Below are 540,000 nucleotides of genomic sequence, written 5' to 3' on the forward strand. Positions count from 1 at the left end.
GGCCTTGGTTTTCACAAATGTAGACAGAGTAAACAATCTACTACAAACAGAAAAACCTTCTGCACTGCAAAAGTACTCCCAACCAGGTTCATTACGTACAAGTCCAAAGAAGACACACGCAGTGGGGGTGTACGTGGCACGGTGACAAAGTGTATTTCTGATTAATTCAATAAAATGTTTAGTTTCTAGGTCCCAAGGACTAAGTGTGCTGGAAAAATAAGTTACACTGTAAATTCTTCCCATGTGCTTATGCACTGAAGACCAGAGCAGCAACCTTGCTCCAAACTACAAATTTTACATATGAGGTAGGTCTGCAAAAAGACCAACAGAGAAGACGGTTTAGAAATGACATGTGGCATGTTAGGCCGCTAGTAAAAAGAGAAAGGTTTTATTTGGAGTTTCAGAAACCATACATATACACCATAAGTCACGCACGATGACCTTGACTTTGATGGTATGGACACTGTCAAATGTGTGTATGTGGCTTACATATAATTCAACTCCAAATGCAAGTATTGGGTATCAGTTCACGCCTCAGAAGAGTTAGGAAAGTTGTTCTGAAAATGATGACAATGAGCTAGTAAGTACTATGAGCACTTAATAAACCAACAGGAAGTCATCAGTGTCACCCTGAGCTTCTGTGAGGAATCCATTAAGACCTGACACACATCTTACTGATACATTTGAACTGCGTTCTTTAGGAAGTGTATCCATAAAACTGAGTAGTCAAGTGTAATTTACCTTACTGCTCAAAATTCAAAGTAATTAAGGCAAATGTGATGTCCAGAGAGACGCCTCTTAAAATCTTTGGACCGAAGGTTTTTCAAGCTGGCAGTGAAGTGAGGTAGCCTGGAAGCATGAGGAAGAATCCATAAGGATGAACAGCTGTGTGGGAGCTGGACTAGGCCTGAAGGCCCCGGCTTCAGTGGGGGCCATGAGGGCAGAGTGCTGGAAGGGATACACATGACCGTGTAAAGGAGGAAAATTGCCCCGCTCACTCCACCACAAGAGAGGGTTAGAAGTAGTCATGACTGTGCCGATCTTGGCTGAAGAAAAGAAATCTTGAAAAGTCTCCCCTGAGAATTGCCTCAGGTGCTTTAGCCCCTAAACTTTTATCTTTGTAGCTTGAAAAGTCCCCTTTAGTAGCTTCAGATGGTAGGGCCTACACAATTAGCAGAAGCAAATGCAGACGCTATTTGGACAAACATATTCGGATCTCAGAGATCTCATAGACGTGTATTAATTTCTAAAGGATATTCCTCAGGAAAAAAGGCAAGTCTATATGTAAAGGAAGGACTGTGTCAAGAAAGAACCCAAATAATCAATAAATATATACACAAATTTAAAAAAAGAAAACAACAAATTTAAGTTTGAATAAGTTAAAAAACCAAAACCAAAACAAGATGTGACTAAAATTGTGGGTAAAAACACAAATCACAAATCAGTAGGGTTTGGAGTCAAAGCATCTAATGGGGAAGTCACCGAGAGTGCCAGCACTGGAGTATACCCTAAATATAGAAGATAGAATCTCCTGAGTACACAAGAATAGAAATACAGGAATAGCTAGCTCAAAATAGTAGGCAGTAAAATAATGGAATATATACTTCTCCAAAATAGACCACAAAGGAAAAAAAAAACTTTAGAAAAGGCAAAGAGACAGCAAAGGTGAGTAAAATACAGGGCTGGGCTCAGTAAGGACACAGCTTGCTGTGCAGCATGGGCACCTGGGTTGTGAACCCCAGTCCCCACAAAAAACCTGGTGCAGAAGCACATGATCATAATCCCAGAGGGTGCGGAGAGTCAGGAATTCCTGCAGCTCATTGGCTGGCTAGTCTAGTCAGAACAGCAAGCTCAGTGGGAGACCCTGTCTAATACATACATACATACATGCATGCATGCATGCATACATTCATGGAAGAAAAACAGAAAGAGCAATGGAAACTAGCAAAGGAAGAAACAGACACTGACCCCTGACCTCCACACAGGAGCACTAGACACAGACAGGCAGGCAGGCATGTCTGATTAAGCACTCTGGTTCTAAGAGGGCAACAGTAAGAATATCAGAAGAGTGAGAAGTGCTCTTGCAGAGGGCCTGAGTTCCATCCCCAGCCCCAACACTGCCTGTAACTCCAGCTTCAGAAGACCCCCATGCCCCTATCTGGCTTCCACGGGTACCCGCATTCATAATGCACATATTCACACATAGCCACACATATATAAGGAAAGCAGATGAAGAAATTAAGGCATCTGGATACTGCTGGCATTGGGAAAATACTGAAATCTAAAACTTAGGAAAGTTAGAGAGTGCCAAGCTGAAGTAATGTAGGATTTTAAAATGTCATCAAAAGATGGTAAGGACCAGAAGGGGCAGTTTTCTGAGCAGTGACAGTTGCTGGGGAAATCACACACTTTACAACCTAGGATAGAACAGAGCCCAGCCAGCCGTCTCCGGTCCAGTGCTGTTATTAACTGCTACAAGCTGCCTAACCTCACCCACCTTTGTCTGCCGGCACTAGAACAAATCTAGAATTCCTTACCTTATTAGACAGCATAACTTAGCCTTTTCTTAATGATTATAAATGTCCTTATGGTCAGCATGCTGAGGCAGCTGAACACTTTGCTATGGGGGTTCTTCACCTCACACTGACCCAGCCTCAGCCCAGTGTCCACTGTACACACACACACACACACACACACACACACACTACTATGTATACTTTGCTATAACATGGGAAAAACATTTCTGGGAAAAACTGGACAATAAAACCAGAAACTCTACAATTTTACCATGTAAAAGTGAGTTTAGTTATCTTTAGCAGATTAAAGACTAATATTGTGGCAATATTGTGCCTTATCTGTGACTAATATTGTGCCTTATCTGTGACTAGAGGATATAACCTGATACTACTATTTAATGGATGGTAGAGGTTCTAAATATTATAGTAGTTTTCAAACTTCAAATCCTCATTGAAGTCTACTTCCTAAGCTTAAAGTCTGTCTTTCCCCCAGATATTTATTTTTAATGATTTGTATGTATGTATTCATTAAGTTCAGGTGTTCGCTGAGGCTGAGGTGTCAGGCGTCCTGAAGCTGGGCTACGGGCAGTTAGTTACAGACTAGACCTCAGTGCTGTGAACCAAACTCCAGTCCTCTGAGAGAGTAGTAAGTGTTCTTAACCAACATACCATCTCTCCAACCCTCTGTGAGACAGGGTCTCACTGTGTAGTCCTGGCAGGCCTGGAACTCTCTAAATAGACCAAGCTGGACCCAAATTTCCAGAGATCTACCTGCCTCTGCAGCTCAAGTGCTGGCATTAAAGTGTGCACCACCACACCTGGCTCTAGGCCTGGATAAACCCCTAAGGTAAAGAATTAAGTTGGTCTCCATGAGCTACAATGTAACAAGCACAGAGGCTCTTCAGGATCGTCACCTCTCTTTTGGCTTCTTTCTTTGGGTCGTAGTCACTGTCGTTTCCATCCATGGGGTGAGCTTCTTCTACATCATCATCACTGAAAGAGACAAGAGCAGCATGTCTTCCCGTAACTCTAACACATCTTTCTCAGAGCTGTCACTAGGCAGAACGGTTGTAATAGGGACCTAAGAAACATCCGTCTTTTGGGGCTTACAGAACCATTTAATAAAGATTTCTAGCTAAAAAGTAAGAGATTTTGTGGGAAGAACAAAATAAAAAAACCTCTGAAGTACCTCGTGGGAGAGGGCACTCGCTCTCTGTGGTAATGCCGGTGACTTCAGTTCTGGGCGTGGTGCAAAGACGGACAAAGCACGCTAAGGTAGGGGGGGCTTTGTTACTTCAGGAAATGCAGAAAGGCCATCTTGCACAGAATATATTGTTTAATATGTCTGAGTGTGGAGGACTAGGATGGAACCAGGCCTCATGGGGCTGGTGCTAGAGCGTGGAACCACGTCCCAGTTTGTCTTTCAGTCACACTGAACAAGCAACGCTGAAAGAAGAAAAGTCTCGGCTTAGCATGTCCAGCTCCTACAGTCAGAGCTTCGGACAACTCTGCACGCTCCACAGCAGACACAGTGCTGCAGTTGCTTTCTGTCTTATGAAAACTACACAGTCCCGTGAAAAGTCCCCAACAGTGCAACAGAGGCCAAACGTACGACCTACCTGTCACCCTGATTGTGTCTATTGGCTAGTTTACGAGCCTGGCGATCCATCAAACTTGTCCTTGAGCGAGTTTTTTTCCAAGAATAGTAATACTTTACAAGACTTGCAATTGTCTTATCTGGAAGCTTTTAAAAAAAATTCCTGTTACTGTTGGAAAGTTTAGTTCATCAACTCTGATCACCAAATGATTAACTATATATTCTTTGATAATCAAGGCATAAATGAAAGCCATGTCGTGGTACCTTTACTAACAACTAAAAAGTACTGCAAATAGTCATAGAACTCCATTGTACCAAAGTCACTGACGCTGCTGAACCCATGGTTCTGGGGGAGAGGGAAGATGTCACACACTAACTTAATGAGAATGTCCTCCATGGTCCCAGCATGGCTCTGCTAGCGTTCAGCATGTGTTTCTTAAGAGTAACTCAGTTCTCCTTTCTTTAGTTTAGAGCCTTTGGTGTCTAAATGAAATCAACATCAACTTCACACTAGAGAATCACACTATATAGTCCTTTGAGTCTGGCCTCTTTTAGGCCAAGAGCTGCTCAGTACTTAACAGTGACCATTTAAAATCACTTTAGTTTTACATCTAGTTCTTAGTAAGTAACGCAGACAGATCTTAACCACTAACAGTCTTCAGCTATTACAATGACCGGCAATCGCATGTATTGTTGTGTCACACTGGCAAGTAAGGTTGTGAACTACCAACCAAAGTGTTCCGTCCAATTACTGAAGTCATGTGGATGCAGAAACATTGCTTAAAATATACAAAAGTGCCAGCTGCTTGATGTACATTATTTTAATGCAACACTAAAAATTTAAGAACTTGCAATATAGACAATAGTAATATAGACATTTTTCCTTGAAAAACAAAAGGCAAAGGCAGCATCAACAACTCTCTGCGGCACCTGGACAACACTGGACAACACAGATTTAAGATGGACTTCCACATTGCTAATCGTCATACTAATGTCAACTTCAGAATTTCTGTGTTCCTTCAGTATTGTCTAGGTACTGCTTTTTAGTTACTGTGTCTAATTCCAAGTGACCAGCCCTGGAGAGAATACATATGAGCACCACTGCATGGTCTCAGTAGGTTGTATGTAGATGTGCATGTGTGTGTGCATGTGTGTGCATGTGTAAACACATATATGTAACAACAATAATTAAAGTGGTTATAAATGTGAAAGGGAGGTGGGGAACATGGGAGAAGCTGTGGGGAGAGGAGCAATGACAGACAGAGTTCTCATGTATTCTCTCAAAAACTTTAAAAAAAAAGGACTTTCATATAGAAAATGGAAGAAAGTTCTAAAATAAGAAATCAAAACATTACAAAAATCCAAAAATAAAGTTAAATTATTATTCCCCCTTAAAAAAACAACCACTGAATTAATTTAATAACTATTACGCACACATTTGACACCAGGTAAACAATTCATTAATGAAATAGCACACATATGTTATGTGTGGACAACTGTAGAAAATATTGCATGCAAATATACCTGTTTCAAAAACTTTTAACATTAAAATTAAGTGAAAAGCATTTTATATTTAGTGAGTAGTTAAATTCAGAGGTATCACAATTATAATTTGCATAAGCCCCAAATCACCATACCATTTGCTGAATCCTGTGAAAGCTCTTCCCATGAAAACTAAAGGCTTGTTCAAACAGGACTTTGTCTTCCACTGTCCACTCATCCGGAAAGGGCGTGAAGTTAGGGAGGTCCGCAAGGGACTTCTCAATGTTGTGTTTATGCCAGAACAACATGCCAAGTGCCTTTGAAGAGAAACCACCGCCTTTGGTTTTAATGGACTTACTTCTACCACACTTAGAGTTAAACACAAATCATATTTAAAGTTTTAGCCTATGACTTCAACTTACTATAAACTCAGTGTGGGACCTTTAACAGAGTAACAACCTATTTATTTATTTTAAGTAAGGGCCTCAGAATAAGTACTTGTATATGTCATATTTGTGGCAGAAGTAAGAAAAAGTGACATGAGGTGAGCAGGTTTGTAGGCTCATGACAAGATTCTATTAGAATTTTATCAATGTATCAGTATGTAGGGAAAGAGTCTAAATGCTCTCAGTAACTGCAATAAGTAATGAAATCATCAATTACAACACAAGAACCAGGAATACTCAGTCGGACTTAGCAGAGAAATACCAAGCTTTGACCTTCTAGAGTAATTTAGACTAAATATTTAGCCTATAACATAATTCTAAGACTTAAGGGCACTTTCACTGCAATTGCCTCAATTTAATTACCACAAATTTAATAAAACATTTGTACATATTTTTCTGACCCGCCCCTCACCCACATTTGTATACTTACTTTCCTATTACCATAATGTATACATACATATAATTATTAGAAGTCATCTAAACAACTTCGATGACTTGGCTGGCAAGTCGTTTCTAAATAATAGGTATAACTACTAGTTAATGCATAAACTTTCATTCTGTAAACAAAGATAATCTTTAGTGGTAAGCTTAAAAATAAATTCTGGGGCTGGTGAGATGGCTCAGTGGGTAAGAGCACCCGACTGCTCTTCCGAAGGTCCAGAGTTCAAATCCCAGCAACCACATGGTGGCTCACAACCATCCGTAACGAGGTCTGGCGCCCTCTTCTGGAGTGTCTGAAGACAGCTACAGTGTACTTACACATAATAAATAAATAAATCTTAAAAAAAAAAAAATAAATAAATAAATTCTGTACATAAACATGCAAATAAGCCAATATAAACTCATATTTTAAAAGATTAACTTTCTCAAAGATTAACAAGGAAGGCATGTCAGGTGTCCTGGTGCATCCTTTTATTCCTAGCACTTGGAAGACAAAGGCAGGAGGATCTCTGTAAGTTTGAGGCCAGTCTGGGCTGCATAATGAGCTCTAGGGCAGCCAGGAATGCACTAAAGAGACCATGCTTCAAACCAACCAACCAAACCAATGGAAGACATACACACAGAACGGGATTTAGGCATGGTTGTAATCCCAGCACTTGGGAGACAGAGACAGGAGAATCACCTCAAATTCTAGGCCAGCCAAGGTTACACAGCAAGACAAAAATACTCCCCAACAACCAAACAAAAACTAAAACTGTAAAATAGGCCACCAAAAAGGTTCAAAAATGCCCCAAACAGTTGTTTTGCTCTATAATCATCATGCCAATTTCAAAAAGTTTACTTTCAGTTTACTCTGTGAAGAGCGTTCCCCAGAGACTCATTTACACAAGTTTGATCTTTCTTCTCTACAGACAAACCCACCAGTTCTACTGTAATTCGGAGGGTGAAATACTTAGCTCTAAGAATCTCTGCTTTAAAGCAGGAAGTAGTACTACATAGCCATAGTCCCAGCTACTGGGACGGCTGAGGCAGAGCCATGGTGGCTTGGGCAACATCAGGAGATCTGGTCTCCTTTTTCTTTTTCTTTTTTTTTGGTTGGGGTGTGGGTGTATGAAAGAAGATAGACTGACACCAATCTCTGGCTTTCACATAGGTAGATGCTACAGTACACACAGACACAGACAAGACAGACAGATGTGCGCACACATTTTTCTACATACCTGTTCAACATTGTAGCCATGTTTCTCTTTTGCAATGGCGATATATTCATCCACTGTAATGGAACAATGTTATGTCATTACTTTCAGAAACTTCAGATTTCTCAGGTCTAGGCTTCTTTCTTCTTTTTTTTTTTTTAATATGGTAAAATAGTTTACTATTCTGAGTAAAAAAGTAGCCAATGTGATCCATGAGCTGTTACTAAAGGAGACTTATAACCTGTGGCTCTTCACCCAGCTTAAAGTCTCATCTAGCCTGTTAACCCTACGAACACATATGGAACAATTATTGGCAAACTGAGTAACATTACTACAGTTATTTCTGTATGTTGGCAATCACCCATGTGGACAGAGACACTGAAACCTCATCACACCGTAAAACACTGAGGTCAGCCCTGAGTACTGATCACGGTCTTCACATGAGTCACTTGGCTGTGTAACATGCCCTTCTCATGTTTATAAATTCTGCAGGCTACATGGAAGAGCGGCACGCTGAGCACGCGTCGATGTTCTTCCAGCTCTTCTGCGCCTTTATGAGCTTAGGCATCCTGTTTTCACTTATCTCCCATATGTAACTACACCATCGCAGTAATTCAGATAAGCAGCTTTAATAACCATGTGCCTGCCAGCTACTTCAAGGCCTCATTACCAAGCAGTCTGTTACCTTCAGGATTCACTTTTATCTGCTGTCCATAGTCATGTCTTTATCCTTTAAAAATTATTTAGTACACATGTGTATATGTAGTTATTCCTTTAAGCATATTTCTGAGAAGGAGAAATTTAAGAATTCTGATCCCGGAATCAGTTCTATCTACGTGGACTTGCTTTTCTGTTCATTACTCACACTTTTAACTTTGGTGGAGTAATTTGAGCTTTTGTTCCTTAGTTTCCTGCTCTAAATTCATGATAAAAACAATGCAGTCTCTCATGGTTAAATGAGCTAACACACGGAAAATGCTCAGGAGTACAGAAAATCCAAGTGCTATATTCACTTAGAATCTATTTACATACACTACAGACCTAGAAAGATTCTGGTTAAATATAACAAACATACATTACAGACCTTTAGATAGCAAATTAAGGAATCCCCATTGAACAGAAGTGGTCTCAGCTCTGGCTGGGCACTAGAACCATGACAGAAGCTTTAAGGTGTACAGGCATTGTCTCCAAGATGTGGGTCAGATTAGACACCAATACTTTGAAAAGTTCCCTATGAGTCTCTAACAGAGCATAACCAGGGTTGGTCACTGCCTCAGACCAGCTTTGGACAGCCCAAGTGGACACCACCCTAATGGGGGACAGCCCCATGGACACCATCCTAATGGGCATGTTACCTTTTTGCATTTTGTTTTTCACTTTGTTAAAAATGCATCATTATATCAAACATCAAAATTCCACAATGCTCTGATGCTCAACTTATGATTGAAAACCTCTTTATTTAATATATAATAATGAGCAAACCTGGGAAAGCCACATCTTTCAGGCTCTAGGTACATATTTCTTATTGAATGCCTCCAGGGCACAGGATCCCTAGCTTATCAGCGGGTGAAGCTTCACCTAGTACACTAAAGCCTTTAAGTTAGGAAGATTACTAGGTACCCAGACACTTATCACTTTTCAGTTTTTAGCTCTTAATTGCATCGATTGGCCTGATTAGACTCTATGCACAGGATAGATAGGACATGGCTATTTTTTCTCAAGACTAAATAAATCATAACAAGACATAAGCTCATAAGATCCTAGGAAATACTGTTAAAGAAAACCTTATTTCATGTACGCTAGAATGACTGTTCAGTGTAGCTGCTGTTGTTCTTTAATAAATTTGATAGCTGAATGGAGGGGTGGGGGTCTTAGTGCTGTTACCTGAATGTTTCCTATATCTGATGTGCCGCAAAGGATTCGGGTCCGCTACATCACACTGAAGTCTAAAGCCACACCATGATTCAAGAAGTGCATGGTCAAGGGTCCAGAAGGTCTCTGTGCAGAAATGGAGAGCACCAGATGGCCTGACGGCTGCTGAAGTCAGCTCTCTCACCTCTCCTCTTTAAAATGGGAATGAGAGTGGGCTCTCTGGAGTCTGGCGGCATTTCTCTTACTGCTCCATAGACTGAGGAAAAGCCTGTGCAGATGTCTACATAGTAATCCCCTCCCCTGCTTGAGGATTTAAGCACCAAAGCCATCAGATCCTAGGTTTTTGCATTCTTCATGGGCCTGACACAAACTGAGATGATCAATTTCACTAGCTTTCAAAAGGAAAAACATTCTAATGCAGTGAAGGTTTCCATTAAAAAAAAAAAAAAAAAAAAAAAAGGAAACAAAGGTAATTCAGTTCTTAGCGAACCTAAAAGACTAAAAGACAAATGTAAATTACACTTTGAACAGGCTGAGTTCTTACTGATGTTAACATTAGATCTCAGAAAAAAAAACTTACATTTGGCATCTGGGATACTGTGATAAGGAGACCACACAAGCATGCCTCCATTGTCTTTATCTGTGTACTTGGTAGCACCTGAGGAAAAATTAATTATTTTGAATAGGATAGCCTTTTACTTATATCCCCAACTAAACATAAGCAACATTTTGTTTTAGTGCAATACCTGCAAAGAACACACAGGAAAACAGATTTCACAAAAGACTTATGTAAAATGAGGGAAACATTGTAGCAAACGTTCTGCTACCACTGGAAAAACTTCCTGAAGCACACACTCCTGTCACCTGACAAGTGACAGTCTCATCTGACCTCTGACCTCCTGTGTGCTACTTAGGGATCACCATGCAAAACTGACCCTACAGAACACTTACACGGTGTTGTGTACACGGGTCAAACTGCTATCATCTCCCTTCATGGCTTGTATTTTACCTTATTCCTAAGTCTGCCAGCTTTCCTTTTAAAGGCATAAAAGTTAACACAATTTCTTGTTCATATGATCTGGTTAAATCTGGAAGAACACTGTCCTTTCCTGTGTATTTCTCATGTTATAAGCTATAAAGTCCATAACATTAAGCCTCACTACTATAAGCTGAAATGGCCTGGATGGAGGAAAGCCCATACACTGAGGCCAGGACCACTACAGGCTTCTAGACACCTCACTATGCTGGAGACTTTTCTGGCTTCCACCCAATCCTTAGCTACAAGTTACTTAAAACTAGCAACACATTAAGTATTGCTGCCATGTTTTAAAACAGTTGATTTTCACCAGGTAGATGTTACTTACCACTAGCAGTCAGAATTTCAAATTAGTCACATAAAATATTAGTAGAAATCTGAGGTTAATCTGTGATTATTATAAGGTATTTGGAGTGGAGAACATTCCTTACTACAATTTCCACACAGAGAAGTTACTTATGGGTCAATAATTTAATATTATTCATACTTAACTTTTGGAGAAGCATCAGATATTACTATTAAATGTTTAGTAAGTAATTTTAGTTGGAAGAATCATACTAATTCCACTTCAGTATCAGCAGGGTATGTGACATACTCGGGAGCAGAGGGCGGCAGAAAGAGCTAAAGTTTGAAGCAGGCTTGTGCAGGAAGTGTTTAGTGAAAATCTTTCAACCAAGCAAGCAACAAAATCCCAAACAAACCAAAAAACAAAACATTTTCAATGTTAAGACATTTAACTTTTTGTTAAGGGCCTGTCAGGTAACAAAACAAAACAAAACAAAACAAAACGCCTTATAAACACAAAAGTCAAGTTATTCAACAGAAGTGAAATGAATTCTATCTAAGCTGGTCAGAAGCCTTTACCTTAGAAAAACGTTTCGAGTGAATATCTTAACTTCAATTATTTATCAAGGAACAGATTCTTTTTACTCAATGAATTGTGACAGTAAGATTATTAAAATCTTTCTTAATAAAACATGACACAGCAAGTAAAAGCTTCATTAAGTCTTATACTTTAATAGTACTTCATAACAAGGAAATGTAATTTCTTGCTCCCCATTCTTTAAAAACATTTTTCATGTTAGTATATGTTGTGTACATGTATGAGTCCCAGGGATAGAGCCCACGCTTGTTGGCAATCTCCTGTCTCCACTGAGCCATCCCTTCAGCCCAAGGACCTCATTCTTGAATCACAGGAAGTCTGCTGCCTCATTGCATATCTCCTCTTAAGTAGGCATTGTTTTTTCTCCATTTAAAATACCAGATATGATTCTGCCCCAAATTTTCAATATTGTAATTAAGGATCTAATATGAGACAGAAACCAGTGTCAACGTTTAGGACACTAACTATTCCTCTAATGTGGGATGATAAAGGTATTTTCTAATTGGCCTTAAGACGGAGAATGCTCAATTAGGCATTTCACAGTGTTCTTTTCCTAATTATGAACCCCAACCTTTTCAATCACACATCAACGAGGCCCAAGAAGTAAATGTTTACAGGAAAGAGTTACTTTAGGGTCCTGCGTGAAGAGTCTAGTTTCAGACTCCCAGTCGCAGCAAGTGTGCCACCCTGAAGATTGCCTCTTGTGCCTCAGTTTCCCTCATCTATAGTAATAGAGATGGTATAACTACTTTAGTGCTTTTCAAAAATGAAGTCGCTAAATTGATAATGTACACATCCAGGACAATCAACCCCTAAGATACGAGATGGGAGAAATGAGGTAGGACTCAAGTACAAAACCAGCAACCTAGAGCTTTTAAAGACTCCCTCTGAGACATTAAAACCCAGGACTTTGTGAACAAATACACTGAGAATTTAGATCCTGAGACTAAGATGCTCTAACCACTTAAAAACTGTTTATAAACTAGGTCCTATAGTACTGGTATAGTATCTTCAAATAGGGGGAAAAGGCTTTCCTCGTGACATAGAAGCATGAGTAAATTGTCTGTAGTACATGCATGTGTGTGCACATGTGTGTGGATACACAAATCATGTGTTGGTCCCGGATCATATAGGACATCTTCTCCTACTTGTCCTACCCCTGTAGTTTTATGTTATTTATTTTTTGAGACATGGTTTCTTCATGTACCCCTAGGTGTCCTAGAACTATCACTATGTACACCAAGTTGGCTTCAAACTAATAAGAGATCTGCCTGCCTCTGCGGGTATCAAAGGCAAGCACCACCACAGCTGACTCTTAAGAAAAAAGAAAAAGAAAGAAAGAAAAATCCAAAACAAACAAAACAAAAAACAGGATCTCTCATTGAACCTAGAACTCACTGCTTTAACCAGGCTGGCTGGCCAATGACAAGTTGTTTTCATCTTCCCCAAAATTGGTATGCACTACCACACCTGGCTTTTCTGGGGTTAACACTTTGTCTACTGAGCTCTCTCCAGCCTTATAAGTTTTAAGGGACTCAATTTTCAGACTTCTAAATTTTCTTTCTCAATATAATCTGCCTGAAAACTGATCTGAGATCTAAGCTACACTGTAGTGCCTCCATTATTTAAGGTTTTACCTCCTATGATCAATTGGAAAATACTAAATGATCAAACCCAGAAATAAAGGATGTAAGTTTAAACTGCACACCAATCGGAGCAGCATCATCAACCTTCACACTGATCCACATGGCCCTGCCTAGGAGCCTGTGTCACTGAGGAAGAGGGCTACCCACAGACATTCTAGTTGTTATCCCTAATAGTAAATGTCCTCTCATGTTAAACAAAAGTTTCTTATTTTACAGAGAACAGTTTCTAAAAATGTAAAATTTCCATAGTCTCAAGCTTCTTACAAAAGCTCTCCCCTGTTGAGCAGACTACAGCTACTACAGTTTTAATCAGTGATGCACTAACTCAGTCTGGAGACTTAACTCGGGAGTTTATGGTCACTATGATGTGCGTTAAGCTGGACTTATGAAAAGTACAGAGGAACACTTTGTGTGTGTCTGTCTCAGGGTGTATGCACTCCTGTGAAGGCCAGAGGAAGACATCAAGAGGACATCTATGTTTTCCTCTATCTCTTTCTCCCTCATTGCCTTGAGACAGAGTTTCTCACTGGACGTGCTGACCAGGGATTTCCTGGGATCTGGCTCTCTTTCTCTACCAAGGCTGGGGTTACAGGCATGTGCAGCCACATCTGGGTTTTCTGTAGATGTTGGTGATTCAGACTCAGTTTTCTTGTCATTGTAGCAAGTGTTCTTATCCACTGATCTCTCTCCCCAGGCACTTTTAAGTATACAAATATATTATGGACGATTTTGTGGGGATATGTGTACAAAAAGGAGTTCGAAAATCAAAAACAATAATATCCATGTATTTTATAAAATGGATACTATCACATCAATGTTTATATATAAATAGATAAATTTAAAATAAAGGTAATTTTATTTCAAAGCATTAATATTTTAATACACCAAAGATTACATTCTTTATCACTTATTTAACTAAGCAACACATAAGAAGTGTCAGCTTTAAAATATGTCACTTTTTGTCTCTTCAAGCTTCTTTTATAGGTCTGCAAATCACTGCTTCACACGTATTTACACTTAACCCTGTGATGGTCTAACAATACCTCCTTTTTATGAACGAGAAAACAAGTCTGAAGAAGTCAGATAGTTCATACCAGAGAAACTTGAAGGCTTATGGTCACCAATCATAGCTACTCCTTTGGGGTCAGCACAGTTAGGCAGCAAATACAAGAACGCCTTAACAACCGGTTTACAACTGACAACCACCAGAACTAGTTAACAACTGATTTTCAAGAGAAAGATAGCAATTAGAAATCCAGTCAGTAAATCATAAGGACGTCAGCATGGCCGCATAAGGGGAACAGCCCCTAAACCACAAACCCATTTACACTGAAGATGACAATCAGAAATCCAGGGAGTAAATCCTAAGGATACCAGCATGGCCACGTAAGGTGAATGGCCAAGCTCCCAGAACTCCAACAAAACCCTCCACTTTTCCAGCTTGTTAATGGTTAGCCATTTGTCCTGGGTTTCTGAGACCTAACAGTAAGTCATTCTCTATGTGTGTAAGTTCTACCATCAACATCATCTCTTCTAAAACACTCTTACTTTTTCTACGTTCTCAGAACAGTCTTAGGACCTAAGGAATTTTTCTTCCAAGTGCCTTACATCTAATACTACAGTGAATAATTTCCATACGAACAGGGCTTTATTAGGGATGAGGTGGGTAGGGGGCACACATCTTTAACCCTAGCACTCAGGAGGTAGAGGCAAGTGGATCAGAGTTCAAGGGTCAGGCTTGTCTACCTAGGGCACCCCCAGGACAGGCAAGGTTATGTAGAAGGACCTTGTCTCGAAAACAAAACAGAAAGGGGGGGGGCGGTTATGAAGGAGAAAAGGAGAGCTTATTATTTCTCAATTTTTATTATTATCTAATTTTCCTTTTCTATTATCTTTTCCCAATTAGTGCTTAAATTTTCATCTAATTATACTGCTCAACATGAAATAAAACTTTCGAAAAATAGTACAACACTTAGACTAAACCAGCAGCAACAGGCACACGAAGCACAGTGCTTCCTTTAGTGATTCATGGGAATGGCAAATGCTTTTCACTGTATCCGTGGACGACACTGCTAATCAGAAGTAAGTGCATCTAAGGAACGTGAGGTTTCTCCCTATTCTATTGATTACAGTCAGAGTAAATAAATTGGAAATTCTAATTCAAAACTAATAATACTTATTGGGGTTTTGTTACCTCTCACAAACATTCTAGGTAGCTGGAACAAGCAAAACTGATAAAAAAATAATCAGTTAGGTTAGTTAATCAAACAATGTCACCTAAGACCACCTAAATAGATTAACTATTTTTCTTAGTTTAAAATTGTTGCATGAACTGTATTTTAAAATGACAAATGCTAAAACACATACAAGCCCCTAACCAATTGCACATAGCTAGGAGACAAATACTGACTGAGATCTACCTAATGGGGCAAAAGATAGCTGTGCTTAGGACATAATTCGGCTGCTGGGTTCCATCGGGAAATGACTTCAGCAATATTTAAAAAAAAAAAATTGAGTAGCAACGAGAGCTCCAAATCGTTCTTCATAATTATGAAATCTAATCTTTACTGAGTAACTGCCATATGCCTAGTCATTTAATCCTGGCAAGAATTCCATGCAATGGTGTTTTACAGCTAGGAAAATTGAAGCTCAGAGGAGGCCAGTGACTTGCTCAGAAGACAAGAACAAGAGAGCTGGGAATTAAATTCAGCCTATCCTTCAGTGAACCTGTCTTCTTTCCGATGTCAAACTAAGCCCTGAAGCACAGCCATAAAGTGAAGGAACCCACCTACTAGCTAGCTATGCCAACAAGAAAAATACGACTACTAGAAGCCCACCACGGCACACACCGATAGTCTTCTAACAAAATATCCCTACAGCTGTGTCGCTTTGAAGGTTATCCCCAAATCTGATGAGCACTCTGGTATCACGTACTGAAGGAAACTGTCCTAATTATGCTTGTAACTGTTACCCTTCTCCTTTCAGAGAGGGGATACTACCTATTTGGTAAGTATCATTGTCCTAATGGGGAGAAGGATGGAAACCCCAAGCATACCTAAACTAAACAGACATGACTGTTTTCCTTGCGAGATTACAAGTGAGTCCTCTGCAACACCAACTACAACTCCAGCGTCGGACTCGGGCAGTGCGGTTAAGAATGAGCTCTAGACAAAAACTGACTGCAGGAAAAGTGGGAGGGCAGTTCAGGCAGGGAAGGGCAGAGCCCACCCAGTGGCGAGTCTGGCTGGGTTAGAGCAGCCGAGCACTCCAGGCCCAGAGGCTCCAGCAAGGGCGCCTCCATATGCGGAACTCTCGCCCAATCCCTGAGCAGCCTGACATCCCGTGACAGCCGGGGAGCCTGTTTGGAGAAAAGTAGAGAGGGAGCCCGCAAGCTGCGCTGGCGGAGGGCGCTGGAACCTGGCTGTTCCGGAGAAAATGTCTCCTTGGCAGCTGCTGCCGCTGTCCTGTGGTCTGGCTTCCCCGGGCTGGGTCGGCTCGTGGGGGGGTGGGGGTGGGGGGCGGTGTCGGGCACGGGCGTTTCCCCGCCCAGGTCCACACCGCCTCGGCAGAAAGAAAAACCAGGATCCCGTGTGCGCCAGGGTCGCAGGGCTTGCCCTTGGCTCGGGCTGATGACAGCAGGCGGTTGCCAAGCGTGGCCCTGCGGAGCCTGGCTAAGCCCCGGGTTCCCAGGGCGGGTCGGTGTGGCATCTGACCTGGGGTAGGTTCATGCACACACAGATCGCACGCCCTCTCCTGCAGCCCTCGGTTTTGCAGCCCCCACGCCCCGGGCCTCGGACCCGCGACCTCGGTGCGAAGCCACCAGCGTGCAAGTGCCGCGGGAGGGAACCATGTTCACCTTGCCATGCACACATCTACCCCCACGCCCTGTGTCACTGCCCAGCAGAGCCTGCCAGCCTCCCCGCCCGCGATGCCCTGCCCTGCCCTGGCCTGGCTTGGCCTCTCCCGGTGCGCCCCACACTCAACACCCCGTAACTCCCTCCCATCCCGACGCCGGCCACCCCAGAGCAAGCCTGGGGAAAAAAAGAGAGAGAGAGAGAGATGGGGTTTTCCTGTGAGCAAATATATCTACCTGGATCGAATTCAGGGATCCGAGCTTGGTATTCAGCTCCGACTCTCATCCCAACATCTGCAAAGCAATGCCAAGATATATGGTAAAATGGTAATAAATAAGGAGAGGAGAGGGGAAGGGCAAGGCAGAGGCTCTCCAGCCGCGGGAGCGCGGGCGAGGCCGTGGCCGGGTGGGGGCGGGGAGGCGCGGGTCGCGGGCTGCGGCGGCACCGGGAGTTCCGGCGGCCGCGGCTCGGCTCCGAGGGGAGGAGGGCGCGGGGAGGGGGCCGGGCGGACGGGCGGGGCGGGGAGCGCGGCGAGGTACCCCCGTGCTCGTCGTCGCTGCTGCAGCCGCTCTCGGGCTCCGAGAAGTGCAGCCCGCCGTTGGCCGAGGAGCCGCCGCCTCCCGCCGGGCTCTTGGCGCCGCCGTTGGCCGATCGGCTCTTCCCCAGTAACTCGGGCCCTTTCTCCATCATGCCGGGCATGGTAGAGGAGGGGGAGAGGTGGCGTCAGGGAAGGGGGAGACGGCTGGCGGGCGCGGGCGGGAGCGCGGAGGAGGAGGAGGAGGTGTTAATATGGAGCCGCCATCACCGCCCCGGTCGGGCCGTAGCGCAGTCGCCCCACACCGGCCCGCCCCGGCCCCGCCTTCCTCCCCTCCCCCGTGGCCGCCGCCCCGCGCCGAGCGCCCCTCGTGGCCGCGCGCTCCTCACTGGGCGGTCGCGATCACTCCGCCCTAGGGAGGTTCCGGCCGCGGGGCGGAGAGACCAGAGGGCCGGGACCCCGCGCGTCCACAGCCGGCCGGTTCCCCGGCGCTCGAGGGCCGGGAGACGGCGTGGAGGCCCGGGAGGCCGCATGGAGGGCGGGGAGGCGGCCTCTGCCCTGTCTCAGCTGAAGGAATTTGGCCTGCTGAGGCGGGAGCTACTCCCGTGACCGGGAACCCGGGATGGCGGTCTCAGGAGCTGCTCCGGTGAGGAGCGGCGGGGATGGCGGCCTTTGACAGGCGCTATGAGGGTGGCGGCCTTGGACCGGAGCCGCTCCGGTGACGCGGGCAGTGGAGGGCGGCCTCAGACTGGAGCTGCTCCCGCGAGGTGCGCCCCGGGGTAGGAGCTGGGTCCTCCGGTTGGAGGCAGGACCGGTTCACTCCGGAATGAGACCTCTGGCCCTAAAGACCTGGCAAGGCAGCTCCTCTCTCTGCGGTGAGGTCCGAGAGGGACTGAGAGGGCAGTATTTCCACTTGGCTCTTTCCCTTTTGCAGTCTAAGAAGCGAATGCCACGAGTGGGGAAATAAATAACCGAACTCTGCCTTCCCAGGGCGAGTGCTATCTGGGTCGACACTGCCTGGGGTGGTGGCTCGGAGCAATTCTGGAGAGGGTGGAGAGAGAAGTGCTCTGCAGAGGAAGGTGAGGCCAGCTGCCTTCTGGCAGTTTGCACCCAGTTGAAGATTGGCTGGACTGCACTTCTTCCCCAGATTTACGGATATCTGCTTATGACATACTGTCTGGGCAAGGAGGACTATTTGTGTCTCAGGAGGAAAGGTGGGGGGTGGCTTAGTATACAGATGTGTGTCCTGCAGAATTTGGGGGTAACAGTAAAATTACCTTGAAGGTTAAAAATGTTCTTTGGAATTCTGTTACTGAGAAATAACAAATCTACTCAAGAATTCAGCCAAGAAAACTCTGGATACAAGAATTAGGCCGGTCATCTGTCTAAAGGAGGGAGTATTTTGTCCGGGTGCAGAAACAGTACTGGTACTGGAAATAGTTGATTTTTAGCTCTATATGTGTCCATTAATTTTTGAACCACAACTCAACCTCCCCTCTCCGTTTTATTTTTTGAGATAGGATTTCTACGTGTACTTCTGGCTGTCCTGGAACTCACAGAGATCCACCTGCCTCTGTCTTCTGAGTGCTGGGACTAAAGGGCTGCACCACCACACCTAGCATCGGTTCCTTTTTTAAAAAAACACATTGCTGAAGGATATTTTAAGTCTATGATTTTTATTTTCTGCAAGGAGAAATGTTATGGACAACTGAAATGATATTTTATTTTTTACATTCCAACCTCTAATGAACTCGACTCATCTCAGCCCTGTAACATCAGCTCCTTTGATCCTGGAATACAAAAGCTATGAAAAGAAAATTCAAGAAAAAAAAAAAACACACAAAACAAAACAGAGGCCTCTTAATAGATACACTTTTTAACTCTGAAATAGTGCTGATTCACTTTTCTGTTAGAAAAGAATCTGCATCTAGATTAGGGATCAAAACATTGTGAAGTTTCAAGGGCTTTTGGGACTATTTTGATTAGTAGAATCTTGGCAGTAAAATGGTTCTACTGGAATATTTAGACCAAAGACTGCATTCACGTTTGGGGAAGGAATTTGGGGTGAAGGGATGTGTGTGTGTGTGTGTGTTTAAGGAAAGCACATTTCTGTTTTGCTTTTAAGACAAGGAAAGCACTCTAAGCTTGCCTGGTTGAGAAGGATGATAGTAACGGACCTTAAAATGGTGTCTCCCCAGATAAGACATTGCAGAACAGAAAAGCCCTAGGTAGAAAATCTGGAAGAATGTCTACTTCTGTTTGGAGAGGAGGAGAGCCCCTGGGCGGAGAAGAGAGCTTTAGGGGTTAATAATATCTCTTGAGATGGGTTGAAGTGGGGGCACTACTGGTCTGTTGAGTATTTAAATTAACTCCATTTTAACGTTTTCTCAAGAGTTACAAAGACCAAACATAAGGCAAAGGTGGGGGATTAGCTACGTTGTATGTTGCCTGGGCTTCTCTTTGATATCCTGTCAATTCCAGAAGCAAGGACACAGGAGAAACTTTGTTTCAAATAAGACAACCTTTAGAATGCCCAGGGATCAAGATAAGTTATCTTTTGTGATGACTTGTATCTAGCAAAGAGTCTTGGAAAAGACACCCAAGGACTCTAGGAAAATAACTTTATTGAAAAACAGAAGACTGAATGCCTATACAATGACCAGATTCCCTCCCAGCATAGGGACCCATGGGCTTATTCTAATCTTAAGGAGAGCCAGCAGATTGTGTATAAATTGGATAGCCGAGTCTAGGGAAAATGTAGAGGTTAAGGGCAGCCAAGACAGTCCCCAACCTGAGGATTACAACCCCTGGGGAATCACTGAACAAACTCTTTCACAGGAGTTGCCTAAGACCTTCAAAAAGTACATTTACATTACAACTCATAACAGTAGCAAAATTACAGTTAGAAAGTAGCAAAAAAGCCGGGTGGTGGCTCTCGCCTTTAATCCCAGCAGCACTCAGGAGGCAGAGGCAGGCAGATTTCTGAGTTCAAGGCCAGCCTGGTCTACAAAGTGAGTTCCAGGACAGCCAGGGCTATACAGAGAAACCCTGTCTCAAAAACCAAAAAAAAAACAAAAAAAACAAAAAACCAACAAAGTAGAAAGTAGCAAAGAAATAATTTCATGGTTGGGGGTCACTACAACATGTAACTGTATCAAAAGGTCAAAACATCAGGAAGGTTGAGAACAGCTGAGCTTCCTGAGTCTTCATGTCTTTCCAGTATGGAAGGGTCCATTCAGGAAGGGTCCATTCAGGAAATTGAGTCAGCTCCTCTAGAAGAAACCAAGGAGATGGCACTATATAACACCAAGAAATAGTTATTCTGGAGACCTTGGTATGCATAATGAACTGCTTCCAACTGTGACCTTTGAGCACACATGCAGACACACCGCCATTACCTATGTCCCCACACAGGACTCACTCAGTGGTGTCTTGCTTGTATTCCATTAATTTTGATTTATCAGAAAAACTGTTATTTTATTTCAATACAGGCCAAATTTGTGGCTCTCAGAACTTGGGATGCACACCACAGCCTTTTCTCCTCTCAGCAGTTACAGTTCTTTAAAAAAAAAAAAAAAAAAAAAAAAGTTTATTTGCCTTGCTGAGAGCCAAACCCAAGTCTCGTGCACTTAAAAATTTGATGTTGGCGTTGGGAATTGGTCATAACAAGGCTGCACTGCTTCTCACTGGGTGTAGCAGGCCCAAAGACATGGGCTTTTCACTGCCTGTTCCAAAGGCCTTACTAGATTCTCTACCTGTCAGACATCTGACTCAGCCTTAAACCACTGTCACTGTGGGTGACACAGCTACTGTGATTGTGCACCCAGAGGACGGCTCTCTAGAATGAAGTACTAAAAACCATGGTAGATATGAAGTGAATAATATCTGATTATATTTACTTTGAAGTTAAGCTTTTAACTGTTAAGTCCTCTTTGGTGCAGTCCACATTTTATATCTCAAGATACAGCAGATACAAATGCTTTAAGTCGTGGGCTGGAGATATGGCTCAGCAATTAAGAGCACTGGCTGAACTTTCAGAAGATCCAGGTTCAATTTTTAGTACTCATGTGGCAGCTCACCACCATCTGTAACTTCAGTTGCAGAGGATCTAATGCCCTCCCTCTTCTGGCCTCCAAAGGGATAAGACATATAGGCAGTGCACATACATATATGAGGGCAGAACTCTCATCCACATAAAAAGATTTCTTTTAAAAAGGAGGCATTAAGTTGAACCAAGTCATAGAGGGAAATTATTACTTTTTCTCCCAATATTAAATATACTTGTTAGAATTATTGAGGGAGATGGAATATATAGTTAACAGTGAGAAAAACAGGCCTTAATACTGCTTATAAATCTAAAGAACTTGACACTTAAGTTTCAAGTAAGTAGACACGTTTCTGAAATGGCTTGAAGAAAGATTTATTGGAAGACACCAAGAACACTTGAGAGTTCCAGGAAGTAGTTCCAAGGGCCTCATATTTTAAAGTAAGGGTCCATTGTCATCCTCCCTCTCTCTTACCTCCTCTCTCAACTTTCTGTGTAGCTACATGTACTTGATGGTTTTGTGTGTCAACTTGACACAAGCTAGATCATCAGAGAGGAAAGGTGCCTTTGTTGAGGAAAAGCCTCCGTGTGATCCAGCTGTAGGGCATTTTCTCAATTAGTGATCAAAGGGGGAGGGCCCAGCCTACTGTGTGTGGTGCCATCTCTGGGCTGGTGGTCCTGCGTTCCATAAAAAAGTAGGCTGAGCAAGTTAGAAAGCAGCACTCCTCCATGGCTTCTGCATCAGCTCCTGCCTCCAGAATCCTAACCTGAGTTCCTGTCTTGACTTCCTTCAATAATGAACAGTAATACGGAAATGTAAACTGAATAAACTTTCTTACCCAACTTGCTCTTTAGTCTTGGTGTTTCATTGGAGCCTTAAAAACTTAAGATACTCTACCATTGTGAGCAGCTGTCTCAGTAACTTTCATCTTCACAAAACAAGAGGAAATGAAGAACCATGGAGCTTTGGCCAATAACTTTCAAATCTTTTATAACTCATTACAGTGCATATTGATAACCTAGTGTAGACATTATACATGGGGATTCAGAACAGCTCATGAGCTTTCCAGAATGCATCGTTTCTACCTAACTGTTGGGTTAGGGCCAGTTGACCTGTACTGGACTTAGCTGACTGGCATGTTAGCCTTCACAGGACTGGCCTGTGGTAGTCAGTGATTGGATGACATACCTGGCTGGGTGGGTTAGTCCTTATATCTTTCATCATATTATTGGTATGTCTAGACTAGCCTGAGTCTGTTTTTTATATTGATATATTAATCTTCTGCTCGCTCTAATAACCCATTGAGCTCTCCTAGGGCTTCTGTAGCTCACAGCTCACAGCTCTTTCATGTTCCTCCCAAAGACCCATTCCAAAGGGCCACGAATCATGTGATCGGGTTTCTCATGGGAGTGATCTCACTTCTCAGTACAATTTACTGTATTGGTTACTTTTCTCACTACTGTGACAAAAATCCCAACTTAAGCAACTGGGAAAGGAAGGGTTTGTCTTAGCTCAGAGTTAGAGGATGCAGCCTACCATGGCAGGTATATTAGTCTTTTGCTGTTTTGATAAAATACTATTGCCAAAGGCAAGTTGAGAAAGCTGAGTTTGTGTTGGCTTATAGCGCCACTGGCATTCTCTGCCTGAGGCCTGCAGATTCTGATATAGAACTCTCAGTTCCTTCTCCAGCATCATGTCTGCCTGTATAACACCATGCTTCCTGCTATGATAATGGACTAAACCTCAAACTGTAACCTAGCCCCAATTAAATGTTTTTCTTCATAAGAGTTGCTGTGGTCACGGTGTCTCTTTACAAGAGTAAAACCTAAACCAAGATACTTACACTCCTTTATTCCTTGGGAGCATTTGATACAAACTTTTAAAATTATTATTTTTTTAAATTCTATTTACTCTTATGTGTATGGGTGTACTGTATGTGTGTGCCTAGTACCCAAGAAGGCCAGAAGAGGGTGTCAGATCCTCTGGGGCTGGAGATACAGAAGCTACTATGTGGGTGCTAGGACTTGAACCTGGATCCTCTGGAAGAGCAACTAGTGCTCTTAACAGTTGAGCCATCTTTCTCGCCTTTATTTAAAATTCTCATGTGTTAGGTTTTATTGCTATGACAAAATGCCTGAGCCAATTAAGCCTTAAGAAAGACAGCTTTGTCTTTGCTTACAGTTTCTGAGGTTTCAGTTCCAAGGTAGTTGGCTTGCTGCTTTTGGACCTGTGACAGGGCAGAACATTTTGATGGGAGTGACAGAGGAAGCTGCTCCCTTATCATGGCTATGAAACAAAAGAGAGCAAGAAAGAGACAGGATTACCAGTATCTCCTTCAGGTGTGTGTGTGTCCTCTCAGTGACCTGAATTCTTCCTTCTAGACCCCACCTCTGTTGTATTTATTTATTTATTTATTTATTCATTTTACATTCCAGTCACAGCCTTAGAAATCCCTTCCCTTCTATGAGTACCTGGGGTACCAACCCACCCTGGAACATCCAATCCCAGCAGGACTAAGCACGCCCTCTCCCACTGAAGCTCAACCAGGCAGTCCAGGTAGTGAAACAGGATCCAACAGCAGGCAACAGAGTCAGAGACAGCCAAGGCTTCAAATGTTAACAGACCTACATGAAGACCAAGCTGTACATCTACTATAAATGTGTAGGGAGGCTAGGTCCAGCCTGGGCACACTCTTTGGTGATTCAGTTTCTGTGAGCCCCCAAGGGCCCGTGTTAGTTGACTGTAGGTTTTCTTGTGGTGCCTCTGACTTCCCCCCTTCCACCTCACTCAATCACATCCTTCACTCTTCCACAGGACTCCCCAAACTCTGTCTGATGTTTGGCTGTTGGTCTCTGCATTTGTTTTTATCCACGGCAAGATGAAGCCTCTAGGGAGATTGTAGGCATACTTTTTTTTTTTTTTAATAAGGGTTCAATCTCTCATCTAGCCTATCACCTAGCAGCGGTAGGTAGTAGAAGAGAAAAGTTATTAGGATATGGGGGAAGTGGACCTGTTCAGCAATTGTTCATTGACGGTGAGCTCGATCTTCTTTGGCAGCAGTTCAGTCCTGTGGCAAACACCAAATACGATTCAGCAGCTCCAGACCAGTCCTCTAGGCAGGCAGACACCAGGGACAAACCAGCAGCTGCAGCCCAGTCCTTTCAGCAAGCAGACACCAGGCATGAACCAGCAGATGTAGTTCAATCCTGAAGAAACCACTAGACTCATCAAATGTCCCAAAGCAAGGCCCCAGAAGTCACATGCTGCTGCAGGAACCACACAAGAAGTTTTTGGGTGAGTTTCTCTCAATGGTAGCATTACTCCAAGTTGAACTCAACAACGCTATGTAAGGCGAACCAATACATGTGTGTCTTTAGTGAAGAATAGTGACGTGGAGCAAACCAAAACCAATGCTCAATGCTCATCTCCCACTGACTGTGGGGTCATAGTTATACTCCTTTATCACAGGTCCTTCCATGTGTTTGCTATATCAAAAATATCCTTTCACCTATGTCTGCTTCAGGAAAACAGTCTTTCACGTGTTTGCTTGAGCAAGACATCCTTTCACCTATGTACCCCAGCAAAACATCATTTGACATAACTAATTTTCCAAAGAAGTAGAAGTTTCCACTTCAGGAGATAGCCTTGCTAGGCTGTCTGCAAGCATAGCAGAGTATCATAACTAGTGTCTGGGGTTGGCTATCTCATATGAGATGGGTTTCATGTTGGGGCAGCCATGGGTTGGCTATTTCCTCAATATCTGCTCTAGTGTTATCCCTGCACATCTTGTAAGCAGGACACATTGTAGTGGAAAGTTTTGTGGGTGGTTTGATGGCCCCCTCCCTCCACTTGAAGTCCTGCCTGGCTATAGGAGGTATAGGCTCCACCTCTTACAGGTTCTATCCATTCTGAATAATGCCACCATTAGGCAAACCTTTACCACATGGGCCTTTGAGGTACACTGTTGTATCCAATAAGATTTACTGCTTTAAAAAAAATTACTGCTTTATCCTATTTACTTTTAAATCTTTTCCTTATCTGGTGTAGTGTTTTTCCTTTCCAGTCAATGCATTTAAAAACAATTTATTTTCCCAAATATTTGGTTATAAAAATTACCAAACAGAAAAGTAGTGGAAATTATGCAGAGGGGACTTAGCTACTCATCACTTGGATTCTACAATTTATTTTAAATTCAGGTTAATTTCAATTTAGAGTCCAGTCAGGAAACAGAGTGATTATAATTTTGTTTTTCAAAATTAGCAGATATTTATGAGAACAGAGAGAGAAGACTTATTTCTAGTTATTTTCACCCTCTGTATTGGTCTCGACTCCCCCAAAGTAACAGACCAAATAGGGTGTATATATTGTTAGGAACTGACTTCTTTTGGAGACTGGAAAGTCCCTCTATCTTCAAGCTGAAGGAGTCTCAGGTAAGCTGGTAATGTAGCTCCAGCTGGATTCTGGACGCCTGAGAACCACCAGAGCTAACTGGTGTCATTACCCCCTGAAAACTGGTCAGTTTGAGACAGCGAAGAGCCAGGGTGTTGGTTTGAGAGGCAGCTCTTAGACATGAAGCATTCTCTCTTACTGGGAGGAAGGATGGCTGTTTTGGTCTATGGAGACCTTTAAGTCCTAGATGAGCCTGTCTTCTCATCAAAAGCCAATCAGCTCTACTCAGCTTGCTGCCCTAAATGCTAATGTCATGCAGACCATACTCACACTCTCAGGATGACATGATCCTGTGCACAGCGAACGAGACACATAAGATTGACCACCACAGGGCTAGAGAGATGGCTCAGTGGTTAAAAGCACCAACTGCTCTTCTGAAGGTCCTGAGTTCAAATCCCAGCAACCACATGTTGGCTCACAACCATCCGTAATGAGATCTGACGCCCTCTTCTGGTGCATCTGAAGACAGCTACAGTGTACTTAGATATAATAATAAATAAATCTTAAAAAAAAAAAAGATTGACCACCACAGCCTCCCAGTGCCATGGCATAAACATTGCACTGTTATGTCTCTATGTCTTCCTCCCCTCCTCCAGGAAATGAGAAATTACCATCTTTTAGCTTTGTGAACTCCTAGCTCACTACCAAACATCCTCAGTGGTTGATATTAGGTTTAAACTTATGGAGAGGAGAGATAGCAGGTTCTAGGGCAAGGTGATAAGGTGAATTGTCCTTTGGGGCAGAGATTTTTTTTTTTAAAGATTTATTTATTTATTATATGTAAGTACACTGTAGCTGTCCTCAGACACTCCAGAAGAGGGTGCCAGATCTCGTTACGGATGGTTGTGAGCCACCATGTGGTTGCTGGGATTTGAACTCTAGACCTTCAGAAGAGCAATCGGGTGCTCTTACTCACTGAGCCATCTCACCAGCCCCGGGGCAGAGATTTATTAATACCATATACAATGCACGGAGGTTCAGAAAAGACAGTTTCCAGTACCACCTCTTAAAAGTTTCCAAAGAAAGCTCTATACCATGAGTCAGCAGGTGTTTGATAACTGGCCTATACTATACCACCTAGTCAGGTTGCCTGTTTGATTCCCAGACACCAGGGGGAAGGATTTGGCACTTTGTGATTGCAGAACCAAAACAGTTTGCCTCTCTGTTAGACAAGACTGGAGAAAGCATGTGGCTTGATTTGTAAGGCCTGTGACTTAACAGTTGAATGCATTGCTGCAAAATACAATTATTTTAAACACAATTGTATTCGTTCTTATACAAATACAGAAAGAAATTTCAAATCCTGGATGGAATAGAAGACAATAGAAACATATAAACAATTGTTAATATCAATTAAATGTTTAAAAGTTCCAACCATTGTTTATTTTAAAGATTTATTTATTTTTATTTATATGAGTACACTGTAGCTGTCTTCAGACACACACCAGAAGAGGGCATCAGATTCAGTTACAGATGGTTGTGAGCCACCAGGTGGTTGCTGGGAATTGAACTCAGGACCTCTGGAAGAGCAGTCAGTGCTCTTAACCACTGAGCCATCTCTCCAGCCCCCAACCATTGTTATTTGAACTTGAAAGCTGTCTTTTAGATCTTAAGTTCTGTGGTGGTTTGAATATACTTGGCCCAGGGGAAGTGGTATCATTAGGAGGTCTTGTCTTGTTGAAGTAGGTGTGACCTTGTTGGAGGAAGTGAGTCACTGTGGGGGTGGGCTTTGAGAGTCTATGCTCAAACTTTGGTAAGTGCAGAAGAGACCTCCTCCTGGCTGCCTTTAGATCAAGATGTAGAGCTCTCAGCTCCTTCTCCAGCACCATGTTTGCCTGGATGCTGCTATACTTCCTGCCGAGATGATAATGGAATGAACCTCTGAAACTATAAGCCAGCCCCAATAATTAAATTTGTCTTTTATAAGAGTTGCCTTGGTTGTGGTGTCTCTTCACAGAAATGGAAACCCTGACTAAGACATAGGTTAGTGGGTTTTTTGGCTACCTCATTCTCAATGGCTTATTCCCCTTATTTATTTTAAAAGAATATATATATATATATATATATATTTAAAAGTATATATATATAAAATGTGGCTGAAGAGGCCAGAAGAGAACAGCAGATCCCTTGAAACTAGAGTCACAGGTGTTATGAGCTGCCATGTGGTTGCTGGGAACTGAACTCATGTCCTCTTCAAGAGCAGGAAGTGCTCTTAATCACTAGGCATCTCTCCAGCTCCTGTCTTCATTTATTAACAAGCCAGGAAAGTCTTGGCTGGTTCTTACAGTTCTTACTTGTTTATAATCTCTCAGGCTTGAAAGGCAATAAGCACACACCAAATCCAATAAATCTCAAGGCTTTAAGTTCAGTTTGTCATTTATCTCACAGATTTATTCATCATAACTTTGGGATAGCTGGGGGAGAAAGATGAATAGCAAATAGCTAATGAGTTTAGCAGACTGGCAATCTCACAGAAGAACTGAGCAGTCCTGGGATGTTAGTTTAGAAGACCATTCTTTCTAGTCACTTACCTGCTTGCTTCTTCTCCCTTTACAGGTGGAAATGGAGATTAGCCACTGAAAGGATAAACCCGCAAAAGGACTCTATCTGTCATGTTCGTGTGCACTTGGCTCCAGTGCAGGCCCATTGAAGAATTGGGCTATGCACACAGAGCCCTGCACTGGCCTCTGCATCCCTCCAACCCTCCCAACCGCGATTTTACTTTTCTTTTAAGTGTGTGTGTGTGTGTGTGTGTGTGTGTGTGTGTGAGAGAGAGAGAGAGAGAGAGAGAGAGAGAGAGAGAGAGAGAGAGAGAGCATGTGTGTGTGCCCACAGAGGCCAGAAGAGGAGCATGGGTGCTTTGAACAGTACCCTAGTCCTTCATAAGAACTTAACTGTTAACTTAAATTTTAACTGTTGAGCAGTCTCCCGAGATCTGCTCACAGTATTTTAAGGTGAGCACTTAAAACACTTTCACTTTCTTTCCTTCACCAAGGAATGTTTCAGATCTTTCTCTTGGCTCCAACTTCAGTGCTCACCCGACCTTAATCTTTATGGGTGATTTTCTTACCTCATTCCACTCTTCCCCCTTACCTCCCACTACACACCTAAACACTCTGCCACCAGAACGACTTCTCTTCCCACTCAGAGATCATCTGTGAGGTAAAGTGTCCACTCTCTCTGCCAGGACATACTTTCCCATGGTTCATTTCTGTGACCCTGGCCTCTGTACTGTTGTCACTGGGTACAGTGCCCTTCAGGAAGACATGAAGCTGACTGTCTCTTCAGGATGTGTAGGTAGATTGGAGATATATAAGTCTCTCCCAGCAGGCTGCCGCAGTTTAATGTGTGGTACAGAAAAGGCCAAGCCCTCTGGGCTGAGTGGGGCTTAGAGCTCTCTTGTGGCCTTTTTCTTTGCCAGAGGCATTTTTTGCAGTCCTAAGAGCTCACCTCTCTGCAGGTCAGCATGGTACCAACATTGACTGTGAGATCACCCCCAGAGGGCATGTGTAAGAGGTAAAACTGACTGTTCTCAAAGGTGCTTTGAGCCAACTTAGTTCTAGCTTCAAAAAATAGGAAACACCAAGCCTCTGCCACTGTCTTCTCTAGTTATTCCCCACCCAAACTAGAAGTCGAGAGCAGAAACTTACAGCCAAGATTTCTTGCATGTGATGAGGATGTAAAAATGAAAGCATACCGTTCTTCTTGGGAAAAAGACAAACAGAAGGGTCAGAGGGAGAGGTAAGATCGAGATGGTGTGTAAGATGTCTGTCCTGACTACTAGGAGAGGGAGAAAGGGCCCACATTGGAGTTATAAATTCTGTGCTTGGCACACTTGACATTCCAGGCTGATGCCCAACTTGGCAAAGGCATCCACCGCTCTGTCCCTGGGGCTCTTATTATGAAGTGAGGATCACCATTTCTCACACTTGTATGGTAGGAGTGGATTCAACCCAGCTCTGTTCTGCTGGGCTTCAGAGGATCTTCATCCAGTGACACTGATTCCTGTCACCAAAAAGAGGCAGCCAACTCCGTCTGATGTGCTCAGTGGAGCATTCTGTGGGCTTCCCTCACGTCCCCGTCACACTTTCTCCATTTCTATAACTGTTGAATGTACCTAAATAGTGAACTTTCTAACTCTAATTCTTGACCCAGATCACTTCTCCTTTGTTCCTTTCCCGACTGAGTCTCACTGGGCACATTAACCACAGAGGCTAAGCCTCATGCCCAGTAGCAGATGGTCAAAAAAACCGAACTTGATGATAATATTTTTGGAGATATTTTTATCTCAAATTGCTTTGTTCAGCCACCTTTTGTCTTATTAGTCCTTTGCTTGTGTATATTTTGGCTTCTGTGTGTGTGTGTTTCTGTTTTTTGTTTTGTTGTTTTGTTTTTTTAAGGGGGGGGGTAGGTAAAGAGGTGGGGATGACCTGGGAGGATTTCGGGGAGGGGAGAATATCATCAGACTATATTCTAAGAAACACACAGGTAGATGGAATGAGAGGGTGGATCTGAAAAGAGTTGAGGGAAGTGACTGAGAATGACCAAAACACTATACAAAATTTCCAAGAATTATAAATAAAGAATTTATAAAAAGAAACTCAAATTAAGACAACATTGAAAATTGGGTTCTTTGGGAAGGGTAGTATCTGAATACGGCTCTGTAGTATTCATGAGTTCCAGAGTATCCGGGACCACATAGTAGGACCAAATCTCAAGAGGAGGAGGAGTGAGTTCTCTGGGGTGATGGATGGGTGCTCTTTTATGGGCCCTCAGGATGAGGTATCCTTAGGAGGTGGCAAAAGGTTGGAGGCAAGGTCTGGTGGGAGGACTTATTGGGGCGTATCTTTGCAATTATATTTCATGGTGGCCACTTTTCATTTTCACTTTCTCTGTTTCTTGATGGGCAGGATATGTGAACAGCTGTCTCTACCCATGTTCCTGTTGCCATGGTTTTCTACCCAAGCACACGGGGATAGGACAGTCTGAAACTGTAGGCTAAAGCAGCTTCTGTTTCCTGAGTTCTGTCTCATACTGGTTGTAGAAATGAAAATTAACCGATACAAAATGTTCTGTGTAGCTGGAGTCCCAGAGACCCTGCCCTCATGCCTGTTTCTGTATCAGAAACTCTTAAAACTGGAAGCTGGGGGTGGGGGCGGGGGTAGCTCAGCCGGTGGGCAGAATGCTCGCCTAGAATGGGAGAAGACCTGGGGCCGGAAAGCTAGAACCATAGAAAGCAGGTATGGAGTTGTGCTCCTGTAACCTTGTAACCTGATTACAGGCACAGTTCAAGCTTACCCTCAACTACACAATGAAGTTGAGGCCAGCCTGAGCTAAAAAAAGAATGATATCGCAAACCGTTTCAGACCATCAGGCCCCATCTTTCTCTCCAGCCACTGGCTTAGTCAGCGGTTCTCAATGTATCAGTTCAGCTTCCTGCTGGTGTGACCAGTACTCTGTAACTGAGTCCCACCTGAGTCACCACTCACGGTCCACTTCAGACTGGTCCACTATGTTCTCTCCCAACTGGGATTGGTAGATGATGATGATGATGATGATAATGTAGTAATAGCTGTAGTCATAATAGTTTCACTAATGAATAACTGACACACAATTTTTAAAAAGACTATGTATTTAATCTCTGGTTTTTCATGATTAGTGCATTTTAACATTTTTGCATTTATGTATGTCTTGTGTGTATTATGCATGTGCATGTGTGTGTGTGTGTGTGTGTGTGTGTGTGTGTGTGTATGTATAAGTGGGGAGGTCAGAGGACAGCTTGTGAGCTTCGGTTCCATCCTTCCACAGTAAACCCCAGGGTGTCGCTTCCTGGCTGGCTTCTTTATCTGCTGAACCATGTGGGAGCCTCACATTGTTTTTTTTTTTTTTTTTTTTTTTTTAAAAAGGATTCTTTTGTTGGTCAGCCTTTTGTCTCAGGGACAAACTATCCAAGTCAGCTCATAGAGAGGAGGGATTTACTTTGTACCCTAGCTGGAGGAGAAAGGAAGGGTTTATTTCCTTTTACAGCTTGCAGTAGAAGGAAGCCAGGGCAGGAGGTGAAAGCCAGCACCTGAAGTCAGGAAATGGATGCCAGGGAGGAACTCTGATTACCAGCTCGCCCACTTTGCTTTGGAAAAAAAATCTACAACCCAGGACAACCTGTCTAGTGGTGACACCACTCAGTGGTCAGGACCCTCTTACAGAAATCATTAATCAAAAAAAAAAAAATATCCTACAGACTTTCCTTACAGGGAACTCTGATGAAGGAATTTTCTCAGGTTCCTCTTCCCAGATGACTCTACTCAAGTTGTGTCAAACTGACAGAAAACTGAACATAACTTTGGTCATGGTTTTCATTGCTCTGGGGCTTGTGGCAATCCTGGTGGTAGCACGTGGCAGAGGGAGCTGTTTAAGTTATGGTGTCACAAAACAGAGAGGGGACAGAGACAGAGAGGGACAGTCAGAGACAGACAGACAGACAGTCAGACACACACACACACACACACATGGGTCCCAATGCCCCCAATACCCATTCAAGCCTCCAATGAGGCCCCACTTTCTAGAGCTCCTATAACCCACCAATAGCACCACAGGCTGCTAATCAAACCTTTCTATGTGCACCATAGAGGACCATAAGAGCACCAAACCATAACAGACGCAAGCCTTTCTTAAGTCCATGTGTAGTCCACCCAGGGACACCGTGGTTCATCCCCCTCAGCAGACTGGGCAAACTCAATAGAATATTAGTAAAAACTACAATATTCTATTGAAGTACAGGTGGGAAGACTCTTTTTATCCTCAAGAAAAGTATTTTTGGTAAGATTTTTTTGAGAGATGTGGAAGCCAGACCACATCTGAATGTAGGACAGAACTGAATTTGCACATTCTCAGGACAGACTGCACTGTGCCAAGCCACAGCGGCTAGCACTGACTTATTTTAATATCCACTATGTCAATAACTGGGGATCATCTCTGTATATAGTAAGAAGTTACAGTTCTTATATCATAAAAGTAGTTTTGAAATTTAATGTATCTGAAGTATATGCTGAAAAAGAGAGTAAGTAAAAAGATGCTTACATCTGATTTAAAACTGAAGAACTTATTTCATTTTTAAATTATCTAACCTATTTGGTAAACAGCTTAGTTATGACCAAAATTAGTTAGTACACATGGAAACAATATGCAAACTACAAAATGCTATGTGGAGACTGTAGTGACATTTTTGAGAATTCTGAGAATTTGGTTTCTTTAAAAACATGAAAATACTGTAAGAATGTGCTTTCCTTTTAATCCTAGGTGCAGGGATGTGGGGCTGCTTCAGACTGTCCACAGCAGCTGACTATGATTTGCCTTGTGCTCTAGCAGAAATGTGGCTGTGCCATCTGCAGATAGCTTCTGTGATTGTGTGATGTTTGGAATTCTGGGAACTTTTCAGAGGATACATAAATCATAAATGCTAGGGCCCCAAGAGGCATGGTGAGTGTTTGTTGGCGATTTAGGGAGGTTGGTTCTGCTTTGATAATAGCCTGATCAAAGAAGAAACAGATAGAAATAAATTAGATTCAGGAATCTCATTCTCCTCTACCTCTGTTCTTCTCCTACCTAGTGTTAGGGTGTAAAACTAGGGAGTGGGGATGGGGATAGGGGGCGGGGGGGGGGGGGAGAAGAACCTACAAAGTATCAAAGACTCTTCTATTTAAAAGCTATAGTTTTTTTTCTTCCCTAGATGGAATAATTTTGAATCTACTAAACCTTTTTTTAAATTTTCATCCACACAAATTGAAACTCCATTGGCTAGCAGGCAGATGTAGCCCTGCACTGATTCAATCTGACATGTCTTTCTACCAGGCGGGGCCAGACTTCCTGCTGCAGGCTGTTCAAGGCCTTAATTATTAGAGTTCTAGTTTTTTAGACACAAGAAACACTGTTTATTTTTTGTTACAATGTTAGGCTCAATCATGTTACCATTCTCAGTAGTGCTTCCTTGAAAATCTTAAAAAAGGATAACTTCAAAATCATCCTAACTAAGAAATAACATTAGCTCAACTCTCCCTCTCTCCTCCAGAGGGAACAGTATGACATTTTAGGTCCTGGGAAGAGATTCTTTTTCAGCAACATCAAATATTGGTGACTTCCTAACTACTTACCAGCACCATTTGTTACTAGACTCACTAGCCTACTATCTGTAAACTTTGGGGGTAACTTCAAAAATTAAAATTTATCTACTTTCATGAGAATTTCATACATGAGTACTCTATTTATATCATGTCCACTCCCCCTTTCCCTCCAGTTCCCCCCATGTCCCCTTCTCATCCTAAAAACATTGTGGCTTCTTTATTATTGTTACACACACACATACACACACACACACACACACACACACACACACACACACCCGCACACACAGACCTACCTTTCTGACTCTATTTGGTGTTGCTCCTATGTACATGTTTAGGGTTGACTGCTTGGGACTAGACAACCAATCAGAGGGCTTGCCTCTTAATAAAACTGGTTCTCCCTCTCTCAGCAGATTGATTTTTCTCCCTCTCTTTAGGGTGTGCCCTGTTAAATTTCTCCCCTTTATGTTTGTGTCAACTGGTGGCGTCATTGTGCAGGTCTTGTTTAGGTAGCTGTATTGCTGAGGCTTCTCTGTCATGTCTAGAAGATGCTATCCAGCAGCAGGCATCCTGGTCCTCTGGTTTATTTAGTTCTTCTGAGCTCTCTTCTGTAATGTTCCCTGAGCCTTTAGTGTAGAGGTTGTGTTGTAGATACATCTCTGGGGCTGGATGCCACAGGTCAGTTGTTTTCTGCGTTTTGACAAGTTATTGATCTATGATAATTTCTTTTTTTTTTTTTTAAAGATTTATTTATTATATGTAAGTACACTGTAGCTGTCTTCAGACACTCCAGAAGAGGGCGCCAGATCTCGTTACAGATGGTTGTGAGCCACCATGTGGTTGCTGGGAATTGAACTCTGGACCTTCGGGAGAGCAGTCGGGTGCTCTTACCCACTGAGCCATCTCACCAGCCCGATAATTTCTATCTGTTAAAAGTGAGCAGCTTAGTCCTAGTTGAAACTGGGAGAGGCTGTACTTTGTTGCAAAACTTTTGAATCTGCGTTTTCTGTGTCAGGTGCTATTAAGCTGGTGCTGTTATTGTCTGTCGTCTTTGAGAACCCCACTTAGTGGGTTTGTCTGTGATCTACTTATTCTCACTTTACTGAGAGTAAGAGCAGGCATCTGAACAATAACCACTGAAGAGTCATACTTTTATAGTTATGAACAACTGAACCAAGCATGTTGGTCTTGTTTATTTTGTGATGACAGGAATCAAACTCGGGGCCTGAGTATGCTAGGCAGACCACTAACACTAAGCTATACCTCAGACCCAAGTGTTTACTTGAAGAAAAATGCTTATCTTTGCATTATAATAAATTTTGGAGGAGTTTAAGCTGATCACCTTGACTGGTACTCAGACTTAACAATTGAAATACGTGTTGATTAAGCCCTGTGTTTGCAAGACTCACACATAAATGTGTATTGAACTAGGCCTCATTTAATACCAAATGCGCATTGGCTTCTTACCTTGTGCCAGTTCCTGTTCTTACAGAGATTGTGTTTTAGAAGAAAGAGACAACAAACCACATATCTCTCGTCTTTTCCATAATGTAGATGAGCTTGGGATAAAACAAGCCTGACACAGAAAGACAAATGCTGTCCACTCTAAAAGCCATTGAATTTGTGGAGGTGAAGCATTGGTCTGTGGTCTGCACATCTGGTGGTGGTTCAGATTAAAGGTTATGAAGGAAACAAACTGGCTTTTTCCCCTGCTTGGCCTTCATTCTTGCAATTGAGCTCTGTGGCTATCCTGGTCATTCTGTTAATTCTGGTGAGGGCCCTAGGTGAGTGGGGTACAGAGAAGAGAGGATGAACCAATGGGGAGCAAATTGTGGCACAGATTACATCTCCACCCAGGAAGCAGAATGAGGGTGGGAGGGACCAGGTTTGTACCTTTCTTATAGTATCTCATAATGTCTCTAGGGGTCACACAGGAGCTACCAAAGGTTGGGAGTGGATACTTCACACCACTAATGACCTAAAGATCACCCAGATGCCTCAGCCCCTAAAGGTTTCACCATCTCCCAGTGCTACTAACTGGGAACCAAGCCTTTGATATCAACTATGTAGCCCTCCCTCCACACCTCCCTCCCTCCCTCCCTATCTCTCTCCCTACCCCTTCACCCCTTCCTTTCTTTGACTGTGACTTACTGGATTTAACTAAAGTTGCTTACAAGAACATTATTAATGGAGGAGCATTATTTACAGAAGCCTAGAAACCTTACCTGTGGTTAAATCACAAGAGAAAATATCTCTCCCTCTGTTAGCAATCATTAATTGCACTTATGTCCTCCGGAAGGGTGAGGCCTTGTCCCTCTACCCCTATACTGCAACAGAGTTAATGGGCTCAATGAAATCATTGGCAGGTCTCATGCTGCTATTCAGAGCTGCTGAGAACTGAAGTATACTGAGTGTGTCATGCTTGCAAGAAAGTACCCCACAGAATTCCATGTCTTATGCTCTCTCCACCCCTCTTCTGTGATGTTCCCTGAGCAGTCCTGGGGGAGGAAATACAGGTATCCCATGTAGGTTTCCTCTTTCAACAGTCACTTATTCTCAACGTTTTAACAGGTTTTGAGTCTCTGCAGTAATCACCAACCACTGCAAAGAGAAGCTTCTCTGACCAAAGGTGACAGTAGCTCTGACCTATGGGCATAAGCATAAATGTTTAGAAGGCAATTTGACAGAAAAATCATGTCCAGTTAGTAAAACAGCACCAATAGCTGGGTGTGGTGCAAATGCCTTTAATCTTAGGATTTGAGAGCAGGCCACTGTGAGTACTAGGCCACTCTAGTCTACACAATGAGTTCTAGGCCAGCCTAGGTTACATAGTGAGACCCTCTCTCTAAAGACAACAAAGAAACAAACTACAAGTAAACAACAACAGCAACTTCAGCAATAGCTTCACCACGCCATCCCTAGCCAGGAGGTTTTGACCAGGTTTACTTTGTCAGATATGAATTCCCTCCTGTGGAGCAGGGCCTCAGATCCAATCAGAAAGCCGATGGTTACACCTAGTATGCACTTGCCACTATTGCAACAGAGTAACTTTTACTCTCTCAGGTCCCTGCTTTCACAGCACAGCCCCTTCTGTGCTTATTGTAACAGTTACTTTTTACATTGCCTTTGATACATTTTTGCACTCTCCACTAATATTTATTGGTCATAATTTTAGATACTTTTGTGACTTGGTGTCAACATAGTTATCCTCCATTCATTGATTGAATGTTTTATTTTGAGCCTGTGGTACTGAACACATAAATCCATGCTGGTTCTAGTCTGTGGTAAAGATGATTGGGCTCAGAGAGAGGAGGTAGATAGAATGTATCTCCTCTCTTTACTAAATGCTGCTAGGCTGCGCTGGTGCCTCTGAATCCATGGGTTTGCAGGGCTATAGGCCTCCCCATGGCCTGCTGTTACTCTGCTGTAGATGATGGTAATTTCCTTTCTTAATAGCATATCTTCTCTGTTTCTTTTCTTTTCTTTTCTTTTTTCCTTCCTTCTGTCCTTCCTTCCTTCCTTCCTTCCTTCCTTCCTTCCTTCCTTCCTTCCTTCCTTCCTTCCTTCCTTCCTTCCTTTTTCTCATGGTAACTTTTTGATACTGCCAGAATGAGGAAACTTCTTTTCTCTTGCTCTTTGCTTAGCATCGCCTGTCTAGTTGCCAGGGGGAACTAGATAAGCCCTAAGTGCAATGGTAACTTAATATCCTGGGGCTAGATCAGGTGCGTGATGTTCATGGTACTAATGCAGTCTTCCTGCTTTTAGTGCAGGCTTTTTATCAGGCCCATAGATGTTCCAAGGTAGGGCTTCCTGGGAGCTAAGTTTCAGAGGTGAAAGTTTAGTCATGGTTTCTGAGGAACAGAGAAAGCAGTGAGGCATATTTAAGTTGGTACTAGTTTTGAAAAAGGCTTTACCGCGAGTAAGGCTGCTTATTTGTCATTCATCTGAACAGCTTCTGCTATTCACTTCTGGTACTTTGAAAGAACTGGTGGAGGTACAGACCAAAGGAAGTCCTGCAGTCCTGTCCTGTCCATCCTCCCTCAGTCTCTCTGGTTATCAGTGCCTCTCAGTGCTGGGATTTTGATCTGCCTTTTCATTTTGTGACTGACTCAATCTTAAGGATGGAAGTCATTTTGTTATAAGATCAGAACGAGTTCATTTCTGTTTGCTGCAAAATTCAAGCTGACCATCTATTTCTGGAATTTGACATGCTCCCATCCTATGGAGTTAGACCCACATCTTGAATACAGCCTGATAAGATGTTCTGCCAAATAATTTAAAAATTCCTACCTAACCAAAATTCCTCTGGAAATTCCTCAGCCCTTAAAAACCCTTAGTCTTGCAGGTTTTTGGACTATAAAAATCCTAACATTTCCTGTGTTCTATGCTATATTTTCAAACCCTGCTTTAGAGAGATAGCTCCTGTCTGATAGATTAAGGTTGCTTAATTTGACCAGAGAATTTGGATAATGGTTTTTACTCTTGAGCGGTGGGATTGACTAACTGTTCTGCCCCAATCCCATCATTCTGTCTCGTGTTCTGTGTTGCTGGAAACCACTAAGTGATGCTGCTGTGGGTGCTGGGGGAGGAGCACAAGCCTGGAGGAAGTCCAGCTCCCTCTGGTCATTGTGGAAGAGCACAAGGAGGGGCACCAGGCTGGAGGAAGCCCTGACTCCTTTCAGTGTGGCAGCCTGCACAGTGTCTCCCTCTCCATAGCAATGAGTGGCTACCGAAGCACCATTTGTTCTGTTTGTGAGTTTCCACATTTGCTCCGTTTGTAGGGTTCTGTGCGGCACAGACACTGGCACCAGCTGACCTACTAGTGTCCCTCCTGGAGCCCTGGTTCCAGCCAGTGTATTTTGCAAACCCAGCACCTCTCTCTTGTTCCACACCAGCTGTCAATTTGCTTCCTGGAGTGGTCATCTTACAATACCCCAGCTTCTGTGGATTTTTGCTTTTCAGTTCTCAGTCCTTTATGTTAAATTCTCTCTTTAAAGTAACTTTTGTAATTTCTTTTTGGAGCGGGGCTCTGACTGATGTACATGTGCTACTCTATATGTGAGATACTGTAGGTTTGTGGCACACTACAGCTACCCAGGGGGTGGCCAGCATTTCTATCACTGAACCCAGAGTGCTTGCGGTCCAGGGGGAGGAGAATCCCTGCTGTGTGCGGCTCCCCTGTTCCAACAGGAGCAGAGCAGTTTGTAGACACTGAGTAACAACCTTGATGGCCCGGTTTTGTATGTTTTCCACAAAATTTGGGGAAGTTTGTTGCCATCAGTTCCTCATGTATTTTCCTTGTTTTCCCACCTACCTTTAGTGCCTCCTGTTGCCTGTATGCACGCCTTTTTTTCACAGTATCCATTAGCTCCTAAGTCCTTATTGACTTTTTTTTTTTTTTTTTTTTTTTTTTTTTTTTTTTTTTTTTTTGGTTTTTCGAGACAGGGTTTCTCTGTGTAGCCCTGGCTGTCCTGGCACTCACTTTGTAGACCAGGCTGGCCTCGAACTCAGAAATCCGCCTGCCTCTGCCTCCCGAGTGCTGGGATTAAAGGCGTGCGCCACCACGCCCAGCTCCTTATTGACTTTTAAAACATATTTGTATTTATTCTTCAAGAAGCTCAGAGATGCATGCAACATATTTTTATTATATTCACCCATTTCTCAAATTCTACTTCCTGGATTCACCTTTCCCTAACCCCCCACACCTCTGCCAACTTCACTCCTGTTTTGTTTTGTTTTTTTAATAACCCACGGAGTCCAATTGGTGCTGCCCATATGTGCACCAGTGTGGGACCAACTCCTGAAGCATGGCCAACCTACCAGGACCACACCCCCTAAAGAAAACCAACCCTTCCTCCCCTAGAAGTCATCATCTGTCATTCACTCCTTAGCTAGAGGTGGGGGCTCCCATGCCCTCCCCCATCGAGGGTGCAGTGTTGACTGGCTTGATCTTGTACAGGGCCTGTGCAGGCAACCACAGCTGCCCTGAGTTTGTGAGTGCAGCAGCCATGGTGTGTTCAGAGGACAATGCTTTAGCCCAGTCCTCACCGCCCTCTGGGTTTAGATTCTGTTGATATTTTTTCAAACGTAGTCTTAATTTTTAAAGTTTTAAAAAAATATTTTAATTATGTATATGCTTGTGGGTATGTGCACATACGCTGCAGGTGTCTGAGGAGGTGGACATAGGTTCTCTGTGAGCTGCTAACATGGGTGTAGAACCCAGCTCAGGTCCTTCTTTGCAAGCTCACTACATGTTCCTAACTGCTGAGCCATTAAAGGGGGAGTCTCCAGCTCTCCCTTTTAATAGATTGGATAATTTCTTTTATTCGAACTTCATTGGCTTTTAAAATCTTTGTTCTAGCCGGGCGTGGTGGCGCACGCCTTTAATCCCAGCACTTGGGAGGCAGAGGCAGGCGGATTTCTGAGTTCGAGGCCAGCCTGGTCTACAAAGTGAGTGCCAGGACAGCCAGGGCTACACAGAGAAACCCTGTCTCGAAAAAACCAAAAAAAAAAAAAAAAAAAAAAATCTTTGTTCTGCCATGAAATCTATCTAGTAATTTTAAAATTTCAGATATATTTTTACAGTAATAACACCTTCATTTAAGATATGAAAGAGTTAAACATGAAGTTATAACTGATTTCTTCAGATTCTTAGGCACAGAACCTCAAAGACAGAAGTGGGGCTGTGAGACAGCTAAGCAGTGAAACTGTTTACCCAACAAGCAAGAGGATGGGCATTGGTCCCCAGAACCCAAGCATGTGGACTAGGCATGGCTGCTTCAGAAGTTGGAGAGAAGGTATCTGTGCAGCACTCTGGCCAGCGAGACTAGCTATAGTCTGGCCAGTGAGAGCAGCTCTAGTCTTGCCTAAGAAGAATCAGGTTGAGAACAATAAAAAAAAGATTCCTGACACTACATAGCATGCACGTGTGGACACACATGTACATATGTATGAACGTGCATGTATACATGCACACACACAAATCCATGAAAAGAAAAAAGTGGAAGCAGTTAAGCCTTATAACATTTGAAAGAAATCACTACCTAGAGGCTATTCAACCATGTGCAACTACAGCTTTCTAAGACTCTAACCAGAAGCCCCATTTACAGTAAAAGACTTGTCTTAACCCTGACATGTAAGCTGCATGACCCATGTCTTTTATCTTATAAGATGACAATTCTGTCCAAGGCACCTCTGGAGACAGCCTCTGATATCACCCAGGGAAACGGGAAGCACACTGAGCAAGTCAATTCCACAACCTTTCAGAATGTAATTGCTACTAAGACACTTCGGTGTGTCAGTGCGTCTGTCTTGTGATGCCTGCAACTGGCTTGGCACTGCCTCGACTTTTCCTGAGCAGCAATCTTTGCATCAACCCAATGTTTAAACCTATGTTTAACCTATTTTAAACTTTCTTTTTTATGAACTACAACTCTGAACTCCACAGGTAGAGACCCTGTGGGGAACTTCCCAGACTGCTGTTGGTGGTTGTTCTCAGCTTCATCTTCTGCTCAGTAAACATGGTGGTACAGGTCTTGATTCAGATACTAACTCCCTGATGTTTAAAAAAAAAAATGTTTCTTTTTCTACTTTGATAACTGGGCTTTGAATCTGCTTTGACTTCCACGGAAGAGCAGGGGTTGGCTTTTTGGAAAAACAGGACACAAGCATGTTTTCCACACTCTAACTAAGGAAGCAGTGTGTGTGTGTGTGTGTGTGTGTGTGTGTGTGTGTGTGTAGATACCCAGAATTTGGGGCACTCAGGAGATAAAGAAAATATTTACAGGGTTGGATACACAGGAAGTGAGCTGCAGGGGAGAGGCACCAAGCTTGGCAGGTGAGTTCTGCCTTGGAGGACAGAGTCAAGGCTGCTGACCATTCATCCATGCTGGGTTTCAAATGCCCCTGTCATATAACCGAAGAAGCACAGGTTGTGCAGAGATTGCAAGTAAAACCATGCACCTCCCCTCAGATGTCACATGCATAAAATATGCTGAAGAAAACAAGTCAACCAAAGCAGAAGTACAAGAACACAGGTTTCTAGTGTGCTCCAAGGACTAGAAATCTCTTCTCTAGTCTGCATTTCAAACAGCCCCTTCGCACAGTTTTGGATGGATGCTCACACTCCAGGCTGTTAAACAGAGTTCTGTCAGGTACAAGCCATTCCAACTTTAGTTGCAAATTTGACCAGTTTGTTCCTTGTGTAGATCATTAAGAGTGCCAAGCAGGAAGTGCTTGAAATTCGATGAGAAATGGAAGAAAACCAGAATTGCCATCCTGTTTTCTTTTCTGCTGCCGTGAAAAAGACCGTAACCAAAAGCAATCTGGGGAGAAAAGTGTATTTCACCTTACACTTCCAGGTCTCAGTTCATTATTAAAGGAAGTCCGGGCAGGAACCTGGAGGCAGACGTTGAACCAGAGACCATGGAGGCATGCTGCCTACTGCCTTGTTCCCTCTTTCTGGGGATGGTATCACCCACAGTGGTCTGGGCCCTCCTACATTAATTAGCAATTATTGTAAAGCAAGGATCACAGTGTCTTTCTCCTAGGAACCCACAGGGCAAATGTAAATGAGTTTATTTATGCAAAATGCATAGACCCCTGGCTAGTACAGAGTATGAAGTCCACCAAAGAGTCAGATCAAGTGGTTTCTGTCATTAACTCATTTATCCACAGTACAGTTTGCACTCTCAAAAATGACGATATAACATCATGGGTGGCCCATGTACCAGGAGTATAAAGAAACCTTGTCTGCCACCACCTCCTGGCTGTGTTTCTTTCTGGACTTTGACATGCTCCCTACCCTATGGAATTTAACACCTTGAATGCACTCTGATAAGATGTTCTGCTAAATAATTTTAAAATGTCCAGCCTATTTTCCAAGCAACCAAAATTCTTCTGGAAATCCACCAACCCTTGAAAACCCCCTAGTCTTGCAGTTTCTTGGGCTTATAAGCCCTAGCTTCTCCTGGGTTCTATGCTGCATTTTCAAACCCAGCTTTAGGGAGATAGCCTTGTCTGACAGAAAAAAAAAAAAAGCTTCCTTAATTTGACCAGAGTTTAGGTAATGGTCTTTATTTTCACTCAGTGAAAGTGACATTGGATGCAGAACTCTCAGCTCTTTCTCCAGCACAATGTCTGCCTGGGTGCCACCATGCTTTCAACTATGATGACAGTGGACAAATTCTCTAAGCCAGCCCAGTTAAATGTTTTCCTTCGTAAGAGTTGCCTTGGTCATGGTGTCTGTTCACAGCAATAGACACTCCCGTTGTCTCTCTTTCTACCTGTGTTTACCCCTGAACCTTGTACTACCCCTTAGCTCTATTAAACAAACTCAGCAACTATGCTTTACTCTGGATTGTCCTTAAAGTCTTCCCTAAGTGTGCTCAGGATCCAGCTTTACCTGAGTGGGGGTTCCTTCGGGGAGGACTCCTCAGGCTGATGTGGGCAAGGTCTCCTCACTGTTGTTGATGTGTTTATATGGTTGGGATGGAGAGAGAGACACACACACACAGAGACACAGAGAGACAGAGAAGGACAGATAGTGACAGAGACAGTGGTTTCTGGAACGGCTCAAACTTCACACACCCTTTTGAGTCCCTTACATGTTTCTTCACCTTGCTTCATTCTGAAGTCAACAAAGCATTGTCAATGAATTTGAGACATGTATTTTTGCATTTTCGCCCTGAGTTTTGTGTTTTCAGATAACTATTTGCAGTCCCTGAAGTCTGCAGTTGTAGATCACACTGCACGCTGGCCCAGAAGGAGTTCTTATGAGCATCTGGAAGATTCTGAGCTTTCCTTCTTGCCATCAATCACGACTTAGACTTTATCTCTTGCTTGTTCGCATCTGTTTTTAAAACTCATTTGGGAAACTCATCTGTGGTCCAAGACTTATTTGTGCATTTTACTGCTGTGTCACTGTGAGGAGCAGATGGCAGTACATTTCCACTTGATTTCAGAACTCAAATTTCTGTTGCTTTTGTAGATTGTCATTTTTAATGATGCCATGCCTTTTAAAGTTGTTTGTTTGGGAACCTTTGAGAATATATGATTCAAGTCTGTTTTTCCTGTATCTAATCTAGCACCTAAGCCCAAATGTAGATGCTAGTAGAACAAGTAGAAGCATCTAAGTTAGTTACAGATGGCTTAACATCTGGCTCTTCAAGAAATAGCTGATCATGTTTAGGTACATTTCTCTATCTGTGAAATATTGACTGTCCTCTCACCGAAGACCACCAGAAAGCAAAACAAAACTAAGGACCAAGCAAACAAATCTAAGCATTTTAGACTTACTATAACAAAAGAGCATATTGCCTTGAGAGTGAGTTAGTTATGTTTCAGAAGGAGGATAAATTCAGGGTGTGGGCTGGGCGCGTGAGTTGGTTAGTTTAACTGTCAACTTGACACAATTTAGAGTCACCAGAGAATCTCAGTGAGGAATTATCTAGATCAGGTTGGCCTATGGGCATGTTTGTGGGGTACTGTCTAAATTGTTAACTTATACAGCCCACTGTGGGCAGCAATATCCCCTATGCTGGGCTCTGAACTGTATAAGAAGGTAAAAAGCTGACCAAATATTAAGCAAGCAGATAGAATGGGTACATCATCTTTATCTGCTTTTGACTGTGAATGTGGTGTGACCAGCTATCTCAGGTCTTTAAATATTTTAAAAAAATATTTGTGTGTGTGTGTTTATTTGCATGTATGTCTGTATAACATGTGCATGGAATGCCCTAGGAGGCCAGAAGAGTGTATAGGAGATCCTGAAATTGGAGTTACAGCCCTTCTTTGCTGAGTCATCTCTCCAGCCACTGTCTCAAGCTCCTGCCACTGCTACTTTCCTGTAACAGGGACTGTAACCTGGAATAGGAAATCAGATAAACTCTTTCTTCTCTAAATTATGTCTTATTATGGTGCTATATCGTACAAGTACAAATAAAGTTAGAAAAGGAGAGTAAACTTAAGGCACAGAGCTACTTGAGGCTGGGCAAAAATGATGACATAATAGCTCTATGTTGAGTCCAGTGGCCAGTGTGATCACGTTATAGTAACTCATGATCTTGTAGTTGGGTTTTTGTTGTTTGTTCATAGTGCTGTCTACAAATGGGGTAGCCATTCCCTGGGTTCTTTCACATAGGAATGAGAATTTTAGTTTAAATTTTATTGCATGTACATTGGTGTGACAGTGACAGATACCCAGGAACTGGGGTTATAGACAGTTGTGAGCTGCCATGTGGGTGCTGGGAATTGAACCCAGGTCCTCTGAAAGATCAGCCAGTGCTCTTAACCACTGAGCTATCTCTCCACCCTTTCTTCTCTCTCTCTTCCTTCCTTTCTTTTTTATTTATTTGTTTGTTGCTGTTGTTATTTTGAGACAGGGTTTCACTGTGTAGCCGTGGTGGTCTTGGAACTCACTCTGTAGACCAGGCTTGCCTTCAACTCAGATATCTGCTTGCTTCTGCCTCAAAGTGCTGTGATTAAAGGCATGCACCACCACTGTCTTAGGGTTTCCATTTCTGTGACATGACACCATGACCAAGGCATGACTCTTATAAGGAACAATATTTAATTGGAGCTGGATATTTGATTACAGTTTCAAAGGTTCAGTCCATTATCTTCATGGTGGGAAGCTTGGCAGCATACAGGCAGACATGATGCTGGAGGAGCTGAGAGTTCATGATTGAAAGGCAGCCAGGAGAGGGTCTGGATCATACTGGCCAGACTTGAGCATATATATTAGATCTCAAAGTCCCACCTCCACAGTAACACACTTCCTCTAACAAAGCTACACCTCCTCCAATAAGGACACACCTCCTAATAATTCCACTCTCCACGGGCCAAGCATATTCAAACTACTACAACCATCTGAAGTGGAAACTTACGGGATCTTTGGAAAGTCAGTTGTGTTGGATGGTATTTGGCTGGGGCAAACATGTAAAGAAGTGTTTTCCTGAAGTGGACACAGGTAAAAGGATGTTTTGATAAGGCAGATTCATGAAGGAATGTTTCATCGAAGCAGACACAGGTGAAAGGATATTCTGCTAAAGCAGACATGTAAAAGGACACATTATAAAAGATTCTTTGCTAACAACATGCATGTATTGGTCCATCTTACATGCGTTGCTGAGCTCCATTTGTTGGGATTCCATAGAGAGAAACACTCCAAAAAACTTCTGGTGATGGTATATTGCGGCTTCTTGCCTCTTCCTTGTACTTGGGCAGACTGGCAGAGTGATGTCAGCTGAGACAGACTTGAGTGGTGGAGTTTTGCTAAATCAGACTCATGTGCTGAGGCAAGACCTATGGAGGACACATGTTTCATGACTGTGAGAAGGACTTGCTGGTAGAGCTAGCTCTGCAATGCTTCTTGGTCTCCTGTCTTCGATGATCTTCCCTTTGCTGAGAGAGAGGCACAGCTGAGAACTTCTCCTGGCATCCCTGCTGTTCGGAATCCCTCCTGCTGACTTGTACCAATGGGCTGAGACCTGACTGTTCCTGTTAGGTTGTGTCACCACTGCTGCTATCCTAACACTACTGAACTAAATGGTTGGTTTATCTGTGAAGTGTTTGCAAGTGGGTTGAGCTGCCACTGCTGACCTGTGAACTGCATTGCTAATTTCCAGACAACACAGACTAGAGTGGCTCCTAAGAATCTTTCTAAACAGGTCTATTCCTCCCATATCATTTTTTCCCACTACCTCTGGTGGGTTACAAGGAAGGTTAAAGCATTTAAGAACCATCATTAAAAATAGGCTTTGAAAAAAATTTAAGTTACTAGTATTTAGCTTTGCTAACTCTCATTGGATAGCAAGGCCCCAGACCTTTGCACAACTAACATCATGTTGGAGGCACCATTCTCACCTTAAAACCCAGCTTGTAGGCCTCAATGCCTGCCAAAACAGGAACAAAGACACAGTCCATCAAAGACCTCGTGTATGCTTTCATGATCCAAGAAAGTCCCTGAACGCCCTAACCTTGCTTTTTTAGGTTTTGATTCTTGCTAGCTGCTCTTGCTAGCTGAAGTGTGGGGACCAGATATGGGTTTTGTGTATAAAAGAAAAGAATGGGTGAGGCTTGGGATTGCAAGGCCTCAGCAAGTTCCCTGTGCAGCCTCTGGTGGCCATACAGACTTTCTATTTAGCTTTAAGAATGTCTGTGTGTGTTTTCCAGTGAAGCTACATTGTAACAATGGGGGGAAAGTTAGCTAACTGAAAGGTCATTATTTGAAGAAACTAAAATATAAAGACAGTGCAACATGCTAACAAAGTAGGGGAGCACCTAAGATAGGTTAGGGAGGGGGGGCTTTTTCTCTTTGATCTTTATAGATTGCCACAGACTAACCTCTGTTGGGTGTCCAATCTGTAGCGAATGTGTTTCTGGTTGCAGGTGAACAAGGGTGGGTGAGAATTGACAGAGGCAGACTCAAGGAAGAGCTGAATCTGAATGTATTTTGTCCAAACAAACACCCGACTTTTAATACAAAAACAAGAAAATCAGGCGAACACATCCACCAAGTTACATAGAAACAAAACAAAAAGAATGCATAGATAAAAAGATGGCAGGAGCTAGGCCACGTTTACCACTGAGAATAGGAACAACCCTTAATTAAAAAGAACAGCTAAACACAGGAGCCAGGTGAATGCTCTGATGCAATGCTAGTCTATTGTTATACCAACCACCAGGGGTTTAGTAAATACCTGATTATGTTATTCCTCTGGGCCTAGTGAAAAAACCTGCACCAGGGGAATTGCCTTCCACTAACCCTTTCATGCGATAATCCATCTATTTCCTAGGCCATTGTGTATTCCTGTGTTTGGGTGTGACTCAGCTAGTCCTACTATGCAGACTAGCCCTGAGCTTTTCTAGTTCTGTTCTAGTAAGTGCCTAATTTTCTAGTTCTGTTCTAGTAGTGCCTAATTAGTTTCACTGTCTCTACTAGAAGTGAATTTGAATGTTACTGAATTCCACGCTCAGGGTCGGCTTCAAGGACTGCCTAGGACATTGGAACACTGGCAAAGGCTTAGCTATAAGTCAAAATCAATCCTTAAAGGCACTTATAGTAAAACAATACTGAAAAAGAGCACATGGATCCAAACACCAGACTAATGTGGGGACAGGTTTTGAGTATATGGGCTATGGGAATGCCAAGGTTCCAGGAGGCAAAGTTTCCTTGAAACTCCCTGCCTCAGGACTACTTCTAGGCTTTCAGGCCTGTAATGCGTGTTACTACTGGAGTGGATGTAGCAATAGATTATTCCTTTCTAAAAAAAAAAAAAAACTTTATATTTATTCTTTAAACATTTCACACATGTATACAATGTACTTTGATCTTATCCATCTCCTACTACTTTCCTCCAACTTCTCCTGGAACCAAACAACTCACCGTCCTCCAGCTCATGTCCACATTAAAAATTATTGTTATCATTCATTACACAGAGCTCTGATCAGTGCTGAATATAAATGCTTGGTTATGGGGTCATCCAGTGGGCAGTTATGAATGGACACACCATCAGTGAAAATGACTCTCTCCTCGGCTGTCAATTACCAACCCATCTCAGCTAGGGGTGGGGCTCTGAGGCTCTTACCCTGTGGCTATGCTGGAATTTTGACTGTCTTACTCTTGTGCAGTCAACTAGAGCTGCTGGGAGTTGGATGTGCGCACCAGCCGTGCCATGTTCAGAAGTCAGCATCCCACGGTTCTCCTTCCAGGTGTTATGTTCTTTCTGCCTGCTCCAACATGGCATTCCCTGCGTGTTGATGGAGGAGGCTGAGTAGAGGATTCATCCATAGCTGAGTGCTCACCATTGCTTGCTCTCAGCACTCTTGCCAGTTACCAGTCCCCAGCATTTACCATTTCCTGCTGCAAAAAAGAAACATCTCTGGCCAAGATTGAGAGTAGATCTATGAGTGTAGACAACGATTAAGAAGGTAGTTTGACAACAGGACCATTTAATGGAACACCAGCAGGTTCCCTTTCATTAGAAAATAATTTCAGAAAATGCTGATTTTGTTTGCTTCCGAAGAACCATATAATTAGCCAGTTTTCTGTTGGAGATTGGTTCTAGTGCTTTGATTCAGTTGGGAATCTGCTAAAGGTCTCTGTCCCCAATTGGTTTTTGATGAATCAATAAAGATGCCAATGGCTGGGCACAGAGCAGGACCCTTAGAGTTGCTGATGAGGATGCAGAGAGGAGCAAGGCAGAATCACCATGACTAGGAGTAGAAGAATGGATGCAGGTGTGGCAGGAAATAAAGCTGACCAGCCATGTGAGACTTCTGGTAAGTGGCCACTGGCCACTTCCCCAATTGGCCTGGGGTAACAGGGAAAGGTTTAGGAGTGTCCAGCCTTTGAAGTAGCCAAGGCATTTAAAAATAAGCCAATGTTGTGTGTATTTCATTCTCAGACCCAAAGATAGCTCTTGGGCAGGTGCACGTGTACGGATCCGCTGGGAGCCAAAGCAGTTTAGCCAAAAACTCACCGCTACAGTTTTCTTCATTTATTGATGAATGTTCTTTTTTTTTTTTTTTTTCGAGACAGGGTTTCTCTGTGTAGCCCTGGCTGTCCTGGTACTCACTTTGTAGACCAGGCTGGCCTCGAACTCAGAAATCCGCCTGCCTCTGCCTCCCGAGTGCTGGGATTAAAGGCGTGCGCCACTACGCCCGGCGCTTGATGAATGTTCTTATACCCCCCCCCCCCCCACACACACACAGTGAATAATACTGATTTAAGGGCATTTCATCCCAGAATCCCCATCATTTCAGAACTACCCTTGATCCTTACATCAGGTGCAATTGCTTGGGAGATTTTCTTTCTGTTGCTATGAGAGTTTCCAGAGATGCAAACAGAGCTTGCCTGGTTGCATATGTTCTTCATTAATTGCACGGTTAATAGAATTATGACTGTTTTCCAGGGATAGCAGGAGTGGTGAGATGGACACATTAGAGAAACGAAAGACAAAAAATTATATTCTGAAATTCTATTTCAGATCTAGAGCACCTTAGTCATTCATGTGCACCAGGCTAGGGTTAAGGTCTCAACCGGGATCTGATCATAAAAACCTCACCAAGGATAACTGAGTGCCCACAGAGTTTAAGGCTCAGACTGTCCTAACCCATTCTCATCTCTAGGCAGGAGCTTATGCCTATAGCTACTATGGCCCTTCTTTCCTCTTTCATATGGCATGGGATTTCTGATGATAACTACATTTTCTCTACAGGTGCTATGAGCTGAGAACAAGCCCAGCATTGTCTCTGCTTTGGTTCATTTAGTTCTCTCTACAATACCGAGCCCTGTTGTATTACAAAAGAGATTGAGTGACCGAGCAAAGGTTAGACCATCTACTGTCTTAGTCAGGGTTTCTATTCCTGCACAAACATCATGACCAAGAAGCAAGTTGGGGAGGAAAGGGTTTATTCAGCTTACACTTCCACATTGCTTGTTCATCACCAAAGGAAGTCAGGACTGGAACTCAAGCAGGTCAGGAAGCAGGAGCTGATGCAGAGGTCATGGAGGGATGTTACTTACTGACTTGCTTCTCCTGGCTTGCTCAGCTTGCTTTCTTATAGAACCCAAGACTACCAGCCCAGGGATTACTCTCCCCCATTATCACTAATTGAGAAACTGTCTTTACAGCTGGATCTCATGGAGGCATTTTTTTTTCACCTGAAGCTCCTTTCTCTGTGATAACTCCAGCTTGTGTCAAGTTGACACACAAAGCCAGCCAGTACACCTACTAACCTGCAGAGGCAGTACTGGGATGTAGGCATGCTAGCTGACAAATGTCTCCTGAAGGGAACACAGCACAATGGCAGGAAGGCAGACTCTGGACCTCCTGTCTGGGCTCAGTCTCAGCTGTGTAACTCTTGGGGACATTGTTGAACTCCTCTGTGCCTCAGTCACCTTCTATAAGAATGAGATGGCCATCCCAATTAAACGGGGGCAAAAGATCTGGACCAATGGTGTATAAGCCCATATGCAGACGTTCAATGTCATTTTCTCTTTGAGAGTTCCAAACTTAAACAACGAGAAGGCATGTCCATTCATCTGTTAGAGTATCGGAAAGCCAAGAAGATACGCCGGTCTGTTAGAATAGTGGAAAGCCAGGGCACTGGTGAGGGTGCAGTGTGACATATTTCCTACTCATTGCTGGCGGGAAGGCAAGTCGGTAGTCATTTTTAAAAAGAACGTTTGATAGTTTCTTGTAAAAATAAACACATCTAGCGGTTGTAGCCTGCAGTCTGTGCTCAAATGAGTTGAAAACATCTCCATTAAAAAAGCTTGTTAACTAATGTTTATAACAAGTTAATTCATAATTACCAAGAATTGGAGGCAGCTGATATGTCCTGCAGTAGGCGAATGTGTCAACTAGCTTGTACATCCACAGAAGGGAATATTATCCACCAAAACTCATAAAACTGTAAGGGAGTCTTAGGTGCAGATTGCTCAGTGAAAGAAGCAATGATAAAAGGCTGCCTATTTTTAAATTTCAACCATACAACATTATCTGGTTTCATCACTGGAGAAAGGGCAATGGGTTGCCCCTTGTCTTAGGATTACTATTGTTGTGATGAAACACCACGATCAAAGCAAGCTGGGAAGGACAGGCTTATGTGGCTTACACTTCCATACCACTGTTTCTGAGTGAAGGAAGTCAAGATAAGAACTCATGCATGGCAGGATCCTGGAGGCAGGAGCTGATGCAGAGGCCATGGAGGAGTGCTGCTTTCTAGCTTACTCCTTGTGCTTTGCTCAACCTGCTTTCTTACAGAACCCAGGACTACCAGCTCTTGGATGGTACCACTCACAACCCATCAATTACCAATTAAGAAAATGCCCTACAGACTTGTCTATAACCTAACTCACAGAGGCATTTCCTTAATTGAGGCTCCCTTTCTCTCCCTTTCTCCCTTTAGCCTGGGTCAAGTTGACATAAACCTATCCAGCACATACCTTCTTTATAAACTTTGTCACTGTTCTTGTCATGGTTACTGTTGCTATGGTGAAATATCATGATCAGAAAGCAAGCTGCGGAGAAAAGGGTTACATTGGCTTACACTTCTGAAGTGGAAACTTAAGGGTTCTTTGGAAAGTCAGTTGTGTCAGGTGTTTTGCTGGGAAAATCATGTGAAGGAGTGTTTTCCTGAAGTGGGCACAGGTGAAAGGCTAAAGCAGACTGGTGAAGGGATGTTTAGCTGAGACAGACACAGGTGAAAGGAGATTCTGCAAAGCAAACATGTGAAAGGACGTGCAATGAAGGGTTCTTCCCTAGTGACATGCATGTACTGGTCCGCCTCACATTGTGTAGTTGAGTTCCATTTGTTGGGACTCCATAGAAAGAAACACACCAAAAAACTTCTGGTGGTGTGCCACGGCTTCTGTGCTTGCTGTTTCTGTGAACTTGGGCTGATTGCCAGAGTGATGTCAGCTGAGATAGATAAACTTGCTAAGTCACGCCCCATGGAGGACATGGGATGTTTGAAGGGAATATAAATAGAACTCAACGGACCGTGTTGGAGGTTGAGCTTGGCTTGCCTATAGAGCTAGCTGTGCAATGCTTGTTGGTCTTGCGTCTTTGCTTCCCTGAGAGAGGAGGCATAGCCTCTCCTGGCATCCCTCCTGCTAACTCGTGATGAGGCTGAGGCCTGGCTGTCTCTGCTAGGTCATGTCACTGCTGAATGATTTTGTGTTTGCTATCCTGAATCTACAGAACTGGACTGCTGGTGTATCTGTGAAGTGTTTACGAGTGGCTGGAGCTGCTGCTGCTAACCTGTGAACTGAACTGCTGACTTCCAGACAATAAAGATGAGCGTTGCTCCAAAGAAGCATTTCTGAACACGCCCACCTCCTTTTCCACTACCTCTGGTGGGTGGTGGGCTAAAAGAGAGGTTAAAACTAAGCCATCGGGAGGACTTGGTCCCGGAGGACTCCACTGAACTAAGGAACTTAGTCTGCACAGGTGAGAGTGTGCACCACAGAGGCAGACAGCTTCTGGGACAGGCGGGAGCCACAGAGCTGCTGAGGCAGCACCCTTTTCGGGCCGCAGACATCCAGCCAACCTCCCAGCCGGAGGAGGACAGGAGTCCGCCCTGCACGGGAGCCCTCTGCCTCAGGAGCAGGGAGCGCCATCTTGGTTCCGGGACTCCACCGAACTTAGGAACTTAGTCTGCACAGGTAAGAGTGTGCACCAGAGAAGCTACAGCTTCTGTGACCTGCCAAAGCAACACAGCATCTGGGAAAGGTCCTGTTTTGGGCCTTCTTCTTCGGCCAGGAGGAGGTCCAAACACCAGATATCTGTGCACCTTCCCTGTAAGAGGAGAGCTTGCCAGCAGAGAGTACTCTAACCACTGAAACTCAGAGGAGAGAGCCTGTCTCCCAGGTCTGCTGATAGACAGTAATCAGAATCACCAGAAGAACAATCTCTAAACAGAGACAACTATAACAACTAACTCCAGAGATTACCAGATGGCGAAAGGTAAACGTAAGAATCTTACTAACAGAAACCAAGACCACTCACCATCATCAGAACCCAGCACTCCCACTTCGCCCAGTCCAGGGCACCCCAACACACCCGAAAAGCTAGACCTGGATTTAAAAGCATATCTCATGATGATGGTAGAGGACATCAAGAAGGACTTTAACAACTCACTTAAAGAATTACAGGAGAACATTGCTAAAGAGTTACAAGTCCTTTAAGAAAAACAGGATAACACAATCAAACAGGTAGAAGTCCTTAAAGAAAAACAGGAAAAGACAACCAAACAGGTAGAAGTCCTTAAAGAAAAACAGGAAAACACATGCAAACAGGTGATGGAAATGAACAAAACCATACTAGACCTAAAAAGGGAAGTAGACACAATAAAGAAAACCCAAAATGAGGTAACACTGGAGATAGAAACCCTAGGAAAGAAATCTGGAACCATAGATGCGAGCATCAGCAACAGAATACAAGAGATGGAAGAGAGAATCTCAGGTGCAGAAGATTCCATAGAGAACATCGGCACAACAATCAAAGAAAATGGAAAATGCAAAAAGATCCTAACTCAAAACATCCAGGAAATCCAGGACACAATGAGAAGACCAAACCTACGGATAATAGGAGTGGATGAGAATGAAGATTTTCAACTCAAAGGACCAGCAAACATCTTCAACAAAATTATTGAAGAAAACTTCCCAAATCTAAAGAAAGAGATGCCCATGAACATACAAGAAGCCTACAGAACTCCAAATAAACTGGACCAGAAAAGAAATATCTCCCGACACATAATAATCAGAACAACAAATGCACTAAATAAAGATAGAATACTAAAAGCAGTAAGAGAAAAAGGCCAAGTAACATATAAAGGCAAGCCTATCAGAATTACACCAGATTTTTCACCAAGACTATGAAAGCCAGAATATCCTGGACAGATGTTATACAGACACTAAAAGAACACAAATTCCAGCCCAGGCTACTATACCCAGGCAAACTCTCAATTAACATAGATGGATAAAACAAAGTATTCCACGACAAAACCAAATTCACACATTATCTTTCCACGAATCCAGCCCTTCAAAGGATAATAACAGAAAAAAACCAATACAAGGACGGGAACCACGCCCTAGAAAAAACAAGAAGGTAATCCCTCAACAAACCTAAAAGAAGACAACCACAAGAACAGAATGCCAACTTTAACAACAAAAATAAAAGGAAGCAACAATTACTTTTCCTTAATAACTCTTAATATCAATGGACTCAACTCCCCGATAAAAAGACATAGACTAACAAACTGGCTACACAAAAAAGACCCAACATTTTGCTGCTTACAGGAAACTCATATCAGAGAAAAAGATAGACACTACCTCAGAATGAAAGGCTGGAAAACAATTTTCCAAGCAAATGGTATGAAGAAACAAGATGGAGTAGCCATTCTAATATCTGATAAGATTGACTTCCAACCCAAAGTCATCAAAAAAGACAGGGAGGGGCACTTCATCAAAGGTAAAATCCTCCAAGAGGAACTATCAATTCTGAATATCTATGCTCCAAATACAAAGGCAGCCACATTCATTAAAGAAACTTTAGTAAAGCTCAAAGCACACATTGCACCTCACACAATAATAGTGGGAGACTTCAACACACCACTTTCACCAATGGACAGATCATGGAAACAGAAACTAAACAGGGACACAGTGAAACTAACAGAAGTTATGAATCAAATGGATCTGGCAGATATCTACAGAACATTCTATCCTAAAACAAAAGGATATACCTTCTTCTCAGCACCTCATGGTACCTTCTCCAAAACTGACCACATAATTGGTCATAAATCAGGCCTCAACAGATACAAAAATATTGAAATTGTCCCATGCATCCTATCAGATCACCATGGACTAAGGCTGATCTTCAATAAGATAATAAATAGTAGAAATAAATAAATAAAGTAGAAATAAAATAAATAACAAAATAAATAGTAGAAAGCCAACATTCACGTGGAAACTGAACAACACTCTTCTCAATGATACCTTGGTCAAGGAAGGAATAAAGAAAGAAATTAAGGACTTTTTAGAGTTCAATGAAAATGAAGCCACAACATACCAAAACTTATGGGACGCAATGAAAGCATTTCTAAGAGGAAAACTCATAGCTCTGAGTGCCTCCAAAAAGAAACTAGAGAGAGTACATATTAGCAGCTTGACAACACACCTAAAAGCTCTAGAACAAAAGGAAGCAAATGCACCCAAGAGGAGTAGACGGCAGCAAATAATCAAACTCAGGGGCCAAATCAACCAAGTGGAAACAAGAAGAACTATTCAAAGAATCAACCAATCAAGGAGCTGGTTCTTTGAGAAAATCAACAAGATAGATAAACCCTTAGCCAGACTCACTAGAGGGCACAGGGAAAGTAGTCTAATTAACAAAATCAGAAATGAAAAAGGAGACATAACAACAGATCCTGAAGAAATCCAAAACACCATCAGATCCTTCTACAAAGGCTATACGCAACAAAACTGGAGAACCTGGATGAAATGGAGAAGTTTCTAGACAGATACCACGTACCAAAGTTGAATCAAGATGAGGTTAATGATCTAAACAGCCCTATATCCCCCAAAGAAATAGAAGCAGTCATTAATAGTTTCCCAACCAAAAAAAAGCCCAGGACCAGATGGGTTTAGCGCAGCGTTCTATCAGACCTTCAAAGAAGATCTAATCCCAGTCCTTCACAAACTATTCTACAAAATAGAAACAGAAGGTACTCTACCCAACTCATTCTATGAAGCCACAATTACTCTGATACCTAAACCACAAAAAGACCCAACAAAGATAGAAAACTTCAGACCAATATCCCTTATGAATATTGATGCAAAAATCCTCAATAAAGTTCTTGCTAACTGAATCCAAGAACACATCAAAACAATCATCCATCCTGACCAAGTAGGTTTCATCCCAGGGATGCAGGGATGGTTCAATATACGGAAATCCATCAACGTAATTCAGTATATAAACAAACTCAAAGACAAAAACCACATGATTATCTCATTAGATGCAGAAAAAGCATTTGACAAGATCCAACACCCATTCATAATAAAAGTCTTGGAAAGATCAGGAATTCAAGGCCCATACCTAAACATGATAAAAGCAATCTACAGCAAACCAGTAGCCAACATCAAAGTAAATGGTGAGAAGCTTGAAGCAATCCCACTAAAATCAGGGACTAGACAAGGCTGTCCACTCTCTCCATACCTATTCAACATTGTACTTGAAGTCCTAGCCAGAGCAATTCGACAACAAAAGGAGATCAAAGGGATACAAATTGGAAAAGATGAAGTCAAAATATCACTTTTTGCAGATGATATGATAGTATATATAAGTGACCCTAAAAATTCCACCAGAGAACTCCTAAACCTGATAAACAGCTTCTGTGAAGTAGCTGGATATAAAATTAACTCAAACAAGTCAATGGCCTTTCTCTACACAAAGAATAAACAGGCTGAGAAAGAAATTAGGGAAACAACACCCTTCTCAATAGTCACAAACAATATAAAATATCTTGGCGTGACTCTAACTAAGGAAGTGAAAGATCTGTATAATAAAAACTTCAAGTCTCTGAAGAAAGAAATTATAGAAGATCTCAGAAGATGGAAAGATCTCCCATGCTCATGGATTGGCAGGATCAACATTGTAAAAATGGCTATCTTGCCAAAAGCAATCTACAGATTCAATGCAATCCCCATCAAAATTCCAACTCAATTCTTCAACGAATTAGAAAGTGCAATCTGCAAATTCATCTGGAATAACAAAAAACCTAGGATAGCAAAAACTCTTCTCAAGGATAAAAGAACCTCTGATGGAATCACCATGCCTGACCTAAAGCTTTACTACAGAGCAATTGTGATAAAAACTGCATGGTATTGGTATAGTGACAGACAAGTAGACCAATGGAATAGAATTGAAGACCCAGAAATGAAGCCACACACCTATGGTCACTTGATCTTCGACAAGGGAGCTAAAACCATCCAGTGGAAGAAAGACAGCATTTTCAACAAATGGTGCTGGCACAACTGGTTGTTATCATGTAGAAGAATGCGAATTGATCCATTCCTATCTCCTTGTACTAAGGTCAAATCTAAGTGGATCAAGGAACTTCACATAAAACCAGAGACACTGAAACTTATAGAGGAGAAAGTGGGGAAAAGCCTTGAAGATATGGGCACAGTGGAAAAATTCTTGAATAGAACAGCAATGGCTTGTGCTGTAAGATCGAGAATTGACAAGTGGGACCTCATGAAACTGCAAAGCAAAAGACACCATCAATAAGACAAAAAGACCACCAACAGATTGGGAAAGGATCTTTACCTATCCTAAATCAGATAAGGGACTAATATCTAATATATATAAAGAACTCAAGAAGGTGGACTCCAGAAAATCAAATAATCCCATTAAAAAATGGGGCTCAGAACTGAACAAAGAATTCTCACCTGAGGAGTACCGAATGGTAGAGAAGCACCTGAAAAAATGTTCAACATCCTTAATCATCAGGGAAATGCAAATCAAAACAACCCTGAGATTCCACCTCACACCAGTCAGAATGGCTAAGATCAAAAATTCAGGTGACAGCAGATGCTGGCGAGGATGTGGAGAAAGAGGAACACTCCTCCATTGTTGGTGGGATTGCAAGCTTGTACAACCACTCTGGAAATCAGTCTGGCGGTTCCTCAGAAAATTGGACATAGTACTACCGGAGGATCCAGCAATACCTCTCCTGGGCATATATCCAGAAGATGTCCCAACCGGTAAGAAGGACACATGCTCCACTATGTTCATAGCAGCCTTATTTATAATAGCCAGAAGCTGGAAAGAACCCAGATGCCCCTCAACAGAGGAATGGATACAGAAATCATGGTACATTTACACAATGGAGTACTACTCAGCTACTAAAAATTATGAATTTATGAAATTCCTAGCCAAATGGATGGACCTGGAGGGCATCATCTTGAGTGAGGTAACACAATCAGAAAGGAACTCACACAATATGTATTCACTGATAAGTGGATATTAGCCCAAAACTTAGGATACCCAAGATATAAGATACAATTTGCTAAATGCATGAAACTCAAGAAGAATGAAGACCAAAGTGTGGACACTGTGCCCCTTCTTAGAATTGGGAACAAAACACCCATGGAAGGAGTTACAGAGACAAAGTTTGGAGCTGTGATGAAAGGATGGACCATCTAGAGACTGCCATATCCAGGGATCCATCCCATAATCAGCTTCCAAACGCTGACACCATTGCATACACTCGCAAGATTTTGCTGAAAGGACCCAAATATAGCTGTCTCTTGTGAGACTATGCCGGGGCCTAGCAAACACAGAAGTGGATGCTCACAGTCAGCTATTGGATGGATCACAGGGCTCCCAATGGAGAAGCTAGAGAAAGTACCCAAGGAGTAAAGGGATCTGCAACCCTATAGTTGGAACAACATGATAAACTAACCAGTACCCTGGAGCTCTTGTCTCTAGCTGCATATGTATCAAAAGATGGCCTAGTCGGCCATCACTGGAAAGGGAGGCCCATTGGACTTGCAAACTTTATATGCCCCAGTACAGAGGAATGCCAGGGCCAAAAGAATGGGAATGGGTGGGTAGTTAAGTGGGGGGGGTATGGGGGAGTTTTGGGATAGCACTGGAAATGTAATTGAGGAAAATACATAAAAAAAACCAAAACTAAACCATCATTAAAAATAGGATTTTAAAAATTAAAGTTACATACTTCCACATCAGGATCTATCATAGAAGGAAGCCAGGACAGGAACTCAATCAGTGCAGGAACCTAGAGGCCTTACTAATCTAGAGTCCATGGAGAGGTGCTGCTTACTGGCTTGCTCCCTATGGTTTGCTCAACCTGCTTTCTTATAGAACCCAGGACCATCAGCCGATGGATGGCATCACCCACAATAGGATAGGCCTTCTCCATAATCACTAATTAGGAAAATGCCCTACAGACTAGTGTACAGCCTGGTCTTATGAAGGCATTTTCTCAATTGGGGTTCCCTTCGCTCAGATGACTCTAGCTCATGTCAAGTTGACAAAAAAAAAATTAGCCAGTCCAGTCATCATACCTGTGGGTATGAGCAACTTATGCTTTTAGCAGTTGCTGACAACTAGGATTGTTTCTCAGAGACCACAGCACATAGGATGATCTCATAAGCACCAAATACTTGCCAGCATGTGTTAGACACCTGGAAGATACTCTCTGGTAGCTCAAAGGTATTTTCTTCTAACATATGGTCCTTTTTCTTTTCTCTTGGTTAACCCATCCTGGTTCCCTGTGATTCTCTTTGTTAACCCACCCTGGTTCCCAGTGATTCTCTTGGCTAACCATCCTGGTTCCCAGTGATTCTCTTGGTTAACTCATCCTGGTTCCCAGTGATTCTCTTGGCTAACCATCCTGGTTACCAGTGATTCTCTTGGTTAACCCACTCTGGTTCCCAGTGATTCTCTTGGTTAATCATCCTGGTTCCCAGTGATTCTCTTGGTTAACCCACCCTGGTTCCCAGTGAATCTCTTGGTTGACTCACCCTGGTTCCCAGTGATTCTCTTGGTTAGCCCATCCTGGTTCCCAGTGATTCTTTTGGCTAACCATCCTGGTTCCCAGTGATTCTCTTGGTTAACCCACCCTGGTTCCCAGTGATTCTCTTGGTTAATCATCCTGGTTCCCAGTGAATCTCTTGGTTGACCCACCCTGGTTCCCAGTGATTCTCTTGGTTAACCCATCCTGGTTCCCAGTGATTAACTTTTATTTTTTATCTCTTACTTCGATGGGAAGGTGAGCTCTGTTTACCTGCTCTTAACAGTAGAGAGGAAGGCAGCAGGGGCTGCAGGAACCCACAGCCTTTGCTGCTCAGCACTTCTGTTGTTGTTGTTGTTTTTTTTTTTTTTCCTGAGACAGGGTTTCTCTCTATAGAACCTGGCTGTCCTGGAACTCACATTGTAGACCAGTAGACCAGGATGGCCTCGAACTCAGAAATCTGCCTGCCTCTGCCTCCCAAGTGCTGGGATTAAAGGCATGCGCCACCAGGCCTGGCTGCTGCTCAGCACTTCTTTGTCTACCAATTTCTTCAAGTGGAGTGTCTCCACGTACCCTCCCTTGCTCGGAGAATATGTTTGGTGCTGGTAGCAGCTCTCACAAGTCTCAGAAAGTCTCACGGTGTGACTTATCCTTTATTATCTCTGCACCTGTCCTTTCAAGGACACATGGTTCAGGCAGTCTGCAGGCTCCAGTTGCTCCTTGTGCCTCTCCACTTTCCTCCTGACCAGGCGGGCCTGTGCGCCCTCCAAGGCTTTGTGTGCTTTAAAAGTCCAGCATTTCTTTACACAGGTAAATGAATTAAGGTTCTTGATTATTTATTCTGGGCAGTTCTTACTAAAAGGTACATCTACTGAGTGGGCTGGTAGATGGACATTTTGAAGGGAACAGTACTGGTCAAGAAGTCCGGCTGTAGTGAGCAAAGGAACCAGCATCAAAGGGTGCAGGTCAGCAGACCCCAGGCTGGTTCACAAGCATCTTGTCAGTGAAATCATGTGCAGTGTACACAGGCAAGCAGGTTCCCAGGGTACGGATACAAAGTCCCGAATCTTGCTCAATATTAAGGACACAGAGGGAAGCTCTCTTCTTTCCTGGATTCTCTGGGTTAGATGTACAATCTTCTGAATTGTTTGAGGCTATAAAAACTGCAGTTTATGAGGCCATGGAGGACTTGGGATTCTTGGCCTGGGTGCAGGGGTGGGGTGGTGCTTGCTTGGTGGAAGCTGCACAGGCTAGGGAACAAGGCAGGTGGTCTGTCTGTCTGTCTGTCTGGCTTTATGGGCTGAGGAGGGAGTGTGCTTTAGTGTCAAAGAGAAGCTTGTTCTAGTGCATGGGTTTTTTTTCTCTTCTCATGTTATGTCTTTCCTCTACAAAGCCTTCCCTTCCCCACTGAGTATTTTATGGGTGGGTATGATTTAATTCCCCGGAGACCTCCAGGCCAAGGGCCTAATTCTTGCCCTCTAGGGTAGAACTCAGAGCCTTGTTTGCTCATAACTGAGACACAAGTTGCAGAGAGAGAGAGAGGTGGGGGGCAGGCCTGGCATGGGTCTTTGAAGTCCAAAAGCCCACTCCTAGAGACACATCTCCTCCAACAAGGCCACACCTATTCCAGAAAAACCATACCTCCTAGACTTTTTCAAGTAGTTCCACTAACTTGGGATAATGCATTCAATTGTACAAGCCTGTGAGGATCATTCTTCTTCAAAGTACCATGATATGTAAAGACATATATGTTCCTAAATATAACCTATTTACTCTGTAAAATGCTACCTGTATGTTTGGTTTTATGGTTGACTGACACTGGACAACCAATTGTTGTGCTTGTCCCTGGGGAAGACCGCTCCTCCCTTCCCCAGCTTTCCTCAGCTGCCTTTAGCTCCTAGAGCACAATCCCAATGGCTATGTCTACAAGACACCTCGCACCAAAGGCCCAGGGACCATTATGGAAGAGGGAAGAAAAGATTGAAAGAGCCAGAAGATCAGGGACTCTGCTGTGAGATTGTGTCTCCTAGTCCCATCAGAAACGATACCCATGAAGTCTCACCAGCATGACTGCCAAAGGTGAGCTAAACAAGGGTCATGCCAATGAATACCCCAAATGAATGGAGAAAAGCTCACCAGGCCTCAGCTTGGATAGTCGTCACCCTTAGGTGTGGGTTTAAGGGACTCGGAAGCCCATAGAAACCTGGCTAGGAGAACTTGTTAGTAACAGAGACAGTTCCACCATGCAGAGAAGGGAAGATTCTGAGGTAAAAAAAAAGTAGCTGATACTGACAACACACCCTAGACACAGTCCTCCCACCACACCCCAGGCACAGTCCTCCCACCACACTCCAGGCACAGTCCTCCCACCACACTCCAGGCACAGTCCTCCCACCACACCCCAGGCACAGTCCTCCCACCACACCCCAGGCACAGTCCTCCCACCACACCCCAGGCACGGTCCTCCCACCACACCCCAGGCACGGTCCTCCCACCACACCCCAGGCACGGTCCTCCCACCACACCCCAGGCACGGTCCTCCCACCACACCCCAGGCACGGTCCTCCCACCACACCCCAGGCACGGTCCTCCCACCACACCCCAGGCACAGTCCTCCCACCACACCCCAGGCACAGTCCTCCCACCACACCCCAGGCACAGTCCTCCCACCACACCCCAGGCACAGTCCTCCCACCACACCCCAGGCACAGTCCTCCCACCACACTCCAGGCACAGTCCTCCCACAGCACCCAGGCACGGTTCTCCCACCACAGTGGGAGGAGTTGCAGCAGACTCCAGGTACATAGTCCCCCTGAGACTTGGTAGATTCCACCATTAGCCAACATGGATAATTAAAATAAAATTTCTTTTGCTATTATTTTTAGTATTGTTATTTATTCACTGGAATAGTCTGAGACAGAATCTTGATATGTAGCTGTCATGAACCCACAATGAAGCTCAGGCTGGCCTAGAACTCACAGATCCTCCTGCCTCCTAAGTGCTGGGACTCTAGATGTCCACACTTACATTAATTTTTCTAAAGAATTATGTTTTCATTATTTTTTCCTTCTTTTTCACCTATGGGTGTTGTGTCTGCATGTATGTCTGTGCACAATGGAAGTGCCTGGTGCCCATAGAAGCTGGAGGAAGGTACCAGATCCTCTGGGACTGGAGTTTCATCTGGTTATGAGCTGCTATTTAGGTAGTGGGAATCAAACCCAGGTCCCATGCGAGAGAAGCCAGTACTCCTAACCTGAGCTCTCTCTCCAGGCCCTGCTTCACTTTTCTTTCTTTCTTTTTCTTTTTTTTTTTTTAATATTTTTATTACATATTTTCCTCAATTACATTTCCAATACTATCCCAAAAGTCCCCCATAGCGCCCCCCACTTCCCTACCCACCCATTCCCATTCTTTTGGCCCTGGTATTCCCCTATATTGGGGCATATAAAGTTTACAAGTCCAATGGGCCTCTCTTTCCATTGATGGCCGACTAGGCCATCTTTCGATACATATGCAGCTAGAGACAAGAGCTCCAGGGTTCTGGTTAGTACATCATGTTGTTCCAACATTAGGGTTGCAGATCCCTTTAGCTCCTTGGGTACTTTCTCTAGCTTCTCCATTGGGAGCCCTGTGATACATCCAATAGCTGACTGTGAACATCCACTCCTGTGTTTGCTAGGCCCCGGCATCGTCTCACAAGAGACAGCTATATTTGGGTCCTTTCAGCAAGATCTTGCTAGTGTATGCAATGGTGTCAGCGTTTAGAAGCTGATTATGAGACGGATCCCTGGATACAGCAGTCTCTAAATGGTCCATCCTTTCATCACAGCTACGAACTTTGTCTCTGTAACTCCTTCCCTGGGTGTTTTGTTCCCAATTCTAAGAAGGTGCACAGTGTCCACACTTTGGTCTTCATTCTTCTTGAGTTTCATGCGTTTATCAAATTGTATCTTATATCTTGGGTATCCTAAGTTTTGGGCTAATATCCACTTATCAATGAATACATATTGTGTGAGTTCTTTTGTGATTGTGTTACTTCACTCAAGATGATGCCCTCCAGGTCCATCCATTTGGCTAGGAATTTCATAAATTCATTCTTTTTAATAGCTGAGTAGTACTCCATTGTGTAAATGTACCATAATTTCTGTGTCCATTCCTCTGTTGAGGGACATCTGGGTTCTTTCCAGCTTCTGGCTATTATAAATAGGGCTGCTATGAACATAGTGGAGCATGTGTCCTTCTTACCGGTTGGGACATCTTCTGGATATATGCCCAGGAGAGGTATTGCTGGATCCTCCGGTAGTACTATATCCAATTTTCTGAGGAACCGCCAGACTGATTTCCAGAGTGGTTGTACAAGCTTGCAATCCCACCAACAATGGAGGAGTGTTCCTCTTTCTCCACATCCTCGCCAGCATCTGCTGTCACCTGAATTTTTGATCTTAGCCATTCTGACTGGTGTGAGGTGGAATCTCAGGGTTGTTTTGATTTGCATTTCCCTGATGATTAAGGATGTTGAACATTTTTTCAGGTGTTTCTCTGCCATTCGGTATTCCTCAGGTGAGAATTCTTTGTTCAGTTCTGAGCCCCATTTTTTAATGGGGTTATTTGACTTTCTGGAGTCCACCTTCTTGAGTTCTTTATATATATTGGATATTAGTCCCTTATCTGATTTAGGAAAGGTGAAGATCCTTTCCCAATCTGTTGGTGGTTTTTTTGTCTTATTGATGGTGTCTTTAGCCTTGCAGAAGCTTTGTAGTTTCATGAGGTCCCACTTGTCAATTCTCGATCTTACAGCACAAGCCCTTACTGTTCTATTCAGGAATTTTTCCCCTGTGCCCATATCTTCAAGGCTTTTCCCCACTTTCTCCTCTATAAGTTTCAGTGTCTCTGGTTTTATGTGAAGTTCCTTGATCCACTTAGACTTGACCTTAGTACAAGGAGATAGGAATGGATCGATTCGCATTCTTCTACATGTTAACAACCAGTTGTGCCAGCACCATTTGTTGAAAATGCTGTCTTTCTTCCACTGGATGTTTTTAGCTCCCTTGTCGAAGATCAAGTGACCATAGGTGTGTGGGTTCATTTCTGGGTCTTCAATTCTATTCCATTGGTCTATTTGTCTGTCACTATACCAGTACCATGCAGTTTTTATCACAATTGCTCTGTAGTAGAGCTTTAGGTCCGGCATGGTGATTCCACCAGAGGTTCTTTTATCCTTGAGAAGAGTTTTTGCTATCCTAGGTTTTTTGTTATTCCAGATGAATTTGCAGATTGCACTTTCTAATTCGTTGAAGAATTGATTTGGAATTTTGATGGGGATTGCATTGAATCTGTAGATTGCTTTTGGCAAGATAGCCATTTTTACAATGTTGATCCTGCCAATCCATGAGCATGGGAGATCTTTCCATCTTCTGAGATCTTCTATAATTTCTTTCTTCAGAGACTTGAAGTTTTTATTATACAGATCTTTCACTTCCTTAGTTAGAGACACGCCAAGATATTTTATATTATTTGTGACTATTGAGAAGGGTGTTGTTTCCCTAATTTCTTTCTCAGCCTGTTTATTCTTTGTGTAGAGAAAGGCCATTGATTTGTTTGAGTTAATTTTATATCCAGCTACTTCACCGAAGCTGTTTATCAGGCTTAGGAGTTCTCTGGTGGAATTTTTAGGGTCACTTATATATACTATCATATCATCTGCAAAAAGTGATATTTTGACTTCATCTTTTCCAATTTGTATCCCTTTGATCTCCTTTTGTTGTCGAATTGCTCTGGCTAGGACTTCAAGTACAATGTTGAATAGGTATGGAGAAAGTGGACAGCCTTGTCTAGTCCCTGATTTTAGAGGGATTGCTTCAAGCTTCTCACCATTTACTTTGATGTTGGCTACTGGTTTGCTGTAGATTGCTTTTATCATGTTTAGGTATGGGCCTTGAATTCCTGATCTTTCCAAGACTTTTATCATGAATGGGTGTTGGATCTTGTCAAATGCTTTTTCCACATCTAAGGAGATGACCATGTGGTTTTTGTCTTTGAGTTTGTTTATATACTGGATTACGTTGATGGATTTCCGTATATTGAACCATCCCTGCATCCCTGGGATGAAACCTACTTGGTCAGGATGGATGATTGTTTTGATGTGTTCTTGGATTCGGTTAGCAAGAACTTTATTGAGGATTTTTGCATCAATATTCATAAGGGATATTGGTCTGAAGTTTTCTATCTTTGTTGGGTCTTTTTGTGGTTTAGGTATCAGAGTAATTGTGGCTTCATAGAATGAGTTGGGTAGAGTACCTTCTGTTTCTATTTTGTGGAATAGTTTGTGAAGAACTGGGATTAGATCTTCTTTGAAGGTCTGATAGAACTCTGCACTAAACCCATCTGGTCCTGGGCTTTTTTTAGTTGGGAGACTATTAATGACTGCTTCTATTTCTTTGGGGGATATAGGGCTGTTTAGATCATTAACCTGATCTTGATTCAACTTTGGTACCTGGTATCTGTCTAGGAACTTCTCCATTTCATCCAGGTTCTCCAGTTTTGTTGAGTATAGCCTTTGGTAGAAGGATCTGATGGTGTTTTGGATGTCTTCAGGATCTGTTGTTATGTCTCCTTTTTCATTTCTGATTTTGTTAATTAGGATGCTTTCCCTGTGCCCTCTAGTGAGTCTGGCTAAGGGTTTATCTATCTTGTTGATTTTCTCAAAGAACCAGCTCCTTGATTGGTTGATTCTTTGAATAGTTTTTCTTGTTTCCACTTGGTTGATTTCACCCCTGAGTTTGATTATTTCCTGCCGTCTACTCCTCTTGGGTGAATTTGTTTCCTTTTGTTCTAGTGCTTTTAGGTGTGTTGTCAAGCTGCTAATGTGTGCTCTCTCTAGTTTCCTTTTGGAGGCACTCAGAGCTATGAGTTTTCCTCTTAAAAATGCTTTCATTGCGTCCCATAAGTTTGGGTATGTTGTGGCTTCATTTTCATTGAACTCTAAAAAGTCCTTAATTTCTTTCTTTATTCCTTCCTTGACCAAGGTATCATTGAGAAGAGTGTTGTTCAGTTTCCACGTGAAGGTTGGCTTTCTATTATTTATTTTGTTATTGAAGATCAGCCTTAGTCCATGGTGATCTGATAGGATGCATGGGACAATTTCAATATTTTTATATCTGTTGAGGCCTGTTTTGTGACCAATTATGTGGTCAATTTTGGAGAAGGTACCATGAGGTGCTGAGAAGAAGGTATATCCTTTTGTTTTAGGATAGAATGTTCTGTAGATATCTGCCAGATCCATTTGATTCATAATTTCTCTTAGTTTCACTGTGTCCCTGTTTAGTTTCTGTTTCCATGATCTGTCCATTGGTGAAAGTGGTGTGTTGAAGTCTCCCACTATTATTGTATGAGGTGCAATGTGTGCTTTGAGCTTTACTAAAGTTTCTTTAATGAATGTGGCTGCCTTTGTATTTGGAGCATAGATATTCAGGATTGATAGTTCCTCTTGGAGGATTTTACCTTTGATGAGTATGAAGTGTCCCTCCCTGTCTTTTTTAATGACTTTGGGTTGGAAGTCAATCTTATCAGATATTAGAATGGCTACTCCAGCTTGTTTCTTCATGCCATTTGCTTGGAAAATTGTTTTCCAGCCTTTCATTCTGAGGTAGTGTCTATCCTTTTCTCTGAGATGAGTTTCCTGTAAGCAGCAAAATGTTGGGTCTTGTTTGTGTAGCCAGTTTGTTAGTCTATGTCTTTTTACCGGGGAGTTGAGTCCATTGATATTAAGAGATATTAAGGAAAAGTAATTGTTGTTTCCTGTTATTTTTGATGTTAAAGTTGGCATTTTGTTCTTGTGGCTGTCTTCTTTTAGGTTTGTTGAGGGATTACCTTCTTGTTGTTTCTAGGGCGTGGTTCCTGTCCTTGTATTGGTTTTTTTCTGTTATTATCCTTTGAAGGGCTGGATTCGTGGAGAGATAATGTGTGAATTTGGTTTTGTCGTGGAATACTTTGGTTTCTCCATCTATGTTAATTGAGAGTTTGGCTGGGTATAGTAGCCTGGGCTGGAATTTGTGTTCTTTTAGCGTCTGTATAACATCTGTCCAGGATCTTCTGGCTTTCATAGTCTCTGGTGAAAAGTCTGGTGTAATTCTGATAGGCTTGCCTTTATATGTTACTTGGCCTTTTTCTCTTACTGCTTTTAGTATTCTATCTTTATTTAGAGCATTTGTTGTTCTGATTATTATGTGTCGGGAGGTATTTCTTTTCTGGTCCAGTCTATTTGGAGTTCTGTAGGCTTCTTGTATGTTCATGGGCATCTCTTTCTTTAGATTTGGGAAGTTTTCTTCTATAATTTTGTTGAAGATGTTTGCTGGTCCTTTGAGTTGAAAATCTTCATTCTCATCCACTCCTATTATCCGTAGGTTTGGTCTTCTCATTATGTCCTGTATTTCTTGGATGTTTTGAGTTAGGATCTTTTTGCATTTTACATTTTCCTTGATTGTTGTGCCGATGTTCTCTATGGAATCTTCTGCGCCTGAGATTCTCTCTTCCATCTCTTGTATTCTGTTGCTGATGCTCGTATCTATGGTTCCAGATTTCTTTCCTAGGGTTTCTATCTCCAGTGTTGCCTCATTTTGTGTTTTCTTTATTGTGTCTACTTCCCTTTTTAGGTCTAGTATGGTTTTGTTCATTTCCATCATCTGTTTGGATGTGTTTTCCTGTTTTTCTGTAAGGACTTCTACCTGTTTGATTATGTTATCATGTTTTTCTTTAAGGATTTGTAACTCTTTAGCGGTGTTCTCCTGCAATTCTTTAAGGGATTTTTGTGCTTCCACTTTATTGTCTTCTTCCTTTTTAGCAGTGTTCTCCTGCATTTCTTTAAGTGTGTTATTAAAGTCCTTCTTGAAGTCCTCTATCATCATCAGGAGATATGCTTTTAAATCCGTGTCTAGCTTTTCCGGTGTGTTGGGGTGCCCTGGACTGGGCGAAGTGGGGGTGCTGGGTTCTGATGATGGTGAGTGGTCTTGGTTTCTGTTAGTAAGATTATTACGTTTACCTTTCGCCATCTGGTAATCTCTGGGGTTAGTTGTTATCGTTGTAACTATTTAAAGATTGGAGCAGAAGCTGTGTTCCACTCACCAGCAGTCTCTAAATCCTGCGGCGGGGGTCGTGGGTAGCTGACGGTACCCCGGTGCTGGTCCAGCCGGAAGAGGCCTGTGGTCCTACTCAGGCCGTTTTTCTGCTTCCCTAACTAATGCAGTCTCTGGTCCCGTGTGCAATTTGATTGGAGCAGAAGCTGTGCTCCACTCTCCAGAAGTCTTAAGATCCTGTGGTGGGTGTTGTGGGTAGCTGGTGAGTGTCAGCCGACCCTGCGCCCCAGCTGCCCCGGTGCTTTTCTGACCGGAAGAGGGTTGTGGCCCTATGTAGGCCGGATTTCTCTCTCCCCAACCAGAGCAGTCTCAGGTCCCGCGTGATTGGACTGGAGCAGAAGCTGTGTTCCACTCACCAGCAGTCCCAAAATCCTGCGGCGGGGGTCGTGGGTAGCTGGCGGGTGTCAGGCAACCCTGCGCTCCCGCTACCCTGGCGCTGATCCGGCTGGATGAGGCCTGTGGCCCTACTCAGGCCGGTTTCTGCTTCCCTAACTAATGCAGTCTCAGGTCCCGCGCAATTGGATTGGAGCAGAAGCTGTGTTCCACTCACCAGCAGTCCCAAAATCCTGCGGCGGGGGTCGTGGGTAGCTGGCGGGTGTCAGGCAACCCTGCGCTCCCGCTACCCCGGCGCTGATCCAGCCGGATGAGGCCTGTGGTCCTACTCAGGCCGGTTTCTGCTTCCCTAACTAATGCAGTCTCAGGTCCCGCGCAATTGGATTGGAGCAGAAGCTGTGCTCCACTCACCAGAAGTCTTAAGATCCTGTGGTGGGTGTTGTGGGTAGCTGGCGAGTGTCAGCCGACCCTGCGCCCCAGCTGCCCCGGTGCTTTTCTGACCGGAAGAGGGTTGTGGCCCTATGTAGGCCGGATTTCTCTCTCCCCAACCAGAGCAGTCTCAGGTCCAGTGTGATTGGACTGGAGCAGAAGCTGTGTTCCACTCACCAGCAGTCCCAAAATCCTGCGGCGGGGGTCGTGGGTAGCTGGCGGGTGTCAGGCAACCCTGCGCTCCCGCTACCCTGGCGCTGATCCGGCCGGGTGAGGCCTGTGGCCCTACTCAGGCCGGTTTCTGCTTCCCTAACTAATGCAGTCTCAGGTCCCGCGCAATTGGATTGGAGCAGAAGCTGTGTTCCACTCACCAGCAGTCCCAAAATCCTGCGGCGGGGGTCGTGGGTAGCTGGCGGGTGTCAGGCAACCCTGCGCTCCCGCTACCCTGGCGCTGATCCGGCCGGGTGAGGCCTGTGGCCCTACTCAGGCCGGTTTCTGCTTCCCTAACTAATGCAGTCTCAGGTCCCGCGCAATTGGATTGGAGCAGAAGCTGTGTTCCACTCACCAGCAGTCCCAAAATCCTGCGGCGGGGGTCGTGGGTAGCTGGCGGGTGTCAGGCAACCCTGCGCTCCCGCTACCCTGGCGCTGATCCGGCCGGGTGAGGCCTGTGGCCCTACTCAGGCCGGTTTCTGCTTCCCTAACTAATGCAGTCTCAGGTCCCGCGCAATTGGATTGGAGCAGAAGCTGTGTTCCACTCACCAGCAGTCCCAAAATCCTGCGGCGGGGGTCGTGGGTAGCTGGCGGGTGTCAGGCAACCCTGCGCTCCTGCTACCCTGGCGCTGATCCGGCCGGGTGAGGCCTGTGGCCCTACTCAGGCCGGTTTCTGCTTCCCTAACTAATGCAGTCTCAGGTCCCGTGCAATTGGATTGGAGCAGAAGCTGTGTTCCACTCACCAGCAGTCCCAAAATCCTGCGGCGGGGGTCGTGGGTAGCTGGCGGGTGTCAGGCAACCCTGCGCTCCCGCTACCCTGGCGCTGATCCAGCCGGATGAGGCCTGTGGTCCTACTTTCTTTTTCTTACATTTATTTAATTGAGTTTATGTATTTTCATTTATGTTAAAGTCAGATTTCTAATTTCTTACTGCTTTGTATTCTCTCTCACATTCCCTCTCTCCTTTCTTGTTTTTTATTGGTGTGATGTGTGTATGCACCTCCAGTAGCAGGAGGAGCAGCAAGAGGGCAAAGAGGAACATCAAGAGGAGGAGGAGCAGGAGGAGGGGGAGCAGGAAGAGGGGGAGCAGGAGGAGGGGGAGCAGGAAGAGGGGGAGCAGGAGGAGGGGGAGCAGGAAGAGGGGGAGCAGGAGGAGGAGGAGCAGGAAGAGGGGGAGCAGGAGGAGGGGGAGCAGGAGGAGGGGGAGCAGGAGGAGGGGGAGCAGGAGGAGGGGGAGCAGGAGGAGGGGGAGCAGGAGGAGGGGGAGCAGGAGGAGGGCGAGCAGGAGGAGTAGTGGGAGGAGAAGGAGGAGCAACAGCAGCAGCAGCAGCAGCCCCTCCCAGGGCCCTAGCATTTATATTCCTTTCCCAGAGTCCCCAGAATTCCAAACATCACACAGTCGCAGAAACTGTCTGCAGTTGGCAAAAGTCATATCCCTGCTAGAGCATGAGGCAAATCATAGTCAGCTGAACCCAGGTTCTCATGTTTGTGAGATAAGTGCTTTTACTCATTAGCTATTTTCCCAGATCTTTTTTTTTTCCCCTTTAAGCTTGCTTCTTTCTCTCCCCCATTTCTTCTCGCCCGGGCTGTCCTAGAATTCTTTTTTTTTTTTTTTTTTTTAAATTTTTATTTATTTATTTAATTTTATTTTAATTGGGTGTTTTCTTCATTTACATTTCCAATGCTATCCCAAAAGTCCCCCATACCCTCCGTCCCCCCACTCTCCTACCCACCCACTCCCACTTCTTGGCCCTGGCGATCCCCTGTACTGAGGCATATAAAGTTTGCAAGACCAATGGGCCTCTCTTTCCACTGATGGCCAACTAGGCCATCTTCTGATACATATGCAGCTAGAGATAAGAGCTCCAGGGGGTACTGATTAGTTCATATTGGTGTTCCACCTATAGGGTTGCAGACCCCTTTAGCTCCTTGGGTACTTTCTCTAGAATTCTTTATGTATACCAGGCTGGCCTTGAACTCAGAGACATACCTACATCTGCCTCTTGAGTGCTGAGATTAAAGATATGTGCTACCGTGCCTGGCTTATTTTATTAGTAGTAATTTTTATTAGATATTTTCTTCATTTACATTTCAAATGCTATCCTGAAAGTCCCCTATACCCCCCGCCACTCCCTTTCCCTACCCACCCACTCCCACTTATTGGCCCTGGCATTCCCCGGTACTGGGGCATATAAAGTTTGCAAGACCAAGGGGCATCTGGACAATATCATCCTGAGTGAGGTAACCCAATCACAAAAGAACTCACATGGTATGCACTCACTGATAAGTGGATATTAGCCCAGAAACTTAGAATATCCAAGATACAATTTGCAAAACACATGAAACTCAAGAAGAAGGAAGACCAAAGTGTGGATACTTCGCTCCTTCTTAGAATGGGGAACAAAATACCCATGGAAGGAGTTACAGAGACAACGTTTGGAGCTAAGATGGAAGGAAAGACCATCCAGAGAGTGCCCCACCCAGGGATCCATTCCATATTAGTAGTATTTTTATCCTTATTGATCTTTAGGCTCACAGTTTATTCTACATTATTTTAGTTTTTTCTCTTTTCTGTTTATGGATGATATACTAGTTATCTTTTTTTTAATTTTTAATATTTTTTATTACATATTTTCCTCAATTACATTTCCAATGCTATCCCAAAAGTCCCCCATACCCCCCCCCCCCCCACTTCCCTACCCACCCATTCCCATTCTTTTGGCCCTGGCATTCCCCTGTATTGGGGCATATAAAGTTTGCAAGTCCAATGGGCCTCTCTTTCCAGTGATGGCCGACTAGGCCATCTTTTGATACATATGCAGCTAGAGACAAGAGCTCCAGGGTACTGGTTAGTTCATCATGTTGTTCCCCCTATAGGGTTGCAGATCCCTTTAACTCCTTGGGTACTTTCTCTAGCTTCTCCATTGGGAGCCCTGTGATCCATCCAATAGCTGACTGTGAGCATCCACTTCTGTGTTTGCTAGGCCCCAGCATAGTCTCACAAGAGACAGCTATATTTGGGTCCTTTCAGCAAAATCTTGCGAGTGTATGCAATGGTGTCAGCGTTTGGAAGCTGATTATGGGATGGATCCCTGGATATGGCAGTCTCTAGATGGTCCATCCTTTCATCACAGCTCCAAACTTTGTCTCTGTAACTCCTTCCATGGGTGTTTTGTTCCCAATTCTAAGAAGGGGCACAGTGTCCACACTTTGGTCTTCATTCTTCTTGAGTTTCATGCGTTTAGCAAATTGTATCTTATATCTTGGGTATCCTAAGTTTTGGGCTAATATCCACTTATCAGTGAATACATATTGTGTGAGTTCCTTTGTGATTGTGTTACATCACTCAAGATGATGCCCTCCAGGTCCATCCATTTGGCTAGGAATTTCATAAATTCATAATTTTTAGTAGCTGAGTAGTACTCCATTGTGTAAATGTACCATGATTTCTGTATCCATTCCTCTGTTGAGGGGCATCTGGGTTCTTTCCAGCTTCTGGCTATTATAAATAAGGCTGCTATGAACATAGTGGAGCATGTGTCCTTCTTACCGGTTGGGACATCTTCTGGATATATGCCCAGGAGAGGTATTGCTGGATCCTCCGGTAGTACTATGTCCAATTTTCTGAGGAACCGCCAGACTGATTTCCAGAGTGGTTGTACAAGCTTGCAATCCCACCAACAATGGAGGAGTGTTCCTCTTTCTCCACATCCTCACCAGCATCTGCTGTCACCTGAATTTTTGATCTTAGCCATTCTGACTGGTGTGAGGTGGAATCTCAGGGTTGTTTTGATTTGCATTTCCCTGATGATTAAGGATGTTGAACATTTTTTCAGGTGCTTCTCTGCCATTCGGTACTCCTCAGGTGAGAATTCTTTGTTCAGTTCTGAGCCCCATTTTTTAATGGGGTTATTTGATTTTCTGGAGTCCACCTTCTTGAGTTCTTTATATATATTGGATATTAGTCCCTTATCTGATTTAGGATAGGTAAAGATCCTTTCCCAATCTGTTGGTGGTTTTTTTGTCTTATTGATGGTGTCTTTTGCCTTGCAGAAGCTTTGCAGTTTCATGAGGTCCCACTTGTCAATTCTCGATCTTACAGCACAAGCCATTGCTGTTCTATTCAAGAAATACTAGTTATCTTTAGCTGTTTTTTTATTGTCTATATCTGGTTTGTTTTGATGTTGTTGCTACTATGGAAGTTTTTTTTTTTTTTTTTTCTGAGTGATGCTGGGGGATTGAGGCCTCCAAGGCTTATCATTAAGAATGCCCTCACACGAACATGGAAGAAATATTCACTCAGCAGGTACATACACATTGCAACACAGAGACACAGGAAACATGAGATGGTAACACACAGCAATACAAAATACAGCAATTCAACAACCTAAGACTATGAAAGGATAGACATGCCAGTACTAACTCTTAAGTTTAAAGCCTTGTCTAAAAAAGATGTATGACCCCAGAGAGGATTCAGACAGACAAATGAAGTAAAGCCAAGATATGGACAAGAAGTTTAGCCACTTGGATAAGAAATTCCACACCAGGATAGAATCATGCAATAAAGGGTAATCTTGAAAACAGAGTTCTCAATAAGTAAGGCTAATAAATCTAATGGAAAGATCACCAACAGAGTCGAGAAGGTAGAAGAAAGAGCGTCAGGGGTTGACATGGGTTATTAGAATCAGATAGCAATAATTGAAAAGTCAATCATGATTATAACTTGCAAGACCCAGGGACATGATTAAGAGACAAAGCCTACACCTATGTTGTGTAAAAGAAGGGAGTGAGATCCAGACTAAAGGTACAGGAAGATGCCATTCACGACAATCTCAGCAGAAACATCCCAAAATCTTGGGAAACAGATGGACTTTCAAATGGAACAGTCATTTAAAATCTCTAATACAGAGGGCCAGAGAAAATATCTCTTCATGGTATACTTAAGATAAAAAGAATGTAGAGCAAAGACAGATTTTGGAAAGCTTCAAGACACAAGTGTCATGGGCAACATATTGGAGTAACAGTCGGTTCCTCTAAAGGCAGAGGAGCAGAGAATGATGTAGTCCAAGTCCTGATGGGCAGGACCTGCTAACCAAGGTTACTCTACCGACTGAAGTTACCTATGCTTTAAAACTAGCGGGTCAGACCAGCAGGGCTGCTTAGTGGGTAACGCATTTGTTACATAAGCTTGATAAAATAAATTTAACTCCCCGAATCCATGTAAAGGTGGAAGGAGAGACAGGCCTCTACAGAGCTGTTCTGTGATCTCCACATAGGCACTGTGGCATATGTGTGTTTATACATATATCATATGCACAAGCAATACACATAGGCACTATAGCATATGTGTGCTTATACATACATCATATACACAAGCAATACACATAGGCATATCATACACACAGAGCAAAAAAAAGGCACTGTGTCATATGTGTGCTTATACACACATCATACACACACAGAAATACACATAGGCACTGTGGCATATGTGTGCTTATACATACATCATATACACAAGCAATACACATAGGCACTATAGCATATGTGTGCTTATACATACATCATATACACAAGCAATACATATAGGCATTGTAGCACATGTGTACTTATACACATATCATACACACAGAGCAAAACACATAGGCACTGTGTCATATGTGTGCTTATACACACATCATACACACACAACAATACACATAGACACTGTAGCATATGTGTGCTTATACACACACATCATGCACACAGCAATACAAAATTAAAGTGGAAAGAAGGGCCTTCCAGATAAGCATAAGCTAAGGTGGTTTATGACTTGAGTATGGCTAAAGCAGTGACTATCATGGCAGTGCTAGGAGCATTACACAAAGAAGAGGAGGAAAGGTGGATCAGCGGCTTCGGAAACAATGAATCTCAGCTGGGAAACTGATAAAAAATGAGGACAGAATCAAATATCATTTTGATTCTCGGCAAATCAGCAAATCTCTAATTTGCAGATGGATCAGAGAGAAATTAGCAAATACATTTCAATAAAAGCAGCAATTACCAATGGCTTTAACTTTAAGTCATAGACTGCTAACCCTGGGTCTACCCAGAAGGCACTGGTGACTTGCTACTTTCTGTAACATTCTTCAAGCACCTCAGCCTTTTCAATCCTAAATGTGTTGTCCCCAACTCTTTTAAGACTCAATAAAGAGTAGTGGGATTTCTTGGGGAGAAGCAGGCAGTCTTCAGTGAAGAGAGTAAGCTGAGCTGTAGTTTACTTACAAAGAGAGAAGGAGAGACAGTAAAGAGAGGAAGGAGGCACAGAGAGCACACACAGAAAAGGGTTCCTCAGATGCAAGAGTCCCTACCACATCCTCACCTCCTTAGACTCAATCCACTGCTTGGCACAAACCAGACTTATGTATATAGTTTTGAAAATAAAATGTAATCCTTGTTAATAGCTTTATTATTCTCCAATAGGCAAGCAATGTGGTTGTGGGAGGTGGCCAGAGGACAATCTTAGGTGTCAATCTCAGGCACCAACTACCTTTGTTTTTTCTGAATCAGAGTCTCTGGTCTGAAGCTTGCTGGGCAGGTGAGGCTGGCTGGCTGGCAGGCTGGCGGGCTGGCAAAATCCTGAAGATCTGCCAGTTGCTGTATCTCCAGTACTAGGACGGTGTGTGTGTGTGTGTGTGTGTGTGTGTGTGTGTGTGCATGAGTGAAGGTGCCTTTAAAGGCCAGAGGCATTGGATAGTGTATTCCCTCGAGCTGGAATTCATGATGACCATGAGATACCTCACATAGGTTTTGGGAACTGAGCTCTGGTCCTTCACAAGATTAGCATACGTTCTTAACTGTTAATCTCTCTAGCTCCTCACCCTGTTCTTTTAAACTGGGTTTGGGGGATAGAACCCAGGTCCTTATGCTTGCCAGCATTTTACTGACCGGGCTATGGCCTCAGCCTCACCCTTTGCCTTTTGATCAGAGGAAATGAGAAAGATGAGTAATTGCTTTGGGCACTTGGAAGGATATAACACAATTTTACAAAATTTGTCAATATCAAATGAGTTATTAGTCACAGTGAGGTGTCATGGCCACAGCTGCACATCCTTCCCCTGTCATTAGGTTCAGGCTGGAATCCCAATGAGGCAGCTCTGCCCCAGCACTGACTAAGGGTGAGCCGAGCAAGTATCACAGGGTTTCCTGTGAGTATAACTACTGGATACTCTGCTTATAAGCTCAATAGAGACGTGGTGTGTGTGTGTGTGTGTGTGTGTGTTTGTTTCCCTCTCTGTCTGTCTCTGTCTGTGTGTATTTGTGTCTGTGTTTCAAAACAAGGTTTCTTGTGTGTCCAGGCTGGCTTCAGACATGCCATGTGTTCTATGAATGATGGGTTGTTTGAGGGGCAGGAGCAGCCTCCTCCTGTAAGTCTCAGGAAAGAATTGGACTGTTCCTTCAGTCAGAGGAGCCAAGGACCAGCCAGATACAGGGTACCATTGGGTGTGCTTTCAAAGACCCAAAGAACTCTCTCAATGTGATTAAAGATTGTTGACGTTTTAGTGTAGTTTTTGTGTGCCATGAGAATTACTCTCTGAAAAGGGTGTATACACACATCTGCTTTGAGACCGGCAGAAATGGCATACTTAGTATAGGAAGTTTACTCCTGAGCTCCTTTTGTTTAACAGGTAGTCCACCAAGGCTCTCACCTCAAACAAATGACATCTGTGCCTTTTTATCTAAGCCACAGAGTAGGAGGGAAATTTTATGGTCTCTCTCTGTCAGATGCCTCTCCCCACCCCACAACCCCCATTGTTTTCACTTCCACAAACAGGTGCATGATCTTGATTGAAGGGTCTCTCTCTCTCTCTCTCTCTCTCTCTCTCTCACACACACACACACACACACACACACACACACAAAATCATGTAAAGCTACCCCTTGAGCACTTTCCATCATACATGGCACAGTTGTAAGATCTTGCCTTATTCAAACGAACCTACTCAAATGAAGTGGGTAGCCATCAAGCCAGCCAGAATCAAGTTCTCTTTGAGTACTGTTTACCTCATTTGTAATAGAACAAAGGACCACTAGACGGAGCCAGTGTTTAAGAAATCACAGCTCTAACCTGCAGGGAGCCGTTATCCAGTGGGAGAGATGCAGCTTTACCTTCAAGTCATAGCACACACCAGTCCTGCCAAGCCATCTTCTGCTGGCAGGAGCGTTGCTTGGGTTATATCCACACAGATAGATGAAAGGTGACATTTATAATGGCCCAATTAATTTAGTCACTCTGAAAATGATATTTGATTTGGCACTTAATTTTTTTTTCAGACAGATTTTGTGAGTTTGAGTGTTTTGTCTGCATGTTTGTATGTGTACCATGCACATGCTTGGTGCCTGAAGAAGTCAGACTAGGGCATCAAATGGTCTGGAATTGAAATTTCAGATGGCTTTGACCTGCTGTGAACTAAACGCAGGTCTCCTGCAAGAGTGCTCTCAGGTGCTGAGCCATCTTTGCAGACCTCCCGCACAGAACTTTAAAAGTCAGGGTTATATCCCCCCCCCCCATCTATTCTCCACAGTGCTCGACAACTCAGAGAATGCCTGGAAGGAATTGGCTCTGCTTCTGAGATTAAAAAATTGAGACAGTGTGTCTTTGCGACCTATTAAGGTGTTTCCGGAGGTGAGCCCCAACGTCATAGGCTTCAGGGTCGGGTTTATCTTTGCATTTTATTTTGAATCTTTGTCCAGTTGGAAACTAACCAGTCAAGTAGCAATGCATCCTTCTGTGGGCATTGTCTCAATCCCCCACCACACGCACAGCACAATGACAGGTACATATTATATGCAGTTGAAACACCCCCTCTTCCTTCAGTGAACAAGAGGTCCAAGTCATTTCTACCTGCTGTGAAGCCGCACCTGCTTCATCTGTGCCTTGTGGATGCTCCTCCAAGCCACAGCTATGGCTGTTTAATTAAAATCTGATGTACTTTGGGAAGCTTTCAGAAGTAGCCCACCTCTTTGATGCCGGACAGCCAGTTCCCGTTTTGTTTTTTTTTTTTTTTCCCTTACACACAAATCTTAAGAGATTGTGCTGTAGCTGGAAACCCCGATGTGCCAACTCATGTTTTGTTGTTTTTCTTTTTTGGTAAAATGATTGCTCTGTAAGAGAAGACGCCAAACAGGTGAAAGGGCCATTTATCAACTGAGGAGGCTGCAGGCACATTGATGGTAAAGACAAACCAAAACAGCTCCTGGGAGCTGAATCTGGCAGTCACTCTGTAAGTTGTTGCCCTTAGACACATGGTTGGTTAATTCTGGGGAAGCCGGATAGACGTGCAGCTCATGCTGTTTGCAGAGCCTGAAGGTTCTGACTCCGATCTGAAACCGCGCAAAGAAAGAGTCTTCTTGTGACCTTTTCGGGGGTGTGTGTGTGTGTGTGTGTGTGTGTGTGTGTGTATGTGACTTCACCAATAAAGCTGCTCACCGTGCTCTGCACACCCCAGGCACACTCTGGACACACTTCCCGCTGCACCCAGAGGGTGCCGCTCCGGTTCCAGCCTCACCCCGCGGCTCTCGGTTACGGCTGTGTCCCCGAGGGATGCGCGCACGGTAGGGGGCGCCCTGGACCGGCTGGCTCCCTCCGCCCACGGGAGGCGGCCGCGGCGCACCAAGCCCGGGGCACTCGAGCGCACACCCGGGCGGGCCGCAGCGGGGAGGTGCGGAGCGCAGCACCGGCGGCAGCGGGAGCCAGCCGCCGCCCCTGCGCTTCGGGGCTGCGGAGCGCATGGGGCGCGTGGAGCCAGGAACGCTTGCGGGCTGCGCACCCGGCCGCCTGCTGCGGTGAGACACGGCGCCGGACGCCCCCAGAGTCCGGGCAGTCGGGAGGATGACCATGGCTGGCGGCCGGCGAGGACTGGTGGCCCCGCAGAACACGTTTCTGGAGAACATCGTGCGGCGGTCCAACGGTAAGAACTGCCTTTGGATTTCTGTCGCCCAGGTGGGTTTTGATTTTTTTTTTTTTTTTTTTCTTTTGAGTGCAGTGATTGCAGACGCCTCCCGCCTGGTGGGTGCCAACAGATGCGGGGGCATCCCGGAGCTCCGCTCACCAGCTTTTCTCGCCTGCGGGCCTGGGAGGTGGGCAGGGCTGGAGGGGGTCTAGTGTGCTCCATCTCTGGAGGAGAGATCTCTAGCCTACGCCTTTGGGGCCTTTTCCCGCGCCCTCCCGCTGTCCTCTCCAGGAAAGCCTGGCATTTGGCGAGAAAAGTCATGCGAAAAGTGGCTGCAGGCTGGCCACCTTCAAGCACTGCGCTCCTGATGCGCACTGGCCGCCTCCCCGCGGAGGCTCCCCGGGAGTCCTGAGGTGCAGGGAGGCCAGAGGTAGCAGCAGAGCTGGGCTACTGGTCCTGGCCCTGTTCGGGTGCAGGGATGTTGCCAACTCCACCTTCCATCCCTTAAGCAGGAAAGTCTGACCAGAAGAAACCCTTTGGCAGGACTGTCTTATGCACCCTTGCCAACCAGCTAGAGCAAATGGCTCACGAAGGTCCAATTGTTTTTCTGGACTCAGCCGGGAAACAGAGGGAACTAAGTGGTCCCGGGTACAAATTTGGCATCTATTGTCTCTTTTAAACCCTCCCAATCTTGTCCTCCATCACCGGTCGATTCATTACCCAAGAAACCTGTGCACAAGCACGAGGTTTTTGTAGCTGGGAGGAGAGAGTCATACTATGACTGATGGAAGGGGAATAATTTTCGACACCTTTTTACTCAGAGATTGCAGTTTCCTGTGGTTTATTAGCATGAAGTCCAGAAGGCAAAAAGTCCTCAGAGTAGCGATCCAAAAGGAGCTATCCAAACCTTTCGGACCCACAGCTTGCACACACAGTCCGGGCGATAGGGAGTTGCTGCATACACCTGTTCACCAGGCTACCCAATTCTGAGATCCCCCTAGCAGATTTCTCGGCCCCTCTCCTTCCAGAAGCAGGCGACTTTCTCCGGTGGAGAGGCTGTGGGGACCTAACTCAAGAGCTGGGTTTTGCTAGTGTAAACATGGCGTGCAGCCTTGGAACTTGGGTTGATAATGATGAGCTTCCAGCTGATTTCAGTTAGGGATTCAATGGAAGGGCGTGAAAACTGACCCCTGCCTCTTACACATTGTCTTTAATTAAAAAAGTGACTTAAGTTTACAAGACAAAGCCCGTGGGCTACCATAGCAAATCTTACCTACTATTTAAGAGCTTTCTTAGAAATTATCTCACCTTTGTTGTGTGCCTCTTAAAGATGAGTACTACTCGGTCATTACCTTTCCCTCCGAGGTTTAAAGGAGTCTTTAAAGCAAGGTCACAGTTACTACCAGGGGCCGTGTGTGTGTGTGTGTGTGTGTGTGTGTGTGTGTGTAATGATTGCTAAACAGGCAGCCACAAGGTCATAGTCATTATTTGGGTCTGCCCCTCCCTCTTGTGTGTGTGTGTGTGTGTGTGTGTGTGTGTAATAATTGCTAAATGGGCAGCCATGAAGAATTCCTTTGGCATACAAATCTGAAAGCGATGGTTGAAGTTAGTGTATTATTATGGCTTTTAACTGACCTGATATGGGCACTGTTTTGCAGACTTGGGGATCCCACTGTGAGGGACGTATAACTTTTGCATAATAAATGCCATGAACATTATGAGAAGTCTGTCTATTGGAGAGGAGGCAGTACCCTGAAGTTAGAGGGAAACCATGGTGCACTCTGTCAGCTGGAGCAGGAAGGGGGTGCTGGCTATAGCCAGGATGGCCTGGGCTTCTAGGGGGAGCTAAAACTCCTAAACCAACCTTCTGATCAGTTGATCTCAGCGCAGTTCCCTGGCATGAGTATAGGTAGAACATCGATAAAGCAGGCAGTGTGGAGTATTTTTAGCACTGGCCTTTTATCTCAGCACCTGCTCCGACAGCTTGATTCCCATCAACTAAAAAGGAACAACAACAAAGACAAGCTCAATGATCCTGGGGAGCAGGAAGACCCCTTAAATGCTCTGTTTTAGGGTACAGAGTACTGACTTGAAGTTTTTGTGATTGTTTTCATATTAGTCCCTGTCTATGAGTGACTAAATACTGTGAATGCTGAGAAATACATTTGCATGCATTTTACTTTTACAGAAATAGCCTGTTTAAAATATTGATCATTTCTTGAAACCTGCCAGCCTATTTTTGGTCATCACAGCATTTAAATAGCAATACCTCATAATCACCTTGCTAGGCCTTTTATCCCAGCAGGCCTGTGTGACGGTTGCTGCTCCTTGTCTACAGACAATAGAGTGAGCCCTAGTGTAAGAGGCCGGTTCACCGTGCCTGGGCAGAGGTGCCTGCAGCTGCTCATCACCTGGATTTGTTTCAGTGTCAAAGCTCGAAGTCAGGGCCATGCACAAGCCAGGCTAGTACTGTACCACCGGGCTATCCCAGACCTCATGAGGCTTCTTTGCTCTACTTGATGAGCTTCAGTTGGGGAAATGTTCTTGTCACCTCTAGAAGAATGGCTGAGAGGAGGTGCCTCGGAAGTAGAATCAGCCACGTTTGGACTGCGTTGAGTATCCAGTGTTTGGAGTGTCACAGAGCTGTAGATGAGACAGAGCTTAGATACTGCCTCGTCTGCCCATACTTCCTCACAACTGTGTGGGTAAGGACTGTTCTGGCAGTTCTCCTACATGTGGAGGGGTAGAGCTGAGGAGATCTAGGCTGTGCTCTTTAGAGTGCAAGAAGCAGATTTCCCAGTGGAGATGAAACAAAATGTTATATCAACAGGAACAGCATCCATGTTGGCCAGCAGCCACACAAACAGAGGGACAGGGCAGACGAGCGAGAGCACAAGTACATTCAAGAAGTCCGGAGCTATTTGCCTTTGCAGGACAGGGTGGGGGTGGGGGTTGGGGGTGGGGGGTTGGGGGATGTGTGTATACCTCCTCAGGGATCCCTGGGCCACTTTCACAGGCCTCAAGATTCAACAAAGGAAGGACAATCCCCACTGTAAGGTTAAAGAGCTGAGAGTTCTTTCTGTGAATAGTTCCCAGACTTGTCAAAATGGGTGGGTAGATTGGGGTCCAATCAGCTGGTGGAAATGGTTTATTAATTCTGTGAATATTTACTGGACATAGTTGTTGAACACTGGGGATAGATGGAAACAACACTGAGGATAGTAAGTTTGTTGTGTGACTTTTCTTGGAGACATGATAGGCCTGATAATGTTATCAAATATCTGGTGGCTATTCCAGTCTATGAGTTTATAGGTGCATAGGTTAGGAGTTAATTACAAGAGCATAAGTCACCCCCAAATAGCTGCCTCACCAAAGGCCCACCCAACCATGGGTGAGCGTGTGAACACTGCTTTTCTAAGTCCCACCTCAGTCTTCCATGTGCAGCAGGGGCAGGCTGCTCACACCTGGGCAGGCTGCTCACACCTGGGCAGGCTGCTCACAGCAGGGCAGGCTGCTCACACCTGGGCAGGCTGCTCACAGCAGGGCAGGCTGCTCACAGCAGGGCAGGCTGCTCACACCTGGGCAGGCTGCTCACAGCAGGGCAGGCTGCTCACAGCAGGGCAGGCTGCTCACAGCAGGGCAGGCTGCTCACACCTGGGCAGGCTGCTCACAGCAGGGCAGGCTGCTCACAGCAGGGCAGGCTGCTCACAGCAGGGCAGGCTGCTCACACCTGGGCAGGCTGCTCACACCTGGGCAGGCTGCTCACAGCAGGGCAGGCTGCTCACACCTGGGCAGGCTGCTCACACCTGGGCAGGCTGCTCACAGCAGGGCAGGCTGCTCACACCTGGGCAGGCTGCTCACACCTGGGCAGGCTGCTCACAGCAGGGCAGGCTGCTCACAACAGGGCAGGCTGCTCACAGCAGGGCAGGCTGCTCACACCTGGGCAGGCTGCTCACACCTGGGCAGGCTGCTCACAGCAGGGCAGGCTGCTCACAGCAGGGCAGGCTGCTCACAGCAGGGCAGGCTGCTCACAGCAGGGCAGGCTGCTCACAGCAGGGCAGGCTGCTCACACCTGGGCAGGCTGCTCACACCTGGGCAGGCTGCTCACACCTGGGCAGGGTCCTATGGGTGATCACAGCTGCTCTGACTGTGACGACAATGGCCATGTGACACCTAGAAGATGGAGCTCTTGAAGAAAGGCACCCTGGCAAAACCTGATTATAGTTGTTAGTTGTTGCTCATATCCTACAGCAGTGACTGGCCTCAATGGCTCCCTAGGCCTCTCAGTACATTAGAAAATAAAACACTTTAAAGGTGTTTACTGGAAACTAGTTTAACTTTCTTGGGTTGATTCTGAGTAATGCAAGAAGGAGAGATTTAATAAGTACCTGTGCTTTGGATTGCTAGGAGTCAGCGGGAATGATTAGTACCCACACCTGATGGGTTTTTTTCTCCTGAATATGCCAACCATCATTTAAAATCCTATTGGTGGGCTCGAAAGATGGTTCAGCAGGGAAAAGAGCTTGTCAGGCAAGCCTGACAGCCTGAACCAGACCCACAGTGGAAGAAAAGAACCAGCTTTTAAACGTTGTCTTCTAAGCTCCATATGCACTCTGTGGTTTACATACACATACATAGACACACACACACAAAGAGACATATACACAGACACAAACACAGAGACAGATACACACAGACACACACATACATATACATAGAGACAAACACAGTCATATAGACAGACACACACATACATATACATAAGACAAACACACACACAGACATATGGACACAGACACAGAGAAAGATAACACATAGAGACATATAGATACACACAGACACAGATGCCCTCACAGACACACACACACACACATACACATGGAGAAACAGATACAGACATATAAGCACAGAGATACAAACATAGGGAAAGACAGACAAACAGATAGAGACACACAAACACAGACAAATAGGCATACACACAGAGACACATACAGAAACCCTCACAGACACACTGACACACAGAGTCATACACAGTGACATATACACACATAGACACAGATATTCTCACACATATACATGCACATACATAAATACACACATACACAGACACAGCGATGCATGGACATACAAACATACACAGAGAGACAAACACAGAGATATATGCACACACATGACACAGATACTCTCTCACAGTACACATACACACACATATATAGACACATACAGATATACATATGGAGACATACAGATACACACAGAGACACATGGACATACAGGCACACACAGAGACACATAGACACCCTCATGGATACACAGACACACACACACATGCAAACATATATACACAGAAATACACAGACACATACTCTCACACATACACACACAGACACAGACACACACACATATAGACACAGACATAGACACACAGATATACACATAGACACAGACACATACGTAGACACATGGACATACAGACATACACAGAGACACACACAGAGACATATACACATAGAAATACACAGGTACAGAGTCTCTCTCTCACACACACACACGCTCACACACACATATAAACACAGACAGACACACACACAGAAAAATACACACCCTATTGGCTTTGCTGCTCTTTCTGTTCACGGCAGGAAAGTGCTCTTCCACAACACTTCAACTCTACCGGCGCCTGTTGTCAGAAAGCTGCTGAAGCAAATAGGAGATCTGTCTTAGGAAGGCTGGCAGTCTGAGGTGCCAGGAATCTACAAAATATTACTCTAGATGGGCCCGTTCTCAGCAGAACATATGTTTTACTGTTTGGGAACCTATAGCTAACAATCATAGGTGCCAGTGAGACTGTGCACATCTCCAGGAGCAAGTGCAGTACATTTTGGTACAGATTTGTGAACATGTGTAATGTACAGACTGCTAAGTCAGCTGTGGTTTTGTATAGTGTTAAGATGGCTCAGGTTGTTGATATAATTAGTTAGCAAACAGGATAGGCACCGTGGGTAATGTTGTCTCCTCATAGACATGTTGAGCTGTGGCAGTCTTTGTGAAACAGAAATCAGCTAAAATGTGTGCTTGGGAGTAGAGATTATCTGAGTTCTGACCTGTGTCTGTTTCTCCTTATAGTCAGTGCAAAGGTATCCTTCAGCTGTCTTTCTCTGAAAGTGTTTAAGACGTGGCTGTAGTGACTGATGCAAGCTAGGAACTAAGAGCCTGAAGTCTTACGGTGCAGCCAATGTAATAAAGCTCCCCAACCCCATAGCTTTAATAAGACCCATGAGTCTTAATCACCCATTCCAAAGCAGCACATGCATATGGGAAATGGAGCCACTGACTCTCATTTTAAGATGCCAGGTCTTCACTCTGGTATCTTATATATGATTATATTTAATAAATATATAATAAAAATATATTCATTTGAAAGGTCTTTATTCTTAACTATTTTAAAAGTGATTTAATAGAATAATTGAAAAGCACACAAAGCAACTTTGTGTAGCTTGTTCCCGGATACACACACACACACACAGTTACACACATAAAGACACGTGGACACACAGACATACACAGACACACAGAGACCTCTATGTGCCATCATTGCCTGAGCTGAGAAACAGATCAGCCAGCAGTGGTCCACAGACCCCGAGAGCCTTCCCGGCCCCAGCTCTCCTCCCTCTCCCATAGTGAGCGCCCAGAGCCTTCCTGACCTCAGCTTTGCTGCCCCTCCCTCAGAGAGCCATCTCCTGACTTTATGGTTAGCCTTTCTTACCATCCTTCAGTTTTCACCATTCTGCTTTCTGGCTGGGACCGAGCACCCCACTTGTGCTGGGTGTCCCATGCACGGGCGGCAGAACACATCTTCTTTTGTCAGCTGCTGATCCCTCTGGCCTTGCCTTCCTGTCTATTCTCTTTCCTTGCTGTCTAACACTTCATAGTGTGGCCACATTTTATGTACCTGCTTTGACTCAGAGAGTCAAGTGGGTTTCCAGTTTGGGGCTAACATTCTCGCACCTGCCTTTGGGACATGGGACATATGTTTCTATTGGGGATACACCCAGCATGTGCATGCTTCAGCTACCAGACCGTGGTGTAAAGAGTTTGCGTCAGTTCATACACCTTTCCCCTGTCTTCTGTAGCATTTGGCATTTATTTTCTCCTTTTTTTTTTTCTCAAAAAGTCAGTAACGAATGGGGTCATCTGGGGTTGTTTTCTAGTGAGTACAAGACCAAAATGAAATGAAAACAAAACTCGTTCTTGGCCTGTGGGAAGCTCCAGCGTGGAGTGCTGTTTAAACATTCTCACATGTGCGTCCCCACTTGGCTGCGAGTGACGTGGAGACTTCACCCTAGAGGTTATGGGTGAAGAGCACAGGCAAGGCTGTCGTGTTTGCTTGTTTTTTTTTTTTTTTTTTTTAATGTGTGTGTGTAGGACATTCATTTTCTTATATTGAGAGGGATTAAGCTCAGGGAACAGAGATTACGTAAGAACTGGAGCCGGAAGGGCGAAGGAAGTAAGGAGCATGTCATTTGTCTTTTACTGAAAGAAATGGTGGGAAGTGACTGAGGGAGGGTTCAGACTCAGTGGAGGAAGCAAAAAAGAAAAAAAAAAAAAAAAGAAAAGTAGCCAGAGAGAGAGACCCTTAGTAAAGTGATGGCCACACAAGCAGAGGACCTGACTTTAGTCTCCAACACCAGCATAAAAGCTTGGCACAGTGATGTGTGCTTGTAATCGCACTAACAGCAAATGCTGAGGCTCCTGGATCTTGCCGGCCAATCAGTGTGCGCACTCACATGCACACGCACATGCATGCACACACAAAGCTAGTCAAAGGCTAGCTTTCGACTCAGCTTTCTAACTGTGCTGAACCTCCTATGAGCTGAATTCTGTACCTGGGAATTCCCACCTAAGGGAGACCTTTGCACCTCTGGGTCTCACTGAAGAAGCCACAATGAAGCCTGACATGAAGTGTGAATCCCTCCAGAGGTCTAAGAGATGTTCTACAGAGTCAACATTTACTGCTTATTTCCTCCCTGGCATACACCTCACCCAGTACCATTCTTGGCTTTTATAACTGTGTCTTTTCTTGTGAGGTTGGATGTGAGATGGTCAGATCGTGTTAGGTCACAGGAGAAGATGGCAGAAAGTGGGAAGCTTTGTTTCTATGGTGTCGAGGCTTCCTTCAGGGTGCTCATGTACTGATGTGATCCTTCAGTGAACCTTGGATCTGGAATTGGTTTGGTGCCCTGGTAGTAGAGAGCTGTCTGCAGAGCTTCAACATCTCTCCAGGCTGGGCTCTCAGGGCTGCTGCTGTAACAGTGTAACAATCAAGTGTGTATATTAATGACAAGCCCTTCAAGCCTTTCTGATTGGGTGCCACTGAATCACACCAGTCGTCAGTTGTCTTACACTAGGATGACTCACTACATAAAATTAAACGGTAGCTCTTTTGATTAGCACCGTGCTGCTTAAAACTGATGTTCTGAAATGAGCTGAGTCAATCCACCATTATCAACATAATTAGTAAGAAGGAGTACTGGAGACCAGCAGTTCCCACAGCTTTATGTGGCTGGGCAGTGACATCAGGTGTGTCCTTTGTTTTGTTTTGGGACAGGGTCTTTTTACATGCTACCCTGTCACCGGTCATCCGGTACAAGTGCTCGAGTAGGAAGAGCAGACCTCTGTGTCCTCTGTCTTTCCTTGAAGCTGCTGTGCTTTGTATGCTAGAGTCAGTGTTGGGACGACATAAGATATTAGCAGACTTCATATTCGTGGCTTAACTTTGCCGTGTATTAAGAATTACTTAGGGGTTGGAGAGATGGCTCAGTGGTTAAGAGCACTGACTGCTCTTCCAGAGCTCCTGAGTTCAATTCCCAGCAACCATACGGTAGCTCACAACCATCTGTCATGGGATCCGAAGCTCTCTTCTGATGTGTCTGAAGACAGCTACAATGTACTCATATATATAAAATAAATAAATGCTTAAAAAAAGAGTTACTTAAAAAAATACATTTTAGACCGAACTTTGCTTGTAAGACTGTATTTCAGTTAACTGTGTGTGCACATAAGTTTTTACATTTTATTACATTTATTTGTGTGTGTGTGTGCGTGTGCATGTGCACGTGTGTGCCGTGGTGCACACGTGGAGGTCAGAGGACACCTTTTGAGAGTTGGTTCTCTCCTTCCCATGTGGGTTCCAGGGATCAGAGTCAGGTCATCAGCCTTGGTGGCACGTGTGTTTCCTCACGGAGCCAGCTCACCTGCACAGCCAGTTGTGGTTTAAAGGTTTTATTTGACTTTTCTCTTCCTTGAGCATCGCTGAGACTGAATAGAGTTTCGTGTAGCTATCCTGAAGGTTTGGGCCAGAGACCTGTGTGTGCTCCGTCTGGATGAATAGGAACACTCTCTTTTGTTTTCCTAGCCTACTCTGTGTCTTGGGGGGCTGGCCTGTGTAGATCTCAGCTGCTGGCTCTGACTGGCTGATCACTGGCTGGCTTCATCTTCAGCACTGTTCCTGGTGAGATAGTGGAGACTGACTCTCTAGCTTTTTCCCTGCAAATGTCTGGGAAATGGCTGTTTCCCCCCTGGCTAATGGTTCCATCTCTAGCTCACCATCCTTGCGTTCCTGGGGCCCTGAGAAGACTGTAGAGATAGGCACACAGTGGGGGTGTGAGCTTCTCTTACCCACTCCTGGTTTGTCAACTTCACCTTGGGCATTGGCAAATGCTGTAAACCACTTTCCCCTCCTGAGGGTCATCTTAGGGGCTGTCTGCCTTTTCTGTCTCACCCTTCATCTTCACCAAATGCTTCCTAAGCAGCTATCATGCTCTCTGTTGTGAGGCTCAGTGTTCTTGGTGAGACTGGCCCAAGGATCCAGTGACTTGTTCTGTGGCTAAATCAGTTTCTCCGCCTTTGTACAAACCAATGTGTGCTGTGTGGGTGAGCTTGGTGAGAGATGTGTACCGAGGCCCCCATTTCTACATACAAACATGGCAGTGTTTGGCTGATGAAGGCTTCATGTTCTGGCTTAATGAAGTACTTCCATGTTTTTTCATTCATATATATATATATATATATATACATATACATATATACACATATATATACATATATACACACATATATATATACATATATACATATATATATACACACATACATATATTTACATACATGTGTATATATATGTGTGTGTATATATATACATATATATACACACACATATATATTTAGTTTTATAACCTCACATGTCAAAAGACAGCATAAATGGTGAGTCTATCACAGTCACCAGATGCTAACTGACCTGAGTTATAGTCATCTATGGTGATTATTAGATATTATCTATACTATGCACCAATACTCTTTCTCAGCTGTGTGCCTAAGGTTTTATATGCATCTCCTTTGATCTTCTTTACAATTCTGTTCTGTGGGAGCTGTCATTATTCCCATTTACAAGTGTGGAGAGTGAGGTTTGAAGAGATGACTTGGGTCTTTCCACCTGTCCACTTTGTTCCCAGAAATAATGACTCCGAGACTTAATGTTTCATCAATAAATGCCTAGGCCAAAATCTTGGTTCTTCAACTAGCTCACAACATAATTACCCACATATTCTATTCTGAGTCATGTCATGTGGCTGGTTACCTGGTCCTCAGTTTCACGCAACAGTCTTTATCTGTGTCTGGGGCGCTGAATCTCACCCATGCCTGACTCTGTTCCCAGAATTTCCTCCCTGGACTGGAACTGCCACCTCCCTGTTTCCTGCCTAAGCGAATAGGCCAACAACATTTTACTGGCAGGTGATGCTTCTATACAGTACAACAGATTCCCTCCACAGATGACCTAAAGCAACATGGATTAGTGTCCAGCAGTAGACTTTTTAGAAGCCTAAGAAGCAAATTCTCCTATCTCATACCCTATATAGTGTGATGGTTGGGTCTAATTGTCAACTTGACATACCCTAGATTCGTCTGGGAAGATGGATGAGTGAGGGATTGTCTAGATTAGGTTGGTCTCTGGGCATGTCTGTAGTAGATTGTCTCTGCTGTGGAGGTGAGGCTGGGTCTGTGGTAGATTGTCTCTGTTCTCAAGGTGAGGCTGAGTCTGTGGAGGTGAGGCTGGGTCTGTGGTAGATTGTCTCTGCTGTGGAGGTGAGGCTGGGTCTGTGGTAGATTGCCTCTGCTGTGGAGGTGAGGCTGGGTCTGTGGTAGATTGTCTCTGCTGTGGAGGTGAGGCTGGGTCTGTGGTAGATTGTCTCTGCTGTGGAGGTGAGGCTGGGTCTGTGGTAGATTGCCTCTGCTGTGGAGGTGAGGCTGGGTCTGTGGTAGATTGTCTCTGCTGTGGAGGTGAGGCTGGGTCTGTGGTAGATTGCCTCTGCTGTGGAGGTGAGGCTGGGTCTGTGGTAGATTGTCTCTGCTGTGGAGGTGAGGCTGGGTCTGTGGTAGATTGTCTCTGCTGTGGAGGTGAGGCTGGGTCTGTGGTAGATTGCCTCTGCTGTGGAGGTGAGGCTGGGTCTGTGGTAGATTGCCTCTGCTGTGGAGGTGAGGCTGGGTCTGTGGTATGTTTTTATTGTCAAGGTAAGGCAATCCAGTTTCAAAGTAGGCAGCACTTTCCCCCCGGGTTTGGGCCCTGCACTGTGTCAGAGAAAGCTAGCTGAGGTGTGTGTGCATTCATTTCCCTCCTCTATGGTGGATGTGAGGTGACCATCTGTCTCAACCTTCTGCTCTATGACTCCCCTGCTGTGAGGGGCTGCAACCCTGGGGTGTTTTATTACAGCAACAGAGATAAATCTGAGCACTCAGGAACCAGAAGCTCTGTGGCTGGGGCCAGCTTCCCGTGCTTCAGTGACTCCTCCACACAGGTCTGATGGGGGTGACAGTTGGAGAGCCCTGCTTTAGTGACAGCTCCATCCATTTCTTCAGGCATGAGGTAAATGCTTGACTCCCAGGCATGTGCAGATGGAGGAATGTATGTGCTGGAGTGAGAGTGGATGCTTTCTCTGTTGGCTTTCAGTCAGTGTCTTAAGTCCTGCCCACATTTTATTCCTGTCTCTGAGTAGTGTAAGTTTCTCCTGGGACCTACCCATCAACCCTGACTGTGTGTCTCCCAGCTGGTGTCCACAGGAATTTTATCCCTGGCTTCCTCTATCTAATCCAATGCTCTCTATTTCCTTTCACCTTGATGAAGCTTCAGAGCCCTCATCTGAAGGTGACTTCCTTCTCTCTATTGTTTCTAACTTTTCAGTCATAATTTGAGAATGAAGAGATTGGTGTGTCCGCCATTTTGAAACGGTAACATGCTCTTCCTAGAGAGAGGCGGCCCTAGATTCTAGTCTCCTGTCATGAGAAAACTGCACATTGTCCTTTGCCAGCAGCTTGACCTCACAGAGATTCATCCATACCCCACTACTCCGGAGTTACTTTTCTCCTTGTCTTTGAACTTGCTGTCTCTCGACCGCAACTTTCCACCCCTTTCCTGTCATTTGTCATGGTGATGCCTGATCTGTTTGTGTCTCTCAGAAGAGCAGAAAAGAGCGTTATCACCATCTTGTCCATCACAGAGGGTCATGGCTGATGGCTCTATGACATAAGAAATGGTTACAAGAGAAACTCATGATAGATTCATGTATAGGTATACATGGGGTCCACACAAGATATGAGACTTGAAGAACTGGATGGTAGAAACTAGGTATTCTTTTTGTGGGAGGGCAGTGTGGGAGAGGACTGTTGGTAATTTCAGAGGGATAATCTATTTTTCACACTTATTTTAATGTGTGTGGGTGCATATGCATGCTACAGCATGTCTGTGGAGGTCAGAAAACAACTATGGGAGTCTATACTTTCCTTCTACCATCTGGGTTCTAGGGCTCGAACTCAGGCCATCAGACCTAGTGACAAGCATCATCACACTGATCCATCTTGCTGGCTCTGTAATACATAACTTATGGGGTAACAAATGAGCTTTGGAGGAAAATAAATATATCCAGAGACCAAACAGTGGCCAGAGAAGCAGTTTCCCTCCCTCTAGGTACAGTTTGGTTTTCAATCTCTTTCTCTGTGATGTTTAATCTTCCATGGTTAATGAAATTCCAGTAAGAAGATTTGAAGGCGATTGGGTCCCTTGTTGTGAGATCCAGTCTCCAGGCACATAAGGCATTTATTGCTAGAGAAAGCCTCTTCTTGCTCTGTAGATGAGAAAGGATCACCAAGGATTGACTGGGCTGTGTGTGTGTGTGTGTGTGTAGGGCCAGGCATGCCTTGGCCCTGAGGCCTTCTTAGGTCCACGTTCAGGGACCTCATCCTCAATCTTCCTGTCTGTCCTCAGTTTCCCCAGGACCTTCTTCAAAGGCCTGGACTCATGGCTAGGTCTCACTCTGGGATCCTGCTCTGTTAGTCATGCTCTTGTATCTGTAATTGACCTGTTTCCACACCTCAGGCTCAGGTACCCCATCTGCCCCCTCTGTCCTTTCTTTCCCCCTCTGTCTGCCTACTGACTCTGCCTACCACCCACTGTTGTCTGTCCTATCTCCATTTTGTCTGTCTGTATCACTGCTTTCCTGCCACTGGCTGCTAATCTGTCTTCACGCTCTCTGTTGTGTTATCTGTCTGTCCCTGTTTACTGTCTGTGTTGTGGTCCCTGTGTCTATCTGCTCAGTGCTTCCTCATGTGGCCCTGGTCTCTGCTCCTCTGTATCATGAGTTTTTCAGCAGCATGAATATGATCAATTAAAGTCTGCTCGGGGGGCTGGAAAGATGGCTCAGCACTGACTGCTCTTCTGAAGGTTCTGAGTTCAAATCCCAGCAACCACATGGTGGCTCACAACCATCTGCACAGCAACAGTGTACTCATATACATAAAATAAATAAATAAATAAATAAATCTTTAAAGTCTGCTCTGCTCATAGACCACTCAGACAAACACTTCAGTTTCTGTTCTCAAAGGAACATCTAGTAGGACTGACTAGCCCTAGTAGTGGCTTGTTTGGTTAACCATCCACTCCTGTTTTTTTCTTCTCTACCTGAAGCCCTTATGGGGGAAGCAGGATCGTGGAGTTACATGATATGCAGAAGTGGGGAAATAGAGCTAGATGTAGCTGTCAGATGTACAGTATATGCCCTGTGCTTCCATTAGGCCTGGGACAAAACACACTGTTTTAGTGTGGGGTTTCCATTGCAGTGAAGAGACAGAGACACCATGACCAAGGCAACTCTTATAAAGGACAACATTTAATTGGCGCTGGCTTATAGTTTCAATGCTTTAGTCCATTATCATCATAGTAGGAGTATGGTATCATCCAGGCAGACACAGTGCTGGAGAATGAACTGAGAGTTCTATATCTTGATCCAAGGGAAACCAGGAGGAGAGTCTCTTCCACACTGAGCAGTGCTTCAAAGCCCACCCCGACAATGACTCACTTTCTCCAACAAGGCCACATCTTATGAGAAGTGCCACTTCCCATGGGCCAAGCATATTCAAACCACCATACAAACACACACACACACACACACACACACACACCCCAAAACTTGTCTTATTAAACAGAGTCTCTGAAATCCTTCTACCCATTCTGATGTGATGCTGTGTCCCTACTAAGAACTCTAAGTAACACACATGGTAGGAAAGCAAAAACTAGCTTTAGGACTTTCTTCTAATACTAATTGATATAGTTTGTGTGTGTATGTATGTGTGTGTGCATGTGTGCACATGTGTACCTGAGCTCATGCTTGCACATGTGTGCATGTGTGTATTGTATGTGTGTATTCATGTTTGCATGTATGTGGGCACATGTATGTATGTATGTATGTACATATGGAGGACTGAAGTCAGAAATTATATTTAATTCCTCTTCTGCCACAGGCCAGTCTGGTAGGGATATTTCTCATTTGAGACCCCTCTTTCCAGATGACTCCAGCTTGGGGTAAGTTGACAAAATGCTAGCCAACACAGCCACCTAGCCATCTCCCTAACCTCTATTCATTAATATATACATTTTAAGATTTATTTAAAAAGTGAGTTATGTATCTCTGTGTATGTCTGTGTGTGAGCGTGCACACATGAGTGTGAATGTCTGTGGAGACCAGAAGAAGGTACTAGATGTCCCAGAACTTGAATTGCAGATGGTTGTCAGCTTCCCAGTGAGTATGCTGGGAGCAGAACTTGGGTCCTCTGTAAGAGCAGCCTCCACTTTTAACTTCTAAGTCATCTTTCCAGCCACAATAGTTTTATACATACCTATAGGCATAAAGAAATCACTGGTAGTAATTAGAAGAATAAAGCATTTGCTTCACTAAGCTACTGTGCTGCTTTTCAGCATAAACAGAGGCGTGTTAGTAGCCGGGCAGGGACCCACCTCTAGTTCCTTAGTTTCCAGTGACAGAGCACACCTGACACATTTTCATTCCCCTCTGCCATGCTTGTGAGGTGGAGTCATCTGGCTTTATTGTTTGTTTGACACTGGATGAAGATACCTTTGAAGCTGTGTACTTTGGGGTAACCACTCAGTAAATGAAGTGCTTGAGTTGGCTTTGGAAACCGAAAGCCTTCTCTGTATCGTAATTTACTGACTTAATAAAAAAACCGTGTTTCTGTTGAGTATTAAAATCATAGATGAAGAAAATAGCTGTTGAATCTCCTGGGTGTTTAGTCTGTTTTATGCAAAGATTGGGCCCATGACGATTTAGAAGAACCATATCCATGAGATTTTATTGCTGGAAAACACAAGAGAGCAGCATGTAACTTTTTCTAGTGCTAAGACTTTAGATGTGAGACTTAGGTTCTCCCTCCCCTCCCTCCCTCCCTCCCTCCCTTTCCTCCCCTCCCTCCCCTCTCTCCCCTCCCTCCCCTCCCTCTCCTCCTCCTCTCCTCCTCCTCTGCCCCTCCCCTCCTCCCTCCTTCCCCTCCTCCTCCTCCCTCCCCTCCTCCTCCTCCCTCCCTCCCTCCCTCCCTCCCCCCTCCTCTCTCCCTCCCTCCCTCCCTCCCTCCCTCCCTCCCTCCCTCCCTCCCCTCTAGGGGCAGAAAGATGACTCAGTGGTTAAGAGCACTTGTTGCTCTTGCAAAGGATCAGGTTTCCAGGCCCAGCACTCACATGGTAACCCACAACTATTTGTAACTCCAGTTCTGGTGGATGCAATGCCTTCTTCTGACCTCTGTGGGTACCAGGCACATATGTACTACACATATATACCTGTGAGAAAAGCACTCAGACAAGTAAAAAAAAGATAATCTAAAAAAATCAAGTCAGGTGTGACTTCTCTTATAGTGGTAATAATCTCAAGTGTTTTCTCCCTCTCCCTCTCCCTCTCCCTCCCCCTCTCTACCCCTCCCTCCCTCCCTCCTTCCCTCTCTCAATCTCTCTCTGTGTGTGTGTGTGTGTGTGTGTGTGTGGTGTGTGCTGAGTCAGAAGGATTTCTGTGAATTCAAATCTAGTATGAACTCATAGGGGCATAGTAAGATCCAAGCCAGCCTAAACTATAGAGTAGCATGGAGCTTGAGAGCAGCCTGGGGTACAGAACCAGACTGTCTCAAAACTCAAACTAAACAAACAAAACAAAACAAAACCAAAAACCCAACAAAACAAAACAAAACCAAAAACCCTAATTCCTGGTGGACTTTATATATGTTCAAGAAAACAAAACTTATTTTCTGGTCTTTGCATAGGACTTGTTACATAATTCTTGCTCTTGTCATTTGTTGCAAATGCTATTTTTCTGCTGTTTCATTGTTCTGAGAGAGAGAGAGAGATAGAGAGAGAGAAATGTATTTTTACTCATCGTTCCCCCTCCTCGCTGCACACTGATGCCCTCTGCAGTCTGTACACTGAGGAGCTTCAGGGTCACGTGCTCCTCTCCCACGGAGCGTTGAGTTACTGGACATGCACTGTGCAGTAGTTACTGTCCTTTAATGGCCAGTGTTGGTAGGGAACAATGGACCCGTGCACACCGAGTGCGGCATGCGGCTTTTATCTCTGTAATTACCCACACAGAGTTGCTTCTCTGTACTACTGCTTTAGTGAGTTTCTCCTTTGTTATGTGTGGTAATTATGATGAAAAGCAATTTTCTAATAATTTCTTTTTAGAATGTCTCTGTGTTATGCTTTATGGGCAAATGGTAGGTTTAGGGAGATTGTAACATTGTTACTGCCACAGAAGAGCTGAGCTCAGGCCTCTCCGTTGTAGAAACTGTTCATGATGAGGGTGGGAAGTCTTTCCAACTTTTAGAGACTGTTGATTTTTGTTAGAGAACTGGAGGACATGAAGGGCTGAGGAAGGTTGAAATTAGGAACCCTCACATTTAACTGTGAATAGTCTTGTGACTGTAGACATTCTCTGAGGAGGAGGGCATTGGGAGAAAGCAGTACAATCAGTCTAATTTTCACAAAAGACCTGGAGACCTTGCAGACCCCCAAACGAGAGCCATTGAACCAATCATGCCAAGGCAGCCAGGCTGAACCTGAATATTTGCTGGGCTCAGTCAGTTCAGAGAGTGATCTGGGAGGCGAGTTTGGTCTTTGTGTAGGTGAGTGGCTGACAGGAAGTCCTTCTGTGTGCATGGGTGCACACACAGGAAGATAACTGTTTACACACACACACACCATGTACATTGTTAGACATTAGATGCATCTAGAGATGACTGCAACATCTGGAAGAATGGAGGATGTAGATGTGACACACAAATACTATCCTGTTTTAAGGACCTCACACATCTGCCCATTTTAATACTCTGGGGGAAGAAGCCAGTTACATACAAATTGGTGTGTGTGTGCTTGTGCGTGTGTGTATGTGTGTATGCATTTGCACAAATATATGTAAATACAACTTGATGACTCCAGTTTTGCTGGTGGTGTGAATACAGTTGCAAGATGGATTTCTCTGAACTGGACAACCAATAAGAGGGCTCGTCCCTGAGAGAAGCTAAGTCAGAACTCACCTGTAGTTCTTTGTCTAGGGGTGTGTCTCTGGAAAATTTCCCCTTCCCCATTAGCATGGCTATTGACATTGCTGTTGTTCCAGTCTTGTTTGTGCAGACATTTCTAGCAGAGACTTTCTTTCTTTCTTTTTTTTTTTTATGACCACGGCTACTCTTTTTTTTTTTTTTAGATTTATTTATTTGTTTATTGATTGATTGATTATATGTAAGTACACTGTAGCTGTCTTCAGATACTTCAGAAGAGGGAGTCAGATCTTGTTACAGATGGTTGTGAGCCACCATGTGGTTGCTGGGATTTGAACTCCAGACCTTCGGAAGAGCAGTCGGGTGCTCTTACCCACTGAGCCATCTCACCAGCCCATAGCAGAGACTTTCACAGCAGACTTCCTGGTGTTCTGGCGCTTACAATCTTTCCACCCTACCCCACCCAAGATGTTCTCTGAGCCATAGAAGAGGGAGCTGTGACATAGGTGTGTCTGTCAGCACTGGGCCCCGCACTATCTATTCATCTATGCTTTGTGTCCGGTTGTGGTTTTCTGTGGTGGTCTCCATTTGCTTCAAAGAGAAGGTTCTTTGATGAAGGGTAGGGTGGTAGCTACACATACCTGTGAGTGTAAGGATATGATGTAGGATGTAGTTAGGATTTGTGCTTGCCTAGCAAAGTGACATCAGTAGATTCATGACCTCACTAGCCCCAGGAAGCTGGCTAGGTTTCCAGCACCAGGCATGGTATCCCTCCTGGTGAGTGGACCTAAGAGCTATTGGTTGTCACCTCCATGCGTGTGCCACGTATTGCACCTTTGTGTGTGGTTTTAAAGCTAGCATGAAAAGTAATGAATTCTATTATGACTTTTTTTTCACATTAGTTTATTCTGATTCACCCCTTTGCCCATAATCTTACCCCCTTCTCACTGAAATCCTTCCTCCCTACAAACAGCCCCAATTCTGCTTGCATGCCTTGTGTGCTCCACTACTCTCTTACCCTCCTCCTCGCTTCCTTCCTTTTCATTGTCCTCCTTTCTACCTTCAACACACACATACTCACATATACATAGACATACATATATACATATACACACAGACATACACACATACACACACATAGACACACATACACACTCACATATACTCACATACATACTCACATATGCACACACACATATACACATATACACACAAACATACACACATACACATAGACATACATACACACTCATATATATATGTAAACATACACACACAAACACTCACAAATACTCACATACACACTCACATATGCACACACACATACACACATAAACATAAACACATACATACACATATACACACTTACACACTCACATATACACATACCTATACACCCATATATATATGTAAACATACACACACAAACACTCACAAATACTCACATACACACTCACATATGCACACACACATACACACATAAACATAAACACATACATACACATATACACACTTACACACTCACATATACACATACCTATACACCCACTCATGTATATATGCACATACACACAAACACACACATACACAAATATACACACATATACACATATACACATACACACACATACACACATACACATTCACATATACACAGACATACATACACAGACATACATACACAGACACAGACACGCATCACTGGAGACTCTAAAGCAGAGAGGTCAGCTAGCCAAACAGAGGTCTTGACACTACACAAGGAGTCAGGAAATCTTCTCAATGATAAAGACCACACATATACGTGGCTGAACTTCTCCCGTGACTGCTCTGGGCTCTCCGGGTGGCAGAAGCAGATAATTCTCAAAACTAGACGCTGAGATAGAGGACTGAGGTTGGCCCAGCAGCAGCTTTACTACAGAGGAGGCATGTGCTAGACCCAGTGGAGTCCAGGGAAGAAGGATACACAATGACGGAGACAAGCATGCAGATGTTGGGGACTGCCGGGGTCATCTCAGCTGTCTAGTGGGATGAATGGACCATGTTGGCCCACGAAGCAGCAGCCTTGAAGCATAAAAGGGGCTGCTCTTGTTCTTAAAGAAGCAAGAAAGTCAAAAGGGCTCTTCCATTGCTAGAAGAGGACAGAGGGGCTCACACTGCCCCTTGCTCTGCAGGTGTTTGTGGGGAGTCTCTCCAGTGAGGTCAGGCAGTGCCAGACTGACTAGGGCCCTGGTCCTTGCTAATGTGTCAAAGTCCAGTTTGCTTTCTTGTCTTTTGGGCTTTCATTGAAAGGAGCTGCTTGCCACATGAGGACCAGGTAACAACAGTAGCAGTGAGTCACTGTTAGAGCAGACTGTAGAGCTTGGCAGCTCCATTTGTCTTCCCAAATGACCTTGACTTTGGCTTCTAGACTGTGACTTATTGTCCTTCTTATAGGGACTGACAGACTAGAGTGGCAGGGCCTATCACAAGTAGGCTGTGAGTACTACAGGGGTCACTTTGCCCAAGTTTTTTCCACATAGAGGCAGAGGTAACTGTGGGGTCAAGATGCAGAGCAGAATCTTCACAGAGTGGGGCCTTCACGAGGAATGGAGTCTTCATGGAGCAGGGTCTTCACATTCATGCGCCTGTGTGTGAGTCTATGTGCGCTCGTGTGCGCACACACACACACAAACACACTCTCTCATATGCACACTCACACACACACTCTCACACAAATGCATACACGCTCTCAATACATATACAGACAGACACACACTGTCACACACATGCGTACACATGCATTCTCTCTCACACATACATGCATATGCACCCATAGTCTTGTACACACACAGCAGAACTGCATGGAAGTGCTGTATTGCAGCTATGTTAGGCTGGTTCTACAGAACCTGTGCATGTTTGTGATCCTTAATTTTATGAGCCCACTTGACTGGGACTTGAGTTGCCCAGATATTGGGTATAAGGATATTTTTGGATGAACTTAACAGTTCTGTATGAATTTTAAGATTATATTTTTGTGGAAATGCCATTAGAAGTTTGAATGGGGTTGCATTGAATCTGCAGGTCACCTAAATAATATGAATACTTCCAGCCATGAACCTTAGTTGTCTTCCCATTGATTTGTGTGGGAGGTGATTTCTTTTTGATGCTCTGTTCAAGTGGTGGGCTGCTCTCCTGAAGAGGTTCTGCTTGGCTTCAAGTTTTGTTTCCATTTGCTGAGTTGACAAATAGCAGACCCTAGAGTCACTTGGCTTTGGTTATGATGACAGTGCCTGTGCTGTTGTTACCGCCCAGTCTCTCTGTTATTTGGCAAATATGGCCACTGGGAGAGCTGAAGAGCCCTTATCTGACTGAGCAGGGCTGCTGCCATGGAATCTTGCCCATACTAGCATTTATCTTTGTTTTTCTTTTTTAGATTCTGACTTCCCAAGCCTGTCTGTTCTGTAGCAGACTGTCTAGACTCTCCTATGTAGGAGTTATTTGGGAAAATAGGTCTTTTGGGGTTCGAGTTAGTTAGTCATAGTTAGGTTTCCATTGTGATAAACACTATACTGGCTGGTTTTGTGTGCCTACTTGACACAAGCTGGAGTTATCACAGAGAAAGGAGCCTCCCTTGAAGAAATGCCCCCATGAGATCCTGCTGTAAGACATTTCCCAATTAGTGATAAAGGGAGGGGGAAATGCCTAACCTATTGTGGGTGGTGCCATTCCTGGGCTGATAGTCTTGGGTTCTATAAGAAAGCAAGCTGAGCAAGCCAGGTGTCTTAGTCAGGGTTTCTATTCCTCCACAAACATCATGACCAAGAAGCAAGTTGGGGAGGAAAGGGTTTATTCAGCTTACATTTCCACATTGCTGTTCATCACTGAAAGAAGTCAGGACTGGAACTCAAGCAGGTCAGGGAGCAGGAGCTGATGCAGAGGCCATGGAGAGATGTTCTTTACTGGCTTGCTTCTCCTGGCTTGCTCAGCCTGCTCTCTTATAGAACCAAGACTACCAGCCCAGAGATGGTCCCACCCACAAGGGGCCTTTCCCCCTTGATCACTAATTGAGAAAATGCCTTACAGTTGGATCTCATGGAGGCATTTCCTCAACTGAAGCTCCTTTCTCTGTGATAACTCCAGCTGTGTCAAGTTGACACAAAACCAGCCAGTACACCAGGGGAGGCAAGCTGGTTAGCAGCACCCCTCCATGGCCTCTGCATCAGCTTCTACCTCCAAGTTCATGACCTGCGTGAGTTCCAGTCCTGACATCCTTTGGTGATGAACAGCAATGTGGAAGTGTAATCTGAATATACCCTTTCTCCCCAACTTGCTTCTTGGTCATGATATTTTGTGCAGGAATACAAACCCTGACTAAGACAAACACCATGACCAAAAGTAGCTTGGGGAGGAAAGGGTTAATTTCACTTCACAGATTACAGTCCATAACCAAAGAGAAGCAAGGGCAGGAACCTGGAGGCAGGAACCTGGAGGCAGGAACTGCAGCAGAGGGCATGGAAGGCACTGCTTACTGGCTTTCTCCCACATCTTGTTCTTCTACCCTTTTTATGCAACCTTGGACCTCCTTCCTACCGCCCACAATGAACTGGGCCTAATCATTAATCAAGAAAGTGCCCCACAGATTTGCTTAGAGGCCAATTGGATTGAGGCATTTTCTCAGTTGAGGTTTCCCCTTCCTAGATATGTCTAGGTTTGTGTTGATTTGACCAACATCAACCAGTATACCAGCCACTTCTTCCATTTGTCTCTCCATGATCATATTCACATAGAAGCAGATGACACTTGCAAGTGAGTCACTCACCTAAATGCAGGGCCTGTTTTCTTGTCTGCTAGTCCCCAGGTGCTCAGGAACTGTTGGGACCAAGTTTATTCTTGGATTAAGCAGCCCTCAGTCCCCCTACTCCAACTTAGATACACCTCTCTTTTTTTGTCTTTTTTCCTCTTTCTATAGTCTGTTGGCCCCTCTGTGTTTCTGTCTACCCTTCTAGCCATCTCCCCATTCCCCCCACTATCCTTTCTCTCCATCTTCCCATTTCCCCCACTATCCTTTACACTCACCTACAGTACTTACCTGACTCTTCTTCCCTAGTTGTTCCTCATCTTGGGCAGTCTGACACATAGGCCTTGTCTGAAGGATCTGCTATAATGACCATTCCCTTATAGAAATCCATCAGCCATGGGGAAGATGGCGACTTCTGTGTCTTCCCCAATCCTGGGGGAACTGAGGCAGGCTCAGGAGTGTGTCACCCAGAGTGGAATTAAACAGGAAGCCAGGCACAACTCTTCCCTTCTCGTCTCTTGTTCCATCTTTCCCTTCTGTGAGTGTGTGGAGGCAGGAGGAATATTCTGGAAATTCCTCAGTATTCTAAGAAGAAGTGATAGTTTTCAGGCAAGGGGGGAGACTAAGCATGGAGGAGGCAGATGGAGAAGCTAACCTCTGGGGAAGCAGTGTCTCCTGCCCTCATCCTGAGGGTGCCTCATGCCATAACAGATGTCAGCAGAGGTGGTCTGCTGAGTCACCAGTGGAAAGTCTCATTATAGTTAGAGTTTCAGAGGCAGATCAACCACAGTACTGTTTAATTTCTCCTATAGCGCTATAGGAGACCATGTGATATAATGATGAAAAGTGTGGATTTGAAGTCGCATAGACCCAGTTTTGAGTTCCTACTTCACTTGGATTTAACTGCCTATTGGGCATCTGTTGCCTGAGTCCTCAGCCCTGCCTGGACCTCCCCTTTCAGGCAATGGGTTGAAGACACAGAATCAACAACTCCGCTCACGTGAAAATGTGGCAGCAAGCTCCTCTATTAATTCTCAAGGAGCACCCTTTATACCCTCCACCTGCATCCCATTGGTCCCAAGCAAGCGTGTCCTCCAAATTCCCGAGTGGCTGTCCTTGTCTGTGTCACCCATTTCTAGGCTCTCAGGCAGGCTTTAGTCGTGGAAGTTGCCTCTGCCGCTGCTGCTTACCGACATTTATGCGGAAGCGGCCACCGCCCTGGCACAAGGCCTTTCTCTTCCTCCTAAAGGCATCTAGAGAGACTCGGATTCCCATGAACCAGATGGCAAAGACTATGATGCTTCATTAGTAGCATCACTTCATGGAGGATGTTAAAGTGTTAAAAAATCACGTCTTACAGTAACACGCGTGACTCAGAACAAATCTCAGTCAAGGACTTCTGTCCTCAGTGATGTCAGAACGCCATTGATATGGGCTCCCTTCATTCTTAATGATGTATGGTGTTGTAGAAGGGGGAGAGGAAGTGATGTCATGATTGTTGGGAGCTTTGTGCTGGTATGAGAGCTTTCTTCCCTTTCTCTCCAAGTCTGCTGGGAGAGAAGATTCCTAGACCTTCTGCAGGCTGTGGTAAGGGTGTGTGTGTGTGTGTGTGTCTGTGGTGTGTGTGTGGTTGTGGTGTGTGTGTGTGGGTGGTGTGTGTGTGTGGGTGGTGTGTGTGTGTGTGGCTGTGGTGTGTGTGTGGTGTGTGTGTCTGGTGTGTGTGTGTGTGTGTGGTTGTGGTGTGTGTGTGTGGGTGGTGTGTGTGTGTGTGGCTGTGGTGTGTGTGTGTGGTGTGTGTGTGTGTGTGTGGCTGTGGTGTGTGTGGTGTGTGTGTGTGTGTGTGTGTGTGTGGCTGTGGTGTGTGTGTGTGTGGTGTGTGTGTGTGTGTGGCTGTGGTGTGTGTGTGGCTGTGGTGTGTGTGTGGCTGTGGTGTGTGTGTGGCTGTGGTGTGTGTGTGTGTGTGGCTGTGGGGTGGGGGCACCGGCTTCTTGGCAGTTACAATATCTTGCAGGATTAGTTACTGTCTTGCTGTTATGATGGAACACCATGACCAAGCCACTTATAGAACATTTAATTGGGGGATTATTTACAATTTCAGAAGGTTAGTCCATAAACAACATGGCAGTAGCTGAGAGCTCATATCTGAACAACTTGGACAGTCAGAGAGAGAATAAACTAGCTTAGTGTTGGCATTTGAAACTTCAAACCCCACCCCTTCAACAAGGCCACACCTCCTAATCCTTCCCAAACAGCTTCATCAAACATCATATATATGAGTCTATGGGGACATTGTTATTCAAACTGCCACACAGGATGATAGAAGAGAAGTGCATATGGGGCTTTTAATTCTGTTTGTGTATGTGTGTAGGTGTTCATGTAGAGTGTGGGTACCTTGTTGACTGCCAGGCTGTCTGATCCAGGGATTTTCCTGCCTCTGCCTACCGCTCACCACCTGTGTGCTGGGATTACAGATGAGTAGTTCTGTACACTGCTTTATGTGGGCTTTAGGGGTCTGAGCTCTGGTCATTATGCCTGAACAGCAAGTGATTAATTTTCTGCGCTCCCCCGGCCCTTCTTTTTATTATTATCAAAGGGTTTTCTGTAGCTAAAGCTGGCCTTGAATGTGGTCGTGGGTGTTGAGCTTCCAATCCTCCTGCCTAGGCCTCCTAAGTGTGGGGCTCACAGGTGTACACTGCCACTTCTGCCCTCTGTTTTTGGGCAATCTTTTATAACAGTCTTTTGCTAGGATGCCAGGCACATGTCACCTTCTTGCCTCTTTCTCTAGCTAGCTGTCACATGTCCATATGTCTTAGCAGTTCGTTATGTTCAGGGTCCATGTCTTGCAGTCTGATTGCCTCATGATCTTACCTTGTACTTGGTACTTAAAGGACACCTAGTCAGTCATCAACGGGAGGAGGGGCCCTTGGTCCTGTAAAGGCTCTATGCCCCAGTATAGGGAAATGCTAGGACCAGGAATGTGAGTGGGTGGGTTGAGGGGCAGTGGGAGAGGGAAGGGGATAGGGGATTTTTGGAGGGGAAACTAGGAAAGGGGATAACATTTGAAATGTAAATAAAGAAAACATCTAATAAAAAAAGAAAAATGCAGAACTGTATTAACCATGCATCTTTTAACTTTTTAAAAATAATGTAAATTTGCAAAAAAAAAAAAAGAGGCACTTATGTAAGTGGGTAAGTCGGAAGGAGAATCTAGTTGTAAGTTTTCATCAGACGCTAATCTTTGAAAGTAGTAGGCGTATACCTTTACTTAAAAGTAGATCAAACTAGGATCACCAGTATGGCTTGGTGGCTAAAGGTGCTTGCCACACAAGCCTGGTGACCTGAGTTTGATCCCCCAAAATCCATGTTCCATGTTAAGGTAGAAGGATCAAACAGACCCTATAACATTGTCCTCTGACCTCTTCTGCCCCATGGCAGGAGTGATCACACACATCATGCTCACACATGTCATGTCCACACACATCATCCCTGCACACACCAAGAGTATTACATTTCATAAAAGAAAAAGAAACCACCAAAGACAGAGGGTGCTTTACCATAAAGGCAAGGAAGACAAGAGCCACGCTGAGCCAAGGCCATTCAGAGGAGGGAGAGGGAAAGTCATCTTACACGTGCACATACACACCGTGGACACATACATCATGCCCACACACATCATGCTCACACACACCATGCCCACACACACCATGCCCACATACATCATGCCCACACACACCATGCCCACACACACCATGCCCACACACACCATGCCCACACACACCATGCCCACATACACCATGCCCACATACACCATGCCCACACACACCATGCCCACACACACCATGCCCACACACACCAGGCCCACATACATCATGCCCACATACACCATGCCCACACACACCATGCCCACACACACCATGCCCACACACATCATGCCCACACACACCATGCCCACACACACCATGCCCACACACACCATGCCCACACACACCATGCCCACATACATCATGCCCACACACACCATGCCCACACACACCATGCCCACACACACCATGCCCACACACACCATGCCCACACACACCATGGCCACATACATCATGCCCACACACACCATGCACACATACATCATGCCCACACACAGCATGCCCACACACACCATGCCCACACACACCATGCCCACATACATCATGCCCACACACACCATGCCCACACACACCATGCCCACACTACACCATGCACACACACAGCATGCCCACACACAGCATGCCCACATACATCATGCCCACACACACCATGCCCACACACACCATGAACACACATATCATGTACACACACACACCATGCCCACATACATCATGCCCACACACACCATGAACACACATATCATGTACACACACACATCATGCACACACACACGCCATGCTCACACACATCATGCACACAACAACAAGAACAGTAATAAAAGGATTAGTAGATATAATAATAAATACACCAAGCTGTTCTCAAGGAAGATGACTTCCCCTCTCCCTCCTCTGAATGGCCTTGACTCAGCGTGGCTCCTGGTTTCCTTGCCTTTGTGGTAAAGCACCCTCTGTCTTTGGTGTTTTTTTTTTTTTTCTTTTATGAAATGTAATAATCTTTATAAGCCTGCTAAATCAAGAAATAAACTCATCCGTGCAGGGCAGAGCAATCTGTCTGACTCCATGAAGACAGGAAGAGTGACTATCTACACTGTGAGTGATTTATAAATGCTGTTGTAGGTGCTGGGGGATGGCTCAGTTGGTAAAGTGTCTGCTGCAAACACAAGGACCTTAATTTTGATTTACCCTATCTGTGTGAATAGCTATGTGCAGTTGTGTGTGCCTGTTACTCCAGTCCTGGGATGGGCAGAAACAGGTGGATCTCAGAGTTTATTGGCTAGCCAGCCCAGCAGAGTCAATAAGCGTCATGTTTAGTGAGAGAACATATTTCAAAAGTTAGATGTTAGTCAAGGAAGACACCTACCATCAAGCTCTATATACACACATACACAAATGCACACATACACACATGTATACATACATACATGCACACATACACACACACATGTACACACGCACACATACATACATGCACACATACACACATACATGCATAAATGCACACATGCACATATACACACATGCACAAATGTGCATACAGCCACACAAACAGGTACTTACACACATAATGTACTTGCTTTGTCTTATTGATGTGCTTTCAGTGAGATGGAAAATTAGGGACTCACAATGTTTCATAAAACTCACTGATACACACAAATATAAAAATGCTATTTCAGTACAAATTAACCTCCCAGCTAGAAAGGCCATTATTTCACTATGTATACACACACACACACACACACACACACACACACACACACACACAGAGTACATATAGTCTCTAATTTATAACAGGGAAGAATATGTATGTATTTCTTTAGGGGGTACAGTGAGTGGAAATATGTGCAGGGGATGGAGCTAGGCTAAAATAATGGCCACATTGAACACTCAGATTTTTAATCTGCACTGTTTAAATTATTGAGATTAAAAGAGGGACACTTGCAGGGCGTGGTGGCACTCGCCTTTAATCCCAGCACTTGGGAGGCAGAGCCAGGTGGATTTCTGAGTTTGAGGCCAGCCTGGTCTACAGATTGAGTTCCAGGACAGCCAGGGTTGCACAGTGAAACCCTGTCTTGAAAAACAAAAAACAAAACAAAAAACAAAAAAGGACACTTGATTTCCTGAACACAAGAGGTCTTGACAGATTTTTAATTTTCCAAATGTTAGAAGCATGAGAACAGGACAAACCAGTGTGACCCTGAGTCAGAGGGAGACTGGCCACTGGTGTGCACCTCTGTGGCTACAGAATTTCAAAGTCTGAAAAGGCTCCGTGGTAAGCTCCTAACTGCTCTCTGCAGCAGCCTCAGGAGGAGGGCCTGGTCACTGTCCTTATGAGTTTTTCTCCTATGTGTCCTGTGAGGCAGTGTGCTAGCCCCTCACTTCCTTTGCTTCTATAGAAAGGCCTTATAGAATGACCAGGGCTAGTCAGGGTCAGTAACCCAATTTGTGTCTTTGGGCCAAGAGAATGATAAAGTGAGGTGCAGTTCAGAGCCTAGAAGAAACTGCTCTTGACTTTACTCTGTATTACGGGTGTGCTTCCAGAGGATAAAAAAATCAGGGCTTGACTGTCTCAGAGGAACTCACTGCCCTCTCACCCCCCAGGTTCCTGGGTTGGTGGCTGTCTTAATCAAGGTTTCTATTCCTGCACAAACATCATGACCAAGAAGCAAGTTGGGGAGGAAAGGGTTTATTCAGCTTACATTTCTACACTGCTGTTCATCACTGAAAGAAGTCAGGACTAGAACTCAAGCAGGTCAGGGAGCAGGAGCTGATGCAGAGGCTATGGAGGGATATCCTTTACTGGCTTGCTTTTCCTGGCTTGCTCAGCCTGCTCTCTTATAGAACCCAAGACTACCAGCCCAGAGATGGTCCCACCCACAAGGGGCCTTTCTTTCCCCCTTGATCACTAATTGAGAAAATGCCTTACAGTTGGATCTCATGGAGGCATTTCCTCAACTGAAGCTCCTTTCTCTGTGATAACTCCAGCTGTGTCAAGTTGACACAAAACTAGCCAGTACAGTGGCTAAACATGCTTCCTTACCTAAAACACGGTAAGCTTGGTTAGCATTTACATTCAGATTTTTTTTTAATTTTTAATATTTTTTTATTACGTATTTTCCTCAATTACATTTCCAATGCTATCCCAAAAGTCCCCCATACCCCCCTCCCCCACTTCCCTACACACCCATTCCCAGTCTTTTGGCCCTGGCATTCCCCTGTACTGGGGCATATAAAGTTTGCAAGTCCAATGGGCCTCTCTTTCCAGTGATGGCCGACTAGGCCATCTTTTGATACATATGCAGCTAGAGTCAAGAGCTCCGGGGTACTGGTTAGTTCATAATGTTGTTCTACCTATAGGGTTGCAGATCCCTTTAGCTCCTTGGGTACCTTCTCTAGCTCCTCCATTGGGAGCCCTGTGGTCCATCCAATAGCTGACTGTGAGCATCCACTTCTGTGTTTGCTAGGCCCCGGCATAGTCTCACAAGAGACAGCTATATCTGGGTCCTTTCAGCAAAATCTTGCTAGTCTATGCAATATTAGCCCAAAACTTAGGATACATTCAAAATTTTTAACCCCAAAGCTTGGTTTTCTCTCTCCCTCCTGGGGGACAGGGTTCTGTCTGGGAGACTGTCCTCATAAACATTAGGACTGCTGAAATCATTCATGTCGACTAATGTCTTGCCTCATGTGCTCTTTCTTCCTTTTTTGACATAGACACTAATTTTGTGTTGGGGAATGCCCAGATAGTGGACTGGCCCATCGTGTACAGCAATGATGGATTCTGCAAGCTGTCTGGCTACCACCGGGCGGAAGTGATGCAGAAAAGCAGTGCCTGCAGGTATGCCGAGTGCACCTCTAGGAGGCAGGGGGGAGGATTGCCCTGATCTGACTTTTGGCGTCTTGTGAATTTTTATGGCCACAACTCCTGTAGTGTGTGCATATGCTGGGAAACCCAATGGAGATGTAGGACACGGTCCCCACAACTGACAGAGCAGCAGTCAGTAAGACAGAGAATGGAAAGCAGAAAATCTACATGATGTGAGCTCAAAAGTTTATGAAGTTTAGGTAGAACTTAATGTGAGAGTTAGAAGATTAAACATTTTAAAATTAGGAGTTAAATCAAGACAGTCATGTAGCTCAGGCTGGCTTCAAACTAGCCAGGCAGCCAAAGATGACCCTGAGCTTCTGATGCACTTGCCCCAGACTCCCAAGTGCTGAGATTGCAAGTGTATGCCGGCATGCCCTGTTGATGCAGATCTGGGATCTGAACCCAGGGCCTTGCAAATGTTAGGCAAGCTCTCTACCGATGGAGTTATGTCCCAGTGTAAAATTTTAAAACATTAAGAACATTTTAAAGCGAGTAAGTCCAAGATAGGGCCTCACGTATAGAGCTTTTCCTTAGAGAGAGTTCTTCAGAGGCACAGGGGTGTAGATTACCCCACTACACTGGGGCCTGGGTGCTAGAAAAGCTCTTTTCAAGGTGTTGAGCTGGCATGAAGCTTGGACCCTGCCAGGCATTCCTCTGCAGCCATGGCTGGATCTCGGCTCAGCACAGCCTCTGGCTGTCCAGAGTCCATCTTCTGTGGTGTGTGTGTGTGTGTGTGTGTGTAGTGGAACTATCGTCTAAATCAAGAAGTAAACTGATCGTGCGTGGACTGCGCAGGTGCCTCACCACGCTGCCTTGTCTTTTCACATGTCAGATCAGCCTCATAACCAACTGTTGGCAAACAATGTTAAATGTTTGGACAATATTCGAATTTTGTTAAGCTCTAGATTGTGAACCTGACAAGTGGACAGTTCAAGACTTTTCTTACTGCTTATAGATTTGGAAATTATGTTTCTAATGCACACGAGTCTCTGGTATTCGCCATATGCTATTTTCCACTGAATATCTGTCCCTATCTGTCTGTCTCCATCTGCAGATTCACAGCTGTCAAGTCCCAAGACTTAGCTTCACTTTTTGGCCTGACCAGAGCAAGCATTTCCCCCTTTCTCTTATTGGCTGTACTCACCTCTAGGATAACAGATACATCCCCTTGATGAGTTTGCCAACTTTTCTTTTCTACAACTCTAAGCAATTTATTCAGCTGTAACTCCTGAACACTCCCTCCCCATCTGTGCCAACTGGATTCCTAATAGCCTGGGCCTTCTGTTTTTCTTATTTCATGTATTGCAGACATTTACTTTCTAATGTTCAGGTGAAGGTAATGTTCACCTCCTAGTAAGCTATAGCTTGGAGAAGACCCTGATCCTGATGCTAATGGTGTAACCCTATACTTCACCTGTGGAGACTCAGATGTGGAGCCTTGTTTGCCTGTGAGGAGGCTGCAGCTGTGGGTACCAGCACTTCCCTTAGACAAAGGTCGCTGGTCTAGAAAAATGACTCAGCAAGAGAGGGAGAGGAGACAGTCATCTCGTTCCCAGGCTGGGATGACTTAGTCTTGATCTGGTCTTCTTTGTGGAGATATTTCCAAGCTCCATTTTCTATTTTCCTGGCTCCAGGTTATAGGTACAGCCTCAAAGCCAAGTGCTATGTGGGCCTCTACAAGGACACCCACACAGTCAGTCACACCTCCCAGTGACCAGAGGAACATAAAATGAGAAAATGATTCTAGAAAATTAGCAACTCTTTCCTTACAGAGTTCCAGAATTGGGAAGCTGGGGTGAGCATCCCCGCTTCATTCCTGTAACCAGCCTGTATAGTGCTTGACTGGATGTTTGGTCTAAGTCAGGAATTGTATTTGATAGTGCATTTTTTTCGAGGTTCTTTTCTTCTAAAAGCCTATGATTCTATGAGTCAAGTTTTCAAGTAAAAGCTAGAATACATTCAGTGCATAGCATGAGCTGATGGGAAATCATGGTTTGGAGGCCACACCCCCACATCTGCATGACCTGTTGGCAGGATCAGTCATCTCCTTGTTGCCTGAAGGTCTAGGGTCTGCATGGGTGCTTGCTGGGCCATGTGTAGTATTAGAGGGCATGACTTTTCTGTCCATCTCTTGTTGGATTTTGTTAATGTCCTGTGCCCTGGTTCATCCCACTTAGCTGAGGGTTTATTCTGCTCCTGGAAGGACTAGACTCAATACAGAGTTCTGAGTTGGGGTTCTGGCCTCTGCTGAGATCCAGGGCTCATAGGCAGTGATTTTTCCCAGACTATGCTGAGATTTTTCTCTGATCTTTTTCATCCTGTGTATTTGTTTCCTTAGGCTGCCTTTTTCCAAAATTGAGCAGCAGGAAGATGCATTATTAAAGGCTGTAGGACTTGATTCTCTCAGTGTTTTAGGCTGAGTGCTCTTGTTTTTCAGGAGGCAGGAAAACGCTGTGCAGACAGCAGCTGAATCCTGTCCTTCCTTAGCTGCTTCTGTGTGCTAGAGCATCAAGTTACACCTCTTTCTTGTTTGGGATCTCTCTCTCTCTCTCTCTCTCTCTCTCTCTCTCTCTCTGTCTCTGTCTCTCTCCCTCCCTCTTTCTCTCTCTTCATCTCTCCCCTTTTCTCTCTCTCCCTCCTCAAATCTACCCAGTCATCTTTCCCAGAAGTCTCCTGGAGTTCTGTTTGTTTCTAAGATGTAATCTGACCTCATTTCTCCCTTGCTTCAGACCCTCCCATGCCCTTTAGTTGGTTATAGGCTAAGGTGCAATTTACCTTCTTGGCTGAGATTGCTATGATCTCTTCTGACATCTTTGTGTTGTCTCTTGCAACATCTCCCTTCCCTGTCTGGAGTCCAGTCACATGGAGCAGATGCACACTCAGGTTTTACAATGACCTCTGACCTTTGTCAGTGGTGCATGGACTTGCCTGGCATGCTCCCTCTCTTCCCTGCTTCCTCAGCTCTGAGGTCTCACTTGTCTTTGCTTCCCAGAAGCCAAGCAGCATATGGCTGCCCTGGTGCACCGTGGCACTCCTTCTTCTTCCGGATCTATGGATTTCTCACATGTGTCTGTCATTAGAGGCTTAGTTTTTTAGGGGCAGACATGAAAAATAGAGGACTAAAAAAACCCAGTTAGACCAATGAGTCTTCTTAATTTCAATTAATGTTTTCACCAAGTGTGCTCATGTAGGTTTACATGTGCATGTGTTCATGTGTGTTCACACGTGTTTGTGAATACATGTGTGTTCATGCATGTGTGTGTATTCACATGTGTATGTGTGTTCAGTGCTGGCTGTGGAACTTATTTAACGTCTGCTTGCAGATGAGTGAATACTTGTTGACTTGCTAATGCGGTTTTTTGGTTGACTTTCAGTTTTATGTATGGAGAGCTGACTGACAAGGACACAGTTGAAAAGGTTCGCCAGACCTTTGAGAACTACGAGATGAATTCCTTCGAAATTCTGATGTACAAGAAGAACAGTGAGTATCCGAGGCTCAGAGCCCAGTTTCATGTGTGTAGAGGGTGAGGTATTGCTTCCACTTCTGTGACTGTTTGGTTTTGATTCTTTCCCCTCATCTAGTTACTAGAAGCCATTGTGTGTCACTAACCAATTAAGACTTCATCTATTTTTCTCTCAAGAGTTAGTCTTGTCCCTCTCAGTTCATTTATGAATTGCTCCTGGGAGGCACCAGGGGAGAGGCAGGAGAAGCCCTGTCCTGTCTGTCTTAGGCTCTACCTCCTATAACTTCTAGCTCAGTGAGAGACTCTTCCAGGTGCCCAGCTAAGAGTCTGTGAGTAAAGGTCTCATGATGACCCAAGGAGACAGTATTAACTGCATGGCATCATATATTCGCATTGGTCTTGGTCACAGTTACTTCTACCAAGTATAGAATAAAGTTTGTAGCCATGCCCAAGTATAGACCTTGTCTTCCTCTTAGGTGGCTTCTTGCTGAACAGAGGTGAGCTGTCCTAAGAAGTGAGGAAGTAGAGTGATGTCAACCTCTGGTCTGTCTCCACACCCATGTACACCTGCATTCACACATGCACATGATGCAAACATGTGTACACACATGCATATCACACACACATCCAATGAAGAGTCCTGATTTTTATAAAAGTAGAATTGATCGACAGGTTGTTGTTTCAGCTAACATATCTGGAGTGGCCCAGGTGGGGCATGAGGGTATGTGACTATTGGGTGGTGTTCTGGGCTCAGTGATTGACAGTTTGCTTGGGAAAGCATGTGCTGTGTTCATCTCAAGAAGCTGGAATACTTTTCCTGTCTGAGGGGACTTTGCCTGGTGGTTATACAGGTGTTGACTCAAGAGCTGCACTCTGGCCAGGAGCGAGCTCAACGGCACCATTCCTGTAGCTTGCTGCTGAAACAGGTGCTCAACTCTGGCTTACCATAGGTCTCCTCTCCACCCCACTCATAGCTATAGGAGGAATGAAGTGAAAGGTTGTGAGGAGGTCTATGCTGGTGCCTACACTAGGGTGGAACACAGTTCCAAGCTACAGCTCTTACCAGGAGCATGCCCATAGCAGCCTTCTCTTAGGGAAGGCATGCACTGCACATGTGCTCTGAGCTAATAGAGTAAGGTGGTGGTTTCCCACTCCGGAGCCTTCATGTACTGAACAGTGTGACTTACCCCATGGCAAAGAACACTAATTGGTAGGTGTATCAACTAAAGAATGCCTTGCTTTTGTGTTTCGCTTAAGAGTTTTAAAGCAGCATTAGACTATGCATTCAACTTGCCCAAATTCAACTACATGTTTGGAACAAAAGGGGGAGAGAAGGTAGTTAAATTGCTGAGTGATTTCACTTTTCATTCCTTCCAGTGGGCACAGGCCCCAGAGGAAGTGGAGACGAAGGTGGGACTCCCTGCTCTCTGAGGCTGAGGCCATGTATGGTGAGTCTCTCATGCCAAGCGATTCTTGTATTAGGAGTTTTGAGCTTTAGGAAGGCAGGAATTTTCCATGCAAGCTGACTGGTTTACCTGGTTGGCCACTAAAAGATTCACCTCTCTCCCCACTCCAGAGGTTGTGATAGGGACATAGCCTCAGCCATGGAGGAACAGGTGACATTGAGGGACAGATAACCGGTCTCTGAAGTAGCGTATTGACCTTGGCTCTGCTGTGAGGCTGATGTAACAGCTCTTCACTGTCACATCTGATTTTCTCTTCTAGCCTTTAGCAGATAAACTTGACACAATTCTGCACTGCTTTAAAATGGTTGGTTCTTTCAGCCCTCCCAAGTGGCCATGGATTTAATTCAAATTCCTCACCCCACATCATACTGTGCCCAGACCTTGTGCCTAGTGTTTGTTCCCTGGCCATTCTGCCTGGTTGAAATATGAGCACACAGTGTGGCTATTGCATGGGTTTGTGCAGGCTATACTCTGCATGGGGGGGATCAGCGGTAACCAGTGTGTGCTTTGCTTTCTGAGTTCTCTCTGCATTGACTTTATATCTGTGCTGGAAAGGGACATTTCTTATTTATACCAAGCCATCGGTTGGCCAACAGAACCTTGTACAGGGCCAGAAGAGCCATGAGCAGGGCAAGCACAGCTGTGTACAGGGGCAGCAGACCTGTGGCCAGGCTAATCTCACACAAAACACACAAGGCACAGACTGAGGAGGATTCAATAGCAATAATGCTGATTTCCTCCTAGGAACCTGACTTCTATCTCCCAACTGCTTCCTGCTTCCAAGTTTTATCCTCTCTTTTAGGTTTGGTTTGTTGAGCCTGGGAATTATGTAGTTTTTTGTTTGTTTGTTTTTATTTTTTGCTTGTTGGTATTTGGATTCTACACTTATTTCAGTTGCTTTTTATTGGCCAACTCTATTGGACACTGACTTAATATGAGAACAAAAGGACAGATGCCAAGTCTGTCATTACAGCATCCACAGTATAGCCATAGGTGGGTCTCTTAACCCTGATTTAGGAGGTCCAGGAAAGAACTCTTTTTAACAGCCATGAAGGGTAGATAAGGATTAGGGGAGGAACACAACTGTTACAATGTAGGCAGAATGGGCAGCAGAAGGGAGGCTCCCTGAGGGCTTAGAGCAATGTTTCTCCCACTTTTACCTGTGTGGGAACTCACCTGTGACTAGAAAGGTGGAAGTCTGTGTGCTGGGGAAGGTGTGAAGTTTGCTCTCAGCTGTTGTCTGTAAGACTGGATCATGCAGTACTTTCTCAGCCAGGGTCAGAAGAAGCTCCACACCTGTGGGGTGTGCCTGTTGCAGAACCTCACATACACTCCATCAAAACTCATGGGATGCCTGGGAGTGGCAGCAGATGACTGTTAACCCCAGCACTTAGAAGATGGATGACAGGATTACTTCAAGTCCAAGGCCAACTTGGTTTGCCTAGTGACTTCTAGCTTGGTCAGAGTCTTATGAGACAGCCAGCCGCCCTCCTCCACATTGCTCTTGCTAATTTGGTCTTATGAGGTCCCATCTGAATGGCCCGTTACTCTTTGCTTACAGAATTCTATGGCTTCTGAGGCTAAAGGTCCAAACATTTGCATGTTCTCTCCCCAGACTAGATGCAAAGGTTTGTCAATTCCCGGTGTCAGTGTCCTGTATTCATTTATTTTTCCTCGTTGCTGTGCTCACATGCCTGACCAGAAGATTCTGAAGGGAGGGGTTAATACTGGCTTACAGTTTGTGATGACACAGTCTGAGCAGAAGGGAAGGCATGGCGGTATGTGGTTTCATGGTGTGTAATGTAGGAATGCAAAGCAGCTGGCTGTACTTTGTCCACGGCCAGGAAGCAGCGTGAAAGGGTTTCATAATTCCTCTACTGCTGGGTGCTGTGGTTTGAATGTGGAATGTCCCTCACAGGCTCATGGGTTTGAACACTTGGTTCCCAGCTGGTGGAGCTCTAGGGAAGGTTCTGGAACCTTTAGGAGGTGGGACCTTGCTGTAGGAAGTACATCACTCAGGGTGGGCGGTGAGGTTTCATAGTGCCACTCCACTTCCTCTTTCTTTTCTGCTCGCTGACTGACAGCCCAGTGCTTCTGCTGCTGTGTCTCCTCTGCCACGATACACTGCATCCTTTCAGAAACTGTGAGCCAAAATCAATCATTTCTTCTTTAAGTTGTTATTGTCCAGGTGTTTTGTCTCAGCAACAGGAAGAAAACTAACACTCTGGGTGTTTACACAGCCCTCCGCTTTCCTTACTGACTACAGCGCTGAGCCCGGTGTTTACACAGCCCTCAGCTTTCCTTACTGACTACAGCGCTGAGCCCGGTGTTTACACAGCCCTCAGCTTTCCTTACTGACTACAGTGCTGAGCCCGGTGTGCTAATGCTCTCCTTATCCCCAGCACTCAGGAGTCTGAGGCAGGAGGATTGAATTTGAGACTAGCATGAGCTACATATTGAGTCCCTCCCTCCCTTCCTCCCCCCTTCTCTCTCTTTCTTTCTTCCTTTCTTTCCTTTTTGTGTTTTGAGACATGGTTTCTCTGTGTAGTCCTGGCTGTCCTGGAACTCACTCTGTAGACCAGGCTGGCCTCGAACTCAGAAATCCATCTGCCTCTGCCTCCTCTGCTGGGATTAAAGGTGTGCACCACCACTGCCCAGCTTTGAGACCCTGTGTTAAAAAATCAAAACCAAAGTAAACCAAAGCCCTGGAAAACAAACTAGAACTAAGCTGCAGAGATGGATGTCAGCGGGCAGCTGTTCTGTTAACGCTGTTTCCTAGAAGTTGATGGTCTCTGGGTCAAAGACACGTTCCTGAGGCATTTGCTAGGCAGTGGCTTTCCACTGTGCAGAGTGTGAGTGGCTGACTCACTGTACTTCACGAGACCCAGTACTGACACCCAAATGTCAAACTGTCCACAATAAAGGTGTTTGTCTATAAGTTTATAGCACCAGTGAGATTGAATTTTCTCTTCCTGTCCATTTAAAAATCAGCTTTTAATGTTATGTGCTTAGATTCTAGGACTCTCTATTCTATTCAATGCTAGTAATTTTCCTCCTGGTATTAATAACCCTTTTTATGTTTTGAAACATGTATGTGTGTGCATGCTTGCTTGTATAATGTGTATGGGTGCACATATGTGTGCATGCACATCCATGCAGAGGAAAGAGGTTGATTTTAGATGTCCTTTTTGATCCTTACTTTGTTTGCTGAGGTAGTCGCCCACTGAAATCGGTGCTCATAGATGCTGGGTAGCCGGCTCTGGGGATCCCCTGTCTCATGAGTGAGGTTACAGTGCTTTTGTGGTTCTGGGATCTGAACTGCAACCCAAACTCACCCAGTGAGCTCCTTACCCACTGAGCCTGAACTGCAACCCTATACTCACCCAGTGAGCTCCTTACCCACTGAGCCTGAACTCCAATCCTATACTCACCCAGTGAGCTCCTTACCCACTGAACCATCCATCCTCAGCTGCTTTGACAAGCTCTGCAGACTACTGTGACTTTTCTTTCTAGTCTCACTCCTCAGTGAAATCTTATGGGGATCTTCTAATCATAGACACCATCTATCTGTCCAGCCTCTTGGGGACTTGGGGGTAAGTAGTTAAAGGCTTCAGTGGTGTGATTTGGGGGTTTCATTATTTGGACATTTTATGTCTCTTGGTTGGTCTGAAAACCTGGCATTCCTAGATTCCCATTCATATCTTTTATCATGTTCCTGCATATACTAAAGAAGCTGTGTGGTTCTCTTGCAATAATAATAATAAATAATAATAATAATAATTATCATGAATGAGCCAATTCAGCAAATGTTTATGTGCTTACTCTTATGCTGGCCTAGTAGTTCTCATTTTTCTAAACAAGAAAATCAAGAAACCTTACCTCTGAGTAAAAGCCATGCAACTCTGGCCAGTGTGTCACCCCCTTTTCTGCCCCCCATGCAGTGTGTGACTTCATGGTTTGAGGGTAGCTGGTAGAAGGTCTCTGGGAGCTTGAAGCAGCTGTGCAGTTAGAGATGCCCAGGGAGTTGTGTCCTGCAGCACTGCTGCTGGCCAAGTAGCTATTGACTCTGCAGGCAGCTCAGCCCTTGCTATAGCTGAGCTGAGACTCATGTGAGAAATGGCTCCTGCACTCAGGAGTAGCCCAGTATGGAGAGAAATCTAATAGATAAAGTTGTCATATTTTCCCATTTTCCAAATGGCTCATCTTCTCTTTATTCTATGAAGGAGTTGCTGGTGTGTTATGACCATCAATCTTAAATCAAACACACACTGAGAACTATTGTCATTATTAAAATCCTTTTTTTATGTGTAGGGACTTAAAAAAAAAAAACCAAACCAACAACATATACAACTGAAAAAATTTGGAGATGGGGTTTCACTATGTAACTTCAGAGGGGACTGAATTTGTAGACCAGGCTGACCTCGAATTCACAGAGATCTGCCTATTTCTGTCTCCAGAGTGCTAGGTTTGAAAGCATGCACCACACCATCTGGCAGATGTGATTTTTTTTTTTTAATGTCAGTGTTTTTCTTCATGTTTCTGACTTTTATAGAATGACTAGGGAACTCATTTCCTTACCCAAGTAATAAAAGCACTCGCCATTTTCTATTCTGCCATCCAAATAGCTGTGTTAAAATATCCTTTAGAATATTAAACAATTTGAAATATATGTTCATATATTATGTGAGGTTAGCATTTAAACTTATTTTATCCATTGCTCATTCAATTGCCATAGTATTGTTTATTAAATAGTTCACTTCTCTCCGATTTGAGATTCTCTTTTCTTCTTTTGTTTGTATGTGCAAGTGTGTGTGTGTGTTTGTGAGTGCTCTTGCATGTGTAAGAGTATGAATTCATGTGTGTTCATGTCTGTGCAGGTGTGTGTGCATGTGTGTGGAGGTCAGAGGACAATCTTGGCGTTGTTTCATAGGAGTCATCACCTTGCATTGTGAGACAGGTCTCTCATTGGCCTAGAGCTTTCTGACCAGGCTCCTGTCTCTGCTTCTCAGTGCTCAGATTGCAGGCGTGACCCACTGTGGCCAACTTCTTTATATGGGTTGTGGGGACTTTCACACTTTTGTAGGTTTGTCATCTGAGCTGTCTCTGATGCCCTGCCGTTTTCTTTACACAATAAACCTTTCACTTGAGGTTTGCATACTTACAGCAGGGTTAAAGTTACAGCTGCTATCCCACCTCAGGTGCAAACTGAGGTATAAACTCTAGCTTATCAGAGCCTGGCTCATTGGGAGTACTCAGTAAAGGATGATCTTTCCTCCCCCCCTTCCCCCCTCCCCTCTTCTCTCCTCTCCCCTGTCCTCTGCCTCCCTTCTCCTTTATTTTCTTGCCTGCCTGCCTTCCTTCCTTCCTTCTTTTTCTTTTTGGAAACAAGGTTTTTCTGTATAGCCCTGGCTGTCCTGGAACTCACTATGTAGACTAGGCTGGCCTCAGACTCAGAGATCTGTTTGCTCCTGCCTCCCAAGTCCTGGGATTAAGGGCATGTGTCACCACCACCCTGCAAGGATGATGTTTTCAAAATTGTCTTGCAAACAGTCCTGCAGATGCTTAATTATTACAGTTGGTAGTCATTGTCTCCCTCCCCCAAGGCCATGCTTACACCTTTATTTTTCTGTCTGAGTTGAATTCCGATTTATTAAGTTCTCAGAAAAAGCACGAGAATCCCATAAATTGCATTCTATTTATACATTAACCAGGCCTAACATCTTACCCAGCTGTACTGTCTCATCTACAAACAGCATCACTCTCCAATTGTTTAAGTTTTGTTTTATGCTCTTTAATTATGTGGAGGGCTAAGCACTGATTTTTGTAGCTTTCCCCCTTGCTGTGGTTACGATGGGCCCTGTCCCCTCAGAACAGGGTGAGTTTCCTCAAACACTTTGAGATATATTTTCTTTTAAGTCATTCAAGCAGCCCTGGGGATTTCAACTGTTAGAAGAAAAATTGGAAAGGAAGAAGGAAAGGGAAGTCGTAGCTTTAAACACCAGCGCCTCACGTATGTTTATTTTTACTTAATCTTAGGGCAGCCATTCCTATTTTAAACTGGGTAATTGATGTTGAGAGGAGCTAAGTTGCCATGACCAGGTTCATGGTAAAGGGAGAAAGGATTTAACCCTGGGCCTTGGGCAGCCACTCCCCACCCCATGCTGCCTTCATTTCTGTGTTTAGCACTCATCTTAGTAGAAGTCAGCCCCAGACCAACAGTCTTTTCCTGCAGAGGCTGCTGTTTCTAGGCCCAGCATGATGTAGCTCTTCCCAAGAGTCACTCAAGGCAGGTTGGTCTGTTCTGCTGCTGTTGGATGTAATCAGATGCACTGAGGTCTGGTTATATAGCATACCTAGGAGGTCCCAAAAGATTGATGGAGGTCCAGACCTCTCTCATACATCAAAGCTTGTGTCATGTTATCTGGCTACCAGAGATGAGGACTTGCCAGGGCCAGGTAGGGATGTTACTTCTTTAGACACAAGGATCAGAGATAATAGGTTCTCTGACCTGAAACTCACATCCTTCCCACCCTCACCTCGCTCTGAATGGACCCCTCTTTTAGCAACCCAGCAGCAGCAGCAGCACTCCACTGGCAACACTGTCAGGTTCTGCCTTCCTGGGCTTGCACATCTATCTTCCTTAGCATAGGAAGGGGGCATCAAATGTTTGCTTGTCTCTGCAGTGCTTATCTGGCTCTGATTTGATCTACACTGGCCTGAATCATGATAGAGCAGTCCTACTGCAGTTCTGGGCTCCAAGGCCTCTGGAGTCTATCTGATCTGGCTTCTGCCAGCCGGAAGATCAACCCAAGAGTCAAAGGGTTCCTGACTCTCCTTAGGACCTGCAGAGAGGGAGAAGTGAGACTGGATGGTGGGCTCCAGGCTCTAGAAGGTTCATTTCCATTTGAAGCAACTCTTTAGTCTGTTGAGACCAGGCAGTAGTGCAGGAGAGGAAAATGCTTTGCTGTGAGGAGGGACAGGGTTGGAATCTCTGGTCTGTGTTGGAAGAATCCAGTTCATTCTGGAACATTTATAGACTTGAAAAGTTTATCCATTCCACTTGTTTTCTTAGTGATAGTTTGGGATAGAGGAAGGCCCAAGTGTCTCTTGGAAGACACTGCTCTAGAACTGATGTTTTTGAAACTCAGTCATCTGTCCTAGAGCATCCAGCCTGCCAGCTTGCTGCACAACTCAGTGATCATGACTACCTGGTATACAACATACCACTGGGAAGGGCATACAGTGTAGTAAGATGGAGAAAGTAGGTTGAGACTCCTGTCCACACACTGGGCTGTAATCTTTTTAAGGATGAAGTCCCCAGTTGTTATAGTTTTAGAAGGGAAGGGGAGAGGAAAATTCCCTGTCCATCGTCAGAACCAACTGAGATGTAGGAATCCAGTTGTAGAGATGAAAATGTCATTGCTATGACTGAGAAAGCTGATCCTGGGGGTACAGGTTGTATCTGTGGGAAAGGTTTCAGCCCTACAGGTGGTATACAGGCTTATCCACCAGTCACAAGTAGCACCAGAGAATCATAGGCCTCTCCTTCCAGCAGCCACCCCTAGTCCTTTCTGTTCCTCCCACCATCTATTAAATGGGGGAACAGAATGGAGAACGGTTAGTGTCTCCTAAATTACCAGTCTATGAGGAAAGGCCTTGGGGTTACACAGACAGAAATCCGTCCAAAGGAAACTGCACACTAGGAAAAGGAGGTTCCTGGGGACTACCTCAGGATGAACTCCAAGGCAACGTGAGCCTTTGATGCCAGCTCTCTAGGCAGACAGGGTGATCAGAGTAATGTGTATTTAATCAGGGGCATTTGTTTCTAGAACGACAGCTGGGTGGAGAGGGGCACACAGCTTACACAGGTGGCTCTATTGAAATGTGAGGAACTCATGATGAGCATGAACTGTGAAAATGTGGCAAGGGCTCCCCAACTTGATGGATGTGGGGCTCTCAAGATCTCAGAGTCATGGGTTCTCACAAGCCTTGGCAGATGGTTAAAAAAAGGATAGACGGTGCAGCCCTACTAAATGTTCCAGGGACAGAGGCCCAGCTGGTTCTAGTAGCATAGACAAGAGGACCAGACTGAAGCCTGCAGGAAGCTGGGCTAGGAGGATGAAGAGGTGAGGCTGCTAGTCTCCACGTAGGTGCGGCTCCTCCTATCTGGTTTGACATTAGCTTGATAAAATATCAATGTTCCTGATTTCCATTTGAAAAAAGTGTGGAGTTTTCTTTGGAGGAAAAGAAGATGGTTTCCTGACTTGTTTGCTTTGTGTTGCTAGCTAGAATATGGCCAGGTGTGGCTCGGTGCTGTCTTGTTGGTTCGGGTCCCATGGGCTCTGCAGAGGCTCTTGAAGATACAGTTACAGAAACCTTTAAAAAGCAGAGGATAATTGCAAGGTCATTTGTGTGTGTGTGTGATTCTTTTTGTACTATGGATTTCTTTCAAAAGTGTGCTTTTCTTAGGGTGGTATTATAATCAGCTTTCTCAGATCACCAAGAATCTGGCAGTTAAAATTATGCAGAGGGGAAGATGAACATTCACCATGGATTGTATTTCAGTAACCAAGATGTAAGGAGGACATATTTTCATTTGCTGTTTTCTGAGAGCTTATACATGCTAGGGGTATCCATACTTACATACAAGTGAGTGATAGATTCAAATCAATAAGCTAGCTATTGTCAAGGTGATTGACTAACTCTAATGTCTGTCTGTCCAGAGACATGACCCTGAGGTTGTGTTCATTGTCTGCTCTGTTCTCATAAATTACATGAAATGCTCAGCACAGTGCCAGGAACATGGGGAGCTGTCAGGTTTCCATCCATGTGGCTAAATAATTGTGGACTTCGTTTTGAAAAAGTTACTGTTCTAATTTCATTTCTGTTGCTGTGATGCAATATCCTGTCAGAAAGCAGCTCTGGGAAACGGGGCTCATTTCTGTGTATAACTCCATGGCTGTGGCGAAGTTGAGGCAGAAGTTTCAAAGATCTGAAACATCACACCCACAGTAAAGAGCAGAGAGAAACAAAAGCGGGCATGCCCATTGGCTTGCTCAATTGTGCCGAGCTGGGTTCCCCATTCAAATAGTCCAGGACCCTTTGCTTAGGTGCCACTCATGGTAGACTAGGCCACATCAATTAATGTAATTAAGACAATCCCCATAGATGTGCCCTCAGGCCAACCCAGAGTAGATACTCCCTCACTGAGACTTTCCTCGGAGGGGGTTCTAGGTCGTGTCAGGTCCTCAGATGTAACTGTCACAGTTGTAAAACAGAACATAGAACAACGTGACAGCTGCTTATGGAGTTCTTTCCTGGCAGATGCTACTTCAGGAAATACTTTACTTTAGAAGCACAGATAGCTTGTTACTTCTTGGTGAGATATCCCTATACAAAAAGAAAGGCAGTTTGCTTTTACTAATTATTGTTACTTTTGGAAGCTAAAGAGAGACCGTGCAGATACTTTCAGGGTAGTCCTCACTAAGAAGTCAGTAGAAGGGGCATGACTCACTGCCTTCTGTGGAGGACGGTGATGGTGAGGAGGACAGGTTCACACCCTTCAGCCTAGGATGGACAGTCCTCGAAACCTCGCTGTGCTACCGAAGGTTCTAATATTACCACTATTGAGTATGGAGTGGGGGGGAATCTGCCATGGCAACCTTTCCTGGTTGTTTTCTGTTTACTGTTGTCCAGGATAGCTTTATTTTATTTTATTTCACTTTATTCTATTCTATTTTATTTTATTTTTGGATTTTGGTTTGAGGAAGAGAGACTTAGAAATTCAGTTTTTGGTCCATGCTTGTTCAAGCATTTGCATAAGGCTGATAGTGTCACAAGCTTTTCGTGGACAGTGGAGTTCTTTAGCCACACATAGAGTCTGTTGGTGGTTGGCAGTGTCTACTGGGCCTGCACTTTTTATTGTTGTTAGATCAGTGTATCTGAGCTGCTTCTGTGAGTGCTGATGAGATTTTCAAGCTGCTTCCTGTTGTATGAGGGTTCAGACGCTGTACTTACAGGGTTATGAGACTGTAAGAAAGCCCCCCACTGTGTAGTCACTCCATACATTTTTATCCCAGCAAGAAAAATGTGACGGTGAGATTCTCCCACACCAAGAGTAACAAGAATTAACAGTGAACTAATATTTGCATCTGTTCATTCCTGAGTCCTTGCTTCCCGGACCCCTCAGACAAGGTTGCAAGCAGCTGACCACCCTTTGATGTTCCTTTCAGGGACACCTGTGTGGTTTTTTGTGAAGATCGCTCCGATCAGGAACGAACAGGATAAAGTGGTCCTGTTCCTTTGCACTTTCAGCGACATAACCGCATTCAAGCAGCCCATCGAGGATGACTCCTGCAAAGGTGCGTAACCCTGCTCTGTGCAAGCACACTCTTGCTACAGACAATTCGAGGTTGCCAAGGCAATCTTGTGCAGAGATAAGGATTTAAATCTTAGTTTGCGTCGGGTGCTGTGTCATTCTTCAGTGTGCTTGGGCAAGAGCGGCAGAAAACGTTTGGTAAAGCATTCAAAAATCCACCATTCCATAGTTACACTTGGATAGAGGAGGCAGCCCAGCAATCTGACCTCATGGGGCTTTTCAGGTTTCCTTCCCTTTCCCTCCATCCCTTCCCCTACTGGAGACTGAACCTACAGCCCTGTGCATACCAGGCAATCACCTCCACCTGGCTATGAAGCTCTTGACGGTTTTCACAGTTGCCCACATGGGGCAGGCAGGCTGTGCTTACCCGACAACTTTCTTGTGGACATCTTTGGGTCTGACTTGTGGATGGTTGCAGCCTCTTTAGATTAAAAACTAGAAATGAGGGAGTGATGAACCTGGAAGATGGGGCAGGGAGGTGGCAGGACGTTGGTAAATGACTGTGTGTCTGCTATGCTCTTGAAACCAAAAAGTGGGTTGAATTTACTCATCTGAGCTGTCAGAGGATTAAGGAAAAGTTGGATACAATCATACACCTAGTATGCTCTGAACCGCACATGTGTCTACATTGACTTACGTGTGCTTGGTCTCATGATGTTTGTGGTTTGTTGTCTGTGGCTAGTTAATTGATAGGCAGACATTACTGAGGCCATCGGCCAGAGTAACGTGTCTTAGGGGTCATTTGATCAGCTGAATGGCCTTAGGCTTTATCTAGATTGAGGGTGTGTATTATTCGGAAAGCACTGAAGGCTTCGGAAAGGAGCCCTGCAGGATGGTTGGGTGAGCTGGGCTCCTGCACTGGCTCACTGAGGTAGCAGAGAGCCAGTGTCAACTACTCTTTCACTCCCTGTCCTGCAGCTGGCATTCACTCAGCCAAGAACCCAGCAGTGCTTCATGTTGTCCAGCTACCTGGCTCTGTGCTTGGCTTTCTCCTCCAGCTCTCTGCTCTTGAGGGTTCCTGGGATGAAGCCGAGAAATGCCAGTGGAGTCCAGGGGAGAGACAGGCTGGGACTCGTGACCCTAGATGTGACAAAGACTGTTTGTTAAAGCATCATAGGGGAAATAAGCATGATTTGGTTATGTCAAAGTGTTTTCTGTGGAGATGCAGCAGTGTGTAGCTATTATTGTTATAGTAGGAAAGGCATACTCTTTTAAGAGTGCTTCTTATCCGGCTCCACCAAAGTGATGAGTCGGTGTGACAGTAGGAGGCTGTCTCGGGTTAATTTTCCACAAGTCATGTGCTCCACTTATTTAGCCCAACCTGCCCACATAGTGCATCTCGTTGCTGATGAGAATCTCAGTGCACACAGCAGTGCATTCACTGCGCCCCTCCAACTATTTCATTAGTCAAGGTAACTTCTTGCCGTGTGTCAATTCCTTTTTGTTAATGAAATAATACAAGTAACATGTAGCCTTATTTGTAAGCAATTTAGAACAAGTACATACATAACACATATTCACATATAAACACCTGTACCTGTGTAGAAACTTACTTGCATACATATGCACACATACATGCACACATACATGCATATATGTGCTTATACACATATGTATAGATACACAACCATATACACAGATGCACATACATGCTCACACATGTCAGAACACATGTACGTGCTCATACACATTAGTTTTCAATGTGAGAATCCTGGCAGGGAACCTAGCTTCATGTTACCTGAAAGTCCACTACTGTGTTCTGATTCCCATGCTTCCTCTGTCTCCATACACCTGATCTGCTGTGGTGTTGTGGTCTGCTCAGGACAAAGGTCAGATTTTATGTTAGCTTGTTTATGATGGAAAAGCCTGGGAATTGGTGAGATTACCTAACTGTTAGTCTATAAACTTCAGTTCTGGCTGCAAAGATCTGACCCAGATGGGAAAGATGCTACTGCGTGAGTGGATTGCTCTGCCTTGGGTTTGCTTTCTGGATATGCTCTTGGTTCACTCTCCCTGACCCTGATGCACCCTGCTGTGTACGTCATGGGAGTGGTTCAGGAAGCCTGCTTGTGCCTAACATTTTTCTCTGAACAATTAACTCACAAATGGGAAACAACCAGATAATAGAGTTGACAATTTTGCATGGAGTCCTGGGCACTGCTGTCGGGCTCTGGGATGAGTCACTAGACTGCCTTCACTCATAGCTCTGTGACAGGGCACCTTCTTCCTTCATTCTGCTGTCTCCCTTTGACTAATTTCCTAACTCACACATGTCACAGAGCAGGGACTGAAATTCAAGCAGGGTTTTCTGTTTGGTAAGCAGTGGGTGGGTTACACCTGGGCTCAGAGAGAAATACCTCCTGTTCCAACTGTTGGTCTTTCTCTCTGCTTCTTTCATGGAGAGCAGGTGCAGAGCCTTTACCTTCCTTTCTGCTGAGCTCAAGGCTTGATCAGGTGTGAAGTGTGGGGCTCTGGCTGTCACCTCTACATTGCTCACAAAGACGAGTCACCCTCTTGCTTTCTTGTAACTTGTGACAAAGGTGTACACTCACCTGTGTGTTTGAACTTTACATTTGAACCCCACCGGAGATGGTGTAGCTCAAGTGTGTTGGAAAAGCAAGTTGCTGCCCAAACCTCGATATTTCAAGGTTCATATCTGAGCAACTGGTCTTGCTTGCCTGCAGGGATGAGAGATGGGCTCATTGGAGCTCCAGAAGACCCTGGACATTGTCCTGTGGTGTTGGCAAATGAGAATGCCTGTGTTCTCTTAGTGTGTGGCTAACCTTGTCTTCGTGTTTTTCTGCCTGCTTCAGGTTGGGGGAAGTTTGCCCGACTGACCAGAGCTCTGACAAGCAGCAGGGGAGTCCTGCAGCAGCTGGCCCCCAGTGTACAGAAGGGGGAGAATGTTCACAAGCACTCGCGCCTGGCAGAGGTAAGGCCAGGTGTAGCCCATCAGCCTCACTTCCTGGGATGTGTGGGCTGAGAACATGGCATGTCATGGAGATGCTGTGCCTGTGTGAAAGGGGACCTCTGGGACCTCCAGCCTCTGGGCTGGCACTGTGGTTTGTCTGGGCTTCGTAAACCATGCTGTGTAACAATGGGGGAAGGGACGTACCTGTTTTGATCCTCACACTTTGGCTTGTGTGAAGGCAGACGAGAGACAGCCCTGTGTTCAGACTTGCTTGAGATTACAGGCGTCAGCTCACTTGTCTTAGGACACAGCAAAGAACTGGGAGTGCTTCTCATTTGTAAAGGAAGCCATTAAAAACTTTATAAATCATAGACAGTTACATAGGCTGAGCAATACAGACTATTCAAGGAACACAAAATATAGGATCTGTTCCCCTGTCAGTGGGATGCTCTTACATTTCCTTAAGTCACATCGATTAAGTCACACTTTTGCATTTCATGATCCTTCCTTGTCTGGTGGTTGCTGGAGGACACCACTGTCACACAGAAAGGAAGGCTGCATCTTCAATAATGCTGACTTTTGTCAGCACATGCTATATCACATGACAAGGAGAAAGAAAGGACCAAAACAATCATATCATTAATTGAGGGAAGGACAAAGTGCCCCATCCGCTCTTAACCTGGTTTAGGTATTTTTTCCCCAACACATAAAATAGCTTACAATATAATGTTCAGTCTACTTAAAAATGTATTTGCTCATTTATTTGCATGTGAGAGCATGTATGTGTGTGTGTGTGCAGATGCGTGTGCTTGTGTGTGAGCTCAGGTGACCAAAGAGGGCATAGAGGGTCCTCTGACACTTTCTATTCTTTTGAGGCAGGGCCTCTCCCTACACCTGGGCCTTTCTCCTTCTCCTTCTCCTTCTCCTTCTCCTTCTCCTTCTCCTTCTCCTTCTCCTTCTCCTTCTCCTTCTCCTTCTCCTTCTCCTTCTCCTTCTCCTTCTCCTTCTCCTTCTCCTTCTCCTTCTCCTTCTCCTTCTCCTCCTCCTCCTCCTCCTCCTCCTCCTTCTCCTCCTCCTCCTCCTCCTTCCTCCTCCTCCTCCTCCTCCTCCTCCTCCTCCTCCTCCTCCTCCTCCTCCTCCTCCTCCTCCTCCTCCTCCTCCTTCTTCTTCTTCTTCTTCTTCTTCTTCTTCTTCTTCTTCTTCTTCTTCTTCTTTTTGAGAGTTAGTCTTTGGGGAGGAAGCTTTCAGATCAGACTCATCTAGATTCTTCCAAGTTCACACAGTGTCTTTTTTTTTAATAGATTTTTTAAAAAATATTTTTATTAGGTATTTTCCTCATTTACATTTCCAATGCTATCCCAAAAGTCCCCCATACCCTCCCCCCCACTCCCCTACTCACCCACTCCCACTTTTTGGCCCTGGCATTCCCCTGTACTGGGGCATATAAAGTTTGCAAGTCTAATGGGCCTCTCTCCAGTGATGGCTGACTAGGCCATCTTTTAATACATATGCAGCTAGAGTCAAGAGCTCCGGAGTACTGGTTAGTTCATAATGTTGTTGCACCTATAGGGTTGCAGATCCCTTTAGCTCCTTGGGTACTTTCTCTAGCTCCTCCATCGGGAGCCCTGTGATCCATCCAATAGCTGACTGTGAGCATCCACTTCTGTGTTTGCTAGGCCCCGGCATAGTCTCACAAGAGACAGCTATATCTGGGTCCTTTCAGCAAAATCTTGCTAGTGTATGCAATGGTGTCAGTGTTTGGAAGCTGATTATGGGATGGATCCCCGGATATGGCAGTCTCTAGATGGTCCATCCTTTCATCACAGCTCCAAACTTTGTAACTCCTTCCATGGGTGTTTTGTTCCCAATTCTAAGAAGGGGCAAAGTGTCCACACTTTGGTCTTCGTTCTTCTTGAATTTCATGCGCCTTACATCTTAGCTGAGTTAGAAGCCAGCAAGTCCCAGCATCCTTCTGTGTCTACCTGCCTTAGACTTAGTGCTGGTGTTGTGTGCTTGCTGCTAATGCCTGGCGTGGTACCTAAGTGCTGGGATTGGAACTCTTTCCTCAGCACAACTGCAGCTGAGCCATCTCTTCACCTCCAAGCCCACTTCTTTGTTGTAGCTATCATTTGGGGACAGATCCCAAGCTTGTAGACCCCAGCAGCACTGAGAGCTGCTCAGTGGTGTTACTTAATTTGTAGAAATTGATTTAATGAGCAAAAGAAGGAAATGATCTAGTATCTTGTCTACCTGACTGGTCTTCTTGGTTCCAAAAGGAGGCAAGAATCTGGACTCATCCTAGGGCAAGCTTCAGTTGGTGCCTTAGTGATTTTATTGATATTTTCAATGAAGATTAATTTTAGGTTTTGTTGATTTTCTCTGCTTATTTGTTTTCCCTGTTTTTCACTTTATTGTTTTCTGCCTAGATATAGTGATTTATTTTAGTCTTCTTACTTTTGATTTAATTTTCTCTGTCTAGTTTCTTAAAGCAGATGTTTTGATTTCTGATTTTGATTTTTTCTTTTCTAATATATTAAAATATTAGAAATTTCCCTCTATTAAAATGTAAGTTTTGCCTTTAGTTAAACAAGTTTTCACTTAGTTAAAAATATACCTTAATTTTTTTGTATGTGTGTGTCTGTGTGGGTGCCCACACCCATGCACACTTAGAGGCCAGAGGAGGACATCAGATGTCCTGCTGTGTCACTCCCTACCTTCTTCCTTTGAGACTGGGTCTCTCACTATATCTGGAGCTAGCCTGGTGACCAGCAAGCCACAGCAATCCTCCTGCCTCTGCCCCTGGCACAATGGGGCTACAGGTGGGTGTGTGGCCACACCTGGCTTTTTACATGGGTGCTGTAGATTTGAACTCAGGTCCTTATACTTGCAAATCAGGTGTCCTTACCCACTGGGCCATCTCTCAGGCCTCCTTACAGGCTTGCCTCACAGACTTAGATCCTGTTGTTAGGCACCTGTGCAGCATTGTTATGTGTCCTTGGAGAACTGGCTCCTTGGTCCTTGATGAAGTTTCCTGTGATGTAGCTACCCTACTTTCATTTGATTAGTGCTGGCACACATATCCTTCCCCATCTCGTCTCCATCTCATACTTAATTCGAGGTTGCAGACAGTGTGTGGCTGGATGGCTGGATTTTTTTTTTTTTTTAAAAACAGTCTGACGAGCTAAGCATAACGTGATTACCAAAGCTCAGGCCTCTGGCTGTAGCATCTCTGCTTCTCTGTTCACTGCCCTTGGTCTTTTCTCCTGTGGTGTTGTCCACGCCTTTTCTTCTTGTCTTGGCTTTAACTGATCATTTTTATGACTTCACTTTTTGTTTATATAAAATACACTTCTTGTGCGCATGAGTGGTGTGTGTGTGTGTGTGTGTGTGTGTGTGTACGTACATGTTGGTCTGGGTGTGGATATGTGTATGGGGACATATGCATATGTGTGCATGTGTCAGAAGTCATGGTTGGGTGTTGTCCTCAGTGACTCCATGCATTGTTTTTGAGACAGGGTTTCTCACTGAGCCTGGGGCTCTCGGACTTATATGGGCTGGCTGGCTGTGAGCTGCAGGAATCCAATCTCTGTCTCCCTAGTACTGAGAATACAGGCATGTCTGTTGCACTCAGCTTTTTATGCAGGGGCTGGCGGTCCAAACTCAGGTCCTCTTGCATAGCAAGCACATTGCTGATTGAGCTGTCTTCTGAGCTTCAAAGCATGCGTCTTTTAATGCTTTTTTTAGAGGTTGCCCTAGAGTTTGCACTCTAATTACATGCATTCTAATAACAACATGGCCCAGTGTTCTGTTCCATGGACCATTGCTTTCCTTCATGCTCTTTATAAATGTACTTGTACATGTACTGCCATAGTCAAATACATTGTCATTATTATTTTTACTGTATGTATGCATGCATGTTGTATATATGCATTATACATGTATGTATGTATGATATATGTATATATGTATATGTGTATGTATGTATTATGTATGTATGGCAGTCAGAGGACAAATCATGGGAGTCAATTTTCTCCTTCCACCAGGCAGACCCTAGGGCTCAGTCTCAGGTGATCAGGCTTAGTGGCCGGTGACTTTACCCACTGAACAATCTTGCCTACCCTTGTGGCTCTTGCTTTGATCAAACTTCTATGCTAGATATCTAATAATAACAAAATATAATGTATTTACTTTTTATTGCCTCTCTGAGAGTCTTCCAATCTTTAAGAACATCTGGAATAGGACTGTACCATTTCCCTTCTATGTAGGGAGCTTTACCTCCTCTGGTATGGGTCTCTTCCTATGAGACCCATCCACTATTGTCTAAGGAAATCTCTGTTTCTCCTTCACTTTGGGGGATGACTTCATGAGGTGCAGATAAGGAGGTGGTGTGCATTTTCTGTGTGTACACGTACCTTCTGCTTGCTTGGTTCTGAGATGTTGGTGATCCTTATCTTTATATCGCTGAAGGTTTGTGCTAATTGTCAGCTCAGCAGAATCTAAACTCCCCTGGGAAGTCTCTGAGCATGCCTGTGGGGGGTTATCTAGATTGTCCTCATTGTGTGTTAATTCCCTGGCTGGGATCCTGGACGTGTGAATGGAGAAAGAGAGCCGGGCACCAGCAAGCATTCGAGCCCTCTCTGCATTGTGGTTATAGGAGCCATGCGGCGAGCTACTTTAGGCTCTTGCCGCCTTGAGTTCCCTGGCATGGCGGACCGTACATCTGAGCTGTGAACCAGAATAACCTGCTCTTCCTAAATTGCTTTTGCCAGAGTATTTTCTCACAGCAACCGAAAAGACACTAAGACAGTTGAGTGGTGTTTTTGTCTAAGGCTCCCTTCAGGACTTTTGTTGCTTTCGTCGATATTTATGTAGTCTAATGAGGTATTCCACCGTTCATTTTGTTTATGTGGCCACATCCTGCTTCTGGGATCTGAGATCTGTGCCTGACATCAGCTTGGTGAAGCCTCAGTGCTTATTGGTGAGCATGTCTTCTGTTTCGTCTCCGGGGGCTTCTGCTATGCGCATTGACACCGTCAGTTACTTGTCCTAGATTTTTGATATATTCTGTTTAGATTTTCAGTATTCCTTCATCCTTTGCAGTTTCTAATATTTCTAACAGTGTATACAGGAGCTCAGAGATTTGGGATCACCTCTGCTGAGTCCCACCTCCTAAGGATCTCATCAAATTGGTTTTCATTTTGGTTATTGTAGTTTTTTATAATTAAGTTTTTCTGTTTGGTTCTCTCTAGACTGGCCTTCTCTCTGTGTTCACATTGCCAATCTGTTCTTGTGTGTTGTCTATGTCACCCACCAGCCCTTAGTGCTTTAACCATGGTTGCTTTAAAATTCCAGTCTGGAATCTGGTTCTGACACTCGCTCTGCCTCTTCAAAATGAGCTTTTCTTTTCTTTCTTCATTTGCCTCTGGCTTTGGCTGAAAGAAGCCATGGCTGATAAGGAATAATGAACTCAAGGAAGGGTGGAGGTCTGTTACCTTTAGTGACACAGAACACAGAACACAGGCAGGAATGGGAAAGTGTTCTTTGGCCACTGGCATCCATCATTTGGTGAACCTGGACCTGGGATTGTGCCCTTCACAGCCGTGTTACAGCCTTGCTTCCTCTCTTAGGAGGCATAGGATGAGGAGAGGTTTTCCTTCCCCATGACCAGCAAGGCCAAGCCTAGTAAAGTGGTTTCTCTGGAGGTGAGGCCTTGGTGGGGAACGTTGCTCTTAAGATAGCAGTCCCCCATGGCTGGATGGCTTTCTGAGCTTTGTGAAAAATGGGGACTACTCCCTTTCTCTGTGGGGCTTCCCAGCCTCTGCATAGCTTTGCCTGGAGAGTGTCCCTGAACACAGGTGGCTGGCCTTGTCTGGCCTTGTCTGGCCTTGTCTGAAAAGTGACCTTGTATGGAGCTCTCTGCAAGGCTATGTAACTCAGCATAAACACCTTACTCTGGCTTCCCACCTATCTTATAAGCGGGTACAGTATTATAATCAGTAATGCCCTTGATGCCCTCTTGATGCCATGGCCAATTAGTCTATTCTACCCACACCCCTAAAAAGACCCTTATGTACCCCCTCCATGGAACAATAAAATAGTTTTGTCTTGCTGCAGTTTTCTCTGGAGGTTATTCCACGGTACTCACAGCCATCCAAATCCTGGTCTCCACCTCTGTCCCCTCTGTCCTCTCAGTCTGGTAGCCAACAGCCTCTGGGGAGGAATGGGGAGGGGCACAAGGTCTTGTTGAGAAAGATACTTGGAGCAGATACTTGGTCCCTTTCTGCCTCCTCCTGTCAGAGCTATGGAGGATTTTAGTCTCAGATCTTCCTCATGGAGGAAACACTTAAATGTAAACATGTGATGGTGTCCTGCTGCATGTCACCTAGGTGACAACAGTTTTTCTGTGACAGCATGGCTCTGTCACCTTGACTCCTTCCTGCAGAGAATCTGCTCAGGAACTCTGTCCTGACACCAGATGCCCTGTCCACCTGCATCCTCACTCCTCTGATGAAATAAGAGGAATTCACTGACATGCAGGCACTTCATCCATGCAGGATTGGAAGTCAGAAGGCTGTGATGCTCACAGCAGGGTGGGGTGTGTGTGTTATCTTCACTTTGTACTTGATACTGCTCTGTGGTCTTAGTCAAATATTCTTGGTACTAGAGGAGCCCAGGAAAACCCCTGCCACCTCTGGGGGAAGCAGTCTTGTGGGTCTGCAATAGCAGTCTATGTGTGTTCGTTCTAACACTTGTCTGTTAGCATGCTCTGTTTTCTAGCTCAGCCAGGTTCCATCGTTTGTTCATATTCCCCTTGCACAGAATCTAAGATAGGAGGTGCACCAGGGGGCAGGCTTTGTGCACCTCAGTCTTTTGAACGCCTTAGGCTGGTTTACAGAGGAGGGCCCAGGGGCTAGGGGAAACTTGCTGACTTTTTTGAAGTAAGAGGTAAGAGGTGGACTGTAGTTTAAGCATGAGGTTTATCTGAAAAGCCAGGTGTGGTGGCATGTGCCTGTAATCCCAGCACTGGAGAGCAGATCCCAGGGGCTTGCTGGTGAGTAAGCATAGATATGAAGTGAGGGCCAGGCCAGTGAGAGACTCTGACTTCAAGAAAATCAAGAGTAGGAGCATCTACTGAGGACTGGACTTTGGTTCCTAGCATACACATGGGGAAGCCCACACCTGCCTGTCAGCTCCAGGGGATCTGACCCCATCTCTGGCCCCTGCAGGCCCCTGCATGCCTGCCTGTACACTTGCATGTACGTACACTCATGCACTAAAACAAACCATTCAATGTGTATCTGATTCTTTCCCACTGGGATAATTTCTTCTGGGTGTGACTGCTATGCCATCGGCTATAGTTCTTGCCAGCATGGGTTGGTGACTTTTTCTCCTGTGGCAGAATACATGACAGAAACAACTGAAGGGAAGAGAGGTTTATTCAGACTTAAGGTTCTGGCTGCAGAGTCAGAGGCGGGGGAGGAACAGTGTTGCAGGCAGCCTGTGCCTCTGGCAGTGGGACCACGGGTCAGCTTCCTCTCATCTCTCAGAGCAGGAACCAGACAGAGAGCTCAGAACGGAACTGGAGCCAGGCTATATAGCCCATATGGCCTGCCTTTCAGCAGACACTTCTTCCAGTTAGGCCAACCATCCAACAGATTCCACACCCTCCCCGAACTGCCACCAGCCAAGGACCAAGTGTTTGAACATAAGAGCCTATGGGGGCACATTTCACATTCAAGCATAACCTGGGGTGACTAGGTAAATGCTCTGGCTTTAGCCTGTAGAGGGCCTGCGAGTTCCCTCATCTTGGGACAGGAATGCTACTTTGCCTTCTGCTTTTAAATATGATCTTATGTAGTATATAAACTGTGCTGGAGACATTTATCACAAGCTGGGGCTTCTGGATGCAGAAACAGTAACACTAAGGAGGGAGTGGTGTTGGGCAGGGAAGCTCAACAGAGATGGTCTGTGAAGTGGGAGCCAAGTGCCAACCTGAAGGGGTCCATGGGCACAGGATAGGCAGAAGTCTTACCCCCAAGGGATACCTTCCTGTGCGCTCACTGTCTCCTGTTCACTGTAGGCTTTCTCTCCACTTTGAGATAATAGCTGGAGCCTGTCAGCTAAGCATTCTCCCTGTAGCTGAGCAGAGCATCCTTGGGCAGGGGTGTGAGGGGTACCTCTCTGAGTCCCAGACCTCCTCACTGGCAGTAGCTTCCTAAGAGGGACGTGCACTGTGTAGAGGAGAGACCTAGCCCTGCTCTGCTGGCCTCTCATAGCCGTGACATGACCCCAGTGCCCCTGTCTGGCCCCACTCTGTTCTGGCTTTTCTTTCTGTGGATCCTCTATAGTGAAGATGTGGGTGAGGTTCCACCTTTATCCTCTCTGGTACCTTCCGTCTGCAGATGCCAGTTCAGTATTCAACCTGAGATTAGCAACAGTGAAGGCTGAGGAAAAGACATGTTATCAGGGTGAGGGAAGACTGAATGCACCCTACCACCGTTGCACCCCTGTTGGGAAGTACAGCTGACTGCTGCCATCCAGAGGTGCTGCAGGGTTTCCTGTGAATGAGTCCAAAGAGGGTGTTGGTCCCCTGGAGCTCAAGTTATTGGTAGTTGTGAGTCACCTGATGTGGGTACTGGGAACCAAACTTGGAACTTCTGCAAGAGCAGCAAGTGATCTTAACTGCTGAGCCACCTCTCCAGACCCCTTTGGTTTAAATTTGTTGATCACTTTGAGTACATTTCTATATACTTGTAGCATACATATATTGACTGTTAGGATCTTTTGAGAGGAGTCTGGCCCTTGGCTCATTTTCACCTCAGGCAGTTTCTTGCTGTGGTAGTTTATGTGACATTGTTTTTGGGGTGACATGAATGAATGTCTGTTCACCCCAGATAAGGAACCAACAACAAAGTAATGATATCACCAAAGCTTGAGAATGGAGATCAGTGAATCTCATCAATTTCAGGGATTTCCTGAACTTTCTGAGTTGTTTACTTGCTGAGTCTTGCTGAGCCTTCTCTGAAGAATCAAAGGTTTCACCTCCCTTTAGAATATCTAGGGTCTGTATGAGCTTCATGCTGAGATGGGATGTTTTATCTAGGAGTAAATTACTGTGGTTCTTTATGTACTTTAGATATTTTTGAGCATAAACCCCTTAACAGATGTGCACTTTGCAACTAAGCTCCCCTATCCCACAGCATATCTCTTCACTTTACTGTCTGCAGAAACTTTCTAGTTTAAACTAAGTCTCTCTCTCTCTGTCTGTCTGTCTGTCTCTCTCTCTCAACATCAAGGGTTTTAAACAAAAATATGGTCTATTTAAAAAATTTTTTGAACATTTAGCTTATTTTCTTCACTTAACATCATTTAGTCCGAGGTATACCTCCAGAAAGCATGTGTCTCCTTCATTCTCTTTAGTGGTTGCTTTGAACTTCATAGTACAACCGTGTCTAGACCCTTTTCTTTCCTCTCCATCACTAGACATCTACGTTATTACCCATTTTGATGGTCACCTGTAACACTTGATTGTATGTATATATTTTTATTTCTGGTTAGAAACTTTTCAAACTTACAGAGTGGTCAAGAAAAGCTTAGCAGACATCAATCTTGGACTACTCTCTAGAGATTGTAAATGGTAATTTCTCACATCAATCAAAGCCAGTAAAGCAGAGGTCCCTTGTTCCCAAGGTCACCAGCTTGAAGCTGTGGTCTTCCTATGGACACTTCTCATGCCTATATAACTTATCTATTTATTAATAAAAACCTGTAATAGTTGGTGTGTGATTTTTATATACTTGAACAAATAACATAGAATGTGTTTTCTTTCTTTCTCTTTCTTTCTTGTTCTTTCCTTGTTTCTGCTAAATATGGCTGGGGTTTTCTGTGAACATTTTTATTTCTCTGGGATAAACTCCTGTGAGTGCATGTTCTGCTTTTTGTGTGTCCATGCATACATGTAAGGTAGACTTATAGACGTAAGAAAGCTGTCAAGCTGCTTTTGGTTGTAGTTAGACATTCTGTCTTATATCCATCCCACCTGTGACATACGAAGGCTATGTCTGTGTCCTGCCAGCATTTGATGTTGTCATTCTTAGAACAAAGCCACTTTGCTAAGTATAAAGTGATTTTGCATTGTGGTATTAATATACATTTTACTAATGATAGAAAAATGTTAAGTACTATTAAAATGATATCACCTTCCAAATGTACATCTTCTGTGTTAAAGTGTTGGTTCATTTTTTTAAACTCATATTCTAATTGGCTCTCTTTTTAATCTGTCCTTTAAAAATGTATGTGTGTATAAAATGTTTGTGTATGTTCATGCATAGGTGTGCATATTGTTACAAAACAACCTTGGATTGTTAGTCCTCACTTCCTGCCTTGTTTACCACAGCATAAAACAGGATATCTGGCCTGAGAGCTTCTGCAGTTCCCCAGTCTCAGCCTCTCATAGCACCCACAACATGCTCAGATACAGATGCACGCTGCCCGCACAGCATGCTGGGATACAGATGCACGCTGCCCCCACAGCATGCTGGGGTACAGATGCACGCTGCCCGCACAGCATGCTGGGATACAGATGCACGCTTCACCCACAACATGCTGGGATACAGATGCACGCTTCACCCACAGCATGCTGGGATACAGATGCACGCTGCCCCCACAGCATGCTGGGATACAGATGTATGTAACATCCAGCTTCTAAGTGGAGCTAAGGATCCAAGCTCTAGTCTTTGAGCTTTTGTGGCAAGCGCCTTATCCAGGGAGGTTTCTCCTAGGCCCGGTTTTAGCCCCGGTTTTAGCTCTGGGGAAGGGGTGTGGTTTACTCTCTTACCAGAACTGTGTGAAGACCTTCTGTCTTCCATGTTGATGACCACTTGGCAGGGTTAGAATTCTAACGTTTTCTCAATCTGGTGAACAAAAGTGTTGTATATGGTCCAGTTGGCCTAAGTGAGCCTGAGGTGTTTAGTGTCCTTTCAGATCCTATGTCTGTGTATTCATTCATCATGTGTTTTACCCATTTTTATACTAGATGAGTCATCTTTTCCTGTAGACTGTGAGTCTTATCAGTTAGCTTTTTATTTTTTTAGTACTTTTTTTATTTTTACTTTTGAAGACTATAGTATAATCACACCTTCTCCCTCTCCCCTTTCTTCCTTCAAAACCCTCCCATGTACCTCACCTTGCTCTCTCTTTCAAATTCATGGCTTCTTTTTCAATCAGTTGTTTCATTCATATTTGTGTGTATGTATACATGTATTCCTAAATCATAAATGCCACTAGCTCAGTATATATAACGTTACGTGTATGTATATGTCTTCACGGCTGACTGTTTGGTATGGGATAATTAATTGGTGTACTCTTCCCTGGGGAAGGTTATTTATCCTATAATTCTTTGTGTAGGATTGAGGCCTCACGGGCTTTCTCCTGTTCATTTACCGTGTCAACTGGTGACATTCTTAATGTTTAGACAGCCATGTGGGTTTGATTTTATGCATGTGGCTTCTGACATTCCTAGAAGACATAATCTCACAACAAACACCCTGCTTCTCTTACTGTCTTCCTTCTCATTTTCAGCAATGATCCCTGAGCCTTAGTTGCAGGAATTGTGTTGTAGATGTAGGAGTTGGGACTGGGTTGTCATTTTCTGAAGTGGTCTCCATCTGTTGCAAAGAAAGGTTTTCTTCATGAGGGTAAGGACTACACTTATCTGTGGGTATACAGACAAATATTTAGCATGCAATTAGATATTTTCTTTTTTAGTAAAATGTCAGTTGTAGGTTTTCCTGCAAGTTCTATGACTTTATGAGCCCTGGGTAAATAGCTAGTATGGTGGTCTGAATATGGTTGGTTCAGGGAGTGGCACTATTAGGAGGTGTGGGCTTGTTGGAGGAAATGTGTCCCTGTGGATGTAGGCAATGAGACCCTTCTCCTAACCATGTGGGAGCCAGTTTTCTCTTAGTGGCCTTCAGATGAAGATTCAGAAGTCTCAGTTCCTCCTGCATCATGCCTGCCTGGATGCTGCCATGTTCCCGCCTTGATGATAATGGACTGAACCTCTGAAACTGTAAACCAGCCCCAATTAAATGTTGTCCTTATAAGGGTTGCTTTGGTCATGGTGTCTCTTCACAGCAGTAAAACCCTAGCTAAGAGCTAGCTTTCCAGTATCAGGTGTGATTTCCCCTTTTGTCCAGTTGGCCTTATGAACAATTAGAGAACTTATGGTTACCACCAAAGTATGTGTGCCACTACTGCACCCTTAGGGTTATCATGGCCATTCTTGTTATTGATGTGGTTCGTGGATGTCATAGCTGGGGAGGACTGCTGGTTGCTATCCTCCCCTGGGAACATGGAGTCTTCTAGATAGTCATCTTTTTATGTATAAGATTCCTGCCTAAATATTATTGCCCTTAATAGTGTGCCTGATTCTTCTGAGTCAGTATTTTCCTGGGATATTTTTCCATCTGTTTTGTAAGTCTTTAGTCTCTCAGTTTTTATATTCCTGACGCTTGCTTTCAGCAAAGTGCGCCTGCCTCAGAAGCATCTATGTCTTACATGGTGCAGAGTCTGCATATCGCTTTAATACTCGGCAAGCACAAGGTATTAACTAAACATATGTTATCATAAGCAATTCTCACACCAGCATATGAAGTAGGAATCACCATTATATAATGGTAAAGCATGGCACAGTGATGAGGTGCCTTGCGTCAGTAAATGGTAGAGTTGGCATTGTGCTCCTGACTCCTCTGGGATAATCTCTATCCCTTGTGAGGACTGACAATCTTTATGCCTTTGTTAGTTCAGACATACTCAGACTTCTTTGAAGCACATGATTTGGTTTTCTGTTTACCACTCTCTTCTTTTCCTCCCTCAGTTTCATCTCTCTGTGTTCATTTAAAGGAACACATTTTTTCCTGTTCTTCCAATTTCATCTTTTATTTATTTATTTATTTTTTAAATATTTTTACTATACATGATCATCTTGAAGTTAATCATTTTAAGAGACTGCAAGATGGATCAGAGGGTAGAGGTTCTTGCTGCAGAAGCCTGATGACCTAAATTCAAGTTCCAGGACCATGTAGAGGCAGAAGCAACAAAACAGCATCAAGTTGTCCTCTGACCTCCATGGTATGCCATGACACCTCTATGCCCACACAAATATCACACACACACACACACACACACACAGTAATAATAAATCAGTAAAATTTAAACCATTAATCATTTTAACTTCTTCCAGAAGGAAACAAGGACCTTAGAATACCTCAGTCCTGTGACCCTCCTACACATAGTTTCCATGTTCCTAACTGCCTTGTTGGCTGTTTTTCTCTTCCTTTATAGTCAGTTCCTGACTTGATTTGTTCATGTGTGTCTTACCAGTTTACCTGCTCAGCATATTTCTTTGCAACCTACAGCTTACTTATGAGCTACCTCCATCCCAAGGAAATCTCTCATGGTAGAGTCTGAGGAGGGCATCTCTCATGGTAGAGTCTGAGGAGGGCATCTCTCATGGTAGAGTTTGAGGAGGGCATCTATCATAGCAGAGTCTGAGGATGATGTCTATCATGGTACAGTCTGAGGAGGGCATCTCTCATGCAGAGTCTGAGGAGGGCATCTCTCATGGTAGAGTCTGAGGAGGGCATCTCTCATGGTAGAGTTTGAGGAGGGCATCTATCATAGCAGAGTCTGAGGATGATGTCTATCATGGTACAGTCTGAGGAGGGCATCTCTCATGCAGAGTCTGAGGAGGGCATCTCTCATGCAGAGTCTGAGGAGGGCATCTCTCATGGTAGAGTTTGAGGAGGGCATCTCTCATGGTAGAGTTTGAGGAGGGCATCTCTCATGGTAGAGTTTGAGGAGGGCATCTATCATAGCAGAGTCTGAGGAGGGCGTCTCTCATGGCAGAGTCTGAGGATGATGTCTATCATGGTAGAGTCTGAGGAGGGCGTCTCTCATGGTAGATTCTGAGGAGGGCATCTCTCATAGCAGAGTCTGAGGATGAGGTCTATCATTGTAGAGTCTGAGGAGCATGTTTTAAAAAATGCCTATGCCTTTCTTTCCCAGGATTCAATTTATATTTCAAGTCTTCCTCTTTTTAAAAATCAGCATCTTTATAGTTGTGGTGGTGCACAACTTAAATCTCAGCACTTGGAGGCAGAGGCAGGTGGATCTTTCTGAGTTCAAGGCTAGTAAGACCAAAATCATAATGCTGCTTTGTTTACCTACACTAACTTCTTGAATTTGTCACCACTTTAGAAACACCCTACTTCTTTCAGGTGGTTTAATTTCCTCCCCATTGAGCTTGTCTACAACGATGGCTTCTTAGTGGCAGTTCTTTGGCCCCAGGTGATGTGCCAGCAGAGGCGGTGGCTCTGATTTTATTATGGGGAGATACTTCATCTGGTTCTGACTGGCGCTTCTCTGAAGGCTTTGGCCTGAGTCATGGGAATGGTACTAGTTTGGATCCTTCCCATCTGCATCTGGCACAGACTGGGACTCCAGCTTCATACAGCATAAGACTCGGGTGACTTGTTCCTTTTTCAGCTCTCTGAAGCATTGGATTGAGGACTTGTGTACAGTCTCTCTGCACGGGGAGGCCCACAAGAGCAGGTGGATTTCCCAGGGTAGGGTGGCTGCAATAATGCCTGTTTCTGCACAAGGCCTGGAGACTTGGGCTTCCCTCCTTCAGGCTGCAGTAGGCTTGGGTCCCAGGTCCCTGCTTCCCAAGTTAGATCTGTATGTTTATTAAATGTCTCCATAGTCATTATCCAGAGTTTTGGTATATCTGGTAAAAACAAATGACTTACCAAAATTTTCTATAGCAATGTGCCCATTGGTTCTCTGAACACTGATGTTGGTGTCAGTGTGAGAGGCAGCTAGTGTCAGAGTTAGAAGACAGAGGGCCTGAACAATTAAAACTGGATAGGGTTTAACACTGGGTCAAACTGGCTTATCCTGCCCCTTAGTGATGAAGGCTGGTGTTTCTCTCCCACCATTGGCCACTGGTCAGTGCCATCAGATGTTGTGCTTGAACTTAACATTTAAATTCATTTTTAATGAAAGGCACTTAATTTTCTGAAGTGCTCAATTATGAGTTTGTGAAATATGAAAAATAAAAGATGCCCTGAGTATGTGGTCCTTCCTTCTGCCTGAGGGTGTTGGGAGCCAGTTTGTTGTCTAACAACTTCCTCTGAGATTAGTGTTCAGTTCTGCAGAACCCTCCTTAAGCAGGAAGGCAAGCAACTCAAAAAAGGAAGTCCCTGAAGCTGACCAGATCCACTAGGTCCCTGCCTGCCAGAGTAGCAATAAAAGCCGAGGGAGCCTGCTTCAGATGGGAGGAAACTGAGCTGCAAAGACTCAAACCAGCTGAGTGCTGAAGAGGTTTAGGCCAGAGTGATTGGAAAGGACACTCCCAACCTGCTGGGCTGCTGCAGGCTGTGCACTGTGTTCCAGGCTTTCCCAGCTGCCATCTATGCTGGAGTAGACCTTGGTGATGCAACTGCTTTGAGTAATTTCTGCCTGTAAGTCACCTCTCTCTCATACTCCTGTCAGTAAGCCCAACAAAACCATTGGTTCACCAAGTTGGACTTGGGTAGTGTCTGTGCCTTGGTCTGTTTATCTGGGGTGAGTAGACATTTATGTTGCATCTCCCCAGGAAACGTCTCATCACCAGCACAGCTGGCTCTGCAGCTGCTTAGAGGACTGGCATAGATGCAGTTCTGTCATTGAATATATGTCAGGCTTGTTCTTTACAGATCCTGCTTCTGACATTCAGGCTGAAGCTAGCCAGGGTCATTCCCTCTCTGGCCCCAGTCTGTGTTATGGTAGAGGCTGCCAGGATTTATGTGAGTCAAAATGTGGATCCTTTTCTTGAAACAAACTACCTTGCTTTGGTCTCTATGGAATGGGTATTCTCACTCTATCTGATTTGGGGGCATTGACTTTCATTGTCTGTGGAGATTGTGGATGAGTGCTAATGTTCCCGAGTCCTCGCAGCAGGAAACTCTGGAGCGAGCATCACCCTAGTGGATGGAACATCAGCTATATGTAACCATCTGGGTTTGGAAATCAGTTGTGTGTGTGTGCACACATCTGTGTGTGTGTGGTATGTGTATGTATGCATGTGTGTGTGGTTTGTATATGCATGTGTGCACATGTGTGGATATATGCATATATATGTGCATATGTGTATATGCATATTTTGTGTGTATATATGCATATATGTGTGCACATGTGTGTATGCATATATGTGTGTATATATATATGCATATATGTATGCATGTGTGAATGCATGTGCATATGTGTGTGTGTGTCTGTGTGGAGATCAGAGGTCAATGTCATGCCTCTTGATCACTTTTCTTCTTTTAAGATGCCATTCATTGAGCCTACAGGTCACTGGTTTGCCAGTCATCCCTGGGGCCCTCCTGGCTCTGTGTCCCTGTTACTGGAGCATTTAGGTTCTTGTGTTTTTACCCTTCAATACTTAACCTACAGAGCCCTCTTCCTAGCCCATGAGCTCATTATGCTTGTTATAATGATACTTTTGAACAGGGTAAACATAGATTTATTAAGGAAAAGTGAGAAAGAACTCCCGAGAGTGGGAGGAGCTCGAAGGACCCCTAGCGCGTGTTTGAACTGAATCATCACTGTCTGCATGTGGACAGTTGGCTGTGCCTGGTACACAGGCACTGTGTCACTGGAGAACTTAGAAATGGCCACCGCAGGATATTCTGGAGGTAAGGTCAGGGAGGGGCTGTATCAGTGGTGCTGGCCTTCCTCCTGACCCTGAGGATGACTTGTGTGGTAGCCTCCTTGCACATGGGGCCACAGGGTCTATCACACTCGGGGTTGGGGGGAGTCTCTGTCCTCTGAGGATTGTTTCCAGGGCATGCTTATTGTATTTTCATGAACCTTGACTGCTAGAGTCAGGAAGGGGACAGCACAAAGTTCAGTGACCACAGATCAAATCCGCACTTGAATTTGGTGAAAAAGCTGTAAATATCCAGCTGACACCAGCCCCCGGGGTTTCTTGTAGCACTCACTTCTCTTTCTTCTTTTTTTCTGGTGGAGACAGGATGATGTAGTGGAAAAAGAAAGAAATCTGGAGTCAGACTGACCCGTGTCCTCCCACCAACCTCTGCCGTGGAGGACCAGCAGGCTGAAAGGCTGTTTAGCTTTGTTAATCCTCCCGCATCCTTGAGCAACCAGGATGTCACTGACCTTAGAAGATGTTTGTGTGGATTTGTGGTGCTTTTAAACACACGTTTGATCTAATTGCACGCTTACAATGTTTTAACAGCTTCTTATTGCATCTTTGGGCATATTTAAATGTACACGGTGACCCTCGACTGGAGTAACCCTTTGTTCAGCTGCCTCCCGCTCTCACTCAGTGCTGGCATCTCATTCTCCTCAGGCTGTTCCCTGGGCTTGGGAGCATGGCTGCCTCAGTCTGACCCATCTTACTTCATCTCTTTGTAGGGCCTTTCTTTTCATCCTTGACGTCTCTGTGCAGACGCCATGCTTGCGCTTGTCACTCTTCTCCTCGAAGGTTTGTTGCTCGCTCCCCTGTCTACTCCAGGCTGTCAGCATGTCCCTCTCAGACCCTCTCTGAGTATGACTGATACTGGGGATGTACTGACTTCTATCTGTCTTCTCCAGGGGGTAAAAGGTCTTCACAGGCAGGACCCTGTTTCTCTGCATGTATTCTTACAAGCAGGCATGGCTCTGGGACAGGGAGATGGCTCTAGGGGAAGCATGAGGACAATCTTGGAAACTCACGCACAAGAGCCTGGAGTAGTACTTGCTTAAAATCCCAACTGAGGAGCAGAGGCAGGCAGATAGATCCCTGGGGTTTGCTGGCCTGCCAGGGTGGGTGAAGCGCCAGGAAGACCCTGTCGCAAGCAAGCAAGCAAGCAAGCAAGCAAGCAAGCAAGCAAATAAACAACAATGAATCCTCAAACTAGGTGACCCTTTAGGAATGATATTTCAGGCTGTGCTGTGACTGCCACAGGCATGTGTACACACACACACTGACCCACACAAACACAAAACCAAATAGACACATGCCACAGTGCTAAAATACACCAAGTACCTGTTATATAACAAAGGAAGAAAAGAAGCAAAGGCTGGTCCCCAGCCAACGCTGATTTGTTCGAACACACGGATCCTTTCCCACCTTCTCTATGACAACAGTGTGTCTCACTGTGGGCAGTGGAAGATGGTTTGTGTGGATTTCACACGGTCACATTATTCTCTGGCCAGCGTACCTCAACTCTAAACCATGCTAAAAATTTAAAATGTACCTGAAGTTTTCAAAGCAGTGTTCCAAGAATGCAGCTAAAGGACTCAGAAAAATGGGCAGAAACCAAGTTATTGCCGAGTTGCCGTTGAGTGTGAAGGCATCTCATGGCTGGTGTCTGCTCAGAACTCTAGTATGTCTTAGTACTCTGATTGCTTCCTCTGCCTTTGTTTCTTCCATTAAAGAGCAAGTGCATCATGGAAAACCCTAAAAATAGCACCTGCTCGGTTTATGGAGAAGGACATTTATAATAGGAATGACGCTACTTTTTAGCTCAGAATGTCTGAAGCCACAAGTCAGGCTTTATTCTGTGATGGAGACCCCCCTGCCCCCAGCCATCTAATGCCCAGCATTCCTTGTTCCTTTGAGCATGTGGATGCATTTGTTCTCACACTGTAGTCATAAACAACCAGGCCATTTTTAAGCCGAGGAGATTTTTGAAGCTGCTATGGAGAAGTAGAAAGAAGGGAACACATAGGGGCAAGGGGGTGAGAGCCAGCACTGACTTTCCATTCATGGAGGGGGATGTGTAAGAAGGTGTGTGTGTGTGTGTGTGTGTGTGTGTGTGTTGTGTGTGATGGAAGAGCAGATGTTTTTCTCTTTGTCTGTGTGTGTCTTTAAATGAAGCAAGCCAGTTTGTTAGGTAGAGTGGGGTGGACTCTGGGGTCACTCTTATAAAGGCAGTTCTCTGACTAACTCAGGTGCCTTCTGTTGCTTGTGCGCATGTGCCACATGGTTCTCCTGAGAGGACCCTTTCAGAGTCCATTCAGATCCCAGGAAAGATCATGTGTCCAAGCCCATGTCTCCTCTTTCTTGGGGTGCTGAAAGAATCTCATGGCAGACCTGCCCACATGCTAACCACTGGCTCTATGTAGCTACCAAGGTCCCTCCCAGCCTCCAGACTTGGACTTTCTAGGCTTTCTCTATAGTACCGCCCCCATGAGACTCACAGACCTTCAGTTAGTGTCCTGGACTGAAAACTGCCCCTGTATGCCAGGTCCTCGTCAACTCCACTTGTCCCCTAATCTAGCTCCACCTCAGGATTGTGCTCTCTGGTGCCTGAAAAGAGTAGAATCCCCCCCTCATGCTTCAGCCACTCCTGAATCACCTCACAGTGAGCTTTTACACTGCCTGCCTCCAACATGTGGGCATCTACACACAAATATTTGTGTGTTAGAAACGCCCTTGTGAGCATCTACCTGTGGCTCGTCTTTCAGGGCAGAGCTTGACCACTAACAGCTAAACCCTTTCCACACCAAGTTAGTTTCTTCTCTCTCCTCTCAACACACATGCCACCTCTTGCTGTGTTGAACTATAGTTCTCTGTTTATACATCTATTCTAAACCATCAGTTCCTTGGGGACAACTTCTCATGGCCAACTTCCCATCAGATATATAATCAGTGGTTGTTTTTATCAGAATAGAAGGTCTATAGATTCTGTAGGATTCTTTTTTTCAACCTCAAATAAATCGACTTTATCAGTCTTATTTCATTTCTGCAGCAATTAGTCCCTGATTCTTGAGGAAGCAGAGGGCTAGCTAAGTCACTGCAGTTTTAGAAGGATATATACCTAGAAGATTCCACACACCATGAATTGACTGTGGGAACTTTCCTGATTCCTATTCAGGATCTCATGAACAATATTTTTCTTAGTTGCCTAACACGCTAGTTTTTTAATACCATTTCAGCATTCATAAGACTAGACAGAGGCACCCACACCCATACCTCTGTTCTCACTTGATCTGTGGCTCTGCTCTGATGCAGACAGCATTAGTTTTATTGTTCAGGTAGGGAAACTGAGGCTTGAGATCTTGCCTTGCTGGGGTTGATCACTGTGGCTCCTGGCTGAGGTTCAAGGATGGGCCTGAGAGGCTGTGTCATGACCAACTCACTGTGTCTGCAGCTCTTACCCAGAGGTGTCCCTGTGCTCCCCTTGCTGTCCCCACTTCTGTCCTTCAACCCCACCATCTGCCATACATGTTCACATGACATACCCTCAGTGCACACTTTTAATCCAGGTGTGTACGTTTTATCCATTATGAATCTACTTTTGAGCAAAATGGCTGCATTTGTTGATTCCCCCATCTAGGATGGTCCTGTGGTGTGACCTACTCCTGATTCAGAGCTGAGTTGTTCAGGACGCTGACCACTGAGCATGTGTGGTATACTGAATAAAGGAGAAATGGGGTCCCTGAATAGAAAGGTTCTCATAGGTGTGAACCCATGAATTTAGAGTGAAAGAATGTAAAAACGAATCTCACCAGTCATATGTTGTCTTAGTGTTGAGATAATATTTGGGATGTATCAAGCAATTAGAATGAATGTTTTTATAATTGTATCTGTTTTCTGTTACTACTTTTTATGTGCCCACTAGAACATGTAAACTGCATGAGAATCACTTGTGTGCCTAGAACATGTAGACTTCTTGAGAACCATCTGTGTGGCTTATATAATTTTTCACTGGTTCTTGCTGCTTTAGTTGATGGAGTTTCAGACCTTTAGCTATAGCTTTCTGTCTTAGCTCCTCTATTGAAACAGCTTCATGTTTATCCTCCATGAAGTAATATATCTTTGTCTATAAAATGAAAACAAATATTTGGTTTCATGACCCAGTAATAACTAAGTAGATTTAATGACTAAATCCAGACCCTCGCCTGGGGACAAAAGCTTGAAAATATTACACTGGAGTTCACCTTGACAAGGGTTTCCATGCTGGCTGCACAACTTAAAATTTTGGTTTGGGACAAATTCACTTACTTTTTCGCATCTTGGTTTCTTCTTGATTATGGAGGACATATCATGGAGTTGCAGGAGTTAAAGAACATATAAGGAATGCACTCATTCCTTCTGGGGCTTAGCACAAACATCCAGTAGATGCTAACTGTGGTGGTGTGAGTATGTGTGGCCCCTATAGATTCATGTGTTTGAATGCTTGGCTATAAATAGTGGCACTATTAAGAGGTGTGGCCTTATTGGAGAAAGTGTGGTTTTGTTGGAGGAAATGCATCATTATGTAAGCAGGCTTTGAGGTCTCCTATTCTCAGGATCCACTCAGTATGAAGTCTAGCCTCCTCCTGGCTGCCTGGGAATTAATATGTAGAACTCTCAGGTCTATGATTCCACTTCCTCTCTTGTGATACTGGGCAGGGAAGGATGTAGCACAGTCCTGAATGGGTGGGTCAACAGGAATTTGGTCCCTCCCTCACTGATGGTGGTTGAGGGATATCTTCTCTGAGGATTTCAGTGAAACAAGCTGTGTTCTTTACTCAAGGGAAACAAGGGCCGTATAAACCTTGGAGAAAGGGAAGGGGTTAATTCCTCTTAGGGTGAATGTTCATTGGCCGTGACTTAAGGTACTTCCCAGTATCTCATTTGCATAGAGAAACATTCCATGAAGTTGAACCCACAATTTTGCCAAGAACTATGTGACATTCCTCAGGTAGAGGATGTGGGGGTCAGGTTCCCCAGATAAGGTCAGGCAGAGAAGAGGAAGCCCTGCTGAAAGAAAAGGGAGGTTCTCCATTTTTACACTGAGCTCAGGGAGCTGTCTAGTCATGGTTGAGTGCAGCCTTAATAGCAGGGTTTCCCAACACAGCTCCTTTTTCCAGGACCATGTCTGTCTGGAGGCTTCCATGCTTCCTCCCATGGTGATAATGGACTAGACCTCTGAAACTGTTTTGTGAGCATCCATGAGATTATACTTTGCCAAAAATTATACCAGGAAATTGAAATTAGGACCTGAGGAGATGCCTGCCTTCTGTGCTCGCCACAGATTGTTCACGATAGCCATGGCATGGAAGCAACCTTTGTGCGTCAGAGTATGAGTAGAAAAAAAAATCAGACCACATACTTATACCTACAGCAGAATATTACTAAAGTACAGTTAAGTCCCACCATTTTCAACAACACAGGTGGACCTAAAAGGCTATTATGCCACACAGAGAAAGAAAAGTACTATATGATTGGACTTGTATGAGAAACTTAAAATAGCCAAGCTCAAAGGATAGAAAAATAGAAGGGCAGTTTCCACAGGCTTCAGGAAGGGAGGACAGAAGATTTATGGTCTCAGTTACAGGGTATCCTGGGGATCTGCCATAGCTGTGCCCATAGCTGACTATACTGAATTATACACTTAAAGTTTCCATAGAAGATGGAGCCAGGGATGCAGTTGTAAGAATGAGCAGGAGCGCTGTGACTAGATCCTGAGTCATGTTTGTTTGGTGACAGAGGTAGTAGCCCTTGGTGACAGATTAGTTCTCCTGAAAAGAGATCTGAGCTGCTTGTCTCTGTGGTACAAGGGCTGGAGAGAATAGAAAGAAAACAGAGAGTGTTTCAAGAAGGGAGAAGTGTGTGGGTGGGGCGATGGCCAGCAGATAGTGCTTGCTGTGCAAGAGTGAGACAGAGTTCATATCCCCTGAACCGATGTAAAAGCCGGGAAGGCATGGTGGTTGCCTGTAATGCCAGCACTCAGGAGGCAGAGACAGATGATCCCTGGGGCTACAGCTAGCCAACTAGTGAGCTCTGGGCTAGTCTGAGAGACCCTGACTCAAATGTGTAGAGAAATGAGGAAGATACTCAAGGCAAACTCCACATGCATGTACATCTTTGTCACCCATCCTGCACACTTGAACACACACACACACACACATACACACAGAGAGAGAGAGAGAGAGAGAGAGAGAGAGAGAGAGAGAGAGAGAGAGAGAGAGAGAAGAGATGAGGAGAGAGTCTAATACACTTAGCCTCATGGCAATTGCTGATGACCTTGGCAGTCTCTAGAGACTGAAGGCAGTGATCAGATAATATATGAGGCTGGTACTTGAGAGCAAAAAGTGAAGGCACTGACTCCTCTTTAAAGAGTCTGGCTACAAAGGGAAGCAGCAAAAAAAAAAAAAAAAAAGGAAGTTGACTTGTGTCTGAGATGTGATGGAAAGAACTTGTGTCCACAGAAGAAAGGTTAAGGGGAAGGATGGGGAAGCATCATAGGAAGGCATGGGAGTGAGACACTGGAGCAGGTAGGAGAAGATGAGGCTTAGAGCAGGGGGAGGGGTTAGCCTTTGACAGGGAGGATGCCTTCTACTGAAGCAGGAGGAGGGGTGAGTGTAGGGCCAGTGTATAGACCTATGACTGCTGAAAGATGCAGAGTCTCTTGGTTCAGCTTCAGCTGAAACCATGAGCCAAGATTGACAGCTAAGCTAAAAGGCTAAAAAGCTGAGCATAAGAAATCACAGCCTCTTACCCATCTCAGCAAAACCACTCAGTACGATGTCATTTTTTTTGACTCCCTTCTATGTGGGTTGATGACTCTTAAGGGGGACACAGACTCAGGCCAACCTAGCTGGTTTGGTGACATGATGGTTGGTTTTAACTGTTAATTTGCCACAACCTATAATCACTTGGGGGAAAAAACTTTCAGATGAAGAATAATCTAGGTCAGGATGGCCTGTGGGGGTGTCTACGGGAGATTGTTAATTGGTATAGGAAGCCCCATTTCACTGTGGGTTCCTAGGCAGAGGGGCATTGTATAGGGGCAGACAAAGCTGGAAGAGAGCCAGCAGGGCAGCGTGGATGTATTTGCTTCTGTTCTTGACTGTGGATAGAGAGTGAGCTGCTGCCACCTTGACCTCTCTACTGCAATGGCCCATGGCCTGGCAGTGTCACCTCATGAAGTCTTTTATTCCTGGTGTTGCTTTTAGTCACAGTGTGTTTTTAATTACACCAATAGAAATGCAGCTAGGACCAGGATCGTAATGAGATGTACTGGAGGTCAACCCTGGGAGGGGAGATGGTGCCTTCAACTGGGAGCCCGGGTTTCTTAGGAGAGTTGACACACAATAGAAGAAGAAATATTGAATCTGAAAACCAGATTTGTGGTCAGTGTCCTTCCTGTAGACTGAAGTAAGGCTAAGAGCAAACCTTTCACCTTTGTGATCTACTTCCCAGCCTGGGTGTGAGTGACATGCCTTTTAATGTCCTGGGGCTTCCGGGTGATGACCGTGTGTGTCACTGTTGCACGAGGTGTCTAGAGCAGGGTGTGACTTGCACACGCAGAGCTGGCAGCCTGCCGCCCACATCTCCTTTCTTTCCTCAGCCCTGCTGTGATGTAGGGTGAGTCATTTTCCCCTCCATTGCACTGAGCCTCTGCCTCCCCATTCCTATCACTCTCATAGGCAGACTGTGGGGGTTTAAAAAGTGCAGCAGAGAACTCCAGGATGAAGAGCACTAGAGGAATGTGATGGATAGGCCCATCTGACTTTCTGAGCACTGTCTCCTTTTGGGCGGGAGCTTTCCCAGCCCTGTCCATGTAGGACAGTTGAGAGCACCTAGGATGAGAACCTGCCTTGCTTGGATGTCCTGCAGAGAGGATGGAGAGAGCATGAGCCAGTGATAATACACCAGGAGAAATGGCATCTGCCTTAGAGGACCTCATCCTGGCTGAGGGAGTCACTGGACCAAGCTTGTGAACAGTACTGAGCATGGAGCCAGGACATGCACTTAAATACAAGCCTACCCTTAGGAAGTGGGCTGTGTAGTTTAGTGTCAATTTGACACAAGCTAGAGTCATCTGAGAGGAGCGTACCACCATCTTTATAACATCCAGCTATAAGTAGGTACGAAGGACATGTTTTCTTAATTAGTACTTAATGAGGGATGGCCCAGTCCATTGTGAGTGGTGCCATCCTTGGGATGGTAGCCCTGGGTTCTATAAGAAAGCTGGGTGAGCAAGCCATGAGGAACAAGCCAGTAAGCAGCACCCCTCCATGGCTTCTACATCAGCTCCTGCCTTCAGGTTCCTGTCCCAACTTCCTTTGATGAAGAACAGTGATATGGAAGTATAAGCCAAAAAGCCATTTCCTCCCCAAGTTGCTTTGGTCATGGTGTTTCATCACAGCACTAGACACCCTAACCAGGTTAGGAAGTATGGTAGAAAGGCCGCTAGCTCTCTGCCCCCCTAATCTTGACTCATACAGACTGACCACAGGAAGATACTCGAAACACCTGCCCATGCTGCTGCGGGCAGAGAAGTTGGTAGGAGCACTGTGTTATGGTTCTAGGACTTGCAGACCAGCTCATTCTAGATGAGCACCTTGCTCTCCACACTGGGGCAAGCAAGCTTGTAGGAAGCACTGAGTGTGGAACCGGGGCATACACTAGAGCCAGGCAAGGTCTACATACCCGCTCTAACTCTGAGCCCAGAAGATGCATATCTCTGTGTGTGTGTGTGCATGTGTGTACGCACATGCGCGTGTGTCACGTGTGCGCGTGTATGTGTGTGTGAAGGTCAAAGGTCAACCTCAGTTGTCATTCCTAAAGTACTGTCCCCCCGTTTCCCCCCAATTGGCTCTCATTGGCTTGGCTCTGAGCAGGCAGGGCTGGCTGGGCAGCAAACTTCAGAGATCTCCTTTGTCTTTCCTCTCCAGTGTTGGGATTACATGAATGAATCACTGGGTTTGACTTTTCTGTGAGGGTTTTGGACTCTGAACTTAGGTCCTCGTGCTTGTGCAGTTAGCACATTGGACACTTGTCTCCCCAGCTCCCCTAAGCCCCAGAGACAGAGAATGACATCCTAAAGGACCCGCATGAGGCGAGGCTTCGATGGGTCAAAGCTGTTACAGTAATTCCTGCCGGGAATCCATTGCCATGTTCACCTCCTGGGGAGGAAGGTGATCAATCTCGTGGAGTTTTCTGATCAATATGAATAATCAGTCACTTGTCGCTGTAGTTACTATAAATGGCGATTGTAGCCAGATAGCTTACTGGATGCAAAATGGTCTCTTGGTCAGGAAATTTTCTTAAGGGTATTGATTTTCTGTAAGTAAAGTGCTTGCTCTACAGAATTCCATGTTATTTCTGCTTTTCACAATGTCATGATGATGTCAAGAGTTCACAGCAGAGTGACATACGCAAGAGCCTAAGTCGGATGCTTGGATCTGTCTCAAGCAATCCTTCATAGCTTTCTCCACAAGCTTGTAAAGAGAATGCAAAGAGAATGTTTTTGCTCAGCAGTTAAGTGCTTGCCTTTAGTCAGCAGCCTGTGTTCTAGCTGTGGGAGGGAGAGATGGGAGCCCTGGAGCAGGGGACTGCAGAGACTTGTTGAAGCTGTGAGCTCTGCTCTGTCACTGAGAGACCCTGCCTCAGTGAATATGGTATAAGGGTAAGCAAGGTTGATTCCTAAACTCAATTTGTGTGGGTCTACACAACTACATTCATGTACCCCAACACGTGTGATCTACACACATGCAAAAAAGTGCACACACATGTGCAAATCATAACATGAAACATGGGCAAAAAACCCAAAAAACATCCTAGCATCTAAATCTACTTCTAGAATGCTGGTTTCGGTGGTTAACGTGTAAATGCTGAATCTCAGAAATGGGAGGAGGAAGCTGCACACAGTTCTCCATGGACCTCCCACATACCTTGGTGCCTCCCTCAGATCCTCTTGAGTATAGCTGCAAGGAGGTGAATGTGGTCAGCCTAGATGGCAAGGTACCATTGGTCTAGGCAAGGTACTCACTCAGGCAGGGTGTATTACTGCCCTGGGAAGACTCAGGATGGAAAACCCCACTGAGAAATCATTGTGGACTTTATCAGACTGTCACAGGCATGGCCACTACTCTAAGAAAGGATATCTTTTTGCCGAGAGTTTGCTACCAGAACTAAGGAGCTGTAGGTGGCTTCAGTTTCCAAGCAGCATGTACCTGCTTGCTAGCAGAGTCTTTGGAGTTCTAGCTGAGTAGTCTATCACCTAGACCGTGTCTTGAAAAGCAGAACGAACCTTAACCCCATCTCCCTTTTCCCCTGCCTTTCCCTTAGCTAGGTTCATGGGGCTCTTTCCTCATAACACTCATAATTCACCTACCTTTGGCTGATATTTAAAAACTAAACTTATTTGAGATAACTAAATATTCACAGACAGTTCTAAATGATAGAGCTAAACGATCCCACATACCCGCCTCCTTCTCCTCGCACCCTTCTTCAGCCCTGGCAGCCATTTATTGTGATATTTTTATAACTGTGTTATCTCAAGTAAGTTAAATAAATGGAGTCCTAAGCCTGTAGGAAGGAATGGGCGATGGCACAGTCCCTAAAATGCCTGCCTTACAAGAGTGAGGATATAGACTCGACCCCAAAACACACGTGAAAATGCTCATGTGCACTCGCAGCCCCAGCGCTAGGAGGGGCAGATTGCAGATCCTCAGGCTGGACACTAGCTTGGACTAATTGGCTAGCTCAAGGCCAGTGAAGGAACCCTATCTGAAAATAAACAATCTCTCTCTCTCTCTCTCTCTCTCTCTCTCTCTCTCTCTCTCTCTCTCTCTCTCGCGCGCGCGCGCGCGCGCGCGCGCGCGCGCGCACTCGCGCTCTCACTCTCTGTCTCTCTCTGTCTCTCTTTGTCTCTCTCTCTCACACATACATACACACAGACATATACACACACATACATGCATGTGCACATATACTATACACACATGAACACACACACATACACACACCTTCCCCCTGCACATACACACACCACATGCTTGCACACACATACATGAACACACAATTCACACATGTGCACACATACATGAACACACATGCACACACGTGCACATGCTCAAGTGCACATATGCACACCAGCATGTACACATGCACATATGCATGCACATAAGTCCGCATATATAGATGCATCCACATATGCGCACTAAAGGTATGTTATATAAATCACAAACCTGAAAGTTAAGTTTTTTACTCTGAGGGTCAGGCAGGTAATGCCTGTATCTCTAATGTACAGGTTTGTGGTGCTGATTTGAGTTTCCTGGTCTAGATGTGTTATGGTTTGCTAAACCCTGCATCCACTGAAGGCTAGCTGAAGTACTGCTGATGTTTTTCTCTAGAGTAAAGTGCCTGTAAATGCTTTCACATAACTCTTCATGTTTTGGATGGAGAGCTCAGCCATATGGCTTCACTTTCTGAGTGCCCCAGGCTGCCACACTCCTTTGGGATGGCCACTCCATTTTACCTTCCTACTGATGGTCTGGTCATTTCCTTATCACTGGCATTTTGCACCCAGCATGGCTGTTCAGATCAGATATCTTGACAGGTATGCAGGAATGTCTCCTTGTGGTCTCTGTGTTTTCCTAATGGCTAATGTGCTCATTTGCTCTCTGTAAATCCCTGCTGGCCACGCCCTTTACGTGTTCTCTGACTGGATTGCTTTTCTCAGTTTGAGACTGGTGCACTGCAGATTGTGTGCTCTGCACACTGGCTCTTTGTTGATGCTGCTTTGCAGTTGTCTACTCCGACGGTGCCTGTCTTTTCGTCTTTGTAAAGCCCACTGTCTGTTCTTAATTTAAGTCATGGTTTTGCCATTGAATCCAAGATCCTAAAGCTTTTCTCAGAGATTTCCTCCTGAGATACGGTTTTACATTCATTCTGCATCCAGTGAGTTCACTTTGAGATAATGTGCTAAGCACAGCAACTTATCTTGTTTTTTTGGCTTGTGAGAGTTTACGAGTTTACAAGTCCAAGTGGTATGAAAGTCACTTGGGCATATTTGTGTGAGCCTTACCCTGTCCTCTGATATGTTCTGTTTCCTGTGTCCAGTTTCCTGCTCATAGCCCAGTCTTAATTATGGTAGCTGTAGTTGTCATGAAGTCAGCTATACCAGTCCCCCCACTTTCTTCTTTACGGAGGTATAATTGATATTTAAATAACATTTTCCATCTTCCCCTCCCCTGAGGAGAGATAAACAAAACCAAGAAACCCACATATGTTTAATGTATATAACTTGGTAAGTTTCAACTACTTTACTCTTATTAAAAATTGCTTTGGGCTTTCTGGTTCTTTTTCCCTTCCACATAATTTTAGGGAGTTTTTTTTGAGCGCATGTGTCTGGAAAGATTCTCACTAGCGTTTTGATAGGAACTGTGCTAAACTTAGATGTCCATTTGGGGGAAATGGATATGTTTGGTGTGTTGGGTCTTCCAAGTTCCGAGAGCGGTGTCTCTACATTTCTTGGCTCTGTTTCATCAACATGTTGTTGTTTTCAACATTCGAGTGCGACACGCTTTTCTATATTTACACCTATGTGTTTTTTAGCAGTTATAAATGGTAGCATAACATTTTGGTGTTCGTGTCTATGGTAAAGGAATGCAGTGGCTTTGTACATTTCCCTTGTCTTGTTGAACTTGCTAACTGCCCTGTTCATTCTGCAGGTTTCTCTGTAGATTCTCAGAGAACCTCTACAGATGCATGCTACTGTGGTCTTTGCAAATGGGCCAGTTGTGTGACTTTTTCTGTAACCTGGACACCTGTTCTTTCCTGTTTTGCTTCACTGTGTGGTGAGACAGTGCTGAGCGAGAGTATGAGAGTTGATATCTTGCCTTTTCTCATCTTAGTGGGAAAGCACTTGGATTTTCAGGATAAAGTGAATGGTTAGCTGTAGGTCACACACAGGGCCTGTGCCCACCTCTGCCCCCACTCCTTCCTCAGTTTCCCTCTTCATCCCTCCTTTTCTTCTGTTCCTTTGTAAAATTAAAAAAAATCCCCATATTCTTATTTCCAACTTTTTAAAATATCATAAGTGGGTACTGAATTTTATCAATCACCAATCTTTCAAATATTGAATTAGCTTATACTTCTGAAATATGTTACTATAGTAATTCATTTTTTTGAATACTGCTAAATGCTGTCTGCTGCCAACTGTTAAGAACTTTTGTATATATGTTTATGAGGGATATTTGTTGTTTTCTATGCTGCCTTTGGTTTGGGAATCAAGGTAACACTAATTTCACAGAAAGAATTGTGAACTGTCCGTTCTGCTGATATTTTCTGTAAGAAATTGTGCAAATTTGCTGTGACTTCATCTTTAAATTTGGAAATGTTATTCATTAAGACCTCCTGGGCCAAGAGAGATCTGCTTTGGGGATTTAAACCTTGGTTTTATCTGCTATGGGAAGTTAAACAGTAAGAAGGTAGTCCCTTGGTTTTGGGCTGTGGGTTCCCACACTGTATGTCTTTTGGGAATCCATTTGTTGAAGCTTCTAAGTACCAAGTTGTCATTGCTGTCCCTTGCAGTGGTTTCTGGTCTCTGGTGTTCCCAGGAGTGACGCTGACTCGTTCATCCTTAGTCATTTGCTTTTCTTTGACTTTTTTTTTTTTTTTTTTTTTACCACTTTTACTTTATATTTTGCTGCTGGGGATTGAACCCAGGGCCTTGATCACAGAGCTACAAGACACTCCTCAGTCCCAGTGTTATTTCTAAAGCATCATTTTTTTTTTTTTTTTATATGTAAGTACACTGTAGCTGTCTTCAGACACTCCAGAAGAGGGCGCCAGATCTCGTTACGGATGGTTGTGAGCCACCATGTGGTTGCTGGGATTTGAACTCTGGACCTTCGGAAGAGCAGTCAGGTGCTCTTACCCACTGAGCCATCTTGCCAGCCCCAGTGTTATTTCTAATCTTTTAAAAACTACTGGCTGTGCTCTCTCCTTTTGCTTTGGCTCCGACTGACTCTGCTGCCTGTCATCCCTTCTGCTTGCTTTGTTCTAGCTTGCTCTTGACAGAGGTTCTTAAGGTGAGGGGTTGGGTCATTGGCCAGGACTCCTGTTTTGTCTCTGCATGCCTCTCTTTCAGTTCTGCCTCAGTCGCATCCCACTGGTCCTGATGTGTTCAGTTTTCATTCCCATTGAATTCAATGTATTTTAAATTGTCTTTTGATAAGCGCTTTTGGGCCCATGAATTATTGAAGAATGCACTGTTTAGTTTTCAAGTGTTGGGGTATTGCTGTCTTTCCAGTGTGTGTGGGCGTATAGGACAGAAGTTGTGCGGTTTTCTGGTAAGTGTTTGTGGTTGTCTGACGGTCGAGCATGAGGCTCTCCTGATAATGCTCTATGTACCTTAGAAGAGACTGTGTACTCTGCTGCGGTGGGAAGAGAATTCTATCAGAATAAAATCCCACTGATTCTTGGCATCATCAAATTCTATGTCCTTGCGAATCCTCTCACTCACTCTTCCCTTCCCTCCTTCCTCACGGTAAGGATGGAGCCCAAGGTCTCCTGTAAGCTCTACCGCCGAGCTACGTCTTCCACCATTTTTGCTAGTTTTCTGCTTAGTGCTTGCCGTATCCTTCGCTGAGAGAGACGTGGGTGAATGAGCTTTTCTCTTCTTTTCCATGCGTTTTTGCTTCATGCACTCTGAAATTCTTTTCAGTGCATCCATAGGAGGGTCACCCGGTCTTCCTGGTGACTTGGTCCTCTGTAGCACTGTTACCATCTCTCTGATTTGCAGTGGTCATGTCTTTCACAGGACAGGAACTAAAGGATGATTCCAGTTGTGTTTTGTCTTCAAGTTACTTGCTTCTACATGCCCCTGAGGCTCTGCTGATGAGGGTACACACTGGATTCTTCTCTCCTCTCCCTCTCCCTCTCCCTCTCCCTCTCCCTCTCCCTCTCCCTCTCCCTCTCCCTCTCCCTCTCCCTCTCCCTCTCCCTCTCCCTCTCCCTCTCCCTCTCCCTCTCCCTCTCCCTCTCCCTCTCCCTCTCCCTCTCCCTCTCCCTCTCCCTCTCCCTCTCCCTCTCCCTCTCCCTCTCCCTCTCCCTCTCCCTCTCCCTCTCCCTCTCCCTCTCCCTCTCCCTCTCCCTCTCCTCTCCTCTTCTCCTTAATAGCAGTTGTTGGTATTGTCTGGACTCCACCCCCACAGTTCCCTGGCAACAGCCAGGTGTGCTCCTCCCCACAGTTAACTGGCAACAGCCAGGTAGGCCTGGCTCACTATAAAAGGGGCTGCTTGCCACCTCCTCTCTCTCTTACTCTTGCTTCCCTCTCTCTTGCCTCTTGCCCACTTGTTCCTCCTCACCCCATTCCCTTTCCCCGTCTCTCTATTGTCCTCATGGCCAATCTCTACTTCTCTACTCTCTCTGCCTTTCTCTGCCTCTATTACTCTCTTAACTCCCCTCCCTATGCCCTAAATAAACTCTATTCCATACTATACCATTGTGTGGCTGGTCCCTCAGGGGGAAGGGATGCCTTGGCATGGGTCTGCTGAGGCATCCCCTTCCCCCACACCTCCATAGAACATATTCTTTTATTTCCTTATCTTTTTATAATCATAACAGCGGTCACTGTATTGCCGTCTGAAGCCTCCACCTAGCTTGCCTTTGCGTCTGCTCTTTTTGTGCCAGGACGGTTCCATTTACTTTCCAGCTTGTCTAAGACATCTGGTGTTGGATGCTTCTGATGTCTGTCATTTCTAGTGCTAGTGTCTACGGATTAGCTTCACTCAGTGTGCCATTCCTGTGGTTCTTTGTATAAAGAATGGCATTTGTGGACCTGGGTATTTTGAATATTGACTTTAGATTTCTCTTAGAGCTTCCGTTTGGGGCAGTGCTCTCTTATAACACCCAGAGGGGGACAGGGCAGACATCTCCTAGTTTCAGTCCACCTTGGATCAAAGAGCAAGTTGTCACTCTGTCTCTAGTGACATTGAGGGAGGCACTCTGTAGCCCAGTCTAGCCTTATACTTGCAACGATCTTCCTGCCTCAACCATCTGGCATGAGGAATATGTGCCTCTGTGCCTAGCAGGGTGCTCCTCACTCTACAGTGATAGGAGAAGCTCCTCCTTCCCACCACGGTCGTGGCTCCTCTCCCCCTTCTTACATTGTTACTATTCTGGGTTGTAGATATTGTAGATACTAGGGGTGACCTCATACTGCTGGGTGTGGTGGGATCTCAGGCTCCCTCCTCTTCATGATTCACCCTTGCAGGAAGGGAGGGTGGCTGTTCCCTTGCAACTTTGGGAAGAGGAAACAGGCTTCCAACAGTACCTTTGCCATTCCCAGTAGGTACAGGGCACAACAATCTCTGTAGCCCATGGCTCCAGCAGCACAGTCATTGTCTAAGGGCTTTCTGTTTTGGGAGCTGCATGGTGCCACGACCTTTGGCTGGAGAAAATGGGTTGTGTGTGAAGAGAGGTATTGTCTGTGTGCCTTGGCATTTCTAGGCCACTTACCTCTTCCAGTCAAAGACTGGGCACACCTGAGGAGCCCAGTCAAGGGAGCACCGCTGTGGCTTTGTTCCTACTCCATCTTTTCAGCTTTCTATGTAGTTTGTTTTATCTGTTTTGTTCTTTGAGCCCAAGCTCCCCTTTTTGGTGGGAGGAGGACAGGGTCTCATGTATCTCAGGTTGGCTTCAAACTCACTGTGTAGCCAAGGTGATTTTTCTGCCTTCTTTCATTCTCCAGTGTTGGGGTTATGGGGCTAGCACAACCACACCTGGCTTATGGAATGCTGGGGTCAAACCCAGGGCCTGGTCCGTTCTAGGGGAGTACTCTTCTGACTCAGGGGAGCATTCCTCTGACTTAGCCATGCCCCAGCCCCTGTGCTTCCTTAATTGCTCTGATGAGAAGTCCTCTTCCCTTCCTATGTCAAACTCAGAACAGCTCTGAATACAGGTGGAGTGTGGACTCTCTGCCCCCCCTTTCCCAGGAAGAGAGATCAATTCAGCCTTCATCACAGAACAGAGTAATCCTCAAAGTGTGTATGAAACTGAGCTCTAAGCGAGGAGGCCCCACATTCTTTCTTCATTGCCAGATGCCCAGGACCTCTAGCACATTGTTCCCGGCACAGAACAATAAATGTATAAATATTGATGGAATAAACTTGCTTAATTCTCCTGCTCGGCTTCTCACATGTCACATATGAAACTGCCTAGAGGAAAACAAGTAAGTAAGGTTGTGCTTAGAAACGAGCAAGACAATGAACGCGTCTGAGTATTTAGCACACTGCTCAGCTTGCAGTCAGCCAGACAACAGCCACTATCACTACGGCACGAGCACTTCTGTTATCATGTTCATATAAATTCCCCCGTTCTCCCTCAGCTTCTGCTATTGTAGCTAATGATCTGTTCAAAGTGTTGTGAGCATTTGCCATTGGCAGATGCAGGCTGGTGAGATGCTCCTGTGAAATCCTAACCCTGTCTCTCTTGGTGGTGTTTTTCTGGACAGGTCCTGCAGCTGGGTTCAGACATCCTTCCCCAGTACAAGCAAGAGGCGCCAAAGACACCCCCTCACATCATCCTACACTACTGTGTCTTTAAGACCACGTGGGATTGGATCATCTTGATCCTGACCTTCTACACAGCCATCCTGGTCCCTTACAACGTCTCCTTTAAAACCAGGCAGAATAATGTGGCCTGGCTGGTGGTGGACAGCATCGTGGATGTCATCTTTTTGGTGGACATTGTTTTGAATTTTCACACCACCTTTGTCGGGCCAGCGGGGGAAGTGATATCTGACCCCAAACTTATCCGCATGAACTACCTGAAGACATGGTTCGTGATTGACCTTCTGTCCTGCTTGCCGTATGACGTCATCAACGCTTTTGAGAACGTGGATGAGGTTAGTGCCTTTATGGGTGATCCAGGGAAGATTGGTTTTGCTGATCAGATCCCACCACCACTGGAGGGGAGAGAGAGTCAGGTACATCCCTCAAATCTTGGACCTTGTTGTCATGTCTTTAAAGCTGTATGAAATGCGGGTGGTCAGCATAAGAGTCACTGAGCGGGTGGGAGGCAGCATGAGCCATGCCACAACAGAGGGAGCATGCACCATGGGTATCCTGCCTGCCGTTCCTGTCCTCTGGAGGTCCAGAGGCCCTGCATGCCAGTGAGTGGGTGTGGAAGAGACCAAGGGCTCACTCTTCCTCCATGTGGAGTGCAGCTGCTGGCTCAGGGAAGAGAGGCTGCAGAAGCAGCCATGCATGGCCACTGCACCAGGGAGCCTTCCCTTTGGCACTGGACTGTTGGGTGTGTACCTGTTGGGTGTTCTGATGGGCCTTTTCTTCATCTGCTCCGAGCTGGCTGTTCCACAGGCTGTAACCAATGGTAACTGAGGCCATTTCTGTTCTCTGGGGAAATGTTGCACTGAGTTGTTTTCTTGCTAGTGTTGGTTTTGGAGGTAATTGTTTGCTGGGCTACTCTGATAGGCCGGTGCTGGGGTTATGTGGAGTCTCAGCTTTGTAAATACTTTGTAACCACGTTGGGATTGGAACCTGCTCAGGCAGCCTAGGAGCAGGTGACTGAGGCAGCTGTGGCAGGAAGCACCTCCCCCCACCTCCAGGGTGGGGAGCCAATGTCTCCTTTCAAAAAGCAAGGATGCCAAGTCACTGCAAGGAACAGTGTAGATTCTTAATCTGGATGATGCTTGGAGGGCAGTGTTCCATTATGGATTAAGATAAAACAACTTGCTTGATAAGCCTCCAGCTTGTTCAGCACTGGGACCTCATTGTCTCTGATTACAGAGGGTCAGGAGGATTAACTGTGGGCAACTAGCCATCTGGAGGCTGAGCTGAGGCATGGCACATCCTCTGGAGTAAAGATAGCCTTGGAAGGCAGAATCTACTCCCATCCAGGGTAGGAAGCACTGACTGAGGGTATCCCCATTCCTCTGCCTTCAAACCAGCTCAGCCATAGCTGAGGGCATCAGCTGCTTCCCTTGGGGGAAACCAAACAGCTGAGTTGCTCTCCAGCTGAGGGGTAGCTTTCCTACCGAGTGCCACCAAGATCAGAGTGTGGAGGCCAGAGATTAGATGCACACCCACTCCAGATCCAGAACAGTCCCTGCTGTGTCTGTTTTAAGATATTTTATTTTTGAAACAGTGCCTGTGTAGTCAGCCTAGAACTTGATATGTAGCTGGCTTTAAACTTGTAATTCTCTTGCCTCAGTGTCTTCAGTGCTGATATTACAGGGGTATGCAAACAGGACCACTTGTTAATATAATGTAAAATTGCAAGGGATAATTTCTGGATGCCTTTGGTGAGTTTTGCAAGATTAATTGAGTATGGACAGACCATCTACATGCAGAGGACAGAATCCCCTCTGGAGAGGATGTTGGCATTCTTCGATGTGAATTGGTGTCTGTCCCTCAAGAAAGTTATGCTGTTGGCTTATATAATTCAAATATACAATTGTAACCTAAAATATATTTCATATATACATGGGAAGTTAAAGTTTATGCTAAAATAAACAAACAAACACTTGAGGGGCTGTGAGAGAGCTCAGTGAACAGTGCTTGTGAGAGCAAGAGGACCTGAAATCGGTCAGTAGCACACAGGTATAACTGGGCATGCCCATAGCCCTATTGCTGGGAGTGCAGAGACAAGTGAAGTCTGGGAGCTCACTGGCCAGCCATAGCTGGAACTGAGTTTCAGTTTCAGTGAGAGACCCTGTCTCAGAGAATAAGGTGGAGGCTGATAGAGGAAAAGCCAGATGTCTTTTTCTGGCTTCTGTATACCATGCACAGCTATATATATTCACGCACATGTGTGTACACCATGCATACATCATACATACATGTACACACATATACATGTTATGGCCCAGGAGTCACCTCATAAACCAAATGAATACCAATCTTAGTCAGACAGGGATAGTTTATTGAGTATAGACCTCAGGATTGATCGATTAATCAGGGTCACTAATGAGGCTCAGGAGCTGAACCATGACATAAAATTAAGATCCTACAGGGTTATTAAGCCTAAAACCCACAAACATCTGTGGCAAGTACACAAATGTACAAATGAACACGATTCAACCAATCAGAATTTAGGGATGGGGATTTCCTTAGGAACATGTCTTTGTTGTACACTTATCCTGCTCCCATTGGTTGGGGTATTCAACTGTGGCTGGTGACCTGGCTCATCTAATATTCATGTCCTAACGTCTTCCAGGATGTGACTTGTCCAACATTCATGAATTACCTTGCTAACGAGGGTGAGACTTGCTTGGTCTTTCTTTCTGCCAAGTAGCATGTCAGTTCCTAGGGAGGTCTTGGGAACTTAAACTTGACTTGACCCATACTCAAAATGGAAGTCTTATTCCAAATAGTTTCTTCTATTGGTGCAGGTGTCTCTTATGTTGGGGTCCATCCCAGGGTTTGCTTACCAAAGCAAATACCATAAAATGTTATATACAGGTTCATATTGGGAGGTATCTGTCTCTCAAGAAAGTTATGCTATTGGCTTATATAATTCAAATATATTATTGTAATCTAAAAGAGATTGCATATATACATGGGTGGTTGGTTTGGGTCCATACTATTGCGGGTAACTATGCAAAATAGTTCTGACTTCTATCATGATTGGTTTCTAAGAGCATGGAACATAACAAAATATGTAATCAGCTTGGGCATGAGAAAGTTTCCTTGTAAGAGCATAGGAGAAAATTTCCTTATACTATCAGCAACAGCATAAAATGTCAGACTAGCCAGGTAACAGTTATCTAGTCCTTACATTCTACCTAGGTTTTAACATTCCATCTAGGCCTTAATATTTTAGCTAGACTTTAACATACATGCATATACACACCATAATACATGTACACATACACACACATAAACATATACATGCATGTACATACATACACACATATACATGTTTGTATGTGTATACACACACACACACTCATACAGCCACATAGGTTTGTAAAATAAGATGTGCACTATGTATTGCAGTGGCATTGGAGTTTTGCAGCTAAACAAGACAGTTCTTCAGTTTCCATGAGTTCACATTAGTGTCTAACGGATGGTACTGCAAACAGGTATGAAAGATTGGCTCCATGGCCTAGAGGCTAACAGGACAGAAAGCTTGTTCTCCGGCACTGTGTGTGCTGTCTTGGGAAGCCGTCAGTTTTGAGCTCCGTAGAGACAGCCCCTGATTTCCAGGTTTGTGGGATGGATTGGTTTAGGAAAGGTGTCTGTCATCAGTGGGCTTTGAGATGAAGAGAGCTTGGAGCCAGAGGTCAACCATCTCATGATCCAAAGTAGCAGTTCTGGCATTAAGGGATTCAGGCTGGACAATGTTTAAAGCTTTGGATGACTGTTGACTGTGCATTTCACACCAATTGGGATATGTCGGGAGATATATGTGAGGAAGCTGGGTAAGGGGTCTCTGATCCTCCTGTGGTCACAGTTGCATGTCATCCTGAGCCCCCTGCTAGCTCCAACCTCAGACCTACTGGGCTCCAAGTTTGTTCTGCATTGCTCTCACCTACAGGAGCCTTTTGTTTAAACAGGAAGCCCTTTTGCCCTTTGCCCTGCAGTGCTATAGGAGGAAGTGATGTGGGTAAGGCATTTAGCAGAGGGTGAAAGGAGGTCACTGGGGGTCAGAGATGGATAGGCTCTTCTGAGTTCACTGGAAAGAAAGCAGACACGGGGTCCTGCCTCTCACATGGCCTCAGTCACCTGCTCACAGGACTGCTTGGGTCCCTTTGACCCCTTCTTCATCTTCCCAATGACAGCTTTGGTAAAGCAGGAGCAGAGCACACAGAAGTGATCAACCTGATGAGAAGCTGCTGATGTGTGCTCACCCCTTTGACATGTGAATGTGGAAGAGAAGCTGGGCGTTGGGTATAGTGGTGTGGAGGAGACAGCTGTGGTGTTGATCTGATGCCTAGTGAGGGGCAGAGCCACTGGTCCTGAGGGCACCCTTTTGTGTAAAGCTATTATTCAGTTAATGGAGTGGAGGGCCAGAACAGAGGCAGGTAGTGGTGGAGAGGCCATGAAGCATGTCCCCCTACTTTTCCCAAGAGTTAGTCTAGGGGAAAGTGTAGCAGCGTCCCTTTATGAGTGTCTTAGTTAGGTTTTTACTACTATGAAGAGACACCATGACCAAGACAACTCTTATAAAGGAGAATATATAACTGGGGTTGGCTTACAGGTTCAGAGGTTCAGTCCATTATCATCAATGTAGAAGTATGGCAGCATCTAGGTAGGCATGGTACAGAATGCAGAGTTCTACATCTTCAGAAGGCAAACAGGAGAAGACTGGTTCCCAAGTGGCTAAGTGGAGGGTCTCCAAGCCCAGAGTGACACACTTCCTCCAACAGGACCAAACCTACTCCAACAAGGCCACACCTCCTAATAGGCCACTCCCTAGGCCAAACATAGTCAAACTACCACAAAGACAAGACAAAGTGGTCTGATTAATGGCTTAGTGCTTCATACTCCATACCTGTTCTCGCCTTACCACTGGCCGAGGATGGAGCGTTACTGATCTAAGTCTGCAATTCCCTCTAGTCTAGATTACTATTCTGGGAGAGTGTAGGAAGAATGAAGAAAATACTGACTCATTTATCATAAAAATGTACATGGAGCTGAATTAACTGTCCTTGGTATCTTTGTAGTTACGTCAGTGGGCTGTGTACCAGTGAAGACCACCAAAGAAGAGAGTACAAGACCGCAGTGTCATTGCTGTGTCTGTGTGTGTGTGTGTGTGTGTGGGAGTGTGTGTATGTCATATGTCTGTGTGTGTGTGTGTGTGTGTATGTGTGTGTGTTCTGGGGAGACTTGAAGGGAAAAGATTGGACCTGGCTCAGGTCTGGTTCATGAAAGAGCTGGATAGAACTGCTTGCTAATGCCCATAGTCTTGCATCCAGCTTGTGGATATCGCCCTCTTGGTGGTTCCAGCTGGAAAATGACCCTTTGTTTCAACTTGCTTTGCTTATATGTCTCCATTTGCGTCATTCCCCGTCTGTGGGTAATCATCCACTCTGGGTAATCTGGAGGCTGTTTGTGAATATGTTGCACATTAGTGCAACGGGTTAGAGGATAGACGGTCTGCAACCTGGGTGAGCTGAAGCTTAGAAAGGTTATGTTGTAGCCCTTGGCAGATCGTTGGTCTGGCATGCTTCCTGGATTAAAACTGGGATCGTGAGAGATGAAGCTTGCCCTCTCCTAAGGAAACCTTGGTGCTTGTTGCCCTTGCAGTGTGGAAGAAAGTACAGAGGGGAGAGAGGGCAAAACTGGGTGTCTCTGGGTTACTGTGTGCTGGCATGCTGGCCAGGAGTCACCCTTCTCCTTGGCTGAGTGACATACAGCAACCCAACCAGCTGGTGCTAGTGACCAGCTAATACTCACCAAGAGTGAGTGAGGCATGTTGATGGCAGTGGGTTCTCTTCATCTTCAGAGGACCCTAAATGCTTTACTCAGTGGGAAGTGAAAAAACTGTGAGGGCGTTGGAGGAGGAAGCGGGGGAGGGTGACTTGCCACTGTCTTCAGACTGTGCTTTTTCATGCTACCTCACTAGAGGGGTGGGTAGCCAGGAAGACCATGTTTTAGTTTCTAGAACCTTGTTAGCTTCTGTCACTTTAAATCACTGCTGCCCGGGAACCACACTGGGTCAACTTTCACCTGGTAAAGATGCCTGCTGCAGCTGGTCTGGTGGTACAGGCCTAAGGCAGGATAGTGAGCTCAAGACCAGCCTTGGACACATTGCAAAACCTTGCCTCAAAAAACCAAAAACCAAAACCAAACAAAAAACCCAACCAAACAAACAAAAAACAAAAACAAACAAACAAACAAAAAACAAAAATAAGTCTCGCTTAGTGTTAAAAGCCTCTAATTTTAGCTACTCAGGAGGCTGAAGCAAAAAGGCCATGAGTTTGAGACTAGCCTAGGCTATATAGTGTAAGCTCTGTGTCAACCTGACCCCTTCCTTTATTTTTTATGACCTACACTCTCAGGCCACAGCACCTCCAGTCTTTCACCTGAGCCTCTGCTTGAATGAGCCCCTCTGTAAGACTTCCACCCTGAGCATGGATCAGGAAGAAACTGATAAAAACGATAAATAAAAAACAAAGTCTGGACAGTGCTGCCTGCAGGGGGATTGTAGCAGCATCCACACCATCTCTGAAGTTAGACTCAGGCTGCTGGCCATCGCTGGTAGGTCACCGTCATCAAGAGAGAAACACCCACATCTGTGACTCCTCCTGCCACTATCAAGACTCGGGATGAAGGATGAAGTCTGTGTGTCTGTTTTGGTTCTCAATTTTATCAGCATCACTGAACAGCAGAGATCCTCAGACAGGAGATGTATAAAGGCCAAGGAAAGGGGACAGACTCAGGGGTGCTGCAGTGTTAATATCTGTCCCTTGTGCCTCCAGATAGTGACTTGCCTGAAAGGTCACTGATATACGTCAGAGAGCCTCTGTAGGCTGCAGAGATGAGTCAGTCTGCATCCATGCACAGATCTCATCTCTTCCCTATTCTCCATGTTCAGAGGACATAGGGAAGGAGGAGGAGGAAGAGGAGGAGGAGGAGATGGAGGCGGTGGCGGTGGCAGCAGTGTCTGCTGCTGCTGCTGCTGCACTGGTCCAGGCTCTGAACTGACCAATGCTCCTCTATGATGATCTACAAAAGTTGTTGTTACAAGAAAATCGTGATCTAAGCCTTTCACAGAATATTGATCATCAAGAAAAGAGTTATCTCATCATGGAAGTACATGGAGGAAAGTTAGGCACACATTGCTAAATATAAAAGACATCTATGTATTCTCTGATCCCAGTGTTCTGAAAAAGGCAAACGTGTGGAGAAAGGTGAGAAGAATGCTTGCCAGGAATTTAGAGTGAAGGAGGAGTAGGTAACATGAAGAGGAGCCAAAGGGCAGAGAACTAATGCTGTGTGACAATGGGATGGTCACATGTCACTCAACACTAGTCTAAACCACACAGTATGCTAGACAGATAGCAAGCCCTAGACACTGGCTGTGGCCTATGCTAATAATAAGTGTGAACACTGGCCACACTAGTGCAAGGCATTAATGACAGGTGTCTCCACACGTCACTCCACTCTTGCTGTAAACTAAAATTACTCTAAAAACAATGTCTATAATTAAAACCAAATACCCCCATTGCTGGTACGAGATGCAGGGTTGGCCTGTGTTGTGGGGCCTCAGAAAGAAAAGCCTAGATGTCCACTTGCACCTACTTTTCTGGGTAGCAGAGAAATCATAGTGACTGTCTGCCTGAAAAGAGAGAGCAGGAGCCAGGCACAAATGGATGGAGCAGGGCCAACTGTGCCCTGTGTGCATTTAGAGTCTGTGCTGAGGGAAGCCTGGGAGCTGGGAAGTGAGCTCAGAGGAACCAAGAGACATGGCTATTCCCTGAGGAGAGACGAGAGAGCCAGATCTTGGAGTTGCTACCAACCTCCATTTTCATCAGCCAGCCCTGCACAAATGTGGCAGGGCCCTTCACTGAGCCCATAGATTGCTCACCTGAAGCTCTTGCTGGTCTGCTTCAAGAGATGCCCACCAACTCAAAGTGGTCACTGGGGACCAGGCCAGAGATGTTAGCAACACCCTGGCTGCCCACCTAGCACCAGCATTTCCAGGACCTCTGGAAGGAAGGACAATGACGGGAAGAACCTCTCCTTCAGTACAGGCAGGGTTTGGGTGCTGTGCCTGGCACTGGCACACAGTGTGATCAGACTTGATAGGAGGCTTTGGGAGCAGGGGTGTGGCTGGGGTGAACCTTTTGACTCCAGGAAGTTGTACTTGAAGGGGTTCCTGGGAAGTAGGGACTAGCTGTGAAATCGGATAATTGTGTTTCTGGAGCTAGACTAACTTCAGGAGGCTCCAGGCAATTCAGGGCACAGAGAGACATACAGCCTTCTGTCTCTCTCCTCTACTCCTTCCCAGGCTCCTTTCTCACCAGCCCACAGTTCTCTTCCCACTCTTTACCATGTGGTCTTTCTGCCTCTGGCTCATACCCCTCCCTCCCTCCCTGTCTGTCTGTCTGTCTCCATCTCTTGTCTCTACCCCCCTTGTCTGTCTCTGTCCCTCTTTTTCTCTCTCTCTGCCTCTCTTTCTGTCTCCGTCTGTCTGTCTGTCTGTCTCTCTCCCTCTCTGCATGTGCATGTGGTGTATGTACATTTGTGAAAGAGGTCAAGCTACATTTTCCTGCCCATGTGGATGTGGAAATCCAGCTGAGCTGGCCAGTCTCTTTGAAATGCCAACCTCATACACTCATCTTGAATCTAAGCATCTGCCTGCCACACATCTACACAGGCACTGATCTGCATAGACCACATGTCTCTGCAGGTATGCATCTCCACCTGTCACACCTCTCTGTCGGCATGGATCTCACCTGTCTCGTGTCTATGCAGGAGCCGATTTTTCTGGACTCAGTGTGACCACTGATTTCTTCATGTGCTCCCATATAAACATCGCATTGTGTTGTTTGCTGTGGTTTTGTAATGAATTTCTGTTCAGCTCCTAACTTTGCATGGTGTTTCCTTTTGTTGTCTTCTCCTTTTTCCTTCCTGCTCTAATACATGTGGCCAATGACTTTCTTTATTGCTAAAGATTTTTGGAGAGATAATTTGCTATAGAATTCAAATTTTATATCTTTTGGGTGATGTGAACCTTTTAACATTGTGAAATATATCTGTCTTCTAATTTTTATTTAATATGATACTGGTATTCTTAGTTCTTATGTGTCGTATGTTCCTGTCTGATAATGAGAACCTTTGCTGTATTTTGCTATTTAGAATTCAAATCAACATATTATATTTGATTATCTTTTAATGTCTCTTGGGGTTTTGGCCACATCTGGGCACCATTTTGTGTGCCTGGTGACTTTGGGGACTAGGGGAGGGCAATGGAGTCCTTAGAACTGGAGCTACAGACAGTTGTGATCACCACACAGGTGCTGGGAATTGAACCCAGGTCCTCTGGAAGACCAGCCAGCACTCTTAACTTCAGAGCCATCATGTTGTCTCTCTAGCCACACTGGCCTTAAAATAAACAACAACAAACCATACAACAACCAACCAAACAATAACAACAATGAAACAAGAGAACCACTTGGCTTTAACCCCGAGGACTAAGTCGTTGCTTCAGTGTATCCAGTACAATGTTTCAGTTTCTATCTCTTTTCCCTTTGGCTGCATTTTGTTCTATGTGCCCCCACCCACCTTTCCCTCTTTGTGGAATTACTTTGTATTCTTCTTGATAATCTCTGGCTTTATCCTTTTGACAGCACTTAACTCTTCCCAAGCTTTACAAGGGTTTTAGAATATTAACCTCCCTGTCTGTCTATATCCTGTTGATGTCAAGTGCAGTTGTTTTGTGTAGCAAAGGCAACACTGTATGTGTTACTTTCTCTGTTGCTCTCATCTCTTGGCTGTCTTCTAACCTCTTCCCTCCTGCTTTGGGAATATCTGCCATCAAGTCTGCTGATGAGTTCTGTCAGGATCTATTTGTCTGAAAATATCTTTATTTTACTTTAATTCTGTAAGATGTTTGCACTGTTTATTGTAGTCTAGGCTGCTGGTTGTCTAGACACACTTTTCTAAGTTTCTGCTTCTATTGTTCTGAGAATTCAGCCCTTGCTTCAATTCTTGTTTTGTTGTAGGTGTTCCTCCCCACCCCCACCACACCTCTTTTTTTTTTTTTTTTGTAAGAGTCTGTCTTCCTCCTTATCCTTGATCAGTTTTAGGATGACATGCTTAGCATTGGCCACATCTGTCAGGGACCTGGTAAGTAAGAAGTAATTAATAAAGAGGTGGTTTACAAAGACACCAGGCAAGGATAATGAAGCAGCAAGGGACAGCTCAGACTTGGATAGGGACTAGAGTCAGGGGCCTTGCTGTCCTTCACATGAAATGGAACCAGCCTCTTGCTCAGAGCCCTACACTGAGAAAGGCATTTAAACACTTTACAGGAATGCTCAGCCTTGGCTGAGGGTCATGATGTCCTGTGGTGGCTGCAGAAGACACATACCTTGCTCCCCTATCCTTTAAACCCTTGTAGTTCCTGACCAGGGACCAGACAGAGGATAGATTTAGTGGCTCACAAGGGTTTGCACCTTCTGTGGCTCAGGTATCGCCAAACCTTTGTGGGAAGGAACTGATAAGTGTGTGGGTCTTATCTGGTCTCTCTTCCTCTTTTATTTATTTTATTTATTTAAAAAGTGAATACCATTCTCAACTAATAGGCCACATGAAAACAAGGCGTGGGTCAAGTGAAGCTGACTTCTCTTACAGATCCAGGCACTTGTCAGTTTTGGGAAAGTGCCCACTGCTGTCTCTTCCAAGCATTGACTCCTTCCTTTCCCTCCACCTCAGGGACAGATTAACCCTTCACTCTCTATCCCATGTCTCCTTTACACATGCTCTCTTTGTGGTTTGCAACTTTCTTCCTTGATTCTGGACTCCCCCCCCCCCCCACCCCCTTTTGACTGTTCTTCTACTTCCCCAGTGGACTCTTTAGTTGTGCTCAATATTTTTAAAACTTCCTATACATTTCTGGTTTTGGTTAATGCATTAACTTTCTGTTACTGTAACAGATACACATGAATGGGCTGTTAGTTTAGCTCAAAGTTCTAGAGACCTGAGTCTGAGTCATGTGAGACCCTATTGGCTTGGGCCTCTGCTAAGGACACTGGCCTACTAATGAACATATTTTAGGGAAGGAAGAATGAGAGGAGGGGAAGAGGAGTGTGGAGGAAGAGGGGTCTCATAGTCACCTTCAGATGACAACATCCGTAGGATGACCTATGTACCACCCACCAGCCTTCCCTGAGTGCTGGGCTGGTGATGTAACAGAAGAGCTGCTAGGGCTTCCAACATCTGATCCACAGCAGTCCCTATCTTTTTCAGAGTTAGAATTGCCATTTGGCCTATTTATACTTCAAATTTTCTTCTGATATTCTTGATCCTACCTTTTATCTTGTCAGATACACTGAGGATAATTATTTTAATGTCTTCTTTAAATAACCTCGCAATCGCGGGTCTCCTCTGCCTCCTCTGTTCCTGCGTCTTTGATTGTTCACATGGATTTTTTTTTCCTATGTGATGTTTAATTTTGATTATGTACCAGATATTCTCTGTGAAAATTATAGAAATATTTTAGAGTACGGGTATCATGTTTCTTGAGAAAACATCTTCTTTTATGCATTAGCTAAGAACACAGCAGCAACCTCATTTGAACAACAGCTGAAAAGCAAGTACGAGATCTTTTTCTAGTTCCCTTTAGTCTAGATGAACAGCAGTATAGTTCTGGCTGAAAGCGGGGGTTATCAAGGCCCTTGTCTTCTATCACTGCTCGGCTTTTGCTCATGTTTCTTAACTTGAAGAAGTCGTCAGAAGCGATGCTCAGATTTTCAGCCCCTTGGACGCATCCTGGAACTGGCCGCTAGCCATGGAGAGTTGCCTGACTGCTGAACGCATCCTAGAGTATGCATTGCCTTGTGCATTTGACTCCATAATTCCTTGCTGCACTGCTGGCTTGCTGATGTGTTCAAGCTGATTTAAAAGCAATCTGTGTAGGTTCTTCATTGTTCTTAGTAAAAGAATTTGTGTGGATTTATTAGTCTGCTGTTACCAGAAGACTTCAATATTTTCTTAGGGGAAAGCTTTGAGCTACATATTCCTGTTGTGTTAATCTGCATTTTAAAAGATTTGATGCATACCATCTGCATGCCCATCGATAAAATTATAAGAGTTTGCAGTGGAGTGTGCTAGTTTTCTTGTAGTTCGCCATTCACAGGTATTAATTTGAAAACACTGAACCCTATTGGTTCTGTATTAGTTCCATCACCAGTATGTCCTGGTTGGAATCCTCTTACCTGCGACAGAACCTTAAGCAGGTATATGTAACTCATTATGTACCTGGAATAGTGGGATATGGTTATATTCACCTTGTGGAATTAGAGGGAAAATGAGCTGGATGAGAGGAAGAAAAGTTGGCATGGCTGTACCCAGCCCAGTGACTCCCTGAGCTGCTGTGGCTTTTCTTTAATATTGTTCTGTCCTTGACCTATTGGGTCCCTTGGGTATTGGGTCCCTTGACATGAAATTCTTAATTCCTATGTCTGTTTCTTGTGGTAGGTTTGGCCTCATGCTACTTGTATTCTTATGTTAATTTGGGTCTAAAAAACTGTTTGCAGGAGAATGTCTGCACACAAGTAGCTTCTGGTAACCTGCCCCCTGTTGGTTCTGATTGGTAAATAAGGATGCTGACAGCCAGTGGCTGAGTAGGGTAGACATAGATGGGACTGCTAAGATTCCCAAGCTAGGGACAGGGAGGAAGGAGAAGGAGAAGAGATCACCATGCTGAGAGAGAGAGAGAGAGAGAGAGAGAGAGAGAGAGAGAGAGAGAGAGAGAGAGAGAGAGAGAGAGAGAGAGAGAGAGAGAAGAAGAAGAAGAAGAAGAAGAAGAAGAAGAAGAAGAAGAAGAAGAAGGAGGAGGAGGAGGAGGAGGAGGAGGAGGAGGAGGAGGAGAAGGAAGAGGGAGGGAGGGAAGGAAGGAAGGAAGGAAGGAAGAAGAAGAAGAAGAAGAAGAGGAGGAGGAGGAGGAGAAAGAAGAAAGAAGAAAGGAGGAGGAGGAGGAAGAGGAACAGGAGGAGGAGGGGGAGGAGGATCGAGAGGGGGAGGGGGAGGGGGAGGAGGAGGAGATGCTATGCTTGAGGAGATTCAGGACAGGGAGGCTAACTGCCATGTAGGAGGCAGGAGAGTGCGGCCCCAGAGGGCTGCCCAATTGTGTCCAGAGCAGCCAAGGTAGAATACAGAAGTGATTATCAGAGGGATGTGGGCTAGTCAGGTGGAGGTTAGAAAGTAGCCCAGCCATTGGGTTGTCTTAGGCATATCAAAATATAAAAGGCTGCCAGGCGGTAGTGGCACAAGCCTTTAATCCCAGCACTTGGGAGGCAGAGGCAGGTGGATTTCTGAGTTTGAGGCCAGCCTAGTCTACAAAGTGAGTTAGTTCCAGGACAGCCAGGGCCATACAGAGAAACCCTGTGTTGAAAAAATGAAACAAAACAAACACAAAAAGAACCCCCCAAAACCCCCAAAATATAAAAGGCTATTCATATGTCTTTCATTTGAGAATGTAAACCACTGGGGTGGGTAGCAGAAACCCTCCACCAGGATTTATTTAATTATTTTAACACTACAGATGGCACCTAATGTGGGGCAAAAGCTTACTTTTAAAAATTAATTTGAGATTTCCAAATGGAAGACACACACCATCCCTTTAAAATTAGGAGGTAGGGAGAGTTGGTTGCTTAGCAAAGCGGCATGGTTTTCGCCCAAGCCATGTGGGTTGGGCACTAGGACAAAATACGTGCTAAATTGACACACATAATTCTGGGGTTCATGGCATAAGCCGACCCAGACAACACTGGTCGGCTGGCTTGGGATCCAGCCTGAGGCCTTCTCTCAAAGGCTTGTAAGCTGCCCCAGAGAGCTTAAGACTCAGAGGTGCTAGGATTCACTACTGTACAAAGAGACAGGCTACTCAGAGGGCAGAGAACAAGGCTACATGCCTCCTACAGACAAATAAAAAACATTTAAAAGAATTGTAAAAAACCAGTGCTATCATAAACAACTGGCATCTTTGAACCGGAGCCCCATGAGAATTCTGGGGTTCCTCAGCCTGGCATGTGACACATTGTTAACCTAGGAGTAGGCTTGTACAATAAAGAGAAGATTAATTTAATTAAAATTAAATAGAAATGATATTAATTCAATTTATATAAAGAGAGAGGTCATATATATATACATATGTATACACACACATATATATATATATCCACAGAGATATTAATCTCCATAGAAGGGAAGAATAAGTGGAAATTGCTTTGTTTTTAAGGATAGAAAAGAGGAATAATGGTAGTTGCTTTAAATGTTTTTAAATATACATGGATAAATCAATAAATTTAGGCCTTTGATTTGTGACAAAGACATGGATACAGGTTTCTAGGGAGCCTAAAGTCAACCTAATCTATAATCAAATCCAGGTCAACTCAGGCTACACAGAGGAACCCTATCTCAATTAATAATAATTATTATTATTTTTAAATGTTTTAAATTGCTTTAAGGTGGTTATAAGTTTGGTGGGTATTACAAATCTTCTATGAGAGAGGTCAAAATAGAACAGGCCCAAAGAAAAAAAGATCTTCATAATCATTTCTGGCTTAGCTCAAATGTTGCTTCCCTAGTGATTTCTTAATTGATTCCTTTGAACCAGGCCTCCTATGTTTTTCTTCTTGGTCCCTATAGGATACTAATGCATCCCTGAATTATAGCTCTAGTCTGTCTTATACTACAGGCACACAGTCCCTTATTTATAACTCTAGGATCAAAATCTGAGGAAGATGACTTTTAAAAACTCATTTCATGGTGGAGTCTCCACTGACTTGAAAGTCCTTGGAGAAATTCAGCAAATGGATGTGTGCCAACTGTGTGGCTATTTGTCACTTGTATGTAGAGAATCTCAGCGTGCTTGAAGGAGCTGTCCAGTGCTGCTTAGAGCACTGGCCATCTGTGTATGAGGCCTTATTGTCTTCAAGCGGTATGGACTCCATCTGAGCCTAAAGAATTTGGTTAAGGTGTTTGAGGCCTGTTTATATAGTTGTGGGTACTGTAAATTTGGATAGTGTATTTACATCCTCATAGATCTTAGAAACCATGCATATTTCTGGTGTGTGTGTGTGTGTGTGTCCTTGTGTATACATGTGGAGGCCAGAGGACAACATTAGATACCTTCCTATGTAGATTCCTACCTGATTCCCTTGAGGCAGGATGTCATGTATACTTAATGGAGTACATTTCGAAGAGGGAGAGGAGGAGGAGACAGAGCAAGGCTTGTCAGTAATGGACTTAGTTTGATGAACACTAACACAAACAGCAGTGGCTGGGAGATGAGGGCTGTGTTTTGTGCATATGGAGCTTGGTGGTAGAGTGCAAAATGGCAACTTAGTAGCTGCTGTCACTGGCTAAGATTTCTGTGGCTCTTCTTTGCTATGTGGTCATAGGGTGGAAGTTCCACTTCTAGCCATTGAGCTGTTTTATACTTAGTAGAAGAAGAAAGAATTCATGAGGCAATGAGCATGTGCTTCCTGGACTAGATCCTTTTAAGGACTTCTGGAGTTTTGCACCTCATCTCTTCCTTTTTTATGAAGAACGTGAGGCTGGCCGTTTGCCCAAGGTTGCAGGACTAGGAGTGTTGGGGTAGAACCCGAATGTAGGCTGGTGTCACATTCATGCTGTCATAGTTTCACCCACCATGCCACACATCTACCAATGCATAACATGAAATAGGCAGACGCCATATTGTAAAGGTCCTGACTATAGGAAACAGAAGAGCTTAAACTAACTCCCTGCTCACACCATGATTTCGGTTACATGAATGTCAGGCAAGAACCGAGTGCTTACTGATTGTGCCACTGGAAAGTGAAATGACACACATGGCTGCACACACATTGGAATTAATGCCCAGGTTCACAGGCACACAGGCATACTCTCCATGATGACGACTGATCCTCTGTTCCAGAAGAATGCTTCAAATACCATGACTTTGTCATGTTGTGTTTACATGTTACTCAGAAAAGGGATGTGAACAAAGTATACAAATCCATAACTGTTACGATTGTGAGGGAAAGAAGTATAACAGTTATAACTGTTACAATTGTGAGGGAGGGATGTATACATATTCACAACTGTCACAATTGTTACAATTGTAAGGGGAAGGAGTATACATATCCATAACTGTCACAATCCTGAGGGCACAGTGGGGGTCATGCAGGTGGGATGGACTGAGTGAGCTATGGGGCATGAGAAGACTGCTGTCACATGGACTGGTCGGGGAAGGGAAAGAGGGACACTTCTGATGGTAGGGTGAAGGCGTGGATGGCGGTGTAGAGATGAGCTGTCCTCTTCCCGGTGACCCAGAGATGAGCCCATGAAAGAAGAGCACACAGTGAGCAGAGATGTTGGCATATTGTAGAGGTTGAGGAATCTGTTTGTGATGATTCAGAAAAGACAGGAAGCCCTGTTAATGGTGGGATAATGGAGAAAACAGGAGACCAAGGGTGCTGCGAGATAAAGGAAAAAGTATGTTGATTTTTTACAAAGCCGGATTCTTTGAACTGGGTATATAGATGAAAAGGGTTTTTCTTGCACAGAAAACCCAGCACAAAGAACAGAGTGTACAAATGCTTCCCTTAAATGCCTTACAGAAAGGACCTTTACATCTCAGCCCTGTAAACATTTTTAAAGAGGAGCTTTTAGGATAGATGAGGTAGCAAATGTGTGTTGTGTCTCAGAGAAAAGTTATGACACCCACCCTCCACCCCCAGCCCATGCCCACAACCCCTCTCCCTTGTGACTCCCTTGAGTCTGGTAAGTAGTTATTGATTGACCAGGCCTGGAATAGCAGCTGTGAGTTCAGGGCTCAGGGGGTAAAGGAGATAGCTTCCTTAGGTTGACAGGCTGTGAAGCAGGTCTGTGGCAGAGACCCAGACAGAGTAGAGTCAAACAGTAGCGTTCCCCGCTCTGCTAATGGCAGCCATTTGTTTCCTGTGGATCATGTGACTATGGGTTCATTGGTTTTTCACTGAACCCTGGGCTTTCAGGCTGTGTGTGTGTAGTGAGTGTACTCTCATGTGTAGTGCACACATGTGGAGGCCAGAAGACAACCTCAGATATTCCTTGGGTGCCTTCTACTTTTTGAGTCAGAATCTCTTATTGGCCTTGAACTTTGCGTTGTAGGCTGTGCCAGCTAGCCTTAGAGTTTAAGGATATCCTCCTACCTCTGCCTTATGTCTTGCCATAAGTACAAGGGGGCTACCATACCTGTGTTCTGGAGATTGAACTAAGGTACTCATAATTGCATGGCAAGCAATCTACGCACTGAGTCATTTCCTCAGCCTCAGTCTCTCACCTTCAACAAGGGCAGTGTCTCCTTGGAAGGTGTTGTGGGGATAAAGCCAGATAACAAGTAGGTGCCCAGCATGCCACCACTTAGTAACCAGGACTGCTGGCACTGTTGTTAGCCCAGGACATGATCCAAAGGCCAGTTTCTGACTTCACAGGGACACTTGGGTTTAAGAAGTATCCCTGCTGGGAATCTGCCCTTTTCTGAAGTCACACTCCACCCTTGCTGGAGCTGTGGGTTCAGGTGGGAAGCTCCTCTGTCAGAAGTGATTTGTGTTAGCCATCTCCAAAGGCCAGACAAGAACAATAGTGTTGTGGATTCATTCTGCTTTCTGGTTCTTTAAAAATATTTTTAAAAATCTCATATTAATTTTGGTTCACAAACTATTGTGTACATTTAGATTATTTCCACTTTCATCGATGGTGGACCGATCGAATCAAGTTAGGTATCTATCACTCGAGCTATTTAACTGGTTGTGTATATGCATGTGTGTGAGTATGTGTGGTGCACATGTGGGTGTGGGGGTAAAGCACGGCCTCTGCTGGTGGGGCATTGACATGCTTATCTGTCTGTTCTTCAGGCATGGTCCCTCATTTCCCAGAATCCACTACATGTCCAGGGATGCTTTCATCTCCACTCGCCTTGCAGGATGGGGTTATGGGTGCATGCTGCCATGCCCCCACCCCCAAACACATGGCTTCTACATTAAAACATTGGTACAAAGTCAGGCCCTTAGACATGTCAAGTGAGTACTTTTCTGACCGCACCATCTCCCTTGCCCCTATGTAATACTTTTTATATTGTGTGTACATAAAATGTTTTAGCCATTTTTAGATGTATGTGTTCTCATTAACTGTGTTCACTGAGGGGTCTTTAAAACTTGTACAATGCAGTATACACACCTAACTGAAACATTATAGCCATTGGCCAGCACCACACAATGCACTGCTGCCTGGAGCTCCTGTAATTTTCTCTTCTCTGCTTCTGAGTTTAAATTTTTAGATTGGATGTTGACATCTTACTCTGTTTGTCCTGTGCTTTGCTTGTTTCTTTCCTCAGCATCCTTCCTGATCATTTACTTTTCAGTGACAGAAATTCCCTTTTCAAAAGGCTATATACTATCTACCCATTCATTTGTGGGCATCTGAGTTGATTTCTTAAGTGGGCACCGTGAGGAACCGCAGTGAACGTGGGTGTGCAGACATCTTGTCATCACAGAGGCCCCACTTCCATCCAAGGCAGGGTCTGTCCCCTGTGCTGGCATGGCTGAGTCCCGTGGCACTGCTGCCGTTTGTCTTTGGAGGACTCTCTTTGGCAGACACCACTGTGCATCACAACCACCAAAATTGCTTGCTGAGAATCTGTATCCAGGCTCCACTCCATCTGCTGAGTCCCAGTCCTGAAGCTGACAGCTTCAACAGTCTCCTCATGTGGCTCCTCTGTCATCCTAGCTCCTAATGGTGGACAAGCATCTGCTGTCACCTCAGGTCCTTTGGACATTTTCCCATTTGGACGGACAATAGAATCCCTAATCTTCTGTGCCTCATCTTGGAATGTCTTTCAACAGACCTGTTGGCTACACTGGCTCTTCTCTTTCTTATCCACAAGCGATAACACCTCCTCAGTTTTGAATCAACCCACGTCTCCCAAGCTCCAGAAAGGCAGAGTGGGCTGCACCAGAACATTCTCCAGTCCTTCTTCTCGTGAGATGCTCTGCAGCCTCCCATACACTGTAGCAGGGGTGTGAAAATCACACCATTTTAAACAGCTGCCATTTACTAGGCATCTAAATGATATGGTCAGATATGTTCTGGGCTTAAGGACCTACTTAGTGTTTGTCTTAGGGTTTTACTGCTGTGAAAAGACGTCATGTCCAAGGCATCTCTTATAAGGACAGCATTTAATTGGGTCTGGCTTACAGGTTCAGAGGTTCAGTTCATTATCATCAAGGCAGGAGCATGGCAGCACCCAGACAAGCATGGTGCAGGAGAAGCTGAGAGTTCCACATCTTCATCTGAAGGCAAACAGGAAAAGACTGGTTTCCAGGCAGCTAGGACAAGGCCTTAAAGCCCATGGCCATGGTGACACACCTACTCCAACAGGGCCACACCTAATAGTGCCACTTCCTGGGCCAAGTGTGTATAAACCACCAATCACAGTGTCCAATTCAATGGTTTCCTTCCTTTACAGTTTAATGGAAGAAACCTACCCCCAGTTTACAGGGGCCTGCCAGGAAGGGAGCTGCCATTTCCAGAGCTGGTTCTCCTGGTTCACACACTGGTTCACACACTGGTTCACATCTGTTAATATGCAGGGAACATGTGGAACTTTAGCCCCACAGCCTCTTACACATGCTATGTTCTCCTTACTGTTGCTTCAAGGAAGGAGTGGATACAAAGGTTTTTGTGGGGCGCCCTGAGAGCAGTGTAGAGCTGTCAGTCTGAGAGTGGGCTCCACGAGAGAGTTCATGGAGGAGGTGGCAGATGAGCCATGTCATGAGGAGAACGCAAATGCTGACAGATGATACTGTGACTAAACAGATTTCATCCATGGTCTTGGCTGGCATGTTCTTCGTTGTAATGCTCACAATTTCCCGGGGACTTTGATGCCAGAACACACCTGGGCATGTTGGGTAAGTCTTACCCTGATTCTTGACATCTGTTGGCCATTTTAGTTTACATAAATATAGGCTTTCTTGAGCCACAGTTTACATAGTGAATTTTAAGGTGTAGAAAATATGTAAAGACTCTTAGGTTTTGAGCTTTTCAGAGGACACACTGGTAGAAACAGGTATCCCATGTCAGAGATATCTGTTGTAAAAAGTGCAGGCTTGTGGAGAGGCCCCAAGACTTTCTGTGTTGTGCAGGTCCCTCTCAAGAGAAGGAGGAGGAAGTCTCAAAGAGAAGGAAGTTTTAAATTCAGAGAGGTAGAGGCAAGAGATAGCCAGGCATCATCTAGTGGAGCAAGTCAAGCATCATGGCCAAGATCCGAAGCTTCATAACAGTGTTCAGGAATGTAGGAGGTTTGTGGGTGGAGGCAGACCTTGTAAGGAAGAAAGTGGGAGGCCAGGCTTACAAGTTGGGATGTCACCACCCTGGGGATGGGTCCGAATGAAGGTCTTCTTTAGACCCGAGTGTGCTGGTTGTTTTAACTGCCCATAACCTAGAATCACCTGGAATTGTTTACATTTTTATCACATTGGCCTGTGAGTCTCCTGTAGGAGTTGTTTTTATTGTCCTAGACCCTGGTAGTGATGTAGAAGGCTGATTTTATATTTTACCAAGTAGCGGTCAGAGAGTAAAGGGCCTTGATAGACCACTCCTCTCTGGCCTGCCTCCTCAAAGTCCATGGAACTTTGGAACAGCAAAGCTCAGACTGCCCATGTCCCTGTGGAGGTCTGAGTAAACTCCATTTTAATATCCCTTTGATATTTTATCTTTGCTTCTCATTGTCAAAATGTTGAGGAACCTGCTATCAATAGAGGGTACCTCGCCCAGGGCCATGCCCCTCGGGATGCTGAAACAGTCGTTTTTCTAGGTAGTGTCTTTCTTTACTCTGCTAGTTTCCCTATGGTTGGCTGGCTAACATGAGTAACTGGGATGCCACACTCGTTTTTTTTCTTTTTCTTTTTCTCTGAAGATCCATAGTTCTCCTTTTTTCTCAGTGGGTAGGACTCATAGCCCCTAGTGCTGTGGTTTAGTCATACTTCCTCATATTTACAACTGAATTCACCTTCCTTAGTATGTAAATCTGTGGAACAGGCTGTTTATAAAAGGGCACCTTGCCGAGGCTATAACTCCAGCCTGATTTGAAATGCTGCCGTAATTAGTTATAGGTCGACGTTAGCTAAATTGAATATAATCCATCATGCCTATTGGATATGGTAGGGAGATATATACCCTGAAGGATCAATGGGAAAGCCACATTAAGTATAGATGAGCTGAGTGTTTGCCTGGGCAGCCGTGTATGCAGAACAGAGCAGTGTGTTCTGCACCAGCCCGAGAAACAGTGGGAGCTGGGGAAGAGGAGGCACTTAGAAATTAAAAATACATATACATTGTTTGTGACAGCATGCATGAGTCTTGTACAATTGCAAGGCAGATAAAAATCTCAGCATGACAAGGGAGGGGCATCATTTTACATGGAGCTGAGGAGCTGTTAGCAATCCAAGGCTTCTGGGAGAAGGAGAGTCAGTTTTCTTTAAGGGTGTGGCTTCTGGTAGGTCCACTACACTGCAATGGATGGCCCCATACCTAAGAATATCTGGGCATCACAAACTGAACTTGATATTTTTCCTCCCAAAGTACACAAAGTTGGTGGGTAGGGAAGAGAGGATGGGTTGGGAAGGAGTCGGGTAAGGGGTTCAGTACATCAAAATACATTATATGAATTTCTCTAAGAATTAACAAAACCATTGAAAATTCATTCTTGAAAAAAAGCAGTATAAATTGAAGACAGAGAGTGCAGGGGGTTCAGCACAGTTAGGGGGTTCTTATTCTTACCTCCTGTTGTGTGTCGTCCCACCCCCATTCCCCCCCCCCCCCCGCAGGTAAACACTAAGGGATACACTGGCTATCTCTTCAGCCACAAGCAGGATGATGATTATACTAGATACTTTGTTGTTGTTGCTGTGACAAAATAACTAGGGAAAGCAGCCTAAGGCAGGACAGGTGTTCTGTGGTTTACAGTTGGAGGGGGGACAGTCTATCATGAAGTCACTGTAGAAGGAGCTTGAGGCAGCTGGCCGCACTGTACCACACTGTGAGGCACAGAGAGAGGTGAAAGCTGGTGCTTAACCTGCATTCTCCTTTTTATTCATTGCAGCCCAAGGTGATTTTGCCCACATTAAAGGGTCCTCTCACCTCAGTTAGCTCAGTCTGGAAACACTCTCAGGGGTATATGCAGGGTCTGGCTCCTGGTGATTTCAAGTCTAGTCAGGTTGACAATGAAGACTAACTGTCGTAAGATCAAGACCAATGCTAAGCAGGGACAGACATCCAGTGTCACCACTGCACAGGAGGACACACCCAGTACCACCACTGCACAGGACAGACAACCAGTATCACCACTGCACAGGACAGACACAGCCAGTGTCACCACTGCACAGGACAGACACAGCCAGTGTCACCACTGCACAGGACAGACACAGCCAGTGTCACCACAGCACAGGACAGACACAGCCAGTGTCACCCCTGCACAGGACAGACACAGCCAGTGTCACCACTGCACATGACAGACAGACAGTATCTCTACTGCACAGGAGGGCATATGTTTGCTTTACTGAGTGTTGTCATTTCCAATCTCATATAGGCAACACAGCATAAAATATAGTTGCCTCTTAAAGTTTATTCTCTGTCTGTCTGTCTGTCTGTCTGTCTGTCTCTCTCTCTCTCTCTCTCTCTGTGTATGTGTGTGTGTGTGTGTGCAGGCACACAGGTGACATGGCATTCTTGTGGAGGTCAGCTTTATGGGGTCAGTTCTCTCCTTCCACTTTACATTGATTCTGAACGCTAACTCAGGCTATTAAGTACTGTGTACTTGCTGAGCCCTTTTCTGGATCCATAGTTGCCTGTGACTATTATTCTCAGCACTAGAAAACACTGCTTTCCCAATGGACCTTGGAGGTTAGTAAAATGTTTGTGTACAGTGCTTATTGGTCTTGTCTTCCCACAGAATCCATTTCCAATTCTGGTTCTCAGAACTAATCCCTCTGGTCACTCATTTAGTCTTGACATAGGCTTTCTGAAGTCCTCCTTCTAAGGACTTCTCCTGCCCCTTACCTGGGTGTCCTAGGTGATGTCTTGTCACAATGGACCCATCTTAGGATACTGTGGAAGGGTTGTTTTGATTCATCTGAATTCATAACAGTCCTCAGTATATCTTATAAAGCATTTGTTACTTTCTACAGCTTTTCATTAATACTTACTTAATTTTACTTCTGCTGTCTTTGTGGCTGATGAGCGTTTTATGAGGAGGGAAGATGGAACGGGAATGGCCAGCTTGTTTACATTTATCTCTGCTTGTTTACATTTGATCCCTCCACCCTTTGTTTAAAGCAACTTGAAGTTTAAACCCTATCCACCAGTCTACACCTCAGCAGCAGAGTTGCTACACAGGCACCCACACCTGTGTGCGCACTAGTGCTCTCATATTCTCCCATGTATGCATGCACACCAGTGTCCTTGTGTTCCCTTATGTGGGCACACTGGTGTTCTCGTGTTCCCCATGTATGCATGCATGCACACTGAAGTTCTGCCCTCCCCTATTCTCTCCATGAAACCCTAAAGCTTGGCTCTTGACTTTGTTTCTTTGATGTCTGTCTCCTCTGAGAACTCTGTGGGGAATGGAGGCAGTTGGAGAAAGAGAGCAATTCAGGAAAAGCAACCCTGGGAATTTTCCCAGCAGGCCCTGTCTGAGACTGGGAAGCTGGCTCCAATTCTGCCTCACTGCACAGGACAGATGAACTTTGGGCAACTGGGACACAATTCCAGAGCAGAACCTGTTTTCAGGTGATATCATTCCTAGTAGAGGTAGTGTTTATAGCTAGCCAACCGGGAGACTGTAATACTCAAAGTGTCTCTTGTGTTAGTGACCCGTTCACTTGAGACAGTTATTTCTACTCCATCATTAAGAAAGCCAGACTTGTAGAAGCTCGCTGCTGATTTTCCTCATGGAGTCAGTGCTCGATAAGATACAGTTCGTTTCTTTGTTTCTGCTTCAAGTGGCTCCTGCACCAAGAAGCTTTTTGGACTAGTTCCCAAAACAATCATGTCTCAGATGCTATGATTCCTTTCTGACAAGAATGGATGTCTGGGTGACTCAGGCTGGACTCCCGGTCCACTCTGCCTGGCCTGATGTGCTGTGAGCACTGTCTGCCCAGACCACAGGGGATCTTGAAAGCTTCGTCTTGGCAACTTCAGTGTGTTACTGTAGATGAAATTCTGGGGGGAGGTGGAGTGGTGGTGATGTCTTCAACCCCTTTTGTTCCCAAGTAACAACATGATGTTTCTATGCCCATTCTAGCCATTTTAGCTCCTGAATAAATGACATAGAGACCTAATGCATTTATTAACAAGCTGCAAGCACTATGCTGGTTGGATATCCTCTAGCCCTCTATGGCTGTTTACTTCCCAGCCATGTGGTCTTTTACCTCCTATCTGAGTCTTGCCCATCTTGCTCAGTTCCATGTGTGTTCTTATGGTGACCCCCCCACCCCACCCAAACCTGACGACCTCTCGTGGTCCTTCTTTTTCCTCTTTTCTTCTCTCCCCTCCCCCGTCCCCTCCCTCTCCCGTCCCCCTCCCCTCCTCTTCTCTCCCCTCCCCTCCCTCTGATCTTCTTCCTCCTCCTCGTCATCCTTGTCATCGTTGTCATCTTCCTCCTCCTCTTCTTCTTCCTCTCTTCCCTCCTCCCTCCCTTCCCCCTCTCTCCTTCCCCCTCTCCCTCCCTCCCTCCCTCCCTCCCTCCCTCCCTCCCTCCCTCCCTCCCTCCCTCCCTGCTTTGGATACCCTAACTAGGATCAGAAGTCCTGCCCTGTTCTCCTGTGCCCAGCTAATTGGCTGATCAGCTCTTTATTAACTAGTCAGAGCTGTTGGAAAAGACTTCTAAACAGGAGATGCTGCAGATACCACTGCAATGCCAACATCTGGACTGAAAACCCGTCTCTGGCACAGCAATCAGCATCTGAACACACCCACGAAATCTCTTCCCCTTTCTGTCCGCATTCCTTTCTTGTTCCTTCTCTTTCCTTACTCCCACCCCTCCCTCTTCTCCAGTCTCTGCTTCTCTTCTTCATCATTGTTTTAATAAGACTTCTAGTTGTATGCCAGGCTGGCCTAGAACTCATGGTATTCATATTGCCTCGGCTCCACCCACTGCCCAAATGTTAGGATTATAGTGTACACAAACCACCATGCCCCAACCTTCTGTAACTGAACCTAATGAAGACTTTTAGGGTTGTAGGCTCTGGAGCTGCAGGGCTGAGATGCCTCTTGTGCTCAAGCTGCTGGCATTTTGATGTGTTCTGTGTATATGTATGAGGATGCCAGTGCACTACTGGCTGATCACTTTGTAGTTTCTCAGTATGTGTTGGGTACCACCCTGTCTGGAGAGCCTGGGATTGGAGAAGAATAGCCTGTCTCTTGGGTTATGGTTTGTACCATCTCTGTGATGATCTAGGTACATTACACAGCCTTCAAAGGGATCACCAAGCTATCTTCTCATTTTGGGAAATTTCCTTTTCAACCTTCATCACCATACTGGGTGTTATCACTATGTGGGTGTTACAGTCTTTTAGTTTATGAGACTTTACCACTGATGACCGTAGGTTGGCTGATTCCAGCCTTCAGTTTGTGGAGTGGGGACATCAGCACTAAGCTACTCATTCTCATGCTGCCAACGGTTAGTTCTGGCAAGATTGTTTGTGGTGTGTGGGTTCCTGTAGCCCCTGTGGCAGAAGGTGATCTTTTGTGCCTTGTCAGCCATTCTGCTAGCTAGTCAGTGTGACAGAATTTGGAGTCATCCAGGAGATGGGCCTCTAAGCAAGCCTGTAGGTGGCCATCTTTATTCATTGATGCGGGAAGACCCATCTTGATTGTTGATGCGACCATTCTGGGCTTGTGTCTGAGTTTGTACAACTTGTTGGGCTTCCCATTTCATGCTGTCTACATAGAACAAAATCTGAATTAAAGGAAGCTGTTTCAAGGCTAAATGAGATGCAAGAAGCTGCAGGAACACACAGCACATTTGATCCAAACTCCCAAGATAGCTTAGCCTTTTGTCTTATATTGAGACAGTGTCTCTCTGTGGAGTCCCAACCCTCTCACCCTCCATCTCTATCTCACTGCCTCAGTTTCCCCAGTGCTGAAGTTATAGATGTGGATCACTACACCTGACTTGGTATCTTTTGAAATGCTAGAAATTGTGCTAAGTTATACACACCCTCATTTGTTAAATATTCTGTCAGAACCTGTTGATACTAGCCTTTACAAAGCTACAAATACCACAACAGATATAATGGAATTACATTACATTTGAAAATTTGGATTCTGCCAGTGAGTTTACTGCTCCTTTCAGTTCACTTCTTGTTGGAGCTGATTTAACTCACTTAGCACCAGATAAATGTCATTTCTCTGTATATGTAAAGAATAGGCTAGAGAGAAGAAATTGGGGAATCAGAAGTTATTTTTAACTGGTTATAGTTGCAAATAAATGTAGATTTTCTCTGACTTCAGGACTAAAAAAAAAAATCCTAGTGCTGAAAACCAAAAAGAAGCTCTGAGGGAAAAAAAAAGTATAAAATGAGAAAAATAATGGAGCTTAAAATGCTAAACATATAGATAATAATTTGATATCTAGAGCATATATATAGAGATGAGAGACATATCAAAATCTATAGATTAAAAAAAGAATAGAGTACTCACTAAGGGGAAGAATGCTTATAACAAGATGTCTAACCTTACCAGTAACTAAAAATATTGAAACATTAGTAGAATTTCAAATGTAGGTTGGGCAAGGCTCATTAAAGATGACAAATCCTCCCTAAAGGGCAACCCTCACTTGAGGTTATGTGGCAGGGGAGTTGCCACTGGTTGAGGGCCAGGTCAGGCTGCAGAGTAACACTGTCACAAAAACAAACATCAGAAAGAAAATGGTAGCAAAGCCTTTAATCCCAGCACACTGGAAGCAGAGGCAGGCAGATCTCTGAGGTCAAGACCTGTCTGGGCAATATAACAAGTTCTAGACCTGCCAGTGCTATATAGTGCAACTCCAGCAAGCAAGCAAGCAAGCAAGCAAGCAAGCAAGCAAGCGAGCGAGCGAGCAGACAGCAGCAGCAGCAGCAGCAACAGCAGAAGCAGAAGCAGCAACAACAGCAACAGCCCAGAGCACTTCTGGTGGCCTGAGTGCTTACCACAGCTCCTTCCCTACAGCTCTGTTGGCATCAAGACTGTGCCAAGGAAGAGGAGGCTGGGTGCAGGTCTTGTGCTGACTCAGCTGGATTTGAAATAGCTTCTGATGTCCACCTCAGCATAGACTGTGACAGGGTGAATGGATGAGCTGTGGACATGACTAGAGAAGTCAGCAGAGGCTTCAGAGGGACCCCACTGTCTTGATGATGTTTGCAGGTGCTCTCAGAACCTTTCATGAAGTTCGAGTACAGCCTCCCATCCTCAGACCTGTGCATCGGCAGAGGAGGGATGCCAGTGAAATCATAGATTACACATTTCTCCCAATCAAGGCTAATCATCAATATGTGTAGTCTTAAGAGTGAGTCCAGGCTAAAAATGAAAAGAAAGACAAATATGTTTTTTAAAAAGGTCAGAAGAAGTGTCACAGTTGCACATATTTAAGAGGAGAGATGGGCTTTTCAAATTTAGCTACCTTCTTATCAAACAGATGCACAACACCAGTTCAAAGAAGGACTGCATGGAGAAGGGTGCATGGCTGAGTGTCTTTAATATCCACTTCTACCACACACGCTAAGGCTCCCAGGGATCAGACAGTCCATTAGAAATAGCTTCTCAGTATCCTCAGATCCGTAGAAGATCAAGACATCAACACATGGTACACATGTTCAAAGTGCCACATGCAACTATGTTAAAAGAATTAAAGAGGGGGCAGGGTAAGCCAGGAAACATGGCAGAAGGCAGAATAATTGAGTTTGAAGAAAGATGGCTAGAAATACTATAATCTGAGGAACAAAGGGAAGCTTGAAGAGATATCCAAAGACCAGAAGGCAATGTAAAAATGTTGGAAGCTGCAGAGAAAGTAATGAACAGGCTTGTTGATTCAAGTGAAAGCTGATGGGTCCTCTGCAGTGAAGGGGACAGGAAACAGTCGGATGCTAATAAGTGGTGCACAGAGCCATATCTGGGAAAGGCTGAACTGCTGCCAGCACACAGGCCTGTGAGATGCACCAGCCACAGTCCTTCAGGATTAAAGGAAATTACCAGGTCTCTCAACCCCTAGGAAAGCATGAGGGGGGCTGTGAGAGGGCTGACTACCCTACTGCTCTTCTGGAAGACCCTAGTTCAATTCCCAGCCCTGGTGTCACGAGGCTTAGAACTACCTATAACTCTGGCACTTAGAGATCTGATACCTTTTTCTGATCCTTGTGGGCACCTACATACACATGGCATTCACACACACACACACACACACACACACACACACACACACACATACACACATGCATGCATAGTGTTATGCCCAAGTCTCAGGGACCCCAAAGACTACCAAGGAGCCAATTCTGATGCAAACACACAAGGGCCTTTCATGACAAGCTCTTAAGCAAGGTCTCTCAGACTCTCACCATCCCCATGGGTCAGAGTGAGAACCCCAAGACTAGGGGTGCAGGGTTTTTATTGTGGCTACAACAAACTTGGGGAATTTCCATATGGGTCAGCAAGTTAATATTTTAAAAACTACATTTCTGGTATAATCTACAGGAACAACTTGACAAACAGGATGGTCAGGCTATTTATTGGTTACAGGATGTCTTAGGTTAACTCTATGAACCTTGGTCCTGCTATTGTAGCCTGGCTGTTGCTAAGTGGGGTGGGAGGGATTGTCTTGTTTTTAGTTTTTTTTTTTAATTTATTTATTTATTATATGTAAGTACACTGTAGCTATCTATCTTCAGACACACCAGAAGAGGGCGTCAGATCTCATTTCGGGTGGTTGTGAGCCACCATGTGGTTGCTGGGATTTGAACTCTGGACCTTCGGAAGAGCAGTCGGGTGCTCTTACCCACTGAGCCATCTCACCAGCCCCTGGGAGGGATTGTCATAGGATGGTTTCTCAGGTAGACTTTGTGATTTTCTTCCTGGAATTAGAGATTAGCCCCTGGTCTCACATAAAATGGGGTTTCTTCAAAAAACAGAAGAATAAAAATAAAAAATAAATAAAAATAAAATAAAATTTTTAAAAAATTAGGGCTTCAAAATGGACAATATCCTGATTTAAAAAGAAAGATGTTTATGCATATCATTTTATCATTTCTTTTAATTTCTTTAAAACACATAAACTCAGTAAAGCTATGATTAATATAATGTAATGCTGATATATAGGATATGTAGATTTGCTGCCTATGACAAAAATATCATAGAACCAAAATGAAAGACAGAAGGAAAAGAACAATTCCAACCAGCAAGCCGGTTTCTGTCAGGGACAAAGGAAAGTCCAATTCCCCAGACCCCAAATACTGAACTGGGGCTACAGAATGATTTCTGGTGGTTATAGAAAAGTCAACACTCCTCAGGAACTTCACATCTGTCAAAAAGAACAATTTCCCTTACCTCTGGCAGAAGGGACATATGGCTACTGTGTGGTGTCTATCAGTACATCAAAGCACACACAGGCCTCCAGGATCCCTCAGTATCACAGGCACCTGGTACACATTTCAATGTCCATGTCTTCCAGCCCTTCTCATCTCCTCCTGTATTCTAAAGGCCAGCAGCCCAGAGGCTTTCCCTCCCTGTAGCTACTCATTTTCCTTATAACCCTGCTGCTCTCACTATGCCCTTCCTCTTTCCTCCCCATAATCTGCCCTGATTTTCACCATGGTTTGCATAGTCTCGATCCCCTAGTATTCTCTTCTCTCTGGCAGACAGCTCTGATGATGTCTAGTCTGCTGGCCATGTTCAGCCTAGTTTCTCTCTCTGGAGTCTTCCAAATGCCTCTGGCTGTTCTCTCTATCATATATACAACAAAAGCCTTCCCCTTTACCATACTATAGAGAAGTCATGTCATCACTCTATAAAGAATTCAAACCAAGAAGCTAGGATCTAAACCACTAAGCTAGTGTCCAAATGAAGAAGCTAGCATCCCAACCAGGAGGCTAGTATCCAAACCAGGAACTTAGTGTCCAAATCAGAAAACTAGCATCCTAGCCAGGAAGCTAGCATTCTAACTAGAAAGATAGTATCCCAATCAGGAAGATAGTATCCAAACCAGGAAGCTAGTATTCCCAATCAGGGAGACAATATCCCAATGACAAGATAGTATCCCAGCCAGGGAGATAGTATTTCAATCAGGAAAATCATATTCCAGTCAGGAAGAGAGTATCTAAGTCAGGAACATAGTATCCTAACCAGGAAGCTAGCATCCCAACCAGGAACATAGTATCTAAACCATTCTCTTTGTCATGGGAACATGAAACAAATTAATATCTCTTATGGACAATGACACAAGCTCCTTAATGACAAAGATATTAGCAAACCAAATCTGTAACATGTAAAAAGAGTTATTCACCATGACCCAAAGGATTTACCCAAGAAATGTGTAGCAGATTTAACATCCTCCAAATTAATTAATGTAATCCACCATGTTAATAAAGGGCAAAATTCACACAACTGTCTCAATGGGTGTAAAAAAAAAGCACTTAATAATCCTACTACTCAGGATAAACAAAATTCTGAAGAACACAGGCAACTTCCTTATTCTGAATAAATGTAACTGTGAGGCAGGAACATTCAGGCTCAGGATGGTGAGCAATGGCAGGGATGCTGTACTCCTCCGATCACAGAGAGGGGAGAGAGACCCGTGTAACTCACACTGTCCCCATGTAGAATTCCTTTCTGGAGAGGTCATGGTGCAACTGGCAAGCTCACAGTTTTGGAAGGTGTTACTAATTTTAGGGAAAATAAATATTCTACCACCATTATAAGACAAATATATTACTATAAACACCTGGATTTAATTCCACTCCTTAAGACATTCACTTGGAAATAATTCAAAGGAAGAAAACACACGTGGAATGCCCCTCACACATCTTTACATGTGTAAACAGCTACCCAATAATTTCACAGTTAATGTGTCATTAGATGAAATGTGATGTTTCTATTTTAAAATACCCCGAGAGGCTAGGGTTCTGGAAGAACTCATGTAATGTTTTCATATTCATAGAAAAGCAGGTTTAAAAATACTTGCTGTAATTAAACTCTGTAAAAGTGCACAGTGGGGCTGCACTGGAAGGAAAATTAACTGGGAGGTTAACACAATTATGGCTGTTTTTTTTTTCCCACCTGTTAAAAATCCCATTATTCTCGCTGAGACAGTGTTATTGTAAAATAAATAAGATTCTCAGAGGAAGAAATAGTTTTAAAGTCATTTAAGTAGGCATAGGAAGGAAGAATGGTGGATAGATGGGACTTTTCTGAACAGGAGACTTAATTTATTGAGGCCCCATCTGTCCATTGTTAGACTTAGTTTCTTTTCGGTTGAAAATTTCATTCATGGATGTTATGTTTTGATCAAATCTATCCCCAATTTTCCTTTCCATTCTTCCCCGTGTCTCCTGCCACTTTCCCCTAAGTCGATATTTGATAGTCTCCCCTTCTCCTCCCCCTCCTCCAAGTCCACTTAAGCTGTCTGTATGTGTGCGGGTGAAGGGCCATCTACTCAGGGGCTGTATCCGGAAGGAAACTTACTGTTGCTTCCTAGTAGCCATCAGGTGCCAATAGCTCCTTTGTTAGGGGCAGGGCTTTGTGATCCCTTCTCCTAGTCACACGGAGATTAATTTTTAAAGAATTTCATATGTGAGTACTCTATCATCTTCCCAATTCTTCTTCCTCCACCCACACCCAGAAACACAGACACACTCCTCCGTTCATGGCCTCCTATTCTTTAATATAACTGTTGCATATAAATTTATAAATAACAACCTGCTGAGGTCATTTAGTGTTGATGTATTTAGGGCTGACCTCTTGGCTAACCTGGGTCTTGTCCCCAGAGAGCATAGGTTCTTCCTCTCTCACAACCATTAATTGGTTGTAGTTCTTTGAAGGGGTGAAACCTTGTGGTGGGTGATCCCTGCTCATTGGGTGTAGGAAGTATGGTGTAGACATCTCATTTAGGGCTGAGCACACCACAGCCTAGTATTCTCTGCATTTGACCACTTGTAACTCTGTGTATTAGTCACCTTTGCACAACACAGCTTCTTGCAGGAGGAATGAGAGGGGCTCTAACCTTTATATAGAAAGATAAGAACTTAGGGGGCACTTTATTACTGTGAACATTTATCAGAATAATAAATAGTACTAGGCTCCCCTAGATCTGTGATCTAGCCAACCTCTTGGTTTTGGCCCAGTTAATGAACTCACTCTCTCTCTCTCTCTCTCTCTCTCTCTCTCTCTCTCTCTCTCTCTCTCTCTCTCTCTGTGTGTGTGTGTGTGTGTGTGTATTTGGTGGTGGTACTGAGTATATAACCCAGGGTTTCCCATCTGCTAGGCAAGTGTTCTACTGTTGAACTATGTATTCATCCCTCTTTGTAATAAAAAAAAATTACTTTGAGACAGAGAGAGGCAGGGTCTCACACTATGGCTCAGGCAAGCTTTGAACTTGAAAACCTCCTACGTCAGCCTCCAAAGTAGACTAGATGTCGAGACTGTGTCACCATACCCAGCTAAGAATTTTATTTTGTAGTTTAGTTGACAGGTGTTGGCAGTTGATTGATTTAAGGCTGAGAGGAGACTGCTGACTCCATTGACAGGAGGAGACTGCAGGCAGGAAGACTGGCCTTAGAAGGTAACCCAGCTTTACACCTACTATTTAGCATGAATGTGTCACTTTTTAAGTGGGCTGAGTAAGGTTGAAATAGTCAAATGTCAGAATGAAATAAGATTTTAAATTATATATATATATATATATATATATATATATATTTGTTATGCTTTGAATATGCTTGGCCCAGGGAATGGTACTATTTGGAGGTGTGGCCTTGTTGGAGTAGGTGTGTTACCATGGGCATAAGACTCTCACCCTAGCTGCCTAGAAGTCAGTCTTCCATTAGCAGCCTTCAGATGAAGATGTAGAACTCTCAGCTTCTCCTGCACCATACCTGCCTGGATTCTGCCATGTCCCTGCCTCAATGATACTGGACTGGACCTCTGAACCTGTAAGCCAGCCCCAAAATGTTATCTTTTATAAGACTTGCATTGGTCATGGTGTCTCTTCACAGCAGTAAAACCCTAACTAAGACAGAAATTGGTACCAGGAGTCAGGTATTGCTGTGATAGGTCTGACCATACTTTTGTTTGGAAGAATGTGAATTTGGGGAATTTGGTTTTGGAAAGCAGTGAAATGCTTTAAATGGGGCTTAATGGGCTATTCTATTCCTTCCATTAATATGGAAGACTTTGTTACTGAGAGTGCAGACCTAGCTCAAGACGGTTCAGTGGAAAAGAATTTGAGTATGTGGCCTAGAGACTGCTTTTGTAGCATTTTGGTGAAGAATGTGGCTGCCTTTTGCCCTTGTTTTAAGCGTCTACCTGAGGTTAAGTTACAGAGATTTATGTTAATTGCACCGATGAAGGAAGTCTCAAAAAAGCCTAGCAGAGTCTTTGTTCTCTGACTAAGTCTCATGAAGATCATTTTGAACAAACGTAGCAAGCTTACAAAGGAAAAGAATATAAAAAATATATGGTTTGAGTATTAGAGGTGCACCAGGAAGTGAAATGGAGCCAAATCCTGTGTTCTAGGAGATAGCAGATTAAGGGAGTGAGACTTTGGGGCAAGATCCTACCTAGGTAAATTTAGATCCAGGCATGGTGTGGTACACACCTTTAATTCCAGGAGATAAAGCCAAGCAGATCTCTGAGTTCAAAGCCACCCTGGTGTGGGAAGCGGGTGCCGCCACAGGCCCCGTGAAACCCACTTGTTTACTGCCTTGCCTGAGCATGCACAGTGAGGCTGCATGCGTGGGCTACCTGCCAGGCTGGACAGTTCCTGTGATCTAGACCTGTCAGCCTATCTGTGAACGACCTAAGCTTGTGCCTGGAGCGTGTGTGACTTCTGATTGGATGAGGTGGGGTGGAGCTAGAAGGGGAGGAGTCTCGAGTAGTGAGGGGAGTTGTTTTTTAGCCTTGCCCTAGGTAGAAGCCAGAAGTAGAGTAGTGAGGAGTTTTAGCCCATGCCGTGAGTAGAAGTAGAGTAAGAGAAGTAGAATAGGAGTAGTTTAGCCCTTGCCCTAAGAAGAAGCTGCTGGGGAAGGGAGCTGTAAAAGAAAAAGCCCAAAGCAAAGTTGCTGTGTGACTTGGTGCCAGTGTCGTTCATGTCGCCACTGGCTGGGAGGACCTGCAACACCCTGGGACAGAGCAAGTTCTAGGTGAATAAAAGCTCAAATCTAGGCATAGTGGTACTTATCTTTAATCCCAGCATTACAGGAGACAGAGCCCTGCAAATCTCTGAGTACAAGATCAATCTACAGAGCAAGTTCCAGCAGGAAAGCCGAGCTTAGGCAGTGAGGGAGTTGGAAAACAAGAAGCTCATAATAGAATAAGAGGGCCATGTTCCAGCCCCAGCAAGCAATAGAATACAGCAGCTTCAGTTATATGGCTCTGGCTCTAGAGTGAAAAATAAAAGGGACTACTGGGACAAATGATGCTGGTTAGCTGGAGCTAAGAAATTAGCAGTGATTAAGAAGAGACCAGCATCATTGAGGTGAAATCCTGTGGGAAGTGTTTACTAAGAGGACAAAGAAGCTGTGTTCTAGAGATAGCTAAGGTTGTACTTCGTGCTGCAGCTATACTTGGTGCTGTGTAAGAGTCATCCAGGTGGTACTGCTTTTGAAGGCATGAAGGCAACATGAAGAATAGTTGAGGCTTGGCACTGTGAGAGGCCATGGAAGGCCATTGGTGAAGGAGCCCCAGTTGCAGTTGCTGGCCCAGGACTGTAGGGGTCATGCAAAGGAGTTGAAGTTTGGCACCATGAAGAGAGCCTATGAGAGGCTATTGGTGAAGACTAGTTGCTGCAGAAGACCCTAGCTTATTAGAGATGCCAGTACCATGGGCTGATCACCAAGAACAGCAGCGGCAGTGGAGTGGATCAACCTGAGCTTAGAGTGGTACAGAGGGCAGAGCTGGAGAAGTGACACCAGCCCTTTGGAGGAGCCTAGAAGGTCAAGTGTGGATCCCAGACATTGACACAAGAAACTGTAACATTGAAGTTGCCTTGGAGACCACAAGATGTTTGAGATGCCAGAGGCACAGGATATCTCCTGAGGAATGTTGCTAACAGGAAGTGGAAACAGCTCAGGAAAAGACGTTCATTGCAGTCAACAAAGATGAAAAAGGAGTTGGAGATATGAAACTGCTTTAACATCAGACATTGAGATGCAGAGTTTGGAGTTTTCCCAGCTAGTTTCCTTTCTTGCTTTGAGGGATTACAGTTAAGTGACTGGATGGATCTCAGAAGAGACTTAGAACTTTGGACTTTAAACATTGCTGCTATTGTTATAGACTATGGGGACTTTGTAAGTTGTACTAAATGTGCTTTTATTATGCTATGGCTAGATATGGCCCCCATAGACTCATGTGTTTGAACAAGCCTATGGGGGACAGGGAGTGGAATGTCATGGTTTGAATATGCTTGACCCAGATATATATATCAATATTTATATATTTGTATTAAATATATATTTGTACGTATCGATGTGTGTGTGGCCCATATTGTCATATGTGGAGGTCAGAGAACAATTTAAAGGGATTTAGTTCTCTTTTTTCCACCGTGTAGGCTGTGTGGCTTGAACGTAGCTCATTGGGCTTAGCAGCAAAGTGCCCTTATCCACTGAGCCATCTAGCTGGCTTCGCAATGAACTGCTGTGTGGAAGTCTGCAGAGCAGTGGGCTAAAGGGTAGACAGGAGAATCACACAGATCTGCTGGAGAATGGAGAATCAGAGAGGGGGCACCCTTGAGAACTCTGAGCATAGGCAGAGTGCATTCTGGGTACCAGAGGTCAAAGGGCAGAGGAATATGTAGGTGGAAGCAGTTAGGCTGCTGTGTTTGCCCCATTGGTACTGACAGGAAGGGAGGGGCGATAAGCAGGGCGAGCTACACACCATCCCTCACACTGAGCCACAGGGCTGCAGAAAGACTTAGGGAGGCTTTTCCTAAGATTTCGGGTGAGAATTTTCCTGTTGCTTGGAGAAGCCCCTGACTCACTGCTGCTGTGCATATGTTCTGGCCCTTTTTGACTTGAACACTCACTTACCCTGTGTACGCAGGCCCCGCCCAGCCAGTGAGGCAAGCCAGAGTTCTGTAACTGAAATGATTGTCGCCTAATGATAATTTTCTCCTGCAGTGAGAAATGAATTTTAAAATCAATCTCTCATTTTTCTACTTCTTACAAGAAATTGTCTTCATCAGAAAACAAACTGGCTTGCCGATTTTGACAGCTTCTTTGTTAAAAGCAGGATTTCATCTTTTCTTTTATTCCAGTGCATAAATAAATCATCCGAAAGGTAACCTGAGGGCAACTAAAGTCATTGCCGGGTGCCGAGGCTTCCACCAGAGACAGAATTGATAGAAAGGAGCAGCAAACTCCTCAGCTTGGTTCTTAGAGGAGGATCAGGACAATGGGACAACATCAAGTTGGCAAGAGCTAAGAGTAAACCCCAGACCCCAGACTCAAGACCCAGAGGCCCTTAAAGATACCATCTGCATGGGGTGGGTCTTTGTGAGGATTAAGAGCTACCACTGTGTATATGAAAGTGCTCTGTAATCCACGAAACACAACTCATTGTTATTATTAGAACTTGTGGGTGGTGTTTTGGGAAAAATAAGTAGATGGGTGGGGGGGGGGGATCTGCTTTGAAGCTGGATGGGAAGAATGAGCCACCAACGCATATATAGTTGATTGTACCTGCAAGGTCACGACCTTGCATCCAAGTGAAGGTTTAAAGGCGGTAATGTTATTTCAGTGCTTTCTCTTGACCCATAGAGGTTCCTGTGTGCTCATCAATGAATCGGATGCACATGAAATCTGTCAAAAATTCCAAATCATGAAATAACCTATTCTGGGGGTGGGGGTGGGGGAATGTACTCTCCAAGAGCAGGGGAAAACCAAATAAACCTGTCCTGTTTTATAGAATTTTCTAACTCCGAAGTATAGCTACATGTCCTGTAGCTGACCCCAGGCTCCCAACAGGGCTTCCCTTGAACACCAGCCTGGAAGCACACAAACAGGGTTATGTAAGCTGAGCACCATGCAGATGCAGATGCAGATGGGAGCAACCTTGAGCGTGGATGACCGTACACTGGAATGCAAAAGAGAGTAATGTGCTTTGGTAATTACTACTTTTGATTTGGGACAAGGCCTGTTTGAAGCTTATATAACTTTATTTTATTTTTTTTGTTTAACAATCAGCTCCAAATATCTCTGACAAACTTAACAACCGCTCCCTAGAGCTGGCTCAGGCACACAATGAATAATGGCAGTCAGAAAAGGCTGAGACATCGAGCACAAGGAAAAGACCGCAAATAAAGCCTCATGGAATCAAGCTGTTGCTCTGACGACTGTAAAACCTTAAATGCTTCTATTTAGCGGAGAATAAAGACCTTAAATAATGAAATAAGCCTTCGGCTGGAGAGCAAGGCAGTTAAAGCTGCACCCGTCCTTAAAGAGAGGGGAAAGACAGGGAAAATGGAAGCCGAAATTAAAGAAATGCTAAAAAAATTAAAAAGCAAGATAAGTGGCTTCGACGACACTTGCTCTCCAGATAGATAAGATCTCAGTGAGCTTGTTCCAGGAAGAGAGAGGGACAAACAACCACAGAGAAGAAAACTGAGCAGTTGCTTAGAGCATAAGAGGCAAAGGGGCTGACAGCGGCCGTGTGTGTGTGTGTGTGTGTGTGTGTGTGTGTAAGCCATGGAGTTTCTAGGAGGAATAATAAACAGACTCAACTACAAGAGAAAGCCCCAATCCAAACAGTCCCAAAGTCACTCACAGTCAGTCACGTTCAACGTGTTTCTAATAACATACGAGCACTGTTTCAGCACCAATGTTGTGTTTTATAAAAAGATGGGAAAAGGGAAGGAATATGTTTGGTAAAGGTACAGTACAGTGTGGGCGAGGGGCCTCTGCAGGCCCATGCTGAGGCACCCCTTCTCCGAGAGGTACTAATGACAGTATAATACAGAGGAGAGTTTATTCAGGGCAAGGGGTCGGGAGAAGAGAGAGACAGAGACAGAGAGAGACAGAGAAGAAGGAAGAGGAAGAGGAGTAGAGGCTGGCCATGAGCATGTGGAGAGAGGGGGAGGGCAGTGGGGAGGAGGGGAAGAAGATAAGGGGGCAGGAGCCAGGGGAGAAGAGGGCAAAAGGGCAAGAGAGGCAAGAGAGCAAGGAGCGGGACAAGCAGCCCCTTTTATAGTGAGTCAGGCATACCTGGCTATTGCCAGGTAACTATGTGGCAGAGCCTATATTAAACATTTACCACATTTACAATACATATATTTATAACTGGTCTGTGTCTTAAAAAATGTGCTTCATTTATTCTTTGATAATTTATCTTCATCCTGTCTACACTTAGCTCCTCCTAGACATCCCCCCAACACATCCCTTCTCCCTTCTCCCTTCCATGCCTTCTTCTCCTTTCCCCTTTGTAGCCTGCTGGAATGCCGACTGATCTTGTTGACTTGATTTTGTCCAGATGACCATAGCTATAGCAAATCATGATTGCTGGGGCCACATCATATCCAGAAGGCAACATTTATACGGGCCTCATATTCTTGCTCTTACCTTCTTTCTGTCCTCTCTTCTGCAATGTTTCCAGAGCATAATTTCTCTCCCTCTCCCTCTCCCTCTCCCTCCTCCTCCCCCTTCCCCTCCCTCTCTTCTCCTCCCCTCCTCCTCCCTCTCTTTCTTCCTCTCTCCTCCTTCTCCTTCCTCCCCTCCTTCCCTATTCTTCCCTCCCTTTTCCCCTCTTCCTCCCTCTCCCTTTCCTCTCCCTGCCCTTCTACACCTCTCTCTCTCTCTCTCTCTCTCTCTCTCTCTCTCTCTCTCTCTCTCTCTCTCTCTCTCTCTGTGTGCGTGTGTGTGTGTGTGTGTGTGTGTGATTCAGATGTCCCACCTAGGGCTGAGCACTTATAGTCCCTTATTTTCAGTGTTTTGACCAGTCATGAGCCTCTGCATTAAACTGCTATGCACTGTAAAAAGAAATTTCTCTGGCAGAACTAATCTATGAGTATAAATATAAACAAGTATTTAGAAGGCAGTTTGATGACACATCTATTTAGAGTCCCTAGCCCACTGGCAAGGCATACACGGTCCTTAGCCATGGGCTTTTGGCCTGGTCTCCAGTACCAGGCATGACTTCCCTCCTGTGGAGCAAGCCTGGGATCCAATCAGAGAGTGTTACTCCTGAGAAGGAGTGAGTTCAGATCAAAGTGAGCCATGCTGGAATGCATTCTAGGCTGGGCACTGGAGGTCTTCCCTAAAGATAAGGTATTCACCTTGGGTGAGAGAGTTGATAGTTGTTCATTGTTAAAAAGATACAATGAAACGGGAGGAACAAATGCAAGGACATGCATCATGGACCAGGAACTTTACTCTTGATCTTAAATAGAGGCCTTAATTAGTAGGGACCCGACACAGGACCAATGGACTTATCTCACAGCCAGCTCTTAGCAGGAAAGAAACTGTTTTAACTACAAACAGAACTCTTATCCTGCAAAGTACGTTTCCTGTTTTGGTCTTATTTCAACCTGTAAAGTATTTATTCCAGTCTTGGCCTCACAAAGAAATTTGGTAACCCATATGGTTACTCCATATGGTTACCCTATATGGTAACTGCATATGACTAACCCATATGGTTACCCTGTATGGTTACCCTGTATGATTACCCTATATGGCTACCCCACTTGGTTACCCCATTTGGTTACCTCATATGGTTACCTCATATGGTTACCCATAATGATCATTCCAGTATTGCCTACCTACTCATCTTTCCTGGGTGGGTTTTGCGGTATTTACAGGTCACTGCTGGATGGTACTGTTAATGACTGTATTTCCCCAGTGGCCTGCACAGCATCACTGTGGTTTTATATGAACTTTTTCAGAGAATAGAAACAGAACACACAGAATAAATCCATGCTGTAAGTCCAATGAACTCAAAACAAACAAACAAACAAAAAACCCAAAAAAGTACACAGGTTAGCTGCTATAGGAAGACAAACAGATGGAATTTGTGACCAAACAAGGGGTTGGGAAGGCTGCAGCACAGAAGTCAAGCGTCTAGATTCAGTTGCTTTGTTCCAATAATACATGGGGGTTTCAATATTAGAAAATGCAGAAATAGAATTTATTACAGTAAAAGTGAAAGTAGGCAATCTGGATGATTATCTCACAATTTAGAAAAGCCACTTTATTAAAAGTCAATATCCTTCCTTAACTAAGAAAATTTAGCAAATTGGGATAGAAGGGTGCCTTTAATTTGATAAAGATCAATATGTACCCAGAAATCTCTGAAGACATTATTTTAATGAGGGATATTTTAGAAACATTTATAAAATGAATTGGGAAGATGACAATGATGTTTACTGTCCCTGCTTAAAGTCTAGACTTTACTAAAAGTACTAACTGGGCACAGTGCAAGGAAATGAATGAACATACTAAACAATGGTGGGAAGGAAGATGCTAAAGGAGAAAAATGATATGGGAAGGTTTCCTCCCGCAGTTACGAGAGTCATCAGGACAGCTTGGTTTGCAGGTACTGTGCTGATGATGTAGGATAAAACCCTGGATGGGGTGATGGGAGACAGGCAGACAGACAGACAGACAGACAGACACACACACACACAATCAGAGAGAATGGAGATGGCTGTGCGGGGACAGAGCCTAGGATTTTGCATTCTGACAGCCAAGTTACCTCCCCAGCACCAGCCAGGTGTGGTAGTGCACGCCTGTAATCCTGGGAGGTAGAAGTAACAGCATTGGGAGCTCACAGCCATCCTTGGATGTGCAGAGAGTTTGAGGCTTCCCTGGAGATGACTCACAAACCTGACACACCAAAAGGGAAAGGTGGCAGTGAGGGCTACTGTGGAAGGGGGGCTCACTTAGCAGGCCTTTGTGGCATGCACACTGCTCACACAGTAAATGCTAATGGTTCTGTCTTACCACACACAAAAGTAAAAATGCCAGGTAAATTCTTGGCAAACACGGAAGACAAAACTTTTAAGTTTAGATGACGTTAAACTGCCACGTCTTTCAGATATGCTGGCGATTTCCAAAGGAGAAAACCACAAGGGTTTGATTTAACCATGTTAAAATTGGGAATTAAAATAACAATTTTCATTCTGAAAAGACAGCATAAGGAAAATGAAAAGGCAGGTTACGTGGAAAATGTTCTTGCAAATGTATGAATAGGAGCACAAGTACCACAAGGACATTTTAAAGAAGTCCTGAGAAGTATTAGTAAGAGGCCAGATAACTAAGCCAAACAGTGACCCTCAGGCTGTCTCCATCCGCACGGAGCAGCCACACAGGGGGCTGTTACCACACACAGAGAACCAGCAGGCTGGTTACCTCAGCAACACAGCTAAGTAAAAATTCATGTCTCCTCAAGCCAAGTCCAGAGTTAGGAAAATGTGTACAAGCTATGTGTATTATGTTCAAAAGGCTCAATGGTGATCAACATGAGCTGGGAGGTAGGGGAGAGAGAAAGAGAGACAGAGACACAGACACAGAGAGACAGACAGAGAGAAACAGACAGAGAGAAACAGACAGAGAGAAACAGACAGAGAGATAGAGACAGAGAGATAGAGAAGAGAGATACAGAGAGACAGTGACAGAGATAGAGAGACACAGAGAGATAGAGAAATAGAGACAGACAGAATCGAAGAGACAGAGACAGAGAAACAAAGACAGAGACACAGAGATAGAGACAGAGAGATAGAGATAGAGAGATAGAGAGAGACAGAAAGACAGTAACAGAGACATAGAGACAGACAGAGAAATAGAGACAGACAGAATGAATGGGGGAGACAGAGAGAAACAGAGACAGAAAGACAGAGTCACAGAAAGAGACAGACACACAGAGAGTCACACAGACACACAGACAAGAGAATGTATGTGGTATGTGTGGGGTGTATGTGTGTGCTTGAGTGTGCACGTGAAAAAGTGTGTATGTGTGAGAGGGAGAGACAGACAGACAGACAAGAGAGACAGAGAAGCAGAGTGACTTACACAAAGACACACCCAGAGAGACAGACAGTGACAGAGAAACTTGGATGGGAGCCTGATGGAGGCAGTGGGGGTGGGGTGGGGTGGGGCTAGGGGGTGGAGCTTAGGATTGAGAGTCTGCCCAAAATGAAATGGCAGGGAGCAGACATACCCATGTTCTCACACTACTGGCTGTCAGACTGCAGAGGACCTGACCTTTGAGTGAAGGAAACGCTGGGGTTTTTTTGTGTGCAGCTTGCTGCTTACAGAGAATCTCCTGACTGACTTCAGAGCCTTCCAGCAAGTGCAAAAACTCTCTATCAGCTAGTGCAAAATCCTCATGATTTGGGGGAAATCCTGAAACTATTCTGCTTTAGCTGGAAGGTGTCACACATATGTAACCCTAACACTGAAGGCACTGAGGCGGGGACCTTGTGAGTTCCAGTTCAGCCTGAATCCTGAGACTCTGTCTCCAAACCAAACCAAGGCAACCTAAACATCAACAAAGTACACCTGATCTCAGCGCCGAAGAAAACTTAACTACATCAAAATGGCTGTGTTCTCACTTAACCAACAAGGATGTATCCAGCTCATGAAAGAACTGCAGAGGAGAGCAACGTGACACACAACGAAGAGCAAACAAGTCAACTAAAACAAAGCCCAGAACAGCACAGCAGCCACAACAGTGGACAGGACAGCAGCAGCCCTCCTCCCAGCACTCCAGAAGCAAGGGGGGTGAGCTTGTCAGCGTGTGCAGAATTCCTGCCCTGGGCTTACTGTACAGCAAGAAACATGCTGGGAGATTTGTGGGACTAGAACCCACAGGAGAAAGATTGGAATCTTGAGGACATTGGAACGGACATTGCCGTTGAGAAAACCACGGAATAGTGGAGCATCTGGGAAGTCATCCTGTTTTCAGAAGGTTCTGCGAGGAGGATGCCTGGCCTGTTGGGAACACGTCATGCAATTCATGTATCTAATATGGGATTGTAATCAAAGCCTGGAATAAATTCTGACAACTCAGCAAGGAGACAAATGCCCAACTGACAAAAAAAAAGGCAAAAACCAAGATATTCAGTCAGCTATAAGCATGGCAGACAGACATATGCAAAGGTGTCACCCATCACCAGCTGTGAAGGAAGGGCTTTAAAGCAGGGACATCCCACTGAGGACAGCTGGAGCAGACCAGCTAGGGCAAGTGTGTATGAAGACCGATGGCTCACCCACATAGACGTGGCTGCTGGGGATGTGGGCTCTCAGCTCACCACTGGGAAAGTCTGCCACAGCAGCCATTTTAGAAACAGTTGAGAAGTTTCTGAAAAAGTTAAACAGGCCTGTTACCCAGCCACTGAATTTTATTTGCCAGAGAGAAGACTGTAGATAGTTTAAAGCTGACATGGCCTTGTGGCAGCTTTATCAGATCTTACATAACAGCACAGTCCCAAGTCCTTCTATGGGTAATGGGTTGGCAAATTGCGGTTCATTTCTATAGCAGGTTACCTCTCTTCCAGCAATGAAGAGGGTGAACTCTGGGTGCCTCTAACAGCATGACAAGTTTGAGTAAAAGCCACAGGCAGTGTGTTTCAATTAATACAAAGTTCTAGAAAATGTGAACTCTTGTGACTCATTATGATAGAAAACAGCTTGAGGTTTTACCTGAGAAAGAAGTGGGCTGTTTGACATGGGAGGTTGTGGAGGGGTGAGAGGAAACATTGCAGGTGATGGGTTTCATGCATGCATGTAATTGTTTTACCTCCGTATACTTCTCTGTAAAACAAGAATTTGGTATCTAGGAGCCTCTGGGGAGGCTGGGAAAGAAGGTATAGGTAGATAAGCCAGGGTTGCTATATCCTGCTCCTTACACTGTAGAGCTTGCTTAGTGTTGTCATAGAACATGATTATTTAAAATAATTTTGCTTATGTGAACATAAGATGATACATTTAGCAGAATATATTGCCTGGCAGTCATGGGCATTCCTGGTAGAGACAGTGTCTTAATTTTAAGTTCCAATGTGAGAGACTGTGTGGCCAGAAAGGACACTGCGGTTGTCTGCAGGATTCAGAAGGAAGAGAGGGAGGGAAGGCTTTGGATGCATACTAAAGGATTTGGGCACTCACTGGGAGAGTGCATGCAGGGAGAAGGTTGTAGAAGAATCTGGAATTCTCTATGCAGATCTGACTAGAAGGAATTATCCCTGCATTGAGGACTCCAAGTCTTTGGAGTGATCAATGCAAGAGGAGTTAAAAGCTGTGGCAATGGGGTGAGAGGGATGGGTTCAAGGAATTTCCAGAAAGCCAGGAGAAAGCAAGAGAGGGTTGTCATAGATACCAGAGGCAGGGAACCTTTTAAAGCAAGCACAACTGTGGGTATACTACATCTTTCAGAGATAGCAATTATTCAATCTGGAGCCCCCACCAGCAGATCTGGAATAGCCTATGGTAGGAACAGCCCTGACGGCTGTGGTGCTGAGGGGGGTAATGGCCTGGCTTGGATCAGCTCAGTTGGTGGAGGAGTGAGGTCCTTGGTGAGGGTTTCTGTAGTCTGCCTGTGCAGAGGGGAGAAGGAGATGTTGTAGCCTCTGTAGGACTGAGTAGTGGGGTACACCAAGATGGGGGTCAGCAGAGGAAGTGTTCTTACCCTTCAAATGAAGATACCTTTTCTTCTGAGCATCTAGAAATTGGGCCTGGAGTGTGGGTGCTGTTGTAGAGGTGAGAGAATGGATTTGGGGATACTCAACAGCGCTGGTTATCTGGGCCAGATAAGAGTGGGACTAACTTTTGAGACCAAGATTTACACTATCACTGTAAATCAAAGAAGGAGGTAACAAAAAACAAGCAACCAAACAAGGGCCCTTGTAAAAATATTGCTTGGTTAGGTCGCTGCCCATGGCTGTCCAGCTTGTGTACAGGAAGACGTGCGTGTGCGTTGTTCCCCAGGGAGCTGTGGAATAGACGACCCAAACAAGTCTGCGTGGAACAGGCTAGACTGAGGTGAGGGACCATTCATAGCAAGAAAGCTTTGTGGGTTTCTCTGTAAAATGAATCTTTAGTTGATGGGACAATCCAGTGTTAGTGGACTTTTGTGAGTGTGTCCTTTGTAGGAAGATGGATGCCCTGGGCGGTAAAGATGATGGTCATAGGATGGTAAAATGGCCAATTCTAACTTCTGCTCTAGCTCAGATCTCTGATATTCTGATCCCTTTTGGTGTCTGCCTTTCTCCCAGAACCATAAACTCCATGAAGTGGGCAGCCTGGGCTACCTAGAGAGGCTCTGAGACTCAAAAACAGAAACAGACAGCTTGGTCAGTGTAAGAGGTAGTGATGGCCCAGAGACATTTCAGACTTCTGGGTTCTGAGCTTGGCTAGTGCAGGGATTAAGGTAAATCTTCATGTTCTCTGAATGGGCCCGTGCACTGTGTCCTGAGAATTCTGTCTTCTCCAAAGCTTTGCTTCACCCTTGGGCTTTGATATAGGATATATGTGTCTAGCAAAACATGCTTTATACGGATCTGGTATCGGTGCTAAGCTTTGTATGTGTCCTTGAACATTATGTTTATACCTGTCCTCTGTTTGAAATAAAAAGAAAAAGTTAGAGTTATGGGAAAGAAAAAAAAAGTAGCCAGTTTTAATGTTCATTGTTTCTAATGCCAGAGTCAGGACTGGTACATAGTGAGGGCTCTGTGCACACTGGCTGTGTGTTTTGACAGGTAGGTAGGGATTTATGGATAGAACTCACATTATCCATGTTAGGGATCAGTGAAAGAGGGAATATACAGTGTGCATTTGTGAGTGTCCAGGACCGGTGGAGCCAGAATGAAGCATGCTTGGTTGGAGATCTGAGAATTCGTACAGCCTTGTGAAGGGACAGTTCCTGAGACATGATGGGGACAGTAGTAAAGATATGGGAAGGAGAAGGAAAACCAGGCCCTCAGGGCCAGATTGATGGAATGACTGGAAAATGTCCCTTGGAAAAATGCTTGGGACTGATGCTCAAGATTGTGAACCCTAAGCAAGTGACAGAGTAGGCAATGGGAGAGAGATGGCAGCAAAATGCTACAAGGAGTGGGAACAGGTTGCTTACACCCGGAGGATGAAAGGGTGTATGCAGCGAGAAAGGGAAATATGCTAGATAGGGCTGTTGTGACTGAAGCCCGTGTAGAGCAGGGAGTTCAGGCTGGGGGCTGTCCTCTTTGTAGCAAGGGGCTATAGCTCTGTTCTTTGCCTTGCATAGCGTGTTTCTTTTTACTCATGATACATAGTCGGTAGTTACCATGAGGATTTGATATTATAATAACATGACAGTATTATAGAAAAAGATTAATCTCTTGGATTTTATCCTGTGGCTGATATGTATTTTTCCATTCCCGAGGAAAGCTTATCTTGTTAACCCCCAGAACCATGACCAGGGAAACTAGAAAGAAATGTTTCTACAAGGCAGTTTCATAAACACAGTTCCACAGGCTGTGAGTAGATTGATAGCTTCCGTTAGCTCCGCTACAGAGGAGCCCGTCACGGTGGCTCACCCGGTTCTGCCAGTTGCACGTTGCATGTTCAAGTGCCTTTGATGTCCAGAGTGAGCTCCTTGTGTAATTAGCATGTTTCCATCTCACTTTGGCTGCTGGGGTTTCCACTTTGCAGGCTCTGCCTGTGTTTCCTCACATTCTCAGTTTTGTTAGAGGTGCCCAGGTTTCCAGGCTCCACCCACATTCCCTCTGCACCCCTGTGTAGAGAGGTCTGCCTAGGGAACCTCCTGAGACCTCAGAGAACAGGCCTAGTGGCCTGAATTTGGAGACTTATGGCCATTTCATTCTGGAACTATTCTTGCTGTGATGCACAGGTTGGTTGGCACTTTCTAGAAAACCTCTTCCCCCTCTTTAGGAATCACTCTACCTAATTTATTCCTTTTGTATTCTGTGTAGAATTTTCTACATTCAGTATCTTGTTAACTCCCTCTCCCCCTCCCTCTTCCTCTCCCTCTCCCCCTCTCTACCTCTGTGTGTGTGTGTGTGTGTGTGTGTGTGTGTGTGTGCTCAAGTTTGGTTGCTTTCTGTGTCTTCCACTAGAGGCCAAGTACTGTGAAAGCCGAGATCATTTGATTTAGTTCTGAATCCTGGAGCCCAGCCTCTTGTATACAGAGCCACCCACATGTGAGTCTTTCAAGTGCTTGTCAGTTGTCTTTATGTCTTTAGTAAAGGGACCAAAGGTTCTTACTCTGTGTAGTGGTTGCCATGACAAAGTGATGTGCATAGATGTCATAGCCTGGTGTTCGTCATGCAAATTGTTGTGTAGGTGAGTGATACTGTGTAGTTAGGATCCGTTCTTGGGCTTTGGCGCAGGTCTTGCCTTGATGACTCCTGCCCTGCTCTCTCCAGAGCAGTAGGTGGCACTCTGGAAGGGCTACAAGGGCTCTAGAACAAGTATAGCATGGGACAGGGACTCCTAGTTATAGATCTCTCTTTGTTCTTGTGTTTCTGTGGCTTGGTGCTCCTCTCTTCCCTGGCCTCTGGTTTTAAAGCATGCTATATTCCATCAGAGCAGGTTCTACACAGCTGGGTTGCTATTCTCCATTCTTCCTTGTTTAAAATCCTGTCCACACCCGGACCACTGGTTCACACCATCTCTGTAGAATGTTATCTCATAATGTCGCTAAGGCCTATCACTATAGTACGTGGGTGTGTGCACAGAATAAAATTATTTTTTGCAGCAGCTTGAAATGGTCCAGAATAATAACCAGAGAAATCTTGTCCTTGGCAATGGACCCAGCTCTGCCAAATCTGCAGAGTACTGACATGTCAGAAGTTTAGAGGGTCCTCTATCCCCTCCAGACCCAGCCTCTGGACAACCCTCTCTCTGGTTGCTTGCTTAACCTTTCAAGCTGGAGTGTTTCGTTCAGCCTCTAGGAGGCGCTAAACCAGCCCTGATTTTGCTGTGGCTGTGGCAAAAAAAAAAAAAAAAAAGCTATCCTGGGATCTGACCGTGGAGGCAAGGGTTAAAAAAGCACACTTCCCTACATTTGAATTGCATAATCTAATGGTAATCTATAAGTTGAGGTCAGTGATGGAAGACTTCCTAGAGGAAGGACGACTAGGGTGTGTACTTGTGCGTGTTCCTGTGTGTGTGTGTGTGTGTGTGTGTGTGTGTGTGTATGTGTGTGTGTGATGTAGACCAGATGACTATGCTTCAATTTGAGCATGGCTGGCTTTCAGTGGCTCCAACAGTCCCAGGAAAACTTATGCTGTCTCCTCCTCTCTGTCTAAATACCTAAATCTCACTGTAGTATTAAAGAAACTATGCACTGCACATCTCCCTACCTTAGGGGTCAGCCTGCTGTGGCCTGTAGACCAAAGCTGGTATGAACTTGTTTTTATATAGCCCAGGAGCTAACAATGGATCTTCACACTTTAAAGGGTTTAATAAACTCAAAAAGAAAACTCCTTTATGATATTAGAAAATTATACAAAATTCAAATTTTTGGTGTTTACAACAGAAGCTCTGTCAGGATGGAGGCATAGCCCTTTGTTTATATTCTGGCTGCAGTTGCTGTGGGGCTCTCAGGGCTGAGTGGAGATGCTGTCAAGTGTGTGAAACCATGAAGGCTGAAGAGTCCGAGCATTTGGCTTTCCACAGACAACATTTGCTGATCCCTGCCCTAACACAATGCTTTTCTTCATTTTTCCCACTTCCTTCCAGTCTTTAGCTAAAATACACACATGATTGATGTTATACACATTTTATATACAGAGTGTCTCGCTGAGCCGTAAACCCTTTTCTGTAATAGTCACCATAATTATAATTTTAATGAGCTTGTATTTGTATAGTGCTTTGAAATGTAAAAAGAATGCCTTATAGCCATAATCGTGGTTTATTATCACCACCACCCACATGAGGGGAGGGAGCACTCATTTCACGAACTTGCATAGCCATTAAGCCCTGTGAGGAGACCCCACAGAGAGCCAGGATGGAGCCAGGATTTCTGACCCAAATCCCTTCTTTGTATTCCTTTACTGATAACTGTATAATCTTTCCACAAGTTAGAACAGCTTATTTTAACATTTTACTTCTTTGTGTGTGTATGTGGTGTGTGTAGGTGTGTGGGCATGTATGTACGTATGTTCTTGCATGTGTGGGAGTGGACACATGTGTACATGTGGCAGCCTGAAGTTAATGGCACGACTCATCCTCAATCACTTCCCTGCTTTACTCATCGAGGCAAGGTCTCTCAATCAAACCTAGGACTTAACCACGTGACGACTATTACCAGCCAGTTTGTTCTGGGGACCCCCTGTCTCCCCTTTCCAAGGTTGGAAATATGGGCAGGCCAGCATACCCATGAACGAAAATAAAAAAGGAAGGAGTATGGCTTCTCCTAGGCATGGTGGAGGAAAGGGTTTATCATAGACACATGGGAGCACATAGCCAGAGGCGTCTGGGCGAGTCCAGAGGGGACATGACCCTGAGACACATGAGGAGATGGAGAGGGGAAAGGAGAGGGGAGGGAGAAGAATCAGGTATAGCAGCAGCTAGGAGGCCCAAGGAGGAGGAGGAGAAGTAACCAAAATGTTTGGGTTAGACAGGTCAGGACAGTCCCAATCCCTCCCCCCCCTCCTCCCCACCCCATGATGGAGAAGTTTAGGGTAGGGGGCAGGGTATAACCTGTAACAGTCATAACCTGTCATAACAGTCATAACCTGTAACAGGTAGGGACTGAGGGACTGGGGAGAACCTGGTGGCCAGGTCTGCTTTGATATGTTAAACAGGCACTGCAGCCATTTGTCAATTAGGTTTGAGACCTAATACCTACCTGGAATTTTATATGGTTCCTGGGGATCAGAACCAGTTCTCACCTGTACCACAAGCCCTTTAACCTGTGAGTCGTCCATCACCCAGCAAGTCTTCTTTAATGAACAGTTCCTCCCTTGGTGGAGAGGAGGCTTCTCTTGGGCTGTCCCTTCTGATAGATAGAACATCATCCGAGTGGCCAGCTGTGTGGTTCATGTTTTATTATTCTTTTGAAGGGCTGACATGGACATCAGCTTCATTTTGTTCTTCAGCAGTGACCCAGCAGTGTGGATAGTGTGAGGCTGAGTTGTGAGTGAAAGGTCACTCCAGGGTCCCACAGAGGCTGGGGACTGTGAGGGCTCCATCCAGTCAGCTGGGCCATGGCTCAGTGGGGTGTGTGCCTGACACTCAGAGCAGGCTAGCTGTGGCCAGTGGGATGAGCTGCAAGCTGGCCAGGTAGAGAGTATGGCGTGTGGCGTGTGAGAGAAGCTGTCCTAGAAGGGGGAGCAACCGTGTGTGGGACCATCGGTGAGATGCAGCTAGACTGGTGAGGAGAAAACTCCAGTTACCCTGACTGGCACAAGTCGGGGTGTGGATAGGGAGGAGTAAGAGGTCATCCATGTTGAGCCCCACCCTCCCAATGGAGATTGGGCAGATGGGAATGGAGCACTGCTTCTTTGTGGCTGCCACCAAACCCAGAGAAAGCACAGGGTGTCTCCAGGGACAGTTGGAGTTTCCAAACTGGGAGCAGCATAGCAGCAGTCTGTCAGGTAGGGAAGCAAGCAGGGAACAATTTCTGATTCCAAAACAGGTTTCTGCCCCTGGGATTTCTCTGTGAAGGGTCAGATCACCTTTCCCAAGGCAGCAACCATGTTCAGTCAATCCCCGGAAAACACAGGGATTTCCTCAGACTACCAAAGTCCTGCCCTTGTCTAGAGGGGATGTGAAGGCTGACTTTCTTACTGTGGTTCCTCCAAGATATCTGTAGTCAGTTTATAAAGCTAGATGAGGCAACGCTTGTGAAGGAGATCTGCAGACTATGAAGAGTCCGACAGATGCTCTGTTGCCTCCCTGTGGCCTGCAGCATGGGGTGCTGACCACAGTACAGCTCCCATGGGCGTGTTTGCTTGTGTGTTTGTGTGTTTGCGTTTCACTCTGGGAGGCAGTCAGTAAAGCAAGCCTTTATATTGATTATGCAAATGCAGGCACTGAGAGCCTGGGACTGGACCAGTGGGATCTTCTAGACGGGGGCTGGGGGTGGGGGCTCTGTTTCTCATTGGGCTGGGAAATATCAGGTGTGGGCTCCATGCATTGGAGAAGCAAGCATGGAGGCCCCAGAGTGTTGGAAAAGTAGGGCCCATTCAGTGACAGGAGTGTGAGTCACCATGGAGGATAAGACAGGAATGGGGGAAAGTGACTTTGGTTCTCATCCTGATGTCATTGGGAGGTCTGGTGACTTCCCCCTCCCCCTCCCTAGCTTCCTTGCCCCTCCACCTTGAACTGGCACTTGTTCTGTTATCTTGGGCATGCTACTACTCAACCTTTATCTTTTCCTTTTAAAGTCTCTAGCTCAGGCTGTTGGTCCAACTCATTATGTAGCTGAAGGTGACCTTGAACTTCTGAACCTCTTGCCTTCACCTTCCAAATTTTAGGATTGCAGACATGAACCACCATATCAAAAAAAAGTGTTTATGCTGTACTGAAACTTCTTAATGATGTGTTTTGAGTGCAGGCACTTCATGTGATAGGTGTGGTCTTTCACAACCTCTCAAAAGTTGGAGCTACTATGATTCTCACTTTACAAAGAAGGAAACTGAGGCTCAGAAAGGTTAAATAGAGGGCCTGAATGTGCCCTGGATTCCATCCCCAGCACTGGGTACATACTTTAATAGAAGGCATGTGGTGGTGCAGGCCTGTGCTAGAGGCTCCGAGGGCTGGGCAGGGAAGGGGGTGCTGTTTGGGGAGCACTGATTTCAACTTAGATGAAGACTGTGCTCCAGTGGGCAGTGGTGAAGATCTGTGCAACAGTGTGGACATCTGAAGGCCCTTAGCCAACCCTTAAAAGTGGGTTCAACTGGGGCCTGATGGTGCATGGTTACTCTAGCTGCTCAGGAGGCTGAGGCAGGAGGATTTCAAGCTCAAGGACTTCCTGTCCTGTAGAGCAAGTTCAGCCTCCCCCTCACACCCTGAGCAACTCCAGTGATTGAATGTTTATCTGTTAAGTGGGCAATTAAACAAGGCCTTAAGCTCATTCACTAGAACTAAAGCTTAACATGTACAGTGTGGTCAAGTTTGAAGAGTGTTTTACCACAGTAACATCAGTGCATTCTGCTTTCTTCTCATTTTCCTCATGTGTTAGTGTGCAGCACATGAGAGTTGGGACCAGGGTTGGTGTCTGTCTGTCAGTCTGTTCTATCTGTGGGATGAGCTATTCACATACTCTTTTCCTTCATCTTTTGAGTATGGATCACAGGCCCGGTGACCTCTGGGTCCTCTGGCAGTCCTAGCACCCCTGAATCCGGGTGCATGGACATCTGGCAAGGTCGGTAGTTTCTTTTAGCCACTGCTCTTTATTGATGATGCCTGCTGTTGGCTCATCTGCTGCCTTTGCAGCCCAGGACTCTGCTCTGCACAAAGCTGGGGTTGCTTCTGAGCATCACCAGGAAGATTCCTTAAGTCACTGTCTCAGTCCCGGTTTTATTGCTGCAATGAATCACCATGACCAGAAAGCAAGCAGGGCAGGAAAGGGCTTCTTTGGCTTTTACTTTCACATTGTAATCCATCATTGAAGAAAGTTAGGACAGGAACTCAAACAGGAACTTGGAGGCAGGAGCTGATACAGAGGCCATGGAGGGGTGCTGCTTACTGGCTTGCTCCCCATGGCTTGCTCAGCCTACTTTCTTATAGAGCCCAGGGCCACCATCCCAGAGATGGCACCACTCACAATGGTCTGAGCCCTCCTCTGTCAGTCACCAATTAAGAGCATGCCCTACAGGCTTGCCTACAGTTTGATCTTAAGGAGGCTCCTTCCTCTCAGATGACTTCAGCCTGTGTCAAGTTGACATGAGCTATCCAGCACAGTCACTGTGCATGAGTATAATCATGACTTCAGAAGACACTTGTGGATGACCCTGTTGTTGCTGCCAGCACTTGCTCTGGGCATTGCATATCCACCTTCAACGTGTCCTGTGGGACATTTTCTTGTGGCCCCGTGACTGTACTGAGAGCTATGTGAGAAGGAACAGGTGGCACTTCCATTGCTTATCGCTAAAACCTTAGAAGCAACCCTTAGAAGATGAGTGGATACACCCTGCTACCTACAGACAATAGCATGCCACCCACTGTTCATGGAAAGTCATGGAAAGACCCAGGGAAACCTTGAAATCTATTCCTTAGAAATGGACTCAGCTGTCCCTGGCTGCATGCTAGATGATGATTTCAGGATAGAACGTTCTGGAAAGGACAAAACTACAGCAGTGGTACTAGAAGGTTGTGTGAGGTTGGGGCTGAGGTTGGAGTTTTAGAAGGTTGCTGCATTTGGACAGTTCTCTTTTCTGAGCAGCAGTGACCTCATCTAGGGTCAGGCTGAAACTCTGGGGAGCCTTTGAGTGTTCTGTAATAGCCACCCTGAAGGCTGAATCTGACCCTACTGTCTCTTGGGTCTAGTATGCAGGGAAACTGTATCTACTGAGTGATGGTGGCTCTCTGTACTTGACTTCCAGAGACCTCAGAACTGTGGTTTTTTTTTTTTCCAAAAACCTCTGAAGAGAACCATTTTTATTCATAATATTCCCATGGAGACTTATACTCAGAGGTTAGAGAGCCAGAGAGTGGAGCCCTGTATGTGTTGGTTCCTTCAGGGAATGAAGATGGTAGACTGATTCTTACCCAGCATTCCCTTGTGGTGGTAGACTGATTCTTACCCAGCATTCTCCTGTGGTGGTAGACTGATTCTTACCCAGCATGCCCCTGTGGTGGTAGACTGATTCTTACCCAGAATTCCCCTGTGGTGGTAGACTGATTCTTACCCAGCATTCCCCTGTGGTGGTAGACTGATTCTTACCCAGCATTCCCTTGTGGTGGTAGACTGATTCTTACCCAGCATTCCCCTGTGGTGGTAGACTGATTCTTACCCAGCATTCCCCTGTGGTGGTAGTCTGATTCTTACCCAGCATTCCCCTGTGGTGGTAGACTGATTCTTACCCAGCATTCCCCTGTGGTGGTAGACTGATTCTTACCCAGCATGCCCCTGTGGTGATAGACTGATTCTTACCCAGCATTCCCCAGTGCTGTGGGAGGTACGGCCTCTGAGATCTTGAGTGGTATCAATGAAGGATAGTCAGCATTAAAACCATGAATGAAAAGAATGGAAACCACAAAGTTGGAAGGTCCTTCTTACCTTAGCCTCGGGTCCTGAAAGCCCCTGTTGTCCCCTGCCTTTTTCTGGAGTAGGCCTTTTCCTGAGGGACAGGCTCCACCTGAGGCTGGCACCTTGTCCAGTGTTTTCCTTCTTTCACCTTGAAACTGCTGGGGAAATTTTAGTTTCTTGGGGACCATTGCTTAACAGACTGAGGGCCAAGGAGGGGACACAGTGTCTGTGTCTGTCTCTATCTCTCTGTCTCTGTCTCTCTGTCTCTCTGTCTCTCTGTCTCTGTCTGTCTCTCTCTCTCTCTCTAGTCTTCATTTCAGCCAGGATGGTTCCATAACATTGCAGCTCCACCCTCACTGACTTAGCCCAGGGGCTCAGGCTGCTGGTCTGCACTTGGCAGTACCACACTCCTGCCTTACATTCCAGAAAGCCCTTCACCCATCTAAACTACCTGCTGGACTCCTCCTCCAGACTGCCCATCCTCCAGGGGATCTGTGCCACAAATACCTGGTGTTTGGTAGGAGGCCACCTGATTGGGGGCTCTTGCTTTTCTGCCTGCACCTTGATGTTTGGTCAGGATAAGACTGGCTGGAGTGGCTATGTTCAGACAGGGCATGTGTGAGACTTTTAAATCTAAAGAGGCTGTGTAGGGAACGGTCCTTGCCTCTCTGCTGCTTCCTAGAATGATGCTTTCCTAACCGCAGGAGAGTGTATATTTTGTATATAAAGCCAGGAGAGTGATAAGGGACCAGTGTTCTCCTCTGGTCACAGTCCTGGGGACATCTGTGACTCTTAGGAAACTCACTTGGCTTTTCACCCACACCAGACTCTGACCTGTGTTAACCCTGAGATTTAAATCAAATTAGCCTAAAGAAATTAAAACCATAGCATCTAGGCTTCAGGTGGCTGCACTGCTTCCTTTGAGATGAGGGAGAAGAAACATTCTAGGGCACTTGGATTCATCTCTTTTGCAGAAGAAGAAAGCTGAATTTAGTATTCTGAGTGATGAACATGTTGCTTGATAAATCCAGAATTTCTGTCCCTTCTTTTGGGTGGTTTTTTTTTTTTTTTTTTTTTGGGTGTTGTTTTTTTTTTTTTTTTTGGTCAACAACCAAGGGTTTATTTCCAGTACCTCCAGAAGGGGAAGCTTGATGGTGTAAATCCACGAGGGAGCACACAGTTTGCTCCATACCTCTAAGTAAGCATGAGGGATGTCCGCAGTCTTTGCAGTGATTTCTAAACTTCCTCCAATGACTGTTTTCTGCAGTGACTGCAGATGTGGCTTTTGTGCAACATTAGTGGACTAAACAGATAGAAGGGTGCAGGCAATCCCATTTTTGGTTAAAAAGCTCCCCTTGGGCTCAACAGCCACATCCTTTCCCTGACCTGCTACGTGAGCCAGGAGTAGTCCCCTGTGTGCATGGCCTTGGGCCTTCTGCTGACTAGACTGCAGGTTGCAGATGCAGTTTGCTCCCTGTGCAGTTTACGTTCTGTTTGCTCTGGGCTTGGCCTCAGGCAGTGTGCGGGCAGGGGTCAGGCTGCCCTGTTTTCCTATCATTTCTCCATTCAGGATGTGTCTTCTTTCCCCAGGTTTCAGAAAATAACCACTGGATTGAATTGAACATGGCCGAAGTACAATGTTGCCATGAGTAAGGGGAGGCAAATTAAATTTCAGCTTCAGAGAGCAACTCCCAATGAAACCTGGTAAAACCAATTTACCCCATTATCAACAGAAATGGCTCCGAGTTCTCAGAGTATGGAACATTCTTGAAGTCAGTTCTTTTAAGACAACACACAGTTTTTGTTAATAAAGTAGTAAATCTTTGTATTAGGCAGGCTTTCCCAGAGGAGAGCCAGTGGGGGCTGGTATATGCTGCTCATGCTTGCTTATGGCATGTGTGAGGTCTTGAGTTCCATTGCCAGGACCATATAAATGGCTGTGCTGTGGCATGCCTAGCATCCAGCACTTGGGAGGTAGACTCCAAGGAGTCACAAGTTCCTGATCCCATGACTCCTTGGATCTACCATATTGAGTTCAAGGCCAGTCTCTGTTACATGAGACTAGAAAAAGAGGTTTGGGGAGAGAGAGAGACCTCTAGTGGCAAAGTTGTGTATTTATGTAAATATAAATATAGGTATACACATACACACACACACACACACACACAAAGATGGGTGTGTCAAGCTAACTCTCATGGTCACAGAGGCTGAGCAGGTCCATAGTGGTGGCTGCCTACAAGCTGCAGATCCAGCAAAGCTGGTGTATGGCTTCCTCTAAGAAGTCAGAAGTCTGAGACACCCGTTATAACCTCAACTCCCTCAGCTTGAGACCAAAGGCCTGAGGGACCTCCACCCATTGCGCCTAGTGCAGATTTAAGTCCAAGGTTAAAGATCATTGATCCAAGCCTAAAAGTGGCATCAAACAGCACACTGGCTTGGGAGGGAGCCCATAGAGGGATGAAAGTCACCTTCCTTTCTTCCTGTTTGATTTTTTTTAATTCACTCAGGTGCTTAGACATTTATTTGGTGCTTCCCAGAGTCTGAGCAGGTCTCTGTCACTCAGTTCACTGACCCACATGCCCATCTCCTCTGTAAACACTCAGACACACCCGAAAGGGTACTTTGAACATCCTTCAATCTTTCAACATGACCCCCTACATCAATATCACAATCCTTTTAGCAGACCTCTAGGTTCAGTATCACCACAGTGTAGGTTTCCACTCAACTACACCACAGAGTGTCTGTGAGGAACTGGGACACACATGTTCATCTGAAGAGTAGGTCTATGGTGAACTTGGAAGGTCTCAGGAATCTGGTAATGTCCTCGGTGCCTGGAGGGCTAATGTAAGAAATCACATCTCTCATTGGCATTGTCCTTCTAGACCCAAGAGCGTGTCAGTCTACAGCAGAGCAGCAGAGTGTGGCGTGCCCTTTACACCCCAGGGTGTTTTACCATTGCTTCTGTCTGGAACTTGTTTTTCTTAGACCATCTCATGGCTCATACCCTGTCTCCTGTGGGCCCTTGCCTTGATGCCACAGCCTCCTAAGTGACGTTGACTGGCCAACTTCCTGCTACTTCTGTGTGTAGGTCGTGCCTGCTCTGTTAGCATACCGTCATGTAGCAGCTCTTACTTTAGAGTTTTATCCTATTATCTGTCTCTCTTAATTAAAAATTCTAGGAGTGTGAAGGTCTGGGTCAGGTTTGTCACTTGTCTGTCTCCAGTGCTTGAATTGTGAGTGGGAACTCCATAAGCATTTGCTAAGCTTGGTGTGGTTCAGACCTCTCATCCTACCTACTTGGGGGACTGAGGCAGAAGGATTCCAAGTTGAAGGCTTCTCTGACCTGCAGAATAAGTCCAAGGCCAGCCTGGATACCGTGGTGAGATTCCACCTCAAGATAAAGAGTGAAAGGAAGCTGAGGTGTTCGGTGCAAACTGTGCCACCCTGTTCTGCCTGAAGCTCCTCCCATCCCTCCAACCTGTTTGAAGAATGAATGAAATGCCATTCACAGGGCCCGGAGGAGGACACAGTTTCCTGGGGGAAGGCAGTACTTATTGTTTGAGTGCTAAGTCACTCTTGTTTGGAAAGATGTAAGCATGGAGCTTAGAACTCGCTGTTCTTAACTTCAGAGTGTGAGGGAGGGAGGGTAACAGGGAAGGCCAGTGCTGACAGAAAGCCTGGTGAGCAGGTGCCAGGCAGGCATAGTCCATTGAGATGCAGGTCTTAGACCTTACCACATGAAGGTGAGAAAGCATGAGACAGAGAAGGACAGGTGAGGGGGTCTCCAAGCAATATTGAGTAGAAGACGATAACAAAAATTATATTTATATTTCTAATTTGGCATGGCTGCCATCATGTTCCCGAGCAGATGTGGGGATCTGGTGGAACTATCAAAACAGAAGAAACCAAAAGAAACCAAAAACAAAAAACCAAAAACCAAAACAAAAAACCAGCATTTCAATAATGTGCTGAGACTTTAGTGTCTTTATCTACAGTAGAAAAATAATGATAGAGGAGACATTGGTGAGTCTAGTTAGATGAGAGGCCAGGGGGCTGGAGAGATGGCTCAGTGTGTAACTGAGATTGCTGCACAAACATAAGGCCCCAAGTGTGGATCCCAGCACTCACATGGAGAACACCAGGTGGATGGCTGCACACACCTGTAACCCAGCACAAATGAATCACTGGGGCTTCCTGGCTGCTTGTCTTGCTCTAGCTTTAGTAAGAGACCCCGCCTGTCTCAAAGGAGGAAAGCAGAGAGTGGTTGATCAGGACACCTGATTCCCTCCTCTGGCCTCAGCAGGCACCACACATGCACATAACACCCACCTACCCACCCACCCCCCACACACTCACATATACACACTCACACATACACTTTCACATGCACACACACACACACTTATGCATGCATGCACATACATACAGACACACAGAGGCACACATATCTAATTAAATGAGACGCTAGGGGCTAGAGAGATGGCTTAATGGGTAAGAGAGAGCCATACAAACGAGGCTCCAAGTTCGGATCCTAGCACTCACATGAAGGACACACACACACTCACACATACACTCTCTCTGTCTCTCTCTCTCTGTCTCTCTCACACACACACTCTCATACACATTCACACAAGGTGAGGTAAGACAAATCTAGTGAGTCATTTGTGTGGGCTGCTCATTTACGTAAATCTTGAAAACTTGCATACCATGAGTCTGAAGCCTGCAGACTGTCCACTTGAGTCACATTCATCAGTGATATTACAGAGGAGCCACAGAGATGTTCAGAATCTGCCTCCCATCAAGGATGAACTCAGTAGCTTCTATTCCTGCTGCTCTGTTCTTCTTGACCCACCTGGGAACTCCCAGCTTTTCCTAATGCCAAAATTCCATAAAGCATCCAGGAAACTACTTGCAACGTGAGATGGTTTTAGGCTGCGAGGAGCCTCTGGAGCAGACTGGTTCTCTAGCATATGGCCCCGTCATGTTTCAATGTACTCAAATGAAAAAGAAGTTTGGGGTGTTCCCTTTTATTTATCCCATGAACTAAGCTACAGGGATGTAGGGATGTGGGGGAGCCAAACTAATAATACCAGGATTCCAGCTGCTAATGTGATAAAAGAGGATTTGCACAACCTCTGAGAAACAACATGCTGCTGTACAGAGACACAGCAATGCAGTTCCAGACCCTCCTTAAAGAAAGGAGGAGAAAGCATGCCCTGACCTCAGACCCTTCCTGAGCACTTGCTTCCAACACGCATGGCAGGTGACTCCTGTATTCGGGAAGATGTACTTCCTGGTGACGTTTTGGGAACAATATCACAGGAGATCATGTGTAGTGGTAATGGACACAGAACACTGTGGACTTGTGGAGGAGTTGGGGATGGGGGTCTGACTTAGGGCCATCATGGAAGTCCCTTGTTGAGTCAGTGACAACCAGAAGGATGGTTAGATTGTTAACAGATGGCAAGTTATAGGTCAGGCCTTCTGGGCTGAGAGGCCGGTCCAAGGAGGTGCCACATGTGTCTACCTACCATGTGGCTGTCGGGAGTATAGCTAGAGGATAGCTTGGCCTCTGAGAACTGAGTGAATGTATTGTGGTGGCCACTGTGATGGAAGAGGAAGGGTCAGGGACGTGGAAGGTGGATGAGAAAGGCGGCGCAGGCACTGGTGGCTGGAAGGATGCCTGTGGTGGAGGCAGAGGCATGGGTGATCAAAGGGAAGAGCCAAGGAGAGACAGACTGCCTTTGGGGACTTCTGGTCTACCTAGTGTTGTTTTTTTTTTTGTTTGTTGTTCTTTTTTTTGTTGTTGTTGTTTTTTTTTTTTTTTTTTTTTTGAGCTGTATATGAACTAGGAAAAATGAGAAGGCAGTTTTACCCTGGAAAGCATGCTTTTCTCTGAACTGGGACCCTCAGGAGGAGGTGGCATGTGGGTGGCTGCGTACATGGTGCTTGATTTCTGACTCACTCCAAAGACTCCTTTGCCTCCCAAAATAATCTCCTTCATGGCGGCTGCAGATGCTGCTCACTCTGTAAGCTAGAAGCTGGTTATCCTCAGCTAGGGTGCAGAGAGAGAGACCCCTGTGGAGCAAGATCGTACCCTACCCTATCAGCTGACTGAATCTGAGTATGAGGGCTGTGTCCACTCTTTCCGTGTGGTAGGGTCGACCACAGCAGAGGGAGGAGACTGAGAACTTCCGTGCTGATGGTGGACGTTGTTAATGGATAAGAAACCATCACATCTGTCGCAGGTTCTATGACTGTAATGCTTGTTTATTTGTCCTGCTGTTTACTTACTTTCTGGTACTGAAAATCAAAGTTAGGCGTCCACACAAGGTGTGTGTGCCACCATGCTTGGCATCTCAGTGAACTTTAATTGCAATTGTTTTTTCCTTAATAAATCAAAGTAATGAAAGTGACAGAAATTAGGTAAATATATGCATTTATGACAAAAGAACAAAACAGCCTGTGGTTCCTGATTGCTTTCTAATACACACATATTTATTTGCTTATGTGCAATGTAGCGTGGTTATATAATTCATTGCCACATGAAATAAATATGCTACAACTTGAATATTTCATATTATGTAATATGAAATATTATACAACCCTTGAAAGTTTTCTTAAAATAAATAATGGTATGGAAAGTATATATTTGTTGTTTTCATGTGTAATAATTCTACTTGTTTTGTTTAATTTTCAAGCAAGTCATAAAACACTAAATAGAAATCGCTATTCCATACACCTTGGAATAGAGTTCTGATTTTGAAGGGCTGGAGAGATGGCTGAGCAGTTAAGAGCTTTTATTGCTCTTATAGAGGATACAGTTCTGGTTCCCAGCATGCACTTGGCAGTGCCTCTAATGCCAGTTCCAGGGGACCTGACACTCCCCTCTGGCCTCTATAGGTCTCAGGCAAGTACATGCAGGTAACTGCAGCCAAAACAGACACATAAAATTAAAACAGTATTTTTTTCAAAAAGCATTCTAATTTTAAGTTTTTCAAAGGGTTGTATAATATTGCATGTCATGGAAGCATACAGAATGCTTAACTTAATGGCCATGATGGGGTAGAGGGATGGAGCCTTAGCTTTGTTCTTTCTCTCTGATTCTGTGTCCATCCCCTTTCAGGGCATCAGCAGCCTGTTCAGTTCTCTGAAAGTTGTGCGGCTGCTCCGTCTCGGGCGAGTGGCCCGCAAGCTGGATCATTACATCGAGTATGGAGCCGCTGTACTGGTCCTGTTGGTGTGTGTGTTTGGGCTGGCTGCCCACTGGATGGCCTGCATCTGGTACAGCATTGGAGACTATGAGATCTTTGATGAAGACACCAAGACCATCCGCAACAACAGCTGGCTCTACCAACTGGCATTGGACATCGGCACTCCATACCAGTTTAATGGGTCTGGTTCAGGGAAGTGGGAAGGTGGGCCAAGCAAGAACTCTGTCTACATCTCCTCGTTGTACTTCACCATGACAAGTCTCACCAGTGTGGGCTTTGGTAACATTGCCCCATCCACAGACATCGAGAAGATCTTCGCAGTGGCCATCATGATGATTGGCTGTGAGTACGGTGCTCAGGGTGGGATGGGACAGGATAATCTAGAACTCAGGGCCATCTTGCCTGATGGCCAGGCCTACTGTAGGCTGAAGGTGGTACGGGGTTACTCTAGTAACAGGATCAAGGAATGATTGCTTAAAATGACCATCAAACATGTCTTCTCCTGAAGGCTAGCTTTATGGCTTTCCTGATCTTTAAATCAGCTCATGCTGGTTGAGAAACAGATTTCAGAAAAAAAATTAAGAATGTGAAGAGGGGTGGGGATGTAGCTTAGTTGGTAAAGTGCTTGCCTAACATGCAGGCAGCCCTGGGTTCGATCCCAGCTCTGTACAAACCGTGTGTGGTGGAGCATGTGGTGATCTCAGTATTCAGGGAGTGGTGACAGAGCAGTCGGGAGCCCAAGGTCATTGTTAGCTAGATAGAAAGTTCTAGGCCAGCTGGGTCTAGGAGATGCTGTTAGTGGAAAGAGAGGGAGGGGTGGAAGTGCAGGAGGTGGAGGGGAGAGAGGGAGGAAGAGACCATTATTACTTTTTGGTGCCTTCACAAGTCTGCTTGAAAGACTGTTTCATATACAGTTCGCTAAGAGTGCTGAGCTGTCGGGGTCTTTCCATGTCCAGTTTAGTCTTAAAGCAGAGTGTGGTGTTATGATTGCACAGTGAAACAGTCACAGCAGAGACAGACAGACAGCCCTCCTCTCCGCAGCCTTCCCTGCTTTGTTCTTGATGAGATGCTTGAGTGAACGCTCAGCAGGCATCTCGTGAAGTTTGTTGGTTTAAACTTAGGTTAGATCCGCATAATCCCACCTGACATGAGAACTTATACTGTCTGCCAGAGGAGCTCGGGGCAGCTTGGTCATCATGACAGTGGTTGCTTGTTAGAGCGAAAACTCTGTTGAAGTTTGGTGTTCAATGTTATATTCTGTTACAATTACTTTTCTTCTCAGGCTTTCCTAGGGAAGAATTTATTTCTCTAGGATAACTCTCTGAATTGCCACCTTCTTATTTCCGTGCACTTTCTTCCTTGTCTCCTTCACCCTGGTTTCTTTTTGGAAGACCAGTTCTTGCTATATAGGCTAGGATGACCTGGAACCCACTCTTTAGCCTAGGCCAGCTTTAACTCCTGCCAGCCCTCTTGGCTCAGCCTACCTGAGTGCTAAGATTATAGACCTGAGACATAATCATTCCTGACTGAGATGAGAGTTTTCCTGTCTGCCTCTTGGTAGAGAAATCCCCATGCTCAATACACAACACGCCACTAACTACCCACCGCCCCCCCCACACACACACAGAGAAAGAGAAATACAGACAGATGGAGAGAGACAGACAGACAGAGACATAAAGAGAGACAGAAACATAAAAGAGACAGAGACAGACAGAGGCAGAAAGAGACAAATGTATATATATATATATATATATATATATATATATATATATATATATAGAGAGAGAGAGAGAGAGAGAGAGAGAAGATGAGAATAGATTAATGGGATCCTGTTCCTGCACTGAATATCCCCCTAGTTCTTGAGGCAAGTGCTGAAGTCTGAGTCATTTTACCACTGAACAGTTGTTACTGTAGAAGAGTCTAGAAAGTGCCTTTGGCTGATGACATTGACCTCCTTTCATCCCAGGAAACCTCAGTGGGGAGGGACCTGCCTGAGCCTCAGTGGTTCGTGTTCATGCTGCCCCGGCATCCGCTGTACTGTGTCGGCACTTCACGGGAAAGGCCACCTGGGGAAGCATCTGCTCACACAGAGAGCTCAGCCTGCAGACCAGGGCTTCCTTCTTGAGGTGACATGGGGCTTGATGACCCACCCGTCCACTGGGCACTCTGCCTCCTCGTTGAGAGATCCAGCTCTGGAGTCATCTTTGTTACCCCACAGTGTCATACAATGGGCTTGCCATCCCCTTCTTGTATCTGGTGCAGGCAGGTTCCTGAGAGTTTTAGTGGCTGTGTCTAAAGGGGTCGTTGGTTCTGAGAACTGGGTGCTGCTGGAACTGGTGCTTCTGCTCCTTATCTTAAAATGGGTTTTAATAGAGATGATTGCCCGGCCATGGGAAGCTGTGAGAAGGATCCGTGGGTGGCTAATTGCTTCAGTTTAATTAGAACTTGGGGTGCTTTCTCAGGCAAGGATTTAAGATCTTTTCTCTTCTAGAAGGGTTTTAGCCTCAGCTGCACTGGTTTCTAGTCAGGGCTTGCAACTTAAAAAACGAAACAAAACTCTAGTGCTTGGGCTTGAATCTAGCACCTCTCACATGCTCTCACCTCTCACCTTTCACCTTTCACACCTTTCACCATTCACATCTACCCCACCACTGGACCACTTCTACTCTTCTTCCAGAATTTTTATGAGCCTTGGGGTATAGAATAATCGAAGTTCTATACTATGCATAGGGCCAGGCTTCCTTCCCTTTAGAGGAGATGAATGCCTGATTATAGCCATTACTGAGACTTTGCTAAGACTGGGCACTTAGAAATGGACCCTCCTCATGGTCTCCAAAGGCTTTCAGGGCTTCTCATAACGTCTCTGCCCTAACAGCATGCAAATGAAGGCAAGCATATCTCTTTTTCCCAAACTATTCTCCCACAAGAGTGTTATTTCCTAGTATCCAGGGGAATCCTGGCCATTTCCACTATTTGTGTGATCCCTTTTTCTCAGAGCCAGGGAGCCTTTCTATTCCTTTACGGTAATTGAAGAAGAATACTCAGGCCGTTTACTCTGTGGTGAAGCATGTGGCTTCACACTGTTGTGCTAAGTGCTCCTGCTTAGCTCTTTGCAGAGCTCTGGTGAATGCAGATGCTATGCTGAACACACCCACTGTGGCTTTCAGCTTACTCTACCTGTTATTTGGTAAGGAAAGGTAGGCTCAGAGAAGCTTCCTCACCTTCTCAAGAGTGTAGGGCTGGTGAGCAGTGCAGAGGAGGTTCAACAGTCCGTCACCTGTGATGGTGATGGAGCCATATTCTTGGTGTGTGCCACCTGTACAGATTCCCCATGCTTGGTCACTGGCATGTGCAACATTCCTTCTATAAACCTGAGCAGGCTGCCATGCCTGTTGTGGAAATTCTCTACGATTCTTTGTTTCTTTAATTTAAGAACATTTATACTCTGGACTCAGTACTAGTGGTTTAGGAAAGCAGCTGTTTTTCAGCAACCTGTCACTTTTGCTTATAGCAGAGACATATGTCTGACAAATTCTTGTGTTAACAAGAAAGGTTTTGCACCATGTGTTATACTGGAAATCAGCCTTGTAAAGCCACCTCCAGAGCAACCTTCCTTGAGGATGGATGTCGGTGTTAGGTTTATGGCTTTTCCCTTTGCTGTCTCTGTGCACATATGTGTGCACTTAATGCCCCTTCTGTACCATTCCTGGGTCAGACTTACACCAGTACTTAGATATCTAGCAGCAAAAACCCGGGCTGCCTCACTCCCAGGCTACCTGATAATCCTTACAGTGTGAAACAAGACTCAAATTTTAGCTATTGTGTTCAGTTTTTTATGTCATGGGGATGGGTGGCATTTCTTGGCTCTTCTTTGGTGACGTGTTAGCTGTCCTGTTGGAGATGTGTGCTTTCCATGGCTTCCAGTGTTAGCTCTGAATGCCTCATTACAACTTGCTTATTCCCTAGAGGATACCAGGAAACAGGAAAAAAAATTTGCAAGCTAGCCCACTTTCCTCTATTCGAACAGAATATCCCATTAGGAGCACGTGAAAACCGAGGCTGTCTTCAGAGGGCTGGCTTTAGATCTAAGTTGTAGCCAGCTCTCACCTGACCTCCCTGTCAGCACAAGCACAGGGACATGGAGTTGGAGTCCTCATTGTAGCTGACCCATACTGCGGCATTTGAGGGATCCCCAAGGAAGAAAGATGCCTTGAATACACATGGCAACGGTGATTTATCTCAGCCTCAGGTTGGGTCCTGGCCCTGCTTTGGATGGCTCTGGGGAGGATTTGATGGTGAAGAGGCAGTTGCCATCTTCTAAATATGTTCTTGTACTTTTCTGTTTCTCCCATAATGTCACTACTGTCAGTCTGTCGGTTTAAGTAAGTGGCACTCATCCTCCCTGTCTGGTGGTGGCAGGAGATCCAGGCAGCACAATCCAACTCTAGATACCACCCAGGTCTGTGCAGCCTCCTGTGTCTGTGAGTCACGTCTGTCTTCCCAGTCTGCTCCAATTCACTCCCTTCAAACCCTGGCTGGGCTCCAGTGCTCAGGGAATATTGTGAACATCCTGAGCCCTGAGCAGACCCTTAGACCCTTCTCTCACTCTCCTGATGGACCATGGCCTGTCTAGATGACTCAATGTTTTTCTTTCTCTTTTTCTTTCTCTCTTTCTTTTTCTCTTTCTTTCTCTTTCTCTTTCTTTTTCTTTTTCCTTTTCTTTTTCTTTTTCCTTTTCTTTTCCTTTTCCTTTTCCTTTTCTTTCTTTCTATTTTTTTTTTGGTTTTTCAAGACGGGTTTCTCTGTATAGCCCTGGCTGTCCTGGAACTCACTTTGTAGACCAGGCTGGCCTCGAACTCAGAAATCTGCCTGCCTCTGCCTCCCGAGTGCTGGGATTAAAGGCATGTGCCACCACGCCTGGCTGAATCAATGTTTTTCAGTGTTCCCCAAGGCTTGACACTCCCATACAGCAGAGGGCCCACTCCAGGTGGACTGTTTTATATAACTTTCTGGTTTTTCTAAAATAATATGGTCACAACTCTCAGTAAGAACTTAGAGTTAGGAGGAATAGGGATGATACTCAGATGATTTTAATAAACAATAGACTCTCAATAAATATGGACTTCTGAGGAAGTTTGTTATCTATGGCATACAGATGCTACTATTAGGTAGAGACCCAGAACATATTTCTTAGAAGTTCAGACTTCACCTGGCTGCCTCACAGACACCAGAAACCAGCTTTTTTCTATGTTCACATGTCACTTCTGTATTGGGATCCTGTGTGACTATTCAAGCTTCACCCATATTTTCCCCTAGAAAATAGAAAGAAGGAGATGGAAAAGGCAGCCATTCACCTCTCTTTTGAGAACAAGACTAGGAAGTTATGCATATTTTTTTTCATATCCCATTGGCTGGGATTCGATAACCTAGTCACATGTAGCTGCAAGAGAGTCTGATAAATGTAGTCTTACCCCAGTCATTGGCTTGAGGGGAAAAACAAAAATTTAGAATTACTTAATTGGGGAGAAGAGACTCTGATTCAAGTGTGAGATCTTCTCTGGTTTGGGTTGCACAGCTTTGGTGAGAGTGAAGGGGTTGCCCTTGGTTCTGCTTCCTCTGATGGCAGGGACATGGCACAATGAAATGTGATGGCCACGTGAAGAAGGTGAGAGTTTTCCCTCCGAAGGCCAAGACTTTCAGTGTCATTAACCAAGGCTGCCTCTTGCTCTTCCCACTTAATTTTGTGTTTCCTCTTCTTAGAGAAAATAAAGCAATAATTGCTGCTCTGTCTGAGGAGTGCGGGATGCTATTTAATTTCATTTTTGGTTTATGTTTATTTTGGGAAGTGGAGCAGTGTTCAGAATTCTCCGGGAGAAATAAGCATTCATTTATCATTTATTCTTAGATGTCTTTTCTAGCCAGGGAATGAGCTGCTTTTTTTCTGAAATTTGATTCACCCCCACTCATTGCCCACAGCTCTGGGCATCTCCACCTGTGGCACAGCCTGGAATTACCACATGCCCCTCTCTTCCTTTATTCTTCTCTTACAGAACACAAGCACTGCTTCCTGCCACCATGTCCCCAACACAATGACTGTGCTCTTTAGGGTCATGGTCCTTCGGGAGTGATTATTTTCTTTCACATTGGACCTGTCTCTGAACATGCTTCTGACCATCTTGGTATCTTTCTCATTTTGCTGTGGATTTTGTTCAGTTCCAGGCAGGGAGACTCTTGGTTTCTAGAGGGCAGGACCTGTGTGTTTCTCTGTGCTCTCTCTTCTCCTCTATGCTGGAGTTGGGGAAACAGGGTCAGAACCAGCCAGATCTGGATGCCAGAGGAATGAAATGGTGTACAGTGCCTGGCACAGAGGTCCCACTATGGTGCCAACAGTAGGAGCTCTTCTCTACCCCCCAAACTCTCTGTCTTGTGGGGGAATTCAACAAATGATGATGTTGCCTGCCTCATTAGTCCTTTGGGTGTGGTTTTCTGTAAGAGAATTTGAAATTGCCTTGCCTGCAGAGTGTAGTCGGCAGATCCCTAAATGTAAGCACCCCTGGCTATGAGTTTTCTAGATACAAACAAACCTCCTTTCAAGAAACAAATTGGTTGGACCATGAAGCAAATTAAGGAAAGCTGTTGGTGCGATTGGAGAGGCCTCCCAGATATCACTGCCCAGGCTTGACTGACAGCATCCTGACTGGGCAAGACACAGGACCAAGAGCAATAGGAGCTCCTGAAAGAAGGGACAAGGACACTGAGCACCCAAAGACAATCTTGTGTAAGACATTTGTGACTGAACAGCCCTTAAAACAGGTCTCTTTCCTCTTTGGCAGACGTGAAACGGCTTGCCCCAGGGCACAGCTTTGGAGAAGTTTGATCCTAGTTTCACCTGACAACAAAGCCTTTCTCTTTGTGTTTTTGCCTCCCTGGCTGAGTGTTTTGGGATACAGCAAGGGAAAACATCCTTTGTGTTGTGCATGCTGAGGGCATGCAGTATTAAAAGCTGAGGACCTGTGGGGGGCAGTGGAGATGCTTTCTTACAAGATATTTTTCTAGTTTGGGCTTATAGTTATAATTAAAATTATCTGATTGCATGTATTGTAGGAGGACATTGGCCTTGATTGTAGCTGGTTGCTGCACCTAGAAAAGAAGAAATTACAACAAGCACTAGATGTTAGGAAACTTGGATGGGAAGAAAGCTAATGGAGGAATTTTCTCTGGTCTTACAGATAGGCACTGTTGTGTTTTTAAAAAAAAGATTGAGAAGCCAGGAATATGTTTGGTGTAGGTGCTGTAAGGTGTGGGGGAAGGTAATGCATCTACCAGCCCATGTGGAGGCATTCCTTCCCCCTGAGGGACCAACTACATGATGGTATAATATAGAATAGAGTTTAGAATATAGTATAGATAATACAGTATAGAATAGAGCTTATTCAGGGCATGGGGAGGAGAGTTGAGAGAAAGGCAGAGAAGAGAGGAGAGGAGAGGAGAGGAGAGGAGAGGAGAGGAGAGGAGAGGAGAGGAGAGGAGAGGAGAGGAGAGGAGAGGAGAGGAGAGGAGTAGAGGTTGGCCATAGAGAGAGAGAAGGGAGGGAAATGGGGAGAGAGTGAGCAAGAGCGAGAGGGCAAGAGAGAGGGGAGGGGGCAAGCAGCCCCTTTTATAGCAAGTCAGACATACTTATTTTTTAAATGCAATTTATACTGGGATTGAAGTGGTAATATTATTAGAATTCAATATTTAGCTTCTAATGTGCTTCTATGCCTATCTCCTTTGAAGCTCATAGCACCTTGTGGAGAAGGTAGTGCTGCCTCTTTTTATGGCTAAGGAGACAGTGCTGTTGCTTGCCACAGGTCATGCAGCTAGCAAGAAGGGAGCTGGGCTCATCAGTCCTGTGCAATGGTGTGCTCCCGGTCTCTGAGTGCCATGGCAACCATTGGTTCTGGTAGCTGCAAACAGTGCTGGTGGGTCAGCACATGGATCTTGTCAAGGATGGTGATGGGTGGTGGTGGGTCAAGGGTGGTGACGGCTCCTTTCCCACCTGCAGCAGAGGAATTGATAAATGTCATTTCACACCTCCAGCTGCTGTGTGTCAAGTATTTATCATAGTTTGCAACTGATAGACTTACACATACAGGAGAAGTCATACTGAGGAGAAAAGAATTTTTCCTTTTTCTTTAAAACTGGTGAGAGACAAGAGTCTACTAGGGAACGTTTCTGAAGACACAGGAGTCATCATTTTCCTGCCAGTCTAGGTGACCACCTCAGTTCTCAACAAGAACGAAGGAGATGGCTCCAGAGAATGCAGCCACCACCCATTCCCTGCTTTCCTCTAAGCAGCAAGGAGAAAACACTGTGGTCCAAGATGAGTGTTTCCTCCTGGCCAGACCCCCACACTCCGTCCTGTGTGGGATGCTCATGTTTGTGACCCACTTCTGTGTGCCAAGAGTTCAGGGTTGCAACCCTCACCATGAGGCCCATGTGCTGTGTGCTTTGAGCACGCAGACTTCTGCCCTGAAGTCTTCTACTTAGTGTCTGGGCTGCAGGAGAAGGTGTCTGTCTGTCTGGGCTATAGGAGAAGGTGTCTGTCTGGGCTGTAGGAGAAGGTTTCTGTCTGGGTTGTGGCCTTTGACCTGGAGGATTCCTGTGGTTTATGTGGATTGTATAATTTACTCTCAGAACAAAGATCCCATAGCCCATCTGTCCACAGACTGCCCACGTCTCTGGGCCAGACCTCTTTAGAGGAGACTCACTAGATAAGAGAACCTTCTGAAAGCCACCCCCAGTGCCCACAGCCATCCAGGCTGCATACGTGCGTGGCTGACGAAATGTTCTGACATCATAGAGCTTAGAAAACCCAAGGATCGAATCAGACAGTGGTGGAGCAGATCCTGGCTCTGCTCTGCTTCTTGATAGGATGAAACCCTTGCATTCCCGAGCCTGCTGCTTCTTCTGGAATTGCTGCTAACAGAATGGCAGTGACAAGCCGAGGCTGGTCCTTCCAGAACCTTTGTTTCTGCCAGGTGTCCCGGCAGGAGGCACAGCTGGCACACGTCAGTGTGCTCTTTCTTCTTTACCATGTCTGTTGACTGCAGTCAGTTGGCATTTCTACTAGGGACTTTGGTGGATGTCAGCTAAGGGTTAAAGGTAGGGAGGAGACGTGCTGGAAAGGTAGTGATGGGAGTGAGGATTGCTCATCCTTTGTGTGAGAAGGGCTGAATGAAGGCTTGTGTGGGGGACTCAGTATAAGAGAATCCTCTGGTGAGGATTCTTGGCCAGGCAGGCACTGAGAGGGCCAGCTCCACAAATCCTCCGCCGACCTGACTCTGCAGTCTCTCGGAACCTTTTCCTTTCTTACTCTTCTTCACTGCGGTCCTTTGAGAAAGGCATGATGCTGCCTCTTATCAGCTAGAGGCCTGGCTCTGAGTTATAGCTATGCAGTGACAAAGCCAACCACTGCCTCAAGAAAACTAGGCAAGGAATGGGGGCTGGAGAGGAGCCCAGATGGAAGGGCAATAGGCTCTGGGGAAAGACAAGCATGTGGGGAGTCGACCTGAGCTCTGCAGAGAAAGCATAGAGCTAACCTTGGCCAGGCCGACCCTTTATTTGTGCTCTGGGAAAGGATGCGGAGAGGGGCTCAGTGAGCTTGAATGAGGGTGGCAGAGCCAGAGCAGGGGAGGGGAAGAGAACCCCCTTTCTGCTTAGAACTGGCACAATGGCAGCCCATACCCCTGGCTTAGAGAGCCCAGGTTTCCCATGGGTGACATGGAATTACCCATTGGAGAAACTAAAGCACACTCTAAGGGGTCCCACAAACCAGCCCAGATGTGTAAACTAGCAGAGAAGGCAGAGACAGAGCTGCAGAGAGGCACAGTGGTGGAGCTGCTGGACAGAGACTGTCCACCCAGCCAGCTTGGATAGCCAGAAGTTGGGAACAGGGGAAGGGACAGGTGGAAGCCACAGGCTTTTTCTGGCTGGCTTTGGAGTCTGTCCCTCCTGGGCAGCTCAGGTGTTTAATTACACTGAACTGTGATCACACGCAGGCCCGGGAGGGCTTGGCTAGAACCCAACAGTTTAGCAAGTGGAAGTGAGGCAGGGTTTCAGAGAGCACAGGGCTTTGTGAACGGGGCTCAGTGTCAGTTTGGCCTTTCATCCTTGCTTTCCTTTCTGCCCTCCCTCCTTCCCACAAATACAGATCAAAGCCATTCTGTGTGTCAGACACTCACTTAGACATGGTGTGAGGACAGACAGGTAGCCACTCTCTTCTAGTGATGATGGGCCAGAGCTCCAGTGGTGGTGTGGGCACTCACTGGGCTTCAGACTCCTTTTGGATGTTGTCCTATCAACCATGTTCCCAGGATTCTCTTCTTCTGACATTGGCTTTTTGGAACCAACCCGACAATGTGACATTTATCCAAATGTGGCTCTCCCAGCCTTAACAATATTCATCTGGGAACGCAGATATGAGCAGAGACATAGTAACCAACACAAAATTCTCGTTTTCCTTTCTGTCATGTGCAGCAACATTTCTAGAATTCAACTCATTTAAGTTTTTAATTAAAATTTGTTTCAAGTACATGTGTGTGGTGCACATGTATGTATGCATGTATGTGGATTCACATGTATTGGCATGTGTGTGGGTGTACATGTGCAGGCATGTGTATGTATGTATGTGTGGACATGTGTGGGTGCACATGCATGGGCATGTGTGTGAGTGCACATGTGTGTATGCATGTGTGTGGGTACACATGTGTGCATGCATGTATATGGATGCCCATGTATGTATGCATGTATGTGGGTGCATATATATATATACACACACACAAGTTTACAAAAACATAAAAGTTGTACATATTTATGAGTTTCTATATAATATCCATCACACACATACAGTGTGTTATCTCTTTATTTATTTACTTATTTGGCAGTACTAGGGGAGTGAACGCCTTTCAAATATGAGGCCAGTGTTCTACCACTGAGTCATATCCCCAGCACAGTTGCAATGCTTGAGTCAAGCTAAAGATCTCAGACATTAACATCTTCATATCAAGACTTTCCTGTCCTTTGACCTTTCGGTGTGTATCCATCTTTGTCATCTGTGCTATAGTGCTCAGAGCTGCTGCCTCCCGTCTGTGTCTAACCTCTCTCCGTTTCCCTTCTCTCTCTGTCTCTCTCTCCCTGGCTTCTGGAACCACAATTCTGGTCTTTATTTCTGGGAGAGCAACTCTTTTAGCTTCCAAATGTGTGTGAGAACATGTGGTGTTTATCTTCCAGTGCCTGGTGTATTTCACTCAACACAATGGCCTCCAGTTCCACCGGGGTTATTGCAAATGACAGGAGGGCGAAGCGTGTTGTCTGGGGGGTTGTTACTGACTTTTTGCTAACCCAGGGTACTGGGGGTAGGGACAGGGAGCATGCATTTGTGCACAAGTATATGTGGAGGCCAGAGGCCTACGTCAGGTTATTATGACTTTACCTTGATTGTTTCTCCAGGTGTGTGTGTGTGTGTGTGTGTATTTTGTATGTGTATGTTTTGGTGAGACAAGGTCCCTCACTGAGCTTGGAGGAGCTCACCAATTGTCTGGACTGACTGGCCTGTCTCTGCCTCCCTAGAACTGGGACTACAGGCATGTACTGCCATACCTCTGGCTTTATGTGAATGCTGGGAATCTGACTCAGGTCCCTGTGTTTGTTTGGGAAGTGCTTTGTTGACTGAGCCATTGCCGCAGCCTGAAGCAGCCTATTCTGTTGCCTGGTTGCATCTCCTTCCCATCCCTGGCTAGTCCTCCAACATGCCACTACGTGGTTCCTTGGCTGCAATGTGATTATGTCATGGTGGGTGGATCTTCTGATGTTCTGTATCACCCACAGTGACAGGGAAGCATCCTGAGCTGTCCTGCTGACCTCTGGTTCTGGCACACTCAGGATCCCGTGGTGTTGCCTGTGTTTGATGTCTCTCACTGAGGCTTTTCTTCATCCCAGTCTCTTCCGAGACCCTGCTTAAGTTGGGGCTGGAGGTCTCTGTGCTCCCTCTTCTTACAGGACCTCAGCTATGGCAGTGTTCCTAGACAGGCTTGCTCTCTTCCACTTTTGGAAGGCCATGTAGTGTATCTGCCTTCCCTTGAACTGACTTTTGGACTCAACTCCATGATCCCAGTAGACTGAGCCCTTCCCCACTGGCCACAGCCTCGTAGTGGTTAAGAAGGAGAGATACTCACCCTGAAGAGGTGTAACTGGGAAGTGGCCATTACTCAACATCCCACTCAGCAGAGCCATTTCAGGGTCTCTCATTAAATACACTCCAACCACTTACCTACATGGGATTATATGTGAATTTACTTTATGATTCTTGCCTGTCTGTGAGGCATGGTCATAGCCATTTCCTCCTAGGGTCTAGGTATTGAATTTGCCCTAGGATGCTCACCTCCCTAGCCTCCGGTCAGCACCGAGGCCACCTGCAGGTGGCTCCTCATTTAATCCCATTGCACACCTGGCCATGCTGAGGCACAGCTACCCTGACTCCGTCTTTCTCTCTGACCTACTTCAGAAGCTGTCAGGAGGAGAGAGGCGCTCACTGCATCCTTCCTTGAGAGAACTGGGGTGGATGTGTGGATGGACTACCTGTATACACTACTTTTTAAATTTTCTCGCTGCATGCATCATCTCCATGCAATAAAGGATTTATAAGAAATAGTTCTGGAAGCCTGATATGGCTGGTTCCTGAGAGGCTCTGCCAGAGCCTGACAAAGACAGAGGCAGACGCTCACAGCCAACCATTGGACTGAGCTTGGGTAGTCCCCAATGGAGGAGATGGAGAAGGGACTGAAGAAGCTGAGAGGGTTTGCACCCCCATGGAGGGAGTAACAGTGTCAGCAGGCCAGAATCCCTCACCCCCCAAGCTCTAGGGGACTGGACCACCAACCAAAGAATACACACGGAGAGACACATAGTGCTGACCACATATGTGGCAGAGGATGGCCTTGTTGGACATCAGTGGGAGGAGAGGCCCTTGGGCCTGAGGGTGTTCAATGCCCTAGTATAGGGGAATACCAGAGGCAGGGGAGGAGGGATGGGATAAGGGGTTTCTGAAGGGGAGACCTGGAAAGGGGGAAACATTTGAAATGTAAATAAAGAAAACAGCCAGGGGCTGGTGAGATGGCTCAGTGGATAAGAGCACCCAACTGCTCTTCCGAAGGTCAGGAGTTCAAATCCCAGCAACCACATGGTGGCTCACAACCATCCGTAACGAGATCTGACTCCCTCTTCTGGAGTGTCTGAAGACAGCTACAGTGTACTTACATATAATAAATAAATAAATCTTTAAAAAAAAAAAAAGAAAACAGCCAAGAAAAAAAGACAAAAAAAGGTTTTAAAAAACTTAATTCCCTTTTCTTGCTAGTCATGGGTTCTTTTTATTAAGAATATGCCTCAGTCTTATATGCCTGGCTATTTGCATACCTACCTATAGATAGGTATAACTTGACTAATATACATATTCTGTGACTAATCTCAGATCAGTTTTCAGAAGTGTCATTAGTGACATCAAGAGGCACACTTGCCGCTGACACTCAGATGTAGCTGGGGTGGTGGCTTCAGCTGAAGAAAGAATTTCAAGAAAAGTTGACAACAGGCAATACACAACCTTTACTAAGGGAAGGATGGTACATTTAAAAAGAAAGAAGGAAAGAAAGAAAGAAAAAAAGAAAGGAAGGAAGGAAAGAAAGAGCTCTGGAAACCTTTTCATTTTTCTGGGACATGTCTGAAAGCCAGGATTACCATGATTATGGAGTTCCAGTGGGTGTTCCTGGGAGTCAGGGGGTACTGACTAAACCTAGGGCTAGCCATGCAACAAGACGGTATCTAACTCCATAGCACCCTGCCATCCCTTCCCTGGGCACTGTGCTGTCGGCCATGATGCTCTGGGAGCCAGACCTAGCTCCTGCTCACCTTGTTTTGCAAGGACAGCAGGCTGAGGAGACCTGGCTGTTTATGATCCCTGGGTTCAAAGGCCCAGCTCTTACAGCCATACATCTGCACATAGAGCCAGGGCTTCCCTCACTGGGAGCGCAGGCCTGCCATTGTAGCAGTTACTCTCTTGCTTCCTTAACCTGCAGCTGGAACCTGCAGTGATGCTGGAATCCCCGAGAGGGGGTGGTGGGCAGTGTACAGGTGCCAGCTGATGTGAGGGAGCTGCAGGCTTATCCTGGACTAAGCGGGTTTGATTTGGGGAGAATCGTTTGAGGACACTTTGCCAACACACTGCTTGGAGCAAGTGTCTTTCACACAGGCGAGAGTGAGGCTCAAACCCATCAACTGGTTTTCCTTCTGTGACAATCTGTGCAGTGGATGACAGCACATGCCCTGGCCTTTCCTCCCCTACAGTGAACAATAAGGCAGGCTTATCCTGGACTAAGCGGGACTAATAATTCCACCTCAGCCTGCCATCATTGAGATGAAAGACCAGGTGTTCACACAGGCTTGTCCTGTTCTAACCAGAATGAACAGGCAGCGCTGGCAGTGGTTGCCTCTGCTCACAGGACTAGGGCTGCATGCAGCTGGGGGTTGTCTGCATTGGCCATTCCAATCATCCTTATATAATGTTTAATGCTTAGCTGCCAGCGTCTCTGTCTGTGTGCAAAGCTCTGTAGTACCCAGGCATTTGGCTTTTTATATGTAGACAAGTAGGGTAATGGCAGTATTGATGTTAAGAGCACATATGTATTGGTAACTGTGATAGTTTGAATATGCTTGGCCCAGGGAGTGGCACTATTTGGAGGTGTGGCCTGTTGGAGGAAGTCACTATGGGTGTAAGTTTTAAGACCCTGGTCTTAGCTTGCCTGGAAGCCAATCTTCTAGCGGCCTTCAGATGAAGATGTAGAACTCTCAGCTCCTCCTGCACCATGGCAGCTTGGGCACTGCCATGCTCTTGCCTTGATGATAATGGACTGAACCTCTGAACCTGTAAGCCAGCCTTAATTAAATGTTGTCCTTATAGGAGATGTCTTGGTCATGGTGTCTGTCCACATCAGTAAAGCCCAAACTAAGATAGTAACTTCATAACAGATACCATTAACTCATACTAACTCCATCTTCACAGCTGGGTGACTTGCCCTTACGGCTGTGTCACAAATAAGAAAACCAAGGTATAGAAAAGCTGTGGTCAACTGCCTCAAATCCTGCAGGAGATGGATGAGCAGGGATTCAAATCTCCAACTGCATGTACTCACTGACTATCTAGAGCCTACTGGAGGTCCAGATTCCTCTCAGGCTCCCTGGTGTCCTTCCCCCTGGCTGAAAGAGGTTGGTGTTCTGTGGGGAGTCAGGAGAGAAAGTGAGGTGGGCAGACCCTGATGAAAGTGAGCCATAGAGATGGTCTCCTCTCCTTATGACCTCCTTGCTATTCCTTCTCTGTGTGGCTTTGGAAAGTTCCCAAGCCAGAAACCACCTTCTGATCAACAGCATCTACCTCTACAAACTGTAGGTGATGGTAGATGCAGGCTGGTTGGGAAGTCCTTGTTTGGGGCCCCGGAGGCAGAGAGTCCTGACTGGCCGACATTGCAGTTGGCAAATCACCCTGACTACTCTCCCTCCTCCTCCTTCCTTCCATCCCTTCACTTGGAAAGGAGATGTAGGTGCTGCCTGATGAGGACTGTCAAGAAGTTTTCTGGCTCTAGCCCCTCTTTCAAAACTGGCACAGATGCCATGATGTTCAAGAAGGTAGCCTTGAAGCCTCCAAGCATTTGAGGCTCCAGAACCTTCTCCCTCTATCATCAAATACAGAGCTGCTTGCTTGTCAAGTCTTTTCCCATTGTTTGTTCATTAAACATGGTGGTTCCAAGGCAGTGTTGACTGGCGGGGAGCTCCTAGGATCAGAAGAATAAGCCTGAGAGTGCTGCTCTTTTCTCTTCCAGCAAGCTTTGAATGGCTTCACCCCTTTGCAGGGCATACTCCACAGCTCCCTGCCACCACCACCAGGCTTCTTATAAGTTCAGGCTTCCTTACTGAACCATCCTCTGGTTGGGTGTTCTCACATTCATAGCTTAATGACTTTAATTAGTTAGTACATTAGTATGTAGTGAGAGGTTTTTTTTTTTGTTACACTGGCTTTGGTTGGTTCAAAGGTTGGGCACTCCTAAACCTTCTCCTGCTTCCCGAAGCCCAATTGGGCCCAATTCAGGGCCAGTGGCCACTTACCCGAATTCTTACATGGCTGGTTGGCTTTCTCTGCTGCAGCTCCTGCATCCCATCCTTCTCCTCCAGTCACTATGATCCTCTCTTTCTGTACCCCCTTCGTCCTAGCCCTCACAACTCTAAGGGTCCCATCCCATCTCCCTTTGGTGAGCCATTGGCCACTGGCATCTTTATTGGTCAATCAGAAACCACTTGGGGACAAGGACCTTTAGTGTCTGGACACACAGATTCCTGATTTAATCAAAGCATTAGAACCAATCTCCAACATTGGTGAGAGAACTTGGCTTGACGTTGTGCTGCCTGTGACATCACAGGGTTCGTTAAGGCTCGGGTTAAGCTTGCAAGTGCATTTTCTGATGTAACTGGAGAGTCACGAGGTACCTCAGCACCTGCCTGCTGTTCTCCAGGTAAGGGAGGGGACAGTAAAGCTAACCACAGGGAGTGGGACATCTGTGCTGCTGTGGAGTGGCTTTGCTCCTCTGCCACACTCCTGTGGAGATGGGAGAGGTGACCTCCAGCTTTCTTCCTGAGAGTGGGTCTGACATCTGCTCTTTAACTTTAGTCCAGAACTTCTGTGGGAAGCACCTTGGGCTTACACTTGTGTTTGAGCGAGAAGGTGAACAAGTTGCTGACTCCTTGATTACTGAATTCCACCCCACTCATAACTTTTATTTGGACACCTAATGTGTACAAGGCATATAGTCTATCTCTTCTAGCAATTAGACCCTTTATTTTACTCTGAACTTACAAATACCATTTTTTTTCTTTCTATTTGATAATGTTGTGAAGTTCTATACCCACCACCTGTGCCTGGAGTAGTTGGGGACATGGTGGGAATCTGGGAATGTGACTGAGGTATCTAGATGAAGTAAGGTCTTCTTGTAGAGCTGGCCTTCTGGAGGAAGTGTGACATGATCTTAGATGCTAAGTTCTCCTGTGTTGCCGAACACATTCTTTTCATTGACTTTACAAAAGGCCGAGCTGCTGAATGCCAAGCACAAATGAAAGGAGAAACTTAGAGTCTAGAAAGGGCAAGTGCATAGTTCTGATTGTATGGCTTCCTCAGGGGAGGTGTGAGTCTCAGGGGGATCAGGTTTACTGTGGTCTGGAGGCAAGAGTCCCACAAGAGGTGTGGGGAGAGCATGGAGGGAGGCAGGCTGGAGGGTCTAGCATATGTGAACAGCCTGAGACCATATCAAGTAGCTGACATGTGGGGATGAGAGCAAGCAGTGGGAATGAAGGCTCAAGCAGAAAGCTATAGCTGGTCTGGGAGGCTGGAGTGTGCTGCAGAGCTGGATCCTTCTGAGAGAAGATTTATGGCAAGGACCCACAGTTGGATTGAGTAGAGTGGAGTAGAAGTCAAACAGAAGGGCTTTGAGTGTGTCTTAGCAGAAAGGGAGGTTTAAGCAGAGGCAACAGCAGCAAGGACAGAATTGGTTTTTCCCAGAAATACTGAAACTCTTGACAGAGTCCCTTCCGAGGGCTGGAGACATTCTGTGGTACTGCATCATGGAGGTTGGCGTCACTGTAGGTTCGATTCCCAGCCAGGGGGTAGACACAGTTCCAAGATCACAGCTGTCAGCCGTGCGGCATGCCTATGGGCTGCTGTGTAGCAGCTATGAAGGTGTCCCCTCAGCCTCCAGACAGAGCTACTCCCTCCCACTGCCTCAATGAGCTCAAAGCTGTGGGCCCTGGGCTCTGGTATTTTGTCCACATTTCTCTGGAGCACCAAGGTCATGGGCAACAGCTTGCAAGGGTCAAAGGTCATGGTCAGCATCTCAGCAGCCGCTCACTGTTCTCTTGCTCCTGCAGTGCCCTTAGCTTGAGCCTCACTGGGAGGGAAGGGTGGAACTGAAGCATGCTCAGATCTAACCCTCACCACTCTCTCCCGTGCCTCCCCACACTGCTGCTTTTGCTCATGGTGACCGTCTCTTCACATGCTCTAATCCTGTATTCTCCCTTGGGTTGCCCTCCACTCTGGGTCACTCACATAAGTATCGTGAGTGGTACAGTGCAGTTCAGTGCCTGACCCAGAGACAGACGAGCCTGTGTTCTGAGGCTAGCCTTCACTGTGTAGGGGATAAAGCGTGGTGTTCTGGCAAGGGACCATCTCTCTCTGTCCTCTAGTCCAAGTGCCTGACAGGATCCTTGTTTGCTTCTGTCTGGGGTTATGAAGGCTTTGCTGCAGCCTAGATTTTCAACTTTGTCTTCCCTCAGACCTCAGCTTCCCACTCTTGGTGATGGCCACAGTAGACCTGCCTAATCCAGATTAGATCCTGGATATCCCCCAGAGGCATGTGGGCCTCTGGGGAGGTAGTGGACTCTCCGTGGGTGGGACCTGGTGGAGGAGGTTAGATCAGTTTGCCATAACGGAACTTCTGGTCCTTCCTGTCTACTTTTTCATCCTGCGGCTGCTGGGACAAGGGGAGACCTCTGTTCTGCCTTCCAGCCATGTTGCACGTTGCCACAACCATGAACACAAGCCCCTGAGACTGGAAGCCAAGTGAACCTTTCTTTCTTTTAAGCTGATTAGCTCCGACACTTTATCACAGTGTTGGAAAGCTGACTGTGCTTCCTGGTTCCAAAGTGTGTTCTTTTCATCGATGTGAGCTCTTTGTTTTCTGTCTGTCTTTCCCCCAGGAGAGTCTCCCATGATCTTCTTCATGGATAACCCAGTTCTTAGCTGCAGGATTGTTTCCTAGCAGCTTCCTAGGTCTTTAAAAGAGCTGCCATCTGTCCTTCACACTCTGCCAGGCTTTGCCTCTGAAGGCCATATCAGGGCTCAGTCTGTCTTCTGTGGCTCTGAAATCACGGCCAAGGTGCCCTGTGGTTCCATTGGTGATAGAGACATCTGCTGAGGGAGTTGCTAAGACTTGACTGCAAAGAGCCAGTCAGAAGAAGAGCTCAGAAGGTACCAGATGTGGCATTTCCTAGAGACCTGGTTCCAGTCCTAGCTGTCCTGGCCCCAAGAGTCCTGCTCTTGCTTCCTTTATTTCCCCATGGTTTTGTGTTTGTCTAAAGTTGGTTTCACCTCAATATAGGAAGTCAAGCTAGGGTTTCTCCTTTTCAAGGGTAAGGAGCGGAGAGAGCACATGACCCTATGAGAAGATGGCCAACATCCTTGGTGACAATTTGGACCAGGTGCCATTGGCTTGAGGGGGCAGTGCGGGATGGTTGGAGTGGTTCTCTCTGGTGTGTTCCTCTTGTCATGTGGTATCATTCCTTCTAAGTGTCACTTAGGTTTGAAGCTCGTGGAGAGGGCTGTCTCTGGGTGGTACTTTCTTCACTCTCATGTGCATGCAGCCCTTAGTATCTTGAGCTGGGCTGAGTCCAGCTGATGGGCCAGGAGAGAATGCTCTCAGCACCAATATTTTAAGAGAAAATAATCTAAAGCAAAGTAGACTGTCTAAACTGCTGCTATGAAACACCATGACTAATACTTCCACATCACAGTTGTCACCCTAGGCAGCCAGGACAGGAACTCAACAGGACAGGAACCAGAGGCAGGAACAGATACTGAGGCCATGGAGGAGTGCTACTTACTGGCTTGCTCAGCTGCTTTCTTACAGTACCCAGGACCACCAGCCCAGGAGTGGCACTGTGTACAGTTGGCTCTCTTACACTGATCACTAATTAAGAAAATACCCTATAGGCTTTATGATGGTTTGAATATGCTTGGCCCATCAGAAATGGCACTATCAGTAAGTATTTCACCTTGTTGGAACAGGTGTGGCCTTGTTAGAGGAACTGAGTCACTTTGGGGATGAGCTTTGAGACCATCCTCCTAGCTGCCTGAAAGACAGTCTTCTCTTCTGGTTGCCTTCAAATCACGATGAAGAACTCTGCTCCTTCTTCAATACCATGCCTGCCAGGATGCTGCCATGCTTCCAGCCTTGATCATAATAGACTGAATCTCTGAACCTGTAAGCCACCCCCAGTTGAATGTTTGCAGTTTTAAGAGTTGCCTTGGTCATGGTATCTCTTCACAGAAATGGAAACCCTAACTAAGACAGGTTTGCCTATAGCTGGATCTTATGGAGACATTTTCTCAATTGAGGTTCCTTCCTCTCAAGCTGATGAAAAACTATCCAATACATATACACAAGTTTTGTATGTGTGTTGCTGCTGGGAATTGGACACAGGGCTTTGTGAATGTGAGGCAAGAACTCTCTGTACTATTTCCCATCCCAGGAAGAAATACTTTCTCTGGCTTTATGAGCAGATCCATACTGAGCTGTTGGCAGTGTGCTCTGTGGAGGTTAATTACTGTCATTGCTGGTGGGGCAGGGATTAATTCATGAGCCTCATGTGTGTCATCTGAAGTGCATCTTAAAAAAAGGTTCTGTATGTCTTCTATGTAAGCTACAGATATTTATCAGCCTGGCCATGCAGATGTATCAGAGGAATTTGAGGTCCTCCCTGATTAAGATTGGTTTATCAATTAGTAGACCTATGACATGGATTAAAACAAACAAACCACAAACCAAAACACAAAACCTTGCAATCCATCATATCCTAGGGATGCCAGTGCATGAGACAAAGGTTTCCAGAGATATTACAGTAAATGGAGCTGTGCAGAAGAGGAAGGGGGCAGTTTACAAGCCAGGCAGGGTCTGCAAAGGTCATGGATCCCAGGTCACACAGTTGGGGGTCACAGTACCATGTATAGTGATGGGAAGACACACACTGGTTTTGGAGGGGGAACCCATAGTACCAGGCTGACTGATACCAGGCTTTGGAAGAGTTAGACCAGAGTGTTTTTGAGACTGGTGCATTTCATGGAGCTGGGGAGGGTGGAGGCTGACCAGTATAAAGTGGGTAGGGGTGGGGCTAGCATGAGTTTGGGCTCTCCGGGACATCTAAGTAGAAAGGTGGCTTAACTGGGCTTTGGGAGTTTGGCTCAGAAATAGAAATACAGAGATTAGGCAATTAGCTGAGGGTACACTAGGATGTGGGGCTTCTCTTCTGGGGTCCCAGAATATATATGTGTGTGTGTGTGTGTGTGTGTATTTGTGCATATGTGTATGTAAGTATATATGTATTTATGTGGATATGTGCATATATATGTAGTGTGTATGTGTGTGTATATATATGTGTGTATGAGTGTTTATATATATGTATGTGTATATATGTGTATATGAGTATGTATATTATGTGTATATGTGTATATATATGTGTATGTATGTATATTTGTATATGTGTGTGTATATATGTAAGTACGTATGTGTGTAAATATGTGTGTATGTCATTCTCTCTGTGTGTGTATGTGTGTTTTCATGAGGTGGTGTGAGCTGTATGGGGCTTGAAGGTTTGGAGCTGGAACTCTGCAGTCTGGCTTGGCTGAGGAGAAAGAAGACAAGAATATGGGAACAGTGGGGGTCAGGGAACATCTGGGTTAAAAACAAGCCTTTGGCGATAGGTCAGGGGACTCTTGTTCCTTCACCAATGTCTACAGATACATCTGTGGCTCTTCTGACACTCCATCAGAGAGAGGTCGTATGAGCCAGACCCATAGTCTCAGCTCAGTGGTGACTGGTCCAGTGTTTGCATCCCAATCACTGATGTAGTCAGCTCTGCTGAGCCTGCAGTGGTAGCACCTGCCAGCCTCCCATCTCCAACCTGTTCTCCTGCCTCAGCTCTGAATCCTGCTCCAGGAAGCCTCCATGCAGTGAAACATCCAAGTACCTCACACTTCCCCCAGCCTCCCCAGCCCACCAACCTCACGAAACATATTATCCTTTCCAGGGAAGCCACAATCTCCAGTCTTTCAAAGATGCCTGCAGCTTAAATTAGACAGGAAAACTTCTAAATGTCCTTCTGCTCAGAGTGTTGCCTGAGCTCAGCTTTAGCTCAGCCTATGGTGGGAGCCATGGTGATGTCTGTACCAGAGGCTCCATGGCCTTGAAGCCTCATTCAGAACATGATGGGACTGTCTCCAGTCAGCCTGGGTCCCAGCTAGACAAATAGTTACACACCAGTGTGATTTTGAACTGTGCCCTGTCTATGTACCTATTTTTCCAGAGCCCATCTCTGCCCCCAATCCCTTTTCTTTGTAAGCTCTGAACAGAGAAGAGACCCATGCCTGTCTGAGGTGTATTCTCAGCATGCAGCATAAGGGCCCAGCAACAGGCGGTCATGTTTGAACAGTCAGACCTGCATCCCCTCCCCTCTCTCTTTGCAGTGGATTTTCTTTATCTTTCTCATCACGGTGTTGCTTTTTTGTTTGTTTTTTAAATATTAATTTAACATGTATCTTTGTGGTGTTTAATTCGTGAAAACAAATGTTCTTTAAACAGCCTGGGTCTTAGCCCATGAGAGGCAGGCCTGGATCCTGCTTAACCTAGGGGGACAGCACTCTGACCCAGGAAAAACAGACCTGCCACTCTGAGCCTCATTTTCTTTACCCAAAGTATGAGAATAAATTTATTTTTCTTTTAAAATGACATTGACGCTTTACTGTTTGTCTACTTACATATTTGTTTATTTTTGTATACACTTATGGAAGATGGTGACGCTCCATGCGTCATGGAGGTCAGAGGACAACACGAAGAGGTAAGTTTCTTAGTCAGGGTTTCTATTCCTGAACAAACATCATGATGAAGAAGCCAGTTGGGGAAGAAAGGGTTTATTCAGCTTACATTTCCATACTGCTGTTCATCACCAAAGGAAGTCAGGACTGGAACTCATGCAGACCAGGAAGCAGGAGCTGATGCAGAGGCCATGGAGGGATGTTCCTTACTGGCTTGCTTCCCCTGGCTTGCTCAGCCTGCTCTCTTATAGAACCAAGACTATTAGCCCAGGGATGGCACCACCCACAATGGACTGGGCTTTCCCACTTGATCACTAATTGAGAAAATGCCTTACAGCTGGACCTCTTGGAGGCATTTCCTCAAGGGAGGCTCCTTTCTCTGTGATAACTCCAGCTTGTGTCAAGTTGACATTCAAAACCAGCCAGTACAGTAAGTTTTCACACTGTACCTTGTGGATATCAGAAACTGAATCTAGCTCATCAGGTGTGGTGATAAATGCCTTTACCCACTGACCTATCTCGCCTCTCACTGATCTGCAAATAAGTTTGCTACCTGACAGTATTGTGAAGATTTACTGGAACCACAAGCTCAGACCATTGTCAAATACATCCATAGGATGTGTTTATTATTGTTTGTGTGGGAGAGAGTGTGTGCGTGTGCATGTGTGTGTGCATGCTTGGGAACAGAGGTCAGTGTCAGATGTCTTCCTCAGTCACTTCCCCACTTGTTGAGTCAGGATTTCCCACCGGAGCTCACTGCTTAGGCTAGGCTGGTGGGCCGAGTTCAAGTTGTATCCAGACCCTGTGGTAATCTCTAATCTCCTGGAATCTCCTGCCCTTCAGAAATCTGAATCTACCCAAAGCCTGAAGCTGTGGGGCTTGGTCTCAATTTTGAATACTTTAAGCCAGACTTTATAGCCTGTTTCAGCCACTCAGATTTGTAGTCAGTCTCTTCATTCTGTCTGCTCCTGGAAAGAGAACATCTCTGCCTCTCTTTCTAGAAGCTGACAGAAGCACCTGGCAGACTCTGTTGTAGAATGTGATTTCTTCCCAGGCAAAACAGCCACTGTCTGCATCAGATGACTATGCCAGCTCCAGAGAGTCCATCAAGTTGGTCTTACTGACAGTTGGCGTTCCTCATAGAAGAATGGGTGGAGAGGGGCCCTGGGCCCTCACTCGGGCTTCTAACCGCTCTTCCCAGACATGTGTGTGCAGTTCTGCCTTTGCATATGGCCTAGAGCTCTCCAGCAGAGCTAGAGGTTATAGTTTGGGCGGCTAAGAAGGGTTCCATGTGTGTGGATAGGGGAGCCAGCTTCCATGCTAGATGAAGACTTGAAAGTGCAGCTGCTTCTCTCCCAACCCCTGCCATGTCTGCTAGTACCCTCACACTCATGCTCTGTGGTTTCCCTTGGTGAACTTAGGTGGAATCATGCTTTGGTCTGTTGTTGGGACCTTAAGAGGAGAGGTAGATGTTGAAGTCTCCCTTAGGAACGAACTATTCAACAAACACACCCATTCTCACTGGACCCTCCCCTGACTTGAAGCTTCAAATCCCAGCCTCTCCCCTTGGAGATTCAGGTCTCCGTGGTAACATCAGTTCACCTGTAGTGCTGCCATAGGGCAGAGTCCCTTTCTGGTTCACTGCTAACCCTTGAAGTTAGGAGCAGCCACAGGGGAAGATCCGCTTACCTAGAGTAAACACCCTTGCTCAGGAACACGGCGGGAGCCCCTCAGGCAGCTCTCACCATCATGTCTGCTGCTGCTGGAGTCCATGACCTCTAGCATGGTTTTCTGTGCTGTTCTTGTTCTCACCCCCTCCTCCTTGCTTTCTCTCTCTTCCTTCTTAGCTTCTTTGTGCACGGGGTTGGTGTGTATTCTTCTACAGAGAGCTGAGCTTTGTCTGGGATGCTGGACATCATAATTTGTGTGTCCCTAGAGCAGGTCACTGGGTGGGTTCCATCTACCCTTCTGCAATAGACATCCATTTTAACCTGGCTCATATATAAAATCAACTCTCAGAGACTTAGCTGAGGTTCTGGGGCCCAGGGGTCTCTCATTCTTAATGGTGTTCTCCCTCCCTCTCTCTCTCTCTCCCTCCCTCTCTCCCTCCCTCCCTCCCTCCCTCCCTCCCTCCCTCCCTCTTTCGCTCTCTCCCTCTCTCTACCAAATTCTCTTCCTCTGACCATCTATGGTAGATAGGAAAATCCCCCAACCTGCTCTTCAGTATTTTTATGAAGGCTTCTTTGGATAACAGGTTTTGCTGACACAACTTCACTTACCTGTGAATTGGGGGTGGTTGAGATTCGGTGTCAGAATTAAGACTGGTCATGAAATGGGAACGGATACATCTGTTCCCGCAAGGGCTGTGCCACGAAGCCCCTCCATGTGTAGCTTACACTTGGTTTCTTCCCACATGCCTTGCTCATGCTCGTGATAAGCAATATCAAAAACAACTGCTGACATCCTAAATTGTCTTGAATCTCTGGTGATTGTCTGGAGTATTTCTGTGGCTCGCTTGTTTAGTGATCTCTTAGTTAATCTCAGCTGAGTGGTACAGGAAGATACAAGCATACACCTGGCTCTGTTAGAAAGGTGGAGGGTGAGAGACAGGTCTGCTTACTACCAGACCTGGGCCCAGAAGAGCCCTGGGGCTGGAGGAGGCCTGAAGCAAGAGGAGGAGTCCTGGGGCAGGAAGAGAACTGGGGCAGGAGGAGGAGGAGACCTGGAGGAGGAGGAGAAGGAAGAGGAAGAGGAGGAGGGGGAAAAGGAGGAGGAGCCCTGGAGCAAGAGGAGGAGCTGGCCTTTCTGCTTTTTCACAGCCATTCTAAGAGCCATTTCCTGTGTTGAGGCATTGATCTACCTTACCTTAACTCTGCTCTTGTTCCTGCTCTATGTTTGCTGGTCCTGGTATCTTGATGTGAAGATTCCTATGAAAGATTGGGGTGTGTGTGTGTCTGTCTGTGTGTCATCTGTGTCTGTGTGTCTCTGTCTATCTCTCTGTCTGTGTGTATCTCTGTGTGTGTCTGTGTATCTGTGTGTGTTTGTGTGTGTTTGTGTATGTGTCTCTGTGTGTTTGTATGTGAATCTAAGGAAAGGGAACTGAAAGTCTGTCTGGGGTGTACTGATGTAACTAGATGTTGTAGGTAGGGCATCTGCCAGGACTCTAGGTGAGCAGAGAGACACCCAAGAATACAGAAAACAGTGAGTGAGGCTCACAAAGGAGCGAGAGCCAGCTCCCACCAGGCACATGAATGCATAGATACTGGGGTGAATTTTCCCATGAGTCCTTGGTAGTAAAGATGGATTTGCTTCATGCTGAGAACAGCCATGGGCCCACTTTAGCAAACCTTAAGAGCAAGACCAGTAATGATGGCTGTTTTCACATGATTGGGTAGATCCTCAACATCTTCATTTCTCTGTTGTTTTCAACACTTTCTGGGGTACAACACTCCTCATTTCCACTTCTGCACCTCACACAGTCTCCTCTTTTTTATCTTAACAAGAGCCCACTGCCTACATCTCCTTGTGTGTTGTAGGCTTTTGTTCTGTGGCTGTTTTACACTGTTCTTTCGCCTGTGAACTCAGTAGACTCCCAGTAAGGAAATGACAAAGACAGACCTCACAGCCAAGTCTGAAATCTCCAGAAGACTTCTGTTTATATTTTATATAATGATCCTAGATGTTGCTTATCAGTCCATAAAAACCCATACTACTGAGAGGTATCATCTGTACTTTAAATCATCAGCCTGAGTGAATTTTGGGTTATCTTAGGGCCAGGCCAATCCTGGCTCCCATAGGCATTGTGTACCCCTTATTTTGAACATTGTTTCTGAGTCAAGAGAACCTGTCTTTATGAAAGAAGCCATACGTGCTTTGTAAAGAGTTTCTATGTAAACATGTCTAAGCTTTGTTGTGCACATGGAACTGAGTACCTTGTCATCAGGATAATTTTCCCCCTAAAATGTGCTGTGCTCAAGCATGGCTGAACAAACCAGCTGGTGTCAGACTCTGTGAAGTTTGAACCAGCACTGGCCACTAACTCAGGCTGACCCAGACTATGTTCTTGCCTCTCTGTGGGTCATTCCTCTGCCAGGTGTGTTGCTTGCAGGGACCGTCTTCAACTGAGAAAATTGCATAGTCCATCCTGAAATAGACAATCACTCATTGAGACCTCCTTCCTGGGTGATTCTAGATTGTGTTAAGTTGGCAATTAAACTAACATCCATACTCACCTAGGCCAAGGATGGGTCCCTTCCCTGTTTGGTGCCTCCTCCAGCAGGGACTAAAGACACCATCTGATATGTTCTGATGGTCAGGACCAGGACCAGTAGAACAAGCTGACCTGGGTACAGTCACCAAGGCAGTCTTATACACAAACCTAGCAAGTCTCCCCACAGCACAGTTTGGTGCGTGAAAAGGGGCAGCAGCAGCAGCAGCAGCAGCAACAGAGTTCTGTTCTGGTATCCCTGCCTTGCCCTGCCCCATCAGAAGTCCAGGGAAGATCCTAGCATCTGTAGTTAGATCTGGGTGTGAAGGCCTCTCTTGGGCAAAGAGAGTTAAGCTCTCTGAACTTCTGTTTCTCTATTACTAGAACTCTATTACCAGGCATGGTGGTACACCCTTGTACTCCCAATACTTGGGAGGTAGAGGCTGGAGGACCATGAGTTGGAAGTCAGCATAGGACACTTAGATGCTAATTCAAATATTGAGAGGTGGGGGGGGGGATGAGGTTCAGGCCCCCAAAAGGACAAACAATAGGATTCTTGACCCTGACCTGGGCCAGAAGGTTTGTAAGGGGGAGAGGAGAACTCAGGAGGGGACAGTGTCTCTCCAGTCTCCTAAGGGAACTTCTGCGAAGAGCAGCAGGGCAGAAGCACATAGTCCCAAAGCCGCGGGTGCGTGGGAGCCTGCCTGGACAGAAGCACGCAGTCCAGCAACTGTAGGTGCACAGGAGCCTCCATGGACAGAAGCACGCAGTCCAGCAACTGTAGGTGCATGGACAGAAGCACGCAGTCCAGCAACTGTAGGTGCATGCTTCTGCCTCCCTGGACAGAAGCATGCAGTCCAGCAACTGTAGGTGCACGGGAGCCTGGATATTATTACTTCAGCGCTGGTTCTTCAGGATCTAGTTGTGTCAGGAGAGACGATTGCCTGCAAGCCTGGATATTCCTGGTACTGGAGATAAACTAGGAGGGGGCCTCAAGAGTCTACAGGACATGGTGAAAGCTGCTTCTAACCCTGGGTCAGAACGAGGCCACAGACCATAGTCACTGTAGCTTTGATGGCTTCAGTGTTGCAGAGGGGAAAGAAAGATTAAGTGAAATTGGTGCTACCTGCCTTATGTTTCCAATTTTAGGAAATACTTTAGTCCAAGCAGGAATCTGACCCAAAGATCACAGTACCCTGCTTTTAGTTACCCAGGAGACACCTATAGGAAGAAGTCAGTGATCTTAACAAAAGTGATCTCCAGTCTGGGAGGAGGTTAACCTTGGTGTTTAATCCTTCCAAGAATCCAGCTCCGTCATCTGCAGGTCGTGCCTAGTGTACACTGCATTTAAAGCTCTTTATTGGTGTCCTTTTCATGTACAACTTGCACTAAGCTTGCTTGAGGCCTTAGAGTTCTTAATTCAGAATATCAAAGTCCTGCCAATCTTCTTTGTTGGCAGACACAAAGCCTCCACATGCTGCATACTCAGTCCTCTTAACTACACACTGAGGTCTGTAGTGTAACTGGGGTGTGCTCTAAGCCCTGTGAACTGGGATGCCAGAGATGATAGACAGGGAGGTGACTGGCTGGGAGGTGGCAGGCTGGGAAGTGACAGACTAGGAGGTGACAGGCTGGGAGGTGACAGGCAGGAGGTGATGGGCTGGGAGGTGGCAGGCTGGGAGGTGACAGGCTGGAAGGTGACAGGCTGGGAGCTGAAAGGCTGGGAGGTGACGGGCTGAGAGGTGACAGGCTGAGAGGTGACAGGCTGAGAGGTGGCAGGCTGGGAGGTGGCAGGCTGGGAGGTGGCAGGCTGGGAGGTGACAGGCTGGGAGGTGGCAGGCTGGGAGTTGGCAGGCTGGGAGGTGACAGGCTGGGAGCTGACAGGCTGGGAGCTGACAGGCTGGGAGTTGACAGGCTGGGAGGTGACAGGCTAGGAGGTGACAGGCTGGGAAGTGACAATTCTGGGAGATGACAGGCTGGGAGGTGACAGGCAGGAGGTGATGGGCTGGGAGGTGATGGGCTGGGAGATGATAGGCTTGGAGAAGACAGGCTGGGAGGTGACAGGCTAGGAGGTGACAGGCTGGGAGGGAGGTGAAAGTAGGAGGTAGCAGGCCTTCGCAGGGTTATATAGCAGGAAGTGCTTGAATCAGGATTCTAACATGTACTGCAGCTAAGATCCTGGGGCCACCCTATATTGCCCACACCACCTACCTTACTGAGGACCCCAGCCACCCACACTTGTTAACAATAGCTAAACTTTCCCTGACTTGTGAAACACACTGGGCCTTGACCATGAAGCACAACAGTTCATATGTTGTGTTCTATGTTGCTCTAATACCAGGGCTATGTTCAGAGACAAACTTCTTCACCTCCAAACATGTATTAGCTCTTCCAGTGAACAAGGGCCAACATGTAAGACCCAGACAATGTTGGCTTTGCGGTTTGGAACAGGAAGGAACAGGCTCCTCTTCATTGGAAGTAAATCCCTCTCAACCCCCTTCACATTCATGGCAGGCATTTGCTACACGTCCACACCTGTGGCTGAGGTCCTTCTGTCTTCATGGCCCAAAGGATGTTTTTTCCTAAATGCACATCCTGTCTCATGCTTACTTCCGGTTGGTAACATGGGCCTGGAATTCGGAGCCTTGGTTTCTGAGTGTTTGGTCCAGGGAACCTGCTCCTGGAGCTGTTGACCCCCCCCCCCCCCCAGTGTCTGTCCCCAGTGCATGCCAGCACCTGTGGGCTGCACAGGCTCTTTCCCAGTTTCTGTGTTTCCCTGGGTATTAAGGACTCCGTTCTGAGGAGTGATAACTTGGTGATACTTTTCCCCTTTCAGGGCTGAAAAGGTTTTAGAGATTTTGCCTGGCGTGGCTTCTAATTAGTGAGGAGTTTAGATGCAAGCTTCAATTTCCCCTTCCAAACAGAGAGAAACACCTCAGCAGCCCTGAGCAAACACTCTCAGTTTGAAAAGGAATGATTTCCTCCCCCTCCTCAGGATGCTCACAAGGACACTGAACGCTTCTCTGACTCATCATGAAGGAGCCAGAAAGCTCTGTCTTCTAATCCTGAAAATGCTGCTGCACTTTGAAGAAAGAGGGGGGAGTGGGTCTGCAGGCTGAGCTTGGCTGGCATCCTGTCTGAGCATAGAAGACATCTCCTATGGGCTGCTAGGAATGGAGAAATGAGGTTACATGTTCACCGGTAGCTTGGGAGACAGTTCCTCCAGCCTTGACTGTTTCTGAAGCCATTCTGTGATTCAGTCTTCCCACTGGGGGTTTCAACCCCCCCCCCCACACACACGCACACACAATTTCCCATCTCCTCAATGAGGGTAGACCTCAGCCAACCACTGCTTACTAAGAACAGTATCACCTCCTCAGCATGTGTATTTACTTATGACTACCACCTCGATCTTGTCAGTTTTAAACATGAAACAAGCTAACAAAAAATATTCATTAGACTTTCTGGTTTAGTGTCCATTTTGATTATCAGCAATATTGAGAAACAGATACAGAGAGTACAAGATACAGAGATTTCCCCCGGAATTCCTCCTATGCTTCTAAGTATCACCTGCCTCATTATCACCATTCCTGCCTAGTTCCCTTGTTACAATTTCTGAGCCTATGTTGACACATCATTACCAAAGTTCATCAGGGTTTGAGCAAATGTGCATAGATCTGTCATTAGAGTTTCCAGTCTCACGTTTGCACTGCCCACACCTCTGCCCCATCAGTTTGCCACACCATAGGTGGCAACTGCTGATCTTTCCATTGTTTATATGTTTTGTTTTGTTTTGTTTCTGAGCCAGCATGGTGGCACACAGCTTTAATCCCAGCATTTGGGAGAACAGACTCTCTCATCTGTCTTTGAGTTTCAGGGCAGCCAGGGCTACATAGTAAGACCCTGTCTCAAAACAAAACAAAACAAAAAACAAAACAAAACAAAACAAAAGTGGGTACTTACAGCTTTTCTGGAATGCAATGTAGTCAGAATTGTATGGTGAGCAGTCTCTGCACTTGACTTCTCCTTACATAATAAGCACTTAGCATGTTTTATATCTTTCCATGGCTTGATAGTTCCTTTCATTTTGATGTTGTATAACAGTCCATCATCTGGACCATCATTTGCCCCATCGTCTGCTGAAGAACATTTCAGTTATTCTTTAGGTCTTGGCAGTTATGCACAAAGCTGCTGCTGTGTCTGAGTGAAAGCACTCCTGTGAATGATAAGTTCAGCTTGTTTGGGTCGACACTAAGAATGGATGGATTACATGATGAGGACGTTGTCTTCTGAAGCACTGTGCTATTTGGATTCCCATCACAGCGAATGGGCATTCTTGTTGCTCCACATACTTGCCATCACTCACTGATGTCATTCTGATTTCTGACCGTTCTAATGGGTTTGCTGGTGGTTTATTATGGCTTCAGTTTGCATTTCCTTCCTATTCTATGAGGCAGAGCAGCCTCTCATCCAGAAGTAGGATCATATAAATTTGTGTCCTGTTTTTTTCTTGTAGGAGTTGTGTGATTTTGTTTTGCAGATAGATGTGGCATTCGTTGTAAGTTAATTTTTATAAAGAGTATGAAGTCCATGTTTGACCCATATTTACATGTGGCCGTCCAGTACTGTTTGTGGTAAGACTGTCGTGACCATGGTGTTGTCAGTGCTCTCAAGTGTCCATGGTGCTGTCATGCTGTCATGTCCCCATGGTGTTGTTTATAGCCATACAATACCTTTAAAAAAATAACTAGTGGAATTTAATCTTTTTACAGAACTAGCTTTTGGTTTTGTTGGATATTTTATCAATTAATTTCATTGATTTATGCCCATTTTTATATATTGATTATATATCTAACAACTGCATGTTATTTACGGTGTATACTGTGATTCCTCGACAACTGTAAAATACATAAAGGTTAGCTAAGGGCAGTTCAAATCTGTGTCTCCTTAAACAAGTATCTCTTTGGTTAGAAGTGTTTATAATAGATTGCTGCAGCCTATAGCTGCCCAACTGCACTGTTGAATAAATGCTTTCTCCTTGACCTCCTACTTTCATCCACATCGTATGAACCCCTCTATCACTTGCCATAGTTTCCCTTCCTGCTGCTGTGATAAAACACCCTGGCAAAAGCAATTTAAGGGGGGAAGAGTTTTCTTTGCTGCACAGTTCTATGGCGCCGTCTGTCATGGGGGGGGGGGGGAGACATGGCAGCCGGGTCTTGGAGTAGTAATAGTATCCCATCCACAAGCAGGAAGCAGAGAGCAATGAATTCCTGCTGTGCTCAGCTCCCTTTCTCTAGTCATACCGTCTAGGGAATGGTGCCACCCAAAGTGGGCAGGTCTTCCTACTTCAATGAACCCAATCAGGATACCCTGCCACACACAGAGACACGCCCAGAGACCCACCTCCCAGCTGAATCTGCATTCTGTATTGACAGTTAGCATTATCACATCTTTCTTTCTAGACTGTCTGATACTCCGGGGATTGCTATCATACTCTCTTACATGTCATCAGGGTTTGAAGTGTCTTTCTGTACCCCAATACATACAACATCCTGTATTTTTATCCACATTGCCACAAATAACAAATTTCATTTTTTTATGGGTGACACCATAGTGTTTACATATATTTTCAGATTTCCTTAAAAGCATTGTTTCTGCTACCTCCCACTAATTTTGACAATTTTTGTTTTTGCTTTTGTTTCCATGTAGTTCGAAATAGCATGAAATTTCATGCAGTTTTGTTCCTTTTGACCCCTGTGTTGTTTAACCCTTTGATCCCCCAGTTGTCATTCTTTGATTTCCGTCCCTGTTCTGTGTTGTCTGAGAGCAGACACCATGCAGTTTCTGTTGTTTTACATTTGCCAAGGTGTCTCTGGTAGTCAGGACTGTGGTGAAATTCCATGTAGACATGAGGAGAATATGTGCTCTGCTGTAGTTGGATGAAGTAGTTCATGCATGCCCATAGTCCCAGGACTAATGGGATTGTTGAGTCTAACTGTGCCCTTACTGATTTCCTGCATCTTCTTACTTCAAACAGAAGGGCGGCTGGGTTTCTAGCTGGGTTTAGTGTTTACCTGTTTCTTCTTTGAATTCCATTTACAACACCCCCTCCCTCCTTGTGGGTTCTGTTGTTGGTGCACACTTAGTAATGATTATGTGTCTTCAAGAAGAATTGGGCCATTTATAACACATAATGTGCCATCTGTTCTCAGCACAGTGTCTAAAGGACCTCTATAAGCCATAAACTACATAAAATCCAAAGATGGTCAAGGTATAGAAATGGTGTAGTAAAACAGCCAATTTGTATGCCTGGTTTTTAATTCAAGAAAACTATCGAGTAGACTCAATTACTTATACATATAATTAATTTCTTGGATTTGTATATTTTGTTACTTAGGTATTAGCAAAAGGAAAGAGGTCATCCATTCACATGGATCATGCAATCACGTGATTTTACAGTCTTTTACAGGAAATGCAGTGGGCAGGATCTTACTCTCCAAGGCTCCACCCTCTGGCGGGAAAAGCAGAATATCACATAAGTAATGATTGCCAGCCCAGAGGTAGGAGGGCTTTCAGTGATGCCTTTTCAGAAGCGCAGAGGAATTGTCGGACTCTGTGTGAAATAAATCCTACAGGCAGTTCAAGGATAAAACGGGAGCAGACCAGGGAGGGGCCTTTGGCATTGCCGCTGCTGGGGTTATGGGAACAGGTAGAACCCTGAACATCCTCCACTTCACACTAAAAGAATGTACCTTTAGTCTGCCCTCTAATGGCTCCCATGACCTACCCAACATCTGGAGTCTGACTTCATCTGCCTTTGCCATGGGATCCAGGTTCATGGCTTAAGCAGTCATCCTTCTGATGAAGCTGCCCCCAGTGTCTGTCCTCCTGCAGATCCTGCTGCTAGGCCTACCCTTCCCCTCCTTCTTCTTCCTCCCCTCCCTCCCCTCCCTCCCCTCCCTCCCCTCCCTCCCCTCCCTTCCCTCCTCCACCTTTTCCATTCCAGTGACCACATAAATACACATCTAATGAGGCTGTCAGAGCTAAATTTTTAGAAAGCAGTTCGTTGCTTCCAAAACAAACAGTGCTTTTTACAAGTCATTTGTCCCTACTGGCAAACTGTCAAAATCAGGCTTTGTAGTTTTATTTCTTTTCCACCCCCCCTTTTTTAATCTAGGGAAAAGATGCTCCCTAAATTGACTTAGATCTCCCTCAAGAAACAAAATTACCTGTGAAGTTATTACATCTAGTCCGAGAGCTAGATTGAATGCTGGAGACAAAGGTGGAGACGGCAAGCTGATGCATCCCATCTGTTGTGAGTTACTTTCTGCTGTGCGACCAATGGAGGCAGAAAAGATTATGGCGGCAGCATTTACCCACACACGTAGTGGGGCTCAAAGGCACTGAGTTGGGAAAGGGATTCTGGGAGACTCCACATGGGACCACCAGCTGTCCTTTACTGCTTCCCGCAGGACGGCTCTTTGTAGAATCTGGATTGCACAGGTTTGACATTTAGTGTGACAATGTATGCCCTCAAGCGAGGTCCACAGATCAAGGTTCCAGAGAGATAGGGGCACTCAAGGGGTTTCTAGGTGTCAGAGAGCAGGACAAGGCTTTGGATTTCCTATAGAGGCAGTTACTCCAGAATATCTAGTGTTAACAGCAGGAACCATGCTGAATCAGGCCCTGCTGGGGCAGTGTTATGAACTGCATCTTAAATGTCCCTCAAAAGCTTGTGGGTGGATAGATGGCTTGGTCCAATTGCAGTGTGACCTCTGGGAAGGCCCTGACTTCATAGATGGATTATTCATTTGGATTAGTCAGTTTGGAGGAGAGAACTTTGTTATAAGAGTTTGGAGGAGTTCACCATGGTGAGGTGAAGAGGCTCCTCCACCACTTCCCAGAGTGGGTGCTCTGTTTTACCACAGGCCCAGAGGCAACAGGGCCAGATAGCCATAGACTGAAACCAGGAACCAAAATACACCCTCATTCCTTATAAATTGACCTCCAGGCATTTTGTCAGAGCATCATAAAGCCGGCACAGCCAGGAACTTAACTGTAGGAAAGTGGGCACAAAACATATTTCTGTTTGAACAGCCGAAACCCAAGAGTGGCCACCAGCCCCAGTGGGGAGTCAGAATTGGTCAGTGGGGGTTATGGGGAGGCAGACAAGGAGTAGTTTTTATTTTGGGTGTGTTACATTTAAAATATCCAATAAGCATGTCCAGAGCACTTTAACTTGAGCTCCTCTTCCACCACTGTGTCTCTGGGTCCCCAACTCTGCTCTCGTTACTTACTGTATGTGGTTAATAGACTCTAACTGGTAAGTCAGCTCTCCTGCCAATAGTTCATATACTGTTATCCATGTGTTGAATTTTAAAATTAATCTAAGTGCCCTAGAGCCTCGAGGGGAATTTTCTTGGAATCCATTTGAATGCAGTAGTAAATCAGGAAAAATTAATGTCTTAATAATGGTGTTATTATACTTAACGATTTATTCCAAAAATTTAAAATTCCTATGATGAAGGCTTGATAATTTTCTCCATAAATTTTCCATACACATTTTGTCAGGTGAAACATTTGAATTTTATTTAAAACTTTAATCTTCTAGAAAGTATTGATTTTTATCATGTGTATCATAAGAAGTTGAGGATCAGTAAACTCTGGTTAATTAACAAGTTTGTGGGGGATGGGATCCACTTTCTTCACTACACTTGTTATTTTTTTAATATAGTATTTTATTAGTTCTCTGAGAACTTCATACAATATAATCCGTTCCTTTTCACTTTCTATTTTGTGCTCCTAACTCCACCTGGTTCCATCTTCTTATACACAAAAAGAAAGTGCTTTACATCTGTTTGTTTTGTGGGTGAGGAGAGCACACATATGGCGCCCTGTGAGGTCAGAGGACGACTTGCCCCAGGAGTCAAATGCAGGTCACCAGGTTTGACATCAAGTGTCTTTTCCTGCAGAGACAACTGGCTGCTCCTACCTTTGAAATCCGTTTGTCTTAAAGACAGCCTCACACATAGCCTATGCTGGCTGCTCTTCTTCCTAAGTGCTGGGTCCTAAGTATGGAATTCCAGGCCTCTCTATCAGGAGCTAAAGAAACTGTGCTGTACGTGGAACTCTGGGATTTACTCCTCTTTCCCATTCTGCTCTCTATCTGGTCCTTTCTAGCCTCTGGCCACTATCTCACCCCCTCCCTGGTGGACATTTATATGGATTCTGTTGTGAACAGCCATGTGCCTAATACAGAGCCTGAGGGTTTCTTTTCTATACTTGATAGTGGCATGGCTGGATGGTACGTTAATTTTCTGTTTAACTTTTAAGCAACTTCATTGTGTTTTCCATAATGCCTGTACTAATTTACATCCCATCAATAGTGTGTAGGGGTCTTCTTCTCTTTCATCACTTATTGCTTGGGTTATTTGAGACTGGAACTCAGCAGGAGCCAGGGCTGGCTTTGAACTTGTAATAATCCCCCTGCCTCTGCTTCCTGGGAGCTGGTGTTCCAGGTGGGTCCCACCGTGTCTGACATTTGACTTCTCTGATGGTGGTATTCCAGCTGGAGAGAGATGACACTCACCTTGGCTTTGACTTGCCTTTCCCTGATGGTTAGTGATCCTGAGCAGAGACCTGCTGTGTTCCTGAACATTTTCTTAGGTTTACTACTAGCTGCTCTCAACCACTGTTACTGTGAATAGTAACAGTATGTTACCATGACCTTTTATACTTATTAAATATTGCAATTGATTACTCCACTTCTAAGTAACACATTTGATACTTAGATATAAATTTTGTATCCTGTAAGCTTCCTGAACCCTCTTGCCAGTCTTGTAATTTTCACTGGTTTAATTGTTGATGTTTTCTATATTGATTTATGTATTTTATATAGTATTTTCTATATTGGTTTATATATAATCCATACTTAGGGGTTTTTAACTCACATTCCACATTGTTATTGCTTATTGATATTTTAGGGCTTTTAATATGATACTCAATAACATAAGCCACACTAAGTGTTCTATGTTTAATCACTTATCAGGGTTGGCTCACCAAGTATTAGCGGGAGTTTTTCTTGCTGCTATCTAACTGCACCACTTACTGTCCTGTCCCCATTCACTCCTCCTATTCTCCCAACCTCTCTCCAGTTCTGTGGGTTCAAATCTTAGATACTTTTTATGAACAGTTGTGGGAGGTAAGTTCCTCAGATGCATAAGGACAAGCGTCCTTGCAGTCTATACCAATGAAGAGAACACACCGTGTGTGTGTGTGTGTGTGTGTGTGTGTGTATGTATGTATGTGTGTGTGTGTGGTTAGCCACGTTACCATCTCACACAGATTCTTTTATGAGTATATGTGTTTTACCTGCATGCATGTCTGTGCAGGTGGGTACCTGGTGCCCACAAAGTTCAGAGGTTCTGCTGGAACTGGAGTTATCGTTGTAAGCTGTTGTGTGGCTGCTGGGAACCAAACCCAAGTCCTCTGCAAGAGCAACCGATACTCTTAACTACTGAGTCATGTCTCTAGTCCCACTAAGACATTCCTGAAGTAACAAAACTATAGAAAGAGAGAACAGATCCTGTGGGTGGGAGTTAGGGGAGAGAGGATGGGAGCCTGGAGTGGGGAATGGAAGGATCCTAGAAAGGAAGTAAGCGGCTGCTAAATAGAAATCCAAGGAGCCAAATGGAGAAGAAAGATGCAGGTTCTGGGGACTGAGAATAGTCTTCTCAACAGATGATGCTTCCAAACACATAAATCCCACTTACCTCACTGCACACAGAAACTACTTAAGACTGCTTAAGTAAAGTATGTCCACGCATAGAAATTAAAACTGTGAAACTTACAGATGCTATAGGATGTCTGAACATTGTGACTGGCAAAGATGTCTTAGATCACAAAACACTTGAAACAATAAAAAAAAACTGTTTAAATCATAAAGATAATCAAGACAATGGCATTTCTAGTTATATTTTAGAATGAGGTATCTGAATCCAGAGTATGCTAAAAATTCATACAACTCAATAATGGAAAACCAATTCAGCATTTCAAATAGGAAAAGATATGTATGAATGGCCACTGACCCATAGAGAGATGTTCGGTTTAATTAGACATCAAGGGATTGTCATTCGAAACCAGTGAGGTCCTCACTAGAAGGCTAACATCCAAAACGTTCCTCTCTACCGCTGGTGGGGTGTAAAGTTATATTTGCCAATCAACCTGGCTGATGTCTGCGAAGTTAAGCACCTGTTTTTAAGGAGTCCGGTAGTCCCTTCTGTCTAGTGATAAGCAGTGAAAATGTGTGTCTCCGGTAGTATCACAGCATTGCTCATTCACAACAACTGGGAACATGGCAGAAACAAATATATTTGTGTCTTTCCACATGTGGGACTATATGGACTAAGGATGCATTCACGAGTATGGTGTTTTCTGTAGTAATACTCTGCTAAGTGTTCCTGTTTTCCTTGGTAACCTGGCAGAGAGAACATAGGGTCTTTTATTCTAGTCTTAATTTCTGATATTAACTCTCTGATAATCTCATCCTTTGTGTATGTGTGGCGGGGGGGCATACTTATCTCTATATATGTAGGTTACAGAATGGCTATAAAGGCTAAGACACTAAGGTAGAGTTTGAGAGACGTTAGCTGGTAGAAATATATTGGTAAGATAAGGACAGAGCCCAGCTGCAGGGAAGAAACTGAAAAAGCTGCAACAGCCATTTTGACAGCAGAGCTGTAGAGTTGTATCTAGTAAGAGAGGTCAAAGCACAAGACTAGGGCTGGGCAGATGAATGGAGCCCCAGGTGGGCAGACAGGAGAATGGACAGATGCTGGCTGCTAGGTTGTGGTGGCAGCAGGGACCAAGCCCAGCTGAAGCTCCTGGCACAGCAGGAAGGTCTCTGCTTGTTCCTAGACATAAGCACGACATGGTCGGATGACACAGTGGCGGAGGTCATTGCCTTGCTATGAGAGTGCCACCTCCTTACAGAGTGTGGATGAGGGAGTTTATGCTCTTTCCTTGGTCAGGAGTGTCCGATAGGTTCTGTGACCAGGTCTTCTTGATATGATGTCAAATTACCTGTCAGATTGTCCACATCCAAGAATGAGCCATCATCAGTCTGTGCTGCTTGGGTGCTGACAGACAGACAGAAGGTCCTGACAGACAGACAGAGGGTGCTGACAGACAGACAGACAGAGGGTGATGACAGATAGACAGAGGTGCTGACAGACAGACAGAGGTGCTGACAGACAGAAAGTCCTGAGACACAGGCAGAAGGTGCTGACAGATAGACAGAAGGTGCTAACAGACACAAGGTGCTGTTCATACTCTTGTGTCCACCCAAGTGCAAAATGAAGCCAAAAGCTACCAATATTGAGCCATTGCAGAGCAAGGTTCATTGCTCTATATGATACAGGGGAACAGAGAGCCCAGCACAGCCTAATCTCAACAATAACACCCATCAAGGGGAGGAATCAAACACATTTTAATTTCCACACAATGGAGACCAGCAACAATAAAACAGCCATGAACCTGACATGTACATAACAGTTAGTTGACTATCATATTCTTTGTATACTGCTTTTTCCTAAAGACTTACTATTTTGTTTTTAATGTGGATGAGGGTTTTCCTGAACATATGTATGCATACTACACATGTGCCTGGTGCTCAAAAAGTCCAGAAGAGGGCATCAGATCCCCTGAAACTGGAGTTTCAAACTTTGTGCTGGTACTGGGAATTGAACCGGGGTGTTCTCTGAAAGTGCATTTAACACTTTTAACAGCTGAGCTGTTTCTTCAGCTCCTATATTGTAGTGTATGTTTGGTTGGTTAATTGTTTGGCTTGGTTTTTGTTTCTTTGTGTTTAGGCAAACCCACATATGTGTGGTGCATGGCTTAATTTATAGGAAATCTTAGGGAAGCCATTGCTAATGCAGCGACGTAGGCAGATAAGCAGTCCAGGCAAGATGGACAGGGGCAATTGAAATGTCTTAGATGTGGTTGTTCGTTCCTCTAACTTCTCAGACTGAAAACTTTAAATGGAAGGTTATGAGGGGACAGACCAGCCTGGCAGCACACACACACACAGTTCTCAGCCCATCTGGAGACAGGATTCTCTGAAGTCTTAGCTTCCTAAAATACATTAATTAGCAAGGGAAAGCAAGGCTCAGACGCAGCCTTGCCTGCATGCTGTGGACATTTAGGTGTCAGTGGAGCAATTTCCAGCCAATGGGCTTAGCCTGCCTTGCCATTTCCCTGTAGCTTGTTCTTGATGTCCAAAGTGCAAAGCTCTTTACTCTGAGCAGGTGCCCTTGGGACCGTGAACTCAGAGACTGAATGAGTTGCTCAGAGATTTGGATTTGACTTCCTTGTTGTTTGTTTTCTTGTTTTTAAATGAATTTATGATTTATTAACAGTAAGTGTCTGATTTGTATAAATATTTTATATACCTATACACCCAAGGTCACTTTCTCCAGTGAAAGTGGTTGCAAATGGAAGACTTAAAAGGCCTGTTTTAAGCGAATGCTATCCAGTGTGTGTTGTGCTCTGGAAAGCTGGAGAAATTTTGTCTAAACATTTCTACACTTCTGTGTGTATTTTGTAACTGGTAACCTCCCCCCCCCACATCCACGTACACACCAAACACACATGTACACACACATGCACACACACATACTCATTCACAGACATACACATGCACAAACAAATGTACACACACGCACACACACACACCTATCACCATTAACTGAAACTGGAACTTTAAGAGGATGATCGAGGATGAAGAGACATAATAGAACTCTGTAGAAGAATCCAGAGCCAGGGCATGGCAGAGGTGAACACAAAATGGTTATGAGTTCAAAGCCAACCCAAGCTACACAAGACTCTGTCACTGCAAAATTCAAGGGCTAAGAATGTATCTCAGTGGTGGAGTGCCGACCTAGCACACCCCAAAGGCCCTAGGCTCAATCCTCAGTACTTCAACTATGTAAACAGGCACCTAGAAGGAGCTGTGTAGCAGATAGCCGTATATAAAACTGATGATGTGGGAAGGGCCTTTGAAAGGTAGAGCTTTCATACAGTGTGTTCTGAAACTGACATTGGCTAAGATGTCAGCACTCCGAGTTTGGCTTCTGCTGCAAAATGGGATGACAAGTGTCTTGTGGGCCTGCTGTGGGGTGAAGGGAACAAGCTGCCTGCACTGGGAGGTGGGCATTTTCTCAGCTGCGATGACAATGGAGCAGACAATGTTTCAGAGATGGTCTGACTCTCTCCCATTCACATGTTCTTTGTTCACCATGCCATTTCCTGCCCCTGCATCTCACAGCCATGTGACCGTGATCAAAGTAACATTATGGTGTCAAGTGTGAAGTCAGGATGGGTCACCCCTGTTTTTGCCTGGTTCACTTGTGACATGTACTGTCAGGCCCCCTGAGTGACAGTGTGTGGGTATTGAGCACCCTGATTTGGCTGAGGATCTAGCTGATGTCACAGTCAACTGCTAGTCACATAAATAAAGAAAATAAGCTTATAGGTGACTTCAGTCAAACCACCTTATGTTTGAGCCTTCCCAGTGGGAGGCTGCAGAGACCAAGAAGCTAAGACAGGATGTATCTTTACAACGGAATCCAAGACCCTAATCTAATAGCTCTTGCTTTAAGCAGCTGTGGTTGGGGTGATTTGGTCAGCCTCAGTTCTGACTGGTGTCTTGGCTTCTTTGGAGTGATGTGCAAGTCTTCCACCAGCCCCTAGTGCTAAGAAAGAAGATCTGGGCACCAAAGCTGCAACCCAGATTCCTAAAGTTGCCGTCTGTCCCACTGATCACCAGAAGTTCTTTGACCAGCAACAACACAGGTTCTATCCCTGTTCCTTCTCCATTTCCATTTTGTTGGTTCAAGAGGAGAAAGTTGGTCACGGTGAGGTCAGGACTTGGACTCTCCTAGTGGACCCTGCCAAGTGGGCAGAACTTGGCTCATCAGTGGGGACAGCTGCTCTGCTGTCTAGCTGAGGGAAGCAGGTTCCAGCCAAGCTCCTCTATGCTGTGGGCATGTACAAGCAGGGCTCATTAGGTACTCGGGGGCATCCAGGCAGGCGTGCATTTCTTGTAAATCAGTTTTGCTTCCTAACAATGAACTTCCCAGCTCACTGGCGCTTCCTGTTCATTCTCTGCTGTTCCAGTCACTGACTGCCCTGGGGCCTCTGGCAAGCTGCTTCTCCGCTGCCCCCTCCCAAGGAGGGTGTTTTGTATGCAGATTCCAAGCTTCTGTGAATCCTACCATCTGTGAGTTTTTTCCATGTCAGGAGAGAAGCCAGGCCATCAGCAGAGTTCAAGGGCATGCCAGTGGAGCACCTGGTTGTTGAGAACGGAGAGCGCGGGCCTTCAGCGTAAAGATCTACCCTTACAGAAGGTGTTCTGGGAGGCTCCTGCCCAGCTCAGCACTGGTGGGCAAAGTGGGGATATTAGTGAGAAAGACAAGCGTAGCCAGGAGTGCCTTTGCCATGAAACATGTAGGCTGGAGTGTTGATAAGCCCTGAGAGTTCCCAGAGGTAGTGTGTCTATAAGAGGTCCAAGGGCACTCTCAACAAATGTAGGCTCTTAAAAGTAAATGTTTCTCGAGTCATTTCTCTGGAATAGTCACTGTGGAGTCCTGTTCACCTTGGAGGAGAGAGACAGTGTCTAGTCTGCCTATAGGACATTCCCGTTGAGGATTTGAGGCCCAGTGTCTTGGACACTGGTGGAATACAGCAGGTGTTGTGTGGGGTGTTCTAGCTCTCTGTGCATCTGCCTCAGTGGCCAGTCTGTGAGAGCATACTGGCAGTAAATACTTAGGCGCTTTCCAAGCTTGGGACACCTTCCATTCTTGGCCTTTTGTTACTTGTGTGTGTGTGAGGGGTGGGCAGGGGAATTTTTGGCTTTGTTTTTTTTTTTTTTTTGCCTTGTACTTTGGCACCATCTCTTTTAAGCCTCAAAGGCCCTGAGAGGTTGGTGTTATCTCTGGTTGACAGGAAGGAAACTGAGACTCACAGCCAGGACTGGCAGAGCTGCAGTTAACGTGTCCACATCTCTCTCCAAGTCTGTTCTTCCTATCACTCAAAGGTTGTCTCGGGAAAGTGGACATTTTGGTGGCCCAGTCTGCCACCTCCCACTGTCTTTACCCTAGTTGTTCTGTTTCTGCCGCAAAAGCCATGATATAGTAGGAATGTTGATCCCTTGGATAAAAGAAAGACAAGAAGCCAGTCAGGGATGCAGGGTGAACTGAATCCTTTCCAGCATAAATTGATGGCATAATGGTGCCCGGGATATCTAAATTGCCTTTGGCTGTGTGTGTCTTTTTAATACCTAGGAAATTCTGCTCATCTTGATGAGTCAGCCCAGTGTTTCTTGGGATTTTCACCTGCCACCTGTAGAATGCTTGTGGCTGTAGAGGCCCTCCTTGCTTCCTTTATGGTCAGCGTGTTTGCCCAAGGAATATGTAAGTGGTACATTCTTACTATGGGTGGTAGCTCTGAAGGAATCACTTTCAATCATGTGGCCCACCAAGGGTGGGATACCTTAAGAATCTCTCCTCAGCTTCTTGTGGGGCAGGAAATGGCTAAGTTCTCAGACGTTGCTTGGATCAACACTGTCCTAGTCAGGATGACTATTGCCATGATGAAAACCTGTGACCAAAAACAAGCTGGGGAGAAAGAGAGTTATTTGGCTTATACTTCCATACATAATCTGTCACTGAAGGAAGTCAGGGTGGGAACCTGAAATAAGGAGCTGATACAGAGGCCATGGAGGTGTGCAATTTACTATCCTGTGGCTTGCTCATCCTGCTTTCTTATAGAACCCAGAACCACAGGCCAGGCATGGCACCACACATCACCAGTAAAGAAAATGCCCTATAGGCTTTGTCTACAGCCTGATCTTATGGAGGAAGTTTCGCAACTGAGGTTCCCTCCTCTGAGATGACTTTAGCTTGTGCCAATTTGGCATTAAACTAGCTAGGACACACACTGAATTTTGCTCTTACGGGCCGACAGCTCCTTCATATCCAGCCTATAAAATCAGGGCATGTGCTGTGCAGAGCACAACTTATGGGTTTCTCTCTTGACCTGCCATTGATCTAGCCTTTCCTTCCACCATCTTCTCTCGCTCCCTGAGTCCTCAGCCACAAACACCTAAACCGTTTTCCAATGCCTGCCATATTCTTCCTCCCTCTGGGCCTTTGCCAGGGTCACACACTCAGCTCAGATCTTTCTCCTCCACTGGCTCTTTGGTCAACTCTTCCTCCTCTGCGATACACAAATTCTTACAGAGATATGTTCCCAATTCCTTTCTAAGCACACTGTTGTCAATCCTCCAAGACTTACATATTTAAGGGTTGGCCATCTTTTCCCTCATTGATTCTTAAGTGGTGTGAGTGCAGAGGCTATGACTGACTTGAAGACCCTGGGTCTCCAGAATGATTCCTGTGCATAGTGAGCAGCCGTTCAATAACTATTTCTAGATTTTTTTTAGTAGATAGCACCATCCATAACTGATGAAACCACAGGCCGAGGAGATAACATGACTTCTCACATTCCCTATAGTGAGAAGTGGAACTCAGGCTCTGGTCTGGTCTCAGCTCTGCCAGCTTTGGGGGACTTGTGAATCCAGGGCCTGACTCCCAAGCCCAGTGTTCACTTGGTGCTGTAGTGTTGCTACCTTTGATTTTGAGAATCTATATTCCTTGGGTTGTTAGAAGTAGATTCTTTGACTATTACTGTTATGTCTTAGCTTAAGAATAGAGAATGTTCAGTAAGGTCCTTGGGCACATTAGATAGACCGATAACACTATGCAGGAGAAGATTGCATCACATCCACTATGAGTTTGAAGCTCAGGGCCATGGCTATCCAAAGGCTGGCCATCATATGAGCAGTAGGAGACTGAGATGATCCCCTTTCTGTGTCTTAGAGAAGACACAGTGTGTTTTCTGGAGGCATATGGCCTGAGACTGGATTGAACAATACTTTAGGTGATCAACACTGGCCTGTCAGGTACCAGAAGCATCTAGCTGTGGAGGTGCAGCTGACTCTTAAATGGCACCTGTGAGTGAAAGGGGAGATGCTGAGCATGGGTGTTGGAGGCCAATAAATTTTGAAGAGGTGGCAGAGATTTCTGGAACAAATTCCAGGCATGGGCTTTTCATTTCCCGAGAGGCTGGCAGGCAAGGCCGATCTGACGAGGGTTTCTCCTGCAGAGCTCACTCTGCAAATCGTGTTATCACTGTGTTTTTTTGCTTCTTGGCTGGCTGCTGTGCTGCTCTGGTTGGCTTAAGTCAGTGCCCCAAAGCTGCTGCGAAGATCCTGCTCTGCCAAGGCTGAACAGAGTTGTGGGCAGTGGATTTAAAGGCTTTGATTTAATTTCATACATTTATTTATTTGTGTGTGTGTATGTGCATGTGTGAGTGCTCATATCCAGACATAGAAATCAGAGGAAAATTTGGGGGAGTTGGTTCTCTTCCTTTATCATGTGTTTCTTTGGACTGGAACTAGGGTTGTCAGGGTTAGGGGCACTAAGTCAGGCTTAGAGTCACCTTAACTCACTGAGCCATGTCCCCAGGACCCAGAGGCTTAGATAAAGGTGGACTTGCTCATGATTTCATGGGCAGCACGTTGCTTAGTTGGCTTTCCTTCTGAGAACATTGCCTTCTTCCTGAGACACACCCTTACACCTCTGCTTTCCTCCTCTTACTCCCTGAAGCTCTCAGGCAAGACAGGTCTCAGGTAGCACAATATTCCTTCAGATTTCTCTGTGCTATGGCCAGACAGGTGCTCCCTGGAGACAGTTGTGAATCATAGACATGAACACAGGGGCCTGGGGATCTTCCCATTACAAGGTTTCCAGCCTGGGCTGCTGGAGATGGAGGGAACAGTTCAAAGAGAGTGCCCTTCCCTTTCATGTGCCCACCTGATCTCTGTTTTACACACTGAACTTTTATCTAGGATGCTGCTAGATCAGAAGGCTCATGGTTTGAAACCATACCTTGACAAATATGTAAGTCCTCCTGGAATGTGTAGTGAAACGAATGAATTCTCAAGGAAATAATAATTGTCATCATTGTTGTGCTTGTTTCTGGCAGAATCTTGCTCTATAGCCCAGGCTGGTACATGGAACTCACAATGTAGCCCAGGTTATAAACTCTCAGAAACCTTCCTGCCTCTGCCTCCCAAGTGCTGGGATAATAGGAGTGAGCTATCATGCTCAACTTCATGAAAATTTTTCATCTAAATGGACTTTGTTGAGCTTTTACTTGGTGTTTGTTTTGTGGTTTAAAATTCTATCTGTCTTGTGGCCACACCATAGAGTACTTATAGGATTCCATACATGCGAGTATATTTTAAGCCACACACAAAACACACAGTGCATGCACATAAGCATTGTCCAAGGCCAGGTTCCTAACACCCATCTCTCAACAGTTTCTGCCCTTTTACATGAAGGAATCTCCCATTGCTTGTATCATACTGCTTCCATTTCTCTTCTCAGAATGATTCCACCCTGCCTTAAATTATATTAGCATGTTTATCTCTCTTCGAGCTACATACTTAGTCATTCAAAGGCCAAGACACTTAGCTCTGTATCTTTGTAACCTTAGTAATACCTGGGAATGTATTCTACATACACAATCAAGGAATCCGTTCGTCTATCTGAGATTAAAGTAGAAAAAATGGTAAGATCTTATGCTGTCCTGGAGTTAGAATGTCATGCTTGGACCTCATAAGGAGCTGGCAAGCTTTTCACATGGGAAAGACAATAAGATATACAGTTGTGTGTTTATACTCGTGAGGTGGGACATAGCATGTAGTACTAATGGCACAGGGCAAATTTCCAACGGGAAAACCTCTTTAGCTGCAGGGATTATGGTAGGGGCCACGAATGCCAGTGTACTCTAAGGGACAGTGTAAAGATGGGATGCCTGAACACCTCAGTGTGCTGATGGCCTTCTGTGGATGGCTATGTATGAGTTCTGTTATATCTTGATATAACTCACCTCAAATATAATATTGTTTATTGAATTGAACTGATTGAGACAGGTGTCAGAGAAGGCAGCCAGACAATTACAGAATTGTGAACATTAGCAGACATATGTGGTTCTTGTCCCACATTCTCTGAGTCAAATTACCTTCTAAATTGTGTTCTAAAATGATGGGGATGGTATGTCAAGCCAACAGTTATGGAATGCCACCATCTGCAAAGTACCTTGCAAAGCTTGGCTAGAGGTTGTTAAGGTTCACACGAAAACCCTATAACTCACAGTGGTTTCCCTACCTTGCAAATTCTTCATTACATATTGCCATATTTTAACATCCTTACTGAATAATACCGTATATTAACATCTTATTCTCTTGAGGTTCATTTGTTAGAACAGGCCCCTGTTTCTCTTAAAAGGGCACCTGTCTCCCAAGGTCCAACTCATCTTGTCTTTCAGTCTTCTAGGGAATGACTTCATTCTATCCAGTTTTGCTCATGGTAATTTTTAAGACCAGAGGATATAAATAAACAACAAAAACCCAGAAAGCAACTCCAAAAAAATGTCTAGAGAACTAGAAAAAAGCAAGCTCATGAGATGTAAGAACTATGGCAGGGAAATTTTTTATTAATTTAGGTACCTGTGGGAGTGCTGGAGAGTGACATTTAAGTAGGTTATAATTTCTTGCTAGGGAATAGTGATGCTAATGCAGCTTGGCCCCTAGCTGGTCATGTGACTCATGGTAGGCTAACATGGCTTCCGTGCAGTCACCACACTACTCTGCAGCAATGGCCTGAGCAACCTTAGCTTTTGAGTTGGCTGATCCTGATCATGTAAATAAAATACTTCTTTACACTTTACTTCTAAACCTCATATTGGTTTCATGGAAAGATGGGAAGGGATGGGTATGTCTTTTGGCTTCCCATGGGTAATAGAGAAAGATCTTTCCTATCTTGGTGGTTCCTTTCTCCTTCTGTCTCAGCTAGGGTGACTATCGCTGTGATGAAACACCATGACGTAAAGCACCTTGGGAAGGAAAGGTTTATTTCACTTACAGTTCCATATCACTGTTCATCATCAAAAGCAGTGAGGACAGGAACTCAAGCAGGTCAGGGACCTGGAGGCAGGAGCTGATACAGAGGTTAGGGGTGCTGCTTACTGGCTTGCTCATCATGGCTTGCTCAGCCTGCTTCTGTATAGAACCCAGGATCACCAACCTGGGATGGCCTCATTCAAATGGTCTGGGCCCTCTCCTGTTGATCACTAATACATTCTCTTGAGCTGATCTTACAGTTCTTTTATAGCTTGTCTTATGGGGATATTTTCCTCAGTTAAGGCTCCCTTCTATTTGATGATTCTAGCTTGTGTCAAGTTGACATAAAACTAGCCCATGTGCCCTCAATAATTGGAAAGCCGATACTCTAAATTTGTGGGGCACTTGGACATTTGTTTGTTAACTGCCAATATGGATACATTTCTATTAGTATCATTATGCTTTGATTATATTCATTAAATTCTGATCTTGGGGAAGCAGGAGTCTACTTGCTTTTCTGCCCTGCATCCCTCTAGTGAGCATCTGGGGAGGGGGTGTTTCTTGTGGCATCTTGAGCTACTAGGGTAGACCTCAGGCATGTTCTTCCCTCTGTGATTGGCCTAACTCTGGAATGCAAGTCTTTCACCAGTGTTGTGGTGAAGCTGAACCAAAGGTAAAGGTATAGTGACACCTGTGAATCAAAGGTACAGACCTAGGGACACCCACAAATGGTGACCAGTGACTTCTACTCTTCTCCAAGTTCAACAACACAGATGTCTTACAAGACGCCCTATTCCTTCCCCTTTGCTGCATTTATAAAATGAATAAAACAGCAATCAGCACACTGGGAGGCAGGAAGGAGCCATGGCCATGCCGAATTTATACCAGGCCAGTGTTGGAAATCTTCACACAATCACCTCCTATTACAAGAGTGGTCTTCCCTACCCTTGCGGTTTTTATAATGATCACATCATTTATTATTTATTTACTGGGGAGGGCACCACAGCAGCACACAGAGACCAGAGGACAACCTGCAGGAGTCAGTTCTCTCCTTCTGCCTTATGGATCCTGGCAGCTGAAACTCAAGCTGTCAAGCTTGGCAGCAAGTGCTTTACCTGCTGAGCCATCTCCTAGCCCCAGTGGGTGTTTTGTTTTGTTTTGCATTTAAACAGAAAGTCAGCTGTAGCAGAAGGAAGTGGTAGCTGGGCTTGCTGGAAATCCTTGTGGGCAGCAAATGCTGTGGAAGGGGATTGATTAATACAAGCTGCAGAGGCCCTTCTTTGTGGACTCATCACTATCTTAGCATCTGCTGGAATAAAAGAAATCTAGTTGGTGAAATGGTGACAAGGCTGCTTCTCCCCTATTAAAGAGCCAGGAGCTGTTCACCAGGGCCAGGTGCCATTCACCAGGGCCAGGAGCTGTTTACTGAAGCCAGGCACTGTTCACCAGGGCCAAGTGCCATTCACCATGGCCAGGAGCTGTTCACCAGGGCCAGGTGCCATTCACCAGGGCCAGGAGCTGTTTACTGAAGCCAGGCACTGTTCACCAGGGCCAGGTGCCATTCACCAGGGCCAGGAGCTGTTCACCAGGACCAGGCAGCTAGCTATCAAGTAACACAGATATTTGTGAGGTAGAGGGAAGAGGAGAGTTGCCTCTACTTGGGTCAACTTTAAAAGACGGTGAAGTAAGTCTAGAATAAAGTGTGATTTGAATAGCTGGTAGCTTGAACTCTAGCAGCCAGTGTGAATGGCAGTGCCCTGTGCTTTGTGAACAAGCAAATGCTATATGGGTGTGGTCCTGTGACTCTAATGAACACCATTAATTGTTTGCTTCTCTCTGTTTCTATTCTCTCTCTCTCTCTCTCTCTCTGTCTCTCTCTCTCTCTCTCTCTCTCACACACACACACACACACACACACACACATTCTTCCTCTCTCTCTCTCATTTTCTATCTCTTTCTCTATCCTACTCTCTTTTTCTCTCTTTCCTTTGTGATTGTGTGTGTGTGTGTGTGTGTGTGTGTGTGTGTGTGTGTACACCTATGTGTGGGAATGTGGTGTGTTCTTGTGTGTGCACATTTGGGCATATTCATGTAGTTGTGGAGGCCAGAGGTCAGCCTCAAATGTCATTCCTTGGCAACCTGAAAAAGACTCATGTATGCCTAGATAAGTTCATACATGTATGTAATACATTATGGTCATACTCTCCCACCCCCACAACCTCATTTCTACCTCCTAACCTTACCACACCCTCTCCACCAAGCCCCCATACTATCTTCCCGTGTTTCTGTTTTCAAATGGTTGTACCCTTCTTAAATGCCTGTGATCTACTAAAGTTAACAACCCCGTTTTCATTAAGAGGTGATGACGGGAGGGTCTAGCCCCATGTAAAGCCAAGGGGACCTTGACCAACGTTAGTTTAATTTGGCTTCCTCCACTTCCTCTAGACGTGACTTCCTCTCTTCCTCATCACCACATTAAGCCCTTGTACCTTTGAATGGCATAGCTTAGTACTCTGCCATCTGTGTTCCATCTGCCAATCTAGAAAGACCCTGTGTGGGCTTCTGATCTAAGAATTTGAGTTTTTCTGTTTTGTTTTGTTTGTGTTTTCATGTGGAGTGCTGTAGAGTAACATCATCTCCAAAGTATCACTTAGTGTCATCTTCAGATAGGGTTAGGTCTCTGTGAGCTCTAGGTGAACTCTGGGGGGCTGGAGCAAGGGAGCAGCATGCCCTTGTGTCCTGGTGTCATTGTTGATTAAGGAACTGCTGAGAAGGGCAGTGCAGAGGAGTGAAGCCCTTTGCCAGTGTGTTCAGTTCATGGAATGGTGCATTCTGACTCTGCGCCCATAACCAGAGCTTGCTGAGAGGGGACCAGGGGACTCCATGGATATTGGTTTGAGAAAAGGTTAAGAATAGAGCTTACATCATTAAGTTTCACACCATGCATCCAGCATGAGATTCTTCATTCCTTCCCTAGTGTTAGTGGGGTTTGAAGACAATACGGTGCCTCCAAGTGCTGACATCCCAGTAGGATTAATAATCTACTGCAGCTTCTCGAAGTTGGAGGTCAGTGGTCCTTAGGGGGAGAAACAGACATTCTTGTGTGTCCAAGGGGGAGCCCATCAGCTGGACAGCTCTCTTGCTTCAGAACCCCAGGGTGTAGGGGTGCTGAGGCAGATGCTGGCAGCGGTGACTCCACCACACAGTCCACCTTTGGAACCCTCTTGATTTTCTTACCTCTCTCATCTCCCAGCTCCTAAAAGCAACAATGAGTAGTTAAGAGAAACATCTAAGTGCCGTTCTGTGTTTTTTAGAGCATCTGTGTGTCATGCAGCCATGGACCAGCAAAAGCGATCACGTGATTAATGACAGCACTTCCCAGCCAGAGCCATATCCTCAAGTTCACCCTTTATTGTAAGAGGGTAAAATGAATTCCCAGTCCCTGGTCATTCCTTTACCCCAAGTAAGATTCTCAAAGCTTGGGACTGGAAGGAGTCATCTCAGACCTTATGAGTCACTGGATCTACAGGGCCTTCAAGGCTGACCTCTTATGTCTGAAGGTGGTTCTTTTCTAAAGGTGAAAAGTATAAATGATAAACATGTAACTTGGAGTATTTAGGTGTAGATGACACCTGAGTGGGTGACTCTCTTATGCCCTGCATTGGTATTTAACCGGGAGCAGCCTCTTGTTGCTGGCCACTGCCTGTCACTCTTGGCCCAACTGTGCAATGCTGTTGAAGCATTAGCGACAGACTTGAAGATAAGAATTTTTCTGCCTGATTTTTTTTTTTTACTCACACTCCCAAGGCAGCTGGCCTGGTATTTATGTGTGGAAAGACAGCAGGGTTCCACATGGAACAAACCCACAGACTTAGAAGTGTGCTTAGCCACGGTGTGACCTCTGCAGTATTTGTCCTGGTGGCTCCAGAGAGCTTGCTGGCTTGCTGCTGTCTGCCTTGTCTTTTTTAAGGTCAGGGAGGCAATAGTGACTTGGGAGATCTGAGAGTGTGTCTGATCTGGTTTTCCACTGTAAAAAGAGAGAGTGTGCAGCCGGCTCTGGCCTTTCTACAATACCTTGATCGAAGATCCAGCTTGTGCTTCACCACCATTGGAGAATTTTGTATCCAGTCACCCGTGCAGAACACTTGGAGGAAGTTCTCTCCCAGGGGCCCTTCCCAGGCCTGATGTGAGGTTGTGTCTGCATTGTTCTTTCCACAGGGACAGGGTGAGAGTCTCCACTGTCTGAGAGGCTCTGCACACTAGGCATCCCTTTGTTCCTCGGGCCTATGTGCTGATGCCCATGTGTGAGAAGCAGCAAGCATCCTTAACTCTTTTTTCTGGCTTTTCAAAATGTTTCTTTCTCTGCCCTCCCATTTAACCTCTTCAAAGACAAGAAACAGGAGGCAGGAGGATGGCTGCTGGTTTGGGATTTTGTTTGGTTTTTAGATCTAGGATGACCCTTTGAGGACAACAGAGATATTAGAGCTATTATCTGAGAGGTTCGACACAGTGGCTGAGGGGAAATGGTCTCACAGCCAGAAGCTTTATGCTCTTTAATCTACGGTTCCATAAGGAAATGTGTGATTGGTTATTTCTGGAAAGTCAGTCAACATAAGGACACCCTCCACTCTCAGCTCTGTTGGTTACTCCGGGCCCTGGGCTATTCCCTTGTTCCAGAAAGGAACAGGCAGGTGAACAATTCTGTATTTGTGCCAAGGAAGGTCGCATCCAGCAGACAGTGCTAAGGCAGTTCCTTCTACCACGAATATACTTTTTAAAAAGTCCACCTTCCAAATTAGAAAAAAATAAAAACCCCAACAACAATAATTCTAAATGAAATTGAGTAGGCTATCATGTTAAAACTGTGGTCAAATTTGATATAAAGCCATTCTCTCCTGCAGCTCTCGGGGATCTCGGTAATCTTGAAAAAAGCTATTTTACACATAAGAAAATAGACATTTGTTCGGCAATCTAAAAGGCGTCTATGCAAAGCCACATCATCAGCAACTGCAACTACAGTGCCTGCCATTCACTGGCTGCTGACCTTCTGGGCCCTCGCTCGCTCCACCTCTCAGGTCCCCATCAGATCAGTACAAGTGTCATCCTGGTTTCACATGTAGAACCTGAGGCAGCAGGTAGCCAGTAACTTCTCCTAAGTCACAAAGCCAGCTAGTACAGTCTCCTTGTTCTTCTGGTTAATTCTCATACTTGCCTCTCCAATGCAGCCCCAGCCTTTTTAGGGCAGTTACTATGGGTTTTTTGTTTTATTTTGTTTTTATTTAAATCTGTACACAAGTTCATGGTAGGGCAGGATTAGTTCAGTATAGCTGTAGTTTAGTGTCCTTAAGGGTATTTGGAAATGAAGAGAGAAGTGTTTTGCTCCACAGTTCACAGGAATGTGTCGACATCCCAGACCCTCATTAGACTCTGCACAAATCTTGCTAAAATGTATTGACTGCTTCAGAGGCCTTGGATAACTTCCTGACAAGCTTGTTTGTTTTCATTATGCCAACCTTTATGGCATAGCTCAAACAAATAAATTAAAAAATAAATCTCACAGCAAATGATTAGAGGTAGGAACAGCACTGGCTGGTTCTCTCGTTTATGTCTGCGAGTAAAAAATCTATCCTTTGCTCTGTCAATGGGGCCTTTACTTTGATTTAGAAGTGTGGCCATTGAGCTCAGGGGCTTGTAGAATTTCCTTATCATGTGAATACCCCTGCAACCCCCGCATGAAGGCTAAGTTGAGGTACAATTACCGTCCTGTCCCTCCCATCCCTCCTTTGGGACTATGAACCGCCCCCCCCCCCCCACTCATTATAGGATTTCCACCCTGTTTGATGCAGTTTTCTGGACTGTTATGGTATATTGCTTTGCATGGTGTCTGGCTGTTATGACAGGTACCATTGCACAGGTTCTGACCATTAACCCAAGTGTGTTTGCGTAGTGTCTGACTATTAACCCAGATAGGTTTGCATAGGGTTAGACTATTAGCTCATATAGGTTTGCACAGTATCTATTAGCTCAGATAGGTTTGCATAGGGTTAGACTATTAGCTCAGATAGATTTGCATAGGGTTAAACTATTAGCTCATAGAGGTTTGCACAGTAACTATTAACTCAGATAAGTTTGCATAGGGTTAGACTATTAGCTTAGATAGATTTGCATAGGGTTAAACTATTACCTCATAAAGGTTTGCACAGTATTTGACTATTAGCTCAGATAACTTTGCATAGGATCTGACTATTAGCTCAGATAGATTTGCAAAGCCTCTGACTATTAGCTCAGATAGATTTGCATAGGTTAGACTGTTAACCCAGGCTTGTACAAGGTCTGACTGTTATGTATCTTTGTACAAGATCTAACTGTTAACCTAGATAGCCTTGCATAGGATCTGATTGTTACCCATCACATGTAGTGTAGTTTTTTACAGGTTCTCAGTTGTCTTGTTTTTATGGTCTAATTATCTTCATTATTCTTTGGTCCTATGGTTGTCTGAGAACAGATCTGGCTCTTTTCCCACTGCTTTCCATTTCTCAAGGTGTCTGCTACCTTCCGAAGCATTTTTTTTTCAGTGGGCCTGATGGAGCATTGGCAGGGGAGACAGCACAGGACAGAGGGCATCTTGCAGATAACTCTGAGCAGAATGTCTAGGTGGGAGAAGGGCATGTGTTCCAGCCCCAGCAACCCCCCTGCTAGGTCACCAGGGGTCGTGCTCCCCTTTCTTCTAAGGGTCTTTTCTACCATGCCCAAGGTTGCTTGTGCATGTAGTGGTAGACACCCTGGAGATCCTAAAGAAGAGGTGCTTGTCCTTTAGATACAAGAGTTCCTTGAAAATACAGGAGGTGGAACAGGGGAGACAGTTCAGGGAGAGAGCCTGATACACAAGCATGCAGACCTGAGTTCACACGTGTGCAAATGGCCATAGAGACATATACCTGTACCTTGCCCCTTGCCCCTTGCTCCTTGCCCCAGATTTCTTTGAAAAGACAAGTGTACAAAACGAATTGCTCCCCTTGAACTTATGCAGTTCATGGCTTCAGTTAAAAATTAATCCCACGTCATGGAGTTTGGGCACGTGCATGTGTGTAATGGTCTTTGTGTTTTCATTGAATGTGTTAAAGTTAACACTCAGTTTTATAAAATAAGAGGCTGAACCCTGAACACAAAGATTTTTCAAGGGAACTAAGAGGCTTTGAGGCATCAGAGGGACCTCAGCGTGGTGTGCTTATGTGTGCACAGGTAGTCATTTGTTTTTATTGAAAGCACAGAAGAGGGCTTTGTCACATGGCGTTTAGTAAAGGATTATTCATTAAAGGAAATGGAAAGTATTGTGTGTGGACAGTTTGGGGGGCTGAGTGTTCAAGGCCACCAGCATAGTTCCCTTTTTGTCTTTTTGTAGGGGTGAAGTAAGGTGTTCTTTGTTGGCTGCACAAAGTAGATTTCTTAGAGAGCATGGGTTGTATTGGGAAAAAAATGTCACAAACTTGGTAACTTTTGAACAACAGAAATTTCTTTTTTAGAGTTGTGGAGATTGGGAAGTCTAAGGTCAGGGTGTCCACATAGATCTGGTTAAGGCTCATTTCCTAGTTCACAGGCAGTCATCTTTTCTCTGTCCTTTGTCAAAGAAATGCAGGGGAACTCTGAGGTTTATTTTATTTTATTTTATTTTGTTTTATTTTTTTGAGAACCAAGTCTTCTAATATGTGGGCCTATGGGAGACATCTCTTATCTAAACCACCAGAGATGTTAACCTTACATACAATGGTGTCGCTCTCATAGCTGAATCACTTACCAAAGCCTGCCCCCCTGTAGCATCTCTTTGAGGAATAGTGTTTTAATGCCCATGAACTTTAGAAGGTGTGTGCTCTTAATCTGCAGCAAGGCTGTGATGTGTTCTTTCTGTCTAAAGCTCAGATTGTGCCCTGCTGAAACAGCATAATTGTAAACATGACATTCAAAATTCCCAGCTCGGTTGCTGCTAATTGCTCACTTTGCAATTAAGTATATTTACTAAAAAAAAATAAATAAATAAGATTAGCTGCATCCTAGAGCTTCCCAGGGACTGTTTACAGTTTGTAGCAATGGGGACTAAGAAGAGAGAGACAAAGCTGAGACCTTTAGGACTCTTCTGGCTCTCTGAAGACCTGCAGACAGTAAGGCAAAGTAACATCGCAATGTCAGCCTCTCTGTCGGTTTGGTGACCACAGCCATGCCTGTATTCTTGGATGCAGCATGCCCTGAAGGAAGAAGTGCAGCCATTGTAATTCTGGTGTCTGGTTTACTGTGTAATCTGTCAAATATTTCACTGCATACAATATCAGAAAATTTCTCTCAAGTGACTTCTAGGGCTGAATGAAAAAAAAAAAGTCCTGCCTTATAAAGCATAAAGAATTTAACTTTATCTGACTTTGATTAATGTCACCTGTGATTTCTGAAAGGCCATGTTTGCCTAGAAAATTTATCCTGCAGAGAATATTGACTCCAGTTTGATTATAGTTTGGTATCTGCTCATAGAGGGGGACCAAGTAATTCTGATTATCCTTAGAAGCACATATACTTTAATAAAGATTTAACTTAATATCAGTGGATCTGGGGAGAAACAAATCCATAACATTAACAAGTCATAATGAAAAATGTGTATGTATATACATATGTATATGAACACATACACATATATTTATATACACATATACATATATGCCTGTATACATACATACATATATATGTAATATATATGCTTATATACATGTACATGCACTTATGCAGATATGCATACTTATATCTATATGCAGAAATGTATACACATCCACATGTAGATCTACATGCATGTACACGCATATACATACATGCATGGCTATGCACATATACATGCATACACATAAACATGTACACATACAAATGTGTTCGTGTATATATACATATTACATATTTAAATATATATGCATAGATAGATATACATGCTTGTATATCCATGCATACATTCCATATACATGTACACATGCATATATGGATACATTTTCACAAAAATATACTGGTACATGCATATATATACATATATATACCTAGATGCATAATGCACATACATTCATATATTTATGTGGGTAAGTAGAACATAAAATCTCAGAAGACTCGGGAGAGTTGGAAAAATGGGTTCATTAAGTTGCGGCAGTATATTCAGAGTATATCTTTAAGCTTTAACTATGTCCCAGATGCCTAGTGTTTGTCAACTGCTCTCTAACCAGGTATAAGAGGTGTTATCAGATGTCTGAGCAGGCTCAGGCCAGAGATGACCGTCTGTCTGGACAATCTCACCAGATGTTCTGAGGTTTTAAATTTTCCCCATTTATTTACTCTTCCTCAGTGTGTATGTGTGTGTATGCACGAGAGTGTGTGAGTTTGTGCACATGCATGTGTGTGTGCATGTGTGTTGGTTTGAGGGATCAAACTGAGGTCTTCATCATGGGTGGATGGTGCCTTTAACCTGCAGAGCAATCTTGCTGATTATTGAGTTTAGATTTTGTTGGAGTGCTGGAGACTGAGCTCAGAGCTTCCTGTTTGCCATTCATGTGTTCCACTACTTACTGCCCTACCTCCCAGGCCTAACTCTTTTCTGTTGTGGGACAATTTTGACAATTTAGAACACATCTATAGAGGACTGACGGTGTGCAGAAGGTTCTGGAAACCCCTTATAGAAGTCCTGTTGAAGAAAACTGGTTAAAACTGAACAAAAACCTTAAAAGGAAGTTTTTGGTGGTCCCAGTTCATCTAAGGCTGCAGAGCCAACTGGTAGCTCTGTGTAGATCCAGTGTGTTTCAGTCACTATAGAATGCTCTGTTAGTGTCTGCGATCCTCAGTACTTGAATTTCATAAGAGAGACAGACTCACACAGAAAGTACCACAAGAAGGACAGGATGAGAAAGTCTTCCAGCCATTGAGCTGGGTAGGACAGGGTCTTAGTGGCTTCTATGATGACATTACATGTCAACCATGGGCATCAAATGCTGGGCCGTGCACAGTACAGGCCACCTCACCTAATCTGTCCACAGCTTTCCCTTGCTGGCCTGGAAGAGGCTCAGCTCAACTCTTTCTCTGTCCTTAAGTCAAATTTGACTTAACACCTCCCTGAGCAGAATAGTAGTTTTTGAACATCATTAAAATTTTCAATGAAATCATGAAGTAGATTCTTTCTGGGGAAATAACTTTTGTATATGAACTTGGTTGCATGGTGAAGAAGATACCAAAGCCTCGTAAAGAGATCTGAAGTCAGTTACAGTGTACCTATGTATAATAATAAATAAAGTCTTAAAAAAAAAAAGCCAGGCAGTGGTGGCACATGCCTTTAATCCCAGCACTTGGGAGGCAGAGGCAGGTGGATTTCTGTGTTCAAGGCCAGCCTGGTCTACAGAGTGAGTTCCAGGACAGCCAGGGCTACACAGAGAAGCCCTGTCTCCAGAAAAAAAAAAAAAGAAAAAGAAAAAATAAAAAAAAAAGAAAAAAAAAGCCTCCCTTTCTAACTCCTGTCTCAGCTTGAGTAAATTCAGACACTTGGACTTACAAAGAACAAAACCCTGAAGTTGGCAACAGTGTTTTCCTTGGATAAACCACAAAACAAGTCTTTGGCCTGTGTGTTTGTAGGGTGCCTTTATGGTAACAAGAGTGTTGTCTTAAATACTTGTCAGGCTTGCAGAGAGGAGAGGCCATAATTAGTAGGCATTTACAAAGCCTTTTAGCATCTTCTAAAGAGCCCATGTCTGAGCACTCCAAAGCCAGGCTCAGTTTCCAGAGGTTACTCTTCGATTGAAGCTTTATGGGCTTCCCTGGCCCGAAATCCTAGCTCTGGTTCCAGTAGGCAGAATTATTGTTTTATTATCACTATGATTATTTATTATTTATTTATTTTACATTTCTGAAATACTTTCAAACCTCCTGAGGGGACCAGTGGAGGGAAACAGCATGAATTAAATATGCTAGGACTGTTTCCCAAAGAGATGAAGAGAGGGAGTAACAAATAGGGTCTATGGACTGACAATGGGCTACATACCTCAGTCACGTTGGACCGGCCATGTGGCTTTGCAGACCATTCCTGGTGACCATTAGACATTTTCATTGCTTTTGTTCACTGACTGCAGCTGAGGATGACCTTGAACTCTTCATCCTCCTGCCTCCAGCTCTTCGGTGCCAGATGTGACCTTTTTATTGTTTGTTTTATTTATTCTGCAGCTGATCTCTTCCTCTCCCTTCTCCTGTTCAACCCAGAATATCTGGTGTATATCACCCGATGAGTAGGCGAACTCTGCTTTCCAGGGGTGCTCTGTCATGGAGGAGTTCATTCCTAACCACAGCTTGCTGGTCAGGTACTGAGCTCTGACCTTGGGAGGAAGCATTCCCTTAAGAATTTTTCCCCAGCCATCCCCCTCAGGGAAGCACAATGGTTTCCTAGCTCCCCTGAGAAAGGAATTCTTGAGAAATCCTGCTCATGGTCAAGGGAAGGTTTTCATGGGTGTTGATATTTGAATGAGGCAGAGAATTAAGCAAGCTGTGGACAGAGATATACTCAGAGGGTGAGAGTGTCTCATGCCAATAGGCCACACTCTAGAGTCTGGGCTCTTTAAGGGAAAGTTCCATAAGAAGAAACTGTTGGATGGTTAATTTTTTAAAATCTCTGTCTCTGTCTCTGTCTCTGTCTCTGTCTCTGTCTCTGTCTCTGTCTCTCTCTCTCTCTCTCTCTCTCTCTCTCTCTCTGTGTGTATGTGTGTGTGTACACATATATGTGTATACATGTACATGATGCACCACAGCATATATGTGAAGGTCAGAAGACAACCTTAGGTATAAGGATCTTGCCTTCTATCTTGGTTTTAGCAAGGTCTCTTGTTTCACACTATGTAGAACAGGATACCTGGCCATGAGTTTCTGGGGGTTCCCCTGTCTCTGCCTCTGTCTCTTCTGTAGGTTCTGGGCTTGCGGTCATGTACTACCATCGCTAGCTTTTTTGTGGGCCCTGGGGATTTGAACTCTGATTTTCATGCTTGTGTGGCAAATCCTTTAACCACTGAGGAATTTCCCTAGCCCACAACACATTTATTTATTTTAAATTTATGATCAGAGATATTTTGCCTGTATGTCTGTCTATATATCAGGTATGTAACTGGTGCACATGGAGGTCAATAGATGGTGTCAGGTCTCTTAAAACTGGAGTTACAGATGGCTGTGAGCTGCCATGTGGATACTGGCACTTGAACCCTGGTCCTCTGGAAGAGTAACCAGTGCTCTTTCTAAGCCATAACTCGTTTAACAATGTTGAAAACCCCTGCTGTGCCAAGCACTGGTCTGGGCACCAGAGATGCTTAGTGATTGTAGCAAACATGCTTGACTTAGGGACCTGGGGACTCAGGAAATACTACATGCTATAAATGATTACATTCACTGTTTCTGAAGAGTTCAGGGCCATCCTTGCCATACTCTAAGGAAGGACTGACTATGTGTGATACTAAATGGAGAATGCATATGCATTTGTTAAGTAGAAGGAGGAGGTCATCGAGTTTGGTAAAAGAAATTGGAAATGTCAGAAGCAGGTGTCCGGTGTGGCCTGGATGTTACAAGCCCTTTGAAAAGCTGCATCTGAGCCAAGAGAAAAGAGATATGGCTCTTTATGGGGAGGGTCTTCCTATGCAGCCAGCAGCCCCCACACAAGAGCACCTTCAGGAGACAGGATGCTGGATGGGAGAACAAGATTGAAGGGTAAGAACAGACAGATTAGAGGCCTCAGGGTCATGGTAGGGATTGTAGGGAGCCTTGCTAATTCTGTTTAAATGGTCATTTTGGCTGTTTGATGAGAAGAAACTGGACAAGGACAACATAAGTGGCTGTATAAAAAGTCAACCATCTGGGTGGCTATGTAGAGAACCAGGGGGCCTCAAATCACCCAGGAAGTGAGCTGTGCCCACCAGTGCTTGCTTTCCCTGGGGGAAGCACACTGAGGACAGTGCCCTCCTGTTTAACTGGATCACAGCCTCTGTTGGCCTGTGAGAGGCAGGGCTGGCACTCTGCTAAGTGAGAAATGAGGTCCCTTGCTTTAATGAGAGGTGTTCTGAATCTGGACACTGGAAGGAAGGCTCTGTGTGGCAGCCTACTGTCCTCAAGGAGTCTCTTGGGGGCCAAGTCTCAAATGACCTTGAATGCCCTTCACAACATACTTAGTACCATAAGCTGCAAGTAGTTCCACTTGGGCCTCCTTTCTTGCACCTACAACCTGTCGAGCACCTAACCTTCACCTTGGCCATTGCTCTGGTCTGGAGGAGTGGTTCCTGCTGGTGGCTATTCACAGGAAAGGGCCTGATTCGATGAGTTTTAGTGGACATGATTTTGAGGATCAGCTGTTGCTATCCTTATGTCTCTGATGTAGAGGAATGGCCCCCTTAAAGAAGGCCATTCTGGTTCTTAGAGCTGACTTCAGTAAAGTACTTCCTTAATCCATTTTAGCTGCTGTAATACAATTCCCTGGTCTGGGTAATTTCTCACAGTTCTAGACGGTGGGACGTCTTGCTGCGGTGTTCTTACATGCCAGAAAGGCAAAAGACGTGGATTTTCTCAAGCTCTTATTAAGGGCACTGCTTCCAGTCACAAGGACAGAGTCCTTGGGACCTAATTACCCCCTGAAAGGCTCACATCTTAATTCTTCTGCACAAGGGATTAAGTTTCAACATGCAATTTGGAGAGACACCAAAAGTCAAGTCCTAGCAAGCATGCTCTTGCTGAGAGCTTACCGCTCAGTGGGTCCCACAGGAGTGGAGCCTGGCTCTGTTCCTAGCCCACCTGTCCCTCTGCATGGTCTGTCTATGTTCAGATGGGAAACAAGGCATTACTTACCCGGAGTTCATAGTTACTTTGGAGAGGGAGAATAGCAAGAGATGCTTCCAGCAATGGAAGCTTGTGTTTAAGTGTGTCACATCTCCTCGTTACTATGGCAACACGGAGGCGGCCGTCTTTAATGATGCCCAGTTTGTTGCTTTTTTTCCCCCACCGGGTTAAGGCCTTTGCTTGCTTGCCCTTGGATCACACTGCAAGTCTTGGTATCTATATTGTCTGTTTGTTGTGTATGTAAATGGCGCTCAATAATGAACTCGACTAAGTACAGCTACCGTGAAGTGAGTCCTTCCCACCTTCACAGCCTTCACAGTTCTTCCTCCTAGAGGCATGTGTGGCTCACCTCCATTCAACAGATGAGAAAACTGGAGACCAAAGATCTATTTTAACCAAAATAACAAGCCAGGGTGATGGTGTGAGGGAGCTCTTAGTTTGTGACCCTGATCTTTCTGGTCCTAACCTGCCTGTTCTTTAATTTCCACTGTGCTCTAGACCTACACTGTGCTGCAAGCCTAAGGGTGTGCTCACCCCTGGGTCCTCTTTGAGAGAGTTGGAATGGACCTTCCTCTGCCTATTTCAGGGACCGCAGTAGTGTGATGCTTACATATGAGCTGTAATGTACAAACATGGACTTTAAATAACCACTTTTTAACTGTATACGAAGAGCTCCTTTAGTGCAGAAGTTGCCTCATCCTTGATATTACCTCTTCTTAGACTGGCTCCATGAAAACCTTCTAATGTTTATTGTATGATAAAATTACAATCTAGGGAGAGGATGAAGCCTTAAAGGGTTTACAACTGAATTGTAAAAGGGTATTGCTCTTGTAACATTGTTACAGGTGATTTATATTCAGTTCAGGCTTGAGATATGGGTGCTCTGAGGATCGGCATGTTTCCCACCGGGATGTGACTGGCCATGTGCCAACTCGGCAGGCCTAAGCACCCGGGCTCTGTGCCCACACGGCCTGGACAGAGAGGACAGGTAATTGCTCACTGGGCTCTGCACACAAAGTCACATAGTACAAAGCTGTTTTTCATAGGCTATCCATTGGAAATGTAACTTGCTGAATATTGTGACTAGTCTCCGTGTGCTTGGAGTGGCTGTGGCATGCTTCCACCACCAACTTCATGAGTGAAAGAGAAATGCTTCTTAAATGTTCTTAGGTGAAACCCTGAGCTGGAGGTGGCTCTCTGTCTTCTCTCCAGGGTCTCTTCAAAAGGAATAACTTCTGGGGTCTTTCAAGACCCATGCCAGTCCTTGACTCTGCCTGGACTTTGTGTCTTCTTTGCCTTTTGTTTTGTTTTGTTTTGTTTTGTTTTGTTTTTGCTTTATCCTCTAATGTGTACAAGTTAGCGCGACCCATCTTTTACACTTGTTGTTTTTATCTTTGTTATGTGACATCTATAAGCAGCCTCCTGGTAAAGTTATGGGCCAGGGGTAGGTGCCAAGAACTTGGAGGGTGTGTGTAGAACCTTCCCATAACCTACTGCTTCAAGTGAAGCAGCTTGCAGCTTGCCTGCCAGCCAGACACAAAACCTGAATTTTACAAGTATCTGCCTCAGACCGCCACTTTTGTTAAAATGTAATGTTGAAATGGCAAAGGCTGTTACCGATGAAGAGCAAACTCCAGTTTTTATTAGTCTCAACAGACAGGTTTGTGTCTGAGCAGCGTGCTCAGAACAGAGGAAAGGAGAGGCACACATCGTGCACATCCTGCCTACGGCATGCACTCGGGCGATTAACACAGAGATGCTGCCTGACATTGTCCTTTGCCTTCTGTAGCTGAAGTCAGACAAGTGGCAGGTGAGTCACAGCCCCTCCAAGTGCACTTGGCCCCAGCACTGTCTGCGAGTCTTGCTCCTGGGTAGCTTGTTGATCTGATTTAGACAAGACTGACAGATTCCTAAAACGAGCACACCAGGATACAGAGCCACACTCCTTCTCTCTCTCTGAGACCTGCTGGGACAAGTTGGTTGGTTCATGGTTGTAGGCTGAGAACTCAGCTGGGGAATGGGCCAGGGGCCTGGACTCCCTTCTGTGTAATCTGTCCACAGATGCCCCGCCTTCTCACCATGGTCTGCCATCTTGCCGGGGAGTGTCGGAGAGATGAGGAAGAACTTGAAACGATGTAACCTCTCAGCCATGCTTTGTTAGTTACTGAGCATGTGCAAAGTTTTCAGCCTCGGCTGACGTCCATATGCTCAGTATTCTAATAAGGCTCCAGAAAGGTCCGTGGGTCCTCAGAACCTGTCAGAGGATTGTAAGCAGCTCCTGATAACTACATTAGGCTTCATACCCACCCTACCAGCTTTCTGCCCTCAGTTCTCATCTTACCTCAGTGTATCCTGTGTCACCAGGCTCTGAACCAGTGCTCTTCCCCCCCTCCCCCCGTCATCCAAATGCCCACTTACCTTTCAGTAACCTCTCTGAGTGGGATGGGTGTCCTGCCAACATCTATCATCTCTAGTATAGGGCCGGCACCCCTTCACAGCACCTTGGCTGCACACTGTCCTTTATTCTCTCAGGACCAGACGTAATGGGATGCAGGAGCTGAAGGCTAATCTTTGCCTGGTAGGAGCAGCTCTTCACCATTTGTGGAGCTGATGAGTAAAGGAAAAGCTAGAGGTAACCTGCTATCCCTGGTCACCACAGGGTTGATCTCTTAGCACCCTCCTACCACCTGCTTAACAAAAGGCTGCAGAGTATCCTAATGACTGACAGGGGAGGAGTCATCTGTGTGGACATACTGTCTTAGAGAGGCAGAAGTGCATTATTAAGACATTAGTTAGAAGATGGTCTCACTTTTATAATCACCATAGGCCATGGCAGTAGAACTCTTTTGAAGAGATTGATGCCCTTATGGGAAGAGACAGAGAAATGACTCCGCGCTCTGCTATGTGAAGATCAGAGTACTTAGTCACATTCTGACCTTGGGGCCCCAAGCTTCCGGAGCTGTGAGAAATACATGACACTTGTCTAAGCCAGCCAGTCTATTGTGTTCTGATGTAGCCACTTAGTCCGAGTCAGGCACTATGTGCTGGCCACGGTACATAGCTCGGGTAAAGGTACCCCCCCACACACACACTCACACTCACTGACTAAAGCGTTAGCACTTCTGTGCTCACTCCTGCCAACTCCAGGGCACGTTTGTCCCAGCCCCAGTGGAACAGCTTACGGTCAGGCTTGCCCACCCTCAGAGCCCTCTCTTCATGCTTGGCTCTATCATTTCTTCTTCACACCAGAAGTCAGGGTTGCATGTGAGTAGCACTGTCTCAGCCCAGACAAGTCTGTCCTTAGAGAACTTTTACCTTTCCTCTCTGTGGTAGTTTGAATGACAGTGGCCTGCATAGGCCCATAGGGAGTGGCACTATTATATTATAAGGTGTGGCCTGGTGGGAATAGGAGTGGCTTGTTGAAGCAAGTGGGGATGGGCGTTGAAGTCTCAGATGCTTAAACCAGGCCCAGAGTCTTACTCTCTTCCTACTGTCAGCTGATACAATGTGGAACTCTCAGCTCCCTCTCGAGCATCATGTCTGCCTGCATGCTGCCATGCTCTCCACCATGAGGATAATGGACTGAACCTCTGAACTGTAAACCAGCCCCAATGAAATGCCTTCCTTTTTAAGAATCGTCATAGTCATGGTGTCTCTTCCCAACAATGAAACCCTAACGAAGACACCATCAGCTGCAGGAGGCTCATTAGCTCAGAAGATCTTCTTGGAGTGGAGTTGAAATCCAAGGATTGAAAGAGAAGTGGAAGGATTGTCCTTCCAGGAACTGTGAGGTCATGGCTCCCATAGATAGGCTGGAGAGGCGCCATTTGTAGGGCGTGAAATGAAGATGAACTTCCAGCCTCCCATCTCTAGCTCTCTCTTTTCTCTTTTTCCTTCTGTTCTTGAATAGTCCATCTTGCTTTCCGATGCTGTCTAAAAGGGATGTTGTGGTTCACCTTTGAGTATGTTGTGAGTATTTTATCAGGGTTCCCTCCTACACTGGTTGGTCCACAGGTGCCCAAGCCCTTGACTCTCCCATGTGGACAGTTAGGTTCACTTCCCTCAAACGGTGCTTGAAGAACTATGGCCAGTGCTCAGCTAGAGAGTGCAGGTAAACCAAAGTGAGGCTCAGACTACTCCAGGGACTCATAAAACCCATGGCTCCCAAGTCCCTTCTTGTTGACTGTCACTTGGATGAAAAACTGGATGGCATGCTTTTATCTGTGTGCTCTATATCCATTTTCTGTTGCTGTTCTAACAAACATGGGCTCATCTGTCTCTAGCAATAAGACTAATGGTAGATCCCACCTCACTGGACATAAGAACCTCACTAATGTATGTGTTAGTGTATACGTGCATATGAAACACCAGGACAGTATCTGTGCCCCCCCCCTCCGGTATGTATGTCTAGTGGATAGAGGCGTGTTTGGTGCTGTGCTGTGAGTATTTTACAAGCTACTTGTTCAGGTTTGAATCCTCTGTTCCTTGCTGTCTCAGACCTGTTTCTGGCTGGCTCAGGTGTGAGTCCTCATCTTTTTCTTGTTGGCTCTGGTGTGAGTTCTCACCTGTTTCTCGCAGGCTCAGGTGTGAATCCTCGTCTGTTTGTGGCTGGCTCAGGTGTGAGTCCACATCTGTTTGTTGCTGTCTCTATGGCTTTGTTGAATCACTTGGTCTCTTTTCACTCAGTATCAATACAATAAAGATAGCATCTTGCATGACTACACAAGTGCCCAGAACAAAGGCTTATATGCAGCAGCAGCTATGTAAACACTGTAATTGTAGCTGGTGGTATCATTTCTTCTTATACTCTCTGGATCACTATGTGGTCCTCTGTGTCCAAAGGAGGCAGTCTCCTGCCTCACAGAATTTCAACAACAGAGTTAGAACTGCTGGCTCAGGCAGAGAGAGGAGTTCTGTAGGGTGGAAAGTTTACAGAGATCAGGCATCGTGTGAGGTCAGCAGCCTAAGTGATCCTCAGTCTGGGTGATTATTATGTGGTGATTCTGTGAAAAGAAGCACCATGAACTACTCTGTCATGTAGCAAATAAGTGACACTTTGAAACCTGATCAATGCTGGTCAGTGCAGAAAATCACAACATACTTGAGGGACCAAGAGCAGAGCCATCAGTTGTCAATGTGGTTTAATCTCTCCCTCATGCTGTGAGTGGGAGAGGCATTTCGCTAACTGCCATCGCACAGTCACTGTGATGTCCAGGTGGTCAGGGAGAGAACTGTGTCTTCTGAGAAGTCTTCCACTTTTCTTTGTTTTGAGATGTGGGAGGGAAAGTCCGGGGTTTTGAGAGCTTTAGGTATGGCTGCCATTGGAAAGTAGGCCTGAGGTCCTGTGTGTTTAAACAGCTTAAAAATTAAGTGTTCTTCCAGGCAGCTTTGTTAATTAGTGTGGGAACAACCTCAGCTCTCATCACAGAATGAGCCAGGATGTGGAACTTGTAAACCTTGCAGGCAACAAGCTAGCTTTCAGCATGTGCCTTTTAACCAGGGGTCCACCTGTGACTCAGCAAGCCAAGCCAAAGAAGTGAATCACTGGGAGACCCTTACGACCAGTGTCTGACCATCTTAGGTCCTTCACAGGAGTGTTTGCCTGTGGAAATTGTTCTTTTATCTGCAGGGCTATTAAAATGCTGGTCAGCAAAGTGGTTCAGTGTATTGTTAATAGCTTATAATGCTGTGGGCACTGTTATTTCATTCAATAGACTAGAAGTGGCTGGAAATGACCTTCTATCTCTTGGTAAGAACTGTGCTTGCTAAATGGCATTCCCTAGTGCATGGAGTCTGAGGTGATTTAGGCATTTGTACTATATTTAGCATGGTATTAAATGAGTTTTTGGGAGTTTCTTGGTATAAAGAGGGAAGTAGGTATATTTTATAGTCTCCATCTTGAGAACCACTTTCTGAGCTGGGCAGTGTCTGGGCAGGTAGAGGTGCATGAGGCCAGACCTGGCAGGAAATACAGAGTGAGTATAGTCAAGTCCACCCAGTGTCCAGCTCATGGGGGTGTTGCCTGCTGTGGGGTTCTGTCTCGACCCTTGGCTGTGTGGCTCTAATTCTGTGGAGTGATATTAGCTGAGGCTTTCTGAACTCTGACTGTGGCCGAGTAACCTTCCTGTGTCAATCAATCACTGGCATAGTGCATAGCACTCAGTCCACCAGTGAAACAGCAGTCTCATGTGCGCAGGCAGAGCTTCTCAAACTTAGCATGCTCAGAGCTGCCTGAGGAGTCTATGGAAACACAGTCCTGAGCCTCGATCCAGAGACCCATTAGCTCTGGAGTGGGAGAAAAAGAATCTGCATTCCTCCCATAGACCAAGGTAAGATGGTCTTGCTGGTCTGTGTGAACACACACAAACTAACCTCTTAGAGACAGCCCTTTAGCCGTTCATCTACAGCATTTATTAAGTGACTGCTAAATGCAGAGGAAGAACCCTCTAAAATAACTCAACTGTAATCTCTGCAAATCAGAAAGCGTATATGAAGAAAAGTACAGACTAGCATAGTACTGGAAGGGAGATTGATTATAGCCAAGACCCAGGGGGCAGGGAGCAACTGAGGTGCAGCTATAAACATTGGATGATGTAGAAAAGAATGCTAAGGTTGACTATGGAGCAAGTCACCAGCTTCGCTCTGGTGCTCACTCTGTTGACTTGTTGATGTGAGTCAGTACAACTGCACCAGTTCCCTTTCGGGATGCAATGACAAAACACGTGATAAGAAGCAACTTCAGGGAGGAAGTATTTACTCTGGCTTACAGTTTGACGGGCTACAGTCCATCGCAGTGGGGACATAATGACAGCAGGAGCTTGAGGCAGCTAGTCACAGTGCACATGCTGTGCCTGCAGTAGGAAGCCAGAGAGACAACAACAGCAGGTGGAGCTGGCCATGAAATCTCAGGGTACATGCTGACCCAGTTTCTCCAGCAAGGCTCCAGCTCCTTGAGGCTCCACCACCTTCCCAAACAGAAGTGTTCAAACATATGAATCTATGGGAAACATTTTACATGTAAATCACAGGAGACCCTACAAAGGCTGGCTTCACCTCAGAGCCCAGGACATCCTCTGTAATGTATTTCCTCCTAGGACTGGATACAACACTCCTGAATAGTCAGTGTAGTTTGTTGCACTAAAATATTGGATGATTACATTTCTGAAGGATCATTTCTGAAGGATCATTGCCAGGTCTACAGACTGTGTAGACTGTGGCAATCCTGCTGCTAAGTATGGCTCAGTGTTGCATGGGTCCTGGGTCCTGCTATAGGCACTTACAACATTAACCTATTTATTAAAATTATAACTGAGCCAATTGTGTGATATTCACTAGTCATTGTAGCACTTGAGAGACTAAGGCAGGGCTATCTATTGTAAGTTCTAGGATAGCATAATATAGTGGATTTCAGGCCACTCTGAGCCATTAGTGAGACCTTCCCTCAAAAGCTTGACTTTAAACCAAACAGGAACTCTACAGTATATGAAGACACTTTGAGAGGGCAGGTGGTTGCCCTAGGTTAGCAGTGGGCCTGGGACTCAGAACAGAACTTTTTAAACTTTAAGGCAGAGTCTGTGTTCTGGGTGACTCCTCTCCATGGGGTGGACCTGCTGGCAAGCAGTGAGCAGCAGCTCCCTCTCTTCTCATGGTTGCCACTCATTTCTGTCCAGACACTGAGAGTTAAAGATAGGAACATGTTTCTACCCATTGTCCATAACTGTCACACTAGAATGAACAGAAGCAATATCAATAGTGTGATGGTTTGTATATCCCCGACCCAGGGAGTGGCAGGATTTAAAGGTGTGACCCTATTGGAATAGGTATGGCCTTGCTGGAGTAGGTATGGCCTTGGTAGAGTAGGTATGGCCTTGTTGAAGCAAATGTATAACTATAGGTGGGAGCCTAAGACCTTCACCATAGCTACCTGTAAGTCAGTATTCTGCTAGAGCCTTCAGATGAAGAGCTCTCAGCAGCTCCTGCACTGTGCCTGCCTAGATACTTCCATGTTCCCACCTTGATGATAATGGACTGAAACTCTGAACCTATAAACCAGCCCCCAATTAAAAGGTGTCCTTGTAAGAGCTGCCTTGGTCATGGTGTCTGTTCACAGCAGTAAAGCCTTAACTAAGACAAATAGTAAAGACAGAAAACAGCATTAACAGAATTAAGTGTGGTGGTTTGAATGGTAATTACCCATGTAGGCTCAAACTTTTGAACACTCAGTCCACAGTTGGTGGCACTGTTTTGGAGATTCATTCAGGAGGTGAGGCCTGGTTAGAGGATAAATGTCACTGGAGGTAGACTTTGAGAGTTCAAAGCTATCTCTGCTTCATGCTTGTGGCTCAAGACATAAGCCTTCCTTGGTTGTTCCAGCCACCATGCCTGCCTGCTGTCATACCTCCCATCATCATGGTGGTGGACTATCATCTCTCTGGAACCATCAGCCCAGATAAACCCATCCTTCTGTAAGTTGTCTTAGTCATGGTGTTTGATCAGTGAGAGAAAAGTAGCTAGTTCAGAGGAATTGCTGTTCTGCAGAACAAGTGTGTTAGTTAAGGACGGACTGTGGCTCCCAGGCCGCACTCCCTCCCATCCTCATTTCTGTTCATACTCTTTAGCCCTTCTATATTCAGAAGTGATTTTCTCCAGATGAGAAGGATGGAGGTTTCATTATGTGAGAAAATCATGTAACAGCAGTCTTTCTCTGGGAAAGAAAAGAAATGAAAGAAAATATACAGCTATAATCTTTTTGGCTGTTTTCTTATGGTGCTGGGATCCTGGACTAGTAGGGTAGCCAAAGCTGGGAGAGATGGGGGAGGGGAGGTGGAAAAGAGGAGGAAAAGGAAGAGGAGGAGGAGGAGGAGGAAGAGGGATAAAGGGGTGGATCCTAAAAGTGTGCCTTAGCAAGTGAACAGATCCTTCCTCTGAGCTCTTGAGTTCCAGAAGAGGCCACAGGTCACACAAGTCCAAGCAGTCTGGGGCAGGGGCATAAAATAGCCTTTATGTCCCCACACTTTGACAACACATTCTGGAAAAAAAACAAGGCACTAAAATACACAGAATGCCATAGAGCAGTTCAGGTACCTTAACCAAAAGTTGTAGGTGCTCCAACACTGACCGCAACCAGGTGATCAGCAGAGCTCCCACCCAGTCACATAAAACTCTGAATTCTTGTTCTGGGCCCTGCTCTAATAATGTGTGGCACCTAAGGGTCTCCATGTGTTTCTGATATGAATGACAGACAAGCATGCACACAAATAAAAGAGGCAGAAAAGGCAAGCAGAGATGAGGAAACTTCAGCACAGGTGTCCCTAGCTTCCTCTAAAGGAGTGAGAGGAGGCATCGCACCTTCAAAAGAAAGGCGCATCCAGAGAACAGAGTGTTGGGTGCACTGTTCCCATGGACATCAGCCCCTGGGACCTTCCCAGTTCCCACTTATCCCATGCTTGTTTACAGCCAGGCGGGTTTGTATCTTTAGTCCTTTTCTGACCATAGGCTCCTTGCATTTCCCTCCCATGCTTTCCTGTCCTAAGTTTGTCTCCTAAGCCTTGGACTGAAGGGAGCCATTGTGGTGTTATCTGTGTAGAGGAAGAGAATCCACCAGCTAAAGGAAGGTACTATCACCACGTGCAGCAGCACAGGTGCACCTTCCCAGCATCTGCCGAGGGAAATGCCGTGCCCAGCAGGTCCCACACTCAGACTCCATTGATGCTACATCTTAAAATGACAGTCATAGTAAAGAAGAGGGGGCACGGTTGTCAGGGAAGGAGTGTGGCTAGACAGGGGTTGCATGAGGGAGCACCCTAGTGACGGAATGGTTCTGTATTCTGAACAGGGCACTGGCTACATGAATGTAACACGGAACAATGGATGCATGTTCTCTGTGGCAGTTGCCCATCTTCAAGCTATAGAAAGTGTAACAAGTAGGGGGAAAGTAAGCCGACTATGGCTGGAACTTCCCGTCTTCATAGTGGCCTGTGACCCCGTGACCCAATATCTACTTATCTCCAAATATAGTGTTTGCTCCTTTTTAAGGGAAAGAATACATAATACTTATGTACGTAACAATGTATACGCAGACTGACTGTTCTGAATATAAGAAACAAGAAGAAAAAGAATACAAAAGAAAAATAGACAAAATATGTCAAAGCTGAAACCTTCTTCCTACAAAAATGATACTGTAAAGAAAGTGAAAATGGAACACGTGAAGTGTTTATCACATAAACATGAGGCCCTGCGCTAGGCTCCCTGGCATCTACTTAGTGTGATGGTGTCTACTGTCTTAGTGCCTGAGAGGCAAAGACAGGGGGCTTCGTAGGGCTCGGCCTCTAGTCGGTCTAGCCAAATCACTGAGCTATAGGATCAGTGAGAGACCTTGTCAATAAATAAATAAATAAATAAATAAATAAATAAATAAATAAATAAATAAATAAATGAAAGAAATAAACCCTGGCAAGGTTGCTCTGTAGGTAAAGGCTCTTACTGCCAAGCATAAACACCTAAGTTCAAATCCCTGGGTGGGCATTTTAGATTGAGAGAACTGACACCTGAAGTTATCTTTTGGCTTCCACATGCACATGGCATGTGTCACCCCCCCACACACACACAATAAAATACTTTTTACATTTGTAGAATGTTGAAGATATTAGATCTCTGTACCCACGCATGTGGGAAAAAAGAAAGGAAAAGTTCAAGTAGGAAATTATTCACAGAACACATGCCTACTAAGAAACTTGAATTCAGTATGTAAAAAGGACTCTTGTAACTTGACCAAAAAGACAAAGTAATACAAATAAAAACTGGAAAATACTTGAATGGTCATTTGTCTAGAGAAGACATACAAGTGGCCACCAAGCACTTGGGAGAATGCTCAATTCTATTAGCATTTGTGGGAAAATAAGTAAAATCCACATTGAGATCTTGGTTCATGCTCACTAGTGTGATGGTGTGGCTTTATTTCTGTTGCCATGACAAAATACTTGATAAAGGCAACCTAGAAGAGAAATGGGTTCATTTCAGGTCACAGTTCCAGACTGCAGCCCATCATTGTAGAGAAGTCAAGGCAGGAACTTCAAACACATAGCTGTGTAATATCCACAGTCAAGAGCAAGGAGAAATGAATGCATGCAAGCATGCTCACTGGCTTGTGCTCATGTTAATGTCTCCACTTATCTACAGTTTAGGGTTTCCTGCCTATGCAATAGCTGGACTTTTCTGAGTTGTGGGTTCTTTTTCCCACCCTTTAGCCACCTAGTTTTACCCCCATCACTAGATAAGACAGAAAGGATAGAGGGAAGAAAAAGAGATAAAGACCCTGAAGTCTAATTTCTTCCTTCACATTTCTTCTTTGAGCATGATGGCTAACAAACTTCAACCAATCCCCCTCAACCAATAACCGCCCACCCATCAGAGTATTTATATACTCTGAAAAGATCCCAGAATTCTAAACTTCGCACAACCATAGAAATTCTCTGCTTCTGGCAAAAGCATGCCTCTGCTAGACCACAAGGTAAATCACAGTTAGCGGCTGCAAAGCAGACCCATGGCCCCACACATGGGATTAAACCAAAAACATATTCTTATAATATTTCTGTGTTATATTTTTAGGAAACCAAAATTTCAGAATTCTCACTACATAGTGCTGCCCTCACTGAACTGGAACTCCACACGTAGTTGATTTAATTAAGATAACCTCAGACAGTCTCCCAGTGAGACCTCTCCCCAAGTGATTCTAGGTTGGGTCAAGTTGACAGTTCAAACTCATGGTCACAGATGGTGACATGAAAGGCAGGTTATAATAGAGCATGATAAAGGAGCAGAGGGTATGGTATGGATACAGTGCACCGGAACCCTCACGTACTATAGGAATGTAAAACGTGCAGCTACTTTAAACATTACTATTATTATGCTGAGACAAGGTCTGCTCTGAAGCCCTGGCAGGCCTGGAACTTGCTATGTAAACCAGGTTGTCTTAGAACTCATGGAGATCCATCCACCAAGTGCTGGGATTAAAGGCATGGACTACCCCTAGCAATGTTTATCTTTTGAGACAGGGTTTCTCTGTGTAGCCCTGGGTGACCTGGAACTCACTTTGTAGACCAGGCTGGCCTCGAACTCAGAAATCCACCTGTCTCTGCCTCCCAAGTGCTGGGATTAAAGTTGTACACCACCACACCCGGCAAAAATATGTTTTAAGAATAGTGAGTTTTACATTTCTGATGCATGTACCAATGTGTATTCTATTCTTACCAATAGAATCCCTAAGATAGAGCACCATGACCAAAATTGACTTGGGGACAACAAGGTTTACTTCATCTTACCACTGTTATCCTTTTAGGCCCTCTGCAGACTCACTATCATAGGTATCTGTGGTGACATCCTGATCAACTCCTCCTTACTGTGTGGTTCTATACGGACCAGGCTGGGTCTTACTTACCATTCAATTGCCCTAGATAGCATGGCGCTTGGCACACAACAGAGCTTGGTAGATTGCTGCTCATAGCTTGAATTTGCACTCTTGTAGGCACATGGACTCACACTTGGCTGGTGGCCTCAGGCATGGGGTATGGACACACTCTTGGCTGGTAACCTCAGGCTCAGATTTTCTGTGACAAGTTTCTTTCTTGCTACATGTGTCTGAGGTGCTAGCTGCACCAGGTCTCATTCTGGACCCGCCTAACACTCCCTCCATTGGTCCTAATTGTCTGCTGTTACAAACTCTTCAGCTTGAGATGTGAGGCTCTCCTGAGGACTGGACACTCTACCAGGGAACGCAGCTCCAGCTGCAAGCCTTCTCTGAGGGAGCTGCACACTCTGTAGTTTGGCTGATGAAGCCTTCGTGGAGCACTCACACGTCGTTCTTCTCTTTGTCTCCAGCTCTTCTGTATGCCACCATCTTTGGGAACGTGACAACCATTTTCCAGCAGATGTATGCCAACACCAACAGGTACCACGAGATGCTCAACAGTGTCCGGGATTTCCTGAAGCTCTACCAGGTTCCCAAAGGGCTGAGCGAGCGGGTCATGGACTACATTGTGTCCACCTGGTCCATGTCCCGAGGCATCGACACAGAGAAGGTAAGAATGGGAGACTCCGTGGTACCACCTGCCCCCTAGCTTTCCCCAGTGGGCCGGGCTCAGAACTCTCCAGAGGCATCTGGGAGTCTTAGGTCCTTCTTCCAGGGGTTCAGGTGGCTTCTCTGTTGTCTTTACCTAAGGACTAGAAGTTAAGAGCCATCATTTAAGAAATCAAAGGCATGGTGTATTTCCTGGGGCTAGGGGAACAGATGTCCCACTGTCTTGGGCAATGATGAGATAAAAGCCCTGAACAGGAGGCTGTTCCTTCTGCCCCAGGCTCCCAGCAGGCCCCCTGCTTGCCAACCTTGCCTCTTTTCAAACGTTGATACTTTTTGTTCAGCATGGCCTTGAAAAAAATGAACCTTGACTTTCTTAAAGAAATACTGCATTAAATATGACTTACCTTGGTTATGTTTGGTCTTCCCCATATAGTGGGTTTTACATTTTTTGTAAATGTATGGCATCTCCTAAGATCACTGCTCACCTGTCTTTTCCTCCTTTCGGTTCTGATAAGAATCCTATGGTGTTGTCATTAAAACTAGACTCCTGACCACCATCCCTGGGCCATGAGCACTGGGGGTGATGGACAGGCTCAGTAATTACCTGGTAAGATTGTGTGTGCTTCAGACAAGTCCAGGCAATAGTGGCACAACTCTGCACCTTAGTTATCAGTTGGTGACTATTGCTCAGTGTGTAGCAGACCCTCATGAGTACTGTTGTTCTCTAACACTTGTGTTACTCCAGATTCATGTCAGAAGGAACAGAGAAAAGACACAGAGGGCTCATTTATGGCTTATCTTTGTACCCCCCACTCCCTCTAAGACACATTATATAGCCCAGGTTAGTCTGGGAGTCACATCATGTAGCCCAGGTTAGCCTGGGGGTCTCTATGTAGCTGATCTTGAACTCTGGTTTTCCTGTGCCTCCCTTGTTCTGGGGTTACAGGTCAACACCACCACGCCCCTTATGCATGCTAGATACACTCAGAGACACATCCCCAGCTCCTGCTTCATGTGTTTCCTATGATCTAAGCCTCGTCCTCAGCTTGGTTTCTTTGTTCCCAGTCTCTCCGACTCCACTTCCCTCATTGCCAAACCCCATCTCTCTACCTGAGGCATATGGCTTCTTTCACCATAGAATTAGGAAAATGGTAGCACTGTGGCAAAAGTATCTGTGGACACATTGAAATCCAGATTGATCTGGTTGTGAGGTCAGCCACCAGCCTTCCTGCCTTGAGTGTGCACTGAGAACAAACATGTTCCAGGTGTGGTAGTGCAGAGCAGTGATCACAGACTTGGGCATCTGTGAGTCTGAGGCCAGCCTGAGCTACATGGCAAAAGCTTGTTGGGGAAAAGCAGGAAGAACCACTGTTAGTTTGCACTGTACTAGAGTGGCCTTCACTTCCCCCAGGGGAGGGTGTGTCTAGAAACTCTGGTAAGTGAGGAGGAAGGCCAGAGGCCCAGCTCCTTCCTCTCCCCCAGGTCTAGGGTAACTCTGGAATCTGGACCTGGTTTTCATCTGGTTCCAAAACCTGTTCTTTTCCTATCATCCTCCTTCCTTTAATTTTTTTAACTACATTTTACTGTGTACATGTGCATGCATGTGCGTGTGAATGAGTGTGTGTGCAAGTGTGTGCATCTATGTGTGTACATGTGTGTGCACGTGTATGCATGCATGTGTGTAGATATATGTGCATGCACGTATATATGTATGTGGATATGTGTGCATGCATGTGTGTGCAAGTGTGTGCATCATGTGTGTGTGTGCATCATGTGTGTGTGCATGTGTGTGCATGCATGTGTGAAAGTGTGTGCATATGTGTGCATGTATGTGTATAGATATGTGTGCATGCATGTGTATGCATGTGTGTATATATATGTGTGAATGGGCATGCATATGTGTGCAAGTATGTGCATCTCTGTGTGAATCATGTGTGTGCATGTGTGTGCATGCATGTGTGTGCATGCATGTGTGCATGTGTGTGCATGCATGTGTGAAAGTGTGTGCATGTGTAGCATACATGTGTGTAGATGTGTGTATATGCATAAGCATGTGTGAAAGAGTATGCATATGTGTGCATCTGTGCCTGTACATGTGCATGTGTGTGTATGCATGTGAATGCATGCATGTGTATATGCATGTGTGTGTACATGCATGTGTGTGTGTGTGTGTGTGTGTACTATGCCATGGTATGTCTTGCTGGAGACTATTCTTTCCTATTATGTGGATCCCAGGGATGGAATTTAGGTCCTCAAGCTTAGTGGTGTGGCTCTAACACCACTGAGCCATCTTGCAGGCTCTGCCTCTTCTAGATGTAAAGCATACACTGGAAGGAGGAAGGAGGAGGCTCACACTTCCTGCATGGGCAGGGCAGGGATTGGCACTGCTTGGCTCCCAACTTTGCCAGCTCCCTGCCCCACCTATGCCTGTTCTCCCTGCTCAGCACTGACAACAATGCCTGCTGGTACTGTGCGTGCCTGGCAGCTGATGGAGCAGAAAGAACTTTGATCTTTGCCCTGAAGCTCCTTTTTCCCAGGCACTAGAATGACTCTGTAGATCCTGCTGTCTGGGAAAATCCCTTCCCTGTCCCCATCCCTGCAGGGCTGGGTAGGAAACTGCCTGGGACACTGCATTGTCAGCTTACATTCCTCCCTAGTCACTGCTTACCTCCCTGAAGGGCTTTGGGACCTATTTCAGTTCCTGGTCCAGAGACAAGACTGTGGCATCTCATGGCAGAGCCCAGCCTGAGGAAGGATGCAGTGGCTGCTGGGGAGAGAAGCAGCACTGGAGCCCCCGCTTCCCTCTTCTCTCAGTAACTCGCCAGCTACTTTGAGCACATCATGTGTCTCTCTTGCCCCAGTTTCCACATTTGGAACACATTGAAGTAAGATGACCTTTAAGACCACGTGTCCTTTGTGACCTTTGAGCTAGCTATGACATCCTGGACCATGAAAGCTCTGTGATGACATTAAATAAGGACCCACAAGTACCAGGGCTTTTAACACAAGCATCATGGGAAACCTCACAAAATTCCACACACAAAATGGAAGACTTGGCATTAGGAGCCAAGCGCACAGTCGGCATGCGCTGAGAGCAGGACTGAGCTCAGAGCCTCAACCTTGACCCTGTGAGGCACGGACAAATGATACACAGCCCAGCGAGTCACAGACAAGCAATGCACAGCCCAGCAAGGCACAGCCTGGCATTGGGATTGCTTAGTCTATAACTGGGCTTTGATGCCAAGCTACCTAGTGTGGAAGCCAAAATATACTGTTTTCTGGCTGGGGAACATTGGGCTTCCCTGTGTCTCAGCTTTCTCATCTGAGCTGATATAATTAAAAGCACATCCTAGAGTTTCTGTGAGGACCAAGTTAGCAAACGCACACCAAGCGCCTCTTGTTCTCTGTTCTCTCCGTTCTCTGTTCTCTCTGTCTCCCTTATTGTCCTCTGCAATTGCTGCTATGTTTTATTTATTTTGCCTGTTACTTGCCTCTTCATACTAGTCATAAGTTCGATGAGGGCAGGCACTTTTTGTCTAGCTGTTCTTTAACTACCACATCAGTAGAACCTAGGATGCTACCTGGTGCTCAGTGGACGCTTGACAAAAAGATATTACCTGAATGGGTAACTTGCTGAGCCACTCCTGGCAGACAGTCAGCACTCAGGAAAATGTGACTTTATATATATATCTCACATGTGTATAATGTTTTTTATTTGATATACCCAACTACCTCCCTCTAACTGTTCAGGGACCCACCAGCCTGTCTCTATCAACTTCATGTCTGGTGTCATTGTCTTCTTTTTTCCTCCTCCTCCTCTTCCTCCTCCTCTTCCTCCATAATTCCACTGAGTCGTCTAACTAGTTAATGACCTTGTATAGATGTGTGGTGAGTCCATTCACTAAGGCATGGCTACCTACTAATAGGACATTCCCAAAGAAGAGTGAGTATCCTTCCCCAGCAACCATCAAGTGCCAGTAGTTCCGTGGTTAATGGTGGGTCTCAGGAGCACCTCTCCCACCTATACTGGAGTTTTCACAGGCTTGTCTTTGGCAGATCTCGTGTAAATACATCTCTTTAAATGCCACCCCATATTCACTTTTTCGGCAAGTCATGCCAGCTATGTAATCAGAACACAATCTCTAGTCTAATGTGACCCCATTATGTTATAGAATGCCAGGCGGTTTCTCCTAGCTGTAATTTTGTACTCGTAATAACTGTGTATTTCCAAATGATCAGGGGAGAATGTTTAGAATATTCTCAGCATAAAGAATTGACAAATAAATGAAATGGATAGACTGATTACTTTGTTCATGTATGTTAATTATTGTATGCATGTCAAAATATCATGCTGTACACCATGTATATTTACATTTATATATACACATACATATTTCTATATGTATGTATATGTCTATGTGTATATGTGTGTGTGTGTGTGTGTGTGTATTTGATTTGCTTGTTTGTAGAATTAACCTGAACATGACCACTTCTTGCTGACTGCACTGGACCAGTCCAGGCCAAGCACCCCTCCTCACCCTTCCCTTTGACTCTTGTGTTGCCACCCAGAGTCAAAGCCTCTAATCCCACTCTGGGTTCTCAGCTGACATTGCCTCCCTGATCTGTGCCACTGGTCACAGTCTGTGACTTGGAAACTTCTCACATGCTTGGTGTTTTCTCTGTATGATGTCGCCTAGGCCTCCTCTGACCTGGGTGGACTACTGCCACAGAGCCTTTGTGTATGCTTATCCTCCTAGAATGTTCTACTCCCACAAGGTTCACTCTGACATACTCTAAAGCTGTCAGCTGAAATGGCATCTCCTTAGAGACCTTTCCCATGCCCGATTCCCTCCTAGCCCTGACTTCCAGCTCTGCATCCTGAGCATTCCGCAGAATGTTCTAGAATCCAGACACTGCTTGGCTTGCCCAGGAAACTGAGGCATAAGAGTGCAGTCTGGCCTCGTGGGTGCGGGCCCATGCCTGGGGTGCGGAGGGAAGGAGGCTGTGGAATGGACCTCACATTGTCTCTTCCTTGTCTGGCCAGGTCCTGCAGATCTGCCCCAAGGACATGCGAGCCGACATTTGCGTGCACCTGAACCGCAAAGTGTTCAAAGAACACCCTGCCTTCCGATTGGCCAGCGATGGCTGCCTGCGGGCCTTGGCCATGGAGTTCCAGACAGTGCACTGTGCCCCAGGGGACCTCATCTACCATGCTGGAGAGAGTGTGGACAGCCTCTGCTTCGTGGTCTCAGGCTCCCTGGAGGTGATCCAGGATGACGAGGTGGTGGCCATCCTAGGTATGAGCTGCCTGGTTTTGATGTACTCCTGGTATTGTACTTGGGGTTGTCTTAGTCACTGGACAGACACATTTAACCAGGATTTCTCCTTGGGGCGGGCTCATTTCTCCATCCATTCATCCATCCAACAAAGGTTGAAGTTCCTTCTTTGAACCGATTGGTGTTTAAGGCCCTTGGGGTTTTCTCTTCAAGGGGCTGCAGGCTACTGGAAATGATGAGTAAACAAACCATCATTTGGAATATATCAGAAGGGACATCTGTTTCAGGATTCAAATGGGAATGCTTCCTATATAAAATGATACACAAGAAGAAGCCAAACAATTGAAAATGAGTTACACGGAGCAGGGTAAAAACGGGATTCCGACAGAGGTCAGCCTGTGTGAGAGAGACAGGTGTGATCCACAGGGACAGGTGTGACTCACAGGGGAAAACTCTGAGTCACTCTGTGTGACAGGGGCACATGGAAGGGCCATGGTGGGAGATGACACTGGGAGAGAGTTGACAAACCATAGGCTTCAGGAATCTCATTAAAGGATGTTGTTGATTTCACTTGCAGGAGTGGGGCAGGTGACCCATGGTGAATTGAAAGTAGGGAAGGGGCAACATTAAGATTGTACTTTATAAAAATTACAGCAAGTAGAGGTTGGGCTGTGGTGGGCAGGGTAAGCAGGTAAGAGACGTGTTATCTAGGTGCTTAATGAACAAAGACGTGGGTGGATGGAGAGAAACACATCACTTTGAGATATATAAAAAGTCAAAGGAGTCCAATGACAGTTTTCTCTTGGGAGAGGTAGGATCTGTCATTGGTTAACAGGGAGGCTAGTTAACCATATGCAGCAAGAAGGAATGTGGGAAGAGCAGGGACATGTGTAACATGACAATATTTGAGAGCTTGACCATCAGTGGCCCTGGGGAAACTTCTGAGGCAGCCACAGGATAGGTCTCCAATGCACACATCTCTCTAAGGGGACAAGACATCATGGCATAATCACTATTTACAGATATCTGACTGTTGTCCAATATCATGCAGATGCGTCCTCATTGAACCATGCAAACTGGCTTTATTGCTCTCAGTCTCTAAGTGAGACAGTTGAAGTTCAGAGAGTCAAGGAAAAGTCTTCACAGTGGTTGAGGCCCATGGGGTCCCATCCCAGCAACCTCAAGACCTTCTGCTCCCACCAGACTTGTGAAGTCCTGTTCCAGTATCCCTCTGTGTTCAGCCTCTCTATTCCTGCCCAGCTTTAAAATTGAAATACTGATGATTAATGAGATAAGTGGGGTTGGGATGCTGCAGGTACTGCTGCAGATTGTGGACATATGCTTTATGTTCAGCGCATGGTTGATTTCCCAGAAAAGTGAGATGGGTGGTACGAAGTTAAAGTGATGTTAGAATGAAGAGGATGAAGTTACTGCGATGTTAGAATGAAGAAGAGGCTGACTGTGTGTGAAGTTACTGTGATGTTAGAATGAAGAAGAGGCTGACTATGTAGAGATGGATGAAACTTTTAAAACCTAATTTTGCTCCTGTCTGATTTTGGAGCACCCAAAGCATGGCTTCCTTCTTGTTCCTGGGGCACCTCGTCAACTTGCCCTCTTGGCTATACTGTGCTCAGGGTAACCCAAGGGTGATGTATACTCCTTCAGCATTTGCTGGAAAATGGTGAGGAAAGCCTGTTGAGTCTGTGTTGGAGCTCAAGTGTATCTGGTCTGCTGGGTACCATGGTACCCACAGAGCCCAACATCCGAGTCCTGGCTTCTCCTCACTCCTTCCTCTCAGAGACCTGAGGTTGTGGGCCAAACACAGGAACAGTGAAGACATTGTTGTAGGGTATCTGAAGGAAAGGGGTTCTTATCTCTGCCTTTAAATTCACCAGTGAGGGCATTGGGCTAGCCAGGATTCTTGCACAGCTAAGAGTAACCACTGACCAATCCTTTGAATTTGGATTAGATGTAACCCTTTGGAGTCAGGCATCTTGTACCAACTTCCCCACAGATTATTTAAGCTTTTGGAAAATCCATCCTGAGGCCCAGCACTATCTCTCGTGTGCTCACGATAAGGGATTTTTAATGCCCCACCACAGACACCAGTATGATAGACTTGGGCATGGAAGGATAATAGCCTGAAGAGAGATGAGAAGGACAAACAACCCCTCCTCCCCTGCACACCGGCCTTCTTACGAGGCAGCAACTTCATAACCTTGTTGATTTGACTAGTTATTGCTTCTCCAAATCTAGCCCTCTGGGCATCCAGCCTGCTCCAGTTAGCAGCATAGTTAGACTTCAAATATAGCTCAGCAGCTTTGGATTAAACGTGTTGGTTGCTCTCAAGATGTCCAGGCTAGAAAAAGCCTTCTCTGTGCTTCCCAAGAACCAGATTGAGCCCCCAAAGTAGGTCCAAGCTCGATATCCTACATTAACTTGCCAAGAAACTCTTAGTCTATAAAAGGACATGACAAGTTCTTTGAGTCAACCTGTCCTTTAGGCCATGAGGCATACAACATTCCAAGCTGTTTGTTCCCTGGAAACACCCCACTTGGGTCTTTTTAAAATTCCTTTCTCCTTAGAATCACTTTTGTTCAATGAACTGCAATCAGTTTCCTCCTACAAAGGGTTTGAGCATCACATGGGACTGAGAACTAGACCTTCATTGTCCACTGATGCCCTTTAGTACATTCTCACCCAGGACTGTTGAACAGGCTCTGTCAGGAGTGGGTTGCTGTGGTAGACCAAATCTTATCCCAGCCCTCAAGAGCTGCCTGTGGAGCATGCGACTCTAGACAGCTTCCCCTATGCACATCGAGGGTTACAGAGGAAATAGAGATGCACCTGGGGGATTGTAGGATGAGTAGCTATCGAGCAGTGCTGTGTGCCCAGTGCTCCAGTAATGAAGGGAAATATACCAGTGTTCGTGCCAGAGGCTACAGAGAAAATACTGGGACACAGCTGCCCATGCTGTCAGACTCCAATCTTACCAGTTCAGTCACTTATAACCTGCTGGCATGGTTCCTTCCTCCAATTAGATTATCCCACCCCCCATTCTCTGTTTAATTTAAGTGCAGACTCCAAGAATGAGAAGGGACAGTGATCATAACTGAGTGGGCTTAGCATGTGCCCAAAATAGAATCCCTCCCTTCCCCACTTGCTAAAACCTTATAGACTTTTGGTGACAGCAGCCACAATATAAAATGCTAATTACATTGCTAACTGATGAACGCACATGTAAAACCCAGCATTTGTCCTGTTGAAGGAAATGCAGCCTCGTGGTTTCTATTAGAGTCTGTTGCCTTTCATTAAAAAACAAATGAATTTAGTAACCTAATAAATTGTTTTCTGGAGCTGATCAAAGGTTGCATTTAGAAAGTGTGCCCGCCTCCCCCAAAGCCATGGCAGCCACTCTCTGATAGAAAGCACACTGTCCCCCCGAAGACAAAATCATGGTGGCACTCTCTTCTGACTTCCTTCTGGAATTCTTTTAGAAACCTCTTACCAGCTTCTTAGATGTAGTCTTTGTCCTTTTCACATGTGCATTTTTTTTTTGCTTTATCATGATATTTATTTTTAATTAAACCACCCCCTTCTTCTTCTTACTTCTACTCCTCCCATGCCTAACGTCCCCATCCCAGCACAGGGCAGTTCAGTCCCGTCCCCATAGCCTCACTACGTGTCCTCATAGGATGACATGTAGGTCCTCACTAAGCATTCAGGTTACTGCTTGCTCCGAGATGCCTTCGTGTATTTGCTGAGTTGGAAGGCCACTTTGCCTTTGCTTGGATAAGATGCTCCTTTGGGCCATTGTTCTAGGTTGGATAATTAGCAGCATCTGCTGTCATCGAGGATCATGCTGGTGTTTTCTTCAGGGGACTGAATAAGCCTTGTCTTAGAGGACCATTGTGCTGAACTGAGACAGATGCTTAGTGACAATGAGCACAGGGCGCTCACTCTGTCCCTCTCTTGAAGCAAGCAGGCACATAAATGCTCACAGAGAAGGCAGAGCCAAACTGAGAGCTTGGAAGGCCCCAAGAAGTGTGGTAGGCTGAGCATTGGGGTAGAAAAGCAGCAGGGTTTCTAGGGGCACTGGAGGGAGTGTGAGTGTGAGCAGCAGGCTCAGGCCAGTGTGAGTGGAACTTGCCATGCTGGTTCCATCAGCTCAGAGCTTCCTGCTTCAGTGTGCACAGGGCTTTGCCAGCCTGTTGCACTGTGATATCAAGAGCACTAAAGCCTTGATTGTCATTTCATGTGTGGTTGGACATCGCCAACCTTAGCTATGGAGTAGCGAGAGGTGAGGCACATAGAAAAGGAAACAAGACAGGAACCCATAAGCAGGGGCCTTTTATGAACTTCGCTTCAGCCATATGATGTTGCTAATTTTTGACATTTGTTTGGAGCCATTGATCAGTAGGGGACCCTTCCCAGTGATTGACAGAGAAGGTCATGAGGTCTTTGCCTTGGTGGTGGCTGGAAAGATGGAATCAGATGAGGTCAGGAATGGGTCAGCTGTGGGGAGGGGACTTGTGTGGTGTGTCATCCAAGCCAGCATGTGAACTGGAGCCCAGAGCTGCAGTGACAGTGGTGAGATGCAGCAAGGCTGGTATGGACGTCACTGTGTCATCATGAGAAACTGGGCACTAGCAAGCGAAGTATGACATCATGAGAGCTGTGATCCAAAGGCACTGAAGAGTGGGGCTGAGGGACATGGCAACTGTGAGGTTGCCGTGGCTCACGACAGACAAAGAGCGCTGAGGTACAGTCAGAACAAATGGAGAAGGCCCGTAAGGAACATTTGAATTACATAGAAACAGTGAATGACTATTAATGTGAATTTCCCTCCAAAGATTGCATAAGATGCAGTTTGAGGGAAATTATTCATTTGTTAGAGTTCAGTTTTAACTGGATATCTATGTTTTTTATTTGCAGACTTTGCCAAACTTAGTTGGGAGGCACAGGTGGGTGAACTGTCAGGGACAGAGGTATCCTGGTTAGTTTTCTGTTAGTTTGACACAGCTAGAGTTATCTGGGCAGGGGAACCTCAATTGAGAAAAAGCCCCATTAGATCAACCTGTATGCAAGTCTGTGGAGCATCTTCTTGATCAGTAATATAGGAGGCCAGTCCACTGTGGTGGTACTACCCCTGGACAGATGGTCCTGGGAAGCAAGTGAGAAAGCTCCAAGAACAAGCCAGTGAGCAATGTTGTACCATGGTCTCTGCTTAAGTCCTGCCTTCAGTGTCCTGCCTTGAGTAGCTCCTGTCCTGACTTCCCTTCATGCTGGACTGTGATCACGTAGCAATGTGAGCAAAATAAATGCTTTCCTCCTCAAGCTGTATTTGTTCAGTGTTTTATAGAAAACAAGCTAGGTCAGAGAGTCTCTTGGGTTGTAAATGTTATTACTGGAAGGTAAGGGGGCAAACAGGGAGGCACAGGCAGGTTCTGATGCCTGGGAAGTGGGAGAGAAGTATTTACAAGGAAGAGGCCATGAAGCAGAAAGTGTGACGCTTCCATTAGACATCCATGCAGAGATCCAAGGACACTGGACAGAGAGGTGCAGCCAGCATTGCTTGGAAAGGTGAGTCTGGAACCAGGACACGAAGACAGGTCATGAAGACAGGTCAGAACCAGGAAAGGCACTCAGGCCTCAAGCTAGAGATTTAAGAATTAACAGAAGAAATGTAAAATGGAAAGAGGAAGAAAAGCCATCAGCAGAATGTGTGAGTCTTTCCCTAAATGACCAAGCATTTGAGAGCATTTTTAAAGAAATGGGGTGTAGCCGTTCAGAAGGACCATAGGGAATTTTAAATGATATTGTAAACTCTTATGAGAAGTGAAGTGTTATTTGAATATGTTGTGATTGATCCCAATTATGTAAAGACAAGCAAGCAGAAATGAGACTCCATGGGCATCCTTGCTAGCAAGCTAGGGTGATGTCTCATTTGTGAGGCAGGAGGAGATTTTTATTTTCTTATCAAATTTGTTTGGCTTTCAGGCTATCTTTAAAAGAGCATGTGCAGGTCTGGAGAGTTTAGATCCCAGCACTCCTGTAAGAGTGTGTGTGTGTGTGTGTGTGTGTGTGTGTGTGTGTGTGTGTGTGACTGTGATCCTAGAGCTGTAGAGGCAAGAACTGGAGGTGCCAAGGCTTGCTGTCCAGCTAAGCTTGCCAGTCAGTAGCTTCCACGTTCACTGAGTAGCTCTGTCTCAAAAAATGAGGCAGATACCAATAAAGGAATACACTAGACATGACCACTGGTCTCTATATCAAGTACAACCACGTGCACATACATACATGTGTATTCATAACAAATACACACACACACACAAATAAATGACCTCTCGTCTCTACATCATGCAAACACACATGTGTGTGCTACATATGTATACATACACCAAACACATATAAGTAAATAAATAAATAAATAAATAAATAAATGGGTGATATTTTCAAGATGACAGTTTAAATTTTTTTCAAGTCAATCTTGAGAAAGTGTCATTTGCTTTCCCAGACACTGTTAGGGGATCATTTTTAAGCCCAATTTTTTTCAAAAGAATGTCTTGGCAGTAGCTCTTTTGCATTTTACTGTCCAATCAGAGAAAATGGTGTGTCTCTGCATGTGCCTATATCCCTCCTTCTGACTGTCCTTGGCACCAATGGGCGTATCTAGCAAAGGTTTATAAACAACAATCTCAATATGATAAATGGCTGGGCTTGGTGGCGCACGCCTTTAATCCCAGCACTTGGGAGGCAGAGGCAGGCAGATTTCTGAGTTCGAGGCCAGCCTGGTCTACAGAGTGAGTTCCAGGACAGCCAGGGCTACACAGAGAAACCCTGTCTCAAAAAAAAAAAAAAATCAATATGATAAATGCTCACTCATTCAAAGATTGAAAAGCCACCTCCTTCCTAGAGATGCTTCCGGGGGCCCAGGGTGGGAGAAAAGCAGGCTCCAGTATTGCTGCTCTTCCCTTTCATGGGCACCCCTGCACAGGGAGCAGGTAGACAGTACTGCTGCTCTTCCCTCTCGTGGGCACCCCTGCACAGGGAGCAGGTAGACAGTACTGCTGCTCTTCCCTCTCGTGGGCACCCCTGCACAGGGAGCAGGTAGACAGTACTGCTGCTCTTCCCTCTCGTGGGCACCCCTGCACAGGGAGCAGGTAGACAGTACTGCTGCTCTTCCCTCTCATGGGCACCCCTGCACAGGGAGCAGGTAGACAGTACTGCTGCTCTTCCCTCTCGTGGGCACCCCTGCACAGGGAGCAGGCTCCAGTACTCCTGCTCTTCCCTCTCATGGGCACCCCTGCACAGGGAGCAGGCTCCAGTACTCCTGCTCTTCCCTCTCATGGGCACCCCTGCACAGGGAGCAGGCTCCAGTACTCCTGCTCTTCCCTCTCATGGGCACCCCTGCACAGGGAGCAGGCTCCAGTACTCCTGCTCTTCCCTCTCATGGGCACCCCTGCACAGGGAGCAGGCTCCAGTACTGCTGCTCTTCCCTCTCTGTGGGCACCCCTGCACAGGGAGCAGGCTCCAGTACTCCTGCTCTTCCCTCTCATGGGCACCCCTGCACAGGGAGCAGGCTCCAGTACTCCTGCTCTTCCCTCTCTGTGGGCACCCCTGCACAGGGAGCAGGCTCCAGTACTCCTGCTCTTCCCTCTCTGTGGGCACCCCTGCACAGGGAGCAGGTGGACCATGGGGTGAGTGTGTTGCCTGTACTTAGCACGTGTCAGGAGTTGTGCTCGAGGCTCTCCACACTCTCACCAGGCATCAGAATTCACCTAGCTGCTCCATCAACCCGAGCAGTTGCATTAAATCTACACTCCTGGTGAGGAGCCGTAATGCCAATCACCCAGAACTCCAAAGCACAAAACATTTCTATTCGGTAGTGTCCACATCGTGTGATCGAGAGAGGGTGAAGATAGACAGTGGGTGATATTTTCTAATTTCTCCTCCTGTTTAAGCAGTTTTTAAAATTAGTTTTCATTCCCCCAAAGACATGGGAAGTTAGATCTACTATAAGTGATCTTTCTAAATGGAGTCCCTGTAACTGCGTTGTCCAGATAAAGGACTTGGGTGCCAGAAGTTAATGTCAGTTAGGGGAAGTAGGAGATATAGAGGCACTCTAGTGTCATGTAAAATGTTTCAAGTGTTTTAAGTAAGGAAAGTATAATACAGGACTGCATGTGTGGTAGGCTGAGCTAAAAGTGTATATGTGCACAGAAGCAGGATGGAAGACAAACCAAGATCTTAACAAAAGCATCCTGGGTGGCATCTGTCATTTTCAGTTTTCAAATCAGTTTGAATAATTTTCTACCATGTACTTCTATTCTTTTACAGATAACCAGATGGGGAAAAAAAATCAAACAAGGTTTATGGTCTCATCTGTAGGGATCTTGGTAACTTCCACCAGCTTTTGGTGGAACTCTGGGGTCCACTTGCTTGTGGAAGAGAGGTACTTGGCCAATGGAATTTTATCTGACAGATAGGGAGTCATCATGATGGTTTTAAGACTCTGCTTTAACTGAACCCTTTTGTATGTGAGGCCCATTTAGTGAGGGATGCCAGCCTTCTTCACACTCAGTGTCACTGCTTGAGGAAGGCTAGGGACACATATTGGGGGGAAAGTTCTAGAAGGCTTCTAAGACAGACAGAGTTTCCATCTTAGAGAAATCTCTTGTTCACACCCCTCATCTCTGCTCCCTGCTCCCACTCACAGGGCAATTTCTAATGTGCACATCATTTTATTTCATGGTTGTAAATTTGCCTGTAAACTTTCAGCTTAGCAGAAAGCTGAATCACACTGAGCTAAGGGAACATTTGTGGGCAGGTCAGCAAGTCAGCCTGACAAGGCAGCTGCTGACGTGTAGATTCCGGTGTCCAGTCATCTCCCCCAAATCTCCCAGCCCAGGACATCCCAGGCCTTTGTCCACACTCGTCCCCATCCCAAGCTGTGCCTCTCACCTACCTTTGCAATGGTTAGCTCATTTTATAAGCTTGCCGGGTGTGGCATTAGGGGCCAGAGACATAACGTGAACAAAAAGGCTGGTCTCTCAGGGAGCTGAGACACTCATCTGGAAGACAGGTCATTATACACTTACCAGGCAGGGATGAGAGTGGCAACAGTGCTGAGAAGAAGATGCTGTCAGAATTCACACAGCAGGCATCCAAGCCAGCCGAGCCACAGAGTAAAGGAAGGCTTCCTGACAAAGGCTGCATCAGAGCTGAGTGCCACCAGGTTCAGTCGTGTCTGGGACTGAGCTAGGAGACAAGAGAGTGAGAGGGAAAGCAGGCACAGCATCCTCATGGTCAATATTGGCAGAGCTTAGAAGCCACATCTAGCAATGAAGAGCAGTTCAGACTACAGAGTTCTGGGGCCTCTTGCCCTATTAAGATGAACATGAATGGATTAGTAATAGGGGAGCCAGGGGTGACTTTAAACAGAACAGGGACAGAAGTTCACTTGTGCTTAGGAAAGTCATCCAGGCAGCTGTTTGGAAAGTGAATTAGAGAGCCAAGGTCAGAGGGGACCAACAAGGAGTACGCCAATACGCAAGAGTAGCCTGACCTGATCTTATAGCAGTTTAAGTGAGAGAAAATAGAGCCAAGAGATACTTGGTAGATGAAGTGAGTAGAAGATGGTCCTTCACTGTTTGTGAAATAAGGAGGGGACTTTATTAGGGTGAGCAATCCAGGAGGATCATGGGCTTATCATGGAGGAGACTTTTTCCTCCCTCAGATGTATGGGTCTGAGCTAACTGAGTGTCCGCAGGAGGATTCTGGAGATTTGACTCAGGGTTACAAACCGTGCATCACTGCAGCCCAGATGCATGAGAGCATGGAGGGCACAAACCCAGAAACTCCCCACTCCAGCAGGGGTAGGAGACTAAGGAGAGAATCAGGGGTTCAGAGCAGGTCCCTAGGAGCACCTGTACCTAGGAAGTGTGTTCAGGAGACTGGGGGTGGGGGTGGGGGGCTACTACAACAAGGAGAGTGGTCAAGACACTGAACTGTTACAGAAGCCAGGGGTAAGGACAGGTACCAAGTTCTTGCAAATGCCATAGAATATGTTTCACTGGACAGAGATGTCACAGTTTGTAAGATCATCAATATTTTATGACCCAGCTGCCACATATATGTTGTGTACCAACATGAATACATACACACACACACACACACACACACACACACACTTTTTTAAAACTCCAGAGCTGGGCATAGTGGCATACACCTTTAATCTCAGCACTCAGGAGGCAGAGGCATGTTCTCTGTGTGCTTGAGGACAGCCTAGTCTACATAGCCAGTTCTAGGCCAGCCAGCATTACATAGGGAGACCCTGTCTCAGAAAAAGTAAATAAAACAAAAACAAAAATTAAGGCACACATGAGTGCATTAGAAACAACATGTCATAACATGTTGAGGATTAGTGAGTATTGTCTAGATTGATTAGTAGAGAGGTAATGATTGACAGAAATGAGATGGGTGGGAGACCTACAAGAGGGAGAAACTTGAAAGAAGGGTGGGGAGGTTTCAGGTGGTTGGGTTCCAGGGCCTAAGAAACTATATGGGTCTGTGCATAAGTGTAACCAAGAGTGCACAATACAGCGGGTATGCAGAGGGGTAGCCAAGAAAGGACAACACAGCAGGGCAGGCCAACAACAGATTAGCTGCTTGTCTCCTTATCATGAAAGCGCCTAACAAAAGCAACATAAGGTTAAGGAAGGACTTACTGGGGCTCACAGTTTTGGAGGAGACAGGAAGGTCATGGTGCCAGGGAGGTCACGACGGCAGGACCTTGAGTATCCGGTCCCATTACATCCATAGCCAGGAAGCAGAGGGTGAGAAATTCTCAACTGGCTTTCTGTTCTTTCTTTTCAGTGTGGGCCTTCACCCCATGGTTAGGGTAGGTCTTTCTATGTTAGTTAACCTAATCTGGAAGCTTCTCACAGAGATCCACCTCCTTAGTGAGTCTTGATCCCACCAAGCTATCAGTACTAACCACTACTAAGTCCAATCACCGTCTTTCCAGGTACAACTGCTATCGTGGGGATGCGCTTTGTTTATGAACATGGAGAGTCTCAATGTTGAGCCCTAGAATTAGATGGATCATGGTGCTGACCAACCTCCCTGCACCACTGTAATAGGTGCCTGCGTCACCTCAGGGTGGCAAGAACTCTTTGTTTCATGGAAGGGAATGGTCTAAGCAGGACAGACTATTGGAACTGCTGCCTAACAGTGAGCAAAGGTCAACTAAACAACCAAGAATCTTAGTGGGTGAGGGGCAGCCTCAGAACCCGTCTTTGTTTCCACCTGTGCAATTTGAGGGGCAGCCTCAGAACCTGTCTTTGTCTCCACCTGTGCAGTTTGCCAGAGCCACCGAACCCTTCATGCCTGTCTAACTTCTGTGTAGGCAGCTCAATTATCTTCTCCGTGAGCTCTCCTTAGTCCCGCCCACTCCCCACCCCAATCTTGGCATTGCTTGTGTTGTGCTATTGTGCTATTCATCATGACAGGCATGCATGAGTTTCCTCTTCTTTCATTATAAACTCTGTGGCTCAAGAAATGACCCTAGAAATGATCTCCACCATTCCATCCAGCCCCATAAGATGCCAAAAGGGATCTCTGACCCACAAAAGATAAGTTCAAGTCTTTGGTCTGGGTTGAACCGTGTGCAGAGATGGCAAGAGGTGGACCAAGCTGTGGGAAGTCAAGCTAAAAGCTCTCTGGGGGTAGCAGAGGCACTTGGAGAGGCCTGGCTGTGACCTTACTTGTGTTAGTGTCCATCTCTAACTAGAGGTAGGTAAAGATCATCATCCCCATGGCTCTTTCGTACTGACTGGAAAGAGAGCAGGGGTCTGAACATGATGCAGCTCTCCTACAGAAGTTATAATCACAGCAAATGTCTAGAGACAGATGCATTCTGTGAAATGGGGGAGACTCAGATCTGTTCCTGGAACCAGGGTCACCTGAGCATGTCTAGTCCCAGCCATTTCTTTTTGCTGGGTCAGAAGTCCAGTCAGCATTCAACACTTTAGCAGCCAGTGAAGTAGAGCCCCAGGCTTTGTTCCCGGGAGTGTCATTTCTCACCATTGAGAGGAAGCAACTGGTGAGATTTGCAGGGTGTCTATCTGTCTGTCTGTCTGTCTGTCTCTGATGTATGTTCTCATTCTATAAGCTGTGGCACATAGAACAAAGGTTGTGACCTCTGCAGCAACATTTATTTATGCAATGAAGGTGACAAGAGATTTGCAGCTTTCCTGTATATTACAAGATGTCAACATTTAGCTTCCTTACACCCACCCACAACCTCAGGCAGGCTTGGGGTTGCAGCCCTAAGGACTTGTAGAGGAACTCACAAGTGTTCCAGAGTCGGCAGGCTGGGCCTTGGCCTCTGGGAGGAAGCACATAGTAGGTACTGGTGCACATCGTAGGTTCTAGGTGGTCCTACTCTCTGGCCATATTCAGAGTGGGCAGGGAAGCTGGTCACTGTCATCAAGGGGGGCTGGCTCACATGGCTGGGTCTTTCACCTTCAGGCTGGGAAGCTGTGCCTTCCCTGAAGCAGGTGCCTCAGGGAGATACCTGCCCACAGAGCGTGTTGTCCCAGCCATGTGTGTCATACCAATGAAGCCTGTCAGAGCCCTGCTTTGCTCCTGCAGGCTTTCATGAGTTAACATGTGTTTTTGAAACAGTTCCCATTTGCTAGAGGAGTTTGGGTTTGCTTGGGATTCAATGAGTCCTATGTATCACATGATTAACCCTCAGCTCATCTGCACCAAAGTGGCTGCCTTCACGGGAAGTAGGATTAGACACTGTTGAACTTGGCCTGGAGAGCTAATCCGTGTTATGACATCACCAAGTCTCCCAGCTCTATGGAAAACTTCCCAGTGTGAGGTGCTGCTGTCTCCATGCATTGATTCATGTGTGTTCAATCCCTGCATGGGTGTCCTATGATCTGTGCGGTAGGTAGATGCGCCTCTTGAGAGGGCTCGTAAATGAGATCTGTACAGTCAGATTCATTCATTAAATGCATGCAAGGAGCTATTATTTCACTTTAAGGGTTCTTCTGTAATTAGAAAATTTCATTAAGGAGGCATAATGTTTCTATATTGAGTCTTGTTTAAATGAGATAATCTTGGTAAGAAGCAGATAAAATTACCAATCAGCTTCTACTCAGTAGTTACAGCTTAATTATACCATGTTTCCTCCAGTAGAAACTGTGGAGTTTGGAATGCTGCCTTCCTCACCAGTGCTCAAAATGTGTAGCCAGGAAAGCCAACCTGTTAGAGATATTTTCCCTGATGGGAAATTCTGCCCATTAGAGAAGGTCCTCACCCTCTCCTGATATTTCAGAAACACAAGGGTGCCAGCAAGAGCCTAGGTGGTGGGTGATGTTCTATTGAAACAGTAAGTTCACCCATGAGGCCATTTCTCGACTCAGAGCTCCATGAACCGTGTGTCCAAGTGTCTGCTGCTGGAGAACAGCTCCTTAAATGAGATGCTCATTCTTGTTTCATAGCAGGCTTCTCAGATGATTGTATTCATGTGGTTTCTAAGTCTGCACTCACCCAAAGATTTGACTGGGCTGAACCAGCCAGAGGTTTATTGGCATAGCTGGTGGGTGTGCCTGACTGTCAGATGAGAGCTGCACTGGAGACCAGAGTACTCCTTGTGTATCAGGCTCTCCCTCATGCTGATCAGACTTCAAGATGGAAACTTCCAGGAATGGGTACTCCAAGAGACCCAGGCCATCAGCTTCCCATGATCTTGCCTTAAAAAATCTCAGAATATCATTTCTACCAGACTGTATTGATTAAATGACAAAGTCTAGCCTTTATTCACCTACTCAAGAGAGTTATGACATGTAACTGTACTACCAGGAGGAACGGGTAACATTGGTTTATCAACAGTTTGGCATGTTTCTTCAGAGGAGGCACATTCTCTAGAAGAGCCAGATTACATAAATATGGAGGGCACATGTGTCATGGTGGATAGCGTGGGAAGGCTATAGGATGCTCAATATATATGTGAGGTCCTAGAGGTCAGTGCTGTAGGGCATCATGGAGAAATCCTGTTTCCAGGACAACCAGGAAGCATCCTACGGAAAATCTCTACCTATTGGCTCTATATGTACCTTAGCTACCCAGCACAGGCAATTAAAATTAGAACTTGGCAAGAGATCTATTTTTACACATAACACAAAATGTCTAAGCTTACATGTTTACCTTGAAGTTACTCCATGAATATCCTATTCACACCAAATCTTTAAAGCCACTTTCATATGAGAACAACAAACACAGAAGAACCACAAAGCAGTGTCCCCAAGCCGTGCATAGTTTGCCTGATTTGGAGGAGGTAGAGGTATTGACTCACATTTTGGAGATGCTTCGAGAAGAACGTAGAGTATCTTTTATGCTTGCAATGGACACTTGGTACTGGAGAAGAAGTCACTAAGCCTGTGTGCCTCAGATTCTAACCGCTTCTTTTGCTATTGACAGGAAGACAGGTGCTGGTTAAGCACCAAGGGTGCCTGGGTCTGGGGAGCCTGACCAACACCATTCTTGCTTTCTCCTTCCTCTGCGGTTCTTCTCTGCCCCCCTGGGAATCCATAATCTGCCATGAAAATGTATAAGCAAGGTGAACAATCAAACCACATAGCTAGAGACCATGCCAGGAATACATTCAGTTTTGCAGTAGACACGGGGTAAAGCATTCATACATAGAGAATATCTCTGAGAATGTCTCTGAGAGGAGGAGATGGGTAAGCACACAATGATGAAGGTTACTACATGTCTTATTCAGTGCTGCCAATGACAGAATGCTACAGCAGGGTTGCCATATAAGCAGTAGAATTTTCATACAGTTTTGGAGGATCAGAGGTCCAGCATGGTCAAGTTATAATGAGGATCTGTATCTTCAGATGCAGACTGCCTGCTTCTTATTGTATGTGCAAATGGAAGAAATAGCACAGGAGAGCTCTCTGGGTCCCTCTTATAAAGGTGCCATGGGATCAGACATGAGACAAAGTCATAAACTATCTCCGTCAGTCATAAGCCAAAGGCTCCCTCCAATGCTGTTATACTGGGGCTTTGAATTTCAACATACAGGTTTGCGATATAAGCATTTATTTTACAATCTTGTATTGATTCACTGAATGTACTAATAGGATTCCAGAGACAGAAGATGCTGGAGATGCAATTTCACAGGGCCTATACTGCACAAACTAGGTGGGCATTTAGCAAGATTAAAGAATACATCTCAGGAGGTGTGGGGTAGAAGAACACATGACACAAATTAACCCTTAGGGCTGGGACAAATATGGGAGGTGTTGAACCCCACAGTTGCCTGCTTCTAGGTAGATAGTCTCAGCGAGATGCAGCTTCCCTATTGTTCGGTTCCTGAGATATCTACACACAAACACACACCTCATGTGTGGAGAATATCTATTCACCTCTTAGACAGATAGGTTCAGACCTATGGTTCACTTCAGCCCCCACTTCCTCTTTGCCTGCCAGTACCAACCAAGCTCCTACTATGTAGTTCTGTTGTGTGACAGTTTCTAGGGAGACATGAGTAAATGTCTCCCTATTTCAGAGAAAGAACTAAAGAAAGACCAAAGTAATACCTTCAGATCCCAACTTGCTGAATGAATTTGTTGCAGGTATTATGGAAGTATAAATTAAGAGTAGTTACAGAAACATCTATAGCTCAGAGGCAGATATGCTATCAAAGCCCACCCCAACATGGGTGACAACTCACGAACGTGGCAACCCTGAGGTCTCTGCTTGACCGTTAAGCTTACTAGCTAGAGAGCCCCCTCCTTTTGGCAGTCTTTACTGCTTCTATAATCTGAAAAGGGAGGGGCCTTGTGAATCTGGTAAGCTTCTGGGAGTCTCTGAGCCTTGTGAGTTATTTTAAGACTTCCCAAGTCTTAAGGAGCTTCCCTCTCAGGATGGAATAGTTCACATTGTTGTGTGGAAATTGCTACACAACATTGTGCTCTGAGGGGACTAGGGCATACAGCTCTTGTGTGCCAAGACACACAGCAAGACACACGGTAGTCACAGGTATGAGGAGTCAATGGGGGAAATGAGGTGTGGACAGACTGATAAGGATAGGGGATGGCTTTCTAGGGGCTCAGCACCAGCCTTGCAGCAGGGTGGCATTAGCAGGCATTTGTGTTATCTTGAAGGTGCTTGAGTTGCATGTTATTAGAGATCAGATTATGACTCTGTTTTCCCAAAGCCCAACCTGCAATGAGTGCAGATCCCTCCCGATGGTCACGGTGCTCATGACAACTCTCTTTCCTCAGGGAAAGGAGACGTGTTTGGGGATGTTTTCTGGAAGGAGGCTACCCTTGCACAGTCCTGTGCTAATGTCCGGGCCTTGACCTACTGTGACCTGCACGTGATCAAGAGGGACGCCCTTCAGAAAGTGCTAGAATTCTACACAGCCTTCTCCCACTCCTTCTCCCGGAACCTGATTCTCACCTACAACCTGAGGAAGAGGGTGAGCTTGTGGCTTTGATTCTTTCTAAGCTTTTTTTTTTTTTCCTGTGTACTTTGGGTAATTGCTGGGGCTGGAGATATGTGCTAACTTTTTATTTAAGTGGAGAAGAACACCCCCGTGGCAGCCCTGTGCCAATTACTTGCTTTGTTAGAGCTTTGTTGTACAGTGGAGAGGAAAGCAAGTCTGTTGGTCTAGGAGGTGGATCAGACTTAGTGCAGAGAGGATTTTGTTGTGTCCGTCTGTGGGTTGTAGTTCCTAACACCACTTGGGCCTTTTAGCATTTTGGAAAGATGGATAAAATGGGGGCATATAGAATGGCTACATAGAACCACCTGATCAATGTCCACTGCACTCCCAGGGCCAGGGATCTGTACAGTGGCCTAAAGCTACTATGTGGTGGCTAGTTAAAAATTTATATGAAAAAGACAGGAAAGTATGAAAGTTTGAGTTCAGCAAAGAAAGCTGTGGGGTTTGGTTGTCAGGAGGTTGTTTTGTAGCCAGCCAGTTACTTGAGAAATAAGAAAAGAAAATGTGTTCTCCAAAGCTGTTTCTTTCATACCTGGTTGTATGAGTTTTTCCATCTCTCTCCATAGTCTCTGTGAAGTCTTTAGTTTCTCATGATTTTGTTTTGGTTTGTTTTAAGTCAAGATCTCACCATGCAGCCCTCAAACTTTCATCCCCCTCTCTCAGTCTCTCAAGGTCCATACCTGCCCTCATGACTGGCTTTCTTCTATGTCATCTATCATTGTTGGTTAAACACTAGCATGGCCACTCCAGACCTAGAGGGTGCACTTGGAAGGACTTCATAACAGTTTCCCTGTAGTGACCTCATACCTGTGCCACTAACCTGCCTTTCACAGTCCTGGTCCCCGCTCTAGCTCACGTGTGGTTTGTGCTGAAAACCTTACTGCTCATGTGTGACAAACTCCTGCTAGCCATGCAGACTGTGAATGATTCATTGCCTCATTAGGTCTCTCCTGGTGTCAGATGAACTAGACTAGATAAAGAAAACCAAAGACTCTCTCCCTTCAGGGGACAGCACCTAAAAGAAGTGCTGTATGGGCAGGCTAATGACAGTTCCTGCAGCTACTACAGTGATCATGACTCCCCCAAAGTGTAACAAGATGTAGGAGGGGGCAGCTAAGGAGGGAGGCAGAGAAGCCATGTCCAGGGAATGAGTCAAGTGTAGAGGAGATGCTGGAGTAAGGGGAGGGGCAGATAGTCCACTAGGAGAGCTTTTGAAAGTGTCCAGAGGAAGAAACCTGAGCTTGGCACTTGAGTCCCTTGAGCAAGTTTTTTTGTTAAGGCCAGCCTTTGGCTCTGCACGGTAGGTCTTTTCTTACTCTAGTCCCTCCAGTGCATTGCCCTGAGCATCCTGCTCAGAGACCTGGGAGCACCATAGCATCCCATGTCATCAGTGTATAACCAGATAGAATGCCTGCAACTCATGCACCATTCAGTGATGAGGGGAAAGAGGTGGACCTCCGTGTCTCTGTTTCCCCATCATGCAATACAGTGTGGTAGAGAAAGCAGTTCTCCAGCTCTTTGATTTCAGGCCTGCCCCTGTGGGCTGGGGATGGCTGGAGAAGTGTTCCTTACTTGTCTGCTGGCTGGGAGCATGGATGCTTTATGAAGATACTTTAAGCTGAGTGGATTCTCCAAAAACCTATTTTTTGGTTTATTCCTTCTATCCATGAAAGCCAGTTGATTATAATCGACTCTCGGAGTTGCTGGTGATATGGGTTGAAAAATATGCAGTTTGAGTTATTTGGAGAAGTAATCATTTTGGAATAATTGTGGCTCAAGTAAATCTGTCTGAAAAAAAAAATAACAAAAAGCAACGATGTCTCAGTGGTCAGGCTGGTTTTATGCAGATCGAGTGATTGACAGCTCTAGAAAAGAGCAAGAACCAAAGTTGTGGACAGTCTCAGACCATCCTTTCAAGTGTCAGATCTCCAGAGAAGAGAAGGTAGAGCTTGCCTGTGGACCTGAGGGTGTTTAGGGTCCTGTAATTTTCGACTCCAGAACATCATGGGAGGAATTCAATCATCTGATGAAGAGTCAAGCTGATTGACCTCAGAACTTTCGTCCCATCCCAAGTGCCTCTAAGTCTGGTATAGAAGCCAAAGTAATTTTAGTGACAGCCTTTATGTAAAGAGCCATTCTTTTCTTGGAAAAGGAGACTTGTCATTTTGGGGCACCCATTGTCGTCTCCCATTGTGTCCTTCTGTGAATTAATTCATGGTTGCACAGGGCACCAACGATGAGAACATTACATGCATGAATTATTCTCCTAGCTACATTTTTTTCTGACAAAGTGAAGTTATTCTTGTGGCTGTTTCCAGCTTGGCAAAAATCAAGTGAATTATTTGCTAAGAGTCCTGAGGACACTGTGCCATCAGTATCCGTCTGGGGACTTGTCTCATCTCATAGCCCTCTTCCAGTGCACAGCAAAAACTCTGAGTCAGAATGCGCCTCAGTATCCAGCCTATCTCTCTTCCTTGTTCTCACCATCTGCATGCCACAGATAGGATGTGCCACAGAAATGCCACAGAGCTGGTTGGAAATGAAAGAATCAGAGCCCAAATGACTCCCATACCAGAACATTCCTGAAGCCTCCTGGCTTCCCATGGCCTCCATATTCTAAACCTTACCTTTCTACCCCTGAGCTCAGCTGAATTCTGCTGCCTTCAGAGCTACTTTAGCATCTGGGCCAGGAAGGTTCTTGTCAGGTAATGCTGTCCTCCAAAGTCATGTAAGGTCAGTGTAGAGCCAGACCGGAGACCATCAGCATTGACCTTACATTTTTCTTGCTTGTGAGTTTTGAGACAAATGAGACTGATTTGTATCCTGCCTCTGCTTCTTAATTCTCTAATTCTGGATGAGGAAGAAGGACTCTTCATCTTGAAGATGGAGAAGATTAAGCGATAGCCTAGGACACAGGACACTTAAGATTAAGTTGATTTTTACTGTTTCCTTCTGTGTAACATTCTACCCATCATCATCATGTGCCTTTTCACAGAGGGGCCTTCTGCCTCTGCTCAGAGTTCCTGCTCTGCAGAGCTCAACACAGCAGTAGAGTCATGTTGAGAACACAGGTTCATCACCAGAGAGTGAAGAGAATCTAGCATACCTGTTTTTTTCTGAGCAGAGCAGCCTATGCAATGTCATGACAGGGAAAGAGTGGAACCATCAGCCCAGAGCCTGGCTAGGGTGCTGGCTCTACAAGCATCTTTCTGCAGGCCCTGAGGCGCCTTCTGCAGGCAGAGTTGTCATGCTGCTGAGAGTAATATCTTGCCAACTCCAGGAGGACGAGAGCAGCAGCAGCATTGGCTCGGGGATGATTTATACCAGCTCTGAAGTCCTCGGAGTCCATGATAGTGTTACCTAGCCATTTTGTCTTCTCAAGGGAGTAAACCCAGAGGCTGTGTGGAAGAGAAACCCCTTTCCAAGGTTACCCAGACACTGACAGACTCTGAACCTGTCTGTGCACCTGTGGCTAATGGTGTAGTACCCATGGCTATCCTGCCCTGGGTAGTGGTACTCAGCCTTTAACGCTGTGACATCCTTTGGCTTTCTTCAGGTTTATTGACTTAGGGGATAGGCTGGCTGTCTTCTTAGCATCGTTGGTGACCTTTGCTCCCACCAGTGAACTCAGAAGCAGGGGAACCTGTCAGACCCCAGACTAGTGGTGAGGCACAAGGAATGCACAAGAAGATCACTATTTAGCCAGTATACTGGGGACCTGACCCATTACTAGAAAGTCACTGCTTTGGGGCTAAGGTCCCAAGTGAATTCAGGGTTGCTGCTGACTGGATGTTGACTAAGCCTGTGCTTCTTAATTTGTAAAAAGAAGCTAATATTTTTGGAATAGTGGCTCACATCTGTAATTCTAGCACTTGGAAAGGGGGGTGAGGCAGGAGGATTGCTGCTAGTTCAAGTCTAGCCTGGGGTACATGTCAAGTCCCAGACCAGCTTAGGCTATAGTCTAAGACTTTATCTCAAACAACCCAACAATAACAAAAAGGAGATAGCACAGGATCTCTCATTAGTGTTATTGTCAGTATTGTGCATATTAAAGTATAACATGGCATAGCAAAGCTGGGCATGGGGGTCACATGCCTCAAATTCCAGCACTTGGTAGAGGCATGAAGAATGCAAATTCAAGGGCAAACTGGGCTATAGACTCAATTTGAAGCAATCCTGGGCGATTTAGTGAGACCATATCTCAAAACCCAATAAGATAACTGTAACCTGGCCCTGCAGGCAGCACCCTGTGCACATTAATCTCCTTTGGTCTCACCCCTGTCTCCACTTCCAGGCTTGAAGAGTTGAAGTCACTCTTGGTTCCCTTGTGTTAGGAGCAGGTCTGCTTCTTTGGTTAATGACTTGTGTGGGCTCCATATCCCCGTGGATGGGGAAGAGGTGTCACCCCTTGGTGCTCAGGGATTGATCATTAAGACAGCAGATCAAATGTACCACAACTCAAGGATGCCAGCATACAAGCAATTAGGTAATTACCAGCAGCCAGTGCCAAGGATAATTGGCACACAGGTAATTGGATGGGCGCTTTTCATCCTCCAAGTGTAGGGCTTTCTTTTCAAAGCCAATATTATTGTGTGTGTGAGTATTTTTTTCTGCAGTGTTTGCTTATGATAATTTATTCCAGGAGGAACTTTTTAAAAATCGTAATTAAGGCTCAACCTGGTGTGTTTGGGAGGGAGCTGATACCCATCACCACGGCTTTCTAAAGCAGAGGTTGCCATGGTGAACTGTCTTGAATTCCATGCATACACTTCTAGCCCACTTTAACCAAAAGACATTTTCCTCTGCAGAACTCGGAACCTCAGAGGTCTGTAGAGAGCTCTACTCGTAGGTGGTATTGAGAAGCCCTTTCTGTACTTCTTGTTCTTGTGGAACGCTGGTAAGCTAAGAAGTAAGACTATAAAGCCAGGTGCTTAGCAATAGCACACATTTTCCCGCTGAACACTGGTGTGTGTCCTAGCCTACGTTTTTAAATGATCTCTGCCTAGCCAATACTTTCCTTGTCATCCCACCATAGTGAAGGCTTCTGTAAAATTAAAATCATCTATTAGACTGTCAAGCCAGAGGGATAATGAAATCATGGTGCTGGAATCAGAGGTGGTAGAGGGTGCCGAGGATGGGATCGACACTGTTGTAATCTTTTTGAGACAGCAAAATATAAATCAAAATCAGCCTCCTTTCCCCTCAGCAGGAGCAAGAGGGACTGATGAGGACCTGTGCAGTCTTTCCTGGGTCCTGCTCTTGCCAGGAACCCAGCAAACGTAGAATCCACAATGGTCCCTGGGAAGCCTAAGGGGTCACTCTTCATTATGCCAATGTCAGCTCACAGCCAGGCTAGATCTTCTGCTTCTGGGAAAACAGAAGTTCTGGGATGAATATGAATCTGGGAAATGTTACCTCATGGCTAAGCTCTGCCACTTGCTAGCCGTGGGTAGGGACTGGTGAGCATTGAACAAGATTGACTCTTTCTGGTCTGTGGGTTCATACTGCCGCCCCCAAATGGTACTATTGGATAGGATGACAGAGAGCTGAGTACATTTCCTCACACGTGGTAGGTACAGGGCACTTTGAGATCAAGCTATCAACATGTGTGCTACTTGTACCATAGCCACTGATGAAGATAAAGAGCCAGTCTAGGATGTATTGCCTAGCCAAGTGCATTGCTGTTTAGGAATTCGAGTGTCCTGTCAGCTGCTAAAGTGCAAATGGAATAAGGGAAAGAGAACTGAATTCTAATACCCAGGAGTCTCTTGGTTAGATCATCCTAAAGCTAGATCTTGGGACCCACAACTAGCACCTTCTGAGAGGTTCCTGGAAGGATGCTGCTGCCAACTGCATCATGGGTCGAATTTCTCCCAACCCAGACTATATGGGGAGGGGTATCAAGGGCTATGGCCATTGGAGCTTAACTCCAGTCAGTTTACCTGACATGATGTGACATGTTGTGTTGACCACAGACTGACCTGGGACAGAGGAGCCCAAGGCCCACATACTCTGTGGGAAGCAGCTAGTCTTAATCATGTTTTCTTGAGTGTGCTAATGACTCCCAGGTCAGGAACTTAGTAACCAAGTGGGCAATGCGCATTCATTAACACAGAAGCACTGCAGAGATTGATGGTGGCTGCCCTCAGAGGTGACTCTTCCCTACAAAGCATCAAGAAGCTGAAAGATGTTCCAGGTTGGAAACATCCCCCTCTCCTGCTGCACACACACACACACACACACACACACACACAAACATACATACACACACACACACAGAGTCCTTGGGAACTCCTTCCATACTCAGTCCACTTCCTCCTGCTATATGCCCTTGAGCTCTTTCATTTCTGAGGAGTAGGCAGCCAGTGCTCCATAGAGCTTTCAGTCCTTGGCTAGACCACAGGCATTAACTTCAGGAGGCTGAAGATGTTCCCAACCAGCCTCAAAGCCTTGCTAGAGAGTCACTTTCTCTGTGAGCCAGGCACTGCTCTGTGTTTCTGACAAATCTCCGGTGTGGTAGTGCTCCCTGTTTCTATGTAAGTGCTCCTCCACTCTTCCATTCTTCTCTATGATTTTGAGCATATCCTCTATATTTCCCAGCTATCTTAGAAGATTTTATTCAAGGATCTCCTAAGAAGTGGAGAGTCAAGACGCGGAATGAACCCAGGCTGCCCTGTGACTTCCGTAATAGCATCTGCCTTTGAAGAGATCAGATGAATAGAGTCAATGCCAGCTCGTCCCTTCCAAGGAGACTTTGATCACCTGCCTCAGGTGTCATGGGCCCATTCTCATGGGCATCTGTACACATCATAGCTTGGTCACTGTGTCACATAGCTTGCTATAAACTTTGTTGGCACTGGTTTTCTTTTTACTGGTGTCCCATGACAGCCATAGTCTTTGCTTAGACCTCTAGAGTGAAGCTTCCCATCCCTCAGAGGACCCTCGCTCCATGGCTTCTCTTTAATCTCAGTCTAGGGAAAGCCTGCTGTGTTTTAATCCAGTGAGCACCACTCACCTCTGCATAGCTCTCATTATACTTCTAATTAACTACTTACTGAGTGTCTCCCTTGCCGTCTAGATGTCTCATGGGGGCCAGGCCTTGTCTACTTGACCTACTTGTCTGCCGTGCCCATCCGACTTAGAGCATTAAGAACCCAGGGAACAATCAAAGCACCTATAAGGAAATAAACTGATCGATGCCATGCCTCCCTCCTGTTCCTGAGAGTATTTAAAGCCTTGTCTGCAAGATGGCATCTGCAGAGAGACCTTCCTGCTTTCTCCCTCTGGAGCTTGGCTTGTATATCCAATAATATTCCTCGACTCTTCACTGCTTTAGAGGCCCTAGGTAGCTAGGACCTCAGCCAGCAACAAATAATAATTGCCTTTCTGCCAAGTGTGTACTAAAGTATTTGCATTGGTTATAATCTCACTAAGGTGCTAAAGATTCAGAGGCTCCCATGGGTTAAATAAACTCAGAGACTCGTGCACTGAGAAGATAATTGGAGTTCCAATCTGAACTGATCTGGCAATGATCAAGATTGGGCTCTTCAGAGTGGTGACCACAGGTCTCTGATCTGGAGACACAGATGTGACCTGTAGGCCTTCAGTGCTGTGAGGAGGCTGCGGCATCCAAGCCTGCTATCTCCTCTGAGAGGCTCTGTGCAAGCATCAGGTCCCTGGACACCACCTCAGTGCATCTGGGCATAGTGTAGACATACTAGGGCTCGCCTGATGGTTGCTGGCACTGGACAGTCTGCTCAGGGATGGGGCCTGTGGGTCATGCTGAGTTCACATCACTGAGCAGTGGAGCACAGTGAGACTGAGTGATCCTGGTCACATTCTCTTTCTTGTGGCTCAACTCCACTGATCCAGAGGTGACAGAAACCTTCTGTGGCAGGAACAATCAGGGATATAATTTGCTTCTGGCCATCATGAGAAGCCAGAGGAGTGGCAGCTTACAGTTAGATGCCAGCTTTAGTGGAAATTCACTGCTTGGCTGGATCCTGGAGACTCAAGCAGAGACCTAGAGCCCAGCCAGGACTGGGAAGGGGCTTTTAAACAAGGAGGGTTTAGTAACCATGAGCCCTGGGAGCAATGGGGAAAACTTTAGGTGGGTACTGGTAAGAGACATCAGTTTACCCACCTGGACCCCTCTGGGTACTGCTGACGGCTACCTCATTGCTGGGTGGCAGGTTCAGTAGCAGTGGCTAATGAGCATGCATTTGTCTGGGCGTGCTGAATTAAGAATAATAAGAATCGATTTGCCGAGCAATAAGAACTCAAGAGAGTCTGCAGAGGGAAACCTCTGGCCAGCTTCACATCTCCCTCCCCTAATCCCAAATGCATTTCTAGATCTTTCTCTTTCTGCTTTTGCCCAAGGAGAAGTTGCCTGAAGATCCCATTGGGACTGCTCAGGCTTTCAAGGTAGGGCATCCTTCAGGGCTAGCTTTCTTCCCCGTATATCAAGTGGGTCAGCATGGATGGAGAAATTATATTCCCAGGGGGTTGGGTAAGTTGGCTGTGTCCTCTCCAATTCCCGTGACACATGGCAATATTATAGCAGCCCAAGAGCTCCTAAACCACTGGCTTCTCAGGCTTTTACTGATCCTGGGCCGTGCTTAGTAATGAGAGCCAGCATATTTTCCATTGACAGGTTTAATTTTTAAAAAGCCCCTTTGCTTCAGGCAGCATGCTGAGGACTGTGCCTTATTCCTTAGGGATCCATTTGCAGACAGCTCCTGTGTGCTGCTGCATTTCCAACATACTTCCTTGCAAATGCTTAAACCGTATAGGGAGATAACGTCTGGTCCGCCGAGTACAGATTTTTAAAAGAGGTCACATCGCATGTTTGTGTTATCCCGTGTGTAAAATCCTGCACGCTGCAGCCACACCTGGCGCCTCCTGTTGGTGGTGTGTCGTATTGCACTCTAACTCCAGGGGCCCTCTGGGACCACATGGGTGAAATGAAGCTTTCCACTGGGTTCTCCTCACCATCAACAGGAAGAGATAAACCCATGCAGGCTTGGGATAAACCCATGGCAGATGGTGGGGTGGGAGAAAGTGTGTCAAGAGAGAATACTGAAGGCAGGATGTTAGAACTCTTGACAAAGAGAAGGTTCTTGCCTACAGAAGTCAGCGGGCGCACAGCTCCGACAGTGTGCTGAGCGCTGCTCCTCGGCTTGATTCAGTTGGCAGTGGGACGGACCCGGAACACTTTCTTCAGAAATGGAGGACTGGAGGAAAACATGGCAGGCACACAGCTCCGGCAGTGTGCTGAGTGCTGGTCTTCAGTCTGATTCAGTTGGCAGTGGGTCTGGCCTGGAACATTTTCTTCAGAAATGGAGGACTGGAGGAAAACCCTGACTTGGGGAGCTTGGGAAATAAAAGCAAAGGCGCCCATGCCCGGGGTTTTGGGGAGTGAGTGGGTTTTGCACACACTGTTTCTGGAGGAGAAGAAACTGCCTGTTTGGCACAGCCTAACTTCTTACTCAGGGAGGCAGATGCCTTTGCAAACCCCAGACTGTGAGCTGGGCTTGGACTCGCATGCTCGCACGCCAGATCCAGGTTTTCCTGACCCTCCCCCCCTTCCTGGCCCAATGAGCACAGCAGCAGAGCTTGGTTTGGCTGTTGAATCACAAGCCGAGGCTGCTGGAGAGCAGCCAGCATCTTCATCCCAGGCTTTGTGTTAAGCACCTCCTAATTCCTCTCTGACATTTCTCTCAGGTTGGAACCTGAATAGGAATGTATTCAGCACTAAGCCTGTTGACTAGTGCTGGAGGCAGGGCCCAATTATCTGTGGTCATGGGCAGCAGAGCTCTGGGTCTATCAACAATCATTTCCACCACCCCAGTGAGCCTGTCAGCAGAGATGTTTTCTTTGACACAGATAGATACACACACACACACACACACACACACACACACACACACACACACATTCTGGGCTTCTTCCTGCCCTCTCTGCCCCTGCAAATGGCTGTTCTAGGTGCACAGGGTCACAGTATGGTAGGGCCTAAGCAGCATCCGGGCTATCATGGCGTGGGTTCTGGCCACTACTGCCTCCCTCTGTGGAGCCAGGCACTGTCTGTACCTGTGTGTGCTTACCCCTCATTTCCATGGCTTGAGGGTAACTTGCTATCTAGGCTGTTGGGGTGTGTATATATGTATCTATCTGTGTGTACATGTATGTGTGTCTGTCTCTGTGTTTGTGAATGTGTCTGTGTATGTTTGTCTCTGTCTTTCTCTGTGTGTGTTTGTGTCTGTGCATGTCTCTCTGTGTGTTTGTTGCTGTCTCTGTGTAGGTCTGCATGTTTGTGTGTCTGTCTTTTTCTCTATCTCTGTGTGTCTCTGTGTGTGTGTCTCTGTCATTCTGTGTGTGTCTGTGTGTTTGTGTTTGTGTCTTTTTCTCTATCTCTGTGTGTCCATATGTGTCTCTGTCTGTCTCTGTGTGTGTATGTATGTGTATACATGTTGTGTGTGTGTGTGTGTATGTATATGTGTGGTTTTCCCTATAAATGAACCATCCCAGAAGCTATTCTAGGGGATCAAGTTGGAGAACACGCCCAGCCCCTCTTGGCTTCCAATTCCCCGAGTGTCTTCTACCCCTGCTAGTGCTGAGTGTTGTGGACTCAGCTCTGCTTGACTGGGAAGGCTTTGTTCTTTCTTTTGGGAAGATATAAAAATTGCCAAAGTGCTTTGCAGTGGTTAGCAATTTGTGGACATGAACTTCATGGAGACTGAATGTTCCCACCCAAGACCACTGATTTTTGTGGGAAAAAAAAAAACAACTTTAATACTTAGAATGTACTGGGCAGGAGGGGGTGTTGAGAAGAATAGGAGATGGGTATAGGAGGCACGTGAGGGCCAGGGCCTCTTAAAGCAGGGCCCCTTCAAGGAGTTTAAAAATAAATCATGTCTACAACTCCTCAGAGTTGAACATAGGGCACCTAAGATTCCAAGGCTTTTACTGAGGCAACAATAGATCCCTCCCTCCTGATAGGATGGGGAGCTACGCATCTGAACCTCTTTGCAGCAGACCCTGCTTCCACTTTGCTGTGGCCAAGGGCAGCCTGCGGGGGAGCCTGGCTCTGGGCTGCCAGTGCCAGCTGAACCTTGAATCTCAAATTACTCCCTTAGTTTCCAGCTGCTGTGAATGGCTCTTCTAGTATTTGTGAGCACCCTGCATTTCCTAGGAGTCTCAGGCTTCTCGTGAATCACATAAGAAGCAACTAAAAAGTGGCACTGTGATACCATGGCCCTCCATTCAGTCATGCAGGGACCTCCTAATGGGTTAGTGCCTTGTAGTTGCCACGGCACATTGTCTCAAACTTGGTGGCTTTAAACAGCAAGTATTTTTATCTCACAGCTCTGGAGTCCAGAGGTTGGGAATCTGTAAGGCCGCACTCCTTCTCAGCCTATAGGAGAGACCGTACCAGCATCTGGTGTGGCTTCGGACTATCATTGGCTTGTGATAGCCTGGATGTAGTCTCTGTCAATGTTCAGATACCCCTCAGCCCCTTGTCTATGTGGGAAAATCTCCCTCTCCTTTTTCTGATAGAATATCAGACTTTGGAAGTGGGCCAACCCAAAGAGGGGTCCATCTTGAGATCCTTACAGTGGCTATGCTTGCAAGGACCTCTTTTCTGCATAAGGTCACAAGCATAGTCAGATTTAGGACTTGGAAATCTGGTTTGAGGTACACACTGTAATCCACTACCGCACCCTGTTTCTCCTCTGCATCTGTCTTTCTATTCCTCTCCTTTCTCTTCCTCCATGCCTCTCTCCCTCCCAGCCCTTTCTAAGGACCTTAAGTGGCACAGACAACGTCTCTTCTTCTTTTTTAAAAAGGCATTATAAAGGAAATTTTATTTAATTTTATGTTGTATTTTTAAAACTCACGAAAAACTACAGAGACATGTCACTGCCATTAACAGATAAGGAACATGAATCTCAGTGAGAAAAATCACTTGCTGGAAAAGGTTATATAACCTAAAGGGAATTTAACTTTTTTTCTTATTCTTTTTTTTTTCATTTCCTTTTTTATTAGATATTTTCTTTATTTACATTTCAAATGTTATCCCCTTTCCTAGTCTCCCCTCCAAAAATCCCTTATCCTCTCCCCCCTACCCCTGCTCCCCAACCCATCTACTCCCATTTCCTGGCCCAGGCATTTCCCTATATATGGAACCTTCACAGGACCAAGAGCCTCTCCTCCCACTGATGCCCAACTAGGCCATTCTCTGCTACATATGCAGCTAGATCCATGAGTCTCTCCATGTGTTTTCTTTGATTGGTGGTTTAGTCCCAGGGAGCTCTGAGAAATGGATGCTCACAGTCATCCATTAGATGGAGCACAGGGTCCCCAATGAAGGAGCTAGAGAAAGTACCCAAGGAGTTGAACAACAACATGACAATGTCTCTTCTTACAAACAATGTTCTTGTGTAAGCTGCATTTCTTTGCCTTGGTGGTTTTTGGAACGGGGTCTAAACACTGGGTTAATCACTAGTTTCTTTAACTCGGAGTAAGATATCATTTTCCACAGGCTTCCCGTGAGCATTGTCTCCCTGCTACCCTGAGGTAGGTCTCTTTCTGCTTGAGAGCAGGAATCACTGAGCACTGAGGGTGCTGGCTTGTCCTAGGCAGTTCCCACAGCTTCCTGATAGTAGGGGTGGTGAGACACAGGGGGTCATGAACTTGGCTTCATTTCAGGTGATAAAGAACAATCTATGACTTTCTAGCTCCGTGTAATTGTCTTGTTCTAAATCTTTTGATAAGTCCTGACAGCTTCTGAATAAGGTTTAGACCCAGAGAGATCTCGAAAACTTCTGTGTCCAGTTGCAGGTGAAAGTGGCTTTGTGCCCCAGCCTCACTGAGCTGTGACAGGCACACAGCCTGCCTTGAGCTTTCTGATGCATAGGTGACCTCCTCAGCCTTACCCCTTCCTCTTGGCCCAGTCTAGCCTTTAGGCGCCAGCTCTAATTCTCTCTCCTGCTTTCACCCTTCTCTAAGGTTCCAGAAAGCTCTGCCCAGGAGACTCCTGCTGGCCCTGATCATGCTCTCGCTCTTCCTCCAGGGAGGGGAGGAGAGGGTTTCCACTGTGGAGTTAAGCAGACCCACTTGCACTGAGCATTTGTTGTCCTGGATTGTGGGCTGGACTTGGGTTCTACCCATGTCTGCCTCTAGAACATGTTCTGAGCTGAACCTGGTTAATTATGAAATGAGAAAGCTATGAGTTCTTATATCTTCACCAGCCTTGCATGCTAATGATCTTCCTATCCTGTTTGCTCCAGAGAGCAGAAAATCCAGACACCACAGCAAAGGGGCCCTGGAGCAGGCCTCTGAGACTCATCCTGAGTTGGCACCCTCTCCACACCTGTCCCTGCTTGACTTGCAGGCTCTGTCTCTATCCCCTATAATCCTATCCTGGCCAAGCCAAAATAAGATTCCACCTACAGCTCAACAGATTTTAAAGTACAGTTGGAAGACCGCGATTCCTTTCCTGTGACTTGGCTTATAAAATTAAATATTTTGGAGGAAGGTTAAATCCCTAAGCCTTTTCTGGGCTCTGTTTCCACCACAACCTAAGCTATGTCTAGTTTTACCCGCTATGTCCCAAACAAGTTTGCCAGGGCTTGTGTTGCTGGGTTTTAAGTGTAGCTGAGTCTCAGCTATGGACTGGCTTTTCTGACTTAGAATGGGCAATACTCAAGAGAGTCTCCCCCCACGCCCCGCCTTGAGAAACAGCTCCATGTTCTACCCAGGACCTCAGTGTCAGGGTAGGAAAAGGCTTTCCAGCCAACTGACCCTGCAAACCTTTACCTCCCCCTGCCCTGCCTTGTGTATTGCCTACCTCCCTATGGTTCCTAAGAGCCACGCCCATCATCTGTGTGCCTGCTGACGTACATTTTCCTGTCCTCTCCTCTGCCTGTGCCTTCAGTTCTGTCAGAGAGTGGACTCTGCAGAGGGCCAGTCATGCAGCAGCACCATCACACCCCGAGATGCTTGTTAGAAATGCTAACCTTTGCTGCCTCCCCTGACCAGGTGAGCTAGGATCTGCTGTTTAAAAAGGTCCCAGTTGATGTGTGTGCACATGAGAGACTGAGAGACAGAGGTTGACAGAAATAACTGGGATGGAGGCAGCTCCCCATGTCAGTGTTGATGGTTGTCAAGGCTCTGAATCAGGATATCCAGAGCTGCTCACCTTGCTGCAGCCACAGAGGTGATGGTAGGCTAATGGAAAGGACCTGCGATCTAAAGCTGGGGCATGGGTGCTAGATCTGGGCTTGCCACATACTGCTACCTCCTGACCCTGAGCCTCTGGTTCCACATATGAAAAACAGGAACATTACTGAGGAAATAAAACATATAAAAGTGTCTTGTCCAAATATCAAAGTGTGTGTGTTCATGCACACAAAGGCACACACACACATGCTTGACTGCTAAGGAGGAATTGAACTCTGTCCTGTTTGGGTTCTTATGAAAGGGCAGAGTGCCACTCAGGTGGCATTTGATGGGGACAAGAGAACACAAATTTCCAAGGGCTGAGCCTCCAGGCAAGGCCAGACCTAGCTATCACAATTGGATGGACAAAGGGAGGATTAACAGACAGAGGGAAGAGCAGAGACTGGAAGCTAGAGCCAGCCAGTGCTGGGTTGGGAGGCTGTGAACAGGAGGCATCCAGTTGGCAGGCAGAAACCTGAGGCAGCAGAAACAATTAGAACAGGTTGGGTGTGACCAGGGCAAAGAATTCAGGCCTGAAGCTCAGACAAAAGCTAAGAAGTAGCTCAAGTGAGCTAATACAGAAAGTTCTGGGGGATTGCAGGGTAAGAAAACCAGCCAGAGAGGATGGGCAGGTGGCCAAAATGCTTAGTTCACTACCAGTGAGTCCTTGTTATGAAGAGCGGGGTCTCTTTGGGAGGAAGGGATGGCAGATTGGCCTTGAGTGGCTACCTCCATGAAGCAACATGCTTGGGCAATGTGTTTACCAGGATTGTGTAACTCACACTATACCACAACAGTGTTTCTCAATTGGTTCTTTTATCACTGTCCCCAAGTAATATGTTTCTCTGCAACATGAAGCCATGTGTTAGGTACAGAACTGTAACAGCTCCGTGGAATGGAGGGTTTTTTTTTTTTTTTCCCCTTGGTCTCTTAAGCTGATCGGCTGTGAGCTGTTCAGAAGCTGATTGGCTGAGATATACAGAAGCCAATTAATTGGCTGTGAGGTGTACAGAAGCTGATTGGCTGTGGGGTATGCAGAAGCTAATTGGCTGTGAGATGTGCAGAAGCTGACTGATTGGCTGTGAGATGTGCAGAAGCTGACTGATTGGCTGTGAAATGTGCAGAAGCTGATGATTGGCTGTGAGATGTGCAGAAGCTGATTGGCTGTGAGCAGAAGCTGACTGATTGGCTGTGAGCTGTACAGTTGTTTTTTGATGACGCATGCTAGGCATAAAGATGTGTTCATGGCATAAGAGAGCTCAGAAATATCCCTTCCACTCCCAGCCATCCTCTCATGAGATTCTTCAGGCATTTGGGACATGGGAGCATGTGGTGATCAGGTTCCTCTTGGCTTCCTGTACCTCCCACATGATACTCACCTCAAGACCTGGCTTCACATGCTCAAAGCTGTGCCCCTCAATAATGAAAATGAAGCCACACAATGAGCAGAAGCCAAAGCACAGGTTGTGGGGCCTGACACAGCCCCCTACCAAGTGCACACACTGAGTGTGAAACTGACTGCTCTCTGGTCCCTGCTCAAGGAGTGTCTCAGCAATGAATAAGATGCATGGCTCTGCCCTCTACCCTGTCCCTTGCTTCTCCAGCTTTCTCTTTGATACTCAGGGAAGCCTTTCACACTTCCTTAACATCTCTGTCATCCATCTATTGCTGATCCAGGAGACCCCCAGCGCTATGCAGAGTCCATGGACACCCTTTCTTTGTACCCTTCTTCAGAAAACCCCAGTGTGTCTTCTGCCTGGGACCTGGAAGGGTCATGTGGTTCATAGTCTACAATATGAAACTCTAGCTTGCTGCCATCCCAAGAAAGGAGAAGAGTATAAGGACTGGTCTCCAAGTGCACACATACGGTTCAGAGGGCTGTATTTGAAGGCACAAGTTGATGTGGGACCATTCAGACACTTGACCCTGACCCTTGACCACACCTCCAGAACCTGAGTTTCTTCATCCTAAAGGAGAGAAGCCATATCCCTGCCTCCCTGTTGAAGCTGTGAAGAGGGTTAAGTAAGAACACAAAGGAGGAGCAAACGTTGTTAAAACTGCCTTAGCAAAAAGTACATCCCTAGCCTTGCCTCAGAGTGCAGTGAGCCAGGGCATGTGTGTGCACCCCAATAGGTGCAATTTGAATGGAACAAAAAGGCATGGAGGAGGGAGCCCCTGGAGTTGGGCACCATGATAGCCCTAAAGGCCTTGGTTTCTACACTGTGTTCATCAGCAATAGCATTGATTAGACCCTGGGGTATTATATTGTGAGGGACTAGCACACCCAGCTCCTCCCTGTGTGTCTCTGCTGGGTCTCCCTCCCCGTTCATTTGCCAACTCTCTCCCATTCACAGTCTCACTTGAGCAACCTGGCTTCCTGGAGGTGCCCCAAAGTGCCAGCCCTGTGCTGGCCACCAAGAGTCCCAGCATCCCTGCCTAACCAGGATGCATATTGCTGGGACTGCTTCCCTCTCCCTGAATGGAAGAATGAGCTGGAGGCCTGCTGCAGAGGTGGCAGAGAGGCCACCTAGTCCCTGGTAAGGATTCTCTGGCTCTGATTCTATTTGCCCCGCAGCTTATCCCAGGCTGCTCTGCCCGTCTTGAGTATTTAACCCTAACCCTAACCCTAACCCTAACCCTAACCCTAACCCTAACCCTGATTTGCTTAGTGGCTCTAAACAGTGGATGGACATGGGGGATCTCTTCCTTTCTTCCTCCCTCCTCTACTCCCCACCGCCTGGCTTGCTCACTCTCTTTGTGAAGCAGGCTATGTTTACTTTGGCACATGAGACATTTACAAAAGACCTGCTCCTTGTCTCTGTGCCTCCTATTTCCCTCCTGGTGTTTGCATCTTTACCCTTCTCCCCATTTCCACTGGGATACATTTTCTGGAACTATAAATACCATCGGTAGCAATACTTTGAAGCCTTTTGTAGTGTTCTGCACACCTCAAGCATCCACGTGCACACACATAAACATGCACATGTGCGTGCACATACTTGTGCACTCCTGTTCAAATGCATAGATGTGTGCATACATACCTATCAGAGCCTTTCACATCTTGTTTTACACCTTGCGCCTTGTGGGTTCATTGTTCTTCCATCTCACTCTGTGTCAGGCCCCCTAGTAGCCCCTTCCTGACAACTTCTCCTTGACTTCCTGCCCAGAGGCAACTGCTGGGAGGCCCAGGTCTTGTGGACACAATCAGGACATTTTTCATTTATGAGTAATTACTGGGAGTGTTCCTGAGAAGACAGCTGGCTGAAACCCAAACCAGATGTCACTCAAGTTCAGCTCCCATTTAACCAGAATCACCATACATTCAAGCCTCATGCTGAGGGGAAATGGAGAAATTCCTGGTCTGTGCACCACCTCCTGTAGCCCAGAGGGAATTATGAACTTTCCAGTTCTATGTCCTATCAGATGTGACCCCACATGGCCCCCCTGAGGACTAACAGAGAAGACCCACAGGCAGCCAATACCCAGGGTTCCCAGTAGAGCTATAGGGATCCCTTCAGGGGAAACCACTGTGGCCAAGGTCACCCTGAGCATATGGTCCCATTTGCTGAGGTTGACTCTGCCCAGACACACAGTGAGATTCTTTGCAGGTACATTCGCAGAAGAAAGAGAATTCCTTCAGAATCTACAGGTGACTAGGTCTGGCCCTTTGTCCTTTTGTTCTTGCTTGTTTTCTTGGCCTTTGCATGACCTAGTGCTTCTGGGAAGGCCTCTGTTTGTGCTGCCTTTGCTTGTTGTCCTCAGCTCTAGCAGGTGACATCCTGACTCAGCCCTGGCAGCTCCCCCAGCTGCCTCCCTTCCAGGAGTCCTGAGGGCAATATCTTTAATCAATTTGTTTCGGGAAAATTCAGCAAGATTTCCCTGCCAGGAACCCCATCCACTGAGATGCTGTTAATTTAGCAGCTCTTCTGAGCTTCCCAGTACACTTCTATGGGGTCCTTCCTCATCCACCCCACCCTGTCAATTTAAACAGTGCTGCACTTTAATGCAGGGGCTGGGGGTAGCCTGACCACCCATGGGGTGGAGGTCTGTGGACTGACAGCACTTGGTTCCAGCAGCAGGGTCAGACCCTTCACAAAGATGCACATTTTGTGGTTCAGGGCTTCTGCAAGGGCTTTCTACTCATATCTGTGTCTCTACCCCCCTTATAGCTGTGTCTTGGCAGTATTGCTCAATTGCAGTTTGGGTATCAGGAGTCCCAGGAAAGAAGGGTACTGTGGTACATACCAATCATTCCAGTGGTATGGAAGGAGCCTGGGAAGCAATGAAACCCATCGCCAAAGCTCCTGGGAAGGAAGTCAATTTGTCTTAGGATTGCCTGTCAATCATAGCTATTGAGATTCCCCTACCTCGCTCCCTTTGTCTTCCATCTGTTCACACAGAAGGACTGAGGGATGGGACTGCTGAGGAGAAACCCTTGGGTTCAGGTCCTCCTGCCTTCCTCTTGTCTCTGGGGACATTTCTATACCATGTACATGGATTCTGCTATGTTTTCCAGTGTGCTGGAGTTTATTAGAATGAATTATATCATCTCCTTGTTGGTAAGTTCCACGTTAACACAAGCTGAAGTGAGAAGGAGATTTTCAGGATGGCCTTACTTTCCTGTCTCTGGTGTCTGTGGTGACAGGTTTGGAAGCCAGTTTGTTCATCCACCACCACCTTCGCCCTCTCCAGCCATTGGAAGAATCCCAGCTACTACTTATCAGAGTCTGGGGTAGAGTCGATGAGCCCGGTCTGCACCAGTGGAAACAGGCCTTTTTTAGACTCGACTTGTATGAAGCTCCAGGTCAGCATCAGCTCTCACCTTGACACATCCTAGAGTTGTCTGAAGGAGTCTTGAGGAATTACCCAGATTAGCCCGTGACCATGTCTGTGAGAGATTGTCTTGATGATGATTGATGTAGGCGATCCTAGCCCACTATGAGTGATGACATCCCTAGGCTTGGGGTCCTAGGCTATGTAAACAGCTAGCTGAGAGCAGGCCAGAGAGTGAGCCATGACTCCTGACCCAACTTCCTCTCAGTGATAGCCTGTGACCTAGAAGTGTAAACCAAATAAAACCCTTTTCCCTCAACTTTGCTTTAGGTTAGAGTGTTTTATTCCAGCAAGGACATGAATCTAGACCAGAGGACCTAGCAGGCAGGCCTCTCTTCGGAATTATGTGGAGTTGAGAGAGTGCATTCAGTGCTGTTTTGAGACAGCTTTGCCTCCCATCTCAACCTCTTTTGGCCCAGGAATCTTTGATTTTTCCCTCATGCAGCTGTTGCAGAGATGCCCACACTTTCCTTCCCTCTAGCTCTCTGATATCTCTGAGTTCCTCCTGGCTCTCTCAAGCTTGGGTGTTTCTGCCAAAAGCTTTTGTAATAATAGAAAATATTTTGTAATAATAGAAAAATATTTTTTAACCATCAAATTTGAACTGAGATTTTTTTTTTTAAATCAGGGGGAAGGGGAGCTAGGAGGCAGCCACTGTAACCAGCAAATGAAACCCCAGCAGCTAAGTAATGGAAGGGTGTCAGTGGCTGCTGCAGGTAGCAGCTTCTGCAGCATGCAGGACTGAGGATCTAGGCATGGAAGAAGAAAACTAAACCCTCGGACAGGGCAATTAAACCAGATAGTCACACATACTGAACATAGAAGCCTTATACCACAGCAAGCTTTTCTTTGAGTCTAAATATAGGCACAGCTGTCAGAAGGCAAAAGTCCGTTTGTTTAATTAAGATAGTGCATTTGGAAAGAACTTTATTAGTGAGTGGAATGATTCTTGGGTTGTAAAGAAAGCTGGGTAGGGATCCTTGTCAGAGATGGCGTTTTCTGACATGGAGGTATTGGTAGGCGTGGGCTGCTTGGCCAGTCTGTCTTGTCTGCTTTCTGTTACCCCAGCTTTGTGAACATGTATGCAGCATCTTCAGTCCATTCCTCCAGCCCCTCAGTAGGTCATCTTTTTTTTCCAGGAAGCTCTACCCTCAGCTTTTGTCCATCTGACAGCCCCAACTCTCTGGAGTTCCTGGGGATTAAGTGTCTGCTTGTTGATTTGTTCTGTGTGTGTGTGTGTGTGTGTGTGTGTGTGTGTGTGTGTGTGTGTGTGTGTGTTTTCCTTGCATGTATCTGAAGCTGACATTTAAGACAGAGTCTAAGATGGCATAACTTGGCCTCTCCCCCTGAGGAGTCAAGGGTCTTGCTTCCTAGAGCTGGGTTCTTGTCTGTATGACAGGGTCTTCCTCCTAGGGGCATGGAGGGAGCTGTCCAGGGTGCTGACCCATTCTGCTTCCTGCTGGTCACTTCCAAACTGGCAGGGTTTTTCAGCCTGAGATTCTTGTTGGCTAGAGCCTTCTGGCCAATTTCAGAATAAAACTACAAGCATTTTTACTTAGAACTGGGCACTTGTGCCAGGCAGCTAATGAGATTTATCAGTTCTTCCTTGTCTCTGACCCCACTTGTCTCTGCTCGGTGATAACAAGCCTGGTCATGTCAGCGAAACAGCACGGGGCCAGCCCAGCAGAGGATGCCTGTGGTACGGCTGGGGCCTGCCAAGTTGGCAATATCTCTTTGGACATTGCACAGCTGTCTATGGACTTCTGGAGGCAAGAGAGAAAGTCATGGGATTTGGAGAAGATACTAGATATTACTTGGGGCAGGTGCCTTATACAGCAGCTGGATGTAGAAGTAGCATGGGAGACAATGGAGGTTGTGGGGCGGGCAGGGGCATCAACACTGCCTCTTACCCTGGGTGGAGTATCTCTGTGGTGAGGGCTGATGTGGTGCTGTCCTGTCCTAGATCAGTAGCTCTGGCAGAAGTGAGAGAATTGCCCGGTGCTGCAATAGGGGTGTGTGTCTCTGTGTGTGTGTGTGTCTGTGTGTGTGTGTGTCTGTGTCTGTGTGTCTTTCTGTGTGTCTGTGTGCGTGTCTGTGTGTATGCGAGCAGTGAGTATAAGGCTTGTGGTCTGACTACCAAAATAACGAAACTGCTAATAGGTTGATCCATACTTTGGGACAATCCAGTTTGTAGGTGAACAATGGGCAGTATGGCAAACAGGTAAGGGCTGAGAGATGAGCTTCAGAAACCAAAGGTAAATTCTAGCTGGCTTTAGGATTTTGGTAGCATCAGTATGTTGAAGGTATTTTAAGTAGCGAGACTGAGTGCAGTGATAGGATGAAAAAAATATGGATACGGATAAGGTCGAAATATAGATTCTAAAAGCAAGAATAGATGTTTATTGTCTCAGCCAATTACACAATATTAATATTAAATGCCAAAATACCAGACAGCACACAAATAGATAGTCCTTTGTTTACACAAAAGGCACCAATATACACTGAGCCTTTATCTAAAAAGCCCACTTCTAAGATTATGTACTAGGTGACTGTGGAACCAGCCTTCCTGTCCTTGCTTCTCACCAGGAATACACAGAGGAAACCCAGGAGTCAGGACATGAGGCTTAGAAAGGCAAAGAAAGGAGCCTGGGCCACTGAAGCAATGCTGCCTTCTGGTGTCCTAAATATTTGAGGAGGGGTGAGTTATACTAGGACCAAATCATATGACTATGGAGTAGAATACAGACTTGACTTATGATAAAGTGTGGGGCTGGAAGGAAGTACTCTGTGGTCACCCTGACTGTCTCCTCTGAGACATTGTGGGAGAAGGCTTCAGAAATGAAATCAGACATCATTGTCACCCCAAAGAAGAGATGGCTGCTGTTGAGGTCCGGATGCTGTTTAGGAGTAGTTGGGCCAGGCTGGGAGAGGAAGAGGATCCAAGTTAGGGATTCTGTAGGAGATTCTTTCATGTAACCAGTTCCACGCTCCCCCCGCCCCCACCCCAGTTCATCTGCTTTAGGAGTTAATTGTTTCTAATACTTTAGAATTGGGTGCTGTGTAATGAATATACACATGGGAATTTGGGCTTTGAAGTCTTTAGTTTGGATTGCAAGATCTCCCAACTTTGCCTCCTAGAACCCCAGACTGAATCTACCCAGGGGCACTGAGTGTGGCTTCTGATATGTAATAGAGAAATCAGTGAAGTTGCTGCAACCATTGACTTGTTGACCACTACAGGCAAAATTTGTGGCCAGAGTTTGCACAGGGAAATGCCTAAGACTCCCTCCTCTCCTTCCAGGCTGCCTCATTTGGATGTTTCCTTGTATCCTCCACCCAGCCTCTCTTCATGGCCCTCCCAGACCAACTTTCTCAGAAGCACCTATTCTCCTGTCCCTAAGTCAGAAGTCAGCTTCTGATGGACAGCCCATGAGCTACCCCAGGACTTCCTCTTAGCCAAGGAAGGTCAAGTCTCCAGTATGCTCGGCTGAATGCCCATATCTGCTGTGACTCAATCCTGTAAGAGCTAAGCATCCTTACCCATGCCAGGGATTCCTAGATTTTACTAATGTTCCATTCTTACCAGGCAAGACAGAAGGCAACCAGGCCATGCAAAGGTTCACGTGTTTTCCTTGTAGCCTGTCTTGTTTAATAAATTGGTCAGGTTGTTCAGATACCAAAAGTCTGAAGCAGGGGAGGAGGGGCCTCTGACAATGAGGAGCTGACATCTGGGGAGCTCATTCTGCACACATGTCAGCCTGGAGCTTTTAGTGACCTGTATTTGATCCAGAACGTGTTGGGGACTTTACTGTGTCTGAATATTTGTGTGGAAACCTAATCATCAAGGAGATGGCATTCGAAGGTGGGGGGCTTTGGGAGGTGATCAAGTTGGAGGGCTCTACCTCCATAAATGGCACAATTGTCCTTCTCAGTGAGGCCCAGAGAGCTGGCTTTCCCTCTCTGGGTGGATGATTCTCAAAAAGTGCTATTTTTGAAGCCCCCACTAAGCGCTGAATCTACTGGCACCTTGATTTTGGACTTCTCAGCCCCAAGGAGTATTAAGCAAGCAAGCAAAGAGAAAGGGAAAGGGAAAAAGGGAAAAAGGGGAAAAGGGGGAAAGGGGAAAAGGGAAAGGGGAAAGAAGGAAGGAAATAATAAAGGAAAGAAAGAAAATAAAGAAAGAAAGTGTGTTGTTTATAAATTACCCAGTCTAAAGTATTTTGTTATAGCAACACAAAAGACAAGACTGCAGAAGACTCTGCTTTAGACAGAAAATGGGAGCCAACACTTCTTCCCTAAAACAATGAACGCACAGTGGATAAGGTGGCGGGTTTGTGGTCCAGCACACAGCAGGATTTGTTACAGGAAATCTGCTGGGGCAGAGACTGGTGCCCACTCCAGAAGCTGTGAAGAGCCCCAGAGCCCGTACACCAGTTGTGTCCCTTTCTTACCTGAGTCCTGCCTCCCAGGCAACAGTGGCTCCCAGCCTTTCATGGTCTGCCCATAGACACTTGTGCTCATATTCTGAGACCTCCTAGCTGCTCTCTGGGCTGCCTGATTCTGTTGGTAGGTATAATTTGGGAAGTAGTTCCTGTGAGGGGCATCCATCTTCAGTCACCCACCTATGAGAGAGTTGGTGAGAGGGTTGGTGCTGGAGGCTCCTGTAGGCAGTGTTGGTCTTAGAGCAGAGATGGCCTAGACCCCTTCTTATCTAATGGTGAACTCATAAATGACTCAAGGGTTGCTATGCCTCCATGGGACAGTGTCCTTCCTTGGGTCACAGAAGAGGTTTTTTTTTTTTTTTTTTTTTTTTTTGTTATTGTTTTTGTTTTTTCTCCAGCCTCACACTAGTGGGCATTGAGCTGGAAACTGGAAGTGGTTTGTCCTAGCTTCAGCGTGCAACGGTGGTGAGCGCTCTGCCAGGCCAGGAGAAGGTTGTGAAGGGTACACTAACATCTTTTCTGCTTTGCTCAAGTAGTGGTTTCTGTTCACAGTTATATCTAAGCTCTGTACTTTGCCCCAGAGTGCTTTTGGAGCCTCCGTAAGACAACTGTGTTTGAACAGATACACTATGCATGTGTGTTTAAAAAGGCAATTGAATTTACATTTATACAACTTATGTTTTCCAAAGAGCTTGTGGCATTTCTGGAAATATCTCCCTTTGTGAATTTTCTCATACTAATTTCTTGGCTTTCTAGAACACATCATTCTTCCTGAAGCTCACCAAAGCCTCTGTAGTGAGGGAAGATGCTGTGATGGAGTGAGAGGAACGGTGGGCAGGCCACTGTGAGGGACTGGGGGAGGTGGCTTAATGTGGCTGTGTGCCTTGTGGCCTGGGGACAGATCCTAGCTCAACACTTCCTATATGGACCTGAAGTGGAAGAGAGGCCTGTGTCAACTGGTAGACCCAAGACTTTTACACCAAGAATAGTAGTATTTTATACTCTGTGAAGAGCTGTGTGCACGGCATTATTATGACTGCAAATAACCTCGCATAGGAAGTCATGGGTAGGAGGCAATGGGAAAGCCAGAAATACCTCAGCTCATTTCTACTCTTAAAATGCTTGCAGTGGTCTGCAGGAAGTAACAGGGTGGGGACGACTGAAGGCTTTGCCCCATTCTCTGGTCACTTGGCAACTTCCCTTCATAGAACCAGCTAGTCTGTATTTCATCACTATTGAGAAAGGAGAGTGTGTGCCTGTGTGTGTGCAGGTACACATGTATTGTGCACATTCGTGTTTGTAGAGAGTAGAAAACCCCGAGTGTCTTTCCTTAGGCGCTGCTCACCTTGTTTTTCAGGATGGGACCACTCATTGACCTAGAGTTTGCAGTTCATTTGGGATGGCTGGCAGCCAGTCTCAGAGAGCTGCCTGTCTCCACTGCCCACCAAGTGTGGGGGTTACAGGGTCACATCATTGTGCCCAGACTTTTGAATGTGGTTTCTGGGGATTGAACTCAGGCCCCTGTGCTCACACGATGAGTGCTCTGCAAGATTGAGCCATTTCCCAGCTTCTTGGCCGTCCTGGGAGCAGCAGACTCTTTCTCTCTTGTAAGGGAAAGCAGAGTCTGAGATAGAAGTAAAGCCCCTGCCTGGGCCAAGCTTGAAGGACAGAGTCACTATGGCCAGTGAGTCTGTTATACTCTCTGTCAAAAGCAGAAAGCCTACTTGGTTTGATTCATGTCAGGTCAGAGCAGGCAACATAAGTATCCCAAACTCTCAGTCATTTAATAAACTGGATGATTCTGGCCCGAGAAGAGCAAGTAGCCCTGTTAAGCTAGGTAGAGAATTCCCTTTGAAATTTTGGCATCTGCTACTGCCATTTCTCACCTTCCATCGTCCCAGAAAAGTCATCCTCCCCTCAATACACACTTCCACCACTCCCTACTCCCCATTACATACCTCCACCACTGCCCAGTTCACACTTCCACCACTCCCCAATTCATACTTTCCTCATTCCCCAGCTTACATTTTTACCATTCTCTCAGTTCACACTCCCACCACTTACCAGTTCACACCCCCACCACTCACCAGTTCACACCCCCACCACTCCCCAGTTCACACTTCCACCACTCCTCAGTTCATACCTCCACCAGTCCCCAGCTCACACTTCCACCACTACCCACTACACATTTCCATCACTTCCCAGTTCACCCCCAGTTCACACTTCCACCACTCCTCAGTTCATACCTCCACCAGTCCCCAGCTCACACTTCCACCACTACTCACTACACATTTCTATCACTTCCCAGTTCACCCCCAGTTCACATTTCCACCACTCCCTAGTTTATACCTCCACCAGTCCCCAGCTCACACTTCCACCACTACCCACTACACATTTCCATCACTTCCCAGTTCACCCCCAGTTCACACTTCCACCACTCCCCAGTTCATACTTTCCTCATTCCCCAGCTTACACTTTTACCATTCTCTCAGTTTACACTTCCATCACTCCCCAGCTCACACTTCCACCACTACCCAGCTCACACCTCCACCACTACCCACTACACATTTCTATCACTTCCCAATTCACCGCCAGTTCACACTTCCATCACTCCCTAGTTCATACTTCTACTACTCCCTGATTTTTTCCCCAAACAGTATGACACCCGGCAAGCTGCACTGGAGAAGCAAGTTTAAAAAGAGAGGGTGAATGGCAGTTTTCACTTTTTTTCTGCTAGGTTTGTTCAAGACCACAGAGAGTCAGAGGTCAGGAGTGACACAGTTCATCATGCACCTGCTTCTTAGCCAGGAGCCAATTCCTTGTCTTAAAAGGGTAGCTTAGAGATACCACAACAGTACTCCAGAACACTGGGAAAGTGACTTGTTTCTTCTTTTTTTAATCTCTTTGTCCTGTGTGGCTTGGTCCTGGAAGCCTGACTGAGATGACACAGGAGTGGAGAATCAATGGACATTGAAGAAATAGCAGCTGGACACACAGAGAAGCTGGGATTAGTTAGACTGTGCTCACTCTAATGGAGGGCACCTGCTATGCAACCTAGAAATGTGTAGTTTGGAGAACAGGTTAAACGGTGTTGGTGTGAGGTCTCTGTCAGGGAACAGTCTCAGGTTAGGGTCACCCAGGAAGAAGAAGTAGCAATGGCTAGGATTTGTACACCACTGGTCAATCATTGGTAAACTCTCAGACTTGGTCCAGAGGAAGGCATTGCCATTGCTCTCAGCCCTGCCCAAGGAAGGCTTTGCCATTCCCACTGGGCTGAGGTGTTAGGGTGATTGACATGGTTGTGCCCATGTCCACAATACAGACTTACTCAGGACTTCCTGAGAGCTCTCTCTGACCTAACCAAGCCTTGTGTTGATACCCAGGGGCTAAGCTCTGAATTTGTTTCTCTGGAAGCCAGTGGAACTTACTTACTGCTCTGTAGAAGGCACTTGAGTCTGACCTTCCTGCCTCGCCTGAGGCAGTGATAGTCCTCCACTCAAGATGCCTCTCTCCCCATGACAAACACCCCCATGCTGACTGTGGGCCAGGCGTTCTTCTCACTGTTTTGTGGGAATTGATGTTCTAATCTTGCTGTGTGTCACCCTGCTTCTGGAAAACAAGAACAGGGAGCATCATTTTAGAACAAGGAGTTTTCAAGAATAAACAACCAGAGCTTGCAGAAGCAGGGCCTCCAATCTTCATTCCTCAGCCGATTTCCCTCACTTGGCAAGTTTTCTTTATGAAAGAGGGTATTCTGGTTGTTTTTTATTGTCAATTTGACACACTATCCAGTCATCTGGGTAAAGGAGACCCTATGAAGAATTTCCTCAATCAGGCTGAGCTGTAGCTGTCTGAGTGAGGTTGTCTTGATTAATGACTGATGTGAGCAAGAGCCCAGCCCACTGAGGATGGTGACATCCCTGGGCAAGTGGGCCTGGGCTATGGGAGGGGTAGCCGAGCCACCCAGAGAAGGAGCCAGCAAGCAGTGTTTTTTCCATGCTCTCTGATTTAGCTCCTGCCTGAGTCCTGCCCTGACCTCCCTCAATGATGGAGCATGGCTTGGAAAAGTAAGCCAGATAAACTCATAGCTCTGTAGGCTCATCCACACCCTCCCCAGGCTTCATCCTCCTCTGTTTGACATCTTCTCTCAAGAGCCCCTGGTTATCACCCAGCCCCTATTTTATCTGACTTCTAAGTCATTAGATGGCCGTGTGTGAATTGTAGTGATCTGAGCAAGCAAATACCTAATAAAGGCCCTTTGGCTAAGTGGGGTGCAGGTGAGAGATCTGAAAGGAGGAGCAACACTTTTGCTAGATATAGTTACACAGTATGTGAAGTGACAAAGCCATTAAAATGTAGAGCTGTGTTTCCTACCCAGTCCAGGGAGTGTCTGACAAAGCTTGCTTTTCCTTTGTGAATATATTTTTTTCTGGCTCCTTCTGCTGAAGTGCTTAACACCTAATGTGTCCTCTCTCTCTCTCTCCCCACCCCCCTCTGTGTGTGAGTGCCTATATATATGTTTGTGTGTATGCGGTGTGCACAGTGTGTATGTGTATGCATGTGTGTATGTGTGTGTGTGTGTGTGTTGAAGAAGAAAGAAGGGATGTTTGCATGTGTATATACACAGCAATTCTGAACATGTATCTCACACCTATGATTTTCACTATTTCTTACCCTGCTTCAGTTTTATCAAGTAGAGCAATCAGAGAGACATTTATGGTGTGCAAGTCAGCAAAGCAGAAAATCTTTTCCAATTGCATGCTAGGTAATTGCTGCCTGGACATCTGTTATTTCTCCATTCACCTCTGTCTGCCCATTATTCATTTGTCTCTCCACCCACCCTTCTCCATGGCCTCTTCCTACAGTCTGTTCACTCACTTTTACATCTCTTCATAAGGAATTGCTCGGGTGCCAGGTTTTCAAAGTGAAGAATCTCAGCTATGGTCTGTGTGGCCTTGGGTTTTAGTGTCTGAAAAGGCACCTAGATGGTGTCTGAAGACAGGGCCCATCAGAATTTGGACAGAGGGGCGAGAGCTATCTATCTTGTAAGTGTTGGCTTGCTGTGACTGGGAACAGGCACCTTCCAGCTTCCTTTCCAGAGGACTTACTGTAAACCATAATAAGCTCTGCTGTGGCTGCCAGGTCAGGATCCCATGGACTCTGCATTTAGTACCTTGTACCCTCTAGTGCTGGACAGTTTATGTCAACTTGACACAAGTGAAAGTCACCTGAGATAGGGAACATTGATTAAGAAAATTCCTCCATAAGATCAGGAAGACTTCTACATCGGTTCCTGCCTCCAAGTTCCTGCCCTATTTGATTTCCTGTGCTGACTTCTTTCCATGATGAACAGGGATATATGGACGTATAAGCTAAATAAATCCTTTCCTCCCCAAGTTGCGTTGGTCATGATGTTTCACGGCAGCAATAGTCACCCAAACTGGGATAGGAAGTATGTGTAGAAAGGCTACTAGCTCTTTGCATCCCCAGCCCATCCCTCTCTCTTAGGATTGAGGAAGAGCTTGGGGCTGCATGTTTAAATGAATAGAGAGGAAAATAGCACTTACCAACCATGTTTCAGAACTGTCCATGGTCCTGAAGGTTTATACCACTTTCCCCCTTGATTCACTGTTTCGGGTTTGCCGCACTACATAAGCTGATTCTGTCTCTGATGCAGAGGCCATGGAGGGGTGCTGCTTACTGGCTTGCTCAGTCTGATTTCTTATACAACCCAGCACCACCAGCCCAGGGATGGCACCACCTATAATGGACTGGACCCTCCTCTATCAATAACCAACTAAGAAAATGCCCTACATGATTATCTACAGCCTGATCTTATGGAGGCATTTTCTTAATTGAAGTTCACTCTCTCAGGCGACTGCAGCTTGTGTCAAATTGACATAAAACTATCCAGCACTAGATGGTACAAGGTATTTACTAGATTCAGAGTCCATGGGATACCAACCTGGCATAGAGCCAGAGATTATTTAATTTCCCCTATGTATCTCAAGATTCTGTTTTGGAGGAACGGATTATGGCTCTGGCCATAGAAAAGTATGCCTCTCTTTGCTGTGAGCTTGGATGTGAGCTGGCCTTGGTGTTTCTAGCATGTTATCTAAAGAATCTAAAGAGTGGAGCTGGGCTGCCTCAGGTGATTCACAACACTTCTGCCCAAGGTCCCTGATACAGTCAGCATCCAGATGACAAACTGGCAGGCTTCCCTGCGTCCTCGTCATGAACTACCACAGACGTCTGAGTCTACTCTTCCTAGAGCCATTGCTTGTGACTGGTTATCCCCAGGCCTCTCCCTTTGCTTCTGCTTTCTGTGACGGTACCTGGTGAATCACACCGGAGCCTTCTGTAGGAGCTGGGCACTAGCGACTCTCAGCATACCGGGATCTGGTACTAGGATTCCATTGTTCAGCACTAGTGACCCAGACTGGGGAATCTCTGCCTTCCCCACTGCATGCATTGAGACAATTCTGAGCTGTTGCTATGCTTCTTTGCTTTCATCTCTCCTTTGTAAGGAGGCATAGAGTACAAATCTTTGCCAAACACTAGGAGAGACAATGATTGAGAAGCCACCAGTCCTTAAGATACATACAACCCAGACAGGCAGGGAGCTCTTCACATGACACTTGCATTGGTTCTTGAAGAATAAGAAGGTGCTCAACAGACAGAGGAGGTGACAGACATTCCTGACCAAAGCCAAGCCCAAGCAATATGAAAACATGGTCTGACTGAGGAGCTGTGCATAGTGATGAGTCTCAGCACAGTGGCCCGGAGGAGGAGAAGGGTCCAGAACGCCATTTTGAAAGGACCCTCATGGTTGCATAGCATTTTTGAATAAGGTCACAGTTATGATGATGCCATGCAGAGGTTGTCCTGCTCCCTCCTGGGGACTCTCTACAGCTTCCTCTCTCCCTCCTGAGATGACTTGAGAAGCCCACGACTAGGTCCATCATTTGGCCTCACAGTGACTTTCTGAACATTCCACATTCAAGCCAGGCTGGGTGCTCTTTAAGATGAAGGTATAACATTGCTTGGTGTTTTTGCTCAGTGTTGCAGGTAGCGTAGAGATGAGTCTCAGTGGATGTCTGAAAACCTGAGTGAACGCTCTGCACCCCCTGAGGAGTTGGGTACAGCAGTAGGAGCCTCTGGTAGGGAGGCTTCGTGAGTGCGACTGTTAGCCAGGGAGGCTAGAATGCAGTTAGAAGCCACCATCCACCCTGTAAGAGAGTCGGTCGATGACAGTGATGGGCTGATGGCTGTGATTATGGGCTTTTATGTCTTAACCAAGATATCTGAGTTAGCATGGCCAGGGAGGCTCCCGTCTTCAGAATAGCAGTCCTTTCAACAGGGAAAATTGCCTTCCATCCATTCCCTCATGACAGGAAAAGCCAGGAAGATGGGATGTTCTGTTCCACCTAGCAGCCAGAGGAAGACGTTTCAATTCAATTCCAATGATTCTGCCCTAGAAAATGGGGACTATTAACTGGAGTGTTCTTTGGAGTTGGCAGCAGGACCTGTCTGTCTGAATAGACAAGGTATGAGGTGCCCTTGGAGAGCAAATGTTCTTGCTGTGGGCCCCAGAAGGCAGCATGAGACTGCTTCAGTCCAGATTCTCTTTTTTTTTTTTTGATTTTTAATATTTTTATTACATATTTTCCTCAATTACATTTCCAATGCTATCCCAAAAGTCCCCCATAGCGCCCCCCACTTCCCTACCCACCCATTCCCATTCTTTTGGCCCTGGCATTCCCCTATATTGGGGCATATAAAGTTTGCAAGTCCAATGGGCCTCTCTTTCCATTGATGGCCGACTAGGCCATCTTTCGATTCAGTCCAGATTCTCTAAGTGAATGAGATGGGCAGTCGAGCCTCAGTCATGCCAATCTGATAATGAAGTGCTAGAAGCAACATAGGGCTGCTGGTCAAAGAAATACGGAGTGGCAGCAGCAGCAACAATAAAAGGATGGGTAGGTGCACTCACCAGCAGGAAGCAAAGGCAGGCAGGCAAGCAACTCTGCTTTCTGTTTCTTGAGACTTTATATCTGAGCCATCTTGTGGGAAGGTGACAACCATGTAGAGGAGGGTCTTTTATCTGTCTCAAGTGAATAAGGGCCCCTAAGGTCCTCTTCTTGTCTCTATGCCTCCATGTATGTACACAAATGCGCATGTACACACATACACACACACACACACACACACACACACACACACACGAATCTGACTGTCCACAAATCCTGCTAACAAGGACCATGCACTCTTTGTTGTTCAGGATGGCTTAACTCCCATTAATAAGGAAAGTGAACACCATACCGAATGAATTCCCTGTCTCTATCCTGAACTGAGCAAGAGAGCTATCTGACAGATATTTTAATTAAGTCACTGGATAATTCTTTAGTGGCCTGGAGTCAGAGTTGGCCCCTGACTCTGTTTACGAGCTCAGGGTTCTTTGGTTGTAGCTGTACATTGAGGTCCTGGCATATGTGATCTGTGGCATGGCTTGGGCATTGTGATTTAAGGTTCTAGCTTCACCTAGGTGAAACCACTGTACCACAACAACTACCTCAGAAAAATTGCCTAAGTTGGTTAAGTCTTAAGAATTTTGATGTGAACCTCACACTTTGCTAACAGTTAAATAATATAGGATCTGTTCAGTCAGCAATATCTGCTGTCACGCATATTTCTGAAGATAAAGTCACAGCTGATGTTTATACACTGGTGGCCTTGGGGTTCCTGTAAATGACACAGGGCAGGCTCACTCCCCATATGAGGTAGAGAATATGAAGCTGTGGATAATTCAGAGAAACCTACAGCGCATCCTTGGTGAAGACAGACCATGGACTGTCCACGTGAGAACTGCATATTGACCACCAAAGCCCCAGGATATGTCAACTATGCTTCATCTCACACAAGTCCCTTGTCAGCCTTTCAAGCACTATTTTTAATGCTGATGGTTACCTTGTCTGTCCTCTTTGTTAGGGAATTATTGATCTTTTGTCTTTCATGCTTAAAGGAAGTAGGAAGCAGAAGCCAGAGGCTCTAAGGGACTGCAAACCTTGCCTCTACTTTTTTCAGGCTGCTTAGCTCGCTGAGTGACAGTCCCCAAACTCTGACATTAGGTGGCCTTTCTTTGATTTAATGTGGTCATAAGGGTGATGGATAAACTTTATTTTAAGGAAAAGAACAGAGGGAATTTTTTTTGTTCTTCCTGGGAAGGGTTTCCTGTGGACAGCCTTTTCTCCCCCTCTTTCCCTAGAGTGGATCTAGCCTCTCAGGGAGTGGGTCATAGTGATGGCTCCTATAGCAAAGACATGATACCTACCATGGTCCTTCTAACAAAGTAATTTCTTAATGGCTAAAGGATAGGAAGTGTCTTACTTTTCTCATCATCTCATCATTGTGAGAAAATACCTGATATAGAAGGAAGGAAGGAAGGAAGGAAGGAAGGAAGGAAGGAAGGAAGGAAGGAAGGAAAGGAGGGAGGGAGGGAAGGAGGGAGGGAGAAGGAGAGAGGGAAAGAGGCTATTTAGGTTCACAGTTTGGAGGCCAGGTAGCCATGGTGCAGGCAGCTGGCCACACTTCATCCACAGTCAAGTGGCAGGGAAAATGGATGCTCGTACAGAGTTCACTTTGTTTTTATTCAGTGAGGACTCTAGCCCACAGAACTCTGCTGCCAGCATTTCGAGTGGTTTTGCCCCCCAACCTAATTTACAGAGTCCCTCACAGATAGATCTATAGTTTTGTCTCCTAAATGATTCTCAATCCTGTTGAGTTGACAATCAATATTCGCCATCACAAGAGACCAGTTTCACTCTATATAGCATAGTATTTAAATCTCAAGGTTTTTTTTTTTTTAAAGGTCAAGTATCTCATTTGTTTTCTGAAAGGAAGAAAGAGATGTTGAGAGACACTGGGTATGGGTGAGGCCAGGCTGGTTTCCTCCGGAGGTTTTCTGTCTGTCCGATCTTCTCTGCTTGCTCAAATACTTTGATCAAACATCTTTACTGATGAATTTTCCGCTTACAGTTGTGTGCCCTTCAGAAGTCTGTTTACATTTCCATACGCGGGTGTTGATTTTATCAGGTTAAGTTGTCTTTGCTGAGGCCTGACAGGAAACAGAAGCACATTAACCCCAGCAAGACAAGTGTGGAACTTGTCCAAAACTGCTTTGACTCACCCACACAGATGAGGCTAAAGCCAAAGTAGGATTTCCGGGAAGCAGTCTCCTATCATGATGTAAATTAAATTTCCTTTCTCCCATCTCTTGTGTATAAATTGATATGTTTTCCTGGAATAATTCTAAGATATTTTGAAATAGTTTATAGATAGGGCTAGTCATCCATTTTACCTCTTTTATTGAGTTCGTATGTTGATCCAACCAAGGGGAACCAACATAATTGTGTATTGTAATTCCAAGGGTGGCTAAGGATGGATGCCATAGATATGGGGGAAAGCAAGGAGGGAGACAGGAGTCATGGAGGACAAATTTAATCTCTGTCATTAATGACTCCATCTACACACCTCTGTTCCCTGTTCGCAAAGGCACAGAACTGCCCCCGTTGCCTTGCCCAGGATGTTGGTCCCTGGGTAATCACTCATAGGTTTCCTGTGAGGTGTCCTCACCGCACAGAGGACAGCCAGTGGTTGTGATGGCTATGTAGTCATTCCTGCAGAATGTGTTAGGAAAATGCAAGCTCGTATGAGTGTGGGTGAGCACACAGAGCAGCAAGTGCTGCTCTAAAAAAAGCCCTCAAGGTCCCAGGAAACCTTCCAAGGTTTGGTAGTCCCTTCTTTCTTTCTGCAGACTTCTCTGCTTCCCCTTAGGAACGCCCGTTGCTCCTTCACCTCTTCATTCCAGATCAGGGCTGTGAAACTGCACATACTCAGACACCCTCATCCCTACTTTATAATAGCTCCAGGATAGCTGCCAGGTCTGAAGTTCAGGGCTTTGGCCCTGGGGCATTTTTGCTTTTTCCTGTCTTTGTGAAGCTCACTCAGCCCAACCAGTGAATTTGCTTAAGAGTAGGGCTGAAATCCACTGGGGAATTGAATGCTGTGATTGGCAGTAGACAGAAAGCCAGGTATGCGGGAACATCAGCTTCAGTAGAGCAGGAGTCAGTTTAGAACTAGATGGGGGCGGGGGGGCAGAGAAGCTGTGCCCACCTGGTGTTCTTATTGTAGCCACAGGGAATACGATGGCCCAGACTCACTATAGCCCCCTTCGATAGGTGCTGAGGCTTCTCAGGGAAGCGGGAGGGACCAAGACACTTTACTGTGTGCCCTGTGCCTGGGAGCAGCTACACATCTCTTCTGAGGGGAGTTTAAAATCTACTGAGGGAAGTACCCAGCAGTGCATTTCTACCAGGTATCCCCTTCAAGTCCCAGAGTCCTGTCCGCAGCCTCATTATTCCACAAACAACGCAGAAAGTACCTCCAGAGAAAATGCATTTTTTTTTAAAGATCTAAAGATGTTATTAACGCACACTCCTGCGTGCTCAGGAAGCCGGTGGCAGCCTCTGTGAGTCACACTCTTGCCGCAGGATTTTCATTAGAGTTCAAAACCACTCTGATTATCAGCAGAGACTGTGTCAGGGCAAAGAGCCAGAGCAGTGGAGCCTGGGCATTGGAGAAAATCTGAAAGCTTTCAGGCACCAGGAGTTTTTATTACCTACTGTGTGTGTAAACCTGGGCCAGTGGAGGAGCCCTGATATACAGGCCAAAAAACCTGACCGGAAGCAGGAAGATTGGCCTGGCTCCTGTCTGTGACTCCCACATGCTAAGGGCTCCTGTATATAGACTCTTTGGCTTGCTGAGTGTTAGTTCCATCAGAGGAATGGGGATCTGGGGCTCTCTGACCCTGAAGCTCCAGAAGTGGGGGGATTCCCAGCACTGTATGGAAGAGGGTGCAGAAGAAAGCGGCACCATTGGGGTTGGAGCTGCCTCTCATAGCAACATGGGTAGCTTTATTGGTTCCTCTATTTCCACTGCTGTGAGGACACCCAACTCTCCTGGGCACTGACAAGGAGCAGGGCGAATCTCCTAGATTGCTATCATTGTTTCTATGCACAAGAACACTCTGCTGCTTTGCCCAGGCCAGGGTCCCTGAGGCCGGGACCCCATCAAGGAGAGCAGGTGATGTGCAGGTGGACACAGAATAACTTCTGGCTGAGGCTGCCAGGGGCTGGGGGGTTTTGGGGGGAAGATCTTATTTATAGATCATTTGAGCAAGTTCCAGTTAGCCATCAGATAGAATTTTAATTCTGGCCTAATGACCTCACCTTCTCTCCTTGGCACAGAGCCCTCACATCTCCTTCATCAGACTGCTGCCAAGCTGACTTGACCTTGAGATAACTATTTAATTAAAGAACTTGACTTTGAACAACTGTCTGCTTTCTTCGGCTTTGCGGAGCTCTTCTTACTTCGATATCTTAGTTTCCTTTCCTGATGCTTTGATAAAAAAAAAAAAAATTACTGTAGACAAAAACAACCTTAAGGAGCAAGGGTTTATTCTGGCCCACCCAGTTCAAGGGTACAGCCCATCATGGTAGAGAAGTCAAGGCAGTGTGTGCTTGAAGCAGCTTGTCACATGGCATCCACATGGCATCCACATGGCATCCACAATCAGGAAGCAGAGAACAGGATGCATGCTAGCACTGTCCAGGATCCCACATAGGAAAGGTGTCACCCACAGTGTGCAGAGCTTCCCACATCAGTTAGATCCAGGAAGATAAGCCCCCACAGACATCTCACAGGTGATTCTGGGCTGTCAAGTTGACATCACTAACCATGGCAATGTCCTTGCCTTACAACTAGAATTGTTTTGACAAGCTGCTGGCACAGTTCAGTGGTCACTCAGGTTCTAAGTCTGCTGAGCTCTGTTCTGCTACTGTCTTGGGTTACCTCTTTCCTTTTCTGTTTTTGGCCAAAAGAATGCAAAGAATCCCCAGCTCTCTCTTTACCTACCCTCTGCTCCTCACACATCTTTGTTTTTACCTGGTCTCTCTGTAAATTCGTTTTTTTTTTTCCCATCAATTTACTTATTTATTCACTTTACAGCTCCCCTCTCCTCTCAGTTCCCCCTCACAAGCCCCTCCCCCCTACACCTTTCCCTATTCCACCCTGGGTACCAGCCCACCCTGGCACCTCTGGTCACTGCAGAACTAGGCACATTCTTTCCCACTGAGGCCAGACAAGGCAACTCAGTTGGGAGAACGGGATCCACAGGCAGGCGACAGAGTCAGAGTAAGCTCCCTGCTCCAGTTTGTTGAGGAACCTGCATGAAGACCAAGGTGCACATCTGCTACACATGGAGGAGGGGGTAGGCCAAGCCCATGTATGCTCTTTGTAAATTCTAAATGGCAGAACTAATTCAAGTTCCCTAAACCTTTCTGTGCTCTTCCTACTGTAGAGCTGTGTCAGGTCAGTCATTGCCCACCCAACAGTTTGCCCTCTCTCAAGTCCTGCTTGACCGAGGTATGTCCCATCTTCTGGTTTGTGTATGTGTTCCCAAGGCACTGATGTGACTCTTTTTGCAAGAATGGAAAACTCAAAGCCGGGCGTGGTGGCGCACGCCTTTAATCCCAGCACTCGGGAGGCAGAGGCAGGCAGATTTCTGAGTTCGAGGCCAGCCTGGTCTACAAAGTAAGTGCCAGGACAACCAGGGCTACACAGAGAAACCCTGTCTCGAAAAACCAAAAAAAAAAAAAAAAAAGAATGGAAAACTCTTTCTGTTCCACGTTGAAGAACAATGAAGGGGAGAAAGGAAGCACATGCAGACACTTGCATTCATAGTCCCAGGAGCGGGAGCGAGGGAGCACATGAGTGCTGACCTTCCTTGTCTCACTAGGCCTGCCCACTATCTTGTGAGACTAAAGATTGTTTACCAGAACTGCAGGGAAGCCCTGCTCTCCAAGAGTGAGAAAAAGAAACTCTGCCTTGCTCCACATTTTTAGTTAGCCAAGAAAAGTAACTCCATCTTGGCAGGATTTGAATTTGGTTGCCTAAGTGTCAGGTACAGATAGCAGAGTCTTCATGTTATGAAGATGGGGCCCTCTCATCTCATTTCATGGGAGCTGGTCCTTTCAAACTGGCACTGTGCGACAGGCCTGTCTGTGGGGATGCTCTGCACTGTACTGACTTCTGCCCTGTGAAGCTTTTGGCCCTGCATGGCTAATGTGCCCTTGGAGTGTGGTCAATGCAACTGAGTAGTCAACTTTAAAATTTGCTTTATCATACCAAACTAGACAGGACAACTGTAGGCCGTGCTGCAGAGGTATTTTGTGGATCTCGGTTAGGACCTTATCCTGGGAATCGTCATCTGCCCCAATAGGAACTCTATAAGTGAGTTTGCCTTCTCTTGGGATTATCATTAATTGATCCCACATACTCTTGAGACACCTCCGGTTCCTGATCCCATGTTCCTTTGCCACCTACAATGTCCAACAGGTTTGGTGCCAGCCAATTGCACACTTGATTTAGATGTGCCCCAAGTTCAACATATATGGATAAAAATATCTCAAGAACACATTTTTTTTTAGTGAGAAAATTGAAGCAAAGCTGAATGGAGCCAACCTGCCTAGGATTAGAACCAGATAGGTGCTGGCACTGCACCTACCATACTCGAAACAGTGAAGGCTTGTTTTATTCATGATTTCCGCGTGTTTCAGCTCATCATGGCTGGGAAGGCACTCATGGTAGCAGGAGGCTGGAGAAGGCTGTTCACATCTCTGTTCTCCAGGCAGACTGGGAGAAACAAGCAGGCTGAAGCCCAGAGGTTATAACTTTTAAAGACCAGTCCCATTAACTTCTGCTAACCAGTGCCCACCTCCTAAAGGTTCCACAGCCTCCCTAGAACAGGTGCTGCTGGTGGGAGCAATGCCAGTTCAAAGCAGAGAAAATATTGTGTATTGTTCAAACCTAACCATGTAGGCTGAGGCTCAAGGCACAAGAGAATTGGGCTTTCTCCCATAGGGAGGGGCAGGAGGCTCACTTAGCACCTAGTGAGTCATTTGGTACAGTCTGTTGGTTCTTCCAGAAATGGCCACATGACTGTCAGAGTAGGTGGAAGCCTGTCCTTGCCTCTAATGGATGGCAAAAAGGTATATTTCCAGAAGTTTTAGAGTCACCATGGATCTTTTCTGCCGCCTGTCCCCACTCTTGCCTCTCATTTTACCTGGAGACATTTATTGTTCATGAGCTGTTGAGGACCCCATCCTGAAAGCTGTAAACCTGAGGTTCAGGCATTAACTGACCTAAGAGCACAGGACTGTGGGCCCTCAGCAGAGAATCTGTACACAGCCCACTGTGCAGTTCTCACTCCAACATGCCTTATCTTCACAGCCTCCCCCTGACAGTCCCCTCGGCACCTGAGAGGACATCAGGCCCCTTCCCACAGGCTCCCCGCAGAGGAGCAGTCTGTGGGATGGGGGAAGGGGTCCATAGGCACAGCTCAGCTGTGAGAAGCCTCCTAAGACCCAGGAGAATGTGTGAGCCCTTACAGCTCCCAAGAAACCAGTCTGCTTCTTGGTTCTAAAGAGAATGGATGTGTGTACTTGCCTACTGAACATTCCACTCTTTGAAAACAGACTACCTTTAGTCCATGGAGAGAGGTCTATGTTAGTTACTGCTGTGTGCATGGGTCTGTGTCCTAACACACAGGTGTGAATACAACCCACTGGAAGTTTAAGCAGAGGTGCTTAGCTGGGATGTGGGAATATTTAGTTGTCCTTGGAAGATGAGGGAAGGCTTCTTGGGGGGATTGTAAGTAGCCACCCCTCTCTTTGAAAAGCACCAGTTGACAGAATGGAAGGCAGGGTGTTGCATGCTGGAAAAAGAGGTATGGCAAAGAGGTAGCTCATAGATGCTCTTGTTTGTTTTGTGAATTGTTTTAAAGAAAAGCCAGTTATCAGTCACATTGCGCCAGCAGGGAAATGAAGCAGGCACCACAGGCTCCTGGCCAAAGCTAACCTGCCTGATTGGCAAAGCCTAGAACAGAAATGCAATTTAGGGAGATGGAAAGGAGCCAGGCCTTGGTCCCCAAAGAGAGCACCAGACCCAAATTACCCAGGACCTCAAAGTTTATGCACAGTTGAGCAGAGACCCAGGTGGCAATCTCCAGGGTAAATCAGAGGCAGAAATCTCCAGCAGGCAAGGTTTCTGTGATGACACTGGCCTTTCCATCATCCATGAAAAGATGCATGTGTAGACAAAAAGAGGAAAGCTTGGCTAAGAATGGGCCTAGGTTGAGTTCCATGAGCCAAGGGCTGCGGATAAAACCAAAGGAAGTTCTAGAGTTAGGGCAGCATGAGAAGAGCCTGAGTCAAAGCACTGGGTGAGCATGGGTGCATTGAAACGCTAGTGCCAACAGCCAGCATCATGAAGTTAGCATTATGGCAGAGGGCAGCATCCTTGAGATGATGATCCTTGATTGTCCTCTGGTTGCTACAGAGGTGCAGCCAACTTCTGGACTGGACAAGGTAAAGACACAGTATGTCTAAGTCACTGACTTGGGCATGAAATCAGGTCTGTAGGATAGAGAGCAGAACAAAAGGAGCCCATGTTGAGGCCAGGTAGACACAAGCCTGCTGCTTCTTACCAATGTAGCCTGAGACAAGGGGCAGCTCCATTTTCTGTAAAACAAGGTTGAGAATATCTGTCCCACAGGATGCTCACAAGGATCAGTTTCCACTGCAACTGTATAGTGCACATCTCTCTGTCTTTTGTGAGATGTTTCCCCAAGACTCACCCAACAGACCAGCACTCTCTCCCTTGCATGGTTTCAGAGGTTTCTGGGCTAGGAAAAGTTAGGCACAACACCTACACAACAGTTGGGTCTGCTATTCCATATATAGCCTTCCATCCTTCCACCCATATATTCTACCACTTCTAGCCTCTTCCTAGTTATATATATATATATATATTTACACACATATGTGTGTGTGTGTGTGTGAGAGAGAGAGAATGAATCATATTATTATTTAGATACAGGCATAACTTCATGTGGCCTCTCTGACATCTGGATTCATTTGCTACAGCTGCTATGACAAATGGAGAGGTGTAAGTAGCACAAACCAGCTAACCCAGTCCTGGAGACTGAAGTCCAAGGTCAAGCATCTGTAGAGTCAGTTTCCTCTGGCATCCGAGGGAGAATCTCACTGCTGATACCCATCTCCCATCCCCTTGGCTTCTGTGGTGTCACCCTTAGCTCTGGCCTCACCACATGACGCTTTCCCATGGGAACCTACATGTATCTCAGTTTCCCCTTTCTGTAAGAATAATTTTGGGGGGTTGGTCATCTCATTCTAGTGGGATCACCTTTCCAACCGATGACATCTGAGGTTGCTATTTCCAGAGCTCTCTTTCTGGCATGCTAGGCATTCAGAGTTCAGTGAGGGACCATTGAGAGACCACCAGCCAGCCACCCCCTACTCTCATCTATCTGCTTGTGCCCCTGTGAGATGGCCATGAAGCAAGATGGAGTTGGGGAAATTGAGACTGCTGAACATAATGATGATTAATATTGATGTCAGCAAAAGTTTATAAGATCTAGAGTCACCTAAGAGATGAATCTCTAGCTATGTCTGTTTGTGAGAAACTTTGTAGATTTGGTTAACTGAGACGGAAAGACCTATTCTTAAAATAGGGAGGCAACATTTGGGCTGAAGTCCTGACTAAATAAGAATGTGAGCTGAGTACCAGCATTCATTTCTCTTCTTTCTGACTGCAGACACCAAGGTGGTTAGTTTCAACTGTCAGCTTGACCCAACCAGGACTTAACTAGGCAGAGAGCCCTGATGAGGGAGTGTCTGCATAGTGTTGCTTTGGCCTGTGAACATGTATGTGGGGATTGTCTTATTTAAGTTAGCGGATGTGGGAAGACCTGGCCTAGTGTGGGCGTTGTCATTCCCTAGGCAGGAATCCTGAACTGTATTGAGTGGAGAACCCAGGCTGATCACAAGGAAGCCAGTGAGCCTGCACACATTCATTTCCCTGTGCTCTTGACTGTGGGTATGGTGTGACTAGTTGTTTGAAGTTCCTGCCTTGACTTTCCGTGATAGTGGACTATGATCTGGAATTATAAGCCAAAGAAACCCTTATTCCCCTGAGTTATCGCACATGCCTAGAATTTGAATCTACAACTGTGACTCTCTAGGACTTAGGAAGGAGATAGTTAATATCCACCAGATGGTGTCATGGCTCTTTGCCCTAGACATGAGAAAGTGAGGCAACAGTATGTTCTCTGTCCACACTCTGCCCATGGAACTACATCAGTCATGACTATGGGTTCCCCTTTACAAATACCTCCGCAACCAATCCTGAAATGGCAGCCATGTTATGGGAGATGATCAGAAGTTTGGATGTTGAATTTACCCAACCAAGACTTCTCATTTGGAGTTTGGGAGTGTGAATGTTTCACATTAAGCCTCTGCTGTCCTAGAGGGACATCTTCCCACAATGGAGCTGGCCTAGTCTAAATGATGACATACGTCAGCATGCAGCCTTGAGCACTGGGCTTTCAGCCTTGGTGGGAGAGTCGATGCTGGGTGAGACAAAGCCAATCTGTTCCTTCCCCTTGGAGAAAGGAAAGGAACTGCGTACAAGCTGGGCATAAAATCAGCAAGCTTAAAGGGGCAGTTTACAGGAACTGTAAATAGAAGAATGGTTAATGATGGTCACTATATAAATACAAGGTCTAGTGATGTTTACTGTTTTGTTAAACATCCAGGCACAGAAGGGAAATGTTCTTAATGTGAACCTCAGGATTCCTGGGTAGCCACAGTTTGCAGAGAAGAAAGTCCAATAGGTCCTCGTGTGTGTGTGTGTGTGTGTGTGTGTGTGTGTGTGTGTGTGAGAGAGAGAGAGAGAGAGAGAGAGAGAGAGAGAGAGAGAGAGAGACAGAGACAGAGACAGACACAGAGACACAGAGACACAGACAGAGACAGAGACAGAGACAGACAGACAAAGAGAGAAAGTATTATGTGCTGGAGCTCTGGATGCTGCTAGGTACTAAGAAACTTCAGTGCCCAGGGACCCACCCTTCCTTCCTGTCCACACAAAGCTCGCTCAGGAAGGACAGAAGTCTCTTCTCTTGGTCCCAACCTTATGTCCATAGGACTTGTCCCTGCACGGTGCTGCCATTGGAGCAGGTCCTGAGAAGAAAGTACCTGGACAATTCAATTCGCTGCTACTTTTCTCTTGGTGGCTGCTAATCCCCGCTTTCATTCAGTTACATGCAGTTCACATTCTGTGACCCTGGACCGCATATCAACCTGAAACCTTGACACACTTGGGTGTGGTAGCTGCTGAGGGAAAACTGCTGAGCCTGACAATTGGCCTGAATAGATTCTGCTGCCATTCTGAGCGGCAGCCGGGAAGGTGCTTTGCTTCTGTCCCAAGGAACAGACACATCAATGGCCTTTTGAACAGTCTCCATCTCTCCTAGGGCTGAGGGTCCTCTAGAAAGCACTGCTTGCTGGGGTGGGGAATTGACCATGTAACCCTGGTCCTTCCCCACCTGACCACAGTGCTTGAGGCCAGCAGCTCCCAGAGGACATACAGAGCTATGCCTCACTGGAGTCTTGGCCTCTTTATTGACTTTATAGAGAGCAGAGCAGCAGCACTGGGCAGTCTATTTGGGGCTTTTGCTGCCAGCAGTTGCCAAGCAATCCCTGTCCTTCAAGAGTTCTTGATGTAAATATCTCTCTCTGGGGAGAGAGTCAGGTGAAGCCAGGCCAAATGCCCACCTGCTGCATTACAGGCAGACTTATGGATACCTACTGATGACAAAGGTTTCCTGTTTCTGTGCTGGGGATGGGCCAGGGATCTCATGGCAGAGTGGGGTTGGTGTGGGTTGGGGACCCTACCCACCTGCTGTCTGCCTGGCTTCTCACCACCCTGGGCTCAGTACACTTATTCATTCCTACCAGCCACTCCAGTTGTTGGTCCTGCAGTGATACATGGGACCTGACCTCAGTGCTTTTCACTCGGTGCAGTCACTGTGTGTACCTGAATGTACGCATGCACATCCATTTGCACACATACACATTTATTCATATATATCCCATATATATCTGTGCTTACACACACCTATACATATACACAGTCCACAACCATACACACATATTTCTGTACTTGCATACATACGCACACACTCATTTATAACCCCACATACATACGTGTACACCACACACACCTATACCTGTACTTGCAAACCCATATACAAAGACATACATACCTGCACTCACACACACTCATGTACACCCCTACAAACATACACAGGCTCATTCATACACAGTCATGAGCATACATGCCTGACTCACACTCATGTATACCCCTACATACACACACAGGTTATTCATTCACAGTCATGAACACATATACCTGTACTCATACACACCAATATATATGCCCCACATTTACACACACCTTTGTATATACACAGCCATCACACATAACACCTGTGTTCACACACATCTATCTATCTAGACATGACTGACTACACATTCACACTTATATACATGCATACACATACCTATATGCACATACATACATATGCATGTATACTTGTACATGTTCATATACACCCCACGTTCATACACATGCACACCTCCACATATACATACAAACACACAATATCTGTATTCACATACATATTAAACATCTTTCCCACATAGACACAGTACACACATTCATACATATGCACATCTCCATACACACACACACACACACACACACACACACACACACACACACATATGTATATATATATATATATATATATATATATATATATATATATATATATACATATACCCATCTGCACACAGGCAAACCTGTACTCCCATACCTGTGTATACTCCCACAAACATACACACAGCCATACACATAGCTATACAACTATACATACAACTATTCATAGTCACATACACCCTACACATATATACACAGTGCCATACACACACCCATACATACCTCCACATACACATAGCCATGAACATACATACCTGTACTCACTCACCTCTGTACCACCCCTACACACACACACACACACACACACATGCATGCTCGCTCTTTCCTATACTGAATTTTCAAAAATGCTGGCGGGCTTTCTCTTCTGCACCTAATCTTCCTATGACATTTGTCATATATGAGTTGATAGAGCAGGCTGTGCCAGTCAAGGACCTCCTCCAACCCTCCAGGTATTTCATCATTGGCTGGCACACTCCTGAGCCTCACTTTTCTCCTCTGCAAAATGAAATTGGCAGTGCTGCCCAAAGCAGGTGGCCTGCTGTGCTTGGCTCAGCAGGCCAATAAGACCTGTGTGAGAAGAGGCTGAAGGGGGAGTGCTTTCCCCTGGTCCGGGCTGACTGTTTCTGACTAGGAAGCTAGGGGGCATCAGTGCCCTGCTCTGGGGCTCAGTTTCCCCATCTGTAACACTGGACCATTCAGCATTGGCCACAGCAGTATTAAAAGTCATGAGATGTCCGTCAAACCTGTGCTGAGCCAGTTGCTGAGGCTTCATGCAACCTCAAAGAGTTACTACATCAAAGGCCCATCTTCCTGGACTTTTATGTGCATTGCTCCTTTCATGTTAGCTTTCACCTCCTACGCTATTCAAGGTGTGTGCTGTCCCTTACCTCAAGTGGGGCTGCAGGTGGGGCGGGGCCTCCACCAGCACAGGGAACACATCCCGCCCAGGTGTGCTTGCAGGCAGTCTGCTGGGGGCTGGAGCAAATACTTCCCTCCTCTTGTGTGCTCCGGAAGTCCTGTGGAGGGCAGGTTTCAGATGAACACCACCAGCCACAGTGAGGAGCCATGCTGATAGGCAAAAGGGCAGAGTCTGGAGCCAGCACTCTCCTTGGCCGCAGTTCTCCCCTTCAACTGTCTAAGTCTCATTTTCTGCATCTATAAAATGGGTTGGTGAAAGGAGTCTCTCCCAACCCCACCACCCTAGGGTGTTCCCAGGGTTAGCTAGAATACAATATGCAAGGAACTTGGTGTGTCCCCTTGGTGTCTGGTGGTGGCACCAGTGCTGATTATAATTATAGTGGGTAGCACTGCTTAGGGGTTCTGTGGGAACTGGAGGCAGTATGCAATGGGAGGTATGTACAGAACCTGGGGACAAGGAATGAAGGAGTCAGAGCTGATTCTAAGACCGGGACAGAAGTAAAGCACAACCTGCAGCTCAGGCAATGAGAGGAGCAAGGGTCCTGGGGCCACAGAGCTGTTACCTGAGGGCTCACTCTACTTTCTAAGCCACACAACTTTGGCAATGGAGACTGGAATCACCAGTATCTAGCTCTGGGACAGGATGGTTTTCTGTCATCTCTGGACTGGCCACAGGGCTCCCTGCAGCTGGGGAAGAGCCTGTCACTGGCCACTTGACAGAGACCATCATTACCCGTAGCTCACTCACTCCAGGGCTGTGGTTTGTCAGCTTGGGCACACATCTTTATAGGTTACTATACAGAGGTTAAAGTCCCAGGAAGAGGCCCAAGGCTCCAGAACCTTCTCTGTACTTTATCAGCCCTTAGGTGATCCAACAAGAACAGCATAAGGCCACAGGCTGTGGGACAACCCAGACAGGAAGACTGGGGACAGAGGGCTTCTCACAGGCCCAAGGTGACAGTGCCTTCCCACGGGGGCTGTCCGGTCTTGCCTCAGTGGCTATCTTTACTTATTTTTAATGCCCCTACCCTCAGCCTGGTAGGGAATAGTAACGTTAATGTCTCCAAGTGAGATAAATGCCCATTTCTAGAACAGATGTCACACCCAGGCTCCATCCACCTACCTCTTCACAGCCTCTATCCACCCTCCTCCCCTGGCTCCATCCATCCTCTTCCCCAGGCTCCTTCCACCCCTCTTCCCCAGGCTTCCTCCACCTACCCCTCCCAGCCTCCATTCTCCCCCCCCCCACACCTCTCTAGCTTCCATCTACTTCACTTCTCTAGCTTCCATTCACCCCTCCTCCCCATTCTCCATTCACCCTCCTCCCCCATTCTCCATCCACCCTCCTCCCCAGGCTCCATCCACCCCACCTGCTTTCTGCCTCAAGTCCCAAAACCTGGCTGATCAGGGAGGGAAGAGAATCTGGGATTTGCAGCAGGGTAGAGTGTGTTCTGGATGCATTGCTTGTGGGAAGAAAGGGTCCTGACCAGCTGTTCTTCATGTCTGGAGAGAAGTGAGAGTCTGGAATGGATTTAATTAGACAAAACTGAATATATGTCTATGCAGTTGACCATTAGCTGATTAAGTCCAGACATGGCCATTGAAGGACAGGGCAGCATGAGGGTCAGAGAAGCCTGGGTCCTGCCTCCCTCCCCTTGGCTCCCGTGTACTCATTATTCAAGGGAAGAAGGCTTGCCCATGCCCCAGTCTCAACAGAGGCAATGTGTGTGCCAGGCTCCTGTCAAGTAGAAAACATCAGCAAATGCCAGTTGTCAGCTGTTAATGGTGGGTGGAGGCATGGCTGTCTCAACAGGGTGCTCTGGAAAAAAGAGACCTGCCTCTGGCTCTAGCCACAGGAGGAAACAAAAGAGCAGAGCCAGGAGTAGCTGGTGGAAGTATGGTATCAGGCCCAGAGATGCAGATGATAACCTAAACATCTAAATGACCAGGAAGCCACGGTCCCTCCTCTTATTGAGACCCGGGGCAGGCTGCTCCTGTCTCCCTTCCGCTAGACTTCTCAGCAGGAAGGACCTCTACACTTCAGACTTGGTTTCAGGTGGCCCTGGAAGCTTCCCACCCTTGACCCAAGGGACTTGCATTGTGGTATCTGCCCAGTCAAGGGCGCCTCTGCCTGTCTGGGTGTTGCTTCCTTAAACTAACATCTGAGCCTGTCATAGTCCCCAAATGATGTCATCTCTCAAAATGCTGCCACATGACAGTGTTGTTCCTGCATTTCAGCTTGGAGCACCATCATTAACTTCTATCTTCCGCCTGTCTGGCTCATCTGGCTGCTGGTCTGTGCCCTGCTTAGGGGCTGGGCTGGTTCCTAATGGAACTGAACACTGAGATGTCAGGCTCAAGCAAGGGCACTTGAACAGGGGACTAATGACATAGGTGTTGTAGTGGGTGTTTGCTGTGCCACAGCACAGGGCAGCATCCGGAAGGCAGCATTGATGCCCTCTGTAGTAACAACTGTTCTATGTCAGCACTCACATGCACCCTTCTTATAGTCTCCCTAGGAAGGAGACACCGTTACCCACGGTACAGATGGGAAATGGGTGTTTGGGAGGTTTCACAGAGTGCTGGCGATGCCCTGTGAGATGCTTGCTTCGAGAATCCCTCACCCACAGTGCAGGCTGTTACACTTCAGCAGGTGTGCCTTGGAGTGGTTTTAATTTGCCCTTGTTATGAGTGGGACTGAGCATCTTCCCGTGTGCTAAGCCACCATGACATTTCCTTTATGGTGGCCTTGCACCATCTTTGAATGCATTTAAAAACTGGAATAGGAAAGCTTTCTTCCTTATCAATCTCTAAAAGCAATCTTTGGCTTATCAATTATAAATATATTTTTGTATTTTGTTGTTTGTCTTTTAACTAAAACATTTATTTATACTTCATGATTTCTGGGCACTTAGTTTAAAAGGACTCCAGTAGGCCTTTTAAACATTTAAGTAATAAAACTGTAAAACCTGGGGTAGGAAGACCCAGGTCATCTATCTTTGCTTTCCTGGAAACTAAATAAAATCATACAAGACTTGTTTTGTTTTGGTTTGCTTAGTCAGAAGCTCTTAAGGACAAAATAAACTGTGGGAAAAATGTAGCAGAAAGATGCTTTTAAACACATTTCTGAAGAATATGTAAAGAGAAGTGGTAATTGGTTTAGTAAAGGTGAGAAAAAATATATATATATACTATACTATACTATACTATACCAAGGCAGGGGGTGGAGTACTGAGTAGGGGTCGGAGTGGGGAGTAGGAACTTATAAAAGGAGCCATGTCTGTTTCTTTGCTTTCCCCTATAAAACTCTAATCTAGGGTTGGAGAGATGTGGAGAGGGCTCAACTGTTTCACAGGACCCAAGTGAGGTTCCAGCACCCACCCACATCAGGAGGCTCAATATGATCTGTAGCTCTAGGTCAGGGGATCAGATACCCTCTGGCTTCTGTAGAAAACAGCACACATGTGGTGTGCACACATAAACTCATGTCGACACACATACATCCACTCAAATTTTACAATTCATGCATTAATTAAAATAGGTAAATCATATATATATATATATATATATATATATATATATATATATATATATATATTTAAAACCTCACCAGAATTGTAGCATTTGGGCACAAATCACTGTGGAATCTGGAGGCAAGGCTCAGCACAAAACCCAAGGGGTTACCCTGCTGTCCTGAGATGCAGAAGGAGCCGTGGTTTCACATCCTCAGCCCACACCCAACAGATGCATCTATAGAATGAAATGGTTTACTATGAAAAGAAATGATCAAAACTAAGACAGAGATTTGAGTTTTGAAAGATAACATGTCACAGAAATGTAAAACAACCCAAGGCCTGGAAGATAAGTCAGAGGAATCTTTTCCGAGAGTAATGAAAAGATAAGATTGAAGGGAAAGGGCAGAAGGGGAAGAAGAGAGTGGGAGAGAATGGAGAGATCTGTACTACATCACACGCAGCTCATGGGACTTCAAAGGTGAGGCAGACAGCAGAGAGAAAAGGCATCAAACTAAGTAATACTTGAGAATGGAATACTTGAGAGCGTCCTCGGATTGCCAGGGCATCAGATTGATGCTGGTATCATATGCTTGAATGAAATCCATATCAAAGCACATGGCTGAGAGGTGCTGGAACTGTGGGGGCAAATAAGTAAATAAATCCCCCAACCTCCAAGAGAGACACAAATTCACTCAGGGCTTAGAAGTCAGTGGGCTTCATTCTCAATCCTGGCTCCGCATGCATTTAAGCTAGTGGAACAGTAAGTTTATGATATTGATAGAAAAATAAATTATGCTGTCTTGGTTTCTTCTCTCACCCGGATGATAAACTACCTGGCAGAATTAACTTAAGTGAAGAAAGGGTTTGTTTGGGTTTACTTCTGGAGAGCGCAGTCCATCGTGATGGGGAAAGTGTGGAAGAGGGCACGGCTCACTTATGCGGCAGCAGGAGTCAGAGGCTGGTTGCTTGCTCAAGTCTGGGCTGATCAGGAAACTGAGAGCCATTGTAATAGGGTTCTTTAGAGAAATAGATCCAATAGAATGAGTGTGAGTGTGAGTGTGTGTGTGTGTGTGTGTGTATGTGTGTGAGAGAGAGAGAGAGAGAGAGAGAGGATGCATGTGTGAGTGTGAGAATGTATGTGCGAGTATAAGTGTGTATAAGTGTGAGTGTGCCAATGTGAGTGAGTGTTTATGAGAGCATAAATGTGTGAGAGAGAATGTTCATAAGTGTGAGAGCATTTGCAAGTATTTGTGAGTATGTGTATGAGTGTGTGTGTGAGAGAGAATGGCACATGCACACACACACACACACACATACACACACACAGCAGCAGCAGCAGCCTTCCCACATCAGATAATGAAATCAAGACAATTCTTAGTAAGGCTTCCAACTCATGTCACTTTGTGACAAATTGACGCTACAACCATCTAGATCTACAACCCATAGATAGCCCTCATATAGCCCTCTCTCCTTTCCAGCAACCTCTTCCTCCATAGGTGTTAGTTCTATATACCAAAGCTTCCAGAATCTTCCAAAACAGTGCCACCAGCTGGAGATGAACGGGTGAAACACAAAAGCCTACAGGAACATTTCAAGTTTACAGCCTGTGCCACAGGTCTTGTAGCTAAACTAGTATTAACTGAAAGTAAAGATACAGTGTTTTTGCTGGGAACTGGGTGTGGGAGCGGGAAGCTGGAAGACATGCGGGACCTGATAGGTCCTGCCAGGACAGCAGGCTCTTCTTCAACAATATCTCTGATTCCTGCATTTTTGGTTGTGGCATGGTGCTGCCTGGATACAGCCAGTCCGAGGGCTCTGGTTCCCTCGTGAAACTACCCCTGGTCCTTTAACCAGGTTATAAGGCTGTCCCTTCCAAAATTGAGTCAGTGACACCCAAGAACCACATTCTCAGTGTAAGGAGGCAAGATTTTAAGGTCAGTGTGAAAGAGGGCAGACACAGTGTCAGTGACCATTAGTGGGCACTGTGCCATCTGAACCTCATCCATTCATTGGCCATCCAGTAGAGGACACTGATCACTTCACAGTGAGTATAAGAATGGTACAGAAATATACACTTTAGAGAGAGAAGTTAAGTCTGAGGTGGAGAAACAGAGCGTGAGGGTGGAGACCCACCTGCAGACTGCATGGGTCTGTGACACAGGGAGTGAGGAGGTGATAATGGCAGAAAGGAAAGCAAGCCTGTTCTCACAGGCGATGTGTAGAAGCAAAGAGGAAGCAGCAGCTACCAATGACCCCTCTGAGATGGATGCAGACAGAGCTCAACCCACAGGCTTGCATGTCAGAGGAGTGTGACCAGCCTCTGTCACCTGCCTCGGGTTCTCTGCAGCCTGCTGCATTCACACGCACAGAATGTTTCAAACAGCAGCTGGAGACTGGATCAACACTGTCACCACCACCCCCCCCCCATCTGGCTCTAGCAGGTCCTCTTGAGATGAGGAGAAGTTGGGTCTCCTCTCTCTGACGTGTTTGCATCTCTCGTCCCTTTTCCACTCCTTGTTCTCATCTTTATTCCCATTGAGCCTTTTCTACAAGTCACTCCCTGTCTCCCCTTCATCTCTCTGTGTCATCACTCATTGGACTTTCTTTTGGGGTCCCTGCGCCTCTCAGGTACCCGGTACTCCACATCCCTAGATCCTTCCTGCCCCAGAGCTGACTTTCTGGGGATTTCTCAAAGACCCAGCTGGGGCAGTCATTGCATCTATGGGTAGAGCTCGTCTTGATGGGGCTTGCCTGATATGTGTGTGGTTGAGGGAAACAGAAGAGATCTTTGGAATGGTTGCATTTGGAAGACTGTATAGCCAGACACTTTCAGGGAGGGGTTGGTCCTTATTCCTGACCATCAGCAGATAGGAGGGCACACAGTTCCCACCAGGGTAGCAAACAGCAGAAGCATGGTGCTCAGCCCTTCTCTGTCTGCCTCCAGGTCTATGTGAACGTGTGTTTGGGGAGACCTGTTGTTAATCTTGCTACCTGTACTGGCGAGTCTGGTATTGAAAACAAATGCCTGTGTATTCCAAGGCTGAAGAGCTAGGTGAGACTGTCTGAAGTCTCAGCCCCCAGTTACAACTCCTCTTTGAGTATAAGCTCAGCAGCCCTCATGGAAACTAAGTGCAGAGCCCAGTGTGAGCTCAAAGCTTAGGCACAAGTCCCTGCCTATGCCCTGTCCTGCCCAGGTTTTCCCATGGTCACCTGAACACACAGCAATATACCTGCTACTCCAGTTCTTATGGAGTAGGCGAGGACTGAGTGCCTCCATTCAGCAACCTGGGACTCTCCTTTGGGTGGCTTTAAGGAAGCACTTTGTACATAAACAACCAAAGCTTAGAAAGATCAAACGACTCCCTTGAGGTTTGCAGCCAGCACATAGTCGGGCAGGAACCTGCACTGGGCTCCTGCCAACATCTCTGTGGGCTCTTAGATGCTTAAGGTTAAACACTGAAGCCAGAGACCCCAGCTCCAAGCTTTAGATGAGGCCGCCCTAAAGATGATCACAAGGAAAGGTATAAAAGGAAACCTGTGCTGTGGTTTCTGGTGAGGGTCACCTACAGTGCCACCACTGAGTGTCTTAAACAACAGAACTAATTCTGTCTCCAGGCTTTGCAAGCAACAAGTCCAACACCAGTGCTGCCCCCTGTCCAGAGTCTGAGAGATCTACTCCAGGCCTCTCATAGCTGCTATTTATAGTAGTCCATCCTTCACTCCAGTATCTACCTTAGTCCCCACAGCCTTTCCCTCTGGGTCCCTTACAAGGGCATCCATCACAGGGTTAGAGCCCACTCTAATGCAGAATTGGGTAATTTCAGGCTCCTTAACTTACATCTGAAAAAAAAAAAAGCCCAAACAAACAAATTTGGTCATATCCAGAGGTTCTGAGTGGACATGTGTTTTTGAAGCCACTTTTTGAGAACATAAAGCATAAGAGTGACAAATGTGAAGAGTGCCAGGCCTAGGGCTCCTACATGATGGTGCCATCTCCTCCCTGAGCATTAGTCCAAAAGCATGCCAATGGCTGAGCGTCACTAACAGGGAAGGCGTCAATTCTGTCTGGGGGCTAGCCCAGTGACCCAGGACAGCATCATCAGCACAGAACACCAAGGGCACACTCTCTCTGTCCTAGCCTTGGCTACTTTATGTCCCAGAAGACAGAGCATCTAGTGTATCTGTGGTCTGTCAGTGGAAGACCTCTGGGGTTCATCTGTTCTCAGAACCCAGGTGTGCCAACATGAAGGGATAACACCACTCTCCTTGTCACAGAGCTCAGACAAGGCTGCTTGCTCAAGTCTCTGCAGACTGGGAAGCAGATCACCTGCCTTTCTCCTTTTCCCCCACAGTGTTTTTTTCCAGTCCATGAGATGGCACTGCCCACATTCAGAATTTATCTCCCTGCTCAGTTAATCCTTACTGGAAGCACCCTCACAGACACTCCCAAAAGGTATGCCCTGCTAGTACCCTGGTATGCCAGCCATCACATTGGAGGAAAGGACTTCTATAAAGGGAGTGATCCACATATCTTTCCCCAAATCTCTGGCATTCGCTAAGCAGAGGAGCCTAGGATGTGGGCCAGACAGAGACTCTGGCTGCTTGGCTTCTAGCCGCTGCTGAGCTTTTCCTGACCTGGGGAATGACTTTCTCCAGACTCAGCATCATCACTCTAACATGAGACAATGACCCTGCTCTGCTGTCAGGGTAGCAAGAGAGAACACCTGTCACACTCCACACAGTTCTGGGACCTGAGTGTTGTCCAGCAGAGTCGACTCTCCCCTGCTCCATTGTTCTGCTTTAGATGGCATGTGGGATCTTGACATGTGCTGTCCCCTGTATAATACACCCTTAACCTAATCCCTCACCTTTTATCCCATTTCAAACTCAGCCATCTAGAATCATCTTCAGGGTCAGCCCCATAAAGATGAATAATTGCTAATTCATTTATTGAGCAATGTCTTAGGGTTTTACCACTGTGAACAGATACCATGACCAAGGCAACTCTTAAAAGGACATTTAATTGAGGCTGGCTTACAGGTTCAGAAGTTCAGTCCATTATCATCAAGGCAGGAACATAGCAGCATCCAGGCAGGCATGGTGCAGGAGAAGCTGAGAGTTCTACTTCTTCATCTGAAGGCTGCTAGAAGAATACTGGTTTTCAGGCAGTTAGGATGAGTGGTCTTAAAGCCCACACCCACAGTGACACACTTACTCCAACAAGGCCACATCTTTTAATAGTGTCACTCCCTGGTCTGAGTATATAAACCATCACAAGCAAGATTCCCACTTAATCCCGGTGATATCCCTAGAAGATAAGGAAACTGAGACTTGGGGACCATGCTCCCTTCTAAATGCTACCTAGAGCATTACTCATGCACTAATGCTGACTTCGTGACTCTCCCTTCCCCAAGCCTGCTCAATGCTTTAGCTATTAGCTCGTCATCTGACTTCTGCATCCTGGCAACCCTGGAAGGCGAGGCTGTGCTTTATCCTCTCTTGCCCCAGGTCCTGAGACTACAGTCTGAGCTCTGAGAACATTGGCTGACCTGGGCTGCCTCAGTCTCTCTGGTATCTCCTCTGCTCCTTGAGGCTCAGAGCATAGTTCTGTGCAATAAAATATTCCCGAGGCTGTTGGGGGTTGGGGGGGGCAGGGACATAGTATTTGATTCTGTAATGAGTTGAGGGGGGTAAAGAAGTGACTTTTTCAAATTCAGAGTCCAGCCAACTGTTTCTTATCAGCTGGTCTATAGTTTGTCCATATTTTAAATTCTTAAATAGTTCAGTTTGTAAGTCTTCATAGTTCTCTGTTATAAAACCAAGCAAGATTAGTGATGGAGTGCTTGTGGCTAGGGAAATCATGAGGAGAGCTTCGTCACCCAGGCCTGTTAGCTGAGGGGCCTCTGTGGCTCAGTATAGCCTGAACCAGCACCAGACGCCCTGGCCCTGGCCCCGGGGAGAGAGGAGTCTGGGCTCTCTGCTGCAGCAGAGCTGCCCTGTGTTGGAAAAAGCCACCTACAAAGTAAAGATTAGCCTGTGTGGGAGGGTCCCCACAGATAGGAAGTAGTCACTGTGTACTCCTGAGCCCTGGGTGTTCTACTTTAGAGATCAAGCTGGCTTTTCAAAGTTTAAGGAAAAATTATTACAAGAACTGGCCAGCCTGTCCAGTCATCCTTCAGGGTGACCAGGGGCTGGGACATTCATTGGAATAGACACACACACACACACACACACACACACACACACACACACACCATGAAAGTCCCAGGTGGCACACAGCAAGTTTTAGGAGCATTGCGGGCAGAGAGGTGCACAGTGTCCTGGGGAAGGGCTGTGGCCGCTCACACACAAGACATCAGAATGTTAGAGACCTCAGCAGGCATCAATCCTAGCCTCTCAGTTGCTGTTTCTGAGAGCTTGGTATGGGGGCTGCTCTTACCCGTCACAGGCCACTTTCGTTCTGTACACACACTACTGCAAGTGCTTCTGAGGTACAACTTTGTGTAAGAATCATCCAAGGCCGGGCGTGGTGGCGCACGCCTTTAATCCCAGCACTTGGGAGGCAGAGGCAGGTGGATTTATGAGTTCGAGGCCAGCCTGGTCTACAGAGTGAGTTCCAGGACAGCCAGGGCTACACAGAGAAACCCTGTCTCGAAAACAAAACAAAACAAAAAAAAAAAGAATCATCCAGCCAATCCCACCAAGAGCATAACTTTTCCCAGGTCACACAGAGTTAGGGATACACCAACCTGTGCTCTTTCTGTTCCCCTCTGAGCCTTTCATGCTGGGGACATGCATCAGGATTCAGGAGAGAACAGGATAACTTTCATTAGGTTTGTCATGGTTTCCTATGAGTAATACCACAGGCCATTCCTGTTTGCTTTCTCTTGCTGTGATAGAACACTGACCAATGGGATCTTAGTGAGGGAAGGGGTTGTTAGGATCACACTTCCATGTCACAGTTCATCACTGAGGAGAGCCAAGGCCTGAACTCAAGCAGGACAGGGACCTGGAGGCTGGAACTGCTGAAGCAGAAACCATGAAGGAGTGCTTGCTGCTTATGGGCTTGCTCCTCTTGGCTTGCTCAGTTTGCTTTCTTATACTTCTGAGGCCCACATGCTGAGAGGTGGCTCTGCCCACAGTGGGCTGGGCCCCATCTTTTAAGCATTAACCAAGAAAATGTCCCAGGCTTGCCTGCAGGCCAATCTTATGGGGGCATTTTCCCAACTGAGAGCCTCTCTTCACAGATGACACTAGCTTGTGTTAAGTTGATTAAAAAACAAAAACAAAAACAAAACAAAACTAAGCACACAGGCTACTCGTGGAAGGCACTAAGAAATGACTGGGTTTTACCTATCATTCTACAACTGTATGCCCCTAATCTGCTGACCCTCATCGTGGTGTCAAGGCTCCAGGAATCTACTGCTCTCTTGGGCTTGCTTTTCCTCTCTTTGTATGGCTGGAACCCTCTTGAACAGTGACCTTGAGGGGTCGCCTGCTCTCTTTGGCCTAGTCCTTGCTGTCACTTCAGTGGGTGTCAGATCAATGAGTGGCTAGATCTTTATCACACGTATGTGTATGTATATATGTACAGATAATTTATGTGTGTGCATGTTCATGTGTAAGTCCATATATTTAGGTTAACATGCATGTGTGTGTGCATATGCATATAGGAATCTCCACCTAATTTTTCTTAAAATATAGTCTTTCATTGAACTCAGAGCGTGTCAGTTCTTTAGACTGACTCTCTACTTCCAAGCTCTGAGGGTTTACAGCCAGGCACCATTATATCCAGTCTTTTTATGTGGGTGCTGGGGATTGAACCTGGATCCTCTTATTTATGTGAGAGCAATTTATGAACTTCTCCATCTCTCTAGTCCTGTAGATGTCTCCTCCTTGGAGGCAACCAGAAGAGGTGGTCGATTGTCCTGACTCACCTCAGATCACAAGAGGTTGATTTGTTTTCAAATAAAGTTAAAAATAGTTGCTCATGAAGCCTTGCAGCTTAAGGATCTGCGTGTCACGCTGTTCACCTCAATAAGTACTTATTAATGAGCTCCTGTGCTCAGGCCATGGCTCCGTGCCATGAATGGTACACAGTGGCCATCCCTGCTCTGAGGACTTCCTCAGTTTCCCAAAATATTAGGAAGACTTGGGATGTACAGCATTCAGCTTGGGCCTCCCATGCCTTATCAGGGAAGAGAGAACACGCTCCTGTGAGCTAGAAGGACTCTGGCTGGGCCCAGTGGGGATTTGGACATGCCCATCACTGCCAGCAGAGGGGTGCCCAGTCTCCATAGCTGGGTCCTTCCAGTGAATGGTATGGATCTCTGCATAGTCCCCGACACCTCTCTCTTTTAACACTCTCTACGTTTATTTCTTGGGAAGGAAAGAGCACAGGCTACACCCTAGAGTCCTGCTTTTAACTGCCCATGTGACGCTGAAGAGGCCAGCAATTCAGCTCCCTCCGTTATCACATGACAGTGGTGATTCTTGCATGCACACCTCACAGGAAACGCTGGATATGTCGGTTGCTTTTCTGTTTTTGTGGGAAAACATCACAACCAAAGGAGACATTTGGAGAAAGTCTGCCTTGGCTCACAGTTTCGGAGAGATAAAGAGTTCACTGTAGCAGGGAATGGCAGCTGGTGGCAAACAAGGAGGCCAGAGCAGAAAGCTAGGCGCTCAGTCATCAGGTACAAGCATGAGTGACAGAGAATCCAAAACTAGGGCAAAAGTTTAAGCTCTCAAAGCCTGCCCTAGTAATATACTCCCTCTAGTAAGGCTGCACCCCTCAAAGCCTTCCCCCCAAACAGTGCCACTAAGAACCAATGTTTAGACACTAGAGCCTATGGAGGGGGACACAAACCACTACTCTTAAATATGTGGCCTGAGCTGGAACATACTATAACTTAGTATGTAAGCTGTCACATACTTACATAGGACAAATTATTAAAACCACTGACTACCTTTACAGGGGAAGTTTGAAGTTATTAAGTAGTTTCCAAAGTAATTTCTAGGGCCATGGAAACTTTTCTTGAATTCCTGTAATGAAACCTACAGAGAGAAGCTTGGTGTTGAATTGATGGGACCTGGGCAGTCAGCAGGGGGGACAGGTTCAGGGATACTCGCTCGGGCATGTGGCCTCTGGTTATCAAACTCCCCGAGCAGTCCCTGTCCATGAAACTGTATGCTCTTCTCAAGGAAGAGCCAAGTTCATACAAATGGGAAATTCAAGAACAGTTGTCCTCATTGCAAAAAGAAAAACAGTCTTAGTCCTCCTAAGTCCCCTCCCCAGCACACACCTTGAGGTCATGTAAGAGTCTGAAAACCAGTCGATGGAGATGACAGAGTCTGTTGAGTGGGGTCTGAAATGACAAGGGGTAACCATGGATGTCCCTCGGGAGTTTACACACTACACTTCACATCGGGAACCCACATGCTGCACACAGAATCAATCCACCTGGCCTCTCCTCTTTCCCCACTGGATCACACACATCAGAAGCATATTTTAGGGGACCTGTGGATAACAAATACATAGAACATGAACTTCAGAATTGGGAATGGTCCAAACTCAGGCACTGCCATGTTTATTGACTTAGCAATCACTTATTGAGTGCTATAGGTGCTGGGCACAGTAGTACAGACGGGAAACATGAGTGTGTCTGCCTTCAGAGAGCTTCAGTCAGAAGAGCATGACCAGCTAAGAAAGGGTTTCTCACCATGGGTTGCAGTGACCAATGGAAACACACATGTGGCTGCCTGCTGAGAGGCACCAGCAGGGTGGGTTTGCCAACGTTGGGTGGGGAGAGTTCAGGGAAGGTTGTTGGAGGAAATGACTACTCAGTCCAGTCTGGGAGATTACAGTGAAGGCAAACTGAAGGGTCAGGAGGGGGGATGTGTGATAGGAGGGGCGGGAGAGTTGAGCTAGGACCATATCATGCAAGCTGTATTAGCCAAGTTGTAGAGTTTGGATCAATGCAGACCCACCCTTCAGGGAGCAATGCATCTGTGAGGTAGACCCCTCTCATCCTCAACTCCAAGGCTTAACAATATTGAGGAGCCATGCAGCCTGGGACAGGAAACTATACAAATACCCCACCCCATAGATGGAGGAAATTCTGGGAAACACTTATTTAAAAGAGGAGCTGAGGAAATGGACTAAGAATCTCAAAATAAGGGGTGGGGGGTAGCTCTGTAGGAAAGAAGGCTGACTACTCTTCACAGGACACAGGCTCTATTTTCAATACCCATGTAGTGGCCATTACCTGTGGCTCCAGTTCCAGAGGATCTACTACCTCTTCTGAACTCCTGGCCACTGCATGCACCATGTACACTGGTATACATGCAGGCAAAATACCCATACACACAATAAATAAATCTAGATAAGAGAAATTCTGAATACAGTTTTCCTCTTAGACACACATAAGGTACATTTGCACACTCGGGTTCTAAAAAGTCCTGCAACAAAGCACAGACTGAAACTGCACCCCCGCCCCCCAAGAGCACTTTAAAAGCCTCGTGGAACACTGTGAGTGCTGGGTAGCCATGCTTCCTACCAGAGCCTCATCTACACAGAAGGTATTTTGAGTTACAGGGATGGAGGTCATGGCCACCATTGCTGAGGCACATTCTTGCCTTGGGGAACTGTGAGTGTCTCTGGGCAGATGGAGGAGCGCTGAGCCTGGTAACCTGGGCCTCATTGTTACCAGTCACACGCAGCCAGCCCTGTCTGCGCTATCTAAAATGCTCATCAAAATGCACAGTCATGGTTGCTGCTGGCACAGATCCCACTTATGACTTCAAAGCAACAGCTGAAATGAAAACGTGCCCTAAGCTGCACATCAGCAGAGTGCCTAGCACCCATCAGCCCTGAAGGACCTCCTTGGCCTTGTCTCTGGGGTGGATGAGCGGTGCTTCTATCCGAAGGGCTGTACTTTGGTCCCCCTGCCTGTTATTAGGGATGGGGTATGCAAATGGACAGCCACTGGCCTTTATACGAGGACACTGTGGAAGAGGCCAGGAGGTTTCCAGATAGGAAGTATGAAGTTGAAGACCCAAGTAGAGGCTCTGACTGGCATGCTAAGGCAACCCAGACCACCTTTTACATGTTGTCTGGGTCAGTCCTAGACTCTGAGTCAGGGCCAATTAGGTGAAGAGCACAACATGGCCACCCTTCCTGTGAACACTTACTATGGAGTCTGTTAAGCCCTGAAAGACCTATCTGAACACTGATGTGTAATCTCTCAGGGTGAGTTGTGAGATGCCTTTCTGATGTCAGCAGGACTTCCCCCCACTGTCCTAGAAAATTGCTCAGCTGAACCCTCAAGAACTGCCCTTGACTTTCTGCACAGGGTAGTAACATATTCTGAGCCAACGCTCTCCTGTTATGATACCATGATCTCTGTGATATCATCTTTCCAGGTCAGAGAAGTTCTCCTTCTGGTTCATTAACCAGTATCACCCCTTGTTATCCATTTATTCTACAAACTGAGAATTTTGTAGAATAAATGAATGAATTGAGAGCATCCTAGGTGCTCCTAAAGAGCTAATCACAGACAAATGGACAAGAGCTGTTCTCTTAGGTCAGGTGATAAGAAAGAAACTTAAAGTCAAAGATACTGTTACATGCAGAGTCCTGCTCTAAGCCCTTAGGGCTTTCACTGGGGAGAGAGAGAGATCCAAATAACTTGTGTCTTGTTCAGGAAGACCTAACCCCAACTCAGCTTAGCTCACTTAGCCATGTAGCAGGGAGGCCTGTTAGGAATTGATACAATGTAGACATTTAGGATTGTAGTTAACTCCAGCACACCATTTTCTCATCTGCTTCCTCGTCATCCAGCCACTGTCTGTGTTCTCTTCAGAAAAGGTGTCTCCATGTCTAAGAAAGATGTGTGCAAGATCAAGAGTAAGGTGCAGAGTTAGGTGAGCACAAAGCACGAGAGAGCTGCAAGGTGAGAGGATTGGCTGAGCTTAAGGGGATGGGGCAGGCTCTCTACAGGAGGACAGCTTGCTCTAGGCCTTAGACTTACAAAATTGACCAAAACCTGTGTAGAGGCACAAAGTTGAGGGACTGCCATCCATCCCAACTAGAGCACAGGGAGAGGGTAATGGTTGCTTTCCTATCTCCATCCCTCTGTCTTTGGATGTCCTTAGCTGGGTTTTCTTGGTTCCTCTAGAGTGGATAGGATTCCTCTGAGTTCCTGGCCTGTACCCAGATCTAGGCAGCTCAAGAGGCAGGGCTGAGGAAGGGACTAAGGGACTGTCATGACAGCTAGTGAAGGCAAGGACAAGCTTGAGAATAAATGGGAGGGGTGTCCAGTGCAGATCAGAAAGCCATCACTGGGGAGTGCTACAGGCTAAATGCAAGTAGCCTAATGGTATGACACCCACCTGCCTGCCATCGACCTTGATGTGAAGCCAAATGACAGATGCATGGACCAAGAAGTCATGACAGGGGCAGCATCAAGGGGCATGGAGAGCTATGATCACTAGCACCAAGCCCTCTGTGTTTGTTAGGGTCCTTCATGTTGAGTCTGGCAAACTGTTCTTTAGGTCACATGTGAAGAGTGCTGTCATCAGAGAATGCTGGGCCAGAGCCCTTGGAGGAGGCAGGTCAGGGTGTTTCATGTGCACCTAGGTCCTTGAAGGAACGGGGACAACAGAATTGAATGATATCACAGTCGGTTCAGTTTGATAAGTAGGTGTCTCCTACTTTAGTGAAGATGCTAAGATATGGAAGTGAGACACACATCTGACAGCACATGGCAAGGGACTTAAGCCACTTTGTCTGACCCCAAAGGCCGTGCTCCTGCTATGCCGCCACATGCCTTAGCAAATCCTGTGACACGTCCTAGAACAGATTTATAGCTGGTCTGGGGTCCTGCACAGGGCACAGGGGTTCCAGGTGAAGATATGGAGATGCTGCTTCTCTTCACCTCACGTCAGCACTCCGAGGAAGGAGATAGCCTGGCTCAAGTGCTTCCCACAGGGTCAGAGTCCTCAGGCTCAGCTGCTAACCCAGCAGGACAGGAGCCACTATGTATGGTAGGATTGGTATTTAGGGGCTGACAATGAGGTGGTATCATCATCTTCAGTGACATGGTATCTATCCAACAGATCAGGGGTTTAGTGGTTAAGGAACAAGATCAATACAGACAACTTACAGTATTGTGTGATACTCAGACACTCTGGGCCTTGCTTTCATCACTTCTAAATTGGGATGTTGTGTGTCCCAGTGGCCTCAAAATATGGGATACATGAGATAACACAAAAAATGTCTGTGAACTGCAGGCAGTAAACTGAGTGTTGAATGTTATGGTTATATGGCAAGCTTGGGTTCAAGGTCAACCAAAAGAAACTAGCTTGTCATTGTGCCATAGCTGCCCACAAGATCTGTGGATAGCACCACAGTAGCCCCATGAGGATATAAGTTAACTGTTTTACCCTGTAGTGTAGTTTAGACTAAAGATGGTGGGACTTTGGTGATCAGAATCCCTGGGGCTTTTTATTCTAGTGACGCAAGGGCATTCTCTCTGAAGAGGTCTGAGCTAGGGAAGGAAAGGGGTTTTCTAATTTACTAGATGTCCCCGGAGATGCACTTTGGCAGTCAGCCTCCTGAATGAAGGTGGGCTTTGCTCCTTCTGAGAAGGGTAGCAGCAAGGGCTGATTCTCTGATGTTGGAGAACCAGGTCAGAAGAAAGAAGGTGATGTCAGTCAGGAAGAATGTCCTGGAGGGGCTTGCAGGGCCGTGAATGTGCTGTGGGCTGCAGCCCTTGTTGGATGGTGCTTGACATTGACAGACTTGACATCCGGAGCTTCTTCCAGCTAACACACGGTGTCCTCTCTCCATCCAGATTGTGTTCCGGAAGATCAGCGACGTGAAACGAGAAGAGGAGGAGAGGATGAAACGGAAGAACGAGGCCCCCCTTATCCTGCCTCCTGACCACCCCGTCAGAAGACTCTTCCAAAGGTTCCGCCAGCAGAAAGAAGCCAGGCTGGCAGCTGAGAGAGGGGGCCGGGACCTGGATGACCTGGATGTAGAAAAGGGCAATGCCCTCACCGACCATACCTCAGCCAACCACAGCCTGGTGAAGGCCAGTGTGGTCACGGTGCGTGAGAGCCCCGCCACGCCTGTGTCCTTCCAGGCGGCCACCACCTCCACCGTGTCAGACCATGCCAAGCTGCATGCCCCTGGATCTGAGTGCCTAGGTCCCAAGGCAGTCAGCTGTGACCCTGCGAAGCGCAAAGGCTGGGCCCGCTTCAAAGATGCCTGTGGAAAGGGTGAGGATTGGAACAAGGTGTCCAAGGCAGAGTCCATGGAGACGCTGCCCGAGAGGACAAAGGCACCGGGTGAGGCCACGCTGAAGAAGACAGACTCCTGTGACAGTGGAATCACCAAGAGCGACCTGCGCTTGGACAATGTGGGTGAGGCCAGGAGTCCCCAGGACCGGAGCCCCATCTTGGCTGAGGTCAAGCATTCTTTCTACCCCATCCCCGAGCAGACGCTGCAGGCCACAGTGCTGGAGGTGAAATATGAGCTGAAGGAGGATATCAAGGCCTTGAATGCCAAAATGACCTCCATTGAGAAGCAGCTGTCTGAGATACTCAGGATACTAATGTCCAGAGGGTCTGCCCAATCTCCTCAGGAGACGGGTGAGACCTCCAGGCCTCAGTCCCCAGAGTCAGACAGAGACATTTTTGGAGCAAGCTGAGAGGATCATTTCAAAACACACAAACAAACAAACAAACAAACAAAAAATCAAAGACAAAAGCCAGTCTCCTCACCCTGCCCCTGACACTACCCACAACACCAAACACATGACCAACAACTTTCATACTGGGCTTTTTCTGACAAGAAGTCAAAGTCAGACCAAGTGGCTTAGGTGTGCCTACATGGTCTCTGGAAAACATAAGAGGGAACATGGCCAGGCACCCCACCCTGCAAGATGGCAGCTGTGTCAGAACAGCCACTGACAGTTGTTGAAGAAGGGGCATGCTCTCCATCTAAAGAGCATTTCCTCTAACGTGTTTTACGGATGTGATATTTACAGGGCAGCGGCCATGTAGAGACTGGTGGGAGAGCCCTGAGAACCTCTCAGAAATAGAACACACTGGGCTTCTTTACCAAGACCCCTGAAGACCACCACAGGCACAGGGACTTCTGGGTATTCACCACCCCCATGTAGCTGTGTCTGACATCACCACCTGTTTTTCTACTTTCATCATTTGTAACAAGCTCGTGATAAGGGGAGCTTGATGGACTGGAGAGACTTTCTGCTCTGACAGTAGAGGTGGAGCATCAGGTGCTGTGCCATGGACACACGGGCTGGGCCCCTCAGGTTTCCTTGCCCAGAAGAGGTGAGGCAAGAGTAGGGGCTGGAGCAGGCCCTTGGCTCCGAGTGGGATCTTGTTGCATGGTCCACAGCCTGCTCTTGTGGACAGTTGACGTGGAAGCTCCAGACCCCAGGGGACCCTCTGGAGCCGCACCATCTTACAGGCCTCATGACACATGAGCTTCTCTCCTTCTCCCTCGACTGACCTTTTTCCAGGCTTGTCTATGGCTTTCCTCAGGGTGTAGGGCACCGACAGGAAGGGGCAGGCACCCAGCATTGTTTTCCTAACAAAGCAGATACACATACAACCTCAAAAAAAAAAAAAATGATTGTAGCAAGTACTAGGTTTCTCCTTTGAGTCTCATGGGGATTTCTGTCCAGTGCATGGGGTCATTAGAGGACACATGGGAGCCACACTTAGCCTTATTTGAAAGCCAACCTATTTCCTACACTAAAAATAATGGCAGGACCATGAAGCACTGGTTTTCAAAATATCTCAGTAACAAGCTGGGGTGGGGGGAGGTGACGGCAGAACTGTAGTCTTGGGGAAGGTGGGGGCTCAGAGACATGGTCCCAGGGCCATCTCTGTGTCATCCAAATTCCCACATCGTGGTGCTCAGGGACACTCGCTGCCTTGATCACTTGAGGACATGTTGTTTGGTGTTCTTTCAATGGCATCAGACAGGACAGAGGAGCTGGCTCAGGTGCACACCTGGAGAGATGTCAGGGGCAGAACTCTGCCAGTGAGCTTGGAAACTCAGCTCTGCAGTCAGGACAGCAAGCGACACAGGCACCTCTGCTTAACATTGCTTGGCTGTTGTGATTCAGAATGTCAGCCTCTCTCGGGAGCCTGACATTGGAAACCTGCCCTACCAAAGACGCTGTTCTGATTGGTGACCATGGCACTTGCTGGGACTTGATGCATGGCTGTCTGTACAGGCTGGATAGCCCTGGGAAGTCAAGGGTGTACACACATGAAGCTTTCTGGAACTCGCTGGGATTTAAGGACCCTCAGAGCAGAGGCCCCATTGGTCCTTGACTGAACTCTGTCTGAGGTGGCGGTGCAGCCAAGCTCATCCTTGTGACAGGAGACAGATAAAGCTTCAGGCTACTCTCTGGGGTCGATGCACAGGCTGAAGTCCCATTAGATGGAGGTCCACACCCTGCAAGGGGTGTCTCTGGGGTACTAGGCGTCTAGGGCTTCAGTTCCTGCAGGGGATAGTGAAGAACACCTGACAGTGGCTTTTAGCTTTCCCCATTTCTACAGTGGTTTTGCTAGGATTGCCTTCTCTGAAACAAATTTTCAATGAGCCAACCCATGTCTCTTTACAGTCATGGCATGCACTGGACTGGAGGCAAGTTCTGAGCAAGGACCACAGGGCACAGATACCCACAGCCTGCACCTTCCTGCTTTAGCAGTTATCTGGTGGCTAGGGAGAGACTGGGAAACAAAATTTGCCATGTGCAGACTGAACACCAAAATTTCAGACAAATTTAGATCCTTTTGGGGGGGAGTGGGGGACAGCAAACACACGATGTGGTGCACTGCTGTCTAGTAAGTGCTGGCCACTTGGTCTCTCTAAATGAGCTACTGTGAATGCCAGCCATAGTGAAGTACAATTTCCCAGTGGCCATCCTGACAAGAGACTTGGATGGATTGCTCTCTTCCTGAAGGTGTGCAGTAGTGTGGGTATCAGAACCAAAATGGCAGTAGATGTTCTGGCTTTGGTGAGTATGCTTGCCTCGTCAGCCATGTCATCCCAGGGCAATGGCAAGGCTCCTCCATGGGGCATGTGGCAGCTTTTGCATTGCTATGATCTTGGCATGGCCAACCCCGATTCTCTGCTTACTGCTGGAGCGGGGCTCAAGTGTTTTGACTCCCATGCCTGTTGTAGCAGCTTCCTGCCACACTTGGCTTTGTTTTTGGTGCTGGAGGTCAAAGTTAGGCCCTTGCTTATGCTAGGGAAGAGCTCTGCCATTGAATGGTACCTCTGGCTCTCCAGCAAGCTATGGATACACATTTCTCGCTTTGATTTCTTGTTATCTGGTTCCTAGGCCCTGTTTTAGCCTCTACCTCTTAGAGTGCCTGCTGCTTCAACAGCAAGGATGGTCGGGCACGGGGTAGAAACACAGTACCACCCCACCACCCTCTGGCTTCAGTCTCTGAATCCTTCAGTGGAAGGAGAGAATGTTAAGCCAAATGCTAGGTGTGTCCAAGTTGGAACAGGGCCTGAGTGAACTCTTCAGAAATACCAGTCAGAGGCAGACAGACCTTCATCTCTGTGTGACACTGACATCTCACAGGTACACTCCAGGGCCTCTCGGGAACCCTGGTGAAGGTACAAATCATAGATGTGCACACAACTAATTGTATTTTGTTTTGCCATAAAGCTGTTTAGCCTTAAGACCCTTGAGTGGAAGTCCAGCTGCCATTGAGGTGTTGGTACACCTTTTTACCCCATCTTGTGTGGCTTAGAAAAGAGGCCTGCCTAGGTTTGCTCTGGCCCTCAGATGCCCTCTTCTCCCTAAATGTCCCTGTCGTTGTTGCTGCTTCATGTACTGCCTTCTTTCTAGCTTCAATAAAAACTATCTTCACCAGCTCCTGTGCCCTCCACCTGGAAGAGTCCTCAGAGTCCTTGAAGCACCGACCCTAAGCTTCCAAAAGAGAACCATTTTACATCCAAGGTGTTGGTGTGGAGACACGTTGCCACCTCTCACACAGTTCAAAGGAATCAATGTGAATTTACCTGAAGCTTAAGTGAGTCTCAAGTGAACCGTCAGTCTTCACACTAGTGTATCAGAACCTTTAAAGAAGGTCTTGAATTCCTGCAGGTGCCAGACCTGGTGGGGGCATCTCCACCTGCCACTTGACCTTCCTTAGAGCTACTGACTCTTTATACCTGTGACTTCTGAGTCATCCCATCGACCTATTAGTCCTTGAGAAGTTCACAGCTCAACTTTCAGAAGTCAGACTGCTTCTTGGTAAGAAATCAGCACCCCCACCCCCACCCCAATGAATGTAGCCTCTTAATATTCAGACACTGTATTTCAGCATCAGTTGGAGACTGTCCACCATCCAAGTTGCAAGGACATTTATACTCATGAGCAGTTCGTCATCCTGAGGCTTCTCATACAAACATTCTCCACCAAATCCTGCCAAATCCTTTATTGGGTTTTCTGTTGTTGTTGTTTCTTTTTCCTCTGTCCGAATGAGCATGAATAAACAGGTGCAAATGAGCTGAGGCTATTTTTGTGGTCAGCTGAGGATGCTGCCAAGAGCTCCCCTGTGTGGCTGTGCGGATGTGGAGAACATGTGGGCACTCCATGGATGATACCCCCTTTCTTGACATTTTTAAACAAGCACAACTGATATTTGTAAAAAAAAAAAAAGTTTAATTTTATTTATTATGGTAATAAACTATTTTATATGTGATACCTGTGTCTGCCTTTCCTTACATACTTATGTCATTCAGTGAGGTGCTTTCTCTCCCTCCGGCTGTTCTCTGCTCAGTTCCCATGAGTGGCTGACTTCCAACCACCTGGAACGCCAGCTCCAGGTGATCCAACACCCTCTTCTGGCTTCTGAGGCACCTGCACACACATGGCATGCAGAACATAATAAGAAATCTTTTTCTAAAAAAATATGTGGGAAGCTCTGATGTGGATGGTGCCTTGCATCTGTCAGTTTTCATGTTGCTGTGGTGAAATACCAGACCAAGCAACTTGCAGAGAGGATTTATATCAGCGCATGGCTTGAGGGTGCAGTCTACCCACCAGGCCAGGGATTCCTGATCTAGCAATCCCTCAGAGACACACCCAGAGATCCTGTAATCTCAGGAATCCTAGATGCCGTCAAGCTGACAGTATGACCAATAATGGATTGGGGAGACAGCATGCTTCATGTCTAAGTGCTCCTTACGGAGTGACCACAGCATGTTCTCTGAAGTTTTACCTCTGCAATGAGCCTGGGAGGCTGCCTCTAAGATCTTGGTCTTAAAGATCTGGGTCCTTCACAGCCAAACCACAACAAAGTCCTTATTACCCATCACAAAGGCATCAAGTTTCAATATGAGTTGACAACCCACATTCAAATCATAGCATTTGCCTTAACACACCTCCCGTTCTAAAGTGATGGTTTTCATCTTGAACAATTTGACATGGATTTTGAATAAAATACATTAGTGTTGTCCCTACTTTTGAAAAGACAGCAAAACCCACAACCCAGTGTTTCCTGAATGACTGTCAACAACACTGGGTTCTCACCCTACTTCAGTATAGTTTGCAGAGCTATTGAGCTGCCTCAAGCAGTCCTACTCAGTGTTATCTCACAGGCACTGAGTCAGACTCCACAGGACTGCCATCCTGTGTCTTATTAAGACCCAGTGACCATCAAAGTCTAAAAAGCACTTCTCTTTTTGCAGACAGTGAGACTTAATTCTGGGATGAGATCCATTATGTGAAACCAAAGTCAGGATGTGGAGAACCTCACTGGCCACATCAGAACATGGTGTTTTTGAGGACATTCCTTCAGTCCCCTATTTCATTACATTACAGAAGGGCATGGTAAAACTAATAATGACATTGTTTAAAATCTCAAATAACTAATGCTCATTTCAAAACGCTGAACATTAATTGCATCTTTAATCTTTAATGGTTAAAACAAACAAAGAGACAAATAGGGTTTTTGTAACTAACTAAACTAGAAACAGAGACAAGAGGAACCTTTGAGATAACAAGTGGAATTCAACCTTATTGTATACATACATCCTGATATGTTTGCTAAAAGTATAAACATTATAGTTAATTTCTAGTACCTAGCTAACCTATAGTTGTATTTTTAGAAAAGCAAAGAAAAAAAAAGTCTCAAGTTCTGTAAGAGGAGCACCACTAACTACCATTGCCACACACTCTTGCTACAGGTATCAGTAATTTTCTCTCTAGGCCATCATCCTTAATAGGACAAAGCCCATGTTCTCACAACGTGCAAGCCTAATGCCATTCAGTATTCTGTGTGGTTCCAAGAATTTGTGATAACAGCAGGACTTTGGTTGGCATTGGGCATCTTGCTTCCCTCCTTGGGTACTGGCTGGGCAATTGCTCATGGAACTAGATCAGGGATCAGAGGTCCTGGGGCTGACAGGGACTCAAGATTTTATCCAGCATGCTTCTGGAACTGTCTCGGAAGTTGTCCTGGTGGGTGAGGTGATTGACTGATGCCCAGGAACCGGACTCAAGGATCTATCTACAGCAAGTGTAGACTACACTGGGAGGTGCTTTTCTGTTATGTTACAGCAGGGAGCAGGGAAAGGTGAGACAACAGAACCCCAGATAATCCACACAGAGAGCAGCAGCCAGCCGCTGAGACCATGACTGAATCAGATCATTTTAATGAACTTCTGGGTTATTATGGCCAACCACTCACTGACTCTTCCAGTGTAGTCTCGGGGATAGGTTTGTCTTTCTATTAGACACTACAATCATTTTTACACTACGGTTTTTCTCAGTGAGTCTTTTCCTTACTTGAAGGCTTCAGCCAGACTCCCTCTGGCTGACCACAAATACTTACTCTGTTGGTCTAAAAGATGGCACCCATTTCAGCGGTTGCCCCCCCCCACATCCTTAGAACTTCCCAGCATCCCACACTTGCCTGCCCTGCATCTCCCTGACTCATCTTCCTCAGCCAGCTGCTGAGTTTGCTACTGCCCAGCTTACCTGCCTTCTTCTGGTCTGTGCTTTGTTCAGGCAGCACAGTGTGCCCATCCCAGTCCATCAACATCTCTCTTGCAAGCATGGCAGCCAGGAAGAAAGGGGATCCACTGATGGCAGGGTGTGCCTTGCAAGGGCACGTGTTCCATTGAGCTGGCATTCCCAGGCACGATTCGGGACACTATCACTTAGAAAATGAGACAGCACAAAGCCCAGCTGATCTTTCCCTTGACTGTCACAGGGTCATAGTTCATATAGCTGGAGTGTTAAGCATTCGCTCCAAATTCCACGCACAGAGCTTTAGACTTAAAGCTTCTCCCCTCCCCTCCTCCCACACGAACCCAGAGCCAAACAGAACCACAGTGACACTTGTCAGCAGCTGTCTAGAAGGATGAAGTATCAAGACACATGTGTTTAGATCTCAAAATTTTTATTTAAAAAAATCCAAAATAAGACTACAAAAAAATCAGAATTATCTATGTAGCAAAAACATAGATTCTGGTTTTTTTATTTTTTTGTTTTTTTTTTTTAATGAGAATAAGGCAATAAAACCCACTGAGTAAAAGACATGGGACCTTGGGATGTCACTCTCCCCAGAGGCCTTGCGCAACACCACCTGCGTGTGGACATCTTATTCTCTGGCTTTTAAATTCCACTTCTGGGCAGAACAGCTGTGAGAGGAACCACCATGTTCTTCCATGGCTACAACTCTCAGAAAGCAGCAGCCCTGTGTGGACTCTCCAATAAAGTTCAAGTTACAGAACTCTTTGTAAAGCCCCAGCTGCACATCACCCACTCTAGCTGAGTCACTTGAAATGTGAAAATGGTTCTGCTGATCCCCTGTTTAAGGACCATTCATGCGAAGGTTAGTCCAGAGCCCCCAGGGCAGCACATAGAAAGGGGTCATCAAAGTATCTCAGAATTTCTCAGAAAGACATCCCAAGGACGGCAAGCCTAGCCCTAACCAGGACTTCCATATCAAAACACACATCTGCCACACCTAATCTTTGGTAGAGAAGAAAAAAAAAAAAAACCAAGCAGGTTCATGGGAGGTTCTAGAACAAATATCACAGGTATAGTCAGGAAAAACCTGAGACTGCTCTGGACCTTGTGCGTCAGGAAGCTTCTGGGGGGGGGGGGGACGCAACAAATCTCTGAGGCTCCAGAGCTAGAAGTTTGAGTTGTGTATTTACTGTGATTGATGAAGCTGCCAGTCTTGGAATGAAGCGTCTTCACCAGAAGATGAGTGGAAGGTGGTCCCTCAGGGACTGTCCTGGAGTGGAGGGTGGTCCCTCAGGGACTGTCCTGGAGTGGAAGGTGGTCCCTCAGGGATTGTCCTGGAGTGGAGGGTGGTCCCTCAGGGACTGTCCTGGAGTGGAGGGTGGTCCCTCAGGGACTGTCCTGGAGTGGAGGGTGGTCCCTCAGGGACTGTCCTGGAGTGGAGGGTGGTCCCTCAGGGACTGTCCTGGAGTGGAGGGTGGTCCCTCAGGGACTGTCCTGGAGTGGAGGGTGGTCCCTCAGGGACTGTCCTGGAGTGGAAGGTGGTCCCTCAGGGACTGTCCTGGAGTGGAGGGTGGTCCCTCAGGGACTGTCCTGGAGTGGAGGGTGGTTTGAGGATGGTCTCAGAATGAGAGATCAGGATGAAATGCCATGTCCCTTGGAGGCTGAGCTGACCCAGCAGCCATACACAGTTAAAGAACTGTGTATGTCTGAGCCCAAGCAATGCCCACGTGTGAATAGCAGTACAGGAATCCCAGGACAGACAGAGTCACCCATGGCCACCCTGTGTGAAGAGAGACAGAGAGGAAGAATAGTTAGAATACCTGGGTGGGCCCTCCCTCGTGGGCAAATTGTCCCCCAAGAAAAGGGCAACAGAAACACAGACCTCCAGAAAGCCAACTTTGTCTGAACCCAGCAGGTGGGTTCCTGTGTTCTCACCAGGCGCACTGGGAAGTGATGGTTACATTACTGCAAAAGCGAACTCACTTAGAAACAGGGCATGCTTTTAAAGAGCATGTCCTTTGGAGACTAAAGCAAATAACTAGAGAGATATGCCTATGGGTACCAGAGTCAGCCTCCAAAATGCAGACCACTGTTACAGTGAACACAGTGGTGCTTTTTAGCACATAGAAAGGGAGGACCCTAGATTAGATATTAGATTTCAAAACTCAAAACATAGGGCTGGAGAGATGGCTCAGCAGTTCAGAATGCTGCTGCTTTTGCAAAGGTCCAGAGTTCAGTTCCTAGCACTTACATGGTGACTCCCTATAACTCCAGGTCCAGAGAATTTAATACCCTATTCTGGCCTCCACAGCCACTGCTGCACTGTTGTACACATATCTACACTCAGGTACACATACACTCAGGCATTCTTGCATACATGCACACATGTGCACACCTGTGCATACATGCACATATATATGTACACTCACATTACACACATGTACATATACTTATACACACACATATATACAGGCATATACACATGAACACATACACACATATACTCAGGCACACATATATACATGCACACACACAAATGCACATATATACATACACAAGCACACACATGCATGCATACATGTTCATACACAAGTATGCACACAAACATACACATGCATGCACACAAGTTCATACATACACACACACACACACACACACACATACTGAAAAAACAAATATATCTTGTGAAAGAGAACTAACTGTCAAAGTTTGGGAGTGGAGGGATGATTCAACTATTAAGAAAACTTACTGCTCTTGCAGAGGACATGGGTTCAGTTCCAAGACCTCAAGAACTTTAAGCAGCTCCTTCTACAGCACACGCATCTTAGGCTATCTGATCTATTCTTGTTTTTAATATTAGTGTCAAACTTTCTTGGGAACATTAGAGAATTGGAGGGGCTGTAGAATATCAGAAGCCAAACTCCACAGATTCAGTCCTGTGTTAGAGGTGCTCCCAGGTCACCTCAGATAAGACAGGCACACACAGTAGGGCTTACTACACAGTCTTTATCCTGTGCACTAGATAACAACATGCAGAGTGTACAAAGCCCATTTAAACTAGGGCACATGGGGATGAGCAAGAGTTTGCCAGGTGGAAAGGACAGGTACAGGTAAGAGTAGTTCAGATCACCAGAGGATAGAGCTCATGTGACACAGGTGTGGTGTAGGGCTGTGTGCAAGGAGGTAGAAGTATGGGTGGGAGAGAGTTCTAATGACCATCAGCTGCCATTTTTATTAATACTCTGTGTCACTGTGCCAGGCTCAAGTTCAGGCCCTGACAACTCTGCCATCCCAGCCCAGACAAAGTCACAAATCTCAAAGGTTAGAAGGGTGTGGCATAAACAGCCTAACTATTGCACTCACAAATGCAAATGGAGTGGTCCAAAGACCATGGAAATGAATATCCCAAAAGACCAGAGTGCCATCAGGGCCACTGAACCCTGAACTTCTTCCCAACCTTCCAGTAGACAGGCTTCCACAGGGCATCAGAGTGACATTCCATCCATACCTGCTAATGTGAGAGTCACATATGGTGACTAAAACTAGTGCCCACAACTTTAATAGATGAAAACAACTGAGATATACTCTGTGATAGTTTTGCAGGCCATAGTTCTGAAATGTAGGTGTTGGCAGTGTCACGCTCCCTTTGGAGGTTCCAGGGGAGTCTTATTCCTTGGCTCTTCCAGCTTCCCGGCCTCCCTGTGGCTCAGAGCTACACCATTCTAATCTTGCCTCCGACTTCATGTGGCTGCCTGCTCTTGTTTGTGTGTCCTCTATTCTTCCTACCTGGTCATGAGTCACTGATGCTCTGTCTAGATATTTGCCTTGCTAGCTACAACTGAAATGACCGTACTTCCAATGGATGACACACCCAGAGAGGTTCCAGGGACACATGAATGTCAGAGGTCAGGAAATACAGTTCAGGAAGGTTGGGTATTTTTCTGAGGCTTCAGGAGGGTTCTGTGAACCTGGACACCTGCAACTCTCTGCACTCTGGTTGAGACACAGTTGCAAGGTACCAGTCAGCGAGCTCAGAGTAGGACGGAAAGATGGTACTTCAGACACAGAAAGTACCCCTAAACTTCAGCTGTGTTTGGGGTGAGGCATCATTGGGTGTTTGGTCAACATAGAGCCCAGAGGCCACCTGCAGACGTGGGCATGTAGGTAAGTTTCACTTATACAAAGCTGAGCGTAAAACAGCTGTGACTGATAATTCTGTTTGTCCGAAGCCACCTCTGGGAAATCTTTACCTGTAAGAGGAAAGGGTCCTCCATCATGGGAAGATGGGTTCTATAGGTCCCCCTGCTCTTACTGTATATACCCTGAAAAGAGGCACCTGGGCAACTAGGCAGCACTCAAGACGTTTGTCATCTGGACATGATACCTTAGTAAAGTCTTGGTTTCCCCGTCCACTCAGTGAAAGCACAAACAGATTTTGAGGGATACACACTTTGAGGGGTACACAACACCACATGCCTATCATTTAAGCTACTTGGAGCTGGGGTGCATTACATAAATCCAAGAGTTTGAGAACACCTGGGCAACATAACAATATCCTCTCCCCCAAAACTCACAATGACAAGTAAAGACATGGCCACAAGTCATCCTTCCAACTATTTCAGCAATAAATACTCTACCCTCTGTGTGCCTGGCTCCATGCTAGACCTGGACATCACGGGGTATTGCTTACAGGCAGTGCTAACCCAGCCCTGGCAAAGCCTCCTCCTCCTCCTCCTCCTCCTCCTCCTCCTCCTCCTCCTCCTCCTCCTCCTCCTCCTCCTCAGAGAATGGCAGCACCCTGAGGACTGTTGTGATGTTTAGTCACACAGGCTTGTCAGTCATTAGAAGATGGAGCTGAAGGGGTCTGTCCCTTCCCTTCTTGACAGATTCAAGACTGTAGAAACTTCTAGTCTTTTGACAGTTTGACCTTACTACCTAAACAAGTGATAAGTTTAAACAGATAATCACTAGCAAATGGAAATGCTGTGCCTAGATTATAAGACTGTGGGAACATTTAACAGGGCAGACCTGGAAGACAGGCACAGTTAACGCATGTTAAGAGTAGAGAGAGGACAGCAGAGTCACTTGTGATGATCAGTGCAGTTGGAATAGGTGGTGTTACTACCGTTAATATGGTTAAGGTAGTTACACAGGATATGGGAAGCTGTACGGTGACTACAGCCAACAGGAGGGAGACAGCTATGGAAAACCAGGTAGAGACTATACTTGAGGTTATCATGACAGCTGTTCTCTGAGCAGTTTTAATGGTCTGAAAAGGTGGATCAGGCTGAGATACAAACAGCTGTTATCAAGAGGGGTCTCGAGAAGCCAAAGAAGGAGTCCCTGGGGAGGTGGAAAAAAAGAATCAGAAAAAGGGGAGGCTCTAATGAAACACTGTAATGTCACGGGGCTGGGGAGGGGGCTTGGTTGGTAATGTCCCTGCCTTGTGGGCATGAGGACCCGAGTTTGATCCCTACAACTGTTGTGAAAATAGAGAATTATGGCATGTATGCCCCAGGCTCGCTGTCAGAGCAGTGAGAGAACCATCTCAAAAGAAGACAAGGTTTGAGGAAGGCAGTCAGGCTTGAGTGGTGACTCAGCAGTTAACAGTGCCAACTGTTCTTCAAGAGGACCTGAGTTCAATTCCCAGCACCCACATGGCAGCTCACAACCATCTGTGCCTCCAGCTCCATAGAACCCAGTGCTCTCTCTGGCCTCTGTAGACACCAGGCACACATGTGGTACACAGAAATGCTTTCAGGCAAAACATCAACACATAAAATAACTTAAAAAAAAAACTGACTCCTCCTCTGATCTCCACACACAGGCAGATCACGTGTGCACATCGCAAACATGGATGCACCTCCCACACAACACACAAGGTGGCTGTGGCACCATCATGGAGGTGCCTCTAGATATCAAGCCAAACATAGACTCATAGGTGACTGAAGACTCCAAGGCAGAACCTACAAGAAATATTTGCATGCACAGAGTCACAACATATTCACAAAAGTACAAGGGACCCAAGCTGGCAGGTCAGCAGGTACACAGTGTGATATGTACATACAGATACCAGAGAGAATACAAATTCTGACATCTGTAGCAACATGGACTGTGAAGACGTCGCATCATGTACAAAGTCAGACAAAGGAACACGCATGTGATCCCGTTTACTCGGGGTCCCACATTGGCCAGATTCTTAGAAAGAATTAGATGCAAGCATTAGCAGGGGCTGAGAGGCGAGAGGAATAGGAAGTACTTAATGGATACAAAGTTTCAGTTTTGTGAGACAAAGAAAGTTCCAGAGATTGGACTGTAGTGACAGCTACATAAAATGCAAATGTTCTTAATGTCCCTGAACTATATTTAAAAATAGCTGAAGCCATATTTAAGTTATATACAATTTACCACAATAAAGAATGAGGCTGAAGCTATGCAGGGTGATTCAGTCTCTGGGAGCCCTCAAGGATCCAGGTTAGTTGATCTGTTGGTCTTCCTGTAGAGTCCCTGTCCTCTTCAGGTCCCTCAATCCTTCCTCCAACTCTTCCATAAGACTCCCAGAGCTCCATGTAACATTTGGCTGTAGGTATCTGCATCTCTTTCCATTGGCTGCTGGGTTGGCCTCAGTAGGAAAAGATGTCCCTAGTCCTGCAGGGAACTGATGTGCTGGCAGTGGGTAGTTCTGGGGAGTGATAGCTAGAGGGGGAGGAGGGACTCCTTCTCAAAAGATAAAGGGAGGGGGGAATAGGGGAGGTTATGTGTAAGGTGGTACTGAGAGGAGAAGGGTTCTGATATTGGGATATAAAGTGAATGAATAAATAAGTAAGTAAATAAATAAATAAGAAAGAAAGAGTCTCTTGGGGCAAGGAGGCAGTTTCTCTAATTTCCTCATCTACCCCCTGCCCCCCTCTCCCTCTCCTTTCATCTCTCTCTTTTGAGATAAGGTCTTAGCTCTATAGCTCAGGCTAGCCTCAAACTCGTGACCTTCTTGCCTCAGCCTCCTGAACGCTGGACTTGTATGTGTGCAACTTCACACCAGAACAACGTTTTGTAATTTCATAGTGAGACTGGTGTCTAACGTTTACACAGCTGGCAAACACCCATCAAACTGTACACACTGGATGATGCTCTTGACGATGAATTAACTGTTTGCAATAACTTTGGAACAAAAACAAAACAAAACCTCAGAGGCGCCAATCAGACATGCAGGTCTCAGGCTGGTCACTCACGCACACAGACATACATATCACAGACACAAACCATACATAGGCTACAGAAATGCCAGGGGCTCAAACAAAGCATGCAGGAAAGCACAATTTGGTTGTTAGATGATGTTGAGTCTTTAGTCTTGCATCCTCCCAGGGAGGGTTCTTCTAAGTGTGTCAGTACACAGTTCTGGGCTCCTGGAGCCTCCCTTCCTCCATGGGGGGTAGGGTGGGGGTGGGGCTCTCAGATGTTCTTTCTTCACCCTACTGATGGATTTGGCAGAGGACAAGCTGAAGCAGCTGAGTCAGCACAAATCAGCATCCCCTGGAGAAATCAATGCACTCCTGATGGATAGGGTTAGCTGAGTTGCTAGGTGGTGCAGGGGCTGTCAATCACCCCACCAAAGGCTCACTGAGCTATCCACTTCTGCAACAGTCCAGCTGCTACCTTGCTTTTTCAAAAGCCACGTCCTACCATTTACTCTTTCTAGAAGATCAATGTCTGGTGGTCACCTGGTGAACATGATCTGCAGGAACATAGTCCAGCCTCTGGGCACCATGTCTGTCCATGTGTGTGAAGCTTTCATATGTGATGGCTCTACTCAGCTTACAAAGATCACACTCTCAGGTAGTCCTTCTCTCCTTTTAATCTATTATTCACTGTTATCTGCAATTAAAATGCCTTAGCTTCTTCTCTTCATGCACCCAGGTGAGTGTTCCAGTCAGAGGCCTGCACCTGCTGTCCACTGGTTCTCCAGCTCCCCCGTGCTCGATGGCCATCTGCTGGTGGACAGTTCTCCTGAGGGTTGAGGAATACCTAGGGCCCTCACAGATGGACTCATGGTTTCTACAGCTGATAGAACTCTGTACTAGTCCCATAAAGCAATGTCACCGTGAGCCTCAAAGCCGTTTTGAGAAAGTGAAAAAGCCATTAGGCTCAAAGGAAACAAGACTTGCCTTCCAATGCACATTCCTCTGCTTGGGGTACAGAGGTCCCAGCCTGTGCTGGTTAAGGTCAGCGTGAGGGCTGACCCAGTCACCCTCTGTCAACCGGTGGCTCAGTTATGTTTGTCCAACAGGAAGACTGAATAAAGAAGCGATTCCAGGAGATGACAAGAAGAGGCACTTCTTGGGGAGGGGGAAGGGTCAATGGGTTTAAGGACCAAAGAGCAGTCTCTTTCACTGAGGCCAGCCCCAGGCAGAACTCTGAGAGCTGACTGAGCAAGGACATGGGAGGCTACACCAGTCTTAAAGACCGGCACACCCACCGACCAGTAAAGCGGCATCTTTACAGCTCCCAGGACAGAAGGCATCTCTTTCCTTAGAGTTTGCCTCAGCCTCCCCGCCCCACCACCACCACCTTTGAGTTTGCTAGCTAAGGGATCCTAGAAACACAGGTATCCTGCCTAGACTCTCTCTGCACACCTCCCGAGAGGTTTACCGTCATTGTGCTGTTAATTATTCAAATGCCTCTTTGCACGGCTGCTTTCATTGCAAGGGCAGCTCCAAGCAGCACTTGTGTTTAACGATGTTCAGATCCAATGCGGGGGAAATGGCGAGGTGCTTCATTTAAATCCTATTTACTCCTGTGGCTGCAGCCAGATCCCACGAGCCATTCATCAAATGGTCTTGAGCCCAAGTCCCTTCCTCCCTCCTGGGCTAAATTTAGATCTTTAATAAGTTGTGGGGCACGAGCCTTTTCCCGGCAGAGGGCTGGCTACTGATCCAGGGACAGGCACATGAAACTCACAAAGCTGTCCAGGCATCGATGCCCATGAACTGCTGGGCTCATTCCAAACACGCGGGGACACAGATAAAAGTTCTGAGGAACCTGTTCTTCCTACCTTAGGGTTCTAAGAATGTTATGCCAGAACCCAGGTTTTAGACCCATGCTCTCATGAGAAAAACAAAAACAATACACACACATACACACACACACACACAAATGGCTCTTGTGTAGGGAGGTTGCATCCAACTCCCCAAGAAAACCTTGTTTAAAGGCAGACAGCAGGGCCCCACCCTGTAGCTTCTGAGGAGACAAGGTTCAGACCTGAGACTGAGTTTTTAACAAGTTCCCTGGGGTTGTGGATGTTGTGAGTGTAGGGGCCTTAACTGTTCCAGAGACTCCTCAGGATGATGAGGGGAGGGCTTCTGTCATAGCTGTCCATCAGTAGACTACAGATAGTCATTCCTTATGCTCAAACTGTCCACAGCTCTGTCCAGTCTCACAGCCTGTCTCAGCCATGAGGTGCGAGCCCTGTCCCCTAGACACACGAAGACCAAGGATCAAAGAAGGCCAATCCCTCCTCCAAACTACTTAGCTGACCCAGCTTGCAGAGCAGCTTCAAAGTGTTCCTGGCTGCAGGGCTGGGATGCACTACTTGTTTCAGGGTAAAGCAGACTACAGGCTACAAGCACCCTGGCCTCCCAGCCTAGCCTCACCTCCCAGACTAGCTTCACCTCCTTTAAATCCCATACTAGTCCCTGACCAGGTGCCCAAGGTCATTGGTGGGAGGCCACAGAAACAAAAGCACCTTGCATTTGCACACGTCCATTATCACTAATTCTCTTGAGCACCCCTAGGTCTGAGGCCTTCACAGCACTACAAAGGGGACAGAGAGACTGTGGTAAATACCCGTGATCTGCTCCTCCATTAGTGCTGGATTCTGTCTGTGGGGATGAAGGGCTCATTCCAGGTGCTCAGATGGCCCTCTAACAGGGCTGTCAAGGTCACAGTCCTTTGACTCCTGTAATGGCCTGAAACTCACCAGGGGCTTCAGCTGGGAGACAGAGCAGGGTGCTGGGGACCCCTTAGGGAGCATCCCGCCACCCTAAGGAGGAGTCTCTTGCTAGGTGCTGTGTGCCAGTTTGAAACAGCACCCACAGTGGCCTATATAAATCACCTTGTTCACAGTCAATTTCCCAGGCGGATGAAGCCAGCCTCTGCGGATTGCTCATCCTGTCCCAGCTCCCTGCATAAGCAGCAGACACTTTCCAAAGCACTCACTACCGTAAAGTCGAATGACTTCATCTGACACAGAGGAAGCAAGGAGAACACGCCAGAGCTACTTATTCTTATTCTGACAGGAAAGCAGGAGGAGCCAACAAACACGTCTTCTCTCTCCGAGGCCAACAGGGTTAGATGTCTGCTCCCCGAGAAACTGTCCCCAGCACTTTTTGCTACTCCAGCCACTGTGGCAGAAGGCTGCCCAGTCACCGGCCTTCCCAGCTGTTTCCCCTCAGACTCTTGGGCTATTCAAACAGCCTCAAAGATTGTGGTTCATTGTTAATTCATAATCAAGTGATGCAACCAACAGGGTGGGCATTGCTTACTTAAGCAAATGAGCTATGGAAAGCTGCCTCCTGACACAGAAGGCCGCATGCTGAGGACGCCTTGTCTGTTCATCTGCATCTGTACAGGGCCATCTTACCCACAGGCAAGCCTGTCAAGATTCCTTCCAGTGGATGCCTGAGGCAGCAGGCTTTCTTCTACACACATGGCTACAACACAGTTCAACTATAAGTCAAACGCAGTTAGAGATGAACAACCAACAGCAAAACAGCAAACCGAAACAATGTAACAACATACAGCAGTACATCCCGTGACTGTGGCTGCTCTCTGTTAGTATCCCGATACTCTAGTCATTTTTCACCTTGTCATAGTGGGAGACGATCAAGGCTTACCTGGTAAGATGAAGGAGGGGAATGGCATGGGTTGTGTACCAAGAGGCTGTTGTTAGCCAATGGAGAGTGATCACTTGCTTATGCATATCTGGGTCACAGGGTCACAGGGTCACTGGGTCATTGGGTCACTGGGGCAGTGACACTAACACAGTGTAGACACACAGGCCAGAGAGGTGATTTATATGCAAGGTGGGATAGGGCAAGACTACACGATGCTTCCTCTTGGATCTCAGAGACATTTGCAGCCAGAAACCTATAAATTATTTCTAGAATTCCCCATTTATTATATATTTGGACCGAGGTTGATCACAGCAATTGAATTTTCAGAAGGAACTCATATATGAGAGCCGAGGAGTTGGTTTAGTGGTAAAATGGTAAAATATTGTTTGCAAGGATGAGGACTTGAGTGATATCCCTAGGTATGGTGGCTGTGTCTGTGACTCCAGCACTAGGAAAGCAGGAAATAGGATCCCTGGGGCTTGCTGGTCAGCTTCACTGTTATCAGTAAACTCCTGTCTCAAAAGGAAGGCACCTGGCATCGGTGTGTGGTACACACACACACACACACACACACACACACACACCGAGAGCAGACACAGCATTTCCCCCAAGGGATGAGCAAGAACAGCCTTCCTTCTTCCCAGGACATCCATGTCAGTGAATGATCAATGAGGCTGCAGGAACACAGACACAACCGCTATCTCGATGTTCTCACTTGCAAGTCCCTACTCCAGGTAACTAACAGAACAAAGGACCTGAGTCACAGTCGGCTGGCTCATATATCCACTCAGCCTCTGAGCCCAGATCATGGGATATAGTCAGTGGACAGACACACTCATGGTCTAGGTATCGCCTGTGCTCCCCAATGGTGCCTGGGAGAAAGGAACCTGGTGTGTGCTGATTATGAATAAACACAGATACTCAAGATGGCAGGGCAGAGATGTCTACCACTTCATTCCCAAGTCTGTCAGTGCATCCTCCAGGAGCATCCTGAGAGGAAGGAAAGCACATTCAGAGCCACGTACACATCTGAAGGGGGTGGGGAGGTACCACAAGTGCATCTGACATGGTCCCTGCCTAGCACAGCTGTGAGATTAAAGATTTCAAATAACTTGACTTGAATTCTGGAACAAACAGAACATCATGCTCCCTGCAACAGCAGCACCACCACCACCAGCAGCAGCTGCTTTCTGGAGCTCTCAGTACCACAGTGGACTGGAAGCTGAGGCAGCCACTGGGGCAAGGAAGGCATGTTTCCTCCTCCTGTCAAGGATGCCATGTCACCAGCCCACTTGCTGACTCTTCAGGAGTCTGCCTTGCTCACAGTTATGATAAGGAACAGGACAGGGCTGAAAGCTGAGGCGCTCTCCCTTCCAGCAGCCACTGTTTTTATTCCAGGAATGGTGCCGGTCTCAGCAGCACCCACATTGCTCTCTCCTGCCCACTCCCAGCAAGGCCAGTGGCAGGCTGGCTGTGGGTTTCCTTGGAGGGGGTGGAGCCAAGGATTAATCTCAGTGCAGATTGGAACCAAAGCTGCCTGAGTTCCAGAATGTTCCCAGATCAGCTCAAAGAAATGTGGGTTCAATGTCTACCAGTGCTATTTGGGAATAGCTCAGCTCAAGCTCCTGGAGCGCAGGGGAGGGAGAAGCAGAGGTAAAGACAGTGTCCAAGCTTAGGGAATGCGACAGCAGGGACACTGTCCTCAGCCTGTCTTCTCAGTGGCCAAAGGGCTGCAGCTGCTCATGCTCCAGAGTGCGGATACTAGGCATGGGTTTGGCGAGGCAGTCTGGAACAGGCCAGGCCCCAGGCCCCCTCTCTATCCCCCAAATACATCAGAAATAACTCCCCAGGGAGTTATTTCATTGTCCAGTGAAGACGAAAGGATCCTCCCATCAAAGCCATGCACCCTGGAGACCAAGGGTTCTGCTGACAGTCTCAGAGTCCTCATTGGAGCCCTTCCCTAGGGACCCACTTCTTTAAGAGTCTCAGATTACAGAGCCATTTGGGATCATGGAGTGAACACAGCCACTAGGCCCAGACAGGAGCCAAGGTGCTGCCATCCTGGGAAATGGGGCCTGGGAGGGGTAAGAAAAGGTAGATAGTCTTGAGGTGTGTTGACCAAGAGACGCTGCCACAGGCACACCCCTTGCAGGTCTGGAAGGACCCTCCATGTAGGTGTGTGACAAGCCAATGTCCCAAATGGAAAAAAGGCCACAAGGTCACTGGGAAAGGGGATCAGACTTATTCTAAGTCACTCAAGAAGGCAGAACTGGGGCCAATGGGTGGAGGTGGGTTACAGGGGGCCTCCTTAGTCCCCCAACGAAAGGTGAGCTTGCTGATTCTTATCATCCAGCTTTCAGGCCATGCAGATTCCTCTCTATAGGGAAGGGGCATACAAGAGTCTGTACTAAGATGTGGGCAAGCAGCAGGGACCAGGTAACCCCTCCAAATTCATCCATCATTCCTCCCCAGGGAAGCGCATAACAAGTCCAGTTACAAATGAATGCCTCCTGCCAATCAGGTGGCACCACAGGAGTCCTGTGTCAGACAGAAGGTGGCTCTCCTGCAAGCAGTGACTACGTGAGAAGGGAGGCAGGGTCTTAGTGAAGAGTTTGGAACAGTGATGATGTACGGGGTGACTCATGCCTTTCTCAACTCTCAAATGACCCAGAAAGATGTTCATGCAGCTAACAGGCCTTGCTCTGAAGAACAGTGTATTCCCTGTCGGCTCATGCCCCATCTAATGGTCCCAAGGGCAAGTCTGCATTGGACAGCAGGCACATCCTACTGGGTATTGGACTCCAGCTGGGCTGTGTGCATACTTCCCACTCCAAGGATCCTTCTGGCAGCTCTAACTGATCAGCTGGATTTCGGATCTACTAGGGCCCTCCGCAGGGCAAATGCTGAGAGGGCTGAGGCTGCCACACACACTTTCCTATTGACTGCTGTTCTGCTGAGCATCCATACCAGAGCCAGCTGGGCACAGGCAGAGAAGCCTGACACGATATGGCCATCCATCCTCAGGGTAACAGGTCCTCAGGTTCAATGTCCTGACTGATAAAGCAGCAGAGTGTACAGGAGCCAGGAAATAAGAGGCCCCAGTCCTTCTAGCTCCCCCGACTCTCCATTCTCGCCTGGGCTAATAGTCTCCAGGGGAGTCTCCACTGAAACACTGAAAATATATTCTGAAATAAATGCTGGGTTTGAATGCAAATACCACAATGTCCTTTCATTCTATTTTTTTTTTTTAGTGGTTCTACACATTGGCAATTTTCATAAATGTACATTATGGTGGTCTGAATGAGAATTGTTCCCCACAGTGCCATGCATCTGAACACTTGGTCCCCAGTGGGTAGTACTGTTTGGAGAGGCTGGGGAACCTTTAGGAGCAGAGCCTTGCTGGAGGAAGGGTGACAGTGGAGGTATACTTTGAAGGTTTATAGCCTAATCTCATTTCCTGCTGCATGTCTGTGCTTCCTGTGTATGGATGAGAACACGGCCAGCCAGCTTCCTGTTCCCACTGCCATGCCTTCCTCCGCCATGATGGACTCTGTCCCCCTGGAACTGTAAGCCACAGTAGTCCTTTCTTCACTAAGGTACTTTTGTCTGAGTGTGATATCACAGCAGCAGAAAACTAATAGATATGCACACTGCTCCCTCATGCTTTCTAATGGCTGGGAACATTTCCCCTAATGGATGTGCCCTGTGCACTGTGGTGGTCTCTGGCAGTCAGTTAGTCAGTCCTTCATTCCTGACCCTTTGCTATGACAACCATGAATGTCCTCCCTCACGTTTTACTCCACGCATGTGAACTCACATCTGGATGACGGTGAAGTAGAATTTCTGCATCACCTTGAATAGCTCCTGCAAGCTTCCTGCTCTGGAAGTTTTATCACTTTAAGCCCTTGCCAGGAGCAGGAAGGGGACATGTGACAACCTAAGGCGGCAGCACCTGGCCAACCTTCAGTTAAGAGGGTCAAGGGGTGTGGCTCGGCAGCAGAACCCTGCTCAGGCTGTGAGAGTCCCACTGGGCCACCACCAGCATCAGTGTGGTGAAGAAGAAACACTAAAGTTGGATATCTCTTCCTTTGTTTAATTGCCTTCTCCTGGGAACTGCCTGTTCCTGAACTGAAATTTTTCTAATCTGAAACTTTTTCCTTATAGAATTGTGGGTGTGAAGTTATCACTGTGTTCTCCCTGAAGGGTGTTCTGCAGCTGTCCACCCCAGGAGAGTAAGTAAGGCCAAGGCACTGAGCCAGAGGGGGCGCCACAGACAAGGCAGGCCTAGGGCTCTCTAATTGTCAGAAATGGTTGCTTATGGTGCCCGGGCACAGCTGGACTGTGTGTGCCAAGCACATGGCCAGCACCACATCTGTCCTCCAGAGCAGCCGAAGTCTCTGCTGCTTCGAATTATTTGTTAGAAGGAAGGGAGTGAAACACAGCATTATGGACTCAGGTGGGGGGCATGTGAGCTGGGCAGGAAAGGCTGTATGCTGCTGTGGTCATGCCACATCAGGCTGGCCAGCTAAAGAAAGGAGTGTACTTGCTCTCTTCTCTTCCCCCTCCTGTCTCCCTGTCACCTCTCTCACCTCTCCTCTCTCCCAACCTTCCATACCCCCACACTGATACACCACTTCATACTGACTGAAGGGTGGGCAAAGCTCTGCCCCCGAGACCGTATGGATTTCCTCCAGTTACTCCCCTCGCTCTGCACACCAGGTCCTCTTTTGATTCAGAGCCAGTATGTGGCTATAATGGGTGAGGCAGAGCTATTTTAGCCTCCATCACACCTCTGGGTCCATTATCAGGTGGTAGGGGCCTCCCATCTCCAGCCCCCCTGATCCCTGCTCTGGGTTTCTATTAACTACCAATCAACCCCCAGCCTGGGGGTCACCAGGAGCAAGCTGAAGGGCCCTCTTTATTGACTCTGAGACCCGGCTTCCCACATGCCTGTGCAGATGGTCCTGGCCATCTGCTTTTGTGCTTCTTCACTCTGATCAAGGCCCATTGGGAGGAGGAAAGGGAGGAATGGATTTCCTGCTGCAAACTATGAGTCCCGAATGCAGAAGGTGCTCTGGGCTCAGCCACACTCTCTTCTGGGGGTCTCAGCCTTCCCAGGTAAGAAGCCTAACTGTGAGGCCTTTCTCAGTGGGATGAGGATCAGCCCTGAGAACCTCTTCTCTCAGCTCCCTGTGCCTTGTCCCCAGCCCACTCTTCACTATAGTTAGAGTTTAGGTCACCAAGTACCTCCCCTCCCCCAGACTCTCTGCTTTCTAGTTCTTATGCATGCATTTTCCTGCATTAAACCTCTTCTGCTTACTCTACCCAGGATGTTTTCACAGAGTAGACCTCCATAAATAGACCATTTATAATAGTTATTATCAATTGTCAACTTGGCAGAATCGAGAGTCATTTAGGAGATGGGCCTCTGGCATGTCTCTGGGGGGTTATCTTGATTGGCTTGAGCTAGGAAGCCCTCATGTATGAAGACTCCCTGACTGGGATCCTGGACAATTTAATGGAGAAAGGTGACCTTTCATACTATTTCAAGTGGGAACTACTCAGGAATATGCAGCTACTCTGGAACGAGAAGAATCATCTTCCACTCAAGAACTTCCAAGTGTTCTGATAACATCTCGAGTTGTATCTAAATCCCCTTAAATGTGTTTCTAGTTGCTAAATTCCAAAGCCATAAGACAAATACCCCACTATTACATTTGCCGTGTGTACGTGTGTGTGTGTGTGTGGGGGGGTGTACATACCAATTTGCAGATATGTGGATGCCAGAGGAGGACATTGTGTATCCCATTTTGTGATGGTTGGAATAAGGTGACCCCCACAGGTCTTGGGCATTTGATATTTGGTCCCTAGTTGGAGGCTGTTTGGGAAGGATTAGAAGGTGTGGCCTTGCTGGAGTAGGTGTGTCACTGGGGATGAGCTTTGTGCTTTTTAAAGACTGTCACCCTAACCCTAAACCCTAACCCCAAACCCTAACACTGTTCTTGCTACTCCTTGGTTGTGGATCAAGATGTGAGCTCTCAGCTGCTGCCCCAGCACATGCCTGCCTGCAGCCATGCTCCCTGTTCTGATGGTGATGTATTCTTATCCCTCTGAAACCATAAGCTGTAAAAAACCCTTCCTTCTAGAGAATGTCTTATACCTGAAGCTTGTCACTTTTCAGCTAGGCTGGCTGTCCAGAGTGATCCCTCCCCTCACTTTTTAAAATTTTTATTTTATTTTATTTATGTATGTATTTATGTATTTATGTATTTATTTATTTATGCCTCCCTCACTCATGTCCACACCCCCAGCACTGTGATTATAGCTCTGTGGCCATTCCTGGCTTTTACATGGTACCTAAACTCACGCTTACTCAGTAATCACTCTTACCACTGAGCAATCTCCCTAGCTCTATAGTTGTCCTTTCAATAAAGAAGAAAACATATTTTGCTACACACTACATTGCTCCTTTCTATTGAACTCTAGAATGCACAGATAGTTCAACTCTTTTATGGAAGCTTACCAAGCCTGCCTTAAGCAAAGCTGCTACTAGTGTGAGCGCCCGGCTCGCCAGCAAGAAAGATGCCACAACAGGATCCTTCTGCACACATTTATTGGGAGAGCTTGATTGTGAAGGCGAAAGACCCCAATGTTATAGGCCTAGGAGAGGCATGTCTACACCCGATTGGTTATGCTTTCAGTACCTCATTTGCATGCCTCAGGCCAGGCAGTGACTCGGCAAAAAACTCTACTGCACATGCGCACATTAGTTGTTTACCCAAACTTATGGGTGGTGGCCAGCGGTAGCCAGTGCCATCTTTTAATGGCATATGTAGCTTCCCACAACTAGGACAGTGGTTCTCAACCTTCCTAATGCTGCTACCCTTTAATACAGCTCCTCGTGTTGAGGTGATCCCCATTCATAAAATTATCTTCTTGGCTACTTCATAACTGTAATTTGATACTGTTATGAATCATAATATAAATTTTTTTTTGGAGACAGAGGGCTGCCAAAGGGGTCTCGACCCACAGGTTGAGAACCACTGCTCTAAGCTGAACACCCTGCAAGAAGGAAGACACAGCATTCCTCATTTCCATGGATGAAGCCAGTTTCTGGTCTCCCACTCCCATTCCAGACAATAAAGAGAGCCCTGGGGTGCCCTTAGCTAAGGTTTCTTGAGTCTTTTGTAAGCTCTGGACATTGGTTCTCTGAGCCATTTGTTTGTTTTCTTGACTTTAAAATCCACTCTATCTTAGTCACAGTGACATCTGGTTAGAGTATTTTCTGTCTACTGACCGTACTCATTGTGGTCCTAACCATGTGACTAAAGCTGCCTCACCTGATCCACTCAGGCCTCTAGGTCTGTCCAGCTTACAGTCTCCTGTCCCTGACACATAACTCCATTCTCAGATGCTGGGATGGAACCCAGAGCTTTGTAGGTGACACACAAGCACTCTGCCTGCCACCAAGCTACATCCAGGACAGTAGTGACTTTGAGACCAGATCTCATTGCATAGCTCAGGCTGTCTGTGAACCTTTAGTTCTCTTATCTCAACTTCTGCATCACCAAGGTTACACATGCTCCTAGGGATGAACTTGCAGTCATCCTATCTCAGCCTCTGGGCTACCAAGGTTACAACACCTGTTTCTAGGGTTCTACAGAGCTAGGCCATGTTTTGAGGTGATTTTATGTCAGGATCCCTAATAGAATTCCTATTCCTGAGCTTAGTCTCAAGGAGAAAAGAATGTTTGTAAGAATCCAGACAAGAAGCCAGGCATGGTGGCACATGCCTTTAATCCCAGTGCTCGGGAGGGAGGGGCAGGTGGATTTCTGAGTTTGAGGCCAGCCTGGTCTACAAAGTTCCAGGACAGCCAAGGCTATACAGAGAAACCCTGTCTTGAAAAACCAAAACAAAAAACAAAAAAAAACCAAAAGAATCCAGACAAGATTCCAAACTGAATACAGCCATGTACACCTACACACCAGAGTTGACTACACAGCCAACTATACACTATACTGCGTTTGTCCCTTTACTCGCTCTTCCACATTTGTGGAGGCCACTATTATACAGTTGGGTCAACTCCAAGGTTTCAAATTATACAAAGCTGTTTTCATATATACCAATTGGGTTACTTAACATGAAATTAAACTGTTCTGAATGTCTGAGTCTGAATAAATTGTAAGATCATTATGCTTAGAATGGACTGTTTTTTTTTTCCCCAAAGACTCTATCCTGGTGTCACTTGAATTGAATACTGCATTTCTTTCTATTCCTACATGTAGGCATGTTAACTCAAACGTGCCTAGTGCCTAATATAACCTGGGTTCACATTTTGCATAATGCATGCTCATGCCTCTGTGAAATTTTCAAATTAACTTTACACTGTGTATTATCATGCATACAATACACATGGTTACTAATTTCTCTATAGAGATGCTGGAAATGCATGTACTGAGCTACAAAATTTGACACTGAGTGAGGGTAGATTTGGGGTCTAGGGATTAACAACCAAATGGCACTGACTGAGCAAACTCTATATTGAGAGCAAGGTTTAAGATCTCAGCCAATGACTACTGAGTCTAGAGCAGACTGATGGCAGATAGGAGAGAAGCAAAGGCTGCTGGGACAGAGGGAGGAAGACCTAGGTAATGCATGCAAGGCTTCAACTCCCCTGCAGGAAGCATGTGGTAGCTGCATGCTCACAGGAGGGTCCAAAAGCTGCACCTAGCGGACTTTAACATTTTTATCTGTGGTTGCAAAAGTAGCTCTGATGCTGAGAAAGATGATAAGCTTTCACCTAGAAACAAACAGCTTGAGAAGCCGCCCCAAGCTACCTTCCCTTACAATAAGGCTTTGTTGGGGGGGAAGGGGGGCACTTGAGCAGAGGGAGGAGCAAGGAGGCTTTATCTATACTGGGGCTGTGAGCTGACAGCTAGGTTTTCATGGCTGGAACTTCCCAAAAGTACAAGCACAGGGGTGGAGTAGGGTTGTAAGGGAGAGGAAGATTAGGAGAGCAAAGTTTTTTGTTTTTTGTTTTTTGAGTCATTTGTCCAGAGGTGAGACACAGGAAGGAAGGCTGGAGCTTGGAAGCTGTCAGTCAAGAAGCAAACCCAACAGAACTCATGAAAATTGTTCCTTCAACTGCCATAGGGTTTAAATCCACTGGTCACAGCTCTGTGCAAGGATGCTTGTAAGATAAGCTGCACATAGATATTGATCAGCTCCCAGGTTAGAAGAAAATGGCCTCAGTGGACAAGAAGGGGCGGGTTTATGGCTCCCTTCCTCAGAATATGACAGGGGGAGTGGGGAGGGGACTGTGCTTCCTCAGGCTAAGATGAGTCATTTCCCATTAGAAGAATTATCAAAGCCAAGAAGACAGCCTTGTCAAAAGGAAATCAAGACTCAGGACAGGAAGTCAGAGAGAATGGCTTATGATTAGAGAGCTCAGAAGAGATGTAACTGCAGGCCAAAGAAACCAAAGATAGACAGCTATCACCAAGGCTGGCATGAAGGACAAACAGCCCTAGCAGGGTTGAAAGGTTGACATCAAAGATGGACAGACACCACCTATGCTGGAAAGAGTGAGAAGGACAGCAGGCTTCCTAATGTTCTAGTGGTGGCCTTGCAGCCTTTGGTGCGGTTGTCTACATCTGTTTGTTTGTTTGTTTGTTTGTTTGTTTGTTTTGAGACAGAGTTTTTCGTGTAGTCGTGGCTGTCCTGGAACTCACTCTGTAAACCAGGCTGGCTTCTAACTCAGAAATCCACCTGCCTCTGCCTCCCAAGTGCTGAGATTAAAGGCGTGTGCCACCACTGCCTGGCAGTTGTCTACATCTTAATTGCCCAGTTCTATCTTGACAGTCTTAGAAAGCTAAGAAGAAATCACCCATTATTTTAGTCCCTTGGTGTGTGTGTGTGTGTGTGTGGTGAGCAGGGAGGGGTACGTAATTTTACCTCAAATTGGAATACATGGGGATATTACATTTTTTGTTTTAGATATAATGAGCAAACTGGAAATGTGTAGATATGTCCAGTTTGTTATTAAATTACTCAACATTATTTTAAATATTCAACAGGACATTTCATTTAGATTTTGGGCTCATAATCATTTTTATAGTCTACAGTTAATAACAGAAATTTTGCAAATTGAAGATAAAGATGCTTTTCTGCAAGATATGCCAGCAAAAAGCAGTTGGGAAGTGATTATCTCTCTGGGCTCTGAGATCATAGGTCATTTTTCTTCCTTTTCTGTTACTTTAAAATGTTCCTCAATATGATGTGACATATTTTCAAGAGAAATACAGTTTTTACTGGCAAGTGATATTACTTTCCATAAAGGCAAAACAAGAAAAAAAAAGGATTCAATATCTTCTTTTCTTGGGGATTTTGTCTTAGCTACCAACACAGGGCTCAGGGTTGTGCTAGAACCTGTTGATCAGACCAAAGAGGGTGAAGGCTGATCACACAGTGAATGAGCTGCCCAAGAAGATAGGACATGGTGAACTGATCCCACCAAAGCCAGAGACCAGGCCAGGGAGCAAGTGGGGGGCTTTTGTGTTTAGTTATAAGATGTATAGATATGTTCAAGATGTATTGCAAACTGGTTTTAAAGTTCAGCTGCTCAGTCAACAAATACTCTTGTACTAATAACCAAACATATTTGGAGTCTGGTGACATGGCCCAGTGTTCTGAATAGTTTTATGTCAACTTGACACAAGTCATCTAAAGAGGCACATTAAAAATATGCCTCTATAAGACTGGGTTGTAGGCAGGCCTGTAAGGTGTTTTCATAATTAGTGATTGATGGGGAACTGTATAGCCCACTGTGTATGGTGCCATCCCTGGGCATGTGGTGTGGGGAGCCATTCTGGACTCCCTGGCCAGCCGACAGAAGGAAGTCTGTTCCAGGTAGTAAACAAGCCCATATTTGGTGGATGGCACGCCCCTAATCCCTGATTGGATGAGCAAACCTGCCTGGTGAGGTGCTGTGACCTGTGGTGATTGGTGGGGGCATGGTTGTGGCTTGAGTGGGGAAAAACAAAGGGGATATACCCAGAGAGGCTGGGGGGGGGGCGGGAATTGGAAGAGGATTTTGTAAAGAGTAGCTGCCTGAGTAAACTGCTTTAAGAAGAACCTGTGGTTGCGTCTTGCTTGCTGGTCAAGAGGGACGCGACAATGTGGTCCTGGGTTCTATAACAAAGTAGGCTGAGCAAGCCATAGGGAGTAAGCCAGAAAGCAGTACCCCTCATGGCCTCTGCATCAGTTCCTACCTCCAGGTCCCTGTCCTGCCTGAATTCCTGTTCTGATCCCTTCAATGATGAACTACTATGTGGGAAGTATAAGCCAAATAAATCCTTTCCTTCCCAGCTTGCTTTTTGTCAAGGTGTTTCATCACAGTAATAGAAACCATACCTAAGACACTCAGGCTCACTGTGAAAGTATGAGAACCTGAGGTCTCTTTTTTGAGAGCACACATAAAACAAAAGCATTGTGATTTGTGTCTGTAACCACAAAACTAGGGAGGTAGATAGGTGAATCCCAGAATTACTGACCACTCAACCTAGACTGGAGAACTTCAGGCCAATGAGAAACTGTCTCAAAACACACTCAACAGCTCCTAAGAATGACACCCAAGGTTGACCTCTGGTCTCTAATACACATACATGTGCATGTGCACACAGACACATATACTCACACTCACACACACCACATGCATATATACACACACACATGCACACACTCACATGCAGTATCAAACATAATTAAAAATAAGTGAAAAGTTCTGATTCTGCTGAGATACAGTGCTGAGTATTCTATCACATGGCTACATTTATGTACCACGTCACATTTATTATAAAAGAAGGTGGTCTGAACCCTACAACACTGAAATCAAATTCTCAAGCAAGCACCTGGTAACAGAAAGTAGAGTCAACGGGTTTGGAAAGACCCAAGCTTAGAGGAGATTCATCAGTGATTTTTTCCCTGCCTTTCTATTTTGATGTCTAGAGAACAGAGACCAATCAAGGCACAGCAAGAGGGACAGAATCTCAGACAAGAATCCCGTCTTTCTGACCAAAGCAACTGAAATAATGGGGCCCTGTGAGCTGGAGAGAGTGAGAGGAACTCCAGAGTATAGCAAGCTGCCTAAGGAACCCAGCATGTCCAGAGGCATGCTTGCACCATACAGGAGGGACCCAGGCCAGCATCAGAAGGACTGGGGAAGAAGGCCAAGGTTCAGCCACATCCAAGTCCCAGGTGAAAGGAGAATGGACTTGAAGGAGGAAACAGAGCTCAGCAGGGGAGCATAGCCTGATGGTGGCAGGGGACCGCACAAGGCAGTATATGTTCAAACCCACCATTCACTGTACAGTACTGGAAGTGATTGTATTCTGTTGTATCTATTGTAAATAAAGGTGTTTTTTAAAGCAGTGATAAATGGTAGTATCTCCATAGAATCTAATAAGGAGGTGGCGGGTATGGTAGGACCCTTGGCTTATCTGATGAACTGGGGGGTTGAAAACAAACTGACAACCTTTTTATTTAAATCACAGAAATTATGACTACCCTTTGAGAGAAGCTTTGTGAGGACTGGACCCACAATAGAAGCAATGGCCCATGCGAGTCTGTCTCCAAATGACTGCTTCAGAGGTTATGGGCAACAAATGAAACTTCAAGAGGCAGCTTTACCCATTACAAAGCTACTGAGCTTTGCCTACTGAAGGCTCCTAGCAGGGTGGCCCCAGGCCACACACCACGTTGTTCTAGTATGTCCTCAGTACATAGCAAAAATGGCAACATTTATCACAGATGTCAGAAGCAGAACTTGGACCCTTGACTTGTCTGCTGAGCTGGACAAACTAACTTTCAAAATAATTCTTTTTAAATGGAATGCTTCATTAGTTACTTTTATATAGTGCTGTGTTAAGAAAACCTGACCAAGGCAACTTATAAAGTAAAGGGTTTGTTTGGGGCTTCAGCTTCAGAGGGCTAGAGTCCATGAGCATCATGGCAGCAATGAGGAGCAGACAGGCAGGCAAAGTGCTGGAGCAATAGCTGAGAACGTACAGCCTGATCCACAGCCACCAGCAAACTGGGAACGGGGTGGGCTTTGGAAACTTCAAAGCCTGCCCCCACTATCATCTTTCCACCAGCAAGACCACACCTCCTAATCCTTCCCAAATGGTTCCACCAACTGAGAACCAAGCATTCAAACATATGAACCTATGGGGACCATTCTCATCCAAACATCACACAAGACAATTTTTTAATCATAAGTTATGATCTGAGAATACGTTGAGGAGTGCAGACCTCTCAAAATGGGGCCTGAGCTGTGAGAAGCCATCTAAGAAAGGCTATGGCAAGTGAGTGAGTTTTTTTGGAGATGGCCCACCATTTTGCATGGCTGTGATGGGTTTGCTCTGAAATGCAGGTTCCTCAAGAGGCTTCATCCCAGGATTGCTTATTGTTGCTGATATGCCTTTCCTGTCACTATTATATGACCTAATGATTCCTAGATATCAGCCCACCTTATTAGACATATTTTCTTTAGAATCAGTATGAAGATGTACTTTTATATAGACAAATTGATGATTTCATTTTCCCTGATAATGATTTCATAGGATTCTTAAATTGATACAAGTAATCTCAAGGCCCTTATAGAATAAAAGCTAGAGCTCTGTAAACCTTCATGTGTCATGGACTAATTGCACTAGGAAAAGAAAGCAGGCTTGGAACAAATTTGTGATCAAGGAAAACATTCCTCCTAGGTTAGGTTTTCAGAGTAGCACACATTTTCTACCTCCCTGAACACCTCTGAATGGCTGTACATGGTCTCTAGAGGCTTCAGCCATCAGCTCTGTTACATTTAGAGTCTGTCCATTAAGATAAATAAAAGTACTCCGTTTTCTTCCACAGTTGCCTGTTAGAATAAACAGTGATGCTAATGAGGTGTCCCATGAAAGCCACTGTGTGCAGGCAGCTCACATAAAATCTGTGATCTTCCACTAACTTCTGCATCACCAACTTCCACTGGAAGATATGAGTCACTTTCCACATGAGTGGAACACTCCAGAACATGTCAGAATACAACACCTAGTTACTTCTCCATGAATATAAATAATTTTCCTTATAACTAATCAAACTTACCACTGATTAGTAGTTTTCTGTTTTATTGTTCTAAATAAATCAAGGATAAACCAAATGCTATAGAAATTTACATATATTTGATACAATTTCAAAAACTAAAACTTTTTTTTTGAAGAAGTTGGTAAGACAGTGTGTGTGAAGCAATAGCTGAGAGCTATTAGAATAAGCTTGACAATGCTAAAGAGGGAAGACGGTCATCTTGGCTTGGCAGTGACAGAATTATACAACCTCACTAGGAACAGTATTGACCCAACACTGGAACTGCACATCTGTAGAGAGAGGATGGCTTTTTCAAGGAAGGTTATGGGTAAATCTGATGTCCAAGGTGCCCCCCCCTCCAAATTTTGATCTTAACCTCATAATATTCTACGAAATTAATCCCAAACAAATTTGAGACCAAAGTGAAAAAAAAAAAAGAAGCAAAGTAAAGCTTCTAAAACTGAAACAGAGAGATCTCTGTGACCATGGGCAGGCTTCCTACGCAGTGCACAGAAAATGCCAACAGTGACGGAAATAATTCATAAATGAGACTTGACAGAGTGAGAAAGCACTGTCATCTGCAAACAGCATTACAGTGGGGTGGGAGGAAGAGGCTACTGTGCTAGTTTGGATGAGGAAATGACAAATGTCCCCTATAGTCTTGGACATTTGTCTTGGTTCCCTGTTGGTGGCTGGGAATGATTATGGGGTAGTACGTCATGGTCCAGGGGCTGGCAGCAGGCTTTGAGGGTAAACAGGGTTCTCTGCTTTCAGTTAGTGTTCTCTGCTTGATGCAGTGGGAGAAGTGAGCTCTCACCTTCCTGCTCTGGCTGCTATGCCCACCACCTGCAGCCTGCCCACCTGCAGCTCACTCACCCACCCACTGCCATGACAGACTCTTAACCCTCTGGGACAGTAAACTCAAATAAATTTCTTCTGTGAGTTGCTTTGTTCATAGTGTCTTATCACAGCAATAGAAAAGTAACTATACTAGAGCTACAGCATAGAAAGAAATAATAAATAACACCACAAAAACTGTTACACAAAATCTAGACAAAAAAAAAAATGCCCAGGGGCTGAGGAGATGGCTCAGTCAATGAAGTGCTTGTCACACAAGTATGGAGAGTGTTGGATTTCTATACAGTGTCTTAAGGTGGGCACAGACTGAGGGGCACATTACCACCTCCCGCTTCTCTCTGGAGTCGAGCATTTGCTGCAATGCCATCTGCTTATCCCACCCATGCCTGATCACCTTATTTCCCAAAGTGTCCCTCTCTCAACCTATAAAAATCCAGTAAATTGATGAGCAAAATTCTGATATTAAATGGTATGTGTCTAAAAGTGGGTGCTGATCATTGGGATGAACTGCTCTGGATTATTTTCCTGCCTAGGTCTATGGTCTAGGTCTTCTCCAAGAATTCCTGGGTGTGCTAGACTGAGACACAGAATAGTCAAACAGAGTGTTACCTATGTCAGTTCTTCCAGTCTGAAGAAATGGGTACTTGTGGGGAACAGGAAGGGAAAGCAGAAGTTTCCCATGCTATTAACCAAAGCGGCCATCAGCTACAATAGTTACAATTTGCAGATCCGCTACAATAGTTTCCCTCAGCTACAATAGTTACAATTTGCAGATCAGCTACAATAGTTTCCCATCAGCTACAATAGTTACAATTCACAGATCAGTTACAATAGTTTCTCCCAAGTGATACACTGGAATCACAGAGGTGCTCTCTACAGTAAAGGCTCCTGGGGTCGTCCTAAGCCTGCTCCATCAGAATCTCCTACAGGTAAGAGCAAAGTGACCACGTTTTAAATAAGCTGTCCAGGTGAGGCTGAAAGACATTAGAGTACACAACAGCTGTGCTGGAGGTGGGGTAAGAGAACAGCTGACACCACAGCAATGAATGGTGGCACCGAGGGGGTAGACTCATGACAGAAGCTGCTTCAGAACAGGTCAACTTCAAAATCATCAACATTGTGTAAATAATTAGGAACACAGCTACTAGGCATCCAACCTGCACGAAACCACATGCAGAAGGCAGCAGCAAGTTAGACATATTAACACTGAGTTCTCATGGTTTTCTACACACTACCCTAAAGATCCAGCAGGGCCAAGATGTGATCCTGGCACCCCTGCCTCCTCTGTAAGTCTGGATCTGTCTAATGGTCTTCACTTCTAGGTGTCCATCTGTTTCTGGATAGATTGATAAAGAACATATCCCCCAGAGAGCCAGGCAAAGTCACCTTATGCTAAGTTATGAAGCACAAGGACATTAAAGATGCCAGAGTAGCATGATAAAAAGCAACAAATGGCATGGTTCCTGGTCTTGAGCATCAATTATTACTGTGAACATTATTTTTGATTGACAGGATGAGAAATGATGGAGAAAAACAGAATTGCATGAGACAGGAAGAAGGGTGCATGATAAATTAATGGGCTGGGTTAAGGCAGAGTAGATAGGGAGATGGACAGATGAACAATTAGACAAATGCATAGAGGAAAAGACAAAAAGGCCAAGTCTGGCTGTGATGTAGCTATTTCCTTCCAACTAAAAATTCTCTCCTGGCAACAGAAGGGAGGCTCAGGAGACTCACAAAGCTTACAAGAACCAAGAAGGTTATAAGATCCACAACCAAGGTTACACAGGCCGGAGGAGGAGACTCAGTAGCGCTGCCTACAAGTTAGCAGGGTACCATTGATGAGGCTTTTGTGAGGTGTCACTGTGATGGGGTAGGCTGTTCAGTGAGGCTTTTGAGTCACCCAAGATTCTGTGGGGAAACTCCATTAAACTCACTGGTTCTCTAAGCCAGTCTAGGTGGAACTGGTTAGGGTGTGTGCATGCCTGTGCATGTGTGAGCATGTATACATGCATGTGTGTGCATGTATAAATGCATGTGAATGCATACATTGCGTGTGTGTGTGTGTGTGTGTGTGTGTGTGTGTGTGTGTGTGTGTGTTTATTTTGTCCATAGCCAGTGTTCCATCTAGGATGAATAGACATTTGTTCACCTGGCCCCAGGAAAAGTTTCAGAACACGGACCAATTTTTGTTTATTCTTAAGTGGTTTCTAGTAGCATTCTGAGAAATCCTTCACATACCACACGTTTCTGTTCTACTGTTCTGTGGCCCAATGTTTGACTGTCCTTTGCAATGGTGCCATGGGCACACACATACCAGTTTTTGTATGGACCCACACTTTTATTTTTCTTGCACAGATAACCAAGAAGAGATTGATGAGTTATGTCATTCTGTATTTGAACTTCTAAGGGCCTGACAAAGCCATTTTCTATTTTCATTGACAGTAGATGAGTCCTCCATTTTCCCAACATCCTCAGCAACCCTTGTTACTTCCTACTTTTTGTTCATTTTTTTAATACTCATCCTAGATGTTGTAAAGTGGCAACCCACTCATTGTCTAGGTGACTTCTCCAGATGACTCGAGATGTTGAGTCTTTCCCTGGTTTTTCTCTTCACATCATCCTTGGACCCTACCCTGAATCTTTCTCTATTTTCAATGGAGTTACAGTTTCCAGTTAGAAGGTCCTTATCTGATACATGGGTTGCAAAACCTCATTCTAACTGTGTTCTTGTAACTTGATGATGTCTTTAAAGCAAAAAAAAAAAAAGTTCTTAAAAATTTCATTGTATTTTGAAGACAGTCTCACTTAGTATGTCAGACTGGCCTGGAACTCTCAGCAATCCTCCTGCATCAGCACCTCATGCGTTTTTGGTTTTGATAATGTCAGTTGATCTGCTTTTCTCTTTGGCTGCTGTGTTTTGATGCCATAGCTAAGAAAACATGCTCAGTCATCATCCATATTTTCCCTAAGAGCTTGATATATCCCATTCTTGCACTTAAGCTTTGATCCATTTAAAGTTGTCATTTGTATACAGCATCAGGTAGGGGTCCAATGCTCTTGCATGTGGACATCAGTAACAAGAGGGGGGGACCTCGAAGCAGAATAATGCTAACATAACACTATCAATACTAACTATATCCCTTGCCTTTCTCATTGCTGTGGCAAAAACAACTTGGGGAAAATGGGTTTGTTTGTGTGTAACATCAAAGCTGAAGTCCATCATAGTGGTATGAGGGGGAGGTGACTTGTCACATGGTGTACACAGTTAGGAGCCTCCTGTTCCCTTTCACTTTCATTTAGTCTGTGTTCCTAGACAGGGTCTAGGTGGCTGCAGAGTTAACCCTTGGAAACATCCACACAAACACACTCAGAACTGTCTCCCAGATGACTCTGAGTTCTGTCAGCTGCCACTCAAGATGACTCATCACAATGGGCTATAGTGGTGACTTTCCTATCACCTGTGGGCTGGGTGTTTTCTTAGTTCACATGTTTGAGAGGTTGGGTGCAGTATTCCAGGTCTCACACTCCATGTGTCTGTCCCTCAAGCCCTGTACCATCCACTTCCAAATAGATTATAACAGAGATTCAGAACCCAGGGACACCAGAGACACAGCAACCTCTGGAACACATGAACAGCACTCTCTGGCAATTCCTATTTACACTGGAAGTGTGCTGTCATTTCTTGGACAGTCCAAATGGCATGTTTGACTCAAGCAAATACGAGGGTCTCTACAGAAAGCTTTTTGTCTCTAAGATGTCTGTTTCTGATAATGTTGTTTTGAACAATTCTCTAAGTAAAAGGAAAATAAAACTTGAAATTGCCAGATAAATAAATCCATTTTTAAAGCTGGTTGATGTAAGTAACCAAGATAATGAGATGATAAAAAAACTAAAGTGGGACCCCAATGAAGCAAGAGGCATCCTTAGCCTGCCTCCTACCTGTCCAGACTAGATTCTATCTGTGCTGCCATCTCTGAGGTAGAGTTAGCAAAGTCCAGAGCTCACAGATGGGTTACAAAAGAACAACAGCCAAGACCCAGAGGAGTGTGGTCACCACTCAGGTAAACAGGAAGCAAGCCAGGCTCCTGGCACTAAGGAGACAGGGAGGGAACTGATCCCTCCTTAGGGAGATGTGACCATGCCCAGCCCTGTGTGTTCCAGAAATGCATGCAGGGATGGCCTAGGGGATAGCACCTTCGTGTAAGGCCTCAGAAACACCTCACAGGGTTTCCAGATAATGGCAGCACACAGCCAAAGATGCCCAAGCACATAAGGAAAGGGGCACTGGGTAAGATTCAGTAGCAAAGAAGCAACTGGGCAGATACAGACAATGTGGGCTTAAAATACTGAAAACAAAGCAGAAAAGAAGAAACTCCAATTATGATAATTTTTTTAGAAGGAAAGTCAAATAAACCTGGAAAACGTCCACAAAGAAAAAGAAACTCTTAATAAGCCCCTTTAGAAAAAATGTGCATTCATTCGGGCAGTAGACAGAGCAAAGCTGCCTACTTCAAAAGACTCTGTCCTTGGACTTGCACAACCCCCTCAGTCTCCAGAATCAAAGGTCAGAAAACAGAGTGGAAATCTCCTGGTAATTGTTTTCCCAAAATTCAGAAAAAAATCCTGTTCTAAGGCAGGTTATCAAAATCAATAAAGAAATCTGGAATATTTCTGTCCAGATCAGCTACCACAACCACTAAACTATGCACACTATGAAGACCCAGCTGAGAGCCTGCAGCCCCCTCCATCTTCCCAGTCCTTGTTACCTGGCAACCATAGTGCAGGACCCATTCTCCCTCACACTGCTTCCTTCTGGTCCCCCTGCCTCTGGTGCAGATCCACTTGCTATCCAGATAGATGCTTGCTTCAAAAGTGAGAATCCTGTCACCCTTGCAGAGCCCAGAGTACTACGGGCACACCCCAAAGTCCTCAGCAAGGGGCTTGATTTCCGGTGTTCTGGTCATTCTTGGGGCCCTTCAGCACATCTATGGACTCACCGGCCTCATCTCACATCCTCGCCCATTTGACCCCAGAAGTTTCCAGCTCCTGGATGAGCAACCACATCTTCCTGCATTTGTGTCTGTGTCCCTATCCTTAAGCCCACCTCTGATGCCACCTCCTCTGTGATGACCAAGGGCAACAGTAAACCCAGGATGGGTTTGCCTCCAACCAGAACCACTCACTTTTTTTTGTCCCCAGAGTGCTTTGTCCCCAAACACCACATCCCGTTTTGTCAGTTGGACCATGATCACTGTGCCCTCTGGCCATATGAAACGGACATAGGAACTTTGGAGACACCTCTGTTTCCATCACTTTTCTCTTTTAAGGGGTCCTAGCCTCATGCCAGACTCCCCTGGTCACTGTCCCCTCTCTCCTGGCCCAGGTAGGCTGAGAGGCTTCCTGTGTTTCTTATTTCCTCACTGTGTGCTTTCACCTCTTTTAGTGAGGACCCCACTGATGACCGATGCAGAAGGTATGACCTAACACTTCCGACATCTTGTTGGGCACAGCCACGCCGATGAGAGGCTTTAAATATTCTCATATTTATGACATTGTGCCAAGAACACAAAGGGAATTTCAAAACAGGACCAGGATCAATTCCGTTAAGTTTAAATTTATCTGATTCCTTCTAGCTGAATAAAACAAAGCAAGCTGAGAGAAAAGCAGGGCTCCAAAGACAGGTCTCTGTGGCCAGGAGATGTCCAGGCTCAGTTCTGTTACAGAGGAGCAGGGCAGAGAGGGGAGAGGAGAGGGGAGAACAGAGAGGGGAGAAGGGAGAGGGGATGGGAAGGGGGAGAAAGAGAGAGAGAGAGAGAGAGAGAGAGAGAGAGAGATCAAAATTAATATATGAAAGATACTCAAGATGATGAAAGCTGAACAAGGGATCCATGTAAGGACTGAGCATGCTCCAGAAAAGCCTAGATGTATTAGCAAGGAAGAAGGCAGACATAAGGTGGGCACCATGTAAATGGCCTGACAAGGGTCACAACTCTCCCAGCCTTGGGCCCTTAGAGTTTCTCACTTCACCCTAATCTCCCAGGCCCACCTTTCCCTTTGGAAACGTTCTCATAGTGAACCACATAGGTACCCAGTCTCAGATCCCAGCTGCACGAACATTACGTGATCTGACACATTCAGAATGCAAATGCCCTGCTGTAAGCGCCTCCCACCTGAGACCTTCCCAAAACAAATTAGAGTGGCCTCATCTACCCAATGTACACACACCAGGAAGGAGAGAGACCAGGTTTGTCAATGAAATGCTGCATCTCTTGGTCTTTCACCCCATGTGTTTCAACCCCAAAGAAGCCCCGACTTATCTCCACAAGTGCCCTGGCTGATCCCTCATTCCTGCCTCCCTCCTGTCCTTCAAAGGCACAGGTCACAGGCTTCTGCTATGGACAAGCCCCTGGTCCCCCAGGAGATTTCCCTCAGCAAAAGGACATGGTCCTATGACATAAAAGATTGGTTTTTAAGACAAAGGATTCGATTTTCCTTTAGCAGGTGAAGGTTTGGTTGTTTTTTTTTTTTTTTTTTTTTTCCTTCTTCTTTTGTTATCTGGGGTCACATGAACATGCCACCAGAAAAAAAAAAATTTTTTTTTTGTAAGTTGTGAGTCGTGCTGCCTGGAGATGTACTCGGTGTCTAAAATTAGCAGCTGCCTCCTTCTCTGTGCTGGAGAGGGCAGCAGCTGGGCTGTTACCACGGTCAGAGGGCAAAGAAAGCCCAAGGCACAGCGGCTGCTACAGTGGGTAAGCTCCGGGGGGCAGAGGCTCTACAGCTTGCTGGATGCTGGTCCATGTACTGCATCCACTCTGCCTTGTCTCCCCCTGCCAGCCTGGCACAGGGCGACATGTACTTTCCCACCATCACTATTTACTGTCTTCTACAAAATCAACACTCCCAGTTAGTGGGCGATGCTGAAGACACTGGTGAACAAGCAGGCAATGGTTGGCCTTTGGGCTTTGTTGTTGCTTGAAACTATCCACAGCTTTCCTGCACTCCAGCCTACAGGAACTCCAGACCACTGGGAGTCCCTGAGAGGCCCTGGCTTTGCCTTGGAATCAGTTTTGCCAGTGCCTCCTGGATGGCCGTGGTGGGTAGCTCTACCCAGCCTCCTCACTTACTGCTATCCTTATATTTAAGGTTTTTGTTTTTACTTTTACTTTTCTAAGAGAAAGTCTTACTATTTAGCCCAGGCTGGCTTCAAACTCATAGTAATACTCCCGCTCTTCCTTCACGGGTGTTGGAGTGACAGTGGCCACCAAGCCAGGTTAGTGCAGTGTTGCCTTAGTTTGGCTTCTGTTTTGCTTGTTTAGTCCTAGGAAAGAAGTAAATTCTGGGCCTTGCACATGCTCATCTCGTGCTTCCCACTGAGCTTCTTTCCCAGACAGCTGATGCTCTCTAACCTAACATGGATCACCATGACAGATGAGATCTCCCTAGGAGCTCTGTCATCTTTTCTCTCGGCTAGTAAATCTAAACCAAGGCTGACCACAGATACACTCAAGAGGTGGCACTAGGCCTGCCAGCCTTCACTAGTCACAGAGGCTGGTGAACTGAGCAGCCATTGCTCAAGCTATGGTGACGTCTCTGAGGTGACGTCACACACCAGTGGCTGACTGACAAACTCTACCCCCAAACACTGCCCAGTCTAGATCAATACTTCTTTTCTTTGAGGCAGGAATTGGATTGACAATGAAGTGGGCAAAGAACACAAAGCACAGCTTGGGTCTCTGCCGGCCATTTTCAAAGTAGGTTTGATTAGCAGGAGAAGTTTGCTTACCATGGGTGGTTAGCAGGATTACCCACCCATACAGAATAAACAGTATGGACCATGCTGAAGACTTGGTTTCCACACTGTCAACTTAGACACACACATGTATACACACACACACACACACACACACACATACATATGCATAAAAACACACAGCTTTTCCTAAAAAGAAATCTCACTCTCAGTTTGTCTCAATTGGCAGAGGAAAATCAAGCCCCTCCCTCACCTTATCTTATAGGAAGGTATAAGAGGAATTGGAATGATCCCCAGAGACACCAAACAGCACCCTGCAGTTGAATGACTGGGGACAGGAAGATGGAGGGTGGCGGCAATAAGCAGTCAGCAGTTAATAAAAACAAAAGGGTTCTAAATCTGTAGGGTTAACTACCAGCAAAGATACACAATCACTCCACTCCTTCCTGATCAACCACATCTATGCAGGAGTCCAGTTTAAAGATACTTTACAAGGTCCCCCTCTTTCACAGAACCCCTGGTTAGCAGGTTTCACACACAAGCACAGAAGAGACCATCTCCAGGCATCCCGGCTGGACGTCATCCCTAGCAACTTCAGAAACTCCCCCAGTGATAGTGAGTCTCCAGGTACCCTGATGCCCGGGTCTCACATCTCACCTCGTACGCCCAGGGACATGGGTGACAATGTGGCAGGAGGCAGAGAAGCCAACGCATCTCACAGCCTTAAATCCGGATGTTGTGATGCTTAATTCTCGCTGTGTTGAGCGCCTTGGTCTGGGGCAGGTTGGCCTGTGCACACGCTTATGGAGAACTGTCTTGATTACTGGGGTGGGAAGACCCCACCCAGGGACTCCTGGGCCATGTCAGACAGGAGAGGGGTCCATGAGAGCAGGCAAGCAGGCATCCATTTGTTTTTCTCTGCTCTTGATGGTACCTGTGGTGGGACTGTCTGCTTGAGTTCCTATCTTGATTTTCCTTCAGTGATGGACTGCAATCTGGAATAGTAGTCTGAAATAAATCATTTCCTCCCATAAGCTGCTTTTGGTATGCGTGTTTTATCATGGCAACAGAAGTGAAACCAGAGCAGATGCCAAGAACGGTCACGGTGGGCAGACCTATATCATCAACCCTCTAGAGCAGTGGTTCTTAACCTTCCTAATGCTGTGACCCTTTAATACAGCTCCTCATATTGTGGTGACCCCCCCCCAACAATAAAATTATTTTTGTTGACACTTCATGATTAATTTTGCTACTGTTATGAATTGTAATGCAAATAACTGATGTGTAGGATATCTGATATGCGACCCTTGTGAAAGGGTAGTTCCATCCCAAAGGGGTTGCAACCCCCAGGTTGAGAAATGCTGCTCTAGTGTCTAGATCTAAGGAGATAGAAGCCCCACTTGAACTGAGGTCCAGTGAATGAGTCCTCTCTCACAAAAAGCCTGGGAGATGCTGACATCTGCCCTCTGTCTTTGCTCATGCAAAAGACATCATGAGCGAAGTTTCACTCCCAAGAACCTGAGAAGATGGGAGGGAGGGAGTTTTACATCACCACAGATCCCCTGGATCTTCAGTGCCACACTTCAGTTTGCCTTTAAAGAAAGTTCCTGTCTAGAAGCATTTGCATCAGGAGATGAATAAACTGTCTGGACAAGCTAGCCACCAGGGACAAAATACACTTTCTCCTCTCTCCACTAGAAATAGCAAGTAGATTCAGGGAACATTGTGGTTCTGACATTTACAACAGCACCCTCTCCCCTCCCCCACTGGAATCCAGAGGGAAAGGAACCAGGTTCCTCAGGGCAAGGAGCCTCTCCTGTTAAGTGAGAGTTATGAGTTAACTCCTCGGAGTTAAGTGTTGAGTCATGGTTTGCCGAGCTATATGAGATGGTAAGGAAGAAGGAAGACAAATGTGTGTTTGTCTGTGTGTGTCTGTGTGTGTACATGGTATACCCAAGCAATTGTGCAAGGAGTCAGGAAAGAGGATATTGGGGCTCTACATGCAGGTATCTGTGTATTGGAGCGCATGTATGTGTGCGTAGGTGTGTGGGGAGACACACCTGCACGTGTGTGCCAACGTGTGAAGCTAATGTTGGAGAGATCTGTGTCACCTATGCTCATGAAAGTAACCCCAGCAAACTCACTGGTTCCACTAAGGGAGGTTGGACAGAATCCTTTCTTGGTTTGTGAGTAACCTATCTGGTATGAATAGACGTCTCTTTATGTCTCCCCAGGAAAAGCCATAAAACAGAGTTACGTCTCATTGATATCTTTACAGAGCAGAACGCAACAGCTGCCTGCTGAAGAAATCAATGCTCACACCAGCCTGGAAGGTTGAAGCTTCTCCATCACAAAACTTCTGCAAGCAAATACGACATAAGCAGTGCTTTGTGCTTGTCTCTGCTGGGCATAACCCAGGGTAGCTCATCCTGGAGCAAGCTAAGCATAACCCAGGGTAGCCCATCCTGGAGCAAGCTGAGCATAACCCAGGGTAGCCTATCCTAGAGCTTGTCTCTGCTGAGCATAACCCAGGGTAGCCCATCCTAGAGCAAGCTAAAATAACCCAGGGTAGCCCATCCTAGAGCAAGCTAAATATAACCCAAGGTAGCCCATCCTAGAGCAAGCTGAGCATAACCCAGGGTAGCCCATCCTAGAGCAAGCTGAGCATAACCCAGGGTAGCCCATCCTAGAGCTTGTCTCTGCTGAGCATAACCCAGAGTAGCCCATCCTAGAGCAAGCTGAATATAACCCAGGGTGGCTCATCCTGGAGTAAGCCAGTGGCATAAGACCCCCAGCCACAACCTCCTTAAATCTGTAAAACTTTAAGTCACTTAAAGCATGTTTAAATAGTACACACACACACACACACACACACACACTAATATTAGAGATGAAGGCATGGAATCCTTACTCTCTGCTAAATTATCTCAACAACAGAGGCGAGTCTTACTGATAAAATGCTATGAGTATTACACACACCAGACCCCAATGTTTTTACCAGGCATGTCTATCTTCCATTCTGTATCAGAGCAGGGAAGGTGCACAGTAGAAAAAGCAGACCCAGTCTCTCAGCCTCCTCTCTCACCCAGAGTCCAGGATGAAGGCTGCTATAGGAGCACTATAGTAACCTTGGCAGCTTAAAACAGCTGACTGTAGTCAGGTTTACGGCACTAGAGACAGGGAGATGCTGGCTCTGAGGTCAGTCTTCCAAGCTACCCCATGAGATACTTGTAGGAACATCAGAGGGGTGGGAAATGACTCCCAGAGAATTAGTGAGCGTTTATCTATGCATGCAGTCATGTTCAGTAGAAATTAGTAAGCGTGTATCTGGGTACGCCCGTCTCTGTTAGATTTGGCAACTGTGGATCTACAGTTTCCATATCCCTGCAGAATTAGCAAATTTGTATCTGTGTGAATTAGTATCTGATTTGCTGTGAAATATGTGTCCCTAACTGTGAACTCCTAGATGAGGGGGGTCACATGACTCAAGAGCCAGGGACCTACAAGACCCAGAAGCTCAAAACGTTAAGAGTCACAAAGTCCCCTCCCAAGATGGTATGAGCAGCAGGCATCGCCTGTGGGCCTGAGGAGACTCTTCTTTGGAGTTGCCTGTGGGCTGCTGGGGGGGCGGGGAGGGGGAAGGAGCTCCAGGGATGCAGCTTCTGTGAGTCATCTCCATGCTGTGGTGGGCTGTTCAGTGGTACAGTTGTCTTTGAGTCTACCATACCCCTTTAAGAAACCTCACATCATAAGTAACTGAGTTGAACTCACTGGATCACTAAGCTAGACTTGCGTGGGATTGTTCCTTCAAAGTGTCATCAATGTGTCTGGGGTGGGCAGATATTTGTTCATATCGTCCCAGGAAATGCCACGCAGTAGTGTGATGGTTAATGCTGACTACCAGCTTGACAGGACTGGAATCTGCTAGGAGGCAAGTCTTCAAGCATGCTTGTGAGGAATTGTTTACAGTAAAATAGCCTCTGGCATGCCTGGAAAAGACTATTTTACTTATGCTAATTGGGGAAGACCCTTCCTAAAGGAGGGCAGTACTATCCCTGTAGGGTGGGGCCAGGACTTTCTTAAGTGGGAGGTAGCAATCTGAATATAGGCATTCATTTCTCTGCTTGATTGCAGAAGCACTGTGACCAGATATGTCAAATTCCTGCCTCTATGACTTTCCTGCCATAAATGGACTGTACTTGTAGCAGGTGGTATTGTCTGGTATTTTATCACAACAGAAAAGAAACTAAGACAATGGCATTTGCAAACCCTTAATAATCTCTGTCCCTTCTCTGTGCTGCTTGACTCCTTGAGTTGGGATCCATGGATGATTAAGGGCTTCTCTGTCTCTGCAGCAATACCCATGCCATCACAGCACAGAGGAAGGGATGTCTGTCAAACCCTGCTGTCTAGAATATGAGCTTGAATATGAGCCACTCCCTGGAGACAGGTCTCCTGACATCTACATCGCATCTCTGTGTAGAGAGATGAGTTTTAGAGCAATAGGAACTGATCTTACACCCAAAGGCAGAGGTCCGAGAAGCCTAAGCTGCAGGATGTGTCAGGAGGTCCTGATACATCCACTAGCAGCTACATGTACAGGGTAACAGGTCCTTCTGGGGGTCCTCAGGGGCCAGATGACTTCAGAAGTCAGATTTTCTCTTTCAGTTTTAGGATGCTTGTCTATTAACCCCCCAGCAGGACCTGAGGACACATACTACTAACTCATTAATTAGTTCTTGTACCTAAACATGAATATTTATAACAGCCATCTCTATACTACCAACTCATTAATTAGTTCTTGTACCTAAATATGAATATTTATAACAGCCATCTCTATCAGGTTATGAGACAGTCAGGCTTGCCAGGATGGGAGATTTGCCACCATCAGGCTCACTCCTTTCCATGAGAGACCTAAAACTCAGGAATTCAGGGGGGGAAAAAAACCTCAACAAGAAAATGGTTTATGGGGCAACTGACAAAGTCCCAGCAGACATTGCTTGACTAAAGCTTCCCATGAAACAGACGGGTCAAGATCCTAGAAGGTCTGTCTATCTATCTGGAGAGCTCCCGGCTTCAGAAACATGAAGAGAAATGATTGCAGAATCTTATACAAAGAATCAGAATCCCTGCTCCTCCTGAGTCCAAGGAGGGCAGAAACACTGTGTCTTACCACAGGCCACAGAAGGACACAGAATGCTGGCCCCATATGCTGGCAGATCCACAGGGTGCCTGCCAGGCAAGCACAGCTATGAGCCTCCTGCCATGCAGGAGCAGCAAGGGCACTCGGTAGATCTTGTTCTGTCCTATTCAGCACCAACATATCCCAGGTCTGCCCCCAACTTCTTACTGCAGGCAGCTAGCTCCTGACTCTGAGTCCATTCCCACAGCCTTGACTACAGTTGATTTTCATGTATCAATCACTGGTCTTCCCTCTTCCTCAAATCGAACTCAAGCTTTCCAAGCCTCTAGGACATCTCCAGCTGGGTGACTGGGTGACACAGACTACTGCTACATACCAATACCTGCCTGCTTTCCATAGCTCCAGCCTGGCTCCTGGGATGGTAACTTAACTGGTCCTGGCCAATGGAACATGAGCAGAAACGTCACATGTCACATCTAAGTTCTTCAGTATCAGGCCCACTGGCCTCATGTTCTTCTCTTCCCTGATGCCAAGACAAGAATGTAGACTTGACCAAACATTCTAAGTCTTAGAGTTATAGCTTAGAAAAATGACTGGGTTTGTGACAAACTGTGAGAGAAATAAAACCACATGTGTAGGAGGTAGGCACATGTGCATATGTGAGTATGTATAGGTTTTATATGTGTTACAGGCCATGGGGTAGTATCAAGTGTCCTTCTCTATCACTCTCTGCCTCATTCCTTTAAAATGGGATGTCTCACTGAACCTGAAACCAGGCTAGGTTGGCAGCTAGAAGCCCCAGGAACCCTCTTATCCCTACCTTTGTACCACCACCCCCTGCCTGCCCACAGCAAAGCTCTGGAGTCTCAGGTACATGTGTGGTAATACAAGCTTTTTATATGGCTACTGAGGACCTGAACCTGCTGACCCATTTCCTCAGCCCCGAGTAATGAACACGTACAGTGAAGATCCGCCAAGAATGGAGTTTCTGCTACGGCGGCCATCATGAGTTTCTCTGGCCTTCTTGGTGCTCAGCTTAAACACCCTCCTGGGTAATAGCCACCGGCTACAGAAAGCCCACCACTCTGCCTACTGGCCTCCAGCAGCTCACTCAGACATCTGCACAGTTACCCCAGTCAAGTGTCACATGGAAAACATTTGTATTTGGCTTCCATATTTATAATCTGTGTCTCTTTATCTGTCCCACCACTCCTTAGATGCAGGGGCTCACTGTGTAGCTAAGGCTAGCCTCAGACTCTCAAGGATTCACCCTTAGCATCCTGAGTGCTGGGATCACAGGCAGCACGGGCTTCCCATTCCATCCTTGTACGCACAGTGATTTGTAAACAGCAAACATCTGGTATATTTGATTTACTGAACTGGAAATCAGAGCCTTCTCATTAGATGACAGTGAACCCAAGGTCAGCTCCCCTGCCCAAGTCTCCATGTGCCTATCATTGCGCCACAGGCAAGAAAAGTAGGACACGGTCGCCCTATCACCCATCCTTTGCACCTGCAAAGGTCTTAAATAAATATTTCTGGTGTGAAAAGAGAGCTGCCACAGAAATGTCTGGGGCTCCTTGGGAACCCCGACACAGAGACAACAGATGAGCCATGTCCAGTTCCACCACTACCGCTCAGCCGGGACTCCCCAAACTCAAGCATAGGGAGAGGACGTGGAACAGGGGATCTTTTCTTTGGAAGTACAGTGAGCTGCCTACAGTGCTTTGCTCAGTGAATATTCTATTCTCACCTTTCAGAAGTCCCAGAATGTCTTAGTGCCAACCCATGAGAAGTGGTGACCAAAGATAATGATGGTCAGCTGTAAAGTTTTCACAACTGCCACACACTTAGATTCTACCTGCCACAGATGCAGCTTTGCTGTGGGGGTAGGGATGTGCATGAAACAAGATTAGCCCACAGTTGGGGCCAACAAGATGGCTCAGTGGGTAAAGGTGCTTGCCAGGCAAGCCTGGTAACCTGAGTTATCCCTGGAGGCCCTGTAAAGGTAAAAGGAAAGAAACAACTCAACAGAGTTGTCCCCCTGACCTCTTGTGCACACATGCCATCACACACATGTGCCTACAAATACATAGACACACATGTCTGCTTAAAAAGAGAGAGAGAGATTGATTGGGTAATGATGTTCAGAGACACGCATCCAGGTATAGAGCTGGACCCAGGACCCAGGTCCACAGCTCCAGGACAGCACAAGAAGACTTGCTGGCAGGACTTCATAGCATACATGGAACAAGGTTGGACTTCATGCACATTGAAGGTTGGGATCTAGAGACACTTGGGAAGCGCAGGAAGAAGTCACAACATTGGAGATGTGGTGAGGATGAGCATGGAGAGTCCAGGGAGCTGGGGTCCCACATCTGAACGCCAAGCATCACAGGCGGCCAACATGAGCTACCTACACACAGGTAGCAGTCACAGTGGAGCAGGAGCCATTCCCAGCTGACACTTGCTAGCCACAGGTCATAAATGTGGCTCTCCTAAGACTCTCAAGTCAATAATAACATCTGCATCCTAAGGAGATCATATGGGAGCATGCAGGGCTTGGAGGCCACTCACCTTGCAGGAAGATCCTGTTCCAGTAGGTTTTCCCAACTTGAATTCCCCCGAGGAACACCAGGTTGAAGAGGATGAGCATGGAGGTGGAGCAGGCGGCGAGCAGAGCATGCAGTCGATGGCGGGCTTGTGGGGAGAGGTGCCGGGCCTATGAGGAAACACAAGAAGTGTCTCACTGAGGGAGCAGAACTATGGCTAAGATTTACTTCTATGATGGTTTGTATATGCTCATCCCAGGGAGTGGCACTATTAGAAGGTGTGGCCCTGCTGGAGTAGGTGTGTCACTGAGATCGTGGGCTTTAAGATTCTCATCCTAGCCAGTATTCTGCTAGCAGCCTCCAGATGAAGATGTAGAACTCTCAGCTCTGCCTGCACCATGCCTGTCTGGACACTGCCATGCTCCTGCCTTGATGAGAACAGACTGAACCTATGAACCTATAAGCCAGCCCCAATTAAATGCTGTCCTTTATAAGACTTGGATTGGTCATGGTATCTCTTCACAGCAGTAAAACCCTAACTAAAACAATTTCTGACTGGGTGTTTCTATTGTTGTGATAAACTCCATAACTAAAAACAACCAAGCAGAAAATGGGGTTATTTCACCTTATAGCTTACATGTCTGTCATCCAGGGAAGTAAGGGCAAGAACTCACAGCAGGAACTGATTCAGAGGCCAGGGAAGAGTGCCGCTGACTGGCTCATTCCTCATGGCTTGCTAATCATGTTTTGAATATGCTTGGCCCAAGGAGTAACACTCTTAGGAGGTGTGGCCTTGTTGGAGGAAGTGTGTCACTATAGGGCTAGGCTTTGCGAGACCTTCCTCCTAGTTGCCTGGAAGCCAATCTTCTCCTATTTGCCTTCAGAACAAGATATAGAACGCTCAGCTCCTCCAGCACCATGTCTGTGTAGATGCTGCCATGCTTCCCACCTTGATGATAATGAACTGAACCTCTGAACCTGTAAGCCAGTCCCAATTAAATGATGCCACTTGTAAGAATTGACTTGGTCATGCTGTCTCTTCACAGCAATAAAACCCTAAGACTGTGACCTTCTAGATTGGTGGACTTGACCCTAAGATGTCAGTCAGCCTCTTGCAACCTGACTTGCTATGAGGTTGGGAGTATGAGAGAAACACTATGATTGCCAATTTGATGGAATTTAGAATCACCATAGAAACAAGCTTCTGGACAGGTCTGTGAAGGGGTTTCTAGACTGGGTTAACTGAATGAGAGCGAGTCCTAGACTGCGTAAGAGAGAGATGGGGCAGGGGTGGGGGGAGCTGAGCACCCTCTCTCCCTCTGCCTCCTGCCTGTGAATGCAATGTGGCCAGCTGCTTCATGTTCCTGCCTCCGTGACTTTCACAGCATGATGGACAGAACCCTCAAACTGTATGGCAAAATAATCCCTTCCTTCCTAAAGCTGCCTTTGTCAGGCATTTTGACATCATAACAAGGACTTGATATAGTTTCTCAACAACACACTGCAGCAGCAGTTGCTAGAAGGTGGCTGACCACAGTATCTGAAGGACTATGGATAGAGGGACCTTCCCAGGGAGCACAGAAGCTGTTATCCTTCCTGTGTCCTCATTTCATGCCCCTTTGGTAGTTCCTCACGAGTTTTACAAAGCAAACCAAGTCTTTGTACCTCATCTCTTACATTGCAGTTGCCCCTACCAGTAAGGCTACCCCACCATGGCAAGAGACATGAGAACCCCATAAAGACATCTGTGTGTCCAGAGTAGAGCTAGGGGCAGCACCACGGGGCTTCTAACAAATGCTTCAGTGGAGTCTACAGGTACAGGAAGGGGAGCAATAGAAAGGTCGTAGATATTTCCTAACAGTTCTCTGAGGCCACCAGCTTCAGCCGTGCTGTGATTTCAAAGACTCCATGGCAGCAGCCTGGGTGAGTCACACAGGCAGAGACCAGTCCAGAGGGTGAATCTCAGCAGGGTTTGGCTGTGGTGACCTGATGTGACTGTCACTTAGTCAGAGTCCCCTCAGTCTAGAGAAATCAATTCCCACCCAGGTTCACTCCTGGACGATGGGCTCCAGGGCTGTTTCCGAAGCACTGATCTGATGTGGAGGGGCAGCTCCCTGACGCTGTTTCCTCTTCCCACACCAGCTTACAGGGACTTTTATGGCCACCATACATCTGTGTGGCCTCGGCATGAATAAGCCATATGGGGGACAGTGGCAGAGCTGGCTGTCTGGATGTGGCCTGGAAAGCTCTCCATCCCACACGTCTCAGACAAGATGAGGCTGTCACTCTAGCTGCCCCAAGAGGCCATGAGCAGAATCATGGATGCTGTCACGCAAGGCAGAGAAGGACATGCTCATTACCCAGCTACCCACTCCGGAGAATGCCTGTCCACTGTGGTTTGCATTTGAAAGCAGAAGAAGATGTTCTGTAGGCAATACTGACTCAGCTAGCAACAACTGGGGAGGAGGCCAGGAAACGAACATGAAGAACTCAGAATAATAAATCAAGAAACCGTGAGCTATCTGAATAGGTATGAATGTGTCCAAATAATTCCCTGTAGCTACAGAGGCTGCTGTGACAAATTTGTCTTCCCAGGGCCCAGTGAGCGAAACCCAGTCAGTCTGTCCTCCACCCTGAACCTGACACTCTAGGAGGGAGTTGAAAGACCACCCCATTTTTCCTTTATCAGTGTAACCCCCAGTCAGGGTACAAAGACTGGTGAAGCTCAAGGAGGCTCTTCTTTTATTAGAGTTGACTAAAATCATTTATAAGCCAACAGAGAACATGTCGAATGACTAGGCTCCCATGGGCTTGCTCAGCTGGCTGTCATGTCCCCTAAACAGGAAGGCCAGGCAGAGTAGGAGGCTGAGCTGAGTGCCCATGTGGAATAGGGGGTTGTGATGGCTGGAGTGGGCATGGGTAGGGTAGGGGAAGCGCAAAGGAGGGACAAGGGAGTGTGAAGAATTGGACCTGGTTTACCCCTGAGGACTGTTTGAACACTAAGATGTTGCTCCAACTATTATATAAGGACTACTTGAACACAAAATCCAATAGTCAGGCTAATAACAGAGGGATACAGAGTCACAAGTGGGTGAGTAGTTCATACCATGTGGACACACTGGAAAGAGAGAAGGGTCACATTTCAGGAAAGACAGAAGTGGGCTAGAGCTCAAGAGTTCTCCAAGTTACTTGGAGCTTCAACAACCAACTTTTTAAACCAACTTTTACATTGGTTATTGCTAGAACTTTCCAGGTAGTACTTTCAGAGCACAGCTGGCTTTGAGTAATTAAACTGTGGAATCAAAACTGCAGATAATGAGGGTTACTGTTCATGGAGATAGGTTGACATTGGGGGTCCCAGCCACTGGCTTATTTTTTTTAAAGACGTATTTATTTTATTTATATGAGAACACTTTAGCTGTCTTCAGACATACCAGAAGAGGGAATCAGATCTGATTACAGATGGTTGTGAGCCACCATGTGGTTGCTGGGAATTGAACTCAGGACCTCTAGTAGAGCAGTCAGTGCTCTTAACTGCTGAGCTATCTCTCCAGCCCCTCTGTTTTATTTTTTTAAATTATACCATTCTTAGATGTCCCAAGAGTGAATAACAGGGTATATTCCCTTGCTCCACACAGCAATATCAATAAGTAGAATGTTATAAATCCTTATTATAAACCCTTTATTTCCTTTGTGCTCTTTGACATCCTATGATGGCAGTCACTCCTGTGGTCTATTGTATCTAGGATGTAAGCACATATGCACCGCAGTCATCCACCCTCCTGCTTCATATGCTTAAAAACACCCTGGATAAGAGAACTCTTGTTGAAGAATTGTAAACGAGACCAGAAGAATATCAGTGTAAAGTAAAGGAGCCATAAAACATGACAATGAAAGTCCAGTTGCCAACCTGATCAGATATCAACAGTGTGACTGACAAACAGAATTTTAATTTCATTAACATGAATTTATCAGGATGAAAAAAAGAGTTCTGGTGTGGTTTGGGCTATTCCCAGAAAGGGCTGTGGCACTCCATTATGCTTTATGCTGGGAGCAAATATTTGGGAGTGGTGCTGTCCCCAAGACATGTTTGAAAAGTTGTTAGTTTCCTTCAGTGACTATCCCACCAGTCCTAAGAATGAGTAAAGCCCCTGTGCCTCCAGCTGCTGATGAACAAGGCCACTGGATCCAAGCCTCCTCACCACACACGTCTGAAACTCAGAGGATGGCATGGAAGGAAGATAGAGCGCGTTAGCAAGAACCACTCTGTCCACATGCCGATGTCACAAACGTGGCAGAGAAGTAGGCTGTGGGAGTTTCCTTTCCTTGTGAGTATAACCTACTAGGTTCAGTGAAGACATGGGACCTGCCCTGATTACATGAGTGTCCCAGAACACCAGGAATCTCAGGCCTCAGGTAGGCCTTTGCTCAACCATCTGAGAACTGTTTTAGACCAAAGGTGGGAACGTGACAGCAGCAACCAAGGCTTCTTTAACACACATACTTCCAAGGTGAGGACTAACTTGAAACCAACTGAATCTCAGAGCTCAACCAACTTCTGTCAAACTAGTTTGTGCTTCTTGCTGTGAGATGTTGCTTCACATCTCCATAGAAACACCCCTGTCTCTTCCAGGCAACATCCAGTTTCTGGAAATTGCAAGATTGGCTGGGCCAGCAAGCTGGTACCAGGGGTTCAGGCTGCAGCATGTGTTATAGTGAGGTCACATGTGTGGGATGGGGGCAGCTGGTGCTACAGAGCTGAAGGCTGCTGAGCTCGGCCCCTTGACTGTCCACAGAGGAGCTGAGATTGGGGGCAGCTGAGCATCTGGGGGAGCAGATGGCAGGAGGAATGGCTGCTGGAGACTGTGACAAAGGCTTGGCAAGTGTGACCTGATGCTGTTGATTTTTAAATAGGGGAGAAGCTAAGAATGGAAACAGGGTGGGATTGAGCAGCTGGACATGGTTCCCCCCAAAATCACAGATTTTCATTTTCTAATGACAATGTCAACTAGAGCATGTGGGGGATGGGAGCAGCAGCAGTGGGGGAGGCAACAGTGGACATCAGTGGGGACAGGTGGGCACCCATGAACTCACACGTGAGTCCTTACTGTTCAGTCCCTTCCTGTGCCCAAGCAAAATGAATATATGAAATATTCAGAAAGCAATGCCTCCAACCTTCAAGTATATGTATGGAACATCAGAAAGAACATAGTCATATTTTGTATGCTAATTAAGGTTTTTAATTAAAATTAGAAAGTACCTGCTCCCTTCAGTTTCATTTCCTAGTTTGCTGCTGAGCTCTGAACGTGCTCCCAGAAACACCTACAGCTCAAACACTGCTTCTATTCCCCAACCCAGAGCGCACTTCTGCACACACATCTCATACAGGAAGGGTTCTCTCCACATGGCCTGTGTCAGTGGCCCATGTGTGCCAGTGGCCTGTGTAAGTCAGCAGCTTGCATGTATCAGCAGTCCATGTATGTCAGTGGCCTGTGTCAGAGACCTGTGTCAGTGGCCTGTGTGTGTCAGTGTGGCAATGTACTTGAGAGGAACAACTTAAAATAAGGACAGTTTATAGACACTCATTGTTTAACCCAGTGCTTTGGACCAGAGAAAGGCAGACTATAACTGCTGTGAGAGCGAGGGGGGAGGCTGCTTCCCTATGGTAGCCAGGAAGAATGGGGAGGGGTGTGAGGCAAGAGATAAGATACGGCCCCCAAGGACATTTCCCAAGAATTGACTCCCTTCCAGTAAGTCTGTCACTTCCGATCAGCCTACCATGCTATCTACTATCAGTGGATTAATCTATCGATGAGGTCAGAGGTGTTGTGATCCAATCATGTCCCCAAAGCTGCACCTCTAGGAACACTGCTGCCATGGGAACCAAGCCTTTGGGGAATATTCTTGCTGCAGCCCAAGAAAGGCACCAAGTATTGATTCCAGAAGCAGAAATGCATGGTTGATACACTGAAATTCTAAAGGGTCTCAGGTACCCCGGGGAGAGCTTGGTTTCTGGGAAGTGGGGCTCAAATACCCTGAGGGGCTCAGTTTTGGGGGGCTTGGGTACCTCTGGGGACTCTGTTATTCCAGAGACTCAGGTACTCTGAGGCTCAGGTACACCAGAGAGTCAGCAAATCTTTCCAGAAAGTGACAGATCAAAGAACAGAGGCTACTTTGATAAAAATTAACAGGTCCTGTGGCTGGGTCCAGGAACAAACACAAGATTTCAGTTAGATGGCAAGAATGAATTCAGAAACTCCACTGCATATCACAATGGGAAATTTAATAATGCATATTATTATTTTTTTAAGATGTACTTAGTTTTATTTAAGTATATAGGTGTTCTGTCTGTCTGTCTGTCTGTGAAACACATATATTCCTGGTGCTCATGGAGTCCAGAAAAGAGCATTAGATCTCCTGGAGCTGGAATTATGGACATTTGTAAGCTGTCGTGTGGATACTGGGAACTGAACCTAGATCCTCTGCAAGAGCAGCCAGTGCTCTTAACCAGTGTGCTGTCTCTCCAGCTCCAGCATACTGTATTCTTGAAAACTGTATAGAAAGCAGATTCTGAGTGTTCTCACTAGAGAAAATAACCTCACAAGATTATGCCCCTATGAACCCACTCAACCCCTCCATAACATATCAGCAGTTAAAAATGTGCTTTACATGGTAAATATATGAATTTTTCATCTTCTCATTTAAAAAAAAATAAATAAGTATTTTTTCCACACCTAAATTTGGAATGGAAGAAGTTAAATGATTTCTGTTCGTAACACAAGAATGCAGGTTTTGGGAAAAAGCAAAAGAACTCATCGGAAGAAATGAAAAATTGAACAAAATTTTAGGATTGCAAAATCAATATGCAAGAAAATGGTTGTTTTTTATATACTATAAACACTTTTTTAAAAGCTAGGGAGCTGGGGATGTGGCTCAGTGGTTAAAGTGCTTTCTGTGCATGCATAAGGACTTAGATTTGGATTCCTGGGTCCCACAGAAGGCTGGACACAGCAGCACACATCTCCCAATGTTCCTAGGCCAGATGGGAGGGAGGAAGAGAAGGGAGACTCCCTGGGAGCCTGCAGACCAGCCAGCCTGGTGTACACAGCAGCAAGCAATGGGATGCCCTGTCTGAAACTACTGAAGGCAAGAATCAACACCCAAGGTTGCCTGACTCTACAAGTGTACAGTAGAGAGCATGAACTCTTATACAAATACATTTTTTAAAAGAAATCAAGAAAATTTATAACAGCACAAAAAAAGGAATTAAATATTTAAGATGAAACCTAGCCAAGAAAACAAAATTCTTACACACTGAAACTGAAACATGGCTTCAAGAACACATAAGTCACAAAGAGGCAGCCATGTTTGTAGCCTCAAGATTTCAGTTAGACAGCAAGAAAAAATTCAGAAGCTCTAGTGTATATCACGATGGGAAACTTAATAATGCATTTTTTTTAAAGACGGACTTATTTTTATTTAAGTGTATCAGTGTTCTGCCTGTAAGTATGAGTAACAATATTATAGTTACATACAGACTTAATGCAGAGCCCATCTAAGTCCCAACACATTCTTTGCAGGAATAGTCCCATCCTAAATCCATTTTTAATCTTAAAGAACCCTGAATAACCAGAACAGCACTGGAAAGCAAGAGCAGAGTTGGAGGATCCACATTCCCTGATTTCAAAACTTGCTAACAAAGTCACACCAGCCAAAGCTGCGGGAGTGGCCAGAGACTGGCCTGTGATAGAGTGTGACCCAGGGCACACACAGTGGCCTAGAGACCAGCCTATGATAGAGTGTGACCCAGGGCACACACAGTGGCCTAAATGTCAGCATGTGATAGAGTGTGACCCAGGGCACACACAGTGGCCTAGAAGTTGGCATGTGAACAGATGGAACAAAATAGAAAGTCCGATAGAAACCAATCTGTGGGGTTACAGCATGGTCACCTTGGAGGCTCAGAGCACCCCATGAAGATACAATGCCTGTCTGTGTGTCCACCCACAACAATAAAACTGGCCCTTATACTGTATTAAAAATCCAATCAAAATAAATCAAACATCTAAAGATGAGGACTAACATTGTAAAACTCCTCATAGAAAACAGTGGGAAACAAGCGCCTAGCACGGGATTTTCCGTGGCTTCTTACAGGCTGCAGTGGGACAAGCTTCCAATGCACAGCCTTTGAGGGACATTTCAGATCCAAACCATAATATTCACCAGGTGTCGGTTTCAAAAGCAAAAGCATTTGGCTTGCAGTCACATGAAAAATTTAAAACTCAATTGGAATTTACCAAAAATCATAACAATGTAAGGAAAAAAGAGCTGAAAAATTGCAGAGATTTCAAGTGTCTTGTATTACAGGATGCAATTGACAGGGAAAAGGCAACCCAACAATAGAAAATACCCACAATCATGTGTCAGTGAGGGATTAATGTTCAGAATATGTAAAGAACTACTACTATTCAACAACAACAAAAGCCAAAAACCCCTGAGAAATGGGAAGAACTTGATTGGCATTCATTCAGACAATACATACAAATGCCCAGTGGTCAGATGGTTCCCGCTCAGTGTTAACAACCCCAGAAGGTGCTGATCCATCTCTCCTATGATGCCTTCTTCAAAGAAGCAGGAGGAGGAGAAGGATGGGCAGGAGGAATAGGAAGAGGGGAGGGGGAGGAGGAGGAGGAGGAGGAGGAGGACAAAGAAAGGACTGAGGATATGGCTCAGTGGATGAAGCACCTGCCATGTAACCCTGATGCCATGAGTTTGAATTCCCGGAACCATGTAAATCTGGGTCCACTGGAGTCTCTGTAATTTCAGCACTCCCACAGTGAGACAGGAGATGGAGACAGACAAAACAAAACAAAACAAAACAAAACAAAACAAAAACAAAAACAAACAAGTCCTCAGAAGCTCACAGATGTACATGGTGGTAAACAAGGAAAGGACCCTGTTCTCACGTGACATGGAAGATGAGAAGTAACACCCAAAGTTCTCTGTCCTCCATCCACACAGATGCTGGATACCTGCAGGCCCTGTTCATGACACACACACACACACACACACACATACACACACACACACACACACACACACTCAGTGTGGCCAAGGCTGGTTAGAACACAGAATGCTAGAGAAACTATGTAAAATGCCCAATGGGTCTTAAAAAATGAACAGAACACTATCATGTCCAACTGCAAACCCAGTTCTACTACACTCATGAGAAAGGCGTTGAGAGTGCATGCTAGGGAGAGCAGTGACTCAGGTACTTACACACCCATGTTCATAGCAGCTCATTCACATGAGCAAATGACAGATGTGACCCAAATTCTAGGCAGGGAGAGTGTCCAGGGTGTAAAGAGTCACCCTAAAGAGTTCAGATCCTGAACCTATGTAGAAGCCCATGCCTCTGTAGTCCTGCTGCTCCCATGACAAACAAGAGGCAGAATCAGGAGAAGCCCCAAATGTTAGCAAGGAATCAGCCTATCAAACATAGTAGCAAACAAGAGTTCTGTCTCAAGCAAGGTAAAAAGCAAGGCCTGAGACCTGAGTTTATCCTCTGACCTCTATTCATGTACTGTGGCACATATGTACCATGCTCATACATAAACACAAACATATATGCATACATACATCATACACTGGCATGCACATATAAACACACAAAGATCTTAGAAAGAAAAAAGAAGGAACCACGAAACCATTCAGATGCCTATCAGTAGATTAGAGAATAAATAAAATGTATATAAATATAGTAAAGTACTAATAAGTAGATTAGTGAATGGATAAAATTTATGTAAATATAGTGAAGTATTACTCAGCATTAAAAAGGAAATTCTGATACACACTACAACACAGATGAGCCTTAGGAACAGTAAGCTAAATGGAATATTCCAGACACAAGGAGACACACATTATCTGACTCTGGCTGAATGAGACACTCAGAACAGCTGAAGTCACACAGAATGCAGAACAGTGGCTACTAGGGACTGCTTAATGGGGACATAGTGAGCTCATAGAAATCTCTGGGAATTCATGATGTTACGGTGAGATGACAGTGTAAATGAACCTGACACCACTGGATTTTATGCTTAACAGTGATGAAAATGGTAAGTTATACTGTGCATTTATCTTATCACAGTGAGAAGAATTAACAGGCCTTCTCTATCAGACAGATACACAGAAGAGATTGCATGTGATTTTCAAGCACATGTGGGCCATGAACACACTGAGCCTGCACTCAGTTAGGGGTTGGCAGCGACATTCATTCTACAAGATCATGGGTGCATTATCAAGACATGGCAAAAATTAACACACCATCAAAATCTAAAGTTGCATCCAAAGCCAAAGCCTTTATTTATAATATTATTATCTATAATAATAAAATGAATAGGTTTCAGCAGTTATAATCAGGAAACTAAGGCAAAAACTAACAAAAAACAAAAACATAAACGTGAGAGGAAGACAGCAGGGACTTTAAGGACTCTGCTGCCTTAATGGCAATGTGACTGAAGCTCTCAATGGAAACAGTAAATATCTTGAAAAATAAATGACCTGAAATTTCAAATACAAAATCTAGAAACACTGAGAAAGCGTCTCTAAGGAAGCACAGCAACAGCCAAAGCTGTAGAAACTCTAAAGCCATAATCAGGCAAAGCTGAGAAAGTTCGCACAGGCAGCCTTGATGCACAAGTTCAACCCAGTGGCCAAGGGGAAGGTGATTTTCATTTCACAGAAACTATTTTTTAAAAAAGAAAACTATTCCATAACATTAGCATAGCCCTGATATCCAAGTCATAAAAAGAAAAGGGGCTGAAGAGGTGGCTCAGTGGCTAAGAGCACTGAACCAGGTTCAGTTCCTAGCACCCACATCAGGTGGTACTTGTAACTCCAGTTTCAGAGGATCTGACAACCTCCTCTGGCTTCCTGGTGTTCCTGTACACCTACTATACATACAAAACTCATGTAGGCACACAGACATACACACAAAATAAATAAATTTAAAAACAAAACCAGAAGCTAACACACTTCCTTAAAAATTACAAAGCAAGGGACTGTGAATAAAAATAAGAGCAACTTAAAAATATGTTCAATGTGCTGGCTAGTCTTATGTTAACCTGATATACAAACTAGAGTTATCTGAGAGGAGGAAACTTCAATTGAGAAGATGCCTCCATAAGATCCAGCTGTAAGGTATCTTCTCAATTAGTGATTGAAGGGACAGGGCCCAGTCCTTTGTGGATGGTGCCATCCCTGGGCTGGTAGTCCTTTGTTCTATAAGAAACTAGGCTGAGCAAGCCATGGAGAGCAATCCAGTAAGCAGCACCCTTCCATGGGTTCTGCATCAGCTCCTGCCTCCAGGTTCCTACCCTCTGTGAGTTCCTGTCCTGACTTCTTTCAAAGACAAACAGAGGTATGGAAGTGTAAGTCAAATAGGCACTTTCCTCCCAAACTTGATTTTTAGTCACAAACAACAATAGAAAGACAAGTTGGTACCAAGATTATGGGATATTGCTGTGACAGACCTGGCCATGATCTTAGGAGGGTTGCAGAGGGACTTGTAAATCTTGGGCTAGAAAACCTACTGAATATTGAAAGCTCAGTGGTATGTTCTGTGGGAAGTTGGAGATAAGAATGTTGAGAACAGCTCTTCCGGTCTGACCAGCACCGGGGTAGCTAGAGCTCAGGGTCAGCTGACACCCGCCAGCTACCCACGACACCCGCCACAGGATCTTGAGACTTCTGGTGAGTGGAACTCAGCTTCTGCTCCAGTCCAATCGCACAGGAACTGAGACTGCTTTGGTTGGGGAGGCAGAAATCCGGCCTGAGTAGGGCCACAAGCCTCTTCCGGTCAGACTACCACCGGGGTAGCTAGGGCGCAGGGTCGGCTGACACTCGCCAGCTACCCACAACACCCGCCACAGGATCATAAGACTTCTGGTGAGTGGAACACAGCTTCTGCTCCAATCCAATTGTGCGAGGGGCCTGAGACTGCATTAGTTAGGGAAGCAGAAAACCGGCCTGAGTAGGGCCACAAGCCTCTTCCGGTCTGACCAGCACCAGGATACCTAGAGCGCAGGGTCGGCTGACACCCGCCAGCTACCCACGACACCCACCACAGGATCTTGAGATTTCTGTTGAGTGGAACACAGCTTCTGCTCCAGTCCAATTGCGCAGGAACTGAGACTGCTTTGGTTGGGGAGGCAGAAATCCGGCCTGAGTAGGGCCACAAGCCTCATCCGGTCAGACCAGCACCGGAGTAGCTAGAGCACAGGGTCGGCTGACACCCGCCAGCTACCCACGACACCCGCCACAGGATTTTGAGACTTCTGGTGAGTGGAACACAGAGTCTGCTCCAATCTTTAAACAGTGACAACGATAACAACTAACCCCAGAGATTACCAGATGGCGAGAGGTGAACGTAATAATATTACTAACAGAAACCAAGACCACTCACCATCATCAGAACCCAGCACTCCCACTTCGCCCAGTCCAGGGCACCCCAACACACCGGAAAAGCTAGTCCCGGATCTAAAAACATATCTCATGATGATGGTAGAGGACATCAAGAAGGACTTTAATAACTCACTTAAAGAATTACAGGAGAACATGGCTAAAGAGTTACAAGTCCTTAAAGAAAAACAGAAAAACACATTCAAACAGATGATGGAAATGAACAAAACCATACTAGACCTAAAAAGGGAAGTAGACACAATAAAGAAAACCCAAAGTGAGGCAACACAGGAGATAGAAACCCTAGGAAAGAAATCTGGAACCATAGATACGAGCATCAGCAACAGAATACAAGAGATGAAAAAGAGAATCTCAGGTGCAGAAGATTCCATAGAGAACATCGGCACAACAATCAAGGAAAATGTAAAACGCAAAAAGATCCTAACTCAAAACATCCAAGAAATACAGGATACAATGAGAAGACCAAACCTATGGATAATAGGAGTGGATGAGAATGAAGATTTTCAACTCAAAGGACCAGCAAACATCTTCAACAAAATTATAGAAGAAAACTACCCAAATCTAAAGAAAGAGATGCCCATGAACATACAAGAAGCCTACAGAACTCCAAATAGACTGGACCAGAAAAGAAATACCTCCCGACACATAATAATCAGAACAATAAATGCACTAAATAAAGATAGAATACTAAAAGCAATAAGAGAAAAAGGCCAAGTAACATATAAAGGCAAGCCTATCAGAATTACACCAGATTTTTCACCAGAGACTATGAAAGCCAGAAGATCCTGGACGGATGTTATACAGACACTAAAAGAACACAAATTCCAGCCCAGGCTACTATACCCAGCCAAACTCTCAATTAACATAGATGGAGAAACCAAAGTATTCCACGACAAAACCAAATTCACACATTATCTCTCCATGAATCCAGCCCTTCAAAGGATAATAACAGAAAAAAACCAATACAAGGACAGGAACCACGCCCTAGAAACAACAAGAAGGTAATCCCTCAACAAACCTAAAAGAAGACAGCCACAAGAACAGAATGCCAACTTTAACAACAAAAATAACAGGAAACAACAATTACTTTTCCTTAATATCTCTTAATATCAATGGACTCAACTCCGCGATAAAAAGACATAGACTAACAAACTGGCTACACAAACAAGACCCAACATTTTGCTGCTTACAGGAAACTCATCTCAGAGAAAAAGATAGACACTACCTCAGAATGAAAGGCTGGAAAACAATTTTCCAAGCAAATGGTATGAAGAAACAAGCTGGAGTAGCCATTCTAATATCTGATAAGATTGACTTCCAACCCAAAGTCATTAAAAAAGACAGGGAGGGACACTTCATACTCATCAAAGGTAAAATCCTCCAAGAGGAACTATCAATCCTGAATATCTATGCTCCAAATACAAGGGCAGCCACATTCATTAAAGAAACTTTAGTAAATCTCAAAGCACACATTGCACCTCATACAATAATAGTGGGAGACTTCAACACACCACTTTCACCAATGGACAGATCATGGAAATAGAAACTAAACAGGGACACAGTGAAACTAACAGAAATTATGAATCAAATGGATCTGGCAGATATCTACAGAACATTCTATCCTAAAACAAAAGGATATACCTTCTTCTCAGCACCTCATGGTAACTTCTCTAAAATTGACCACATAATTGGTCACAAAACAGGCCTCAACAGATACAAAAATGTTGAAATTGTCCCATGCATCCTATCAGATCACCATGGACTAAGGCTGATCTTCAATAACAAAATAAATAATAGAAAGCCAACCTTCACGTGGAAACTGAACAACACTCTTCTCAATGATACCTTGGTCAAGGAAGGAATAAAGAAAGAAATTAAGGACTTTTTAGAGTTCAGTGAAAATGAAGCCACAACATACCCAAACTTATGGGACGCAATGAAAGCATTTCTAAGAGGAAAACTCATAGCTCTGAGTGCCTCCAAAAGGAAACTAGAGAGAGCACACATTAGCAGCTTGACAACATACCTAAAAGCACTAGAACAAAAGGAAGCAAATTCACCCAAGAGGAGTAGACGGCAGGAAATAATCAAACTCAGGGGCGAAATCAACCAAGTGGAAACAAGAAGAACTATTCAAAGAATCAACCAATCAAGGAGCTGGTTCTTTGAGAAAATCAACAAGATAGATAAACCCTTAGCCAGACTCACTAGAGGGCACAGGGAAAGCATTCTAATTAACAAAATCAGAAATGAAAAAGGAGACATAACAACAGATCCTGAAGACATCCAAAACACCATCAAATCCTTCTACCAAAGGCTATACTCAACAAAACTGGAGAACCTGGATGAAATGGAGAAGTTCCTAGACAGATACCAGGTACCAAAGTTGAATCAAGATCAGGTTAATGATCTAAACAGCCCTATATCCCCCAAAGAAATAGAAGCAGTCATTAATAGTCTCCCAACTAAAAAAAGCCCAGGACCAGATGGGTTTAGTGCAGAGTTCTATCAGACCTTCAAAGAAGATCTAATCCCATTTCTTCACAAACTATTCCACAAAATAGAAACAGAAGGTACTCTACCCAACTCATTCTATGAGGCCACAGTTACTCTGATACCTAAACCACAAAAAGACCCAACAAAGATAGAAAACTTCAGACCAATATCCCTTATGAATATTGATGCAAAAATCTTCAATAAAGTTCTTGCTAACCGAATCCAAGAACACATCAAAACAATCATCTATCCTGAACAAGTAGGTTTCATCCCAGGGATGCAGGGATGGTTCAATATATGGAAATCCATCAACGTAATCCAGTATATAAACAAACTCAAAGACAAAAACCACATGGTCATCTCCTTAGATGCGGAAAAAGCATTTGACAAGATCCAACACCCATTCATGATAAAAGTCTTGGAAAGATCAGGAATTCAAGGCCCATACCTAAACATGATAAAAGCAATCTACAGCAAACCAGTAGCCAACATCAAAGTAAATGGTGAGAAGCTTGAAGCAATCCCTCTAAAATCAGGGACTAGACAAGGCTGTCCACTTTCTCCATACCTATTCAACATTGTACTTGAAGTCCTAGCCAGAGCAATTCGACAACAAAAGGAGATCAAAGGGATACAAATTGGAAAAGATGAAGTCAAAATATCACGTTTTGCAGATGATATGATAGTATATATAAGTGACCCTAAAAATTCCACCAGAGAACTCCTAAACCTGATAAACAGCTTCGGTGAAGTAGCTGGATATAAAATTAACTCAAACAAATCAATGGCCTTTCTCTACACAAAGAATAAACAGGCTGAGAAAGAAATTAGGGAAACAACACCCTTCTCAATAGTCACAAATAATATAAAATATCTTGGTGTGACTCTAACTAAGGAAGTAAAATCTGTATAATAAAAACTTCAAGTCTCTGAAGAAAGAAATTATAGAAGATCTCAGAAGATGGAAAGATCTCCCATGCTCATGGATTGGCAGGATCAACATTGTAAAAATGGCTATCTTGCCAAAAGCAATCTACAGATTCAATATAATCCCCATCAAAATTCCAACTCAATTCTTCAACGAATTAGAAAGTGCAATCTGCAAATTCATCTGGAATAACAAAAAACCTAGGATAGCAAAAACTCTTCTCAAGGATAAAAGAACCTCTGGTGGAATCACCATGCCTGACCTAAAGCTTTACTACAGAGCAATTGTGATAAAAACTGCGTGGTACTGGTATAGTGACAAACAAATAGACCAATGAAATAGAATTGAAGACCCAGAAATGAACCCACACACCTACGGTCACTTGATCTTCGACAAGGGAACTAAAAACATCCAGTGGAAGAAAGACAGCATTTTCAACAAATGGTGCTGGCACAACTGGTTGTTAACATGTAGAAGAATGCGAATCGATCCATTCCTATCTCCTTGTACTAAGGTCAAGTCTAAGTGGATCAAGGAACTTCACATAAAACCAGAGACACTGAAACTTATAGAGGAGAAAGTGGGGAAAAGCCTTGAAAATATGGGCACAGGGGAAAGATTCTTGAATAGAACAGCAATGGCTTGTGCTGTAAGATCGAGAATTGACAAGTGGGACCTCATGAAACTGCAAAGCTTCTGCAAGGCAAAAGACACCATCAATAAGACAAAAAAACCACCAACAGATTGGGAAAGGATCTTTACCTATCCTAAATCACATAAGGGACTAATATCCAATATATATAAAGAACTCAAGAAGGTGGACTCCAGAAAATCAAATAACCCCATTAAAAAATGGGGCTCAGAACTGAACAAAGAATTCTCACCTGAGGAATACCGAATGGCAGAGAAGCACCTGAAAAAATATTCAACATCCTTAATCATCAGGGAAATGCAAATCAAAACAACCCTAAGATTCCACCTCACACCAGTCAGAATGACTAAGATCAAAAATTCAGGTGACAGCAGATGCTGGCGAGGATGTGGAGAAAGAGGAACACTCCACCATTGTTGGTGGGATTGCAAGCTTGTACAACCACTCTGGAAATCAGTCTGATGGTTCCTCAGAAAATTGGACATAGTACTACTGGAGGATCCAGCAATACCTCTCCTGGGCATATATCCAGAAGATGTCCCAACCGGTAAGAAGGACACATGCTCCACTATGTTCATAGCAGCCTTATTTATAATAAATAGCCAGAAGCTGGAAAGAACCCAGATGCCCCTCAACAGAGGAATGGATACAGAAATCATGGTACATTTACACAATGGAGTACTACTCAGCTACTAAAAATTATGAATTTATGAAATTCCTAGCCAAATGGATGGACCTGGAGGGCATCATCTTGAGTGAGGTAACACAATCACAAAGGAATTCACACAATATGTATTCACTGATAAGTAGATATTAGCCCAAAACTTAGGATACCCAAGATATAAGATACAATTTGCTAAACGCATGAAACTCAAGAAGTATGAAGACCAAAATGTGGACAATATGCCCCTTCTTAGAATTGGGAACAAAACACCCAGGGAAGGAGTTACAAAGTTTCGAGCTGTGATGAAAGGATGGACCATCTAGAGACTGCCGTATCCAGGGATCCATCCCATAATCAGCTTCTAAACGCTGACACCATTGCATACACTAGCAAGATTTTGCTAAAAGGACCCAAATATAGCTGTCTCTTGTGAGACTATGCCGGGGCCTAGCAAACACAGGAGTGGATTCTCACAGTCAGCTATTGGATGTATCACAGGGCTCCCAATGGAGAAGCTAGAGAAAGTACCCAAGGAGTTAAGGGATCTACAACCCTATGGGTGGAACAACATTATGAACTAACCAGTACCCCAGAGCTCTTGTCTCTAGCTGCATATGTATCGAAAGATGGCCTAGTCGGCCATCACTGGAAAGAGAGGCCCATTGGACTTGCAAACTTTATATGCCCCAATATAGGGGAATGCCAGGGCCAAAAGAATGGGAATGGGTGGGTAGGGAAGTGGGGGGCGCTATGGGGGACTTTTGGGATAGCATTGGAAATGTAATTGAGGAAAATATGTAATAAAAAATATTAAAAATTTAAAAAAAAAAGAATGTTGATAACAGTGCAAAGGACAGAGGCCTGGCTTGTGAAGTTTCAGAAGGAGTTTAAAGACTCTATGAGGGCTGTTTGCTATTCTGATTTAAGATTCTGTTCTTTTGGTTAGATGAGGCTGAAGATTGGCTGTGATTAATAAGATATCAGAACTACTAAAGTGAAATCTTTGCTAGAATACTCAATTCTGGTAGATTGGAGGTGAGAAATTAGCAATGATTAAGATGATACCAGGATTGTTGGGGTGAAGTCTTTTGGGAAGTGTTTCCTGAGAGTCACAGCCAGAAGCTGTGTTCCAGAGGCAGGCTTTAGGCTGTACCTTGCACTGGCAGTTGAACTCAATAGTGTAAAAATCACCAAGGTGGCCTGGTTTTGAAGGTATGAAGGATACATGCAAAGTATTTAATCTCACATTAAATGAGAAAGGAAAGATTGTGGCTTAAATCATGATATGTTTGTATGTCAAGGGGTCAGTTGTGCCGGCTAGTCTGATGTCAACTTTATACAAACTAGAGTTATCTGAAAGGATGTAACTTATAATTGAGAAAAAAAATGCCTCATTATGATCCAGATGTAGGGCACTTACTTAATTAGTGATTGATGGTAAAGGGCCCAGCCCATTGTGGGTGATGCAATCCCTGGTCAAGCAGCACCCCTTCATGGCCTCTGCATCATCTTCTACATAAGGATCCTGCACTGCTTGAGATCCCATGCTGACTTTCTTTGATGATGAATAGCAATACAGAAGTGTAAGCCAAATAAACCCTTTCTCCCTGACTTTCCTTTTGGTCACAGTGTCTCATCGCAGTAACAGAAACCCTAACTAAGACACTCAATTTTGGAAAGTCTATGCTGGAATGGAAAGATGATTCAATATTAGAGAAACCAGAAAACCCATTTTACTCATAGCATTAAATAATTAAAGAGGAATAATTCTGTGGTCACTCAATAGATGCTAACACAGCATCAAGCAAAAATAGTCATGTGCAATATAAAGTCCTAGGAGGCTAGAAAAAAAAAAACCAACAACAGAAGAATGTGGTCTACCAACAGCCCCAGATGCAGCAGCAGCCCACCTACACCTCAAGAGAAAAAGGCAGTTTTCCATCCTTGTTAGCCCAAACTGCACTAAATGGCCTCATTGATACAGTAAGACAATTAAGTGTGCTAAGTGTTATAACTGCTGTCAAGAACAGAGCTGCGGGACATGTGGATGACATGGTTGCACTTCTAGAGGAACCAAAAGAAACAAACTCTGGTGTTCCACCTGCCCCAGCCCACCCACACCCAGAGGCAGCTTGTCCTCCAGGACCTTCAACAAATACAGGGTCACAGGACTTCTAACACATCCAGGATCAAAGGATCACAGAGGAAACCAGGTTCCCCAGGAATTCAAACACAACCAGGATCACAGGCTCACAGGAAGGACAGGCTCCAGTCAGAGACAGCAAGGACAGCTAACACCAGAGATAACCAGGTGGCAAGAGGCAACCTCAAGAATATAAGAAACAGAAACCAATGTTATTTGGCACTATCAGAACCCAATTCTTCCACCACCACCACCACCACCACCACCACCACCACCACCACCACCACCACACACACACACAGAGAGAGAGAGAGAGAGAGAGAGAGAGAGAGAGAGAGAGAGAGAGAGAGAGAGAGAGAGAGAGAGCAAGCTCTGGATACCCCAAGACACCTGAAAAGCAAGATTTGGATCTAAAATCCCATCTCAAGATGATAGAGGGCTTTTAGAAGGTCATAAATAACTCCCTTAAAGAAATACAGGAGAACTCAGGTAAACAGAGTTCTTAAGTCCTTAAAGAGGAAACACATAAATCCCTTAAAGAAATACAGAAAAACACAATGAAACAGGTGAAGGAAATGAACAAAACCATCCAGAATCTAAAAATGGAAATAAAAACAAAGAAATCACAAAGGGAGACAACCCTGGAGATGGAAAACCTGGGAAAGAGATGAGGAATCATAGATGCAAACATCACCAACAGAATACAAGAGATAGAAGAGATAATCTCGGGTGCAGAAGATACTATAGAAAACATTCACACAACAGTCAAAGAAAATGCAAAATGCAAAAAGCTCCTATCCCAAAACATCCAGGAAATCCAGGACACAATGAAAAGACCAAACCTAAGAATAACAGATATCGAAGAAAATAAAGATTCCCAACTTAAAGTGTCAATAAACATCTTCAACAAAATTATAGAAGAAAACTTCCCTAACCTAAAGAAAGAGATGACCACAAACATACAAGAAGCCTACAGAATGCCAAATAGATGGGACCAGAAAAGAAATTCCTCCTGTCACATAATAATCAAAACACCAAATGCACAGAACAAAGATGGAATATTAAAAGTGGTAAGGGGAAAAGGTCAAGTAACATATAAAGGCAGATCTATCAGAATTACACCAGACTTCTCAACAGAGGCTTTAAAAGCCAGAAGATCTTGGACAGATGTCATACAGACCCTAAGAGAACAAAAATGCCAGCCCAGGCTACTATACCCAGCAAAACTATCAATACTATACATGGAGAAACCAAGATATTCTATGACAAAACCAAATTTAAACAATATCTTTATACAAATCCAGCCAAACAAAGGATAATAGATGGAAAACTCTACTCTACCACAAGGAGGGAAACTATAACCAAGAAAAAGCAAGAGATTAATCTTCTCACAACAAGTCCAAAAGAAGAGAGCCACACAAACACAATTCCACCTCTAACAACAAAAAATAACAGGAAGCATCAGTCATTGGTCTTAATCTCTCAATATAAATAGGCTCAATTCTCTAATACGAAGACATAGACTAACAGAATGGTTACATAAATAGGACCCAGCATTTTGCTGCATACAGGAAACACACCTCAGTGACAAAGACAGACACTACCTCAGAGTAAAAGGCTGGAAAAAAACTTTCCAAGCAAATGGTCCCAAGAAACAAGTTGGTGTTGTGATTCTAATATCGAATAAAATGGACTTTCAACCAAAAGTTATCAAAAAATAAGGAAGATCACTTCATACTCATCAAAGAAAAAAATCTACCAAGGTGAACTCTCCATTCTGAATATCTATGCCCCAAATGCAAGGGCAAACACACTTGTAAAAGAAACGTTACTAAAGCTCAAAGCACACATTGAACCTCACCCAATAATAGTAGGAGACTTCAACACCCCACTCTCACAAATAGTCAGATCCTGGAAACAGAAAATAAACAGAGACACAGCCAAACTAACAGAACTTATGAACCAAATGGATTTAACATATATATATATATATATATATATATATATATATATAGAACATTTCACCCTAAAACAGAAGAATGTACCTTCTTCTCAACATTTCATGGAACCTTCTCCAAACTGACCATATAATCTGACACAAAACAAGCCTCAACCAATACAAGAAGATTGAAATAATCCCATGCATCCTAACAGATCACCACAGATTAAGGCTGGTTTTCAATAACAACAAAAACAACAGAAAGCCCACACATACATGGAAGCTGAACAACTCTCTACTCAATGATATCTTGGTCAGAGAAGAAATTAAAGACTTTTTAGAATTTAACTAAAATGAAGGCACAAATTATATAAATTTATGGGACATGATGAAAGCAATGCAAAGAGGAAAACTCATAGTGCTGAGTACGTCCATAAAGAAATTGGAGAAAGCATACACTAGAAGTTTAACAGCACAAAAAACAAAAAACAGCAAATATACCCAAGAGGAGTAGATAGAAGGAAATTATCAAACTCAGAGCTGAAATCAACCAAGTAGAAACAAAGAGAACTAACTATACAAAGAATCAACAAAACCAGGAGCTGTTTCTTTGAGAAAATCAACAAGATAGACAAACCCTTAGCCAGACTAGCTGGAGGGCACAGAGGCAGTACCCAAATTAACAAAATCAGAAATGGAAAGGAAAACATAACAACAGAAACTGAAGAAATCCAAAAAAATCACCACATCCTACTATAAAAGGCAATACTCAACAAAACTGGAAAATCTAGACGAAATGGATGATTTTCTAGACAGATACCAGGTACCAAAGTTTAGTCTGGATCAGATAAGTCATCTAAACAGTCCCATAACCTCTAAGGAAATAGAAGCAGTCATTAAAAGTCTCCCAACCAAAAAAGCCCAGGACCAGATGATTTTAGTGCAGAATTCTATCAGACCTTCAAAGATGACCTAATATCAATACTTTTCAAACGATTCCACAAAATAGAAACAAAAAGAACACTACCTAATTTGTTCTATGAAGCCACAGTTATGCTAACACCAAAACCACACAAAGACCCAACAAAGAAAGAGAACTTCAGACCAATTTCACTTATGAATATTGATGCAAAAATACTCAATAAAATTCTTGCAAACTGAATCCAAGAACACATCATAATGATCATTCACAATGATTAAGTAGGCTTCATCCCAGGGATGCAGAGATAATATGTGGAAATCCATCGATGTAATCCACTGTATAAACAAACTCAAAGAAATAAAACCACACAATCATCTCATTAGGTGCTGAAAAAGCCTCTGACAAAATACAGCACCCCTTCATGTTAAAAGTCTTGGAAAGATCAGTAATTCAAGGCCCATATCTAAACATAAGAAAAACAATATACAGCAAACCAATAGCCAACAAAAACTAAATGGAGAGAAACTTGAAGCAATCCCACTAAAATCAGGGACTAGACAAGGCTGCCCACTCTCTCCCTATCTATTAAATATAGTACTCAAAGTTCTAACTAGAGCAATTAGACATCAAAAGGAGGTCAAAAGAATACAAATTGGAAAGGAAGAAGTCGAGATATCACTATTTGGGAACGATAATAGTATATTTAACTGATCACAAAAATTCCACCAGAGAACTCCTATAGCTGATAAACAACTTCAGAAAAGTAGCTGGATACAAAATTAACTCAAATCAGTAGCCTTCCTTTACTCAAAGGATAAACAGGCTGACAAAGAAATTAGGAAACTGACACCCTTCACAATAGCCACAAATAATATAAAATATCTTTGTGTGACTCTAACCAAGCAAGTGTATGACAAGAACTTCAAGTCGCTGAAGAAAGAAATTAGAGAAGACCTCAAAAGATGGAAAGAGCTCCCATGCTCATGGATTGGCAGAATTAACATAGTAAAAATAGCCATCTTATCAAAAGCAATTTACAGATTCAATGCAATCTCCATCAAAATTCCAGCTCAATTCTTCAGAGATAGAAGGAGCAATTCTCAAATCCATCTGGAATAATAAAAACCCAGGACAGTAAAAACTATTCTCAACAATAAGAGAACTTTTGGGGAATCACCATCCCTGACCTCAAGCTGTACTACAGAGAAATCATGATTAAAAACAACAACAAAACACATGGCATTGGTACAGATACAGACAGGTAGATGAATTGAATAGTATTGAAGACCCAGAAATAAACCCACAAACCTATGGATACCTGATCTTTGTCAAAGAAGCCAAAACTATTCAGTGGAAAACAGCATTTTCAACAAATGGTGCTTGTTCAACTGGTGGTCTGCATATAGAAGAATGCAAATTGATCCATACTTATCTCCTTGTACAAAGCTCAAGTCCAAGTGGATCAAGGACCTCCACATAAAACCAGATTCACTGAATCTAATAAAAGAGAATCTGGGGAAGATCCTCAAAGACATGGTCACAGGGGAAATTTCCTGAACAGAACATCAATGGCTCTTGTTCTAAGATCAACTATTGACAAATGGGATTTCATAACATTGAAAAGCTTCTGTAAGGCAAAGGACACTGTCAACAGGACAAAAAAGCAACCTACAAATAGGAAAAGGTCTTTACCAACCCTACATCCAATAGAAGGCTATCCAATATATACAGAGAACTCAAGAAGTTAGACTCCAGAGAACCAAATAACCCTATTAAAAAAGGGACACAGAGCTAAACAAAAAACAAATGCTCCACTATGTTCATAACAGCCTTATTTGTGATAGCCAGAAGCTGGAAACAACCTAGATGTCCCATGACAAAAGAATGCATACAGAAAATGTGGTTCATTTACACAATGGAATACTACCCAGCTATTAAGAATGAGGACATCCTGACTTTTGCAGGCAAATGGATGTAACTAGAAAATATCATCCTGAGTGAGGTAACTCAGACCCAAAAAGACATGCATGGTATGTACTCACTAATAAGTGGATATTAGCAAAAAAAGAAAAAAAAAGGAAGGAAGGAAGGAAGGAAGGAAGGAAGAAACATACAGAATGCACAAGATTCACTGAACACAAAATTCAAAAGGCTCAACAAGCTGAAGTGCCCAAGTGAGGACGACTCAGTTCCACTTGGGAGAAAGAAGAAAGCAATCAAAGTGGGGATGGAGGGAGGGACTTGGGAGGGAAAGTGGATGGGGTGGGGGGTGGGGCAATGGAGGGGATATGGGAACCTAATCTGGCATTGGGTGGGGAAAAGGACTGAAGCCCTCAGGGCCAGCAGAAAGAATGTAAACAGGCAACCTCAAGAAATAGAAGGTTGGGGGGACCCCCCCAGAATGCACCAGAGACCTGGGAAGTGAGAGACTTCCAGGACTCACAAGGAGGGACCTTAGATGAAATGCCCTACAGTAGGGAGAGGGAACTTATAGAGCCCACCTCCATCAGGAAGACAGGACATCAAGTGAGGGATGGGGTTGCCATTGCACAGTCACACCTCTGGCCCATAATTGTTCCTGTCTGAAAGAATTACAGGGATGGAAATGGAGAGGAGCCTGAGGTAAAGAAAATCCAGTGACAGGCCCAAAGTGGGATCCAGGTCAAGGAGAGGTCCCAAGGCCTGACACTATTACTGAGGCTATGGAGTGCTCACAAAAAGGGATCTATCGTGACTGCCCTCCGAAAGACCCAATAAGCAGCTGAAAGAGTCAGATGCAGTTATTTGTACCCAATCAATGGACAGAAGCAGCTGACCCCTGTTGTTGAGTTAGGGAAGGCAGAAAGAAGCTGAGGAGAAAGGCGATCCTGCAGGAGGACCAGCAGTCTCAATTAATCTGGACCCCCAAGATCTCTCAAACACTGGACCACCAAACAGACAGCATACACCAGCTGATATGAGGCCCCCAACACACATGAAGTAGAGGACTTCCAGGTCTGTGTTCATTCAGAGATGACCCACCTAACCGTCAAGAGGCTGGAGGCCCCAGAGAGTTTAGAGATCAGGTGGGGTGGGGATGGGGGCATTTATGTGGAGACGGGGTGGGGAAGAGGTGTGGGGTGTGGAGCAGTTGAAGGGTGGATGGAGGGGCTGGGAATGGAATATGGAATGTAAAAAGTGAATTACAAATAAGATTAAATTAAAAAAAAAGAATTCTCAGGGAATTTAAGAATCTGAGGAATCTTGAATGGCTGAGAATCACTTAAAGAAATGTTCAACATCCTTAGTCATCAGAAAAATGCAAATTAAAACAACCCTGAGATTCCACTTCACACCAATCAGAATGGCAATGATCAAAAATTCAGGTGACAGCAATGCTGGCAAGGATGTGGAGAAAAAAGAACACTCCTCCATTGTTGGTGGGAATGCAAGCTGGTACAACCACTCTGAAAAACAGCCCAGTAGTTCCTTAGAAAATTGAAAATAGTTCTACCTGAGGATCCAGCTATACTACTCCTGGGCATATATCCAGAAGATGTCCAAACCGGTAAGAGGGACCCATGGCTCCAGCTGCATATGTATCAGAGGGAGGCCTTATCTAGCATCAGTGGGAAGGAAAGCCCTTAGTCCTGTGGAGACTTGATGCTCCAGTGTAGGGAGATGCTAGGGCAGTGAGGTAGGAGTGGGTGGGTGGAGCACCCTCATAGAGGCAGGGGGAGGGGCATGGGATAGGAGGCTTGTAGAGGGGAAACCAGGAAGGGGGACAACATTTGAAATGTAAACAAATAAAATAACCAATAAAAAAAAAAGAGAAACAAACTCACACATTGATTTCAGCAAGACATCAACTTAACACAAAGATCATCTGAGGAGTCTCCTGCCTCTGCCTCCCATCTGGATACAGGAGCTCTGAGATTACAGATACTCATGAGCTCATCCAACTGTGTGTGGTACCTGAGGCTCTAAACTCAGCTCTTCATATTCATACAGCAGGCACTTTACCTGCTGTATGTACTACGAGCCACATGTGAGCCCAGATTTCTGTTGTTTATAAACTACTTGTACTCAGAAATTTTGTTTCAGTGGCACAAACAAGATATGGCAATGTAAAGGACTGGGACTGGGGTGCAATTCAAAGAAGACCCAATACTTTGTGGTAGAAACACTACCAGGAGTTCTAGGAAGTGTCAGTTCCAAAGTCATCTGTAAGGTTCATATATCTCGAGGGGAGATGGCTCTGTGGGCAAAGTGCGTGCCAGCAAGTCTAACAACCAAGGTTCAGATCCCTGTAAGCCATATAGAAGCTACACAGCAACCCAAATGTCTGCGATCTCACTGTACCCTGCCAGGGCTGGAGAACGGTGCAACACGCATGGGTTAGCTAGCCTGGCAGGGCTATGTAACATTAAACAAGATAGAGCCTGTCTCAAGGTGAAAGACAAGGATGTGAAGTTATCTTCCAATGTTTACATGTACATGGTAGTGTGCATGCACCTGAACACATGCACGCATGCACACACACACACACACACACACACACACACACACACACACACACACGGGGAAAGAGGGGTGGGTATCAATATGTAAACAAACAGTCAACTAAATTCTGGAAAAGAATCAGAAGCGGAATAAGATCCTTGGCTATCAGGAAACAGTACGTTATAAAACCTTGGGATTTAAAATAGAGATAATCAGCTAGGTCAGTGCAATAGACTAGAGGGCTTAATATAAATAAATATCCAAGCATGGATATCTATATTTTATGGCAGAGGCAGGGGGGGGGGCACTTGGTGGAACAGTTTTAGCTGCAGGCCATCCAAGAACAGACAAGACAGTGGGCCAGATATAACCGAGAGAGAGTTTGTGAGTCCCAGCTCTGTTCTGTTCTTGGTATCTGCCCTAAAGAAATGTTCACACATATGTGTGAGAAGCTTGAATTGGAAGCTTCTCTGAAGCTCCATCTGCAAAGGAAAGAAAATGAGAAGCTTGAATTCAACAACAGGAGAATTCTCTCAGAAGGGTCAACTGACAACATATCCACTCCACACAGACCCTGCATGCCAACACACCCACTTGGTACAAACCCTGCATGCCAACACACCCACTCGGTACAAATCCTGCATGCCAACACACCCATTCCACACAGAGCATGCAGGCCAACACACCTACTCCACACAGAGCATGCAGGCCAACACACCCATTCCATACAGACCCTGCATGCCAACACACCCACTCCACACAGAGCATGCAGGCCAACACACCCACTCCACACAGAGTATGCAGGCCAACACACCCATTCCATACAGACCCTGCATGCCAACACACCCATTCCACACAGAGCATGCAGGCCAACACACCCACTCCACAGAGACCATGCATGATCACATGCCCACTCCACACAGACCCTGCATGCTAACACACCCACTCCATACAGACCATGGATACCACACACCAATTCTACACTGACCATGTATGAACATACAGAAACACCACACAGATCATGCATCTCTGCATTCCCAAAGAATTATCTTTCTAGCTTATCACTAAGAAGTAAAAGAAGTCCACAACTGTTACAGGCTCCATAACCCATGAATACCTACCTGCACACCAGCTGCATCATGGGAGGAAGGTGAACAGGGCATCTCAGACTTGATTCTGCATTTCTTTACAGAGCTTAAGGTCATGAATTATAAGCTGGGAAAAGGGGGTGGGAAAGGGAATTCTAGTCTTTCCACTCAGTGACCCTATACTCTGGCCACCTCCCTTGAGCATAAACAATCAAGGCCCATGGGGAGAGGCTGGAAGTCTGATGACCATCATGCCCAAGTTACAGCTGCTCACAGTCATGGCGCCTCCCTCTCCAGGCTACACTGAAATCCCTCGGGACCACTAAATAGCCTAGGATATGGCAAGAATGGCTTCAACAGTATCCTGTTCAACCAAAAACAGCAGCTTGGAGGAAGGTCTGCCTCTTAAGAAACCTTGACCTTTACAAATTTGAAATTGGGGAGAGGTAACGCATTCTGAAATGTTCCATCAGCGACCTCACGAAAAAACCCTCTACGATTTGCTGGTTAGATATCTGTGCTCCTTCACAAACCTTGTGTAACTGATAGTACACATCTGAAAAGGGTACCGAGCCTTAGATAAGGAAGCAGATAAGAAAAGTCAAGCCAGTGTTATAAGACAGAAGATGAGGAGCCCATATAGCCAAAATACTCAAATATTAGTTCCCTCCCCAAGAGAAGAAAAACATTTATATACAGAACAGGAGGTGACACAGACAGGACATGCTCCACAGAAGAAAACAGGGAGCTTGTAAAAGATCTGGGCAGTGAGCATGGTGCCCTCCTCTTCCACGCCCACACAATGAAGGTCACCTGCCTGAGGGTCTCTCTATTCCTGCAACAAAACACTATGACCAAGAAGAAAGTTGGGGAGGAAAGGGTTTATCCAGCTTATACTTTCATATTACTATTCATCACTGAAGGATATTGGGATAGGAACTCAACAAACATGTCAGGAACCTGGGGGCAGGGGCTGATAAAGAGGCTATGAGGGAGGCTGCTTACAGGATTGCTCTCCATGGCTTGCTCAACCTCCTTTCTTATAGAACCCAGGACCACCAGCCCAGGGATGGTACCACCCACAATGGGCTGATCCCTACCCCATCAATCACTAATTATGAAAATGCCCTACTGGCCCGTTTACAATCCTATCTTATGGAGGCATTTTCTTAAATAATGTTCCCTCTTTCAGATAATTTTAGCTTGTGTCAAGATGACATAAAACTATCCAGCAAACACCCTCTCCCCCACCCCCGCCCAGATAAACTGTACCTGAGAAACTCTAAACTGAGGAAGTTATAGGTGCTATGAAATTTGAGAACACACACACACACAAAAAAAATGTGCATCAAAGTATCTAGAAAGAAAACAGTGGATACAAAGAAACAAGAACAGAAGTGGCATTTCCCAACAGCAATGGTAAAAGACACAAGACACATAACTTCAACAACTGCCAGAGAAATTGCAACAAAACCCCATATCAGATACCAACTGTGTGAGGTAAAAGAAGACAGTTTTAAAGACACAAAAGGTCTCTTGAATGTATTTCCCAGAATCCTTTTCTAAGAAAGATACTAAAGGGTGTGCTCCAGCAAATCACACAGTAGGGTGTGTATGGAGTACACCTGGAGTACAGTGACAAGCTGTCCCTGGACAACAGGAACAGGATGTAGCAAGGAGACAGGAAGATCAGACATCTGACAGACAGCAGGTCTAAAGGGCAGTGGTACCCACAGAAAGAGGAGATAAGAGCTTCAGGAAGGGTTATCAGAAGTCAGCTGACCATCTGACCATGGGGATTTCCATCTGAGGGAGTTTGCACTCCAACAGAGAGTCTGGAAAGAAGTAGTGATGGCAACCTGGTCAGTCCAGCAAAGAGGATGCAAGCTGAGGTGGGGAACAGGCCAACAATGTTTCTATCCTGGCAGTGAGTCACTCCACTGGTAACAATGTAAACATACTGAGAAACAGGGGAATACATCTCACCCAGAAACCCACTGCCTTATAGGTCAAAGGTAAAGAATGAGTTAATATAGATTTTTAAAAGATGGGTGTAAAAATGGGAAAACTAAGAGAATTCAAAGTTATTGTTAGGGAATGGATGTGGGAGTTGGGGGTGTGACATCTGTGATATCACACCCTCACTGAACAACAACACCTCTTGTCAAATAGAGCCAGCAGACACCATGGTGGTTCCCTAAGAGTCTGTCTCCTGGTGATATGACAGCCATTTAGTTTGTACAAGTTCACACTATAAAGTTCACATCATTATAAAATATCTACATCTCCATCCTTAAGTTACATGTGACTCACTGCCTCTGTGAGCCCCAATTCACTTAGATCGATCTTTCAGATTAGTTATCTCATCCACAACTGTGTGGGCCTACAATTAAAGTCCAAGTCTTGGAGCCTGGAGAGAGAGCTTTGAGGGTCAAGTGCTTGTCATGCAAGTGAAACAGCCCAAGTTTAGATCCCCAGAACCTATGTAAGAGTCTGGGCACAGCATTGTCTGTGACCTCTGCACTGGGAAAGCAGTGATAGAGCAGGGGGTTGAGCCTGACAGCAAGCCAGCCTTGCCAAAACTGGTAAGCTCCTGGTTCAGGGAGAGACTCTGTCTTAAAAACTAAGGCATATACCCAGCATGGTCCTCTAGAATCCACATGCACATACATTCATATGTGCATGGGTAAATACATTCAGAAATACACACCTCTCTCTCTCTCTCTCTCTCTCTCTCTCTCTCACACACACACACACACACACACACACATACACACACACATCACATACATCACATCACACACATCACTCACATATACACACACACATCACATCACACACACATCACACACAACACACACATCACACACACATCACACACACATCACTCACACACACACACATCACATCACACACATACTTTATAACTTGTTCAAGGGCTGGAATGTCACTTAGTCAGACACTCAATGTGCACAAGCAGCAAGACACTCAGAGTAGATGGGCATGTGCTTCATATGGAGTAGGAGGGATTTATCCAGGAATATCCTTTGTGTCTGAAATTTAGGATGCTCCAAGGAGATCACATATAACTGCATTCAACTTCCACAGAGTAGAGCTAAATACTTGCCTTTCCCTGTCTCCAGTCCCCTCAACTGTGAACCTCAAGTATGAACTGACCTAGAAGGGCTGAAGCAATTATTAAGTATAACACTTTGAAAGAACCCCAGTCAGTGTCCATCTTGTCTCATCTGTAATCAAAGCTGGGAGCTACAACAGCCCCAGGTATCTTGTCCCTCAGAATGACAACTCTACCCTCCAACCTCTGACACAAATAAGATATGGAGCCAGGCAAGCAATGCCTCTGCAGGGTGAGTCCACCCTGCTAGTCTTCCTCTGACTGGACCACAGTACAGGCTCTCTGTGCAGAAGTAGAAACCATAGGATACACAGCACAGGTGCCACCCTCAGAGGAGACAAGAAGCAGTGACTTCCACTGCTGCTTTTCTGTGCTCCTGTATACTTATGAGTAATTCTCATGACATATATGCCTGATCCTTCATCTTCCCCTAACAGGACAAGAATGGTTTCTTATCATGGCATTGCACCAAAAATGCCATTACACCAACACCATCACTTTCAAGAGCACAGCCAGCTTGGCGAAGGCCCTGCATCTTTTATACTGTGGTCTTTTCTGTCACCCTCATATGAGACAGTCAAGGGTCATTCTGTCATTGACTCCAACCTGCTACAGGAACAGGGCCAACAGCAGAGGAAACAAGACTCAACTTAAAGCGCGTTCTTCACTTTGTGTGGGTAGCTACAGGCACGCGGCTGCCAGCCCAGCTCATCTCAAACAAGGCCAGCAGCTGCTCGGCGTGCTTTTTTAAGCGGAGTTTATTTCTAGGTCTTTGGAGAGATGTGAGACACTTTAGAAGGATTTTATTTTAGGAGTCCTATGCTCCGTGCCTTCTCAGAGCTTTAAAATGAGCACTCAAACATGCAATACACACAGAAGCGCAGCACACACACACATATAAACACATAAAAATATACTGCACTTAGTATGAGCATATTACTTAGGGAATAAGCAAAGGGCCCAACAACAGGAATCTTGGCGGCTCCAGCCCTGCTGTTTCCAGTAGATAATTTGAATTTGGAGGGTAAGAAAAAGATACTCAGCCTTAGGAAGGAAACCCAGAGAGAGCTTTCAGTGGCTATGTTACAAGAGCTTTTTTCCCCCATGAGGCACTGTTCTGCAAGTCTGTGTTTCGCTCTCAGCTAGGACAACAGTGGCAGGAGAGCAGGAGACCTTTCCTGCTGTAGCTGAGCTGGTGGGAAAAGGAGCTGAAGCCACAAGTCAGTCTTCCAGAAGAAACCAGATGCTGTGCTAGAGCCTCCCTTCAGGACAGCCTCAGCAAAGGGAAGTCTATGGAGGCTGACATATCTGAGCTGAAGGGGAATTGTTCTCAGAGTTCTACCTGTAAACCAGAGAGGGTGAGACCTGGGCTTCGGATTGCCACTGGGAAGAAAATACATAGGCAACGGTTTGCACAGCCGTTTCCAGCTTTATTAATGATGCCATGGTGGGGAGACCACAGACGGGGCACCAACCAGTCATGTCCACCAAGAACATGCTGTTTATAAGAATAGGCCTGCTCTAGCCTTTGGAGCTATTCCAGCATGTTGATCTGACATATGGTATTAATATATTAATTTAACATGTTTGTTTGGTTAAGGACTTTGCATTTTTAAGTGTGACACTCAAGCCCTTTACGTGGAGACCTTTTGGTCTTTCCAGTCGCCTTTCATGTCATGTCTCTGGACTCCAACAAGCACCAAGGTTCCCAATTTAAGCTGTGTGTGGCAGGGCCAGGCTTCTCCCTCCTGATGATCCAGTGCTGCTTCTAACTCATCAGGGCTGACGATGTCCCCAACATAAGACACTAAATTTATGCATATGTAGCAGAGGATGACCTAGTCGGTGATCAATGGGAGGCCTTGGTCCTGTGAAGGTTCTGTGCCCCAAGATGGGGGAATTCCAGGGCCAGGAAGCAGGAGTGGGTGGGTTGGGGAGCAGGGAGAAAGGGGAGGGGATAGGGAGGTTTTGGAGGGGAAACTAGGAAAGGGGAGAACATTTGAAATGCAAATAAAGAAAATATCAAATAAAAAGAAAGAAAAGAAAAGACACTAAATTTTAAAGTAAAGGGCCAGGTTTGTCATGTCTAAGTAGGCTCAGTCTTGGAAGAGCTCAGATCCCCTCAGCCTTATGTCTAGTGAGCACCTGGTCTCTCTCAGCTACAGTGGACCCAAGTGGGAGAACAGCAGACCAGCCACTACTGCAAATGGTACTGTTCCTCAAAGCACAGGTTTTATATTCTCTCAGAGAGTCCCTTGGGGCAATGACTTCTGACCACTAAGAAACTTTCTAGCTGAGTGAGGTGACATCTGGTGCCAGTTGAGTGTCTTGTCATTTGGTTTCTAGCTGAGTGAGGTGACATCTGGTGCCAGTTGAGTGTCTTGTCATTTGGTGAGTCAGGATCCCAAAGAATCAGGTCACTTCAGGATAAATGACCTTTGGACCTTGATAGCCAGTTGTCTGCTTATATTCAACCAATCACAATGCTGATGGTATTTTTCTTCACAGCCCACTGTCTGCTTTCCTCAACCTGCTGATCTACCAAGTGCAAGGAGCCATGATCTGTTTTCTTTCCGATGCACCAGAACCTTCCAGAACCATTAGACTGATTGTAGTGGTTAAACTCTGAGGCACATTTCCTAAGTTAAGTCTATAAGTAGAGATTTCATTGCCCCATAAGGGATTTAGTCATCGTATTCAGACATTCTTGGAGAGAAGAGGAGATGGGGGCTGAGGAAGAAGAATATATTTAAATCATGCAATAAAATGAAAATCAAGAGTGAGTTGGCCTGGATTAACTTGTTGAGATAAGGGTTCACCTTTGCATAGGAATAACTGATGAGCAGCCGGGAAGGGTCTCTCTCCACGGAGAGACCAGATCCCAGCTGGCAGAAAGCAGGGCCATGCCACTGATGCTTTGAACTGCCACCACTAACTAAGAGATTTCAAGGCTGAACACAAATTCTGACTCCCTGAGGAGTACGGTATCAGGAAAGAGTAGGTTGCCTCAGCAACTCCTCTACTTCCAACCAGTAAAAGAACTTGGTGGAAATGCCTGTTGCCAGCTTCCTACAGATCTGTACTTACCAGAATCAGAGGTGATAGCCTCCTTCTTGTAAAGTAGCAGGGTGTTAGCAGGTGGCCTCTTCCCTATCCCTTTTATATATGAACATATTTTGTATTGAGTATTAAAGAAGCAGTTTTCAATCACTAGATCCATTGGAATCTGTATCGCTATAAAACAATGTCTTAGCACAATGCTCAGTAGTCCTCTACCTTCCTGGGTTCTTCCAGCAGGCAACCCCTGTTGTCCATACCACTGGCAAGCCCCTCCTCCCTCTTCTACTCTCCTCAGTGAAGTCAGAAAACATCACTCGTTCACTCGATGGAGCACTGTGCCAAGCACGATGATAACTGTCATTGTGTGTTGATTCTGTGGCCTCCATAGATTCAAAGATCAGTGAAGGAGATGAAGATTAAACATCTAAAAGTATTTCATCAAGCTATAACAGCTGCACTGGGAGAGAACATGTGTAGTCTCAAATGGATTATCCAGAGGGACCTGCCCGAACCAGAAAAACCAGCATAGGGTTCACAAACAAGATGTTTACCAAGACAGAGTCTGAAGGATTGGGATGGGGTGGGCAGAGAGGGCACCCTAGGAGATTAGAAGCCCTGCGAGGGAGATGTAGCTTGGGGAGACAGGCTTGCAGGGACAGGGGCCAGTAGGACAGATTTCAAGACAGTAATAATCAAGGCCTCAGAGTTTGTCCTAAACACTGAAGACTTCGTTCTATGAAGATGGAAGCCACAATGAGTTTCATTTTTTAAAGTCTTTTTATTATTTTCATGACTGGGCAATTTGCCTTCCTATAGTTATGTACATCAAATGTATCAAATGCCCATAAAGAATTAAAGACAGTATTGGAGACTTTGGAACTCAAGTTTCAGATAGACCAATGTGAGCTGCCATGTGGGTGCTAGGAACTGAACCCAGGTCCTCCCCAAGAGCCACAAGTGCTCTTTGCTACTGAGCCATCTCACCAGCCCTAACAACTTGGTTTTAAAAAGGGTGGCATGGTTGGATTTTTACTAAGGAATATCACTAGGCACGAGGAGAGTGATGGACTGTGGGGAGCAAGAATGGAAGAAGAGCTACTAATTAGCTGCTGTTTGGTTACCAGGCACAAACTGAAAGCAGTGTGGATCAGGAGGGTTCTGGTGGCTACACCGTGACTGAGAAAACCTCAAGATCAAGTCAGAAGGCAAGAGAAACAGTGCATACAGGAGAAGGAAAAGATAACGGTTTAGGCTTTGAGTAACCTGAGAAATGATGCTCCCATTAATACAGAGCACACATCTGAAGATGAGGGAACATGGGTTCAGAGTCAAGACACCTGCAAGGGAGTCAAAAGGAGGTTCAGTGGCCAGCTGGATCCATGAGTCAGGGTACCAGTCATGAAGATGTTTTCAGGTTCCTGGGGTCTGGGCTGGAAAGTCTGAGTGGTTAAGAGCACTTGCTGTCTTGAGGATTGTGTAATTCCTGTGGCAGCTCACAACCACCAGTCCCAGAGGAGCTGATGTTACTTCTAGCACTGCATGCAGTGTGGTACACAGACATATATACAGGGAAAACACTCATACATAGAAAATAAGACTAAAAGATTAAAACATCACAGTCAAATATGCTACTTTTAAAGATGTTTCATGAAAAGTGGGTATGTTTGGGGACTGTACTATTCAAGGTGATGTCCAGAAACCACAATTAAGCTACTTCTCAAATGTGCTAAGTGTGCAAGGGCCTTGGGTCATTACCCTACAGTATGGCAAATCCTGCATTCGAGAACTTCTGGGGAGCCAACTTTCCTGTTTGGTTTGTTCCCAATCCGATTTAGTCTGCGCTAGGTCACAAAGACCAGTTGGGTTACTCACTTAATAGTTCAGATCTATCAATCCGTGACTCAGGGTCCACAGTACACTGCTTCATATTCTGCTCAAGGCTAATATTAGGACCTTCTTGAAGGAGCATTGGAATGGTGCCTGAGACTGAGTGGCGGGGGGGGGGACCTCTGGATTTCAGGGGTGATCACTGGCTCTCAGGCTTTGGGGAAGAGCATTCAGTCTTGAGAGAGAAGACACCCTTAAGATGCCTCTTCTGACACGGCGTTCAGCATGGCATCACTGTCACTTTCACTGCTCTCCATAGACTTTATAGACACTTCTTCCCTTCTAGATGCTGGGCACCACTACTGAATATGATTTCTATCCTTTTTTTTTAAGATTTACTTTAAGTATGTGTCTAAGTGTGTATGTCTGTGCATATGCATGAAGTACCCTCATAAACCAGGAGGTGGCGTCAGATTCCCCTGGAACTGGAGTTGCAGCGAGTTGCAAGCATCCATGTGGATGCTGGGAACCAAACCAGGGTCTTCTGGAAGAGCAACAAGCGCTCTTCATCGCTGAGTCATCTCTCCAACCCCCAAATGCTTCTCTTTACATATGCACGAGCATACTTAATTTCTTCCAGTGTGCTGCTCTCCTGTGTGCTCGGCTGTTTTTATTGAGATAACTGTCCTTCTGCATTGTGGCTATCTTTATTGAAACATGCTTCAGTGCATTTGTTCCATCTCAATGATTTTTAAAATGTGTTTGCTTTAGTCTTATGCGCAGGGTAGAATTTATCCACATTAATCTTTTTTTTTTTTTTTCCAGTGAAACCTCTTTTGTGTTTTACAGCCTGCTACGAGAGCAGACACTGGCACATTTCCTGCTGGGTCATTCTTCGGGTTGGCAGAACACTGTTCATATTCAAAACCACTGATTTCCTACGAGATCCTCGCATGTCAGCTGCCACACTTACAAGGCAAAAAATATATGGGTAGCGCTTAAGACGTCTATGAAGGGAAGTGTTCAATTAATATCCCAGTCCTATCTATAGGTTCAGAATGCCGTTTTGTGCCTTAGCTGTCTTCTATGCTAGTACAACAGACAGCTTCTATCAAAAGCTAAAATACCAGCACCACTTGGGACAGTTGAGTGCAGCATCACTCAGGACGGGCAAAGGCTTCTGGGAAGATGGAGGCATCCAGGGGGATGGGGTCTTGATGCCTCCTCTACAGGGCAGTAAGAGCTGATACGTGTCATGCAGAGTCAGCTGTGAACACGTGAAAACCTGTAACCTGACAGCTCTATTCAGGAGAACTCATCCCGATTATGATATCTACGTCAATACAATATAATGAAACAATTAAAAATAGAGTAATTAAACAAATCACAAGTTTACTAAACCTTTTGACACTGATCTGCCTGCTTAGCGGGGCTTAAACACCACCATAGCTTTTACTGAAAATGGCTGAGTGTGCACATACAAACAGAACATACTTAGAAGAATGAGCTTTGATGTGAATTTTGTTAATTTACTCATCTGGATTTTGTAATTTTTCTATAATAAATGCCTAGGCCTTTATAGCTACAATATTCATTCATCAATCTGACCAACCATTCATGTAAACAGTGATTGGTTTTGAAGCCTTCTCTACCCTGCCCCCAGTCATACTTCCTAAAGCTGTACACACTTTGAAAATGTCTGGCAAAAACAGTTCGTATTTGAGTGAATCTGGTGACCGCTACCCCTCTCAAACTAGTCCCTCCTTGCTCAGCTGTACCCTACCACACAGGCAATGATGGATCACACTTACCAAAGTCTCCCGGACACAGGGTGTCTCTAGCAGCCTCCGGACCCCACTCTCCACAGTGACTCCCAGCCAGTTGAGAGCTGCCCAGCACCAGAGGTCCTCATAGCTACCATGCCAGTAGCTCACGAACGCAAACGTTGTCGAGGTAGAAAGCAGTGTCCCCAACAGGCCATGCTGGGATCCGCCCAGTGGGATGTACACATACCTGCAGAAAAAAAAGAGGCTGTGAGAAGCTATGCTGAAGGGGGGAAGGGTTGCACCTGCCTCTCCCTGCTCTCCCGCTTGACTCTAATACCAACATTATCATTGACAGAACGAAAAATCCCACTTCCAGGAAGCTGTAGACATCCTGAGAACTAACTCTCAACCTCACTCATTGTTGACAAACCCACAAACCTCCACAGGGAGTGGCTTTAGGTTAAATGAACATACACACCAAGGAGCCCTCATCACGACAAAATTCATTTACAAGAGGTGAGAGGGGCAGCAATAACTTTAGAGCTTCTGAACAGATGCACCCAGCTCTTGAGCCCATCACAGGGTGCCAACCAGGCCGCTTGCATTGTAAGGATGATGACCATCGTGACCAGAATGCCTTTCACAGTGCAGACTACTAAGCTTATAGTAAAACCATTGTTTAAACTCAGTTGCTAAAAGCAGGCCCTTCCATGGTAGGAGTGGGGTGCATAAGTAGGGTAACGGGGCTGATTGCTGATTCCCAGGCAAGTGGCCCAGAGGGAGATGAGCTCTGGACTCACAGGAGTGCAGGACCACACTCCCTCACCATCTGCCCCAATGCACAGAGTCCTCAGATACTTCTCCATCCCTGAGTGAGTAATGCCCAGGACTATGAGAGTCCACAAGTCCGAGAGCACGCCCTCCTCACGGGGTTTAAAGCCCACAGGCCTTGGTTCTTTCTGGTCAGATTCTCTTTGTCCTTCTTCTATCCAGGAAGGGACACGAGACCTTTGATCCGAAGACATGATGTCTTCTGAGACCCTTTACAGCGTCCTTTTACTTGATTCTTTGAAGTGCCGTGTGGTTCACACCTGCCATCCCAGAATCCCTAATGGTTGTTTGTACTGTACATGTGATGCTTGCTTATTGTGGAAAAACCTTTATTTTAAAATACATTTTTTTTATAGAACTGCTTCTCAGAAGAAGCCAAAAATAAATAAAATTAATCAGATCAGAAAATAAATGACAAAACTTTGTAAGTATTTTTATTTGAAATAATTTAAACAATGAATAAAATTAAGCATATTATTGAGTGGAGATTCACTAGATATGTACATTGTGCAACGGCATTGGCCCCTCAAACTCTTGTTTCCAAAATCCTGAGGCTAGAACTCAAGACCTTGTGCATGCTGGGAAAATGTGCCACCATATCCCGGTCCCCCCTCCAACTTTTGTTTTTCCTTATGGTAAAAACATTCAGTATCATTTCTCTGAGCATATCTAAAGACACACATGCTACTGTCTTCAGTAGTCACTGTCAGGTCCCCAAAACAAGCCTCACTCAGTACCTGTGGCTCCTCCCAGCTTCTCTCGCCACCCCCTACCCTCAACATCTTCCTCCTGGGGGCTTCCCCCAACCCCTTGCTTCTGATTCCTCTGTAACTCAGCCATTTTCACCACATGCCTTCTTGGTTGTCATGCGCTCTCTTGATCCTCTTGCCCTGTCTCCTCTTTCTTCTCTTTCCCTCCCGACTCCCACCCTCTCTCCTGTCATGGCCAGGTCTGTTCTGCTGGCCATGCTCAGTCTGGCCATTCTCTCCCTTCTTCTCAACCATACTGTGGAGCAGTCATGGCCTTACTTCATTTAGTCATTTCCTGTACACCACGACTGGACTTTTTGTCTTGGCTGACTGAGATTGGCTAACTGACTGCTGACTGGCAAGGACTACCTGTACCCGAGGTCTAGGTTTCACTTTACCACTAAGCTGCATGCAAATTCTTCTCCACAAAGGCTTTCCCTTTACCCCAGCTTCACCTTGGTGCTCTTGCTTGACCGGCCTGCACCACCGGTCAGTTTAGAGCAAATCCCTCTCTGCCCCATGGATCACTCTTGATATCCTAATTCCTTTCCCCTCCACCAGATACCTTAGTCAGGCAAGAACTACATTAAGTTGGAGACTGGGGTGGTGGCTCAGTGGGCAAAGCACTTGCAATGCAAGCACAAGGACCTGAGTTTGATTCCCAGGACACTCTCTTTCCCAAAAACTTTAATTTCAAGGACAAGTGTAATTCCAGGACCAGTGAGGTAGAGAAGGGGCTGTGGCTTGTTGCTCTCATCTACCCAATGAGCTCAGTTCAGAGAGACACCTGTCTGTAAAGCATGTTGACAGCACCTGAGAAATGACACTGAAGTCATCCTCTGACCTTTGTGTGTCTACACATGGATAGGTACACAAAGAATCCCACTAGATCTATCTACCAGAGTCTCCCTAAATCCCAGTGTTTCTCCAGTAATTTTCCACTCAGTGAGCATGTGTTCAGTGAGTGTAGGTCTTCTCCACCCCTGGTGTGTTCGCAATGGGTTTTCTACAGAGCCCTTGCTCCATCTTCCACATCACAGTACTCTCTGCACAGAAGGTATGCCTAGCACTTTAGTGTTTTTATAATCTTTCTCACTCTGTAACATCTGTAATTCCTCTCACTCTCAAATGAAACATACCATCACCCTAGCTAGCCCCATTTTAGGAGTGAGGGAACAGAGGCTGAGAAGTTAGTTTGGTCAAGAGATGCATCGAGGAGGAGAAAGGCCAAGATACAACCTAACTAGCATCACCAAAGCTAATGTTTTTCCTTGTATCCAAGGCTCATTCATTCCCTTTGCCTTTCTTCCTAGTCAGAAAGAACACTGGAGCCACTTTACAATGGAGCCACTTCAGAAACATGTGGAAGATAAATCCATCCCAGGCACCAAATTAGGAATGATGCACTTATACATATATAGGTGCCTATATATTAGGTGCCTATACATTAGGCATGTATACATTAGATGGCTATATATTAAGGCATATTCCTGAAGTGGCTGAAGATGGCTCTGTTGCGAGCTTAGGACCTAAATTCAAGGACCCAAATCCAATTCCTAGACTGAGAAACTAAAATAAAAGCTGAGACAGGTGGATGGATCAATGGAAAGCACCTCTGGACTAATGAGTAAACTCCTGGAAACGGGGAGACCATGCCTCAAAAACATAAACAAAAACATGGCCCACGCCTGAGAAACAGCATCCAACATCATCCTCTGGCTTGTCTACACACAGTCCTGTACATGCATGTGCACACACACTCACACACACACATGCATGCATATGTAAGTCTGTTTACACATGTGCACATACAATCCTGTATACACATGTGCACACACACACACACATGCATGTATACGTAAGTCTGTTTACACATGTGCACATACAATCCTGTATACACATGTGCACACTCACACACACACATGCATGCATATGTAAGTCTGTTTACACATGTGCACATACAATCCTGTATACACATGTGCACACACACACACACATGCATGTATACGTAAGTCTGTTTACACATGTGCACATACAATCCTGTATATACATGTGCTCCTTCTGCTTCTTTAAGGCATATTCCTGAAGATTCTCCTGCAGAAATATGTCCTGCCTGGCTGTGAAACTGTGGCTGGTCTTGCTGTGAGGCCATATGCCATGGTGCCACTTCAGTGTGGCATGAGAGGAAAGGGCTGGGTGCTGCTGAAGGGACACCTCCAAGAAGTGAGCAGTGAGCCTGAGAGCCTGCAGGGGCACAGGTCTTACTTGGAGCTCTGCTGCCCCCTAGAGGCTTCTTGGTTATCAGTGTGCACTACTCAGGGATTTGGGATTTGGGCTGGAATTTCTGTGGCCTCTTATCCTGCACATCATGATCATCTTCAGTAACATTGAGAATGACTGTGGTTAAAGAAAATATCACAGTATTTGCAGACTTGTTCACATGATAAGGCTGTATGCACTAAAGAAAAATGCGCTGCAGAAGTCAGAAAATCCAGTACAGAATAAAAGCCTGCCATGCCTCTCACCAGTGAGACATGGCATTGGGTCCCGTCTGCAAGCTCTGGATGCCGCAACAGCCACCCCTTCATCACATGTAGCTATTTTAAACCATAAGCTCTTACTTTGCTTTCAAAAATGACAGCTGACCAAAAACAGTCTCTGAAAATTCTTTAAATACCAGAAATTAAGCTGCTTTGTTCCAAACCAGAAGAGGGGTGAGCCTTCACTCTTCACTCGGGAAGACAGTAGGTTTGGCAAGAAGAGGGAATAGAAGATCTCTCTTCAATGCATCTATCTGCCAGCCTGGTTCTGTGGTTACTAAGAACAGAGGTGTGTCTGCCTTAGACAAGCAGTCACATGAGACACTCTGGTGAGCTGCACAGCCACTGACCTCCTGGTGAAACCCCACTGAGCACAGCAAAACAAAGATTTCTTCTGGTGGGGACACTGAGACCAAGTCAGTAGGAGCCTCATCTTGCCTGGCTACTTGGGTGGTCCCTGTCTGCATCTCTGCAGGCCTCGAATCTACACAATGTGGACCCCCCACAGAGGAAGCTGCATGCAATAGGTAGACGGCATTCACGATGTCTGCCCCTGACTGGGTGCCCTTGCCAGGGGCTCTCTGTATACTGTAGACAGTCATCAAGACTTCATCATTATTTCAGTGAAATAATGATAAAGGTTGTTTTGCCCCTGAGAGGTCCAAGTTAAATCTAGTGTGTCCCTGTGCCGTTATCACAATGGGAGTCGTCCTTGTGGGAAACGGTCTCCTTATTTGGTCAGATCTACAGATGACATATCCACTAGTCTACAGTGAGAAGCCCAGCGGGCCTCAAACTTGTGACAATCCTCCTGCCTCAGCCTCATCAGTGCTAATTATAAGTATATGCCACTATGTATTGTACTTTATTAACTAAAACCAGGTCATCTTGCTTTGGGCGAATAATGCTCCTTTATGAAGGTGTGCATCGATAAAACGATAGGATAACCCCAGAGGGCACCAAAACACATCAAAGCCACACTAGGGAAGGAAACCAAAGCAACATTCTCTCTGGTTAATTTGACCACAAACAAGCCCATGTTTCAGTTCCTCGCTTCTCCGCATGTGTCTGCCTATAGTTTGTGGTCACAGCTGATCTGTGGTCTGTCTGTTACATGCGTCTGAAACTGTGTTGTTAGTTTTGTCTGTGTGCTGTGCCTCTCCCTATCCATGGACTTTGCTCTGTATTTATGGAACAACACAGAAATCATGCTATGGGAATGGAATAGGGATTCTTTACAGAATCTTCAGCAGGGTTTTACAGGAAGAAGTTGCTTAACTGACCCTGAATAGCACTCAAGATTGCAACAGACATTATCAAGCTATACCCTGTGTTGTTTGCAATATTTAGGGTACAATTTTTTTTTATGATTGCTTTTAATCTGTTGGCTGCTTTCAGCAAATGATCACTATAGTACATATACACGCTTGGGTTAGGGCATGGAAGTGCACATAACTTAAGATTAAAGCTATGCATTAGCCGAGGTTGTAAAAGCTGATTGGGTGGGAAATTTAAGGCAAGCAAAGTTGGTTAAATTGTTCTCTTAAAGGCGAGGTAAATGTAAACAGGCTGAGTACACAGTAGGCTAGCAGGTTAATTACAAAGTCTTAAATGATCTCAAGACATATAATTAACCTGGCCTCAAGGTCCAACAAAGATCAGTCTCTTTGGGGTCAAGAGATTTTTCAGAACAATGTATCACTACAAACATGTTTGGACTGGTGAACTCCATTAGCTACTATTGAGTCAGGTCAGAGGTATAACATTGATTATTAGACAGACCAAATAATTATCTGCCACAGTGAACAAGCTTAGCACCCAGAAGATGTCAGGTCAGAGGTAGGGCACAGGGAGTCAGTGGGAAGATGGGTAGGTGACTGTGAGCAGTTCCTGTGAAGGGGAAGGTAGTTTGACTCTACCTCCTCCATGGTCTCCACAAAGAATACTTCACAAACATGTCTGCAGCAGGGCCAGCGTAATGACTGTTCATGCAGGAAACCCGTTGATCTTAAATTCAGTCCATTTTCACCTTTCTCAGGAAGAGCCCTTCGAATTTTCTAACTTTCTCTTTAACCTAGAGAGTCACACAGAAGGTGCACTGATTTCTGAAAATGGCTTCAAAGGCAGGGCTCTTCTAGTATGGCTGCCATTTCAGCTAAATTCCAAGATCCCAACAGGGCTAAACAGGGAGGAAATGTGAGCTTGTGTGTGTGGCAGGGGGCACGTGTGTGTGTGTGTGTGTGTGTGTGTGTGTGTGTGTGTGTGTGTGTGTAAGAGTATGCGTTAACATTTCAGTGTTCTACATTACATAAAGATGGTGTGCAAGTCAAATCTCCATCCAACAGGACATAGATAAAGGTCTAGTGTTTATTCCTCACTATGAAGCGAAAGATTACTTATAAAGGGTTTTAAAGGAGGATACAAACAAAAAAAGAACATAATTTGCTTTAATGTCTTTCCATTCAGTACAGATCATAATGGAACTTTAATAACTAGGAAGCCACAGTTGGTTAATGGGCAGCCATAGAGTTGATCATTTCCAGAAAGCAAGGAGAGGTCTATTGTAAAGCAGAGGGGATACTCCAGGCCTGGTGAATTCTCTGCTCCTTCACTGAAAGGTGTTGGGTAAAGATGGCTTATGTGGTTCTGAAAAAGCTCCTAATAAGAATTCTGTTCTGTCTCTCTGCAGAAAATTCTGGAAATTATAAAATAAAAACTGGTTCATACCTATAATCTTAGCAGGTGGGCAGCAAAGAGGCAGGAGGATTGCTGTGAGTTTGAGTAAAACCTTTTCTTAAAACAGCAAACTTAGTCAAGTTGCATCTTATCTATATGCTGGTAGCTCTGAGGACTGCTATGCTCAGCACAGGACTGTGCTTAAAAGCTTAAAGAAACACTCAGCTTGGCCTTCAGAGTCCAGAGCTCATCCCTCCAGAGCTCTGACTTCTTGGGACAGAAAATGTCAAAAGGCTGCAAAGGCTAGCCCAGGGCAGCAGCAGAGTGCAGGACAAGGAGATCATGCTCAGGAGCCAGAGGCAAGGCCCCCAGTGGGACCATCTGCCAGTCTCAGGATCCCCGGGCCCGTTAGAAGCCTGCTTCACTGCAGAGCCTCAGCTAGTGGGGACAGAGGGTACAGACACCTTCTTCGATGTGAGTGTCCGTGGAAATCAGATGAGTTCTTAAAAGGATTCGGGGGGCGTATGTTGCCTGCTTAGTTGTGGCAAGGACACTTAGAGATCTGGGCTGGGCTGCAAATGAGAGGACCGTAAGGCCAGGCAGATCTCAGGGATGTGTTCATATTGCATTGATGAGTAATGCCCCCTCCTCCCTCACCCCTGCCCTGGTAACTCCCATTCTTCTCTCTGCTCTATATGCTTCACTATGATGGCTCCCTTCCAAAAATGGACCATGTAAGAGATACTGGACCTGTTGGCTTCTCTCAGCAGAACACTCTCCAGGTTCCTTCAGCAAGGTTGCTACAACATGGAGGATCTGATAACAGATGAACGCCTGTACACTTGCTAATGGGCCAGCATCACAGACAATAGCTTGCTACTTATCATGGATGGGATCTAAAATGTCCTGTCCCCAGCAGGTGTTCTGGGAGTGGATCTAAAAGGTCCTGTCCCCAGCAGGTGTTCTGGCCAACTGTGGCGCCTTCAGGAGGTGAGGCCTATTTGTCCAGAAGCAGCCTACCTGAGGCAGGGCCTGTGTTGTCAGCTTCCTATCCATACCTTGCAGACAAAGCCAACAGGCTCCTGCCACTGCTGGCAGAGTCCCTGTCTCCATAGCCCTCGCTTTCTCCCTCCCCACCCCCCAAATACAACATCCTCAGAGACTGAGACAAAACAAACATCCTCAGCTGCTTCTGCTTCGTGTTTTGTACCGGGGATGAAAAATTAATTGATAGACTATTTTTATAAACAAAAATGAAGAAAGCCAAAGGCAGATGAGGAAAACTTCACAGGTGATGCATATGTCTACTCCTCTGACTCTGGCTTCCACTTCTGAAGTGAATGCATCTGTTTGAAGGCATCAAATGTTAATAGGAAGAGATGCAAATTGTCAGTTACACCCCACAAAGCTGTCATGTAAATGGCATCATCACAGAGACAAGCACTCCTGTATCTTTTGTAGCACATGAACTCCATCCTGCTGACTTCAGGATCTCTAAAGATCTCTCTTGACTCAGCACCAGCAGCAGATCCACTCAGCATATATATATATATATATACATATATATACATATATATATATATATATATACACACACACACACATTCTTATAATATACTTGCCTACTACTCACTGAATAGCCTACAATGGTTTTGAATTCAAAGGCAGTCTTCCTGCCTCCGTCTCTGGAGTGCTGTGGAATTGCAGGCATGCATTACCATGCCTGGTTTTCATTCCTCCATGTTGAAGCAATCTGACAACGGTCTGGAGGGGCCACTGTCCCAGTGACAGACAAGCCTTTGAAGTAACCCTGAACAAACAGCCTGGAAGATGCCATCTTCCGGACTTTCCACTCTGTGGACAGAGGCACAGGCAGCCTTGGGGCAAGGGTCACCTGAAGGCAGACTGTGGTTTCTCCCCATGGGTTTCTAACCCCTCTTCCAGGCCTGCCTTTGTCTTGGGCTATAAATAAACACATGAAGCAGATTCCTTGGAGTTTCACTCGAAGGGGCAGAAAGAGAGAGTATAGACTCTTTAGTGCTGTCGAGCATCACCTAATCGCTAATAAAAAGATCCTTGAAGACTCAGTTTAATAACCACTGAGATTTCCTGGCTGCCTGCCTGTCTTCCTACCTTCCTCCTAAGAGGATACTAAAAGCACTTACATGCCTCTCCAGGCCACATGAAATGGGGCAGAGCACAGCAAGCTGGATGCAAAAGGGGTGAATCTGGGGGATGATGTATGACACCCCACACACACACTCCTCCTTCCTCTGCAAACTGAAAGGGACAAGGGAACAGCCTCCCCCTTCCAGAAACACTCTCCACCCTCTGGTCTATCAGCACCTCTTAAACTTAAAGACCAGCATTGCCATTGGGTGCAGGCTTAGCTCCTCTGATGGACAAACAGCTCCTCTCCTGAGCAACTGCACTATCTGTTCCTCCTGGGATGCCTGCCTCTCACCCACATCCTACCCACTGTTGGCCCTCATTTTCACACTCATTTATCATGGCTTCTTGGGAAATGTGTGCTATAAAAGGACTGTGTGCAACGTGAAGGTCACTGTACTGGTGCTGTGCCTTGGGCCCTCTAGAAGAAAGTGTTCTGAAGACAAGTGCAGTGGAGAAATGCCAGGAGGCCTATGGAGGCATTTCACTCCCCATCTGCATTTGCGGTGCAATGACACAGGCAGCCATGCTGGATGGGGCCTCCCGGAGGCAAGAGGAGAGGCTCTGCTGAGAGCAGACCTCAGGTTCCCATGGCAACATAGAACCACATGTGGAAAGTCTAGTTAGTGGTCACACAGAAAAGAAAATTAACAGCTGGATATATGATTACAAGGCAAAAGAAATTGGCTGCCCAAAAAGCTCTTCTTCCCAGGAAGAATGCATCTGTCACAGCCTCCAAGTGTTTACCTTAGAGACATATTATCTACGTCAGACCCCCATTGCCTTACGACCAAAATGGAGACCCATCAGCCTGGCTCTACCGAAGTCAGCCTTGAACTGGCTCCTGCCTGGACTACCTTGAATCACCTAGATAGACTCCACCCATTTAGTGACTTCATCCTGGATCTAGGCCCTGTAGTCCTTCCAAAGCCTACCTCAGCCATGTTTCCTTCTACTAGGGTTTAATACTTCAAGGAATATTTTTCTCATCTAATCTTACTCTTTGATGTGTTTATGTATGTGCACACACCTTGGTTGTTGAGACAGTGTCTCTAATTAACATGAAGCTTGCCAAGTAGCTGGGCTGGCTGGTTAGAGAACCCCAAGAAGCCACCTATCTCCACAGCCCCAGAACTGGGATTAGAAGCATATTCCACACCCAGCTTTACCCACCTGGGCTGAAGGAACTGGACACAGGTCCTCCTGCTTGTAAGGCAAGCTCTTCACCAACTGAGCTATCACCCCCAGCCCTCGTTCACCCTTTGATTTCTTATCTCTTGGAATCACATGTTCATTGCAGCCTAATTCATTTCTTTATACTTCCTGTGCCAGGCTCCTGTACTGTAGACCACTGTTTAGGTAGAGGACAAGCAACATCTGTCACGCCACACAGGAGAAAATCGGAGCTCTTCTAACATCAGGGGCCCCGAGATAGCCTACAGCCTTCATCTTCTCCTGTTCTTCCCGCCCTCCTCCTCATCCACTGGATGTAAACACTGCCAACAGTGACTGCAGCAAGCTGACTTGATAAATGCTCACCATCCTCACACACTACCGCAGGCTTACCCCCATCCCGCCCCACCCTCACCCCCACTGTGCTCTTAGAAATCCAGTTAAACCACTCACAGAGGTTCCTCAAACAAATAAGAAAGCTGGCAGGGCCTGGACGGTAAGACATTTATCTGCTGACATTTTTCTCGGGGGAGCTGCCAGAAGTACCAAAAACTGGGAGGTTTATCCAAAAAGTGAAACAAGTTTTAAGATTAAAGCACTTATCTGAGCAGGGTGATGCACACCTTTAATCTTAGCACTAAGGCAGCCAAAGCAGGCAGATCTCTATCAATTCTAGACACACACACACACACACATACACACACACACACACACACAAACACCAATCTACATACTTAGTTCCAGGATAGCCAGGGCTACACAGTGAGACCCTGTTTCAAAACACAAGCAAAAATTAAAAGTTGGGAACAGTAATTTGTGACCTTGACTCTTAGAGGCTTTACAGGAGGCCACCAACATCAGGTGCATGTGAGGGTGTTTTCATGGGTCTGCAGGAGGATGACTCTTTTGCCCACTTTGGGGGTGCCCAAGTCAAGTTTTCTAGAAAAACAAAAACAAAGCAACAACAAACCAAGCCCTTGTTCTCTGGCATCCACACCCTCCCTCACCCCAGTGTGTTGGTCACAGAGAAGTCCAGAAATCTGGACTGTAGTTGGGAAAGGACAAAAGACACACACAAGGAGTGCCTTTGGCTGGGGAGATGGCTCGGTAGGTGAAGTGTTCTCCTTGCAAGCATGTGGAACAGAGTTCAATTCCTATAGCCCCATGTAAGAAAGCTGACCACTGAGGGCCATGTTCACAATCAGCTTGCTAGCAAGGCAGCCTAGTACCAAGGTCCATGCCAGTTAGAGACCCTGGCTTAAAACATAAGGTAGACAGAGCCTAGGGAATGACATCAGTGATAGTCTGTTAACTTCCACATGCGCACAAGTGCACACCACATAGGTACAGGCACACACACACACCCAGGACACTGGAGCACAATGGCCATGAAGAGACTTTTCTGTGGGGAGCACAAGTAGGGTTCAATGGCCAGAATGTGAAGCAAGTGAGAGAAAATAGTGGTGATATCATGCAGGCAGTGATGTCATAAGGCAGTGATGTCATGTAGCGATATCATACAGGCAGTGACGTCATACAGGCAACAGTGAATAAGCCAAGCCTGATGGCTGCTGGAGGTGCTGAGGAGGCCATTCCCATTCTGGGCTGAAAACGAGGCTCTGACAAACCAGCTTTGGTGGAACTGTTGGCAGCTGCCTCTTGTTCATCACAATTACGACTCACAGTCCCTATCAGAGAAGATGCCTTTTAGAACTGGGTGCTGGGAGGGGAAATTGATAAAGCTTAAGCTTGGACACAAGTGACAATAGCTCTGAGACATTGGCTCCCCACCCCTGTGCCAGGGCAACACTTACGGAAACAAAGCAAGACTATCGCCCTGTGCTCAGGAAACAATAGCATGTTTCTCAGGATGTGGTGAGTGCTGGCTGGCCGACACCACCCACTTAAATGGCCCCATGATGACCATGTGCATGCTTGAGTGCACATTAGAGAGTAATACTTTAAGAGCTGGCATGATACACACATGAGCCAAGGATGACACTATGTGTGTGTCACACAAGGCAGAGCCTTCTGTAGATTAAGAGTGCTACCACACATGCAATAATGTTGTAAGAAAGCCAATGCCAGTGACCATGGCACTGGCCACGGGCATGGGGACCACACTGGGAAACTCACTTCATGAGGGCTGGGGACGAAAGTGAGTGCACATGGCATTCCACCTACATTTAAAGGTCCCCTCTCAGTGGAGTCAAGAAGAAAGCTGTTTCTGGGTGAGGGCTCACTCTGAGAAAGGCATGTGGCTCAGTGCTGATTCACACAGGCTATAGTCAGACCCTGAGTCTGGGGAAACAGAAAGCAGTTGGGTCCACCTGACAGGAGTGTGTCTCCCAGTTCTCCTGTCCTCCTCAACCCCCTGACTTCCAAGACCAAGGTGGGTGACACAGCCAGCAAGGGATCACTTCCTGTCACTACTTTGTGGAGGTCAAGGGACAAAGACATTCCTTCTAGCTACCTCCTTCTTGCTTACCCTGGGTGTGGGTGTACCATTAACACGGATTGAATCCAGTGACCAATTCAGTAGTCTTGGCCCTCTCAGTTCCTCAGCTTTCCTGAGGAGAGGATTAACTGGAACAGGATAAGTCAGAGCTAAGCAGGACTCAGAGTTATTTATCTTCTCCTTACATGGGCCAGAGGCATCCTGTGCTCGCCTGGAACAGTCTCAAAGTTTGTTAAATAGCCTGTTGCCTTGAAAACAAATTAACACAGAAATTTAGAGTTAGAGACTAGATTAGTTAGTAAGTACATAGAGGGGAGTGCAGGAGGAAGGGTGGACCTTATAGGATGGGGTCCACAGGTGCACAGGGAAGGGTGGGCCCTGCAGGGTGGGGCCCACAGGTACAGGGGGAAGGCTGGACTCTGCAGGGTACAGGAGGAAGGGTGGACCCTGTAGGATGGGTGCAGGGTGGGGCTCACAGGTTCAGGGGGGAGGGTGGACCCTGCAGGATGGGGTTCACAGGTGCAGGGCCCTGGAGGGTGGGTCTTCTAAGACAGAACTGAGAGAACAAAGGAAAAGACTGAAGACAAGAGCTCTGTTTTGTTAGCTGCCTGATATTAATCCCAGCACAACCCAGGTAAGATGGATAGTCTCTTCCCAACCCAGCATCCAAGGAAGAGGTAGCCACTCCTCCCTGAACCTTTCAAGAAGGGATCTTAGAAGTTGGCAAGGTTGAAGATTGTGTCAGTGTACATTCACTTGAGATAATCTGAACAATGGCTTCAAGGAGACAACCAAGAGTGATACAGAAATGAACGGCTCTCTTAAGGAGCTCCAAAGAATCAAGACAGGAAGTCTTGATGGGTGAGACCCTGTGCCTTGTCTTCTCAGACACACATGCATGATGTGCATACAGCTCACCCCATCTCACTGGACAGATTATGATGACTAAATAAGACCAAGGGGCTGGACAAGAATGGAAAAACAACACAAAACACGCAAGTATCTGAGTAATTTGCTATCAGGACAATTGTGTGTTGGGATGCTGCTTTGAATGGTGATTAATTTAATTAATGTCCTATTGTTAGTGTAAATTTACTTAAGTACTTGCTACTACTATGCACCTTACTGTAGAAAATAATGGGCATCATTAAAAAACATTAAAATAATTAAAACATTTTCACATATAATCAGAACCATCCCACATGAACCTCTCTCTTAACCCTCTCTTTCCTCCCAGTGACCCTCCCTTCCAAGACACTACTCCCTCCTCTGTCATACACATCCATATACCTATAAAGATAGAAAATATACCTATAAATATATACATATACATGGGTAGGACGAAGCCTCTTTAGGGAAAGTGCTTTAGGAGGAAGGCTATTTAGGGAAAGTGTTTATCTAGCAAGCAAAAAAGCCTGAGTTCAAATCCCTAAAGCCCACAGAAAAATAAACACGGGGCATTCAGGCGCCTCTATGGTGTGTCACTATAGAACCCCTCAAGCGAATACCCAGGAGTGGTTTAACTGGATCACACAGTAGCTCTACTTCTAATTTGGGAGGGAAACCTCCATGCTGATTTTTGTGGTGACCACACTAATTTATGTTGTACCGGGGACACTTCTACCTGTATCAACCAGGGAAGGAGGAGAGAGGAAACACTTTGAGCCCTGCATTCATTAAACATCTTAGAGGACTGATTCAGTTTGCAGATCTATCGTGGGAGTGACACCCCCACCCCCAGTTTACAGATGGAGAAAACAGACGGCTTGGAAAAGTTGTTCGTCTCCCTAACTGAAGAGCTGCCAGGTTGGTTCCACTCCACGCCAGTCTCAGGACCTGGATTAAGGGGCTCAGTCTCAGCAGTGTGTGTGCTCATCTGTCTGAATTGTCTCAGAATAGAAATGGCTACACGGCCAATGGCAGAGGGGTAACTGAGGCCGAGGTCTGTCTTTCCACTGGGCTTCCCTCTTTCTTCTGACAGCTGTGAAGGACAGGCACAGAGGTCCTGCGTGTGCAGAGAGAGCAAGCAGAGGGCCTGCATGTACAAAGAAAGTTAACAGAGGGCCTGAGTGTGCAAAGAGCATGACAGCCAGTGTTTAATCATTTTAGCCCTTTCCCTATTAAGTTCTAATGACTGTGCCCATAACTTTATATGGTATGGTATTTCGTTTGATTTGTTTTGTGGTTTTGTTTGTTCATTTGTTTGAGACAGGGTCTCACCTAGTGTAGGCTGGCCTTGAACTTGCGTATGTAGGCAAGAATAACCTTGGACCCTCATCCTCCTACCTCTGCCTCCCAGATGCTGGGGATACAAGCATCCACCACTATGTCTGGCAATAACTTCAATTTAGACAGTTGTTCGGCTTCTTTAAGTAATCAACATCATGTTTATGAAGCATAGCAGGCAAGTCCAGATAAGTGTCAACTTACCATGAGATGTCTGGGAGAAAGTCACCATGTCGAGGGGACACAACGATCCCCTGTTGTGGGCACAGAGAATGCTAGACCCACAAAGGTTGTGAAGACCATCTGAGCCTGTGGAGCCCTACGGTACATCCAGGAGCCCCAGCATGCACCTCAGACTTCTCAGTTTCTGAGAAACTCCTGGAGACGGACATTTGCACTTTTAAACCATTCAGAAGGAAGAGCACCTGCTTCTAGTACATTCTGCCGGTCAGTCTTGGCTCTCCCCTTCCAGTACTTTCTGCCGGTCAGTCCTGGCTCTCCCCTTCCAAGCAACATGGACTGAGAACCAGCTCCTCACTGACCACCTGTTGCATGACCAGTGAAAGCTTCATCTCTTCCCAAAGGCCCACTTTGGAGCAAGCCCTGATACCAACCACCCTTCACCCCACACCTAATCCACAGCCCATCACTGTCAGCTTCCCTGTTAGATAGTTACTGTTTTGTTCTCCCATGGGGCTTTGGTATGACACCATTTACAGGACAACAGTGAAGAACAGACAAGGAATACCACATCCCTCTTCTGACCACACATCCATACCATGAACAAATACTTTCTGAATTCCTACTATGTTCTGGGCATACTGCTGAGCACTGGAGTTATAAGGAAATATTTCAGGCAAGGTGCCCTCATGCAACTCACATACCACCTATAACTAGCAAGGCCTGTGGTACACACATTCCAGAGCAGACTCAGTTCATACCAAGTTTGAACCTAATACTTTTCTAGAATAAGAGTTCTAATCTTTCCTAACCACAGACATTCTTGTCTCCTTTAGTCCCACCCTCTATCCACCTACATACTCACCTATCTACTTACCCACCCACCTGCCCACTTACCCACCCATCTAACTATTCACCCACATACTCACCCACCTACCTACCTACCCACCCACCCACTCACCCACCCACCTACTCATCTACCTATGAAGGCCTCTCCACAGAAGAGATGTCTATTCTGTGACTGCAAACATGGCTGCCTCTCCCCTTGCACACTTATTTTAACTAGTTCTCTCTTTAGCATAAAGGCATCCCTCTAGCTTTTTCTATTTTTTAAACACCATTCTGCCATCCTCCAAATTCTTCCAGGCCCAATTCTAAGTACAAAAGTCTTTCAGGGTCCTTGACAGCGAGTTGGCCCAGCCTCTAGCCTTCCCCTCCCATTCATCCCTTAACCCGATGCATCTGCTCCTCCCTGCTCCACTCCAACAACTTTCATCAATGTTATCCGTGACCTCCGTATTGCCAAAGACAATGGATGGTCTCCACCTTCTTCTTGTCTTATCTACTTTTTTTTTTTATTTGCATCGACCCTGCCTTGCCTTTTCCTCTTTTGATATTCTCTGCCTCAAGCCTTACCGATATAGTACTACTCACACTCAAAAGCAGACAATCTTTTTAAACATCCAGAAATAGCTACTTCTTGAATACGTCCTTTCTGATATTGTTTCTATAAATACACACAGCCTCATTCGGGATTGCACACAAACCATTTTAGGAAGCTCTCCAGTCCCCTAATCTCTCGAGAGCATCCTTCCTCAGCCCCACCATCCTTGTTCACTTCAAAGTTCTGTTCTCTTGAAGCTCCTTCCCTCTTGCCTGCCTAGCTCTTCTCCAGTCCCTAGTACAGAGTGCTCATTCTCTGCTTAGCTCTAAAAATATCAGCAGCCACCATCAGGATCAAGGCCCTGTCCCCTGACTTCACACCCATCCTGGGAGCCCACACTAGAACATAATAGTATTCAGTGTTGTGCACATTGATCTATATTTGCTAACCTATGGTAGCAGAGGTTCAATGCTGGAACATATGCGCTAATATGCAGCTCAGGAAATATCTGCTGAGTTAGTCAGAGGGCAAAAGGAAGAGAGCTGGAGGGTAACCCAACAGAGTCCAAACAGGCAAAAAATAATACGGGACCATAGAAAAGATGAAAGAGGAGCTGAGGGGGAACTGGCAGATTCACCAAACTTTTCCACACCTTTGCTGAGGGCTGTGCTGCTACAGAGAGTGCTGCATAGCAGGCAAGGAGGAGCTTTGGACTCCTGCTCCGACCTCAGACCTCATCACTGAGATTTCCCCTGGAGGAGACCTGAGGGGCTCTCCCTGGATCTCACCCTACACCACTCAAGAGCCCTTCTTGCCTCGATAACCACCATCCATCAACAACCCCCACCCCATACTGACACACGCTTGGGGTTCTTCTAGAAGCCTCCCCAGATTAACACTGCCCTTCTCTCTAGTGTGAGCTTCCCCGCAGCTGTTCAATATTTACTATTTCTACAAACATATAATTGCTCCCATGTTTAATTTTCACGGAGCACAGGAACCTTTGCCTATCAGCTACAGGAGTTGACTCTCTACAAATGCTCAGTGCACTCTGTGTTTCCTCTGGGTCCTTGCAAGTAGGCAGATGTACTTTACCCTGAGCCGTGTCAGCAAAGAGAGGTGTCATGGTAAGAACACAAATTTGCCCTGGATTCTAGTCTTGCCTTCACTTACCAGTGAAACTCCAAAAACAGAGCTCCTACTTCTGAGCCTCAGGCCCCTAACGAGGGCTAAGGGTAATGAAACCCACCTTATCCAGGTAGTGGGCTGGCTGCAGAGATGATGGCTCAGTGGGCAAAGCACATTCTATGCAAGCATGAGGACCTAGTTCAGGTACCTAGAGTCCATATAAAAGCCAGGCATGGTGGCAAGCTCCTGTAATCTGCCACATGCTGGCGGAGGGCCAGCAGGAAGCTCCCAGGGACGTGCTGGCCAGCCAGGCCAACCAGAAGAGCAAGCTCCAGATTCAGTGAGACCTTGTCTCACAAAACTCAGCTGGGACACACCAGAGGGGGGCACCTGAGGCTGACCACTGGCCTCCACACCATGTGCACATGGGTGTAAACAGCTGTATACATACTCACACACACACACAAATAAAAGATTAAAATGTGGTATGTAAAGCTCTTAGAAGAGGGCCTCACCTACAGCAAGCATTTGATAGGTGTCAGCTTAGTTGTGACAAATACCATCTTGTAAGAATTGAGCAGGACCCCACACATTCTATTCACCCAAGCGTCAAGACCTTCATAACCCCAGCAGCTCAGAATCCTGTGCCCACACCCACCCCTCAACCTGATGGGGTTTTAATGACTTGCTAAACACTGCTTCCTTTACGGGCATCACTTTCCTTAACAAGTCAGATAAGTGGAAATCCCCGATGTCAACATCCAGATTAGAAAAGCATTTTATTCCCAAGCACCTTCCCTCATTAGCGTCTGTGTGTGATTTGTGCGCTAATATATTTCTCACTAGCGGGCACCCTGGAAACAGCCGTACACTCTGCCTCCAGACCACCTGACAGCTCCCAGGAACGGACTGCTTATCAGAGTCATGAGCTGTAATCCTGTAAGGAAGGCTTCCTGGGGTCTACATCCCCAGTGCCCTGTAGGGGCTGTGCTCTTCTCATTGTGATCCGTGCTCCCCATAGCATCTGCTCATTAATCCAACAACTCCCCATCCACTGTGAGCCCTCACTGTTCATCTTCTCCAGGGAGTTGTAAGTTACTGGGTGTCAGTACCCTGTGCACTGTGAGGAGTGAAGATACCAGAGGTGAAAGCCTCATCCCCGGGGAGATCACCACCCAGCTGGCAGGCAAAGCCAACATGGAGGCCAGAGGCCAGGCAAGAGTCTTAACTATTCTCACCACACAAGAGAGATCAGCACAGGAGGCCACGATGTACTCGCTTGCATTAAACATTTCACAATGTATCCACCTCGGAATATCACAGTATACTAATCTGTTAATCCAAAGAATATTAATATAAAAGCAGAGAGAGAAAATGGCAGTAGTGTAAACCAACATGTATAACAACTAAACAAAGACAAGACATTTATCGAGTATATGCCAGGTTCAACCAACTGGTAGCTGGAAAACCATGTTTTAGGTGAGGAAACAGACATGGACTCAGGTCTGTCTCTGAAACTGGCATCTTTTGATTGTCTATGTCATGTCTTGTCATAAATGTCCTATCCTATAATGTGTCATGTTATGCTAACCACTGCCTTGGTTACTTTTCTCAGAATTAATCACTACAAACTTTTAATGTAAATGTAATTTATGCATTTGATGAATATAACATTTATGCAGATTTGTAAGTTACAGAATGGTTCATTATCTTGAGCATTTTTTAAAATTATGGATGGATTTATATCCTTTTAAATATTTTAGCACAAGCATATATGAACTATACACATTAATGGAATTTTCTGTGGTCATGGGTTTATTCTCAGAAGTTCTTGGGCTTTTGTTCTCACAGTTAAGCTATATTTAAGTGTGGGGGGGGGAAGAGACCTCTGCTGGCCCAAACAAACAGCCCACGATCTCCTTGGAGACTGGGGCAAAAGTCAAGGGTCCAGGCTAAGGAAGAAATTACTTCACCCCATGGCCCTGTGAGGCTCAACCTAGCCCTCAGGAGGCCTGGAACACAGCATCAGAGGCTGTTGGTAATACCAGTCGGCTATTATAACAAAGAACACGTAAATGAGAGAAACATTGTTACTTCTGGCCTCCTGCCGTCAACAGCCTCCTTCTGGGTCTGTGGTTTGTGTAGCTCAGGAGCTGGACTTGGTCTTTCCCAGAGAACTTTCCAACTCCAAAGAAGAAATCTCCCTCCTGCTCTCCTGTTCCGTTTTGTTTTGTAACAAGCTGGCCCCAAACTCACTGTGTGGCTAGGAAAAGCCTTGAGCTGCCTCCCTGTGCACTCTGCCACTACCTCCCACAGGCAACCACTCCAGCCTCTCTTCTGTTCCCCTCAAATGCCAACACCACCTTCCTCCTCTTCGCATCTGTTCTTTGTACCTGCCGCTCCAAGAGAGCAGATGCTTCTCCTGGAGTACTTCCATCCAGATGTGCCTGGGAAACACTGGGTTGGCAGGAAAGGAACCTACTGAAAGGCAGGCGATAGATGAATGTTCCTGTGTCTTTCCTTAAGAGAAGAAACCTTTGACTGTGAGAAGCCAGATAGGCGCCATGAATGCTTCCCTCTTTGTTCCTGACTCTAAAGGGATAATTAGTAACAAAATATAGGAGCACCAGGTCCTACAATAATATAAAAGGGAACCTAGAGAACAAGGAGCGCCAGCATGGAGGTCTCCATAGGCCTCATGGGAAGGAAAGCGCAGGGAACCCCGGCACCTTGCTGCGTGAGGCAATGCTCCAGCCCAGATAACAAACAGGGTACTGGGGCCAAAAGGGCCTGAGGGGAGCTGTCAGAAAGGAGCACAGCCTGCCCTCCTCTACCAACCCCAGACACCCCACTCCAACACTTCAGACAACCCTGTCTCACTTGGAACTCTGGGAAGACAATGCTGTGATTTCCCAGATGACACCTGCAGGCTCGAATATGCTTCCGTTCCTTTGCTGATGTCACAAAAGCCATCTTTACCTTCCTGAGTGGCATCAGCGACTGCATGGCTGAACACAGAAACCACATCTGCAAGAGCTACCTGCAAGACTACAAGCACTGAGCCTGAGTCAAGCATGCAGCCCACAGCTGAACCTGTCTCTGGCCAGTCAACCTGAGGATATTTGAAGGGAAGACCTGGCTGCTTCTGTGGATGGCTCCTCAGGAAAAAAAGATAGGCTGAGGTCCAGACCCCTGCCATGCCACACCATCAGCGCGGCTGCAACATGAGCTAAGAGTGCCATCTAATAGCTGCTAAGTGACACACCAAATGGAATTAGCCAGACCTGGTATTAAATCCCACTTCCCAGCAACCTTTACCACCAAACCCCTTCCCGGGCTCTCATAACCTACTCTATCTGTCCAATAGATATTTACTGAGCAGAGGGAGAGTAAAAATTTTTTCTTTCAAATTATGAACAGAACAAACAAGGTCTTTATAATGGGAAGACTCAGAAAAGTTTGTTAAAATGAATAGGTGATACACTTTTAGATGAATATTATATAGAAAAATATCAAACCGTGGCTGAGGAGATGGCTCAGCTTGTTAGCATACAAGAGATTCCACTAGGCTCCGCCCAGGGACCTAGCAATGCTTACATCACTACTGGCCATCTCCAGGTGCCCCAGTGCCAGTGGGCTTTATATAAAAGGACTGTCCACCAGCCCAGTCCAACAGGGAGCTCTCTCTCTCTCAATCTCTCTCTCTCTCTCTCTCTCTCTCTCTCTCTCTCTCTCTCTCTCTCTCCATCTTTATTTCCTTCTCTGTGCCTCCTTCTCTGCCCTCATAGCTCTGCTCCCGTCCATCCGCCTGTCTACATATCCACAAATCTGCCTCTACCCCTTCTCAGCTCCTTCCCCTTCCCCTCCCTTCCTCCAGTAAACCCTCTTTAACCCATATCTGCTGCATGGTGTAATTACTCAGGAGGATACCTTGGCATGGGCCCTCCAGGTACCCCTCTCCATATTATATTTCATAACACAGCTGGCTAAGTGCTCACTGTGAAATCTTGAGAACCTGTCTTCAATCCCAGATTCCCAGGACCCATGTTTAAAAAAAAATAGCCAGGCTCGACCATGCTTGCTTATAACCCCAGCAATGGGAAGGTAGACACAGGTGGATTCCTAGGGCTTGCTGGACAGTCAGTCTATTTGATGAATTCCAGGCCAATTCCAGGCCTCATAGAAACAAGCAGTATAATTCTTCTTAAGGAATGACATCCTGGATTGACCTCTGGCCTCCACACACATGCATGCATGCATAGTCACAGATATCCATCTATGTACCGACACATAACACACATGCACAAAATCAAATCAGATAATGGGCCTAAGACGCACATCCAGGATCTTGCTGTAGATAGCATTATTGTCTCAGTCTCCTGACAAAGGTCCATCTATGTGCAGGATGCTCACAACAGAGATAGCATTGCAAGCTTTATTGCCAGGTGAGGTAAGAGCTCTGCAGATCCCTGTTAGCTGGTGAAAACAGTGAACTATCCAATCTCATTCCAGCAGGTCAGACAGAATCTATTCTATCAGTCCTCATTGGACACAGAAGTACACAAACAAACTAAAGAACCACAATCCCCTCGCTATATCCAGATGAGGGCCCCATCAGTGGGACTAAGCTGACCTCAACACAGCCCTGCCCCTTCCATTTCAATCCCTCTGACACCTTTCCCAAGGATACCCCCATCAGATCACACACCAGGCATTCCATCCCTATCACACAGGCCTGACCAGCTTTTGCCTCTCTCTCATGGTGGTTCTGGAGGTGTGAAGAAAAGGGCAGGGGTTGGTTATCTACTTGGAAATGAAGGGATTTTATTCTCCTTGCTAAACCCTCCCAGGCCAGATCTTCTTTTTTTAAAAAACGGAGCTGAAGAATCACCTGAGCCTGCTGGCCACCAGCTTAGCTGAAAACGGAAGTTCCAGGTTCAGTGAGACTCCTCCTCAAAGCAATAAGGTGGAGCTAGAGAAGAGGAAGCTCCATGCCCTCCACACACACGCACTCATACAGACATACGTTCTACCCACTCTCAGATACACACACCAAATCAAAGATCGTATTGTCCTCAAACACAGTGGACACCCCCACTGCCTAAGCTGAGGGGAAAGGTGAGGAACATAGGTCTGCGCAGAGTGACCCCTGCACAGGACGGCAATGGGGACGGAGCAGAACCATGTTCTTCTGAGCCTCTGGGACAAGTATCCAGGAGCCCATACAGGCAATGCCATCCAACCTGATCCACCCATGTCTGCTTAGTCATTAGATAATCAATAATCACTCAATGTCTTTCCAGTTCATTCTTGTGAGCAAGTGACTGACCCCAAGCCCTCCTTGGCAGGAGTCCCTTAGGCACACATGAGGCCTGAGCCTCTGACTGCGGGTTTCTGGAGTCAGAAAAGGGAAGGCAGGGGATCCGGCTCTTCTTGGACACATCTGCCTCCAATGAATCTCTGAGGTCCCGAGAACATATATTTTGAGGAACTGATTTTAAAATCACAGTGTCCCCTTCTCTGTTTCGCTCACCACCAATTTACCAATTACTGATTGATAAGACACTGGTTTTATTCCTAAAATAAACTATATTCTGAAAAGTGGTCCCAGCACCATCCAGCCTCTCTGTTGCCATCACCCAACCATGAGTGTCACATCCTGACAGACCTTTTCCGTGGCCCAACTCACCTAGGGTTGAGGACCGTTGTAAACTCTACCCAAGTTCAAGTGAAGGGAAGCCTAGTGTGCACAGGTTTTTCTACAGCTACAGTACCAGACTCTCCTTCATTCTGAGAGAAGAAGCATCTAACCATCCCTTGAGGAAGCTATCATCCTTTCAGTTGTTTATCAGTGATATTGAATAACTTCTGAATCATGCTTATGCTTTCTAGAAGATTCCATACCTATTTGTGAGTAGGTGACAGGGTAACATCTAAGGTCTATGAATTGTTCTGGGCAAAGTTTATGAAGTGAAATTCCAGCTATGGTCTCATCAGCCTCTAAGACAAACTCTGTAATCAGTGGTGGGAAACAAGAGGCAGAGCTACCTGTACGTCCTTGGAGGATGGAGCTGCTCTGGGGGTAGTCTCCATGTGTGTCACAGAGGGAAAGGACACTTGGGCCGGAATGCTGGGTGAGTACATGGTTCATAACCCAAATTCTAGCTATTCCCCTCAGAGTGGAGGCCTGAGACAGGGTCTTTCACTGAACCTGGGGCTTCCATTTTTTCAGCTAAGATGGCTACCAATACCCAACTAGAGGCCAACAGAGGGTAGGAGACACATTGACCGTCAAGAGATGCAGTTACTGTCCTAATGGCTTGAGACTACTAAAGGGTTTGTTTGCTTCTTTGTTTTGTGAAATCCAGGCAGAAGACACCTCCTATGAGCAAAGTCTTGGGCTGGGGAGACAGTCCAGTTAACGAGGAGCTTACTTCACAAGCTCAAGGACCTGAGTTCAGCCCTCAAAACCATGTGAAAAAGCCATTGGGAGCATGCACTTATCAGCATAGCGCTGAGCGGGTGGAGAAGGGCAGGCTCCTAGGCTCACCAGCCAGACAACCCAGTTTACAGGGTGAGTTCTAGGTTAGTGAGAGACTCTGTCTCAAAAACAAACAAAGTTAAACGGAAATCAAGGTGGGTGGTGCCTGGGAAATAATAGTGGAGATTGTCATTTGGACTCCATAGCCACATACTCACACACAAGCACATATTCACCTGTACACATATCAACACCCAGACACATGCCTGTGTGTACATGTGTGTGTGTGTATATATCCCCAGGCCCAGGCAGTATGGGACAATACTATTAGTGGCTGAGGGACAGTGACCTGTATGCCTCATCCTGTCCCAGTGCTGGATAGGGATGAGAAAGAGAGAAAGGTTGGAAAGAACAAATGGAGGAGACCAAACCCCTAAGGACCACAGCTCTGATTCTGCACAAAACATATTTTGTAATGAACAATGTCACTCCAAAAAGAGGAGTCAAGGGGGGAGGAAATGAAGCGAAAGTTGAAAGGAACAGGACAGCCGCTCCTACAAAAACAAGGAGTCCAAACATCGACATTAATAAGCAAATTGATTGGTAGGAAGAAATTCCAATCAATACTAATCAGGCTCAGCTGGCCCGCTTTGCTGGCAGAAATAATAACCCTTCCCAGCCCTTGTTTGATTAGAGTCCACACACACACATACTAATGAGGTATTGGGCTCAGAATTTACTTCCAGACTTCAGGGAGGGCCTGGGAGGCAGTTTCTACCCCATTTGCATCAACCACAAATACATCAGGCTCTGAACATTTGTTGAGTTTGTTTGTTTGTTTGTTTGTTTGTTTTGTTCTGACCCATTAGGTTTGTGGCCCCACAGACTGAATGTGTAATGTAGAGGTGAAGAGACAAAGATAGGAGTGACTCGTGTGTTGGGAACATCATGTGTGTGTTCACATATCATTCTTCCACTCCCACAGTATTTACTGATTTACCAAGCATCTTAATGATTTACTTGTGGCTAGAACCAAGTATCTTATGTGTGTTTTAAATGTGACATGGTCCCCAGGGGCTCATGAATTTGAACTCTTGGTCGTAGTTGGGTGGTACTGTTTGGGGAGGCATCTTGCCAGACAAAGCATGCCCCTGGGTGGGAGTGGGGAGAGTGAGGTTTTACAGGCTAGCCCACTTCCTGATCTTGCCTTCTGCTTCCTGACTTGAGCCAAGCTCAAGCTTAAGCATGCTTATACTATTGACACCAAGTCTTCCCCATCCTGGTGGGCTGTATCTTCTGTGGAACTATGAACCAAAAGAAACCCTCTCTCCACTAAGCTGCTTTTATTCTATCACAGCAACAATAAAGAAACTAAACCACCTAATAAGATGCAATTCGAGGGAGGAAGGATTCATTTTGGCTTGCGGTTTGTGAGGACACAGTCCATCATGGTAAGGAAAGTCTGGCCGCTTGATGGGCTCATGGCTGTGGCAGTGAGGTTTTACTCACATCATAAACCTGAATGTCCACTACTTGGTGACCCATTTCCTACATGAGGCCCCACCCTAATGGTTACACCACGTCCCAGAACATCACCACATAGCTGAGGACCAGGTGTGGAAACACGTGAGTCCAGGGAAACATTTCACAAACAGTGATTTCTTTGAATTTCTTTAACTGTCCCCAGCTACTCTGTGTCATCTTCTCTCTACAGGACTCCCAGTGACATGCCCATTCCTTTCATAGAACCAAGGGTGATTCTGGATGCCTTTGTCCAGTTTTGTTCCAACTACAGTCTCATTGATGCATCAAAGCTCTTCCTTCTGTCCAGCACAGTGAAGATCGGTTGGTTCTATTAGCTGAGGAGAAGGGACATGTCTGCAGGTATCTTCCTTCTTCCTAAGGGTCTGGGCTTTCCCCTAGGCCAGGGTGGATCTCATCATTACTGACGTCTACATAACTCTGTCTCTACACATGTACAGAGAATGAGCCAGGAGGGTAGCCTGGACTCTGGGTGGAGAATAGCACATCTGCTCCAATCTCATATCTCACAGCACTGAGCTCTGAGCAGCACTTTAGAGCAGTCTATCCTTCTCATGTGGTAGGGGCAGCTTCGAAGCCAGCAGGCATCCAAAAAAAAAAAAAAAAGCCTGTGGCCCTTCCTGGGTTAGAGGCCAGGGCTGTAGTTGTCCTCGGAAGTCAGAACACAATTGACCATCCACTGCTTTGAGCCCCTCCTCACTCTGCATGTGGCAGACACTACAGAGGTCACTGGTGTGGTAACTGAGAAGAAAATGGCTGTATTTATCAACCCCCTGGGCTTATCGCCATGATCATTATTTCTATAGTCCCCTCCCTGGGTCACATCGGTGTCCCGACCCTGTCCACTTGCTCACTGCAGACCTCTCAGGACCCTGATACATGGCAACATTAACAGAACGTGATATCACTTGATATTTTTAATAAAAGTAGAGATCAAAAGATGGTAGCTATTCTATCCAGAGGAGACAATAATTACAAGACAGTTTTTCAGAACACATCAATCCCAGACAGGAGTAGGAGGAAGCCAGAATCACGAGGTGGAAAGTGTGGAGAGGAGCCCTTTGGCACACTGGAGGGGGGTGTTGGGGATACCTGCACAGAACAGCTCTGAGCTCCCCTCCAGCTTTAGAGGCTGAAGCCTATGCCTGCTGAGAGGAGGGTGGAGAAGCTCACACCGCAGGGGACTAACAGGCCTAGAAAGGCAAGTGTTTCCTGCTGCCTCAGAGGACAGTGTTGCCCTGGGAGGGTGTGCTTAGCAGGGCAGAGGGAAGGCCTCAGGGAGACTGTGAAGCCCCACAATACAGTGAACAGTGATGCCCTCACACAGATGGGTGCTACTGGGTGGGATTAACTGTATTCACTTCAAGCTCTGCAGCCTCTCTCCTGCCTCCATGCATGTGTGTATCTTCCCAGGATCCCAGAAGCACCTCAACGGTAGAAAAAAATGTCATCTTGTTCATCGGGAGGTTTCCTGAGACCAGGGAAGCCATATAGCCTCTTACGCTTCAAACTTTTCAAAGCCTCTAAGGCAGAGTGTGAGAAAGGGACCAAGTAGCTAGAGAAGAACTATGGGGCCCAGAGGTCACAACATCACAGTTCAGCCATGGCCCTCCGAAGAAAGCAACTGTTCTTACTGCAAGCCAAGACCCCAGTCCTGCCCTCCACTCCCCAAGCAGCAAGGGAGGTCCTGGGGGACAGAAGCATTCATAGCATAAATATCTCACCTTCCATGGCTAGTCCCCCAGTCTGAAGCCTCAGGACAGAAGGATACACAGACACTGAGTGTCAGTGATGCTGGGGGTGGGGAGAAACAAGTAGAGACGGAGTTATGTAGACGTCAGTAATGATGAGAGGATATGGATCTGCAAGACAGCTCATACCCTCCCCCTCGTGTGTGTGTGTGTGTGTGTGTGTGTGTGTGTGTGTAAGTAAGTAAGTAAGTATTCCTGCATTTGAACAGTGCTTGTACGTACAGGTACATGTATGTAGAGGCCGAAGACCAATGTAAGATGTCTTCCTCAAACATTTCCTACACATTTTCTTGGTTGGTTGGTTGGTTGGTTGGTTGGTTGGTTGGTTGGTTGGATTTTAGATGGTGTCTCTTGCTGAGGGAGCCTGGATCTCAATGATTTGTCTAAACTGGTTATCCTGAGACCCTCCCAGTGATCCTTCTGCCTCTTATCCCCAGCAGTGATGGTATACATGCACATACTGTAGATAGCTGTATCCAGCTGCTTATAGGGGTACTGGGAATCAAAACACATGCATTCAGGGCAGCAGTTTACCAACCAAGCATCTACTCAGTCCCACCCCGCCCCAACCCCGGCTAACTTGTACATGGTTGACTTTGGATGCTGAAGAAGAGAGGAAGGGAAAGAACTCGACTGTAGCTGTATCTGGTTGTCAGTAGAGAGAGCACCTTTCCAATTCACTTCATCCACTGTGGAAAATGACAACCCAAGCACAACAGCAGTGGCCTCAAGTGTGAGCAAAATTGTCATGTTCTCCTTGCAAACCATCACCATTGCTAGACTGCCAGGAGCCTGGGTTTGCAAGGGGTCGTGTCAACTGACAAAGGCAAAGGCTTCTCCAAGGTACCTTGTCTACCAAGGCAGGCTGGGTCAGATAACACAATTTGTGTCCCCTCAATAAATCCTTTTCTGGTGCCGCTGTGACATTTAAATTTTTAAACGGCTATGACCAGAGGCTAAAAGAGAATTGGTCCAATAAATTTCTTATAAGCAAGAGGATTCCTGGCATTTTGATTTAGTGGCTCCTGGGGATGATAAAGTTTTATCTTGAACAACGATGAGGACAACATTAATCTCCTTAAAGTTGCCATTGCTTGGTCTCCAGAACCAGAGCCCAGCCTCAAAGTTTTACTCAGAAACATGGTTTTAAAACACAGACAACAAATTCCCAGCAGTCTTCTAAAGATTGCTTTTGAGAAATGTATTAGACAGATTCTTTTTTTAGTCTCAACTACATAAGCTTTATGTTCACAACAGTCAATCACTAAACATGAGACATCTCCAAAGTGGTGCAGAGCCCACAGAATTCTGACAGCCAGGGTCCCCAGAACATGCATGCATTTCAGCATGACCAGGAACAGTAGCTGGATGAGGCAGAAGTAGATGACATTAAGAAGCGTAGCTGTCCTTTCAGTGGCTCTGTGGCTTCAAGAGTCCTGTGCCCTTGGCCTCTTCTGGTGCTCCCTGCCTGCTCCTGGGTGAAGGCAATGCTGGGGACTCTGACTTTTGTTCACTCTCATCACCCCACATCACTTAGTGCAAACCAGCACTAAGGATGACCACAGGGCTGACATCTGCCAGCAGGAAGTGGCACTATTATTAGGAGGTATGGCCTTGTTAGAGTAGGTGTGGTCTTATTGGAGAAAGTGTGTCACTGTGGGGGTGGGCTTTAAAATCTCCTATACTAAAGCTATGCCTGATATACCACACAGTCTCATTCTGCTGCCTGTGGATCAAGATGTAGAACTCTCAGCTCCTTTTCCAGCGCCATGTCTGCCTGCATGCTGCCATGTTTCACACCGTGATGATAATGAACTGAACCTCTGAAACTTTGTAAGTTTCCATGGTCATGGTGCCTATTCACAGCAATAAAACCCTAACTAAGACACCAAGGCAACTAATTTCTAAAGGCATTTTATATTGGGCTCATGATTCCAGAGGTTTAGATTCTGTGTCCATCATAGCAGGGAGCTTCATAGAGGTAGGCAGGCATGGTGCTAGAATAGCAGTTGAGAGGTTACATCCTGATTCACAGGCACATGTGACAATCAGTTGGGGAGTTGTGAGGGTACTGAAACCTCAAAGCCAGCCTCCAGAGACAACTTAATCCAACAAGGTCACACCTTCTAATCCTTCCTAAATAGTTCCACCAACTGGGAACCAAGTATTCAAGTATATAAGGATATGGGTGCCATTCTCAAACTATCACATTCATGTATGTTTGTGTGTTTATGTGTCTACATTTGTATATGTGTATATATGTATATATGTATATGTGTATATGTGTATATGTGTATATATGTATATATGTATATATGTATATATGTATATGTGTATATGTGTATATGTGTATATGTGTATATATGTATATGTGTATACACATGTGGAAAGCAGAGGTCAACCTGAGGTGAAGATACCAACCACATTGGTTTTTGAGACAAGGTCTCTCACTGGCCTGGACTGCACTTACTGGCCTAGGCTGGAAAGGGCTGGACAGGGCTGGCTGCTCAATGAACTGCAAGGCTCCGCCTGTCTCCACCATATCCAGTATTTTTTTTCTTTTTTTTTTAATTTTTAATATTTTTATTACATATTTTCCTCAGTTACATTTCCAATGCTATCCCAAAAGTCCCCCATAGCGCCCCCCACTTCCCTACCCACCCATTCCCATTCTTTTGGCCCTGGCATTCCCCTATATTGGGGCATATAAAGTTTGCAAGTCCAATGGGCCTCTCTTTCCAGTGATGGCCGACTAGGCCATCTTTCGATACATATGCAGCTAGAGACAAGAGCTCCGGGGTTCTGGTTAGTACATCATGTTGTTCCAACAATAGGGTTGCAGATCCCTTTAGCTCCTTGGGTACTTTCTCTAGCTTCTCCATTGGGAGCCCTGTGATACATCCAATAGCTGACTGTGAACATCCACTCCTGTGTTTGCTAGGCCCCGGCATCGTCTCACAAGAGACAGCTATATTTGGGTCCTTTCAGCAAAATCTTGCTAGTGTATGCAATGGTGTCAGCGTTTAGAAGCTGCTTATGGGATGGATCCCTGGATAGCTGTGATGAAAGGATGGACCATTTAGAGACTGCCGTATCCAGGGATCCATATCCAGTATTTTAATTGTCATGGACTTAAAGGATCCAAACTCAGGTTTTGATGCTTGTATGGCAAGCATTTTGCTGGCTGAGCATCTCCCTAGCCTTCTTTGGCAGTTCTTGCCCAACTTGACTTTAGCCACTCCTTGGCACACTCCTTAGAGCATTTAGGATGTACCACAGTTTTAAGTTGGCATCCATATTGCCACCTCACTGCTGAGAATGGAGGTTCAGAAAGCTGGAGTAACTCACCCAGCAACACACACTGGGTAAACGGCAGAGCCAATTCACAGCCGATGCACAGACCAATCACCAGCTACAAAGTGCTTTTCCAACTTCATGAGCTTCATGAGTTTCATTTCCTCCTGTATCATTAGATGCCCAAGTATTAACTAGCCACAGCTCTGAGCCTCAAGTTCTTTACACTGTACTTAGAAACTGGCTGAAGAATGGCTCAGCAGGTAGCTGAGGGATTTCAGATAAAAGGATCTGCCTGTGCTTTAGGAAGGAGCAAAGACATAAGCTGGGCTGGAAGGAGTAGGGGAGTAAACATGTTTGCCAAGCACACAAAACTTGCAGGTGGAGTCAACATGGTGTAGACAAAAATGTCCTTTCATGTGGTCCTGTGAGCCCTTGATGCATGTGTGTTGGGATAGCACTGCATTTCTAAGAAGGTAGTTTTAACATTATTCATAATTTGATTATTATTAATAAAAATAATTGAAATTTACAATAAAAATAATTTAATCCATTTATGGATCTCAATCTTTTCAAACAGTATTCTTGGTTTTTATCCTATGACAGGGTCATAAAGTGGCCAGGGCATATTCTATTCAGCTCACTCTAATGGGGGTGGGGCAGGAAGGGGAATGAGGCCTAATATGTCCAAACACTGTAAGTCCTATCCCTTCTCACATTCTTCCTCTTGTTTTGGGAGTTCAGGAAGCTCTGCCAGATGCCTGTGAATCCCAGGGGACCACAGACTCTGAATACAACCCTCTACTGTATTGAATGTCAGCTGCCTCCACAGGCTCCTGTGTTTGAATACTTGGTCCTCAGCTGGTGCAGGTTGGGAAGGTTGTTGAACCTTTCAGAGGTGGGGCTTTGATGGAGGAAATGGGTTACTACAGGCAGCCTTTGAGGTTGTATAGCCTGGCTCTACTTCCTGTTCTCTGCCAATAGCAGATGCAAGCTGTGCAGCTGCCTCATTCTCCTGCTGCTGTGCCTTGCCCTCCATGATGGACTGTATCCCCCTCAACTGTGAGCCACAATAAACCCTTCTGCCCTTAAGGTACCTGTCTTAGTCAGGGTTTCTATTCCTGCACAAACATCATGACCAAGAAGCAAGTCAGAGAGGAAAGGGTTTATTCAGCTTACACCTCCAAACCGCTGTTCATCACTAAAGAAAGTCAGGACTGGAACTCAAGCAGGTCAGGAAACAGGAGCTGATGCAGAGGCCATGGAGGGATGTTTCTTACTGGCTTGCTTCCCCTAGCTTGCTCAGCCTGCTCTATTATAGAACCCAAGACTACCAGCCCAGGGATGGCACCACTCACAATGGGCCCTTCCTGCTTGATCACTAATTGAGAAAATGCCCCACACCTGGATCTCATGGAGGCACTTCCCCAACTGAAGCTCCTTTCTCTGTGATAATTCCAGCCTGTGTCAAGTTGACATACAAAACCAGCCAGTACAGTACCTTACAGGGATTTTTGTCACAGAATGAGAAAAGTGACTAATATGCCCACCCAGGACCACTCTCTGCCTCCTTCACGTACAGCTGACATCCCAAGAGACCTCAGTATTTATTCTAGAAGCCTCAGCTCTGTTTGGACAGAGACAATGTCTGACCTCTCCTTCCTCATCCCACTCCAGGGACAGGGAACAGAAGCATCAGCCTTTTATGCAGAAGCTACTGAGTCCTCACAGTGACATTACAGGCCCTGTTACAGTTCACCTGCTGTTGGCAGGTGAACAACCTGAGACACAAAGACATAAGTGACCTGCACAGGTTAGTAAGTGACAGATAAGAAATCTGGGAGTCTAGTTCATGCCCATGTTTTTGTTGTTGTTGTTGTTTTTGGTTTTTGCTTGCTTGCTTGCTTGTTTGCTTGCTTGCTTACTTTATTTACATCCCCAATGCTGTTCTCCCTCCCAATCCCTCCCTCCCAGAGTCCTTGACCCCTCTGCCTCCCCTGTGCCCATGTTTTTACCCACTGTCCCACAATGCCCTCTACCACCCAGAAATGCTGGCCAAACACCAAACTAATGTCATCTTGACCAGAGTACCTACCTACATTTGGCTAATACCTGATCCCCCAAAACACCAAAAAGAATCAGAGCTTGCATATGCCAGGAGTTATCAAGGCTCAGCTGGGTGCCCATCCCCCACCTTCTGTATCTGCCTCACTAAACTGACCATGGCCCCAAGTTCCTCCTCCAGGTCCCTGGCTTGGGTCCTGGTTGCCCTTCACTCATTCACTCACTCACTCACTCATTCATTCATTCATTCATTGGACGTACCCTTCTCACCACACCCCAGCTCCCCTGAAGCACTCCTCCTGTCTGCCCAGCACATAACTTCTAGGGCAAAATCAGACTGAAGTTAACAGCTGCTTGCTTGCCCTGGGTGAACCAGCCCTTTCTCAAGTGTTCTTGGGCATTCCCCCAGTTTCCTTCTGCTTGGTGCCCATGCACTGGGGCAGAGGACAGAATGGAAACACTTTGAAGACAGAGGAGACTCCAGAAGACCCGATGCTCTCAGACAAGCATGAGACGAGAGCCCAACCCTCCCCCCGCCCCAGTGATCTTCTCAGTATCTTTCTAGAACATTCTGAGGCTCAGTTTCATGCAAACACCACCTTGCCATATAATTATCTACTCTCAGCCTGGATAAATATCTCATATTTGAGCTGCTGGTGACACCTGATGCTTGGAAGCCAATCTAATGAACTTTCACGCACTAGAGATACGCCACCTCCAAGATTTAGCACATGCTTGTGTATGGTGAGTGGGCTCCAGGGGTGGGCTTTAAAGGTCATATCATGACCCCTTTGCTTCCTACTTCCTAACTGCCACCTTGTGGGATGTAACCAGCTCCCACAGCTAGAATCCAGGCTCCCACTGTGTTGGGCTGAATCCTCTCAGACCATGAGCCAGAGCAAACCCTTCCTCCTCCTTCGAGTTGTTCCTGTCAACAACAATAGTAAATAGCAGAGGAATATGAAATTTAATTGTGTCTGTTACATTCTGACCCACTCTGAGGACCCCTGGTTAGTAAGCCATCTGTTACCATGTGGAAGGGTCCCCGGTGGCCTCAGCTGCAAGCAGCATGGTCCTATCATGCTACCAAGAAAAGCCACCTGGGCTCTCCTCCCCCTTCTTCCTCACCCCCTGAGGCCTCACTGTCAAGTCTAGGAACCTGGACTTTCAGGGTGGCTGTTGGGTGGTCCCATTCTCCTAGTCTCCCTTTCATGTAGATACTATTCCACAACTCCATGTATCTCTATGTTACATATGTACCATTCAAGTCACACACACTTCTGCACCAATGCAGAGTTAATGTTTTTAATAGAAAACTAGACTCAGTTCATCCTGTATGTGAAGCCAAACAGATGCCCCTCACTGTGAATGGAACAAGCCTTGGTCCCCTACCTGGTCCCTAGGGATCCTCTCATCTGGCCCGTCCTCTCACCACATGGCTTCACATGTTTACATTAGACCTTGCTTTCCTAAACCCACATGCATCTCTCCATTTCTAGACCTCTGTGCCTGTTGTGACCTCCCAACAACAAATTCTCTCTTAGCCACAGGCCTGGGGACATCAGTGATTGGTGTCGGCATCTACACTCATCACCTCCCTTGACATGCTGCCTGGCTTTCTCATGCTGCATTGGTAATCTTGCTTCTATGTGTTGTCTGTCATTTTATCCACATCCCTTAACACCCACATCACATCCTGGTAAGCCTTGACCATCTATGTCAAGTTCCAGGGTGTTCCCTAGTGCTCTACATGGGAAGAAGGCAGCTTAATCTGTCAGTCGAATTTTTGAGAAATTAGGGTGGGTAAGAACCGTTAAATCTTAAGATGAGGCAGCTAGTCTGAGTCAGAAGGAGAAGGAAAGGAGTTTGGTGAGAATATAGCATCCTCATACCCTCAGACAAACATCAGGAGGATCCATTGGAGGGTCGGGCGCAGTGCTCATCTTGCAAAGAAAAGCACATGCAGCCTGTGCTACACAGAGCTTCCAGTTCAATAAGAAATAAAATCAGCAGTGCCATTTCACAAAGACTGGGAAGCTGCAATGAAGCCCAGAAGACCATACTATCTGGAGGAAGGTAACCAGAGCAGAGCATGTGACTTTACAGGCTGAGAAAGGCCCTCCTGAGAAAGACCATGCTGAGCCTCTGAAGGCAAAAAATATTAAACAAGCAAGAGACAGACAGTGGGCTGTGCACATGGGACGGCTTATGTTCAGAGAAGCGGCATGTGTTCAAAGAAGCATAAGAGAAGTCCTAAGCTTGGATGCAGAGTGGGGGTGCACAGGGCCCAATTGGCAGGAGAGACCAGGGAGGGGCAAGGAAGTCTTATGGATCACCTCAAGAATTGTCACCTTGGAACTGAGAAGACGGCTCAGCCATGACGTGCTTGCCACACAGACATTCTCACAAACAGACTGGATTGTTAGGTAACCCTGTTTGTAAGCCATGGTTTAAGCCATGCTGTGTGAGGCATAGCCCGCTTCCTGGGCTTGCCACAGGATGCCCTTTGGGGCTGCAATTCACTTCAGAACTCTGCATATTGGTTTTTCCTTCCCAGGCAGACCCCTGGTATAAACAAGAAACAAGCCTGTTTCCCTCAGACTCACGTGCTTAGATGAACCCAAGAAGCGAGGGCAAGTGGCCTCCGTCACTTGTTTTACAGACAGACAAACTGAAGCTTAAGTAGGAGATAAGATTTGCTCATCCCCGAGTACCTTATTGTGCCACTGCTGGACAACTTTACTGATCCCACCACACCGCACTCTGAGACTTACTCAAAAGAGGCAGTAGGTGGGGAAGAGAGATCCCATTGGAGAGATCTGGACCTTGGAGTTGAGTCCCCAGACATGCCCCCCTGTACCTGTGAGGCCTTGTCAAGTCTGAAAAGTCAACAGTTTATCATTTATAAAACACTCATCCTTTCGTCACAGCTCCAAACTTTGTCTCTGTAACACCTTCCATGGGCGTTTGGTTCCCAGGACCATCTAGAGACTGCCATATCCAGGGATCCACCCCATAATCAGCTTCACCATTGCATACACTAGCAAGATTTTGCTGAAAGGACCCAGATATAGCTGTCTCTTGTGAGACTATGCCGGGGCCTAGCAAACACAGAAGTGGATGCTCACAGTCAGCTATTGGATGGATCACAGGGCTCCCAATGGAAGAGCTAGAGAAAGTACCCAAGGAGCTAAAGGGATCTGCACCCCTATAGGTGGAACAACATTATGAACTAACCAGTACCCTGGAGCTCTTGACTCTAGCTGCATATGTATTAAAAGATGGCCTAGTCAGCCATCACTGGAAAGAGAGGCCCATTGGACACACAAACTTTATATGCCCCAGTACAGGGGAATGCCAGGGACAAAAAAATGGGAATGGGTGGGTAGGGAAGTGGTGGGGGAGGGTATGGGGGACTTTTGGGATAGCATTGGAAATGTAATTGAGGAAAATATGTAATAAAAAATATTAAAAATTAAAAAAATAATAATAAAACAAAACAAACAAAAAAAACCACTCATGCTTTCTTCACTGGACTTGATGGAAGAACTGGGGAGAGAAAGCCTGTCTAAGCATAGTTAAATACCTAAACCCACCAGGTTCTTAGTCAGCACCTAAGCTTGCTAGGTAGTTAGTGCCTAAGCTTGCTAGGTTCTTAGTGCCTCAGCTTCCTAGGTTCTTAGTAGCTAAACTTGCTACAATTGCTAAGTGCTTAGTACCTACAGTTTGCTGGGTTTTTAGTTAGCACCCACACTGGCTCAGTGCTTAGTTTCAGTAGCTTAGAAAAGTCACTCAGATCATCTCTGATCATTTTAAATAAAGTTTATTTTTATTAAAAGTATTACTTCTGAAACAAACATACAGAGCATGCATATCTATGCAATATACAAAGTGTGTGCTTAAGTGCACAAGTATGTGTGAGAAAAACACCAGCTACTTGTCCCACGAAAGAAAACCACACTGGCAATTAGGCATAACCCCATTATCTCCCTTGGCAACAGGGTCCAAATGTTCACAGCCTTCAACATTTGTTGTTAGACTAGACTGCAATTATAATTCTAATGATAAATGCTACCTGGGAGAGACTGCTCCAGAACATCTTTTATGATTACAGGATTATTGCTTAAATTAGGACTAACGATCCCTGGCAACGGCCTTCACTACTCAGTTTTCTCCAGACGCCTCTGTGAGTGTCTGTGTTATTAGAACAGCTAAGTCGACATGACAGTCTCTAGCTGACCAGTCAGTGACAAATGAGAGTCCCATGGAGAGAGCCAATGTCCCACAATCAGGTTTATAGTTTTTATTTCACTCCAACAATTTTCCAATTGCAGGCTGCACGGTGCCATATTTCCCAAGTCCAGTGTGATCTAAGAAGCACCCTATACACAATACTTTCCTCTACTGGTAGGGACAGATGCCTGCTCACATCTGGGAGGATTTACCTTAAGGGAAACGGACAGAATTCAAAGACTGAGACACCACTCTGCTCCATCTCTGGCCCCAGCATTTTCTTCTCTCTGTGATAAGCTCTTCTGTTTCCTCTCAGTTCCTGGCTCTCCCAGAATAGCAGCTTGTGTTCCATTCAACTTACAGTTCCTGTGGCTACCTTTCTCCCGTCTCACTACCAAACACAGCATCCTCTTGATTCCAAAATTCTTGATGAATCTAGCTGCCAGGACCGTCTCATTTGGCAGATCTTAAATCAGAGTTACATGAGTGATATCTGTGTCTAGATCTGTCAGTAGAGCTGGATGTGGCAATGTAGAGCTGAGGTTGTCATGTGGCTGAAAGCCTCACCCCACTGTTCCTTATAACCAAGATAATTCTCTAAGAAAAGGGCTCAGCCAGAGTAGGCACCCCCAAGGATTTCCAGAAAAAAAATCCTTCTGCAGATTCACATATGCAAACACCTTCACTGCACAAGACCCATACGTCCATTGGTACAGCAGCAACATAGATGTTATAGGAGTTACCAACTGCTTTTATTTTAAACACCCACTCCACAGAAAGAAACGCATGAACTTCAGACCTCATTAGAGAAGTTTCTTTGTGGTGCATGGGGGTTAACACAGAAACTCTAAGTGCAGAGAACAAATGTCCATGGGGTACTCAGTGACAAAGGGACACCCTGTACAACACATCCTGCCAACAAAACTCAGGAATCACTGCAGAAGAAGGAGGGAAGAGATTGTAAGGCCCAGAGGTCTGGCAGGACTCGGGCAGTACGGTGTCTTTGGACAGGACAGACCACTGTACTCATGAACTTAAACCATGTGGCTGTCTGCTTAAGACCTGTGTGGGATCAAACCAATCAGCCACACTGTGGCACAGAGGATGAAGGGCTCAGGCAGCCCCATCCCTAGATGAGGGACTCTTGCCAGTCAGTTTCCTTTAAGGGTGTGGTCCCTGGTAGATCTCACACCCACGGGTATTTAAGTAGCACACAATAGGGAGCTCAGGGTGTCCCTGGGAGGAATTAGTAGTGAAGAGGACTATGACCAAAATATATTTTGTGCAAGTATGAAACTCTTAGAAAGTGAAAACATTGTCCTTTTTTAAAGGACCTTCTTCTCAGGTGACTCTGGGCTGTATCAGTTGACGCTTGAAGCTAACCATCATAGACAGCCTCTCACCTAAGGAGGTAATCTGTCCAAAATGTTGACAGTGACGAAGCTGAGAGATTCCACTTCACAGTGAACATCTAGCTTAAATGGCCTCTCATAGGGCAACTGTTTGGCAGGTATCGCTGCTAGTCTCTCAATTACCAGGTACATGAACTTGCTATTAATTCAGATATAGAAAATCTCCAGCTGGAATGATAAGGGATGGTTCCCTCTCTGGGGGTCTTCCAGCCCCAGAACAAATGGACAGCACAGAACAGGAAGGAAGAATTCCTTTGAGCATCAGGGAGATGCTCGAAGCCATACACACACACACACACACACACACAGACAGACAGACAGAGGGGGGAAGGGGGAGGGGGAGAGAGGGAGAGAGAGAGCAGAGAGAGCAAGGTAGTGCTGAGCCCAGTGTGCCTGGCTGTCCCCCTGCATACAAACCAGCAGCTGACTGCCTACTGGGAAGTTGGACAGAAGTACCATAGTCTATGAAAAAAAAATGACCATTTTAAAGGCCTATAAAACTCAGTACAGTGAAAACAATTGTAGAAAACAGCTCAGAAAATGACAGAAGTCCAGAGGTCTGGGCTGGGGGGGGGGGGGGTACCAAAATGGATACAAGCACCACAGAACACGCCTTTAGGCATTCACAGACTTTACAGGCATGCTGGGTACCAAGGAGCTTATAAAACTCTAAATCCTCCTCCCATCATTAGAAAGGTTTCCCCACATTAAGGTGGCTATATTACTTGGTCACTGGCATGTGGGTAGCTAGCAGCATCCAGTAAAGCAGCCTGACAAGCCCATGCCTATGACACTATCCCCAGAGGGGAAGCTGAGTAAGGCCACAGTGAGATTGCAGCACCCCAGGCTGCTTCAGATTGTAATTCAGAGCTCAGGGTCATGCTATGGCTTCGGCTCTCTGTGTGTGTTCCCATGATTCCTGCTGTTGACTTGGCATGTTATTCCTGTCTGTCTGCTGTTATGCAACTCCCATGGATTCTCTCACACCCCCAGATTCTGAACTGAAACTTTGCTGCATTTTTTTCATGCAGATACAGTCAGTATAAGGCAGGAGGGACACATACCTTACACTACACACACACACACACACACACACACACATACACACACTACTCTTCATATACAACCACATACACTGAATTATGTACACACATACCATAGTACACATACATGCACATACAAACATACTACATTACATATATACCACACATACACAAACCACATAACCACACCATACACACAAACACACAACACCATACACATCACCCCACATACAACCATACACACCATACTACATATATACCACAAACATAAAACAGAGACATAAAGAGATAGAGACAGACTGACTGACAGATAGATAGACAGACTGACTTTTGACCTGTGGATAGAATTGCCTGCCATTCATGCTTTTCCATTTTTCTCTCCAGCCCCAGTAGCTCTGACTAGTATCTAGAAAACTACCAACAAGCTTTCAATTTAAGTAAGATAGCTACATGGTTCTCTTACACCCCTGAAAACAGGGGAGAGTTTTTTCTGCCTCAGAGAGCAGAAAGAAGGGCCACCATATTTCCCAGGCTCTGGCCCACAGTGTTGTACACAGGAATTCACTAATGCACTAGGAACGCACTTCTGAGACTACTTACAAAGAGATCTTCTGACCTGGGCCTCACAAGACCTTATGACCCAGGCACTATCTCCCATTTAGCAGACCATGGCTGGAGCCTGAACCAGGCATGTTCTTCTGGCCTGGATAGAAAGAGGTACTCCTCTGGAGTAAGGTGCACAGCAGCCACCATACTCACAGACAAAAACACCCATTTCCCCTCCCTGGCACCTCATCATAACTGATTAATTCCACGAAAAGCAGGAGACTGGTTTTCCCACCGGCAGGAAACAGAGAGACTAACCCAGGCTAAAGAGTCCCTGTGGGTGGACAAGCAGGCAGACAAAGTTAAATATCACTAGGGTGCACAAGCCACCTATGTACGGTGACACAGCAGGAAACCCAGGGAAAACTATTAGGCTCCACAGGAGCCAGCAAAGCCAGGATGGAGTCTGGTCCCACCAGAGACCACAGCAGCCTGCTCAGCAGTGCCATGTAAAACACCAGAGTAACCAGCATGGAGAGGCACCCCTAGAGGAGAGCCAGCAGCCAGCCAGCACCTGCTCAGCATGTTCTCCACTCCATGGCAGCTCCACACTCCTCATTCACCCTAAACCCCTCCCCACCCCCAGGCTCCCCACCCTCTGGTCTACCTCCCACAGGGTTGTGGGAATCAAAGCATATTTCTCCATGGAGATAGCATGCTAAGTGGTTGTGTGGTCAGAGTTATTTAAGCTATGTCTTTTTATCTTTCTCTTTATTTCATTTTTTTAAAAGAGTCGTGATTGATTTCTCATCAGTTTAACAAAATTTAGTAAAACAAAATTATCAACTTCTTTATTTCCTTCCTACAAAAAGCCAAGGTTATGAGAAGCCCCAAACCTCTGATTCAATTAATTTCATTGGCAGGACTATAGTACCCTCTCAGAGAAGCACAGTTTAAAACAATGATGGTTCTACAGTGCTCCACACCCAAATACCATCAGGAGAAAGCTGCTCTCCTAGGAGTGCTGACATACCTGTGAGCACAGGTAGGACCACTACTTCTGCTCAAATTCCTGGCCCAAGAGGGACCTGCCCAGAGCCATCAGAACACAGGAACCAAGGAACAGCCAGGGATAGGATCTTTCCAGTTTCTGTCCGTACCCCGGAGCTGACCCTGTACCACACAGTTCTCCATACCCAAATTCCCCCCAGAGAGAACTAGTCCCCCAGGCTTGCAGGAAGGACAAGCCACAGTTAGAGACAGCAAGACCAGCTAACACCAGAGATAACCAGATGGCCAGAGGCAAGGGCAAGAATATAAGCAACAAAAACGAAGATTACTTGGCATCATCAGATCCCAGTTCTCCCACCACAGTGAGCCCTGGATACCCCAGCACACCAGAAGAGCAAGACTCTGATTTAAAATCACATCTCATGATGATGATATAGGACTATAAGGAGGATATAAATAACTCCCTTAAAGAAATACAGGAGAACACAGGTAAACAACTAGAAGCCCTTAAAGAGGAAACATATAAATCCCTTAAAGAATCACAGGAAAACACAACCAAACAGGTGAAGGAGTTGAACAAAACAATCCAGGATCTAAAAACAGAAATAGACACTAAAGAAATCACAAAGGGAGACAACCCTGGAGATAGAAAACCTAGAAAAGAGATCAGGACTCATAGATGCAAGCATCACCAACAGAATACGAGAGATAGAAGATAGAATCTCAGGTGCAGAAGATAACATAGAAAACATTGACACAACAGTCAAAGAAAATGCAAAATTCAAAAGGCCCCTAACCCAAAACATCCAGGAAATCCAAGACACAATGAGAAGATCAAACCTAAAAATAATAGGTATAGAAGAGACACAAGATTCCCAAATTAAAGGGCCAGTAATTATCTTTAGCAAAATTATAGAAGAAAATGTCCCTAACCTAAAGAAAGAGATGCCTATAAACATACAAGAAGCCTACAGAACTCCAAATAGATTGGATCAGAAAAGAAATTCCTCCCATCACATAATAATCAAAACACCAAATGCACAAAACAAAGAAAGAATATTAAAAGCAGTAAGGGAAAAAGGTCAAGTAACATATAAAGGCAGACCTATCAGAATTACACCAGACTTCTCACCAGAGACTATGAAAACTAGAAGATCCTGGGCAGATGTTATACAGACCCTAAGAGAGCACAAATACCAGCCTAGGCTACTATACCCAGCAAAACTCTCTATTATCATAGCTGGAGAAACCAAGATATTCCATGACAAAAACAAGTTTACACAATATCTTTCCACAAATCCAGACCTACAAAGGATAATAAATGAAAAATGTCAACACAAGAAGGGAAAATATATCCTAGAGAAAGCAAGAAAGTAATCTTTCAACAAACCCAAAAGAAGATAGCCACACAAAGATTATTCTACCTCTAACAACAAAAATAACAGGAAGCAACAATCACTATTCCTTAATATCTCTTAACATCAGTGGACTCAATTCCCCCCAAAAAGACATAGACTAACAGACTGGACATATAAACAGGACCCAGCATTTTGCTGCATGCAGGAAACCCACCTCAGTAACAAAGGCAGACACTACCTCAGAGTAAAAGGCTGGAAAACAATTCTCCAAGCAAATGGTCCCAAGAAACAAGCTGGAGAAGCCATTCTAATATCAAATAAAATCAACTTTCAACCAAAAGTTATCAAAAAGGATAAGGAAGGACACTTCATACTCATCAAAGGAAAATATACCAAGAAGAACTCTCAATTCTGAACATATATGCTCCAAATGCAAGGGTACCCACATTCATAAAAGAAACTACTAAAGTCAAAGCACACATTGCACCTCACACAATAATAGTGGGTGACTTCAACACCCCACTCTCAACAATGTACAGATCATGGAAACACAAACTAGAGACACATTGAAACTAACAGAAGTTATGAACCAAATGGATTTAACAGATATCCATAGAACATTTCATCCTAAAACAAAAGACTATACCTTCTTCTTTTTTTATTGAAACTCAATATTACCAGTCATTGTTTATTTGTTCCATGCTGACAACTTTGTACTCAGTGAAACAAAAAAGAAAAATAGACACTTTCAACAATCTTTTCTGAAGTCTTTTGTCATTTAGAAAAGGTCCCATGTCTTTTTTTTTAATTAGGTATTTGTTTCATTTACATTTCCAATGCTATCCCAAAAGTCCCCCACACCCTTCCGAATATACCTTCTTCTTAGCACTTCATTTTACCTTCTCCAAAATTGACTATATAATCAGTCACAAAACAGGCCTCAACAGATACAAGAAGACTGAAATAATCCCATGCATCCTACCAGATCACCACAGACTAAGGCTGGTCTTTAATAGCAACAAGAACAACAGAAAGCCCACATACACTTGGAAGCTGAACAATGTCCCACTCAATGATAACTTGGTCAAGGAAGAAACATAGAAAGAAATTAAAGACTTTAGAATTTAATGAAAATGAAGGTACAACATACCCAAACTTATGGGTCACAACTAAAGCAGTGCTAAGAGGAAAACTCATAGCTCTAAGAGCCTCCAAAAAGAAACTGAAGTGAGCATACACTAGCAGCTTGACAGCACACCTGAAAGCTCTAGAACAAAAGGAAGCAAATACACCCAAGAGGAATAGAAGGCAGGAAATAATCAAACTCAGGGCTAAAATCAAATAAATAGAAACAAAAAGAACTATACAAAGAATCAACAAAACCAGGAGCTGGTTCTTTGAGAAAAATCAACAAGATAGAAAAAACCCTTAGCCAGACTAACCAGAGAACACAGAGATAGTATCCAAATTACAAAATCAGAAATGAAAAAGGAGGGGGCTGGCGAGATGGCTCAGCGGGTAAGAGCACTGACTGCTCTTCCAAAGGTCCTGAGTTCAAATCCCAGCAACCACATGGTGGCTCACAACCACCTGTAATGAGATCTGACATCCTCTGAGGTGCGTCTGAAGTCAACTACAGTGTACTTATGTATAATAATAAATAAATCCTTTTTTTAAAAAAAGAAAAGAAAAGGGAGATATAACAATAGAAACTGAGGAAATACAAAAAATCATCAGATCATACTACAAAAGCTTATACTCAACAATACTGAAAAATCTGGATGAAATGCACAAGTTTCTATACCAAGATACCAAATACCAAAGTTAAACCAAGATCAGATAAACCATCTAAACAGTCCCATAACCCCTAAAGAAATAGAAGCAGTCATTAAAAGTCTCCCAACCAACAAAAGCCCAGGACCAGATGAGTTTAGTGCAGAATTCTATCAGACCTTCAAAGATGACCTAATACTAATATTCTTCAAAATATTCCACAAAATAGAAACAGAAGGAACACTATGCAATTCATTCTATGAAGCCACAGTTACGCTGCATATTCTCCCTTAGATGGTTTCTGTCTAATCAGGAACTTGTCCCAATTTCCTCTCATAGAGAACTTCATATGAGATTTTTTTTCTACTTCTATCATGTTTAATGTTCCAAATGGATTTTAAAATCTGATTGAGTCCATATTACTTTTAGCTTCAGGAGATATCATATATATTTAAGAGACATTTAACTATTATAAATTATTTTGATTACTTAAAAAAAAAAAACAGTGATGGCTAGCTGAACTCACTGATCTGTTTGCCGTTGACAACACAATTATGAGAACATAGTGTGTAAACGGTGAAACCTGTCCCAGAAGCTCATAAGGGTAGCACGTGGTAGATGTCATCTGTGAAGCTCAGTAAGTACAAACACCTCCACACAAGCTAGGGGAGGTGCCTGGGGATGGAGTGTTTCTGGACATTCCTGCTTCCTTAGTGTAACCTTCCCTAAATTACCACCTAAACTAGCCAGGGGCACATGACTGCTAAAGCCACAGAGCCCTAGAAAACAAAACAAAACAACAAAACAGTCAGCTTCTCAATGTCACTTACCTCTGCCTCGTCCAACCCCTGTTCCTGGCCATGCTGAAATGCATTCTGGGAACCCTGGGAGGGCCAAGAAGGGAGGCTCTAGCACCCTCATTGACGGCATCTACCTCTCCTTGAAGTCCGAAAGTTTACCAGGTCCAGCTCTCAGTTCCAGCTTCTTAGGTGTCAAGGATTGCTCTGTGGTGGGTCACTTTAGTAGACACTTCTTTTTAAATTAGTATTTAAATTTTTTTCAGACAATACATTTGGTCATATTCTTTGCCATCTCCCAACAACTCTCAGCTCCTCCCCACCTTCCTACTCATCAGCTTCATATTTTCTCTCTCCAGATAAAGAAGAAAGTAAAAAAACAAAACAAAACAGACAATCTAAAAAGAATCTAAAAAGAAGAAATTTAATAAGACAAAAGTTACCAAAATGAACAGAAAAGCATGGAATGTTTTGTTGTGTTGTCCACCTGCTCCTGGGCATGAGGCCTGCCCTGGAGTGTGGCTGTGCCCAGTAACACCCACTGGAGAAAACTGGGTGCCACATTCCCAGCACATATCTACTGCAAATAACCACTTGCTTAGAGATGGGTCTTTGTGTCCACGTTGCCTCTCAGTGCTGGTGTTTCTGAAGACATTTAACTTAACAAAGTATCATCCTGGAAGTCATGGCCTGTTAGACAGGAAGATGTGACTCAACGAACTGGATTTAAAAGTAGTAATAATAATGTTGGCAAGAAAATAAACATCTTAGATTTTTGGCTCAAAAACAAAAGTGGACCAGAAGTCCCATTAGTTGGTTAAGAAAGACATCATCCTTAAGTTATCTGCTCATACTGTCTGGAGGCTACTCTCTTCCCTGTGCACTTAACAACTGCTACAGAAGGCCTGGACAAAGGCCTGTCTAACTGACTTATCTTTCTAGTTAGGCCATGAATGCTTGTTTTCCTCTTTAGCTATTGTATGGAATACTCTAGAAGCCCCTACCATTCTGTCCAGGGACCTGGAGTGGATCATGGCTCTGGGTTGCTCCACTGCTAATGAGAGAGAACTTGTCCACTTGAATCAAGTTGCAAGAATCCTACAGTTGCAGAGAGTCAAAGCTAAAAGAGGCTTTATAGATCATAAAACACTTTACCAATGAGGCACAAAAGACTAGAAACAGGAAGTAACATGTCCAAGAGCAAGAAAGGCATAGAAAACCAAGAGTAGATGCTCAGGCCTGTGAACATTAGGTAAAAAACATAATACCACGGGACCTAGAGGAGTTAGGTTGAGCCCTCACCCCCACCCCTGGCATCCTAGAGCAAAGGGAGATAATATATGCTTGCATCTTGTTCCCACAGAATCATTGCCTGTGTAATCAGATGAGCTTCCTCAGCTAAATGCTTTCCAGCTCATTATTTTGCTTAAAAATGATTAAAAGGTTCAGAAATAATTACCCATTTTAATTTCCAAAATGGATTTCACTGCAAAAGGCTCAGTATTCATAAACACATACAAACTGAACTCTCTGAAGCAGACTGACTGCAAGTAACCTCTCAATTAGAAACAGATGCCAGGGCCCCAGGTTCTAAGTGTTTCCATTTCCAATGGCCCGGTCACAAGTGAAGCCATCCATAGGGTTAATTGCTCTTTCTTTCCCCTGTGGCTTCATTTTGTAGGTTTGACCTTCACTTGGGATTCTATTGAGAGCATCGTAGGCGCCCTGCTTGCTGTGTAAGCTGCTTGCTGTGTAAAGTCTGCTCTGTCCTTTCCATAAGACCACCACCTCCTGCCCCTGTCACTGACTGGTCTCTGCACTGAGTGGGAGATGAAGCCACAGGACACAGCTCACAGTCCTTAAATGTGCCAAACATGGCTGAAATTCATGTGGATAGACCTCCTCTCTGAGAAGCAGGTGGCACTGCTGACTGATGGAGATCATTAACAGAAGCCAACTTAGGGAACCATTCTAGGTATTCATGGATTTCCTCACATTTTTCTATTATCAGCATGGTGGTACACACGTGTAAGCCCAGCAGTTAGGAAACTAGAGCACTATCAAAGAACCCACTGAGTAAGGCCAAGCCAAAGGGCAGGGGGAGTGGGGTAACCCCTGGCCAGAGCTTTCTTTCATATACGTATGAAAGAAATCTAACTGGAGTCACCATGATACCAGAGAAAGAGGGTAAACATTAGCCCAGCTACAAACCTTCAATCTACAATGGTGACCTGTCTGCCTGGTAAGAGCCTCCACTTCTTTGTTTTAACAAATACTTTTGAACACGGATATTCCAGGATGACAGACCCTATTTAACTGTCATAGTTCATGTAAAATTGGGAAAGGGGAAGCTTAGCACCCATATTTCATATTTGCTTCTCTGGAATATTAACACATTGTTCCATCAAAGCCTCTGATGCTGAAGTTTTACTCCTGGAGTGTGCTAGATGACGGAAATCCATCGCCTATTGTCTGTGGGCCCACTAGAGGTACATACTAGTCTTAGAAGCACAAGAGTCACAGTCAAGGGAGTCACATCTCCCAGATCTCAGTATGAGCACCATCTTCACAGACCCCAGTGTGAGAGCACTGCCCTCCAAACCCCAGTGCGAAAACAACACAGAAAAAGGATCCATGCACTGTGGTCACCTGCTGCCTGACCCTACCTGCCCTTGGGGATTGGCGGTGAGGTGGCACAGAGTCAACAACACAGACTCCTAGAACAGGTAAGAAAAGCCCGAGGCAAGCTCATCTGCTGCAATACCCTCTGCCTGTGACTCATTGGTCCCAAGAAAGCATCTCTTCTAAACAGCAGTTCCTCCTGGTTGGCTGGCATTGTCTGCATCAGCAATCCTTGGTCTCTAGGCAGTTTTCCATTAGGTCCTCCTTTTGCAGCTACATGGCCCCTAGTGTTTACATAGAGGTGGCCCTGCAGTTCCTGCTAGCCACCACTCCAGCTCAGACAAAGTATGCAAGTGCTTTCCCCCTTTCCCATCTTAAGAACTCAGCTGTATCTCTCTCCCCCTACTTCCCTTTTGTCAGCTTACCTGCACCAATAAAGGCAAATGCTAGCACTTAAAATAATTATTTCCTAGGAATTTGCCATAACTTTTCAACTATGCTCACACTATTATGAGAATTGGTTTTTTTCCTTGTGCTCTGGATAAAGCTGCATGGGTGAATGATCTGTCCATCTCTGTTATAAAGACTGCCCTGTAGTTAGCACGAATTTTACCTAGCTGGAGTTTTCCCAAGTTTGTCTTGCAGTATAAGAGAGACCATGTGCCCCTTCAACACCAAGCTATTAGGAGAGCAGAGTGAAGGACTCTGCTACCTGGTGTGCATGCTTATGGTCATGCGTTAATCAGGAGCTTTTAGTTAAAGGCAACAGCATCGACTCTGGACAGCATAAGCAGAAAGGGGGAGGGTGGAGTAAAGAGCATGAGCTCACACAACATCTGGATGAGCAGCAGCTGGGCTGGGAGATAATTATTCTGCCAGATGGCTTTGGCAGACCCAATTCTGGGCAAAGCTCCCATGAGCACCTGGACTCCCATTGCAGACCCCTAAACCCCATTGCCTGCTACATCAAAAGCTGTATGTCTCTTCATTCCTGGGTCAAAGTCGGGCCCCTGGGACACCCTCATGGACTTCAAGACTCTTCTGGATAGAAGATATCTCTTTGATGAGATTGAATGTATAGTGCTCTTCCCACCGTGGGGTTTATATATACTTTCCTTACACCAATCACCCCGAAAGTCCTTGTGACCCTTCCCCAGAGGCCTGCCCCAACCCCAGCTCCATCCCTTAGTCAGGTGTCCTGTGACACAGGCAGTCAGGCCTTTATGTGCACCTGACAAAGTGGGAACAAGAAGCAATAAGGAACCAGACATGAGGACTGTTTGTCAGAGAACAGAGGCCCCATCTGAGATAGCTGGGGGAGAGGTACTAGTTATACCTGCATAGGGCAGCTGCCAATATGATGTGAAGGCAAGGTGCTAATTAGACCAGCTTTGTGTCTACTTTTAAATTGTATTTGAGCCAACACTCCTAGCAGGGACTGAAGGAAAGCCCTGGAACAAAGGAATTACAAGTGAGCGAGATTCACAATGGAGGGCCAGTAAGAGAGTAAAGAGGCCCTGCCAGGTGTTACCAACAGGATGAAGAAAAAGGGGCAGATACAGTAACATTTAGTGGGAGTCATGACAGATAAGATGAGTCAGGAGTCTGTGATAGTTAACATTGGTTGCCACTTTGATGGGCGGTAGAATCACCTCAGGAGACAAACTTTGGGGTGTGACTGCTAGATTGGGTTTACTGAGGTGGCAGTAACCTCCTCACTGTGGGCAGCACCATGCCACAGACTGGGGGTCTTGGGATGAATAAAGAGAGAGAGAGCTGAGCACCAGCAGCCATCTCTCTTCGTTTCCTGACTGCAGATGCAGTGTATGGACCTGTGACAGCTGCCTGGAGCTCCTGCAGCCGAGACTCACCCGACCAGGGTAGACTGTACCTCCTCAGACTGTGAGCAGCCAAGATACACCTTTGTTTCTTACGTTGCTTTTGTCAGGGGCTTGGCTGCAGCAACAAGAAAAGAAACTATATAAAATAGAAAGAAAATTCTAGAATAATCCCACGTTCCAGCTTTGGTGTGAGTTCTTGAGCTATAGTTGTTGAGAGGCGTAAGAACAGGGTCCGTGTATTTAGGAGGATGTCTGTGTGAGGCAAGCCAGGTGACTCGCAAGTGGTTGCTCACAATCTGAATGGCAGGGAGATGAGGAGGAGAGGCTCGGCATCTCTCTGGGGGAAGCAGAGGCCCCACTTTGTCACCCGACCCTGAGAGCATGCTTCTTATCTACTGTCCAACAGGATGGGCAGTAGCTTCTATGGATACCGAGCACTTAAAATGCGGCTCTTGCAACTGACCTGCTGGGTTTGTCCTATCAAGAGAGGAACCGCCAACTCAGCATCCTTCCGTGAGCAGCTATGAAACAGATCTGCCCCCAACACGAGGCAATTGACTCTCCACGACTGAGTAGTTCTGAAACTAGCCACATGGAGGGAGCAAACAGCACAGGCTCTGGGTTCAATCCTACAGGGCAGCCCCCACACCTCTGCAGTCTCAGAGACTGCACACAAGCCATTGGATGTTTTACTATTGATTCTGAGTAACCAGCTAAACACGGATAATCCCAAAATACACGTGGGAGTCTCAGTTCACTTTCCAAGATGTTTCACAGAAGTAGGGAGTTGGGGGGGTGGGAGGGGTTCCTTAAATATGTTTACAGGTTCACTATGCGGATGCGGATAGTGAGAAGGGCTCCTTAGACAAATCATGGGAGGAGGGGCTGGGAACTGCTAGCCTTTTCTGTGTACTCCACCTTCCAGGTGCCCCCTCACACTGCTAGGTCATATCGTCTTCAACATGAAAAGCCTTTTCCTTTGGTCTTTTATGGAAAGTGTCACAGCGGCCATGAGCAACTAAATCCTCAGTTTTCCTCCTGCCTGGCTTGGGGGTGACAAGATCAAACCGTCTACATTCATGGCTGGTTCCCCTGGCAACAGGTCCCCCATCCCGAGGCTGGCTGTGAGTCTATTAGACTTTGCCTCATTAGAACGAGACGCTTCTGTTACTTGAAAATTCTAAGGGATTTGGAAGCTGAGTCTTACTCCTGGTGCTCAGGGAGTTTCAAAGGTCTTGGCCAATCCACATAGGGACTGAGCTCAAAGGAAAACCTCAGAGCAAAGATCCTCCTGGTGTGGGTATCTACAAAGGTTTTAAGGGCTCTGTGCTAGGAACCAGCAGAAGAGACCAAGTATCTACTCCATATTCTATCACAATACCGTGGTAACTTCACTGAATTATAATCAACTTGAATTTAAATAGCCACATGGGATTAACAGCCAGAGTTTTGGCTGGCACATATCTGGACAGGAGCTAATATTAGACACGCCAGAACCACTCACCAGAGATCAGAAGGGACCTTAGAGTTTATCTGGAAGAATTCTCTCATTTCACAAATAAGAAAATTCAGGCCTGAGCAGAAGTGACTTAAGCAAAAATCACTGCAGCAGAGAGATGTCAGGTGGCCCCGAGCCCTGGGCTTCTGTGCATGACCTCATGCCCTTCCCATCTCACAGGAAGTTTCTTGTGCTGATGCAAAAAATAGCTGCAATTTGGTTTAATTCTGGTGTGTGGAATCGATGCAGCTGATGGGCAAAGCCTCATGGAAGATCACGTGCTCCCCCTGCTGAGCAGAGCGTCTGTCCTGAACATCACATAACTACCTTAGTTATCTATTTTATATATAAATAATAGAAGTGTATTCCAGTTAAACCATAAAAGGCACTCATTAAGGAAACCCCAGTAGCCTGTGCAACCTACAAAAGCACCTCACAGACAGCCAGGAGGCAACGCAGCCAGGAACTGTTCCCAAATTTCCCTACCAGCGCTCAATGGTGCCCATTTAGGACCAAAACTGGGCTCCAGACCAACACCTCTATCTCTTAAAGTGGATGTCACTCCAACCATTCCCGGGCTGCAAACTGGGTCCCACCTCCATCCACACGTGACAGCTCAGAATCTAAATCTCAAGACTGGAGCTCTAAGATCTGTGGTGTACAGAAAAGCAGAACCCTCAAAAGGCAGAAAGAGCCTCAGACATAGGAAGGCAATTCAAAAGGTGACTAAGACAACTCTCCACAAATGAACACCCAGGAAACAAGCCATCTGCATTGTTTAGGAACCAGAGATCTTACAGTCCCATTTGCTAAGAGCTTCCCTCACTTTTGCATTTAAAAAGGCACCCCTATCTTGCCGGTCCTTCCATTAATATACCTGACATTATTTTTAATTTATCAACAGATACATTTATCTTCAGCAATGGCTACATGTAGAATTGCATATGGAGGCTTGAACTGTGGATGTCAACACTCAGAGTATAAAAAGTTTCTTTCCATTTATGTTACTTTTAATCCATATTTTCTTATTAACAAATCTAAAAATAGTAGTCATAAAGATGAAAACAAATTTTTTTAAAAAACCCTCTAGCAACACTTTCCTCAAAAGCATTGGCAGCAGAGGTGGAATGAGCAATGGGTCACAGAATCATCTAGGAACCAAAACTGCTGAACTGGTGGCCATGATCAAGGTCCTTCCATCCAGCAAAGGAATGAAAAGTGTTTCAAGACATTGAAAGTGTCTGAGCCTGAGACCAGAAATGCAGTTCCTAGCACTGGCACTAACTATGATGGGCTCTGCTCCTGACAAGAAATGAGAGAAGACACCAGACATCAAGCCAAGATTTGAGGGGGAGCCAGAAAGAGAGGTGTTTCTGGCAGCTCAGGGAGGAAGCCAGCAGCATTCATTCAGCCCAGCATGGCTGAAATCCAAGGCAGGAGGGTAGATAGCTAGCTGGGCCATCAACAGCTGGACAAGGAGGAGAGGTGAGCCAGGGAAGGAGCTAGAACCCAGACTTGCTGAGAGATCTGGAGACAGTGGGTTATGTTATGAGAAGAAAGTCCAGTTTGTGTCCAAACCCTAGTGCCAGGGAAACTAGAAGCTGCCCATGCCCTAGAGAGCACTACTGTACTGACAATGAACCGCCTCACATGACGGTTCCTGGATCAAGTTACTCCTTCTACACAAGTAAACAGGGCAATGATATAGTAGTTCTGGGTTAGTGATGCCCAACCTAAGGAGCTTTAGAGTAGCTGCTGTAGAGGCTTTCCCTAAGGGGCAAGCACCAGCTAGACGCCCCAGGCATGGTCTTGGTTGAAACAAAGAACATCTCACAAAGTCTGTCAGATTGACTTTGGAAAAATGAATGTCAGATCATGTCCCTCAATACAACACCCTTCACCTCCATTGCTTCATGGACATTTTGTTGTTGTTTTGAGACAGAAATCTCCTAAAGTGGGAATATCTGGTGTCTTTGGAGACTCAGTTGTGTCATGTGATGTTTTTCTGGAAGCTGTCTTATGAGAGGATGTTCTGCTGAAGTAGACACATAAGACGTTTGGCTGAAGCAGACACGTGAGAGGTTGTTTTGCTGAGAACAGACATGTGGTAGTTTTGCTGGAAGCTGCCTGGTGAAAGGGCATGTGATGTTTGCTGAAGTAGATGCTTGAGAGGACACAGGATGTTTGGAAAGAGTATAAGTTTAACCCAACAGTGGACGATACTCTTGCACTGGTTCTCCTAGTGACTCTTTGCTGGTCTTCACTGGTCTTCACTGACAATGTTCTGGCATTGGTCCGCCTTGCTTTCTTCACTGATCTTCACTTGTCATGACTTTGTAGAGAGAAGTGCACCAAAGAACTTCTGGTAGTATTCCAGCCGCTTCTTTCCACTTCTGTCAACTCTTGCTGACCAGGGGAGCCTCAATTTCTTCTGGATCAGCCACTGCTACCAAAATTTATCTAGTTTTGAGGAACTTGTAGATATTGGGCACTTTGGGGACTGGGGAATATACAAGTAAGTTAGACCTCACTCACTATCTAGGAGGATATATGACATGTGTACATGTACACACATACACACACACACACAATTTAAAAGCATGAATTCTACATATTTTTGAGCACAAAAGTCACCCAGGTGGTGGGCACCGTGCAGGAAGAACTACAGTGGACAAGTGAGCTCCCTGGAGACAACCCACCATCTTGTTCAACTAAGGTGAGTGCTCTCTGAAAAGGAGTGGCCCCAGAGAGTTCACCCCAGGATTGCTTCTTGCTACTGATGTGCCTTCTCATGTTTGTCATTGCCATACTCATTTATTTGGCTTGAATGTGAATGGACACTGGGAGACCCTCACTGCCTATAGCCTGGTGAGATTACTTCCTGAGTGACCTGTTGGGCAAAGTTCCTATAGATCAACATGAAGATGAAAGTTCTTGAGATGATTCTGTTTCAATGAATTAATGATTTTATGGAATCCCTGATTTAAGTAATTTTAGGAAGTTATCTTGATTTTAATAATTTTAGGAAGTTAGGGTAGTTGATAGCTTAAAGTTAGAATCAAGAATAGAATGTGCCCCTTCCTCATAGACTGGCAAAACTAAGAGAAAGAAGGAAAGAATGCAACAGGCACTCTTACATGCATTACAAGCAGGTAAATGTAGTAGCAAGAAAAATAGGCTTAGGACAAGTTAACAATCAAAGAAAGCATTCATCTGGGCTGGGCCCGAGTTCCTTGGTCTGGTGATCTAGGAATGTAGTAACAGGTTTTCTGTGTGCACCATGGGATAGAAAGGTAATAAATAAAGAAGTGTGTTATGAGTATAAGAACAGAGAGCAGATGATTAGCCAGTCTAGCTGATCAAGACATGAAAATAAGACATAAGACAGATGACCTGTTCCTTAGTAAGTAGAGATTGTCCTCAGCAAAGCATAGGGAGAAACTTGCTACTGTAGACTTGGCCTGCTTAAGCTTTGTTAATGTATGGCAAGAGAATTATTTCTTTGGGATTACAATAAGCCTGTGGAGAGAAAGATAGGTAAGAATTGTTTAGTTAGATATAAGTTTCAAAACTGAAATACATGCTCAATAGTCCTATTGTAATTTCCTCATGTAATGATTTTAATCTGTTTTTAAAGAATATGTTTTTGTGGTGATTGTGTCTTAAAAATGTGTAATTTGTGGCTATGAGGTAATAAAACTTTGTCCCAAGAGGTATAAAAAGGGTTAAAAAAATAAAATTTTGGAATCTGCTTTTACTCCAATCACTCTACATGTACATGCATGCATTTGTGCATGTGTGCACCTCCATTGGCTGCTATCTAGACATACCCCAGTAAGCCCTTCTGAGTACTGACTCCCCGTCACCTGTTTTCAACACTGACCCCAATTGCCAATGCCATACCTCACTGCCTGCCTCAGTTTACCCTGTAGTGTCAAAGCTGGCCTTTGATACCTCAGTATTTACACTGACCCATGGGGCTCCACCCAGCTCAGCATGGCTTCAGGAGCAGAGCTCTAGGCAAGAGGATCCTGGAGTCAGAAAGTTTCATAATCAGTGCATGCAGGTCCCTGGAAAAAAGGCTGCAAGGAGGAAAAGAGCATCTAGGACAGACTGGAGGGGGACAGGATAGAGACACTTACACCCATTGACTCTCCTGCAGGTAAAGATGAAGTGAGCCTTTGTCAAGTCCCTCTGCTCCCGAGCACAGTGTTAAGTGGTTTGCATACATCATCTTGAGTATCCTCAGTAAGATGCAGGACTGATCTCCTCAAAATGCCACAATCAGGAGATGCTGAGTCCCTTTTATAAAATGGCATAGAGTTTACACCTGTCCCCTTTGCCTGACCCACAAGACTCCAAAGACACAGATACCAGGCTCAGCTAAGAACACTGTTTTAATAAGATCATGATTTATACCATCATTAAAAAAAACATTTACTTAACACTAAAAAAGGTGTTACATTTGCAAAGTAAAAAGGAAATGGAATCTTCAGTAACTAAGCAAGTGTTTCTGTTGGAACTGTCAGCTCCATGTGCGTTTAGAAATACATATTCAATGGCTTTCATTCTGCGTGTGTTTAGAAACATATGCAATGGCTTTCACCTCCATGTGTGTTTAGAAACATGTATGCAAGGGCTTTCTCAGTGGACTCAAAATTCACATGTGCTTTGCTGTTTCTAAGCTGTTGGACTTAATACAGACAATTTTCCTCCCATGACCACCTGGACCTTACCCCAGGAATGAACCTCCACCTTTCCATTAAATCTTCCTCTCAATTTCCAGCTGGCAATCCAAAGGAGTCTTGAGGGACCTCTGAATATGGGCAAAGCACAGCTCCCAGATGGCTCTCTTCCTTCTTCTTGGGGAGTCCTTTACCTTGAATGAATCCTTCACTTGACCATATGACTTCTTAAATATTCAAGGGAGACTCTTCTAGAGACTTTGGACATCATACAATCGAAGACAAACTTGCAATGATGGTGAGCAGACATCTTCATCAACACCATGAACACTAAAATGGCCTGCAGTAGTTCACATTGTAACTGATACTATCTACCTTAAAAGGGGTGGAAGGTGCAATGATGTATACCTGTAGTCCTAGCTACTCAGGAGACTGAGATAAGAGAATACTTGAACCCAGGGTCTCAAGGTCAGCCTGGGCAAAGTAACAAGACCCATGTCTATGGAGCCACTTTGTGGCTTTCATGACACAGCAAGCCTCAGACATCACTGAGACTCAAAGTTCAAGCCCCAGTTTGTTTTTTGAACCCAACTCTTAAGCTGAAGAACAGAGGCATGAACCAGTCAGGCATAAGGTGTCAGCAAGGGAGATCCAAAGGCAGGGCTGTTACATTGCTTATCTAACATGCTAATGACAGCACCCATCCTTTCAACAATCTGAGAGATCACATACACAATGAAAAGGCTAAAGACGAAAAGATAGAATGAGAAGTGAACAGCCATCTGGTCTACCTTCCCTCCATCAGAACAAATCCAAATCATGTTTTGGAAAGGTGAAGTGTGTTTTTGTATAAGTGCTTTCACTTGTACAGGATCAAATATGTGCTATATGAAACACCATGCTATAAGTAGAATCTGTCCATGTATGAGATAAATCTTTCTAGTTTTGTTACTGTGATAAACATCCTGACTTTATCAGGATGGGGGTTATTTGACTTATAATTCCAGGTCAGAATTTTTCACTGAGAGGAAGTCAAAGCAGGAGCTCAAACAGTTAGACAGAGCATTCTCTGAGCCAAGAACAGAGAGAGAATAAAGCCACCCTTGCTTGATCACTCATCTAGCTGTCTCTCTGTCTCATATAATTCAGAAACCCTTGCCTAAGGGATGCTGCTACCCACAACGAGCTGGATCTTCCTACATCAATTAACAATTAAGTCAATCCCCTCTAGGCATGCCCACAAGCCTACTTGATCTAGAGAGTTCCTCAATGGAGGTTGTCAAGTGATTCTAGGTTGTGGCAACTTGACAAGAAAAATCACTACAGGAATTAATTTTCTAAGAGTTATATCAACTCCACAAAGTTTCTCAAAAGCTTTAGAGTGGCCCTGGAGGCTCATAGCTTTCACCCATTCATCTCAGTAACACTCAAGGTAGAATTCATACTTTGTACCCTTGTGAATCCTAACAAGATGTCAAGATATCCTCTTCCTGACCAAAATAATAGCTTGGATATGCTAAACTGTCATTTCAAATAAATGTGGAAATTATAGTAAAAACTATTTTGCTATCAAGGGAAAAAAAGACATCCATTTGAAGCTGGGTGATGGTGGCGCACGCCTTTAATCCCAGCACTTGGGAGGCAGAGGCAGGTGGATTTCTGAGTTCGAGGCCAGCCTGGTCTACAGAGTGAGTTCCAGGACAGCCAGAGCTACACAGAGAAGCCCTGTCTCAAAAAACTGAAAAACCAAAAAAAAAAAAAAAAAAAAAAAAGAAAAAGAAAAAGATAGCCATTTGAAATACACATTTGAAATATGTTAAAATGTTAAATTTACACAATATTTAAAAATAAGAAAGTACAGTTTTTAATGGTTTTAAATTTATAAGCATGTAAACAAAAAATCAGAAAAAAGTGAAACTAAAAATTTTTTAAAATGCAAATCTTTTTTACTTTCTTGCCAAAGCTAGACTAAGCTAAGTTTAAACATGACAGCCTATTGTCCATAATGAGACAAAGACATTATATTCTACAATCTTTTCCTGCCAGATTGATCATTTTCCCTTTTTCTTTTGTAGTGACACATGAAGAATTCCAACCAGTGTCTTCTGAAGATCTCTGTCGAGTGGCTGTTCTGACTCCCGAAAGCCTCTCCTCTGGTTTGTGTAAGATATAAGAGGATGGAGCTCATCGCTATCCTGCAGTCATCATAAAACACCCAGAGGAAAATGCTCACACTTTCCATGTGACTGCCCATTCCCACCTGAGCCCTGTGCCACACTAGCACCAACAAGGAAGCTCGTTTTTCAGCTTTGAGATCACAGAATGTTCTCTGGGGAGGCTTATATCATTCCAGAGAAGACAACATTACCACCATCCACGTCAGAGCTACAGCTGAATAATCTCAGGCAGGCAGCACCAGCCTGACAAGCCAGAGAACACTTGAGGGGCTTGCTGGAACCAATAAATAGTTCTTGGAACAAAAAGAAACCGAAATGGTGCCAACCCCTTTTACACATCTTCCTTTACAAGTGGGAATATAATTTCCCTTGAAAAGACTCCTCAAGTATAAGATCTCTCTCTCTCTCTCCCTCTCCCCCTCCCCCTCCTCCTCCCTCCCCCTCCCCCCTTTCCCTCCCTCTTTCTCTTATGTACATAAACATACAGGAAAATGGCACTCCTCTCTACTGTGCCCCAGGGTCACCGACCACTACTCATGCAGCAGGGCCACTGACCACTGCTCTATGATACCACAGCTTTCTCAGCATCTGAATGGCAATTTAGATCTTCTGCTGGGTAAACAGTAGAATCCACTTAGCCCACCCTCTGCACCAGCTGCTTTTTCTTTCCTCCTCAGAGCAGAACTTAAAAAGCATCACTGTGCCAGGCGTGGTGGCACACGCCTTTAATCCAAGCACTCGGGAGGCAGAGGCAGGCGGATTTCTGAGTTCGGGACCAGCCTGGTCTACAGAGTGAGTTCCAGGACAGCCAAGGTTACACAGAGAAACCCTGTCTCAAAAAAAAACAAAAAAAAAAACAAAAAAAAGAAAAAGAAAAGAAAAGAAGAGAAAAGGCATCACTGCTGTTCTCTCCTCGCGCAGCCTGGCTTTAGCAAGCCACTGAACTGGTTCTTACCACTGCCTCCAACTTTAAACACACTTGGTCTCTGTGCTTGACCTCCCAAGCTTAGAACAAGAAAGGTGGGAAGCCAGCACCAGCCCATCTGGTCCCAGAACTCAGGAGACAGAGGACCATTCTGCTCCAAGCAACCAGTTATATCTGTCTCCCAGCCCTGACACTCCTGAGCTGGGAGGGGAAGACAAGAATAGACTCTGGGGTCTTTAATAGAGGATGAAAATAGAGGATGAAAACAGATGCTCACAGAAACTGGGGTGCTGGCAAGTAGAGATGTCACTCACACCCCCCACAACCATACGCAATCTGTATTATTTGCTCTGCTGCCTTTGAGTAAAGGGGACATAACCCTCCAGGATTCACAGGACAGAGGGAAACGTCCCTCCCCAAGCTCCGTTTGTTTCACACACTAACCAGAATAACTAGCTACAACCATTCTACAAGGCCTTGAACCACGGATCCAGCACTAGCTACAACAGACCCATGCCTGTGTCTCCTCCACTGCCCACATGTCTGGAGTCTGGATAAGGACATGAGAGTGAGACCTCAAGGCAGACGATGACTCAGTCAATCCACAAGCTGACAAAATTGGGTTTTAAAGGACAGCATCCAGACACATCCTTGAAGGAGGCGAATGCCAAGCTAACTGACTGCAGAAGCAGTCTCACAGTCTAACGGACCTTCTCTCATTTCGTTCATTCATTCATTCATTCACTCCCTCCATAAATGCTTGGTGAAGGTTCATTCCACACAAGTTTCTCAACTTGCATATTAGTAAATGATTAGGGCTTTACCCCTTCTCCCCTGAAGAAAGTTACCAGGGAAATTCAGGACCAACTTGTGTTTACCATAGACCTTGTGGGAACAGTTTCATGGAACTACAAAGTACCAAAACCTCAAGTCCACTGTAGGCTGCAGGTATGGATCAGTAGTGGGTGTTACCTAGCAAGTCCCTGGTGTCCATACCCAGGGTGGGAGGTGAGGGGCTGCTGTCCCAAGACCCTGGGTTCCACGCCCAGCATGGGAGGTGTGGGGCTGCTGTTCCAAGTCCCTGGGTTCCATGCTCAGCATGGGAGGTGTGGGGCTGCTGTTCCAAGACCCTGGGTTCCATGCCCAGCACGGGAGACAGGAGGCTGCTGTTCTTGGGCATCTTCCCAGGCAGCCTTTTCTGATCTGCTTGCATGAGGAATTCTTGTACCATCTCTGCTGCATCTATGGTTTATTATCTTTCCTGCTATGTTTTTCTAACCCTTGCTGTACCAAAAAGTTCACACAATATCGTCTGTGTTTACCATCTCGAAGAAAACCAAGACATTCCAAGGTGCAGCCTCTGAGGAGGCATTTGAGAAGAAGGCAAGGAAGGCTTGACCCCTGTTGGGATATTGCCATTGCAGCTTGGAGCCAAGGCTCTGCATAGATGACATTTTCCTTCAGTATCTTCAAAGTGGGGAAGGGTCATGTTTTGGGACAAGCTGAACCATCACATGACATGCACAGAAGCCACAATGACTAGAATTTAACAAATCAATAAACATGAGCTGATGTTTACAGAAAGAAAAACCAGCCAGTGATAGTTGCTTCCCTCACAGCCTTTCGTTTACAGTGACTCCTCAGCGACTATTATTCCCTCCAAAGTTTTTGACAGGCATCTCAATTATTTTTTTTGTTAATTTTTAATATTTTTATTACATATTTTCCTCAGTTACATTTCCAATGCTATCCCAAAAGTCCCCCATAGCGCCCCCCACTTCCCTACCCACCCATTCCCATTCTTTTGGCCCTGGCATTCCCCTATATTGGGGCATATAAAGTTTGCAAGTCCAATGGGCCTCTCTTTCCAGTGATGGCCGACTAGGCCATCTTTCGATACATATGCAGCTAGAGACAAGAGCTCCGGGGTTCTGGTTAGTACATCATGTTGTTCCAACAATAGGGTTGCAGATCTCTTTAGCTCCTTGGGTACTTTCTCTACCTTCTCCATTGGGAACCCTGTGATACATCCAATAGCTGACTGTGAACATCCACTCCTGTGTTTGCTAGGCCCCGGCATTGTCTCACAAGAGACAGCTATATTTGGGTCCTTTCAGCAAAATCTTGCTAGTGTATGCAATGGTGTCAGCGTTTAGAAGCTGATTATGGGATGGATCCCTGGATACGGCAGTCTCTAGATGGTCCATCCTTTCATCACAGCTATGAACTTTGTCTCTGTAACTCCTTCCCTGGGTATTTTGTTCCCAATTCTAAGAAGGGGCACAGTGTCCACACTTTGGTCTTCATTCTTCTTGAGTTTCATGCGTTTAACAAATTGTATCTTATATCTTGGGTATCCTAAGTTTTGGGCTAATATCCACTTATCAGTGAATACATATTGTGTGAGTTCTTTTGTGATTGTGTTACTTCACTCAAGATGATGCCCTCCAGGTCCATCCATTTGGCTAGGAATTTCATAAATTCATTCTTTTTAATAGCTGAGTAGTACTCCATTGTGTAAATGTACCATAATTTCTGTATCCATTCCTCTGTTGAGGGACATCTGGGTTCTTTCCAGCTTCTGGCTATTATAAATAGGGCTGCTATGAACATAGTGGAGCATGTGTCCTTTTTACCGGTTGGGACATCTTCTGGATATATGCCCAGGAGAGGTATTGTTGGATCCTCCGGTAGTACTATGTCCAATTTTCTGAGGAACCGCCAGACTGATTTCCAGAGTGGTTGTACAAGCTTGCAATCCCACCAACAATGGAGGAGTGTTCCTCTTTCTCCACATCCTCGCCAGCATCTGCTGTCACCTGAATTTTTGATCTTAGCCATTCTGACTGGTGTGAGGTGGAATCTCAGGGTTGTTTTAATTTGCATTTCCCTGATGATTAAGGATGTTGAAAATTTTTTCAGGTGCTTCTCTGCCATTCGGTATTCCTCAGGTGAGAATTCTTTGTTCAGTTCTGAGCCCCATTTTTAAAGGGGTTATTTGACTTTCTGGAGTCCACCTTCTTGAGTTCTTTATATATATTGGATATTAGTCCCTTATCTGATTTAGGATAGGTGAAGATCCTTTCCCAATCTGTTGGTGGTTTTTTTGTCTTATTGATGGTGTCTTTAGCCTTGGAGAAGCTTTGTAGTTTCATGAGGTCCCACTTGTCAATTCTCGATCTTACAGCACAAGCCATTACTGTTCTAGTCAGGAATTTTTCCCCTGTGCCCATATCTTCAAGGCTTTTCCCCACTTTCTCCTCTATAAGTTTCAGTGTCTCTGGTTTTATGTGAAGTTCCTTGATCCACTTAGACTTGACCTTAGTACAAGGAGATAGGAATGGATCGATTCGCATTCTTCTACATGTTAACAACCAGTTGTGCCAGCACCATTTGTTGAAAATGCTGTCTTTCTTCCACTGGATGTTTTTAGATCCCTTGTCGAAGATCAAGTGACCATAGGTGTGTGGGTTCATTTCTGGGTCTTCAATTCTATTCCATTGGTCTATTTGTCTGTCACTATACCAGTACCATGCAGTTTTTATCACAATTGCTCTGTAGTAAAGCTTTAGGTCCGGCATGGTGATTCCACCAGAGGTTCTTTTATCCTTGAGAAGAGTTTTTGCTATCCTAGGTTTTTTGTTATTCCAGATGAATTTGCAGATTGCACTTTCTAATTCGTTGAAGAATTGAGTTGGAATTTTGATGGGGATTGCATTGAATCTGTAGATTGCTTTTGGCAAGATAGCCATTTTTACAATGTTGATCCTGCCAATCCATGAGCATGGGAGATCTTTCCATCTTCTGAGATCTTCTATAATTTCTTTCTTCAGAGACTTGAAGTTTTTATTATACAGATCTTTCACTTCCTTAGTTAGAGTCACGCCATGATATTTTATATTATTTGTGACTATTGAGAAGGGTGTTGTTTCCCTAATTTCTTTCTCAGCCTGTTTATTCTTTGTGTAGAGAAAGGCCATTGATTTGTTTGAGTTAATTTTATATCCAGCTACTTCACCGAAGCTGTTTATCAGGCTTAGGAGTTCTCTGGTGGAATTTTTAGGGTCACTTATATATACTATCATATCATCTGCAAAAAGTGATATTTTGACTTCATCTTTTCCAATTTGTATCCCTTTGATCTCCTTTTGTTGTCGAATTGCTCTGGCTAGGACTTCAAGTACAATGTTGAATAGGTATGGAGAAAGTGGACAGCCTTGTCTAGTCCCTGATTTTAGAGGGATTGCTTCAAGCTTCTCACCATTTACTTTGATGTTGGCTACTGGTTTGCTGTAGATTGCTTTTATCATGTTTAGGTATGGGCCTTGAATTCCTGATCTTTCCAAGACTTTTATCATGAATGGGTGTTGGATCTTGTCAAATGCTTTTTCCCCATCTAACGAGATGACCATGTGGTTTTTGTCTTTGAGTTTGTTTATATACTGGATTACGTTGATGGATTTCCGTATATTGAACCATCCCTGCATCCCTGGGATGAAACCTACTTGGTCAGGATGGATGATTGTTTTGATGTGTTCTTGGATTCGGTTAGCAAGAACTTTATTGATGATTTTTGCATCAATATTCATAAGGGATATTGGTCTGAAGTTTTCTATCTTTGTTGGGTCTTTTTGCGGTTTAGGTATCAGAGTAATTGTGGCTTCATAGAATGAGTTGGGTAGAGTACCTTCTGTTTCTATTTTGTGGAATAGTTTGTGAAGAACTGGGATTAGATCTTCTTTGAAGGTCTGATAGAACTCTGCACTAAACCCATCTGGTCCTGGGCTTTTTTTAGTTGGGAGACTATTAATGACTGCTTCTATTTCTTTGGGGGATATAGGGCTGTTTAGATCATTAACCTGATCTTGATTCAACTTTGGTACCTGGTATCTGTCTAGGAACTTCTCCATTTCATCCAGGTTCTCCAGTTTTGTTGAGTATAGCCTTTGGTAGAAGGATCTGATGGTGTTTTGGATGTCTTCAGGATCTGTTGTTATGTCTCCTTTTTCATTTCTGATTTTGTTAATTAGGATGCTTTCCCTGTGCCCTCTAGTGAGTCTGGCTAAGGGTTTATCTATCTTGTTGATTTTCTCAAAGAACCAGCTCCTTGATTGGTTGATTCTTTGAATAGTTTTTCTTGTTTCCACTTGGTTGATTTCGCCCCTGAGTTTGATTATTTCCTGCCGTCTACTCCTCTTGGGTGAATTTGCTTCCTTTTGTTCTAGTGCTTTTAGGTATGTTGTCAAGCTGCTAATGTGTGCTCTCTCTAGTTTCCTTTTGGAGGCACTCAGAGCTATGAGTTTTCCTCTTATAAATGCTTTCATTGTGTCCCATAAGTTTGGGTATGTTGTGGCTTCATTTTCATTGAACTCTAAAAAGTCCTTAATTTCTTTCTTTATTCCTTCCTTGACCAAGGTATCATTGAGAAGAGTGTTGTTCAGTTTCCACGTGAAGGTTGGCTTTCTATTATTTATTTTGTTATTGAAGATCAGCCTTAGTCCATGGTGATCTGATAGGATGCATGGGACAATTTCAACATTTTTGTATCTGTTGAGGCCTGTTTTGTGACCAATTATGTGGTCAATTTTAGAGAAGTTACCATGAGGTGCTGAGAAGAAGGTATATCCTTTTGTTTTAGGATAGAATGTTCTGTAGATATCTGCCAGATCCATTTGATTCATAATTTCTGTTAGTTTCACTGTGTCCCTGTTTAGTTTCTGTTTCCATGATCTGTCCATTGGTGAATGTGGTGTGTTGAAGTCTCCCACTATTATTGTATGAGGTGCAATGTGTGCTTTGAGATTTACTAAAGTTTCTTTAATGAATGTGGCTGCCTTTGTATTTGGAGCATAGATATTCAGGATTGATAGTTCCTCTTGGAGGATTTTACCTTTGATGAGTATGAAGTGTCCCTCCCTGTCTTTTTTAATGACTTTGGGTTGGAAGTCAATCTTATCAGATATTAGAATGGCTACTCCAGCTTGTTTCTTCATGCCATTTGCTTGGAAAATTGTTTTCCAGCCTTTCATTCTGAGGTAGTGTCTATCCTTTTCTCTGAGATGAGTTTGCTGTAAGCAGCAAAATGTTGGGTCTTGTTTGTGTAGCCAGTTTGTTAGTCTATGTCTTTTTATCGGGGAGTTGAGTCCATTGATATTAAGAGATATTAAGGAAAAGTAATTGTTGTTTCCTGTTATTTTTGTTGTTAAAGTTGGCATTTTGTTCTTGTGGCTGTCTTCTTTTAGGTTTGTTGAGGGATTACCTTCTTGTTGTGTCTAGGGCGTGGTTCCTGTCCTTGTATTGGTTTTTTTCTGTTATTATCCTTTGAAGGGCTGGATTCGTGGAGAGATAATGTGTGAATTTGGTTTTGTCGTGGAATACTTTGGTTTCTCCATCTATGTTAATTGAGAGTTTGGCTGGGTATAGTAGCCTGGGCTGGAGTTTGTGTTCTTTTAGTGTCTGTATAACATCCGTCCAGGATCTTCTGGCTTTCATAGTCTCTGGTGAGAAATCTGGTGTAATTCTGATAGGCTTGCCTTTATATGTTACTTGGCCTTTTTCTCTTACTGCTTTTAGTATTCTATCTTTATTTAGAGCATTTGTTGTTCTGATTATTATGTGTCGGGAGGTATTTCTTTTCTGGTCCAGTCTATTTGGAGTTCTGTAGGCTTCTTGTATGTTCATGGGCATCTCTTTCTTTAGATTTGGGAAGTTTTCTTCTATAATTTTGTTGAAGATGTTTGCTGGTCCTTTGAGTTGAAAATCTTCATTCTCATCCACTCCTATTATCCGTAGGTTTGGTCTTCTCATTGTGTCCTGTATTTCTTGGATGTTTTGAGTTAGGATCTTTTTGCATTTTACATTTTCCTTGATTGTTGTGCCGATGTTCTCTATGGAATCTTCTGCACCTGAGATTCTCTCTTCCATCTCTTGTATTCTGTTGCTGATGCTCGTATCTATGGTTCCAGATTTCTTTCCTAGGGTTTCTATCTCCAGTGTTGCCTCATTTTGGGTTTTCTTTATTGTGTCTACTTCCCTTTTTAGGTCTAGTATGGTTTTGTTCATTTCCATCATCTGTTTGGACGTGTTTTCCTGTTTTTCACTAAGTACTTCTACCTGTTTGATTAGGTTATCCTGTTTTTCTTTAAGGATTTGTATCTCTTTAGCAGTGTTCTCCTGCAATTCTTTAAGGGATTTTTGTGCTTCCTCTTTAATGTCTTCTACCTGTTTACCAGTGTTCCTTTGTATTTCTTTAAGTGTGTTATTAAAGTCCTTCTTGAAGTCCTCTACCATCATCAGGAGATATGCTTTTATATCCGTGTCTAGCTTTTCCGGTGTGTTGGGGTGCCCTGGACTGGGCGAAGTGGGAGTGCTGGGTTCTGATGATGGTGAGTGGTCTTGGTTTCTGTTAGTAAGATTATTACATTTACCTTTCGCCATCTGGTAATCTCTGGGGTTAGTTGTTGTCGTTGTCACTGTTTAAAGATTGGAGCAGAAGCTGTGTTCCACTCACCAGCAGTCTCAAAATCCTGTGGCGGGGGTCGTGGGTAGCTGGCGGGTGTCAGCCGACCCTGGGCTCTAGCTACCCCGGTGCTCGTCCGGCCGGAAGAGGCCTGTGGTCCTACTCAGGCCGGTTTTCTGCTTCCCTAACTAATGCAGTCTCATGTCCCGCGCGCAATTGGATTGGAGCAGAAGCTGTGTTCCACTCACCAGAAGTCTTAAGATCCTGTGGCGGGTGTCGTGGGTAGCTGGCGGGTGTCAGCCGACCCTGTGCTCTAGCTACCCCGGTGCTGGTCCGGCCGGAAGAGGCCTGAGGTCCTACTCAGGCCGGTTTTCTGCTTCCCTAACTAATGCAGTCTCAGGTCCCGCGTGCAATTGGATTGGAGCAGAAGCTGTGTTCCACTCACCAGAAGTCTTAAGATCCTGTGGCAGGTGTTGTGGGTAGCTGGCAAGTGTCAGCCGACCCTGCGCCCTAGCTACCCCGGCGCTTTTCTGACCGGAGAGGCTTGTGGCCCTACTCAGGCCGGATTTCTGCCTCCCCAACCAAAGCAGTCTCAGGTCCCGCGTGATTGGACTGGAGCAGAAGCTGGAATTAGAGTTACAGATGGTTGTGTGCTACCAGTGGGGGACTGGGAATCAAACCCAGGACCTCTGCAAGAGCAGCAAGTGTCCTAAACCACTGAGCCACTGCATTAGCCTCACAAAGCTGATTTTCAAAATCATAACCATTTTATAAGCACTGTCAATATTTTGGTCTATTAACTTCTGTTTAATTTGTTTAACTTCATAGCTATGTGAAATTAGTGGGTTCCATAATACAATTCTGGTAAAACTTACCAGTAAACTGGGTAACAAACTCCTGTCTAGAATCTCAGGAATGCATTAGGTCATATTTCCATGACTATAAAACAAGTGATAGATTCAGTTTTAAAAGATTAAACTCAATGGGAGAGAACTGATCAAGTAAAGCTCGCTTTTCTCACTTGCTATTTGTCTTTCCAGTGGCTTCATCCACAGAAGTAAGAACTTGGTAAATGTGGTGGATAATTTTGGTTGTCACCCTTGAGAAGATTCATCAGATCCCATGAGCATGTCTGTAGAACATCTTCTGATTGCTGATTGCTATAGGTAGGGGTGCTTAGCCTACTATGGGCAGTACCATCCCTTGACAGATTAGCCTGGGCTATATAAGAAATGACCAAGCCAGTAAGATGTGTTCCTCTGTGCTCTCTGCTTCAGTTCCTGCCTCCAGGTTCCTGCTTCACTTCCTTTGATGGTGGAACTGCAAACTTAAAAAAATCCTTTCCTTTGCTTTTGGATGGCGTTTTATCACAGCAGCATAAAGCAAACTAGGACAACGTATATCTATCGCTCCTGATATAAACAGATCTGAGTCATTATTCACGTGGGATTGGGTGGACACACACATAGTGTTAGCAATGTTTTCCTGGCAAGTAACTCAACCGCCATCATTCTCTACGGTTTTCTGTTTGCATCCTTCCATAACAGTTTATCTGTTTAGACAAAGCTAAGATCAAAAAGGCACCGGCTTACCTGATTAAGAAATTGTGTAGTCCAACATCAAAATACCTGTTTAAAAGAGACAAGACAAGCCTATGAATAAAACAGTTGCAGCAATGGTGAACTTCATAATTTACATTACAAGCACTTTAAACACTCAGCTACCCCTGTGGAATTGAGGTGTAGCCCTGAGGCAGCAGCCGCAGTAGCAGTAGAGGCTTGGGCCATACCTCCAACATCCTATTCAGAAGTTCTGGGAACCAATCCCAGAAAGTTTTCTTAGGTCAAGTGGTTTTAATGCAAAATCAGTCTCTGGGCACACAGGTGCCTGCAAACCTAAGCATTTCTAGAGATAAATAAAGGCCATGTGGTGAGTGACCCTTGATAACAGTTGCCCCCAGTGTTTATCTATCCAAACCAAATGAAATTTGTTTGAAAGCCCAGAGCTACACAATGAAGAGAGGAAGGGTGAGTTAGCTGTCTTCTGAGCCCCGCCCTGTTGTGGTTCCTGCCAGTTTCCACCTGGAAGCACCCTGTCTTCCACAATTTGTCTGCTCTGAGCAGATACTGAGAAGGGTCCCTCCCCCTGCTACAGCCTCACACAAGTCCCCTCTGTAAGCTCTGGACAAAGCCTTTCCCATACCACTAGGCAGCTGAGTCCATATGAACTTTGCTGACTCAGTTTTTTTTTTTAATTGTCAGGCTTCTGGACTCTGAGACACTGGATTAGCTAATGCCTTGTCCTTCAGTCAGTCTGCTGTGAAGATACTGGAATGTCTGTGCTGTCCAAGGTGGCCCTATAGGATGTCTGATGCCTCCCGGAGCATGTATAGACAGCATCTCTTGAGCCTCCTAAATGTTCTACAACCTAAAGATTCTACAACCCTCCAAACAGCGCCGCCATCTGGCAATTGATCGCCTCTTCAAACTTGGGAGCTTTTCACTCTTAAACCACAACAGCTCCACTGTGCTGAGACAGGCACGGTTTATAGCTAAAGGAACTAGAGTTCAGAGAGGCTAAGTGATCTACACTGAGCCATGGCCAGGAGGAACCACAGCTGGGCGGCAGACGGAGCCTGAACACAAGATCTTCAAGCTCTTACCAAGCAGGCCCCTGAAGATACCAGCTCTCGATGGCTGCTTTTTAATGTTAACAAGTTAAAATATGTTTATAAAATAGACCACCCTCCCTCATTTCCACCTGACCCTGACTTCCACCTCTCCCAACACAGCTGTCCTGCTCTAGACTGCCTTAGTTTCTCTGAGCACATGTCCCACAGGTGCCCCAGGCATCCCCAAAGGCACAGATACTGCTTCCCATTGTTACTAACAGGAAAGGGCTGATCATTTCATAAACCAGTCCCTCCCAAGCTCCACCTGACTTTGGCTTCTCTCAACACAGCTGCCCTGCTCCAGGCATCCTTGGTTCCTCTAAGCACACACACTCTGCAGGTGCCAGCAGACCCTGGGGACCTGCATCTGGCAGGGTCTGGAAAGCCAGGTAACCTGCTGGGATGCAGCTCCCAGGGTGAGGATGGAAAGACCTTATTCATAGGGTAGTGAGAGGAATTAAGTAATAGAATAGAGATCTGTGGCTTATCACTGCCCCTGGTGCACACAAGTCCTCAGTTTTCACGGCTCCATTCCCAGAGAACTCAGTAGGAGAAGCATGCTCTACACAAAGGCCTAAGGCACCTCACAATGCAGCTCAGAAAGAGGGCATACTGACTCCAGGGCACAAGCTGGGCAGCAGGCAAGCTGCTGGGGACGGGCTGGGGCAGCAGCAGTGCCTGAACAAGCAATGGAAAGCTCGGCAGTGAACAAGAGAAGGACAGGAACACAGAGAATACCTGCCCTGACCAGTTCTGGTGGGCCACTCACACAACCTCACACACTGCCTCATTCTACTGAGGTGTCTCTCCGTGTTGATATTTATTGGATCAATCAACACTGGATTCATGCCTTCTATGTGCCGTGCACTGTGGCACAACAAGGTTCCCAACTTTCATATTCTGGCTGTAGGAGGTAAATAATTAAGTGTGTCAGTAAAAATCTACTGAGGACAAAATACAAACAAGGCATTCACATAGTGTGTCCCTACAGCTGTGGCCTTTCTGTGGAGGGAACGGTTTTCTACCTGGTCAGAAAGGGACAGACATGCAGGGATCCAAAGGGGAAAGTTCCAGTTAGGAGTGTCTCCAAGGAGACACTGGGGTGGTCAGCATGGCTGGAGCTTGGTGGTGAGGGAAAATAGGACACAGAGAGGTTCAAGAGAGGAGTGGGCACCAGATCTTAAGGGACCAGGGGTACCAGCGAGCTTGGGTTTTAGCTGAACACCAATGAGAAGCAGTAGAGGGCTTTCAAGAACATGTATTTCATGCTCTGGGAAGATGAGAGAGTGGTATGCTTCAATACATCAATTAAAGAGACCACGT

The 540,000-nt window shown here is 45.5% G+C and overlaps 3 protein-coding genes and 2 long non-coding RNA genes across 11 annotated transcripts in view; 3 read left to right on the top strand and 2 right to left on the bottom strand.

The window, feature by feature from the left end:
* Rcor3 (REST corepressor 3) overlaps nt 1-18,243 on the bottom strand; it is a 40,199-nt gene extending 21,956 nt beyond the window's left edge. For 2 of the 4 annotated variants that reach the window (XM_021157796.3, XM_021157805.3), the window contains exons 1-7: nt 17,509-18,242; nt 17,206-17,262; nt 10,131-10,208; nt 7,703-7,755; nt 5,751-5,912; nt 4,136-4,260; nt 3,431-3,509 (exon numbers count right to left, since the gene is read on the bottom strand). In XM_021157796.3, coding sequence (XP_021013455.1) covers nt 3,431-3,509; nt 4,136-4,260; nt 5,751-5,912; nt 7,703-7,755; nt 10,131-10,208; nt 17,206-17,262; nt 17,509-17,668 — 714 coding nt within the window. In that variant the 5' untranslated portion in view covers nt 17,669-18,242. Of the gene's footprint in view, nt 1-3,430; nt 3,510-4,135; nt 4,261-5,750; nt 5,913-7,702; nt 7,756-9,562; nt 9,677-10,130; nt 10,209-17,205; nt 17,263-17,508 lie in introns of those variants that run through there. The other 2 variants (XM_021157787.3, XM_029474630.2) reach the window with 2 other exon arrangements.
* Nucleotides 16,631-30,560, top strand: LOC147006301 (uncharacterized). The gene is made up of 3 exons (XR_015048649.1): nt 16,631-17,295; nt 24,608-24,844; nt 28,556-30,560. It is a non-coding gene; the product is annotated as an uncharacterized LOC147006301 (long non-coding RNA).
* A 49,361-nt stretch (nt 30,561-79,921) lies between these two features.
* Kcnh1 (potassium voltage-gated channel subfamily H member 1) lies at nt 79,922-388,735 on the top strand. 4 transcript variants are annotated; one of them, XR_003837613.2, is made up of 12 exons: nt 79,922-80,214; nt 110,203-110,326; nt 113,731-113,837; nt 125,519-125,647; nt 128,478-128,596; nt 162,868-163,341; nt 224,562-224,991; nt 299,344-299,543; nt 304,587-304,839; nt 321,126-321,322; nt 383,891-385,394; nt 387,969-388,735. XR_003837613.2 is itself a non-coding variant. In XM_021160418.2 (11 exons), the coding sequence occupies exons 1-11, from the start codon at nt 80,136-80,138 to the stop codon at nt 384,746-384,748; spliced, it is 2,970 nt and encodes a 989-aa protein (XP_021016077.1). In that variant the 5' UTR covers nt 79,922-80,135; the 3' UTR covers nt 384,749-388,735. The 4 variants fall into 4 exon arrangements, 3 of the variants coding, with proteins under 3 accessions (XP_021016077.1, XP_021016086.1, XP_085700083.1); XM_021160418.2 differs by having other exon boundaries at nt 383,891-388,735; XM_021160427.2 differs by having other exon boundaries at nt 79,923-80,214; nt 162,868-163,260; nt 383,891-388,735.
* LOC110292838 (uncharacterized) lies at nt 199,105-200,656 on the top strand. The gene is made up of 4 exons (XR_002377751.3): nt 199,105-199,252; nt 199,569-199,796; nt 200,219-200,403; nt 200,497-200,656. It is a non-coding gene; the product is annotated as an uncharacterized LOC110292838 (long non-coding RNA).
* A 2,867-nt stretch (nt 388,736-391,602) lies between the features above and the next one.
* Hhat (hedgehog acyltransferase) overlaps nt 391,603-540,000 on the bottom strand; it is a 261,641-nt gene continuing 113,243 nt past the window's right edge. The window contains exons 9-12 of the mRNA XM_021171103.3: nt 537,599-537,634; nt 470,026-470,227; nt 432,423-432,567; nt 391,603-392,858 (exon numbers count right to left, since the gene is read on the bottom strand). Of these exons, the coding sequence (XP_021026762.1) occupies nt 392,767-392,858; nt 432,423-432,567; nt 470,026-470,227; nt 537,599-537,634 (475 nt within the window). The 3' untranslated portion in view covers nt 391,603-392,766. The remainder of the gene's footprint in view (nt 392,859-432,422; nt 432,568-470,025; nt 470,228-537,598; nt 537,635-540,000) is intronic.

This window comes from Mus caroli, unplaced genomic scaffold (assembly GCF_978045245.1).
Source record: "Mus caroli unplaced genomic scaffold, Mus_caroli_1 scaffold_1, whole genome shotgun sequence".
NCBI lineage: Eukaryota > Metazoa > Chordata > Mammalia > Rodentia > Muridae > Mus > Mus caroli.

Bases quoted from the DNA above. Each gene is read 5' to 3' on its own strand.
- Kcnh1 (XM_021160418.2), top strand. From the start codon at position 80,136: ATGACCATGGCTGGCGGCCGGCGAGGACTGGTGGCCCCGCAGAACACG. The intron at 80,215-110,202 runs GTAAGAACTGCC...TTTTTGACATAG, and splicing joins CATCGTGCGGCGGTCCAACG to ACACTAATTTTGTGTTGGGG. The intron at 113,838-125,518 runs GTGAGTATCCGA...TGTTCCTTTCAG, and splicing joins TCTGATGTACAAGAAGAACA to GGACACCTGTGTGGTTTTTT.